The 563,110-nt window shown below is 38.8% G+C and overlaps 3 protein-coding genes, 3 long non-coding RNA genes and 1 other non-coding gene across 21 annotated transcripts; 4 read left to right on the top strand and 3 right to left on the bottom strand.

Annotated features, from left to right (window-relative positions):
* Positions 1-22,565: 22,565 nt before the first annotated feature.
* LOC134736498 (uncharacterized) lies at positions 22,566-27,444 on the bottom strand. Its single transcript, XR_010120555.1, has 3 exons — positions 27,224-27,444; positions 24,551-24,620; positions 22,566-24,360 (listed from the first exon to the last, which is right to left on the bottom strand). It is a non-coding gene; the product is annotated as an uncharacterized lncRNA (long non-coding RNA).
* Positions 27,445-78,068: 50,624 nt separating this feature from the next.
* Positions 78,069-90,571, bottom strand: LOC129480331 (uncharacterized). The gene is made up of 6 exons (XR_008656995.1): positions 90,404-90,571; positions 82,888-83,059; positions 82,239-82,353; positions 80,202-80,351; positions 79,912-80,074; positions 78,069-78,484 (listed from the first exon to the last, which is right to left on the bottom strand). It is a non-coding gene; the product is annotated as an uncharacterized lncRNA (long non-coding RNA).
* A 53,983-nt stretch (positions 90,572-144,554) lies between these two features.
* LSM6 (LSM6 homolog, U6 small nuclear RNA and mRNA degradation associated) lies at positions 144,555-159,063 on the top strand. 2 transcript variants are annotated; one of them, XM_055276052.2, is made up of 5 exons: positions 144,555-144,681; positions 145,964-146,064; positions 151,711-151,814; positions 156,093-156,206; positions 158,751-159,063. In XM_055276052.2, exons 3-5 carry the CDS (start codon positions 151,721-151,723, stop codon positions 158,783-158,785), a joined length of 243 nt encoding a protein of 80 aa, XP_055132027.1. In that variant the 5' UTR covers positions 144,555-144,681; positions 145,964-146,064; positions 151,711-151,720; the 3' UTR covers positions 158,786-159,063. The 2 variants fall into 2 exon arrangements, with proteins under 2 accessions (XP_055132027.1, XP_055132026.1); XM_055276051.2 differs by lacking the exon at positions 145,964-146,064.
* A 103-nt stretch (positions 159,064-159,166) lies between these two features.
* On the top strand, positions 159,167-208,618 carry REELD1 (reeler domain containing 1). 4 transcript variants are annotated; one of them, XM_055276050.2, is made up of 10 exons: positions 160,070-170,690; positions 185,912-186,013; positions 188,235-188,488; positions 193,629-193,851; positions 195,690-195,853; positions 199,454-199,766; positions 200,274-200,337; positions 201,154-204,007; positions 206,360-206,459; positions 207,269-208,618. In XM_055276050.2, the coding sequence occupies exons 1-8, from the start codon at positions 170,644-170,646 to the stop codon at positions 201,760-201,762; spliced, it is 1,776 nt and encodes a 591-aa protein (XP_055132025.1). In that variant the 5' UTR covers positions 160,070-170,643; the 3' UTR covers positions 201,763-204,007; positions 206,360-206,459; positions 207,269-208,618. The 4 variants fall into 4 exon arrangements, with proteins under 4 accessions (XP_063494298.1, XP_063494299.1, XP_063494300.1 ...); XM_063638228.1 differs by lacking the exon at positions 160,070-170,690 and adding an exon at positions 159,167-160,062 and having other exon boundaries at positions 188,270-188,488; positions 206,360-208,618; XM_063638229.1 differs by lacking the exon at positions 160,070-170,690 and adding an exon at positions 159,167-160,062 and having other exon boundaries at positions 188,270-188,488; positions 193,673-193,851; positions 206,360-208,618.
* A 16,676-nt stretch (positions 208,619-225,294) lies between these two features.
* SLC10A7 (solute carrier family 10 member 7) lies at positions 225,295-484,826 on the bottom strand. Of its 11 annotated transcripts, none has more exons than XM_055276056.2 (12): positions 484,003-484,826; positions 479,170-479,252; positions 467,457-467,593; positions 461,005-461,080; positions 402,788-402,826; positions 293,528-293,563; positions 278,775-278,858; positions 267,983-268,148; positions 266,981-267,032; positions 253,591-253,664; positions 229,994-230,139; positions 225,295-227,827 (listed from the first exon to the last, which is right to left on the bottom strand). In XM_055276056.2, the coding sequence occupies exons 1-12, from the start codon at positions 484,100-484,102 to the stop codon at positions 227,798-227,800; spliced, it is 1,023 nt and encodes a 340-aa protein (XP_055132031.1). In that variant the 5' UTR covers positions 484,103-484,826; the 3' UTR covers positions 225,295-227,797. The 11 variants fall into 11 exon arrangements, 10 of the variants coding, with proteins under 10 accessions (XP_055132031.1, XP_055132032.1, XP_063494310.1 ...); XM_063638240.1 differs by lacking the exon at positions 225,295-227,827 and adding an exon at positions 228,134-228,244; XM_055276057.2 differs by lacking the exon at positions 402,788-402,826.
* Positions 362,298-371,445, top strand: LOC129481110 (uncharacterized). The gene is made up of 3 exons (XR_008657259.2): positions 362,298-362,522; positions 364,279-364,490; positions 366,748-371,445. It is a non-coding gene; the product is annotated as an uncharacterized lncRNA (long non-coding RNA).
* Positions 484,827-512,928: 28,102 nt separating the features above from the next.
* Positions 512,929-513,091, top strand: LOC129481484 (U1 spliceosomal RNA). Its single transcript, XR_008657468.1, has one exon. It is a non-coding gene; the product is annotated as a U1 spliceosomal RNA (small nuclear RNA).
* The last annotated feature ends 50,019 nt before the right edge of the window (positions 513,092-563,110 follow it).

Here is a 563,110-nt window from a genome sequence, read left to right on the forward strand (position 1 = left end):
GTGTGAAGCACTTATGTAAGGTATATATATATATAAGGTATATGTATGTGTATGAGGTGTGTGTGTATGTGTGTGTTATGTGAGTGAATTAAGCTATCAAGTCAGCACACACAAGGAGAAAATCATGTACAGAAGTGCCTTAGAAAATTGCATATATCCCAGAAGCTCAAATACGAAGATTGAGCTTCTTTTGTTTCTATTTACATTTCTCTGTAGTCTCATTCTCTGTGGAGCACTGAAGGATAGAGGGTCTAGTTTGAAAGGCAGAGTACATGCAACAGGGTAAGAAAGAATTTTTTTTTTTTACTTTTTGTGTGCACTAAGATTTATGGAAATAAAATTCTTTTAAAATGCAACTTCACAGCGTGTGTGCATATGTGTAAATGTCTATTTTATATATACGTGTATACATATATACACGTATATATACACTATATATACATACACACACACACACACACACACACACGTATATTTTTGAGATGGAATCTCTGTTGCCCAGGCTGGAGTGCAATGGCACAATCTCGACTGACTGCCACCTCTGCCTCTCAGGTTCAAGCGATTCTTTGCCTCAGCCTCCTCAGTAGCTGGGACTACAGGTGCCTGTCACTATGCCTGGCTAATTTTTGTATTTTTAGTAGAGATGGGTTTCACCATATTGGCCAGGCTAGTCTCGAGCTCCTGAGCTCAAGTGATCCACCCACCTCAGCCTCTCAAAGTGCTGGGATTCACAGGTATGCACCACTGTGCCTGGCCTGCCTGTGGTATGTTATAATCTATACACTTTTATTTTTATTATTTCACATAATTTTTACAATAAATCTGAAAACAAGGTTTGCACTTACAAATCAGGAAAGTAAGAGCATTGAAGTGATTTTCTCTGTGGTCAGTGATGGTTCTAGCTTAGAACTGGGCAAACAAGCTTACACTTTGATGTTTACCCATTAGCACTACCTCCCTCAAAGCTGATCACAAATAATAATCGTAAAAGAAACTTTGAAACTACAGATCTACAACTTCCTTTCGTAGGACTGGAAGGGACCTTAATTAAGACCTTTCTCTTTACAGAGGAGGGAACTGAAGCCCAGGGATACCGAAAGAGTTGGCCCAGGTCACATCGTGGTGATTGGAAGGACTAAGAGAGCAAGCCTGGCTCTTGACTCCCAGGCCTTTCTACACCCCACCTCCTGCTGCCCCAGCCAGGAGGCTAGATCTCAGAATGCAGTCAGAAAAATCCTTCACTGAGAGGACTAGATTGCAGCTCTGAACAGAGCAGCATGTGGAGGCTTGCATTGTGAATTTTAGCTCCAGATCAACTGAAAGAACAAATCAGCAATCCCAAGAGGACCCACAGACCCTCTGAAGGAAGCAGACTGCTCCCGCAGGACTCAACAGACACCCCAAATACTGTGAGTGCCCCAACTGCGGAAGTGGGAAAGGAAGACCCTCCTCTCCTGAACACATACCCCCACTGGAGAAGCTGAAGGTCTGTTTGTGGGAGAAGCTTCCAACTTAACTGGAGCTGAGTCAAGTTAGAGAGCCCAGCAAAATGCAGGGGTAGAAGAAGAAGCAGCAAGGCCCTGGGAGCTCTCTGGGTCTCCGAGCAGCCCATTCCTGTCTGGTACCACAGGGATCCACTGGGAGGGTGGCTAGAGGAGCATAGAGTAAAACTCCATGGGGAGAAGGAATTCTCTAGCTGAACTTTGTAAGTTTGAATGGGGCAAGAAGCCTCCTGGCCAGAACTCAAGGGAGGGCACGAATCTGGTGTGCAGACTTCACAGGTGGGAGAGAACTAAAGCCCATTTCTGTCGCAGCTGGGAAGCGGATAGCCTTGGGCAAATTTCCAAGTCTGTCTCGCCCTCCACCTGGAAACAGACTCCAGGCTGTTGTTAGGGGCACAGTGGAAGTGAGACCGGCCCTTCAATTTGCATGGGATCTGGGTGAGGCCAGTGACTGCTGGGTTTTCCCCACTTCCCTGACAACTTGCATGACTCAGCAGAGGCATCCATAATCCTCCTTGGTACACAACTCCAGTGACCTGGGAATCATGATCAAGTGGGTTTCATACCAGGGATGCAGAGATGGTTTAACATACCCAAGTCAATAAATGTGATACACCATGTAAACAGAATTAAAAACAAAAATCACATGAACATCTGAATAGATGCAGAAAAAGCGTTTGACAAAATCCAGCAACCTTTATGATTAAAACTCTCAGCAAAATTAGCATACAAGGGACATACCTTAATGTAATAAAAGCCATCTATGACAAAACCATAGTCAACATAATATTGAATGGGGAAAAGTTGAAAGCATTTCCTTTGAGAACTGGAACAAGACAAGGATGGCCACTCTCACACTCCTCTTCAACGTAGGTACTGGAAGTCCTAACAAGAGCAATGAGACAAGACAAAGAAATAAAGGGCATCCAAATCTATAAAGAGAAAGTCAAACTGTCACTGTTTGCTGATGACATGATTGTTTACCTTGAAACGCCTAAGGATTCCTTCAGGAAAGCTCCTAGAACTGATAAAAGAATTCAGCCAAGTTTCTGGATACAAGATTAATGTACACAAATCAGTAGCTCTTCTATATACCAACAGCAACCAAGCAGAGAGTCAAATCAAGCACTCAACTCCCTTTACAATAGCAAGAAAAAAAAAAAAACTTAGGAATGTACCTGACAAAGGAGTCGAAAGACCTCTACAAGGAAAACTACAAAACATTGCTGAAAGAAATCATAGACAACACAAACAAATGAAAACACTTCCCATGCTCATGGGTGGATAGAATCAATATTGTGACAATGACCATACCGCCAAAAGCAATCTACAAATTCAATAAAATCCCCATCAGAATACCACTGATCAGAACACTTCTACACTGCTGGTGGGAATGTAAACTAGTACAGTCACTATGGAAAACAGTGTGGAGATTCCTTAAAGAACTAAAAGTAGAACTACCATTTGATCCGGCAATCCCAGTACTGGGTATCTACCCAGAGGAAAAGAATCATTCTTCACAGAATTAGAAAAAACAATTATAAAATTCATCTGGAACCAAAAAAGAGCCCGCTTAGCCAAAGCAAGACTAAGCAAAAAGAACAAATTTGGAGGCATCACATTACCTGATTTCAAACTATACTGTAAGGCCATAGTCAGCAAAACAGTATGGTACTGGTAGAAAAACAGGCACATAGACCAATGGAACAGAATAGAGAACCCAGAAATAAACCCAAATACTTCCAGTCAACTGATCTTTGACAAAGCAAACAAAAATATAAAGTGGGGAAAGGACACCCTTTTCAAAAAATGGTGCTGGGATAATTGGCTAGCCTCATGTAGGAGAATGAAACTGGATCCTTATCTCTCATCTTATACAAAAATCAACTCAAGATGGATTAAGGGCTTAAACCTAAAACCTGAAACTATAAAAATTCTAAAAGAAACATTGGAAAAACCCTTCTAGACAATGGCTTAGGCAAGGATTTCATGACCAAGAACCCGAAAGCAAATGTGATAAAAACAAAGGTAAATAGCTGGGACCTAATTAAACTAAAGAGCTTTTGCATGGTAAAAGGAACAGTCAGCAGAGTAAACAGACAACCCACAGAATGGGAGAAAATCTTCACAATCTATACATCTGACAAAGGAATAATATCCAGAATCTACAACAAACTCAAACAAATCAGTAAGAAAAAAACAGACAATCTCATCAAAAAGTGAGCTAAGGACATGAATAGACAATTCTCAAAAGAAGATATACAAATAACCAACAAACATATGAAAAAATGTTCAACATCACTAATGATCAGGGAAACGCAAATCAAAACCTCAATGAGATACCACCTTACTCCTGCAAGAACGGCCATAATCAAATAATCAAGAAACAGTAGATGTTGGCGTGGATATGGTGAACAGGGAACACTTCTACACTGCTGGTGGGAATGTAAACTAGTACAGTCACTATGGAAAACAGTGTGGAGATTCCTTAAAGAACTAAAAGTAGAACTACCATTTGATCCGGCAATCCCAGTACTGGGTATCTACCCAGAGGAAAAGAAGTCATTATTCGAAAAAGATACATGCACATGCATGTTTATAATAGCACAATTCACAACAAAATCGTGGAACCAACCCAAATGCCCACCAATCAATAAGTGGATAAAAAAACTGTGGTGTATATATATAGATATATGCTATATATACTGTATATATAGTATATACTGTATACATAGTATATATATATATACTGTATATATACGGTATATATATACTATAGTATATATATACTGTATATATATATATACTGTATATATACGGTATATATATACTGTATATAGTATATATATACTGTATATATAGAGTATGTATATACATAGGAAAATGACAAAGAGCATGCATAGATAATTTATGAAGAAAGAGCAAAATTTTTTTAAAAGTTTCACCTACGTTGTCAAGTAAACAATGCAAATTAAAAGAAAAACCATTTAGACTCAGTTGACAATGACTTTTTTAAGTTAATACTCATTGTTTTAAAGGATGGGCCTTGCTGTATGACTGAAAGACACTCTTGTAGCTGGTAGAAGTAACACCATTACACTCTCTCAAGAAAGCAATTGAGATGTAGAACAATTGTGTATGTAGAACCTTAAAAATATTTAAAACTTTTGATCTAAACAATCAGAATTCTAGGGAAGTTTTCCAAAGAAAATCAGGTATGCGGCCAAAGAATATTAGATGCAACATTATTTATAATATTCAAAAATTGATCATCTCTTACGTCCCAAGTAGAATGGTTTAATAAATTAGTGTAAATTCATGTGACGTGATGTTATGCAGCTGTTAAAATTATAGATTGGAATATTATTTGATAACCTAGGAAAAGGTTTGTGATATATTAAGTGAAAAGGAAAATCCAAAACTGTAAATAATCTGATTTTTAAATCATTATTAGTATTTCATTGAGAAAAGGATTGGAAGGGAATCAGTCAGAGGCTTTCATTTCTGGATAGTGAGTCTTGGAACTCACAGTAAGGCGTGCACTTTTGTTTATTTGTTGCTCAAATAAGCAAATGAATAAATTGTGAGATTATGGATAATTTGATTTTTCTTCTGCATAGGTTTTGGAATTTCCCAAATTTTATACAATGAGAATGTATTCTTTTTATTACAGTAAAATTAACCATTAAGAAAAACTTGCAGCATGTTGACACTAACTGAACAAGATAGAAAAAAATCCTGGTATTTTTATTCAATATCCTTTATTTTTACCACTTTCTTTTGGTATCTCTGGGCTTCAGTTCCCTCCTCTGTAAATAGAAGGAACTTAATTAAGGTCCCTTCTAGCCTTAAAAAAGGGAGTTGTAGATCCATTCCTACTCAGTCATCTTGGTTGATAGAATTCTTCCTTCATTAAGGTCCTCTGCTAAAGAGCACCCTCAAAATTAGTCATTTTAAAAAGCTCTTCCCAGTTTTGCAGAGACATTTTTATTTTGCTGAATGACTTTTGGACAAGCACTAGACTAGTGTCATTTCCACGTGAACAGAAACACCTGTTTTCCAGAGGGCCGCCTGTAGTTAGGGCTGTGTCTGTGCTACTGTGTCTCTGCATAACCCAGCTGGCCTGCATGAGAATAGGACTTTTCATCTCATTCTCATCGGTTTCATACGTTAACCAAGTCACTTCATATGTGCTAGAGGTCGTGGTGGGAACTCTCAGTGTAAGGCTATGGATGGTTCAGCTCAACCCATTTCTTATTTCTGAAAAACAATTTGAAGCATGCAGCCTATGACTGGAAGGCAACTGAATTATGTTCATAGAAGGGCAGCTTGATTTCTTTCCACAGTATCCTTCCTTTCCCTTCCTTCCTTCCTTCCTTCCTTCCTTCCTTCCCTCCTTCCTTCCTTTCTTTTTTCTTTTTTGTTTTTTTGAGACAGAGTTTCACTGTTGTCACCCAGGCTAGAGTGCAATGGCGTAATCTCAGCTCACTGCAACCTCCACTTCCCGGGTTCAAGGAATTCTCCTGTCTCAGCCTCCTGAGTAGCCGGGATTACAGGTTTTTTGTATTTTTAGTAGAGACCGGGTTTCACCACGTTGGCCAGGCTGGTCTCGAACTCCTGACCTCAGGTGATCTGACCATCTTGGCCTCCCAAAGTGCTGGGATTACAGGTGTGAGCCACCGTGCCCAGCCGTATCCTTTCTTTAGAAAGTAAAAAATAAGTTGCTATGTGTTATCACCAAGTACGGGCAAATTGGTGCAGAAATTATAAAAGAGCAGTTCTCTTTATTGAAATGCACATCCTACTAATTTTTCATTATTTAGTGATTTTTCATAATTTAGTATGGCAGAAATTGCCTAAAAATGATGATCAAATTATCAATGACTTCCTTGCAAAGGCAAATGGAAAACTTTTAATTTTAATTTTTGATGGGTTTATGAGTTGGGAAATTACTAAGGAATCAAGGGGACCCTATGTACCTATGCCAAGCAGAGAGATTGTGTTAAAATAATTTTGACACACACACCAAAGTGGGAAAGAATCAGATACAATACACGTCTGAATCAGACACGTGGCTGAAGGCAAATAAGACATTATCAGGCCAGCACGTAAGGCAAGATTCCACCCAGTCCCTACTCTTGAGGAGTTCATTAGGACTTACCGCATAGCTTATAAGTGGTTGAAATATTAGGATGATTTTGAAGAATGAGGTTATTTGCCATTGCAGGTTATTTAAAAATCTATATCTGTATCTATATATGAGTTAGCTAAATGTGATACTACATTTGGTTTTCTTAACATATATGTGAGAATCAAACTGAGAACAACTATGGAACATTGTGCCTGATGCAATAATTTAATATGGAAACATATAAAAATGAGTTAGGTATCTCCAAGCCACAAGTATCTAAATGTATTACCACTTTGTTTCTGAGCAGAAATGAGCATAGTTTTGAGTAAGATTAGAGGATGAGAAAAAATCATCATCTATGCAGATAACAAGACACAGTGCTGAGTGGTTGACCTCAATAATTTGCCAAATAATGAAATTTCCCATTACGATCATTAGTCCTAAAGGACTTCTAGATACATATTCATTTTCTCTTAACTTCCAAATAAATTTTTGCTGAGCATCTCCTAGGCACTAAGTGCTATGGGAGGTAAATAATGAAGCAGAAATGACTCAAATCCTATTCCTGCCTTCAATGAGCTTTCCCTCAAGTCAACAGGGAGAACCATATGCCTACTCAAGTAGTTACAACGCAAGAAAAGTGTGTGAAGTATAATTAGTAAAAAGTTACAGAAATTTTCAAGTTATACTGTTGTGAGAGTTTGGAGAAAGGAAAGATTATATTTTAATTGGGTTAAGGCATGAAGTCATCCAGAAGGATTCCTAACTGACAAGGATTAGATCATTTAATGAATAAATCACTACCACCCATGATTATTGTTAGCAGTGGTTTCTAAACATTTTTGATTTTATAAGCCAATAGTAAATAAAATTTTGAGCAGCAACTCAGAAGTATGTATTATATTTATATTTTTGTCTTACACATGTATTGCTGTATCAATATATTTTATATACCAAACATACACAAAATAGGTTTGCTTAAAGGATGAGCTAAATTTGAAATAAATAATATTGGAAAATACTTATTAATTTTTATTCATGGCACACTTTTTTTCCTTAAAAATGCCATTTTAAACCAGTGTAGTGTGGTTGAAGATCCTTCTTTCTTTTTGAAAATGGTAGTTTCACATTTGTGACACAGCATTTCAAAGGTCTGCTTTTCAGTTGTTTGTTTCTTCATTAGTTTTAATGGCTGTCATAATTGCAAAAGACATGTCACAGACACAACATAAACACACCTAAAGTGAAATCTAGGTGTATGACTGTAGATACACTTCCATATTCTGGTATTATTATTGACATTTGCAGTTTGGTGACAGCATCTTCTTGTTAGATCTAATTAGATTGTCATTGTCTCGTGAGTAGCGAAGAGACCTTGTCCAGGCACACAAAGGACAGCTCTGCCATTGTTGTTTGATGTTACTTGCTTTAGTGAAATCTTTAATCAGAAGGGGTTTTCTCTTTTCTGTACTCTTTTAAAGTCATTTGTATATTTTGTGAGGGTTGGTTTACAAAAATTAGATACTAGGATCTATACATCCCCTTAACCTGGCATAAACAAAAGACCGCGCTACACTGGAAGAGCGGAAGTGGGAACTCCACAGTCAACACTTCCATGCTGTGAAGCTCCTGCTCCTCTGGAGAAGTGTCCCCTCCAATAAGTGAGTCCTGATCATCTGACATCTCCACCTAGCAATGGCACTGCTGTCACTTCATTTAGTGGATATTTGCAGTGCATATTTCCCTAATTTTTAAGATAACATTTTAAATGTTTGAACATTTTCTTCCCACACTACAATGATGATGTTGACAATCCTGCGAGGTGCACACTCACACCCTACTTTGGAGATCTTGGAACTAGAGAATAGTTTATCCTTTCCACAGAGGGGCAGGGGACAGCAGGAGGGCTAACACCCTAGGATGGAGCCCTAAGGTGGCGCTTTTTCCCTGGCAAATATAATCCCAGGTATCTTAAAATCCAGGTAACCACTGTGTCACAACGACAGCACTTTAATTTTTTGTTTTGGGACCCTTTTTATGAAATAATCAGATTTACTCTGTTCTAGTCCCCAGGTATCTCTAAGTCCTCTTAAACCAGTGTTGGTAAATTCATGAGATGGATGGATTAGAGTCCTCTTCCCCCCATGTATCAGTAGAGTAACACAGTACATGAGGCTCCTGTTGGTTAATCATCAACATTAGGGGTTTGATAAACAGTTTTAATACTAAATGCCAAATATCTGTGTTGGAGGATATGTCAAAAGAGATGGGCCATATTGTTCTTTTCTTGCTTCTCAGACTCAAAATGAAACACTGCCCTCTCTAGGATTTCACTTATTCCAAGGACAGCCCCGTAGCTGGGTCTGTATGGGGTTTGCCAGCACACAAAGTTCATTCCTACTCCTTCAGAGGCCAAAAGCCTCTGCATTTTGCTGTTTAATGCATGTCTTTGACCAGTCCCTGGACTCTGACTGTGCCCTCAACTTTTCTTAACTACATTAGGCAATGTCACATCCTTGAATTTCTGTTGGCCTGAGAATACGTGTGACATCCAAACTCCCAATTCCCCTCTGAGTTCAGTTAGACTAGTTGTGTGGCGTTTTCCAAACAGGCACAACACCTAGATCCATGTTATTAACCTTTTCTGGGTCACCTACTCCTTTGAGGATCTATGTGAAATCTAATCAGAAAAATACTCAACCACATAAATTATGCATACAATTTCAAAGAGGGGGTAGTTTATATCCCTTCTGAAGTTCTTCTTAAACTAGGATTTTTTTTAAAAACTAAGTTTACTGAGTTGTCCTACAAACCAAATCATACTGAAACTGATTGTTTTTAGGTTTTTAATTTTTATGGCTGTTTTCTCTCTCTCTTTTTTAATGAGTTAGCTTTGAAGACTTATAAAATGTTTGTGGTATGTCTCTTTATATTGCCTTGAACAGTTAAGGACTGTTTATTATGGCATAACGTTGATCTTTAAATATATAGTTACAAAATCCCCTGCTTTATAATTTGGTTGTCACTGAAGCCTGTACACAGGCTGGTAGTTGCTTACCCCAATCAATTTCTCCCCTTCTTCCTCACTAAGAGAAATCTGATTTTGTTAAGGGAGGCAATGTATCATACTAAAAATCTACATTTCGTAGCCTGCTTACGGACAGAGGTAGCTTTGTGGACAGAAGTGGCTATGTGGTTAGATTATTGCCAATGCTAATTTAAAATGCTTCTTAAAAGGGGTTGATTCCTTTTAAAGAGCCAGAATGTGCTCTTTTGCACCCATTCTTTCTTCTTCTTCTTGCCCAGAACACAGATGCCACAGCTAGAGCTCCTATGGCCATCTTGCAGCCATGAGACAACCCTGAGAATGGAAACCATGTGTTCAGATGTCAGAACAGAGAGTTATAAAAATACTGAGAAATGGATAAACCTGAAACCTCTAACAAGCCCTGGGTCTCCTTCCTCTTGACTCTTGGTCTTCAAGTTACGTGAGAAAATTAAATCCTGATCTTGGTCAAACAAATAAATATGGTGTGTATACATGCACACATATATATACAGATACATATTCACATCCACACGGAGACACTTCTTAAGTAATGCAAGTCTACACATGTATTTAAAAATATCTATGAACATTAAGTAGCAAGTCCTCTCTCAGGGAAACTGATAATTTCAACAAATTCAGTACACCCTTCTGAAAATAAGTTGTTAACCTATTTATATGGTATCATCAAAAACTATATACTACTGTGTAACTTACAAATAGTACATTCTTTTGTTGTTGTTGTTGTTAGTAAACTTTTAAAAAATTTATTATACTTTAAGTTCTAGGGTACATGTGAACAATGTGCAGGTTTGTTATATATGTATACATGTGCCATGTTGGTTTGCTGCACCCATTAACTTGTCATTTACATTAGATATTTCTCCTAATGCTATCCCTCCCCCACTCCCCTACCCCATGACAGGCCCTGGTGTGTGATGTTCCCCACTCTGTGTCCAAGTGTTCTCACTGTTCAATTCCCACCTGTGAGTGAGAACATGTGGTGTTTGGTTTTCTGTCCTTGCAATAGTTTGCTCAGAGTGATGGTTTCCAGCTTCATCCACGTCCCTACAAAGGACATGAATTCATCCTTTTTTATGGCTGCATAGTATTCCATGGTGTATATGTGCCACATTTTCTTAATCCAGTCTGTCATTGATGGACATTTGGGTTGGTTCCAAGTCTTTGCTATTGTGAATAGTGCCACAATAAACATATGTGTGCATGTGTCTTTATAGTAGCATGATTTATAATCCATTGGGTATATACCCAGTAATGGGATCACTGGGTCAAATGGTATTTCTAGTTCTAGATCCTTGAGGAATCGCCACACTGACTTCCACAATGGTTGAACTAGTTTACACTCTTACCAACAGTGTAAAAGCGTTCCTATTTCTCCACATCCTCTCCAATACTTGTTGTTTCCTGACTTTTTAATGATGGCCATTCTAACTGGTGTGAGATGGTATCTAATTGTGGTTTTGTTTTGCATTTCTCTGATGGCCAGTGATGATGAGCATTTTTTCATGTGCCTGTTGGCTGCATAAATGTCTTCTTTTGAAAAGTGTCTGTTCACATCCTTTGTTCACTTTTTGATGGAGTTGTTTGATATTTTCTTGTAAATTTAAGTTCTTTGTAGATTCTGGATATTAGCCCTTTGTCAGATGGGTAGATTGCAAAAATTTTTTCCCATTCTGTAGGTTGCCTGTTCACTCTGATGGTAGTTTCTTTTGCTGTGCGAAAGCTCTTTAGTTTAATTAGATCCCATTTGTCTATTTTGGCTTTTATTGCCATTGTTTTTGGTGTTTTAGTCATGAAGTCCTTGCCCATGCCTATGTCCTGAATGGTATGGCCTAGGTTTTCTTCTAGAGTTTTTATGGTTTTAGGTCTAAGATTTAAGTCTTTAATCCATCTTGAATTAATTTTTATATAAGGTGTAAGGAAGGGATCCAGTTTCAGCTTTCTACATATGGCTAGCCAGTTTTCCCAGCACCATTTATTAAATAGGGAATCCTTTCCCCATTTCTTGTTTTTGTCAGGTTTGTCAAAGATCAGATGGTTGCAGATGTGTGGTGGTATTTCTGAGGCCTCTGTTCTGTTCCATTGGTCTATATCTCTGTTTTGGTACCAGTACCATGCTGTTTTGGTTACTGTAGCCTTGTAGTGTAGTTTGAAATCAGGTAGAGTGATGCCTCCAGCTTTGTTCTTTTGGCTTAGGATTGTCTTGGCAATATGGGCTCTTTTTTGGTTCCATATGAATTCTAAAGTAGTTTTTTTCAAATTCTGTGAAAAAAGTAACTGGTAGCCTGATAAGATGGCATTGAATCTACAAATTACCTTGGGCAGTATGGACATTTTCACAATATTGATTCTTCCTATCCATGATCATGGAATGTTCTTCCATTTGTTTGTGTCCTCTTTCATTTCATTGAGCAGTGGTTTGTTGTTCACTTTGAAGAAGTCCTTCACATCCCTTGTAAGTTGGATTCCTAGGTATTTTATTCTCTTTATAGCAATTGTGAATGGGAGTTTACTTATGATTTGGCTCTGTTTGTCTGTTATTGGTGTATATAAATGCTTGTGATTTTTGCACATTGATTTTGTATTCTGAGACTTTGCTGAAGTTGCTTATCAGCTTAAGGAGATTTTGGGCTGAGACAATGGGGTTTTCTAAACATACAATCATATCATCTGAAAACAGGGACAATTTGACTTCCTCTTTTCCTAATTGAATACATTTTATTTCTTTCTCTTGCCTGATTGCCCTGGCCAAAACTTCCAACACCATGTTGAACAGAAGTGGTGAGAGAGGGCATCACTGTCTTGTGCCAGTTTTCAAAGGGAATGCTTCCAGTTTTTGCCCATTCAGTATCATATTGGCTGTGGGTTTGTCATAAGTAGCTCTTATTATTTTGAGATACGTCCCATCAATACCTAGTTTATTGAGAGTTTTTAGCATGAAGTGCTGTTGAATTTTGTCAAAGGCCTTTTCTGCATCTATTGAGATAATCATGTGGTTTTTGTCCTTGATTCTGTTTATGTGATGGATTACTTTTATTGATTTGCGTATTGGTTTGCGTTGAACCAGCCTTGCATCCCAGAGATGAAGCCAACTTGATCTTGGTGGATAAGCTTTTTGATGTGCTGCTGTATTCGGTCTGCCAGTATTTTATTGAGGATTTTCGCATCAATGTTCATCAGGGATATTGGTCTAAAATTCTCTTTTTTTGTTGTGTCTCTGCCAGGCTTTGGTATCAGGATAATGCTGGCCTCACAAAATGAGTTAGGGAGGATTCCCTCTTGTTCTATTGATTGAAATAGTTTCAGAAGAAATGGTACCAGCTCCTCTTTGTACCTCTGCTAGAATTTGGCTGTGAATCTGTCTGGTCCTGGACTTTTTTTGGTTGGTAGACTATTAATTGTTGCCTCAATTTCAGAGCCTGTTATTGGTCTATTCAGAGATTCAACTTCTTCCTGGTTTAGTCTTGGGAGGGTGTATATGTCCAGGAATTAATCCATTTCTTCTAGATTTTCTAGTTTATTTGCATAGAGGTGTTTGTAGTGTTCACTGGTGGTAGTTTGTATTTCTGTGGGATTGGTGGTGATATCCCCTTTATCATTTTTTATTGCATCTATTTCATTCTTCTATCTTTTCTTCTTTATTAGTCTCACTAGCGGTCTATCAATTTTGTTGATCTTTTCAAAAAACCAGTTCCTGGATTCATTGATTTTTGAAGGGTTTTTTGTGTCTCTGTCTCTTTCAGTTCTGCTCTGATCTTAGTTATTTCTTGCCTTCTGCTAGTTTTTGAATTCGTTTGCTCTTGCTTCTCTAGTTCTTTTAATTGTGATGTTACGGTGTCGATTTTACATCTTTCCTGCTTTCTCTTGTGGGCATTTAGTGCTACAAATTTCCCTCTACACACTGCTTTAAATGTGTTCCAGAGATTCTGGTATGTTGTGTCTTTGTTCTCACTGGTTTTAAAGAACATCTTTATTTCTGCCTTCATTTAGTTATTTACCCAGTAGTCATTCAGGAGCAGGTTGTTCAGTTTCCATGTAGTTGTGCAGTTTTGAGTGAGTTTCTTAATCCTGAGTTCTAATTTGATTGCACTGTGGTCTAAGAGATAGTTTGTTGTGATTTCTTTTCTTTTATATTTGCTGAGGAGTGATTTACTTCCAACTATGTGGTCAGTTTTGGAATAAGTGCGGTGTGGTGCTGAGAAGAATGTATATTCTGTTGATTTGGGGTGGAGAGTTCTGTAGATGTCTATTAGGTCTGATTAGTGCAGAGCTAAGTTCAAGTCCTGGATATCCTCGCTAACCTTCTGTCTTGTTGATCTGTCTAATATTGACAGTGGGTTGTTAAAGTCTCCCATTATTATTGTGTGGAAGTCTAAGTCTCTTTGTAGGTCTCTAAGGACTTGCTTTATGAATCTGGATGCTCCTGTATTGGGTGCATATGTATTTAGGATATTTAGGATAGTTAGCTCTTCTTGTTGAATTGATCCCTTTACCATTGTGTAATGGCCTTCTTTGTCTCTTTTGATCTTTGTTGGTTTAAAGTCTGTTTTATCAGAGACTAGGATTGCAACCCCTGCTTTTTTTTTTTGCTTTCCAGAGATGTTCCTCCATCCCTTTATTTTGAGCCTATGTGTGTCTCTGCACGTGAGATGGGTCTACTGAATACAGCACACTGATGGGTCTTGACTCTTGATCCAATTTGCCAGTCTGTGTCTTTTAATTGGAGCATTTAGCCCATTTACATTTAAGGTTAATATTGTTATGAGTGAATTCGATCCTGTCATTATGATGTTTGCTGGTTATTTTGCCCGTTAGTTGATGCAGTTTCTTCCTAGCATTGATGGTCTTTACAATTTGGCATGATTTTGCAGTGGCTGGTACCGGTTGTTCCTTTCCATGTTTAGTGCTTCCTTCAGGAGCTCTTGCAGGGCAGGCCTGGTGGTGACAAAATCTCTCAGCATTTGCTTGTCAGTAAAGTATTTTATTTCTCCTTCACTTATGAAGCTTAGTTTGGGTGGATATGAAATTCTGGATTGAAAATTGTTTTCTTTACAAATGTTGAATATTGGCCTTCACTCTCCTGTGGCTTGCAGAGTTTCTGCCGAGAGATTTGCTGTTAGTCTGATGGGCTTCCCTTTGTGGGTAACCCGACCTTTCTCTCTGACTGCCCTTAACATTTTTTCCTTCATTTCAAACTTGGTGAATCTGACAATTATATGTCTTGGAATTGCTCTTCTCGAGGAGTATGTTTGTGGTGTTCTCTGTATTTCCTGAGTTTGAATGTTGGCCTGCCTTGCTAGGTTGGGGAAGTTCTCCTGGATAATATCCTGAAGAGTGTTTTCCAGCTTGGTTCCATTCTCCCCATCACTTTCAGGTACACCAATCAAACATAGATTTGGTCTTTTCACATAGCCCCATATTTCTTGGAGGCTTTGTTCATTTCTTTTTACTCTTTTTTTTTCTAAACTTCTCTTCTCACTTCATTTCATGAATTTGATCTTCAATAGTGATAACCTTTCTTCCACTTGATCGAATCAGCTACTGAAGCTTGTGCATGCATCACGTAGTTCTCGTGCCATGGTTTTCAGCTCCATCAGGTCATTTAAGGTCTTCTCTACACCGGTTATTCTAGTTACCCATTTGTCTAATCTTTTTTCAAGATTTTTAGCTTCCTTGCAAGGCGTTCGAACATCCTCCTTTAGCTTGGAGAAGTTTGTTATTACTGACCTTCTGAAGCCTACTTCTGTCAACTCGCAAAGCAATTCTCCATTCAGGTTTGTTCCATTGCTGGTGAGGAGCTGCAATCCTTTGGAGGAGAAGACATGCTCTGGTTTTTAGAATTTTCAGCTTTTCTGCTCTGGTTTCTCCCCATCTTTGCGGTTTTATCTACCTTTGTTCTTTGATGATGGTGACTGACAGATGGGGTTTTGGTGTGGATGTCCTTTTTGTTGATGTTGATGCTATTCTTTTCTCTTTGTTAGTTTTCCTTCTAACAGTCAGGTCCCTCAGCTGCAGGTCCGTTGGAGTTTGCTGGAGGTCCACTCCAGACCCTGTTTTCCTGGGTATCACCAGCAGAGGCTGCAGAACAGCAAATATTGCAGAACAACAAATTTTGCAGAACAGCAAATATTGCTGCCTGATCCTTCCTCTGGAAGCTTCGTCTCAGAGGGGCACCCGACTGTATGAGATGTCAGTTGGCCCCTACTGGGAGGTGTCTCCCAGTTAGGCTACTTGGGGTTCAGGTACCCACTAGAGGAGGCAGTCTTTCCATTCTCAGAGCTCAAATACCATGCTGGGAGAATCACTGCTCTCTTCAGAGCTGTCAGATAGGGACGTTTAAGACTGCAGAACTTTCTGCTGCCTTTTATTCAGCTATGTCCTGCCCCCAGAGGTGGAGTCTACAGAGGCAGGCAGGCCTGGTTGAGCTGCAGTGGGCTCTACCCAGTTTGAGCTTCCTGGTCACTTTGTTTATTTACTCAAGCCTCAGCAATGGCCAACGCCCCTCCCCAAGTCAGGCTGCCTCCTTTTAGTTCGATCTTGGACTGCTGTGTTAGCAGTGAGCAGGGCTCTGTGGGCATGAGGCCTGCTGAGCCAAGTGCGGAATATAATCTCCTGGTGTGCCATTTGCTAAGACTGTTGGGAAAGCGCAGTATTTGGGTGGTGTTATCCCGATTTTCCTGGTACAGTCTGTCAGGGCTTCCCTTGGCTAGGAAAGGGAAATCCCCCAGCCCCTTGCACTTCCCAGGTGAGGCAACACCCTGCCCTGCTTTGGCTCACCCTCTGTGGGCTGCACCCACTGTCCAACCAGTCCCAATGAGATGAAGCAGGTACCTCAGTTAGAAATGCAGAAATCACCTCTTCTGCGTCGATCACACTGGGAGCTGCAGACCTGAGCTGTTCCTATTTGGCCATCTTGGAACAGACCTCACAAATAGTACATGCTTGCAAAAATTTTCAGCTTCGAAGTATTAATGTCCTTTGGTCTCTCCTTCTACATCCCTCCCCCAAAAAACCCACTACCCAAGATTAACCACCTGCTTCCATTTTCTGTTGGTGCTATAATAAATTATCACAAACTTGGTGGCTTAAAAAACAACACACACAACAAATTATTTAGTCCTAGAGGTCAGAAATCAGAAATGGGTCTCACTGGGCAAAACTCAAGGTGCTGGCAGGAATGAGTTCCCTTCTAGGGGCTCTAAGGCAGAATCTGTTTCCTTGCCTTTTCTAGCCCCTGTGGTTGCCTGCATTCCTCTGCTTGTGGCTTCCTTCCATCTTCAAACATGGTAATGGCAGTCAAATCCTTCTCCTACTATACCACTCTGAAACTGACTCTTCTGCCTCTCTTTTTCACTTACAGGGACACTTGTCATTACGTTGAGCCCACCTGAATGATCTAGGCTGAGCTTCCCATCTCAAGATTCTTAGTTTAACCATATCCACAAAGTTCTTTTGCCATGTAAGGTAACATATCTAAAGATTCTAGAGATTAAGATGTGGACATATTTGAGGGGCCATTATTCTGCTTATCACACCAGCATTACGTGTTTGATGAGTGTCTATGAAGAAGACTTTTTAGTATATATTTAGTTATATTTGCAATTTAACATGTTTTATCTAGCTACTTGGGAGTCTGAGGCAGGAGGATCTCTTGAGGCCTGGAGTTTGAAGCTGTAGTGTGTTATGGTCATGTCTGTGAATAGCCACTGCACTCCAGCTTGAGCAATATAATGAGTATCTGTCTCCAAAAAAATTTTCTAAATAATGTTTTAAAATTATCAAAATGTGATTTTATACTATTCTGCTGCTTGTTTGTTTTTACTTAGCAATATATAATGCATAGCTTTCCACATTGGACAAGATAAATCTAGTAAGGTAATATTTTAAAGAAAGGCTTTCTTCTGAAATTTTGAGAAAATGTTTTTTTTTTTTTTTTTTTTCTGAACAAAAATAATAAGGGAGGAAAAAAGAAACCAGGAATCCTGCCTTAGGCTAAATGAAGTGAAAAATGAAAGTGTGGGGCCAGGCACGGTGGCTCACACCTTAATCTCAGCGCCTTGGGAGGCTGAGGCAGGAGAATCACTTGAGGTCAGGAGGTCAAGACCAGCCTTGCCAACATGGTGAAACCCTGTCTCTGCTAAAAATACAAAAATTAGCCAGGCATGTTGGTAGGTGCCTGTAATCCCAGCTACTTGGGAGGCTGATGGAGGAGAATCACTTAAACCTGGGAGGTGGAGGTTGCAGATCGTGCCATTTGACTCCAGCCTGGAGGACAAGAGCAAAACTCCATCTTAAAAAAAAAAAAGAGAGAAAAAAAGAAAAGAAAAACAAAAGTGGGAAGTTCAAGAGAAGTAGTCTCAGCTCTTTGCATATTGCAGGTGCATGTGGTATTTTAGGAAGTGGTTAATATCCAGTTATGTTCTGCTTAGCTCTATTGAAAATACTCTCATATGCTCACTGTAGTTGGCATTTGTGGTTATTTTACTGCTTAGTGTCTACTCCCCTTACCAACATCATCCAATTTCCCTTAGAGCATTACACTCCCCAATGGATAACCTTTTTGGGTGTGCCCTGCACCTCCCAAAGAAGAGGGGCCACGTGACCCAAGCTAGGCCAATCATATACTGCCTCTTTTAAACCTAAAATTCAGAGACAATGACAAATAAATAACAGTTGACATTGCTACATCCTCGAAACAGCTCTAAAATGATTTTTAAAAGGGTGAGTAGTCAGCAAAATATAAAATAAAACCCCTAAAACCAACATTGAGCCCTGTCTTCAGAATTGTAACTAAAAATAGTTTTAAGAATTTGGTTGGGTGCAGTGCCTCATGCCTGTAATCCCAGTACTTTGGGGAGGCCAAGGTGGGCGGATCGCTTGAGCCCAGGAGTTCAAGACCAGCCTGGGCAACATAGTGAAACCCCATCTTACAAAAAACAAAAATGAGCTGGGCCTGGTGGTGCATGCCTGCAGTTCCAGCTACTCAGGAGGCTGAGGTGGGAGAACCACTTGAGCCCAGGAGGTTGAGGTTGCAGTGAGTGGAGATGGCACCACTGCACTACAGCCTAGGCAACAGAGTGAGACTCTGTCTTCAAAAAAACAAACAAACAAAAAAAAAGAATTGTCAGTCTGCAGCGTAATAGATAAGAGCCATTTTGTTGAGATCTCTCATTTTTATCATTGGGTAAAAAGGTGAGTGTATCCAGGGAATCACTTAGGCAATCCCAACACGTCTCGGCATTGGTAACCTGACATTACAATTTGGGAAGCTAAGGTCGTTATTGCACCTTAGCCATGGTGCACAGCTACCCCCGTACTCTGTAGCCAGACTAGCTGAGTTGAACAGCTTTAGTCAATATCTGAGCTGGGTGGGGCTGGGCAAAAGAGCAATAGGTGAAAACAATCCCAGCAAGATGCCATCTCTTCCTTAGAAATCAATTACTGAGATATCAAAAAGGAAAAGCAACAGAATGCTTTGCCTAATTAAGCAGTTGAGTTTGTAAGTATTTGATAATACAGCAAAAGCAAATGCAGCACATATATCAGAGCTCTTGGTTATAAACAGTGGAAACCCAAGGTGGCTTACTTTGAGCTCCATGGAGGAATACGGGGAGAGATACAAAAGTTGCTCCCAGAAAGCTTGTGAAGGGAACAAGCAAACCCCAGAAGACAGGGTGCACAGAGTTGGGCAGTGGGATTCTCCAACTCTAGAACTGAGGACTTTACACTTGGTATCACCTGTCCCTACAATTTGGCTTCATTCTTCTATACCAGCTGTCTCCATGGGGTGGAGTTACATGGCTGCTTCCAGACATCATCATTAGCAAAGAAAGCTCTTCTTCCCTGTGGAGCTCCACTTCAGAATCCTGGTGAAGGCCTTTGATTGGTTTACCTTTCATATCCTCTTAGAATAATCACTAAAGACAGTGCATGATGCATGGTAATTAACCACATTCCTGCCCTTTGACTGGAACTGAGAGATCAGGGGTCTGAAATTAGAAGTTCACACTAGAACCATGTGATTGAAATGGAGAAAGGTAGACGAAAACAATCCGTGTTCAACAAAGCCTGTATATGGAGTCAAAAAAATGCCATATTTGGGTATTCATAAGCCTATAGGAAGAAAGAATCTGGGTGTCATTTGATTTCACAAACTAACATCCCATCAAAAGTGAAAACAAAACAGGATTTATTCAACAAATATTTATATGGCTTAAAATGAGCAAAGCTTGTTTATTTCTGATTTTTGATCACTCATTGGCTTTTTCAGGATGCCACTGATATTTTTGTCTCTGTGAATGTGGAGGTCTTTCTAAATTTGTCTTAGTAATATCCTTCCTGGAGGGTTTCCTAATATATGCAGGAGATAAAGAAAGAATTACTATATACTTGCCCCCAGCGTGGATTTCTTCATAAGCTGCATTCCAAAGGGAATACTGCATGCATTACCAAAGTTAAAATGCATGAGTCTGTAGAGCTACACTTTGAAAATACTTAAAATACTAAAAGATGTGTACATGTATGTCTGAATGCAAGTGTGTGTGTATGTGTATTTGTGTATGTGAAAACTCTGTTGTAAAATGAAAAATTAAGGGTTGAGTAACGTAGATAGTTCAACAACTTTTAAAGAAAAAAATATACCTATTAAACTTGACTCATGACGTTTATTTTGCCTGCACGGTGAAAATGTTGATTTCATTAGTCACAGTAGTTGTGCAATGACAGCTATTTCAATATAATACTTGGATAGTTGACAGCCCTACCAACCATTTCTACAGTTATGAAAATATTACTCTTCATAAAGTGTTAGGAGGTATTACTGCATTTTTTAAAAGTTCAATTTCTTCATTTTTCTTAAACTAGTGAAAATAACTTTTTAAAATTGGTCTTGACATTTTTGCTGCAGTTATCACTATAAATATGTATTATTTTGGCCTATCAGCGGATATCATATTACTTTTGTCAAGAAAATTACTAGTAATATCTGTAGCAAATAAGACATAAATGTAGATAGGCAAACTTACCATCTTTGTTTGGGTTCCTCAGAATGCAGAGTGAGATAAAGATTTGATTACAGATAGTTTATTTGGTGATCCCAGGAACTTCATGGGATGGAGTGGGGAAAGGGAGAGAAAGAAAGGAGAAAAGTAAAAAGGGGGTGCCTTAATGAGTAGGTTCCATTTTTCCTAAGCAACTGGGGCACACTTCCTCTGGGGAGCCTCTGAAAAACCAGAAAGAATGTATCTGAGAAGGAATTCACTCTTCTGACTCTTGAACCTCGCTGATTAAAGGTTGATCTTGGAGGCATTATGCCCTTAGCACTTGCAGGCTACTCGCACTGTGAGCTGAGAAGGGCCTCAGCAGAGAAGCAGAGAGTTATGGCACTCATGGTAGGAAGATGGCAGTGTGTATAGACATGTTTGCAAGCTGCCGGGGAGCTAACAGGTGAGCCGGGGGCCATGGGCAGGGTATCAATAGTGACTACCATGTTCATTCCTTGCTCTCAGCAGATCCTCTCCTGCCCACCCTGAGTTTGTTCTGTTACTGACATTTCAGAGTTGTAGCTGGCTGCAATCTCCAAAAATGACTGAACATAGAAGAATATATGGAACAAGTCACAATCTTCACTGCTGCAGCTGGTCCCAAGGCTATAATCTATACTCATCATCTCTCTCCAATTCCACTTCTTCTAGATTTCCCGAATCCTTGGCTAGCACTTCCACTAGTCATCATTGCTTGCTCAGTGAATGACTAGACCTTCATCTCTGAGTGGCTGGGCCTTGATTACCTTGCCCTTGTGAGGACATGCCTACTTCAATTGCTTCTCTGCTATTATCGCCAGACAGAGAAGCACTAAGGGGGGCCTGAGTGATTCCCCCAAGTTCTAGACACCTTCCTCCCTGGGCCCATTATGTAGCAGCAACTCCAGCTCTTCAAGATAATCAGTCAGGTATCCTTGCCAGTATAGTACTCCCATTTTTGCCTGCTGACCTGTCAGTATGGAGATGCCCAAATCCTCAGGTGGTACTGCACTGATGCAGTGGAACACTTACTGTCTCCCTCTGTACACACATCCTGAGACCAAGGCTTTTAATCAGGAAGAGCCTAAAGTTGTAAGAATTAAAAACATAATTTCCACTAATGGGTCAAAGGGAGGGTGTTTAAGTCAGTCCTACTTGTATCCTTTAATTATCATTCCTGTGTATTCCAAATGCTGGGAAAACAGCACAGTGATTGCATATAGTGATCACTGGTTCAACAAACATGCTGTATCCTCGAGGACAATGACCTAGCCATGCAAGGTGCAATTCCTAAGCCAGTGCCTTTTTAAGTCTTTAAAAGGCTATTCAGATACTCTCTCAGACCCCCTCAAAGCCAATAGTCTTCTGATACAATAGATCAGAGCATCGTTCTCATGGGTAGTATTTATTATTATTATTTTTTTGCCTCAGGAATTCAAAGCAGCTCACCAAGTGCTGTGCCTCTCTCTTAGTGGTAGGAAATGCAAAGTATTCTTTTGAGCACGGTGTCTCAACATACCCCTGGATTTTTGGGCCCGTAAAATATTCCCTGATGTGGCAGACTTCCAAAACTTTGTAGGACTTATCTCTCATTCCTTCAGCATGAAGTATTTAAAACCAGTATACTTGCTCCTTCCTAAAAACCAAGTTCAATTATTATTCTGTCATTAATATAATGGGCCAGGATGATGTTCTATAGAATGTCAAGATGATCAAGGTCACTGAAGACTATATTGTAACAGAAATGAGGATCATTGAACAAATTCCTAGGGCCAGGTAGTGAATGATAAAGAGAATGAGTTCAACAAAAATAACAATCTTTGGCACTTAGCGTGAGACTATTGAAAAAGTGGTTTGCATTCACAAGAGAAAGACAGAAGTGCACATTCACTATCAATATGAAGGATCTTGCTAAAGCAACCAGTTTACTTGCTCTTCATGTGGCTTTACTTTCTTCCAGCATGGCAGCCTCAAGGTAGTGGCCTTCTTATGTAGTAGCTCAATCCCACAGAGGCAAATGTCCCCAGGAACAAGGCAGAAGCTACATCACCTTTTATGCTCAGCTGTAAGAATCACACAGCATCACTTCTGTACATTACAGGTCAAAGCAAGTAAAGTCCAGCTTAGATTCAAGGGCACTGAAATTAGATTTCATCTCTTGGTAGAAAAATGACAGGTTTGCATTGTAGAAGAGCATTTGGGATGAGAGACATGGTTGCAGCCTTCTTTAGAAAATACAATCTGTCACATCTCTCACAGCAAGAACTGTGTTACCCTGCTTAGGGCATGCTGAGACTTGTTCCCAGTTTTGGGAATAGAGGCAACGAGGGCAGGCAGTAGCAGACCTTTAAGTAATCTTGGAGGTGTCTGCTTCAGAGGACTGTGTAGAGTCTCTAGGCAATGGGAAGCTGTTCTGTTCAAGTAACAGGGTGCAGGATACTCCTGCTAGCCGGGGTTGTTCAGGGAATCTAGGGGTTCAAGGTTATCTAGCACATCTATCCAGATGCCTGCCTGCATCCCAGTAGTTTTTAAGGACAATTTCCTTCCTCTAGGGCTTTGACTTTTGCATGAGAGGCCTGCCTGGATTGTGTCTTCGATCTGCTCTGTAGTTCAATTCCTCTTGCCATGAACCCCTGAATGTCATTTTTTTAAGAACAGCCTGCCCTCTGGTTGCAGAAAATGGGGGTCTCTTTAAATCCTCCCAAGGAGACCTTCTGGCTTTCATTGCTCTGCTCTGAATGGATAGTTGGATGTTGTAAACCTATCTTTCCTTTTTTCCCAATTCTTCTAGGGGAGTTAACAAGAACAAGACAACTCTTCAGTTCCTGTGATTATCACCGCCCTGTATCTTTCAGGAGTTAGCATTATTGCATAAGGTAAGCATCTCCTTTCATCTTTACCTCATCCAAGTACACCATGGGTCAATTGTGGGTAATGAAATTCTTCAAAGTGCCAGGGTTTGTCACCACCTTACTCACCACCATTAATGGGGTTTTTGTTGCCTCCATACCATTGAGAATATACTTTCTGTAGTCACTTCCAGTACCTATTATCTTAGTTTGAGTTCCCCCCAAATCAGACCTTGAGACAAAGCTTTGGATACAGGAGTTTATCTTGGAGAGTATTCCAGGCAGAACAAGTGAGTAAGTGTGCAAATTGAGAGAGGTGAAATGAAAATTGAATTGGTGAATGGGTTTCTACTGTGGGCAACTTTGGTTCAATCCCCTTTGGGACCTCTGAGGAACCAAGCAGAATGCCTTATAATAGTCCCACCAAGGTATGGGACGGTTGCTAGTAATCCACTGACCCTCATTCTTCATGGGTTGAGGGGTTTCAGTCCCCAGCAATTCCAGGATACCTTGTGAGTGTCGGGCAAGCTCTTGGTTTACTGGAGGAAATCCTCGGAGAAGCAGAATGAGGCAGGTGCTTGATGGGGGAAGCCATCAGCATCCTTAGGAAGTGTTCACTGCAGCTACAGGTCAACTCAGAGTCAAAGGGACATGAAGAAGGGCATCAACATAGTCTACTACCTACTCCCCAGTAATTCACATGAAAAAATCAGGAGGCAGTCCCTGTTAAACATTGTAGACTGAACACATGCGTTTATCACAACTCCATCCTGAAGCCTCTCTGAAATGACTGAAAAGGAATAAAAACAATCTTATGAAACCTGGAAGGATAAAGAGAACAGAAGAGGCAACAGCAGACAAGAGCTAGCAACAAAATGTTGGAAGACAGAAGGCAGACGGGTGAGTGGTAACGAAGTTAACAGAGCAGCAAGAAAGTTTGCTTTGCTGTGGAAAATATCAAAAAGCAAATGAATACCTACTGTACAACCCTGGAAAGGCTCAGAAACTGGAAATTGTTGTTACTTCTGTAGAAAGGGATGCAGGCTGGGGCTGAAAAAAAATGGGACTGGAGATGACCCCTCAGAATCCTTCTCTTCTTCTGTACACCAACCAGCCCAGCAGGCAACTGGTTTAATTCTAGGGAAATAGAGCCAGGGATTTTCAGACCCAATGATACCATGTTTTGTAGAGGATAGGAGTAAGGCTGAAAAAGGATGATCAAGGTCAAGTCTACATGCCATATACTAATTAGTGAGACTCCCACTCTTTTTCCCTCACTTGCAGTTAGGGCACTGGCAACTAGATTTATACTCCCTAGGCAGGGAATTGGAAGAGTCCCCTTTGACAAAACCAACTGATTGGAGAAAAGACTTATATACTGACATTTTAAAATCTCCCAATGAAATGACCAGATGCCTGACTGATTGCTCTACAGTAAACGATAGCAACTGACACCCAACACTGCAAATACACACAAAGCTTCTCATTCACTTTTTAAGTGCCTCACTCTTAAGTGTGAACCATCAAGTATCACAGACATGTGAGGAAATTCTCTAACATAAAATATTAAAGATTAAAATAAACAAACAAATGAATAAAGGCAACTTGGAGTAACAAAGAGTGCAATGAAAAGAACACTTAAATGTATCATTGACCTCAAAAAAAAGATAAAACGTTACATCTGCAAAATAAGAATGTGTGGTTACATGAAAAAAGGAATATGTAGGGCATAAGAAATCATTCTTGGTAAATGAAAATAGGGTAACAGAAATAACAGATTCAATAAAAGGGCTAGAAGGTAAGTCTTCAAGAAACTAAGTAAAAAGACAAAGGGATGGATAAATGGAAGAGTCAAGTAAATCAGAGAACTGAACTAGGAGACCATCATTTACTAACAGGACTTTAAGAAAGACAAAATATAGAAAACAGAGGGGAGAAATTATAAAAGAAAGAATTTTAAAACTTCCCTAGAACAGAAGGATAAGATTCTCCAGATTCATAGGCTGATGAGAACAAGTTCAACGAGTGAAAAATCCAAGCTTATCCTCACTCTCTCCAATATGCTCTTCTAGATGCTGTCATGGAATTTCTGCCAACTGAACATGCTCTCAGTGCCTTGACTTCTTTTTCTTCAATTATTTAATTAACTCCCATCATTTCTTCAGCCAACTTCTTTCTTCCCATTGCTTAGATCCTAGACGTTATCATTACCAATGACTGCACTGATATTAACTTGATAGTCTCAACTTCAAGCTTCCCACTTTCTGACCATAACCGCCTATTTTTCCTGTTAGGTTGGTGCAAAAGTAATGGCAAAACAAACAAACAAACAGAAAAACCAAACAAACAAGTAAATTACTTTTGCACCAACCTAATAGTTTATTCCCACTAACATCCCAATTCCTAAACTATTTCTGGTCCTTTGGGACTGAAAATTAGTTAATCTGATGCCACCACCTTTTCACTGTCCCACACTCACCTCGCGTCCTTACCCTGTGTAGATTCTACAGTCCATCAGTGTAAATTCCCTTGCATACACTTTCAACTCTCTTGCCCTTCTCTCCTTTCATTGTATTTTCTTGAAAATGACCCAATCCTGGCTTAATTCAATTCCCCACACGTGATGTTTGCACATGCATGCAGCTTAATATGGCAGGAGAAAATCCGCATCCAAACCAGGCAGTCCTGTTTTAAACTCATCATCACTCACCTCTGGTGAGACTTTTGTGCTACTCAGCAATCCCACTATGTCTTCCTAGTCTATTTACTGCCCTATTCTCCTTGTTTAGTTTCTCTCCCACCCTCCTAAATGACTATTTTGTATCTTTTCCTACAATATCTCCTTTTCCACCCTCATTTCAAGTTCATGTCCTTACCTCCAAATTCACTCAGAAAATTAAAGCAACCTGAAAATGCCCCTGCTCATTCCCATCATCACATTCACTTGCATCTGTTAGTGCACCCTGCGTGCTACAGTGCACACAGGTTCCATCCCCTGAGCTAAGATGATCCCTCTAACTTATAGCCTTAGTTTCTTCTCCTTCCTTGAAAGTTTTAGTAATTGTACTTTGTCCCTTCTTTCCCTGTCTTTTATCAGTTTTTTCCTTCTCTCTTGGATCATTCTCACCAGCAAGCAAATGTGCTATAATATCTTCCATTGGAAAAATGAAATCTTTTCCTTATATCATATCTCGACTCCCCTTCAGGACAAAACTTAAAGGACTGACTACATTCACTGTCTCTAAGACCACTCCTCCACTTCCCTTTGAACTCACTTCAGTCATGTTTTCATTCTCACAGGTTGAGCTAATGACCTGTGAAATCACTGATGGCTTCCATGTTGCTAAGTCTCAGTCCTTATCTTACTTAGTCAGCAGTTGATCACTCCCTTCTTCTTGAGACAGTCTCTTGGCTTGCTTTCTACCTCCCTGACTACTCCTTCTCAATCTCCTGCATGGATTCTTCCTCTGCTCCTTAATCTTTAATATATGGGGATGCTGCAGATCTCAACTCTCAGACCTCTTTTTTTTCTATCTTCACTAACTCCTCTGCCACCTCACTTGTTTTGTCAATATTTAGAGGCTGATGACTTCAAAGCTTATATATCTAGCCAACACCCCTCTCCTTAACCCCAGACTCCCATATCCAGCTACCTGTTTGGGATCTCCAAGCAGAGGTCTAATAGGTATCTCAAACTGCAATGGTCAAAACAGCTTCTGCTCTTCCTAGAGACGTCTCTATTTCAACAATTCCTTCCTTCCATTTGTTCAGGATAAAAATATCGGTGTCATATTTAATTAGCTCCTCTCTTCCTTTATCCTATATCATCATCATATGCTTTACAATCATTGGCATATCCTGTTGGTTTCACATTAAAAAAAAAAGCAGAAACGGAACACTTTTCAACACTTTCAACATCACTAACTGGAATCCCACTAGCTAGGTACAAGCCCGTTATCACTTGCTTGACTTACTGCAATCACCTCCTAACTGGTTTCCCTCCTGCTGCCTTAGCCCACCAGTTTATTCTCAACACAGCAGCCAGTCTGATGCTTTAAACATATGATTTAGATCATGACACTTCTCTGCTCAAAACCTTTCATTGGCTCCCTAGCTTATTCAGGATAAAAGCCAGATCCTTACAAAAAAAACCTCCAAAGCCTGATATAATCTGGCCACAGACTACTTCTTGCAATCCACATCTTACCTCTCTCCCCCTCACAAACCCTGGTCCAGCTTCCCCAGGCCATCTGTTCCTCCACAATGCCAGGCTTGCTTCTGCCCCACCCCAGGCTCTTTGCACTGGACATCCATGATCTGGAGTGCTCTTCCCTCAGCAGCCGTTCCTTCAATTCCCTGAGGTATTTTCTTTTTTTTTTTTTTTTTGAGACGGAGTCTCGCTCTGTTGCCCAGGCTGGAGTGCAGTGGCACAATCTCGGCTCACTGCAACCTCTGCCTCCCGGGTTCACGCCATTCTCCTGCCTCAGCCTCCCGAGTAGCTGGGACTACAGGCGCCCACCTCCGCGCTCGGCTAATTTTTTGTATTTTTAGTAGAAACGGGGTTTCACCATGTTAGCCAAGATGGTCTCGATCTCCTGACCTCGTGATCCACCCGCCTTGGCCTCCCAAAGTGCTGGGATTACAGGCGTGAGCCACTGCGCCCAGCCCCCTGAGGTATTTTCTTATACTTCAAGTAAGGAAACAAAATAGCAGTGCCTTTAAAAATTTAAAAATTTGCTGGAAAATATTTCTAATCTATAATTCTCTTCATATCTAGATTATCAATCAAGTTTGAGGGTAGAAATTGCATTTTACAGCATGCAAGGTCTCCACAAATTTCCCTTCAATTTCTTTTTCAGGAAGCTCCTGGAGGATGTGCTCCACCAACATGACATGATAACCCAAGGAAGAGGAAACGGGGCATCCAATATGGAAGATAGGCAAGGGGAATTCCCAGGGTGATGGTGACAGGAAGTCCTGGGGCCATAGCTTTGGAGCCAGCCTAGCAAGAGGACAGCAGGTGCAGGAGGAAGGTAGTCAAGGGTAAAGAATGACACTGAGAGACTGCCTGATGCATTTGGTCATATGAAGGAGCTGATACATGAGAGTCACATAGGGGTGGTTTTCTGTAGGAAACAAAACAATTAGACAAGAAAAGATAAAACACGATCACATGCCCCAACTGTTAACAATATTTTCATGGTCATAAGAATGACTTCAACCGAAATTGTGTAATAACTCTTTTGGGACCATGTAAGGAGTACAGATGCTCCTTGATTTATGATAGGGTTACATCCCGATAAAACCTTCATTAAGTAGAAAATATTGTAAGTCAAAAATGCATTTAATACACTAACCTACCAGGCGTCATAGCTTATTCTAGCCTGACCTACCTTAAATGTGCTCAGAACACCTACATTAGCCTACAGTTGGGAAAATTACCTAACACAAAGCTTATTTTATAATAAAGTGGTGAATTTCTCATGTAATCTATTGAATACTGTACTGAATGTGAAAAACAGAATGATTGTATAGGTACTCGAAGTATGGTTTCTACTGAAATGTGTATTGCTTTCACACCATCATAAAGCAGACCAATTTAAAGTCAAACCATCATAAGTTGGGAACCATCTGTATAGTGTGCAAGGGGGAGGGAGTAGAAAGAAAGCTGGAGACTCAACTTCCAGATTAGAAAGCTAATACATTATGTCTAAAAGCTAAAGATCGAGGCATAGCAATGCAATAATGTTATTTAAGAATATGAAGGTAAATATAGAAGTGATGGCTGAAAGATTTGAAAATGTTTCCTCTGGGAGCAGAAATCAGGATAGAGAGGGGATGTTTTTTTCTCTTTTAAATTAAAGACTTATAATGATTGAGTTTTGTAAACTAAGTACATGAATTTCTTTGCTAAAATTAAAATAAAATCAGAAATAAATAGAAAGAAAAGTTCTCCAAACTACAATAAAAAAGAAAGTCATGAATCACACTTAATTTAACTGATATGTAAGTGGTATAAATTGCTCATACAGAAAAAACAAAAAAATTATTTTCAATGTGTTCTAACCCTGTAAACATCTTCTAACATGTTCTACCTATATTTCTCTTTCCTTCTTTCTTTCCTTCCTTCCTCCTCCTTCCTTTCTTCCTTGGCTTTTCTTTTCTTTTCTTCTTTCTCTTTCTCTCTTTCTTTCTTTTTCTTCCTTTCTTTTTTCTTTCTTTTCTTTCTCTCTCTTTCTTTCTTTCTTTTCTCTCCTCCTCTTTCTTTCTCTCTCTTTCTTTCTCTTTCTTTCTTTCTTTTCTCTCCTCCTCTTTCTTTCTCTCTCTTTCTTTCTTTCTCTCTTCTTTTCTTTCTTTTTCTCTTCCTTTCTTTCTTTTTCTTTCTCTCTCTCTCTTTCTTTCTTTCTTCCTTCCTTCCTTCCTTCCTTCCTTCCTTCCTTCCTTCCTTCCTTCCTTTTTTTTGAGACAGGGTCTAACTCTGTCATCCAGGCTGGGGCTCAGTGGCATCATTATAGCTCACTGCAGCCTCGACCTCCTAGACTTAACTGATCCTTCTCCTCAGCTCTCTGGGTAGCTGGGACCACAGGTATGCACTATCACACCCAGATAATTTAATATTTATTTATTTATTTATTTATTTATTTATTTATTTATTTATTTATTTTGGTAGAGACAGGATCACCCTGTGTTGCCCGGGCTGGTCTCAAACGCCTAGGCTCAAGCAATCAGTCCTCTTCAGCCTCCCAAAGTGGTGGGATTACAGATGTGAGCCAATGTACCCAGCCTCTCCTTTCTTCTAGGAAGTGCCTCCCCTTTGTTTTACAGATTTGCTCCTTTTGCATTTGGGTTTATGTGTGGTAGTATCCCATCTCCTATACATAGGGGTTGGCATATGATTCCATGAAGCCAGTCTGAGTCCTGTCTTGAAAGTTTTTCAATTGAATAGAGAAATGGAGCTTTGTGAAAGCAACCCCAGAGCTGTCAGCAGGTATGTCTTCTGTGTGAAAAATCCTGTCTGCAGCAGATAGTAGGCAACAATGACTCAGACACAGAAATCTGGGGAAGAAATAAAGAACGAACTTGAGAGTGGGAGAGAAATCAAGAACTGACAGCATTCAGGTTTCTGGTTCTGGTTGTCCCCAGCTACTTCCTTGCATTTCTAGTTCACCAGCCAAGAAGCCCTCCTTTTCTGCTCATGATGTTTCAGATTGCATTTATAGCAACTTCTAAAAGCACAATGTACATGTGTGTCAAAGGCAGCACAACAACACACCTTTATTGTTCCCCTACTAAGTGTGGGGCACTAAGTGCTTGACACTGGGTCCATCCTCAAAGAATTTGAGAAATCAGGACACAAAGACAAATGGAATCCTGAGGAGCCTCAAGTGCAAGAGGAGCCATGTAAATAATGAGTGCATTCAGAGGGAGGAACAGTAATGGAGGAGCAGGGAACCAGATTAGAAAAGGAGGTGACCTTGGAAGGGAGAGGAGAGAAATGGGAAGTGTATTCCAGGCAGGGAGACAATGAGAGCTGGGGTTGCAAACTCAAAATCTTACTAGTGCTGCAGGGCAGGGTGGCTCATGCTTACAGTCCCAGCTACTTAGAAGGCTGAGAAGGATGATCGCTTCAGCCCAGGAGTTTGAGGCTGTAGTGAGCTATAATCGTGCCACTGCACTCCAGCCTGGGAAACAGAGTGAGACCCTGTCTCCAAAAAAAGAAAAAAGAAAAGAAATTTAAAAGCTTACTAGAGCCATGCATCACATGAGTCAGGCTGGGGTGGTTGTGGGGAGCACGTGTTCCATTTGTACAGGGCTCCTGTGCCCAACAATGAATGCTGCCAGGGGAGGGCCCAGTCTTACCAGGTCTTCTAATTTTTCAGGAAAAGTGAGAAATTTAAATTTTGTTGTGAAATTGGTGATGTTTAAATGTTGACAAGAATTTGTAAAAATCAAAACACTGTATGAGCCAAACATACCATGTCTATTGGCTGGCTGTGGGTAGTGGTCCTTTGGTGAAAGACTGATGCTGCAAGCAAAGGCAGGGCAGAGGAAACATGTGATTGTGTTTCTAAAAAGGAGACTGGGAGCAGACGGTTGTATTGAAGAATAGTAGAAAAGTTTGGAGAGTTAGATGGGGGCTTTGAGCCCTGTTAACAGGTTATTCAAGAGACATGTGTGCAGAGAAATATTTTAGGAAGATATATTTGGTAGCTGGGTGAAGGATGAGTCAGACATGGAAAAGACTAGAATACTGTTTTATTTAAAGACATGATTTTAAGGGTTTGGTACTTTTGTGATTTTTTTTAAACTGTAAAATGGGGTCAAAGTTATTCTCATGTGAAACTGTAAGGTTTTCCTCCTTTAAGTCTGAAGCAGAACTGATCTTTCTGTTAACCTCCTGACAGAGCAATATTGGAACAACAGGGGACTCAGTGGGGAGATGGAAGGGAAAGCTTTCATTATGCAACACTTGGAGTAGAGTCTAACCACATTCTTGCTGGACATTGCTATACTGTCCTCCAAAGTCTCTCTTTGATCTCCATGCACTGAGTCTCCTTCCCTCTCAACTCTGTCCCCCACCATCACTACCTATTTAATCCTCCCCACCAGTGGAGTTGCAGCAGCCGTGGAGCTGAGCCATCTAAATGCCCCTTCCAAAGTAAATCTGCCATGAGTTCAGTAAGCCTTCAGTCTCCAGCTGTAGTACCTTTGGGATTTGCCATAGGGTGCACACCGAGGTCATGCTCCCCATGGGCTGTTCCCAGTCAATAACTGAGCAGGCAGGGGTACTAGAGCTCATCATTTTTGCCCAACGTGGGACTCTTCTAACGGCCAATATTTACTCTGAGGTTCCCCATTGTGCTGGCTGATTTTCTCAGACTGCACTTCAGTTGGAGCGTTTTCTTACCCAACCCTTCTTCCTTCCTCATTTCCTTTCACAGATGTCAGAGCCACATCATGGTCTGAAGATTTGCACTGCCTACTTCTGCTCCCTCATCCCTTTACCTTTCACAGGTGTTTTGTCCAATAAATCGTTTGCCCTTCTAATTCCATCTTGACACCTGCTTCCCAGAGGACCGAACTGGAACCAGGATTAATCCAAGAAGGCAGGTAGTCAAAGAGGTTTGGGGACTGGATCACTCACTTTCTGGCCAGTAAGGAAGATCTCCTCTAGAATGGAATGTGGGGCATGGATAATCTTTGGCACAAGATGGCAGCCTAATTGCTGAAACTTTCATTGGTGGTGATTCGGGAAATCAGGCCTTCAAAAATTATGAGGGGAACAGTGTGTACAAGGACAATGGACTTGATGGGATTTTACTAATTTGTTTTATGCCCTGCAAAGGGATTATGACAAATTAACACTAAAAACTATGTGTGAAAAACCAAAAGCCATTTTAAAAAATGGGAAGACCCAACAGATGCCAAATATTGAGAGGAGGCTTGAATAGCTCCCAAACAAGAGATATGGATGGCAAATAGGCACATGGAAAGATGCTCAATATGATGAATTATTAGAAAAATGCAAAATAGAATAAAATATCACCATATATGTATTATAGTTTTGATGGCAAAAATTAAAACTACAGATAGCACAAAGTCCTGACAAAGATGTGTAACAAATGTAACTCTCATAGATCACTGGTGGGAATGCAAAATGGTACAGCCATGTTGTCAAACAGTTTGGCAGTATTTTTAAATTATCTGAAACATACACATTATCATGTAACCCAACAATCCCATTCCTGGCTATTTACTCAGGACAAATGAAAGCATAGCTTCACATAAAGACCTGAATGTGAAAGTTTATACAAATTGTATTCATAATTACCCAAACCTGGAACAACCAAAATGTCCACCTAATGAGGAATGGATAAACAAATTGTGATGCATCTATACTATTAAAAACAAAAGGGAATGAACTACTGATGCATGCAGCAACAAGAATGACTCTCAAATGTGTTAAAATGAAAAGAGTCAGGTGCAAAAGACCTCATGAATGATTCCACTTATGTGATACTTTTAAAAAGTCACAGGGACAGAAATCAGAACCATGATTACCAGGGGCTGGAGTTGGCAAGAAGATTAATTACAAAGGAGCATCATGAAGGAATTTTTTGGGGTGATGCTTATGTTCCTTATCTCAACTGTGGTGGTTGTTACACTAATATATACATTTTTCAAAAACTGATCAAACTATACATCTAAATTTTACTATATGTAGACTTTATCTTAATAAACCTGTGTTTAAAAAATAAGTATGAAAGACAAAGGTCCTTCTTGGTAGCTTTCAAAGCATCCCTTGTCTTCGGCAGTGCAAAGTGGACATAGCTGAGGTATAAAGTCAACACTTAATAGAGTTGCAGAACTGCAAAGACAATGAATGGTCAGCCAAGGCAGGTCTGCTATGCTAAGGTCAGGGCCCTAGCTGAGAAAAGCAGGGACCCTGAAATATGGAATACGGACATCTGGGTGAAGGACCCCTGAAGACGGTGGCCCTGCAAACTCCCAAGCCATTAGAGGCTGCAGAAGTGTCCCATCTCCCACAAGTTTAGAGCTTTGCCCAGAAAGGAGGACACTGCAGAGGCCTCTTTTCTTCAACACAACAAGAGTCTCCTCAGTTTACTACCTCTTCTCTTAGAGCCAGATGGATAAACATGGTTAAACCCTAGCACCCCACTTCTGAGGACATGCTGTGCCTGATAAGGGAAGAAAAAGATTACATCCCAAAAAGCTGGAAGAATTAGCCACCATGAACTGGCAGAAGCCAAGGGAAGTACTCCCGGGATTTGATGTTGATGGTGTTTGATCAAAGAGGCCAGGATATAAGACTGGAAAAGCAAGACTTTGTAGTCTCGGGACACTATGGGACATTGGTTTTAACACCCTGTCAAGGATCTTAGAAGATAGGCAAATTTATGGCTGGGTGGTTCTTGGAAACATGAAGAAAGTGATGACCCTGCCAGAAAGCATTTTCCAAGGAAGAGGCACTGAATAAGCAAGTAGACAAAAATGACTTGGGCAGCCAATATTATCCAGGCTTTGTCATTGGCTACCCCAGAATTAGCATGACCTGCACATGAATGAAGCTGCCATGGAAGCAGAGATGGGTCTAACAGCATGAACTTCCATGATCTAGCTATGTCCCCATTGAGAAGTATGCACAGACCCAGGAACCAAGGGGCAGGAATACCTTCCTTTCTACCATCTTCTCATCCATTCCAATGACTCACAGGGGTCATTTCACTTCATGGCTGCACAACTGTGGGGGCTGTAGGGTTAGAGCTCCTCGTCCTCAAAGTGGGTGCACTCTAGCCAGGCAGAAAAGCCAGAGTTCCATTAAACACAAAATTAAGGCAGCCTTCCAGGGCACCTTGGGCTCTTTGTGTCCAGAGACCAGCAAGTGAGAAGAGAAATGACCATCCTGGCAGGAGTAATTGATCTTGATCAGCAAGAGGAGGTAAGAACATTTTTATATAATGGGCAGAGTCATTGCACACATATAGCGCTCAGGTAACCTACTTGGGTGCCTCTTAGTAGTCCCATGCCCACTTGTAGTGTGAAGGGACCCCCTTGTATAGCAACTTTGGCCAGAGATTACTCAGGGCTCAGCCCCTGCAGTAATGTGGTCTGGAACACATCATCAAGTAAGCCTCCAAGACTTGCAGAGATAATAGCCAAGGGTAAAGGGTAGTTGGAATAAACAGTGGAGAAGAGAGAAAATGAGTGCTGGTTGCAACTCCAAAACTAATCGCAGTGATGGGGGCTGAGGTTCATCTGACCTCCCTCTTCTGAGCTTATCCTCAGGAAGCAAAGCTCACAGTAACTGTGGAGGAGCAGCCCCTTGATCATGCATGGAGAGGTAGCTCACACAGGATGAACTGCGGTGGTCCTGGATTTGTGCCATTCAGAACTCCCTTCAAGAGACAGCCTGTTGTGGGGAGTGTAGTTAGCTGACAGCCTCCAGCTGCAGAACCTTCTGGACCCTGTGCAACATGCACGCATACTGAAACCATGTTATCTTAAAAGATTGAGCATGGTGGGGATACTAGAGCCTGGCCATTCCTGCCCAACGCAGGACTCCTCTCACAGGAACTACTTGCTCTGTGGTTTCTTCTTGAGCAGGCTGACTTTCTGAGAGCTGTACCACTGTGAGAGGGTGAGGGTAGGCTCTTCTCACCCTTCTCTTCTTCCTTCTCACAGTCTAAAGGGTTTCCCTGCCTGCTCTTGCTCCTTTGGTTTCCTCCCTTCCTTCCTTCCTTCCTTCCTTCCTTCCTTCCTTCCTTCCTTCCTTCCTTCCTTCCTTCCTTCCTTTCCTTCTTTCCTTTCCTTTCCTTTCCTTTTTTTCTTTTTCTTTCTTTCTTTTCTTTCGTTCTTTTCTTTTCTTTTCTTTCTTTCTTTCTTTCTTTCTTTCTTTCTTTCTTTCTTTCTTTCTCTCTTTCTCTCTTTCTCTCTTTCTTTCTTTCCTCTTTCCCTCCCTCCTTCCCTCTCTTTCTCTCTCTCTCTTTTCTTTCTTTCTTCTCTCTTTCTTTCTTTCTTTCTTTCTTTCTTTCTTTCTTTCTTTCTTTCTTTCTTTCCTCTTTCCCTCCCTCCTTCCCTCTCTTTCTTTCTCTTTCCCTCCCTCCTTCCCTCTCTTTCTCTCTTTCTTTCTTTCTTTCTTTCTCTTCTTTCTTTCTTTCTTTCTTTCTTTCTTTCTTTCTTTCTTTCTTTCTTTTTCTTTCTTCTTTCTTCTTTCTTTCTTCTCTCTCTCTCTCTCTCTCTTTCTTTCTTGACGGAGTCTTGCTCTGATGCCAGGCAGGAGGGCAGTGGTGTGATCCCAGCTCACTGCAACCTCTGCTGCCTGGGTTCAAGTGATTCTCCTGCCTCAGCCTCCTGAGTAGCTGAAACTACAGGCGCGTGCCACCACGCCCTCCCAGCTAATTTTTGTATTTTTAGTAGAGACAGGGTTTCACCATGTTGGCCAGGATGGTCTCTATCTCTTGACCTCGTGATCTGCCCGCCTCGGCCTCCCAAAGTGCAAGGATTACAGGCGTGAGCCACTGCACCCAGCTGTGTGTTATTAATGCTGTCTTGACCTCTGCTTCCCAGAGGGAGAAGCACCCAGAGGGACAATTACCTTTTCTTATGCCTGATCCTAATGGGAGCACAGCTTCTGTGCAAGCAGCCACACAAAGAAACTGACTTCTCTCTTGCAGTGATGGTTCTGATTACGCTACTAAAATTCAAGGCAAAATTTAATATTCCTTCATATTTTAATTCCCAGAACACTTAAATTATTAAAATTGGGGGGAAAAGTCAATTTACAGAAAAATATTTATTTATATTTTAGCAAAGCACTGTTCCACAAAGTGAGTGTATACACAATGCATCTGCTCAAGAACATTCCAAGAGATCCCCAATCAGGTTTTAATCTATTTCTTCAGGTCTCTTCAAGTTTTGCTATTTCCACAACTCCTTATTCTAAAACTTACAAGTCAATTTTTCAGCCCTATAACATGTTAAGAAAACTTCACATTTTCATCGACTGAAAAGGAAACTACCGTTATATAAAAGATGAATAAGCTGACAGTTTTGGAGGGGCTGGCATCATTATATTTAAATGGTTTCAAGTGTTTTAATTTCATCCACCATCAGATTTTATGCAAATAGAAAGTAAGGTCTGTGCCTTTTCATGTATCCTTCTGGGGCCCAGAAATTCTGCCTGTGCTTAACAAGTTCTCAGTAAATAACTAGTTTATTTAATCTCTCCCCATCCTCTCCTTTCTTCAACCACCACTCTAGGATAACGGTCATTATACCTCTTAAGACCAATTCATTTCTTCCGTTATTTTTATTTTCTCAATATATCTAAATATTTTAAATGATTATTTTTAATTACATCAGCAAGTCTGCTTGTTTTACAAAGTGATATAGATCCAAATATACATAAGAACAACATTAATAACCTTCTTCCAGTCCCTTCCATCCTCACCCCATAACTAACCAATGGTAACAGCTTGATGCACCTTGGTCCATATCTTTTCTTATGCTCATATGGACTTGTAAAAATTGGTATATTCATGCGTAGTGTATTTTTTGATTGATAAAAAAATCACAGTTGCCGGACGCGGTGGCTCATGCTTGTAATCCCAGCACTTTGGGAGGCCGAGGCAGGCGGATCACGAGGTCGGGAGATCGAGACCACGGTGAAACCCTGTCTCTACTAAAAATACAAAAAAATTAGCTGGGCGTGGTGGCAGGCGCCTGTAGTCCCAGCTACTCGGGAGGCTGAGGCAGGAGAATGGGGTGAACCCGGGAGGTGGAGCTTGCAGTGAGCAGAGATTGCGCCACTGCACTCCAGCCTGGGTGACAGAGGGAGACTCTGTCTCAAAAAAAAAAAAAAAAAAAAAAAAAAAAAAATCACAGTTAAGCAATGTGTTTTTTTCATCTGTCTGTCTCAGTAAGTGAGACAATATTTTTTAAAACAACATCACATTCCAAGTTATTGGTAAAACCACAATTTATTGAGTTTGCTTATTCCTGAGGTCTAATGACGTTAAGTGTATTTTCATAATATTATAAAACACATATTTATTTCTCTCTTGTGCATTGCTGTTCCTGTTCTTCATTCCTTATATTTAAATTTCTAAACCATCAGAACCTTACTTTTGTGGATAACATGAGATAGTGGATTTAGTTTTATTTTCTTCTAGATTGATGTCCAGTTTATATTTAAAAAATAAATCAATCTTTTCCTACTGAATTGAAATAGCACCCTTTCCGTATTTCAAATTCTTATATATAATTGCATTTATTTTGGGATCAATTTCTGATCCTCTGATACATTTTTTATTCATCTCTTAATGTTGTTTTGATTACAGTGACTTTATAATATGGGTTAATATTTGGTAGGGCAATTCTCCCTATTTCTGTTTTTTATTTTCATAATTTTCTTGCCTATTCTTGGATGCTCATTTATTTTTTCATTTAAACTTTACATTCATTTCATGTAGTTTTGTAAAATGACTTGCTATGGTTTGAATGTTTGTGACCTCTCCAAATTCATATGTTGGAATCCTAACCCCCAAGGTGATAGTATTAAAAGATAGAGCCTCTGGGAGGTAATTAGGTTGCGAAGGCAGAGCTCCCAAAAATAGGATTCGTGCTCTTATAAAAGAGGTCCAAGGGAGTTTGTTTGTCCCTTCCCCCACCGAGGACACAGCAAGAAGGCGCCGTAAATAAACCATGAAATGGACTGGTCTGCCTGTGCCTTGATCTTGGACTTCCTAGCTTTCAGAACTATGAAAAATCAATTTATGTTTTTTAGTAGTTATCCAATCTGTAGTATTTTGTTACAGTAGCCCAAAGGGACCAAGACATTATTCAATGTGATCCTAACAGGAATTGCATCATAGCTATATATTAATTTTTCTAAGGATTAACATTAACACTATCTTTTCTGGAGTACTGGCATGTCTCTCCACTTGTTTAGATCTTGTTTTCTGTCTTAAAAAATGACTTTATAGTTTTTTTTATATGGGTCATTTACTTAACTATTAAAAACATTTCTTAGCCATTGTTGTTTTTATTATGATTTTAAAGAAGATATTTCAAATGTAAAATTGTATTATTAATTTCAAATATACAGAAGAGTATAAAACATAATATTCAAGGCAACTTGTACCCTCCTCTCATACTTACTAGATTTTAACATTTCGACATAGTTATAGAATGTGATGACATTCTTTCATCCTCCCCCTTTCTAGAGATGTGACTAGTATCTAGAAGCCAGTGTGTATGATTCCTATACATTTGAACATTTTAAAAATATGTTTGCATTCATAAATAATACATAATGGTTTTATATGTATTCCTAAGTAATATATAATGCTTTTATGAGTTATTTAAAAAATAAATTTATATCCATGTCTAGTTATTGCTCATATTGAGAAAGACCAATGATTTTCATGTACTGTTTATATCTTGATTTGAGATACTTTACTAAATTATTTTAATTGTAATAGTATTTATCTTATTGAAATCTTAGGCTTTCTCTGTTCTCTATTACACACAAAGATATATAATTTTACCTGTTTTGTACAATATGCGTGCCAATTGTTTTCTTTTAGTTTAATTAGCTAAACATTCCAAATAATGTTGAATAATGCTGGTAAAAGCAGCATGATTTTCTTATTCTTGATTTCAATGGAAATGACTTTAGAAATTCTAATGTAATGCTTCTGTTAATTTTCACAGTCTTGTCATATTTAAGCAAGACTTTTAACTTATTATTTTAGGATAATATTTATACTTCTCATTCACAATTAGGGTCAAATTTTGGGCCAGACCCCAGCCAGGAGAGACCCTCTATGTGAAAGTCGGGTATTTTGAGTGTCTTGGCATTGGTCCCATCCTGTTTTACAGGTGGTAGCAGGTATTTTGAGTTCACATTATTCGCAGGGCAAAGTGTAGATGGTTCTCAAAATGTGATCCCTAAATGACAGCATCCGCTACATCCTAGAAATTTTTTTGAAATACAAGTTTTTGGGTCTCATCCCAGACCTACTAAATCAGAAATTCTAAGGCTGGAACACAGCAATTTGTGTTATCACAATCCTTCTGGCATACACTGAAGTATCAGAACCACTTTTTCTTTGCAGTATATACATACAATGGAATAGTATTTAGCTCTTTAGATAAAGAAGGAAATCCTGACATAAGCCACAACATGGATGAACCTGGAGGACAGTATGTTAAGTGAAATAAAGCGGGTGCTGAAGAACAAATACTGAATGATTCAACTTAAATAATGTATCAAAAATAGTCAAACTCCTAGAAGTGTAGAGTAGGTTGTGGTTGCCAGGGACTGGGAGGAAGGGGATATGGGAAGTTGCTGTTCGATGGGTATAAAATTTCACTGTGCAAGATGAGTAAGTTCTAGCTGTACAATATTGTGCCTAGAATTAACAACACTGTATTGTGCACCTACAAAATTGTTGAGGGTAGATCTCATAAGTGTTCTTACCACAATAAAAACAACATTAAGTAATATAAAATGAAACACAAGCACACAAAATCAAAGAAAGTAAAATTTGAGAACCACTGATCTGGAGTCAAGTGCAGAACTCAAACAGGCTGTTATTGGCCTCGTCTTTTTTTCCTTCCTCAAGTCTTCCTTGATCTCACTTCTCCCACCAGCCCTCTTTTCTACCACAATAAAAATAACATAAAATAATATAAAATGAAATACACACACACAAAATGAAAGAAAGGAAAATTTGAGAACCACTGGTCTGGAGACAAGTGCAGAACTCAAACAGGCTGTCATTGGCCCCATCTTTTTTTTTTCTTCCTCAAGTCTTTTCTTGATTTCACTTCTCCCACCAGCCCTCTTTTCTTTTCAGCAAGAACTTCTCAAAAGGGTTGTTTTATGTTCACTGTCTCCAAGTCTTCTCTTCCTATTTTTTCCTCAAGCCACACTAATTAGATTTTTCTTTATTTTTGTTCACAGTCATTGAAACTGCTCTTGTTGAGTCATGCTCATGTTGCTAAATCCAGTGGTCATTTCTCAATCCCCATGTTACTTGACCAATCAGTGGCATTTGATCCAGGTGATTACTCCTTCATTTTCAATATACCTTCTTTATTTTTCTTCTAAGACAACACACTTTCTGGAGTTTTTTCCTAGTTCCTGGCTGCTCCATTATCAGTTTTGACCTTGAATGTTGGAGTGATCCAGGGCTGAGCAATTGATCTTTTTTAATTCCCCATCTCACTCACTTCCTTGGTAATCACATTTACTCATTGCTTTAAATGCCAACTATGTTAGAGCTGCCCAATTTAGCAAATATAGCTACAGGATGGTCAGTGAAGTTTGAATTTCAGATAAGCAACAAAAAATGTTTTACTATAAAAGTATCCCAAATATTACATATGATACACAATATTAATTATGTTATGAATAATTATTTGTATTAATTATTAATAGTAATCACCATAATTACTAATAGTTATATCAGGGAATTAAATCCATTACCTAATATATATTTGGGACATATTTATCCTAAAAAATTATTTGTTGTTTATCTGAAAATCAAATTTTGTTACATTCCTATATTTTATCTGGTAATCCTAATCTATAAGGCAGGGAACTCCCAAATTATTCAGCCTAGAGCTTTCTTTTAAAGTCCAGAAATCTATAACTGTCTACATCTCCATTTGGATGATCAATAGACAATTCAAACTCAACATGACCCAAGCTGAGCTCCTGATGTTCCCCATCTCTAGATGTGCTCTACCCACAGCCTTCTCCCATCCCAGTTGATGGCAACACCTCCTTCCGGTAGATCAGGACAAACACTTGGAGCAAGCATTTTCTTGTTCTCTTTCTCTTGCATCCCACACCCAATTATTCAGGAAGACCTATTGGTTCTACCTTGAATAGGGATCTGGATTTCCAACCATTTCACACATCCCCACCTCCATACCATCCTGGTGCAAGCCACTATCATCTATTGCTTCCAGTAGCCTCTTAGCTGGTCTCCACTCTTTTCCCTTCAGTTTATTCTCATGACAGAAGCTCTAATAGGATTCTTTTAAAATCTAAGCCAGATGTTCCTCTTCTGCTCTGCTCACTCCAATGGCTTACTCTCATGAAGAATTAAAAGCCAAACTCATTTTGATGGTTTGCAAAGTTCTACATCACCTAGTTCATGCTACTTCTCTGACATCATTTCCTATTAACTTCCCTTCATTGGCTCTCTTCTGACCATCCTTGCTATTCCTGGCTCACTCTAGCCATGTTTCCACCCGAGAACCATTGCACTGGCTATTCCCTCTGCCTGGAGTGCTCTTCTCCCAGATATTCACCAGGCTAACTCCCTCACCTCCTTAAGTCTTTGCTCAAATGTCACTTTCTCAGTGAAGCTCAGACCACTTTATTGAATTTGTAATTCACTCCTTCACACACACACACACACACACCCCTAAAGTCCCTTGTTCTGCTTTATTTTTTTTTACCATAGCACTTAGCATTTTAACACATTTTACTAGTGCATCATGTTTATTAATTATTGTCTGCCTCATCTCTCTTACTCTAGCCCAGAATGGTCAAGGAAAGCTTCTGCTCTTGCTTTTATTTCTGTGAATCAACTTGCCCAATGTTCGTTGAATCTACTGCCTTCTGAATACACTTTTTTTTTTTTTTTTTTTTTTTTTTTGAGACGGAGTCTTGCTCTGTCTCCCAGGCTGGAGTGCAGTGGCGCAATCTCAGTTCACTGCAAGCTCCGCCTCCCAGGTTCACACCATTCTCCTCCTCAGCCTCCTGAGTAGCTGGGACTACAGGCGCCCACCACCACACCCAGCTAATTTTTTGTATTTTTAGTAGAGACGGGTTTTCACCATGTTAGCCAGGATGGTCTTGATCTCCTGACCTCATGATCTGCCCACCTCGGCCTCCCAAAGTGCTGGGATTACAGGCATGAGCCACTTCGCCTGGCCTGAATACATTTTTACTAACACTAATAAGACCCTTTGATTTAGCTTTGCCCGTCTTCCCAACAAGATAATACAATTCATTCAAAAAAGTAAATAAGGTATTGAAGGGTTTTTGTCTCAGAAAAGGACTTTGCATCTCCAAGGACCTCAAGACTAGCTCATCTGGCTCCAGCCAAACTGGCATGATCCCTATAGACATTTCTTAACAGGAATTTACATAAAATAATGTATGTTCCCCCAACAAATTTGGTTCCCATTTTATTTTATCTTATATTTTGAGAGAAGCTCTTACTCTGTCACCCATGCTGGAATGCGGTGACTCAAGTGACCCTCCAGCCTCAGCCTCCCAAAGTGCTGATTTCAATTTAAAAGGACCCTGAATGTCTAAATACAGGGTTTTTATTAATAAGTATTTCAGAAACTAAATATTATGAGACAGTGCTTTATAGAATGCATGGCACATGGCTGGGCACAGTGGCTCATGCTTGTAATGCCAGCAGTTTGGGATGCCAAGGCAGGAGGATCACTTCAGCCCAGGAGTTTGAGAACAGTCTAGGCAACTTAGGGGGACCCCATCTCTACAGATAATTTAAAAATTAGCTGGGCATGGTGGTGCATGCCTGTGATGCCAGCTACTGGGGAGGCTGAGGTGGGAGGATCACTTGAGCCCAGGAGGTCAAAGCTGCAGTGAGCTATGATTGTACCACTACACTCCAGACTGGATGACAGAGTGAGACCCTGTCTGAATAAGAAAAAAAAATGACATGTAGTAGATACTTAGTAATGAGTTTTGACACTCTTACATCTCTTCTTTAAAATGTACTACCAATTTAATCTGACATATTTCTCCTAAGAGCTCTTGGCTCAGCATAGCTCAGGTGAGCTTATAGCTATTACCCTATTAATTCAACTTGTGAAGTTGAGAGTTCCCAACTGCTATTACCCTCATTTTGTGGAAAGAGAAATGTAGTTACATGTAAGTCAAAGTGATTTCCCCTAACTTTTATGTGTCATTGTCACAGATTTTTTTCCCCCATCAGTTCTTGGTACTTTAAAGCCAATATTTGGCTGCAGTTTCATGAGAGCTTTTAAGTGAAACTAGCTATAAGAAATCAGCCTATGACAAATATATTTATTACAGTTCCCTAGATCCTTGAGTATTCAGCATCTCAGTACTCAAGAAACAAGCAGTAAATTCTAAGGTCCATTTCATGCTGAGTGAAATGATTGAAATCAACAGTCATTAAAGATGATGAAAGTGATACATTCTGCTCCATATTTCAGCTGTTTATCATCACTGCCTATCCTCATCAATCAGTAAATTAATTAATAGATAGTGTCTATGCTGATATTTCTATTCATTCAAATAATTTATTTAACTACTCTCATAGACTTTTAATAAGGCAAGAGGGATATTTTTATAAATTCTAACAAATTCATGTATAAGATAAATATAAATCTAATACAATGCTTTAGCAACCTCAAAAATTAGATTTCCAAGAACTGTAAATGAAAGTTATGAATATCAGCTCAATTCGTTCCCAGACCTGGCCACATTGGAATCATCTGGGCAGACAAAAAAAAAAAAAATGCACAGGCCAAATCCCTAAACATTTCTGATTCAGTAGGTTTGGGTTTGTGGCCCAGGAATCAGTATTTGATAAACAGCTCTCTGCTGAATCAGCTATAGGTGGATTTGAAATTCACTGAGTTAAATAAACAGTGTTAGGATGAAAAGAGAGTTAGCCAGGAATTTCTCATCAATTGGCTGATTATTAATGGACCAAAACCTGACAAAACAATTTCATTGGAAAGTCTTCATTTAGAATGTCAGACAGATAACTCAGCATATTAGATTTCCTTTACAAACTGCTGACCCATGCCATGTAAGGCCAAGGTGGCAACTTTTGTAACTACACAGGAAAGAGGCAGTGTCAGACTTACCTCTTCTGATACAAGCATTCCTCAGGTGTGCTCCCTACCTGTAAGCTCATGGGTGCCCCAGTTTTTCTCTTTTCTTCCCAACTAATCATTGTCTAACACCACCCTTCATCTCTCCACACCATACCACCCTGTCTGTACAGCCTTCCCAACCCTGCTGTGGAAATCCGAACCGAGTCCAAGTCTGAACGGAGAGGATGTATGTGTGAAGTAATAGGCCTCAAACAAACAAAGAGCTCATGCGAGCCCTAAGTACCCAATTTATTTTGATAAAGCCTTTTTAAATAATCCTCCTATATACGATCATATTTTTCCTTGTTGTACTACTTCCTAACACATTCCGTCTATTTAATTTATACAGTGAATCATTACTGTCTTCTGATAACTGTTCTATATTTATCATTATTAAACTCATTTTATTGATCTCATTCTTTGCTCCAATCTGTCATGATTTTATGAATTTTAATTCAATTCTTTCCACATTTATGATCCCTCCAGCATCATGCCATCTTCATGTTTTTATTAACATGGTCTCCAGTCTCTCTTCTATGCTGCTGGTTATTATTATGATGTGATGTTAATGAGACTATTTAAACATATTGTACCACTGCAGCACCTTGTTGGAAAAAAAGTCTTACCTTGACAGTAAGCAATTAATATTAACTTTTATGTTTAATTTTGTTGCCAATGTCGTATTTATTTTGCAGTAGAGTTGCATGATTCACGTGCCTCTCCTTTTCCTCTGGGTGTTGTGTAAAGGCAAATGCTTTTCTCACACTGTGAATTAACACCACAAAGTGCTCATACTGTATTTCCTTTACCTACAGAGCTTCTTAGTTCACCAAATAGATAAATTCTCAACCCTTCCTCACTTCCATTAGTTAAGGTAAAAAACAAAATTCAAGGAAATGTTAAAATAATATAAAGCCTTTGACATGAAACTACACAAATCCTAGAAGTTTATAGGAAAGGCTGACAATACATTACTAAATTCATTCTGCGGAGTCTAAGTTCTAGTCGATACAAGATTTTCAAGTGTCCCCAAAGAGCTGCTTATCATGGGTACTTTCTGTACATGGAAGAAATGGGTTAAGATAAATTAGTGGATTAAGATATAGGTATTCCTGAGCTGTCCGGAAAATTTAGTCAAAGTATTATATACCTACATAAAGATGATAAACCTCAGTAGTGACTCTCTGCACTTGTTTACACCTTCTAGTCACAAATTTCAGCTCTTTCTAGAATCATTAAATTTCAGAACACTTGAGAGACTATGTTAAGCAAGATTGTTCTCTATTTCTTTATTGGTAAGCAGAAGAGTAAGGGGTGTTTATGTAGCCCTAAGTTTTTAAGCCAAGAGATCCACCCTCTGTCTCCACCACCATTGCAGCTCATCCTGCATGGCTCTCTCCTTGATAATCCCAGGGTTTGCTTCCAAATGGGGCTTTTGAAATGATGACCAGTTTTCAGGTTGAAAGCCTCTTTGTTGCCACTTGCCCAGTTTTGACCTTTTAATTTCCAGTGGCTTAAAATTAATGATTTAGAACCTCTCTCCAACTGGGCTTATCAACTACTCCTGGTAGACACTTTGCTGGGCCCAGCCCCTAAGGCATTTCTTCTTAGCAGGATGTCTGGTATCCAGCTACGTCTTCTCTGGATCCTCCTGGAAAATCCAGATGGCATCCATGCAACCGCAGTCTAATTGACCTGAAATGAAAAATGCGGTCATTTCAAATCAACAACTTTTATCTGTACAGCTGAACCATGTGCTTCTGTCTGTAATGATTATAAAGCCTTAAGACATCCTCTGCCACATCTGTGAATGTGAAAAATGACATATGTTTGATTTTCCTGAGTAGAAAAGGCCTAAGTTATCGTTGAACTAAGAGGGACTTCAAAAGTCAATTTGTCTAAGGTTTTCAATTACTGAATAGGCTGTATGATGCAGACTTCCAAAGCTGGTCTTCTGAATTCCTTCCAATCTCATCAAACATTAGAGGCAAAAGGAAGGGACCGGAAAGACCATAGAGTTGACCTTCTCACTTAACAGAATAAGAAATATAAATCACAGAAAAGCTCAGTAATTTTCCTAGAGCTGGAACTAGAACTCACATTTTCAGCCTTGATCTGGTCTCTTTATCACTCTGCTTGACCTTAGTGTGAAAATGTGAAAATTTCCAAGGATTAAAAAAATGAAGACAATGATGCAATAACAAAATTTAAGCATTATAAGGAAAATAACCTAGTCTATGTTAGAAATTTCTAGAATGTTTTAGGAATTTTTCCCTAGTAAAACAGAACCATAACATTTTAAAATGGGAAAGAACACATCATCCTCTCTGTCCTAGCCTGCATAAGAAGGCAATGGACATGGCTGATACCCATATTAGCTTAGAGTTCACTAAACAACTCCCTGTTCTTAATTCTACCCAAAAATGTTACCACAACTGTAGGTTGCATGAGAATGTAGCCAAAACATCCACATGGAGAAATCTGTTTTAAAAATTCTCAAGCTCATTCACTGGAGTTGTGTCTTCGTGATTCCAAATAGTTTCATTCAACCCCCAAAGCCAAGAAAACGATATCTATGGGGTGTAACAAGCCAGTTCAAATTCATTCAGTAATTTTAGGCAGAGAATAAATCGTCACATTACAGATGAAGACATGAAGACAATAAAGTAAGCAAATAAATGTGGCTCTTCTTAGGGTTATTTTATTTGCAAATGATCAAGAAGTGTTTTGGTTTATAACTACAGATTGAGTGGCATCATTCTGACATTGTCTGTTAGGACAACCACTGATACACATTTACCATTCCTCGGACACCTGGCTCTGATCTTCTGTGTTCCTTGACAATTTTATCTGGTTGTTCTCTAATTGGCCATACCCACCCTTGGTCTTACGTCAGCCACATCTCAAATACCTCAGTGAGGGTGAAGGAATCATTGTCTGCACCTAAAATGATTAGGTTGCAACCACTTGCAGGGAGGAGGTCTTTGTAGAGCTCTAAAGTCCTACAGTTGGAGAGTTTGTGAGTTATGCTAGACCAGCGCTGTTCAACGTAAATATAATAAGATCCATATCAAATTTTAAATTTTCTAGTAAAAATATTATGAAAAAGTTTTTTAAAAACCTAAAATTAATATTAATAATCTATTTTATTTAATTCAGTATATTCAAAAATATCATTTCAACATGTAGCATAGCTGCATTTTAAGTGCTCAACAGGCCACATGTGGCTAGTGGCAACTATATTGGAGAGGGCAACACTAGATAGTTCTCTTGGGAAATCATTTTCTTCAGTTAATCCTAGTAAGAAACCACTTCTTACAAAGAGTTTTCCATGTTAAAAAAAAATCATGGCAAGTCAAGACTTCCCAACTGTATAAGTCAGGGTTCTCCAAATAACAAAACCAATAGGATGTGTATATAAAATATATATGTAGAAATATTTAAGAAATTAGCTCATGCAATTGCGAAGGCCGGCAAGTCGAAAATCTGCAGGGCAGGTCAACAAGCTGGAGACCTAAGGAAGAGTGGATGCCGCAGCTGGAGTCTGAAGATGGTGTGGAGGCAGAATTTCTTCTTCCTCAAAAAAACCTCACTTTTTGTTCTCTTAAAGGCTTCAACTGATTAGGTGAGTTCCATCCACATTGTGGAGGGTAAGCTGCTTTACTCAAAGTCTACTGATTTAAATGTTAATCACATCTAAAAATATTCTTTCAAAGCAGCATCTAGGCTGTGTTTCGTTTGTTGTTGTTTGTTTGTTTTGAGACAGGTCTTGCTCTGTTGCCCCTGGGACTGAAGTGCAGTGGTGCAATTATAGCTCACTGCAGTCTTAAAACTCCTGGGCTCAAGCTATCCTCCCACCTCAGCCTCCCAAGTAGATGGGACTATGGGCGTGCACCACCACACTTGGCCAATTTTTAAAAATTATTGGTAAAGATAGGGTCTCACTATGTTGTTCAGGCTGGTCTCAAACTCCTGGTCTCAAGCAATCCTCCTGCCTCGGCCTCCCAAAGTGTTGAGATTTTAGGCTTGAGCCACGCACCCAGCCTAGACTGGTGTTTAATCAAACATCTGGGAATCATAGCCTAGTCAAGTTGACCCATAAAATTAACCATCACACCAACCAAAGCAAAGGAAACGATTTGAAACAATTACCCACATAACTCAGGAAACAATCCTTATCCAATAAATTTAGATAATAATTAAAAGTAATGACAAAAACCGCAATTACTTTTGCACCAACCTAAAAGAATTGAGCTTTGCTTTGGCTGTGAAGACCTGGCAAAAAGAAAGTCTTTTTTACATTTTTCTGTAAGCTGCTTAATACTCTGGATGGCCCTCCTTTGTACATTATAACTATTATAACAAATAACTTGATTGTGTTATGTTATCAAGGAGGATATTTTTAAAATTAAACAAATCAACAAAAGAAACCAGGAATGTCTCAAAAGTATTCCCTTGGGAAGAATGGGCAATCCACAAGAGTATGTTACATGCATAACATCTAATGACATCATAGGAAACTACAGATGTGGTTATTAATTTTTTCACACAGGACTGATAAATGTAGAAATCACACACTTCAATTACTTCCCTTTTTCTTCTGTTCTTCATAAGTTAAGATTTAGATAATTATCTCTTCTGGTTGCCCGGTAGTATTTCAAACCCTCTGTCTATTTGGGGGGTATCCAAGAAAAAGTAAAAGGCAATCTCTCTCCTCCCACTTTGGAACCTGAAGGGAACAGATGTTACCTTTGCCAGGCCCCTGGTGACTGGGATGAGGATATGTAAATGAGGCTCAGCCAATCTGATGATCCCCCTCCCCGCAGCCCCACCCCCACTTACCCCACCAATGCCGACTCTTGGTGCAGGAGGATCAGAGATTATTGGCAGTGACTGTGGTGGAGCTGTGGAGTTGAAAGCCCAGTGGGGTGGAAAAGAGTGCACAGGGGCACCAGTGCCAGCAGCAGCAGCTCTGTTCAACAATCACAATGCCAGGAACAGGGCATCATCGAAAGGCTCTTCCTGTGGCTGAGACTGGACCTTGGCTGTGCTTTGCATTCCTGGCTTCTGCTCACCTTCTGATTCTTTGAGCTAGCAACTATCTTACCAACACATTTTTTAATTCTAAAGTAGTCAAAGTTAATTTCTGTTGCTTAATACTGAGAACCTTGACCCAGTATAGAACCTCACAAATGATGGTGAGATTTTATCTGACTCTTCAGATCAGCTATTAACTGCACGGATCTCTAACATTTTCATAGAGAGGCTTTCAAGTTTTTTGGTCTCAGGACCCCTTTACACTTTGAAAAATTATTGAGGAAACCAAAGAATTTTTGTTGACATGAATTATCTATTGATATTTACCTATTGGAAATTAAAACAAAATTCAAATTATCTATTTATTAATTTCATCAAAAATAAAATGATACATCCCTCACTTGTTAACATACATAACACTTTTCATTAAAAATAGTTTTATTTTCGTCTGGGTGTGGTGGCTTGCACCTGTAATCCCAGCCCTTTGGGAGGTCAAGGCGGGCAGATCACTTGAGGTCAGGAATTCGAGAGCAGCCTGGCAAACATGGCCAAACTTTGTCTCTACTAAAAATACAAAAATTGGCCGGGCATGGTGGCATGTGCCTTAGTCCCAGCTACACGGAAGGCTGAGGCACCAGAATCGCTTGAACCTGGGAGGCAGAGGTTATAGTGAGCCAAGATGGTGCCACTGCGCTCTAGCCTGGTCAACAGAGTGAGACTCTGTCTCAAAAAAAAAGGCTTTATTTTCAAAAAACACAAAAGAATTCTCTGGTTTTATAAAAGACGAGAGTCTTAGATATGCTTCTGCATTCAATCTGTTGTTATACATTCTTTGGGTTAAAGTATGAAGAAAGTTCAGGTTTACTCAGCTATATAGGTGGAAAACAGGAGAGCATTTTAGTAGCCTTTTTAGGTATTTGTGGATATTCTTCTTTGTTACCACACCAAGGACTGACAAGTGGTGGTTTCTTAAAGGTTAGTTGTAATACAGAATCCAAAATCTTAGCAATAAACCATTCCTGTTTTATTGCATTAAAATCTGTTTTGAAATAATTTTAACATGGGTCATTTGGAAAATATTGGTATACTAAATTATGCAAATATTTGAAATGTTGACATACCTCACTGTACAACATCAGAACCATATTCATTCGTGTCACCACCAAGCTCATTAAAAAATAATTATTTGGAAGTTGTTGGACTGATGGTGGCAAATCTAGGTTTTTGAAAATTTTTAATTTTCTTTTGAAAGCCCAGATTTTACCATTGGCAGCAAAAACTCTAGGTTGTTTTCCTTCAAGTGACAGGATCGCTTCACTCATTAAAAAAAAAAAAACTACCAAACATATCAGTCAGAAAAGGTACAGTTTGTCTAAGTCACTTTTTCCAAGTAGAAATGGTGTCCTGTAATAAAAGCGGCTAGTTCGGCTGCATTCAGTCACTCTAGTGTCTTTCCTGAAACAGCCATTGTACTTTGAAATGCAGAACGCTTTATGTGTACTTTCCATTTCTCACAAGGAAGGTTTTTAGAAACCTGTACTCAAGTGTCTAGATTTAATAAAATTAATAATTTGTATGTCTTCATCGAGGACATTCTGCAATGAAACTGACATTTTCTGTCGTGTGTGTTTGGCTTGAAGAATGCAATGACAGCTAGCACAGCCTGGAGCCACTGCCTTGATTTGTGGCAAGACACTAGCAGTTTCACCTGCCATTGCTTTGCACATCAATGCATATTCAAACACAATGAAAAAGGCAAATAATGCCTTAGTATTATTATAAAGACAGTTTTGACCCGATAGTCCCCCAAAAGGTTCTCAGGGCCTCCAGGAGTTCATTGAACACACTGGGAGAATTGCTGGGCTAATAAGTTAATGTGTGCTTGTCTACAAATGAGAGGCTTTGTAAGCCTCTGTCATTGCAGAAACAGGTGAAAATAAGACTTGCCATCTTAGTTTACACTACTTTGTTATAAATGTTTACTTGTCCTACTTTATTGCAAGATCTTTGTCTAGGATTTTAAAAGCTGAAATATCTGGGTACTTAGAGCCTTGTGACTGGTTATTTTGCCATTTTGACCTCTGAAACTGTGGTAGGTTGTACCATAAATTATCACTAAACTCATTTCAAGGAGGGAGGCTGGAGTGGCAGGAAAGGTTAGTTGAATTGAGCTCCCGTAATATTCCATGGCTACACTCGTTTAGATATCAGAGATCCCAGAAGGTAGTATCAGTGAAACCTTTCCTGAAGTCTAGCCATCATGGGTAACCCCTTGACTAAAGGCATTTAATTTGCAGTGAATGAAGGGAGTAATTGTAAAGGTAGAGATGAGAAATCTACATGAGCTGGCTTGAAATGACGCCACAGAAAGGATCCTGGTGGACTTGAATAGTCTATAATATTGGACTAGAGCACAACAATGAGAACTGCTAGTAAGAGCTTTCTTCCCAGTAATAATATACTGGAGATATTGTGGGTTTGTTTCCAGACTACTGCAATAAAGCAAATATCACAATGAAGTGAGTCACATGATTTTTTTTTTGGTTTCCCAGTGAAAATGAAAGTTCTGTTTACACTCTTCTGCATATGGATATCCAGTTTTCCCAGCACCATTTATTGAAGAGGATACTCTTTCCTAATGTTCTTGGCACTTTTGTCAAAAATCAGTTGGCTATAAACATATGGATTTATTTCTGGGTTCTCTATTCTGTTCTATTGGTCTGTCTATGTGTCTGTTTTCATACCAGCACCATGTTGCTTTGGTTACTATAGCCCTGTAATGTATTCTGAACTCAGGTATTGTGATGCTTCCAGATGTGTTATTTTTGCTCAGCATTGTTTTGGCTATTCAGTCTCTTTTTTGGTTCCATACAAATTTTAGGATTGTTTTTCCTATGACTGTGAAAAATGACATTGGTGTTTTGATAGGGATTCCACTGAATCTGCAGATTGCTTTGGGTAGTATGATAAATTTTAACAATATTAATTATTCTAATACCTGAACATGGGATATCTTTCCATTTGTTTGTGTCCTCTTCAGTTTCTGTACCTATTGTAAATGGGATTCTCTTCTTGATTTGTTTCTGAGCTAGTTCATTATTGGTATATAGAAATGCTAACAATCGATGCATATTGATTTTGTATTCTATCGCTTTCCTGATTTTATTGATCCGATCTAAGAGTTTCTTGGTAAAGTCTTTAGGTTTTTATAGATATAAGATTACATCATCTGGAAAGACTAAAATTGGACTCATAGCTCTCACCATATACAAAAATTAACTCAAGATGGAATAGACTTAAATATAACACCAAAAACTACAAAACTGCTAGAAAGGAAACATAGGGGAAACACTTCAGGACATTGGTCTAGGCAAAGATTTTTATAGCTAAGACCTCAAAAGCACAGACAACAAAATCTAACAAAATTAGACAAATGGAACCATATCAAATTCAAAACCTTCTGCGCAACTGAGGAAACAATCAACAGAGTGAAGAAACAACCTGTTGAATAGGATAAAATATTTGCAAACTATTCATCCAACAAGGGACTAATATTCAGAATATACAAGGGATTCAAATAACCCAGCAACAAAAAAACAAGGACAAATAATACCATTAAAAAGTGGGCAAAGGATCTGCATAGATATTTTTCAAAAGAAGACATACAGATAGCCCCAACAGGTATATGAAAAAATGTTCAACATCACTAACCATCAGGAAAATGCAAATCAAAACTGTAATGACTTATCATCTCACCTCAGAATGGCTATTTTTAAAAAGATAAAAAATAACAGGTGCTGGCAAGGATGTGGAAGAAAGGGAACTCATACACTATTGGTGGTAATATAAAGTGGTACAGCCATGAAGGAAAACAGTATGGATTCTCAAAAAACTAAAAATAGAGCTATTAAACAATCTAGCCATCCCACTATTGGGTATTTATCCAAAGGAAAGGAAATCAGTTTATCAAATGGATTCTTGCACCCCCATGGGTATTGTAGCACTATTCACAATACCAAAGATATGTAATCAACCTAAGTGTCCGTCAAGGGATGAATGGACTAAAAAATGTGGCATGTATACACAGTGCAATACTATGCAGTCATAAGAAAGAATGAAATCATATAATTTGAAGCAACATGGATGGAACTGGAGGTGATAATGTTAGGTGAAATAAACCAGGCATGGAAACACAAATATTGCATGTTCTCACTCATATGTGGGAGCTAAAAAATAGCTAATCTCATGAAGATAGAGAATATAATGATATATATCAGAGACTAGGAAGGGTGTGTGGGAGGGGGTGGGGATGAAAAGAGGTTGGTTAATGGTACAAACATACAGTTAGGTAAAAGGAATAATTTCTAATGTTTGACAGCAGAGTAGGGTGACTATGGCTAAAAACAATGCGTTGTATGTTTCAAAATAGCTAGAGGAGAGAACTTAAAATATTCCCAACACATAGGAATGATAAATACTTGCGGTGATGGATACCCCAAATATGCTGACTTAATTATTACACATTCTATGCATGTAATGAAATATCACATGTACCCCATAAATATGTACAAATATTATGTGCCAATAAAAATAAATTTTTGAAAGTTATGTTTAAAGTATACCATAGTATATTAAATACGCAATAGACGCAGTAGCATTATATCTAAGAAAAATGTACATAATTTAATTTAAAAATACTTTATTGCTAAAAGATGCTAATAATCAACTGAAACTTCAGTGAGTTGCAATCTTTTGGCTGGTGGAGGGTCTTGCCTGGATGTTGATGGCTGCCGGCAATTTCTTAAAATAAGGTAACAATGAAGTTTACCACATCAATTGACTTTTTCTTTCATGAAAGATGTATCTATAGCAATGCTGTTAGACAGCATTTTACCCACAATAGAACCTCTTTCAAAATGGGAGTCAATCCTCTCAAATCCTGACACTGCTTTATCAACTAAGTTGATGTAATATTCAAAATCTTTTGTTGTCATTTCAACAATGTTCACAACATCTTCACAAGGAAAGAAACCAATTTCTTTGCTCATTCTTAAAAAGAAACTCCTCGTCCATTCAAGTTTTATCATGAGTTTGTTGCATTTCAATCACATCTTCAAGCTCCACTTCTAATTCTAGTTCTCTTGCAATTTCCACCCCATCTGTAGTGACTTCCTCCACTGAAGTCTTGAACCCCTCAAAATCATCCATGAGCATCGGAATTAACTTCATCCAAACTCCTGTTAATGTTGATATTTTGACCTCCTCCCATAAATCATGAATGTTCTTGATGGCATCCAGAAGATTTTCAATTTACTTTGCCCAGATCCATTAGAGGAATCATTATCTATGGCAGCTTTAGCCTTACGAAATATGTGTCTTAAAAAATAAGATGTGAAAGGCAAAATTACTTCTTGATCCATTGGCTGTAGAATGGGTATTGTGTTAGCAGACATGAAGACAACATCAGTCTCTCTATGTATCTCAATCGGCACTCTTGGATGACCACGTACATTGTCAATGAGCAGTAATATTTTGGAAGAAATCTTTTTTTCTGAGCAGTAACTCTCAACAGTGGGCTAAAATATTCAGTAAGTCATACTATGAACAGGGGTGCTCTCATCAAAGCTTTGTTGTTCTATTGACAGAGCACAGGCAGAGTAGATATAGCATAATTTGTAAGGGCCCTAAAATTTTCAGAATGGTAAATGAGCACTGGCTTCAACTTCAAGTCACTAGCATTAACCCTTAACAAGTGAGTCAGTCTGTCCTTCGAAGATTTGAAGACAGTCATTGACTTCTCTTCTCTAGCTATGAAAGTCTTAGGTGGCATCTTCTTCCAACAGAAGGCTGTTTATGTCTGAATTGAAAATTTATTGTTTAGTGTATCCACTTTCATCAATTATCTTAGCTAGATCTTCTGGACAACTTGCTGCAGCTTCTCCATCAGCACTTGCTGCTTCACCTGGTACTTTCATGTTATGGAGACAGCTTCTTTCTTTAAACATTATGAACCAATCTTTTCTAGCTTCAAACTTTTCTTCTGCAGCTTCCCCACCTCTCTCAGCCTTCATAGAATTGAAGAGTTTAGGGTTTTGCTCTGGATTAGGTTTTGGCTTAAGGGAATGGTGTAGTTGGTTGGTCTTCTATACAGACAACTAAATTTTCTCCATATTAGCAAAAAGGCTGTTTTGCTTTTGTATCATTCATGTGGTCACTGGAGTAGCACTTTTAATTTCTTTCAAGAACTTTTCTTTTGCCTTCCCAACTTGGCTAACTGGCTTTCAACCTATCTTGGCTTTCGACCTGTCTTCCTCATTAAGCTTGATCATCTCTAGCTTTTGATTTTAAGTGAGAGATGTGTAACTCTTCCTTTCATTTGAACGTTGACAGGCCATTTTACAGTTGTGAGTTGGCCTAATTTCAATATTTCTGTGTCTCAGGGAATAGGGAAGCCCTAGGAAAGGGCAAGAGACAGGCGATGACAGGTGCGTGGAGCAGTCAGAACACACGCACATATTTATCAAGTAATTTCGCTGTCCTAAATGGGTGTGGTTTGTGGTGACCCAAAACAATTAAAATAGTAACATCAAAGATCACTGAGATCACAGATCACCATGACAGATATAATAATAATGAAAAAGTTTTTGAAATATTGTGAGAATTACCAAAATGTGACACAAAGACGTGAAGTGTGCACATGCTGTTGGAAAAATGGTACGGACAGACTTTCTCAATGCAAGATTGCCACAAACCTTTAATTTGTAAAAAATGCAGTATCTGCAAAGTGCAGTAAAGTGAGGTATGCCTGTGTATGGATAGAGAGCCAGTTTCAAAGCTGCTCTCACTTTAGGGAGATTTCTTACTGGTTATTTGCAGTATTTTAATAATATTTGCATAAATATTAAATAAATATTAAGATTACACACATTAACATTAAGAAAAATTTAAGGAGACCCTACCTTTCACCAGAGAAAATATGTTACAGTTATTTTTGCAGACCACATTTGGCAAAGACTGGAGGAAAAACAAAACAAGCAAAACCCCAAAACAACTAATAGTTGTACAGTTTGGAAAGAAAAATTAATTAGCTAACAGAGTTAATTGCAGTTTAAAACACTCCTGTCATAAGTGTATAATAAAAATTCTAAAGAGACATATCTGGTAGCTAAATCAAGTTACATGGTTTGTTATTTTTATTTTAAAGGAGCTAAACTGTGAAGAGTTGATGTGTATAAGAGGCCGGAAACACAAATCCTTCAAAACACATCTCAGGCTTATAGTTTAGCTAAAATTACAACACATTATGCAGTAACATTCCTGCATATCTTGACTTGGGGATGTAATTCAGGGAATTGAAGCCTTTGCCCTGGCAGAGCATCAGGGTCATGGGAGGCCAAACACTGGTGAGGACTGGAGATCACAAGAAGCATCTTCATTGCTGGTGGAGTGGGAATCAATTCATTTGGAGACACAACTTGGCAATTAAAAGAAGTATGAAGCCCAGCACTTTGGGAGGCCGAGGCGGGCAGATCACGAGGTCAGGAGATCGAGACCATGGTGAAACCCCGTCTCTACTAAAAATACAAAAAATTAGCCGGGTGTGGTGGAGGGTGCCTGTAGTCCCAGCTACTTGGGAGGCTGAGGCAGGAGAATGGCATGAACCCGGGAGGCGGAGCTTGCAGTGAGCCGAGATTGCGCCACTGCACTCCAGCCTAGGTGACAGAGTGAGACTCCATCTCAAAAAAAAAAAAAAAAAAAGGATGAAGATGCATATTTTAGCCTGCTTCAGCCACCATAACAGAATACCATAGGCTGGGTGTCTCAAACGACAGAAAATATTTTTTTCATAGTTAAATAGTTAATTCCTAGAGGTTGGAAGTTGAAGATCAAGGTTCCAGTGGGGTTTGGTTTCTGGTGAGGGCCTTCTTTCTGGCTTGGAAGTGGCCATTTTGTCCTTATATGGCCTTTTTTCTGAGTGCACTCAGAAAGAGAGAACATGCATGGTGTCTGATGTCTTCTCTTAGAAAGACACTAGTCCTTGGTAGGGTTCCACTGTTATGACCAAATCATTTTACCTTAATTACCTCCTTACAGGTTCTATCTCCAAATACAGTCATGTTGGGGGTTAAGGATTCAATATATGATGTGAAGGGGAACACACAATTTGGTCCACAGCAATCCACATACCCTAGGACCCAGAAGTTCTAGAAACATTTCCTAGAGAAATTTTTGTGCATGTACACAAACAATAAAGTAGTACACAGTAGTTAAAAGAGCAAACAAGAACCACATATTGTGGCTCTGTCAGCATGAATAAATCTTACAAATAAAATTTGAGTATGAAAATCAAACTACAAAAAGTATACATAGATCATGATACTATTAAAGTGAGAAAGTAACTAAGCAGTGGGTCTTAGTTTCTTATGGATACACTCATATGAATGAAACATATATTAAAAATATGACAATATGGATGGAAAGGATAAACCTCAGTTCAGACTAGCGGCTGATTTAGAGAAGGAGGAAGGGCAGTAACAGGATAGGTGACTTTAATTTTGTCTGTAATATTTCATTCTCAAGTTAAAAGGATCTGAGGTAAATATGGAAAAGTAATAACATCTACTGAAGGAATAGTGGGTACATGGTAATTTGATATATATTTTCTATTTCTTACGTTTGCAATTTTCATAATGAAACACCAAAGAAGCAAACAAATGTTTAAAAGGCAAAATGTCCCTCGGAGTTAGAGAGATCTAGGTCCCGATTGAGTTCCTATTATTCACTAGCTATAGGTCCTTGGGCAAGTTACTTAACCTCCTTAAGTTGCTCTTATTTATGTATTTCATCTATACCTACCTCTTGGGAATATTGTGAAATTCAACAGCGCTCATGTAAAGCATGTGGCACCCAGCATACAAAACAATGCTAGTTCCCTTTCTTACATCAAGTACTGTTTAGTAACATCAATTTAAACTCCATGTCTTTGTCTAAATTAAAAGAAAGCTCTGAGTGGTTGTAATGAGACAGAATAGTTTTCCTGTTTCCCTTATCGTAACCTTTCTTTCTTTCTTTTTTAACCCCTACCTTGTCTCAGGTATTTAAGTGTGTGTGTGCATGCACAAACACATAAGCAGTACTTCACAAGTGCTTTAGAGTAGAGGCTAAGCTTTTGCAGGTTGGGAAAGTGGTCTGTTTAATGTCATGTAAGTGTGAAGCATCTTTTCACTTACAGGCTCAAAAGAACTATATTGTAGCAAAACAGGAAATCAGTTAAAGTTTTTGGTTGAGACAGTACTTGCTGGTTGAATTCTCATGGTATATGTGTTCTTGTTCTTTTTCTTTCTTTTTTTGAGCTGAAGTCTTGCTATGTTTCCAGGCTGATCTCAAACTCCTGAGCTCAATAAATCCTGCTTCAGCCTCCTGAGTAGCTTATTACAGGTATGTACTACTGCACCTGGCTGTATTTATTTTTATGTAGTCTTTCATAACAATATAATGAGGACAGTTTTGTGTGGTCAGTTTTTAACTATCCTTGCTGTGGAGACATCAGAAAGCTCAGGAAAATCCAGAAACTTCATCTGAATCAATTGTTTTCATTTTTTTAAACTGCCACTTGAACTATTAGCAGAAAAGATAATCAATTCAAGTATCTACCCCTTTTTGTTCTTTTTTCATGCTAGATAATTTGTTAAAGAAAAATGCAAAAGTCACAACATTAGCAGCAATAAAGGTAAAAAATAAAAATAAAAAGCTGGGCATGATGGCTCACACTGGTAATCCCAGCACTTTGGGAGGCCAAGGCAGGTGGATCACCTGAGGTCAGGAGCTTGAGACCAGCCTGACCAACATTGGAGAAACCTCATATCTACTAAAAAGACAAAAATAGCCAGGTGTGGTGGCACACGCCTGTAATCCCAGCTACTCAGGAGGCTGAGGCAGGGGAATCGCTTGAACCCAGGAGGCAGAGGTTGCGGTGAGTCAAAATTGCTCCATTGCACTCCAGCCTGGGCAACAAGAGAGAAACTCTGTCTCAAAAAGTAAATAAATAAATAAAATAATAATGATAAAATAAAAATAAAAAAAAGTCTCTGCTACTTTGGGGACAAAATGCTAACTGAAAATCAAGCTGATCAAATTGGTTGCTTTCAATTCTACGTTGTCTCTAGACTGAAGTTCAGAGCTTCTTATAACTAAGGAGGAGAGGAGAAAGACATGCAGAGAGCAGGCAGAAAAAAGTCTAGATAACCAAGGACTGCCATGCATGTTGTGCACTGCACAACTCCAGAAGGCACTATTTACATGGACAACTATGTATGTATGCCATGGCCCTGAAAGGAGGTAGCAAAGTAAAGAACAGAAAAGGCCGTAGTGGCACAGAAGAGTTCCTAGTCTCTGAAATTTCCCACAATCTAACTTTATGAGTGAAGCCCATTCTCACTTAACTACACAAGTAAGTGATGGATTTTGGAGAATCAAAGTCCATAGTATAGATAATACATAGGATTTTTCAGTGGGATACCTCCCAATAACATGGAAATAAAGGGAATGAAACTAACAAGGACCAACATGTAATAAATAATGTTATCGATCTGCAGAAGTTCCCTAAAAGATTAAAACTGAGTAGCAAATAGACATAATAAGCAGTCAAATCTCACTGAAAAAGTAAATAAATATATATGTTGTGCAGTTTCCTGTATTTAAAAAGGTAAGAAACAGCAATGCTAACTAGTATTAGGATGAACATATATACTTAATTAAACATCCCACTTTCCATTAGTGAACACACAAGAGGAGCACAGTTTATGCAGTTTTCACAGGTTGGAGAATGAGCTTACTAACCATGTATAGGAGAAAACTAAGTACTGGACAGTTTTGAAGAGCATTCTGCATTTCGTTGCATTGGTTAAAAGTGTAAAGTGGGTAAACACCTAAAGGTCCTTCTATTTATGTGTGAAATCAAGCGTAGGTTCATGAGTTCTTTTTCGTTTTAAAGGTCTGTGATTTTATTAGCAATGATGGTGATATACAAGAAAGAGGAGCAGAAAGAAATCATCCCTTTCCATGGACAAGTGCTTTCTTTTATCATTGTATCTGTGTGTGAATAAATTCTATAATTATTGTAAAGCAATATACACTATTCTAAATGCTTTTCTTTGGATCTGCATAGAGTGCCTTTGATGTAAGCAAGGCTGGGCAGTTGTTTAAAAAAGTGGTTTGGAGATCAAGTTCTTGACCTAATATGGTCAAGGTCTATTTTGCACTCTTTCAATTGAAACTAGCAACAGCAGATTAAAAACAACTTTACACTGCAAATTCAAAGTAGAAATGTCTTTTTGACCAACATCTAATTTGTTGCTCTTTGTGATCCAAATTTGGTAAGCTTTGGGGAGTTGAATATTAAGATTATATTTCTGCCTTGTGCAGAAGAATAATTGTAGTCCATCAAATAAAATTGTAAGCGTCCAGTGAGGCCCAAGGCTTGTTTTCATGGCATATTGATGGCTACTGGCTTGTGACCTATTAGTAGGTCAAGTTCATTGTCAGTAACCACCATATTATCCTAACCTCTTCTGCTGACCACAAAGTAAGTGAACCAGAAGATAAGGCTCTTTCTTGGATCACTAATATTTTCCATTTTGGTACATTTATATCTTTCCTAATGTAGCAAAGTAGCATTAAGCGTAGCAATTTCAAGAAGTAAAGCAGAGGTGTTAGAGAAGCCAGATGGCTGCCAACAGAGGTCTAGCTCAATGGTAGTGTCCTGTCCCAAGTCTGTACTCAGGTTTTCAGATCTAGAATTGGTTCCGTTTGCACATCCAAATTTGACTGGGCTGAGAGATAACAGCAAATAACTAAACTTAGAAATGATTGATGTAAAAACTGGTAACCAATTCCCTAGTTATAGTGGTAAATATTACTGTATCATGAACAGATCACTTATACCCCATATTCAGGGACTTCTTTTTCAATGAATCTTGGTTTTTGGGAAATTGAGTGAATTTCACAAAGATGCTTGCTCTGTCAGCCATGATGAAACAGCACTGTGACAGAGAAAACCCACAGAGTAATTCAAACAAGGAATGTTTACTATAAAAAAGAGAAAAATCAATCAAAGGAGAAAAATCAATCAAAAAAGAGAGAAAAACCACACAGTAATTCAAACAGGGAATGTTTAATATAAAGAATTATTAAGTATAATAGAGAGTTCGGATAATAATGGATTGACAAGTAAGAAATATAAATTACTCTACAGAATACAAGGATAGCAGATATAAGATATAAGATTACTCCTAGGGCTGAGATAAAAGCGCCTCAGCAAGAAACAGATCTTATTGCAGAGAGTGCAGCTGTGGCTCAAGGATGGCTGACAAGCCACTGAAATGCCTCACCAGTAGAACTTGCTAGAAACCCACCTTCTTGGGTGTCAAGGAAGCTATTCACAGGGAGGTGCCATATTTTGGAATCTACTCCAGTGTCAAGCAGGAGGTGATGGAGGAAGCTGCTGGCCACTGGGTGCTGGTGACTGCTACTTGCTGCAGAAACCTGGCAGTGGAGAAGCCCCACACTTAGAAGGAACCTAGAGAAGAGAACAGACCAGAATCAGAAAGATAAACCCCTTCCTCCTCTTCTATCTTTCTTGCACCCTCCACTGACAAACAGAGCATCATGCCAGATACCAAAGGGGAAATATTTACAGGGTCCAGCTCCATCCTCACAGAGTAGGTAATAAAGGGTGGATTTGAAGTTGAGAGGCAAGAAATTGGTAACTGGCACAGTTGCTAAGTCAGCATGACATTCATTCAAAGAAAGGTAGACAGTCTTGAAAAACATGTCATTCGAGCCAAGGAAAATGTAATGAATCTCCTTGTCCAAAAACAGAGCATACTTCTTTGTTTAAGGAAAACGTCTATGGGTTCCAGACCCATAACCCTTGGGTAGTTCTGGATAAACATAAATTCTTGTCCTGTTTTCCCAGTTCTGCTACAACCAACTTATTGCTGTTTGGGTAGGGTATTATACAATCAACATGATTTTAATTTTCTTAGATTTTTAAAATCACTTTCATGGCCTGTCTCCCTCACATTATAAACCTTACTGCTTTGGTGAATCTTGAAAGTTTCCTTTTGTCTTCAGCTGTGTATTACAATTTTGGGTACACCTACAGCTGCAGGTGGCTAACTCTTCGAGGCTGGAGATGACCTTTGTTCCAAGTTAAAAATATCTCTCATGCTAGCCTCCAACATGGTTATAGAGAGCTCTAATTCTCTACAACATGACTGCAGAGAGACAAGATCCATTTAACTTTTTAAGCCAATAGTGTTTGATTTCATGAATTACTAAAAAACTTAGTAACAGCCTTTTTTATTACCCAGAAATAAGATTTGCAAAGGGGAATTAATAAAGTAAAAGGAATACTTATCCAGAGAGTATTTACTAGCTGTGTAACTTGAGGCATGCTTTGTCCCTTGTTGCACAAATGCAAAGTGTGTGTACTAATAGCAACAATTTTGATAGGCCATTGTGAAAATCAATTCAGTTAATAGATGGTAAAGTGCTTAAGTCAGTACCTGGTACATAGTTAATACTCATGAGCGATAGATATGATCTGACATGAAAACTAAGAAATTTCTTAGATTTCTGGCAGAAATGTATCCAACTTGAGAGAAAAAGATCAGCAAGAATGAAGAATTTTAATACATTTTTGAAATAAGAAAAGGTATTGTACCCTTTTGTAGTAGACAAAATCTACTTCCATTGACTATAGTCAGATATACTCTATTTATTAAGCATAATGGGAACTTGTGAGAATGTAGAAGATCTGTCCATTTAGGACACAAAAAACTTCAGTTAACAGTCTCCAATGGGTTTATGAAGGATTGGGATGCAAATTCAGTGTCACTAGATGGCGCTGTAGAGCAATTAAGCTTGGTTGCTTGTTAAAGGTGATTTTAAACACTGTTCTAAAATTAGGTTATTTTCATATGAACATTTTGCACAAACATAGGTAGTGAACCAAAAATAGTGTGCCTATGTTCACCAGGGTTTTTACCCTCAAACAGCTGGTGTGGCAAGTATGAGAGACCTTGAGAATAAGTGACCAGCAGGAATAGCAGACTTACGGGAAGATAACTGAACACAAACCAAGCTCAGATTCAGTAGCTGACTGGGATCACTAAATGGTGACAGAGAAACTGTGGTCGGAGGTCATCTTGTCAAAGTTAAGGCTAGCATCGGTAAAATGAAATTGTGAGCTAAATACTGCAAAAATAGAGCATTAAAAGACTATAGTTTGATATCCTTATTTATATCTGAGGTTCTGATAGTATACCTGATGTTGTACTGTCTAGTTCACAAAACAAGACTAAGTTGGAATTATATGTTTTCAAGTCTTATTTTGGATTAGTATTTTCACTTTCTAAAGGGCGTGTTTTAAGGAATCCACACTATTATATAAAAAATTGTATTTGGGATTTGGTAGAGCATTTTTTGGAAATAGTGAGGAGAGAGGCATGAAGCAAAGAAAGAAGTTGGTTTGATATACAGATGTTAAGGAAGGTTGTAAAAAAAGAAGAGAAGGTGCAGGCCACATTCAGACATTTGACTCACATTATAGTGCAGTAAAACTAGTCGATTCAGCTCATTGCCTTCAATCTCCTCAATCAGTACAGCCTTGCCAATTTTTAAACCAGCCAGCAGAGAGCAAGAATGACTGGACGGCTGTGCTGCGATCCATTTATTGTACTACACAGAGCTATAGCTAGATTCCTACCAAGCCATAACATCAAGAAGGAACAGATTGCACTTGGCCTGTAGATGAATGGCTTTTGATGGGGACTTAGATGGAGATAAAGGAAGTCAGCCGCTATGGCTCTAGCATTAGAAATGGTGGGATATATAATATAATAGCATAGAAATGGTGGGAAAAGGAAACACTCTAACAACCTTGGAATAAAGAAGAAATGGAGATAAGAGATTTACAAGGATAAGAAATGAAGAAGAAATATAAAGGAACTTAAAAGGAAATTATTCCTTGGCTTCAGGAAATTAACTACTGATTCTTTCCTTGTAAGTTGGAGCCTTAAATAGTAAGAGATGTCTGTGGTGTGTGGAGAGGAATGTCTGTCTTATTGTGTAGTAACTCAGGACACTTGGCATTCAAAGGTATAACATTTCAGTAATCTGGACCTTGGAATCCCCATTGGTTTTAGTGTTGTAATCTTCAGTCTCTACAAAGTTGACCTCAACTGAGTCACTGATACTTCATTAATGATTTTTCATTATCTTTAGACTATTAGACTTTGAGTTATAGGATTCCTATTTCAGGCATCTTCTTAAAATTAACTAAGGGCAAATGTGTATAATTCTTAGGTATTGCCTCTAAAGTCGAGGTTCAGGTGATAATTCAGTTAAGAAGTCAATTCCTGAGTATAATGATACAGAGAAATATTATTTCTGTTGCAGCTGGTATGAGAATCCCATCTGAGGAGGGTTTTGCTAAGCCCATGAGACACTTACAAAAAATCAGGCCACACCCTGAGAAATAAGTGGACCAGACATCCCAGTGCCTCCCCATGGTGACAAGGGATTGGGGGTGGGAGTTGGGGGTGCTTTGGGAAGGTGCTAGACAGAGAGAATGAAATGCTGGTGAGAGGGTAGAAAGGGACCCCTCCTGGGGCCAGTCAGATCTATACACATGATTCTCAACACATGATAGGCTTAGTGTGAGTAGATCCTTTGGGAAAACCCTAAAGGGGTTGAGTCTTGAGCCCAGCGAGCATGTTTGAATTTAGGGGGAAAGGCCATCATGAGGAATATGATGTTGGTAATTTTAACATTTATTTAGTGCAGCCATTTAAAGCTGACAACAGGTCACCCGGATGGAGAGCGGCAGATTCGCCACCCCACATTCACCCTGGCAGAGTGGAAAAGCAACTCTTGAACATTGAAATGAGTGAATGTGGAGATGAGTGAGGCCTCCCCGCCTCCACAACTCACCCTCTGTATCTATATCCCCCCCGAGGGCCCATTATAGCTAGGCCCTCCCTGCCTCCAAAGGGTTAGATGAACTGAGTAACTGATAAATTACCCCCTCAGTTTCCTTCTCTGTGAGATAAGGAACTAATAGGATCTTTCCTGTGAGGTGTGATGATAATTCACATAAAGCCCTTAAACTATTACTGGTCATATATGGTGGAATATAGAATATATGTTAGTTGCTATCATTAAAAAATGACCTATTCTAATACTCTGTGCAGTAGTAACAGATGAAGGAAACATGACTTTCAATTTTTAAATTTTCCTCAGCCTGTGCTTCATGACTGCGCAAAAACACCAACTCTGGGACTTTTAAAAGACTTCGTACCCTAATGTCGAGAGAGGCCCAGAGGTCCTACTGCTGTGCAGTCCACCCTCCAGCAACAGGAACTCTGGCCAAATGCCAGGGATTAAAATATTCCAGGGAAGACAAAGACTAGAGTCAAAGCAGAAAGAAATCAAGATAAGAAAAATAATCCCTTGAGTGACACACAGTTATAATTAAATAACACAGAACTAAAACCAAGCATTTTTTGTTACGCCGTCTATGAGTAATATTTGTGCTTTGAAACTTTTAAAATATTTAAGGCAAGAAGAAATGAAATGCATGGCAACCAGTTAAGGTCATACATTTAGGACAAAAATAATAAAATATTAAAATGAAAGAAATAAATGTTCTAACTGAAATACTGAGATTCTGTGGAGATTAATTATTCAAAGTAGGAAACACATGTGACCTCCAGTCTATTATATAACAGAGGGGAAATGGTGGTAAAGTTCAAGTGTAGAGCAATGCCAAGAGATGAGAAAATGATGGCAGGTAATGCTTTACGATATTCTAATGTTATGCTTAGATTTAAGGAAAGGGACTTCAAAGAAAGAAGGGTCAAGTTTGGCTGGTATGAAATGGAGTCTGCGGGCTTGAAAATGGTATTTTTCAGTCAGAACACCTAAGTAGTCAGGATAGACTAAGTTACGCTGTAGTAACAAATAACTCTAAGCCTCAATGGCTTCAAACAGCACAGTTTTATTTCTTGCTCACAATAGATGTCTATTATGAGTTAGTAAAGATCTCTGTTCATCAGTCACTTAGGGGTAGGATTTCCGATGGTACAGCCACCATCTTAAACTTTGGCAGTCTCTGTTCTAGAGGGAAATGTGAGCCCAGGGTTTCAGATCATATAAAATACTAATATCCAGAAATGACTCATGTTAGTTTTGCTCAAACTCCCTGTCCAGGACTACTTCAAGGGGGCCAAAAAGTACAATTTTACCCTGCAGGCAGAAGTGGGGAAGGAGCAACAAGAAGAAAAAGATTTGGAGAATAACTCCAGTGGTTCCCCTGCAGCTCCACATGGCACTTCTTGGAAGGAAAACCTGTTTGTATGGTTGGGGGCTTCCTGTACTTTGTTCATGAGAAAATCAGCTCCTGACCCCAGCACTTAACATGAGCAGGATTTTTGTGGCTAAGATGTTCATAAACTTACGGTGACTTTGAGGGAAGGATTGGAGCTTTATTTTTAGTATTAATTGCCATGCATGTAACAGAAATCCAGTAGGCTATGGGAACAGGCAAGGGCCTTTGCAATTGTCTAGCTTCAGGGTCTTGAATCCAAATGCCTACAAGAGCCAAGGCAGGAAATGTGCATGAATGGGGGCGTCTGGGTGGTGTGCAAGAGGGAGTTGTCATGAGAGGGTGCACTAAGGGTACAAGTCCTCCTGAAGGGAGTGACTGCTTCTCAGCAGAAGCAAAGGGCCAGCATGAGGGATTATGAGATGAATGTGGCTAGATTTTCTGACTTTTTAAGAGAAGCCAGAGAGATGCAGTTGGTTGTTTTTTGGTTTTTGGTTTCTTTTCTAATTTTAGATATGAAATCTGGTTTTTAAACCTTGGTTTCAAATTATAAAAAATTTAAAACACCATTTTGAACAAATGAAACATGGCTATAGCCTACCAGTTTGTGACAATTATCCAGTGTTTTTTAATCCTCTTTTCTCATCTCTTTTCCCCCACCCTTATTGCTCCAGCAGCAGAAGAACCCTTTATTTGGTCAAAGTCCAACTCAGAAAGTCAGTATCTAGAGTGGATATATGTGGGGAACTGCTCTGATTGAAGCAGAGTGAGGGCCTGGACCCTAAAATTCAGCTGTTTCCCCTCTTCTCTCTGAACTCAAGAAGCACAGTTTGAAAACCACGGAATGAGTGGAATGTAAGCCTCTCCTTCTTCAGGTGAGAATTTAGACCAGGATACAGAACCAATCAGAGGCCTGTCAGTCCAGAAGTCCTTCCAGAACACCAGCAGTCCTGCATTCACCCGTGTGCTGACCACAGTGCCCACCAGAGCTCCCCGCACAGTCAGATTCACTGGAGCCTCTGTCAGACATCATCATGAAATGTACCCCGAAAAGACTCTTGCACAGGACACCCTGCTGGCAACATGTGGGGTGAAGGGTGCAGAGGTTGCCTTCTCCAAGGAATTATTTTCTAAGATGTACATTTCCGTCTTGGCAAGCTCAGAGACAAACACTCAGGTACTGTGCTCTGAAGCAGTTGAATTAGTAAACTAAGAGGAATAACATCTTGCGGAACATTAGTGCTGGTGCTCTTTGTGCAGTGGGACGTGGAAAGTGTGAGCAGCAAGACAGATCCTCAGCAGGGTTGAGAAGGAGCTACCTGGACTTCTGTGTGTGTGGGAGTTTTAGTAACTTAATAGCTCAGCATTGCCTTGCAAAAATTCTATGTATCTGCATCCAGACCTTTCAGGTCTGGAAATAGATAGATATACAATATACAAAGCATATATGTACACATTTTATATATATATGTATTATATATAAAGAATATACACACACACACACACATATATATATAAGTTTTCCTGTGAGTTTTATTTTATTTTATAATTTCAACTTTTATTTTAGATTAAGGGGTACATGTGCAGGTTTTACCTGGCTATACTGCATGATGCTGAGGTTTGGACTACAGTTGATGCCATCACCCAGATACTGAGCATACTGTCCAATAGTTTTTCAACCCTGGCCCACCTCCCTCCCCATTCTAGTAGTCCCCAGTGCCTATTGTTGCCATCTTTATGTCCATGAGTATCCAATATTTAGGTCCCACATATAAGCGAGAACATGCAGTATTTAGTTTTCTGTTCCTGCATTAATTCACTTAGGATAGTGGCCTCCAGCTACATCCATGTTGCTTCAAAGGACATGATTTTTTTTCTTTTTTATGGCTGCATAGTATTTCATTGTGTAAATGTACCACATTTTCTTTATCCAGTCCACCACTGATGAACATCCAGGCTGATTTCATCTCTGTTGTTATGAATAGTGTTGCAATGAACACATGAGTGCATGTGTCCTTTTGGTAGAATGATTTATTCTTTTTTGGATATATAACCAGTAATGGGATTACTGGGTTGAATGGTAGTTCTGTTTTAAGTTCTTTGAGAAATCTCCAAACTGTTTTCCACAGTGGGTGAACTAATTTACATTCCCACCAACAGTGCATAAGCGGTCCCCTTCCTCTGCAGTCTCACCAGGATCTGTTGTTTTTTGATTTTTTAATAGTAGCCATTCTGACTGGTGTGAGATGGTATAACCTTGTGGTTTTGATTTGCATTTCCCTGATGATTAGTGATGTTGAGCATTTTTAAAATATGTTTGTATGTCTTCTTTTGAGAAGTGCCTGTTTATGTCTTTTGCTCATTTTTTAATGGAGTTGTTTTTTGCTTGTTGAATTAAGTTCCTTGTAGATTCTGGATGTTAGACCCCTGTCAGATGCACAGTTTGTGAATATTTTCTCCCATTCTGTATCTGTTTACTCTGTCGATTGTTTTTATTGCTGAGCAAAAGCTCTTTAATTAGGTCCCATTTTGACAAATTTTGTGTTGGTTGCAATTGCTTTTGAGGACTTAGTCATAAATTTCTTCCCTAAGGCCCATGTCCAGAGTGGTGTTTCCTAGGTTTTCTTCTAAGATTCTTGTAATTTGAGGTCTTACATTTAAATGTTTAATCCGTCTTGAGTTCATTTTTGTATATGGTGAAAGGTTAAGAGTGCGGTTCCATTCTTCTTCATATGGTTAGCCAGTTATTCCATCACCATTTATTGAACAGAAAGTCCTTTCCCCATTGCTTATTTTTCCCTACTTGTTCAAAGATCAGACGGTTGTATATGTGCAGCTTTATCTTTGGGTTCTCTATTCTGTTCCGTTGTTCTATTTGTCTGTTTTTGTACTAGTATCACGCTGTTTTGGTTACTGTAGACTTACAGCACAGTTTGAAGTTTGGGAATGTGATGCCTCCAACTTTGTCCTTTTTGCTTAGGATTGCTTTGGTGATTTTGGCTTTTTGGTTCCGTATGAATTTTAAAATATTTTTTCTAGTTCTGTGAAAAATGACATTGGTAGATTGATAGGAATAGCACTGAATCTGTAAAGTGCTTTGATCAGTATGACTATTTTAACAATATTGATTCTTCCAATCCATGAGCATAGAATGTTTTTCCATTTGTTTGTGTTATCTGTGATTTCTTTCAGCAGTATTTTGTAGTTCTTGTAGAGATCTTTCACCTCCTTGGTTGGATATATTCCTAGGTATTTAATTTTTTTGCAGCTATTGTAAATAGGCTTGCATTTTTAATTTGGCTCTTAGTTTGAATGTTAATTGGTGTTTAGAAAGGCTGAGTTTTATTTTAAAAATAAAGGATACACATTACTTAGTTTTAAAATTTAAATATGAGTAAGTACACAGAAAAAACCTTACTCTTAATTATCTAATCTGGAAGGTCAGCAAATTATGGCCTGTGGGCCAAATTCAGCTCACAACCTATCTTTATCTTTAAGGTTTTATTGGAATGCAATCGCGCCCATTCACTTATGTGCTACCCATGGCTACTTTCTTGCTGAAGTGGCAGATGAAGTAGCTGTGACACAGACTGCATGGCTCACAAAGTCTAAAATACTTACTATGGCCTGGGTGCTATGGCTCATGCCTGTCATCCCAGCACTTAGGGAGGCCGAAATGGGAGGATCTTTTGAGCCCAGCAGTTTGAAACCATCCTGGGCAACACAGTGAGACTCCTGTTTCTACAATAAAAATAAAAATAAAAATAAACTAGCTGGGTGTGGTGGTACATGCCTGTGTTCCCAGCAACTCAGGAGGCTGAGGGAGGAGGATTTCTTGAGCCTGGGAGGTTAAGGCTGAAGTAAGCTGTGATCATGCTACTGTGTTCCAGCTTGGGTGACAGAGCAAGACTTTGTCTCAAAACACATAAATAAAATAAAATAAAGCAAAATACTATTAGTCCCTTTATAGAAAAAGTTTGCCTACCTCTCATCCAATCTCACCAACTAAAGATCATCATTATTTGGCATATTTTCTTCTAATATTTTTCTATGTGTATACATATATTGGAAAAAATGAAATGATATTCTATTTAGTGCCCACAATTCTGCAAATGATGGAAATGTTATACATCTGCACTGTCCAATATAACTATTGAGTACTTGAAATGTGCCTTCTGTCACTGAGAAACTAAATATTTAATTTTATTAAATTATAATCAATTAAAATTTAAATAACCACATGTGACTAGTGAATGCCGTTATGAACAAAACTTTCTTGAAATATTTGCTTAATATTTCAGTATCGTTTCTTCAAATCATTAAATATTCCTTATGAAACCCTTTTTATAACTGTATAATATTATAATGTATGGATGAGTCATCATTTACTGAGCCAAGCGCCTATCACTGACACTTCGGTCCCAATTTTTCACTATTATAATCCAATTCCATGATGAACATTTCTGTGCATGCAAATATTTGCACATGCCTATGATTATTGACTTAGGATAAATTTCTACATGCAGTATCATTTGATCAGAGAACGTAAATATTACTCAGAGTTTTAAAATATATCATCAAATTGCTAGAGAGATCCTTCCATCCTGCCTACTTGAGAGCAATACAGAAGAGTGCCTATTCCCCATATTATTCTGCGTATATTTTTAAGAATTATCTTGAAAAGAGTCTCTCCCTTATCTGTTCCATCTGGACTGTCAAAGAGATGATTGAGTAGGATACTTTGTGAAGACTCATCAGTGAGTTTAGAAAGACGGGGATTGAGATCAGAATGGAGCATTTTCCACTGAAGTTGTCTACACAATCAAGGCTTTGGGCCACTTGATTAATTTGCATGATCATTTCTAAATGTAGTGCTGTGGGCAAAGTCCTTATGCTGTGGCAGGTCTTGACATTGAAATATTCTTGCTTGGGGGCAATGAATACTTAAATGGACATGTGTGTGAAAATGAAATAGAAATGTAAATGGCGGTCGGGGTGGGTGGAGGTGAGGGGGTTGGGGGTGGAGATGGTAGTAGCTCCTTTTCATTTGCTCCACCTCCCATCCCCCAGGATGGAAGATTTAAGAAATAGGCAACAGGCCAGGCGCGGTGGCTCATGCCTGTAATCCCAGCACTTTGGGAGGCAGAGGTGGACGGATAACGACGTCAGGAGATGGAGACTATCCTGGGTAACAGGGTGAAACCCCGTCTCTACTAAAAAATACAAAAAATTAGCCGGGCGTGGTGGCTGGCCCCTGTAGTCCCAGCTACTTGGGAGGCTGAGGCAGGAGAATGGCGTGAACCCGGGAGGTGGAGCTTGCAGTGAGCCGAGATTGTGCCACTGCACCCCAGTCTGGGCGACAGAGTGAGACTCCATCAAGAAAGAAAGAAAGAAAGAGAGAGAGAGAAAGAAAGAAACAGCCAACAGAGAAATAAAGGAATGGAGGAACAAGGCCACGGGAAGTGAATAAGCTCAGGTACCAACCACAAGTGGTGTCAACAACCGTAAGATGTGGGGGATAAGAGCAAGGGTCTTCTGGTGAGAAAAACATGGATTTGAATTTTACTCTGCCAACTCATCATGCACCCTGAGTAAGTGGATTTATCTCCCTGGGCCTCAATTTTCTCAAGAGAATAATAATAGTTCTCCATGTGTAAGGATTATTAAAAATAATCACTGTGAAAAATTCAGCACAGGGCCTGGCTCATATAGCACTACAAGTGAGGGCCACCGATGGAGTTAGGATTATCTTTCTCTCACGCTGAAAACCAGGGGGACTGCCTCCTCCTGGGTGCTGGTCCACACACCACCCCCTCATGGAAATCATCCTCACCACCAACAGGCAGGTCCCCTTGGCCTGGCACACAGCCCAGCTTTAGCGTATGTATTGCTCAAATAGGATGGCACTTCTTGTAATGTGCTTTACCCAGGCATTCTTGAAAGTCAGTGACCTACCATTTAGGATGGCCTGGGCTACATGGCGCCCTCAGGATTTGGGGGTGGAGGTGACTATCTCCTCTCCTGCCTTAATAATTAATCTCTTCCCAATAACTGATTAGAATGGGTCAGATCAGACCTGCCCAAGGCTGCCTATGCCTGCAGACATTTTCCCACCTATGCTTATTCTTTGTCTCTAAAATGTACCAGTTTTGGCTTTTTTTTTTTTGTAATTTAGAAACTCTGATCTCTACCATCCAATGCAGGGGAAGCACTGTTGTATATCTGTTGTGTAACAGAGAGAGAGAGAGAAAACACATTAGTCAATTTGTAGGCAACTATCTTCCTCTCCTCCTCTTGTGGCTGTTTCTCTGCTTCCTTTAAAATAAGCAAAGGCCAAAAGTGACTTTGGAAAATTCCCAAAGGGAAGAATAAAGCCAACATGAAAGATTGTCAAAGGCAGGCTTACCGGATTTATAAAAGCAGGGAGCCCCTCCTACCCTGTCTCCATCCGCACCCACCCCCTACTCCATACACACACTTCTTTTTTAGCCAGTGCCTCAGTTAGCATAATACTAACATTTCAGGGAAGGCTTGGGTGATTTTTCTTTAGGAAATAATGGTCAACACTATTCAAAAACCAAACAAGCTAAAGCTGTTTCTTGAATTGGTGATATATTTGCAAAGATGAAATTACACAATCCAGACATGCTAGTTATGAACACAGAAAATCTTCTACTTCTCTGTTCAAGGGTCAGAAAATGAAGAAGTCATTTAGATATTTACCAACTTCACAGTGGTTGCTGAAAGCGCCAGCCAAGTTTTTGAAACAAAAGAAGAGATGGCCATGCAGCTCACAGGAGAAGCAACTGCAATCCAATTGAAGTATTTCAACAGCTGGTTTCATTACCAACAGGAGAAAGCTGACTCTTTTGTGGAGTTCAGAAAGTGAGTGAAAAGATTACATTTTCATAAAGATGTGCATGGGCAGGGCATGCAAAACCAGTCCTTGCTTGCTTCGGAAGAGACAGAAATCTTGAGCGTGGACATACTTTCAAGTTCCAGCACGTAGATCCATGGTCATGATCGGGTGGCCCCAAACTGCCTGCCTTAATGAAGACGCTCCCGGGCTTACACATGGAACAACCATGAACCTTCAAGGGAATTCTTTTGTTGTCCTTATCCACCACATTCGCGTTCAATTTACCTAATACATTTCTTAATGAAACAATTAATACATTCACATATGAAACTAATTACGACAGAACTACAGCTTTGCCTGCTTTTTCTACAATTGAATTACTGAGACTCAGCCTGAATTCTAAAACTCTCTTCTTGAGTCATTAGGGGAGGAAAATGAACCACACGTGTTGTGAAGCTTGCACATCATGGGCTTCCTGTGTTGTCACCAGTGCAGGGAGCGACACACTCCTGGAGTAGTGGGTGGACCTGTGAGTTGGACCCTCAACTAAACCTTTAAAATAGCCCCTATGGGCCGGGCATGGTGGCTCATGCTTGTAATCCCAGCACTTTGGAGGCCGAGGTGGGTGGATCACAAGGCCAGGAGTTTGAGACCAACCTGGCCAGCATGGTGAAACCCTGTCTTTACTATACTAAAAATACAAAAATTAGCGTGGCATGGTGGTGAGCACCTGTAGTCCCAGCTACTCGGGAGGCTGAGGCAGGAGAATGGCTTGAACCCAAGAGGCAGAGGTTGCAGTGAGCCGAGATCTTGCCACTGCACTCCAGCCTGGGCAACAGAGCAAAACTCCATCTCAAAAAAAAAAAAATGCTCCTATGGAAACACAGGACTCAAAATACTGACACCATCGGTCCTGTAGCTAAGATGCCTGGAAAGTCTAAGTGTCTACGTTGAGTGTTTACCTTTCTCAGGTGTGACTTTTCTGAGAAATTGTAATGTATGTCATGTCTTGGACATTCTGGGCATTCCAAATCATAAAATAGGATGTCCAGATTATTCTGAATGGCTGTATTTACATCATCCATTTCAAAATCCATGCCAACATACATGTTGCTGAAGGGGTAGCTCTGGGAACTACTGCTCTGAACACAAATTAATGATAGGAGGTACTGACTGAAAGCATCATGTGGTAGAAAACCCCAAATGCTTTTTTCAAGAACTATATATGAACTGTGTTTGTGCACACACAGTTGTATGCTCATAAAGGTTAATAAATTGGTATTGGGCAACACAATTAACATTCATTTAAATGGAGGCCCACATTATGCTAGGATTTTTTTTCCCCTAATGATGTTTCAGAGCAGGATGTTTTGGTCCAAAATACATTGAAACATGCAACAATGAAATTCTATTTCTTTCTAGTAGTATGTTAAAGGCACCATGGGGGACACAAAGTAATTAACCCCAAGCCCCACCCTCAGGTTATTTACAGCCTATTAAGAAAAGCCATGTTTTTTCTCAATAACTGAGAATTCAAATACAGCTAGTCCCTGTGTTTGTTGTCAAAAAGAGAAAGAAAACCGTACTTTGCTGGAACACATCATTATTAGTGTAACAATATATAAACATATATCAACATGATAAGCTTAATTTAAAGTATCATTGCATTACAGATCCCTTGTTTGAAGAATAAACTCAGTCAAAGAAAGTTTGAATGACTTGCCCAGGGTCATATAGTACTGATGATATCAGAACCCAGCTTTTTGACTTCCAGGTGGAGAATTACAGGTAAACTGAGAGTCCCTGGCTGGGTTTGGTCAGGTACTTCATGGCTCTATAATGCTATGACTCTCTGAGAACTCTGTGACCATGCTGCCACTCTCCTGACATTCTTTTAATTAATAAAATCACTGAGCTGAACAAAAATAATGGTTTCATTAAGATGCAGAAAATGCCACATTTGATCACTAAAAATGGCATAGTGTATCATTCCACCTTAGGGAAATTTTTATGTTTAAATATGCAATATAGAGATATTTTAGATAATTAGCAACAAGGAAAGGCAACTAATCTATTACTGCATAATATTTGATTACCTATTAACTTCGGCCATGTAATTGAACACACAGCCAACGACTGTCACTTCCTGGCACTAAAGCCCAGGTAGATACTGCTCTGTTTTCATTCTGTCATTCTAGCCATTTCTAGGACGAATTCCCTTTTATTTTTTATTTGGAAGGAGGTTTTAAACTGAGCATTCGACGTCACATTGTTACCCACTGAAAAGTGCTCTGTGTAAGTGCTTCCTGAAGAAGGCAAGGTTGAAGTGAACCCTTTCAAACCAATGCGTGGCACTTTGTTAGCATTTGCTGAGTGTCCAGCCCTAAGCTAGGCTTTTGAGGTAAGAAAAGAAAGTTTGTGCCTGTTTTTATCACATGGGGCCAGTTACCTTTGTCTGCCTTCCAGGCCCTGGTTGCTAAATCCTGGGAAGTCTGTAATTATATTAGAAGATGGGATTATTAGTGATAAAATGTGGTATTTTATAGATAGTGCTCTGAAACTTTGTTTCAATGGCCTTTCCCACACAGTGTCTCAATAACCCTAAGGTAGGCAGGAAAAAAAATGTTACTGAGGCTCAGAGAATTTAAATGGCCTGCCCGAAATGTGACCCAAGGCAGACCCAGGACTAAAATGGAGGTCCTTGGAAGCCTGGCCCAGGGCCGAACCTTCCTCACAAGGAAGGACTTGTAAAGAGCTTGCTTAATTGAAGGTTCCTTTGGCTTGGGAAATCCTTCGGCTCCTGCTCACCTGATGCCTCCAAGATTGGATTTCTGGGTATCCCTTCTTATCTGACATGCGTTCTGGCCACATCTTAGCCTGTAGTGCTCATGTACCTTCTTAGTCTCTAATCTGTCTATTGGTGCTTTGATATGTTAACGACGGGCTATCTTACTCCTTCAATTTTATTTTTGGATAAATTGGAGAAAACAGTTTTAAAACGATGAACTCTAAGACTTTGATGCTGATTCTTTATTCTCAGTCCCAAGCTTTGCCTATACTTCAAAACAGATCTCAGTGGACAAGGAAAAATAATATCAGTATTTCAATGGGCATCTAAAGTGCTAGGCATTGTACTAAAAACATTGAATGTTTTTAACATTGTGTCAAGATGGGGACTGAAGGGCTTTAAACCCAGTCAGTCTGACTCCAGAACCCAAATGTCAGCTATGACACTGCTGTTGTCTCCCACAATGCCATACTTGCAAGTTTTGTGTAACAGAGCATTTAGAAATCTCTTTAAAATTATGAAATTCTGGGTTTTCTTCCCCTGCTGTGGCCCAAACACAAATTAAGAACATACCTAACGAACAGCTGCAATTGATATTTTCATCTTAATTAGGGATTAAATATCAAATAAATTGTTCTTTTTAACAAGATTTATGATGTCCTAACTTTTCCAGTAGTTCATTTCAAACAGATTTTTTAATAGTAGGAGAAAACAGTACCATAGTAACTTTTAAAAGTATGTGTGGGAAATTAACTAAAAATATTAAAAAGATCACTTACCCACTGTTAGCCTTTATTTTTTACCCCCAAACAGCAACATGAGAAAATGAGGTTTTTCTTTTACCTTTGCTGTAACTTCCTCCTTGAAAATAAGTCCATTAATAAGGAGATATAAAAGGAAAATGTATCTCAAGACAAATTATACTGAAACTTTTTTAAAAGAAACAGTTCTATCAAAACAACTTTGCAAATAAAAAATAATTACCAAATGAACATATTAGGAGAGTGTAGCCATTAGGCATGTTTTTATTATGCAATAATTTATCCACAAACAGTTTATATTTCATATGCATATTACAGTGTTTTTTTCCAAGTCACTGGGAGTACTCAAGCAGAGCTGATGAAAATTCATCAATCTGGAAAGTTCCAGAAGGGATTTTGCAGTGAGTAGAAAGTTGAAATCTTGGATGATAAGGTCCCTTCCAATTTGAAGATTCTATAATTTCCAACTTAGGCAACTGACATAAGGTGAGTATCCTCATGGACTTGATTCCGTAGTGATGGTGGAAAGCAGTGGTGGGCTATCGTGAGCTCTGGAGCCAGCCTGCCTGGTTTTGCTCTTGGACTTGACCACTTAATTGCTGTGTGAACTTGAACAAGTTATGTTTTCCATCTGTACCTCAGTTTCCTCATCTGTAAAATGTTGATACTAATAGTATCAATCTCATAAAGTTGTTGTGAAGATTAAATGAGTTAATGTAAGTAAAGTGCTTGAAACGGTCTCTGGCACATGGTAAATATTCTAAATAATAGCTATGCTATTATTTTCCAATAATAATATTGGGAAAATATTACACAATATTGGAATAATATTCCAGCAATATTGGAATAATATTGGAAATTATAGTCCAAAAATATTGGACTATTATCTAATCGGTCTTGTGGTCTCTAATATGAAACAAACAGTAGCCCATTGTGAGGTTAATTATGGTGAGGTAAGGGCTCATATCTTGTCTGAGGCAAAGGAAATAAAGAAGAGGAGAGGTAAAAGGAGGAATTTTATTTAAAGGCAGCAGAGAGATGTCTAATGTTCAGGGAGAAAAATGAACACTCCATAGGCCTAGTCATATCAGGAGTGAAAATATGATAGGAGAGAAAAAGCCAGTGGTACACAGTCTCTTCTCTCACACACACACACACACACACACACACTCCTCAGCAAACATATTTGGAGATTACTGGTCTATCTGCATCTTAAAGTTTTCACTTTAGCACTAGTGTTTAGTTCTAATATTGACCTATGGCTTCAATTTGGCAGTTCAAGTCCACACATTTGCCCTGAGCCCCTGCTAAGTAGCAAGTGTTGTGGAAGCAAAGAATGCTGCCCAAGGGTGCACAGTCTAGGAGGAAGGGGCTGACAGGACTGTGCCCACAGTTTTCACTGGGTGGTAAGTGCTGTGATCAGCTTCTATGCTGGATGCTCTGGGGGCTGGGAGAAGGCCACCTGACTTAGCCTACAGGGACGGGGAAGACTTCCAGGCAGAGGTGAAAGCTTCACTTAGACTTGAAGCAGGTTGATGAAGAAAGTAAGCCAAACAAAACAAAACAAAGCAAAACAAAACTCCGAGAAAATTAGACTAAGAAATGTTTTAATTCCTTCCATAAACTTTGAAGATAGGCAGGCCTAGGCTTGAATCCTGGTTTTGCTATTCACTAGCGATGTGACTTTGGGCAAGTTACTTAAACTCTCTGAACTTCAATGTAGTCATCTCTGGGACAGGATCCCTATCTTATTGTGTTGTTCTGAGAATTAAAGAAACAATGTATGATCACCTCATAATCCAGTGTCTCCCACAGGCTTATTCTGAATATCTGTGGTATTAAATCACTCATACTAAAACATAATAAAAGAGGAAGTAATGATTTGTTGAATTTAGGGGAAGAAATAATGACAAGGAAAGCCAAAAGTAGCACAACAAGCTCTGTATTTAGGCTCATTTGTCCATTCTTGCTAGAGCCACTAAGTCAGAGCTGGGGTGGAGAACAACTGGCCAAAGTCCATTACATTCCATCTAATGATATGTCTGTTGGCGGGTGGGGGGAGGCTATCGGCAACTCACCTTGTCCAGTATCCTCCTGTTATAATACAAAGCTCCAGCCCAAACTGAAAATTTAAAGTACAATCAGCCAGATCCACCTTCTAATGACTATGACATTTAAAGCATCCACAAAAGTGAAATTCAAATTATTGATATGTTTTATTAGCACCATCTGTAATTTCACCTAAACATAAAGACGAAGCAAAACAGGAGCAAGAAAGGCAGTCTATGATAAAAGCTCCCATTTATCACAGGCCTCCTATGAGTTAAGTACTCTTTATTTGCTATTTCTAATGCATATTGCAACTTACAAGGCAGTCCTGTTCTCCTTCACAAATGAAGCATCCACAGCACAATTGGCGACTTCACAAAGGTCCCATGGCTCCTAGGTGGGAAGCCACCAGAAGGCAGATCTGATTCTAAAGCTGCTGTCTGCATGCCAGGCTAGTACAGCTCTCAATCTGGGATCAGGGAAGAGAGGTACCACGTGTGGTCAAGGAGCTTCCACATCCCCAGGAGTCCAAGGGTTGCCATTCTTCCTCCTTCTGTCTCCATGATGTCGCCACTACAATGTTGTCATATTGTGAACTGTTCTGGTAAGTTACAAATTTTTCCATAGAAAAGAATAGAAAAGGCTACCCAAAAAATGGGAGAGGAAAAAACTAATTGTAAGTCTTCAGAGGTAAGTGAAGAACCTGACCTTGGATGGAGGTATCCTAACCCAGCAGTGGCCTTAGTCACATTATACTTCTGCTTTGCAACTGATCCCAGATACAGACACAGTCTAATTGAAAAGAAGGAGTAATCTGGTTGTGAGATGTATTAACTTCTTAGGTGAAGTAGAACGCTTTAAAACAAGGTGAATTTTAAAAATCAGATAACTTGATTCAAATCCGGTCTTTGCCACTTAATAACTGTGTGATTAAGCCTCATCCACTTATCTTCTAAATGAAATTAATAGTATTTACTTCACTTTTCTCATCTCTAAAATGGTGAAAATAATACCTATCCTCCTAGCATGATGGTAAGGATGAAACGAGAATAAAAGCTAGCACGTAGAAAATAGTAACCAAAGTTACCTAGTGATATTTTTCTGTGATTATTTTAATTAGCTAGTATAGCATTCTTAAATGAAGTACCTGGATGTGGTAAATAATCAACAAACAGCAGCTATTGTTATTAACAGGGCACATTTTTGTATTGGCGCAGGTCTACTGGTGGAAATAAATGAAAGGAGGAGAAATCCTGTGTGTGACAGTACAAATGCAAACATAAAACCAAAAACAACAATAAGGAAGCAGAAGTGGAAGGAAAAGAATCTTAACTTGAGTCAACCAACTTGTTACCAGAATTCAGTTATTAAAAATCTCTACAGTGTAAATTTAGCCTTTAGAATTTAATTTTTTAAACTTTTTCTTTTGTTTTTACCAAAGTCCACTTTGAAGAGTCCAGTCTTCACTGGACCAAGGAAGAAAGGAAAATAAATTTAAATTTTCATGTATTTAGTTAGTTTTGCTTTGTAAAAGAGAAGAATCCAGGTCAGGTTCTTAACTCCACTCACCTCTAAAGAATTCCGAGTCGTAGTTCCCTCTCCCTTTTTGGGTGATGCTTTGTCTATGTCTATGGTAGAGGGGAAACGGGGAAGAGACACTGCAGGGGTGATGAGGACAGAATTTAGAGCACTGTAAAGAGAGAGGGGAGATTCCGGAGAGAGAGTCAGAGGGTCCTTGTGCAGTGATCCTTCTCCTTGGAATGGTTTGTCCCTAAAAGCTACTCTGCTCTTTTCCTGTCAGGGATGTTAGCAGAGCTCAAATCCTTATGAGCCCAAACTCCCAAGCTACTGGATCCAGTGAGATGGCTGGAGCCCAGCAGAGTCAGCATGAGGAACACCACGAAGACTCCTGAAACGCCACATTCCCATGGCTGCGGCAGGGCAGCGGGGTGGCTGGAAGGCACAGTGTCTGTGAAACTGTGGTCCTCGGCAAGGAGTGTGGCTGCATGGTGGGTCGCCTGACCTATGAGCAGACATGGAAGGAAGAATGCCAATTTGGAGGCAGATGTGGGAAGTAGGAGTGCTGTGGCAACACAATGTGGAAATAAGGAGTTCTCTTCAGGCGTGATGCTCACAATTTATATAAATCTATTGATCTATGTATTTACCTGCCTACCTCTATGCGTGCGTTTGTCTGGGTGTGGGGTGGAGCAGTGTAAGGTGGGTTCAGGAACTATGTTCGTGAGGGCTGTCTGGGGAGACAGAACCAATAGGAGCTATATCTATACTGATACTGGTATCTCTACAGATATAGATAGATGAGAGGGGATGTATTAGGGGAATTGGCTCACACGACCTTGGTGGCTGAGAAGTCCCACCACAGTCCATCTGCAAGCTGGAGACCCTGGGATGCGGGTAGCGTGGCTTCAGGGCAAGTTCAAAGACCTCAGAATCAAAGAAGCGTATTTGCCCTGAGGATGAGATCCGGAAAAAGCCTGCAAGCATGTGTTTGAAAGGAGGCGAGAGAGGAAGATCAAGAAGGGTTTTCCCAAATTACGGCTGCAACGCAAGAAAGGGAAAGGTGAGAAAAGGGACCCGAGCCCAGGCCTTGGGAGGAAGAGGAGGAAGAAGAGGGGCATGGGCCCGGCCCCGAGAGCAGACCAGGGCTGTGGTCAGAGCTGGTTGCCAGAGGAGGATGCTTGGGCAGCTGGCCTGTGCCTGAGCAGAGGTGGCTGAGGTCCAGGAGCCAGAGAAGAAGAAACGGAGCCTTGCACCGCTGCTCCTGGCTTGCCCAGAGGGAGAAGGCTGATGGGGCTGTTCCTGTGCACTCAGGACCACGGCTCTTGAACTTTATGTGTCGGGAAGGAGGCGAGGACTGAACCGGAGAGTGGGCCCTTCATTTAGTGCCAGCGTCCCAGGAAATGCTCTTTTCCCCGCGGGAGCCTCTGCCTGCAGCTGTAATGACCTTGGACTAGAAGGTCAAATCCGAAGACTTAAAACCGCACCTGCAGTGGGACCGGCCACCTACGTTGTGGGGTATTTTTAAAATAAAATGCTGCACTGTCCTGCAACTGTCAGTCTGCGGCAGAAGTCCTGAGTGCCCAGGGGCGGCGGGTGTAAGTCCTGGAGTTTGAAGGTCATAGAGCCTGGAGTCCAATGGCAGGAGGAGAAGAGTCCCTGCTCCAGGAGAGAGAGAGAGAGAGAGAAAAAAAAAATCTCTTTTTGTGTATGTGCTGTTGTTGCCTTTGTTCTTGTCTGTGCCCTCAGCCATTTGGATGATGCCCCCACATTGAGGACAGGTCTTCCCCACTCAGTTTACTGACACACACGCCAGTCTCCTCTGGAAACTATCTCACAGACAAACCCAGAAAGAATGCTTTACTAGTTCTCTAAGTATTCCTTAATCCAGTCAAGTTGGCACCTAAAATTAACCATCCTAGGGACACTGCTATTTTTAAATCTACCTAGAATTTGCACCTCTGATTCTAGAGATTGAGGCAGAATTCATTTTCAGGGAGACTATCCTTTTGATTGGAAAAACACCGATATAAGCTCTTTAGTTAAACAAAGATAGGGCCATGCTTCTATTCTGGAAGAAACAGATTAAGATGGAGCAAAGCTAAGCTGCTCATCAGAGATTTTTTTTCTCTAATATATTTTATGGCTTCCTCAGGAAGGAAGCAGGCCAGGGAAGAGTGGAGATGGGCAGAGTGGTGATAAAACAGGGGGCTCATGGAGAGGAGGAGAAATGGACTTTAGCACCACAGTGGCAGGCAGGAGATTAAGAGCAGAGTTTAATTGCGAGGAATTCCTTCTATGGGGTTATGACCAATCTGCTTTAGGAGCAATGATACAGAATTTTCTATTTCCCTTTTGGTGGCACTGTGGTTTGGATGTTTGTACCCCAAAAAACTTCATGTTGAAATTTGATCCCAGTGTTGGAGGTGGGACTTTATGAAAGGGCTTTGGGTCATGGGGGAAGATCCCATATGAACTGATTAATACTCTCCCTCAGGGGTGAGTGAGTTCTCATCTCATTAGTTCCCGATCCAGCTGGTTGTTACAAAGAGCCCGGCACCCTCACCTCTCTCTTGCTTCCTTTCCATATGATCTCTGCATACACCACCTTCCTTCCTCTCATGCCGTGCATGGAAGCAGCCCGAGGTCCTAATGGCAGATGCCTAATCTTGAACCTTCCAGCCCATCAGAATAGTAAGCCAAATAAATCTTTTTTCTCTGTAAGTTACCCAGCCTCAGGCATTTCTTGATAACGCAAAATGGACTAAGGCATGTGGTATGACTCCTCATGTTATTCTCAAACCCTCAGTAAAGTTTTGTCACTCTCTATGGCTGGCGTCAGCCATGTTGTTGGAATAAAGAGAGGAGCTGGTGTCCACAGAGGGCAACTTATTAACAGAGAGATAAGGTCGGGAGATGACAAGAGGAAGCACAGGGCTGGTGTAAGCATTCCCTGACAAATCTTCAGAAGTTCTTGTGAAAGAAGACTACATGTTTCTTGTTCACACAGGATGGGATTCACATTATTTGAAGGAGGGATATTGCCATAGACATTGGGGGTACCTGGCAGCACATGAACCCACTTTTTATGTTTAGGGATGTCCTCATTGTATGAGTCTCCATGAGGGTTAGAGACCTCCACTATGGAGGTCAAATAGGCCAGAGACTTGTTTTTCCAGCCTCCTGCCCTGGAGAGGGGGCATGTGACCTAGGCTTGGCCAGTCAGGCGCCTCCCCAGGACTTTGCATTGGAAGCTAGTGAACCGATGAAGAGGAGTGGTAGAGAGTCTATTCTGAGGGGTGGGGTGGTGGAGTAGAAGGCAGCCAAAGCCTCCAGTTTCCTGGGGCAGGAGAGAGAGTAGGATTGGTAGCATTATTTAGTTGAGAACATCCAAGAAGCAGATGCCAAGATGGGATTCGAGGTTTATTAGGGAAAGAAATTCATTAGGGAAAATGGCTCTGGGGGATAAAGATAAAGGGAGTGGGAGTTGGTGGAGAGAACCATTAGATTGGGAGACAGGTCTAACAACTGTAAAAGGATAAAGAGAAACAAAGAATGGTGGGAAGAGCCTCAGACTGCAGCGGAATTCTGAGACAATCTTGGCTTGGCCAATGGAGAGTCTCCAGGCAAAAGCTGCTGTGTTCATTTTTCTATTGCTGCTGCAACAGATTACCTGACCTTTTGAAGCTGAAAACAACACAATGATTATGTTGTATTGTATATCTGTAATTTGCTAAGAGGGTAGATCCCAAGTGTCTACCATACCAAGAAATAAAAATAAAAAATAAAAAAGAATGGTAACTATGTGAGGTGATGGAAATGTTAATTAGTTTGATTGTGGTGAGGAACACAAATCTATTATCTTACAATTCTGGAGGTCAGAAGTCTGACATGAGTCTTAGTGCTAAAATCAAGGAACTGACAGGATTGGTTCTTCTGAGAGCTTCAGGAGAGCTGGGGCCTGCCCTTTTCAGCTCCTAGTAACTGCCAGCATTCCTTGGCCTGTGGCTGCATCACTTCAATCTCTGCTTCTGTCATCACCTCTCCTACTTCTCCCTCTGATCACCTGCATCCCTCTTATAAGGACGCTTGTGGTTACACTGGGCTCTAAGTAATCTGGGATACTCTTCCAAGATTACATGTGCAAAGTCCCCTTTGCCCTATAAAGTAACATTCACTGGTTTCTTATGCTGGTGGCGAGTGCAAGCTCTGATGTCCGGTGTCTAGTGCTATCAGCAGCAGTGCCCATCGCTCATGTTCTTGTGGCATGATTTATACTTGAGTTCTAGATACCTAGAGTCTTTCTTCTTCTACCTGTTTTCTGAACCTTCTCAAAATTTCCTGGTGTTTCTGTGAGCTCCTTGGTCATCTTTTAATAAACTTCTTTTCTACTTAACTCAATCAGAGTCAGTGTGGCTGATCATTATTAGGTTTGGTGAAAACAGGAGGCTCTGTTACTAAAAGGAAAAGGGGAAATAATTCTTCTAATTTTAGAGACTAAATTTTCCAACCTTCCTTGTGGCCAGGCATGGCCATGTGACTAAATTCTCATCAGGGAAATGTGAGCAGAAGTGATGTGTCTAACCTCCATGTCACTTCTTCAAAAGGAACTCCTTTGCACACTCCTTCCTCCTTTTCTCCCCTCTTCTGGGTTCAGTATGTACATGGTATTGGGGAGTCAGCTTGCTTCAGTGAATAAGAGCAACATTTGAGGAGATGACAGGGCACCTAGAAAGATGGAACAAGGCTCTCCGGATGATTTTATGTAGCAGAACCACCTTCCTATGTTTGTGGGTCTGTATTCTTGTGGGTTGTTATGTGAGAGAGAAATAAGCCTGTATTGGTTAAGCCACTGTATTTGGGGGTCTCTTTTGAAAGCCACAAGCCTATTCTAGGTTTAGTATAACCTAATGAAAACAGCCAATTTATGTCTAATATTCCTGACTAGTTCAGATATAAGAACCAGGAGTGATTCTAGCATCTCAGGGAAGGGGGAGAAGGAGGGATTCTGGGAGTAATTGTTGGGAAAGTTGGTTGATGAGGGCAGTAAAATTTCAGTAGTAGTATTTAAGAATGAGAATTTGTTAGTCTATGACATGCAGGGGTAAGACAATGACATTTTAGGAGTCTGAGTAGCCACTGCCACTGAGTAGCATAGGTGAAAGAGTCACACAAGGAGGCTATGGGGTGAAGTAATTAATACTCACAGTCAGGAGTAGCTTAAATAAAGAAAATAACAAACTCAAATCACTAAATTCTCAGCCCAAAGCACAGTTAGAAAAAAAGGGAATCATATATAACTATGCTAAAATAATCTCTTGCAGCAGGGCCAAAATAGCTGCAAACCAAATGCAATGGTTAATTCTGAATTTTGCTTTGATCTGTTGAATTCTCAGGCTTGTCAGTAGAACATTGAACATAAAAATGTGGAACCCTGACCACTGAAATGGGGATATATGGAAGGATTCAGAGGCCTCGTAAGGTTTTGATCCTCCAATTGCTGCTGCCCCTCTGAGGGTCACAGAGGAACATATGTCCATAGGTCACAGTTCCTGAATCCCTACAAAGAAGCTAGTCTTTGCAAATTCTAGTGAATTTTAACAGCATAAAGTGGAAAAAGTCTGTCTATGTCCTGATGAGCATCAACTGTGAAGAGGCTGTTCTTGTCTTATTTGAAAACCCTGTAAGAACCTCTCTGAGGACTTACTCTACAAGGACATGTCAGTTCTTTACTTCCACATTCCCAACATCCTTCATTTTCCACAGTGCCATAATTAAAATGCCAACATGCCTGTGTGTATTGTGGTGGGGGGGCAGTTACAAAGTGAAATATCAAAGGAAAAGGCTTTCTAAAAAAAAAGAATAATTTTTCCTACTTTATGTTAGCAAAAATAACTGTGGAATATGATTGGGTAATGGATTATGGGGTGCTAGGTCAAGGAGGGTGAGAACATACATTTAAATGGAGAAGAATTTATCTCGATCTTGGGAGGGGGGCAGTGATATTCCAGGGCTTTCACTAGGTTCTTCCCAAAAAATTAATCAAAGCAATCTAAAATTCATGAGGAAACTGCAAAGATTAGTGATAAATTAAGTGTTGGAAGCATATAGTAGCTTTGTATCCCCATATAGCTTTCTGATTTGACTAGGGCAGGACATGAATGGATCTTAGCAGAGTGGATTATTGTAAACTTAATCAGCTGATGACTGTAACTGCAGCTTCTACTCCTGATGAAGTCTCCTTACTAAAGAAAATCATTAGAGCCTATATGTGCAGTCACTACTTTTGTTTATTTTTTTTTCTATCCCAAGGATTGGCAGACTTTTTTTTTGTATGAGGCCAGAGAGTGTAATGACAGGCTCTGCAGACCATAAGGAATCTGTCATATCTACCCAACTCTGCCATTGCAATATGAGAGCCATAGACCATGCATAAACAAATGGACGTGGCTGTGTTCTAATTAAATTTTATTTACAAAATGGTCGGTAAGTGCCCCAGTAGCAACAAGCACATCCAGTTCTCAGATCCTGGTTTCTAATATCATTCTTCAATCAAAGGAACTAGGGATCCTTGGAGAAATGACTGATTCGAGGACTGGGGTGAGAAATACACCACATGAGCCCGGAGCATCTAATTATACCAAAAAGTAAGGATGTGCTCACAAATAACAAAAAGCAAAACAAAACAAAAAAGCTAAGAAAAATCCATCACCAACAAAAACACACACACACATCGATAGGGGTATGTCAAAGGGGCACAGGAGCCAACCAAAAGAGCTCTTAATGGCCAAAGCTGAGACAATTTGAGCAATAAAATAAAGTAGCATTGGATTATGGCTCAAAGTATAAAGTAAATATCCAAGATTCCATACTGATACAAATACATGATTTAATAAACTAACAAGTGAGAAGAAGAGACAATCTCTCATGCAGAAGAATTCCAAATATAACACATAGATACTCTGTCTTAAAGGAGGGAGAGCATAACTCCCCACTCAAGTGTGGGCTGTGCATAGTGACTTCTCTCCCAAGAATACAGTAAGGAGAGGCAGAAAAAAGTAACTTTACAGTGGAGAAATCTGACATGCACTATTTCAGCCAGGTGTCTGAGGTCAGTATCAATAGTCATACATCATGTTGGTAATATGTACTCTTGATATGATGTGATGAAAAGGGCACTTTAAATTTGTGATCTTTTCCCAAAAATCCACAACACCATTTGAATTGTGAGAAAATCATCAGAAAAACTCCAATAGAGGAAGATTGTGCAATATACCTGACCACTACTCAAAACTGCCAAGGTGAACTTGGTGCAGTGGTGAGCTCCTGTATTCCCAGCTCCTTGGGAATCTGAGGCAAGTGGAACACTTGAGCCCAGGAGTTCCAGATCAGACTAGGCAACACAGTAAAACCCTATCTCAAAAACAAAAACAAAAACAAAAAGAAAACTGCCAAGGTCATCAAAAACAAGGAAAATCTGAGAAAATTTCATAGTCAAAGTAGCCTAAGGAAATGTGACAAATAAATGTAATGTGATATCCTGGATGGCATCCTGGAACAGAAAAAGGACATTAGGTCAAAATTAAGGAAGTCCAAACAGAATGGATGGAAAGGGTCACACAAGGACTATGAGGTGGTATGGTTAATACGAACAATCAGGAGAGGTTTAAATAGAGAAAATAACAAACTCAAATCACTAAATTCTCAGCCCAAGGCACAGTTATGAAAAAAAAGGAATCATATATAACTATTCTAAAATAATCTCTTGCAGCAGGGCCAAAATAGCTGCAAACCAAATGCAATGGTTAATTCTGAATTTTGCTTTGATCTGTTGAATTCTCAGCCTTGCCAGTAGAACATTGAATGTAAAAAAGATTATTTAGTAATAGTATATCAATATATGTTAATTGTAACAAATGTACCATATTAATGTAAGATGTTAATAACAGGAGAAATTATGGGTATATTGGGAACTCACCATGCTGTCTGCTCAATTTTTCTGTAAATATAAAACTACTCTAAAAATGCAAGTCTATTAATAAAAATTATAAAAGGCAGCAAGGCGGATTTTACCTTCAGACTCTACTTTGCTGACGCCTGCTATATCACATTAAGCAGAGAAAACAGTCAAGTTTGCTTTCACCCGGTAGGAACAGCAGAATACTTTTATTATTTTGTCTCAGAGTTATATTAAATCTCAGGCTTTACACCACAATACGGGAGATAAGTGCCTTGAACATCCCATCATCCCATAAAACATCAATGGATCATAGATACACTAAATTGATGACCTCATGCTGACAGGAGTTGAAGAGCAGAAATTAAGAGCTACTCTCAATGCCATGGTAAGATACATGTCTATAAGAGGGAAGGAGATATATCCTATAAAAGTACAAGAAGGAGCCTACCCCTTCAATAAAGTTTCCAAGAATCTGATAATCCCAGGATATTGGAATATCTTCTTCAAAGGGAATGCCAGATTGGTACGTGTTGTAGCCCCTACCTATTAAAATGATACACTCTGGGGATCTTTGGATTTTGTAGACAGTATTTTACATTCAAATGTGTTGCTCTGACCCATTTACAAGGTGACCTGAGAAGTTGCTTAGGTTCTTAGAGGATGCAAAGAATAAAGAATAATCCATTATCTCAGTTAACAGGGCTTGTTGTAAGATTACACAGGAAAGTAGGAAAACTCAGAAAAAATGAAAATAACTCAAGCTAAGCCACCAGAGAATTAAATATTATGGCTATTTGGGACATAGTGAAAAGTTTCATAATAACATCTACTGACTCTAGCAGCTGGCTGTGCTCCTGATTCCAGTCTTCCATTCTGCTTATCTGCACTCATTTTTTCTTCGCTAGGACTAATTCTCTACCCTCTCTTGGCTTCTGTTTCTGCTCCTGTTACTACTATGATGGAATAACTATTTTTAATCTCTTCTATTTATCTCCAGGTTTCTGTTTACTCATAGCTTCTCCTACCACCCAGTTTTTGCTTACTGCCTTCTTCGTGTGTGTGTCTTGGCCTCTGCAGCCTGCTGACTCTCTGAATGCTTTGTGTTCAATCTCTCAAAAAGAGTTTCTGATTGGACTCTTCACACCTGTCCAATGTCCTTTTACGGCTGAGCTCTTGTGCTGGCCTCCCTCAGGGACCCCTGGACAACTTCTAGATAGCTAACAAACACCCAGCACAGGTCCAATCAGCACTGACTGTGGTTGTGACATCACACAATGCCAACATGCTGACCTATGCAAAGGATCTTTCAGAAGAGGCTGTGGTTGTGGTAGACACTCTAAAGCTTCACCATATGGAGGCGTTATAGCCAGGAGGCACTTTTGCTGGCCTGTCCAGACAACTGAATTGGTCATTTTGACTAAGGAGGATGACAACCTTTAACACCTTAAAGTGTTAAAGGGAAAAAATGAAACTCCTGATGATTTCAGCTTGGAAGATGAACTATTAGGTTGGTGCAAAAGTAATTGCGGTTTTGCCATTACTTTAAATGGCAAAAAGCACAATTACTTTTGCACCAACTTAATAGAAAGCTTTGACCTAGAGGAAGGTACTTTAGGAGACTGCCAATCATCAGCATACTTTCTGTTTCCTTTTCTCTGCTTATCTATGTAAGGTTTTATTCAAAGTGGGTACTCCTGGTTTGTGGTGGGAATATGAGTAGGGTTGTGGAGAAAAAGGATACAGAGGCTCCTAACCCCATGAGTAAGTCTGCTGCCAGTGGTAGCCATACAGTGAGAATACTATAGAATTAGAGTCCAGCAGAGCGCTTTATTAGTCCCTGCCTTGGCTGGGTCATGTGTACGATGATCAACTTCTTGCTGCTTTTTTCTTTAAGAAAGTTAATCTGAACTTGGCAACCATGTTTTTGTTGGTGGAAACCTGGTCATCCAGCCCCTTGGCACAGCTGGTTTGGGTTTTGATTCCCAGAACTCAGTCTACAGGCCTTTCCAGCCTCTCTCTGGCATAGATTGCAGCGCTCTGCAAGGTGCAAGTCCTGAAAACACATCATTTGGATTTCCTCTCTCTGGTTAACTGTCACAGCCAGCTGCTCTCAATCCCTGGATTCATTTCCTCTTGAATTCTGTGAAGTGTTCCCCTTAATCATTCAATGTAAAAAGAAGAAAAACTTTTTCCTGGTCTTTTTTTTTTTTAATGGGAGAGGCTTTACAGATTTTCTTTTCAATTTGACCAATAATTCCCTTATGCCCACAGATACTCCTTAACAGTTGTTCTCTTGCTGTTGTCATTTTATATTAATGTTCAGAGAATACTTAATGGAATCTTCCTTCAATAACTACTCACATTGGCTCTTGTTTGGTTTGCAATTTTGAAACCAAAGATCTATGGAATTTAAACCATACACTCCTCAGGCAAGAGGTGATTAAACAATCATTGGTGACTGTATTTAATGGTAAACTTATAATTCAGAAATAGGTAGACTGGGTGAATTGAAAAATACCTCAGAGACTCAGAATTAGGTCTCCAAAAAGCAATCATCTGCACCTTTTTTTTCAAATGAAAATAGTATCATATCAGGATTAATTCAAGTTAATAGCTAAGAAAATATCAATCTAGGTACTGTACATAGCTTCAATGCCCAGTTTCATTTTGCTCCAAGAAGCTATATATTTTATTGGACACACACACAAAAAGCTTGTCATATTATTCATCACCCCTAGAAAGAGGTCATAGAGCAGCAAAGTAATGTCGCTAACAAGAAGCAGTTTTCTGTAGTAGACAGCAATTCTTATCCTGTCATGGATTTATCTTATTATTGACAGCAAATTTGGCTGGCATTTACCAGAATTGATGCTTTACCCAGCCCCATGCCAGAGCTGGAACATGAAATAGGCTTATACCACACTTAATGTCACTCACATATTTCCTCTATTCAAAGTCATATCCCTTTTCTGATCTGAATGATGAAGGAGGACGTTTAAAACATAGACATCTCTATGCTTTATTGTAGAGTAGTTTGTAAGTACTGTTTTACAATGCCAACACTTATATGAGGAGGCAGCAGCAACTACTTTAATATGATTAAAGGTAGCAGTATTCGCTACAACAAATGAGTTCTAACATTGGCCACCAGGGTTTTTTTTTTTTTTTTTTTCTTGGTGTCTGGCTTACTTTCTACTTAATTTGTTCAGGAAAACACCAGGTCAATTTGTATTATAAGAATTTGCCTAGCTCACAAATGATCCCATAAGGAGTGGGCATTCTATTTTTTCTAGTTCTGTTGTTTCTGTCATCTTTTTAAGACATCTTGCATCATAAAGCTTCATGTACGTCCCATTTCTTTAAAGTCGCTTGAGGGATGAGCTATCAATGAGAATCTGGAGATGTATATAGAAGCAGTAACTATTAAAGGTTGTGTGAGTAACTGGGCTCAGGGTATGCAAATAGGCAAGGAGTGGGATGTGCCCCTTAGTGAGCAAGTGCGTGAATGTCTGAAGCTAGTGCGATGGGGAGCCTCTTGGGGTCATTGGAGGGGCTGATGAAGAAGAGACAATTCCAGAAAAGACGATGCCTGCCACTGAGGCCATCGGGATGATGGTGGAAGGAGGAACAGAGTCCACCTTAGAAAAGAGGAGGACGAAATAGGGCCTCTTGAAAGGAAAAGCCTTTCCAGCTGGCCATTGACTGTGACTTGGAAAAAGGCACAGGACCAAGAAAAGTGAGTCAATGCTCTTCTCTCTGCCTGGAATATATCACCATCCCTGTACCTAGTTAACTCCTACTCCCCCTGCAGTTCCCACGTCAAATGCCACTTCCTCTATTGCTGTTAATGTTGTCCTTTTTTTAAATACTTTTCTTTCATAACACTGTTCACAGTTTACGGTGATATATTATTTGAGTGTTGATTTGAGAGATGGTGTTGATTTAAATGATTTATTAATCATTCAGTAAGTGGTTATTGTACACTTACTTTGTGTTGAGTACATAAGGTGTTAGAGCTATTTGATGAATGACAAAATAAACGAGTGAATGATGTAAGAATTTGATTTCCAGGGACCCAGGGCTATTGAAATCTCCAGAAGAAAAATGAAGAAACCAGTTTTGCAAGACAGCTTGATGTCCCTGGGGAGGAATTTTGTGTATCAAATAAAGGAAGGCTGGGTGCGGTGGCCTCATGCCTGTAATCCCAGTACTTTAGGAGGCCAAGGTGAGAGGATCACTTGAGCCCAGGAGTTCAATTCCAGCCTGAGCAACATAGGGAGACCCCGTCTATACAAAAAATAAAAAATAAAAAAATTAGCCCAGATTGGTGGTGCATGCCTGTGGTCCCAGCTACTTGAGAGGCTGAGGTAGAAGGATCACTTGAGCCTGGGAGGTTGAGGCTACAGTGAGCTGCACTCTAGCCCAGGCAACAGAGCAAGATCTTATCTCAAAAATAAAATTAAATTAAATTAAAATTAAAATAAATAAAGGAAGACTTCTTCAAGAAGGGTCAGAGATAGAACCTAGGAAAATTGTAGAAATCTTAGAAACTGTAGAATAGAAAAGGCTGGACTGGCACGTGCGCCTGGAGGTTGTATTGGGGAGCAGCTTTTGGGGAAGGCTTTGACAATTCCACCAGGCCCAAAGCATAGGAAGAAAACGTAAGTTCTTATTAGACAAGAAATCAAAGTATTTTGATCTTAAAAATAGTTTTTTCTGTAAACTGGACTAGACAACTCCATTTTTGTCTTCTGTTATTATCTAGAAGTATGAAGAACTTGAGATTTTACTCTACTTGCAATGTAACACACTGGCTTGTCACAGCAAGATTGCTGGCAGAAGACATGAGACTCCTGGATCAGAGACACAGGACTTTATTTCTCATAGAAAGCAAGAAGCATGAACATCAGCCTATTTGTGTCAGTTATCCTTGCTCTCAAGTCCTGTGAGAGAGATTCAGACAGGCCCAGATAGATGCCTGTATATGCAGTAGGTTGCGTTACAGGAGAGAAACCCTGAGCTTAGGGAACTTGAATCTTTTATATTCGGCAATAAGCATGTGTGGTCTTTTCTCCAGAAGGTGACATACATTACCTTTATCATTCAAGGCTATAAGAAAATCTATATTTTTCTCTGGAGGGAGACATATCTTTAAGTTCCAAGGCTGTTTGTTGTACAAATATCATTGAAAAGATAGTCTGAAAGAAAGGGAAGTCAATATCTGTTTTCAAGATAGTCAGAAATATAACAGGTCAATAGAGGATTGTCCACCCAACAATATCCACACTTTCTTCTATACTGTATTGACTTCTGGAGAATTTTCCCCATCAGTATGCCATTTCATTGGTTAATCTGAGTAATCTGACTGACAGAGGCTGGAAGCAAATTCATTCAATACAATCTCATACAGCATTTATGAGGCCACTGTGAGGCTACCACAGTTAAGGCTACTATTAACAGGATGAGGACAACCAGTACTGACCTTAACCATGACCCCCAGAGTTATAGGCCAAATAGCTAAACACATCTCATAAACTATCCACATCTACCTTAGAAGTCAGGTGGCTTTCTCCTTAAGTTTCCACATTGATGGCCAGAGGCATCACTCCAGGTACAGTGGGCCACATTACTGATGGCACAGATTCCTCCTTGGCTCATGATGAAGAAATCTAGGGCAATTTTTTCACCCATAACAACTCTGACCAGTGAGTTAAGGCTGATCTAAATGCCTTCCAAGGCTCAGATGGTAACACTGATTACTTCGGCTAAAGTCAAAGACAATTTTTTTACTAACTTTTCTAACTGGAAGACTCCTGACAATCGATTTCAAAGTGTGCATAAATAACAAGTTATCTTTCCAAGAAGCAACCCCAAGTAACTAAGGGTGGCCTCATTTTGGAGAGATCTCTATATCATATGAAGGCTACATGATCTACTGACCATGTTTCCTTAAACACTTGAAGGTCTCTCATGACCGTCTCTCCAATCCCTAGGTGCAAATTACCACATTTTGGAGAGGGATGCAAGTTAATGCCTGGCTTCCAACTAAAAGTCGGTACTGGGGGTGCACCTGGTACCATGGAAAGAATTTTTTTTACAACTCTCAGGGACCCCCAAGTGGGACCCATGTCAGTTGGGAGCCACAGGTTGATAATGCCTCAAGTGTGGTTCCTAGCCAATTGGTAAATCTTAGAGTTCACAGTCCAGTTCAAATTGAGTCTAGTTCTTGCTTTTGGAGAAAAGATTATCTATCTATCTATCTATCTATCTATCTATCTATCTATCTATCTATCTAATCTATCTGTTGTTGCATAAATACAGCCATGTGCTGTATAATATTTCTGTCAACAACAGACTGTGTGTTCTGATAAGCATGTATAATAAATAAATCTTATGGAGCACAGCAGTGGCCCCATAAGATTATGATACTGTATTTTTACTGTGTTTAGATATGTTCAGATACACAAATCCTTATCACTGTGTTGCAACTGACTACAGTATTCAGTACAGTAACATGGTGTACAGGCGTCTAACCTAGGAGCAATAGGCTATATCCTATTACATAGGTGTGTAGAAGGCTATACTATCTTGGTTTGTGTAAGTACACTCTATGATGTTCGCACAACGATGAAATCACTTAATGACGCACTTCTCAGAATGTTTCCCTGTTGTTAAGTGACGCATAAGTATATATAGATTAAAAAATCATGTTGAAGAAACATCCTTCTAGCCTTGTTTTGTTGAGAATTTGGTCTAGAATATCTTTGAATTTTACCAAATGCTTCTGAGCATCTGTGAAGATAATCATATGGTTTTTCTCCTTATATGTAGTAATATGGAAAATCACATGAATGTTTCTAAATATTGAAATTTTCTTACATTCTTAAATCCTAGTCATAGTGCATTATTATTTCAAGATACTGTTGAACTCTATTTACTAATATTCTATTTATGATATTTTTATGGAGAGTCATCAGTGAATTCAGTGTGTAGTTTTCTTTTAGGTGCAATTTGTTAGCTTTTGCTGTGTTGTACTCACTTCAGTTAAAGAAAATGGATGCTTTCCTTCTTCTATACTTTGTGAACAGTCTCAAGAGCATTGGAATCATCTTTCTTTAGAAATTTACATAAATTGCTATGTGAAACTGTCTAGAAACATTTTTAAGGGGTCTTGAGTTAGATTTTTCACCACTTTGTCTATTTTTAAAATAATAAATTAATCTGGTGGATATCTTTTCTGAAATCAGTTTCAGAAAACACAGTTTTCTATGTAATTATCTATGAATATGTATTTTTGTAATGAATTACACCCTTTAGCATTATAAGGTGCCTTTCTTTGTTTTGTTTAATCCTTAATGATCCAAGTTCACCTTTTCTGATAGTAAAATCATGACCCCTGACTTGTTTCTGTTTATATTTTCATGGTATAACTTTAACCATCTTTTAATTTTTAACCTTTGCTAAATGTCTATCTTTTAAGCATTCTTCATATGTACAACACACAGTTTAATTTTCTTTGTGATCCGATTTTATAAACTTTTTCTTTAATAGGTGGATTTAACTTATTTACATTTCTGTCATTTTTTAATAGTATGCTTTCTATTTTTATGGCTTTAAAAATGTTTCTCCACCATTTGGACTCTTTGTTGTTTTGTATGTGGTTCTGCTAATAACTTGGAGGATTTGTATTTTTGATCTAGAGGTTACTTTTATAAACAGTAGATTATAAAATGCCCTTCATCTTATTTTTTTTAGGTAGAAGAAAAATTCCAAGAGTACAAAAAAGAATGTGGTCTGTATATAGCATTTAGAATTTATTAATGTTTTTCATGGCCTGGTACATAATAAACTTTAAAAATATCCAATAGGGATTTGGAAAGAATGCATAGTTTGTATATTGGATAGCTTGTTAATTGCATATGATTTAAGTTCTCTATAGTGTTCCTCTCCCTACCTCTGACCCTTATCCTCTCTCTTAAGATAGCCAATGTCAACAGTTTTCTTATGCATTCTTCCAGGAAAGTTATTTATGTATTTATTTTATATGCAAAAATCCTTTTAAATATATAAAAATTAGACTATTTTATAAACTGTTTTATCATCTGCTGGTTTTAATTTAATATAATGTGGAGATACAGTCATAGCCACACATGTAGATGTACCTCATTCTGAATAGTTCTTTTTTTAACAAGAATTATTAAAATAATCTTTTCCCCCATGTAGTTAGATTTATTTTTTGACATGTTTTGTTCTTAACATCGAGTTTTCTTGCATAATGATCAGAGAATGTGGCTATATATAATATTTGGAGTTTACTGAAATTTCTTTCATGGTCTGATACATAATAAAATTATAAATGTTCTGTGGGGATTTGGAAAGCATGTGTAGTTTCTGTGTCTTGGCTAGCTTGTTAATTATTTGTGATTCAAATTCATTATAATGTTATAAATTTTTGGTTACTTGACCTGCCGAGGTTTGAGCAGTATGAGTCTCCCATTATGATTGTGGTTTTGACAATTCTCCTTGCATTTCCAACTTTTTGGTTTTTACATATATTTTGATCACTGTTGTTCAGTTATAAAATAGTTTTTGGCTATTTTATCTTCTTTATGTATTGTATTTTGAAATCAGTATAAAAGATCTCCTATTGCACTATTGAATGATTTCTCCATTAAAAATATATTTAAGACCATTTTTTACAAGTTGTTTAGTTTACTTTTGGCTGATATATCTTTGCCTACTTTTTATGTTCAACCAGTGACAGTTTGCTTTAAGTATGTTTCATGGAAATAGCACATCGCTGGATCTAATGGCAATAAGAAGTCTGCAGGGTGTATAATGGGATTTTTTTTGAGTCTCCCAGATTTAAATCTAAATCTTAGCTCCACCACTTACTGGCCATGTGACCTCACGCAAATAAATGATTACTTCTCCAAAACTCAGTTTCCTTATTTGTGAAACGGGACAATAATAGCATCATGTTAATTGGAACTCTGAATTGTAATAAAAATGAGGTTACAAAACAAAGGAAAATTTCTGTGCATAGGAAGCAATAAAAACCAAACCATGAAAGAAGGATGGGCTAATGCTGCCTTTTATTTACCTTTCCTACAGCCCAGCTTTCTCTTGCCTCTTACCTCGAATTGTCTGTCTCCAGAAAGAGCCTGCTTCAAGCTCCCTGTTAAGTTCTAAAATCTCAGGAAAGAATTCTTCATCTCCCTGGGGCTCATTTGAACCCCATCATTCAAGTTGGGGAAGAAGCATTTCCTAAGGAAGGGAGAGAGAATGCTGGGAGACAAGGCAGTCCACCCTGCAGGATGAAGTGAGGCCCACAGGTGATAGACATAAAAGCCTCTCCACAAGGTGGGTGCTCAGCAAATGCTAGACCTCACTGCTAGAGATCTCTGCTCTTCATAATCATCGTTTCATTTAAAAATGGAGTTTGCTTCAGTGAAGAGGGCTGTTTTCCCCTAACCTAGTCATGAAGAGGGAAACACTTTATAGCATTTGCTTTCATGCTGGATGGCTATCATTTATCTATGAGATGATTCCTTCAAGAAACAAACCTCTCAGCTTTACTGATCTTTAAAAACTGGACTCTCAAATTAGTACTGAGCATCCAGTTGGACGAAACCCCACCCTCACTCCCTGGGCCAGCTTCTAAGATCTAGGTTATGCCAGAGATATCATATTATAAAACTCTTCCATCCTTCTCAGCCTATCCTCCCATACACATAGGGCAGGCCTGATCGTAAAAGGCAGCGAGCCCATGCAGTGGAAGCCCCACATCATACAGCCAAACACGATGTTCGTGAAGCTCCCTCTCAGCCCTGCTTAGGTCTATGGTACAAGTCTTAATCAATTTCCTAAAAGAGTGTGACACCTGACCTCTGCTGAGCATCACACAAATTCACCCAATAGAAGTCAGACGTCATCATCTCATTATCTTTTGCAATGAATACGGCGGTCAACCTGGGTGCTGTGACAAAGAACAATTCATCAGAGTTTTGGAGTGATAAACATGATTGGAGGCTTTAGCTAAAACGGTGAGCAGGAACACAGAGGAAGCTGAAGCTAAATGTAGTGAGGGCTGGGGGGAGTTAAGCCTAAATATAAAAACTAGTTCTCAAAGGTCCTGTGTCCCTTAAAGGTGGGACACAGACCCAAGGTGCAGGCAAAGCCCAGACTTCACACTTTCAGATGGCAGCTGGTGGGACCTCGCCAACCAGGGCCCTCATGGTATGGCTTCTGGCTGGTGACCAGGGAATTCATGGTGGGGCCTGGTAAGTGAGCGGCATGTGGCAGAATGGCAGGCCAGCAGGTAGGAGCTCCACACAGGTCAGTCCAGCAGAGGCCTAGAGGGCTGAATGGGGAAACCGGGCGATTCCTACCCACACAAAACATCCTCCAGTCTCACTGTGATCAAGCTCCCACCCCATTGGCAGGCCCTGTAAGTTATCTTCCAAAAAAAACCTGAGTCAGTTTTCTCTTATCCCTTCTCACTGCTGCCCCCAGCCTCATCTAAGCCACCTGGACTGGCCTTCAGCTGGCCAATACTGTAATCATTCTAACAGTCCCCCTGGCTTCACTGCTGCGCTGTTCTGATCCACTCTCCATACAAGATGGAATGGTGTCGTGAAAAAACGTATATTAGATCATGTCTGCCTAATCTCGTTGCACCCAAAATCACATCCTCAGAACTTCCAACAGCCTGGAAGGCCCTGCTGGGCCCGCCACTGGCTCTGTCTCCAGCCACATCTGTGCCGTGCCCCCATGGCTGCCTTTGCACGGCATCCAGGACATGCCACATTCTTTCCTACCTCCCAGTGCTCTCACTGCCCATTTCCTCTGCCTGGAACACTGTTCTGCCTCTTCATCCCACGGCAGCCTCACCCTCCCTTTGCATTTTATCACCGTGTTGGTGAGCCCTTCCTTGACCTCCCTTCTAAAGCAGCCTCTGCTCATGCCTCCACCCTTCCCCACTGGAGCCCCTGTTAATTCCTTCATAGAATTTATCTCACAACACATTGTATTGATTTGTTTATTGTCTGCCTTTGCTATGACAGGGCACGCGTTGTGAGAGAAAGGACCGTATTTTTCTTCACTGCTCTGCCTCTTGTGCCTCACCAGCCTGTGGCACATAGTAGGTGCTCAACTAAACATGTTTGTGGAATGAAGACAGATGAACTAGCCAGCATAGTGGTGAGTCGAGAGGGAGTACTTTGGGATAAATTGTGTGTCCCCCAAAAAGATAATGTTGAAGTTCAAACCTCCAGTATCTCAGAATGTGACCTATTTGGTAATAGAGTATTTGCAGATGTAGCAAAGTTAAAATGAGGTTACTGGAATGACCCCTAACCCAGTACAACTAGTGTCCCTATAAAAAAGGGAAACTTTGAACACAGACACAGATATGTTGGGAGGGAGGACCATGTGGGGAAACATAAGGAGCAGTCCACATGAAGATTAGAGTAATGCAGCCACAAGCCAAGCAATGTCTGGGGCTACCAGAGCTGGAAGGGGCAAAGAAGGATTCTTCCCCTGAAGGTTTCAGAGGGAGCATGGTCTTGCCATCACCTTACCTTTGCACTTCTGGCTCACAGGACTGTGAAGCAATAAATTTCTGTTGTTCTAAGCCACCCAGTTTGTGATTGTGGTACTTTGTTACAGCAGCCCTGGGAAATGAGTACAGGGAGGGGACTACTAAGGGGGTCTCAGGTCCCAAGGCCTCACCTCAAGTATTCTAGATTGTATATGGTCACAAGGGTAACTAAAAACTGCACCTGCTGCTGGCCTGGGCTTGACTTCCACTGAGTCAAGACAGGGTCAGGACATGTGTGAGTGAAACTGTGAGTAATAGACACTGGGGAATCCCATGGGGTGTGCCTGACAAACACTGGGCTGGCCACTGAGAACTCTGAGTGCAGCGTTGTGGCGAATGGTGCCTTTGGAGAGAGAGAAATCATTTCTTACCCCGCAAAGAATTGGTTGTTGAGTGTATGAGAAGTCAGAATTGTGAAGGAAAATACTCCAAATGGAAAGAGTCGTCCATCATACACCACCTGGTTTCAGAAGCCAAAATCATAAAGGGAAACGCTGGGCAGTACACTATTTCTGAGCAGCTTGGGGGATGTCAGAAGGAATTGTGGAATTCAAGTTTTAAAGGTTATTAGGCAGGGCAAGTTAACCAAGGACATGAGGAAAACTGAGGAGGAAAATGACCTGCTTCCATCCTCTGACCTTAATTAGCCATGAAGAGAAAATGCTTGAAAAATTTCTGCGTGACTCCCACCAACCTGGAACTCCTCGAAGCTCCTTGTGAATAGGGCTGTTTGTGTGAATAACAGTCAGTTTAGAAAGTTGATGGACTCATCAAAATTTATGTGATTCGAATCCAAGATAAGAAAATGTCCATAGGCATGAGTCATTCTAATGAGCACAACTGGGAATTATGGACACACGTTTCTATGTATGAAGCTTAGAATACATCCCAAATTATGAGACATTAGAAGTAGAACCATTAAACCCAAATGATTTTGCTTACCTTTCACTGAGTGTAATCCAATCAACATACTTCCTCCTGTTCTTTCAGTACCATCTCCAAGTATAACACAAAGATTTTCTTGTGGCTTTTGTTCCTGAATTCAATGCTTTCCATTGGTTTCAAGTGAATAATCGGGGCCTTATGGTAAAAGCAAAATAGACTTATTTCCAATCTTTTAAATTTAGCTAAAACTGAGAGGCTTTTTGTTTGGCTTCCGCTTCCACTATCCCTCCTTGATTCTATTCCTTTTAGGCTGATTTTTTTAAATACCACACGCACACACACACACGCACACACACCAAAAAAAATTGTAAGTAAGGAGAAACTAAAAGTGAGTTAAACATGATCACATTTACTTTGGCCACTGTGTATATAGTTCTTCATCTTGACTTCATGACTTAAATACTAGAAAACTATGAAGCACTTTTACAATCAGGAAGGGAGAAATTATATAAAATTGGGGTCAGAGCAATGGCTTCTAATCCTACTCTGTGCAGAATTCAATTGTTAATAAAATGGATCTGGTTCAAAAGCTGAGGGAGGCTAAACAGACCAGTCCATATTCCCCCATATTGTCAATTGATTCAAATAATGATGGGACAATTCAAAGAGTGAGTTTTTCAAGTCTTCAAATAGGCACTTTCTTGAAGTCTAGCCAAAGTTTTTTGTATTTCAGCCTTGTGTGTTATGCTGTAACATATGGCTATATTGAGGTACAGATTTCATCTCCACCAGCATCAGTGTAGTTGTCATTTACCTCGTTCTGTCTCTTGACCCTGTTACTGTCTCTGTTATTAGGTGTTGGAGTCCTTCAATTTCATTTTCTCCTGGGCTGTTTATCATTAGGTGGTTTGAAGAAGGTGACTGCCAGCCATAGAGTTCCGGAAACATGAGGTAGTCTGTGTTAACATGCATTCAGAATTCTCTTTGACATCTTCCCATTTTAATATTGAAAAATTTCTCTCTTCTGCACCAAACTTGGATTGTTACCCAGCTGTTCTTTCAATGGAGGGGCAATTGTGTTCCAAAAAATGGAACTGAAAAAAGGACACGGATTGATGGCTATGCTTCTTGGGGAGGGGCTGGACTGCTGTTTGCACTTGATGAGCTGGTTGATCTCATGGGGTAGCTGAGGCATCACAGACAAGCAGGGAGGGTGTTCCCCAGGTTGGGAGCAGCCGTCTGCATCCACCCTCGGCAGTCCCCGTTGTGACTTACCTGGGAAGCCCCATCAGGAGGTGGCTCTGATTTCTGTATCTGCCCAAAGCACTCAGCTTGAAAGTTACTGTAATCATGGAACAGCTTGGATAAAAAACCTTCTTGTACCCCAGTTGGCAGACACTAGCTATTTCTTTTGAAAGTCAATAACCTTGCCCCTTCCTGCTCCTTCTCAGGCCCATACCTTCCTTGTTTTTTCAGCTATTTGGGGCATTTAAAAATAAATCCAGCTCTGAGCTGCAGCAGAGCATTGATACAATCTTCTTCTAGGCCCTGGCACACAAACTCAGCACAATTGACTGTTTTGATATTTCTGGGCTGAAACTCTTCTCCTACCCAGATCTGCTGTGCATCCTGGTTCTCTAGCATGTCTGCACTCATACCCATCAATTAGTATGGCAGGATGCCCACTTAAACAAGGTGTGGAGCCAATTTCAACAAGGCAATGTGCCAGTCCAATCCCGGCTCACATAGGGACTGAAGCAAGTGACACAGCGTGTCCACGAAGAGCCTTCCTGGTGGATGGTGCTGCCAAAGTAGGTCCTCGTGTTTCACTCCAGGGAGCTGTCGCCGTGGAAATCTTTAATCACCATGCATTGTTTTCACTCTATTCTTTCTCCTCTTAGAAAAGAAATTAGTATTATAGGATTTTCTGGATTCAGGATGCTTCTTTTAAAATGAAAATTTCTTTTGTATAAGCAAAAGATACAAATGGGGCATTGCAAAGCACAGAAAGACACAACAAGAAGTATAGGCCATCTTTCTTCCCCAGAGCCACACACTGCCTTGGCAGCCAGAAAAGCGTCATTGCAGACAGACAGCAAATTACTCTTTGTGTACTGGTGAGGACCTGGAAAAGGTGGCTCTGATAGTTGTAGAGAGGCAAGAAGCACTATTGCAAAAATACCAGAGTTGCCCTTTTCCAAGAAGCTTCCTCCTCTAGCTCATGGATAAACGCCTCAAATCAGTTAAGAGGCTAAAGAAGGACGAGGAAGGTTATAGGAGTGGGATAGGGAAAGCTAACCTCCTATGAGTTTAAATAATTTATTAATGAAAAGAAGCTGTGAACCTTTGCTCTGATGCCCAACCCCCTGCCCCCCCCAAAAAAGTCATAAAAAAGCCTACCCTTCTAAGAACTACCCTCAAGGTAGAATGAACTTTTTCAATATTAAGGCAAGTTCAGGTAAGCACTGTGGAGCCAGGAATAGGCAGACAAGGGCAATAATGTTATTAATAATAGTGGTTTTTTTTTTAACACGGTTTGTTTTATATCATTTTTATTTAACTATGTTTTCCCATTTTTCCTCCTGAAACAAAGGTATGATTGCTTTTTTAATAAGAAAAAAATACAAAAAAGAAAAACTTCATTTTGGAAAAATAAGACAGCAAGTTACGAAAATGAAGCCAACTACAGCCAAAGGAATTTGGGAGTCTTGAGCAAAGTTCACTGGGCATTTTTCGGCAAGAAAAGGCATTAAAATAAAAAGAAAGACTGACAAGAAGGAAGAAAGACTGATGAAATGCAAGAAGACTTCCTAGAGCCTGCTCTGCTGTTACATTCTGTCATGAACTAGAGATGATGAAGCTTTCATTCGCAGAAATGAATGAGCATTGCAGACTTCTTGCAGCTGAACTTGCTAAGTTAAACTCAATTTGATTTTCAGTTAAACTCAGTAAGCATTAGCAAATTTTGTGCATTGAGGCTTGTCACAGCCATGGCTGTAGGTGCTGTGGAAGCACCAGGCCCCTGATGCCCCAGGTGTGCTATGCTCTGAAGTCCAGAATCAGTGGTGTACTACAGCCTGTGCAGACAGGCTGACCACAGCCAATTGTTACATGTTTAGGAATTTTGCCTATGATTGTTAAACATGAGCATTATTAAAAATTAAATTATATAAACTGGCAGCAAAATAAATTATATCAAAAACAAAAGCAATATATCCTCAAAACTCATCACTTCCAAATTATTTTACTATAATCTATGTTCTTAAAGTTATTTACATCTATTGTATTTGTACAGTGAAAATATTATAGAAAGATGTGCTACTGCCTTCTCTGTAAAATTTGCTCATTTTCATGGTATGAGCTTTCCCACCATGGTTAATTTCAACCTGCCAATGTGATGTGATTAAACTCAGGACGGATTACAGCTTCTATTTATTTATTTTTTCCAGAGAGCTGGTTGTTAAACATTTCCCAGCACACCACTGTCTGAAATCCACAAAAGGCAAGCTTTTATATTCTGTAATAAAGTGGACAGAATCCTTCACACCTCCTTCAATATTACTCTGCTGCATTTTCCCAAGGCTGAGCACTGCCTTGAATTTCCAGAGTCTCAGAAAGATTGTGAAGACTGTGGGAAAGACCCTTTCTGTCCTCCTGTCTCTCCCCAGGACTCGGGCACCAGCTGAAGCTGGAGTGGGCTATAGTGTGGGGGAATGACCCCAACGCTGTGCTAGGAACGCCCTTCCTCTGAGCTGAGCCAAAGCACATGTCTGTTTCTTCTCTTAGAACCAGTTCTTCCCAGGAGGCTCCTCAATCCCTCTTGTTCATGTTCTGCCACCACCAACCCTGAAGTCCTGCTTAGCCTCAAAGCTCCTGAGAGTACAGGGAAATGAAGTTCTGGGCTACAGTGATATGAACAGGAACAGGACAGGACAGGGGCAGGGCTTATGCTTGTAATCCCTACACTTTGGGAGGCCAAGGTGGGAGGATTGCTTGAACCCAGGAGTTGGAGACCAGCCTGTGTAACGGAGTGAGAACCCTGTCTCTAGCCAAAAAATTAAAATTAGCCAGATGTGGTGGCGCATACCTGTAGTCTCAACTACTCAGGAAGCTAATGCAGGAGGATTGCTTGAGCCTAGGGGATCAAGGGACCCTGTCTCAACAACAACAACAACAACAAACAGGACAGATTTGAGCAAGAAAGAGGAAATGATTACACTTTGTATCTCATTAATTACAGGTGATGAAAGAGAAGATAATTCAGATTAACATTCTTTGACCCCACTGGGTTCAGTACTAGTAACTGTCAGGATTACAAAAGAAGAATAAATTCTGGCAGGAACTCATAACTGAGGAGAGATTAACATTTCAGCTTGCAACCCTATAAACAAGGGGGGACAGTGATCAAAGTAGGAAGATGGTTACATTGGTTTGAAATGCTTCTCAAAAATGGAAGCCACGCATGGTGGGGCATGCCTGTGGTCCCAGCTACTCAGGAGTCTGAGGTAGGAGGATCAAGGCATCAAGGCTGCAGTGCACCATGATTGTGCCTGTGAATGGCCACTGTAGTCCAGCCTAGACAACATAGCAAGAATCCATCTCCAAAACAAACAAACAAACAAACAAAAACAATAGAATTAAAATAGTCAAAAAAAGTTAGTACCATAGGGAGGCTTTAAAACTCCATTAGATTTTTTTTTTTTTTTTTTTTTTTTGAGACGGAGTCTCGCTCTGTCGCCCAGGCTGGAGTGCAGTGGCGCAATCTCGGCTCACTGCAAGCTCTGCCTCCCAGGTTCATGCCATTCTCCTGCCTCAGCCTCTCCGAGTAGCTGGGACTATAGGCGCCCGCCACCACGCCCGGCTAATTTTTTGTATTTTTAGTAGAGACAGGGTTTCACCGTGGTCTCGATCTCCTGACCTCGTAATCCGCCCACCTCGGCCTCCCAAAGTGCTGGGATTACAAGCATGAGCCACCGCGCCCAGCCAAAACTCCATTAGATTTGATGATGTTTCTTTTATTCATCTTACTTGACCCTCTAAGGCACTGAACAGTGCTGATCGTGGTCTTCTCTTTGAAATACTCTCCTCATTCAGCTTCTGTATCCAGTCAGGCAGAGAGAGAGGGGGAGGGAGTTATTTTAAGGAATGGGCTCACAGGATTGTGGGGGCTGGCGAATCTGAAATCTGTAAGACAGGCCAGCAGGCTGGAAACTCAGGCAGGGTTTCTATGTTGCTGTCTTGAGACAGAATTCCTTCTACTTCTGGAAATCTTGGTTTTCGCTCGGAGGGCCTTCAGCTAATCAAATGAAACCCACCTCCCTTATCAAGGGTAATCTGTCTTACTTACAGTCGACTAATTGTAACTTAATCACATCTACAAAATACCTTTGTAGCAACATCTAGACTAGTTGTTTTAGGCATCAGAACCTGGCCAAGTTGACACACAATTATCCACCACATCTTCTAAGCAGGGCCTCCTTCCTGGCTGTTCCAATCTTTCCCCCTTGTCCTTTTCCAGCCTCTTCTTCTATTGCATACCTCTTAAATGTTGGTATTCGCCAGCATACGTCTGAATTTGGGGGTACGCTTTTTCAGAGTTAAAAGAAGTTTTATAAATATGCGAATGGAGATGGAATTGTCAAAATCACCTAATACACCTAAGTAAATTGCAAAGACATAATTTTATTAAGACATAATTTTATTTGTTCCGGGGCAGTATAAGAATAGTAAAATTTTCATCAGGATAGAAAATTAAGATAAGGGAGAATCAAAGGCACTGTCTGGGCCTTCAACTCTTTAGGCATGACATATTTAGATTCTCCAAAGTTTCATCGTCAGCACTTTCTCTTCCCACTCAAAATTATTTCTTTAGGAATCTCATCTGTGTCAGGCCTCTGATGACACCAACACACCAATGCCTACAAAATGATGTCCCAAAGAGCACTAGGTTCCATATTCAAATAAGTTAGAGAAGTGCCAGTGATACACATCTCGTTCTTAGGGGTTTGCAGGATACATTACCAAACTAAAGGCTTTGTAAAGTCCTGCAGTAACAGTAGTCTGCAGAATATCTTTTGGGAATCATTGCCCTAAATCTATATTCTGAGCCCACACACCTCTCTTAAATTTCAGAATGGTGTTTCCAGCTGTGTACTGCATATTACATTTAGATGTCCCATGGCAATTAAAATTTAACATTATCAAAACTGACATCATTTTGCCCGACTCCAAGCTTCTCCTCGTACGTTCCTTTTCTCCTCTAATCCTTATCTTTTTCCCTAGTTGGTACTTTAGTTGTCCAAGAAAAAGACCTGGGTGATTTTTGAAACATCCTTTAAAATCTTGGCAATGTATTAGACTTTGTCCAAGATGACCTCAATTTACACAGACTCTTTCTCTCCCCTCATGATTCCACATTTACCACTTTGCTTGCCTAGATTCAATGAATCTACTTTTTCAGAATACGTCTAATCTGCTCCCCGTCCCTGGGCATGCTGCCTGCCTCAGTCCTGCCCTGCCATTTGTCCTTTATCTGCAACAATAACCTCCCCACTGCTTGTATTGCCTCCAGCGACCTCCTTGCCTCCAGATGGATGGTCCTAAAACACTAAATGATATTACTCTCATGCTTAACACCAGTGAGTTGTTTACAGACGAAGTCACCACTCTTATTTTGGAGGATATTCTATGTTTAATTTATGATTAGGAGCTAAAGTTTTCTTAGTTCCTCCTGAGTGGTTTAAAGAAAAAGTCCTCTACCTTTCTTTGGAGATACAAATGGGTCCCTTTTGGATTTGAAAATGCATTGCAACAATTAAGGTGAGGTTTGGGGAACATAAATGTAGGGGGGGCGTTTGTAGATGTTTAATTTTTTATTGATCATTTATTTCTGACCACAATAATATTGAGAGCTGACTGTTTTGAGTCTCACTAGAACAAATAGTCTGAATCAGGCTCTTTATTGAATTAAGAAAATGGAATATTTAACACAATAACTATAGTGAATTTCCCAACATATCAGGAAATTGGGAACAATTCTGGCAGCTCTTTAAAAAATAGGTGTTTTAAAAATTTCTAGTAATATAAGATGTTGTGATCTGGGGGGGAAAAACAGGTTTCAGAACAATATTTAAAATAGTCTATCAACTTAAAACTTTCACCTTTACACCCTCAAGTGGTGGAACTAATATATTTTTCTGAACAAGGAAACAAAAATCCTGGAAGAATATATCCCAAACTACTAGTGGGGTTTATCACTTATGAGGGTGAATTATCATTTTCATATTATTCTACCTGCTTAATTGTGTTTTCTAACATGTCTAAAACAACTATGAATTATTTCTGTAATAAGGAAAAAAGGGTGATTGTTTTAAAAATCCTTTAAAAATCTTAACAGCCCATTAGACTAACCAATCTTAGTCTACTTTGTCCAACATGACCTCAATTTACCTCTTTTCCATCTCCCTCAGTTTTGTTTTTCTTCCAGAAAGACAGCATGTCAATTTTAAATAGTCAATAGTGTACTTTCAGTGCCCACCCATGTGGTCTGGCATTTAACATATTTTCCAGGAGAAGGTAGTATTGATGACAGCCCTTCTAAGAAAACCCTGGCTTCTCTGTGTCAGAGTTTAAAAATAAAAATTGCAAACTGGTTTGATTTCAAAATATATAAAGGATGCATACTGAGATACATACAAAAGTAATTTCAAAACCTTGCATTTAAGCTCAGCTTATTGTTTATTTGTTTGTATATTGAGTCATTATAATATCCTAGATGTTTTATCAACGTGGTATGAATTTTTTCTCTTTTTTAAAATAAGTGATTTTGTTATGGTTGGAATGCCTAATAACTAACTTTCCCATTGTTTTCAAATAGATTTCAAGTTGAAGTACCTAACAATTTTCTTTATCTTACTTGATGCAGTTGGGTGATATATGTTTACTTATTGGCTTTCATGCTTCTATTTAAAAAGCATTCCCTTTCAATATGCTAGAACAAAAATAATATTGAATATATTATACATCGCTTTTAAATTCCATCTTCATTTCAATAATTAATTTCAAAACCAATTAAGTTCCTGTAATACTGATTCTAATATCTGAGAAAAAAAAACACACAAATTTAATTCAATTAGGTTGAATATCTTCTTGTTTTATTGTTTTGTTTAATAACTTTAACAAATTTTAAAATGAATACTTTAAAAGGTTTTGAAATCAGTCATAAAGTCTTTTCTAAAGAATCACAATGCAGAACTCTTTTACTTATCCACATGATATGACACATTCCCATTTAATATAGCTCTCTGGTATCTGATAACTTAGCATCCCAAAATTTCAATAAACATGCCAGTTAAAAAAAAACAGACAACTAGAGAAATGGGGGTGAACTTTCTTTCATAGGAGCAGCTGCCTCACAGAATGTTCTGTGGTAATGGAAATGTTTTACATCTTTGCTGCCCAGTACTGCAGCCACTAGCCACATACGGCTATGGGGCATTTATAATGGGGCTAGTGTGACTGAGGAGCTGAATTTTTAATTTTATTTGACTTTAATTAATTCATATTTAAATAGCTATACGTGGTTGGTAGCTACTCTATTGGAAGGCCCAGCTCCAGAGTTAAGATTGTTGAATTATACTCAGATAAAGCTGTTCACGTACACTTGCCACTTAGTAATGTTCCTTTTGCCTTAATAAAATCAATGTTGGGACTTGCCTAATTTCCCAAAAAGAGTAAATTAACTATTTTCATTACCTCTTTACTTTCAATTCTTCCCTGGCATATGGTAGGAAATGAGAGCTCCAGATATTTCCCCTGAGAATATTGTTGGCATTTCATGCTATCCTTGAAATTGTCTAGTTGAGCCCCAGGGGCTCTCCTTATGAGTCCCAAACAGATTAAAAAATGAAGTCCTTTACTTTCTACTTGTAGGAGAACAATGAGCAATGATATACCTTTTACATTTACATGGCTAAAGAGAGTTTACTAGTAATCTATTAACAATTATCAGGGCTTACTTTGGGGGATCTGAGGGTGACAATTATATTCTTGTCCCCACCTGTATTACTCAGGGTCCCAACAGAAAACAGAAGGCACCCTTAAACTTGTAATTAGGGAGAGTTTTTAAATGACTCTTCACAAAGTGTAGGCTGTGTTAAAGGAAACCTGCAAGGGGCGGTGCAGTACCCCAGGGCTTGCAACACAGGTGAGCCATCTCATTACTCCTATAACTGACAGGACAAGCCAAAGAGGCAGTTTCTGTAGGCCATTAGAGAATTGGTGGCTCACACCTGTAATCCCAACACTTGGGAGGCCGAGGCAGGCAGATCACCTGAGGTCAGGAGTTTGAGACCAGCCTGGCCAACATGGTGAAACACCATCTCTACTAAAAATACCAAAATTAGCCAGGCATGGTGGCAGGTGCCTGTAATCCCAGCTACTCGGGAGGCTGAGGCAGGAGAATCGCTTGAACCTGGGAGGCAGAGGTTGCAGTGAGCTGAGATCACGCCATTGCACTCCAGCCTGGGGGACAAGTGCGAGACTTCATCTAAAAAAAAAAGAGTTGCTGTAGAAGATTGATAGGAGCCATGGTCTTTGTTAAAGGGACACAGCCAACTCTGACAACCTTTTAGTGCATCCCATTGGCTAACTCAACTGGAAGCCAGAAAACAGGGGAGCCTATAGGTACAGTCTGTTAAGGCAGCCTTCCAAAGCACAGGCAGGGTAGATAAACATGAATGTGACACCTTGTGAGGCAACAGAAATTATCTAATCACCCCCTCCCAAGTTTGGAACCAATTGAGAAAGACACAGCTTATTCTAAATTAACCAAGAAAGAACTCAGATGAATTTTTAAAATATCCACTTTATTACTCATGAAAGATAGGTTGAATGATAGGATTCAGATGTGTGTATTGGATCCAACTTAGGCATCTTTCCAGATTCACTTGGCCACACCTGCTCTCAGTAGACAGCACCACTGTCTCCCCAAGGCTAATGTCACCTAAGTTAATCAACACCCGTTGTTAACACCATCACACATCTTAACCTCCCCAGGGTAAGGGCTGGCTCTAGCATGACACAACATGCCTACCACTGCAAGAGCTACAGGAGCTTTGCCACCAGGCGTGGAGGCTCTGGATCCTCCCACCTACTTCTGGACTCAGTGGAAGGGCCATGAAGTGGATCATGGAATGCGGCTTCTTCAGCAGCTTCCTGGGAGGAAGGGGAGCTAAGTGACAGCCCAGAAGTGTAGGGGAATTACAACCTCATATAAAAATTGTCTTTCCCTCATACAGGGAAAGACAAGAGATAACATAGGGGTGAAAAACTATCAGATAAACTTTTCTTTCCTCTTCCTCCAAGTAGAATCTCCTGAGATGGTTTTTCCAAGCATTCTATTTGGAGACTGTAATGTTTAAATCACTGGCTGTGTTTTCTTGTGAAACTCTGGCCAGGTCAATAATTCACCACCTTTAATTTACTATCCCTCTTTCTCTGCCTGTGGACTGTATGTAGTAGATTAAAGATGGTTGCAGATTCTTTGCTATTTCTTCCACTGAGAATTAGAGTCTAATTCCCTCTCTCCTTAAATCTACATCAGCCTTAGAGACTTGCCTGACTTATAGAATGCAGCGGAAGTAATATTCTTCGATTTAAGTGGCTAAGTCATAAGAAGGTTTGCAACTTCTGCCTGATTCTCTTTGGAATATTTTTTTTTTGAGACATATCTCTGGGTACTCAATCACCATGCTAACAGAAGCCCAAGCCACATGGAACATTCACATGTCAAATAGCCCCAGCTGAATTCCCAGCCATTAGCCAGCATCAACTACCAGCCTTCCTAGACCGGGTGCCACAGGTGAGTGAAGAAGCCACCTTGATGGTGATCTTCTAGCTCGGCCACCATAACTGATGGCAAATGGATCAGAGAGATGAACCACCCAGCCAAGCCCTTCCTGGATTCCTGACTCATAAAATCAAGGCCAAGAGAAAATGGTTGCATTAAACCACTACATTCTCTGGTAGTTTTTTTACATAGCAAGAGAAAACTGGAACTCTCCTCATTGGGCTGTTCTTAGTGTTTCATAACAGTCTATAGAGATTCATCTCATATGATGAAACAACCGGCTGCATGTTCCTATGAAGCTATGGCCGGCTCACTAATGGACCACCCTGTATTTGCTGTCCCTCCTTCCCTGCCTCACTTCCCCTTTTCCTTGACTCAGCCCAGCCTGGGGTTATACTACCAAAAAATAAAGCATTAGCCACCAAGCTTAGTAAACTTTCTTGTTTACAAGAAAGTTAGTACAAGAAGTATCCTAGAAAGGAGGACCTTGGAGTGGGACTTTGAATTTGATGCCCATCTGTCTGAAAACAATCAGATAATTGGGACAGCAATAGCCTCTAGAAGTGGATGCGCAGTTGCTAATTCTTTCACCTGTGGTTAACTGGGATGAAGTACAGGTGGAGAGCAAGCCTGGAAAATCATGGAGCTACCGCCTTTGGTCAGTAAAGGGGTGGCAATTGCAGTGTAGATGAGCTGCTTTTGGGGCATTTGAGGCTTTGCTGAAAGAAAATGACACACTCAGGGCATCTTATCATCAACTTAAGTTATGCTCTGAAAGCCAGAGGCTCTGTTTAAATGAGGTGCTTATCTCCTGAAGCTGCACTTAAAATTGGTTTAGGATGTGATTATAAGGGTGGCAGAGCCATATATATATATATATAACTAAATGTGCAGTCTCAATAGGGACTTGATATTAAAGTCAGGGTCTTGATAGGGAAGAGTGGAAAATTGAGACCTAGAATGGGGATATTTGTAGACAAACCTGGATCTTTCTGACTGACAAAAGAGACTGTTTCCCCTTGGTGGTGGTAAAGAATCACCCCTTGCCTGGTAAGCATGTAATGATCAAGCTTATGAAGCAGGTGCCCCCAAAATAACACTGATTCTAAAGTTTTCCTCAACACCCACACTAACCTCCTCTCACTGCCTCCAGGCAAATTTTCTTCCTGCTGGGGAATACATAGCCTCTGTGCCAAAGGAAATCTTGACCTTGATGAAATGTGCTGGCAGAAACTGTGGGAACACCTGTGGGAATGGATCTTGAGGGCATTAGACTGCAGGAGGCACACGGGCTGGATCGGTGAGAATGGATTGACATGAGCCACTCCACTGTGACGGAGGATTTGGTGTTCTGATAAGGACACCTGGCGCTGGTCCTTACATGCTGCTACAATGATGCCTTCAAGCCTAATCACTACGATGGCCTAAAGTGAATGAAGTAGAGATACGAGAACTTCCTTGACATAGTTTTGAGAAAGGAGGCAGAAGTCTTAAGGAAGTAAGAATGTGAGAACAGATTCACTTTGTAAGACCTACCACCTGATTATGTTTCCCATAAGGCTGCCTTCATGAGGTGATAAAGAATGCCATGGGGAAATGGGGATAGAGTAAGTGGTGGGACAGCAGCATCTTTGAGAAACCCAGTGGTGGCTGTCCTTTGTAGGCCAGGTTCGCAGTAGGAGATGCTGCTTCGGAATTGTGCCGCCTTTTATTCATGGTGGTAAAAGGAATGTGGATGATCGAAGACCAGGTGGCAGCCATTAACCATCAAGGAAAAGATAGATCTAATAAGCCTTGTGAACAGCAAGACCCCAGTTGAGTGAGGGTGCCTACTTTCAAGGATGCATTGTAATGGGAAACTGACTGGCAAGGGGCGGGGATGCTTGATTTGGATAACTTAACATCAAGAGCTGTTGAGTAGAAGGCTATCATTGCCTTCCACAATAGAAAACTGCACTCCATCATTGAGTTTCCTGATCTAAGTCAGTTAACAGACTCAGAGCCCATTGATTGAAGGAGATTCTGGATCCCCTAGAGGAAGGATCCTATAATGCCACTGCAAGCATATACAGTAAATAGTCCTCTGGTCCTTCCCCAGAGAGAACCAAAGTGATTTGCCAGGGTAACTGGACTCTAGGGAAAGAGTAAAACTTAGACTTTTCAAGGACTATTAGCTACAGTATATGAGATGATACTGATAAAAGGAGACCTGAAACACCATCATATTAGAACAGAGGCTTGATTAGAAGAGAGGGTTATGGAGACCAAGTCTGTCTACTAAAGGGTTAAGTGGTTTTGGACACCCACTTTGCAATTATTTCTCTTGTTCCCAAAAGTATGATGGAGAAGATATACTTAGCTTCTGGCTGCACCCTCAAATCAATTGCCTGTCCTGTGGAGTAAAATTCATTGTGGTAGGAAGGGCTAAGTGTAGGGTCTCTCAGCCTCAGCCCTATTGACATTTTGAACCAGACAGTTATCTGCTGTGGGGTCATTCTGGGCATTGTAGGATATTCAATAGTATCCTTGGCTACCCACTAGATGCCAATAACAACTTTTGTTATGATAATCAAAAGTGTTTCTAGACATTGCTCAATGTCCCTAAGAGGGCAAAGTCACCTGATTGAAAACCACTGGCCATGTTTAAGTCCCTGAAATGGCCTCATCTTTTGTCAATTGCAGGAATAATACCACAATCCTTGAAGAATTACAGAGATTAACACCATCACCAAAGATAAAGGGATTCCTTCCCTTAATATTCTCTTGATTCAATTCTCTGGCCTCTGTAAAAATCAGATGGACCCTGGAGGATGATGCTGATGTAACCAGAAAACAGACCTAATCAAAGCTACAGTGCCAGATGAGATATCTTTACTATGGCTACCAACCCTCTAACACTGGATATACAGCTATTGATATGGCAAGGATTTTCTTCTCAATAGCTATTAGCAAAAGAAGCAGCTTGCCTTTATGTGGCTGTCAAGAACTATGTAAGGTCTAAGATTTCACCCTATTTATAAGCTAACAAGTAGCCCTCCCACAGTTTCATGGATGTTTGCAGAAGACATAATAAGATCTTGGGTTAGACACAAACAGCTTTAGCACTCATAGAAAAAGCAGTAACCAGCCCTTCATGTTCATTTTTATTTGTTCCTTGTATCCCCTAAATCCCACAGAGGGGAGGGATGGTGATGACTCAGGTGGGCCAAGAGGATTCCAACTCACCTGGTGTGTTGAATTACAACAGAAGGATTCTGAGTTAGGGAATTTACTGCTTTTACTATAAACCTTTTCATTGCCTGGGAGGTTGTGTAACTCATTTTTCAAGGTTGCTCAATGCAAACACAATCCTGAGAAATCACCTGGGTAAAGAGTGGTCAGAGCCTTGTATTCTTGGCACATCCAGCAACAATGCACAGGGACACTCAGGGCTCATGAAGGGTTCCCACTTTTAGCAGTGGTGCTATGGACTGAATATTTGTGTTCCCCCCAAAATTCATGTGTTGAAGCTGAAATTCTCAATGTGATGGTATTTGGAAGTGGGGTCTTTAGGAGGTAATTAGGTCATGGGGGTGGAGCCCCCATGAATGTGATTAATGCTATTAAAAGAAGAGACACTAGAGCTAATCTCTCTGTCCACTATGTGAGGAGAGAGCAAGAAGGTGTCCATCTGCAAACTGGGAAGAAGGCCTCACCAAGAACTGAATCTGTGGCATCTTGGTCTTGGACTTCCAAGCCTCACCTTCACTGTCTTGCCTCGGTGCTATGTCAGCTCTTGTCTCTGTCATCATATACTGCACAGGAACCATGGCAACCTTGACATTACATAGAACTTCATGCTGGTCCACGATATCGAGAAGATCATGCTAATTGGACGTGATCAGTAGGAGATTTCAAGAACCCTATATCTGGCAAGTCACATGAATGCCAGAGGTGGGAGATTAATTGCACAGAAGTTGACGATATTCTACATTGGTGAAAATTTTAGGAGGCAAGTCACCTGTCAACTTGCCTAAAGCACATCAGAACAACCCCTTATAAAATAAAGCAAAAATGGTTGCCCTTTGCATCTCTTACCACCAAGAAAGAGGCACAGTACATTTTGGCCTTCTTTGGATTTTAGAGGCAGCTGATATTTCACTTGAGAATACTTCTCTATGGTGAGCTCAATGTGATCAGATTTATAAGTCATAAAGTTGGGCAGAAACATTACTTGATGGAAATGGTATATTCAGGACTTGGCTCAAGTTAATCCAGAAGATACCACAAATTATGTATACAGGTGACTCAAGTCTCATGTCACCTACCTGTTTTGCATCAATGGCTCTCCCTAAATTCACATTTATGGCCTCATGGGGAGGGGACTACAACAAGTTGATGGAAGAAGAAAGGATTTGGGCTTTGCTCAGAGTTTGGCCCTTGTGGTCTGGTTGTTCACTGTTCTCAAATGTAATTTCATGAGGCCCCACATGGAGCATGGTATCCTTCCCCATGCCCTGAATACAGTATATGTGACTAATGAACTGCTTTCAGTTTTATCTGTCCAGCGTTGGGTGTTGTGTTTGGGCACTCCATGCACCTAAAGGGGGAATTCCTCTTTCTCCAACAGGGTAAAGAAAAAGTCAATTAAAACAGTAGGATCAGCTTCTCACACTCTTCAAACCTAGGTTTTCCTGGGTAGGGTCCTGGTACCAGGAAAGGGAGGTCTTGATTCAGACAAAACAGTGAAAGTTCCACTAACCTGGAAGCTTCAACTACTCCTTGGCCACTTTGAGCTTCTCATACTAGTAGAGCAGCAGGCAAAAAACAAACAAACAAACAAACAAACAAAAAAAACAAAAAGGAGGGGACATGCAGAGGGAGGGAGGGTAACTATATAGGCTGGTAAAACCCCACTCTGATTACTATGAAAAGCTACTGTCACTATTACACCCTGGAAGCATCCTTTGAATTTGTCTGGAATGGGCCCATAGCTACCTGTCTTGGGGACAACTTTGGGCACCCTTCCTTTAACATACCCAGGAGTTGGGTTTTCCCAGGGCTAGGCTCGGACACTACTGCCATCATGTGTGCCATGATGAAAGCCACAGCAGCTTTGGTGTCTAGGCCAAACTGATGAGACCCACAGAGGACCTAGCTCTTCCCACCTAGAAGATGTGGGATCTGACTTCCCCCATCAGCTGCCTGGAAGGGCAGGTCATGCAACCCACAAGTGTAAGGGAGTAAATGTCCTGTGGGGCAAATTTTGACCCATGAGAGACAGTATACAGAAATAAGGGGGAGGTGAGCTAGTAACTAATTGTTCTCCCCTCCACACACCAAAGGACTTTTCTGAGATGGTAGTTCCACATAGTTGTATGGATATATGGCATGTGACAAGGTAAGTTGCTGTGGTTTTCTCTTCCTTTGTTTTATCTTTTGCAAAGCTGTGGCCAGCCTCATAATATATCACTTTATATTTATTCTCCTTCCTTGCCCTCCTCATTTATGTTTTCCCACTCTATTGTCCTAAGATTGCACTCCTTCCCAATAAAGTTTAGCATGTAAGCTTCATCTTCAGGTTCTGTTTATTGTCTTAACTTATGCTAAATCAATGTGCAGCAACAATGGGTTTCTGAATATTTCGGACAGAATAAAATGTACCCACACAATAAAAGGCAGAAGTGGAAAAATACAGTAGTTTCAACTGAGACAGTGCACTTTTTGCATGGTGAGTGAGAATAGTAAAACAGAGAAAAACGTGGTACTCTCAAGATACTTCAATTCTTTTTCCAAACTCACCAATCAAATAAGTTATTTCTCTTCTGACTGGGAAAAGTGAGTGAGGGGCAAGGATAGCCCACAGGCTATTCTATTACCTGTCGCCCCAAGGATACATGACCTCAGGGAATTAGTTCTCCTTTCATGGTGACCAGTGTTTGGCATTTATTCCTTTTGTAATTGTCCCACAGTTTGGGGGTATTCATCTTTTCAATTATTTTTTCTTTTTGTATTTCGGATTTGGAAGTTTCTTTTGGCATAGCTTCAAGTTTATTGATTCTTTCCTTGGCTGTGTCCAGCCTATTGCTAAGCCTTCCAAAGGCATTCTTCATTACCATTATGGTGATTTTGATTTGCAACATTTCGTTTTAATTCTTTCTTAGAATTTCTATCTCTCTACTCACATTTCTGTCTTTCTGTTTGTTCTTGCATGTTGTCCACTTTTTCTGTTATAGCCCTTAACATGTTAATCATAATTGGTTTAAATGCCTGGTCTGATAATTTTACAATCTCTGCTGTATCTAAGTATGGTTCTGATTCTGCTTTATCTCTTCAAACTGTTTTTGTCTTTTAGTATGCCTTGTAATTTTTTTTGTTGAAAGCAGCATGTGATGTAGTGAGTAAAAGAAAATGAAGAGAATAAACTTTTAGTGCAAGGTTTCATGTTTATATGGCCAGTTAGACTTTGTTTACTCTTTGCTGTAGCTGTAGGTATCAGAGACTAATTTTTTTCTGGTGGCCTTGTTTTAGTCTCTCCTGTTATCTTTGGGTTTCTTTAGAGTCTTCTTTTTTTTTTTTCTGAGATGGAATCTCACTCTGTCACCCAGGCTGAGTACAGTGGCGCTATCTCGGCTTACTGAAACCACCACCTCCTAGATTTAAGCAATTCTCCTGTCTCAGCCTCCTGAGTAGCTAAGATTACAGGCATGCACCACCATGCCTGGCTAACTTTTGTATTTTTAGTAGAGATGGGGTTTCACCATATTGGTCAGGCTGGTCTTGAACTCCTGACCTCAAGTGATGCACCTGCCTCGGCCTCCCAAAGTGCTGGGATTACAGGCATGAGCCATCGTGCTTGGCCTAGAGACTTCTAAAATAAAGTCTGGGAGGTGCAGTTATTTCAGTTGTAATCTCCTGTTATTGTATAGGAGCCTTATTGATGTGCTGATATGATGTGGGGAAAGGCAAATCATTCTATGGGCCTATGATTAGGTAGCAGTATTTCAGTGAGCCTGTGCCCCTGAACCATGGCCTTCACACATGTTTTTCAGTTTTTTTCTCTTAGATGAGACAGGAAGGCTACAGAGGGCTAGAGTTGGTTATTTTTCTCCCCCCAGGTAAGTTAGGTTCTGGTAGACCCTACTTTGGTTAGGCTCTTGTAAACCGGTTTTCCTTGAAGGTAGGTCTTGTTAGGAGGAATAGAGCTCTGGTATATTTCAAAATGACTCTAGACTTCCCAGACTTAAAATGGTTTGACTTACAATTTTTCAACTTTACAATGGTACAAAAAGTATACACATTCAGTAGAAACCATACTTCAAGTATCCATACAAACATTCTATTTTTCATTTTCAGTACAGTGTTCAATAAATTACATGAGATATTCAACATTTAAAAAAAATAGGCTTTATGTTAGATAATTTTTCCCAGCTCTAGGCTAATGTAAGTGTTCTGAGCATGTTTACGGTAGGCTAGGCTAAGCTATGATGTATGGTAGGTTAGGTATATTAAATGCATTTATGATATTTTCAACTTATTATGGGTTTATCAAGACATAATCCCATTATAAGTTAAGGAGCATCTGTACATGTCCCCTCCTGCTGATGGAAGCACAAAGGACTTTTTTGTAACCTTCACTGTAAGAACCTAGTAAGGCTCCTGGAGGTAAAACTCTTAAAAGTCTGGAGGCCCCCTAAGACTGGGCTCCACTTGGCATTTTTAACTCTCAAGCTGTCCACACAGGGCCTCTAGCAATTCATCAGTTACAGTTTAGGTTGTCTGGCCCTGGTACTGGTTCCTGTGGAGGTTTCTCCTCCAGTAAACTATGTTTCTCTGAATCCACCTATCTCTCCAACTTTTAGGGCAGCGGTTTGCCTTGTGACTTCAGTTCTCAGATGGATCTAAAAACAGTTGTTGATTTTTAGTATGTTCAGCTTTTTTCTTGTACAGATGGGAGAAATGACTTCCAAGCTCCTTACATGTCAGATTGGAAACTGGAGGGTGAGACTTTTCTTTTGCTTGCCATTTATAAACTAAAATTTTAGGGAAGGTGATTCAGTATTATACTAATAAGGCTGCCTACCATGACCTACAATATTGTACAATTCTTGCTCTACATGTATAAATATATGCAATTGATGAAAAACAAACAAAAATAAAACCCTGAAAGATAAGAACTGGTATGATATGGGGGCCATGAAGTCTTGTGCTCAGCCTAAGTGGGCCATGGCCAAAGTTTGAGAGCCACTACAGCATATTGTGACCTTGCCACCTAGCCACCTATGTCCCAAGGATATTATTTCTTCCCTTACCTCCACTGAACCTGAAATCTCTCCTACTACCTATCGACACTCTTATTAAACCCAAGAGACAACTATAAAACATGCCGTAGCCATGTGCACCATCTTAAATATTGTGCCAAGTTTCCAGCCAAGTCCTTGTCTCTTCTCCTACTTCAGTAAAATGTTAAGAAATCCTCCATCTCTTTCCTTTAGAACCCATGAAACAGATAACCTAAGAAATCTGCCTTGTTCTTTTCTCTTGGTCCTAACTTGGCCCACTTCAATATTCCAGATCTGAGAGTACTTCTTAACCAGAAGGCAATCCAAGTTTTACCAAGAAAGAGAAAGGAAACTATATATCTTTCCAAAGGTGCATCCTGTCATCCTTGACACATGGAAGGCAGGCATTGTTAGGGTTCTACTGGGCCACTAGGGTAGATAGGTATCATGTGCATCAGAATCAACTGAGACATCTATTAAAATTACAGATGTCTGGGTGCCTGTCCAAATTCACCAAATCAGAAGTTCTGAAGTTATCATAAGCTCCCCTGATTTTCTTGTGTGCATCAAAATTTGAGAGCCACCGAGTTAAAGTAGCATGGAGGGTGGGAGGGCAGGCATGAGGAGTAGTAGTCATCATTAAGATTTGAATACATTCTTAAGTCAAAATCATCAGGCAAGGCTGACTAGCTTATGGTGCTGGGGCCACATGCTTCTTAGAACTTGAAATATGATCCTTTGAGTAACCATGATATGAAAATAATTTCTATTACAAACAGTATGCCTATTGTGAATAAGGTAATTTTATATATTCTGAAGTACTGCAAATGAAATTATAATGTAAGACACATGACTAATGTGAGTAATTATCTGTTTTTGATAATAATACTAGGAGTAATAAAGCATTTATCCCATGCTTAACCATGCTTTAGACTGGGTGGTAAGTGGTTTTTATTTACTACCTCAATTAATTCTTACAGAAATCATATCAGGTAGTTAAGTGATTGTTCCCATTTTATGTGTAAAGAAAATGAGTCCTAAAGAAATTACATAACTATTCTAAGTCATATAATTAACAAGTGGCAGGGATAGACCATAGCCCAGAACTGCCTGTCCAAGCTTATAACCACTGTCTCACTGCATTAAAATTAATTGCATAATAACATATTAAAAAATTATAGTCTTTTGTGATATTGGTCAATTCTGACCCTTGCCTTGGCCGTTTGGCTCCCTTATACGATAAATCTGAGACTTAATTTTGAGTAGGTGTGGATGGCTGAATGTGCCTACATTTAATTAAAAAGCAGTGCATTTAATTGTGCTGGCAAATTTTAAGTGCTTGGCTATCCTGAGTTGGCAAAAACCTTCTAAGTTCTTAAGTTAACCCTCTACTTCCAGACGTTTTGCTTAACAAGTGAAAGTTTATTTGCATACTGAGAACCTATCCAGTTTTTGAGTATGAGGGTTTTCCTTGAGAACCACGCACTAGCTGCATTCTCTGATGTAGTGGAAAGCGCTCCTGGGACTTCATGGGAAATGGCCTTCAGAAGGCTCTTTCCAGCTGTTCCCAGGTACATGGGATTTAGCTGCATAGCAGTTCTCAGATTACTTGATAAAAATCCTTTTCCACTCAGTCAGAAGTGAGTAGCAGTTTTAATTAGGGGCTTAGGACAAGGACATTTGAATATCAGCCTCTGAGAATGTAAAGCTCTTTTCAAAACCAGAACCAATATTTTCTACACAAAATGCTAAACCTTCAAGTCCTCATTTGCAAATAAAAGATGGCAAGTTTCTGGCATTTACTTACTGTCATTTCTCCTGGCACAATAATCAAGCACCCTGCTAATGACGGTGTGACTGTCAATATCACTTTCAAGTTATGAGACCTATTCAGGATAGGATAAAGGGGAGAAAGAAGATGGTCAACAGGCAGTCGGCTTTCATTTTAACACTCCCTGGAGGATTTCCATTACCCTTTCAGTGTCATGCCTTACCTTTTTTCCTTCTCAAGGTCAGCTCTGTCTAGACAGTTCCTAGCTTCAACTTCCTGCGGCTAATGCATATCCGCAATAGGCTTGTGACCACAACCTCACACCGTGCCCTTCCACCAGAATCAGGAGAGTCCCTTCTTTTCTGTAATACTGGTGACCTTTCTCTAGGTTAAAAGGTCTCTTCTGCAGCAGGCAGGTCTGACTTGTTATGGTGATTGCACTGCAGAAAGCTGCTTCCACCTTGTTAGAAGTGACATCACTGTACATTAAAGACATCATATCTCCTTTCATATTAAAATGCCTGTCAGTTCTCCTGCTCGAAGGTTGTAAATCTGCCAGAGTAGCCTGAGCTTGGGGAGTTTTCATTATGAAAATATGAAGATAAGCACTCTGTTTTACTGTCAAAGGGAAAGAGGTAGACTTCTAGTAATGACATTACTTTAGGAAATAAATATACATTTTCTTAACCGAGTGTTATATAAGCAAATTTTGAAAAGATAGCTCTCTCCGTTTTTAAAAAAAGTTTTTAAAATTCAGGCTTAGAAAGCTGGCTGCCATAGCTCAGATAGGAAATATAGCTGGAGTATGATTTATTAATGCATGTATTTCACACTTGCTCTTATAGTAAATCATTAGACATTTTCAATGATTTTAGGCCTTCATTTTTAGTTGTCCAGTCTAAGAAGTGGCAAAGGAATACTTAACCTGCAATTCACCTTTAGTTCACAAATGAAGCAGTCTTTGTGTTTGAATTTAAGCTTTTTCTTAACAGTTTTTAAGACTATCACCAAATCATCAATTTATGGAAGAACTTGTTTGACCTGCCTGTCTCATACATGTGTAAATGTAAGGTGAGCATAATGAGTCTTATTCAATGGAAGATTCAATGGAAGGTGGGAGTCAATTTCTACCTGACCACATAAAAACACAGAAAAATTATTAAGGAACCTATAATGTCCCCCATACCCAACTGCCTTTATGTGTTTTCAGGCTTTCAGATGAAACTTTTACAGGCATAGAGACATTTAGAGTTTCTGGAAGATCTTACAATGAAAGACCTAAATTAAATTAAATCCTCAAACACCGTTAGATTCAGGGAGTATGAGTGAACATCCATCTGTGAAGCAAATGGGTGATCCTCAATTCTGTCTTTAGGCTCATCCAGAAGTTTAATCTTACTTCATAGTTTGTGAAGGGGAGCTAAGACTTCACGTACTATTATTTCTCTTTGCAGAAGTGACTAGCAAAATCAATGTGGGGTCACTCAGGGCATCTCATTAAGAGAAAAAAGTAGCACAGCTGTGTTTGGCAGTCAATGTACTCTATAGATTCATAAAGACTCAGATAATTCAGCTTCTCAAAACTGAGAAGATCAAGAACTTTCCATAGAATGGAATTAACATCTTTTTCATTTTTAAAAAAGGCTAAAATATGCATATTTCTCTGTTTTTGTCACTAAATGACAGAAATGACACATTGCTTCCTCTCTTGCTGTGACACAATGCTGTGTAGACTGTACATAACCTTCCAGAGTAAACTGTGCAATAATCTTATGTATAGTGTTTATCTGTAATTCAGCAAGTCCAGTTCCATATGACTTGTAGCTAGAAAACCACAATGGATTAATGGATTAATTCAAATGATAATAGCCATAATCACACAAGCTCTGAAAGGCTTAGACATTTGAGGAAATATCCAATTTCCATGAGCAAAAAAAAAAAAAAAAAAAAAAAGACAAACCTCCCAGGAGGAAACTGAAGCTCAGACATTTCTCTGTAATGCTAGGTGCTCTGCGCTATGTCATGACTCCAGCCTTACTCTCTGGAATCTGTCCTCTCGCTGTCTCAGTAGAGGAGGAAGTCCAGGTGAGGTTAGTCAACGTTTGGAAATACAGTTGACACTTGAACAACATGGGTTTGAAGTGTGCAGGTCCACTTATACACATTCACACATTTTTTCCAACAAACATATTGGAAATTTTTTTGGAGATTTGTAACAATTTGAAAAAACCCACAGACAAATCATGTGGACTAGAAATATAGAAAAAATTAAGAAAAAGATATGTCATGAGTCCATAAAATATATGTAGATAGATACTAGTCTATTTTATCATTTACTGACATAAAATATATACAAGTTTATTACAAAAAGTATAAATTTATCAAAACTTACGCACACACTTAACACCATACACGGTGCCATTTGCAATTGAGAGAAACCTAGAAGATGTAAAGATGCAGTTTTAAATGATAACTGTGTAAAATTAACTGTAGTGCATACTGTACTACTGTAATAATTTCCTAGCCACCTCCTGTTGTTATTTAAGTGAGCCCCAGTGTTGCCAGTATCTGCTTAAAATGCTATGTGACACTAATCACTTCTACATGAGCAGTTCATCTCTCCAGTAAATCTCATGTCATAAAAAGTGATCTCTCACAGTTCTTGCGTATTTTTTTTGTTGTTGTTTGTTTGTTTTGAGATGGAGTCCTGCTCTGTTGCCCAGGCTGGAGTGCAGTGGCCTGATCTCAGCTCACTGCAACCTCTGCCTCCCAGGGTCAAGCAATTCTCCTGCCTCAGCCTCCCAAGTAGCTGGGATTACAAGCACATGCCACCATGTCCAGCTAATTTTTGTATTTTTAGTAGAGATGGGGTTTCACCATGTTGGCCGGGCTGGTCTTGAATTCCTGATCTCATGATCCACCTGCCTCAGCCTCCCAAAGTGCTAGGATTACAGGCATGAGCCACTGCACCTGGCCTTTTATGTATTTTTTGTCGTGTTTAGTGCAATACCATAAACCTTGAATAATATCATGGGACCCATACAAAGTACCACCAGTGATGCTGGGCATGCTCCCAAGAAGCAGAGAAAAGTCATGACATTAAAAGAGAAAGTTGAATTGCTTGAGACGTAATGTAGGTTGAGGTTTGAAGCTATGGTAGTCCATTTCAAGATAAATGAATCCAGTGTAAGGACCATTATAAAAAAAGAAAAGAATTTCAAGAAGCCATAGCTGCAGCTACACAAGCAGGAGCAAAAATCTTCCACTTTTTGTAAAATACCTTTTTATCTTATATTGAAAATGCAGCTTTTATGTGGGTGCATGATTGCTATAGGAAAGGATGATTTATAGACTCTAATATGGTTTGAGAAAAAGAGAAATTAGACAACAACATAAAGCAAAAGGAAAGTGAAGGATCTAAAGCTGAAGAATTTAATGCCAGCAAAGGATGGTTTGATAATTTTAGAAAGTTTGACTTAAAAAATATCAATATTTCAGGAGAAGCAGTTTCTGCCAGCCACGAGGAAGCAGATGAGTTTCTAGATGCCATTAAGAAAATTATTTGAGGAGAAATGATATCTTCCTGAACAGGTTTTAAAGGCAAACAAAAGTGCCTGATCCTGGAAAAAAAAATGCCACAAAGGACATTTATTAGTAATGAACAGAAGCAAGCACTAGGATTTAATGAAAAAAGAGATACTCTAACTCTATCGTTTTGTGAAAATTCATTCAGGTTTATGAACAAAATTGCCCTCATTTATAAAACTGCTAACCCCTCAGCTTGAAGGGAAAAGATAAACACCAGCTACCAGTCTTTCAGTTGTACAACAAGAAGTCGTGGCCAAAAAAAACCCCTTCCTGGGTTCATTCCATTGATGCTTTGTCCTTGAAGTCAGGAAGTAACTTGCCAGTAAGGGATTGTTTTTTTAAAACATTATTTTTATTTTACATATTTATTTACTTTTTAGAGATGGGGTTCTTGCTATGTTGCCTAGGCTGGCCTTGAATTCCTGGCCTCAACCAATCCTCCTCCCTCAGCCTCCCAGTTTCTAGGATTACAAGTTTGAGCCACCACCAGTGGGACTGCCTTTTAAAGTTGTTTTGATATTGGACAATGCCCTGGGACACTCAGAACCTCATGAGCTCAACACCAAAGATGTCAAAGTGGTCTCGTTGCCCCCAAATACAATGTCCCTAATTCAACCTCTAGATCAGGGGATCATAAGGACCATTAAGGTTCATTACAGGGTGCTCCATGGAAAGGACTGTCAACACTATTGAAGAGAATCCCAATAGAGAGAATATCATGAAAGTCTGGAAGGATTACACCATTTAAGATGCCATTTTGTTACAGAAAAGGTTGTGAAAGCCATCAAGCCCAAAACAATAAATTCCTGCTGGAAAAAACTCTGCCCAGATGTTGTGTGTGACTTCACAGGATTTACAACAGAATCAATTAAGAAAATCATGAAAGAGACTGTGGATACGGCAAAAAAAGAATTTTTTTTTAAGTGAGGGGTGAATGATTTCAAGAAATGGATCTTGGAAAAATTCAAGAGCTAATAGACACCACATCAGAGGAATTAACAGAGGACAACTTGATGGAGATGAGTGCTTTTGAGCCAGTGCCAAACAGTAAGGAAGAAGTCATAGAAGAAGCTGTTCCAGGAAACAAACTGACGTTAGACAATCTGGCAGAAGGGTTCTGGTTATTCAAGATTGCTTTTGACCTCTTTTATGGCATAGATCCTTCTATGATACAGGCACTGAAACTAAAGCAAACAGTGGAAGAAGAATTGGTACCATATAGAAACATTTTTTAGAGAAATAAACAAGCAAGAAAGATAGAAATTACAATGTAATTCCATAAAGTTACACCGAACTTGCCTACGTCTCTTGCTGCCCCTTCCACCTCCTCCACCTTTTCTACCTCTGCCACCCCAAGCAAGGCCAACCCCTCCTTTTCATTTTCTTCATCAGCATACTCAACGTGAAGACTATGAGGATGAAGATCCTAATGATGATCCATTTCCACTTAATTAATATATTTTTTAAAATTTTCTTTCCTCTTTACTTCATTAATTCTTTTGATGAGATCTAAATTAGCTCTTGAATTTTCCCAAGATCCATATCTTGAAACCCTAAATTGGCCTTAAATATGTTTTCTCTTCCTATGATTAAATAACATTTTCTTTTCTCTAGCTTGCTTTATTGTAAGAATGCAGTATATAATTCATATAATATACAAAACATGTGTTAATTGATTATTTATGTTATTGGTAAAGCTTCTGGTCCACAGTAGGCTACTAGTACTTAAGTTTTGGATGTCGAAAGTTATACACAGATTTTTAACTGCTCAGATTGTCGGTACCCCTAACCCCTGCATTGTTCCAGGGTCAACTGTACCTAGAAATAAAATTAAAACAGAGAACAAAGTTCTATTGTCTCTTATGGCAAAGAATCCTCTTTGGCAATGTTTCAGAATAGGAATTTGGGACACTCAGCTATCTACTGAGGCAATGCCGTGTTATAAGTTATCAACAGAAAATTCTCAAGGGGTAGTTTAGTTTCCCTCTTCTCCCCTTAGAAAATTTAGGCCATGTTACAAAAGTTAACAACTTAAAACAAATGACAATATATAGAAGCTGATGGCAAGTGCTCTCAAGAACAGAATGGTAGTTCAGACTCTATCACCTGGAAAATTACCTAAGGGGAGTCTAGACCTGGGGAAATCACAATTCAAAATGAAACCAAATCTTCATACGAAGCATCAAATCCAAACAGCATTTAAGGAAATCCCTGACTTAATGATCCTTCTGTTGAGGAAGGGGAGAAAAATCTTTGTCTTTTTGGGGTTTCACAGAGTTTGGCCTAGGGCTATCTAGCTTTTCTTTCTAGCCATGCTATGAGCATTCTGGACTGAGAAGGAGATGTTATTGTTGGTTGCTGTTTCCTTTTGAATGAACAGTCACGCTTTCACATAAAATGGGCCAGAGCTCAAGCCATTCTGTGACACTGAACGTAGTAAGTCAGACGCTGGGGTTGTTGCTGACTCCTCCAGGACACGTGGGACCATTTAGCACAGAGAGGCAGTGGTGACTTGTCAACCAGAGTGCTAACCTACCCAGAAATGCAGTGTCCTCAGACTCCACTAGTTTGAAATCAATGACAAGCTTTATGAAGCAAACAAACAGTAAGAAACCCAACATCCCCACAGCAGTGAAGGAGTGACTTAATCACTCCAAGCTAGTTTCCCTTCTGGGGAGCTTTACCTTTTTTTACCTACAGCCAAGAAGTAAATAGGATTGAAACCTCCAGCAGTCACTATTTGCTCCTGCAAACACCTTCCTAAATCGGTCTTGTTTAGTACATGGAATCACAGCTGAAAGGGGACAGGCCACTGCAGTGGGCATCACTGCATGGGGAGGAGGTCAGTTTGCCTTTGCCCTTCTGCTCCCAGCCTTTTATTGCTGGCCTGCTGCCAGAGGCAAACACTTGACTGGATATCAGTGACCCCACAGAGAATCCGCAGTCAGCAATGTCGAATCAATTCATGTATGCAATAAAAAGGAGTTTTGCAATAAGGATAATTTTTTAGAAGCAGAAAAACTGTTGAAATGCTGCGGACAATTAGAGAACTTCAAACACTGGAGCTGGGGTCCCAGGCTCAATTTACATACAGGCTAGTCAGTTTATGTTGTTCCAGAGCCATAAACTGTACCACTATCCTGCAAATATACACTGCCAATGTGCCGTTTTATGAGCATATTCTATCACTCAGAAGAGTGGTGTGATGGTTAATACTGAGTGTCAACTTGATTGGATTTAGGTATACAAAGTATTAATCCTGGGTGTGCCTGTGTGCGTGTTGCCAAAATCGATTAACATTTGCATCAGTGGGCTGGGGAAGGCAGATCCACCCTTAATCTGGTGGGCACAATCTAATCAGATTCCAGTAAATGTAAAGCAGGCAGAAAAACCTCAAAAGGAGAGATGGGCCAAGCCTCCCAGCCTACATCTTTCTCCTGTGCTGGATGCTTCCTGCCCTCAAACTTCAGACTCCCAGTTCTTCAGTTTGGGGACTTGGACTGGCTCTCCTTGCTCCTCAGCTTGCAGACAGCCTATTGTGGGACCTGGTGATTGTGTAAGTTAATACTTAATAAACTCCTCTGTGTGTGTGTGTGTATATATGTATGTATATATCCTATTAGTTCTGTCCTTCTAAGAGAACCCTGACTAATACAAGTGGGCTGCTGACAAATAAGCAATGAAGATTATCAGCTCTGTGTGACGTACAGCTTTTAAAGCATGTTTTATGGGCTGAAGAAATTTTAGTTATGTGGCAGATTTTGTTTTTCAAAGAGGGCATCAACAAAATCTTCCAATCCACATGTTATATTACAATGTGACTTTGATGCTTCTCCTATTTAGAGGTGGGGTCGATGGCTTCCTTGAAACTGGAGGTGTTTTGTGACTGTTTTGATTAACAGATTTTGGCAGAAGTGACTTCTATGTGACTTCTGAGGCTGGATTATAAAGGTTTCTGCCTCATTTGTTCACTTAAAAAGTCTTCAACCACCAGGTAAATGGTCTGACTGCTGAGGTGGCCATGTTGCGAGGAAGCACAACTAGCCCATAAAGAGAGACCATGTTGAGGGACCTCATGACCACACAAATAGAAAGAGATGCTCAGCTTGCCCCCATCTACATAAGCCTACTATAGTGCTAGCTCTAGCTACCATCTTCCTGTCTGAAATTCTAACTTGCAGATGCTGAAAGATAGTAAAACGATTATTATTTTACTTAATTGTAAAATAGTAAGTTGTGTGATAATTTTTTATACGTGCAAAGAAGCTAGCTATTTGACCTGTGACTGCTGCAATCCACAGATTGGCATCCGTGCAATTTAAAATAAATCAAAGTGGTTAAAGATCATGGATTCTGGAGGTCAGCTGCCTGGGTTCAAATTCCAGATTCACAACATATTAGCCATGTGATCTTGAGAAATTACTTTTCTGAGCCTCAATCAACTTACATCCTCACTTACAGTTTGAGGATGATAACTGTAGCTATCAACTTTCTGAGCCTCAATCAACTTACATCCTCACTTGCAGTTTGATGATGATAACTATAGTAACTTCATAGGGTTTGTGTGAAGATTAAATTAATTAATACTTATAAAATTCACAGAACAACACCCGGCTTCTAAGGTTTGAATGTCCCCTTCCAAATTTATGTTGAAATTTAATTGCCATTGTAATAGTGTTGAGAAGTAGAACCTGTAAGAGGTGATCTGGTCATGAGAGTACTGCTGTCATGAATGGATTAATGCCATTATCATGAGAGTGGGTTGGTTATCACAGGAGTGGGCTGCTAATAAAAATATAAAGTTCAACCCCCATCCCTCTCTGTCTTCTGGATCACTTATCCTTTTGCTTTCTGTCATAGGAAGATGCAGCACAAAGGTCCTTGCCAGTTGTTAGTGCCATGCTTTTGGACTTCCCAGCCTCCAGAACTGTGAGAGATAAATTTCTTTTCTCTATAAATTACCCTGTCTGTGGTATTCTAGTATAGCAACACAAAACAAACTCAGACTGGCAAATAGGAAGTTCTTACTAAGTGTTAACAGGAGAATTACAGGTTCTGTAGGGTCTGAAGCATATTCAGTTTGGTACCTCTTAACACAAATGTATAAAGTTACAAATATTAGGAGTACTCAGGAATAATCATTTGCTCAGTGCTAGGGACATAATAGTGACTTGGCATTCTTCCTGTCCTACAGGAGCTTATGCTCCATATGTGAAGAGTGGAGAATAAACATATATTTACAAACTAGACAGATTATTTTTGAAAATAGCTATCTTTTTGCACTATCATTTATTCTGAAAGGATGTAACTGGCTTTCCTGGGGAAAATATGGCATTATCTATAGCAAAGTATCCTTTAAAATCTGCAAATAATTGAAAATAGTTGAAAACAGTGATTCTGCATTGTGGGCATTTATCTAAGGAAATAGATAAGCATTATACATATAAATTATATGATACATATATCCGTATATATACGGATATATATATATATACCTACACATATTTAAATATATGCTGTTATTGATGGCAAAGAATTCAAAATACATGGTTGTTTGACAATGAGATTAAATTTTTGAATGTTATGCTCCTATGAAAATGATTTTATATTCACAGAAATGTAAAGATCTTCACAAAGTATAATTGAATGAGAAAAATTAGATGATACAACAGTGTGTATCATACTGAGCAGGAGCGAGATATAGATATAAGAGTGGCTTTCAAGCACTACATTCATGCATTGTTTTCCTCTGAGTGATGAAATAAGAAGCAAGTTTTGAGCTTTATCTGTAACTTCCAATTCATTTACAGAAAATATGCTATACTTGGTTGGGTAGAATCAATATTGTGAAAATGACCATATTGCCAAAAGCAAACTACAGATTTAATGCAATTCCCATCAAAATACCATTATCATCCTTCACAGAACTAGAAAAAAGCAATCCTAAAATTCACATGAAACCAAAAAAGAGCCTGCATAGCCAAAGCAAGACTAAGCAAAAAGAACAAATTTGGAGGCATCACATTACCTGACTACAAGCTATACTACAAGACTATAGTTCTCATAAGAACATGATGCTGGTATAAAAATAGACATGTAGACCCCAATGGAACAGAATAGAGAACCCAGAAATAAACCCAAATACTTACAGCCAACTGACCTTCAATAAAGCACACAAAAACATAAAGTGGGGAAAGGACACCCTATTTAACAAATGGTGTCAGGGTAATTGGCAAGCCACATGTAGAGGAATGAAACTGGATCTTCATCTCTCACCTTATACAAAAATCAACTCAAGATGGATCAAAGACTTAAATCTAAGACCTGAAACCATAAAAATTCTAGAAGATAACATCAGAAAAACTCTTTTAGATATTGGCTTCGGCAAAGATTTTATGATCAAGAACCCAAAGGTAAATGCAACAAAAACAAAAATAAATAAATGAGACCTAATTAAACTAAAAAAACTTCTGCACAGCAAAAGAAATAGCAGCAGAGTAATCAGAGAACCTACAGAGTGGGAGAAAATATTTGCAAATTCTGCATCCGACAAAGGACTAGTATCCAGAATCTACAAGGAACTCAAACAAATCAGTAAGAAAAGACAAATAATCCCATCAAAAAGTGGGAATAGGATGTGAATAGACAATTCCCAAAAGAAGATATAAAAATGACTAATAAACATTAGAAAGAATGCTCAACACCCCTAATTATCAGGAAATGCAAATTAAAACCACAATGAGATATCACCTTACTCCTACAAGAAGAGCAATAATTTAAAAACCAAAAAAATTATAGATGTTGGCTTGGATGTGATGAAAAGGGAACACTTTTACACTGCTGGTGGGAACGTAACTAGTACAACCATTATGGAAAACAGTGTGGAGATTCCTTAAATAACTAAAAGTAGCCGGGCACAGTGGCTCACACCTGTAATTCCAGCATTTTGGTAGGCCAAGGTGGGCAAATCACTTGAGGCCGAGTTCAAGACCAGCCAGACCCACATCATGAAACCCCATCTCTACCAAAAATACAAAGATTAGCCAGGCGTGGTGGTGCATGCCTGTAACCCCAGCTTCTCGGGAGGCTGAGGCATGAGAATCGCTTGAACTCCGGAGGCAGAGGAGCTGAGATCATGCCACTGCACTCCAGCCTGGGTGACACAGTGAGACTGTGTCTCAAAACCAAACCAAACAAAACAAAACTAAAACTAAAAGTAGAATTACCATTCAATCCAGCAATCCCACTACTAGGAATCTACCCAGATGAAAAGAAGTCATTGTATGAAAAAGACACATGCACATGCATGTTTATAGCAGCACATTTCGCAATTGCAAAAATATGGAACCAACATAAATGCTCATCAACCAAAGAAAATATGGTATATATACACCATGGGATACTACTCAGCCATAAATCAGTATGAAAAAATGGCCTTTGCAGCAACTTGGATGGAGTTGGAGACCATTATTCTAAGTGAAGTAACTCAGGAATGGAAAACCAAATATCGTATGTTCTCACTTATAAGTGGGAGCAATGCCATGAGACTACAAAGGCATAATAATGATACAATGAACTTTGGGGACTTGGTGGGGAAGGGTGCAAATGGGGCAAGGAATAAAAGACTACATATTGGGTATAGTGTACACTGCTCAGGTGACGGGTGCACCCAAATCTCAGAAATCACCACTAAAGAACTTATCCATGCAACCAAAAACCAGCTGTTCCCCAAAAACTATTGAAATAAAACAAAATAAAAAAGGAAATATGCCATACTGTGTAATAAAAATAAATTAATTTTATAAAAAGAATGACCACATCTCACTCAGGGTTCATATTTGCCCTCAGTTCTTGATCCATCTTCAATAAAAAGGCATATTTAACAAACCATCAGTTTTTCCAGACTTGGAATAAGCTTCTGGCTCAGATTTAGATGTGTTAGAATAGTAGTGAAATGCAAGTTTGTAGCCAGAACAGGACATAAGCTAAGAAGACACAGATTCCATTTGGAAGGCCTCTTGCCCTTCCAAGTCCAAGTTCATGGATGGAGCATCACTACATTATAAAGTTTGATATAAAATGCTAACAATATTGGTATTAACTAATGTGTCATCTCTGTGGTTTAATTGGATTGATTTTCTTGGAAATAATCATCAATGTGTTTGTCTCAAAAGTCTTGGATGCCCTTGACTTCATTACAGCTGCCATTATCCTAATTGTCTGGGGTTGAGGGATAAAGGACTTTAGATGGCAGCGAGTGGCTTAAACATTTTGGCTCATAAATATGTTGAGCATTCAAGTTGAATAAAATATAACCACTCCATCTCCATGTCCTTTCTCTCTACCCTTTTTCTTTGAAAACGGCTGCTGTTTTTATAATTATTTATTGCTATATTTAAAAACATGTAACATGAGATCTACCTCCTTTAAAAAATTTTAAGTATACAATATAGTATAGTTAACTATGCACAGTGTTGTACAGTAGATCTCTAGAATCTTTTCACCTTGCATAACTGAAATTTTACACTCACTGGACAGGAATTCCCCATTTCCCAATTCCCCCAGCTCCTGGCAACTACCATTCTACTTTCTGCTTCTATGGGTTTGACTACTTTAGATGCCTCATGTAAGTAGAATCATGCAGTCTTTGTCCTTCAGCAACTGGTGTATTTCACTTTGCATAATGTTCTCAAAGTCCATCCGATTTGTTATAAATGCCAGAACTTCCCTTTTTTTTTTTTTTTTTTTGAGACAGAGTCTCACACCGTCACCTGGACTGGTGTGCAGTGGCACGATCTCGGCTCACTGCAACCTCTGCCTCCCAGGTTCAAGTGATTCTTCTGCCTCAGCCTCCTTAGTAGCTAGGATTACAGGCGCCTACCACCACGCCTGGCTAATTTCTTTTCTTTTTTTTTTTTTTTTGTATTTTTAGTAGAGACGAATTTCACTATGTTAGCCAGGCTGGTCTCAAACTCCTGACCTCGTGATCCACTTGCCTTGGCCTCCCAAAGTGCTGGGATTAGAGGTCTGAGCCACCACGTGCTGCTGAATTTCCCTCTTTTTAAGGCTGAGTAATATTCCACTGTGTATTGATATGGTTTGGCTCTGTGTTCCCACCCAAATCCCACCCTGAATTGTAATAATCCCCACTTGTCAAGTGGAGATAATTGAATCATGGAGGCAGTTTCCTCCGTATCGTTCTCATGATAGTGAGTAAGTTCTCATGACATTTGATGGTTTCATAAGTGGCTTATTTTCTTCTTTCTCCTGAATGTGAAGAAGGACGTGTTTGCTTCCCTTTCCACCATGATTTTAAGTTTCCTGAGGCCTCCCCAGCCATGCAGAACTGTGAGTCAATTAAGCATCTTTCCTTTATAAATTACCCAGTCTCAAGTGTTTCTTCACAGCAGCATGAGAATAGACTAATACATGTATGTATACCACACTTTCTGCGTCCATTCATCCACATCTTGGCTATTGTGAATAGTGCACGAACATGGCAATGGAGATACCTCTTTGAGGTCCTCATTTCAATTCTTTTGACTAAATAGCCAGAAGTGAGATTTCTCGATCTTATGGTAGGTCTATTTTTAATTTCTTGAGAAACAGCTGTACTATTTTCCATGGCAGCTGCACTGTTTTACATTCCCAACAACAATGCACAGGGGTTCTGATTTCTTCACATCCCTCACCAACATTTGTTATTATGATAATTTTTTATAATGGCCATCTTAACAGGTGTAAGGTAATATCTCATTGTGGCTTTGATATTCACTTACTTGATGATTAGTGATGTGGAGTATCTCTTCATATATCTGCTGGCCATTTCTGTGTTTTATTTGGAGAAATGTCTATTCAAGTCCTTTGCCCATTTTTCAATAAAGTTATTCGGAAGACAGATGCTGTTTTAAACCATTATTCTTTTTTTAAATTACAATTCACACTTTTTTCACTGTTATTCTTTGATTTGGGTGAGATAAACCAAGTCTGGTGTAGCCTACTCTTAGATATATACAATAGGAAGGCTAGTCTGCAAGTCTGTTCTGTACCTTTGGGCAAGTGGGCACGTTTCCTGTTATTCCATATATGTAGGAAGATAAAGGCACCTTCTTGTTGCATATATCTAAGAGTAGACTACATTAGACTGTGCTTATCTCACCCAAATCAAAGACTAATGATTTAAAAAATAACGTGGCACTTCGTCTGGGTAGGCCATCATACCTGTAAATACCTGCATCATCTTCTCACACCTGTCACTGATGCAGATTTCGTAACAAGAGATTTATTACTTTAAGCTATTGAGAAACTCTACCTTATTAAAATGTAAAGGAGAAAATGACCATATTGGATTTACTATTATTCCCTTATGTGAAATGAGTATTTTAGGCATTTGCCATGATGACATTTGGCTGAAAAAATAGGGAAGAAATATAGAACACATAAATTATTTTGGAGGAATATTTAGGGGTTAGAAATCCAAAGCCAAGTGCCAAGGTTTGGTTAGATAGGGATGCTCTTTTGAGAGATGCCCTGGTGAGAATTCCAGTATAGTCAGGGATGACCAAACAGACTGGGAAAGAAGAAGCACCTTGGCAAGGAAACTTTGGGAAGACATCAAAGACAACTACTTTCTTCAAATGGCTCACCCCTGTTGGCCAGCACACACCATCTGCATTGAAGGTGGAAGACACCATCCCTGAGGCTTTCTTTCCTCACACCCTTTCTCTATAGTAACTTTGTTTCTGGGGTGTCTTCTAGTGGATATTCTTCTTCTGTGCTGAATCTGATTTGTCATATTCCTTTCAGACTGAATGATGAGTGAGCTATGGCAGCCTACCTAATGACTGCCAGATTTATCAATGCTTGCAGATCCTCATCAGATGCAGATATGCAGCTTTAGTACTGGCATTGGTCTTGCAAATGGTCAAAGGATGAAAATAATTCCTACCCTAGTTTTGTTCAGCAGCCACATCTAGGCAAAATTTTCACTCTTTCTAATGTGGCACTTTGTGTAGGTCTGTGTGAAAATTCTGGGCCTCACACTTTGTCAATAATACCAAAGTTAGGCAAACACTCTTGGGCCAGGGGAAAGTCGCCAGGGGTTTAGGAATGAAAGAACTTCAAAGATGGGAAGAACCCATGCACAGAACTTAGCCAAGGCTTCCTTTGTTCCAGCTAGTGGAGACCAGCAAAATATTATCTTTTAAAACACCTATACACACCCCAAGAATACAGAAATCATCTTCCTTACTATTGTGAAAAGGCAATCAATTTTCTCTATGATAGAGTTCCTCCAGAATCTCTTTTTCTCTGGAGTTTTGAATTTTTAGAAGCATACTATTGAATTGTTCTCACAATAAATTAGAGCAGAAAAGCCTCTGAGTTATTTTGGGGGTAGGGTGGTATCCTTAAGACTCTAATTTGTAAAATTTGTAATCAGGAGTTAACTTATATGCTGTAGGTGGAACTACTGTGTCCTTTGTCTAATTAGGAAGGTAAAAACTAAGCTACAATGAATGGTTTGAGATTTTCACTACTCTTAAACAGGAGTGGATGCAAAAAGTTAGATTTGGGCTATAATCACCAGTTTCAGACATTTAAAAGTGATGATGAAACATTTATGAATTAATTGTGTGATTTGGGTTGAGGGGATATGGCTAAAGAAGTGCTTACATTTTGATTCCTATAGAATTCTCATCAAAGGACTTCATTTTCTTTCATATTTAATTTAAGATTTATTAAATTTGTGCTACTCAAAGGTTCTTATCCTGGGACCAATAGATAATTCATCTGTTTAGTCATTTATTCATCCACTTATATTTAGAATATCTTTTCTTTGCCAAGCATTGAGAAGATATATGAAAGTTAAAAAGGGAACATGCTGCTATTTGGAAATAATGTTAGGCTGGTCCTAAACTAGCAAGCACCTACATCAATTATTTGGTATTTCACCTACCCCATGTGACTGAAGTAAATCTGGCAATTATAAAATCCATCATTGTTCATGACTAAATTTGAAGCTGTGTTTTTCTCTCTATGTTTTGTGTCCTCTAAAACTGGTTTTAGCATAAACTAGAAGGCCTAGTTTCTTCTTCTAACAGAAGGCAGCTAGGATTCTTTTCAATTGAATTTGTACGGAAGACCCTCAATGTTAAGAGGATATTAATTTTTCTGCTAGTTACAATCTATGAATGGGGCTGGGAGTGTCCCAATTTTGGGGGAGACAGATACAAAAAGAGAATAATGTGTTTGTGAGACAGTTGATCACCTTCGATGTATGAGTGATCTTTTAGAAATATATGCATATATTGGTGCAAGTTTCATCTCAACAGAAACAACTACACTTGTTGCTCCTAAGAATTTTAGGTGACAAAAGAAGTGCTTTTTTTTTCTTTTTTTTTTTTTAGACGATGTCACTCTGTCACCCAGGCTGAAGTGCAATGCAGTGGCATGACCTGGGCTTATTGCAACCTCCACCTTCCAGGCTCAAGATATCCTCCCACCTCAGCTTCCCAAGTAGCTGGGACCACAGGTGTGCATTACCATGCCTGACTAATTTTTGTATTTTTTGTAGAGACAGGGTTTCACCATGTTGCCCAGGCTGGTCTTGAACTCCTGGGCTCAAGCAATCTGCTCGCCTCAGCCTCCCAAAGTGTTGGGATTACAGGCATGCACCACGGCACCCAGCCTAACAGATGTGCTTTCTAGTGCAAGGAATTCACCAACTGCAGCAGCATTCGTTTATCCTGAAATTAGAGACAGAAGAAAGCCAACTACTTAGGAAAAACATAATTGATATGAAAGAGCTTATGCTGTGCTATGATCTGAAAGCTGGCATACCCCAGAATTCCTGTGTTGGAACCTAACACCCAAAGGGATAGTAGTAAGAGGTGGGGCCCTTGGAAAGTGATTAAGTCTTAAGGGCTCCACCCTCATGAATGGGATTAGTGCCCTTATATAAGAAGCCTGAGCAAGCTCCCTTGACCCTTTCTGTCACGTAAGGATGCAGTTAGAATGAGCCATCCATGAAGTAGAGGACATGCCCCTACCAAGCATTGAATCTGCTGCAGCTTTGATCTTGGACTTCCTAGCCTCCAGAATTGTAAGCAGTAAATTTCTGTTGTTATATAAATTACTCAGTCTAAGGTATTTTGTTATAGCAGCCTGAAAAGACCAAGACATGCTACCATGTTGGTAATTTTCAGCTACATCATGTTCACTAATCTAGAATTGAGAAAAAGGGATCCTAATATTAAAAGTTACTGGTAACTAAAATTTGCTCTTACATTTTTGCATTCTTCCCAGATAAAGGCCTGAGATTCTGAAGTTGTTCTTGAACTTGACCCTGCTAGTTTGCATTATGCTGCATTTTAACTGCACCACTGGGCTAGCAAAAAAAACATACACAAAAAGCACATGGATTTGATAACTCACCCTGAATAATTAAGGACATCTGTTTTTTGCTATAAACATTTTTTGAAAGCCTAAACATGAAGCACTGGTCCAATTCATTAATATTTTGGAAAAAATTTAATTACTATATATTATAATAAAATGAGCTGTGTGTTTTTTTGTAGTTAAAAAAACCAGCATTTTCACATTATCAGTTAAAACCACATTAGGAAGTACATTTTAAAAATTGAAAGTGAGTTTATTGAAAATAAACTTGTTACTGGGTATTCTAGCAGAGAAAATCCCTTGAATATCTGTGAATGCATTTTTAAGAGTTAAAAGAATCACATACCTTGGCAACCATTTGCTAATTTTGAAAGTATTCCCAAGTTTTTATATACTATATTTATTTAAATAGGCCATACGATTTTAATTGGTTTCACTGTGGTAGAATTAGCTTCATTGAAGTAGATGTACTCTCCTACAAGCTGAATAGCAGCCCTATGTAGCACAGATTTCCAACATAAACTATAATTCATAAAGGCCAACACAACTCTTTTCTTTGTAGCTGGGTAACCATTTATGTTTGAGGTGAAGATGTTAATATGGAAATTTTGTGAGCTAGGAAAGAGGATGAACGCTATCACTGTAATTTATGACCTTTCATATAAGGCCAAATGTAAAGGCAACTTCAACTGTTTTATATCTCAGGGCCAGCACATAGCAGATGTATGAAATTTGGAGTGTGAGACATAAACTTTTATTACCAAATTATAAATAATTTCTCCCACTTATAATGTTCACCTTTCAAGTTCATCTTGATTAAAATACAAGGGCAGCTTCACACCGATTTCACTGAATTTTACAGCTGAGAGAGGTTTCCTAGAGTTCACAGTGGAGCATAAAGCATCACAGCATTTAGGAGATTCTCTTTCCAGGAGCCCAGACTCTGATCCTATCTCTTTTAAAATTCAAGTCATGCCAAAATGATGGCTGATGAAGTCCGAACATTATTTAAACATCTCACATGTTACATCTGAAACCAAGCGCCCATGATATAGAATATATCCCTTCTTTGGGTAAGCAAAACGACATACTACTTTTTCTGAGAAATTTGCCCACCAGTCAATAAGCTTGTATCACTTCTTAGAAGGTATTCAACAACCGGAGAGTGTCTGTCTCCTTTCATTTTTCCCCTCCCTCCCTCTTTCTTTCTTTTCTTTCTTTCTTTCTTTCTTTCTTTCTTTCTTTCTTTCTTTCTTTCTTTCTTTCTTTCTTTCTCTCTCTTTCTTTCATTCTTTCTCTTTCTTTCTTTTTCTTTCTTTTCTCTTTCTTTCTTTCTTTCCCTCTCTCTCTCTCTTTCTCTCTTTCTCTCTTTCTTTCTTATTTTAAGAAACAGTCTCGCTCTATCATCCAGACTGGAGTGCAGAGGCATGATCTCGTCTCACTGCAACCTTAGCCTGTCGGGTTCAAGAGATTCTCATGCCTCAGCCTCCCAGGTAGCTGGGATTACAGGCATGTGCCACTACACCCAGCTAATTTTTGAATTTTAAGTAGAGACGGGATTCAACATCTTGGCCAGGCTGGTCTCGAACTCCTGACTTCAGGTGATCCACCAACCTTGGCCTCCTAAAGTGCTGGGATTACAGGTGTGAGCCACTGCCCCCAGCCTCTCTTCATTTTCTATAACAAATAATTTTCATATCCCATGATTAAAGGCAGATAATGGTGGCCCCAAGTATCCAAAACTAGTACATCACAGCTTATGAGCTCCTATTGTACAGTCTGAAGGTCCAGGAAAGGTTCAGGTCCATGCCAGCACTTCAAACCAGTTAATGCATTGCTCCAACAAGACCAGCCAGTATTCTTGGAAGCTTAACATCCATGTTACTTATTAAAATCTGCTTTGGAGAGTGTTGGCCAATCCAATTACATGTTTGTATTTATCATCCTCATCATCATCATCATCATCATCATCAACAACAACCACAACAACATCACAATACATTCACCTACATGTTCACAGGGCTGTTGGGTGTTTAATAAGCTAGACATGAGACCATCTTTTATGAATATGAAACATTGAAGGACATAGTTATTTAAAGGCATATGTACTATAGAACTGTAGAAGGGACAAACAATGAAGTGGCAAGAGTTCCCTTAGCATTTTTATATCTGCATTTGTCTATTTTAAGCATAATAGCTTCAAGAGAATGAAAAGACAAGCCATAAACTGGGAGAAAATATTTGTAAAACACATATCTGATAAAGAACTATTATTCAAAATATACAAAGGACTCTTAAAACTCAACAACAAAAAAAGAACAAACTGATTCAAAATTGGGCCAAAGACCTGAACAACCAAAGATATACATATGGCAAATAAGCATATAGAAAGATCCTCCATATCATATGTCACTAGGGAATTACAACTTTAAACAACTATGAGATAGTCACTAAGCAGCTATTAGACTAGTCAAAATCCAAAGGACTGGAAACACCAAATGCCCGTGAGGATGTGGAACAACAGAAACTCTCATTCACTGCTAGTGGGAATGCAAAATGGTATAGCCACATTGTAAGACAGTTTGGCAGTTTCTTACAAAACTAAACATACCCTTGCTGTATGATCTAGCAGTCATACTCCTTGATATTCACTCAAATGAGCTGAAAACTTATTCTACACAAAAACCTGCATACACATATTTATGGCAGCTTTATTCATAACTTCCCAAACTTGGAAGCAACCAAGATGTCCTTTTGTAGGTAAATGGATAAATAAACTGTGGTATATCCAAATAATGGAATATTATTCAGAACTTAAAAGAAATGAGTTGTCAAGCCATGAAAAGGCATAGAGGGGTCTTAAATGCATATTTCTAAGTGAAAGAAGCCAGTCTGAAAAGGCTACACAGTGGGGTGGTGAAGTGTATGCACCACTATGTATGGTATGATTCCAAATGTATGATATTCTGGAAAAAGGCAAAACTTTGGAGATGGAAAAAAGATCAGTGGTTGCCAGTGGGGAGGAAGGGATAAATAGGTGGAGCACAAAGAATTTTTAGGGCAGTGAAACTATTCTGTATGATACTATAACTGTGGGTACATTTCATTATGCATTTGTCAAAACCTATAGAATGTGCAACGCCAAGAGTGAATCCTAATGTAAACTTTGGCCTTTGGATGATAATGATATGTCAGTGTAGGTTCATCAGTTCTAACAACTAAACGAAACTAAACTACATAAGTTAAACTAAACATTGCCAAAATATTTTTATGACTTTAAGGCTCCTTAATAAATTAATGTTTACATTCAGGGTTTTGAAGACTAGTATTCACCAGAAGTCTTGCAATGTTTTCTTTGCATCATAAAAGATGCTGAAAGCAAAAACCTGGGAAATATGGAAAATTGCCTTGTGAGTTAGTAAAAGTCATTTATAAGCTGCTGAGGGGCTTTTGGGAACAGCCACACTTTTTATAAGTTTGTTAGCTCATGAAATAATTCAGGATGCCCACCCCGTGTGTCAAACTGGGCCCTTACCCAGCTACTCCCCTTGGAGAAGATTGCAGCTGCTCAGCAGATGAACTAGGCCCTTAAAACTCCTCATGGCTCCCTACCCACCACACTAGCGTTAATGGCTCGGTTAGGGCTCTGTAGGAAAGGGAAAGAAGTTTGAATTTAAAATTTTCTTTTTTTTTTTTTTAAATAATTTAAACAACCAGTAAGGAATGTGCAATTTGATGTCTTTTGCAAGGAAAGTTTTTAGGAACAGGGCTTTTTATCCTACTATGTTTGTTCTTTGCAAACAATTATTTGATTTAAATGGTACTTTTCTTAAAATTTTTATTTACATTGTATTTTATATTGCAAGAACTTCAAATACAGCCCTCTCAATAAATCAGTAACTGTTTGGTCTTTACCCAAACTGAGCTTTTATAGAAGGATGTAAAGAAGTCTCTATTCTTTACCAAATCATATCCAGTTGTTTTCTGTCCTGATATCAATCAAAAGTTTATTTCTTCTGCCTTTAACCAAAAGAAGGTTACAATGGAGGAACTCTTTATCTTCGAAAAAAATTCTGCATCTTAGATTTTATAACACCTAATGGGGTTAAGGATCTGTGTTGGAAGGTCTTATCACTCTGTGTATAGTGTTACAAATCATAAATATAATTAAAGTATAAGTTTTCAGCTGATGAGAGTATATGTGGAGGAGGAAAAAGGAATCAAGTCCTGGTGTAACAGTTCTCTTCTTTTTCCCCTCCAATTCCATTAATAGAAAGAGTATTGAGAATTCATGCAAAATTCCAAACCAAGTTCCCATAGTAGCACTTAAATAAGTCTGCACACCATTTCCAACAGGAACTAGTAATGTAACACAATTAATGTCATTATAATTTGGAGTTACTTGAGTGATTTTGATTATTTTTGTATCAATTAACATGGCCATGGAAACAGTCTCTTGCTAAAATGGCTTAAGTCTTCACACATTTAATCAATATCCAGAGGTAGATTTAAAGACTTGAGGTGTTTCATTTATTTATTTATTTGCTTTAAACTATTCAAGGACGTTTCTGGGTACACAATGCCGTTACTTAAACAGTAAATTCCAGTTTCCTATGACTTCAAGTTATTTTTTACACTTCTGTAAATAAATCCTGCCCAAAAGATCACTTCTAGTTTCCTGGATTTTTGTTTTTGTTTTGTATTGTATTTGTTTTGTATTCAGATTTCTGTTAGAGGAACTCCATTGCACCAATTTTGCTACTAGACAAACCGGGATTCTTGGATTTGCGCGCTTTGGCGCTGACAGGCTTTTTCGGCCCCAGCGGGCTGCCGTAGCAGAGAAGAGCACTGATTGGCTGAGGCAGAAAAGTGCCGCCGCCTCGGCGCTTTCGGTTTTGGCTGGGATCATCCGCGGCGGCCGGGCTCCTGGGGCGCCTGGAGTGAGGGTTCTGGATCCCGCCCGCTAGGTGAGCCGCACAGCTGCACGGGTCGACGACGGGGCCGGGCGCAGCCCCAGGTTCGGTGCCCCAGTGTTCAGTCGCGCTGTGGAGTGGCGGCTGCAGCGGCCCTAGGCTGGGCGAGGCAGCCCTGGAAAGGGCCTGCGGGGAACGGGCTGGGGCTCCGGGAAGGGACCGCTGGGTGGCGGGTCCCCGCGAAATGCCGCGTCCAAGCTCTCCGCGCACGGAATGGCCGGGATAGGTCTGATGGTGGGCGCCGGGACCTCCCTCAGCGAGGCGCCTAGACTGCGCAGAGAGGAGCGGCACCGTCCCGGCTCCCACCGAGTTGGCGTCCGAGACCAATTCAGGTTGTTGAAGTTCCCCAGGGAGCCCCGACGCTAATCCCAGGATCCGGGCGCACCCAGGCCTAGGCTTCGCCAGTCTTCCAGGGCTTCAGGGAATCGCGAACCCTCCCCTACATCGGGGTGGCTGCGCCTGACCACAGGAATTAAGGGCTAGACTCGCCTGTCTTACCGAGTTGTCAGGTCGAGGAACCGGTTGTATGGTCTTAAGTCCTATCGCCCGAGGTTTTCTGTGCGTACGCGTGTCCGCACACCTGCATAGCAGGCATTTTTAAAGTGTGTTGGATTAGGATGATGCGGATTACCCTACCCCACTGCTTTTAGTAATACGTGACTATTGTAGAAAATTGCAAACATAGAAGACCTTAGTGAAGAAAATAATATTGACTGAACCCTTTCACCTACGATCATTTTCTCTTGTATGTGCTAGCTTCTACTTGAGCTAAGAGTGTACAAGTTTAATCACTTCAGAGTATAGTTTTCCACTTCCATTTAAAAACTCTTCGTAAATATTATTCTAATTTTGTATCTTCTTTTGATTGTCCCATCATCGTGGGTCCCAGTGTAGGTCCCATAAATTATTCAGTCATTTCCCAATTGTGGGACATTAGATTGTTTTTGAATTTTTGCATTATCTTAGCATCCCAGATAATACTTTGATAAACTTCTTCCACCTATTTTTTAGACTACTTCCTTGGACTAGATTCGCAGAAGTGAAATTATCAGATTAGATGCTGTCATCTGTAAGGTCTGTTTTAGGCCTTCATACACATTGCTGCAGTGTTTTCCAAAAAAGTTTTAGAGGTGTTTGGCAATTTTAGTTGCTTGAACATTGTGCAGAAATCTTGAGAGGCTTGTGTTTGTGGTGTGTGTGTGTGTGTCACTGGAGTTAATGCGTTAGACTACCTGAATGTTAAGTGGTCATCTGGCATAACTCCCTTATTTTGCAGATGAGGAACCTGGGGCCATGAGAAGTGAAATGAGTTATCCAAGTCACACAGCTAATTAAGTAGCAGAGCTGGGATTAGAACTCAGGTTTCCTGCCTCCCAAGTGAGTATTCTGTGCTGTATCAGGCAGTCTCTCACTGAACTGTGGCATGGTAGATACTAGAATTTAAAAATTTGTTTACATCACTTGGATTATTCTCTCCTTTTAAAAGTGGACTAACAGATTTTAATCATCGGAGAGACCTGTAACACTGAAAAATTGGAAAGTGATCATTTTCATGGCCAAGACTAGAAATCCATTATTTAGAATGGCAACCCTTTCAAGATTTTGACAGTTGTTTTCAAGTTCCCTATATGTTAGAATAAAACATCCCTGATTAATTATAATCTATACTGCATCATTTGGTTAGAATGTAGCTTTTGGTTATCATTTGCTGTACCTTGGAGATTTCTTTAAAACTCCTCACTTTAAAACCAAAGAACAATTTTATTTTTATTTTTTAATTTTTTTTTAGGGCTTATAGCAGAGATTCTCAACTTCCATTGACATTTTGGGCTGGACAGTCCTTTGTTGTGAGGGCCGTTCTGTTGTAAAATGTTTAGCAACATCCCTGGTCTCTACCCACTAGTATAGCAGTAGGACCACCTTCCTCAGTCATGACAGTTCAGTGTCCCCAGATATTTCCAAATGTCCCTGAGCAGGGTGGGGCGGGGTTGGGGGGACTGCCCTAGATGAGAACCATTTGCTTATAGAAATTATCTGGAGAACTTTATAAAATGTAAAATACAGTGCCTTTACCTGAGTAGACTTTGGGAATCTGCATTTTAACAAGCATCTCTAGATTTGGAAACAGCTGGTTCTTGAATGACAGAAACAGTTGTTTTCTCCGTTTTTGGTGGTGATAATAGAGATTACTTGGTTAGTATTTGTTGAAGTACATGCATGATCCTACTAGTCACTGTATCCGTAGTTTGGGCTGGTGGGGGCTGGACAGGGATTTTGCTTGGCACTGGCCTTGAATGTCTCTTCCACAGACTTGGGTAGTGTGCTTAGGTACCAGGGATACCAAGTGAGTAAGATATTTTCCCTGTCCCCAAGAAGCTTAAAACTCACACGGGAGACCAGTCAGCAAATGGAAAAATTGTGAAACAGCCTGATAAGGGCCATGACTGAGAGTGGAAAGAGGTGCTCTGAGTGGACTCACTTCGCTTTTGGGAGAGAGGGAGAGAAGTAGCCCCTGCTGCTCAGGAAGGAGGGGTTGGTATGAAGCCTTCAAAAGACAGCGAGGCACTCCACTGTGTCAGAAGGGAGGATTTAGAGAGCTGTTCTCCGTATCTGATTGCCTTCTCAGACACTGATCTATTAGTCTAGTGCTGCAATTACTTGGATTGTAATGTTTCCTTCCAGTTTTTTGCTTTTCAAATTTTTTTCACCCTCAACTGTAAATACGCTAGGAGTAGGTAAAAACTTACAGGTAAACGTTGCCAAGAAATAAGGATTTTCATGTCTTCTGCTCAGTGGCATAACTCAAATCACATGACATAGATTTCTTTGTGTTTGTCCATTGTATTTCTCTGAGGCTAATTTACAGCATTTTGTCACGTTAGGTATTTTTTTTCCCCAGTGCTGCTACTCTCCAACTGGATTTCTCACCGCCTCTATTGCGATTCCCCAAGATTTAACCAGAGAATCTTAACATATTCAGAAGGGCAGCTGTACCTGTGAAAGGGCTTGGGCTTTGGGGTCAGCCTTGGCTTTGCTTTCCATCTCACAGGGTTTCTCCGTAAATTGCTTATGAATCTAACGCTGGTAGCACATAGTTGGATTAATAAAAGTTCTTTTTTTTCTTCATTCTTTTACCAAAAAGAAAAAAATTCCCTGCAGGGCACTTTGCAGATGTTTTCATACTAGACCTCTCAGTAGCTTCTGACAGAAAATATACTGCCTTTGACTTAATAGTCATTTATGAAAATAGGTCATTTAAAACAAACCTGAGTAGGAGTCAGGGGAGGGAGAGGAGGTATAGAGAGTGATTATGACTTTAATTTTGAAAGGAGAAGTTTTACCAGGGTGACCCTGAAGAAAAGTCTTTTTCCTCTTATGTGTTTATAGTTCAAGAGACTCATCTCTTGCTTCAGAAATTGTCAGAACTGTTCCTTCTGCCTTATCCAGTTTAAAAGATGAAAACTTAAAATTACTTGAGCCAAGTGATGGGAAAAATTGTGGTGTCAAGACCAATTTACTCATACAAAATGGATTTATGGGCAAGTCATCAAGTAACAGGGAGTACCAAGGAAGCCTAATGAAGACTAATGTAAAAGATACGGCTTTCCTAAAGTGATGGATAAAATGTGTTTGAGGCAACTCATATACTCTTTTCCAAATAACCTTAGAAGTATTTTTTTTCCAAGAGGTTTAGTAGAATGTAGATATTCTAGAGAACAGATGAGAAGCTTGTGAGCCCCTCTTGTCATGTGGCTTACAGTAATTTGAGGGAGAAAAGACCCACATAAAGAATACAAAAGAGGGCATAGCAACAGGTTATAGCAAATAAAATCAAATGCCAAACTGTGTGATGCCAAAAGTAGGTGAGATGGGCATCTCCACTCTGCTATGGAAAGTAGAGAGTGGAACCCAAGCAAGTTCCTGCTTAAAACCCCTGTTTCCTATCATTGACAACAGTATTTCCCCTTGCCAGTTATTTCTTAGGCTTGTTCAAACAGATTGCTGGTTCCTACCCCAGAACTACTGAGTAAAATCTCCAGCTGATCCTAATGATTCAAGTTTGGGAAACTGACCCAGAGCCTCAACTCCGTGCTCCCTGTGAATGTGGCACAGCTCCCTGCTGCAGAGGCATCTCCTCCTTGCCTATGTAGATTTTACGTTCTACCCAGACACAGGTTCCGTGCCTTTTCTGACTTCTCTTCTTTCAGCTGGGAAGTGACGCCTTTTCCTTCAAACTCAGCTCAGGTGTTACTTCCAAAAATTCTTCTTTGATCTGCCAAGCCTGGGGTAAGAGAGTGTTCTCTGCCCTTTTGTGCACACTTCTGTCAGAATACATATCACCTTTGTAAAATTCTCCATTTACATGTTTTTTGCCCTCTCTGGAATGTAAACTCTGAGGGCTTAAGGCCTTGTCTTTATGTTATATTCCCCAGTCCTGTGTGCCTGAACTTGACAGGTGCTCCGTGAAAGTTGGAAGTGTTGATTGCCTTCAGGAAGAGATTGATGTTAATTGGAATACCGATAAGGCATAATGGACAAGGCATTATCTTTGGTGAGCTTAGAAGAACATATCTGTGTTTTTAAAAAGGTGTGGAAATTAATAATACCTTTAAAATAACCTATACTGTCAAGCAACTGATAGTCAAGATTTGCATTCTTTTTTCTGACAGTTATTAACTCTTTCCAGCTTTTGCTTTTCAAATGTTTTTAATCTGAAATTGTAAATACTCTATGAGTAGGTGAAATTAGTAATAATTAAAGTAGTTAATAATATCTCTGTGAACTAGAATCGCATTAAAAAGCATTTTAGTGGTTTTTAACACAAAATAGCTACTTTTATCTCAGTTTTATATATGATGAAACTGTGGCATAATGGGATTTAGCATCTGTGATAGGAAATGAACCTGACTCATCTCTGAGTATCAGGCCTTCAGAGTTAATATTCTCTCTAGATGTGTTCAGCCTCAAAACAGCACATGTTCAAAACGTAAGGCAGTTTATAGATGAATGGAAATATTTGTATATTTTCACTAAACTCATTAAAGGTACTGAATCTGTTACAGTATTTATTTTGTAGTTTTTCACTTTGTACTCAGAACAGTATAAATAAAATTGCTGTGTGATCTGAGTCCTGAAGGAAAAGTGGTTGTCCTGAATAGTAGTTGTAATTGTAATAGTAGTTATAATTGTAGTTATCTACTGAGATTGTGGAGCTAAAAAAATGAGCTGGAAATTCAATGGAAAAGTTAAATTGACATTTGTTGAGCAAAATAATTACTTTATCGCATTTTAAAAACATCTTTCAAACCTTGGGGGCAGTGTAGATTGTCCAAATGATAGCCCAAAATTCAAAAATAATTTCTGAAATTTGTATTTTCTTTTATTTGACTTAGAATGTTGAATTTTCTTGGCTAAAGAAAATTACTTAAATTACGATTGCGTTTGTTTACTCACACTCTTTAAATGAGTTTAAATTCTCCTAGATTTTAAGTTCTTTAAGGGCTGAGCCTTTGTGTATGACATGTTTTTGAATTTCCTTGCTCAGTATGTACATGTACATATTTGTTGATCCCAGTAACCTAGAGTTCCAGCTTACTACAACTGCTGATCCTGTATGAATTCACTATGAGAACATCTCCAAATAATCCTTCTCCACACTGACTCAGATTATTGAGGGGATGGACTTAGAATGAAATAAGCATAATGGAAGAATGTTTAATGAAAAAATAATGGAAGAATGTTTAAGGAAAAAATGGCATTGAAAACAAAAGAACAGCTTGAGTTCTTGAAGGGAATCCTTAAAATACTGTATCCATACTAATTTTTAAGTCTCAGTGCTATATAGCTGCTGAATAATAGTGATGCTGAATTTGACTGAAACAGAAAAATTAATTTCTGAAATATTTTTACTCAGTTTTTTGCTTAACTACAGTTTCATTAACTTGCCAACATATTTTGAAAAAGAGCTATTTTATATGAAAAGATGCGTTTTGAAAGGAGTGATGTGCAGCTTTGCATGTCTGATACTGTTGATTTGGGTGTGTAATGCTATCTCTTTTTCTATGTTGGACTTTTACTGTACTTGAGTTTTAAGACTGTTTTTTCTTCATTATTTAGAGCGCATATCTGCTATAGTCATAATAGGGTAATTAAAAATCTTTGGCTGTGTTATTGACTTCCAGAAGGCTGTTTAAGGTTGTGATTAAAAGTATGCGGTGGCTATCCACTTTCTAGCTGTGTGACCTTGAGCAGAGTGTTTAATCTGTGTCTTTTTCTTCATGTGTAAAATGAGGATAAAAACAATACCTGCCTTTTAGGGTAGAGCAATTTAAATGTATTAATACATATAAGGTTCTTGGAAAAGTGATGGCATATAGTACACTCAAAATTACCTTTAGATTATAATTCTTTTCAGAGATACCATTTAGGCATCAGTTGTTCATAAATGTGTCTATCCTATATAATACAGACTTTAAAATGGGGCTGATTTGAACTTGAATATTCCGTCACATTCGGGAACAAATTATTTAATCTTTCTGTGCCTTTACTTTTCATCAGCAAAATGAGGGTATTAAGACCTTCTTCCCAGGGTTCTTGTAAAGATGAAATGTGATAGTGTTTACAAAGACCTTAACAGAATGCTCTGCATAAAATAACCAACCACTCACTGAATGGAAGTGGTAGTGGTTGTAATGGGTATACTGACTATGTGTCAGGCAGTAATGATAAGTGATTAAGAGCAGGTGCTTCGTAAACACAGGACTTTCCCTAATGAGACTATGCCATGGCATTGTGGGAACTGAATAAGATAATGCATGTAGAATGTTTAGCTTAGTATCTGGCTCATAGTAAGTACTGAAAACGTGTTAGCTGTCATGTAGTAGCAGTGGAGTAATATGCGTCTTCTCATGTGGTCCTTTGATACTTCATTTTCTGTTAAGTATGTTAAGGGCTTTAAGGGTTTTGTTGAATAATCAGCTTTGGTCTTTACCTTTTATTATTCCTTTTCATATTTTGATTTAGGATTATTAAAATGAGTCTTCGGAAGCAAACCCCTAGTGACTTCTTAAAGCAAATCATTGGACGACCAGTTGTGGTAAAATTAAATTCTGGAGTGGATTATCGAGGTAATACTTTCATGTTTCATCCTCACTGGTGTAACTGAATAAGTAAATGTGACTTACTGATTTTTATTAACCTCTTAAATATACCCAATAGATCAAAAAAGTACTGGTCATCAGTAGTTTTTATGCATATATCTTTTTCTGCCTCAGATCATTCCTTTTAGAAGGACAACTCTGACAGTATAGCATGTGCTTCTGCCTTTCAGTGTGATTTGTGTGACTTCTGTCTCGTCTCTCTGCTTTGAGATCATATGTGCCTAAGTTCCCTGGTAATAGCCAGGTATTCGTAGTGAACTCAGGTATGAACAACTCAACTGAAGAACTTCTTGGTGCAGCAGCATTTGTTTTTGCAGGAGTATTCAAGATTGGCAAGCAGCTATTGAGTATCATTTTACAACCTGAATGTCCCACTCATAACGTATAATGTGTGGGGCGACAGGGTGAGACTCTGTCTCAAAAAAAAAAATGTCTTTCTGTTCTTGGAGAGAATATTATTTTTAAGAGGCTGCAATGCTTTTGAAATTAATTTTATAGGAAGAATAGTTTCAAATTCCATTTTTTAAAGTTACTGAATTTCTTATCTTCCACAGCCAAGGTATGTTAAGTTACCTGAAATATTTGACAGGTGTAGCTATAACTGATTCATTAACAGAGGGACGTGGTCTCTTGGGTTGCTATAACAGAATACCACAGACTGGGTCATTTTTATTTTCATTTTTTGCGTTTTTTTATTATTTATTTCAGTAGTTTTTGGGGTGCAGGTGGTTTTTTTGTTACATAGATAACGTTCTTTAGCGGTGGTTTCTGAGATTTTGGTGCACCCGTCACGTGAGCACTGTACACTAGACTGGGTAATTTTCTTTTCTTTTCTTTTTTTCTTTTTTTTTTTTTTTTTGAGATGGAGTCTCGCTCTGTCGCCCAGGCTGGAGTGCAGTGGTGCAATCTCGGCTCACTGCAAGCTCCGCCTCTAGACTGGGAAATTTTCAACAACAGGTTTAATTTCTCACAGTTCTGGTGGCTGGGAAATCCAAGATCAAGGTGCCAGCAGGTTCAGTTGTCTGGTGAGGGCTACATCCTCCGGAGAGGAGGAATGCTGAGTTCTCACGTGGCAGAAGGCAGAGGGCAAACCAGCACACTGCATGAAGCCTTTTTTTTATGCAGGCCTTCATCCCATTAATGGGCAAGTCCCCATGGTGTGCTTGCTTCTTAAAGGCCCCCACCTCTTAATACTGTCCCATTGTCAAACACCTGAATTTTGGAGGGGACACATTCAAACCATAGCACAGGGTTTTGTGGCCTTTTCTTGGTCTTTTTTCTGAATAATTAATAATCATAGTAATCTCTTGAGTTTTTTCCTTTGAAATCTCTATTGATTATCCTCACCTAGTAAAGGAGGAGCTAGGACTCAAGTTCAGGCTCGGCTCATAGGCCTTGTTAAGAAACCACTCTGGTGATTATGTACTCCTTTAGCTTCTTGACATTAATAACATATCTCCAGTTTAATTTTATTTTTATAGTAAAATTAATGGATTCATACGGAATACTGAGGTACTGTAATGTCTCCATGTACTGCCTCTCACCTGCGAACTTTTGATGGGCCCATAGGAAGTAATAGACTTCTGGGGGTTTTAATCTGTTTGACAGTTGATTAAAGTGAAGACATTGTGTTCAATATCTTCTCAGTACTCACTTTATTGAAAAGATGAACCAGCCTGACTGTTTTTCTCTGTACTCTTTAGGGAAAATTTTTCTATTTATAAAGGCAATACGTGTTTTAGTTTTGTTTTAATTTTAGAATTGTAAAAGGAAATAATAGAGAAAAGTATATAGAAGAAAGCCAAGGATCACCAATGCTACTGTCCAGAGATGGTTTACCAGTTTTGACCTCTATTTAAGCATAATTTGACATAAATGGAATCAACTGTACATGCAACCTGATTTTTTTTTTTAAACGTTGAAACAGTACATTTAGTTTTGTGACAATATAGAGGGTTTAATGGCTGCATAGGAATCTCTTGTGTGACTGTACCATAGTTTTGTTTTTACTTTTAACCAATTTCCTATTAATGGACATTTAGGTGTTGACCAGTTTTTTGCCACTATAAACAACTCTTTTACTTTGACGTATATTGTGAAGTTGACCAAACATCTCTTTAGAATCAGTTCCCTGGGCTAGGATTTACAAGTCAGAGAGTATTCCATGGCCCTGCATCAGGGAACCTGAGTTTATCCTTCATGTTCTCACTAACTCTTGTATTAGTTTTTTTTCATCTTTTCCAATCTAATTGGCAACAAGTAGTATCTCATTCTACATATATTTTCTTTGTTTACTAGTGAGATTCAGGAGTCTTTCACATTGATAGTAACCATAATTTTTTTTCCTCTTATGAATGTCTGTTCATGGCCTTTATACTATTAAAGCAAAATGTTTTATACTATTAGATAGCCTTACTAAAGGAACGTGCTTATTTTGTGGTTTGCGAAACACCAAAAAGACCCCAAAACAAAACAACAACATACCAAAAAAAAAAAACAAAAAACAAAACTCCAACAACTCTCTGTAGCAGTTTCTCTTTGAGAAAATGTCTTGTTTTTGGTTATGTATAGTAGTTTATCTCATGGAAGGAAAGGGTTGTATTTCTAATCCTCTGGGCAGGTTTTTGTTTTTTGTTTGTTTGTTTTTGCCTTTGCTGTGAGAATAGATATTTTAATTAGAAGTGAACTCATTTTTTCATTTTTTTTTTTTTCTTTTTTGAGACCGAGTCTCACTCTTTCGCCCAGGCTGGAGTGCAGTGGCTCAGTCTTGGCTCACTGCAGCCTCTGCCTCCCAAGGTCAGACAATTCTCCTGCCTCAGCCTCCCAAGTAGCTGGGATTACAGGTACCCGCCACCATGCCTGGCTAATTTTTGTATTTTTAGTAGAGACGGGATTTTGCCGTGTTAGCCAAGCTGATCTTGAATTCCTGACCTCAAGTGATCTGCCTGCCTCTGCCTCCCAAAGTACTGGGATTACAGGCATGAGCCACTATGCCCAGCCTGGACATTTCATTTTAAAATTCTTTTCATTAGTTTTCAAACAGGTTTGCATATTGTGCCTCAGATTTTTCTTGCTCATTTATAATTGCGGTTTATATGTAAAATAATACAGCAGGAAATGAGCTAAAGTTGTAGCTTAAGCTTTCTTTTGCTAGGAAATAATTTTATTATTCACAATCCATTCTGGTTCTTTGAGAGTTTACCGCTTCTAGCAGAATTCTGGTAGATTAATGTCTTTTGCTGTCATTACACACACAATTTTGAAAGGAAACTTTTTTGTTTAGAGGATAATGGGGGCAGAGGCAGAGAGTGAGGAGCATATTAATGAAGTTAAGACATCAAATGAGAAACTATAGACTCGACTAATTGAATTGAATCTAGTATTTGTTTTTACTTAAATTTTTTTTTCTAGAAAATACCACTTTAAATTAGAGACAGAGTTAGAGGCTTACAGATTTTCATCTTTTGAAAAAGATTGTCAGGTCAAATTTTACAAAATTTATACCATCTTAACACAATTAAAGATTCACTCAAACTGTTTCCTTGAAAGCTCCCTCGAATGTTTTTGGCCATTTTCTCTATTAGTTTTGATTGGAAAATATTATAGCTGTAACAAAACAGAGCAAGATGTGTTATAATGCAATATGTTGCCCTATATTCTCAAGCTGCTCTTCACTGTGAGTCACAGCTTTAAGATGTTCTTTCGGGAGCACCTGCTGTCTCCTCTTCTATTATTTTAACAGATTGTGGAGACTTCCTTTTAACCCTGGAGTACATTCATCTGCTGCAGTAGATGTTGTAAAAGAATGAAATAAATCTGCCAGACCCGTATTTCACTTAGTGGCTAAAGTAGGAAATGCCACTGGAAGCAAGGATCATTTGTTCATGCATAATTGCCCACCTTGTGCTTAGCTTTCAAAGAATGGTATTTTTGCTGGAATAGTCTTATTCTCTTACTTGTTTGAATGCTTTAAAAGTTTCCGTGTGGTCATATGTACCATGAGGGAAGTGACAGTTTGTTGTTTTACCGGGTAGTAGTGGGTGCGTGACTGCCTTCCTAGACTTCATTCAGATTGGCATAGAGTTGTTTTGTGCTTAAGCTGTTGAGTTTCATTTATGGTGTGAATTTTTATATTAAGCATCTAAGAGCTAATGAATGAAGAGATTGTCTGCTCTACGGTATACCCTGTAATTTTCAACTTTTACTTGCCTCGTATATCTTCTTTTTGACTAAATACGTCTGCAGGGGTCCTGGCTTGCTTGGATGGCTACATGAATATAGCCCTGGAGCAGACAGAAGAATATGTAAATGGACAACTGAAGAATAAGTATGGGGATGCATTTATCCGAGGAAACAATGGTAACATTTCTTCACCCTACAGTACAGCATTCAAAATAAGCCTTTCTATTTATAATCCAGATCACCAAAGAGTTTTCTAGATAATTTCAAAGTCCAGTTTTAGGCTTGATTATTTTAAAATGCTTATATGTCAGATCTTCAGTTTGACCAGTTATTTTGTAGATACTTCATGGAATTTTGAAACTAAAATTCTCTCCTTCCCTTCCTTTAGTGATGAGGAACTGAGGGACATTGTTCTCCTGATCCGGAACCCTGCTCTCTCGAATATAGTGTAGTATGTCTCCCCAACACATATTCCTGCTTCTTGTAGCCTGGAAGTTGGAGCTGTAAGAATGGGCACTGTTTCCCTGCTGTCTTTGATTTGCATAATTTGGCAGTTCATCCTATTTGTCTCTTCTCTATTAAACATTCAGATGCTTTCTGTGCAGATTTGCATCCTTCAGTTTGGCAAAAATGGCAAAGTAGAAAAAGTTACTCAGTTTTTTAACAACTAATAAATTGCTATGATTTTTATAGTTATTTTTAAGTACCTAGTTTAAAAATGAAAATTATAATAAAGTCATATTTGTATTTTTGGTGGGGAGGGAAAGATATTGGAATTATGAGAATTACCCCACTTTTTGGTTCCATCTTCCAGATGAAACTCTGGGATTCTTGAGTTCATATTTTTTGTTGATTTCTTTAATTCTGGATGTTTTCAACCCCCTAAATAGTTGGATCTCTTTGCTATAAACTAAACTTTCTGACTTTTATAATAGAGTCTGTCCCCTGTGCTTACAGTACCTTATTTCTTTATATCATATTTTTACATACATTATTTCCTGGCTTTCTAGTCTTTTCTATTTATAGAATTATTTATCCTATTTTTCATGTCCTTATTTGACCTCCTCTTTTTCCTAAGAAATGTTATGATCTTGCCTCACCTCAAGACAGCTAATGGCAGCAGTCACCGGCAGGTTGGGTTCTGTGCGTGTTGATAGGGTAGATCCTTTAATGTGCACACTACCCCTAGGACTTGGGGGGCAGGGTTGGGGGGTGCTGTACTGGCATTCTGATGCTTCCCTTCATGTCACATTTCCCATGATGTAATCAGTGACACTCATCTTTAGACTCCCAAGTTCACATGATTGGCTCCTAAAGAGGATCTTGACTTATTTGATTGATCTGTGCTGTGTTCTTTGATGAAGACACCTTACTGTTCGCTTTGAGCAGACCTCTCAGAAGCCAAGTAGGCATGGAAGGTGGAAGGGAGAACCACCTCTAGTTTGGCCAAAGTGACCCAAGCATTTCATTTTGTTTCATTCCTACGGACCACACATCCTAAGAGTTCATGCTGGTAGTCGTGAGAGGACCACTAAGCAGAACATTGGGTAACACCAAAGTATGAGACTTTAACGGGAACTCAGAATAAGGACTTTGGTATCATTAAAAAATAAAAATAAAAAATAAACTCCTTAGCTCTTGTTTATCCTGTTGCAATTAAGAAGGTAAACAGCAAGTTTAGAGTTTGTATTGGGGAGATAGATGAAAATATGTTGTTTATTCTTAATTTGAGATCTAGCCTGGTTAAATTTACTGATTTACTTTCTGAAAAGCATCTTTTTTTTTTTTTTTTTTTCCTGAGATGAAGTCTCGCTCTGTGGCCCAGGCCAGAGTGTAGTTGTGCAATCTCAGCTCACTGCAGCCTCTGCCTCCCAAGCTCAAGCAGTCCTCCCACCTCAGCCTTCTAAGTCGCTGGGACTACAAGTGCATACCACCATGCGTGGCTAATTTTTTGTATTTTTGGTAGAAACGGGGTTTCACCATGTTGCCCAGGCTGGTCTCCAACTTCTGAGCTCAAGTGATCCACCCGCTTCAGCCTCCCAAAGTGCTAAGATTACAGGCGTGAGCCACCGTGTTCAGCCCTGAAAAGCATAATTCTTATACTTCTAACTATAAAGCATTCTTAGATGGGACTTTCACATATATTTTATTTTATCTTCCTGGTCACACTTTAAAGAGTCAATGAGACACATGGATGAGATTAGGACAGTTTTGTAAGACATCAAACCCGGGTGTAGATTCATAAAACTAGTCTTACAGTACTTCTAGAGTTAATTGAATGATATGAGAATTCTTTTTTTTTTTTTTTTTTTTTTTTTTTTTTTTTTTTTGAGACAGAGTCTCACTCTGTCGCCCAGGCTGGAGTGCAGTGGCACAATATCGGCTCACTGCAAGCTCCGCCTCCCGGGTTCACCACCATTCTCCTGCCTCAGCCTCTCCGAGTAGCTGGGACTACAGGTGCCCGCCACCACGCCCGGCTAATTTTTTCTATTTTTAGTAGAAACGGGGTTTCACCGTGGTCTCGATCTCCTGACCTTGTGATCCGCCCGCCTCGGCCTCCCAAAGTGCTGAGATTACAAGCGTGAGCCACCGCGCCCGGCGAGAATTGCTTTTAAACATCAGCTGTATCAGACCAAAATCTGTTGGCTTTTAAACTTGCTACTATATATACTTACAAGCAGGGTTTTTTAAATTTCAATTTATGTATTTTTTTCTTTTCAGTGTTGTACATCAGTACACAGAAGAGACGGATGTGAAGACACCAAGAGAGCAATGTTTTTCATAGTTGGATATATTTTTAATGAATTTTTTCTAATTTTTGCTTCTTTTGTGATACAATTTGTCCTGTTTTTATAATAGTTGGTGATTTTTCACTGATATGTGAGTAAGATAAATGTATACAATTGTAGATTTAATTGTGAAATGTTCTTTCACATTTAAGTTTCAGTCGTTTTTTTTACCTCGTTGTCAGTGTACAGAATGCTAAAATAATAAAAAAAAGACAAAATATACCTCTTCCTACAAGATAATTTAACTTCAGTTTTGAGGAGTGTCATTTCATTTGACTTGCTTTTCTTATCCAGCTAAAATGATGCATATATTTTGTATATTGTATGGGCATATAATTAAAACATTTTAGAGGTATCCTCCTTTATTGCATCCTTTTCTGTTCATACAAAATCCATGGGTGAATATGTTCTACAAAGGCATCCAGTTTCAGTCTGAAGCTACAAAAAGGGGCCACAGGATTAGAAGTTCAGCCACTGATTGAGTCACCTAAATAGAAAACAGAATTGGAAAGCTAAGAGTGCCACTTGCACATAAGGAGTGGGAATTTGAACTGAGGTGCTGGAGAAATCCTAAAGATGAACGAGATTTCAGTGAGGAGAAAGCCCTCCTGTCAGCAGTCCCCCTGCAATTAGACTTTTTAGGTTTCCCTGCTCCCTTTCAGGAGCATTGGCATCAACGTTATTCTCTCAGTTTATGAACACAGTAGGGAAGGGGCCATTCCTGTACATCTCTCACAGTCATATTAAAGTAAAGCCTAGAGTTTATAAACATAATTCAGGTTCTAATTGCTGAGCTGAGATTGGGAAAGAATTTTTCCTAACTCTTGCCTAGCAAGTGGCTATAGGGAGGCCTTTCTCAAAAATCAACTGTATTTGCCTGTGACATTGTCCAGGAACAGAGCACCAGGCTCTATGTTGCTTGGTACAAGGCAGCTCCTCTGGTTATATGACTCCTACTGAGAGGATTTTCACAATTCATTAATGAGCTTTCCACAACCCTGCTTTATTCTCCAAACAGTTTTACTCTGTCTCTAGGAACAACAAATATATCTGGGCACTGTGGTTGAATGAATACCAGACAATTGTGTGAATGTTGTATTGGACTTCCTCTTCCCTCCTTCCCTAATCTAAATAGCATTCCTATTTCAGGAGCCGGTGGTGTGATTTGAAACAACTGCTTGGTCGAAGGATGGGGGGCAGGATCAAGAAGGAGAGAGGGAAGGGGCAGTGCTGATTCTGGAGAGGTATATGTAGTGTTTTGTCTTGGTTTATTTTAAAGATCAGAGTAATTGGAAACAATTACTTTTTAATTAATAACTTGGGAAAGGTGAACAGAAACATTTTACAGGGTTTTACCGTGTGCACACTGAAATAAAACACTTTATGCTATGCTTCAATAATTTATCACTTCTTGACAGGGGCTTGGAAAAGGTCCAGTCTGTAAATACAAATCACCAATTTGCTCCTTTATAAATGAGTTCTTTTAAGAAGAAAATGGATGGCTCTCCAAGTGGAGCATACATGTTCTCATTTGTTTTGTAGAATATGTGGGGCTGCCAGGTTATCGTGTCCCTTCATTCACTTACATCAGCCACCTCTAAAAGCAATTCCATTGTAGTCTCCCACCAATCTGTAGCATCCTATTTTTTCTAACTTCTTCCCTGACCTCCCCTTTGGTATATAAGTCTTTATTTTCCCCTTGCCATCTCTCTAGTTTAATAGTTCTACAGTGGAGTACTGTTTTCAACCATGGAACTACTTTTAATCAAGATCGACTTTGGGAAATGCTGCCATTTTTATGGTAATAAAGGACTGTATTATGCACTGGGACCTGCTCAAGTTGTCCCCTGTGTATACCTTCACATAGTAGAACCATGAAACAAAGTGTAAATGCTAAAATTGCTTTGTTCTTAACTGTAGTCTCCTCGAGGTCAGTGAATGATTTCTAACTGCATTGTAGCGAAGACATTTGTTCCAGGTTGAAGAATTTTTTGCTGGAGAACATACATTTTCCCTGTCTCTGTGCCCCCAAACCCTGGCTGCCACACTCTTTCTCTTGGGCTGTGACAAAACAATGTTTAGCGAGAAACAAAATTCTGCTCGATTTTCAGACTATCTGACTTCATGTTCTGTTTTGGTCTTTGAGCTATTCCTTGGCTAATCTTCCAACAAGTCGAATTGATTCTTATTTCAAAACTGTTTATCCCAAAACAGAGCTGTTGACAAGTACAAATACAGATGGCAGACATGTGGTATGATTTTCATGTTCTCATCTCAGCATTCAGGAAGGGAATGTTATTGAAAGATGGTTTACATCTGAAGCTTTCTGCTCAAGGCAATATGGAATGCATGCTAGGAGTGCTTAATTATGCTTAATTAATAATAGTAACAAATGCTTACGGGATTTCCTTAAGGACTAAAAGTGCAGCAGCATTGGACTTGCTGTGTAAGGCTTATCGCCCTGGAGGCTATAATAATCTGTAACAATAGAAGCAGCCTCTAGGGGGTAAGATTGTCTTTGATAATCACTGACTCTTGGGTGACCTCAGTACAGCATTCCAGGCCAAAGATCCAGAATGTTCCCTTACTGGGGGCAGACATGCCCATGATTGCACTGACCTTTGTCCTCCAAGCAGATGATCCTCCAGAGTACTGGCTAGCTCTTATATTCAGAGGTAAATCCCAGCCCATGCTGTGGCCTTTGCTGTTCCCCACAGCCCAACTGCATTAACTATGTTTTTTTTTTTCTCCACAAAAAGAAATTGTTGGTGAAAGGAAGACAACCTGCAGTTTTTCTCCTCACCGACCTGGTTTCAGGAGGCCGTGTGCTGAGTGGAGTGCCTCTTCCTGTCTTCCCTAAGCTTGCCCCTGACCATTGTGGAGGTAGATGCCACCTAAGAGTGGCAGGGTTAGTCCTGACCTCTGGGGTCTGAATATCCAGCAACTACCTTAATTCCAGTCGCTGCTGTCTGTCGTACCACCAGTACACAGCTGTACAGCTGTGTCTCTGTTGTTGACCGACTAACTTAGATTCACTGTTAAAGTCCAATTAGCCAGAGTGGGGGTGAAAATGCAAGAGTGGACGGTGAGAGTGGTATGTGCCATGTGTGACAGGACCGCGGAGAGAGCCCTCTCTGATACCTGTTATGTCCCTCCTTTAAAAGATGCGAGAGGTGGCCAGGGAATGGGGATTTCAGAATGTGGCGGCAGAAATCAATTTAGCATTTATTGGATGACAGCTGTAGGCAGGCACTGTGCTGTACCTTATGGGGGCAGATAAAAAAGGAAATATGACATTGTTCGCACCTTCCATACTGAGTTTGTAGGTTTGGGTATTATGGGGGAAAGTGGTACTCTCCATCCTTTTTTTAAAAAATTGGGCCAAAATTTTAAGAATTCTTTTAAAAATCAACATTTTAGATGGATTTGAGCATCTCAACTGTATGTTTGTATCTTGGAATTCCAAGTAAACTCAGGAGTGGATAATTTTGAAATCTGAACGTAGCTATGCCCTATTTACCCACAGGCCCAGGTAGTTCAGCCTCCCATTTTTGTTTTTTTCCTTCCCCTAGCAAAAGCCAGCTTTTGTGTGGTTTAACTGAACAATCATGTTGGATATTTTTTTATTTGAAGACCCATTTTGATTCATATGCAGCATTGAAGGATTTTCTTCATAGTAATTTGGGAGTTATAGCAGATAGAAAGGCAGAGGCATATTCCAGGAACTTCGTGAAATACAAAACACTGAAACACTTGGGATAGGCTAGTTTTCAATGCTTGGGTTACACAAATGTCCAAATTCACATGGGCGTAATTTATTCCAAGTTTTATAATGGGATGGATGTTGGTGGGTTTGGCAATATACCAACAATTTGGATTAAAGAAGAGGTTAGTTTATGAAAAGTTTACGTCACAATCTTAGGCAATTTTATTACCATCATGTGCATACGGTATTTCAAGTCACTATTCAGTGTTTATATCAAATAGACGTTTTATTGAACTTGGAAAAATGAAAAAATTAAAAATGTGTAATATGTACGGTTGAGTGGATGTTGCTGGGATACAGGGCTCCTTGTACCCCACCCACATTAGTGTGTTAATCACAAACCCCAAATCTCAGTGGTTTGAAACAACTAATGATCTTACTCATGCTCCATGTGCACAGGGGCCCATAGGTGGGACTCCACTGATTGCAGTCACCTAGGGGCCCAGGCCAAGGGAGGCAGCACCTTATGTTTCCACCATCTCAACCTGAGGACTCAGCATCTGCTGCGGCAGAGGAAGAGCATAAAGGATCACTCCCTGGCTCCTAAAACCTTTTGCTTAAAGCTAGTGTCACTTCTACCCCATTATTAGGCAAAGCAAGTTACACGGTCAGGGCTTACTTTAAGTTTTCAGAAAAGTATAATCCTTTCATGGACCCAGGAGAGACAACCAGAAATACTGGTAAACAGTGGTAATAACGTACCACATTATGTGTACTAGTCATGGTTCCTCCAGAGAAACAGAACCAATAGGATGTATAGAGAGATTTTAAGGACTTGGCTCCCACGATTGTGGAGGCAAGCCCAAAATCTGCAGGGTGGGCTGGCAGCCTGGAGACCCAGGGAAGAATTGCCATTCAAGTCTGAAGGCTGGCCGCTGGAAGAATTCCCTTTTCCTCCAAGGAAGTCAGTGTTTTCCTGTTAAGGCCTTCAACTGATTGGATGACGCCCACCCATATTATGGGGGGTAGTCTGTTTTATTTACTTTAAATAGGTCTACTTATTTAAATGTTAATCTCATCTTTAAAAAATAGCTTCATAGCAACATCTAGAGTAATGTTTGACCAAATATCTGGGTACCATGGCCTAGCCAAGTTGATATATGAAGTTAACTATCATGGTATGTTAACCATATCCTTTGCATTATACATTTTCTTAATCATTAGTAAAGCATTCAGAAGTATAAAGCCTCGGTGTGATTTTTACTGTATTGAAAAAAGAATTCTTTCTTTGTTAAGACTTGGGTTGAGGGACCTGTGCTCTTGGTGTCTTAATCTATTTTTCATTAGATTCCAAAGAAAATAGTAACTGGTTTCTTCATGGTTTCAAAAGCTGAGTCTGAATAGATTGTTTTGGTTTGGTTTTGTTGCTGCAGTTTAACTTACAATTTTCCAATTAATATATTCCTATATTTAAAAGAAAACGCAGAAGGTAACAATCTTTCGTTAGACCAGGTAATTTTATCTCAAGCCAACCAAATGTGTTCCATTCACATACTGTGAGGAGATGATCATGGAGTCTTTAGTATACCTCAGAACTTGCCTTATGTAAAATGTGTCTCAAAGGCACAGGGCATGTTACAGCTAAAACTTTACCTTATCACTTTTCATACAGTGGGTTTTTATGGCTCTCCCCTTTCAGTATATTCAAAACTCTTTACAAGTATCTTTCTCCTGAGAAAGTGCATGTGCTCCTGTCTTGTTCAAAGATGTCCCATCAACAGGACCTGATCTCCAGTTTGCTTTTGTCTTTTTCCTAATTGTGATATTCTTGGCAGTGCCTGCTTCACACCCTGTTCCTTGTCCCCCTGGCACTGGCATAGAAAGATTTCTGAGATGATTTCTCCATGCTGGGAGTGCAGTAGAGGAGCCTCATGAAGATCAGACCTCCACCTTGGTTTCATTAGCCAACTAAGCTAATCCTCACATTCTCCCCTCGTAGTCACCGAACAAGGTAGCCCCCTTTTCCAATGAGGAAACCTGAAGCAAAGAGGTTAAGTGACTTGCCCAGAGTCACTTAGGGAGTGGTTGCAACTACGGTAACAGTTCCTTCTGCTATTTGATCAAGTGCATAGGTGTGGGCTCTACCGATTTCTTCTTCTAGCATGCATTTAATCAATAAATCAATCTTCTCTTCTGATTCATCCTACCAGTAGTCGAATGAAGAAGGTCCCAAGGTGTGCACACAGACTGCTGTCCTCTACATTCAAAGATGATGTTGCTGACAGTGATTTGTTATCTGGCTTGAGTGTGACAGGAAAGATCAATAGTTGGCCAACAGCCCTTTATACACCAGGCCAAGGTAGAAAACTGCTCCTTGGCTTGCGTCTGCAGGCACTGTTTGCAGAGACTAGCAGTTTTTGAGATGACCGTCTCTTAGAATTTGTTTTTTCTTCCCTGGAGTCTCTCTAATCCTAATTACTACTCAACAGGCTGTTTCCCAGCAGCCCTTTGCTGGGCCTTTGTGTTAGAAGCTGTGCATCATCAGACCCAGTAGGTCTGTAGGAGAGAAGTGGAGACAGGCTGTGTGTGCATCTGAATCGACTTTCCCTCCCTGGGCAACGCTGACTAAATCTATCGTTCTTTTGTCAGCGACTCATTTGCTCAGATGTTGAATGAAGACTGAAGTAATTTTTATTTTTTATTTTTGAGACAGTGTCTCACTCTGTTGCCTAGGCTTAAGTGCAGTGGCATGATCTCAGCTCACTGCAACCTCCTCCTCCTGGGTTCAAGCAAATTCTCCTGCCTCAACCTCCCCAGTAGCTGGAGTTACTTTTCGTATTTTTAATAGATACGGAGTTTCACCATGTTGGCCAGGTTGGTCTCGAACTCCTGACATCAAGTGACCCACCTGCCTCGGCCTCCCAAAGTGCTGGGATTATAGGCATAAGCCACCATGCCCGGCCCCAAGACTGAAGTAATTTAATGTCTTTTCTCACGTGAGATTTGCCATGTCACTTGGCCCCCTTCTCTGTATCCCTCATTCTCATTTTGTGTACTTAGGACTTTCCCAGGCCCCATTCCTTGAGCACAGCCCATACCCCAAAACCACTCTACCCCTAACCTTGGGCACACATTGCTTAAAATCACCATGTAATCATTTTAAATTCAACCATGCTAGGTTGTGCATTTTGTGTTAAATACATTTTTTGTGACACGTTTACTCACAATTTCTCTGTTTGTATTCTTATCATTTTTCAGTGTATTATAAAACATTAGAACTTTTTTTAACTTTTCATTGAAACTGATCACTTTAAGTACTGTGAGAGAAAAATGCAGGATGTCAAAGAGATATAGCAAACCGTATGTGTTTGCATTTCCAGAAAAAAGGGGAACATCTATTGTAAAAAGATTAAAATAGATGGGTGAGAGGTTGAGAGAAAATAGATAATAGATACTATTTCCCATGATTAGAACTGTTTTCCTGAGTGAACCTGTATACCCTGTTCAGAGAAATGAATTTATTTTAACTGAAAGGAAAACCAGGTTGAATGATCATCAGGTAGAGAATTTTTTGGCGGGGGGTGCGGTGGGGAGTGGACAGTCTTGCTCTGTCACCCAGGCTGGAGTGCAGTGGTGTTGTCATAGCTCACTGCAGCCTCAACCTCCTGGCCTCAAGTGATCCTCCCACCTCGGCCTCCTGAGTAGCTGCGACTACAGGAGCACACCACCATGCCCAGCTAGGCAGATAATTTAAAAGCCATTCTTTTTAATTAAAAACCAGTGCAGACTTTTAACATGATCAGTTTTGCTGCTGTCATTCATTTCCCTTTAATGAAGTGAAATTTACCCCAAATTAAGATTCTCTTCTTTCTCCCTCTTTCTACTTCTGTTTTATGGGAGAAGCCAGCTTTTAAACTCTGTAGTTTGAATCCCCTACCCCTACCCCGCCTAAATTATCTAGGCATTATTTCTCTCCTATTTGCCCTTATTCTGAATTTCATGTCAATTTACTTATTACTTTAACAAGCTGACCCTTCCTCAAGCTTTCTGTGTGGAGGGGAAGGGGCTGTGCTGGAGTCCCTGTTGTATCTCAGTGGAAGCTGTACTCCTGACATAGCTGGTGACTTTGTGGGCAGTTGGTGTGTGAATGCCACCGACCTAGGTACTTTAGGAACTTGACAAAACCTGAAGAAAAGGGTTTCCTATCAGGCTTTTACAACAGTGAGACCAGATCAATTTCAGTGACATTGTATATCGGAAGCTCCTAGAGGGCAGAGCTGTGTTTCTCTTGGCTTTTTATTTCCAGTGCCTGAAGGTGCCTGAGATATTGGTGTTCATTTGCTGTTTTCCTGCTGACAAATAATTACATAGAAACACAATCCTGGTGTCTTTAGATAATTTACCTAAGTCTTTGGTAAGCATTTTGGCTTCCAGATAGAACTGCTCTCATCCTTAGCATCAGGCTCATTATTATCATTTGAAAATTTGAAAACACTGGCAAAGAGGCAAGTTGCAGTGCAGTAATAAGGTCCTTAATTTTCTACCATCTGCTGGAAGTTCATTTAGCTGCAAGCTGACCATCTGATGCATTTTTGGTTTGCTGGGCTGACAGTTTCACTGCTTAGAAATCAGAAGAAACAGCACACTGGACTCATAAGGAGAGAATGCCCATTGAACAGGGAATTGATGGGAATTTGGGAGAAAAGGTGGCTGTCATCTTGGCGAGTAGGCCAGGGAGTGAAATAAATCTTTTTTTGTTGTTGTTTTGTTTTTGAGACGGAGTCTTACTGTCGCCCAGGCTGGAGTGCACTGGCGCGATCTGGGCTCACTGCAAGCTCTGCCTCCCGGGTTCACGCTGTTCTCCTGCCTTAGCCTCCCAAGTCGCTGGGACTACAGGTGCCTGCCACCACGCCTGGCTAATTTTTTGTATTCTAGTAGAGACGGGTTTTCACCATGTTAGTCAGGATGGTCTCGATCTCCTGACCTCGGGATCCGCCCATCTCAGCCTCCCAAAGTGCTGGGATTACAGGCGTGAGCCACCGCGCCCAGCCGAAATAAATCTTAAGTGTAGTCAGACACATATCCTGGCCTTTGTGAAAGCAGTTATTAAAAGTTCAGTTCAGAAAAAAAAAAAGTCTTGTGGGAAGAAACAGAAAGTTTAAGAAAATTTGTAAAGTATCTTTTTGAATACAAACTCCAAAGAGAAATAAAAAGAGAGCCTTCAGAGAGCTAACACATATTCAAGTCTTACTTTGTGCTGGCCATTGTTCTAAGCTCTTTACAACTAATTTAATCTTCAGAACAACCCTATGAAATTGATATTATTATTCCATCTATAAATGAGGAAATTGAAGCACACAGAAAGGAAGAAACTTGCTCAATATCACCCAGTTAGTTACTGGCAGAGGTGAGATTTAAACCCAGCAGTCTAGGTCAAGAGACTTTAAACCACTTGCCCCAGAATATGTCAAGAAGCCCAAACCCATTTTGAGTTAATTTTTGTATGGTTGCAAGATAAGCATCCATTTTCGTTCTTTTGCATGTGGATATCCAGTTTCCTAGCACCATTTATTGCAGAAACAGTCCTCTCTCCATTGTGTGTGTTCTTGGTACCTTTTTCTAAAATCAATTGATCTTAGATGTGTGGGCTTATTTCTGGTGTCTCTGTTTTGTTCCATTGGTCAGTATGTCTGTTTTCATGCTAATACCATGCTGCTTTGATTATTATAACTTCGTAATAGATTTTGAAGTCAGACAGTGTGATGCCTGCAGCTTGTTGTTTTTGTTCAGTATTGCTTAGCTATTTGGGGTGTTTTGTGGTCCCATACACATTTTAGGATTGTTTTTTCTATTCCCTTAGAAAGTGATATTGGAATTTTGAGAAGAATTGCATTGAATCTGTAAATTGTTTTGCATAGTATGGACATTTTAACAATATTGATTCTTTCAATTCATGAACATGGGACACCTTTCCATTTGTGTCATCTACTATTTCTATCATCAATGTTTTATAGTTTTCAGTATATAAATCTTTCACCTCCCTGGTGAAATTTACTCCTAAGTGTTGTTTTTTTTTTTTTTTTAAATGCTATTATAAATGAAATTGGTTTCTTCATTTCTTTTTGAGGTAATTCATTTTTAGTGTAAATAAATGTTACTGATTTTTTTTCTTTTTTTTAGACAGAGTCTCAATCCCATCACCCAGACTTGAGTGCAGTGATGTGATCCCTGCTCACTGCAGTCTCAAACTCCCAGGATCAGGTGGTTCTCTCACCTCAGTCTCTTGAGTAGCTGGGACTACAGGTGTGCACCACCATACCTGGCTATTTTTTTGTATTTTTAGTGGAGATAGGTTTTTGTCATGTTGCCCACACTGGTATCAAACTCCTGGGATTAAGTGATTAACCTGCCTTAGCCTCCCAAAATATGTGGATTACAGATATGAGCCACTGTGCCCAGCCAGAAATACTACTGATTTTTGTGTGTTGATTTTGTATCCTGCAACTTTACTAAATTCATTGATCAGTTAGACTTGAAACTGCAAAACTACTGGATGAAAACATAGGGGAAATACTCGATAACATCAGTCTGGGCAAAGATTTCTTGGGTATGACCCCAAAAGCATAGGCAACAGAAACAAAAATAAATGAGATTGCACCAAACTAAACAGCTTCTGCACAGCAAAGCAAACAATAGAGTGAAGAGACAATCCATAGATTGGGAGAAAATATTTACAAACCATATAGGTGTAAGGGGATAATATCCAAAATACATAAGGAACTGAAACAACTTAATAGCAAAAAAACAAGAACCCAATTTAACAATGGACAAAGGACCTAAAGAGACATTTCTCAAAAGAAGACATACAAATGGCCAACAGTAAACATGCTCATCATCGGCAATTATCAGGCAATGCAAGTTAAAACCATGATAATATATCACCTTACACCTTCCAGAATGGCTATTATCAAAAAGTTGAAAGATAACATGTGTTGGTGAGGGTGTGGAGAAAAGGGAATTCTAGTGCGCTGTTGGTGGGAATGTAAATTAATACAGCCATTACGGAAGGCAGTATCAAGATTTCTCAGAAAACAAAAAATAGAACTACCCATATGATCCAGCAGTCCCCTTCTGGGTACGTATCAAAAGAAATTGAAATCAGTATGCTGAAGAGATCTCTGCACTCCTGTGTCCATTTCAGAATTATTCACAATAGCCAAGATAAAGGAGGAACCTAAGTGTCCATCAATGGATGAATGGATAAAGAAAATGTGGTATATATATATATAATGGAGTACTATTCGTCCTTAAAGGAGAAGGAAATTCTGTCATTTGTGACAACATGGGTGAACCTGAAGGATGTTATGCTAAGTAAAATAAGCCAGGCCGAGGAAGATAAATACTGCATGATCTCACTTATAAGTGGAATCTAAAAAAGTCAAACTCAGAAGTAGAGAATGGAATGGTGGTTACCAGAGGCAGGGGGAAGGGGTGGATGGGTAATAGGGAGATGCTGATCAAAAGGTACAAAATTTCAGTTGGGAGGAATAAGCTTTAGTGACCTATTGCACAGAATGTATAATAATGTATATTTCAAAATTGCTGAAAGAATATATTTTAAATGTTTTCACCACAAAAAAATGATAAATGTGTTAGGTGTTGGATTTGTTAATTAGCTTGATTTAATCATCCCACAAGGTAAACATATATCAAAACATCATATTGTACCCCATAAATATATAATATATACAATTATTATTTGTTAATTAAAATTTAAAATAATTACTTGAAAAGAAGACCAAACTCCCAGATGTGCTGAGGCTTTTCAGAATAAAGTGGACAACAAAGGGACAAGGCCACTCATTAATGAGGATAGCCTGGTGTTAACAGATGGCACGGAGGCCAGGCCACTCAGGTCTTATTTTATCTCTTTATCCTTCAAAAAGAATCATCTCCAAGCTGAAAATATTTCTAGGGGAGAAACGGAATCCACCAAAATAAAGAAGACTGGAACTCCTCTAAGTTAAGTCTCCAGGGGCAATGATGACATCGCACTGCACAAAGCGACTTGTAGGTGACACAGGAAACACTGTTAGGAGCCTGTGAGACATTGAGGAAAATGAGACATGAGCAAACAAATGCCCTGGTTTTAAAAAGGAAGAAAAGGTAGGGAAACAACAGACCAGCAACCTTAATGCAAAAACCGTGCATACTCAAGAGAAGTAGAAAATATGTAGAAAAAAAGTTGTGGTTTAAAAGCCAATACGGGTTCACTTAAAGAAGGCGTGTCAAGACCAGAGAATATTTTAATAGTCTAGAAACTACACCTATTAAAATATGTAGAACCTATACCTTCTACACTACTAAACTAGAAGGATATTGTAATTGTAACATCATCATCATCATTGATGCCACTGTCATTATCATCCTGGGTAACAACTACTGAGCAGTTTCCTTGTTCCAGATGCTATATATCTGCAACACTCAGTATAAACTGCCTCATTTAATCCTCAGAACCAACCACCCTATGTCATAATATGGTCTCACTTAATCTTAGCAACACATTGAACAAAATTTCTTAACTATGTGGACAAAAATAAAATAGAGTAGTTGTTAGTATGACTGAAGGATTTATAACTGCTTGGAAAAGAAAAGGCAGTGCACGTAAATACAGCTATGTGGGCAACTATACTTAAAATGTATCACAACCTCCTGTACTTGGTTCTATAGAGTTTATTATTTTCATCAATTCCCAGGTAAAGGAATCAAAGATTTTTCATATTATGTAGTATAAGGAAGGACGGATAATACTAGGAATAATAGAATCAAGAGTAAAAAAATTCAATAAGCTAGAATAAGAGAATGAAAGCAATAAGCTGGAGACAAAAGACATTTCAATTTAGGATTTTTTTTAAAAGCTATATAACACAGTTTGGGGAGACCCAGAATTATTGAATCTCATTGGAAGAAATGTTTGGTCTTCTAGCCCACCCAAGAAGTCCCACTAAGTAGTTCTCTAGTTCTGTGTTTTTCAGTCTGCATAATATGGCATGGGAAATGAAATCAATTTAATGGTTAAAGGTCATCAATACGAAAATGGAAAAAAAATTAATGTACACCATTTATAGCATTTAGTATTACTGTGTTAAATGTGTTTCCATTTTATTCTTGGTGTGGGTGCACTTGGGGCTGATAAAAAAACATATTTTCTACTATAGGTTGTGGTCAAAAAATTTGAAATCTACTGCTATGGCCAATGCTTAAATACCTTTCTTACATTGCCTCATTCACAGATAACGTCTACAAGGAAATCTGGGGGGCATCCTTTTTGTCTTTGTACACATCTAACTCATAGGGAGATATTTTTCTTTTAATAGTGAATTTAAATTTGTCTCACTGTAGCTTCAGCACCTTGGTTTGTGTCTCAGCCTTGCCACATACTGGTCATAAGATCTTGCTCAAATCATTTTACCTCTTTAATCCAAAATTTTTATTATCTGTAAAAATGACAATATTTTAAATAACAGATCAATATTTTCCATACCTATTATGAGGGCAAAATTGATTTTTTAAAATAGAAGTCATATTAAAAACTCCAAAGATTTTACAAATGCTATTCTTATAACTCTTAAGTTTACCTTAAACAAACCTAATCTTTTGTTGTCAACCCTTCAGATATTTTAGGAAGCTATTATGAATCTTCTCTCCTCAAGATGAAACTCCTTGTTGGCTCAACTGCTCTTCACAAATACATAATTTTGGAGTCCATACACCACCCTGGTCACTCTCTTTAGAATACACTCCAGTTTTAGGCCGGGTGCAGTGGCTCACGCCTGTAATCCCAGCACTTTGGGAGGCCGAGGCGGGCGGATCACGAGGTCAGGAGATCGAGACCATCCTGGCTAACACGCTGAAACCCCGTCTCTACTAAAAATACAAAAAAAAAATTAGCCGGGCGTGGTGGCGGGCGCCTGTAGTCCCAGCTACTCGGGAGGCTGAGGCAGGAGAATGGCGTGAACCCGGGAGGTGGAGTTTGCAGTGAGCAGAGATCACGCCACTGCACTCCAGCCTGGGCGACAGAGCGAGATTCTGTCTCAAAAAAAAAAAAAAAAAAGAATACACTTTGTACATTTATTCTATTTTCAACTGTATGTTAATTTTAAAGTACAGCATGCAACATGAAAAATAACATGCACACAATGAGAGGAGCTGTGTTAGGCGGAGGAGCTTATTGATGATTACTTTGCTTTTTCAAAAATTGTGTTTAATGTTGGCATATACCCTATCTTCCATAGAAATAAAGTAGGGTGTTCAGGATCTAATTTCAAATGTAGACTAGTAATCTCAAAGTATAATGGGACAATTATATCCCTTGTTCAGGAGACAAAATTGTTCCCAAAACCTTTTTTTGTTCTGTTTTTTCATGGCATATTTTAAGCTTAAAACCCTAAAGGTTTTGTTTTGTTTTGTTTTGTTTTGAAGTGTCTGCTTGTGAGCCCTATCTCCTCCATCCTGGGTTTAAGCCATTGGTTTTTTCTGACCTAAGAAAAGCACTTAACATTTGTCCTTGTTTAATTTCGTCTTGTTAGATTCAGCTCATTGCTCTGGGCTGTCAAGATCATTTTTCATCATTTTTCTGTCATGCAGTCATCTGCCTGCTCCTCCCAGTGGCTGGTCACCCACAGGCCAGAGGTGCATGCCCGCCACACCTTTCTCACACAGTGCTGGAGGGAAGCCACAGGGAACCCCTGTCCAGGTGATTTGACAGAGCTGACAGTCAGCATCCTTTAGGGGACATTCTGCAGCCAGTTTGGAACGTCTCCAGTTATCTTTGTGTTATTTTAACCAATTTTTCTTTATATGGTCCCTAAAGGTAATGAGAAATAGGCAGCTGATTATGTTTACCATTTTTACTTCACTGCCAGGAAGCTCAGAGTATGGGCCAATGGTCCATTTTTAACGGGTTTAAGCCACTTTTAAAATCTAGTAAAAATAAAATAATAACACATGATATATTAGGGTTCTCCAGGAAATAAAACCAACAGGAGATAGGTAGATATAGATATAGATGTGCCTATATAGAGAAATATAGTACTCCCTTCCTATCCGTGGTTTCATTGTGGTTTTAGCTATCTGTATCAGCCATGGTCTGAAAATATTACATGGGAAATTCCAGAGATAAACGCTTCATAGGTTTTAAGTGTGCCCTTTTCTGAGCATGGTGAAATCTTATGCTGTCCCACTCCATCCCACCTGGACATGTGTCATCCGTTTGTCCAGCGTATTCATGCCATAGACACTGTCTACCCATTAGTCACTTGGTGGCCATGTCAATCACCAGATCAACTGTCTCAGTATTGCAGTACTTGTATTCAAAGAAGCCTTATTTGATTTCATAATGGCCCCAAAGCCCAAGAATAGTGATGCTGGCAATTCGGATATGCCAAAGAGAAGCTGCAAAGTGCTTCCTTTAAGTGAAAAGAAGAACATTCTCAACTTAATAAGGAAAGAAAAAAAAATATATACTGAGGTTCCTAAGATCTAAGATAAGAATAAATCTATCTGTAAAATTGTACAGAAGGAAAAAGAAGTTCATGTTAGTTTTGCTGTCATACCTCAAGCCATAAAAGTTATGGCCACAGTACATGATAAGTACTTAGTTAAGATGGAAAAGATATTCAATTTGTAGATAGAAGACGTGAACAGAAATATGTTCTGATTGATGACAATCAGGTTCGGTACTATCTGTGGTTTCAGGTGTCCACTAAGGGTCATGGAATATATCCCCCTTGGATAAGGGGGAGCTACTGTATAGATAGAGATGGAGATGGAGATGGAGATAGAGATGGAGATGGAGATAGAAATAGAGAGAGAGAGAGATAAATGTATAGGTATACCTCTCTTTATGCTTTGCAAATGTGTTTTTTACAAATTGATGGTTCGTAGCAACTGTGTGTTGAGCAAGTCTATGAGTGACAGTTTTCCAACAGCATGTGTTCTCTTTGTATCTTTGTGTCACATTTTGGTAATTCTCACAATATTTTAAACTTTTTCATGATTATTATATCTGTTATGGTGATCTCTAATCAGTGACCTTGTTGTGACTATTGTAATTCTCTTGGTGCGCCATGAACTGCACTCATGTCAAATGGCAAACTTAATCAATAAATGTATCTGTTCTGACTGCTCCACCAACCAGCCATTCCCCCATCTCTCTCCTTGTCTTTGGGCCTCCCTACTCCTTAAGACATGAGAATATTGAGATTAGGCCAATTGATAATCCTACAATGGCATTTAAGTGATCAACTGAAAGGAAGAATCAAAGGACTCTTACTTTAAATCTAGAAATGATTAAGCTTAGTGAGGCAGGCATGTTTGAAAATTGAGATAGACTAAGAGCTAGGCCTCATGCACCAGACAGTTAGCCAAATTTTGAATCCAAAGGAAAAGTTCTTAAAGGAAATTAAAAGTGCTACTCCAGTGGACACATGAATGATAAGAAATCAAAACAGCCTTATTGCTCATATAGAGAAAGTTTTAGTGGTCTGGACAGAAGATCAAACCACATCATCCTCCTAAGCTAAAGCCTAATCCAGAGAAAGGCCCCAAAGCTCTTCAATTTCATGAAGGCTGAAAGAGGTGAGGAAGCTGCAGAAGAAAAATTTGAAGCTAGCAGAGGTTGGTTCATGAGGGCTAAGGAAGGAAGAGTCATCTCCATAACATAAAAGCACGAGATGAAGCAGAAAGTGCTGATACAGAAGCTGCAACAAGTGATCCAGCAGATCTAGATGATAACTGATGAAGCTGGTGCCACTGAACAACAGATTTTCAATGTAGACAAAACAGCCTTCTATTGGAGGAAGATGACACCTAGGACTTTCATAGCTAGAGAGGAGAAGTCAATACCTGGATTCAAAGCTTCAAAAGGCAGGCTGACTCTTTTGTTTGGGCTAATGTGGGTTATGACTTTAAGTTAAAGTCAATGCTTATTTATCATTTGAAAATCCTAGGGCCCTTAAGAATTATACTAAATCTACCCTGCCTGTGCTCTATAATGGAACAATAAAGACTTGATGACAGCACTTCTGTTTACAGTATGGTTTACTGAATACCTTAGCTCACTGTTGATACCAACTGCTCAGAAAAAAAATATTTCTATTAAAATATTACTGCTCATTGACAATGCACTCAGTCATCCAAGAGTTCTGATGAAGATATACAAGGATATTAGTGTTTTCATGCCTGTTAACACAACATCCATTCTGTGGCCCGTGGATCAAGGAATAATTTCCACTTTCAAGTCTTATTATTTAAGAAGTAGATTTTGTAAAGCTATTGCTGCCATAGATAGTTATTCTTTTGATGAATCTGGGCAAGTAAATTGAAAACCTTCTAGAAAGGATTCACTATTTTAGATACCATTAAGAAAATTAATGATTCATGGGAGGAGGTCAAAATATCAACAGTAACAGGAGTTTGGAAGAATTTGATTCTAACCGTTATTGATGATTTTGAGGGGTTCAAGACTTTACTGGAGGAAGTCATTGCAGATGTGGTAGAAATAGCAAAAGAACTAGAATTAGAAGTGGAGTCTAAAGATGTAACTGAATTGCTGCAATCTCATGATAAAACTCTAATGGATGAGGAGTTGCTTCTTATGGATGAGCAAAGAAAATGGTTTCGTGAGATGGAATCTACTTTGAACATTGTTGAAATGATGCCATGGCTTTAGAATATTACATAAAGTTAATTGATAAAGCAGATGCAGAGTTTGGGAAGATTGACTCCAATTTTGAAAAGTTCTACTGTGGGTAAAATGCTATCAAACAGCATTGCATGCTATAGAGAAATCTTCTGTGAAAGAAAGAGTCAATCAATGTGGCAAATTTTATTGTTATCTTATTTTAAGAAATTGCCACAACCACCTCAGCTTTCAGCAACCACCACTCTGATCCATCAGCAGCCAGCAGCGTCGAGGCAAGACCCTCCAACAGCAAAAAGATCATGACTCGCTGAAGGCTCAGATGATCATTAGCATTTTTTGGCAATGAAGTCTTTTTATATTAAGGTATGTACATCTTTTTTTAGACATAATGTTATTACACACTTTAAAGACTATAGTATAGTATAAACACAACTTTTATGTGCACTGGGAAGCCAAAAATATTGTGTCACTCTCTTTATTGTGATGTTTACTTTATTGCAGTGATCTGGACCCAACCAAACCTGCTATACCTCTGAGTTATGCCTGTATATAGAGAAAGAGATTGATTATAAGGTATTGGCTCACATGATCATGGAAACTGAGAAGTCCCATGATCTGCTCTCTATAAGCCAGAGACCCAGGAAAGCCAGTGGTGTCGTCTGAAGGCCTGAGAGTCCAAGAGTCACCGATATAGATTCCAGTTTGAGTGCCAAGGCCTGAGAATCAAACCTCTGAGGGCAGGAGAAGCTCAATGCTCCAGCCCGAAGGTCAGCGAGTGAATTCAACTGTTCTTAGCCCTTTTGTTCTAAGCTGGTCCTCAGTGGACTGAATGACGCCTGCGCACACTGGGGAGGGCAATCTACTCAGCCCATCAACTCAAATACTAATCTCTTCCAAAAACACCCTCACAGACACACGTAGAGATAATGTTTAGCCAGCTATCTGGTTTCTGTTAACACATAAAATTAACTATCACAAGTGGTAAAAGCAGAAAAAATAACTACTGAGTACTGGACTCAATACCTGGGTGATGAAATAATCTGTACAACAAACCCCCATGACATGAGTTTAACAATGTAACAAACCTGTACATGTACCCCTGAACCTAAAGTAAAAATTGAAGAAAAAAGAAAAGCAAAATATACTAAGGACTATCATACCAGAATTTTGTATAAACTTAAACTATTTCAAGTAGTATTTTCTGCTTACCTATAGATTCTTGCATCAGAGACGTGTGAATTGGGCTTTGTGGGGAAAGTGCAGGTGTTTTGGGGAGGAGTAAAACTGATGCTAATCGTTGCTGCTCCCCTGTCCTGGGAGATAGGGAAAACAGTCAACATAGGGTTTAGTGAAAAGATGGTGTTAAAGAAGTCTTATTGGCTTGGCCTATGGTAGACCTTCTGTTAAACTCTTAAGGGATCTATTGCCATGTGGATTTTGCTCACGTTACTGAAGGGTTTTTATGGGAAGAAATTGTTAAGCACTGAAGGGGAATTGGGAAATCTGGTATTTCTACTTCCAGCTTTTCTAGACTGTTTGCTGTATGGTTGGAAACAAATGATTAAATTTCCTGAGGTGCCTCAAACTCATTAAGCTGGGGCCACTCACATACTGGCGGTGTGCTAAGCTGGCTCCTGGGATTCTGTGTCACCAGGCAGTTTGCTCCCAGGAGAACTGGCTCAGATCCTAGCAGTAAGTGCCGGCGTAACGTTTCACAGCTTTGGGGTGCTGCCCGAGAAGTTGACTCTATTGCTGTTTTGCAGGAGGTGGTGAAAGAGGCCTGTCGGTTTTAGATGTCTGTTTAGTAAAAGAAAGGACTGTGATGGCAGACTTGCAGCTGGTTTGAGGGAAATGTGGATCCAGCTCTGGAGCTGAGTCTTAGAGCAAAAGAAGTAATTGGTCCTGCAGAAACGGCCCATGAACGTGAACCAGAGAAACACTTTTGGAGTTTGGTATTTGCAGGTTCCCTGAAAAAATGTTTTAAAATTAAAAGTTAAAAATTTTGATGAAGGACTTTCTCATTCAAAGATTTTAGTATTTCCCCATTGCCAAGGGAGAGTGGGGGCTAACCAGACAATTAGCTGCTTCTTGCTGCAGAGTGGATAAGACGTTTGGATTGCCTCTTTAAAGGAGAGTAAACCCTGTTTGTTGTGACTGCCTCTGTGACGGGCGATCAAAGGGCAGTGTGGACGGTGAGAAAATAAAGGATGACATTTAGATAATCATAATGCTGCATTTTTTACTTTTAAAAAGAGAGAGAAGGAAGAAAAACATATATATCCTTACAATTTTTAAATGTTCTTTAATTTGAGAAAACCTGCCATGGATGGAAGGAAGGACAAACATTTGACATTGTTCAGTATTGAGGGCTCCTGAAGTCCAGTTACCCTGAAATAACTTTTACCTTCTTGCTTTGAAGTAGTGCATCCCAAAATCAGTTTGCCTGCTTCTGGTAGGTTTGCAGGGTTAGGATGTGAGGTTTGCAGAGAAAGAAAGTTCCGGCTAGATTTCTTACTTACTCAGAGTGGCCCTCGAAACCCTGGTCCCTGTCAGAGAAGCAGGAAACCAAAGTCTTGTCTCCCACTCTTAGTTAGCTTTTTGGAACCATCCCACATCACTTTTTCTGTATGTTTCCATGTTCATGACTATACAGTGGCCATTGTAACAGCTTAGAAGTTAGAGGCACAGGCTCCAGAGCTACTCTGCAGGGGTTTGAAACTTAGCGCCTCCATTCATGGGCAATGTGACTTCAAACAAGTTGCTTTAATCTTTCTGTGCCTTAGTTTTCTCATCTGTAAAGTGGAAATGGAATTAGAACATATTTTATAGGATCATTGTGAGGATTAAGTGAGTTCATACATGTTCAATGTTAGCTGTGTGCCTGGCACATGGTAAGAGTTCAATACATGGGACCTATTATCCTTGGAAAGGTTGGAAGAAGGATGCATTAAAACAAGTGGAAAACATAGAGTTCTGAACAGAGAGATCCATGTACCTTTGTCTTCTTTAGCATAGGTCTATGCTACATTATTTCACAGATAACTTACGATGTGCATAGTGCTGTGCTATGCATCCAAGCTTGGCAATTTGAAGACAATTCCTACCTTACAGGGATTTAGAGCTAGGTCAATAGGAAAGATGGTACACTTAAAGCTGATCAGTTGCAATCCAGGGCGGTGTATGGGATCAAGTGCCTACACAAGGATAAAGGGTATACATGGTGTAGGATCCTAAAAAGATACTATAAAACATTCATATATGTATAATAGAAGTCCCCAGAATTATTCAATGCCAATCTTTGAGGCTCATTTTCACATGCAGCCACAAGATATGAATGTTTAGGCTTTGAAAAGGGAAAAAGAGCCTCTTAATCAACTCCAGGTAATGCTTTTTCTGTCCTGCTATAACAATACATGATCATATTTCTCTAATCATTTATCTCATTGTTTTGCAATTATCTGCTGATGCACTACTCTGCTTTACCAGCCCTGGAGGAGTGAAGACTATGTGTTATTCATCTTTATATCCCCTGCCCAGAGCCTATGGCCTGCACTTAGTAGGCATTTAATAAAGTTTGGCTGAAGGAATGAATAAATGCTCAGAGTACATTTCCAGCATAACTAAAATTGAATGCCGCCAACTTCCCTCTTTTGGACATAGATTATAGTATTTGTCCAGACTCCGTAAATGCCAATTTTTGACCCCTCCTTTGCCTCCATACAAATGGTCTCCAAGTCTTACTTCCATTTACTGTCTCAAAATCTCAGTCCCCACTATCCTGTGTCAAATGTGCCTCATTTTATGTCTGGATAATTGCTACAAACACAGCTAGTGTTCACACCTTTGTTCAAGCTCTCTCTTCTGCTTTGAATATCCTTTTACCCATCTCCATCTGTCTAAACTCCACCCAACCTCTAAAATCAACCACATTTTCCTGATTCTACTTGAAATATTCTGGTATCCCAGACTCTGGTAACCTGGCTTTTAGCTCTCTTCTGATCATAGCTTGTTTACTGCTGTGTATCACCACTAGAGAGCATCTAACCCTTACAACATCTTTATGAGAAATCTAATAGTCTCCCCATTTTGCAGATGGTAAAACTGAGGCTCACCAGCATTCACTTTCCAAGGTCACGTAACCAGTTTTGCTGTCTGACTTCACAGCTCTTTCTTCTGTACCTTGCTACCTCACCCCAAGTAAAATGTCAGCTCCTAGGGAGAAGATCCTGCTGATACTTTATCAGCAGACTCTCTTGCAAGTTGCTTTACAAATAGTAAGAATTCAAATATTAATTAGCTTAGAAATCCTGTTTGACTGTACTGTTCTTTAACAGGGATAATGAAGGAGAGGATTATTGGGTAGAATAAAAGCACTAGGCCAGGCACAGTGGCTCACACCTGTAATCTCAAGACTTTGGGAAGCAGAAGCAGAAGGATTGCTTGAGCCCAGCCAGGAGTTTGAGACTAGCCCAAGTAATATGGTGAAACTCCATCTCTACAAAAAATACAGAAATTAGCCAGGAAGGGTGGCACGTGCCTATAGTCCCAGCTACTCAGGAGGCTGAGGCTGGAAGATCACCTGAGCCTGGGAGTTGAGGCTGCAGTGAGCTGTGATTGTACCATTGCACTCCAGCCTGGATGACAGAGTGAGACCTTGTCTCAAAAGAAAAAAAAAGGCACTCAACGTTTTTTTTTTTTTAATGGTAGAAAGTGCACAGTAGCATGGAGGATGATGCAAAAGTCAGCAGACCTGCTAAACGTACATGAATGACCATTGACTCCCCACTTTCATGTAGAGTTTAAAGAGAATTGTGGGTATTTTTCTCTTACACAGATTATCCCAGTACTCCAGAAATCTTTAGATATTTTTAAAAAATCTATCTAAACATTAAAATGCTAATCACAATGATGATACTGGAATAGCAGATTTCTATGTAAAAACACCAGTCAATCTCAGCAGGAAGTCATTACTAAGGTAGGAAAAACGTTTGGATAGGAAAAGCTGTTCATGACTTACAAAAGCCATGATCTTCATCTCCAAGATCTTTGAAAATGAAGAAAATGTCCACTTGTCTGCTGGAGTGAGGGAGCAGGAAACAGGACTGGAATAGTGAGCTCAACAGGTTCCTCCTTCATTTGCAAACTTTTCCAAGGCAGACTTTTAAACCAGGAGTGAGTGTGGGATGGTGTCAACGCGGGTTATAATTACGTGCCAGACTTTAATGCATGCCATCTCAAGATGTTTTAAGAGTAGCTCATTCTTATGCCTTTATAACTAAAATAAAACCTTAAAAATGTGTATCATTTTCTTGCTGGAAGAAATCAAAGAGATTATTTAATTCAAACCTTTTTATTTTATACCTGAGGCAACCCAGAGAAGTTAAGTGATTTACTGAAGGACACAGAGTATCTGATTTATAACCATAAGACCCACCCCAAGACTTTCCCTTGGTATGACATTAATATTAACTGTTCTACTCAGGGCCAGGGGATGTTAATGTAACAGATTCAGTCATGTTAATATATCAAGTCCAGCCAAATTGCTAGTGTGAAATGACCTCAAGCAGATTCACAAAAAAAAAAAAAAAAAAGCAAAAAACAAACAAAACACAGTATTTTCTTGCTTTCTGGGTGCACACAGCTGGATCTCCTTCATGTGGGCGGGGATTGGAGACCAACTCACTGCTGTCTCTCAGGCTTTGGGCTTAGTGCATGGTCTTGCTCACAGCCACACTCTCTCACTGCCTCCTCTCCGTGGTGGGCACCAACCCTCTCTGTGGCTCAGCCAGCTTTCTCTTTCCCCAGACAAAACAGGTATGGAGCCCTTCCTTTGTCTCAAACCCTATACTAAGTACCAACTCCTTATTATTTATTGCCTCATTGAAACTTCACCAGCACTTCCGGATGCAGGTACAGGAACCGTAGTTATCCTCATTTTGTAGATTATGTTACAAAGCTATTCTATAGCAAAACTGTGAGGAAAAACCTTATCTATCACTTCCCAAATGCTGTGGGAACTTTTGGCAAGTTACAGAAACACTGTGACTCAGTTTCCTTTTCCATAAAATGAGATAATAATAGTGCAGACCTCATTGTGTTGCAGTATCAATGAGGTAATTTGCCAACTAGCTGACTAGAATAGTGTGTGGTAATGTGCAAGCACTATATAAATATGCTGTTATGTTTAATTAACATCCAATCCCCTCAATGCCTCTTACACATCCTGCACGTGGTACAATATGGCCTCAGGTCTGACCCCACACCATGACCTGTGGCTCAACCACCTTCCTTTGTATAGACCTGCGCTGATAAATATGGTAGCAGCTTACCACAGGTGGCTCCTGAGCACTTGAGGTGTGTCTAGTCTGAATTGAGATGTGCTGTAAGTGTAAAATACCACTGGATATCAAAGACTTACTGTGAAAAAAAATGCAAAATATCTCACTAATGATTTTTTATATGCTGATTGCATGTGAAACGTTTTCAGTATATTGAATTGACTAAATTTATTTATTTTTTTTTTATTATACTTTAGGGTTTTAGGGTACATGTGCACAATGTGCAGGTTTGTTACATATGTATCCATGTGCCATGTTGATTTCCTGCACCCATTAACTCGTCATTTAGCATTAGGTGTATCTCCTAATGCTGTCCCTCCCCCCTCCCCCCACCCCACAACAGTCCCCGGAGTGTGATGTTCCCCTTCCTGTGTCCATGAGTTCTCATTGTTCAATTCCCACCTATGAGTGAGAACATGCGGTGTTTGGTTTTTTGTCCTTGTGATAGTTTACTGAGAATGATGTTTTCCAGTTTCATCCATGTCCCTACAAAGGACACGAACTCATCATTTTTTATGGCTGCATAGTATTCCATGGTGTATATGTGCCACATTTTCTTAATCCAGTCTATCGTTGTTGGACATTTGGGTTGGTTCCAACTCTTTGCTATTGTGAATAGTGCCGCAATAAACATACGTGTGCATGTGTCTTTATAGGAGCATGATTTATAGTCCTTTGGGTATATACCCAGTAATGGGATGGCTGGGTCAAATGGTATTTCTAGTTCTAGATCCCTGAGGAATCGCCACACTGACTTCCACAATGGTTGAACTAGTTTACAGTCCCACCAACGGTGTAAAAGTGTTCCTATTTCTCCACATCCTCTCCAGCACCTGTTGTTTCCTGATTTTTTAATGATGGCCATTCTAACTGGTGTGAGATGGTATCTCACTGTGGTTTTGATTTGCATTTCTCTGATGGCCAGTGATGATGAGCATTTCTTCATGTGTTTTTTGGCTGCATAAATGTCTTCTTTTGAGAAGTGTCTGTTCATGTCCTCTGCCCACTTTTTGGTGGGGTTGTTTGTTTTTTTCTTGTAAATTTGTTTGAGTTCATTGTAGATTCTGGATATTAGCCCTTTGTCAGATGAGTAGGTTGCAAAAATTTTCTCCCATTCTGTAGGTTGCCTGTTCACTCTGATGATAGTTTCTTTTGCTGTGCAGAAGCTCTTTAGTTGAATTGACTAAATTTATTATTAAAACAAATGTCATTTGTTCCTTTTCATGTTTTTTAAAAATAAGGCTAGTCCAATTTTTTTGTTTGTTTGTTTTTGAGACATAGTCTCACTCTGTCGCCCAGGCTGGAGTGCAATGGCACAATCTCAGCTCACTGCAACCTCCACCTCCCAGGTTCAAGCAATTTTCCTGCCTTAGCCGCCTGAGTAGCTGGAATTACAGGCACGTGCCACCATCCCTGGCTAATTTTTGTATTTTTTGGTAGAGATGGGGTTTCACCATGTTGGCCAGGCTGGTCTTGAACTCCTGACCTCAGGTGATCTGCCCGTCTTGGCCTCCCAAAGTGGTGGGATTACAGGCGTGAGCCACTGTGTCTGGCCTAGAAGATTTTAAATTACATATGTGGCTTGCGTTTTATTTCTATTAGCCAGCACTGGTATAGGGTAGCCTTCTATGTGTTCTCGGTCAGATTCCCAGGGAGTTTCTGGCTAAGCCCTGAGTCAGCAGGGCCCTCCCCTGTGATAAGTGCCCACCCTGGTACAATCAGCTTTGTGGGGAGAATGGCATAAGATGTGCTGCCAGCTCAGCAGAGGCTGTGAGTGTGGCAGGCAGGATGAGGCCATGTCTAAGATATGGTGCAACAAGAAATATTACATGAGCAAACTGCAGGATTATTTATTGAGCCACATAGCTGTGCTCTGTCTACCTTTGCACTCCCCTCCTCATTCTAATTGGTAGTTGGGCCTTTTGAGAATCCCTGTGTCCGGGGAGTTTGTGTTTCAGGGCCAAAGCTGAGGTGTTGGAGATTACCCCTCTACCTGTGGTAGGTGGATTATGCCAGGTGGCCCAGGGTAATGGGGGTGAGGGTAAAAAAAAAAGGAAAGGAGGGACACTTTTGTCTCTAAGACTGGGACAGGAGCAGAGTGGAGTGGAGAAGAGGTTAGCCACTCTCCTGCTAGGGGCAGAGATCTGTGCCAGGACCCAGTGGAAGGGGTGGGAAGAACCTCAGCAGGGAAGGGCCACAGGGTGCACCTGGGAGCTCTCAGCACCCAGACCACAGTCTTGCTGAAGACCTGAGCCCCTTTTTTGCATAGAAGCCTTCCAACTAACAGTCTTCAAGTGACCATATGAGCTCTGAAAACTATCATAACAGCAGCCATGGAAGGAACGTATCCTAATTTTCTAGACCTCCCAGAATTTCTCATGATTCAGTGGGAGATTGAGATTGCCTCCAATCCTAGTGGGATAGAGGCTTAGAGAAACCAAATTGAATTTGTTTGCTTTTGTTCTGTGTGTGGAGAACACTGGAATCCTAGGCCAAGGAAGCCCAACTTCCCTTGGTGTTTATAAGATAGATAGTCTCATCTACATTTGCAACAAATGGTTTAGCAACCTGGTCCCTAAGCCAGTGCCTTGCCTATTCAGTCACTCATATCTTTAGATTTTTCTGAGTGGAGACAAGGCCTAACAATCAGAACATTGCTCTCTCTGCAGCCCCCTACTCCACATCACCCAGGACTATCAATCCTAGGATTCTCTCTTGGACACCTTGCATTCAATCGGCCACCAAATCCTATTTCCACCTGATCTCCTGAGTCCATTCCTCTTTCTTTATCGTCACTGTTACTGTTGCAAGCTTCTAGGTGATGCTGGTGTTGCCCTCTGGGGACCACACTTTGAGGACCACTGATCTATAGGCTCTGTGGTATTATCAGGTGTCTCAGCAGATTCTTAGATGCATGCAAATGTGAACTCCAGCTTTAGTGCAGTTGATATGGGAGGTGCCTATGCCATGTGTTATTTTTTGGTACCAAACGTTGCTCTTGGGCTAACATATCAATTCTACTTCACCAAGAGTGACTTCAGTCCACACTGACTCAAGAAGCCAAGAATGCTGAGACTCATTTCATTCAAACATTCTCCCCTTTGCAGGGAGATCAAGATGGAGGGATCCAGCTTCTGCCAAGGATGTCAGTGCTAGTCCTTTGCAAAACCAGTTCCAGTTCTTTCTAGTTCTTCACACAGGCTTGAACAATGATGTGACTGGAGACGGTGTGTGTGTGTGCGTGTGTGTGTGCACTAATACGATTTAGGCTGGATTTGGACACTGAGGGACAGTTCCTGGAGATGCTGAGGATTAGTGGTAACAGCTGTTATTCTTCCCATTAGAGAAAAAACTGAAAGGAGAAGAAAATACTTTTGTTTAAGGGATGTGTTTGCAACTCTGAGAGGAAGCCATTCTATCAAGCCTGAAGAAAAGTGTGTTCCTTGGTAAGTGGATGTTTTCTTTTCATTTATTTATTTTTGTAGAGACGAGGTCTCCCTGTGATGCGCAGGCTGGTTTTGAACTTCTGGCTTCAAGTGATCCTCCTGCCTCGGCCTCCCAAAGTGCTGGGATTACAGGTGTGAGCCACCGTGCTCAACTCCAAGTGGATGTTTTTCAGGGATCAAGTAGACAAGATGCTGGTGGGAAAGAAGACACAGTGAAATCTAAGGCAGGAGGGTGGGAGGTGGGGCTGTGGCCGCAGCCTGTGAGTCGAGGTGCTCACTTCCCTTCCCTTGTAGGCACCTGTGTCTGATCTGCCTTTGGAAAGATCACTTGCCGTCAGCAAGGGCTTGAGGAGCATTTTCATTTCATTTCTTTCTTTTAAGAGACAGGGTCTTGCTCTGTGGCCAGGCTGGAGTGTAGTGATGTGATCATAGCTCACTGCAGCCTCGACCTCCTGGATTCAAGTGATCCTCCTGCCTCAGCCGCCTGAGCAACTGGAACTATAGGTGTGCACCAGCATGCCCAGCGTTCAAGGGGCATTTTCTGTGTGGCCCTTATGAAAGAAAATGAGAAGAACCCTGAGCCCTCTTGACTGAGAATATGCTTTTACACAGTTCATCTTCATTATCTCCTAATGTGTCTGAGAAGCTGTAGCCATGGTTCCTTGTAGTATGGAGATGTGTGACTTTGGTGCTTCATAGAAAACAAACTTAGAAAAGAAAGGCATTGTCTGAAGGACTCAAGTCTAAGAAATTTGTGGTATAGATCATATTCCTGTCTTCTTTTAGCTTGTGAATGTAAAAGATGGTGGTGTGTGAAGAGTTCAATGGGAGTGGAGGACACTTGATTATTTGGTTTATGGATTATTTCCTTAGTCTATGGTTTTGATAGCTAGTTTCACTACATTTTCAGGATTTTATTTTTACCTTTTAAAACCAGCTGACTACACGGGAGGGCATTTTTTTTTTTTTTTTTTTTGCCTTGAGTTGCTCCTTAGGTTAAAATATTAGCCAAACTTCTAAAATGCCTGTGTGCGGGACTATAAAAAAAATAAAAACAGAACTTTTTTTTTTTTTTTTTTTTTTTGAGATAGAGTCTCGCTCTTTTGCCCAGGCTGGAGTGCAATGGCATGATCTCAGCTCACTGCAACCTCCGTCTCCCAGGTTCAAGCCATTCTCCTGCCTCAGCCTCCCGAGTAGCTGGGACTACAGGCACACACCACCACGCCCAGCTAATTTTTTGTATTTTAGTAGAGACAGGGTTTCACCGTATTGCCCAGGCTGGTCTTGAACTCCTGTGCTCAGACAATCCACCTGCCTTGGCGTCCCAAAGTGCTAGGATTACAGGCGTGAGCCACCATACCTGGCCTAAAACAGAACTGTTAAAAAATGCCTGTGATAATCCTAAATATTTATGTAGGCAGATTTTCATCTGTCTTGTTTGCTATCTCTCATTTTATTTTTGTCAACTTCTTTTACATTGCCAAATTTTAATTCTTCCTCTTGATGGGAATTAGAGGTAGCAAACAAAAATAAAATTTACTCTATAAATGCTATTTTATTCAATCATCGTATTCTATTCCTGAGCCAAAATTGTTATCAGTATGTTTAAGAAGGTATAGAATAAATTGAGTATTTCTTTCTCTGCTCATCTTCTTTACTGAAAGTAATGAAATAGCTAAAAACAGCCAAAGAAAGGGCAAAGAGATAGCAAAGCATTGCCAACTTATCGGTCACCTCTAAATAATTGATAGTTGGTAGATGTTTTGTAGCACTTAACTTGGTAATTTTCAATTGCAACAGAGATAAGATGCTCAGCCAAGCCATCCCATGCCATGCCGCCTGACCATGGTGGTGTATTGGGTGTCTACATCAGCAATAATGTATCAGAGCTCACACTGCCCTTGGGTACCAGTCAGCTTGCAAGGAGCTCACATTAGGATACAAACATTTTCTGGTTTTATTTCTTTGACTCAATAATTAAAGCCTCTCTTGAACAACAACAAAAAAAGCGTCTGGTCTTATGAGAAAATTAGAAGAATAGAAGTTTTCAAAAGGGTGTTTGGAAATGAAACACTTCCTATAGCCGGGCATTTCTTTTTGATCTTGGCCTTGAGCATTAGCAATCCTGGGAGGCTGCACTAAAAGCATCTCAGGTACAGAGGCAGTGTGGGGTTCAGGTTAGTCACATTCCGAGAAGACTTTATGTCATTTTCCTAAATAGCGTCTGGACTGAAGCTGCTGTTTGTCATGATACAGGAGAGGGCAGGATGAGGATGCGGGCTGCCCTCGTGGGCTGGGCTTGTACCACCCTTTGCCTGGCTTCCTGCTTGTCTGCCTTTTCCCATGGTGCCAGCACGGTGGCCTGTGAGGACATGCAACCCAAACACATCCAAGCCCAGCCTCAGCACCAGGACACCCACCACGTCACCATCCACACCCACAGGTCTTCCTATGCACCAGGTGACAAGATTCCAGGTATGTACCAGAGAGGCTTTGAGAGACTCCGAGGAGCCCCAGAGCCCCCATGGACCTTCCAGTTTGTGTTTGTCCCAGTCAGAAGCTTCCTGGACTAAATTTGGCTTAATCCTTTTTTTTTTTTTTTTTTTTTTTTTTTTTTTTTTGTAGAGATGGAGTCTCACTGTGTTGCCCAGGCTGGTCTGAAATTCCTAGGCTTAAGTGCTCCTCCCACCTCAGGCTCCCAAGAAGCTGGGATTACAGGCACATGCCACTGTGCCCTGCTAATTTTTTGTATTTTTTTTAGAGACAGGGTCTTGGTATGTTGCCCAGTCCGGTCTCGAACTCCTGGGCTCCAGTGAACCTCCCGATTCAGCCTCCCAAAGTGCTGGGATTACAGGCACAAGCTACCATGTCCAGCCTGGCTTAATCTTAAGAAGCAATTATCAGGTTAAAAATAATCATAAAATATTTGTGTCATAAAAGCCACATGATAACTAATTTCTATATTAATTGTGATCTGTATAAGAAGACACAAATATCACTTTTATAGATAATTATTTTGTCCTTACCATAAGATATAAATGTATCTTATTACAGACACAAATGTAGTTACTCTGAGCAACCTTCGTGTATCATCTATGTGTGTGAAATACACTTTTTTCTCATTATTTAAAACTAAAATTCATCCATCAACAGACACTTTGGTGAGATGATGGATATTTTAATTTGCTTGACTATAGTAACCATTTCACTATATGTAAGTATATCAAAACATCATGTTGTACACTTTAAATATATACAATTTGACATTTTTAAAATTAAAATATTGGGGGATGAAAAATCATTTCCTGCTCTTTTAGTTTAGGTGCCTACAAAAGCAGGGAAAGAACGGGAGCGCAGGTGGTTTATGTGAGAGATCATCCCAGGAAACACAGGTGAGGAAGAGGGAAAGGGAGCTGGGCAAGAGGAGACGCCAGTCAAGGGCGTGCAACTGAGCAGGTCGCTGCTGTGAGCAACCGAGGTGCATTCCAGTGGGGACCCTCTGAGAAGCCACGTGAAACACCTCTGAATCATCTCTCAGGAAGATGCAGGGGCAGGGAAGTTATCAGTTTCGGGTTGCCCCCACCAGGGGTGTTTCTACCTCCATGGCCTGCCCCCACTCCCCGAACTCACACTCTTCAGAGTCCACAGCTTGCCTTGGACCAAGCTTGGAAGTGGCAGTGAGGGACAGCAGAAAAGGAAGCTACAGATACTTCAGATACCACTAAGTGTAGGCAGAGAACTACATGCCCAAGGTGAGCTCCAACACATCAGCAACTTTTGCCCTAAACCCCTTTTGATTTTTGCTGATTCTTTTGATGGGAACTAAAGGTGATCAACAAAAATGAAATTTACTCTATAAATATTGTTTTATCCATTCATTTTGCTCTGTTGAGAAGTGTGAAAAAACATGGGTGCATAGTATATGAGTTCAACATCAATATACTTCCCAATATACTGAATTGTCTATTCTAACAGAGCTTCCCAAACTTTGTTGCATCATGACACAGAAAGCGAGTTTGTGTATATAGCACACTGGGGCAAATGCAAGAGGGTCCCCAAGAAAGGCCACTTCTTTGGGGGCTCCAACCACTCTAGTGTGTGTCCAGCCCCTCCCAGCATGAAGGGATTTGTATGTCAGTATCCTAGTGTTCTGTGGCTAGCGGAATAACAATGGTAAGAATCAAAACACTATGTCAGCCGGGCGTGGTGGCTCATGCCTGTAATCCCAGCACTTTGGGAGGCCAAGGTGAGTGGATCACTTGAGCTCAGGAGTTTGAGACCAGCCTGGGCAACATGGCAAAACCCTGTCTCTACAAAAAAAAATACAGAAATTAGCCAGGCATGATGGCTTGTACCCTGTGTTCCCAGCTACACTGGAGGCTGAGGTGGGAGGATTGCTTGAGTCTGGGAGGCAGAGGTTGCAGTGAACTGAGATAGCCCCACTGCACTCCAGCCTGGGTGACAGTGACAAAGTGAGACTCTGTCTCAAACAAACAAACAAACAAACAAACCCCGAACCAAAAAACCACTATGTCAGGGAGAAAAATCGGCAGAAATAACTAAAAATATTGTGATACCGAAATTCTGAAGGTATCCTGAGGGAAACATAATTGGATTGTAACTGGAACCAAGACAGCATATGTAATAAATGACTTGACGGAGTGCCTCAGGGATTCAATGAGAGTCAGTTATTACTGACTTACGTTGTAAGTATACTGTTCTCTTGCCGGGATCTGTGAGCTCCTTGAAGGTAAGGACTATGTTATCCTGCTCATAGATACATACTCAACTCCTAGCATAGTGCTTGGTGTTCAATAGTTCTAAGTATTTGTTCAAATGTTTATTAATAAAAGTTCAAATGCGTGGAAAATAAAATAATCCTAGACACCAAGCTGCATTTAGCAAACTTATAAAGGTCTGACCCTGATTTTAGCCACTCATTCCCTTGAACATGAGTGGCTAATTTTTAAAAAAAAATTTTAAATAGCTTAAAGATATTACGTGCTTTAAAAATGTTAGAATACTATCAAAAGGTAGAAAATTAAAAGTACTTTTCCTTCTCTTGCTCTGAACACTCAATTTGATTCTCCAGACGTAACGCTTGTTAAGTTTCTTCCACCTCTTTTCAGAAGTTTTCCATGCATTTAAGCATATGTGAGTGAGATCTCAAATTAATATAATCTTCAGCAGACACAAATTAAATTTTTTTTTTTTTGTAAACAGAGTCTCGCTCTGTCGCCCAGGCTGGAGTGCAGTGGTGCAATCTTGGCTCACTGCAAGCTCCACCCCCCGGGTCATGCCATTCTCCTGCATCAGCCTCCCCAGTAGCTGGGACTACAGGCGCCCACCACCACACCTGGCTAATTTTTTTTTTTTTTTTTTTGTATTTTTAGTAGAGATGGGGTTTCACTGTGTTAGCCAGGGTGGTCTCAATCTCCTGACCTCATGATCTACCCACCTCAGCCTCCCAAAGTGCTGGGATTACAGGTGTGAGCCACCGTGCCCAGCCACAGAGCCTGTTTTTAATGATTTCGTGACAGTCCATTGTCTATAGGTCACATGATTGATTTAACCAGTTTCTTATTTATGGGTATTTACTTTTTAAAATTTTTTCATAAACAGTTTTGATGGATATCTTTATTCATATGTCTTTGCTCACTGTAAGCATCAAGATTGCTTTAGTTTCAAGTATCAGAAAAACTGATTAACAGAAACTTAATGAATAAAGACATTTAATTTTCTCTCTTAAGTCTGGAGGCAGTTTCTGTACTGGGTGAAGCCATTCAATGACATCATCTAGATCCTAAGATTTTTCCATTTTCCTGCTCCGCCGTCATCAGCGAGTTAGGTTTTCATTCCTTTGACATCGCACGGTTTCAGGATGAGTGCCGTGGTTTTAGGCCTCACACTGGGACGACAGCTGGAATAAAGGCCTTACGTGAAAAGATTGATCCTTAGACATTAGCTATTCTCTCAGTAGATCTGGCCTCATTGGCCAGAATTCTATCTGGTGAAGGGGAACAGAATCACCAACACTGGTTTTAGTCTAATCACAGTTCATCCCCTGAGGAAAAGGAGAGGCCTAACTTGCCTGAAGACAGGTGGTCTCCACTTCCACATGAATGTAACATCTGGGTTCTGTTAGCAGAACCATCTGTTCTGCTAGCAGGGAATAAGTGGACAATCACTGTTGGGTATTGGACATCAGTGTTTGCCATATTTATTTGTGCAAATTTGTCAGTGGGGAAAATTCCTAGATGCAAAATTTCTAGATCAAAGAGTAATGATTTTTGGAGGGCATTTCTTTTATTGTGTTTATATACATATATCATAAACTTTACCATTATAGCTGTATACAGCTCAAGGGCATTAAGTGCATTCACAATGTTGTACAACCATCATCACTATCCACTTCCAGAAATTTTCCATCATCCCAGATGGACACTCTGTACTGGCCATCCTTCCCTATGCTCAGCCCCAGCTAATTTTAAATCTTCTTTCCGTCTCTGTCAATTTGACTGCTCTAGGTACCTCACATAAGTAGAATCATGCATTATTTGTCATCTTGGTTCTGGCTTTATTTTACTTACTATGTTTTCAGGGCTAACTGATAAGGTAGCATGTATCAGAGGGGTAATTGCATTTTAAATGTGGAAGATGTTGTCAGGTTACACCACAAAAAGTTGGATGGTTTATAGTTCCAGCACTAGTGAATGAATGCCCTAGTTTTTCCATAGTCTTATCAGGACTGCTTACAACCACACATTTTAACATTTGCTAATATGAAAGGTATAAAATAGTATCTCATGTATAATTGCTTTAAAAATAATTACTGAACAGCCAGGTGCAGTGGCTCACGCCTATAATACCAGCACTTTGGGAGGCCGAGGAGGGCGGATCACAAGGTCAAGAGATCGAGACCATCCTGGCCAACATCATGAAACCCTGTCTCTACTAAAAATACAAAAATTAGCCGGGCGTGATGGTGCGTGCCTGTACTCCCAGCTACTTGAGAGGCTGAGGCAGGAGAATCGCTTGAACCCAGGAGGCAGAGGTTGCAGTGAGCTGAGATCGTGCCACTGCACTGCAGCCTGGTGATGGAGCGAGACCCTGTCTCAAAAAAAAAAAATTATTACTAAGCTTGTTTTATTTCTGTTTGCATCCTTTCATTATTTTGAGGGAGTCATCTTTTTATGAATTCACCATGGCTATGACTCTTTGTCTGTTTTATGTCTTACAAATACTTTTTTTTGGAAAATAATTTTTTTTAATCATCTGTCCTGAGTTCACCTAAACTCATATTTTAAAAAAATATAGCACACTTTACTCATATTTTCCTTTATGGCACCTGGGTTTTGCTCAGAGAGGTATTTCTAAATCCAATATTTATAAAAAGAAAAAAGTTTCTAGTTATTTTTTATTTCATTTTCGCATAACTTTGATCCAAATGGAGTTTATTTTGGTGTGAAATAGGACTTCAACTTTTCCCCCCTCTAATGAATTGTTCACTTTCTGGGGGCTGATCTTGAGCTTTTAGTTTTGAAAAAAGCTACATAAAATCACCACATGGAACTAAGTCACACATGTTCATGTTGAACGGGTGTTTTTGTTGCAGTGACGGTGAGAAGCAGTCGTGATTTCATGGGATTTCTCCTTCAGGCTCAAAGAGTGTCTGATCATCAAGTCGCTGGCACTTTCATCCTCATTCCTCCTCATTCCAAACTGATGACTTGTTTTCAAGAGGCTGATGCAGTCACCCACTCTGACAAGTCCCTGAAGAGAAACCTGTCATTCGTGTGGAAGGCCCCTGCCCGGCCTGTGGGGGACATTAAGTTCCTGTAAGAGAGTGAAGTGCTATTTCTTAGAAACTGAGCCTTTTACTTTGAAGAGAGGGGAGCTTCTCTTTGCCCTGACTTCATATTCCCTTTCCCCCTCTTTATGTGGCCACTTTATAGCAAGGACAGGGTTATGGACGCTGCCTAAACTGGAGAGCCTACAGAGGGAAACTAAAATAACGTTGCCCCCAAACTCATCCCTTCATCACTCTCCATGGGCCTAGAGTGTGTTATCTCCCTGCCTCCCTAGGCACAGGTAAATCTTGGCCAACCTCTCTAGGAATTTCTGACCAGAGGACAGAATGGCTGGCGGTGGGGAAGGCAGGAGAGAGCCAAGAAAGAGAGAAACAGGTAGATGGACAAATGGACACGTCCCTGGGCCCAGGAAAAGCCTCTTGAGGCTCTGTGCCTCGGCTTGTTGTCTATAAATGGGCATAACCACAGCACCTCCCTCAGAGGGTTGTATATGGATGAGAGAGCCTACGTTCGCTCAGAACAGTTCCTGGCAACAGTAAGCACTTTAAAAGCATCATTACTACTCAAAATGAGGTACTTGTTTTGCCATTCTTTTCAGACACTTGCATTTACCAAGAAAGATAATTTTTTTCTTTCAGGAAAGGGTGTGTGTTTCTGTTTCTTTTCCCCACATCCTCCTAAATATGAAGGAGACCGCGCCTGCAGGCAGAGATAGTCCAGCGCACCTGCTCCCCTCCTGGACTCCCCTCTGCTCTGGGGAGCAGTGGGAGGGTAGGTTGGTGGCCCCAGACTGTGGTGTCCCTTCTCCCCCACTTCCTGGTGGCACAGGGCAGCAGACAGGACAGCAAGAAGGGAAACACATGCCTTAGGATTTTTCCTCTTTGGAAGGCCCTGGGCCTGCTTACCTGTGGGTGTGCCCAGCTTCTGCCCTTGGCTTTGGTTCTTACGCAGTGCAGAGGGTGTCTGCCGCTTGAAGTGCTTAAACCTGTACAGTCACCTTTCTTTCTCAAAGCACCTCTATTCCTATTTTTGGATTTACCATCATAGTTGCTGCATGCCACATAGCAAGTAGTGTAGAAGCTATGATCTCCATTTGACAGAAAAAATGAGGTAAGTCACTTGATGACACACCTGTCCCAAGTCACCCTGTGATCTCCCACCTCCGGGAACCCTTGCACACGATAACGTCTGCCGAGTCTGGAAACTGCATGTTGGGGGCCTGAACTATGACTCTCACTGCGTCTCGAGCCTCTGGGTGACCTCGGCCAAATTAATCACCTTGTTATGACTGCCTCCTGAATACTTAAAGTGAGAAAAATGGCACTTGCCAATAATCCCTCCTTTACTGAAATATTTGGAAGAACAAACAGCATAATGTTTGTGAAAGTTATTTTTACTGAAGAATTGTTTTTCAAAAAATTATTTAGAATATTAAGGATTTATCTCTAATTTCCAATAGAATCTACAATGACAGTAGACATGTACAATTATACAACAGAATTATGAGATCTTAAAATCATGGTGTAATAACAGTATATCAGGAATGGCTAATAGTAACATTGACGATAAAACCTTTTATTGGAGTCTAAACAGTTTAAGGAGATACTTTTTCGTTAAAATGAGATTTTTAGTGACTGTATTTCTTCAAGAGGACCGTTGATTTGTTCATATCCTCTCCTAATTATTTGCAACTATGGGGTTTTTGTTTTTAAAAAGAATGAACATAATCTCTCTCGTTCTTCTATTTATTTAGTTTTGTTCCTCTTTATCTGTTAATGTGTCCTCTCTTTTCTGTGAGGCTGGCCTGAGTTTTTATTTAAAGGAAACTAAATCCGTGAACCGCTCTGCTCTTTCTCTTTCTGCAGTTTATCAGTAGTCCAGTCATATTTCGTTTACTGGGCAAGGATTGAATCATCTGTTGTGTCTCAGCAGACACACAGCAGCGCCCATTCTGACGACCACATGGAGCCCAGATTACTGATGCCAACCCTTCACCAGAGGCTGGGCGATGTTGAAGGAGCTGCTCCAGGTACAGCTTGTCATTGTATTCGCCAGGCTGGTTGTCATCATTATTTTTACAGTTATCTATTTTCACTTAAAAGTTACTACTGCCAGTTTCCTGTCCCTGCAAAACAAGCAATAAACACCTGCCGTGTCCAACTGCAGCAGTTCTTGGGGATGTGATAACGCAGCAGTGAGAGGGAGGGAATGCTTGCAGTTGCTTTGTTTGTTGCAGCAAACACACTTTGTCGGGCTCAACCTAACACATTAAGTCAGGCCCCGGGGTGGACAGTGAGAGCTGTGCTGCAATACCAAAAAACAGCATACACCTCTTCCCCCAACATTTTCTAGTCCTCACAATATTTCTGCTGTTTTCCTTAGTCCCCTGAAGCTACACAGGGAGCACAAAAAAGAAATGAGCTTTTCTTCGTCTTTTCTCATAAAAACACATCCAGTTTTTATTGATACTTTTCATGGTAGGTAGATGGCTCTTTGCAACCTGGGTTGGAGAACAGAATCAGGAATCACTGTTTCAATGAGAAGGGATTTTTCCTTGCTCACTACATGGCTTTATATTCCATTAGTCCATGAACTCCTGAAAAAAGAAAAGAAACAAAACAAAGGAAAACCACTAGCCAGCTAGAGGATGTTTGACCTACCTGAAAATCCCTGGTGGTATGGAACTCCTTTTTATTGCTTATTTCTAGTTAAGTGCTATGAACACAAGCACTCATAAAAGCACCCAGGCATACGCACACAAGAATCTACCCTTAATCCATTCGTTCTCCTCTTCCCTTATTCTTTCCTTTACTCTTTGCTAATATATTAAGGCCAGAATCCAATCAGAATCCCTGCCTCTTCTCAGTCTAGCAGACCCAGGTACAGAGACAGTGGGGACCACCCTCCGTTCCCTGCCTTTGCCCCAAAACCTTTGTCTTCTTCCGTTACCCAGCACAACTCCTCCAACCTTCCCACCAAGACACTCCTAAAAGCAGAGTAAAGATCTCGGAGCCTGACAGCGTGGCCTAGAGAAGACCCTGCACCCCTGACATGTGTTTGAAATCTCATGTTTTATTTTATGAATGATGCAAATGTCATGTTTTAATCTCAAGTATAACCACGTTTGTTTGAACATGAATATGAATAAAAGTGAAGCTTCAGGAAGAAGTGTCATGTGGAGCCTTGGGCCTTTCTATGCCTGACTCTGCTGGAAACCTTGCCTGCTGGGGGTCGCAGCCTCCAGCCCAAGCAATTTACAGGGTAACCTCCTCATTACACTGCCCACATTCCTCTCCTTCTGGCCCCAGCTTGTCTTCCCCATTCGTTCCACTACCCAAACCCTAGTGATTCCCAAAGGAAAAAGAAACATGTATGTATGTATGTGCGTGCATGTATGTATTTATGTGTGTACGTGCGTGTGTGTGTGTGTGTGTGTATGTATGTATGTATTCTGGGAAGTTTATCTTTGTACAGTTAAGAAAACTATTTCACCTTATTTCATCTAATAAAGTGAAATAGGTTTCTTAACTGTACAAAGAATTCAGTAGGCAAGTATAAATTTTCAAAATTTGGAAAGTAGTATATTGTATATCTGAAATTTATCTCCCAATAGACCAAGACACTTTGAGTCCTTCTCCACCCCATTAGGTATGGTCTACTTTTATATTTCAGTGCCTTCCCTTCTGACAATTCCTCAAACTGGACTGTTGCACATGACAGTTCTCTGTGTCTGTCAAGGCACAGTTCAAATATCTCCTGTGAAACTTTTCCTCATACTTCTTGGTAGGCAAATATCTTAGTCTATTCCAGCTGCTATGACAAGACATCCTAGACTGAAACACTTATAAACAATAGAAATGTATTGCCTACATTCTGGAGGTTGGGAAGTCCAAGATGAAGGCACCAACAGATTAAGTGTCTGGTGAAGGAGGGATGATCTGTGCCTCAACAATGGCACATTCTTGCTGTGTCTTCACATGGTGGAAGGGGTGAACAAGCTCCCTCAGTCCCCTTTTGTAAGGCTACTAATCCCATTCATAAGGACTCCACCCTCATGACTTAAGCACCTGCTAAAAACCCCACCTTCTTACCCTATTGCATTGGGGATTTGATTTCAACATATGAATTTTGAGGGGGATACATTGAGACCATAGTGGCAAGTATAATTGCTTCCTTAGCTCTGGTATTAATTGATTGATTAATTAATTAATTAATTAATTTTGAGACAGAGTCTCTCTTTGTTACCCAGGCTGGAGTGCAGTGGTGCGGTCTCGGCTCACTGCAACCTCCACCTCCTGGGTTCAAATGATTCTCCTGCCTCAGCCTCCCAAGTAGCTTGGAATTACAGGCATGAGCTACTGCACCCTGCTAACTTTGGTATTTTTAGTAGAGAGACAGGGCTTCCCCATGTTGGCCAGGCTGGTCTCGAACTCCTGACCTTAGGTGATCTACTTGCCTTGGCGTCCCAAAGTGCTGGGTTTACAGGTGTGAGTGCCCGGCCTCTTTATTAATTTAGGTAGTTTGACATGTAAGGGTGTCTCTTCCCAGTTTTGAGTTCAGGGACACCAATTACAAGTCCACATTATGTTTGCATCTCCAACAACTATAACAATGCCCAGCACACAGTGGGTCTGCAGGAAATATCCAAATGCTCTTAGAGTTCAGGCAGGAATTTGAAACTATCAGTTTGCCATGTTCTGTATGTCTGGGCTAGGCTGCTTTGTTCTTCACCTCAAAGTTTTTGAGTGTTAAAAACATTGGAGCAAAGGGGTACCTCCTTCACCCCAACAAAGAACCTGGAGCCCTGGCCAGAGAAACTTCTGCCAATACTGTTTTGGTCAATGCCATCATGTCATCCTCATCATCATGGTAGTAAACCCGTGTACCTGTGTGCCAGGCACCTGCTTCACGCTTCCACATCAATGAGTTTATGTCAACCCCTCAGCAATTCTATGCTGGCCTCATTTTGCAAATGAAGAAACTAATGCTCTAGGAGGACTTCCCCAAAGCCAGGAATTAGTGGACGACTGAACCCAGACAAGAATCTGACTCTAAAACCTGCACTTGCTTGCTTGCTGCTCCATGTGAAGCTCTTTCTCATGTTCTGGGCTGTCAGGTTAGCCAGTCACAAATGGGAAATTAGATGGTGGAGGGCAGTGGAGAGCAGTGATCTCGTCTCTTCTCATAGCAGATGTTCAAGTCATTATCACCAGGGAAAGAAACTTTGAGTGTTAATAATAGGGCAAGAAAGATCTAGGGCTTTGAAAAGTTTTGATTTGTGGGATTCCACTCTTTTTTCTAGCTAGAAGCAGTTTTTGGCAGAGGTGAAATAAATATGGTGGTCACAGTGCTTTCTGTGTTCCTTGAATGGTGGCTGTTAAGAAGGTACAGACCCAGATAGGCCAGGGACTCACTCTTTGAAAAGATATAAGCCTTTGCGTGGTCAGGGGCTTGTATGATCAGGCAGGTCATCTTTATTCTGACACTTTTAAGTGCCTCACACTTAATGGTCTCTCCTTGAGGCACATTAGTGTCACTGCTGTTTACCCCCCGATCATAGCTGTTTGTACCAATCGATGTGGGGAAAATGCTCTCACTCACTCTGTGCTGTCTTTGGACCTCTGCTTAGCTCCCAGGGCCCCCATCACTCTTCCACAGCAGCACACGCATGTCTTTGCTGTTGCCCTTCCTGGAGCTGCAGAGGAGGACAATCTAGATCCTGTTCCTGCCAGTATTTGGGTGACAAAGTTTCCTGGGGATGCAGAGACTCTGTCCCAACCATCTTCACACACAGCCACTGAAGGCAGCATCAACCAGCAACCCAGCGGGGACAGCAATCCGACCCTAGAGCCATCCCTGGAGGTCCACAGGCTGGAGAGGCTCGTGGCCCTCAAGAGAGTCTCCTCAGAGAGCTTTGCTTCCAGCTTTAGCACCCATCACAGGTAAGAGTGATGGGTGGGCCATTCCGGACAGGTGATGGGAATAGGCTGAACACTGGAGTGCATCATTTGGAGTCTGACAAAAAAGATCTCAGCCATATTTTTTCTTAAGTGTGTGAAAAACACAGGATGTAGAAGGGCTACTCGTCAGAAGGACTGGGTATGATAATTACCCAGGGAAATTATTCTCTTGGATGGGGTGAGATCTCTGAGATGCTGTTATAAATAAAACAAAACTTTAAAAGTAACTTTTTATATTTTAAATATATTTATAATAACAATATAGAAATGTATATTTTATATAAAATAATAAGCGACAGCATTTGGTGAGTTCTTTGCCACCATTCTCACTCATCTCTCCCTTTCCTCTTCTCTATGGTTCCCAACTCCAAACTCAGAAGTTTTTCAAGTGAATCTGATGCCATCTGCATACACAACAGTGGTAGGAAACATTGCTTTTTGGTCCAAAACTTAATGACCTGTTTTCAGCCCTTCCATTCTTCCCTTTAGAACTCAGGATGATCCCAGCTTTGATTCACTGGAAACTTGCCTGTCCTCAGATGGGGGTGAACAGGTAAGAACCTGAACTGTGAAGTGGGCTTGCGACTGGTATTTTGATCCTAGAATGGTCAGTTTCAGGCTGGGAAATCAGAGCTATTAGACTAGTAGCCAAAGTTAGAGAGAAGAAGGCAAAGTACAATATACACACAGTGTCTTTCTACTAATCAATACCTTTCCATTATATGTAGTGTCTCTGAAATGATCGGCAATTGTAGAAATTGATGTTTTAGTGACTTGTCTTCTCACTTAGCCATAGTTAATAATTACTCTCTTCTCTCCTCCTCCATCCCTCCTTCATAACATTGACCTCAAAACGCCATGTATGGTCCCAGAAGTTAGATCAATAGGCACTATAAAATATAAATGCCCACTGATTTACTATTCCTTTGAAGTCTTAGAAGGAACACAAAATAAAACATGGTATAATATTCTTACTTACATTTATCAGAACCTACAGTGAGGTTAAATGGTCCCTCTTGCGTGGGTCCTATCATAAAAAGACACACTCAAAGCTTTCAGCCATAGAAGATGATGCAATCACCCATTGATATTTTGGTTTGGAAGCCTCTTAAAGGACCCTAAGCTTATTCTTGTAACTGGCTTCCTTGTTCTCTGTGGGGTTTCCATTAGCCACCCCATCCCCATCAATAACAAGTGCATTTGTATCTAGTTGGGCATTTTACTTTGAGCTCCTTTAGTAGCAAGAAAGAGATTGGGTTTTCAGCTGCCGCCTGGGAGTCTTTAAGGAACCCCAGTTAGTTACAAAGTTCAGTGGCAGCTTAGGAGGAAGACCAGTACCTTTGACTCTTTTTTCCCTTTGTTTTTCTAGGACAAGACGAAGGCCTCTAACAGTACCGTGACACAGCCTCCTCTGTCCACCGTCCAGCTTACCTATCCCCAGCGCCTCTGGTCCTCTGAAACTTTCACAGGGAATGGGGCCGGGGCAAGCAACCCAACCCCTGTCCTCCAGACCTCTGGCACTTCTGGGCTACCTGCTGCTGGTGACCAGTCAGAGGCATCCAGGGCCTCTGCCAGCTTCTTACCTCAGTCAAAGCACAAGGAGCTCAGAGCAGGGAAGGGAGATGGAGAGGGTGGAGTGGGATACCCTCGGCAGACCAACCTATGGCCTGACACTGGGCTAGAGGGAGCCCAGGCCCCTCTGGGGATCCAGCTCAGAACTCCCCAGCTGGGAATTCTGCTTTGCCTGTCAGTCACCCTGGGCATGGCCCTGGCCACTGGCCTTCGCTACCTGCACACCCAGTATTGCCACCAGCAGACGGAAGTGTCCTTCAGCGAGCCTGCTTCAGATGCTGTTGCCAGGAGTGACAGTGGTGAGACTGTGCACGTCAGGAAGATTGGGGAGAACAGTTTTGTTTTGGTTCAAGCAGAGTACAACTGGATCACTCCTTCTGTGGGTAGCAAGAAAACAGTCCTCTGAGAAGACTGTCACCCCAGACCTCTCAGTGGCCCTCCTTGGGCCCTGGAGAGTGTCCCAGACAGAGCAGAGCTAATGAGAATACCTGATGAAGACAGGGACTCATTGTTCCTCTGTCAATGTGCAGTTAGTGGAGGAAGCCAGGAGAGGACAGTTTCATCAACAGAGGGAGTTATTCCTGAGCTTTGTTGTCTTAACATCTGTAATTGAGCTTCCTTTTTTCTTTTTGCAATTAGACGTTCTGTTTGAAGACTTAAACTCAACACAATGAATATTGTATAACCCGCTCATTAACTAGACCCCTGTGGCCGCTAAGCTTCCTCTGTTGCCCTAAGGAAGCCATAGAAATAGAAATAGAAATACTGTCCCTCCTTAGTGTCTCATCTCTTCTAACTCTGGGAAAAAAAAAAGTAATGTTGGATTGTGTCTCCTGCAAGAAAAAGAACTGCAGCTCTCACTTTGCCTTCCTAAACCACCCCCAAAGAAGTTTTCTTTTCAAAACTGAATTCAACAACTTGCTAGAGTTCTGATTTGGATGACTAGGTGAATGCAAGGGTATGTGGTCTTCTGGGCAACTCAGCAGTCTGGCAAATCTGCCATGGAAATTGATCCAAAGTCAGGAAAGTTTTTGAGAGCTTGATTGAACACATCTTTAGGAAAACATATACATGCAACACAAGGCCATAAACACCAGAGTGGGGTAGGCAAGCCTTTTCATCAGGTGTAAATGGATCTGAGACCTCCCATCCATTTACACTTGAGGGAAAGATTCGTGTATTCCAACAGCTAGCAGACATACTGCCTTTTGCCAAAGGTCAGGCTGAAAAACATTATTATACCAGCATAGTTTGAAGAACAGTCTTTACTTGTCTTTTCAGGGAATATCAGGAAGAAAGCTTCATGGATGAAGGTCATCTATCTGATCTCATAACTTTATGAAGATTGCTTTGATTTAACAGTGGCTCCACAGACACTATCTGAGGTCAAAACAACAGATCTGAATATAACTCTTAAATATGCTCACCTAATATAGCACATTGGAATTAGCTGCCTTTTCAGAGTGAAACCTATTATAGAGTCATCATTCATTTTAATGCAGAAACAAAAATCACTACAAATTCGGAAAGGATATTTGTTTATTGAACATCTAATTCATACAGGAACTGTGCTAAGAAGTTTGCATATATCTTCACGTTTAACCCTCACAAAAATTTAATGAGGAGTAAGTTCAGTAGCTTTCCAAGGAGAATGAGGCTTTCCTTATACCTCAATTTAACAATTTTTAAAAATTGAGTGTTCAGGAAAGAGACAGCTCCTGCCTTTTCCACACCTCCCTTTAGCTCATTGGTCATCAATTCCAAGACTCTCCCCTCCCGGATTCTGGCCTAGATAGCTCTGTTCCCTGGCTTCAGTCATTAGATGCATGGAGACCTAGGTAATTTGTGCATTCACAAATGAAAGTGTTCTAGGAATGCTGTGGAAAGAAACAAATGTACTGTAGTCTAATAAGGCCACATATATCCCTTCTGCATGCCTAGCCCTCTAAAAGACGTCCTCCCCAAGAAGCAAACAAGGGACCCCATTAATGGAGAGCTTTCATCTGGCCACATCGCATCAGAGCCAGATGCACCATGTATGCAATCTTTTTTAAATCTTTTCTGTCTAAGAGAGAATTTCTATGTAAACAGACTGTTTTGCTTATCTATTGATGTGAACAAATTACCTCCAGGCTTAGTAGTTGAAAATAAAATCACCACCACCACCACCATTTATCATCTTTCACGATTCTGGGGTTGCCTGGTCTCAGCTGGGCAGTTCTGCTCTCAGTGTTATTGAATGGGATGGGACAGCCTAGCTGACTCCCTCACATGGCTTGCAGTTGATGTTGGCTGCCAGCTAAGGGCCCAAATGGGGCTGCTGAAGAATGTGGGAAGCAATATGGCTCTGTTCTTTGTGTCTTCTTATGCCATATGGTGGCTGAGTTCTAAGAGGAAGTGTGCCAACAACACAAAACCAAAGGCTGCATATCTCTTAAGACCTGGCCCTTGGAAGTTGTCATAGTGAGTCACAGGACCAACCCTCATTATTCAAAAGGAAGGGCAACAGATTTCACTTTTTGATGGGAGAAGTGACAGAGGATTTGCAGCCATCTTTAATTCACATTCCCTTCTGCTTAGACTGCTGATCTGCCATGGAGGGATTGTGTGAGACTTGAAGAGATGCCATTCATCCCTGGATGATGAGGGAGGTGAGAGGAGTCTCCAGATTTCAGGGTCAGGCATTTTCTCTTCTCCAGTTGGACTTCCAGCTTATACAAAACAGTAAAGTGATGCATAAGGTTTAGCCAGATCTCTGAGCCTCATCTTCCTCATCAGAGAAAAGGACTTCACAAAATCATTCAGCTCTTTTCGTTGATGTAAAGATTGAATGCATACATAATATTTAGCTATCCATAACCAAACTGACATACCATTGTTATTAATGTTATCCTGAAGCTGCAACACTGTCTTTACATGTAGCCCATTTAGAGAAATTCTGTGATTATGAAAAAAAAGTCACTTTCTTTCTATGACAAATTCTCCTCTTCTTCCTTTTTTTTTTTTTTTTTTTTTTCTGAGATGGAGTCTTGCTCTGTCACCAGGCTGGAGTGCAGTGGTGCAATCTTGGCTCACTGCGATCTCTGCCTCCTGTGTTCAAGCAATTCTCTTGCCTCAGCCTCCTGAGTAGGTGGGACTACAGGCACGCACCACCACGTCTAGCTAATTTTTGTATTTTTAGTAAGGATGGGTTTTCACCATGTTGGTCAAGATGGTCTCTATCTCTTGACCTTGTGATCCATCCACCTGGGCCTCCCAAAGTGCTGGGATTACAGGCGTGAGCCACTGCACCCAGCTGACAACTTTTCTTGAAGCAACCTTCCCACCTCGCTTCCCTGGCCCAGCCACTTGAAGGCCACACGAGTTGTCATGGTCGTCATTGGCTACAATTCCTACCACGTATCAGATATTTTTTTGCTGCAGCATTCTGACTAGACTCTTTTTTGGCCAGGGCAGCTGGAGTCCATGGGCCTATACTCATACTACATAAGTGATTGTGAAGGTCCTCTAAGCTTCACAGAAGCCCCAGAGGGGAATGAGTAGGAAGTGTTAACTTAACCTGAAGGCTCTTACTAAAGCACAAAGCCATTAAAAGTAAAAAAAAAAAAAAAAAAAAAAAAAAAAAAAAAAAAAAGAAGAAGAAGAAGGGAAAGGACTCAAATACAATATCTTAAAATAATTTTTGTGTTTTGTAGGAACAGCTACAAAATTGCTCAGCCAACCTCTTCTTGGAGGAAAGAAGGTATTGAGCTAAACACACATTTGAGGGAAAATGATGGATAAATAATTGCTGGAAACTCTTTATATTTTAAACTAATGCTTTTATATCTATAGTGCTAATTTAATAACTATACACCATGGGTAGTGGTAGCCTTAATCTTTTTATATTCAGAGACCATTTTTGATATTTCCAATTAGTTTTTTCCCATAGATACAATTTTAGTAAAGTACAACTTAATATTTGACTGTAGCTTGGCTTGCTGTCCCACTGTTGAGGCTATCTGCATTAATTTGCTGTTATGCTGTTTGTTTTCCTTGAAAAAAATTTTAATTAGCAAAAAAACCCAAGAAAGTCAGCAAACCAGTAAATATTTAGACATGTGTCACACTTTATTTGCAAGTTATCTGGGAAGGGCTGGCAATTTATGAATAAATTTCAGATAACGGCCATGTCCTCTCCCTGTCTCAGACTTCCAGTATTAATCAGTGAGCCTAGCCTTTCTGGGACACAGACTGTGTGTTCTGATTTCATTTCACTCCAGCCTATCCCTCTTCTAAAAGTGGCAAGAAACTTCTTTTATTCAAGTGAAATTAATTTGCATTAATTTGTTTTATTAAACTTGAGAACTTCTCCAGACTTACAGTATTCTGAGCATTCTGCTCCATCTGCCCTGGCATGGTGCAAAACCAGGGGTGGTCATCTCTGGCTCCCGGTTTAGCATATCAGGAAAGCATTTGTGATAAAAGGAAGACTAATGTTTTGTTTGTTTGTTTATTCTGCTTTTTAAATGCAAAAAGAAAATGGGAGCGTTTTGAGACTCATGTTCTACCCATGATGATTGGGGCCACCAGGACAACTATAGCCTGTTAGATGTTTTCCGGAGATTTTTTGCTTTCAAAACATAATCAGTTCATGTTGCTGTCTCTGAATTCCCTAATGGTTTTCCATCTCTCTCAGAATAAAATATGGACATCTGATTGGGCTATGTCCTGCGAGAGCTGGCCCTCTGACATTACCCTCTTCCTGCGTGTTCACTGTGCTGCTCTGAGCGCTCCGGGAAGCTCTGTGCGGCTCCCTTGCTCTCCTGTTGTCTGGAACCCTGTTGCCCCAGGCATCCAGCCTTCAGAACTTTCTTCTAGAGCTGCCTCAGCAGACAGCCTTCTCCTGACCATTGCAACCTCTAATCAACCTAGGCTCCTACACTGTTTAATAATATTGATAGCACTTATAACCACTTGAGTCATATATTTATCTGTGTTTGTTTATTTTCTGCCTTCCCCAGATACAGATGCTTCATAAAGACAAGGACTTTGTTTTATTCACTGCTGTATTCCTAGTACATAGCTTGGAGTCCGCTATTCCTAGTACATAGTAAGTAATCAGTAGGTATGTGTAACATTTGTAAGTGAAAAGTTCAATACCCGTGTTAACTATCATCAGCTCTTAGTGTAGATTAAAGTTGAATATATGGCACCTTGAGTAGCTCCAGAACACTTGGGAATCAGGCAATGTAAGTTTCCCTCCTAGAGGTGAATTAAAAAGAGTTCTATGGGTGACTGTCCTCAGTGCAGGAAATGTTCTTATGTCTCAGATCCAAGGCTCCAGGGAGTTCTCGGCAGGGAGGAACCAAGAATAGACTTCCCTCTCGATCTGCGCTGGGGCAGAAGGAAGGCTGACTGGAGTCTTTCCGACTCAGAAGCTCCCCACGAGCAGCTTATTTTCAGGTTACATCATGTGGCGCAGGCTTTCTCAGCCTCCATGCTATCACCATCTGGGGTTAGATATTGCTTATTTTGGGGGGCTGTCCTGTGCATTGCAGGATGTTTAGCAGCATTCCTGGCCTCTACTCAATACCAGTAGCTCCCTCCTCCCCAGTTGTAAAACCAAAAATGCCTCCAGACATTGACCAATGTCCCCTGGAGGGCAGAATCACCCCTGTTGGGGAACCACTGGTCTAGGAGATAAGGCATGTGACTATAGGCCCCAAGCTGAAGTGGCGTTTCCCACATGATTTCCACACCCAGGGATGGAGTGGGCAGTACTGAGATGGAGAACTATAGTTTACAAATTGGAGTGCCTTTGAAGGTCTTCTGACTCAGTGATTTTTAAAAACCGAGTCAGTAAACCAATAAAAGCTGAATGCTCTAGGGGAGGTTTGGGGATATCTTCTCCTCTTGTTTCCTTCTCCCAGGCTCCCTTTTGCCCATTGCCTCAGAAACTCAGGGCTCCAACAAACAGGGATTGAAAACCATGAACAACGCTTTCTTCAGATGAGGAGAGTAAGGCCATGGAGAGGTCAGTCCAACGACAAGTAAGTCTAGGGGAGTCCTCAGATTCCTTCGACCCACCCTGACTTCCAAATTCACTTTTCCTTCCACCATACTTGGCAGCTCATTTATTCTCTTGGATCGTGTTAGGTATTGTAAATATTTCAACAGATCCAGAGAGAGTCAGGAATCAAGCAGAAAAATGGCCTGGAATGATCACTTTACTGCCACCCTGGGAATGAGGAGGATGGTAGGACACTGGAGACTGGTCAGTCATAGTGAGTGAGGCCTGGGCATGACCTGCCAGGCTGTGACAGGGCCCCAGCAGTGGGCCAAAGGGAGGAGAGACAGCAAGGGAGGGAGGGGCTGTCATTATCCCAGGTAGGAGCTCACCATGGCACGCAGATGTTTCTCATTGGTTTACAGCCACCATCTTGAACTCACTGCCTTCCTTTCTGTGGGCTCTGCATTTTCCTTCCTTCAAATGGCATCTTGGGAACATCTTCCCCCTCACCTGATGATGGATGGCTTCTGCAAAGTGTTTTGTTGCTTTATTCAGGGAAGAGGGTGCCTGGAAATACATTCTATTGGATAATAAAGACCGTATTTCCCTGATTTATTGTCAAGCTATGCAGGGTTGTCTGAGAGGCAAGGAACCAGTGGGGATATACATTTTGACTAATGATTAATTATTATATCAAAAGTGATATTTTCCTATCAACTGATAGGCAGGAAAAATAGACTAGAGCTTGCTAGGTTAGCACCATGGGTCACAGATGTAGCCTCTGCATTTTCAGATTATATTATCCATTACAGGCGGCACCTTCTCATTTAAAAACATAATTTGTTGTTCTCCCAGACGACAAAAAAAAAAGCTGACATTTCACATGGAAGCCAAAGATTAGAATCACTGCACAGGGCCGCATATGGAAGTACATTAGGATGTGGTGTCCCTGAATCAAGGACGCCAGGCGGCCAGTGCTGGGAGAGATGTAGAAGGCAGTAACTTCTGATCTTTATTATGCAAATGTGCAGCCCCCGAGCCAGGCTGTTTAACCTCATCAGGGGAAATGTCGCTGATCATTTCAAGCTCCAAATGTAGCACAAGCATTAGTGCTAGTATGTTATTATTGGTGTTATTATGATTTGGACGGCATATGGAAGCCCAAGCCCTCTGATTTAAGCTCAGTCCCTCCTTGCTCAGACCCTCTGGGATTGGACATAAACTCCTCTTGATATTAAACAAACAAATATTTTTTTCTTTCTCTTTGTAATGTTTGTTGGTGGAATATTTTGCATGCCTGGTTGTCTGCCAAACATGGGTGAGGATGGTGAGAGCTTCATGAAATGCAATCTCTACCCCAGAGGCTTAGTGACAGGGTGCCTTCTCTCTCCTCCAGGGCTCTGTGCCCTAGTGGCAGCCGCATCTAGAGGAAGCATAAAGAATGGAGTAGGGGCAGGAGAAAGGATGGATCGGGGAGTGGAAATGGTAAGGAGGATTGAAAAGAGAGATGCTGCATGGGCTTAGAACGGGAAAGTTCCCTTATTCCCACTTGTGAGTCGTTGCTCTCTCAGAGCCATAAAGGAAACTGAGGACCTGCCGAACAGGCAACGAGAAGAAATTAAACAAGAAGCTGTCAAAGACAGCTGATTAGTGGCCCAGGGTGGTTGAAAGCAAAGGTTGAGCATCTTTGAAATCCAGATCGCTAGACCTCAGTTGGCAAGGTCCGACTTTTAGAAGAAATTAAGTAAATAAAAGTGACACGTTAAGCTGTAGTGACATTCTAGGGGAAACAAAAAGCAAGCAGTACACATGCCTTTTCCTCCGTCAGCCTGGAACGAGGAGGGAGATTGGTCATTGCACAACTGGAAAGACTAGAAACTTCTCCAGAGACTCTCAGAGTCCTTCTTATCTAGCCCCAAGTCCTCTTAATATAAACACTGTTATCGGGATCCCAGTCCAAGTGAATCAGTTTTTGTGAGCAGAATCCACATCCCTATTTTTTAAGGCTTTCCAGGAGATTCTAAAGTGCAGCTAGGGCTGAGGCTGCAGCTCTGGATGCTGATGAACAGAAACTCCACAAGAGCCGGAATTCTTGAATGTTTATTTTCTGCTGTATACCCCAGCATCTAGCACAGAGTCTGGTTCATAGTAGAAATGGAATATAGATTTCCTAAATGAAAGGGCAATGGGGGAAACAAGGCATTTCTGTAACAGATAAAAGTATGAGCACTTTGGGAAGCCGAGGTGGGCAGATCACCTGAGACCAGCCTGACCAATATGGTGAAACCCCGTCTCTACTAAAAATACAAAAATTAGCCAGGCATGGTGGCACACGCCTGTAGTCCCAGCTACTCAGGAGGCTGAGGCAGGAGAATTGCTTGAACCTGGGAGGTGGAGGTTGCAGTGAGCCGAGATTGCTCCACTGCTCTCCAGCCTGGGTGACAGAGTGAGATTCTGTCAAAAAAAAAAAAAAAAAAAAGAAGTTTGTACATAATTAGGCCATTCAAAGCATCTGTGGAGGGGGTCACCTCCCAGAGCCCTGCTGCCAGTCACTTTTGTCCCTCATTGTTCTGGCAGCAGTAGACACAATGCATGTTCCCAGTTCTTCCTGGGTGTAAAGGGGAAGTTGTATCTGTGGAACCAGCAATTGTCTACAGAGAGCGGCCTCAGGGAGGCAGAATGATTCCCTTTCCATGGGCAGGCTTCTGGAAGGCCTCCTTTGTGTCCTGGAGGAAACCCCTTTGCCCTATCTCCATCCTTCTCTGGCACTGGTCAACACTGACTTGGAGAGGTTGAACATCAAGAAATGAAACCATCAAAAGGGAGGGCTTAGGCTGAAAGGACCATATGAAACACATGCTAAGCTGGAGACTCAACTGGATCCTGAATGAATTGGGATCACTCAGAGAAATGTTGATTGAGCACCCACGAAGGGACCAGATTTGCATTGGAGGTTGAGGAGACAAAGGGAAGTAAGGTTGGGACCCTGCTTCTAAGGAGTGAGCCAGTGGCAGGGTGGCAAAATCATCCGATGTCAAGGCTGGTCCTAGAGCTGACACTAAGCCAAATGTTAGTCCAGCTTCCCACCTCCACCCATCTCTTTCCTCTCCTCCAAGCATCAGAAGTCCCTTATCCAAAAAAGAATCTGCTCTTAATGGAAGCCCAAGATGTAAATCCAACCAAAGCACAGCTACTCTGCATAGGAGGAAAGTCCTGTTCTGTCACCTGTCCCTCCATTATCACCCCTCAAAAATGCTTTCCTTACGTCTTTGGAGGCTGAGAACCCAGGCTGCACGCCTTTGCTCTGAATAACCTAGTATTTCTAGATTCAGGTTGTTTAGTTGACACTAAATCAACAAAGCTGTCACCCAAGGAGTTGATCTAATTTTCCTCCTCTGGCTTCCTGGGATAGATGGTGTGACAATATGGCTTTCAAAGGAGAGGAGGCTTAAGCCACCAGTTTTTACTATCTGCATGGAGCCAGCTGTGGGTTGTTGTCCTTCACCACCAGTGGCTGAGGAACAGTCAAGGGCCCCTTTTGGTGGCCTTCTCTTCCTCCTTGCTCCTGCTCAGGGTCCAGTCAGAGATGAGTTTTGTGAAAATGAAGGATGTCCTTCTCCCAGAGTCAGGAACCCTGTCCCTTTAGCTGATGGATGAGAGATGTCTTATGAAAGAAAGCTGAAGAGGAACCCTGGGTGTGGACTTAGGTCTGAGTTAGTTTGATGGAGACCTCAGTATCTCATCAGGACATAGGCCAAGAGGGGCTGAAATCAGCTGCCTTTCTTCTGTACCACTCACTGTTGAGAGCTAGTAAAACGATGTATTTGGTTGGAGCTGTAGCCAGTCTGCCACCTTAGTCCCTACTCCGTACTCTAGCAAAAGCCTTTCAGCCAGATGCTGAGAGACCAGTGGAGCAGTGTACATTAACCCACGTGAGACAGTGCTGTGTGTCTGCCTAAAACCCTGAGCTAAGAGAGATGTCGGATTTCATTGAGTGTGTCTCCCTGTTTCTAGCAAGCACCATGGCATAGGAAAAGAAAATATATGGGAGTGAGACAGGCCTTAATCCAAATCTGGACAGTGCTCCTGATGAACTCAACAACTTTTTTCTTTTTTGGGACGGAGTCTCGCTCTGTGGCCCAGGCTGGAGTGCAGTGATGTGATCTCGGTTCACTGCAACCTCTGCCTCCTAGGTTCAAACAATTCTTCAGTCTCAGCCTTCTGAGTAGCTAGGACTATAGGCACAAACCACCAACACACAGCTAATTTTTATATTTTTTGTAGAGACGGGGTTTCACCATGTTGCCCAGGCTGGTCTCGAACTCCTGAGCTCAAAGTGGCCCATCTGCCTTGGCCTCCCAAAGTGCTGGGATTACAGGAGTGAGCCATCCAGCAGATTCAACAACTTTTGGCAAGTACTTTCATATCCTTTACACTCATTTTTCACATCTATAATATGGGGATGACGTTATTTACTTGGCAGATTTGTTGTGAGCAGTAGATCTTAGAAGCTCAGCTGTTTGAAATCCTGTGAAATTATTATTACTATTGGGCTCTGAAGTCTTTGAAAGGACAGTTGGTATTTTCTTTATCTTTGTATACTTAACCTCTAATATAGTAAATATCTGGCACATAGTAGCTGCTTAAATGTAACTTTTCAGAAAACTCTGCCTCAATACTTTCTCTAAATAGGTATCCCCTTGTTATTCATTATATTATTTTCCTTTATAGTCCCTGAAACGATATATTATTTGTATATTGTCTACTTTTTCACTAGACTGTAATTTCCATGAGATTAGGAATCTTGTCTATCTGGGTGGCCAGAGTCTAGAGCAATGCCTGCTACAGAGCAGGTGCTCAAGATGTACTTGTTGAATGGACACATAAATGAATGGTCGTTACTTAATTACTACTAGTAGTGGCAGTGGTTTACACAGTATCAGAACCAGCATGAACGGACAGAACTCAGTCATCTTTGCAAAGCTCACCAGAAAGGATGACAATGATCAGAAGCCTTTCAAGTTTCCTCCTCACAGAATTCGGTCTGGGAACCTTTATTAAGGATGGCTGATTTCACCAGGCCTCCACCAGGAGGCCCTTTATGCCAAACTGAGCAGAGTGAATGTTTTATGATGTGGACAAGGGCTGCCTCAGAGCCTGAACTGGGGCCATCCGGGGGGAGTGGGGTGGGGCCACACCCTCTCCCTGGGCTCTGCACCACTGAAAGGCTCCAGACGGCTCGGGCCCTGGGCCAAGCTGCTTGGTTCCAGTGGGAAAGCTGACCTTGGCCAGGAAGAACCAGGAAGAGGCACAAATGACTCATTGTCCCACATCCTCCAAGGTAAAAACCCAGCAGTGTGTGTGGCCTTTAGGGCTGGATGTTATTGCAGCCTTGGCTCCTTCCTCAGCCAAAATAAAAGCACTTGGCCAGTAACACATGCACAGCCTAGGATACAACCAACGGCTCTCTTCCATTGTTCTATTCGACACACTTCCCTGCACTTATAGTTTTAAAATATCGTACACATAACATTATGATTTCAGTTCTAAATGTAAACCATGATTTCTTTTTAAAGACGTACAGCAGCCTTCATTTCCAGTCAAGGCATGCGACATTTTAGGGTCCTGTGGAAGAAATGCAATATGATTTCAGATCACGTGTGAAGGAGGTCTCACTGGAAAGTGCTTACTTTATTCAGAAGTTTGGAATCTAAGGCACTGATTTGTAAGATGTGCTGCTGCCTCCAGATTTCCACTAGAGGGCAGTCTTGGAAAATGTTTATAGATACATATTTTATTGCTATGTCTAGGAAATGTTTCTGTTTTTAAAAGGAACAAACAAACAAAAAGCCCATGTAAAATTTAGGGCAAGCTCTTTGGCTCCACTTGGAACGATTCCTCATTCTTCCAGAAGGAAGCCGGGGAGCATGAAGGCAGCTGCTTCCCTCGTCTCCATCTCTTTGTCCACATGGGATGCAGCTGGCTGCCCAAGCTGTGAAGCTGGCCTCGGCGCCCAGATCCCCGCCTTCCCACACCCGCCTTGGGCCAGCCCTAGTGGGCAAGGAGAGGCACCTTGGAAAGGAATGCGGGGTCCTGATCTAGGGGCCCCTGGTTTAAATTCGGCCTTGGCTGAGATCCTCTCCGTGGAGTCCCATCTTCTGCCCTTCCCTCACAAGCTAGCAGTGGCCGGAAATCCTCAGAAAAGAGCGAGGAAGGGTCAGAGGGGTGGCTGGGGAGTACACAATTAAAAATAGGCCTTCCAGGCAGGCAGCCATGGAGATCTCACTCGATATGTAAATAAGTGTAAATAAGACAGGCCAAGTCTTGGCGCTGGAAGGATACGGCACATTTTGTGCAGCCAGGGGTGTCTGGGGCAGGGGTAAGCACTCCCCCCAGCCTTCTTCTTCTTTTTTTTTTTTCACATAGCCCAACTTAGGGGGAATATATATATGTATTTTTTTTTTTTTTTCCGGGAGCCTGAGGCAGGAGAATGGCGTGAACCTGGGGGGCGGAGCCCGCAATGAGCTGAGATCGCGCCACTGCACTCCAGCCTGGGCGACAGCGAGACTCCGTCTCAATATATATATATATATATATATATATATATATATATATATATTTTCACCCAAGAAGAAAATAGCTTTACTGAGCTCCATTGGTGGTGGTGGCAAGGAGAGAGAATTCCTACAACTTGGATTTCTTACTTGATGAATAGAAAAATGTCAACAGAGAAATTATAACTACTTTGTAGCCACGACAACCTTATTTCTGGAGCATATTTGATACACAGCACTCAACTTTCCCATCTCTGACATTTGTGTCACCCTTTAGAGTTTATATCACTGAGTCACGTGAGTGAACTCATTACATCCTGGAAACAGCCCTGTGTAGGTGTCATCATCTTCAGCCCCATTGTAGAGAAGGACACCAAGCCCAGGGAAGAGGAGAGATTTCAACAGGGTCCCACAGCACTGGCAGTGGGGCTGGGGCTACAATCAGTTCACCTCTCCTACATCACGTTTTACTGAGCATCTGCTGTGCACTGGACTCGGGGCTCGGTGTGAACAGGATGCTGCCTCTTGCCTTTCCTCGGAAACAGGCTCTGTAAATGTCAAGGCAAGCCCTTTGCCTTCCCTTGGAACTACTCGTTCTTCCAGAAGCTCAGCTAGAAGAGGAAGCTGGAGAGTGCGAAGGCAGCTGCCACCTCTTGCACGCGTGGGGGTCTCGGGGTAGCAGGGCCTGCTCTGTGTTGGGCTGGGCCAGCAGGGGGCGCCCTCCCTGGGAGCAGCAGGGCCTTCCAGAAGGCCAGGGCGGTCTCGGGCGCTCAGACCTCAGCCTGCCTCTCCGCCCCGCCCCTCTTGGGGGGCATCCCTTCTGTGCACGCCCAAGTGTGAGCAGAGAAGCAACTCTCAGAAGCCTTCTGTGTGTTCAGGAAATGTGCGCGGGCGGCTTATTCTCTTTTGCTCTGTCTAGGGTGAGCCTAGATGCTGCATCTCAAAGCAGACAGAGGGCTCTTTGGGAGAAGCCAGGTGTGCCCGGAGGAGCCCTGAAGAGCTCCTCTGTAGCCTCAAGGCTAAGGCAGCAGAGAACGTGGGACAGGCAAACAGCGGGGGAGCCACAAGCTGTGCCCTGTAGACCGCTCCTCTTTCTGGACTCCGTTCTGGGTTTTTCTCAATGAGCACGGAGCTGCTCCTGCTCGACCTGTCGGCGGAAGTGGCGCCATAGGCTGGACTAGTGGCAGCGCATGCGGATGCGGAGCCTCGTCCATGACACTCAGTGCGCGGGGAATCTGTATTCAAAACGTCTGGTGGATGTGAACAGCAGCAGATACAATAGGGGTTGTCTCTCTTTAATAATACCAGTGTGTCGGCCAGAGGGTAGGAACAGAAAAGATGCATCCGGGGAGTTTGCGGACTTCTTTTGCCAGATTGCTTCAGAAAACCCTGAGGAGAGCAGTAAGAAAGTTGGAGAGGGGAGACAGGCAGGAGCAGAGGCCCTGGCCCTGCTGCCAGTGCTCCTGGGAGCGCTTCTGTGCGGCCCCCGTGCTCGGGTTTCTTCTCCTCAGTTCATCTATACAGGGTGTGGGATGGAGCTCAGGTCAGGGGACCACTGGCTCCCATCCTAACCAGCACAGCGTAGGGGGTAGAGAGAGGAGGAGAAAATGGGTATCCCTGAGACAGAAACATGACAGTGAGCTCCCTGGCTCTTCACTCCTAGGGATTGCTTAGAAGTTTCCACCACACACCTCCACCAGATTCCCACAAGCCAGGTTCCCACAAGAGCTGTGGGAACCACCACTACACCCTCAGGGCCTGTTCACTATTCTGCCCACTGCACTCAGCAGAGGGGAAGATGAAGGCGGCCTCGTGCTGATCAAGGGAATCCCTGGACTGTAAACTCCCTGGGGACGGACCCAAACTGATGAGTGGGCTTGGCTGTCTAGACCCAGAGACCCACGGGAGGACTGAGTGTTTCTGGAATGATCCAGGATGGGGCATTCTGCAGCAATTCCCCTGAGGAATTACACAGGACACCTCTGATGATGAAATTCTCCAAGGGCCAAGAATGAAATTGCAGAGTGCTGTCAGGTTTCAGGGTCCCAGGGAAGGGGAAGGAGTTCGGAAATGTGGAGCTGAATAAAACCATGCTCTGGATTTGCTAGAACAACCCAGAGGTGGCTGAGTTCCTCCCACTGGGGGTTATGGTAAGAAAAAAATGTACTCTGTAAGTGTTTGGAAGATACTTTTCTGAGGATGTGGGTGCACAGGAAGGGAAGAAGGATCTTTTTAAACTTGCAGTGCCTTCAGAGTGGTGGCTTAGATGGTTCTAGGAGGGAAGAAGAGAGAGGTCCCTAATGTGCCTCATTAGAAGAGTTTTTTGGTGAAGGTCAGTCTGCCCTGCCCTGCCTACCCTGTTCAGTAGCCTGAGCCTTCTGTGTGGACATAGCCAGCAACGCAGCCCAGCCCAGCCCAGCCCTGCCCAGCTGAGGTTTCTCTGGACTGTAAAGGAGTGAGCTGAGTCAAGGCATCACTGTGGAGTCTGAGATGAGCAGCATGACAGGACACTCCAGAACCAGGCAGGCAACTGTTGGCATGAACAGGCTGGCCCTCCCCACATGAGTGGTCTCGGTCAGAGCGCTATGGGATCAGCTGTCCAGAGCCAAGCCGTCCTTATCTTGCCATATCAGCAAATATCAGCAAAGGGCCATATCATTGTGGCCCTTCTGGGAGGGAGGTTGTTTATTGAGGAATCAGATCCATGTGTGAGCTCCCACTCCCTGCAGTCTGCAAGTCCAACCCTGTGCCTTTGGGCATCTCTAGGAAGGACTGAGTTACTGTGGGGTACTGGGTGGAAGGAGTGGAGAGGTGAGGTGGACTCTGTCCCGAAGTTTCCTCTGGAAATTAGTTTCCTTTATTATTACAGTGTTGAAAATTTTGAGGCACTCAAGTAATTGAACCCAATTTAGGGCCAAGGATAAAAATGTTCGCTGTAGATATTTTTCTGTTGTGATTTTGGCTGACCTTATTTCAATGCTGCAGAATGAGATATTCTCAGTTGTTCCATTACCTCAAACTGCTTGTTAAACAATGTCTTCAGAGTGGGGGGAAATCCCAAAACTGGCTGATTAATAAAGTGCTCATGAAAGGGGTGAGAGAAGGGAGCTGTCAGACCCACACACAGAGATGCCAAAATGTGGACTCAGCCCAACCTCGGAGACCTGCCTGACACTGTGTGACTTTTGCATGACTTCTCTGCCTCCACAGTGTCGAGATCTACTTAGTGCCAAGTGTGATGTGGACATTTGCCTGCTGGGTGGAGACAGAAACTCATTTCCCATCTGTCAAGCAGCCTGACACAGAGTTGGTAATGATTTTCTGTCAGGCGAGGCCTGGCTGGATTTGAACCCGTGACCCAGAGGTAAAAGGGCCTGATGTGGGGCTCCCTTTACAATAACCGGCTGCTTGTACCTTGTTACTCCCAGCCCAGGACTCTCTCTCACCTCTGCCCATGCTTTCTCCTCATGCAGCTGAAGTTTGGTTAGATCCTGACTTAGCACTGGGGCTAAGTGATTGATGTCCCTGGGCAAGCAGAAGATGCATTAGTGTCTTAGGTAATGGAAAATGAAAGGTGGAAGAAGAACGGGATGGTGGGGCTGCGGTGTGATTAGCGTGAAGCCAAAAGCCATGCGCTCTTGCGAAGCCAGGACTCAGGATCTGTGCAGCCTGTCGGCCAGCCAGACGGCTCCCATGCAAAGGCCACCAGGAGTGTGGGTCTGGAGTAATACTGAGTTTAGATTCTTCGGGTGTCAACTATTCTGGTGTTGAAATAGTGGTCATTATTCATACTGATTGTTTTCATGAAAAAAGAGTCCCTTTCAGGAGCATCCATAGATGATTAACATGATGACCCCCGTTCACTGAATGATAATTAAGAGTCACACACTCCTCTCCAAAAATAGTGCTTCACAGGTGGAAAATATCTGTCCTCCAGAATCAGAAAAGCAAACTGCAGGGCCTTAAGAATTAACTCATTATTAAACATTTATTGAAGTTCCTTCTAGCAGACAAGTGTTCTATCAGGGTTATAGACATAAACAAAATGAGGCTCCCATTGAAGAAATTAATCATTTAGAGGGGAAGAGACATGTTGACAAAGAAAACCTGGTACAATCTGATAAGTGATATCAATAGCAAGTGAAGAAATTCAGTAGTCATTTGAAAACGAAGGCCTGTGTCTCACGGTGGTGGGAAGGGTTGAGGGAGCCTGGGAATTAGAGCAGAGGTAAAGTGAAGGGAAGCACAGGTGGTGACCATATCAGAGACCCAGCTGCAATCTAGGCTTTCCCACTTACAAGCTGTGGGACTTGGAACCTGGTCTCATGGGCCCTCCACATTCTAAGCTGTAAAATGGGAATAATTACACCAATGTCAAAAATTGCTGTAAGGATTAAATGGGTAAAGCATTTATCAGAGTGCCTGGCACATAGTAGATGATTGATAACTGTCAGAAAAGGGCTTCATGAATTGGACAGGGGCAACACTGCAGGAAAAAAGAATAGCTGGGAAAGGTATTTTTAAGACAGTGGCAGTGGGAAGCAGAAGAGGGTAGAGGAAAAAGGGGTTTTGCAGATGGAATCAATAGAATTTGGTGACTAACTGGATATAAAAAGTGGGATGTGAAGTTTGAGGGGGAGGAGAGCCATGTGGTTGCTATGCCTACAGAGGAAGCTGGTGGAGAGGATGGAACATAGGGAAAGAAAGAGGTTATTGAATTTTCACTCAGGGCATGTGGGGTTAGAGGTGCCTGGAGATACCCAAGTGGGAACATCCAGAATGCAATTAAAAATATGACCTCAGAGCAACAGAATTGGGAGGTCTTGCTGGTTTACAGAAAGTGGCTGACATATGCAAATGACTCAGACATTCCCACTGGGAGAACATAGGGTATGGGAAGAAGGAGCTGAGACCCGATTTTCTGGAAATGGGAACACTAAAAGGGTTAGTAGAAAAGGGGGCCTTGAAGGGTACAGCCAGCCACTCCTGGGTTATGGTGGCAACTGATGGAGTGGAAAGGCGACAATTCATCTTGGACACAATTAGAGCAGAAGGTGCAGCCCTCTGGGAGGGCCGTGACCACCAAGCAACTGCCCTAGGAGCAGCCCCAGAGTTGGAGCTCCTCTCTGACAGGTGTTAGGCAATTGGAGTCAATAAGGGTAGCTCTGTCTGTCAGCCGCATTACCAGATGGTTCTCAGCTGGACTCAGAGCATTTGGAGGAGCTGGGCAAAATCTCTACTTGGTGTTCTTTGGAGTAGGTAGGAAAAGGCAAGCAGCAACAGTGGGCCTGGAGGACCTTTCAATACGCACTTGCCCCTTTATGTTCTTGGGGAGGCCTGCTGGAAGCCAGGGAGGCTTGTTGCTGCAGCCATCTTAAAATCCAGAATCCAGTGTCTTCATTAACTTATGAAGTAGACACTCACGACTTGGTCACTTCCTGACTTGATTAGTAATATTTAATGGGCACCATAATAGATCTTTTGCATAGATTAGAAGTCATGCAGAATAGAGCCTGACATCTGCCAACACGCTTCTGACTCCACACACCCAATATGGTTTGCCCATCCGTTGTTGAATAACAATCATAGCTGGCACTCACTGAGTTCTTGCCAGGCATGGTAACAAGCTGTTTGCTGGAATTATCTCATTCGACCCTAATAACAATCCTATGATGTTATATAATTCTCACATTGGCTTCATAAGCAGATAAGTGAACTCTTCAAGTGACAGTTTGCTCCTTCTTCAACATGCACAAGACTTCTCAGGCGTGGACACAGATTAGCTGCTAAGAGGGAGGGGGATTGTCAGAATGCACCACACATGAGACAACAATAGCAGTGGGGTCCAGAGTTGGAAGTCTTGGTAAACATTTATTTGTGGAAAAGAAACTGAGTAAGTTCTAGCCATGTTGGCAAAACCAGCCCAGGAGACCACACGGACAGCAGTGCTCTCTGTGAGCACACAGAGTCACAGTCCAGACTTCCAGCAATGAGCACAAGTCAACATCGTTGCAAAAATTTCAAGTTTGGAATAGCAGATAACAAGGAAATGACCCATTTCTAGGGTGGAGAGCAGTGTCCATTTCCTCATCACGTTGTCTTTTACTACCAGTGAACTCTGAGACTTGTATATATGTCAGAAACCCAAGGCTCTTTCCTTCCAACTGTCTGGAATTTCTGAGTTGTAGGGCTTTTGACTCACTCCACATGAAGAGAGAACATCCTGTATTAAAACTTTCATTGTGGGCCGGGCGGGGCGGCTCACACCTGTAATCCCAGCACTTTGGGAGGCCGAGGGGGGCGGATCACGAGGTCAGGAAATTGAGACCATCCTGGCTAACACGGTGAAACCCCGTCTCTACTAAAAATACAAAAAATTAGCCGGGCGCGGTGGCGGGCGCCTGTACTCCCAGCTACTCGGGAGGCTGAGGCAGGAGAATGACGTGAACCCGGGAGGCGGAGCTTGCAGTGAGCAGAGATCGCGCCACTGCACTCCAGCCTTTGCAGAGCTCAAGAAGTTCAGAATCATTGCGACTTTCCAGAATTTTAGCACATGAGAAAGTAAGATCTTCCAAGAACTATGAGGTTTTTGAGCTGTCATGGAGTCTACTTAGTGGTTAGACACGTGGGCTCTTGGAATCAGGAAAAGTTGAATTTGAATCCCAACTCCACCACTAAAAGAGTTGTGAGGCTTGCATTCCCTACTTACTTTTTGGTCTCAGTTTCCTTACCTGTTCAGTGCAGATAATAATGGTACATATCCTACTAGGGTTGTTCAAAGAATTAAATGAAAAATTCGAGTAAAAAATTTAGTACTGGCCTGTCGTGTAGAGGTATGCTGGGGTTGGCTGTACCAGCTCGTGAGAGCCAGTGGTGCACATCTCTTCCTAACTCTGCCTTCAGCAGCAGCGTGCTGGTAGCTTGAAACCAGCCCAGGCAGGAATGTTTATACTCCAGCAATTGGCAAGTGCTGCAAATCAGAGCAACTAGTATGAATTGTAGCAACTATCGTTACAATCCCCCATTCCATCTGAATATGTATTAATTTATATTTGGATGTAATGGTTTGAGAATGAATTCCATGTTCTGTGGGAAGTATTCTCTCCCCAAGATTTCCAGGAGCTTCCATTCTTCCGATCATCTCACGCACAAAATTCTTGCCTATGACTTGGTGTCTTTATAACTGTAATGCTTGCTTCCTGTCCTCTATATATCTTCTTGGTGGACGCTGAACGTTTTACTTCATTTTCTCCCAAATGAACAAAAAACTCTGATGTAAGGCAGAATTTCACTAAAGTTTTTTTTTTTTTTTTTTTAGTTGGGAGGAAGGGAGGGGACACACCTGTTTTAGAACCGCAAAAAGTGCAAATAACTTAAACTAATAATGCTGCTGCTGATAGCAACCACTGCCACTGCCACCACCGTCACCACTCACACAGGTCACTAAGTATATGCCAGGCCTGCTCCTAAATGCTCTGCGTGTATTGATGTATTCAGTCGCTGTCTTCAGGAGGCCCTTGCCATTACTGCCGTCAGACATTTCTGTGTCTTTCCTCCTCAGTCTTGAGCCATACTGCTAAAGTCTGCCGCTAAAGCCTTCTATTTCTCTTTTTTCTTCTCCTCTCCATTCTTGAACGTCTCAGCCCTTCTTTCCATGCTGTCTACTCTCACCCCAAGTTCCCCTGACCTTACTTTGTAGAACAACTTGATTCTTGTCTTGCCTTCACCCACCTAGGTTGTGCTTAAGGCTTCCTCTTTCTTTCTCATGATGAAAAAGATGTTTTTCTTGACAAACGTCCAATAGCCTAGACATAACTTACGCTGTTCCCTCAAGAAGAAGGAGAGGTTGCACCAGTTTGTGTTACATGCTTATTATAAGCCCTCCAAAATGTGATAAAAGTAAAATGTAAAATTATACACCACCTCTGCATTTCTACTTCCTTGAAGTAACCACTGTGAAATATAGTCTAAAAATGGTTAAAATGCTCCTACTTAATAATTTTGTGGCTTTGGGCAAGCTACTTAGTCTGTGATTCAGTCTTCTCATCTATAAAACAGGGTTAATATTACCTACATCATAAGGTTGGTGAGGGTAAAATGAGATAATGTTCAGTGCCTGGAAAAGTACCAGGGATAAAGGAAGAGCTCAATAAATGGTAGTTATAATTATCCTTCCAAATGTTTTTTAAGCATGTAGTGTCCCTACACATATGTAACATTTTAGTTAATGAAAATGTCGGATCTGTAAAAATAGGATTCAAAAATGCATATTTTTTCCTGAAATTTGCTTTTTCCTCCCTCTCAACAATGTACTGCTATTCCAAGGTAGTCTACCCTCATTCATTTAAATGGGTCCAGATGTTCTAAAGAATGCACCGGCCAGGCGCGGTGGCTCACGCTTGTAATCCCAGCACTTTGGGAGGCCGAGGCGGGTGGATCACGAGGTCAGGAGATCGAGACCACGGTGAAACCCCGTCTCTACTAAAAAATACAAAAAATTAGCCGGGCGTGGTGGCAGGCGCCTGTAGTCCCAGCTACTCGGAGAGGCTGAGGCGGGATAATGGCGTGAACCCGGGAGGCGGAGCTTGCAGTGAGCCGAGAGCCGAGATTGCGCCACTGCACTCCAACCTGGGCGACAGAGCGAGACTCCGTCTCAAAAAAAAAAAAAAAAAAAAAAAAAAAGAATGCATCACTGATTATTTAAATGCTTCCCTGATTGGGGGAATTTGGGTGTTCTTTCTGGTCTTACCAATACTCTGAACACATCCTTGTCAGCGGACTCTTGTGCACTTATTTCTGCAGGGTAGACTCCCAGAAATGCAAGAGTTGGGTTGAAGGGCACATATATTTAAGCTTTGGATAGTAGTGTTAAATAGCCCACCACAAATTCCATCTCATTTACACTCCCACTACAGGGCAGAAGTACCCTCTCCCACACTCTGTCAGTATTTGAATATTATGAAACTTTAAACTTTTTGTCAATCTTTTTCGTGGGTGAAAAATAGTATCTCATTTAAATGTACATTTCCCTGATCCATGGTAAGTCTGAATATTCTAAAGTGTCTATTATTCATTTTTGTCTTCTATAAATTAGCCATTTATATCATTTGCTTGTTTTTCTACTGTACTTAAAAGTCAAATACTCCCTTCTCTCTCCCTGATATTTAGGGCACAGCTTGTCCAGGACATACCTGAATCCTCATATTGCCTCATTCCAAGTTCAAAAATGTGAGCTTGCCTAAATGAGAGGGAAGTAGAAGTGATGATGCTTGTCAGGTTATATAGCCATCTCGGGGAAGATGGCTTTTTAAAGCTTCCCATGGCCATTGCAAGTAGATCTTAGGGCACATTTGGAAAGTTAGAGAATGAACAGAGCTAGCTGCATTTCTGTGAATTTTGGGATTGGGGAGAGAAGAGAAAAGAAGGGAGGTGGGCGGGGAGAGCAGGTAACAGGGCAGGTAGATGGAGCCTCTGGGGAGGGAGGGGTGATCAGTGAGAAATTCCAGATGGCAGGTGGCTGGGAGATGGGCAGAAACAGGATGTACAGTAGTCATTTAAGTTTGCACATCCCCAGGCCGGGCGTGGTGGCTTATGCCTGTAATCCTAGCACTTTGGGAGGCCGAGGTGGGCAGACTGCCTGAGCTCAGGAATTCGAGACTGGCCTGGGCAATATGACGAAATCCCATCTCTGCTAAAAATACAAAAAATTAGCCAGGTGTGGTGGCAAGTGCCTGTAATCCCAGCTACTTGGGAGGCTGAGGCAGGAGATCGCTTGAACCTGGGAGATGGAGGTTGCAGTGAGCTGAGATCATGCCTCTGCACTCCAGCCTGGGCGACAAGAGCGAGATTCCATCTCAAAAAAAAAAAAAAAAAAGTTTGTACATCCCCAGACATTCAGTGTGTTGAGACTTCTGTAGTGATCAAGTAACTGGAGCTGAATTCCATGTCTGGGTGGATGAAGTGCACAGAAGAGAACAGCCACGGAGTTTGAGATGCTGGAGAGTTCAGAAGTGGGTGGAGATCTGGGAGAGCCCATTTCAGGTCATTTGGATGAGGACCCTATGATCCAGCGTGGCCCTGTGATTTCAGTGCCTTTGTTTGCACTTGTGTTGACAATCACACTGCACCCTGTTAGAGTGACAGCGTTCAATGTTTAATACAGAGTTTCTCATAATCAGGTTTGAAGAGAAGTTCTCCAGAGTCTACAAATTTTTTTCCCTTTAAATGGGTTTTGCATTTTACTCACATTTGAGAAAAACTGTCCTATAGTGCAACTAAGATTTGTTAAAGAAAATCTTATAAGACCTTTCATATATTGTCTGTATACAAACCAATGATAATTTTTATCTAGTTTTTAAAGTAAGTACATCAGAATTTCTATAAGGAAATCTTTTATTTTTTACGTATATAAAGCTTTCATAAATTCAGATCGATCTAACTTGATTTAGCTTAAATTACTGAGGGTCTATTGTTCTGTCAAGGCATGCAAGATGAAAGTTGCTTGCATATCATACCTGCAGTCTTGCCTTGGAGAGTTAATATTTACACAGCTATGAAGTAATATATTCCTATGAGGAGCATAAGGCAGTGCTTCACAGTTTATTCACAATAGGAATTGTAGTAAAAGAGTCAGTTTTCCTTATAAATTAATAATGACCCAATATAGAGAAGAGTGCTTGTAATTGTGAAGGTTCATGTACTACCTATTAAGATCACAATTTGAAAAGTCAATACACATTTTTTGGCTACTACTTTGAGCCAGGCATTGTGCGAGGCACAGTAGAAAAACAGAAATGTTTACCGCACTGGAGGAGACAGCAATATAAACTAATGATTAAACTATGCAGAGGTTTCAGAAGACTTGAGGGACATGTTGTAAGGACATGTCAAAGGAGGCAAGTCTGGCACTGGCTTGGGAAGGCTTCATGGAGGAGGTGACATTTTTGTCAGGCTTCCAGGGGAAGAGGATTTCTATGCCAAGAAGACAGCAAAGACAAGAACACCAAGGTATGAAATTCTATACAAGGTAGCTTGCTCATCAAAGAAACACTGGGGTTGGGAATAGCATTCCAAGGTTTATCATTCCTACTTCTCAAAACTGAAATTCAGATCATCTACATTTTGTCCCTTCTGCTGCATATGTTTTCCTTTTGGTCCTGAACCCTGATGCAGAGAAAATATCTCTCGTAAAAAGGCAAGGGCTACCTCTAGATTTTAACATCATGGTGTGGTGGAGGTATTCATAGAAATAGCCGGGAGACTATGAAGTTTACATCTATGTAATGACAAATGATATAACGGTGCTGAAATGAATCAAGAGAAATCTAAAGACACTTGGAAGGCATCACAAGGCCATCTGAAGTCAGGTTAAAACAAGCCACAGTTTCTCTTGTGATTTCTGAAACATTCTTTGTTTAATCATATAATTATTTTCATCTTCCAGTCATCATAAATAATCCATCTTATTACTTAACCAATCCTTTTGAAAAAATTTGGTATTTAGCACAAACACTGAACATTAGCTAGAGGTGTGTTAATTTTTAATAGAATAGGGAAGAATTTTTTAAAACCCACAAAAATTTTAATACCAAGAAAAAACATGAAAATGCCAACATTATTACCCATTAAAAAATCTAATTTCGTAACAACCATTAAAAAAAATCCAGGTGGAAAAATGAGTAAACATAAATATAATCGAATGTATTTCTTTCATAAATACATTTAGACAAAACAAATGCATAAAACAGATAGCTTTACAGTGTATAAAAGTAACAAAATATTTTAAGCTCTGAATAATTAAATCCCAATAAGCATGAATTAAAAATAAATTTTGGTTTTATTTTTTGTTCTTTATGAAAAAATATGCCAAGGAATTTGTGTAAAAAAAAGCAATAGGCATAAACATATCACTAAAGCCACCAAAGTTCACTATGTAAAGATTATTTGAAAACAAAACACATTTTTTAAAGCAAAAGATAAAATGTTATCATAGCATTTTCAGTTGAATTTTATCCCATGATCACACCTACTATAGGTGTTAGACGATAGAGGTAGATAAGTTGGGGGCGGGGATCAGTATTCTAATGTTAGGGAGAAAGATTTTTATGATAGGGCAGATAGATGACAGACAGACACGTCCATTTACTCCAAAATTCAAAGAAACTTATAGGAACAAAACATAAGAGCCTTCCTGTGCTCCATAGGTAAGCACAATTACCTAAGCAAAATTACTGTAGTTTTAGACACAAGTAAAATTCTTTATAACAGTGTAAACTACAGCCTGGTTAGCATAGATTTTTGCAGGATCTGGCATTAGCCTTAAAATTCACACTGAGAGTAACTCTCATGAAATTTATTCAATGACATTGACAAAAGATGAGACCTGGTAGTAACAATAATATAAATTTACACAGTAGATAAACTTGGTAGGTTTCTAAGGAATGATTTTTTGTTGTGGGCATAACAACAAAACAACAAAAACAGCTGCTGAGGACATAGCACGGCCTCAGTGAGACCCAGGATGCCAATATTGTCTATCAAATCAAGAGAGGACATATAAGAGGATGTGACAGGATGGCATGGAGGAAACACAGAAAAGTGTTCCCGTAGTTCCATACGTGGCTTCATTCTCTACTTGGGTCCAGTTACAGTTCTTGCAGCTATAGCAGAAGCAAATATTGGATACTTATTTGAAAGCTGCTGCCCAATTGGGAACTAATTTTACTTGATATTTTGGTTATTAAATGGTTTTGCATGTTCTTTTCATCTGGAGAGACAGAATGTGTACATGTAACATTTGTTTGCATCCATGACCTTTATATTTTCATTTATTCATGAAAGCAATATGATTTAACTTTTAAAAAAATATTGCCAACATTTGTCAAATCTGCCAAGGAAATTTTCATTAATAAATTATCTCAAATACCTTAAGTGTGCTTAATTCCAGGATGTAACAGGCTGCTTTTGGCCAACAGGGGCAATCTGGAAAGTGCTCAGCACATCTGTGTAATAGGAAAAAATTTGGTCTGGGTTGTGGAATGTGAATAGAATCTACCATTAATTGATGCTGCTTTCAAACTGATTGTAACATTTTTGTGCCTCATATTTGGCTGTTATGAGTGTGTAAGTGTAAGAAAGAAATTATTGAATAAAGAGGAAGAAGATATTAAGATATATTTTAAAGACCCTGAAAATCAAATCACAGAGTTTAACTCAAAATTTCACGATTTCACTCATAATTCAAACATTCAGGCCCTTTCTTTGAAGCAGCTTATAATAAATTTAAGACATATAATCACAATCTCTCATAATGGGAGTGAGGAATTTCTGTGTGGAAACTATTTGAAGGAATGTCTTTAAAAATGATGTCAAGGAATGCATATATCTTATGCTTTTCAGCATCTATTCGATCTATGACCCCCGCTGAGTTGATAAGGAAGAGGCATGTCACAGTCATAGAAAAAAAGAATCACACAGTAAATCAAAGTATGCATGAATAAGACTTTGGAAATTTTCACTGTCATCAGAAGGGCATTTTCCTGATGGTGTGACCTCATTTCAAACATTACAGTAACTATTATAGGGTTGCATTGCACAAAGGTGCTGCAGGGAAAGCATGTTTGCTTTTTGGTCACTTACCATGACTGATTCCTGCATTAGGAAAACAAAATTAACCCCCAAATATTTTACACCCCTGGCAGTAATCAACAAAGCATATTTTGGAAATAATGCTTTTTGTCAAATACATTTTAAGGCACTTAAACAGGTATATCATATTTTTATGTAAAAAAATAAAATATGCATTGAGGCAACATTCACAAGTACAAGTCTTCAGAATTGCTAGTATGTACAATCCTGTACATATATACATTGCTACAGAAAGTCCACCTCCTTTGTTATACTGTCGGCCTCATCAGCTTCACTCCCTACAAGGAAGGAAAACATGTTCAGAGTTGGACAGTATCCATGAGCAAAGTGAAAGCATCAATTAACACCAGATAATTTATGCTACTAGAAGGAAGAAGAGGCCCACCCAGATGGCATCATATAACCAATAATCCAAACCTCTGGATACAAACAGATTTCTCTGCCCACCTCTCTGGCCAGCAGACTTTGTCATCTCCCCCTCCCGCACCTGGCCTGGCTACTCATATGGTTCCCCTGTGCACTAGATGGTAGCCTTGGGTCTCAATCAGTACTGTGTGCAAAGCAGAGGAGGCACTCATGGATACCTGGAGGATGGACTCTTGGTATTTATTTTAATGCCCAAATTTGATGGATAGATATTCCAAGCCTTCTGGATTATTCAAGTTAGCCAGTGGCCCCCTGGTTTGGAGTAGTTTCTACACAAAGGAAAAATGAACAACATTGTACAATTTAGTCTCCCTTTTGGAAATGCTTCTGTTATTCTACAGAACAAATTCTAGAGCTTTTAAATGTTTGGAAGAAAAATTCACTCTGATTAATTTGCTGTTCACTGTGGCTGTATAATATTGATGAGTATTAGGATTTTCAAATAATTTTCTTCATTCTTTGTCAAAATTTATATGTACAAATTCTGACTGACAATTACATACACATTGATAAACATAAGCATAAATTGAAATAGAAAATTTCAAAAGGGATAAATAGTAAAAGAAAGAAAAAGTTACTAAACTGTTCCACAACCAACTCTGAGTAGGAGGCTCAGAGCCTGGAGTGGTACCCAGCATAGAAGAGGAATCTTTTTTATGTTAACATTTTGTTAAATAACTGAATTAGTAAACATTTTGGATGGGCTGAACTTCTCAGGTAGGATCCTGGGGGCCTAGGGCAAACCTTCTAAAAGTGATGTTACATTTCTATCTGGAGTGTCATCACGGTGTTGGGAAAAGATTTTGGGGGTCAAATAGCCCAGTGTTCAGATCCTAACTCCAGCACTGGCTGAACTACCCTATGGTCTCAGGCCAGCTGCTCGACTCCCTGAGCCCATTTCCTAACCCATAAAATGGAGAGAGCAAAGCCTGCAGTGAACATCATTGTAGATAATGATGAACAATGATGATAATAATTATGGCAGCTAGCTTTATCAAACACATCACGTAATCCTCCACAACCCTAGGGTGTAGATATTATCATTAGTCAGCAGAAACTGAGCTACAGAGAAGTATGCCCCAGGTTACAGGATGAGAAGGCCAGCAGCCTGAGCTCTGAGCCCAGCCAGGCTGGCCCAAGATCCATCCTCTGAACCAGGTAGAGGATAGGATGTGCTCAGCACACACAGTGCTCAATAGGTGGTACTGTGGCCATCCCATTTGCAAGATATTAAGAACATGACACAGGGCACTTGTCATTGGATACCTCTTCTTCCCACACATCTCCTGATAACAGTCACTACTTTGTGAATAGACAAAAATAAGTCCTGGTATGTCCAGGTCACTGGGAAGGAGTCAGTTCTATCAATGCTACCACGTGACATGCATCATCTAAACTTCTTGTGAATCACCTGGTTTACTTATTTTGGTTGATAATTTAGGGAATGAAATCCACAAATATCTAATATGTACAAGATTCTGAGTGTGGTGAAATTAACATTGCATGGACTTCTTTGCTACTTAAAGTTTATTTTTTAATGCCCAAATGCAGTTTTGCTGTACAAATAGGTTATTATATGTCTGGAAAATTAAAAATAAACTAGGCAACCTGGATAATGCCAGGTTCTATCTTATTTGGAAAGGCATGTGAAGTAAGACATAGATGAAAGACTGAGGCAAAGATGGTATGCACCAGAGTGGAGCAGGTATCTATTTGGAGTATATTTACTGAACCTTTACCCCATGTAATATGCCCTTCAATATGAGTGAATTAAAAAGAGCTTATAAAAACTAAATGTTAAGTATAATTGTCTTTTATAACAATTTAAAATCTTTAACCTCAACCCTCCTGTTCAAATTGGAATGGATCAGTGCACCATTATTATTGTATTTAAGTAAGAAAATATGTACTTGAAAACAAAGATATGCAAGCAAAATCAAAAGTGTATGAACAGTTCAGATTCAGGAACAGCACTTTAATCTAACTTGGATCCAAATAAGATCTTTCTGGAGACTCACCTTCTGCCTTGATACCATCCAAGACTTGATTGTTGGCACCAACACACTTCCCAGAAGGATCTGAGCTGGGTGGTAGATGAGCAAGGGTACAGATATTAAAGAGAGATGCTCATGGCCTGCAAACACGATCTTCAGCATCGGAATTCCTGTTGAACAAAGAAGACAGAAAACCTAAACCAAATTCCATCTGTCATCAAATTAAAGGCATACTCCATCAAAATCAGAACTTTGGAATAGGTTATTACCATATTTTCTCATGTTTATTCACAGAACTGAAGTAGGAAAGTCTGAAATGGGTCACCAAAACTTTCCATCTTCCTTTCACGACATAAAGTACTAACTAGGATAAGGTGGAAAGGGTCAGTATTCAAGGGTACCAATAATTCTCATGGCAAATTAGAAGCTTATCTAACAAGGAGAGGAGAGAAGATTGCGTGTGATGGAGTTGCTTTAAGAAGGCTGAAAAATATTGATGAGGGAGATGCTAAAAATGGATCTCTTCTTGCTTAGTAGTGAGATAGCCTGTTGGTCTTTAGGGAGGCTTGCTTGGCACCAGTTCAAAGTCCCAAAGCTTGCTTTTGAGAGTAAAAAAATATGGTAAGATAATGTATGGTATACACCGCTATAAGTAGGAGAGCATTTTAGTCAACTGAACCTTAAAGGATTTGTATGTTCCCTTTCGGCCAAGGATCTTAAAGTGCTTTATGATCATTAGGTAAGGCTCATACAGACTGGCCTATAGAAGATGAATACAAAAATTAGCCAGGCATGGTGGCGCACGCCTGTAGTCTCAGGTACTCGGGAGTCCGAGGCAGAAGAATCGCTTGAACCCGGGAGGCGGAAGTTGCAGTGAGCAGAGATCGTATCACTGCACTCCAGCCTAGGTGACAGAGCGAGACCCTGTCTCAAAAATCAGGGCTGAATGTTTAAATTCCACAGTGAATGTCTTAATGGAACTCAAATGAATACTACTTCATGAGTCTACTATTCTATTATACCAAGGGCTGGGTGTGTATATTTTATAAGCTGCTGCCTATAGAGTATAATTTTTGAGCTTCTATAACACAATTCAGACACTAGCAGTCTAACTATTATTACTAACTGTTTTAATGCAGCCACAGTCTTCAGAAGTGCTATATATGTATCAGCTTTTTCAACTGAATAGCTTTAATAGCCTAGCTTTCTTGTTTCTCTGATAACAGCCTCTGAAAAGGACCTAAGCTCCTAACCATGTACAATGATGGCACATAAATAACATTTTATTAGAACACAACAAGGAAGGCTTAGCTTTTTCAATTATTTTTACCTTCTAATAAATTTCAAACCTTTATGCAAAAATGTATTTCATGGTTGCTTTCTTTTTCACAGCCTCACATATCATTGCCATAAACTGAAAACACTTAACTCTTCCCAAACATAGTCTCTGAGAGCTTCTAAAGTACATGCTTAGATTTTTTGCAGTTTCTGTCTTTATGCTAATATAAAAAATGAAGGGCCTTTTTAAAAAAAAGCTTTAAAAATCTACTGTTGAAAAGCAGCATCGGATACTACAGTTTTGAAAAGCTGTTACAATGAGAAAATAAAATCTGAACACAACTCCCGTTTCCAAGAAACATTATTCATTCCTTGGCCCAAAGAGGTGATGCTAAGACATTGGGGGATGGGAGTGGAGTAAATGTGAGGCTAAAGGGAGCAACTGATAGAAGTATCATGATATTTTGTCCCTAAAAATGACCAGAGCAGGACTTTCTGACCCCAGATTTGAGGACTGAGGCTGCTGGGCTAAACCACCTATGTTGTCCATTCTTAGCTAAGAATCTGGGCTCTGTGTCATTCATTCTTCAGCAAGCTTAAGTGATCTCAGAAGGGAAGCCATAGAGATAGTCCCAGATGCTGCTGCTACAATAAGTAAACAAAAAGTTCTATTGATGAGGAAACTGAAGCACGTAGTGGTCAGGAAAATTTCTCAGTGGTAGGCTTTAAACCGTGACTCAGGCAACCTGAATTTCCAGTTCTCCGTATCAGGTAAGGTCAGTTCCAGATGCCATGGGCACTGCAGCTGCTGTGAAAAGGGAGAGGGCCTGGCATGCAAAACACTTTCAAGTCCAGCCGTCCTTTTGGAACTCATTCTCCTTGAAGACCTCCCAGAAGTTTCTCCAAGGTCAGAATAGAAACAGAAGTTGGGATAAGCAGAGTGAGAGTTAACACTTTCCATGTTCGAGTTTCCATGCCATGGTGGCAATCATTTGGAAGTGGTGAGCTCAATATCTCTTCTCTAAGGCATCTTTGCTGTTAGCAGCACTATCTGGACAACAACTGGAAACTTGGGGGTCATGTCAATTGTTGAGAGAGGTTGAGAACCTGCTAAAAGCCACTGCACTTACCACACTGTAATTTCTGTCAGCTGGCCAAGAATTCAGCAACATTTGTTCTTCACATCAAATCAGAGAAAATCAGCTGCATCTCTTATTCCAGAAGACTATGTAACGCACCACTCTTTTGTCCTCGTCACTCACTTGCTTACTAATTCACTTGCTCACTGATTCTTGCAATTAGAACTCATGTAACTGATCAAGTACTCTGTAGAAGGGCTAGGAATCCTAGGAAGCATGATTTGACCTAACCCTGCATTTCCATAACTTACTGGGCACATGGGTGACCACTCACACCTCCATCCCCCTCACCTTCGTTTAAGAGCACCTCTTCCACAGTCTCAAACCAGTCTCTCTGCCTTCAGAGTTGTATTGTCCAAGCCATTTTCTACTCTGTGACCACAGTAAACATTCTAAAGTGCAAATTTGATCGTGTCACATCACGCAGAAGTGTATCACACAGGAGAGATCCCTAAGTGTGGCATAAGAGCATAAGAGGACTTCATGACTTGCCCCAAGCTTTTGCTCTTTTTCACTCTAAATCTCACTACTTCTCTGCTCTTTGACCTGGGTGCTCCAGCCATGATGGGTCCTCCCACCCATCCTTGGCCATGTGCCATTCTCTGTCTTGCCCCTAGGCTTTGCACCTGAGCTCCTTCTGCCTAGAATGCTCATGACCCATTCATGACCCACCCAACTCCTCTGTATCCTTTAGCTCTCAGTTCTTAGGTTCCCTCCTCTGGGAAGCCATCCTCAGAGTCCCAACGTGGCCTTTAGATCCTTTCCACTCCATGCTTACCTATGCCAGGGCATTCCAGCCTCACCTTTGCTACCCTTATTATCATTGCCTGCTTCTTGTGCATTTCCTTTACCAAGCTGTACGCTTCTTAGGGTCAGCAATGGTTTCTTCTTCATTGTTGAGCATACGGTAGGTGGTCAAAAGGAGTGTGTTGAATGAATGAACTTGTATTTTTCCAGATTCTGTCATAAAGTTATTGTGCAGACTATCACTCCATTTTTACTAAATTTGTTAATTAGAAAAAAAATAGTAATAATTAAAAAACCCAAACTTACTAGAAAGAGTTTTCCTTTTAAAGTAAAATTTAAATATAGGACTCTTTTCATCTTGCTATCACTGCGGTAATATAAATGAAGCAAATTAATTTTAATGCTCCCAGGTACTGATTCTGTGTCACCATGGTTGACAGGATTCAACTAGACTTTATGAGATGGCATTTGACTTTATGGAAGTGAACACTATGCACGCATTTACAATTTTACAGGGACTTTAAGCTGTCATGCTGAAAAATGTTTATAAAACATTAATCAAAAAATGCCTCTTTAATACAATGCATTGTCTGAAAGATGTTAGAAGGCACATATTGTAAATGGATTCTTTTTCTGACTAAAGTAATTTCCACCAAAAGCATTTCCCCATTGCTCTACAAGTACACTGTGTGGATAGATAAAGAGCACTTTCTCAGCACATTACTACCTGATCCAAACACTTGGGAAATCACTAATGTACAGCATGCCATATTTCCATGTCACACATGACACATTTGTCTAAAATTATCCAACAGAGTTTGACACTGCAGCATATTCCATAAGCAGAGCTTTCAACTGACATCTGCCAAGTAGGAACTTCAAGTAAGAGCTTTCTTCTTCTAACAAGCAAGTAAGGATTTTCTTTTATCCTATACCCAGGATGGAAAGGATAAAACAATATGTACAAGAACAAGTTTTTTTTCTATTTTAAATATGTTTATTTTATGTTCTCTGAATTAAAAAATTCCCTTTGTATCAGTGTTCAAGCTTCAATAATAACTACTTTCTATTGGATGGACAGTTTTTTATTTTTCCTTGAGAAACAGACATTTTTCTTCTTAGATTAAATATGGACTTTTATTTAACTTTCACTGAAGCCTGCTCTATTGTTCACAATATAAAATAATCTACTTTACATTATTGTTCACAGTTTACTTACTTGTGTAGGTGTACTATGTTCCTACCATTCATTCATTCATTCATTAACAAAATACTTTTTGGGCCTCTGCTATATGTGAATTACTGGTCTAGGTGGTAGGGATATCAGGAGAATGACTCAGACAAGGTGCCTACTTTCTTGGGTGCTGCCTTCTCATAGCATTTGTCCTGACCATTTTGGCTTTCCACAATTAGAGGGGTGAGTCCCAGCCCCTCACAACTCCTACTGCAACTGCAACTCCTACAGCCCCTGCAACTCCTACTGTCACTAGCTTACCTACTTTCTACAACCCAAAGTTTGGGGATCATCTTTGACAAATTCTATTTGTCCTTCCACCTCTAGATTAAGTTACCAAATTCTGTAGATTTTTTTTCCTCATTTACCAGTCCCTTTTCCCTCAGTTTTCTTTTTTTTTTTTTTTTTGAGACGGAGTCTCGCTCTGTCGCCCAGGTTGGAGTGCAGTGGCGCAATCTCGGCTCACTGCAAGCTCCGCCTCCCAGGTTCATGCCATTCTCCTGCCTCAGCCTCTCTGAGTAGCTGGGACTACAGGCGCCCGCCACCAGGCCTGGCTAATTTTTTGTATTTTTTTTTTAGTAGAGACGGGGTTTCACCGTGGTCTCGATCTCCTGACCTCGTGATCCGCCCGCCTCGGCCTCCCAAAGTGCTGGGATTACAAGCGTGAGCCACTGCGCCCAGCCCCTTTTCCCTCAGTTTTCACTGCCATTTTCCTAATTCAGCTCCTCATAAAATTAAGCCAAGATTATACTTAACAGCCTTCTGACATAACTCCTTGTCTTCGGACTCTTCCCTCATCAATCCTACAAATCATAGCCAGATTAATCTTCCCCAAATCCACATTCATTAAAGCCAATACCCTGTTCAAGAACTCCAATGACTTTCCAGTGTCCATTCATCAAATCCTCTACTTATTCGACTTCAGTAAAAAACAATCACTACTACCACTATTATGTAAGCACTACTGGATGCTAAGTGCTCTGCCTGCATCATCTCCTTTAAGCCTTACAACAGCTCTAGGAAGTAGGTGGCAATTTTCCCATTAAAAGATGAGGAAACTGAGGTTTAGAGCAGTTAAGTACCTTGCTTAATGGCCTACACTGGTATGCAATGGAGGCAGAATTGGACCCCAGTGTGTTTACTTTTAATCTCCAAGCTGTGTTAACTCCATTAAACCAAACTTTCACTTGCCAATTGCTGTCACCGGCTCAGGGCTGGCACTTTTTAATCTTTGTTAAAGCTGAATCCTGCATTTTTCTCCATATACCTAAATCCTTTGGGGGTCACCAAGGCTCAGTTTTATATTTTCCTCCATGATGAAGGTGGCTTTCCTATTGATTTCTTCATTTTTATGAAGAATGAAGGCACTCGTTCTAGATGCATCACATAATTTAGCCTTTGATGATGTTGCCATTATTTTCTTTTGTGTAGGTTTTGATTTTTCCTGAACATAGGCAAAATACTATATTTTTATTTTAATTTCCTGCAACATTTAAGCACAGGGCTGGTGCTCAATACATAATTGGTTATTTATGAATAGGTGCTAAAGTAATGCTTTCTACATTGAAAAAGATAGGATTTAGAACAAATACTAGTTGATTCACTAGACTTTAAAGACAATGCATTTGCATGCTGCTCTGGGAGAGGATTATATTTCACAGGGCAAAAATAGATTTGATATGGCAGGAAGGAAAGAAACTGGATTGACCAAGGAACACAAAATTCAAAATGAGTACTGAAGTATGGAGTAAGCAAGAAAATATATTGAAAAACACACGTTGTGTCTTTTGAAGTCTAATATTACATTTACTTTCCCACTTAGCACGAGATAGTATACTCCAATCACCTGGATCATTTCTTGTCTTTCAAAGATTCATTCGCCTGAATTTACATGACTTGTTTTCCATTTAAATGCTTTCTCTGACTTTTCACTGGGTTTTGGAGAGAGCTGCTGGCAAATCTGGAATCCAGTTGCTTCTCTCTTCAGTTGTCATGGTGATTTCTCACTTTTGTTTAGTTTGTTCTTAGTTAGAAACATCCATAAGTTTACCATCCAAATGTCCTAACACTGTTATTTGAATTCTATTTCTTCCTGCTTAGTGAATCTTTCAGAAAAGCTCATGTTTGCCTTTAAAATTCATTGGTATAGATGGTCCCTACCCACCACACATGCCCATGCACATGGACACACACACACACACATGCACACACGCACACACATACACACAGACTTTCTCTTCAGAGACAAAATAGCCACAGAAAGTCAAACTCACAGCCACTGATTTATCTCAAATAACTAAAAAAAGGGGCAATTATACATTTTTTAGAGTATGAAATGATGCCTTGATAAGGTAAAACAAAGGCTTTGGAATTTGGTTAGAAAAGGCTTTCAGTTAGGACTATCCTAAAGCAAGCTAATTTCTAGTAATAATAGTTGTGTTTCAAGCAGGGATTTATCATTGATCATATCCAATAATGTGCCTGAGGCTGAACAGTGTAGCAGTTAAGAATCTTGACGCAGAAGCTGGAGAGCCCTGGGTTTGGATCTCATGTCCACCATTTACCAACTATGTGACCTTGGGCAAGTTATTATTTAACCTGTTTTTACATGAATGAAATGCACCTACTTTGTCAGTTTTTGGATTTTTTAAAAATAAAGAATAAAATAATATAAAATGTCTGGTATATAGCAAGTGTTCATCCATTATGTGCCAGGCACTCTTCTAGGTGCAGTGAATACACCAAAATTCCTGGCCCTCATGGAAGCTTACATTCTTACTCATTTAATAGGGAGACAAGGCAGACTGCACCATGCCAAAGTTAGGCAAAGAGCAATTCCACCCACTACCAAGATCATTACACAGGGCAGTGGAAAAATGCAGCACTGTCGTATGAAAAAAGATGTTAGATAAAATGAATTCAGTGAGCAGTTCAGTCATTTTAATTTTCTCTCCCTTTTAGAAGGTGTCAAAAGAAAGGCCACCTCCTTATAGGGTGGTGGGTATGACTTGACTGTGAGATCAGTCTGGTACTGCCCCTACACTAGCCTACAATGTGGCTTTTTGGATAAGGCAGGTTTAGTCTGCACAGCCCCCAGAATTCCATTCTGTTCATAATCTGGCTATTTTAGGACTTTCCCCAAACCCATTCTGGAACTTTCCAAAGGCTGGCAACTCAACTTTCTGCAGGGTCCCCAGGAAGGGGTAAAAGATCACAGATCATGTGACCTGCTCTCATTGCACCCATCTAAGTGATTGGTCTTTTGCTCAATTTCTCCATGGTATTTTAATATACAGATTGTGCTGCCTTACCCTTGCCAGTGATTTATGTTTTACTTGCTTCCCTGTTTTTGTGTGTGTCATTCCATTTTTAACTGAAAACTGTCAAATTCTTTGGTAGGACCCGAGCACAAGCATCAGAACCTCTACTGTTGCTTTTTGAGACACATAAGAGAACATTTTTATCCTTTTATACAAAGAATCATATCCAAAATGAGGTGTGGCTAAATGATACATGCAAATTGGAGCTCTTTAATGATTTTCTCAGTGTCCTAGGGTTGGGTTCACCGAATCTACTTAGATTTAGGATTTCCAAATTGCTAAATAGAAAGCCAACAGCAGCACCTCTGGGATGTCTGACAAACCCCCTTTGCTAGAGCTCTGGCAGAAAAACAGGACAATCTTGCGCCAGTTTATCAGATATGTACCAATGGAATTTTAGTTTCCAACCCCTGAAGCCGAAAAGTGTCTTAGGGTGATCTCTGTGGGTGGCATATGAGGGAAAGGAACATGTTGAAATCCACAGAGGACGTGTCAGCCAAACATGCTGCACAAGCTGGACCCAAACCTTCTCTTTGCTACCGACTAGGAAACTGCTTTCCTGTCGAGCCTTCCTATTGCTCTCCTGCACCCCTTCCTGTCTACAATTAAAAAGACTGGAAGCTCAAACTTCTTTTCCGGTGTAGTCAGGAGCTATTTGGCTATGCTAAGTAGATGTTTATGTAAAACTTTCCTAAGAGACTTGGCCTTCCCTCATATTTCAAAACCAGAATTCAAAAATATTTCCCTATCCAAAAAGAGGAATCAGGCCTGGAAAAGGAGGAAAATTAACAAAGACAGGTCATAAACTTGATGTCTAAGGCCATTATTAAAAGAAAGGAATGATCTTTCCAGTAATCTAAGACCTTTAGAAAAAAGAGAGCATTATTTATGTTCTAGTTTTCCAGCAGTCACACCTTACACAGGACTTTGGAAGCCGTTATCTGGAGTTCACAGATATTTTGGGTTTTCATTTATTATTGGTAAGGCAGAATATTGATCGTAGCCAATACTTACACAGCGCTTACTATGTGCCAGGCACTGTTCTGAGAGTGTACAAGCATCAGCTCATCCACTCCTCACATCCATGATGAGTGAAACTACCATTGTTATCCTCATTTTTCAGAGAAGGAAATTGAGGCAGCAGGTAAATAGAAATTTGCTCAAAACCACACACAGCATCAGGACATAGCTGGGGTGTGAATACAGACAGACTGGCTCTAGAGTCTGTGCTCCTCTGCGTACTATGTGCCTGAAATATCTGAAAAGAATTTGTCAGGGTACTTAGGAACCCTAAAAAAGGGGTGCAAGGGGTGCTTTTTAATAAGATAGAATATGGATGGTAAAATGTAAGGAAAATAAGTTACACAAGAAAAGTCTGAAAGCAAGAGAGATACACCTTTCAATAAAGGTGCTTATTACTTGGCAGGCTTTGAATAAAGGTTGGTTGATTACCATTTTTAGGACATTAGGAAAATTAAAAATTGTGTTTTAGTCTTCAACTACCCAGGCTGTAACCCCATCACTTTGCTGAAGGTTTTATGTAAATAAAGATGCAAGAAAAGACCAAAATGAGCAGCTGGTGTTGCTTCTGTTTTGAAACAGGTATGTTCTGATTGGAAAAGATGTTTAATGAATGGCCTGAGACAACTCACCAGATGCTGATAATGAAAGATTTAACTCTGCCAATTGAAGGTTTCTGCCTCAGAAGATCAGGCACACCCTCACCTGTCTGACAGCATTGTAGGAGTAATTAGCAAACAGGGAATTCAAGAATGAATTAAAGAACTGAGCCATGAAGTCTTCATTCAAATACTGGCTGTGTCTTCAAGGAGGGGTCACCATGTTTATGGAGACAAACTTAGCAGAAAGTAGTGAGATTACTTTTTCCTTTTCTAGGCTGTGAATGAAGAGTTGTTTAGTCTTCTAAAGAGACAATCTGGCTAATGTTCATACTCACAGGATGTGAAAACATCAAAAATAGAATGATAATTTCATATGACAGAAATAATGCAAGGTCAAAATAATATATTTAACATAGTCACCAACACAGAACTGGCCTCTTCTGGCTGGCTCTGGAACTGTTGTCCAATTTTACAGAGGTTTTTACATAAATGAAGAAAAACACTTGAACCTATTGAGTCTGATGCAAAGCAAAGCTGGATGGTGTGACATGAGCTTTCGTTGACTCTGCCACTGCCCCACAACCTAGATGTAGTTTTCCCTAAAAGGCTGCATTGATAATTTCATCTTTAGACATCGGAACTTTCAGAAGGCTTCCAAATATTAGTTAAAAAGTAAATGTGAGTAGGCTGTGACCCAAATGCACATTAATGATTTTTATTATACATTTTGTTTTGTTTTGTCAACATGACCTTTAATTACCTTCCAGCAGTAATTTTCCTTTTCATGGTACTGTGTTTATGTTGAACAAAAGCCTCAGAAGAGATTTCTTCTGACATAAAACAAGGCAGTTTTGATTTGGGGATTAAAAACCAGACTTATTTGTTCTTAGATCCATGTCTCTTAAAAAGGTCGACTCAGGTTTCTGTGGTTTATCTAACCTAGATGATGTCCTGATAATCTACTCTTGGCCTTTATTTATTCTCAATAATTATAAACATTTGGCAGTTAGGACCTCATTTAGAAGACTTCTAGGCAGAAGAAATTTAAAAAACCTTGGAAGTCACTTCTGAAAATAATTATGTTTTTCTATTCTCCTCTGTTTTCTCTTCTGAATATTTAACATATCTAATTATGGCACAACTAATTCTGGTGTTCAGAATTAGTACACAAATGGTCAGTTTTGGTAACCAATGGGTAGGTATAACCCATCTCGCATTCTTTTTGGAACCTAGTAGAACATAAATGCATACAGAGTAAACGAGTCTAAATGCAGTGGTTCTCAGCTTCAGCCACACATTAGAATCACCTGGGTGGCTTCTAAAAATGATGCTGCCTGGGCCTATCCTGACGGATTGAGTTAACAGGTGTTGGGGAGGGTCCTGACATCACTAGTACGGCACAGCTCCCAGGTGATTCTAATGTGAGCCAGGTTAAAGAGCCAGGTCTGGTATTGCGGTGGAGTCAGAGGACTCTGGAGGTAGGCAATTCAGCCATGGTGCACCAGCTCTGCTATGTATGTGAACTGGGGTGAGTTATTTGACCTCTCTGAGGCTTGGTTTTCTATTTTGGACAATGAGAGCAATCATAGCTATTGTGCAGGGCTATTGTAAAGATTACATGCATTAATAAGGCAAATTAAGTGCCTAATGCAGTGCCTAGCACATGGGAGGTACCAAATAACTGCCAGACTCTTCTTCTAATACTTCAAAGTGTCTTCACATCTACTTTCTGATTTAACGTTCACTTCAACCTTGTGGGATAGGAGAAGAATACGGGCTTGCAAGTTTGGGTGTCTATAGGTCTGGCTGATTTAGAGTTTCATATCATTTCATTATTAAAATAATTCCATATCCTCTCTGTCCTCTGGAGAATCTCAGTTTCTCAGTCTGTGGAGCTCCTTTCTCTATCTACACATTCCCTTAGTGATCTCATCCAATCTGATAGTCTAAAATAACATCCATAGGCTGCAAACTTCAGCCTGGATCAGGATTCCAGACTCCACTGGATGTCAAAAAGACGTATCAAACTTTACATGTGCAAATCCAAACTCTTGATCTGTTCCCACATGACTTTCAACTGCTAACATCTGCTCCTCTGTAGACTTCCCTAAGCCAGTAAATGGATCCTTACACCCCTCAGGCCAAACATCTTGAATTCCTTTCTTTTACCTACATATCCAATTCACCAGCAATTCCTATTAGTTCTGTGTTCAAAATATATCTCAAATCCAAAGCTTCTCAACTCTTCCACCCCTATTACCTTTGACAAAACCACCCTAAACTCTTTTCTGGATAAAAGCCTCTCTCCTGAGTCTTCCTTTCTCACTGCTGCACCTTCCCACCAAACCCCAGTCTACTTTTAACAGAACAACCATAGGGATCCTTTCAAAGTAGAAGTGAGATCTTGTCCCTCGTCAATTCAAAACACCCAGTGGAGTCCCCTCTCATTCTGAGAAAGAGGCAAGTCCCTACAATGGCCAATAAGGCCTAACACAATATTATTGGCCCCTCTCCCATTACCATTTCCAGGTCTCCTATCTCTCACTCATTCTGCTCCCAAGGTGAGCTTCCTCCTCCTTCCTCCAACATGCCAAGCGCACTGTTGCCTCGGGTCTTTGCCTTCACTGTTCCTTCTCATTGGAATCTCCTTCCCCGAAATATCCACAGGCTTGCTCCCTATTTCCTTCAGGTATTTTGACCCAATGTGCCCTTTAAGGCTGAAACCTTCTCATCTCCACTCTGGCATTCCTTATTCTCCTTTCTGGTTTTCTTTTTCTCCATTGCTTCCCACCATCTGAGTGCTGTATATTCAAGTGTCTGCTTATTCCCACTAGAAATTTTGGAAGCTAGATGAGGGCAAGAACTTTTTTGGTGTTTTGTTCACTGCTGTCCCCTTGCAGCCTAGAGCAGGGCACACAGTAGGTACTAAATAAACACTTGCTGAATGAATGAATGGATGATGTACATTATGTTTTAAAAGCATCTTTTCATTGGCACTGTATAGAGCAAACTTGTAGCAAAGGCAGCCCTGGGAAGTGTCACAGCTACAATTTCATTAACATGCTCAGCTTCGGTACAGATGACATTCCAAATCAGCTGGCTTCCTGGGGCCCAGGAATCTTTTGAGTTGTGTCCAATTTTATATCTCCTCCTGCCCCCAGGGTAACTTGTCAAAAACCTACTGGGTACCCCATAGCTTGAAAAAGTGGGTAGCTAACTTTAATTTCTGGCTGGAGTTGTTTGGATGGGGCTGTAAATGGGGACATACAAGGGGAAACTGTTACCCTTGCTTTGCAGCTGTAGGCTCATGTATTCTTTACTGTAAAGAAGCATGGAGCGGGCTGTCATTAAAGACACTCAACCTGGTTTATAGTGTCTGGTTCAATTAAGAGAACTTCTAGGAAGAGACATGACCAAATAAATAATTGGAGAGATGCAACTCTGAAAGGACAATTGTTTTTTATCGATCTCTGTTTGCAAGTTGAAATTGAGAGATATAAACTTCAAGTGGATGGGCTCTCCTGGGTGACAGTCTTCACTTCAAATGCGGTAGATGAGTGTTGTTTTATGATGCACATTTTAGTACTGCTAGAGGCAGACTTTCTAAATATTAATAATAATAATAATAAACAAATCCCTCTGCAACTGACAGCGAGTGCACAGATGAACAGGGATTTCCAGGCAACAGGCCATTCTGGTCTTCTGGATGTGGCAAAGTCTTCATCAGAAGGGACAAGCTCCAGAACAACAGAAAGTGTGCCCCTCATTTCTTTGGAATTCCCCTTTCAGGAGCACTGAGGGCATGTGAGTTGATTTTTAATGGGTAAAATTAATCTCTTTAGAGCTATCTCTATTATAAGGTATTTTTTAGTTTGAAATTAATATGAAACTATGGAATTAAAAGCTTCTAATGCTAAGAGCTGTCATTAGGAAACACAGTGACAAGGATTCAATATACTGTGAGGTGCCACCGTACAATATGTGGGATTTTTCATGTCTCCTTGCCATTGAGCTGTAGGTGACAACTGCAGGTAGAGCTTCGCTACAATGAAGCTGACACATGCAAGCACTTGGCCCCTCTTATTCCTGCTCCATCACTCAGGCTGAGCGAGCAGCAGAGAGCTAACATGCCACTCATAGGTACTTCTGGAGGGCTGGGTGGTGTGATGGAAAGGACGTGGGCTTTGAAATTAGAGACCTGAATTTAAATCCTCACTGTGCCACCCACCAGCTATGTAAGCAGATGATCTTACCCTAACCCCCCTCAGTTTCCACATCTGACTCAAATGAGGTTAAAATAACTATCTTGAAGGGTGGTTAGAGGTTTCAAGTGAGACAGTGTATGGGAAGTACCTAGTATAGTACCTGGCATAGAGTGAGCATCCCCAAAATGATAGCTATTAGGATTATTATTGTTGTTGTTGTTGTGATTATTATTATAAGAAGTAGCATTATGAAATAGTATTATGGGGCTCAAATTTAGCAGTCTACCAGGACTGGCCAGGGAGGGGCTTGTCACTAAGATCATTCAGGATGAGGTGTGCAGCACTTCTAAAACACTGCAGATGGTGATGCTGTGGACTGCCCTGGGAACTGAAACTCCCTCCCGCTGATGCTGCCCAAACTCCCACTGGCCTCATCTGTTTACAAGCCCTGTATTCTTGGTAAGTGCTCATGATCATATTTGGTCTACTGCCCCTTTCAGAGCGCTGACTTCTGGGAAGCAGTGATTCCATCTCCTGTTCTTTCTTTAAAAAAATTCTTTCTACAGTAATTGTGTTGTCAGAGTTTTAAAAAAATCACATAGGTCCCCTTTCATAAAGGGATTTATGTAAGGATAACTTTCAAATGGCATTCTGAATTTATTTTAAATATGCTTCAGTTTTGCCCTCAGCCTGCCAGGAAGACATGATCTTAAAGAAAGGAAGCCCCTTCTGGAGGGAGTGCTAGGTATTTTGGGCACTAAATGGATGGTTCTCTTTTGTTCAGATTATACTTTTTTTTTGAGACGGAGTCTCACTCTGTCACCCAGGCTGGAGTGCAGTGGCATGATCTTGGCTCACTGCAACCTCCACCTCCCGGGTTCAAGAGATTCTCTTGCCTCAGCTTCCCAAGTAGCTGGGATTACAGGTGCCTGCCAACACGCCTGGCTAATTTTTGTATTTTTAGTAGAGACAGGGTTTCACCATGTTGGCCAGGATGGTCTCAGTCTCTTCACCTCAGGTGATCTGCCAGCCTCGGCCTCCCAAAGTTCTGGGATTACAGGCATGAGCCACCATGCCTGGCCTAGATTATACCTTATATTAATAAAATACTGGCATACTTTTACATGCAAATACTGTCATTTAACCAGATTAATACAAATGAAACTCAAAAGGACATTTGAAGTTAGGCAAAATATGGTAACTCCAACTATAAATTAGAAAAACTGGAGCGAGGTTTTTATCCTTCCTAGACAGGACCACAATATCATATATTGAAATCATGGAATGAGGAAGAAGGTGATTCCTGGAAATTAGGGTCCGGGCCTACTGCATTTTTTAAAAATGATTGCTTATTATTATTATACAATACTTAGTACTATGTCATAAGCAGTTATGTCGTAAGGATATTCTTTTGGCTGATGATGGAATATAAAGTATTTAAAAGTGGGGTATACTGTGGCCAGGCTAAAGTAAGAAAAGCAACAACCAACCACCCAGGGTTGACTGAAACTGGTTCCTACCGTCATCAAAATGCACCTACACAAAACCTGACTGAATATTCTGCTAGATTAAAGCTTCCCTAAGAATCTGGGTGCATGAGCTAGCACATCTGAAACCTGAGAGGTGACTCTAGATGTCAATAATGAGTGGCTTTCAAACTTTAATGTGTATGATACCCTCTTTTGACATATGTTACATGTGTCAGACATCAGGGTTTTATCCTTAAAATTCAGAATCAGTAGGCTTGAACAAATCTGTTTTGTTTTTTAATTTTTATTTCTTTTAAGAAACAATGTGCTATAATTTTGAGGATCACTCTTTGAGAAATGCTGGTCTATGGTGTCCATCCAAAGGGCTCAAGATTCTAAAGCTACATACTTAGGCCCTTCAAAATCAGAATTATTGAATAGTAGAGCTAGAAGAGCCCCAGAGATCATCTAGTCTGAACTTTTCACAGCCAGTGCACCACAGGGTTGAGATGTTTCACAGCACAGGGCTCTTTCTGCAGAACTCTCACTACAGCTTAGCATGGTGGCTAATAGCTAGGCCTGGGCTTGGTTTCTGGCTCTGCCACTTGGGATCATGTGACTTGGGCAAGTTATGGATCACTTGGGAACTTCCCTTATCTAGTGTGATTGTGGAAGTCATGTGAGCTGGTGCCCACAAAGTACTTATGGGAAATGACCTACACCAAGCTGGTCATGTATAAGTTCCGGATTCTTTCCAGCAGATAAGGTATAAGCAGGAGATAAGGTATTCCAGCAGATAAGGCCAAAGGAAGTTTAAGGTAGGTGAAGCTTAACTGTACTACTATAATTTTGCCAGCAGGTTTCAATGAAAGTAAGTTGTTGCCCCCATAGAAGTTTTTCTTATTTTTTTTTTAAACTCAACATATACTAGTAGTTCAACACAAAAATATTTTATGCAACCTATCCTATAAAATGGCAGTCTCAGCTTGGACCTTTTAGGTGCTCTCAGAGCACCTTGCATGAGAGGGTCCCTCAAAGCTACATAATGACATTCCAGAGCAGAATTTGGTGATCTTCCAGTCAGGTTCAGGAAACCACAGATCCTCCCAACAGTAGCTGGACATAAAATGAGGTAGGGATCACTCCAGCACATCCCTGATGGTTTCATATGCAGACTATGGGATTTGCCAGATTCTTATAGCAAGTGGGAAGTCTCTCTCAAACTTTTATGCAGTCCACATATCAATGAGAACCCATTTATTACATTTATCATGCAAAGTAACAAGTCAGTAATTTCACCAATCAAAATAACAAATTTCTGAATTCATTCTGCTAATTAATAAGGTCTCTGGTTGATAGAGATATAACAAAAGTATTTGTTGTAGCTGCCTCTGGAGTGAGTATTTCCTTTCTGATAAAGCTGTGGCTAAACACTACAGTGAGAATTTTCTATTAGAGCAACTGGCTGTTCCTGGCACTGAAGTCTAACAAGTACATGCATAATTACCACACTGTCCACAGAGAAGTATTTTAAAGTAAACTACTTTATGTAACTAGCACTTAGCACAATGTTTACCTATTAAATACCCAATTAATGTTTGCTGCTGTTATTACTATTGAAAATGTGTTGAGTACATCAAAAAAGGTATAAAAACTGTTATATAAGCTGAATAAAATAATAATCTAAATAAAAGTTATCTTACATTATGCAAATTAAGAATCACTTTAAGTCTTAATTTAGCTCTGCTTCCTACCTGGTATCAGAAATTTGGGTTAAAGTTCAGTGAAGGCCAGGTGCAGTGGCTCATACCTGTAATCCCAGTGCTTTGAGAGGCTGAGGTGGGAGGATCGCTTGAGGCCAGGAGTTTAAGATCAGCCTGGGCAACATAATGAGGCCCCCGTCTCTATAAAAAAATTTTTAAAAATTAGCCAGGCATGGTAGCTCAGGCCTGTAGTCCCAGTACTCAGGAGACTGAGGCAGGAGGATGGTCGGAGCCCAGGAGTTGGAGGCTGCAGTGAGCTATGATCAGGCCACTGCACTCCAGCCTGAGTGAGAGTAAGACTCCATCTAAAAAAAAAAAAAAAAAAAAAAAAAAAAATCCGCTGAAAAAGAGACAGCAGAAGCCAAAGAATACGTGGTGACTATTTGAGGAAGAAGATAAAACTTTCTCGCTAAGCAAGCTATAAAGCAATCTTTTTTAGACCTTGGATTATGACCCATTAGTGAGCTGCAAAATCAATTCTAGATCACATTGTAAAATATATTTCTAAATGTAGATTGTGGTTAAAAACATTTGATGTGGAGGAAGAAGAGGAGGAATAGAGCATGAGAGTATCAGGGCGAACATCTGGCATATCATTGAGATGAATGATACTTGAGGGTCAAGCTGGAGATCTTTCAGAGAAGCTTTAATATCTTTAATTTCATACCTGCTGTCTAGAACCCTGGGAACTTTCTAAATTTTGATTACAAAGTCTAGATATGATAGCAATGATTTTCAGATACCATATTCAGAATAAAAAATCCAAGCCAAAAATAGTTCAAAAATCTCTAAAGAATATTATTGTATCACTTTGTTTGAGAACTTCCATTTCTCTCTTTCTTTATGTGGATCAGAAAATAATAGCACAAAATGACAGACACTCCCTCACTTTTCTTTAGCCTGGGGGTAAAAATCTACTAGGTCCATAATTTTAGCAGCATCTTTAAGAATCTGTCAAATGGCAAAGACTCCCAAACTGCCTTTCCTCACAGAACTGTAACTCTGAAGGAAATTGCATGACAGAAATATATTTATGGCTACACTCCAAAGATAGTCTTCTATTTTCTGTCGTTTCTCTGGATTTCTATTTCAACTTTAATGGGTTATTGTGAAACAGCAATGTGGCTCTTAGTTTGCAAGAATGGAGTGCAGACAGTGTTGCCTCATGAAAGGTAAGGCTGGCTCACTAGATCTACTTTAAATAGAATATAACTTTTTATTAATAATAAAGAAAATGTAAGAAATGAGTATCAGTTTATGACTGGGCCACATGGAGATATATGTTTATAGGAGCAATTACAGATGTTAAGTATTTTAGAACTGTCTTATAACCAGCAGTGTAATCAGAAATAATTTTCTTTTTAAACAATTAATAAAACAATTCAAACCCATGCCAAGATCAAACATTTATAATACTTGGATCCAGTAAAGGAATTTTTGGTCTTCAAAGTGTTTTCATGTCCTACAATCCAATGAAATTCTGGAAGTTAGGAGGCCTGGAATATAGTTTCTGGGATATGATCTGGGATAAGTTTAAAGATTTTTTTCTATGCTTTCATTTATTTGTATGCACAATAAGGCAACAATTACTGACTTGCTAATATTCAAGATTGTTTAGGTAACATTATCTACAGGGTTAAGAGCTTTGACCTTTTAGACCAACTGTAGAGTAGTTTTATTAAGATAAGATTCTTTATGTACCAAGTAGAATAGGCTTTGTGTGAAAATAATACCAAAAATGCAAACTTTTGTATTTCAAATCAATTTCCTCTTGACAAAATGACTCAAATGTTATTAAATGAGATTTTTAGCCCCAGTTGTAGGTAATTCTTTAACATTCCTAAGAAACTGCCAATCAAATGGAAAACATGATCCTTTTAAGATTGTGTTTCTCCTAAGACAGTTTGGAGGGTCTGAAGGTATTTTTTAACCTCTTTAGGAAGAAGCTATAGACATATTTCCTTTCCTGTAATATGTTAACATTATTTATATAACTATTCTTTTCAAGAACTTATTTCCTTTGCACACATAATAAGGAAACTTGTTATTTCATAGAAAAGAAATATCAGTCACAGACCCACAGAAACTTAATACTGAAAGGGATCTCAAGTATCATTTTGTGCATCTTCTCATTGTATGGATGAGGAAATGAGACCTATGGCAATTAAGTGATTTGTTCCAGCTTTTGGTGAGAGAACTGGAACAGGAATCCAGACTAGAATCAGGGATGTGCTCTTTATCCTATGTCTACCAGAAAGCTATATTCTTTTAGCTTAATGCATAGGTTCTTGTCATAGTTCAGCTGTGTAACTGCAACTAGACCCATAATTAAGTACATATAAACAATGTAAGAAATAGTTGCCTTGATTTGCCTTTGTACACAAATGTCTGTAAATGGCAAGATATACAGTGGACTTTTAATAAGCATTGATGATGATACTCTAATATTTAATTAGCATTCATTCAATTCAGAAGTACTTTTGGAAATAAGAAATTTGGAGTCTTGCCATTGACTGCTAATAGTCAGCTGACATACTCTGAGGCTATGTGCTTTCAGTTTGCTATTTAATAACATTAAAAACTAACACAAACATGCTTAACTTAAGGACCTCAAATGTCCTGAAACATTTGCTTGCTAAGTGTTGTGAGAAAGTTTTCTGCATATATTGGAACTCTAGATAAGCAAAGTGATTTGAATACTCAAGAGAAAAAGATAAATAAGATGAAAGTAAAATGCCAATTCCACAGGATATCTTGGATCTAATTTCTTTCTTGATGAGATCTATTGACCGACTGTGCACTGAGCCATTATTAACTAGGATACAAGCTGTTCTTCAATCTCTGCTATGTAAAATATCTTTTCACTATTATATAAAAATGGCCATCAAACTAGAGAATAATTTGAGAGAGTACATGGCTTTTATGGCAACCTACAGCAAGTGATGCTGTCTTGACAAAATATAAAATTACCTCCAACCCTGAGCTGAAACTATAGGACAGCAGCAAACAAGCCCTGTAGTATTGTTTTAGATGAAGCACAGTGATAGCTCTGCACTTCCTTCAGGCCTCCTCTTTCTTCCTGAACGAACTCCAGGGAATGGCATCATGTCAGGCTTTCCAGATGGATTATGTGAAGCCATAGCTCAATGTCATTTTCAATAGGAAGCCTCATAATTAAAGGTCAAATAGTCACTTCATCTGCAATCAATCAATAGAAAAAGTACTAATACCAAGAACTAATCAATCAATGGCAAATGCACTAATAAAAGCAATGAATCAAATTCAGCATGTGTGTAGATGCAAGTACAAGGAAGAGATCGAGATAGGGCAAAAGCAAGAACAATAAAATAAATCAAAGGTGTACAAGGAAGAGATCGAGATAGGGCAAAAGCAAGAACAATAAAATAAATCGAAGGTGTATACAAGAGAATACTAAGAAAGCTTCTCAAGCAAGAGTTTTCATCTTTGGTTTATTAGTTACATGGTTGCCTCTTGGCCTGCAATGATTTATTCTTAAATACAAATACTAAATATAATAATGAATGGTATTTTATATTTCACTTAATGTATTCTATGTGAGATGTTAAATATGTATATACACATATATACACACATATATAAAAAATCAGAAGAAATACTATGATAGTGACTGCAAAGGGAAAGATGCATTTTTAAAGTGCCAAATAGGTATATTATAATCTGTTATATTTTATCTTTGTGTCAGCAGTGACAGAAAATATCACTCTAACTGATATTACCTAAAATTTCCCCTTGCTTTCTGGACTATGAAGTCCTCATACTCTTTGTGATGTTCTTGCATTTCCATGCAGGGATGTTGATATTGTGGAGGCTGTGTGTGTATGGGATGAAGCGGTATGTGAGAAAGCTCTATATCTTCCACTCAATTTTTCTATGAGCCTTAAACTGCTTTAAAAAAATAAAGTTTATTAAAAATAAAAACAAACAAAAAAGAATTTCCATTAGGACTATTATCAGCCTATATCTCAGGTCACTGTCACGGCCTATCCTCTGTACCAGAGATGTCAGGTCACCAGTAGATCCATGCATTGGATCTTGTGAAACGGATACAGTAAATTTATAGTGCTTAACAAGAACATTCTAGCATTAGCATCTAAACATCCCTTGCTGTATGGGGAAATAGCGGTGATCTGTCTGGGATAAGGGAAGCAGCAAAGAGGGCATTTTCATAAATACTATGTAAGAGACTGCAAGACAGAAGCCAAATATGATCAAGGGATGACAGAATATTGGAGTTGGAAGTAAAATCACCTAATTTTACAACCAAGGAAACTGAGGCCCAGGAAAGTATCAGTGGAAGAGCCAGGATGACTATTTAGGTCTTATAATTCCAAGACAGCCTATCTCTATCATGTTATGAAAGTAGCTAAGGATTACATAGATATTACACTAGTACAGCATCTTATTGGAGGATCTATTTCTTGGTAGAACACTGCAAAAGCAAACAGAAATCCAATTTAACCCAACCCTTTTTAGCAAAACAACTACTTCATAGCACCTATCTGTTTGCTTGAAAATTAGCTTTTGGAAAGTATAAAGGACAGAAAAATATGACTTTAGGATTAAGAAAAATAAAAAGACAAAAAACGCCGAATGGGTAGATATTCTGCTTATAGAAAAGCACACTGATCACACTGCTGTATGCTTCTTGGGTATGCATTTTGCTCTTTGTTCAGCACAACCAGCTCTAGCACAGAACAGAGAAACAGAGAAAACCCTTTCTGGTTTTCCTGACAAAAGCAAGTCCTTAAAAGTATCCCAGAACTTAAAGTAAAATAAAAAAAAAAAAAAAGAAGAAAAATAAGAACAATCTTCAAAATAGAAAAAAAAAGTGGGTCAGGTTTGCAAGCCCATTGCAGAAACGTGGGGATGTATTTGGGGCAGCCATGGTTCAGCCTATGCTCTAAGGATACAGGCTCATTCGATCCCTGCACTCTGTGTATCTGAGGAGTCTGGCAGCATCTGCCTCTGGACTCACTAACTTTATAAAAGTCCCTCTGGTTTTAGAAGACCTGAGACACCAGACAGTACGTGACAATAACACACGGGAAAGAAGTGTAAGATGATTTCCTTGAGGTCAACAACTGAAACACACTTGTTACATGAAAATCTACAAGACAGGATCAGGAGACTATAACCTTGGGAGTGGTAACATAGTTGTAACTAACATAGTTATTAGTAATCAATAAGAATAGCTACACCTTATAGAGTACTCACCAAGTACCAGGCAGCACAGCAAGCTATTAGATGGGCTCTCTCATGTAGTCCATAGCAATCTATTTACAGTACGATTATTGTACACATCTTGTCATTTATTGACTACCTATTATCTATCAAGTGCTGTGCCAGGTACTTAACAAATTTAAACTTTAATCTTTACAACAACCTTACAAAATGAGTGTTATTCTGCCCCTTCTACAGATGAAAAGGTTAAGGTTCAGGGAAGTTAACTGATTTGTCCAGGATCACAAAATTAGGATTGGAATATGGCTTCTAAGACTGTTTCAACTTCAATTTAATGATGATTATAGCTACACAAATACAAAAATAGAGCAGTGCATAGACAATATATATATATATATATATTATTCAAATAAGCTGAAGCTCTCAATAACAACTGCTCCTAAGGGTTTGTCCAATTTCTAAATCATTTTCCAAACTTGGTAAGACTGACAGTAGACTATCAGACAAATATGTTTGGGATTAACAAAAACATTATGAAACGTCTTCATTTTCCAGTTCACAGACTGAATTTCCTTAACATAAGCAGACTAAGAACATTGTAATGATTCTTCATTCCCTTAAGTGACTCATGTGCTAAAATGTAGAGAAATTTTTTTTTATTATTATACTTTAGGTTTTAGGGTACATGTGCACAATGTGCAGGTTTGTTACATACGCATCCATGTGCTGTGTTGGTTTGCTGCACCCATTAACTCGTAATTTAGCGTTAGGTATATCTCCTAATGCTGTCCCTCCCCCCTCCCCCCAACCCACAACAGTCCCCGGAGTGTGATGTTCCCCTTCCTGTGTCCATGAGTTCTCATTGTTCAATTCCTACCTAATATGAGTTTTTGCCGTAACATGCCCACCACCCCAAGGAGTTTGTGACTGAGGTATAGTTCAATAAAGCTTCTGATTACTTAATGACTTTTAATGACTAAAAACATAGATTCCGGATGTCTAACAGGTTATTGGGATAATGCCACTAATTGGATACAGCTAAGTAGAAAATAGCACTTTTCTTAATCCATTTTTGTCTATTAAATAAATACTTATTTCACTTTTAGTGCTAATCTGATTGAGTTAATGATAACTATATTGTTTCTTTATAGAAATAACATTCAGAAATAAGCATCAAACTAATGTCAATATCAAATTAGAGTAATAACATTATTTCTGCCTTGCTCTGAGCTACTGGAAAATAAGTTAATCTCTTCCAGGGACAACTCTAGGGCCTGCCAAAGCAAAGTTTTTGCCAATTCCCTATTTAGAAGTAGTTTCTACAGCATCTCCACCCCTGCTCTAATGTTAACATTCTACATTGGTAATCTTTTATGAGAATTGAAAACATGATTATAAATTAAGCTAAGTTTTACAGTATTAATTTTGGCCCACAGAGATTTGTTTAATCAAATAACTGAATTTCAAAGCAATGACCCACCCTCACTTTGCTACTGTTCCTTATCTAACTGTGTGGACAACACCCCATTCCATTTAATTTCAAGAGTTCTTTGAATTTCAAAATCATAAGATGTAACTATATGAGGGTAATAGGTGGTTTTTAACTCTGTGAATCACTTACCCAATGTGAGGGATTTGTGTGTAGAACAGAAAATGATAGCCACTGTGTCTGCTGGTGTGAAACCCGAATTATTCCTAGGGGCAAAAAAAGATTTTGACAAATACTTTTATAAAAAGCCAATTTAACACATCCAAAATCAAATGTAGTACCTACCTTTATGTTAACATCCCTTTGATCAATCCTGGTGACAGTAGTAATTCTACACCCAAATGTACAGAAGTGTCTGGATTTCTTTTTAGAGAACCACTTCTGAGTCATTTATCCATGAAAAGGAGAACAGTTGTAAAAATGTGTGGTGGAGGTTGCCTAAGATCACGTATATAATCAGCCCCTGGAGCAGGACTGATTATAAAAATAATGCAACAAGGAACTCTAAGTCTCTAGGTTACTACTTGGAATTTACCCAGTGGCTTGAAAGGATTAATGTATCTCCAAAAACGCTTTTTTCAAGGAGCAACACATCCTTTTGGTAGCAAACACACACTTAAGAAATACATGGTATGAACAAAGATTTAACATCATATATTTTAGTAAAAACAAATTATCATTTTTTGAGCAGTATCATGTATAGGCACTTCTCTAATGTCTTTACATGTAAAAGCAACAACCCCAAAACGCAAGTGATGCAATGTTCCTATTTACAGATGAGAAAACTGAGGCACACAGAAGTGTATAACATACTCAGGGCCCATGGTAGTAAGTGACAGAGCCAGGATTCAAATAGAGTCTAGTTCCTAGGCCTGTGTTCTTAATTACTATATTCTACTATTGTTATATACTATGTTAAACATTAAAAAAAACCTCACTGAGTCAAAACTAATTAAATGTTATGGGGAGTCAGTACTGGGAATTGGATGTCATAATCAGATTTCCTGCTTTAGGTAATAAGGGTTTAGAAAGCCAAAAAAGTTAAAAATGTCATTGTTATGATTGTGCCCTTATATTTTAGAAACTATTCTTTCCTGAGGAGTCAGGATATCAGGATTTGACTATATAGAGTCTATTCATTCCCTGCTCTGAACTCTGACAGAAGAGTTAGCAAATGGAAAAATGTTCTAGAAACTGACTCCATGTATACAGTTGCAGATGTAACAATGTACCTGATTTTTAAGGCTCCCTAATGAAAGAGACCCAATCATTTTCCTTAGTAATCTCATCCCCATGCACTACTTTTGCTGGGAGAAAACTCTTCCCTAAATAGATCCCACATCCTGTTTTTCTTGTTGTATACTCACAGGAGGAGAGAGGAGTCCCCTCAACTCCCTGCCGTCCCCCCCATCACCCCACCCCGCTTCCTCATCCCCTGTGCCTGTGTCAAGAGAATATTTAAAATGGCCTTTGGTCTCTCTTCTGAAAAGGCATGCATGTTTCTGCTTCCTAACCAGTCGTACTTCTAAGCTCTTTATTGATAACTTTCAAACTGAATTTTTGGTGTCTCACTTCAGTTGAGGATTCCCCATGGATGCATATCATATACTCTTATTGACTATAATAAGACTGGTTTGATTGTTTCTACATTTTATTCTCATATTGACATTGTAACACCATTCTTGTTTTTTAAACATTGCACTACATGGCTTTCATATTTCTTCATCCCTTTATTCCTCACAGTAGGCCTAATGGGGAAGGAGTTCCATAAGGTTCTGTAAATGCATGGGCTGAGAGATTAAAGCACTACAGATATACATGAGAAAGAGGAGAGGAGAGAGAAATAGAGTGCCTTTCAGCTGAAAGAGAAGGATCACCTCTAGCTTGGCAGGGAAAGTAGGAGATGATGATGGAGCACAAATAACCTTCTGGGAAAAAATAACAATTGAGCTGAGCCTTAAAGAATAGATTTAGATATGTGCAGATGTGTGTTTTAGATAGGAGACAGGGAGACTGTAGTACGGGAGTGTAGGGCAGTTGGCAAAGAACAGATTCTTCAGGCTGACTTGTGTGCAGGGACATTGGCTTATGATCAGGAGTATGGAGTTGATATGATGGGATAAGAGGAACTGCTGAAGGACTTGGGACAGTAGAATGACATGAGTAGATTATTCTTAAGGAGAAGCGATCACACAGCATGGTGTAAGACTGAAGATGGTGAGGCTGGGCAGGAAGCAGGGAGCTCTAAGGGCCTAAAGAATCAGAGTGAAGACAGGAGATGGTGGAAAGAGACATGGAGATAGGATGAAAAGAATTTCTTTTAACTTCTGTGCAATAGTACCTCCCAACAGCTCAAGAGTGCAGGCTTTTGGAGCAAACACACCTGATTTTAATTCCAGGCCATTCTTTTTCTCATATGTAGAATGAGTATAAGACCGTCTGACTCTTAGGATCAATTGTGGGGATAAATGCCAATGCTTGTTAAGAATGTGGCACAATGTAAATGTCGAACACAGGCTAGGGGATATTGATATTATTATTATTGCTTTGAGGGAGAAGGAAGAATCAAAGAGCAATTAGAAATTTTGAGCATATGGAACCAAGAGGAGCATTAAGGAAACAGAGAATTAAAGAGGAGGCTCAGTGAGCCTTGGGAAGGAGGCCAAGGAGTTGATGCTGATGTATACTGGATTTGTGAGAAGGACTGAGTTTGTAGTGGTAAAAAGGACTGTGTTTGGAGTGGTGAGAAGGACTGAACTTGGAGTGGTGAGAAGGACTGAACTTGGAGTGGTGAGAAGGACTGTGTTTGGAGTGGTGAGAAGGACTGTGTTTGGAGTGGTAAAAAGGACTGTGTTTGGAGTGGTGAGAAGGACTGTGTTTGGAGTGGTAAAAAGGACTGTGTTTGGAGTGGTGAGAAGGACTGTGTTTGGAGTGGTGAGAAGGACTGTGTTTGGAGTGGTGAGAAGGACTGTGTTTGGAGTGGTGAGAAGGACTGTGTTTGGAGTGGTGAGAAGGACTGTGTTTGGAGTGGTGAGAAGGACTGTGTTTGGAGTGGTAAAAAGGACTGTGTTTGGAGTGGTGAGAAGGACTGTGTTTGGAGTGGTGAGAAGGACTGTGTTTGGAGTGGTGAGGACTGAGTTTGGAGTGGTGAGAAGGACTGTGTTTGGAGTGGTGAGAAGGACTGTGTTTGGAGTGGTGAGGACTGAGTTTGGAGTGGTGAGAAGGACTGTGTTTGGAGTGGTGAGAAGGACTGAGTTTGGAGTGGTGAGGACTGAGTTTGGAGTGGTGAGAAGGACTGTGTTTGGAGTGGTGAGAAGGACTGAGTTTGGAGTGGTGAGAAGGACTGTGTTTGGAGTGGTGAGAAGGACTGTGTTTGGAGTGGTGAGAAGGACTGTGTTTGGAGTGGTGAGAAGGACTGTGTTTGGAGTGGTGAGAAGGACTGTGTTTGGAGTGGTAAAAAGGACTGTGTTTGGAGTGGTGAGAAGGACTGTGTTTGGAGTGGTGAGAAGGACTGTGTTTGGAGTGGTGAGGACTGAGTTTGGAGTGGTGAGAAGGACTGTGTTTGGAGTGGTGAGAAGGACTGAGTTTGGAGTGGTGAGGACTGTGTTTGGAGTGGTGAGAAGGACTGAGTTTGGAGTGGTGAGAAGGACTGTGTTTGGAGTGGTGAGGACTGAGTTTGGAGTGGTGAGAAGGACTGTGTTTGGAGTGGTGAGAAGGACTGTGTTTGGAGTGGTGAGAAGGACTGAGTTTGGAGTGGTGAGGACTGTGTTTGGAGTGGTGAGAAGGACTGTGTTTGGAGTGGTGAGGACTGAGTTTGGAGTGGTGAGAAGGACTGTGTTTGGAGTGGTGAGAAGGACTGAGTTTGGAGTGGTGAGGACTGTGTTTGGAGTGGTGAGAAGGACTGAGTTTGGAGTGGTGAGAAGGACTGTGTTTGGAGTGGTGAGGACTGAGTTTGGAGTGGTGAGAAGGACTGTGTTTGGAGTGGTGAGAAGGACTGTGTTTGGAGTGGTGAGAAGGACTGTGTTTGGAGTGGTGAGGACTGAGTTTGGAGTGGTGAGAAGGACTGAGTTTGGAGTGGTGAGAAGGACTGTGTTTGGAGTGGTGAGGACTGAGTTTGGAGTGGTGAGAAGGACTGTGTTTGGAGTGGTGAGAAGGACTGTGTTTGGAGTGGTGAGAAGGACTGTGTTTGGAGTGGTGAGAAGGACTGTGTTTGGAGTGGTGAGGACTGAGTTTGGAGTGGTGAGAAGGACTGTGTTTGGAGTGGTGAGAAGGACTGAGTTTGGAGTGGTGAGGACTGTGTTTGGAGTGGTGAGAAGGACTGAGTTTGGAGTGGTGAGGACTGAGTTTGGAGTGGTGAGAAGGACTGTGTTTGGAGTGGTGAGAAGGACTGAGTTTGGAGTGGTGAGAAGGACTGTGTTTGGAGTGGTGAGAAGGACTGTGTTTGGAGTGGTGAGAAGGACTGTGTTTGGAGTGGTGAGAAGGACTGTGTTTGGAGTGGTGAGGACTGAGTTTGGAGTGGTGAGAAGGACTGTGTTTGGAGTGGTGAGAAGGACTATGTTTGGAGTGGTGAGAAGGACTGTGTTTGGAGTGGTGAGAAGGACTGTGTTTGGAGTGGTGAGGACTGAGTTTGGAGTGGTGAGAAGGACTGTGTTTGGAGTGGTGAGAAGGACTGAGTTTGGAGTGGTGAGGACTGTGTTTGGAGTGGTGAGAAGGACTGAGTTTGGAGTGGTGAGGACTGAGTTTGGAGTGGTGAGAAGGACTGTGTTTGGAGTGGTGAGAAGGACTGAGTTTGGAGTGGTGAGAAGGACTGTGTTTGGAGTGGTGAGAAGGACTGTGTTTGGAGTGGTGAGAAGGACTGTGTTTGGAGTGGTAAAAAGGACTGTGTTTGGAGTGGTGAGAAGGACTGTGTTTGGAGTGGTAAAAAGGACTGTGTTTGGAGTGGTGAGAAGGACTGTGTTTGGAGTGGTGAGAAGGACTGAACTTGGAGTGGTGAGAAGGACTGAGTTTGGAGTGGTGAGAAGGACTGTGTTTGGAGTGGTGAGAAGGACTGAGTTTGGAGTGGTGAGGACTGTGTTTGGAGTGGTGAGAAGGACTGTGTTTGGAGTGGTGAGAAGGACTGTGTTTGGAGTGGTGAGAAGGACTGTGTTTGGAGTGGTGAGAAGGACTGTGTTTGGAGTGGTGAGAAGGACTGAGTTTGGAGTGGTGAGGACTGAGTTTGGAGTGGTGAGAAGGACTGTGTTTGGAGTGGTGAGAAGGACTGAGTTTGGAGTGGTGAGGACTGTGTTTGGAGTGGTGAGAAGGACTGAGTTTGGAGTGGTGAGGACTGAGTTTGGAGTGGTGAGAAGGACTGTGTTTGGAGTGGTGAGAAGGACTGAGTTTGGAGTGGTGAGAAGGACTGTGTTTGGAGTGGTGAGAAGGACTGTGTTTGGAGTGGTGAGAAGGACTGTGTTTGGAGTGGTGAGAAGGACTGTGTTTGGAGTGGTGAGGACTGAGTTTGGAGTGGTGAGAAGGACTGTGTTTGGAGTGGTGAGAAGGACTGTGTTTGGAGTGGTGAGAAGGACTGTGTTTGGAGTGGTGAGAAGGACTGTGTTTGGAGTGGTGAGGACTGAGTTTGGAGTGGTGAGAAGGACTGTGTTTGGAGTGGTGAGAAGGACTGAGTTTGGAGTGGTGAGGACTGTGTTTGGAGTGGTGAGAAGGACTGAGTTTGGAGTGGTGAGGACTGAGTTTGGAGTGGTGAGAAGGACTGTGTTTGGAGTGGTGAGAAGGACTGAGTTTGGAGTGGTGAGAAGGACTGTGTTTGGAGTGGTGAGAAGGACTGTGTTTGGAGTGGTGAGAAGGACTGTGTTTGGAGTGGTAAAAAGGACTGTGTTTGGAGTGGTGAGAAGGACTGTGTTTGGAGTGGTAAAAAGGACTGTGTTTGGAGTGGTGAGAAGGACTGTGTTTGGAGTGGTGAGAAGGACTGAACTTGGAGTGGTGAGAAGGACTGAGTTTGGAGTGGTGAGAAGGACTGTGTTTGGAGTGGTGAGAAGGACTGAGTTTGGAGTGGTGAGGACTGAGTTTGGAGTGGTGAGAAGGACTGAGTTTGGAGTGGTGAGGACTGAGTTTGGAGTGGTGAGAAGGACTGTGTTTGGAGTGCTGAGAAGGACTGAGTTTGGAGTGGTGAGAAGGACTGTGTTTGGAGTGGTGAGAAGGACTGTGTTTGGAGTGGTGAGAAGGACTGTGTTTGGAGTGGTGAGAAGGACTGTGTTTGGAGTGGTAAAAAGGACTGTGTTTGGAGTGGTGAGAAGGACTGTGTTTGGAGTGGTGAGAAGGACTGTGTTTGGAGTGGTGAGGACTGAGTTTGGAGTGGTGAGAAGGACTGTGTTTGGAGTGGTGAGAAGGACTGAGTTTGGAGTGGTGAGGACTGTGTTTGGAGTGGTGAGAAGGACTGAGTTTGGAGTGGTGAGAAGGACTGTGTTTGGAGTGGTGAGGACTGAGTTTGGAGTGGTGAGAAGGACTGTGTTTGGAGTGGTGAGAAGGACTGTGTTTGGAGTGGTGAGAAGGACTGAGTTTGGAGTGGTGAGGACTGTGTTTGGAGTGGTGAGAAGGACTGTGTTTGGAGTGGTGAGGACTGAGTTTGGAGTGGTGAGAAGGACTGTGTTTGGAGTGGTGAGAAGGACTGAGTTTGGAGTGGTGAGGACTGTGTTTGGAGTGGTGAGAAGGACTGAGTTTGGAGTGGTGAGAAGGACTGTGTTTGGAGTGGTGAGGACTGAGTTTGGAGTGGTGAGAAGGACTGTGTTTGGAGTGGTGAGAAGGACTGTGTTTGGAGTGGTGAGAAGGACTGTGTTTGGAGTGGTGAGGACTGAGTTTGGAGTGGTGAGAAGGACTGAGTTTGGAGTGGTGAGAAGGACTGTGTTTGGAGTGGTGAGGACTGAGTTTGGAGTGGTGAGAAGGACTGAGTTTGGAGTGGTGAGAAGGACTGTGTTTGGAGTGGTGAGAAGGACTGTGTTTGGAGTGGTGAGAAGGACTGTGTTTGGAGTGGTGAGGACTGAGTTTGGAGTGGTGAGAAGGACTGTGTTTGGAGTGGTGAGAAGGACTGAGTTTGGAGTGGTGAGGACTGTGTTTGGAGTGGTGAGAAGGACTGAGTTTGGAGTGGTGAGGACTGAGTTTGGAGTGGTGAGAAGGACTGTGTTTGGAGTGGTGAGAAGGACTGAGTTTGGAGTGGTGAGAAGGACTGTGTTTGGAGTGGTGAGAAGGACTGTGTTTGGAGTGGTGAGAAGGACTGTGTTTGGAGTGGTAAAAAGGACTGTGTTTGGAGTGGTGAGAAGGACTGTGTTTGGAGTGGTAAAAAGGACTGTGTTTGGAGTGGTGAGAAGGACTGTGTTTGGAGTGGTGAGAAGGACTGAACTTGGAGTGGTGAGAAGGACTGAGTTTGGAGTGGTGAGAAGGACTGTGTTTGGAGTGGTGAGAAGGACTGAGTTTGGAGTGGTGAGGACTGTGTTTGGAGTGGTGAGAAGGACTGTGTTTGGAGTGGTGAGAAGGACTGTGTTTGGAGTGGTGAGAAGGACTGTGTTTGGAGTGGTGAGAAGGACTGTGTTTGGAGTGGTGAGGACTGAGTTTGGAGTGGTGAGAAGGACTGTGTTTGGAGTGGTGAGAAGGACTGTGTTTGGAGTGGTGAGAAGGACTGTGTTTGGAGTGGTGAGAAGGACTGTGTTTGGAGTGGTGAGAAGGACTGTGTTTGGAGTGGTGAGAAGGACTGAGTTTGGAGTGGTGAGGACTGAGTTTGGAGTGGTGAGAAGGACTGAGTTTGGAGTGGTGAGAAGGACCATGTTTGGAGTGGTGAGAAGGACTGAGTTTGGAGTGGTGAGAAGGACCGTGTTTGGAGTGGTGAGGACTGTGTTTTCAAGAAATCTGGCAAAGGGAAGAAAAAGGTCACAGGATATTTGACCATGATCATAAAGAGAAAGTGAAGACACAGCAGAGAGAAATACCTGATGAACACAGTTCCCAAAGAGGCCTGAGAAGCCAGGGCATTTCCTATCATATCTGAGCTGGAAGCAAAAGTGAACAAGAGGAGTGAAAAATATGGAGATTTTTCAGGTAGAGAACGGGCAAGCAGAGGCAAGTTATGTCAGAGATTTTACTTTCTTTATAAAATGTGACCCAACTTTGAGTTAATTCCAAGGCCTGGGAATCAAAGACATTAGAAAAGTTTGAAATTGGCAGATTGGAGAATATGAATTACAGTCAATTAACAATGAATAAAAAAACTTCCATGCAGGAGTGAGTGCCCTCCAGTGATTGTAGAACATGTAATGTGATCAGCTGGCCTAGGTAGGGGATGTTGTCCAGTAACGTTTGTGGTGTTAGGAGCACTTCAAAAACTTTGTCTTTTGTGGCCCTTGTTTATATCAGCCATGGCTGCATCTGGGTTTATGCATTTGGTTTTCTTCCTAGAGTCTTGTACTACACTTTTCCTTTAGTAAACTTTGTTCGGCTTGATATCTTGTTCTTTTCAAGGTTACAGCACATTTCCAGTGTGTCACAGTCTCTCTGGTCAAGGAGGCTCTGAATTAATCTGGCGCTGGCTGCTGCTCATTAGAGCAGCATTCACAATGTGGCTAAAGAGGATATTTGCAAGATATGCTTACTTGTCCTCTGTTTCAGGTAAGGAGGCTAAAGCTAGGGCCATGCTGGGAGATTTCTGGCTCATTGCTCTCAGTAACACTGCTCTACAGTCTTATTGACAAAAAGTCCATGAGTGGGAAGGAGGATTAGAACCTTAAGGCATAAAAAGGGAACGTTTAAGGTTAAAAACAATATTCCTCCTCAATAGGGTTGACTTGTACTCTAGCTATGTAGGACCAGAGTGCTGTACATCGGGGAAAGCTGACAGAGCAGATGCTCACTTAACCCTCTCTTCAGGATGGTGGTAAATGACCACAGCATAAGCATTATTGAGCACTTTTCTAAGCACGTTGCAGCCAGTATTACTTCCTTCTCAGAAAAGCCATACAAATAGATAGTGTTATTGCTCTGCTTTTTCCAAAAAGGGAACTGGAAACACAAGTAGGTTAAACAACTCCCCTAAAGTCACACAACTAGTAAGTTGGTTGCCCCAAACCTTGGTCATAAGTTTGCCTTTTGAGAAAGACAATATTAAAACCAAAAACACTACAAAATGTAATGGGTGAGAGCAGCTATCTTGGTAAATAATCCACCCTTAGCCATACTCTGTCAAGGGGGACTTCATGGTACAAGGTCATGACAAGACCCAGAAAAATCAAGTGTCCTGTACATCATATTTGAGTAGTAATGACTAAAATTATTCTCACTGATTAACATCTCTATTGTGTCTGCTCACATTCTTGAAAGGAATCACATTACTATTTATTTTCTAACTCTACCTTATCTCTTTTTAATATTGATTTTCTTTTTATCCTGTTTTTAATGATTCTTTTGATCACTTCGCCTTCTCTTGAGATGTTTATTTCCTTTTCTTCCCAACTGGTCTTTTTATTCTCTCTTGCAAAGCTTTCAATCAGTGTTTTCCACATAATGTTTATTTTGCCTTCCTTTGCAGTACCCACAGAGGAAAACATGTCAGGTTTTACTAGTAGAATCACAGAATGTGGAACAGAAAAGGTCCTTTGAGATACTTCTGTCTAAGCCCACTATTTTCAGAGGAGGAAACTTTCATGTGAAGCCTCTTCTTTGTTAATCTCTGTGCCTGTGTTTTGTCTCTGCTCGTTTTCAGAGAAGACCTCTTCCGTCATTAGCTGGGTGGCACTGAACAAGCTACCCAGGGTGCCAAGGCTTAGTTGCCTCCTCTGAAATGGTAAGAAAACTTACCATTAATGATCATCCCCATCTTCCTTGCCTGCTTCCCTTTCCCATTCTCCTGTCCTGCTTCTCCCAGGGCTATGGTGAAAGGCAGATTGAGATATCTCACTGGAAATGTACTGATCAGAATTAAAACACATATACAAATATTTGTTTTCTTCCTTTTCCTTTATTAACAGTTTCTTTTGCCACTCTAATGACAATATAGGTTTCTGTTATTCTAGTTATCAGCCTACCAAACTTTTTAACTTTTTATGTATTTTTAAAAGATTTCCAATTACTGCTTTCCTTTTCTAAGCTTTTTCAATGTGTGTGTGTGTGTGTGTGTGTGTGTGTGTGTGTGTGTGTGTGTGTGTGTGTTTAAATTTGCAGTTTCCCAAAGTTGCAGAATGGTTAGGTCATTGGATAGCTGACTCTTGGCTTGATGAATCAACTGATTTCCTAGCAACCGGGCCAGAGAAAAGTAAAAAATAATGTATTACAAAGCTAGCAAAGCTAATGTCCCATCTCTGATTATTAGCTTTTTTTTTTTTTTTTGAGATAGAGTCTTGCTCTGTCACCCAGGCTGGAGTGCAGTGGCGTGATCTCAGCTCACTGCAACCTCCATCTCCCAGGTTCAAGCAATTCTCCTGCCTCAGCCTCTGGAGTAGCTGGGATTACAGGCGCATGCCACCACGCTGGGCTAATTTTTGTATTTTTAGTAGAGATGGGATTTCGCCATGTTGGCCTGGCTGGTTTTGAACTCCTGACCTCGTGATCCATGCACCTTGGCCTCCCAAAGTGCTGGGATTATAGGCATGAGCAACCGCACCTGGCCAGATTTTTTTAAAAGTACAGAAATTCTTGGGCTGGGCGTGGTGACTCACATCTGTAATCCCAGCACTTTGAGAGGCCAAGGTGGGTGGATCATGAGGTCAGGAGATCAAGACCATCCTGGCTAACATGGTGAAACCCCATCTCTACTAAAAATACAAAAAATTAGCCAGGCGTGGTGGCGGGAGCCTGTAGTCCCAGCTACTTGGGAGGCTGAGGCAGGAGAATGGCGTGAACCCAGGAGGTGGAGCTTGCAGTGAGCCGAGATTGCGCCACTGCACTCCAGCCTGGGTGACAGAGCAAGATTCCATCTCAAAAAAAAAAGGTACAGAAATTCTCCAGGCAAGCCAGGAATTTGAGAACAGAGAATGAGGCTATGTAAGAGGTAATTTAGGCTTCAGACAAATTCGAAGTAAATCATTAACAGATGATTATGGCAGGGGACAGGGTGGGGAGGGGGTGCAGAGAGGGAGAAATGATCAAGCTATATATTGTCATTTATCAAAGAATGTGCAGGTTTGACTGTAAGTCAAGGAAGTTAAAAACCTGACAGATGCTAGTTGCAGTGAATCATGCCTATAGTCCCAGCACTTTGGGGAGGCCAAGGTGGGAGAATCACGTGAGGCCAGGAGTTTAAGACCAGCCTGGGCAACATAACAAGAGCTTGTCTCTACAAAAAATTACAAGTTAGCCAGGCATGGTGGTGTTTGCGTGTAGTCTCAGCTAACTCAGCAGGCTGAGGCAAGAAGATCGCCTGAGCCCATGAGTCTGAGGCTGTAGCAAGCTATGATGGCATCACTGCATTCCAGCCTGGGTGACAGAGCAAGCCCCTGTCTCTAAACAAAACAAAACAAAACAAAACAAAAACCTTGACAGAACCTCAGTGAATGCAGAATAAGCAAGAAAAGAAGGATTTTAAAATTAAAGATCCTTATGAAAGTCCAGTCTACTCCGTGCTGTAAATTCTTAATTTCAGTTCAACTAGGTATCACACTTCTGCCACCCATGCCTCCTTTAGCAGTCCCAGTAGTGGCTGCTCTATGTTCTATTTTTCAAGAAAATTTTTAGTCACTAACGGGATATCTGCATCCTACCTCGTCCAATAGGAGTGGTTCTGACGATCACTTTTGCCACAAGGACCAGCAAACAAACTGCCATTGAAAGGCAAATGTCTTTTCTAAGATGATATAACAAGCCATTTACAAGAAGAACTTTAAAATAGCTCCTGCTTTCAGACTTACCCAATTAAGTCACATTTTCTCTGTGACTTAATGGCTCCAGGCTTTACTCTTACTTCATAAATCACAATCTCTAGCTTGGGAAAATGCTTCAAATTACATCAATCAATAAGTTTTTATTGACTGTTTACAATCAGCCTAGTGCTATACCAAGTGCTGTGAGAGCCAAGTGCCTAATGTGAGGCCTGCACCATCCACTGCTCTGACGCTTTTTCAAGCCTTATAAACAGCATAGGCTCTTTCCCTTGTGGTCACTCGTTGCTATTGCCTGGTGTTCATGGGCTTTGCAATCTGGCTGAAGCCTACCTTTCCAGTTACTATTACTATTTCTAATCTTCCTCTACTCCTATTGTTTCACCATATCTTGATTTTTGTATGTGTCCACATTTGCATTATTGCTTCTTCTCCCACCAAGAACTCCCTCTTGGCATCTCTAACTGCTGAACAATTAGCCATTCTGTATGGCTCAGGTCAAGCCCCATCATTTCCATGAATCCTTGCTCTATATTCTCTTGGGAAGTGCTTCCTTCTTCTTTGAACTGAATACAGGTTGGCTTACTGTACCACCCAGAGGACACTTGGGTTATCAGTGCAAGATTGAAATCACCTCTTATTTGTGGCATTCCCTATGGTAACTTTCTCTAACCAAAAGTTCAAGTAATATTTGTAATGTATAATAAAGGTGGAAAAATTTGCATTTGAGGTTAAGCTTTTAAGAACAGGAAGGAGGAACCAGGACCTGGAGACTAATTTGGATATGGGGACTGCCTAAGCAAGGGACAGAAATGAGAAAGCATGAGGTCTTTCCAGGGAGCAGCAAAGATTTTACATCAACCTAAAGCTTAGCATGAATACTAGTAGTGGTTCATGAGACTGGAAAACAGACTAGAGGACCTTGTCCCCCAAAATAAACTTCATTCTATAGGCACTGGATAACCATTAAAGATATCTGAACCAGAGAGCCATTATCAGAATTCTAGTCATTGGAAGCACTATGAAATGCATAACAAAAGTTGGGTGTAGAAATGGAATTATCAGTAAGATATCCATTGAAATAGCCTAGAGAGAAAGAGGCAAGAAGAGCCTGAATTAAGGAAGTGGCTTTTGGAGCAGAAAAAATATTACAGAAGTAAGATCAATAAATTAAAATAAAATGATGTGAAGGATTCCAGCTTCAGTAACTTTGAGGATGGTGGTTCACTAAAAATAAGGAAAGAAATAAGAGAAAGAGGCAGTTTTTGGGAAAAACATGACTCTGTTTTGAGTATCTTGAGTCTAAGGTCTCGTTAAGACAGTCAAGTAAAGATATCTAAATGGTAAGTGAAAAACAGGGTTCAAACTCAGGAAAAACATTGCAATGGATGGTTTGCACCTGAAAATCATCACTATGAAGCTAACAGCTCAAGCCAGTAGAATGGAAGGGCCTGCCTAAGCACTCAATGTGGATAGACAAGATAAGGCCGAGGAAAGACCCTTTGTAATGTCTATAATTTGAAGGTGGCAGAAGGGAGGCAGAATGGTCAGGGAGATAGGAGAAAAACATATGTAAAAGGAGAAAAAAATATAAAAGTGTGTAGTGGCATAGTAGCCAAGTAGACAGATGATTCCACATATAGAAAACTAATAACAAGAGATACCAAATCACTTACCTTGTTGAAAAGATGAAAGTTAAAAGCATAAAACTCAGCTGGATAGAAAATACTGAAGAAAAAAAGATTGAATCTAAATTAGCACTCTAAAAGCAGTATTTGTAGCATACTTACTGGTATACTTGTTTTATCTAAAACTTATAGGAACTAAAAAAGAAAAACAAACAAATAAACCAAACAAGCATGCCTTGCTAAATTGAAAGAATCATTTAAATTAGTGGGACTCAGTCTGTTCTTATTGATGATATCCCCAGAAACAGTCTTCGTTATTGAGGGAAAACCTAAAGCCTCTTTAAGATTTGGTTATTTAATTTGGTCAATTTAGAAAGAGCTGGTTTATACTATGAATACTTCTAGCAAATATCACAAATGCAGTAGCATACAATATACTTTAGAACAACAAAATATTCTTTGATATTACAACATTAGTAACAGTTGTCTTTGGGATAACAGGATAAATAGAACGAAAGGTTGCTTTTTGAGCTTTACCAGTTTCCTGCATTTTATAGTCTGCTGCTTCTCAAAATGAAATGATATTACTTTGGGTAAATTTTATTAGAAAATATGATGTAAATACACATATTTTAACCAATGCAGCCAAGTTATTATACTTAGAAATAATAGTATCATATATTGTAAATCCTGTTTTTAAATCACAGTAAGGGGTAAGATCAGTTTAAAGTTATAATAAACTAAATTGGTGACACAGTGCTCAATCTAACATTTGCATCTGACAGGAATTAAGGCTTCTCTCATCTGACATCAACTACTGTAAACCAGAAAATGGGGCAGCAGACTCAGAAACAAAGGAAATTACGATATAAGTGTAAAGCCGATGTATTTTAAAAGAACAGAATAAAGTCACTGAGTAAATGTAAAATAAAATTAAGCATTCATTTCTAGTCAAATTAACACTAGACATGAATTTAGAGAACACACAGTGCTACGCGTTGCTATTGAGGAGACTGAGGGATAGCCAGGCTATCCCATTTTCCAACTTACTTATCAACAGTATGAGAACAAGGCTGAATTTATCCAGGTCAATATTTGGGTTAGAGAACGTGTCGCAGAATGTTGTGTAGATGATCATGAGGAGTACACTGCTGCTGATAGCACCAAAAGGAGGCTTCTTTCTCTCAAGCCAATCCTTGATGTATCTTCGGACAATCTGAAACACAGAGATCAACAGGTTGCCTCTTTTCGGAGATGTAGGGAGTTGAAATGGGCATCACAAAGTGATTCTGACAGGAGAAAGACATAAAGGAAAGAGAATAATTTGGTTGATGGCCACAGTGGATTTCAAAGCTTCCCTGCCACACTACTCTTCTCCTGGGGAATTTAACATTTGTAGTGCAACTTCCACTGGGTGTCCATAATGAGAGTATATTTTCAACTGCATTCAAATCCATCCTTAATCATGCCAAATGCTCTTTGCTAGCTGTCATTGAGACATGCCCATTAAGCCTCCCCAAAGTTTATCTCCTCTGCTGATCCTAATGGATGTGTGTAATTATCACAGTCCCCTTTGCCTCAACAGACAATTCCAAGTGCAACTTTGGGAATCTTAAAAATCTGACATCTTCAAGGATTTCAAGACGGTAGATAATCGAAAGTGATCCATGGAACATATTAATATTTAAAATGCTAGCAATGCACCAGAAGTTTTTAATTAAATTATAACTCATGCTTGAAAAGCAAAAGTGCATGTGTTGTGGGAGTTTAAATAATTCAAACTCTGAATATCTAGAGTTTTTGTGAATCCAAAGACAAATGCCATTTGCATACTTTTAGAATTCCAGAATTAACATTTAAAAATGAATAAACCTGTCCTAACTCTCCTACAAAAGGATCAGTGAAATATGAAGTTATAGAGCAATTCTGTCTTACTTTAAAATCAGGTCATCTGAATATTAGTGATAACTTCTGTTTGGACATAAAAGTGAACCACTCTACTTAAAACATTGTTTCACTTTTGAAAGAAGCTGTACAAGTCCTATCATAAGGACGATAGCTGAGACGTATTAAGTTTTGAGTCACTCATTATCCTGCATAATTGAATATGAGAATTCACAACAGGCTGAATTACTACGGATCCATTAGCAATAATGAGGTCAGGGAACTTATCCTGATAAGGCTGATGGGGTTCTGTCATCATGTACTCTGTCACTAAAAAGGCTTAATTCGCAATGGAGCATATCTTTACAGATGCTCAAGAATAAAATAAACTACTATCAATAGAATCTTTGAACAATTGGCTGTTGGATCAACGTCAACTGTTCTCAGGGACTCATGAAGTGAACTGACAGTGTATTAAAGGCAGTCTTGACAGAAAGCTGACCAGCTGGTACCAGGTACAGGTACAAAATCCTGAAGGTTAGGTGGGGTGGGAATAAATGGAAAGTGTGTTAGATATTTTAAAAAATTGTAATTAATTTTCTTTAAAAAAGTAGATAAAGCCGCACCTGGATTTACAAAATATTATGGAGTTTATTTTGGGAAGGTGGGGGGAGTGTAGAAGTGATCCCAAACCATAGTAATTTATCTAGCATTCATTTCTTTCTTTAAATTTAAAACACAGTGATGTACAGAGAAATAAGAGCAGTTCTGTCACACAGCATTATGGACTGACATATTAGAACACAAATTTTGGATAATAGTGGTATAGGTATCATGGGTATCTAGATGTCTCCATGATCAGATATGTCACTAGGGTTGGTGGGTAGCTGGTCATTGGAAGGCTACAGAGGGACTTCATTTAAAGGGTCACTTCATAATCTATTGTGTTTGGTGGTACAAAACTGGTAGCTGCCCAAATTTAATATAATTCAACTCCTTTAGGAAATAAAATAAATGGAAATTACATGAAATTATTGAAATTGTTGCTGCCCTTCAATCTTGTTTTAATACACAATGGTTAAAAACACCACAAAAGTTCTCTCTTTGCAATAGGTTATAGAATGTATGATCCCAATTCCAAAAATAAGTGTCTTCCTCTCCTACCAGCATTGCCCTCCAACAAAATAAATAAATAAATATGAATGAGGTGCAACTTGTAAGTGAAAACCATTTTAAAACCCAAGACAAATCTGTAATAATTAATCAACTGTATGAGCAATACAGATGTCCCTTGGTATCCACAGAGGATTGATTCTAGGACCTCTGTGAATACCAAATCCACTGATGCTCAAAACCCTGATAAAAATGTGTAGTGTTTGTATATAACCTACACACACCCTCCTGTATACTTTGAATCATCTCTAGATTGCTTATAATACCTAATACAACTATTTACACATGTATTATACTGTAGTAGGTTATTACACTGTACTTTTAAAATTTTGTATTATTTTTATTGTATTGTTATTTATTGTTTTTTCCCAATTTTTTTAATCTGCAGGTGGTTGAATACACAGATGCAGAACCCACAAATACAAAGGGCCAACTGTAATTTGATTGAGTTAACCTAATAATCTCTTTCTTCATTGCAAAGTACTTAGAGTCTCATAGTAGAATAGGACTCCCTCAATATGGCAAGAAACAGGGTCTCCCAGGTCCACAATCCTTCTAGCCAAAATGTCTTTCTTCTAAACACTCCAATAAATTGATGGTGGATACCTAATCTCAATAAAGAAAATAACTGGAAAGTTGGGAATGGACAGATGTACAAGTAAAACAGTAACCCTAGAAGAAAGCAGATTGTCTTTCACCATTTCTAGTCTTATTGTGATATTTATCTACATTTTCTAAGTAAATCCTTTTATATCTTGCCAGGTTGCATAGAGCTTTTCCATCTTCCTCTAAAATTAAATTCACAAAGCAGCTGCTTTTGCACTATGTAGCTAGAAAGGCGTTAAAATGTTTCATAAACAAAAACTGGGTGAAGTAGTGTTGACATGCCTCAAAGATATGCTTTGGATATAAACTCCAGGAAATCTTATCTTCTTTTAGTTTAGCCACTTACACTTTTGATGCAATCATTCTGTATTTGTCAAGAATTCATGTCATTTTAAAATTCTCCAAACTTCTTTGCCTTATAGAAATCTTTAATAACCTTATAGGAAACAACACTTTGCTTGAGCTAGATCAACACAACCTGATATAGATGCCTCAGAATTCTCTCTTGGGAAAAAAGAAAATCCAAGATGAGGTGGGAAAAGGCATTCTGGTGAGGTGGCCAGTTCTATCTTCTTTCAGAATCTATACTAATTCATTTGCCCTCAGACCTCAGAGAAATGTAGGTGTTCAAAATTAAGTGACAAATCCTCATTAACTTGTTTACTTTTCCCTGTGAAGAGAGAAGGAAAAAATCTTCCATAGAAGCTTTTTTATTTTGTTGTCTCACCTTCAAAACTTTGATTTTCTTTATTCTAAATTAAATAGCAGGAAAGGGTAAAGGAAAACTTAAATTTGACTCTCTGTGCTTCTAATAAACGGAGCCACATATCAATTCCTGCATGACTTCCAAGTCGGAAACCTGTAAAAATGACATGTCTTAGATGTAGAATGTCGATGCACTGAGATAGATATAAAGTATAATACCCATCATCTTAGTTTTCTTAATATTTTGTTATTATTTTCTTAATTATTATTATTATTTTCTTAATATTTGTTAATAAAATATTTCTTAATATTTTCTTAATATTTCTTAATATTTTCCTTGCTTTTTGTTTCTATTCTGTCTTTAACCTATTCATAATTTGATTTTTGAATAAGGATATATGAGAGATAATGTTTCAGGTTAAGTCTGAATTTTAAGACATTTCTCAAGGTGGTTTCAGTTTGTTTCTTCAATTTTTTTCCTCTGTTGCACTAAATCCATATAGTTTCATAAAGTTTTGTTTCTTCATTAATATCCTGTTTTAATACATAGTCAGAGATATGAAATCAAATCCAATTTCTATAACACTTTATTTTTATTAAATATTGAGTAGATTCAAAATAAAACACTTTGCAAAAAAGCATAAACAATAATAATAAATGGGCACAATGAACACTTATTATCTACTTCACTCTTTGAAAATTCTTCCCTTCTATTAATTCATTTCATTCTCATGACAAAGGTCACACATTATTATTCTTCTGAGTTTACAGTTGGAAACAGAGGCACAGAGAGCCAAGTCAACTTGCATAAAATGTTGAAAAGCTAGGGAGGTGGCTGAGTAGGACTACGACCCCTATTTCCTGAGGGAACCATGGCACAGGGGCTCAGAGTACAGACTCTGGAGCTACAGTGTGCCTAACTTTGAGTCCTGGCTCCAATCCTTACTTTGTGATGTTTGGCAAATTCCTTACTTTCCGTGTGCCTCATCTGTGACATAACAGTAGTTGTCTTGAGGATTAAGTAATTAAATAAATATAAAATGCTTTAGAGACTGGGCCTGTCGCTGGTACATGATCACTATTCTTATTTCCAAGTCTCAGTTTGATGATGTATCTATCACGGTTTATCAGTACATCTCACTGTTACTTTTCTCTCAAAGCATTTTCAGGTGAAGCAATGAAAATTGTTCATATCTAATATAATGCTATAAGTGTAAAACTCTACTAGTATCAATAACACTAACTTCAACTTTAAGGGAAGACTCATATGAAAGGCCCATCTCAAACTGAAACAAATCACTAATGGAAAGACCAGAAAATGCATGAATGATAATGTATAGATATGCTTTTTTATTATTAATTTATAGGGTAAAAAGTAGGTTTTAGTGTGCTGCTTTAAAAATATTCAAGGTGATGGAAAATAAAAAGTGGTAGAATTTCTGTTTCATTGTTTATTTGTATACCACTCTTAAATATACTGCACAAGATAAGTATTTGTCACAAGCACTTAGATGTATTGAAAAGGTTTGTTGGAAAAGAAGAGAAAATGCTATGACGGCACAAATTTTCTTTCTTTCTAGATTGACAGAGGGAACAATCTCCTAACCATCTATGGAAAGACTAATCTTATCTCACAGAGTCGTAGCACCTTCAGGGTAGAAGATACAACACACTATGTTCTACAAATGAGGAAAGTGAGGCCTAGGAGCCGTGTGTGCAGCCAAGCAGTGAGGAAGACCAAACTACACCTCCCATCAAATCAGAGTCAGTCAATAATGATTTAAACGAAAAAGAAGTATTGTATGGGGAAACAGAAAAATAAAATTCACTCTCAGAAATATAAATCACAAGTTGAATGACAAACTTTTATCACCAATAAAAGATTAAGAAAAATATATTCAGCTCTTACTTCCTGGTCTTTTTCTTCTCCCTCTAGTTCCCATTTTCTGTTTAACCAGTAATGATAAAACCTCATTTTAAAAGACGCATATAACAATCCATACAAGCGTTTATTTTCATAATTTGGCACTCCTAGTTACAGTTGTGAAAGTAGCCTGCCATGCAGGACACCTGATTCCTCTGAACTAGCACATATGTGTACTGCTAACAGGGTCCTCAAAAATTACATCACACAGTTGAGGTGAGTCAGTAGATTAAACTAGGTAGACAAGGTCCCTGCTCTCATGATGCTTACATTCAGTTTAAGAGAGAAATAAAAAGCAAAACAACAAATAAACAAGAGGCAAAATAATGATACATACTAAGCCGAAGTTTAAACTAGATGATACGATAGTGACTGAGTTGCTACCGGGTAGCCACCCAAGGAGAGGGTGGCGAAAGGTCTTTCTGAGGATGTGAAAGGCGGCAAGGTGTTTCATGCAGAAGGAATGGCCAGTGCAAAGGTTCTAAGGCAGGAACAAGACTGGCATGTTTGAGAAACAGAAGCAAAGTCAATGAGACGTGAGTGCAATGGGCAAGTGGGAGAGTGCTGGGGAGGTAAAAGGGACTTGAAGATAGAGGATAAGGTAACAATCCCTTCGAAGAGTAGAAAAAGAAACACTATAAGGAAGTAGGGTAGGGTTTCTGGGAGGTGTTAGATGACACATTAAATGTGGGGTTGTAAATTCAACACAAGATGAGACCAATGTGTATTGCTCTCTGAGAAGCAAAGCTCAGCTGCTCCAGTAGAAGCGGGGTTGGGCCTTTGTGAAGCAGGTAAAATGGAGAGGTGAAGAAGCTGAGAGCTCTGCCAGGGAGTGAGATGAATGACAGGCCATGGAATCTGAGCAGCTCCATTGCACGCGTGGAGTAGGCAGAGTTGGCTTTAACCAGAGTTGGGGCTTTTTGAGCAAGTACATCAAAGGGAGAAAGGGTGAAGGAATTGAGAATAATTGCCAAGGAGGGATTATAATGGTAGACTAAGGAATCAAAGCTGGGTAAGAAGGGAAGTAAAGTCATGAGGATGGTGACTGAAAGGTCAGTTAATCTGGGGTCTTGGTGAGACTGAAGAATTACTGAATAGAGTATGTGAGCTTAGTAGGTGAGGACAGGTATGGTGGCTATGAAGTGGGCTGCCTGAGATTGATCATCAAGTTCCAACAGGCCTGCTATAGCCCCGTAGCACTTTTGTGTGTATTAGAAAAATCCCTTCTTTAATATACTTTATTTCCTCCTGCCAGAACAATTTTAATAATAAATATTAAAATCTATGATGCCTATAAGGTGAGCGCACTTCTTTGAAATGCAGCATTGTTGTGTACCACACAATCAATACCACTGCAGGCAGAGACAACCTTGTGAGGCGGTGATTATAGGAGGAGGTGGCTGAGGTGGCACTGCCTGCCCTGGGCACCCCTGCCTGTGGAATGCTCCCCCTTCTCCAAGGTACTGGAGGACCTGAGGATCATGCAGCAGCACTTATATAATAACATTTACTCAGATGTGTGGCTCTATCATTTATGTTAATGTACCTGTGGGCCAGTTACAGCACAGTTCATCCAAAGACTAAAGTCAAAGGAGGTGTTAGAAATATGGCTTTTCTTTAACATAAAATTTTGAAATATTTATTTTTTCTTGAACTGGTATCCTTAAAAAAGATAGACTTTTTTTCAGATATGTTTTTCAAGTGATGACTAGGAAAGAAGTAAGTCATTGTTATTGAGTACCTACTATATACAGACCTAAAAATATTATCCTGAACAAATGGTAACCTAGGGAAAATTACTGCTGGGGGGTCCCTGAAGATAAATTCAAAATTCTCTTCAGTCAATCTTTTTATACATCTTACACTCTACTCTTGAATACGTTATTAAGTATACCTATAAACAGTAACCTATGGAGACCACCACTTAGGATGAAATAATAGATTAAGTACATGCATATGTACTGAGAGTTACTATAAGCAAGGAGGTAGGAAAATTAAGAAGACATAGTCTCTGCTTTTAGGAAGCTCATCAATAAATTATATTATTTCCTGATAAATATTATGAATCAAGTACTATGGGAGACGTGGAATTTAATCGAGGCCAGTCTAGGTCAGAGCAGGCAGGCGTCACATTAGAGGGCACCTCTGTACCAAGTCTTCAACAATGAGTAGGAGTTTGCTGGCAATACAGTCAAAGGCATAGAGCAGTGAAGGGCCATGGTCAGGTGAAGGATGATGAGTATGCAGCATGGGAAAAGCAGAGTCCTAAGGAGAGGAGTGTGGGAGGTGGCACTGGAGAAGCAGGTTGGGCCAGACTTGTGAAGGGCTTTGGGGCCGTGCAAGGAATTGGCAACAGGGAGGCATGAGCAAGTTTTTAAGGAGAGGAATAATATGAGTTGATTTGTGTTTTAGGACTACTCTGGAGGCAGTAAAGACATTAGATGGGAATTGGAAGAGACCCACAGCAGAGAGACAGGTTTAGGAAGTGCAATAATTTAGACAAGAGATGATGAAGGTGTGTATCCTCTCCAGCAGTGTGATTGGGGCTGCAGGGGCCAGGTGTGAAAGATTTCTGAGGCAGAAACGGTAGGATGAAGTGACTGCCTGGATGTAAAGGAGTATGGCTGTAAGGAGAGGGAGGAGGCAAGGCTAATTGGTGGTTTCTAGATGTGGAGATGGGGTGGTGACTGTTAATTCCTAAGACCAGAATACAAGAGGAGGGGCAGGTAGATGCAAGCATATAGGTTTCTCCTTGAAAAGAGCCATCAAAGAACTGTGGTATCTAGAACACTTAAGAAAAAAAAAAGCTACCTATACTACCTTTTGACTACTATTATTACTTTATAATTTACTGAATACTTTATTATTTACTACTGAGTACATGAAGAATGAGCCATCTAACAATTCATTATTCCCTTGGGATAAATGTTTTTAAATTACATATATTGTATAACCCTATACATACAAAATCAAGTAACCTACATGCAGAATTTTTGTCTGTATGTTTTAAGCCAAGCATTTATTATTAATAGGGAAATTTCCAAGATCTAGTATGAGAAGAATGCATGAGCCTTAAATTATTAGATGGAATTATTTTCAGAACAAAGAAAATAAGTATGAATTTAAACTAATATAATCCACAGCTTAAACTGTGTGGAGATGAGAAGTACAGGTAGATTCAGTTATGCCTCTATACAACAAAGCATATCCCTTACGGATCATAGAACTCTGGCTCATTCATTCTTTCACTCACTCTTTCGGCACATATTTATTGGGTACCTGTGGTCTGGGAATGTAATGATAAACAAAACGAATATGGCTCCAGTACTCAAGAAGCTGACAGTCGAATGGCAGAGACAAATTGTTAACAAGCAAACTAAACATAAGAATATTTTGTGAGAAAGGTCAAGAAAGAAAACAAACAAGGTGTTGCAATGAAGAATAACCAGGGAAATATATATCAGCCATATGGTTCAAACAAGGCTTCATTAAAGAGTCAAATGAGAAACAAGTTGAGGTGGGAGGGTAGGCAGAAAGACACTCTAAACAGAAAGAATGAGCAGGAACTGAGAAAACCAGGGAGGCTGGAAGTGGGAAATGTGGCAGAGGTCAGAGAGGTAGGCAGGGATGTAACATTTATTCAGAATCTCTGTTATGTGATCAGCACTGTGGGAGAAGTATTTTTTAAGTATCATTTTATATTTAATTAAATGCTATTCTTAAAGTGCTTTTAAATCCCCCATTTTATGCTAAATTTAGTCCCTTTTCTAAGTATAAAATTAAAAAAAAAATTAGTACATGTGTTGTGGATGCTGTGGAGCACCACCCAGATCCCTCTCTTCAGGAATGAGGTGCTTATACCCACAGCTGCAGGGAGTGTTGGGTGAGTAAAATATGTCAGTGGAGTTCCTCTTTGGGACTTGCCCTCAGCCTAAGACAGCAGACTCACCCAAGGTCACAGCCCCCATGGAGGGTAGGAGGGAAGCCAGTATCTAATGACTGGTCAGTGTAAGAGTATAAAGACCAGGTGCTCTTGCCTTAAGGCAGGACAACTCTGAGGGGTCATTCCGGCTCCAGAGTTCCCCATGGGATCTACTGAGACCTTTACTGGGACTGCATCATCTCCATCCTACTTTATTCACTCTATTGCTCCCAAGGGTACTCCCTAGTAAACTTCCTGCATAAAAACCTCTGTCTTTGAGTCTGTTGCCCAGAGAACCTGACCTAAGAAGCATGTAAATATTACATGTCTATGCATACATTTCTTCTTCTTTTTTTTTTTTTTTTTTGAGACAAAGTCTTGCTCTGTTGCGCAGGCTGGAGTGCAGTGGCACAATCTTGACTCACTGCAACCTCCGCCTCCCAGGTTCAAGAGATTCTCCTGCATCAACCTCCTGAGTAGCTGGGACCATAGGCACCCACCACCACACCCAGCTAATTTTTTTGTATTTTTAATAGAAACAGGGTTTCATCACATTGCCCAGGCTGGTCACGAACTCCTGACCTCAGGTGATCCGCCCATGTCAGTCTTGCAAAGTGCTGGGATTATAGGCGTGAGCCACTGAGCCCAGCCTATGCATACATTTTTTATATTCAATATTTCGAAGACTTGTTTCCTGTTTAGTATTTGCAGGGAATTTGGTAATAATGATTATGATGATAGAAGCTACAGAGCACTTATCTATGTTAGGTTCTATGACAAGAACTTTACAGGCATGCATATTTCAGTTAATCTTTACAACAACCCTTTACGATAGATATTATTGTCATAATATTTAATAAATTATGAACCTGGAGCTAGGGAGATTAAATAACTTGCCCATAGTCACACTGAAAATCAAAGTCAGAAATAAGTCTAGAATCTAGTTGCTCTTAATGTACTGCTTTCCTAAGACTTGTTCACTTTAGTTGTGCATGTGGCATCCTATGATTTTATAGAAAACAAAAAGAATCCACTTGTTTTAAAATTTGTATGCTTATATGCTTACTACTAACTTGTTATAAGAAGTTAAAGTAGAATTCCTATTAGTCCAATTGAATAAGAATGACAAACCCTAAATATTCTAAGATAAACTTTAAGAGATAATAGGATTAAATTGTTTATCAATTACGTGGTCACAAACATAACCGCTGTTGGAGGAGTCTATAAAGACACCAACCAAAGACAGATGCTTGTTCCCAACAATGGTCATAAACACGGAGACCTTATCAAAAGTTGCAGAATAAGGTAAAGACTTGCTGGATGTTTTCAAGGTAGCTACACAGCTACAAAGGGGAGATAATAAATTCAAAAAAATCAAGACTCTGTGTAGAAGTCCCTATATATAGTTACCAGGGGTGCCTATATACAGCTAACGGCAAAGCAGATTAGTATTAATTCAAAAAATAGAAAAGATGAGAATACTGTGATTGATGAAACTTTTGTTTTTAGTCTCACATTTTCATTTATCTCCTCCCTCTGAATATCCTTTCTCTCAACTGCTCTGACATTATGTAAGATTTCACAATTTGATCCATAAAGAAAAGATCAGATAGAATTGGAGGCCTTACCTGTCCAATGATGAGAGGAACCACAACAGTCATAAAAAGCTGAGAAAAAATAGATGTGAAAGGCACAGAAGAAGATGAACCAAGCTGTAAAACAAGAAAATAGGAGTTAGAATTACTTCGAATCAGTTATCAAGCATTAGTGTTTATAAATAACGCAATAAATAGATTCTCTCAGGTGCACCAAAAATTTGGTAGCTATCTACAAAGAATAAGTGAAGTTACCCCTAATTTTCTAAATTCAACACAAAAAACTGTTAAGTATTTTAAAATATAATTTTTACTGGGAGACTAAGATTGAGAAAAATACTGATTTGCAATCAACCTAAATTGCTTATTATTTTAGTAAAGCCATTCTGTGTTCATACAGTCTATAATCATATGGCATGATATTTCATCAACAATTACAGTTTATGTGATTTTTATTTCACCTGTCTGTAGATATCTAAAATAAATGTCTCATTCCTTTATCAAGATAACATTTTTATTTATGTAAATGAAATAGTTTCTAACTTTCTGACTCCTTCAAAACAAATATAATGAATCTCAGATCCTGTAGAATTTTTTCTTACACAATGTCTAGCAAATGGGAAATCCTGAGACATAACTGATTTTTCAATTTAAAATTTCAATATAGCTCCCCCAAATTTGTACGCTTTAACACTGTTCATAATTCCTATTTTTCTTCTTCCTCATTTTTTGATTCTTTCTTAGCTAACAATTACAATCTCAGTTTCATTAAGATGCTATTCCCTGCAGCACAAGAGTGCTTATCTACACACACAGTAACACACTCACATTAGCCTCCATCACTAAGAATTGCTAAGTCTTCCTATGAAATTTTTAGTGTTGGTCAAAACCCCCTCCTGTTTTTCAAACTTCTCTGGACAAACAATAGATGTTTTTCTCTTTCGCTGGTTCATTTTGCAACCAGATCTACCAAACCATCGATAATTGGCCCTTGGAATTGACTTTTTGCCTTTCCCCTGCAGACCAAACCTCAGTTTTCATATTTACCTAAGTTTAGTGACACTTGGAAATATCTTTTGGAAAATAATTTTTGTGAAAGGACACGGAGGTAGTGATGATTGAGGGTATAGAACGTCAAACAAAACAAATCAAACATTTAGCTACATGAAGTCAATAGTTCTGAATGAAGTGGTGCGGGAACAGTGCTTTCACTGATTTCTGCATGAATGGTTTACCAAAATCTCCTTTCCACTCTGACATATTATATAAAATTCTGTCCCCCAGCTCCAGCCCCAATCTGCATACACTCAAAATGCCAAGAATGTATGTCTGGCCCATCATTGGCCCTATGTTCATTGAAAACCAGCTTCAACACTGACCACTGGCTGTCTATTTAACCCATAAAAATTGGTGGTCTCTAGCCCTTTTTCTCTACAACCAATATGAACTAAAACTAAGAAAGTCAAACAGAAAAAGTGAAACTGGTAAAGAACAAACAGGATTCCTGGTGTGTTAAATGTCGCATGGCTGTTAGATGTTTCTTTTTATGCAAAACCAAAATATTAAAAGCTAATAATTAAGCTCTATTTTTAAAGCAACTATGTCTCTAAAGCACAAGGTGCTTAACAAATACATTCTCTCCATAAATATTAACCCCAAGGATATTCCTGGGGCAAGGACTGAAATAAAGAAAAAAATATATTTTACAGAGAAATTGAGGCACTGGATGAATAGAAAAATACACTTTAAAGAACAAAGTTTTCAAGTTCAAGAAGGTCCAGCTCAGTGCTCTATTCATAAGGTTTACAGAACTTGGAGAGAAGTAGCAAAATTAAGCTATAATCTTCATGTAAAAGGTGACATTTCCTGCCTGAAATCACTTCAGTGATCTCACATATCCCTGGCTCCTCTTTCTATCTCAACTTTATTATTAGGTTTTTAAATTTTTTATATGAATAATCATTTCAAAGCTATATTCTCTCTTTAAGCACCCCAAAATAAAGAAAAACCCATTTCAACTTGGGTTTTAAAAAGTATTATATATTTATAACGTCTCCATCCTTCGCATACCCGACCATTGGCATATTCAATGTTTGGAAACCGCATGTTCTTAGAAGACAGTGGAACAAGGCTATGTGTTGAGGAGGTTGTCCATGATCTCTGTGGTCCCTTTTTCCTCTAAAATGCTATGATCTCTGATCCACTTGATTGGAAACACAGGTTACAGCAGCCTTCCTCAGAGGCTCTGTCAGATCAGAGATCACAGCAAGCTACTCAGGGATGTAATTAACTGGGTACATGAAGCCAGACGAGGTATGGCAGGGATGCTGGGGACAAAATCCCCCAGGATGGCTCCCTTAGAAGTGGCTCTGAAAGGAAGGAAACCTCAGTACTGGAGTCTAATTTGGCATAAGTCCTTTCTTTTGAATTGGCCAACAGACCTGTCACTGTGGTCAGTATGAAGATGCAGAGGACCCCTGGGGAAGTTTCTGATGCTATGAAGTATGCCCTGGCATCCAGAAGACAGAACAGCAAGCAGCTGGCACAGCGCAGCCTGTGAGGACAGGACTAGAGAGATACAAAACCCAATCACTCTGCATGCAGAGGTGATTTTAACTAAAGCAGAAGAAAATATGCTGCTTGGGATATTTGGTTCTTCATATTTTAATGAGGAACCTGTTGTGGTTTCTATTGTAAAGATCAGTGTGTTTATGGAGAAGCAGCAATAATTTGCAGGTGAAGTTTTCAGGTTCAGAAGGTTGTATCAAGCAAGTGCCCTGGGCTTCATTGAGCCACCCTGGCAGATTTAGAGGTACTATGTCTCATACTGCCAACCCATGGTTTAAGATATAGCATGTTAAGCAAACGATCCAGTCCTTGGCTAATTTCTTGCAGAAATATGTAGTACTTTAAAGGAGAAAACTCACCATTAGCTTGATTTCTTTGTTTTACTATCCTATGCTGAGAAGAAATCATTCATGAAAATTCAATATGTGGAAATTTAGGATCTTTGCATTCAATCATTCAAGTAGTTACTTAGTGCTTCCTGTGAGCTAGGGGCATGTTCTCGACACTGCGGATACAACTGTAGACAAAACACAAAAACCCCTCCTGTCAAGCTGCTGCTTTTTAAAAGCTGAGGTCGGTGTGCACACCTGTCCATCGCCAAGTATACATGCACTCAGTCCTCTCTCTAGAATGTTGTTTTCCCCACTTATAACTGGAAAAGTTTGAGTCTTTTTCCAAGACTCAGTTCAAACATGACTTCTTCAGGAATGCTTTCCAACACCTCCTTCCAAAATGCTGAATTGGCCCCCCTCTCTTTTGTGAACCACTGTTCTGTGTATCTGAATTGTACCTCTCGGAATCCTTGGTTGTTCTTGTTTACAAATCTATGCTCGTGAAGGTTGGGACACTATGTCATTCACGTTTACAGTCCCTTTGGCCAGCAGAGTGACCACTTTCTACATCTAGGGCAGTGGTTCTCAAATGTTAGCACATCAGAAACATCTGGAAGGCTTGTTAAAACACAGATTGATTTCCCCATCCTCACAGTGTCTGATTCAAAAAGCCTGGGGAGAGGGATGGGAGTTGTGGTGAGAATTTGTATTTTTAACAAGGTCCCAGTGATGCTGCTGCTGCTGACTTGGGGGTTCACACTTTGAGAACCAGTAATCTAGTACATAGTGGGTGCTCCACGAATGTGTGTCAATTAGTGAATGACTGTAATACGAAGGCAGAAAAAGCTTGCCAATGTTTTCATTTTATTCTTCCAACTTCATTCAGGTAAGCTGCAAAGCTCTACTTGGTTCACAGACCCAAGTAAGGATCATCAGCCAGCTCTCCCAACCAGTTGTCTTCTATAATCTCAATAGTAACATTTATCATGCACTTTCATGTGACAGACACTGCTTTGTTTCATTTTTTAATAATTTCAACTTTTACTTTAGATTCAGGGGGTACATGTGCAGGTTTGTTACATGGGTATATTGAGTGATGATGAAGTTTGGGATATGGATTAACCCATTACCCAGATACTGAGCATAGTACCCAACCATTAGTTTTTCAACCCTTGCCCCCTTCCTCCCTCCCCACTCTGGGGACTCAATTAGTCCCCATTGTCTCTTGTTGTCATCTTTATGTCCCTGAGTACCCAATATCCAAGCTCCCACTTGTAAGTGAGAACATGTAGTATTTTGTTTTCAGTTCCTGTGTTAATTTGCTTAGGATAATGGCCTCTAGCTGTTTCCATGTTGCTGCAAAGGACACAATTTTGTTCTTTTTTGTGGCTGTGTAGTATTCCATGGGTGTATATGTACCACATGTTCTTTATCTAATCCACTGTTGATGGTCACTTAGGTTGATTCCATGTCTTTGCTCTCTTGAATAGTGCAGTGATGAACATGTGAGTGTATGTATCTTTTTCATAAAATGATTTATTTTCTTTTGGATATATATGCAGTAATGGGATTGCTGGGTTGAATGGTAGTTCTAAGTTCTTTGAGAAATCTCCAAAACTGCTTTCCACAGACACTGAAGTAATTTACATTCCCACTAATTGTGCATAAGTGTTCTCTTTTCTCTGTAGCCTCTCCAGTATCTATTGTTTTTTCACTTTTTAATAGTAGCCATTATGACTGGTGTAAGATGGTGTCTCATTGTGGTTTTGATTTGCATTTCTCTGATGATTAGTGATGTTGAGCTTTTTTTCCTATACTTGTTGCCCACTTGTATGTCTTCTTTTGAGAAGCAGACACTGCTTTGAATGCTTAGTGCATGTGGAATAATTTAATTCTCACAGCAACCCCTTGATGTTGGTTTTATTATTACCCTCATTTTCACAAGAGGCAACAGTGGCACAGAACAGTTAAACAACCTGGACAAGGTCACCATAGTTAGAAAGTGACAGAGACAGAATCTAAACCCACAAGTGTAGCTCCAAAGCCCTCACACTTAACTCTTTACACTCTACTACACATTAGTTATAGGTGGTACAGTGTGAAACAGGGGAAGAGGGCACTAGTGAAAATCAAAGCTGGGCTCCCCTTTTTGTGCCTATGTGAAAGACAGGGGGAGGATGGGGGGAGGGGAATGAGGGGGAGGGGAAGGGGAAGGGGCAAACCACAGAACACAGAAAATGATTGGAGTGACTGGTTTCTCGACTCTCCCAAGGATGAGAGGGTCATTGTGCCAGGGTAGATGCATTAGGAAGAAGTTAGTTCAATACACACAATGAATGCCTTAGGACATCAGGGCTTAATTCTCTAACTGGGCAGAGAGAGACTGAGCAGAAGCAGGATTGACTGTTACCAACCCATCCAATCTAGAAACTATTTCATCCGGAAAGAATCTCGGGGTCCACTTGGTAAAATAATATGGGGCAAACTAACCAGGCTGAGAAAGACAAATAGGTAGCAGTTCTTGATGAAGACATGTTGACTGTCTGTAGAATCACAGTTATCAACCTACAGTTAGAAAACAGATGGTGCATTTTAAATCACTCCTGTAAGTGAGCTGACCTGTAAATTGTCATTAATGCACCAGTTCTTCACTTGCTCTGCTGTGTAATCAGCCTTTTATCTCCTATCAGGGAAATCCATTAGCCACAGGCGTCTCCACTATTTGTGTCTCTTCCCAGCTATTAAAACATTATTGTATTAAATAATTCACCCTTGATGATTGGTCTTCACTTTCATTAGCACCATATTCAGGGAAAAATAAGAATAGATATTTACAGTTGATACTGTAGAATTATGAATGTTAACTCTCTTTTGCTAGGAAATCAGAAAGTAGCAGCTTCAGACGTGGAGCAGGATTTGTTGTCTTCCTGCTCTATTTCCACCTCTCCACATTACCCACAGATCCCAGCCCTGGGGAAAGGAAAAGGGAAGAAGGCTTGCTTACTATTGTGCCCACACACAGACACACTCATAATACCCATATCTCCTTCCTGTCACAAAGATAAACATTTAAACAGAAGAAGGAAGAGTCTCCCCAGGCCCCAATCCCCTCCCTATACACGATATAGTTCAGCTTTTCTTTCATTCCCACTGCTCCTTCTCTCACAGGGATACACGCAAACTAAACTTACATAAAATTGTCAAGTAAATGTATACCAGGTGACAGACTCAAATGTTAAAAAGACTATGATTTTTATCAAAATTAGCAATATGGTTATTAAACAGCCATACTGATTCAGTTGCATGTATCAAGCTAAAACTGGGTTATTGTGTGGGAGTATATGTTTAGGAGAGGGAAGTATCTTTTTAATATTTATATGCACATCTTTTTCCCTCTCTGAGAAATAAAGAACAAAAGAGGCTTAGTAGATTTTATCAATATAAAAACATTATATAAAACATGGCTTCACTTTTCTGTTTATATGCTGGCTACTATTCTTAGTTTTATTGAAGTATAATTGACAAAAATTGTATCTATTCAAGGTGTACAACATGATGTTTTGATATACGTATATATTGCAAAATGATTACTACAAAAAAGCTATTTAACATATCCATCACCTCACATAGTTACCTTTTTGTGTATGATCTTAAGAATACTTAAGATCTAATCACTTAGCAAATTTTAAATATGCAATACGTTATTATTAACTATAGTAACGATGCTGTACATTCAGTGTCCAGAACTTATTGGCTTATAACTGCAAGTCTGCATACTTTGGCCAACATCTCCCCATTTCTCCAACTCCCTGGCCCCTGGTAACCTCCCGTCTACTCTTTCTATGAGTTTGACTACTTTAGATTCCACATATAAGTGAGATTATGAAGTATTTTTCTTTGTGTCTGGTTTATTTCACTTAGCATAATGTCCTCCAGTTCATTCATGTTATATGCTAATTTAAAATGTAAGATGAAAAGGTTACTTTCTAATAACTTTGATGGAAACTTAATGTGTGCAATCATAGGTTCAGGTTACTCAAACCCACACAGTCTGTTTAGTGAAATGTGCCAAAATGAACTGTAAATTGGCTTATTCTAACCTAGAGGAAAGAGGAAAGCTGCGAAGAATTGAGCTTCCAGGCCATGAAGGGCTGGAGGGAGAGATACTCAGAGGCTTCTAGGACCAAACTTTGCTCCCTAATTTCTTTTTTTTTTTTTTTTTTTTTTTTTTGAGACGGAGTCTCGCTCTGTCGCCCAGGCTGGAGTGCAGTGGCACAATCTCGGCTCACTGCAAGCTCCCCCTCCCGGGTTCACGCCATTCTCCTGCCTCAGCCCCTCCGAGTAGCTGGGACTACAGGCGCCCGCCACCAAGCCCAGCTAATTTTTTTTTTTGTATTTTTAGTAGAGACGGGGTTTCCCCGTGGTCTTGATCTTCTGACCTCGTGATCCGCCCGCCTCGGCCTCCCAAAGTGCTGGGATTACAAGCGTGAGCCACCGCACCCGGCCTATTATCACTTTCTTCCAGTCTAATTTAAAACCCATCTAGATGCTGACGTCTCCCAAATATATATCTCTAATTAAGATCTCTTTCCTGAATTCCAGACTCATATAGTCCATTGCTTACCTGATGTCTCTACTTAGATGTCTGAAAGTCAGTGGAATCCAAGTCTCTCCCAAGCTGAATTATCCTTATGAGTTCCTTCAAACTGCTCAACCCTAAAATCTTCCCTATCTTAGTAAATGGCAACTCTACACTTCCAGTTGCTCAGGACTGGAGTCATCTTTGACTCTTCTCTTTCCCAAAAAACCTTCATTCAATCTCTCAGTTCTACTTTCCAGTTCTACTTACAACTACCTCCTATCAGATTTACTCAACCACTCCGGTCCAAGTTAACAGGATCACTTGCCATAATATCATTAGCTTTTTAACTGGTCTTCCTGCCTCCACCATGGTCCCCTTACAATCTGTTCTCAATCCAGCATCCAGAATCATCCTTTAAAAAAGTACAGCAGAACATGCATTCCTTTTATCAAAACCCATTTAATGGTTTCCTGTCTCTCTCAAATTAAAATTCAAAGTCCTTACAAAGGACTTTAAAGTCCTAAATCATTTGTCCCCTGCTCTGTCTCTGACATCATCTTTATCTACTCTCTCCCTTGTTCACTGTATTCCAGTCACACTGGCCATCTTGGTGTTTCTTAAGGACACTGGGTATACTCTCAGGACCTTTGCACTTAGTATTCCTTCTACCTGGAACACTCTAGCCCCAGAAGGCTCACTCTCTTATCTCTTCCAGACCTTTGCTCAAATATCATTTTCTCAGTGAATCTGAACTTAACCATCCTATTTAAAATAGCAACCCTCTCTCCTATCCCAATCTAGTACTTCCTATTCCTCTACATTATTTTTTGTCTTCAGCACTTATCACCCATCTCACACACTATATTTCTACTTATCTGTTGGTTGTTTCTTTCCACTAGTATTCTCAAAATGCTGTTTTGAAAGCAAAGACACATCTGTTTTACTTATTGTTATATTCCCACACCTGGGACGGTGTCTGGCATGTAGAAATAACTCAGTACATATTATTGAATGAGTAATGAATAAGTTTAAATAACTTTTTTGAGGAATTCTGCTATAAAAAGGGAGCACAGAAATGGAGTGCAGGTAGGATAAGGTGAGGTTTAATTTTAAGATGTGTAATATTACAGAATGCTTATATGCTAATAGAAATAATCCAGCAGAGAGAGAAAATGTGATAATATAGGAGAAAAAGGAATATCTGCATGAATCATATCATTAAGTAGGACATAAGAAATGACATATAACTCAAAGAACTTCCTTTAGAGGGGAGAAAAGACAGTTTATCTATAGAAACAGGAGAAAAGGCGAAGAATATGGCTACAGATGCAGGTGGGTGGGATCATGTAAAATTTCTCTGATTGCTTATTTCCTCATCAGCCAATTTCCTTTTGGCAATACTTGATATGAAAAAAGAGGCACTGGAGATTTGAGAGGCAAGGAGAGGGTGTGAAATGATCCTCTAGAGAGTGGAAGAGTGAATTAATTAAAGGAAAGGCGTAGAATTGCCAGGCTCACTTACATTTCGTTGTCATGAATTTCAAATGAGACCAGTCAGCATGGTAGTGTGTTTGCTCCAGCATGTTCAGGTACATATGCAGGAAGGTGTAGAGTTAAGAGTTCAGCAGGGTTAGTACTTTGCCAGGCAAATATGAAGCAGTAGAGATGAGCAAGACTGTTGATGGTGTATGTAATAAAGGAATTATAATGATGGACCCATGAGGCCTAGGCTGGGTAAGATGGGATGTGAGGGCATGGGGTGAGAGTAGGGTGGGTATAGTTCTGGATCATAAAGCTGATAAAGTAAATGAATTGGCCATCCCAGTGAAGAACTTTTGATTTTGGGAATAAATCATAAGATAGGAGCTGTTAGTCAGAGAGGACATTTGAAAACTGGATTATTGAGGGATGCAGTTATGGGCAGTAACAAAGTGAAGGACCTGGAATAGTTGGCTGAGATAAAGTGGAGGGCAAGCTTGCCGGAGAACAGGTCAAGAATTTAGAGACCAGGGTATTGGAAGGACCAACTATGTGAATACTGAAAATACCAAGAATTTTTAAAGTATACTGTTAAAAAGAAAACAATGGGAAGATGCTAACATATTTTTGGACTGATAGTGGCCTGGGGTTCTATTGATAATTACAATAAAGAGGAATAGCAGGTGGTATAGCTGTGTTGGCACAACCTTCAAAGAAACCAGTGCATTTTATGGAGAAAGCATGGGAAATGATCTGGAATTGGCAATGAGGTACAAGGAAGACACTTTCCCCCATTTCAAGACTGTGGCAGAAACATGAATCAGAGGACAGGTTTTGGTTGGAGCAAGAAAGTGAAGGAAATATTCTGAGAAAAGGTTAGGAATACAGCTGATATTCCATCAGCAAAAATGGCCTTCATTAGCTCCTATGCCTGAATACCCAGAAATTTCCATTTTATGATATGATAAAATAAGACAATACTATTTCCAGGAGTTGTATTTGTTTCTTGTACTTCCATAACAAAGCCCCAAAACTGGGCAACTTAAAACAACAGAAATATATTGCCTCATGGTTCTAGAAGCTCTAAATCCGAAATCAAGCAGAGCCATATTCCCTATGAAATCTATAGGAGAGAATACTTCATCTCCTTTATATTCCAATGTTTGCCAGCAATCTTTGGTATTTCTTGGCTTGTGGATGTATCACTTTAATCTCTGCCTCCATCATCACATAGAGTTCCACCTGTGTGTCTCTACCTTCTCTTCTTGTTCTTATAAGGACATCAATCGTATTTGATTCAGGGCCCACCCTATTCCAGTATGTCCTCATCTTAACTAATTACTTTTGCAATTACCTTATTTCCAAATAAGACCACATTCTGATATACTTGGAGTCAAAACCTCAACATATCTTTTCAGGGGAAACAATTCAACTCACAACAGGGACATTGAGAAAAACAGGACACCTTTTATGGAATGTCTTCATATATATACATTTTCAAGAGATGGGATCTCTGTATGTTGCCCAGGATGGTCTTGAACTCCTGGGCTCAAGTGATCCTCACATCTTTGCCTATCAAAGTGCTGGGATTATAGGTGTGAGCCACCACACCTGGCCTTTGTTCACATTTTAAGTCATTCAGGTTCTTGCTCAGTTACTTGCTCAGCAAATAAGTTCTTGCTCAGTTACTTGCTCATTACTTGCTCAGTAAACAAGGCCTGGTAACCCAAATGTGTAAGACATTTCCATTGTTTATAAAATGCATGACCACCTAAACAAAGAAAAAGTGTTATATGCTATGCATATGATGTAAAGTCATAATACTGTAAATATCTAATGATGTGTGTGATAATGCCACTGAACCTACTGGGATAGCCCCATTGACTCTGAAGGGAAGCATTTAACTTTTATATTGAGGGTCTTGGCAAGTCTTTCATTATTCTTGTAGCTCTATAATTTTAGAATGTTGAACTTTACAACTAAAGCTCATGAGCCTATGGGTCTGTGAGTAGGGGAAAGCTTGTAATAAAGTGATGCCATAATTTTTATCAGCATGTTACTGCACAGATATGGAAAGGAGGGGAAGAAAATTACTCTTTGGTTCTTTTTTTTTAATTATACTTTAAGTTCTAGGGTACATGTGTACAATGTGCAGGTTTGTTACATATGTATACATGTGCCATGTTGGTGTGCTGCACCCATTAACTCATCATTTACATTAGGTATATTTCCTAATTCTATCCCTCCCCCCACCCCACAACAGGCCCTGGTGTGTGATGTTCCCCTTCCTGTGTCCAAGTGTTTTCATTGTTCAATTCCCACCTATGAGTGAGAACATGCAGTGTTTGGTTTTTTGTCCTTGCGATAGTTTGCTGAGAATGATGGTTTCCAGCTTCATCCATGTCCCTACAAAGGACATGAACTCATCATTTTTTATGGCTGCATAGTATTCCATGGTGTATATGTGCCACATTTTCTTAATCTAGTCTATCACTGTTGGACATTTGGCTTGGTTCCAAGTCTTTGCTATTGTGAATGGTGCCACAATAAACATACGTGTGCATGTGTCTCTACAGCAGCATGATTTATAATCCTTTGGGTATATACCCAGTAATGGGATGGCTGGGTCAAATGGTATTTCTAGTTCTAGATCCCTGAGGAATCACCACACTGTCTTCCACAATGGTTGAACTAGTTTACTGTCCCACCAACAGTGTAAAAGTGTTCCTATTTCTCCACATCCTCTCCAGCACCTGTTGTTTCCTGACTTTTTAATGATCGCCATTCTAACTGGTGTGAGATGGTATCTTATTGTGGTTTTGATTTGCATTTCTCTGATGGCCAGTGATGATGAGCATTTTTTCATGTGTCTATTGGCTGCATAAATGTCTTCTTTTGAGAAGTGTCTGTTCATATCCTTTGCCCACTTGTTGATGGGGTTGTTTGTTTTTTTCTTGTAAATTTACTTGAGTTCTTTGTAGATTCTGGATATTAGCCCTTTGTCAGACGAGTAGATTGCAAAAGTCTTCTCCCATCCTGTAGGTTGCCTGTTCACTCTGATGGTAGTTTCTTTTGCTGTGCAGAAGCTCCTTAGTTTAATTAGATCCTGTTTGTCAATTTTGGCTTTTGTTGCCATTGCTTTTGGTGTTTTAGACATGAAGTCCTTGCCCATGCCTATGTCCTGAATGGTATTGCCTAGGTTTTCTTCTAGAGTTTTTATGGTTTTAGGTCTAACATTTAAGTCTCTAATCCATCTTGAATTAATTTTTGTATAAGGTGTAAGGAAGGGATCCAGTTTCAGCTTTCTACATATGGCTAGCCAGTTTTCCTGGCACCATTTATTAAATAAGGAATCATTTCCCCATTTCTTGTTTTTGTCAGGTTTGTCAAAGATCAGATGGTTGTAGATGTGTGGTATTATTTCTGAGGGCTCTGTTCTGTTCCATTGGTCTATCTCTCTGTTTTGTTACCAGTACCATGCTGTTTTGGTTACTGTAGCCTTGTAGTGTATTTTGAAGTCAGGTAGCGTGATGGCTTCAGCTTTGTTCTTTTGGCTTAGGATTGACTTGGCAATGTGGGCTCTTTTTTGGTTCCATATGGCAAAAACTGGAAGCATTCTCTTTGAAAACTGGCACAAGATAGGAATGCCCTCTCTCACCACTCCTATTCAACATAGTGTTGGAAGTTCTGGCCAGGGCAATCAGGCAGGAGAAAGAAATAAAGGGTATTCAATCAGGAAAAGAGGAAGTCAAATTGTCCCTGTTTGCAGATGACATGATTGTATATCTAGAAAACGCCATCGTCTCAGCCCAAAATCTCAAGCTGATAAGCAACTTCAGCAAAGTCTCAGGTTACAAAATCAATGTGCAAAAATCACAAGCATTCTTATACACCAATAACAGACAGAGAGCCAAATCATGAGTGAATTCCCATTCACAAATGCTTCGAAGAGAATAAAATACCTAGGAATCCAACTTACAAGGGATGTGAAAGACCTCTTCAAGGAGAACTACAAACCACTGCTCAAAGAAACAAAAAAGGATACAAATAAATGGAAGAAGATTCCATGCTCATGGATAGGAAGAATCAGTATCATGAAAATGGCCATACTGCCCAAGGTAATTTATAGATTCAATGCCATCTCCATCAAGCTACCAATGACTTTCCTCACAGAATTGGAAAAAACTACTTTAAATTTCATATGGAACCAAAAAAGAGCCTGCATTGCTAACTTTTTGGTTCTTTAATCACAAGTCATAAAAGGGCCTCAGAGATTCCAGCCTCTGAGACACTCCAAAGTGTTACACCCTAGGCCTCAGCCACTTAATTGTGGCTGTAACATCTCCCCTGCTCTTCTTAAATGAGTTACATGAGAAAGAGATGTCACCCTTCCATAACGAAGAAAACCTAGGTGATGCAGCCATTTATTGTGCACTTACCAGATGCTGAGCTCTATAGTAGTCCCTCGACCTACTGAAAGTGGGGGACTCAGACAGGCCTGCATCCTGTGCCCACCAAGGGCTGCATCTGGGAAACTGTCCTGTGATCCCAGGTCTTGGAAATAAACTAACGGTTGATTCCAGTTTTTCACATCTAGTGGCAGGTAGTTACATAATAAGTCTTTTCTTCCAAATTAATGCAAATAGTCTCTTTAGTTTCAATTTGACTAAATGAAAATTCTGCGTTGGTGAAGTCCATGTCAATGAAGTTTGTTATGCTGAGGAAAGTGATCTGATTATTTGACTCTTCTTACCTTGTCAGAATGGAGCCAGCATTTCAAAACGGAGGGTAAGGGTGAGGTTTATTACTTGAAGGTAATGTCTTTCATGAAAGATGTGGAATCCAACTGTTTAGGAGTAGATCTATCCCTCCCTATTTCCTACTCAGCGGGTAAGAAATGAAGTCCCTCATTCTATTACTCTAATTGAATTCCCACTTGGGTAATTACACTATAATTAAATAAATTTTCCCCATAGTTTTAATTCACTGATAAACAGTGTTAGTCAAACAGCTACATTACATTCCCAGAAACACATCTCCACTACATTTCAGTGATAAGCAGAGTGATTTATATTTAGAAGATGTGTGTATGAAAAGATGCATGGTTCATAAAATATTTTAGGTATCATTCATGATTACATATGCTTTGCTCAGCATGAGGTAACATTAATTTCTATTATAATCTTTCATCTAATTTCTCATATGCTTAGAGCCAAAAGAAATAAGACAGCTAATTAGCATTTCTTGTTTTCAGAACAGTTTTTGTTTAGTTAACTAGAAGCCTGTATTGATTTATATTTTTAATTTTTAAAGCACCTTTCATTATCTCGGCAATAGAATGGAGGAAGTGTTACTTCCCATTCTACAGATGAAAAAAATTGAGGCAGCCTTCCCCCAGGTGAGGAAGCTAGTTATCATCAGTACCAGCCTTGGAACCCAAGCTTCCTCTGATCCCCTGGTCCTAGGGCTCTTTCTGTTAAACACTATCAAACACTGGGTCACTATCAATCACTTTAGTTTTACTAATGAGAAAATAAAGAGCAGTGCAGTTTTTGTAACCTGTGTCATGGGGTCATTTATCTGTAATATAATGATTTAGCCAGGAGCTGGAGGCTTAATGACTGGGTCCTGATGCTGCTCTTGGATCATGAAATTATGAAGCTTCTTTGTATCTGAATATTATTATGTGGTACAGCTGAACTGGAATAACAATTCAAAATATGGTGCAAAATAATTCAAATTTCATTTTTGTTCTAATGACCTTTCTTAAAGAGTTGTAGATAGCTTTTAATAAAAGATATTAAAGACAACATCAAAATACTCACAAAAAGCAGCAGGAGCAGGGGTGTTATAACGATGCCCTGAAAGAAATAAAAGAGAGGATGATCATTTATCAGCCTGGAAAGCAGGACACTTTCTTTGCCATTTTAAACTCTGAGGCATAGGAGTGCTTATCTTCTCACTGCTGTTTAATAAAATCTAGGAGATAAAGAGGGGAGAGTCCCAATCTTAGCTTTCTCTTCCAAAATAACATCTCTATTACAATTATTTGTATTTGGCATCCTGAAAGTGCAACCACCAATCTGCCTTAGGTTCATCTTTCCTTTTGTAAACCTAAATTCCCTTCCACACTGCACATGGATCACACAGATAGAAACTGGTGGCTGGCAGGCTTCCTCACTCCAAGGCTTTCAACTCTAACTTGGATAAAATGCCCCTTTTTGAGAGAAGACAGGTGGTTTAGTCCCAGTTGGGGTCCTCTCCTGAGCAAAGACCACATCAGTTGTGATGAATGAGATGTCGTGATTTTGTAATGTGAACTGATCTCCCCTAGGAAATGAGCTGGGATCTCAAAACTCATTTCACTTGATTAGACTTCATGTCTCCATGGTGGAAGGCAAGTCTTTCATCTAATTCAGCCACATAGGACCACCTCGGTCCCTCTGCCTCCCCTAGGCAGAAATGAGCAAAAGATTTGTTTTCTTCGATGACAGGGAACAGTTTGAGGCTGTTGCCAGTGAGGCAGAATACCAGCTTTTAGGTTTCTTGAAGGCAAATCTTTAAAACTAAGTGTTTGAGTTGGGAGTTGTAATGACAGGCTTCAGTTTTGGAGCAGCAGATGATTATTTGCCCGTCTTAGTTTTTCCTTTATCTCTCAACATTTCATTATGATTTATACAAGAAAAAACATTTCAGATTTTTATTAATGAATTCTACTTGGAATTTTAAAATTTCAGAGAATCTGAGGTTGTGTGTGCCTAAGAGAGAAAAGAGAGAGACAGACGGACAGACACACACACATACACACACACACACACACACAGAAAAAGAGAGAGAGAGAGAGAGACAGATAGATAGAGGTACTATACCCAGACAGTGTCCAAGATCCAGATCTGGGATTACTTCATTACTTTTGGAAGAAAAAAAGTCCTTTTGGTATTTACATGAAAGTCCCTGTGTCATAACAGTCACTCAATTGTTTTGCATGTGGCCCAAGACGGACTGGCTTACCTTAAATGAACAATGCTACCATGACTTTCTTGGGGATATACACATGTGAATATCCACAGACAGACTTGTTTTATTATTAAATAATAGAATGAATGTTTTTTATTGTGCACACTTTTGCAATTGGCCAAAGAGAATACAATATTTTAATCTAAGAATCACTTTAAATCCTACTTATTAAACAGGTATTGTGGCCTATCAACTCCATTGGTATGTATGAAACACATTCTCATTAACACATTTAGGAGAGGCAAATGTGCTAAATGACAAATAATTGATAACTCAGAAGGGCTACTGTCCTTCAATGACTTGTACTAAGTTCAGACTTTAGGATGAATTCCAAACTTTACAGGGTCACATGAAAATGAAAATATCTGGCTGACTCAGTCTATATGAGAGGCATTCAATTTTAAGCAGATTTGTTTAAACATATCATTAAACATCCACTTATATACTGGGTACTGGGCTCATCCAAGTGATTCAAGAGTAAGTACATGTTCCCTATGCTTAAACAGCTTATAATCCAGTAGAGGACACTGATCTATAAACAAGGTTCAATATAGAATGATATAATGGCTGCGACCGGTGCCGCCACAACTACCTGTGCTCATTGTCCAGGGGCCTGAGGATTGATAGCCCCCACCCCTGTGCCACTACATCTAGCACCCATGTGCACCACTGGGGGGCCTGAGAATAGGCCCAATCTGCCTGCACTGGCACACGTGCACATCATCTGAGGGTCTGGAGACTGACATGTCCCATCCACTGGCATCTGCAGGCACCATCTGCAGACCAAAGGTCAGGCCAGCCCCACCTGCTACCAGTGCACTGGCACCTCTGCACATCATTTGGGGGCTTAGGGAATGACCCACCCTGCTCGCTGCCACTGGCGCCTGTGCACACCATTGGGAGGCTTCAAGAGAAGCCCACCCTGCCTGTTGCCTCCACTACCAGCACCAACATACACCCTCTAGGGGACTAAGACTAGGCCTGGCTTACCTGCTACTGCCAGCTGCACAGGTCATCTGAGAACCTGGGGATTAATCCATCCCTCCCACCAGCACCCATGTGCACCACGTGGGGGCCTGAGGATGGGCCTCCCTGTGTGTTGCTAATGTTCATGTTGTCTGGGGGCCTCAGGATTGACCCACACTTCCTTATCACCACTGGTGCTTGTGTGGACTATTGGGAGGCCTGAGGAGAGACTTCTCTCACCTGCCACTGCAGCCACCCGTGCCTGTGGACAACATTCCAGGGCCTGGGAATTAATCTGCCCCACCTACTGCTGCTGACACCTGTTTGCATCATCGGTGGGCCTTAGGAGAAGCTGTTCCTCTTCTACCACTGCTGCTGCCAGCACCCATGCACGGTGTCAGGACTCACTCTGCCCACTACTGACGGAACCTATGCAAACCATCCCGGGCCTAAGGATAGGTCCACACTGTACTGCACCACTACCTCTGGGGTCCATGGACTGGACTGTCTGGAGTCCCTATCCCCAGAAATGCCTCACCACAGCCTCCACTAACAACCACAACAGACATCACTGAGCTGATTACAGCCGAAGAAATACAGAGACTACAATACTGTGCCCATCCAGAATCAAAGCCAAGGCAACCTACCAAACCAACACTATAGATATATCTATAGGAAAAATTCTTTCCCTACTAAAGCCAATCCATAAAATTGGAAGAAGCAACTGTTAGGCCAGATGTGCAGTAAGGACAAAAAATATGAAAAAGCAAGAAAACATGACACCTTCAAAGGAACACAATAATTCTCTGGTAACAGATCTAAAGGAGAAGGAAATTTATGAAATGCCTGAAAAAGAATTCAACATAATGATATTAAAGAAAATCGGTGAGATAGAAAAGTGTTGTTATTCACAGGTTTTCCTCCCTGAATACTTCTAATGGATAGTCAACGACACATGATAGTTTCTTTGCAGCTCTTCCAAGGACTTATAACATTTGTTCCCAAAATAGTAAAAGTTTCCTAGCAAATAGGAAGTATTTGCTAATTCTGGATTTAATATTCCTTCTTATTTTCTCAAGAATAGCTGTTCAAGTTCATTAAGAGTGAATCACTATATAATGCTGAAACCTACTTTTCAGTTGTATTAGGAAGTGAGTCAGCCAGGAGGCATTCACTTTGAGAAGAGCACTATAATTTTTAGAAAAGTCATCACGATTATTATTAAAATAATAAAAACTAACATTTATGTAGTACTTATGTTGGATATTGTACCCAGGTCTTTAGGTATGTTATTTTATGTAATCCTCACAACAACTCTCTGACATAGGTAGTAGTATTACATTATCCCATCTACTAGGTAAGAATGCTGAGCCTCAGAGAGACTGAGTGAAGTAGGAAGAAGCAATGCCAGGAATTGAACCTCCCCTTGGCTCCAGAGCCTGTGCTCTTGAATGGTGTAAATAAAATCTTTGCATTGTTAAGCTATTTCCTCAGGGTTGTATTTTAAGAGTAAATCTGAGAGGAGTTTCGGGCTCAGTATGTCTTTTTGATGACATAAAACAAATTGAGAAGTAAGCCTTCATGTCATATGGCAGATACATTTTTTTAGAGTCAAGTTTTTGCAAATATCAGTGGTAAAAAGGGTGAGCTAAACATTTAAACTGCATCAGCAACAATCACTGAAAACTAGAAAATTAAATAAACATGTTATTTTCTTTTGAGTATATGCAGCTCAATTTAATTATTTCTCTTTTCTCTTTCCTAAGTAAATTCTCCTCAAAATGGATAAAACCAAAGTGGTAGGAGATAAGCACTTCTAGCAAAAGATGTTACCTCTTCCTTGTAGATTCAAGGTCAAGACATAGTTTTAGCATCCTTGCAATTGGGATGGTGTATAAAGCTTTCTGACTGCAACACCTGAAGAAGTCAAGTCAGAAACTGACTGGCTTTCATTGTCTCCTGAAAAAACTTTCAGAAAATCCATTTACACCTCAGAGGTGAATGACTAGGTGAATGTATTTCAATGACTTTAGTGGAAAGAAAGAGTGTTAAATCTCAGATACAGATTTAGTTGCATCAAAATACAAACAAAAAGCCCCAAATAACAACAAGACAACAAAACTGTGAATGTGCTTCTCTCAGCGATAGGACTTGCAAAAAAAGGCAAAACTAAAGTGAAGTTATGAAATTTTTGAAATAGAAAATGTTATCAAGAGGTTTTGCTGCAACAACTACAAAGATCACACAGATACTAAAATTGACTTTTTAGATTTGTCTCCAGGATACTGCATTAATTCAGTTTTCACAGAAGAAAGAATATCAGTTTTGAAAGGGATCTTAGAGATACCCTGGTCTAGTCCTCATCTAAAGTGTGAACCCCTCTCTCTGTCTCCCTCACGTCCTTATATAATGCCGAAACCTACTTTTCAGTTGCATTACGAAATGAGTCAGCCATGATGCATTCATTCTGACAAGAGCACCATAATTAAGTTTTGGGAAAGTCATCACAATTATTATTAAAATAATAAAAGCTAACATTTATGCAGTACTTATGCTGCATACCGTATTAAGGACTTTGTGTTATTTTATGTAATCCTCACAACAATTTTATGAAGTACAGCATTATATAAGAATGGGAACTGTGATGGCTGTGCCTTTGCCAGAGAATCTCCCAGAGAGAAGACACCCTTGCTCTTCAGGCAAACAGTGGCCTGGCTGAAGCTTTCTCATGAGGAGAAAGCTCTTTCTTACACTGCTCCCAAACCACTACCAACACTGCTCTGTCTTCCCCTTGAAGCAATTTAGGGCAAGCCCCACCCTCTTTCCTGGTGATGGTCTTTTAAATGATGCTCCTGAATGGTGTAAATAAAATCTATGCCTTCTTCAGCTATTTCCTCAGGGTTATATTTTAAGAGTAATGCTGAAGTTAGCATTTTAGCCCCTACAGTAAGTTTTCTCTAGGACAAAAGTCCTCAGTTCCTCCACTGTTCCTCTTAGGGCAGGGTTCTGAGCTTTCTCTTAGACATACACTCACCCAGATAAATTTAAGGCTCCACATTTATGGGTCAATCTCACTTATTAACAATTGACCAAAACTTGGAAATGAGGCAACAAGAGGACAGCATGTCTCTTTAATGTCATCATGGAGTATTATCTATCAGCCAATCCAAAGTTTATTTAACCACCTTTGTCTAACTTCTATTTACTATTGGTTAAGACTCAGACTATAAAAATATATGTTAACTTACAGAGTTTTGTTCAGTAGTGATGGAAATGATTTCTGTCTAGTAGAAAAAATAACCACAATAATTATGGTTTTATTGCCCTGTAGGCATTGGCCAGTTTTGTCTCTAATTTAGCATACTTATTTCAGTATGCTTTTCTAATGGCCTGGGTAACCCCCATTTTTATAATCTCTCCAGAACTAGCTTTACCATCCTGATGGTTTCCTCATTATTCAGTTAAATAAATGTTTGACATGTGTTCATTCTGTATGTATAAGAAAGTCATGTTTTTAACTTTTCGAAAATTATACTTTGACAACTCCCTTCTTCTGAACTTGTATTAATGGAAATATCATTTAAAAAAAAAGATTACTGTCAACCTAAACCTCCAGGCTATCTTCATCTTTTGTCCTGTGGTCAGTATATAGTGATATCTTAAACAGTTAGTGAAAAGTTTATTCTTCAAGAATAAAATGATGTCAAACCAATATTTAATGAGTGAGACTGATCAACAAATCCTAAGCAACAAATATAAAGAGGTGGTATAGGGAATTCTGGACATATCTAAATTTCAACAAAATGGTCAGGGTATATAGTCTCCAAAGAATATGACATTATAAGCATGAATGTCAAGATACATAACTGAGAAAACTTTTAGAAAGAAAGAAAGAGACATTAGGAGCCTAGGGAAGGGTAGTTAGAAAGAAAGTGGTGGTGGATTGGTGAGCGAGGGGCTCTTTCCTCTCTTCTGACTATACTTTCCCCTTTACAACTAGACCTTCACAGACTAAGGATCTTAACATGCCCAAATCAAACATTTAGCAGTTATGGTCTAGCAGCTGACATGAACATGCCGCTTTGTTTATTAGGCACAGTACATTATAGTGAAGATAGAGGCATCCGACTATTTGAGCTGGATAATACTAGCCACTGAAATTGTCCAGTTAATTCTCTCTAGTCTGAGACCACGTGCTATGATTTGGATCTGTTCCCCACCCATATCTCATATTGAGTTGTAATCTCCAATGTTGGTGGTGGAGCCTGGTGGGAGGTGACTGGATCACGGGGGTGGATCCTTCATGAATTGTTTAGCACCATCCCTTTGGTGTTATTTTCATGATAGTTAGTTCTCATGAGATCTGGTTGTTTAAAAGTGTGTAGCACCTCCTACCTTGCTCACTGTCTTGCTCTTGCTTTCACCATGTGAAGTGCCTGCTCCTGCTTTGCCTTCCACCATGAGTAAATGCTCCCTGAGGCCTCCCAGAAGCAGAGGCCATTATGCTTCCTGTACAGCCTGCAGAACCGTAAGCCAATTAAGCCTCTTTTCTTTATAAATTACCCAGTCTCAGGTATTTCTTTATAATAATGCAAGGACAGAATAATACACCATGCTTGTCAAGAAAACTTTTTTTTTTTTTTTTTTTTTTTTTTTTTTGAGACGGAGTCTCGCTCTGTCTCCCAGGCTGGAGTGCAGTGGCGCAATCTCGGCTCACTGCAAGCTCCGCCTCCCGGGTTCACGCCATTCTCCTGGCTCAGCCTCTCCAAGTAGCTGGGACTACAGGCGCCCGCCACCACGCCCGGCTAATTTTTTGTATTTTTAGTAGAGACGGGGTTTCACTGTGGTCTCGATCTCCTGACCTCGTGATCCACCCGCCTCGGCCTCCCAAAGTGCTGGGATTACAAGCGTGAGCCACCGCGCCCGGCCAAGAAAACTTTTAGTAATAATTTTGTTTTCCAAGTAGCATTTCTGACAGGAAGACAGCACACTAACTAGTTGACATCAGTCTCCTGGAACATAACCACACTAAGGTGTGCTGATGACATTTCTGAATATGTAAAGATATGGACCTATTCCTGGATTGTGGTGATCCCATTAAAGCAATGTCACTCAGTGAGGCCTTACAGGAATGGCAGCTGGCTTGTCCTAACGACATTACATTTAATTAAGCAAACATTTATTGAGTACCATGTATCATACATCACTGGTGCCGAGGGAAAAAGGTGAATATATGGTTTATGTCATAACAGTTTATGCCATAAACAGTTCCCACTAGAGAAAGCAGTTCTACCTTGTTCCTCTCTAATTTTAATACTTGGATCAAAAAATACCTCTATCATCTTATTCTCAAAAAAGTGTGAGGATTTTTCAGGCCAAAATTAAGGGTCTTCTACACTTACATTAAACATTAGCTTATTAGATTTGGCCTATTATCTTTTCAGATTTTGATTTGTCACTGACACATTCAACATATACCTACTTAGTGACTACCATGCCAGACCCTATTAGATGATGAGACACAGAGGAGAATGACACATACACAATCAATGCCCTCAACGTTTTTTAGAGAAGACAGTTAAGCAATTACAATAAAATGATAATGTTCAAAATGAACATTACAGCGAGCTATGAGAGTGCTTAATAGGGAGGTGAAAGCAATTAAGATGAGAACTGAAAGAAGAAAAGGAGTTAACCAGGCAAAGGAGTCAGAACAGAAGAAGGGGAGGGAGAGGAAACAGGCAGAGGGAAGAGACTATAAAGGCACTGAAGGCAAGAAGAACATAAACAAACTGAAAGCGAAGAGCAGAACGTGAGGAGTGCAGCTGTGAGAGACGAAGTTAAAAGACAGATGAACCAGAAAAGCCTAGTAATCCATGGTAAGGAGTTTGGGCTTCACTTCAAAGCAAGAGGAAGACACTGGAAGAGTTTATGCAGCCATGGGCGTGGGGATGGGCAATGGCACTGGCACAGTGCTCCCTGTGGTTAGGTAAGAATCACTTCGTGTGTACTTTAGAGAAGACATTAAAGCAGAAGATTAGAGCGAGGCAGGCTAAGCAGGAGGCTATTCGAGACTCCAGGCAGAAGTTGATCTGGGCTAAGGCGATGGGATCTTAGTCATCAAGATGGACCAACAGAACAGATTCAAAATGTATTTGAAAACTAGACTAGTAGACTGTTCAATTAAGTTTGTGGGGAGAGTGTCAAAACAGATGGAAGAACAGTTTCTTAGTTTTCTGAGTTAAGTGATTCTTGACCAAACAGGAGAACATAGAGCCAATTACTGAGCCAGAGTGGAACTGGGGATGCACAGACTCATTTTTCTTGGGAAAGATGATGAGTTTGAGGTATCTGCAAGGCCTCCAACTAGAGATACTGTGATAGCTGGATTTATGGGACTGAAACTCAGAATAGGGTCTGGACAGTGAAAACAGCTGAGTAGTCCTCAGCATATAGCTTGGTGTGGTGATTTACTGCTACAGAAAATAAGTTAAGAAATGTAGACTATAGATTGAAGCTTACTGAAGGCTAGATGAAAACAATTTCAATAGATGACTAGCGTGAAAGTTAAATTGGAGTACATGGAGGGCTGAGAAAGGAGGGAAAAGAGAGGCAATTTGGACAAGTCTTTCAAGAAGTCTAGCTGTAAAGAGGAGGAGAGAAACAAGAGCAGTAATGTAAAAAGAATGAAAGTGTGGTAAATGAAGTTCATTGTTTTTGGTTTTGTTGTTTGCTTTGTTTTGAAACAATCTTGAGGATTCTTAAAATTCATAGAAAAGAGGCAAAAGAGGGTCACAGGAATAGAGATTTAGTAAAGAGAAGGAATTTTACCTATTGCAACTAAAGAGGCAGCAGGGAAGCAGCCCTAGCACACAGCTAGAGGGTTTAAGTTGTAGAACAGCAGAGGGTAGGTATCTCTTTACTGTAAAAGAAGAGCAGAGGTTATAGTAGGTACAGATGAGCATAGGCTTAAATGCTTGATGTTGGAAAGTTGAAGACATTTTCATGTAAGAGCTTCTCTTTTTTCTATTTTGTAGAACATGAAGGATTTTACTAAAATGAGGGGAAGATGGGTGCAGAGGAAGGGGAAAGTCAGTGATTGGGAACCTGTGTTACGACTATTGGGAAACAGTCTAAGATGGTGAAGGGTCTGAAATTACTACACTTTCAAGATGACAAGTCGGCCTGCCACACTTTCAAGTATGCTGGCAGAAGGCTCAAAAGTCCTGGATCAGAGCCAAAGGATTTTACCACTCACAGAACAGCAAGCAGCCTAAGCATGATGTTGGTGTCATTTCCCCTTGTCCCCAAGTCAAGCAGGTGATGCAGATGGGCTCAAATGGATGCCTGCAGAAGCAGTGGACTGCATTCCAGGAAAGAAATACTGAGCTTAGGGAACCTGAATCTTTTATAACAGGCAGAAAGCAAAGCTGCCCTTTGTTCCAGAGTTGAGAACAAAGGGCAGTCAGTGCCTCTGCTGACAAAATGTATAGAAATATGAGACACAGAGAGAACTGTTGCCCAACAGAGGAACTGTCCCACAGATATTGGTCATCTAAACATATGAATTATCAAGCCCATTATTGCTCCCCTCAAATACCACCACTGAGCTAATATTCCCATACAAGGAAATGATAATCAGATAATCATTTTGAAATGACCAGAAAAACTTCTCTCCAAGATGACATTGATTGCTTAACACTTCATGAACACTATCATTTAAACAAGATTCTAACCAACTGAAGTGACTTCCAACTCATAATTTACTCTCTTTGTTTTCTTAAAATGGGTGAATCTGCTAAACATCTTTTTGAAATCTAGATCCTCACTAGATTGAAATGTGATCTAAGCACCAGCAACATTGATTTCACCTGGAAGCTTGTGAGAACTAGCTGAATATCAGACTCCGCCCCAGAACTACTATGTCATAATCTGCATCTTAGCAAGATCCCCATGTAATTTGTAGGCACATTAAAATTTTTAAAAATGGATTTAGATTCTAGAAAAGAGGTTGGCAAACTTTTTCTGTGTAAGGCCAAGTAATAATTATTTTAGCCTTTGCAGGGACACTTCTGCAATTACTCAACTCGGCTATTGTACCTGGAAAGCAGCCAAAGACAATAGCGAAACAAATTGGCATGGTGAGATTTGCCCCAGGGCCATAGTTTGCAGATCCCTGCTCTGAAGTATTGCTTTGAATTAGAAATTATATTTCAAACAGAAATAAGTGTAACAAACTTGTTTTTAATAACTTGGCTTTGAGTGAACCCACACTGGCTTCTAAACATCACACCATGTTCCTTTGTAACTCCTTATAACCCACTATTTAATGACCCATTCTTTAATTTTTTCTTTAGACTGATATCAAAATTACTAGTTAATAGTGTGTAAAATCCACTTTCTTCCTCTTTTTGGTATTTGCAGTGATGTTTGCACATTCCCAGCAGCTGTTGATTCTGCTCCTTCTCTTTATGATTTGTCAAAGATAGTGATTCAGAAATCTCAGGACCCTGTGATGTAATTTGTCTGGGCCAGCAGATTTCTCAGGACCCTGTGATGTAATTTGTCTGGGCCAGCAGATAGTCTGCCTATCTTGGACCTGCTTTCCTTTGCCAATATTTACTTCACCATTTCTAATCTAAAGTTGGTTCTCCTTTACAAGGATAATGGAAGAAAAGGGATGGGGATCAGTGCAGAGGGGGAAATTAAAGATGCTGAATAGCAGACAGAAGGTGTGGGGTTTAGGGCTCTAATATTTAGAGCTATATAAAAGAGGACAGACAAATACAAGAACACAAAAGTGGAATAATATGTACATTGCTGATTAGAACTAATGTAGTGATACATGTTAAAGATGAAAAACAGCACTCAAACTCATGACTTCTCTTTTTTGTTTTTAACTGAAAAAGCAAACCTTCAGGCTATGTAAACTCATAGAACTGTATTACATTAACTTGGCTTTTTCCATCCAGGTTAAGAGTGACAAAAACAATTTGAAATTTAATTAGAGCCCAGAGCAACAGAGATGTGGGAAATTTCTATCATTTTCCAAAAGATTTTCATGTAAATATCTTCTAAGTTTTAGATTTAACATGCAATAAATAATTTTCTAAAGAAGTTTCTTAAAAATGCTTATTTACAGAGTATATATTAGACCAAGGAGGAAGCAAAAGGAAACTAAATCAAAATTTATTTTTTGAAGACTAGAGTATAAAGACATAAGCTTTCATAGTGAAAGTAAGACCTACCAGAGCTCACTTTGGCCTGCATGCCTCCACCATGGGCACACAGCTGCAATCTGAGGTTGCAGTTTTATTTTCCCTGAGAACACATGGAGCAGCCGATTATTAGTAGCACCGCAAACATTACACACAAGATGCACAGCTCTCTTAAAATGTCAAGAGGATCATTTCACATTATCCAATGGTCAGCCAAAGTTCCTATGGCCTGAATATTATACATAGGAGCTTGTAGTATTTCTTGCTTTAGAATCATGGTTCAGTTGATATAAAATACCACCATCATAAAAAAAGCCAATATTTATTGAGGTATATTATGTACTAGGAACTGTGCTAAGTACATTACAAACATTATCTAATTTAAATTCCGGTAAGTAAATTGATTATCCTAATTTTACAGGTGGGAATAAAAAAGAGGCTTATAGAGACTAACCTAAGGAAGTGTCAGAAGATAGAACTCAACAAAAGGAATAAAAACAAAAATTGAGAGATGAGGAGATGGTCTGAGTTGTTAAAAAGAAAAAAATGTGCAAAGGAGGAAGCAGAAAATTTAAAAGAAACAGATATTTAAGAAACAGATTGTAGAAAATTAATGTAAAATATATAATATTAATTAAAATTAGGGTCAAAGATTACATATATAACTTGCCAATGGTGTTGGAATACATGAAAATAAGGCACTAAGTAACTCTCTTAGGTCACTAGAGTAACACTGGATGTTTTTTCCCACTGGTTTAAAAGATTTAATGTGTATCTGCCATTCTGCCCATTGATGTCTGTAACACAACAGTGCCTGGCAAATATTAGGCATGCAATAATTTTTTTGCTGAATGAAAGAACAAATGAATAGATGAATGTGTGTCCACAAATGTTTCTCTCATGGAGAAGCATATCCATTTGATAAGAAACACGCACACTTTCTGAAATGCTTTAAAACCCTTGTGTTTGTAATAATAATGAGACTAGTTGACATTTATTGAATGCCTACTGTGTATATGTCAGCAACTGTTCTATGCTCTTTATATTTACTAACTCATTTGGTCCTCATAACAAACCTATAAGAAAGGTGCCACTATAATTCTCATTTTACAGAGGAGAAAATTGAGGTACATAGACAAGGAATTGTTCAGAATTCCCAAGCAGTAAGTGGCAGAATGGGAAGCAAGTCATGCAGTCTCGTTCCAGAATCCAAGATCTCTACTATTGTGTTGATATACTGGATAAGAGTTCTTTAAGAATTTAGAGAAATCAAAGAATTCCAGCTGAAAGAGACATTAGGGATAATGTGTTACCTCGCTTTACAAACTGCAAAGTTGAGGCCCAAGGAGGTGGTGTCTCTCACTCTTGGGTGCAGAGTTAGTGGAAACACAAGGAGTAGCACTTTAGTGTCTCAAATTCTCTGCCCAGTTCTTTACTTCCGATACCACACTGCCTCCTACAAACCACTTGAGTAGAACAAAGCTCACATATGGAAGATCTGAAAGCAGTTACTCAGCACTATATTATTTACCATACATATAAAGCAACAAAACAAAACAAAAACACATAGATGATAAAATTAGAACAGATTAGAGGAAGGGCTTTAAAAGAGATTAAATCTTGAAATAGGCACTTTCATCCCTACCCTAAAAGGCCCATGAATTACCAACAAGACTATGGGAGAACATTTTTGAAAAAGCAAGGCAGAGACGTGGAAGATGGAGGAGGGGGACAGTATGAAGCTCAATGAGGACAGAGAAAGGAGGCAATAGAAAGTGACTTGAGGGAGATTTGGGGAAGGGGCTTCTCATGTAGGCTCCTGGATGTTAAAATAAACTTCTAAAATAATCAAAAACTGATTCTCTTTTATATAAGATACTCAAAATAATGGTTTAATCAAAATCACTATTCAGATTTATAACAGAACTTTAACATAAACAAACAAAAAACCCAGACCATGTCTACACATGTGAAATGAATAGGTTTGGCATAGCTCATCTATTCCTTTTGGACGTGTCTAAATGATGGCACACACTGCTGTTAGATCTAGCTGTGACGATCAATACTGAGTATAAGATGGACAAAATTAATGGAGACAGGTGCACTCCACTTGCCTTGTTTCATATATCAATGGTCTGATTTACTCTGGTTTTTATGATATTCCTTAGCCAGAGCCATTCCTACAGCTTAGAAAACCAGCCCTGAACTTTGTGACTCAGAGAGGCTTCAGTCAGGAGAAGGAGGTGGATTAACCAATGGTCCTAAGAAAGGTTTGCACCTCACATGAGCATCATTGGTCCATAAATCCTCCTGCCACCGCCAACACAAAGAGGCAGTAGGATCTGGGTATGTAGTTGCTTCCTTCCCTATCTACCTCTCACCATTGACACCAATTTTAAACAGGTTTCTCCTTAATAACATGTTTAGTTATTATTTTTTCTCCAAGCCTAATCTACCAGATAAGGCATTTATTTCTTCTCATATCCTCACTTCTACTGAGATGTTTTCCTGCCTTTTTGTAGTTTCATTTGTCGTTTTTTTTTTTTAATTTTACTTTAAGTTCCAGGATACATGTGTGGGACGTGCAGGTTTGTTACATAGGTATACGTGTGTCATGGTGGTCTGCTGCACCTATCAACCCATCATCTAGGTTTTAAGCCCTGCATGCATTAGGCATTTGTCCTAATGCTCTCCCTCCCCTTGTCCCCCACCCCGACAGGTCCCCGTGTGTGATAACATGTTTATTTTTATTAAATATCAGTAGTTGCTTCTTTCCCTATCTACCTGTCACCAATGACACCAATTTTAAACAGGTTTCTCCTTAATGATATGTTTGTTTGTATTAAATATCAGGGGTAGGAGAAGAAAAACATATACTGTGTGATTGGGGTCTTAACAACCTAGAGATGCATCCTAGACTCTGAACCTCTCTAGGGCAGTGTTCTCCAAAGCCTGATGGAACTCTCAAGGGCAGAAGGAAAGGCAATAATAGCAAAAGGAAGAAGACTGTCTTATCAGTTTATAAGAACTGGTCAACGGACTTTTTTTGGTATAAAAAGTTCAACAACTAATAGAACAAGCAAATCACTTTGCCATAATCAAATTTCACCTTATGTCCCAGGAAAATGCAAAGGCTCTAGAAAAAAAAAAAAAAATATATATATATATATAGTCACTAGACTTTTAGAATTTTATCCTGGACATTTCTATGGTGAATTATTAAAAAAGTACTGATTCATTTTTAGTTACATAGGTATATACAGCTAATTTTCCTTAATGTTTCAGTAGAGACTCATCCCAATAAAATTACTTCCAGACCTTAGCTATTGGCTGTTGTTACTAAGGAATTTTTAATAAGAAATAGCCAACACTTTAAATTAGAAATGGATGTACGTATATTCATATCAGACATTTATTTTTAAATATCCTCTGCTAATCATTTCAATATCTTCAGAATTTAAAAGTGCCAGAGAGCACGAAGCAATCATCTGGTAAATCACATCAATGGATTTACCTAAGAGTCTTTAAGGAAATTGAAAATCTATGTTAACATAATTTTTCTAGTTCCCCAGTAGAGGGCAACTTCTACACACTTTGACAGTTTAAAAAAAAATCTATGCACAGCACATTAGTAAGAATCACTGCATGTTTAAAATAAAACAATATAACTTATGCTTATGAATGGATTTTCACTAACAGGTAGCTTATAAAATGTCATGGAATTTTAAATAAGTAGTTAGGAATTGAATACATGTAATGAGTAATTAGCATTTTATGATTAATATAAGTATAATCATAGGAACTTTAAAAGTAACAACCATTAGGTCACTATGATAGAATTATCAGGAATTTAAATATAAGAGGGAAATTATCACAGTAGTGTTCTTTAGTAACCATTTGGATTGAATTTCAATATAACTGAGTTCCAAATATAGCTAATATGTTGCATAAAATATTTTATTAAGAATAGGCAAAACCAACCCCCCCAAAACCAAAAATGGCCATACACAAACATTTGAAAGTATAATTTAGAGTTTTTGATATTCTATATTTTGAACTAACTTGAATCAGTGTTAGTGTTTTAATGACATCAGACATAAGAATGTAACCATGCACATGTATGTTTATATACAAATAGGATAAAATTTCACTATAATACATCTCATTATTATATAGTATTCTATATAGTAGTTGGACACAATGTAATATGTTCTCATTCATTCATTCAACACTAATTTACTGAGCACTTATTACGTGCCAGATACAATTCCAGAAGTCAAGGATACAGTGTGACAAAAGTTCTCTGCCTTCTTGGGGCTTACATGTTCTATTAAAAAGTAATCTATGAGATGGATGCTAACCTTATAACACTAGTTTTTTATTTAAAAATTTGGCTTTGTTTTTAATACAGAAAATATTATAAGGAACAATGAAATGGTTCATAATCTTAAAACACAAATAACCCTTGTTGGCCTTAAACAAAGTTATACATGAATCTCATTAGAAAATTTTTAGTTGTATAGAAAAGTACAAAGTAAAAATTAAAAATTTCTAGCTCCCTCTCAACTCAGAAACATTAGCAGTTTCTTGTAATTCCTTACAGAAAAAAAAAACCCAGTATCCACCCATTCCTCTACCTACCTACTCATCCATCTAGCCTAGCCTTCTTAACTTATTCAAATTTATACAGTTTTCTTAAGATAATCATACTATACACAGTATTCCGTACATAGCTTTATCTTTTCCCACTTCTCTGTGTTTCCTTAAAAGAATATATAAGCTCTTTCCATAAAAGAATATATAAGCACACTTCATTCTTTTATTTGACTCATTTTATTTTTTAATGTAGAAGTATTTTATCTATCTCTAAATATCTCACAATTCTAGTTTAAAAAGTGGTTATACAGTTTTATCTGAAATTTATAAGAGCTGTTGTAGATCGTGTTAAAAGTATAAAGACTTAGAAATCATGACCTCCAAGAGGAAGCCTAAAAAAATTACTTTTAATTTATTAGAGAACAGCAAATACAAGGAAAAAAAAGACGAAATAAATATCTGTTTTGGACAAAAACCTTACTAATAGCTCTATTAAATCACACATAATGTAACAATCTTCTAAGAGTGTCTTTATATGTGAATTAGAAATACTAGTGAAGTTTTTTACCAGTAAATTTTAATAACAGTACTATTATACAATCATCATTTTTTAGAGTTTCATTTAAAATTTTCAATTAAGCATGCAAGAATTACTTTAGAGCATTCTATTTATAATACTACTTAAACCATATATTTGCTTCAGGGCCATATTTGATATTCAAATGTGATAAGAATTTTTAAATTTATAAAAATATTATGCAAAATAAAATACAGGGCACTAGGTGGTGCTGTGGGACCTTCCAGATAAACTAACCCTGCAAAGGTATGCATTTGACAAATTAGTTGTGTGGCTGATTCTATATATTTAAATATACATTAAATATTTTTTATAGATAAAATAATGCACATAAATAAGAAGAGTAATATAATGAAAAAACAAAGTTTTGACAGATGACCTCTTTGAGGAAGATACAACCCCCTTTCATAATCTCATACCCTAACTCCTGTGTTAAGCTATTAAAAAATTTTTATATAATAAATGTCATTTTTGAGGCATGCTTGTCAATCAACTATTATTTTCATTTACCTTTAAAGTTATTTTTTTCATATGACCAAGAATTTAAAAGATGAATAATTATAAATCCTTGTCAAACAATTTTCTATTAGATGATTTCTTACATCACAGTATTGTAATCTTCTTGAGTTCTGTTTTTCTATTTCCCCCAGACATGACTGCTTGCTATAGAGCTACTAATTCAAATACTGACAGCCACCAGACTGGCAAGGTGAATGTACAGGTGGGCCACAAGTAAAATAACAGGAAGTGAGGGCAACATAGGAAACCCAGAATGTAGAAAGCACATCTGTGGTCTGCATGTGGCCTGTGGGCCACTCATCTGTGACCTCTTAATTCCAACATGTTCCTAACCATTTATCTATGAGTGACACATCTCAAAGATAACCCACAAATTTCAGTTCAAATGAAGGAGTGTAAATGATTTTCAATTGTCCTTCTACAATGTTTAATCACTTATGTATGTCCTTCCTTAAAGAACAGAAAATATTAATGATGTGGGAGATACACTAGTGGTCAAGAGCATTACCCGTCCATCATGAGCTACCGATTTAAAGAGAAGCACAGATTTAGCAGTCTTTTTTTATGGGCATGGTCTTCCTCTTCCCTGCAGGCACTTTCATGATTGTGAAGTACATAATAAAGTACTTAATATTGAATTGACAGAAATATATGTTTAACATCAATAAAAAAAGATAGAATTTATTCCCACTAGTAGTGATGGTGGAACTTAATATTACAGGTACAAGGTAAGAATGAAAATGAATTTTTAACAAATTCAACAAAATTCATCTAAAGGAATTTTTTAAACAAATTCAACAAAACTCAGCTAAAGGAATGTTGTTCTTCAAGTCTGTCAATGAGAGAAGCAAAACTCATTTTTAAATGATGCATCATTCCAAATGTTTTTAGCTGCCCTCAGAAAGCGTTTGTGTGCTACATAAGAAAATAAGATAAAATCATGTCATTTCTGACCTGGAAGAGACCACAGAGATTAACAATCTCTCATTACTTTAGCTTCACCTCACAAATCAGTTCTTGAAACATAAACACAGTTAAGCTGCAGTATCTAAGTGGGTCTTTGTCACAGAAAATGAAGTGACCAGATGCTCACAGGAAGCTACGCAGAAATCACAGTTTACTTTGAATGGAGACTATGCCTTACACCAGTAACCAATGCAAAAATATCATGTTTCACGAATTTTCAATGTTGTCTAAACACTCACAGCAATCTCTACCAACACTAATTTGGAATTTTCAGAGTGTTTAATTGGTTCAAACAGATACATGGAAGAAGCGGTGAAAAGCAGAACTAGGTTAGAGCCACGCTGCCTGAATTCTTTTCATTTCACTTGTAGACTCCCTGAAATGCCATCTTGGATGATAGTCTTTTTGGCTTAATAAGCATCTGTTTTAAAATTGCATGTTTTCTTCTGAAGTAGTAGTTTTCACGGTGTGGCCTAGGGACCTACAGGTTCCTAACATCTTTTGGGGGGCTCGGTGAGATAAAAACTACTTTCATTATAATACTAACACATTATTTGCCTTTTTACTCTCATTCTCTTGCAGTTATATAGTGGAGTTTTCCAGAGGCTACATGACATGATATCAAAAGAGATCTGATACACCAACAGTTTCATGTTAAGCCAGGCATTAAAGAGATTTGCAAAATGCAAAACAATAGTACTCTTCCCACTAGTTTTTGTTTGGGAAAATATAGAGATATTTCATAAAAATGTGCAAATTTACATATGATGAAGTTATTATTTTAAAATGAATTAATAATTTGCCAGCTTTAATTTCAAATGTGATCAATAGATAGATATCACCCAAATAAAGAACAGTTCTCTCTGGTCCTCAGCAAATTTTAAGACTGTAAAGGAGTTTGAAAAGTTGGAGAACACTGTTCTGGAAGAAAGCTATTCACATCTTAGTCAATATGCTTTCCTCTAAATACTGGTATGAATCTGAAACTTCTATCTGAATGAAATTTGCTTAGAAGCAAGAAAGGTTGAGCATTTTGAAGCAAGAGGTACTTTTATGGGCAAGACTAGCTTGATGCAGAGGGATAAACAGTGGCATGGGAACCACAGGCCCAGATGGAATGACCCAGGTAGAAGGAACAGAGAGGGAGTCAAGAGTGCAATGGCAAATGCTCTGTTTTCTAAATTTAGCCTGAGACCAATGCTACATCTAGGAAGGGGTCATTTTTCTCTACCTTCTCTACCTCTTGTACTCTGGGAGACTACAACACAGTTTCCACACTGAAATGCAATCCTTCATTAGTTTCCCACTGGTTTTCAAGGACGAATATTATAACTGTGGTCTACAACATTCTGTATTATCTGCTCCTGCGTACATCTCCATCTTTTTCCTTTTTCCACCTGGCTCTCTATACGCCAGCCACAGGGTCCTTGGTCTAGTCCTTGACCGGCCTATATTCACTTTCAACTTGCAGACATCAGCTTCCTTCAGTCATCGAGAAAGTCTTTCTGCCATTATAGATTCCCCCTAAATATGCACTCTTATGGCACTATAGATCTGCTTTATGGCATGCATCACAGTTGTAATTTTACATTTATTTGTGTGATTATTTCATTAATGTCTGCGTCTCCTTCACTAGGCTGTAAGCTTTATGAGGAGAGAGACCATGCTTATTTTTACTCTATCTTGTATTTCCCATACCTAGTGAAATGCTTGGGACATAATAGGGGCCCATTTAATATTTTTGAATGAATAAATAAATGAATAATAGGTATTATTTATTATGCATTCCTCCTAGACACTGTTCTTGCACTTTGCAAGTGTGACATAATTTTGAAAATAAGCCAATAGATAGGCACAATTATCATCCCCATTTACAGATGAAGGAACCAATGCACACAGAGGTTAGCTAATTTGCCCAAGGTCAAGCTGTAATTTTTGAGGTCAGGATTTGGACTCCAACAGTTTGATTTTAGCACCCACAACTCTACACTGTAGTTCAGTTGTCTTATGGATGCAAAAGCATTTATGGGCCTAGTTTCCATTTATAAGGCCGGAATTCAAAATTATTCCTCATAGAAATCAATGACTGATTTATAAACTAGGAAGCTAAGGTACAAACTGATGACCAACTCTATTGGGGAACTGTGGAATATGTTCTGAAATTAACTAGTATTAAGAAAACAACAACAACAAAAAACAACAAACAGCAGTTTCATGTGAGAGCTTTGGTAGCTTTTTATATTTCATTGGTTATAAGAGAAAAATACATATATGTGCAATATGTGTGATGTATTTTCTGAAGGTATGAGGGCAGCCCAAAAAACAATGACAAAAACGATGTCCTCTTCTGGATATCTAGAACTAGATCGTACATGTTAGGATTCAGAAAACTTTCATGTACCCTAAAACTTAAAGTATAATAATAATAATAATAAGGAAAACCTTTTGATCTTCTGAGAAATTCTATTTTTGAAAAAGAAAGTGAATCAAAATAAAGCTATGAGCCTTAAGTTTCAGAATTACATAGATACATGTCTCCCTTTCCAACTGGGTTTAATTTCAATTATAACTTTTCAGCTATATTTATTTTTAAACTAATTTTATTTCTATTAAGTTGGTCATTTGAAATTACAAAATAGTTTCATGAGTATTTAAATGTGTAACATAATTGTAATCTATTTTTTCTACTATCACAGCATGCTTAAGAATATATCACAATATGAAAAACAAAATAAAGATCCAGGAAACCTATAAATTCTAACAATTTATCATCTAAAACCTAGCAAGCCATATCATTATTTTTATGTTTCAAGTCAATTTTATATTATTAGGATCTCTGTGATTTCATTCAACAAATAATTTTTGGATACCTACTCTATGATAGGCATACCCAAGAGGAGGAGGGAAACAAAGATAAAGGTGGCCTGGTCTCTATCCTAAAAGATCTTATGGTCCAGTTGCAGCAAACTAAAAAGGTAAAGGCCAGATAATGGGGTTAAGGCAAAGCTGCTTACCTCATCCAACTGAGCAAGGGGTTTCAAAAGATGTAACATCTAAACTAAGACCCAAATGATCAGTAAGAATGGCCCAGAGAAGGATAGAGGTGGAGGGCACCTAAAAATGGTTTAGGGAATGGTGGGGGTCAGAACAGCACGTGTGAAAGGCCTGTAGACAAGAAGTGTGTTCGTGGTGCTTAGAGGAAAAGAAAGGCAGGGCATAGTGAATGGGACATAATAAACACCATTCCCATGGCACCGATCTCTCACAGAAGCTTCATGAAAAGATAACCAGTTATATCTACCAGCCTTCTCATCTTCCAGGAAATCAAAGACACAGAAAGGGCAATGAGATTATGAAATACCTCAAAAATTGCTCTTTGGAAATTTAACTTTCCTCAGCGCTAAAACTTTGTTTTTTTAAAATTTTACTAGTAACCAAAATGTCAGCAAAACCGAACGTTACCAGTGCTGCTAAGTTAAGACACGGCTGAAGTGGAGGACAGGATTGTAAAGTTAGAATCTTAAGACTGTCCACATCTTCTATGGCTGGCAAATGCTTTGTTCTCTGAAGAATATGTATTACTATAGTGAACTTATTCCTTCTGAAATTTTTCTTACTTAGCAAGGAGTTATTTCTATGCAAAAATGGAAAATTTGAAGACCTAAAAACCCTCACTGTATAGTAATCTATATTGTTTGTGTACTGGTGCTGTCTGCTTAGCCCCAAGTCATCAATTATGTATAGAAATGTACAGCTACAGCAGTAGCCAGTGTCATGGGCCTGTCAGGGATTTCTTAAGAGGAACAAAAACACTTGATTCTATCTACTTTTAGAAAACACAGGATAGGTGAAAAGAGGAAGAAAATGAAAGAAAATATGAGTAATCCTCAATACATACATTGGCTTCTTATAATAAATGAAAAATAAATTTTAAAAAAGCACTTGAAACCAGAAATATAACTAGGAGAAAGCCTTGGATATAGATACAAGAAAGGCTGACATTAGCACATCAAAACCACACACTTTAGAATACAAATTCATTTCTTATATATTTCAGGAAAAATAACTAATGGGGGTCACCAAGCTCTAACCTCTCTGAACCAAATTCAATGGATCCAGTGTTTACAACAAGGAGTAGTCACGTTATTTGAAATAAAATGTTCTGTAATTACCAAACCTGGCTGGCTTCTGAGGTAAGAGTTTTCATTCTAAATGAATGAAGTATGTTTACAAACTGACCTGGGAGCACAAGGACTATAAAGATTAACATGAAGAAAATGCAATCTGAGATATCTTATGGAATTTTCCCTATTATACCAAACACAGCAAAAGCTTTCACTGGGATTTCAATAAATTTAGTTTTACACATTGCTGCAGAAATTTAGTTATTCTCCCTTTCTCTAGTGGATAGCTGGGGTAGCAGCTGGTGTGTTGTGTATTTAAAACGTGTAAAAGAACTCCTGTTCTCTCTTAGTATCTACATAAATGTGCTTGAGAAAATTTGAAAAAATGATTTACTTTAAGTAAAATGACGTTATTTCCTTTCCTGTAGGGTATTTGACAAGCTTTTAAACATCTAAGAGTCATGTTTTCAAAAAATGTACAGATTTCTTCCGGAGAAAACTACAGTACATAAAAACATATCACTTAAATTTATGTAAATTTTCCTGAACCACACATTCTTGAAGTGTTCAACACTTTCTGGGTAGAATTTTTAATGCCTGATTTTTATAAAATAATTTACTTGACATGTAAATATTGTGAGATAGCCAAAGATATAATAATTTTCTATTACTTTTAAGAGTGTATAACAGTCGCACTTTGTCATTACTATACAGGTTAGATCACATGCCATATTAGTCAGCCAAATTCTATAAAATTGAAAGCATATCTAAAAATCAATGCTGAGACATTAGGAAATGCCTGAAACAGATGAGAACCAAATCAATTCCCTTATTTCTTAGATTTAAAATGGGCATAATTTGCTGATCATTCACAGAAAGTGTAATTTAGCAAAACAGACCCCAATGAACGCTGAAATATGTTTTCTCAGCTCTTATTTTTCAAATGATTTTTACTGGTTTTAGTGTAAAAAATTCCAGCATATTTAAACACATTACAGTTAGACCCACAACCCACCAAATTAACTACTTGTTACTACTATAGTCCATTAAACAGACACTTCTCAAAAGAAGACATACAAGCAGCCAACAAATACATGAAAAAAAATGCTCAACATCAGCAATTATCAAAGAAATGCAAATCAAAACCACAATGAGACACCATCTCACACCAGTCAGAATGGCTATTATTAAAAAAAACAACAGTGGATGGTAAGGCTGCAGAGAAAAGGGAACACTGGTACACTGTTGGTGGGAATGTAAATTAGTTCAGCCACTGTGGGAAGCAGTTTGGAGACTTCTCAGAGAACTTAAAGCAGAACTACCACTCAACTCATCAATCCCATTACTGGGCATACATCCAAAAGAAAATAAATTGTTCTACTAAGAAGACACATGCACAAGCATGTTCACTGCACCACTATTCACAATAGTAAAGACATGGAATCAATCTAGGTGTTCATCAACAGTGGATTAGATAAAGAAAATGTGGTACTTATACACTATAGAATACTATGCAGCCATAAAAAGAACAAAATCATGTTCTTTGCAGCAACATGGATGCAGCTGGAGGCCATTATCCTAAGCAAATTAATGCATATTCTCACTTACAAGTGGAACCTAGATATTGGGTTCTCATGGACATAAAAATGGCAACAATAGACACTGGGGACTAATAGAGCAGGGACGAAGGAAGGGAGGCAAGGGTTGAAAACCTATTGGGTACTATTCTCACTATCTGGGTAATGAGATCATTCATATCCCAAACCTCAGCATTATTTCATATACCCTAGTAACAGTCCTGTACATGTACCCCCACAAATCTAAAATAAAAGTTGAAATTAAAAAAATATATATAGTCTTTTAAAAAGAAAAAGCTACAATTTGACAACCATTATTATTTAATTTATTGACTTTCATATTTTGGCTCTCATGCATACTTAGAGATTTTGTAAATTCAGGGAGAAACTGAGTTGAGACCATTTAAAAATCTTTTACTATGAATTTATAACTTTACATTTATTACGCACATGAAATGTGAAGAAAAATTTCAGTTTCCTGTTTACTAAGTGAAAGGTGTTTTACATAAATTATCTCACTTAATCCTTAATCCCATATGTTATTAACTATTGCTCCAAAAGGTAAATAACTTGTCCAAGGGTCATATGCCTACTGAGAGATCCTCGTGTAACTTTGTCACTCAATTGCATTTGACAGTTTCCTTCCTGAAACACTTAGTTCATTTGATTCTGGAATATTGCATTCTACTCTTTCACGTTCTTCCCCTAGATCTTCCTCCCTCACTTATTCAAGTCTCTTATAAGGCTTCCACAACTGTCCTATCTATAACAGACAGACAGACAGACACACACACACACACACACACACACACACACACACTCCCCATCTTCTCTCCTCTACTTTATTGCTGTTATCTTGCTTTATTTTTGTTCACACCACTTGACATTATAGTTATTTGCTTTTTGTCTATTTACGCAAGTGTTCTCTTACCTGTATCCCCCAACTAAGCTCTACAAGGGATTTTTTTTTGTCTTCTTCCCCCTGCATTCTCAATGTCTACAACAGTGCTTAGCACAAAATAAGCCTTCAATAAACTTGTTGAATCAACGAATGGCTAGAAGATGTGTAGCTGGGGTTTCAATCCAGGTCTTATTAACTCTAGTCCTATGCTTAATTTATAATACTATACCTGGATTAATTTCAAATACAGTATACCTTTATAGAAAGTTTCCAAAGAATAAACTTGTAAGGAAACAACACATCTTTATAATGATTCCTATAGCCCTATTCCTTTCTGCTCTACCCAAAGCCTACGAGTAAAGAAAGCTGCTTTGCTCAATGAAAGAGGATGAGAGGTATGTCACCCATGAAGAAAAAAGAAAGAAACTAACACTTGTTAGGCATTTACTTTGTTCTGTGTAGCATATGTAACATATATATGTATGTGCATGTGTACATTTGCACGTGTATATTTCTGTGTGTGCATAATTCATTTCTATTTTATTTTCATGGCAATAATATAAAGCAGGTAATATTTATTCCTTATTTTTAAGTGGAAACAAGAGACTTACAGAGTTACCAGGAAGTTCCAATAATTTTTGCACATGGGAATGTGTGTGTATATATGTGCATGATAAAACCTATATTTCCCAATCTTCATTTTCCAGCTAAAATATTTTTGAGTGGAATACTTAAGGAACAAAAACAACTGTGCAGCACTTAATACTACAGAAAGCTTCTTTCCATTCAGGAATGCCTCAAGTAACTGGCAAAAAAGGCAAAGCAAATAAAATGATTACTTCTCTTTCTAGGCAGGAACCACTCATCATCTACCTTAAAACAATAACCATGCTCTACCATAAGTCTGTTATCTACTTTCAAGCAATACATGAAAGGTAGAAGTAAGATTGGTAAGAGCAATTTATTTGATGAGAGCTATCATTAAACTATGGAAATTCAATTCCCTCTCCACGGTTGTTTCTACCCAAGGTAAGTGAGGGGAGCTTCAGAGAATCACTTGAAGAATATGTCCCCTGGAATTTGGGGAAAAAGGAAAGAGTACCAGGAAGTAAGGCACGATTCCCTCCAGGAGAGTCTTGAAGCTGAGAGGCTGGAAGGGGAGAAGAGCTGCAAGTTCTCCCTTGGCCAGGCAAAGATGTGGCAGTTTTCCTACGGGTCAAGTAACCCGAAAAAGAGAAAAGGACTTGAGACATCCTGACCAGAACTCCCATTAGAGAGGAGATCACTAGGTGTCAAGAGATGTGACTAGAGTTCTTAGAGGGATCATTGTTCATGCCTAATATTGTATTAGGATGCTCCTAATGAAGCACAATCACTGAAAAACCCACAGAAGCATCCCCACACACACACACAAAAAGAGCTAGCTTTTGGAAATATGCCACACTCAGAGGACATCAAAGATAGATTACAACTCTAGACACATGACACTTTTCCAATTCTTCTCTAATCCCTCTTTCCCCCATGTATCTGATCCTAGATGGGACAAAATAGTGCTACAAGAATGGGGAGGAGGTAGACCAAGGATGAGGGAAGAAACTTACAATTCTCCTTTCCCTGCTGCAGATTATTGATTGTGAGTTGATGTGGGAGGGAAAGAAAGAGGAAAAACTTTTAGCTGGATGAGAAACTGAAGTTTTGGCATTAGAGTAGACTAGGCTTTTTTGTTTATTGAAGTATAATATAGTATAAAATTTTACATATATGTCTTATACATACATACAAATACCTGGGTAACCATCACCCAAATCCAAATATAAAACATTTTCTTCAGGAAAATCCCTGCAAGTAAATATTCACTTTGCCAAAGGTACCATTATTTGGACTTTTGTCACCACAGGTTAGTTTTTCTTATTTGAGTTTCATATACATGAAATCATGCATAAGAATTCTCTTAACGCCTGCCTTCTTTTACTTAGTATTATTAATATATCTGTTATAGTTAATCATAATTTTGTGTGGAGCAGTAGCTCAGCTTTTCCATTCATATTTTGTTGTAATGTATGAATATCCCATGATTTATTTATCCATTCTCCTGATGATGGAAATTTGAATTTTTTTTTCATTTTGGTTTACACACATAAAAAAGTTGCTACAAACATTCCTGAAGATGTCTTTTGATGAACATTTGCATTCATACTGTTGGATACAACACTTGAGAGTAGAACTCCTAAGTGATAGGGTAGGCATATGTTTAACATTAGTAGATACAGCCAAACAATTTCCCAAAGTACTTGAACCATTTACCATTCACTCCTACCAGCAATGTATTAGAATTCCAGTTACTAGACATCTGCTTTAATACTTGTTAGTGACAATCTTTTAAAAATTTAGTCATTTTGATACATGTGTGGCAGTCTTATTGTGGGCTTAATTTGCATTTTCCTGGTGACTTATGGTGTTGAGCCCCTTTTTATATGCTTATTGGAGATTTGGATATTATCCATTATGAAGTACCTATTCAAATCCTTGCCCACTTTTTATTGTGTCACCTATTTTTATTGATTTGTAAGAGTTATTTATATAGTTTGGGTAGAAGTGCTTGCTGGATATCTGACAAAGGATGTGTGTATTCTAAATAACTTCTTGGATTCTATGGCTTGCCTTTTATTCTCTTAATGGTGGCTTTCAATAAACAGATGTTTTTAATTTTGACGAAATCCAATTAATCAGTCTCTTCATATATAGTTATGTTTTTGTGACTTAAGATGTTCACCTATGTTTTTTTCTAGTGTACTGAATTTTTTATTACCTGAAAATGACTGGAAAAACTATGGGTTTATTCTAATATTTTATCAAAAAAGGAGAAGAAATGGATTCACAGAGGAAGTGTAAAGGGGTGATAAGGAGTGACAGTAATATTGCTTTCTGCTCATACCCAATAGCGTCTAGCTCATTTAATGAATCTTATATTTGGCTTGACTATGAAGATTAATTTGAGAAGTAAGTATACCATGCCTTTTAAAAAAGTGAACAATCCTCCTAGTGAGTATGTGAGGCACTCCTGATTTAATAGCTAAATTGATTATAGATATGACATAATCAGAAGAATTTCCATTATTGAATATATATTGAGTATCCTATGGTAATCCACCCAATGATGTACTTCTATTATAATTTGATTTTCTTAGACACAGTATTTGCTATTAGAGTTTGCGTATCTTGGTGAAAAGATGCTGGTCAGAAAGTTAGAAGTGTTTCCAGTCCCACTCTGCACTGACTACCTAGTAATGACTCATCCATAGCCACAGAGCTGAATTTTCACAACTGTACATTACCAGGTTGGATTTGAATTTCTAACCTGTTCTTCTGTACCCACCTAATAGTCCAAAACTAGGAACCTAGGCATCATCCTTAACTCCTCTCCCTCTCACCTGCTACATCTAATCAACTTACCAAAGACTCTCTATCTCTTAAATAACTTTTGAACATATATTTGCTTCTCTTTATTCTCACTGCCATTACCTTACTCTAAGCCACTGTTGTTTTTCCTCTGAATCAGTGTACCAACTTCCTAATTAGTATCCAAACTCCAGTCTAGCCCTGCTCCAATCCACTTTTCCACCTACAGCCAGAATGGGCCCTCTAAGTTAATAATAGCTAGGTTTTCATCAATGCTTACTCTGTGCTTGATTCTTTGTAAGTTTGATCACATTTAATATTAAAAATACCCTGAGAAGAAGGCACTATATTCCTCTTTCCTTTCTTCTTCTTCTTTTTTCTTTTTTTTTTTAATCTCTGAGACAGGGTCTTGCTTTGTTGCCCAGGCTGGGGTATAGTGGCACAATCATTGCTCACTACAACCTCGAACTCCTGGGCTCAAAATATCCTACTGCCTCGGCCTTCTGAGTAGCTGGAAACACAGGCAGGCAACACCACACCTGGATATTTTGTTGTTGTTGTTGTTAGTAGAGACAAGGTCTTGCTACATTACCCAGGTTGGTTGCAAACTTCTTAGCTCAAGCAGTCCTCTCTCCTCAGCCTCCCAAAGTGCTGGGATTACAGGCATGAGCCAACATGCCTAGCCTCTCTTTGTTTTTAAATCAAGTCACTGAAGCTTAAAGAGGAAGAGTACTTTCCCAAGTTCGTTTAGCAAGAAAGAAGTAAGGTAGGATTCAAAGCCTGGTAGTTGGTCTTCAGCGCTTAGGAGTCAACAACTATACAAATCTGATCAGGTCACCCCCCGGCTCACCTATAAGTTCAATGAACTTATTCTCTGGGCTGGGCCTCTGTGCATGCTGTTCCCTGTACTAGGAACATGTATTTTCTGCTCTCTACTCCCTACAACCCCTTTCCTCATCTTTCAGGTATCAGCACTCCTGAGGTCCCTAGAGTGGATTAAAGTCTTTAACATATACTCACATAGTTCCCTATCTTCTATCACAGCAGTCATCACATTATATTTTAATACTTGTCTTCTCCACTAGATGAAAACTCTGAGGAAGCAGGGCAATCTATCTTGCTTCTTATTGTTCTGTGGCACTCATATAATGCCTAATTTGTGGTATGCACTCAACAAATATTACTTAAAGTTAAAAATGTTGGCAAAATGTTTTGTGATTTATTGTTCAATAAGAAATATAACAGATAATCAAAATGCAAAATAAACCATCAAATCAAAATTATATTCTTTCATAATATAGCTTCTGAACAGATCATCAAGAAGGTTGTAAAGACATGTAGAAAGTGACGGACTTGCCTGGTAATCCAGGAAATTCTCCCTTATCTTCCCCAAGTCTGCCAGGGCCATTTATCTAGAAGGCTGCAAGAGTTGCAGTATTGCTGGGCTTATGGCACCCCCTAGTGCTGAAATGGCTGCAGCAAGCACAGACCCAGGTTGCAAAACTCCTTTGAATTTCTGGAAAGCCTTCTCAAGAAGGATGAGTACAAAGAAGTCCAGACTGTGAAGAATGGAATAAATACCTAAATCTTTAATGCTCAGACATGGATAAATGTCCACAAGCATCAAAAACATCCAGGAAAACATGACATCAACAAACAGACTAAATAAGGCACCAGTGACCAATTCTGGAGTGATGGAGATCTGTGACCTCTCAGACATGGAATTTAAAACAGCTGTCTTCAAGAAGCTCAATAAATTCAACATAACACCTTAGAAGAAATTCAGACTTCTGTTAGAGAAATTTAACAAAGAGATTGACATTCTTTTAATAATCAAGCAAAAATTCTGGAGCTGAAAATTTTGATTGACAAACTGAAAAATGTATCAGAGTCTCTCAACAGCAGAATTGATCCAGCAGAAGCAAGAACTAGTGAGCTTGAAGACAGGGTATATAAAAATACACAGCCAGGAAAGGAAAAATAAAAAAGAATAAAAAAGAATGAAGTATGCCTACAAGACATAGAAAATAGCCTCAAAAGGGCAAATCAAATCTAAGAGTTATCAGCCTTAAGAGTCTGTAGAGAGAGAAATCAGGGTAGAATGTTTATTCAAAGAAATAGTAATAAGGAACTTTCCAATCCTAGAGAAAAATATTAATATTCCAGGTAGAAGAAGGTCAAAGAACACCAAGCAGATTGACCCTAAATAAGACTACTCTAAGACATTTAATAATCCAACTCTCAAAAGTCAAGGAAAAAGAAAGGATGCTAAAAGCAGCAAGAGAAAACAGGCAAATAACATATAAATGATCCCTGATATGTCTGGCGCAGACTTCTCCATGAAAACCTTACAGGACAGGAGGGAGTGGGATGACATATTCAAAATGCTGAAGGAAAAAAAATTTCAACCTGTAATACTATATACAGCAAAATTATCTTTCAAACATGAAGAACAAATAATGTTGTAAATGTGAGTACACAAATACAGAATACTCTAATAATGTAAACCACTCATATCTTTAGTAGAATGAATAATATACAAATCTATTAAAAATAATAGATTAAATCTAATAAAAATAATAACTACAACAATTTGATAAGAAATAGACAATATAATAAGACATAGAGACAACAAAAAGTCAAAATGTGAAATGGAGTTAAAACATGAGAATTTTAGTTTTTTCCTTGCTTGTTTCTTTTTTTCTTTGTGATTAAAGTTTTCATCGTTTTAAAATAATTGGTTATAAGATGTTATTTGCAAGCCTCATGCTAAACACAAAGCAAAAATCTATAACACAGACACAAAAAGTAAAAAGCAAGAAATTAAAACATACTGTGAGAGAAAAATTACTTATACACAAAAGAACACAGAAAGAAAATAAAAAAAAGATAGGACCAACAAAACTACCAGAAAACACATAACAAAAAAAGCAGTAGTAAGTGCTTACCTATAAATAATAACATTGAATGTAAATGGACCAAATTCTCCAATCAAAAGACAAAGTGGCTAAGTAGATTTTTTAAAACAAGACCCAACTATATGCTGCCTACAAAAAACTCAATTCACCTATAAAGACACACATAGGCTGAAAATGAAGGGATGGAAAAAGATATTCTATGCAAATGTAAATGAATAAAGAGCAGGAGTAACTATACTTTTATCAGTTAAACAGATTTCAAGATAAAAATGGTACAAAGAGACAAAGAAGGTCATTATATAAGGATAAAGGAGTCAATTCAGCAAGAGAATATAGCAATTGTCTATGTATATGCACTCAATGCAGCAACCAGATATATTAAGCAAATATTATTAGAGCTGAAGAGAGAGACCCAATACAATAATAGCTGGTGACTTCAACACTCTACTTTCAGCAGTGAACACATCATCCAGACAGAAAACCAACAAAGAAATATCAATCTGCACTATAGACCAAATGGACCTAGTGGACATCTACAGAACATTTCATTCAACAGCTGCAGAACATACCTTCTTCTCCTCAGCACTGGAACATTTTGAAGAATAGACCATGTGGTAGGCCACAAACAAATCTCAAATAATTTAAAAAAATGAATTCATATGAATTATCTTTTCTGGCCACAATGGAATAAAACTAGAAATGAATAAAAAGAGAAACTTGGAAACCAGACAAACACATGGAAAGTAAACAATATGCTCCTGAACAACCATTGGGTCAACGAAGAAATTAAGAAGGAAACTCAAAAATTTCTTGAAACAAATGAAAATGAAAACACAACATACCAGTACCTGTGACATACAACAAAAGCACCACTAAGAGGGAAGTTTATAGCAATAAACACCTACAACAAACAAGGAGAAAAACTTCAAATAAATAACCTAACAATGCATCATGAAGAACTAAAAAAGCAAGAGCACACCAACCACAAAATTAATAGAGGAAAAGAAATGATAAAGATCAAAGCAGAAACAAATAAAATAGAGACTAAAAAGTACAAAAGATCAACAAAACAAAAAGTTGGTTCTTTTGAAAAGATAAACAAAATTAACAAAACCTTTAGCTAGGCTAAGAAAAAAAAGAGAGAAGACGAAAATAAATAAAATTAGAGACGAAAAGGTTACATTACCACTGATACCACAGAAATTTGAAGGATTATTAGAGATATTACAAGCAACTCTATGCCAATAAATTGGAAAACCTAGAAGAAATGGATTAATTCCTGGATACATACAACCTACGAAGATTAAACCATGAAGAAATAAAAAACCTGAATAGACCAAACACAAATAATGAGATCGAAGCTGTAAGACAATGTCTCCCATCACAGAAAAGCCCAGGACCTGATGATTTCACTGATGAATTTTACCAAACATGAAAAGAACTAAGACCCATCCGACTCAAACTATTCCGAAAAATTGAGGAGGAAGAATAGATTTGCAGAATATGGATGGAAATGAAGGACATTATGATAAGTGAAATAAGCCAAGTGCAGAAAGACAAATGTTGCATGTTTTCTGACTCATGTTGGGGCTATAAAAAATTGAATTCATGGAGATAGCAGAGTGATGGTTCCCAGAGGCAGGAAAAGCTGTGAAGGGGAAGGAATAAAGAGGGATTGGTTAACAGGTGCAAAAATGCAGTTATCTTATTTCTTCTAAGACCTAGCGTTCAGTAGCACAATAGGGCCACTATAGCTAGAAATAATTTATTGTATAATTCAAAATAAATAGTAAAATTGGGATGTTCCTAACACAAAGCAATGAAAAATACTTGGAATGATGGGTATCCCAATTACCCTGATTTGATCATTACACATTGTATGCTTGTAAAAAAAAATCATATGTACCCCATAAATATATACAACTACTACATATCTATAAAAGTTAAAAATAAAAAAATTTACCAATACACAGAAGCCCCTTCCATTTCCTTTTTTAATGCTGCTCTCAACAGAGAGTATCTAGTGAGACAGACCACCCAAAAAGCAGACTGCCTATCCTGAACAGCAATTTAAATCATGAGGTCCATGAATTGATCAAAGTATCAAAGAAATCTAAAATTCTACTGCTGATTATTATATGCTATATATTATGACCACATAAGACTCAGTAAGTATAGAAAATACAGAGTTGTACAAAAAAATTATTGTTTATATTAATTAAATCTTTTGTACTCCTATAAGGCACAAAGCAAAACACCACCTTTTATTTATATAAACACCGAATATAATTAGTAATACTACAAATATTTGCTTTCTTTTTGTCAAGTATCTATATTTGCATTTGCATTTAAAATTTTTATCTGGATACTTAACTTTCTAAGATTCAGTAAAAATCACATAGATACTACATCAAAGTATTATTTTAGTACAGCATGGTTGATAGTAGCTGACTTTATGACTGCACTGTATATTAAAGTTTACCTCTACTTAAAGCACAGTTAACTGCAGTTTTGGCATTAAATAATTAAATTCAGGCTTACAGGTTTAATTAGTTGGAATTGTCTTACTATTAATAAACAATGCTTCAATATTACTACACTTAATGGTAAAGAAAGGGAGTGATGGTTACCAAGTTAATACTTGAAAGTTCTGCTTAGGCTCTATAAGATAGATAGGTATGTATTTACTGTTCCTCAATATTTAGCAATTTTACTTAAATGAAACAATGTAGTAGGCACTCAAATACTAGAGACAAACAGGTCTATTTGAGTCTTGGATTATTTTCTACTAGCCATGAGGACTTGGACAAGTTACTTAATGTCCTTTGTCCTCTTCAGCAGGGGTCCCCAAGCCCTGGGCAGTGGACCAACTGGTCTGTGGCCTGTTAGGAACCTGGCCGCACTGCAGGAGGTGAGTGGTAGGCCAGTGAGCATTACTGCCTGAGCTCCGCCTCCTGTTATATCAGCTGCAGCATTACATTCTCATAGGAGCACAAACCGTCTTGTGAACTGCACATGTGAGAGATCTAGGTTGTGTGCTCCTTATGAGAATCTAATGCCTGATGATCTGAGGTAGAACAGTTTCATCTCAAAACCCATCTGCATTCCCTACCCACCAGCCTCACCCTATGGAAAAATTAGCTTCTACAAAACTGGTCTAACTGGTGCCAAAAATGTTGGGAACCGCTGCTCTTCAGTAAAAGTCAGATAATATAGTTTTATATCTCTTATCCAAAAATCCTGAGGCCAGATGGGTTTCAAATTTTTCTGACTTTTTAAAGGGTATATGTATTATGTAACCATCCCAGTGGGATCTGAGGAAGCACTCCATAATCAAACACCTTACATTCTGTAGCAGGACATATTAATATTCATAGTTAATGAGACAAATACATAATAAAAACAGCCTTATGTCATTTCAGGTCAGATATTGCCCTGACCCAAACACTTGCAGTTTTTCTCTAGTCTTCCAGATTTTTTCAGTTTTTGAATGTGGAAAGGAGTAGAAGACCTGTCATGTCTACTTCTTGGGGTTGCTGTAAATATCAAATGATAAAATGCATGTGGAGTACACAGCCATACTAAGCCATACTTAGCTGCCAATGTTTTCTTGGTCATCGACATTATTATAATTTTGAAAGACTAGAAAATACATAAAGTTGTTAAAAGTGATGGCTGCTCACTGATGAAATTCTAAGTAAATTTCATCTTGTCTATAATTTCTATATTTTATAAATTTTATGTAATAGACATTTAATATTTTTATAATAAAACAGCTTTATTGAACTTAAAAAAGTGTTTATTTTCCCTTTATTTGGAAATATTTACTTTAAGTCACTGCAGCTCCTTACAGATCCTTTTCTTGGTCTTGCCTTTTCCTTTATCACACAAACAAAAATTATTCTGAGTTTTCCACTTTGAAAATGTTCTTGGGTTATATACTCATTAGGGGCAAAGAAACTTCTATTCCAATTCAGATTTTTTTTTCTTCTGCCCAAGCAATAAGCAAGTTTGTTTTTTTTTTTTTTTTTTTTTGCTATTCATCGTGGTTTGGCTCATCTACAAGGCATTTCTTCAGCTCACAAGTTACTGGAATAATGTATAAATCTGTGAGCTGTTAGATATCATAACAGTAAGATATCAAGATGAATACCAAAATTCTCACAGTAGTTCTTCTAACACAGATAGTCTCTGCTTTCAAGTATTATGTTAAAATTGTAACTAAAATCCAGAGCCCAAAACAACAAAACAAAACAAAAAAATCTCTGTTGAGGCTTTACCTATTATTGTCCAGTGCAGTGCTGTCCAACAGAACTTTCTGTAATGACATGTTCTATTATATGCAGTGTTCCATACAATAGCCACTAGCCACATGTAGCTATTAAGCACTTGAAAGGTGGCTAGTGCAACTAAGGAATGAAATTCTAAATTTTATTTACTCTTTTAATTAATTTAAATTTAAATTTAATTAGCCACATGTGGCTACTTATAAATGTATTAGAGAGTATAGGTTCACAAAACCCCAATTGTTTATGCAGTCCTTTTCAATGGAGACACTGAATGCCAGTTCTATTTTTAAACTATCTGTAATGTTTTCCATGTAGTGAAATTTAAGAGGTCTTTTCTACAATCTTGCTTGAAAAGAATCATTTAAAATATAAATTGTGAGAGCTCCCGAGAGTTAAAGTTTCTGCTTCATTTTTCTATGTGTTGGGTATTGACTTAAGAACTCATCGCTTTATTCAACATTTGTGCTTCTGGTTATTCAGTAGTTATTTATACTCTTCTACCAACCCTACCTTACCAATATGTCTAATAAATAAATATTCACAAAGTGACCTCAGGCAGACAAACATTAAAAACAAAACAAACAACAATAAAACAATGAATAGTTGATAACAAATGAGCCTTCAATAAAATAACAATAGCAAGTGACAAAGGTAATTTTAAAACTATCACAGTCAAAAACACTCCTTTAAATTCCACCTCAGGACACTGACCCTCTTGCCCAGTCCTAAAAACTTTCCTTAAGTTTTGGAACAATCCCGAAAGCTCTGTTTCAGCATTCATTATAATGCAGCTCAGAATTAACACTGCCAGGCTCCTTTCTAATCAATTATGAGTTCAGACATCCAGCATTTCTTTGGGGCCGCTTACCTTGACACCAGAATTGTTTAAGAGATGACACATGCATGTGTACTTTTTAGAATAAAAAGAAGACTTTAAGCAGGTTTTAACACTAAATAAGAACAAGGGTAAGAGCAGAGAAATCAACCCTTTCAGTCAAGGTTGGGCTTCCGGCAAGCTGCAGGCACTACACAGCATGAGAGTATCTGGCTGCAGAAAATGCCCATGTGTTGACAGCTGAATAAGAGTTTGAAAGCTTAACAGTACAAATGTTCTCTCCATGGTACTGTTACATAGCTTTTCTTAACCAGACTGCCAAAAATCTCCAAAGCTGTTGACAACTAATCACATGAAACTAATTCATTCTTGGCTTTGACATTAAATTAGCAAGTTATTATTTTTACATAGGTAGTAACCCTGCACTGATTTGATTAACTGCAGAAAACAAAGGAACATTTTGTCCAGCCTAAAACTTTAAATAAGAAAGACTTAAAAACCATAAAAGAATACAACTTGTGCCCCTTCCTTCCTTCCTGAACAAACCCACTAGCTATTAAATTGGCTTTGAGTAACATATTTTTATCAAGTGTATATTCAATTTCTGTCACAAGTGAAAGTTCTCCAAATGGACAGTTTCCCTATAAATATAAATATTCAAAATAACCTAGGAAAAAATGATAATTCGTAAAAGACAACTCCTACTAGTTAGTGTCTAGAGTCACATGTAGAAACAAAGACACGATAGTCTATGAAAGTGCTTTTAGTATTAACATTCGGTGTTTAGGCACTTTAAAGTTTTCCTAGGCATCTCAGTTTTAAGTAAATAATGACAAATTATTTTGAGAGCTACCCAGCCTATATTAATCTTCCTTTTCACTTGAAGACCTGCAACACCTATCGGGGCACTTATTCAGTTACTTACTAGTCTCTCTTCTATTATAACTTCCTATTCATGATTAGTATCACCAAAATGAGAAAGCAAGCCACTGAGGACAGGGGCTACATCTCTTATATATTCCTCCAGCAGGTATAAGGAGTATGGACCCTGGAGCCAGACACCCTGGGTTCAAATCTTGCTCTACCACTTACCATCTGTGTGACCCTAAACATGTTATCTAACCTCTCTGAGCCTCAGCTTCCTCAGTAAAACAGTGATAACAACAGCTTCTCCACAAGTTAGTGTTATTGTGAGGATTAAATAAATTTATACATATTAATTGCATTCTACAGAATCTGGCATTTAGTAAACACTCAGGAACTATTGGTTAACATTATCATTAGTCTTTTTGGACAAATATATGTAAACGTAAAACATCTTCATTTTTAAATATCAGAGGTCAAGTCAAACAGAAGCAAACACGTTGATAAAACAGATGGATTATCTCCCTTTGAATATTTCTTTACTGGTAATATTGACTGGTAGATCTTACTATCATAAATGATGATTCAATGAACTTTCACCTTGTGATTCCTTTAACATGAGGGATCTCCAGCAGACAAATGATGCTTACTCCTAAGGCCTGATTACTGATAGAACATAAAATGAGTAATGTTAGAGGCCTTATCTTTGTTATTACAGCGAATGCTTTATTCCATAACATAGCCCAGGAATCCCAATATTAATGTATCTCATAGCAATCAATCATATTCAATTTTGATTTCCACATCTTTGAGAAATATCAAATGATACTATAAGCATACAACTTAATTGTACAGACTGCTGATGTGGACAATAATGCCATTAGTGGGCCCACAAAGCTAAATCAGCAGTATCACATCTGAAAACAAAAAACGTTGGAATTCTGCAGAAAAAGAGTTAACCTACCAATTTAGACAAGAACACTAAAAATAATTTGCAAAACAATTTTCTTTATGCATTCAATAAATATATGTCAGAATAAACAAAAATCACAGAAGCTGAAAGTAAAAAAAATCAATTAAAATAAAGTCAGAGGGCATGATAGAGAATTATTTCTGGCAGTTATTTGATATAATATGGTTAATATTTCTAGTCAGTCAAATTAACACAATTTTGCCACTGTAGATTTGCAGTCACAAAACGCATGCTCCCAAGAGGCTTGTTGTTCCAAGAATCAGAGTAACAAATTCCTTTTTGGCATACAACAACTTGACCATTCTCTTCTGAACACAAGTAATACAAAAATCATCCTTCAGAAGAAAAATTAATTGACTATACATTCTCATTTGGCCATCTTTCTCTCCTTGATTTCTCCTTCAAAGTCCTTGGATAGAAACCAGTCCTTTTATCACTCCATTTGTATCAACAGATATGCTTTTCTTTCTTATCGGTCTGCCTATTCATATCACGTGTACTCTGCCATGTTATTGATTGAAGGAAGCTCAGGCAAGGTGGTGTCAGCTTATATTCCTAAAGGGAGTCCCCTGAGCAGACTGGGGAGGCACTTAAGGTCAAATCAGATTGTCTGTGTTCCTACGCTAAACTTCGGGGCACAAAGAAGAATATGGAGTTCTCAAGCATGCAAAACAAATACCGGCATTCAGCCTTTTTTTTATCGTCCCCCACAGCGCTCAGAGGTACTTTTCATAGAAGAAAATTTGGCTCAGTAAAAATAAAAATTATTTTAAACCACTCTTCTTACTTTCTTTGTCTCTCTATGTTTCTGAAATGTCTACTCCAAAAAGAGAAATCATAAGGCAAATAAAGTCACTAAATCACATCATGACTAGTGAGTGAAGATCTAGTAATTACCCTCAGAGTTTAATTTGGCATTTTCCTGATGACTTGAGATGTACTCTGTACACTTTGAAGAAGGAGAAAGTAAAGTTAACCCCATTTGCAAAGTGTGTGCTTAGCAGCACCATAAAAATTCCCCAGATCTGGTTTATGGAAGAACCTCAGAATTGAGTCATCAAACAATTTTCGGAGCACATATTATATGTACAGCACTTTTTCTAGAACTAGGGCTTCAAAGATAGATATGCTTCTTGCCCACAGGAAATTCACAACTCATTATCTTACAATGTGATATGTACTCTGATACGACAGAACCATGTGTCATGGCATAAAAATCTTGGGAGCTAAATAGATTAGGATTCAAATCTGCTTTCACCATATATTGGGAGTACCAGCAAAAGGCATCCACCTTCTTGTACTTTATTTTACTTGCATTATAACATAGACATAATGTTATTTACCTTACAGGGTGCCTGCCCTTGTTAGATGGTTAACAATTATTCCTTTGCTTGTTTGCTTTCTTCTTTGTATACAAAGTCAAGAACAATTCATCTCATCTAAAGGCAGTGAAGATGATGAGAGAGGGGGCCAAATAAATGATAGAGTTGATGCTGGGCCTTGTGGAACAAGTAGGATTTTCGTAGAGAAGAATGAAAACCGAGGGATTCTTAGCAAAGGGTGGCATCATGAGAAAAGGAACAGAGTTCTAAAAAGTACACGATATGTTTAGAGAAAGCAGAACAAAGTGGCTGAGGACATAATTTCGGAGTTAGCCTGCCAGAGCTGGGATCATGGTTCTGCTGCCTCCTAGGAGTGACCTGGGATGAATAAACTGCCTACTTGGTGCTTCTCTTCTTCATGTGTTTTGTCCACGTAATAGTACCTACGTCACAGGATGTATTGAGGATTAAATGGAGATTTTTAATATGTATAAAAACCGGGCCTCACCTGTAATAAGTATTATTGCTACTATTGTCAGAGCCATTATTAATAGAGACCTATTATTATTATTAGAGAAGTCCAGATGGTTGGGGATGGCTCAAGCATAAGGAAATGAAGTAAGTATGGGTTATTAGAATGGTATTTCTCATCCTACCATTTGACTCCCAGTCATCTTAGTATCCTGGAAGCAATGTTTTATGTCAAATGGGTGAATGGGTTACTTCTATCTGGATGTTCTCTGTCTCTTCCTATTACTACATATACGCATCAGAATCCCTTAGGGAATCTGATAAAAATCAGGACTTCCTGGTCCTAAACCTAGAGGTTCTTATTCATTTAAGGTAGAGCTGAGAAAACTGTTTTTGTAGCACAGTTACAAAGCTGGCTGGGTGCAGTAGCTTATGTTGATAATCCTAGCACTCTGGGAGGCTGAGGTGGGCAGATTGCTTGAGCTCAGGAGTTCAAGACCAGCCTGGGCAACATGGAGACACCCCGTCTCTACAAAAAATACAAAAATCAGTTGGACATGGTGGCATACACCTGTAGTCCAAGCTACTCAGGAGGCTGAGGTGGCAGGAACACTTGAGCCTGGGTAGTCAAGGCTACAGTGAGCTTCAATTGCGCCATTGAACTCCAGGCTGAGTGACAGAAGGAAACCCTGTTTCAAAAAAAAAAAAAAAGTGCTTCCCAAGTGATTCTGATGAACAGCCCAATTTAAAGACCTTTGTTCCAGCCTTCTCAGAAGTCAGGTCAATATGTTTTACTCTTATTGCCCACTGAGTAAAATAATACTTAGCTTATCTAATAATAACAGATTCATAAAATCACTAGCCTCCTTTTTATTTTTAATCTAAACAAAACACTAATTCACTTTAATAAGGCATTAATAAGATTATGTTTTCCTTCTTAATTAGTTACTGAAATATTTTGCAGAGGATGGCATAAAGGAACAGGGAATGGCAGAATGGCAGAGAAGCACGTTAACTTAATGTTTCATCAAATATTAAAAAAGTGACATTTTTTGGATTAAATAAGTTGTTTAGCCATTATTTATTCTCAGTTACATTTAGCAATATAAATTATGAAATAATAAATCCAAGTAAATCATCCAGGTTTCAACATTATTACTACTAAGACAATTTAAATTTTGATTTCCTAGAATCCATTTGTTCCTTCAATAGGTCTGTCTTGAAGAATATCAATCAGTCACATCAGAGAGCCCTATTTGCTTCACAAAATAATGGTTTATTTCATTAAAATCATTTGTAGCTTCTTAGTGCACCTAAGGGTTTGTTGATCATTATTCTACAGAAAGGCCTGAAGAAAGAACATTTTAAAGCAAAAGCCTGATTAGAAATACAAATAAACATCTCTGAAGTTGTAATAGAAATAATTTTGGCCAGGCACAGTGGCTCATGCCTATAATCCCAGTACTTTGAGAGGCTGAGGCGAGAGGATTGCTTGAGCTCAGGATTTTAAGATGAGCCTGGGCAACATGGCAAGACCTCATCTCTACTAAAAATCAAAAAAATTAGCCAGGCCTGGTGAAACACACCTGTAGTCCCAGCTACTCAGGTGGCTGAGGTGGGATGATAGTTTGAGCCCAGGAGATGGAGGCTGCAGTGAGCTCTAATTGCACCACTACACTCCAACCTGGGCGAGATAGCAAGACCCTGTCTCAAAAAAAAATGTGATAACAAATAAATACAAGGGCAAGGCAAAATTCAAGGGCTGGCAAGGTATGCGCAGGGATGAAGTCAAAAAGCACCATGGTAAAAGCTTAGATTTATCCTGAGAGACATGAGACGTGAAAGAGGGTTTTAATGGTGAAATGTACATCATAGAAATGTTTAATACTGTAGTTTTCAACTTTCAGTACACATTAGAATCATGCAAGGAGATTTTTAAAAATACTAATATCCAAACTCTCATCCACCAGGATCCTAATTTAATCAGTCTGGAGTGGGGCCCACATATGAATGATTTTTTTTAAACCACCCAAGTTATTTTAATATACAACCAAGGTTGAGAACCACTGCTCAGATTTGGATGCCAGGAGACAGGCAAAGGCTATAAGAGATGATGGCTAAGCCAGGGTTCTGGTGATGGAGATGAGGAAATGTGGATAAATTCGACAGATATTCGGGTGGTATTAATAAAATAAACAGTATGTACAGATTGGTTACCTATGGAGAGTACAGGAAATACATGAAGCAAAAACTGCCATCAGGTTCCTCCTAGGAAAATGGGCAAACTGCAGTGCTATTCATTGGCCTCAGACTGGAAGAGACCTGGGTTTAGATCTGCTTCTCCATTTTCTATTTTGAGGCTTTGGGTAAATTATTTAATCTCCTTGAACTCTATACAAAATGGAAACAATAATACCTCACAGCGTTTTGTCGAGATTACATGAGATGACACATATAAGGGATCTAGCACAGGGCCTATTATATAACAGATGCTCAATGACTGTTTTCCCCTCCCATCTTATAACATAGCTATTTTGGGCCAGGTGCGGTGGCTCATGCCTATAATCCTAGCACTTTGGGAGGCCGAGGCAGGCAGATCACTTGAGGCCAGGAGTTCAAGACCAGCCTGGGCAACATGGTGAAACTCCCTTGCTACTAAAAATACAGAAACTAGCTGGGCATGGTGGTGCATGCCTGTAATCCCAGCAACTTGGGAGACTGAGGAAGAAGAATTGTTTGAACCTGGGAGGCAGAGGTTGCAGCAAGCTGAGATTATACTACTGCACTCTAGCCTAGGCAACAGAGCGAGACTCTGTCTCAAAAAAATACACACACACACACACACACACACACACACACACACACACACACATACATATTTTCTGGATGTGACCACTATGGAAAGTAAGGGTTATTCGTTTAGATTCCTAAAGAAACTAAATTTGTTTCAATACGTGAAATTACTTTAACATAGTATTTAACAAATGCTATGATTTTCTCAGAAGATGCATGACATTTAAAAAGATATATTGGATGTAAAAAGTACTGTATTATCATTTCTAGAGATGAAGAGTCACTGAGAGAGACCATCTGTTTCTAATATTGTTAAATTATCTCAAAAACCCACTAGGTGTGGTGGCTTATGCCTGTAATCCTAGCACTTTGGGAGGCTGAGGCGGAGGGATCACCTGAGGTCAGGAGTTCGAGACCAGCCTGGCCAACATGGTGAAACCCTGTCTCTACTAAAAAAACAAAAATTAATCAGGCATGGTGGTGCATGCCTGTAATCCTAGCTACTCAGGAGGCTGAGGCAGAATAGTCACTTGAACCCGGGAGACGGAGGTTGCAGTGAGCCGAGATTGCACCACTGCACTCCGGCCTGGGTGACAGAGGGAGACTCCATCTCAGAAAACAAAAACAAAAACAAAAAGCAAAACAAAACAAACAAAGAAACAAACAGTATGAATAGACAGCAGCTTTAAAATGAAAGACTGATTTTAGGAAAAACATTCTAATCTCAATTTGTAGGAACATCGCCTTTGAATACCTGAAGGGATGCTCTTACCTTTGCATTCATTGTTTCCTTTGCCTGGAATGTTCTCCAGAAATCCTCATGATTAACTCCCTCATGGCCCTCAAGTTACTCCTAAATGTTACTCCTACATGAGGCCAACTTGACCACTGTACTTAAATTGCAATCTCCCCAACCCTGCCATAGAACATCTGGCTCCCTTTAACGTATCAGCATTAACCTAACTCTTCTTTTTTGTTTTTGTTTCTCTTTTTCCTTACGACTTATCTCCTTTTAACAAGCTGTGTGATTTACCTATTTATTTTGTTCATTTTTTTATTGTCTGCCTCCTCCCAATAGAACGTTGTAAAGGCTAAGAAAAACCCTAGTGTTTTTCCTATTCTCACACAACACAACCCTTCTGACATGAGCTGTGTTAGGGTTGTTTCCTCACATACCAAACAATTCTCCAGCAGACACCAACTGGGTGTCCCCTAATTCAATTCTATTCTGACACTTGGTGAAGATAGTGTCAGATCCCACAGGTTGAAGGCTCAGTCCCATCAGACTGCCCCCCACTTCAGATGCTTATCATAAGTCCTAGCTTGTGACCTATACTGATGACAGACCAGTGATAAGTTGAGGGTGCCCGTGACCCCCTTCTCAGGTTTGATTAATTTGTGAGAGCAGCTTACAGAACCCAGGGAAACACTTTACTTATGTTTACCCATTTACTGTACAGGATATTACAAAGGATAAAGATAAACAGCCAGATGGAAGAGATGCATAGAGTGGTGTGGTAGAGGAGCACAGAGCTTTCATGCCCTTTCAGGACACACCATGCTCCAGAAACCTCTACATATTCAGCCTCATCCTGAGGCTATCTAGGAGTTCACCAAGAGTCTCCTCATTAGAATAAAAGATGTTCCTATCACCCACAAAATTCTAAAGGATTTAGGAGCTCTTTGTCAGATCTTATTGATATGGATAGGATGTGGGGAAATACTGGGTAGAAGAGGGTAGTTCCCCAGCAAATGCCCCACCCTCAAGCCTGGAAACTGCAACCCTAAATGAGAATAGTTGCCCCTGTTGTCCAGCCCAAATGTTGCTTTTTCCAAAACCACCCTGGCCCACCACACCCCCACATCCTATACCCATTAAAAACCCCAAACCTCACTGGCACAGGAGCAGAGCAGCATAGTAAAGAAGGAGAGAGGAGGCATCTTAACACTGAGAAGAGTTCCGACAGGGATGGTTGGTCCCCAGCCGAACTCCAGGGGAAGACTATCTTTCCCTTCCATCCCCTTTCCAGCTCCCCATCCCGCTGAAAGCCACCTCTATCACTTGTTTGAAATGCTTGTTCCCCAGTGCCATAAAGAAATAGCACTTGAACATAAATTTAATTTCTTCAGCAAAGCCATTTTTATACTTTCTGCAGAAAGGGTACACTCACCAGCAGTTTTGCCACGAGTGTATATTGAACAAAGGAGACAGGGTCATTTATAACCTGATGTGTCCACTTTACTGCTGTGTCCAGTTTTTATTGGCTGGAACAGGACCTCACATTCTGTATTTGTCTCAATTGGCTAGCAACTTAGAAATTTTTTAAAGAGGCAAAGGCAGAGGAGAACAAAGGAAGGGGGAAGTAACTTGAGGAATGCTGAGAAAGGTAAAAACACCTTTAAATAAGGAAGAGGAACAGGCTATAACTTAATGCTTACTTGGACCAGTATAAGCATGCCAGGGCAAATATTTAGGCTAAATTGTGGAAGATAAGAACATAAAGTACATTAATTTTTTTTCATTACAGCTAGCAGATATTTAAGAATGTTAGCACAGGTCTTTGAATAAATTTTGTTTTTAAGAGAAGTTACTATTTATTTCCAATTAGATGGGGAGGAAAGTCTTTGAAGAGGAACCTTTACTTTTTACACACTCAATAAAATCTCTGCATCCTTCAAGTCCATGTGACCTGATTCTTCCTGGATGCTGGACAAGAACCCAGGTACCAAGAGAGCAGGATGTAAAAGGCTGTCACCCTGACTCTCCATTGAGCTGGTTAACACTTAGCCATCTGTGGATGGCAGCTGCTAAAGGAGCATTAATTGTAACACACCCCTAGATGCTGCTGTGGGGCTGGAGCCCAAAAGCACTCACCCCAGCCCTAGCACACACTCACCTGCATGCTCCACCTCCCGCAAGGGGTTTAAGCAAGCCACACCCCTGTCTCAAGTCCCATGATAAGGTCAAGGAAATTCTCCCATCTCATTATCACTCTGGAGATTGCAAAGGTTTTAGAAGCTCTATTCAGGGATCCAGAACCAAAGACCATATATTAGAACAAAAGAGTCTCCTATCACCTTTATCTACAAAGGTTTTAGGAGCTCTGTCCCAGGAACAAAGAGGGTGTGCAGAGGACAACTACATATTTCTTATTATATCACAATATTCCAGATGTAAACTCCACAAGGGCAAAGTCTGCTTTATTAATTTGTATATCACAAGTACCTGGAACACTGCCTGGTACAAAGTGTGAAATGAACATCTTTTGAATAAAAAAAAATACTTTAAAATTGCCAACAAAATTCAAATTTCATAGGTTTATATGCCAGTATTGTAAGTAAAGATGCTATTAATAGGAAACGAAGTCATCAAAACTAATTTATTTGGGAAAAATAAAAAGAATAGAAGGGGATGCTGAAGCCCAAAATTCTTGTTCACTGGCACTATTCATGCTGTCTCTATTCTTAGAGCATCTATACAGGAACACAGGAAAGAGTATGTGTTTTAGGGGGAAAAGATTGGTTTTGGATGCAGTTCTTTCAGAGGGAGGCGTGAGGTCTAGTGATGACAACAAAGACCAGAATTTAAGATTCTGCTACTTTGCTTCTAAGTGTGCAGGGATGCTTTCTTGTGCCAAAGAAGGGCATGAATCTGCTTCGTTATCAACAATTCATCTGCCTAGCTATAGAGGAAATTATAATCTCTCTCTCTCTCTTCTTATTTTAGAAAACATGGGAGAGTAATGATAATGTTCTGGTCTTAAATAAAAAACATAATCCACAATACAGCCCCAATTTCCTAATCCTTAGAAACTGAATCACAATGATAACCAGTCTTTCTTCTGATCAAACCACAGTTTGAAGGGACACAATCAACCAAGATTACCAGGGTGCCAAGGACAGCCTAGACTGGAATGATTTCGTGAATTTCCAGAGAAGAAATTAAATTATGCCATAATGCTCAATCTACATTATAGAGTACACAAAAGAAGGAAAGGTGTTTGTGCCATTCCATCCTGAATAGATTTTATGACATGTCTATTTGCTAGTCTAAAGATTCCTAGAAAATGAGAATAAAATAAATGAGGCTTAGTCAACTCTAGAGAATATAGATTAAGATAGAGAAAAAGGCCAAACCAAATAAAACTAAAGTCATTTAACAAAGCGGTGCTTGATTGATTTATATTTGGTTTTGTAATGGGATTGCACACAGAGTCCACTGTGCCTAACTTCCTGTACTTCACATTTTAGCCCCATCCTTGGCAACTCAAAGCCCAATGGGAAGGCTGATGATATAAGATCAGATAATCTGCAAAGCAGATAATCTGCTTCTCACAATTGAGTATTAGAACAGTCAAGAGACCACCTGAGCCCCCATAATATACCCTTTCCAGGCCCACAAACAGAGCCTTTCAGGCTATTGACCCAAGCCCAGAGGCATCATGGAGGCTCACAATTAAAAGGCTTTGACCCAACTTCTGACCTCAATGTCTGCTTCCTGTAGAGAGTGTCTGAACTAGCCTAACAGAATTGCAGACTTAGGAATGCTGACCAAATTACTTTCATTCTACCTTCTAACCCACAAAACCATTAGGATCCTATTCATTTAGACATATGCTGGTCCAATAGCTCAGAATAGTTCATATCAGTCTGTTTCACTGAGGTCTACATTGTTCTCAGCAATTATCCTTACAACTATCCAAAGTGACCATCTTTAACACCTATATACACGTATTTGCAACTTCTCTATGTTTAATTGATGAATACAACTGAATACAACAGATTTTATTGATGCAGATTTATCAGAAGCTTCCGTAACATCATCAGGATAAACAGGTCTTTGAGAAATAAGACCTCCAATAAAAAAGTTACTGGTTATCTTAATATTATAATTACTGTTGCTGGTAAGACCAATGTATATTCAAAACTAGGATAGCTGATCTAAAATGCAACAAATATTTTGTCTCATGTAATTGGCTATGAAATTGCCGGAATAACTGAAGAGATGAGAAAAGTGAGAAGCAGTCTTCTCCAAAGACAAGAACCCCAATCTTGATAACTGTCCAGTTGGAAGAAAAACTTAAATCATCAATATCAATATTAGCAATTAATTACTTTCTTCTAAATCAATGTATTCCTCCTTATATTTTTATCCTCTCCAAAGAACATCACATTAAGTACTCTTTCAGTGAGTATCTAGACCATCCCACCATTGAGTATTGTATCAGATATATTATTCCTAGCTGAGTGATTTAAAATTCTTGATAGCTTGAAGAATGGCCCCAGGTCTTGTCAAACTATGCAGTTCAGAGTTCATTCATACTACACAAATATCTGCTTGACAAATAATTCTCTCTCTCTCTCTCTCTCCCTCTCTCTCTTTCTCTCTCTCTCTGTGTGTGTGTGTGTGTGTGTGTGTGTGTGTATGCAAGAATATGGGTAAACAAGCAAGAGAGCTGAGCTTCTGTCTCTTAGAAAGCAGTTTGAGGAAAATCTAATACCCATTGGGAAGAAAACTATCCAAAAGATGTTTCAGATCCAAATATATAACAAGGAGTACTATGGGTCAAATACAATTTTGTTTAAAACCAGGTACATGTTAGTTTTAATCCCTCTGGATCAATCTACAACCCCATCAAAGGCAGAAAAACAAAATCACAATAATAATAAAGAAAAAAACCCATAGTTTTGACAGTATGTGAATTTCCAGAAAAGGCACATAGGTTGCCTAAATTAACCATGCATTCACTAATTAGGTAAAAATGTGGTAATAGGCTTGTGATATTATATTAATTGTACTTGCAAAACATGGTTATGCAATTTCTGAAAAAGCAGAGAGTTCTGCTCTATAAAAACTACTTGCCATCAATGTGCAAACCACTATATTTAGGTTATATGTTTTATTTTTGTCAAACCAGAGAGATCTTGCCAACATACCTTTTTAGTTTTAAAAGCGATCCAGTTCACTGCATATAATTATTTTATTTTCAATTCAAAAACTACTTTTTGATGACCTACTACATATGGGGCACTAAATTAGGTGTTGCTAAAGGCTACAAAGATGAATTGCATTGCAATTCAAAATGTAGGCAATCCATTGAGACTTTCTGAAATGAATTCATTTGATTCCTACTTATAATTGTTGTATCAGTACACAGAAATATACAAACTGGCACATTATATTATTGTAGGAATTTTTTTCTTTTCCTTTTCCTTTTTAACATGACTAACATTATAGAGGGAATAAAGTAATCTCTATACTTACAAAAACATATAATTAGCTGGTACTATGTTTATCTTCATTCCCAGAAGTTAAAAAAAATAGATAATTTAGATACAGATATGCGCCTAAGCATTTATTATAAATTTAAACAGTTCCAAAGTTTCTAGAGAGTGAAGAAATGCTGGCCATCATTTTACAGAATTTTAAAATTTATGCCTGATCCACTCATTTATAATTAGAATTTTATCAGCAGGGACAGATCCAGGTTTTGTGACCCCTAAAGCCCATACAATTTGGGGGCTCTTGTTCAAGAAAGGAATACAAAACTAATGCCAGGGCCTCAGAAGGGGCCCATGCAAATGAGGGGCCCTAAAGCTTAAGCATCATTAGCTTCTGAGTAAATCTGACTCTGGTTTTCAGTCATCAGTAACAAATTTTCATCAATAGAATGATGTAAAACAGAGCAACAAGTATCTGAAATTTAAGTTGAGGCGGAAATATAGTTCTCTGAAAGTTAATTAGAGGAGCTATGTGAACTTTTGTAAAACTGAACTGTTTAGGAACCCTCCCCTCACCCCCAGAAATCTACTCTAACATTGCCATGCACAGCATCAGGAGGAGGCTCAAGGTTAATCACTCATTTCCCCTTTCAATCCGTCTCAATTACTGTTATGGGATGCTTCAATTAGTCATTCTCATTCTCTCCAGGGATAGGAAGAGATTGCAGATAACTCATCCCAAATAGACTTCACAATTTGAATCCCTCCACCCAGCCAAAGAAAAATCTTCACTGGAGACAAGCAAGATTTGCTCTCATCCACTCTGCACTCTGTCAATGCCACTCTTTCACCAGACAAAGAGAAGCCATCAGTCTTTAGGGAGGCAAGGCCTTCTTTTCCCTTCCCCCAAAGGAACAAGTTCGGTTTCTACCACACACTCAGCCTAAGACTGCCCTAGGCAATTGTTCTTAAAACTACCCTTGGAAGGTCCTTTCCAGAAGCTAGCCCCTGAGACAGCCAGCCATATTATCAATCACCTAGACAGCATTTATACCTTTTTCTATGCCTGCTCTCTACTTGTCATAAGATTGCTTAGCCCTAAAGTCTAAAATCTACAAAAAAGGACATTTCAATGACTTAAAGAAGCATTTGCAGTATCAATAGTTTATAGAAGAGTACACAGAAAATAATGATTTCTAAACCTAGAAAGAAAAATGTCTCCCAATCTTAGAGAAGGCATTCAAGCTCTCTAAAGGCACGGGATAAGAAAAAATCTATTCTGACAAAAGCCTTTGTTGCCTATATTTTTACCTCTGTAAATATTCCAAGTACTCTGGGTTCTGTTATCATCACATGGAGATTATACATGCTGTGCAATTATAGCAATGTTACAAAATACCACTTATGAATGGATAAACATTTCTAGTTATGTTGACATTGTTTAATAATTGCTTATTCTCCTGTAGAAGGACTAAATTTGCTCAAGGACTGCATAAAGTGGCCTATTTCTGATCAGTCATTTCTTCCATTGTGCCATCACTGTATTTACACTATCACAGCACTAACATCATGTTACAATTACTGTTTCACCCAATAGACTACAGATTCCCAGGGGCTGGGAGAAGGGAGGTTGTGCTAGGGCTGTTTTCATTTTTGTATCTTTAATAACGAGTAGTGCTGACACATAACTAGTTGGCACTCAATGAGTGAATTTACTGAAAGAGACATGGAATTGATAATATTTAATGTGAATGGCAAGACCCAATATTTTAGGGGTTACCAAGGCATGTTAAATATTGAAGTTACTTTATAAAGAGCTGGCACAGAAGATGCTCATGATGGACTGAGCAGTTCTAAGCATGAAGGGATTTTTAATATATAATAATGTCCTCTCCGAGAAATATATTTCAGAATCCAGAGATTAAAAGTACTCCAAATGTGTTTAAATCACACCATTTTAAATTTCTTATAAAATTGCCACCTTGTGTCCTTTCCTCTTCATAATATCTAGTTTTGTACATGAGAAAAATCCAAAACTCAATCTTGACCCATGAAACTGTTTTCCATGATGGGCCCAGGGTATCTTGAGATAGAATTATATCAGTACTGGGGGTGGGGGGTGCAGAATATCATCAATATTGGTGAAACTTTCCTTGGTACCTCTAACCACCTCTAGACACTGCCTCCTCATGCATGGCTCCCTCATTTTCTTTTGTAACGTAGGCCTCTGAAACCACTGAAAGCTCGATTTGTCTCCTTATCTATTGTGACCTGCAGCCTCATCACACAATAAAAGTAAGCATTTTTATTGTTACCTTGACCTCTTTAACTAGACAAGATTAGGTTGTTCAACTGATTCTAGGGCTCTGAAGTAATAATAGTAAATATTTACAAAATGATTATTTTGATTCAAGTAGTACTCTGTATATAAGAACTTAGTGAATTCTCTCAACTCCCTATGAGACAGTGAGGCAGGAGAATAGGGTCTAGGAGCAGGCAACCTAAGGACTTCCTAGAATTAAATCAAAGGGGGAAAACTGCAGCTTTCTAAGACCAAGTCAGCTATGACAGGAAACATCCTGTTCATTTGTACAGGGTACCAAGTAAATAACTTTGTAATCTCATTTCATCCTCATTTGCAGAGAGCATACACCAAGTAAGCAACGGGAAATCTCTAGAGGATATTTAAGCCCCAGAAAATTCTGTAACCAGGCCATTGAGCCGCTTTCTCAGGCCTGCTCCCACCCTGTGGAGTGTGCTTTTGTTTTCAATATATCTCTGCTTTTGTTGCTTCATTCTTTCCTTGCTTTGTGTGTTTTGTCCAATTCTTTTTTCAAACTTCCAACAACCTGGACACCTTCCACTGGTAACAATAGGTTACCTCATTGTCCCATTTTATAGCTGAGAAACCTGAAGTTCAGAAAGGCTAACAACTGACTATTAAAATCACTGAGATTCAATCTCAGCCTGGCTCCAGAATCTGTGCTCGTTGATGATGAAGACAACAACAAAGTAATAGTAGCCAATACTTAGGTAGCTACTAAGTAGATGTCAGGTATGTTCTAAGCATGTTAAATGTATTTGTTCATGTATTTAATTAATGACACCAGATCAGAAGTCAAAGAAACCAGCATTCCAGTTCAACTGCTGGCACTGATTAACTGTGTAATTTAGGGGAAGTCGTTTCAAACACTCTGGGTCTCAGTTTCCTCAGTTACACATCAAAGGTATTGTATCAAATAATCTCTGAGATCTAACACTATATTTATTGTTTTCTCACATGAGGAGTGCCAGAATGAAATTATATTCCTGCTCTCAAAAAAACTATACTAATAAAACAATGTCAATTATTAAAGTCCAGCAAACATCTTTTATTTCATGCCCAAAACTGCTATTTGGTGGATTAATACAGAATATAAAATGAAACTTGGTAACTTTTAAAAAATAATAATGCCTAGAAGCTATAAAGAAAGAAACTGATAAATTTAATTACACAACTTCTTTTTAAGCCCCAGATGACAAAAACATCATATGGTCAAAAGATAAATGACTAGAAATAATATATGCAACACATGTAACAGACATAAGTTATTACTTTATGACTAGCTTATAAAATCAATGTAAAAAGATTAATAGGAAATGGGTAAAAAGACATATTTCTTTGTATTCTTTGTGCCTAGCCCAGTTCCTTGAAAGAACACATGGTCAAAAAGCCAATGATAAACTAAATACATGAACTATGTGATTTTATTATTAGTCTCTTTATCAGGTTTCATAAAAAAGCACACAACCAATATAGAGTGATTTGGACAATATTAGAAGATTAATTTTACAGAATTACTACAGACTTTTATAGAAGTATAAAATCAAAATATTATACTTGATATGATTTAGATGTTTTGTCCCCTCCAAATCTTATGCTAAAATATAATCCCCGATGTTGGAGGTGGACCTACTGGGAGGTGTCTAGGTCATGAAGGAGGATCCCTCATGAGTGGAGTGGTGCCCTCCCATGGCAATGAGTTACTGTGAGAGCTGACTGTTTAAAGAGCATGGTATTCCTCCCTCTCTTGCTCCCTGTCTCGCCATGTGACACGCTTGCCCTTGCTTCACCTTCTGCCATGATTGGAAGCTTTCTGAGGCCCACACCAGAAGCAGGTGTGGAGTCATGCTTCCTGTATAGCCTGCATAATCATAAACCAATATAAACCTCTTTTCTTTATAAATTACCCGGCCTCAGGTATTCCTTTATAGCAAAGCAAAATGGACTAATACATTAAAAAAAAAGGTAAGCCAATGAGCATTTGAAAACTGCTCAATCTCACTTGTAATAAGTAATTGACAAGAAATCATATAAGTAATGCCATCATAAAAAATATAAATGTGTATCTAAACAAGTTAATATTTTCTCTTAATGAATTCACAAGTTGGTAACAGTATGGGAAAACTGCCATTCTCTCACAAACTGCTGGAAGTAGGAAAAAGTGGTAGAACCTTTCTAGAGGGAAATTACTTATCAAAACTAAAAATATGAATACTTTTAGTCCCAGCAATTTCACTTCTAGGAACTACTACTATGCGCCCCCAAAACAAACAAACAAACAAACACTACCAAGATCAATGCATATTAATGTTCATGACCAGTGTTTATAATAGTAAAAGATGAAAAACAACCCTGTATGTTCATTTGTAAGAGACTGATTAAACCCATTACGATATACTTGTCAGTGGACTATTGGCAGATGTAACAGAATGAAGGAAGATAGTATTGAGTTTGGTTTTTTTTTTTAAGTTTTAAAGCAAGGTGTAGAACTTTCACATAATATATTGTCATTTGTGTGAGGTTTTAAAAGCATATGCACATACATGTACGTGTTGTATTAGTATTGGCATAGTATTTTTCTGCCAGAAAACATGACAAACTTAACAATGGCTATCCAAAAGGAGAGATAAGAAAGGGATACTTGCATTTTTTTTTACATTTATACACTGCTTTTTAATGTGTCCATATTATGTATTTAAGAATATATTTTTAAAAACAGAATAATTATGTAAGAATAGTCTTTAAATTATGGGTCTATCTTCAATAATTTCTAAGAATCAACTACCCTTACTGAAAAGACTCCTTCAGAGTATTTAACAATCAATATGGCAAACAATTAAGCCACCTTTCTTCCTTTCTATAGCAATGTATTCCTCTCCTTAGTATTTTTTCTCTTCCCCTCAAATACAATCAGTTGCCAAGTCTAGCTGATTTTTTTCCATTTCCTCTGCTAATACCCTAGTTTAGGGTTTCAATAATATCTTTTGTTAGATAATAGTGGTAGTAGAAGGAGATGTTGTTACTAAATTCTTCTGTGTGGCAGGTGCTTCACATGTCTGTTCTCTAATCCCTATAGTAATTACAGAAGGTTAATATTATTAGGTTAGTACAAAAGTAATTGCGGTTTTTGCCATTACTTTAAAAAATGCCTCACTTTTAAAACAGCATAATCAAATAGGTGAAAAGTAGAATCTCATTGCTTTAACTTAAATTTCTCTAACTCTTAAGAGGTTCAGCATATTTACTCATCTTTTTGATTCTCCTGTGTCATTTCATATCATATGTTTTGCCTTTTTTTCTCCAATTAGGTGACTGTCTTTTGCTTATTGATTACAGATGTTTCTTATACATTTTGATTTTTTCCCTCAACTTAAAAATAAATAATTTTTTTAACTCAAAATAACTTTTATTTTAGATGCAAGGGGTACACATGCAGGTTTGTTACCTGGGTATACTGCATGATGCTGAAGTTTGGAGTACATTTGATCTCATCAGCCAGATAGTGAGTATATTATCCAATAGTTAGTCAACTCTTGCCCCCTTCCTCCCTCCCGACTCTAGTAGTCCCCAGTGTCTCTTGTTGCCATCTTCATGTCCATGAGTACCCAGTGTTTAGCTCCCACTTACAAGTGAGAACATGCAGTATTTGGTTTTCTTTTCTTGCATTAACTCACTTAGGATAATGGCCACAAGCTAAATCCATGTTGCTGCAAAAGTCATGATTTCTTTCCTTTTTATGGAGGCATAGTATTCCATAGTGTATATGTACCACATTTTCTTTATCTAATCAATGGTTGATGGGGTACCTAAGTTGATTCCATGTTTTTGCTATTGTGAATAATTCAGTGATGAACATATGAGTCCATGTCTTTTTGGAAAACCGATTTATTTTCCTTTGGACATACAGCCACTAATGGGAGTGTAGGGTCAAATAGTAGTTCTATCTTAAAGTCTATGAGAACTCTCCAAACTGCTTTCCACAGTGGCTAAACTGAATTAGATTCTTACCAACAGTGTATAAGCATTCCTTTTTCTCTGCAGCATTGCCAGCATCTGTTGTTTTTTGACTGTTTAATAATAGCCATTTCAACTGGTGTGAGTTGGTATCCCATTGTGGTTTTGATTTGCATTTCTCTCATGATTAGTGATGCCCTCAACTTAAAAAAATTGTTTTTAAATGTACAGAAAAGTTGCTAAGAACAGTATAATGAACACTCATGTATCCTTTACCTGCACTCACCAATTACCAGTCATTAACATTTTGCTACCTCTCTCTCAACTGTCTGCCTCCCAAACTCTCTGTTACTTGCAAACTGTGTGTGTGACATTGTGGCAATGCTCACCTAATATCTTAGCATGTATTCACATATTCTCTGTTGTTAATGCCTTCTGCTATTCTGGCCCTTCAAAAGTACCTTCTCTAACCTAATGAACTCTCAGCACTTTCTACATCATGCATTTACTGTTTCTTTTTTTTGGAATGTACTGTTATCGGCCATATGACCAAATCTTATCCATCCTTCAAAGTCCACTCAAATGCCCTTTAACCCATAAAACGTACTCTTCTAAATATTCCTTCAGTTATATGTGCCTCTTTTTATACTACATACTGCTTTCTTCTTGGAAGGACAATTATTTGTATATATGTTTTACTCCCTTAATAGTCCATGGGCACTTGAGGAAAGGAAGCATATCGAATAGCAAGTTCTATTTCTCATAGAGCTTAGTATAGTCTCTTACATATAGGAGATACTCAATAAACAACTACAAAATCAATCAGCAAAATCACTGAATAAATGTATGTTTGTGAGAGAATCGGAGGGAGAATTACATTCTATTTCTGACCTTTTAGCAACTTTCTTTGTAATTTAATGCAAATTAAAATCCTAATCCTGATGTTAACGTATTTGGAGGTGGGACTTTTGGAAGATAATTGGGTCACAAAGGTGGAGCCCTCATGATTTAGAGTAGTGTTCTTGTAAGAAGAGGCCAGAGAATAACCTTGATTAACATAGATGCAAGAATCCTCAACCAAATACTAGCAAACTGAATTTAGCAGCACATCGAAAAGATAATACACCACAGTCAAGTGGGTCTTATTCTAGAGACACAGGGATGGTTCAACATATGCAAATCAATAAATGTGATTCACCACATAAACAGAATTAAAAACAAAAACCATATGATGATCTCAATAGATATAGAAAAAGCATTTGATAAAATTTGGCATCCCTTCATGATAAAAATTCTCAACAAATGAGGCATCAAACAAACAAACCCAGAGCCAACATCATATGCATCAGGGAAAACTTGAAAGCATTCCCCTTAGGACTGGAACAAGACAAGGATGCCCACTTTTACCAGTGCTATTCAACATAGTACTGGAAGTCCTAGCTAGAGCAATCAGGCAAGAGAAAGAAACAAAAGGCATATAAATTGGAAAAAAGGAAGTCAGATTATCTCTGTTCACTGATAATATGATCTTTTGTCTAGAAAACCCTAAAGACTCCTACAAAAGACTCCTAGCTTTGATAAATGACTTCAGCAAAGTTTCAGGACACAAAATCAAGTACAAAAATCAGTAACATTTCTATATATCAATGACAATCCAGTTAAAAACCAAATAAATAACTCAGTCTCATTTATAATACATACCAAAAAAATACCTAGGGATACATTTATCTAAGGAGGCAAAAGATCTCTATAAGGACAACTACAAAATACTGATGAAAGAAACCAGAGATGACACCAACAAATGAAAAAACATTCCATGCTCACAGACTGGAAATATCAATATTGATAAAATGACCATACTGCCCAAAACAAGCTACAGATTCAATGTAATCCCTAACAAATTACCAACATGATTTTTCACAGAATTAGAAAAACAATTCTAAAATTCACAGGGAACTAAAAAAGAGCCTGATTAGCCAAAGCAATCCTAAGCAAAAGAACAAAGCTGGAGGCATCAAATTATCTGATTTCAAATTATATTACAAGGCTATATTAACCAAAACAGCATGGTATTGGCATAAAAACAAACAGATCAGTGGAACAGAATAGAGAACCCAGAAATAAGGCCACATACCTACAACCAACTGATCTTTGACAAAGTTGACAAAGATATACACTGGGGAAAGGACAATCCATTAAATAAATAGTGCTGGGAAAACTGGAGAACCATATACAGAAAATGAAACTGGACCCATATTTCTCACCATTTACAAAAATTAACTCAAGATGGATTAAAGACTTAAATGTAAAACCTGAAACTATAAAAATCCTAGAAGAGGCTGGGCATGGTGGATCATGCCTATAATCCCAGCACTTTGGGAGGCCAAGGTGAGTGGATCACGAGGTCAGGTGATCCAGACCATCCTGACTAACACGGTGAAACCCCATATCTAGTAAAAATACAAAAAAATTAGCTGGGCGTGGTGGCGTGCACCTGTAGTCCCAGCTACTCGGGAGGCTGAGGCAGGAGAATGGCATGAACCCAGGAGGTGGAGCTTGCAGTGAGCCGAGATGGTGCCACTGTACTCCAGCCTGGGTGACAGCGTGAGACTCTGTCAAAAAAAATAAAAAAATAAAAAATAAAAACCTAGAAGAAAACCTAGGAAAGAAAAATTCTTCTGGACATTGACATAGGCAAAGAATTCATGACTAAGTCCTCAAAAGAAAATGCAACAAAAACAAAAATAGGACTTCATTAAAAAGCTCCTGTACAGCAAAAGAAATAATTAACAGAGCAAATATATAACGTACAGAATGGGAGAAAATATTTGCAAGCTATGCATCCAACAAACGGTTAATATTCAGAATCTACAAGGATCTCAAACAACTCAACTGGAGGCCATTATCCCAAGTGAAAGAACTCAGAAACAGAAAATCAAAACTACATGTTCTTACTCACAAGCGGGAGCTAAACAATGGACACGGAGTGGAACAATGGACATGGGAGACTCCAAAAGGTAGAAGAGTGGAAGGAGGGTGAGGGTTGAAAATTTACCCATTGGGTACAATATTCACTATTTGGGCAACAGGTACACTAAAACCCAGACCTCACCACTATGCAATATATCCATGTAACAAAACTCCATTTGTGTCCCCTAAGTCTACAAAAATAAAAAAAAAATTTAAAAGAGGCCAGAGAGCTAGCTAGCTTGGTCTCTGCCATGTGGAGACACAGGGAAAAGTCAGTTGTTTGCAACCTGGAAGAAAGCTTTCATCAGAATCCAACCAACTTTATATGCTGACAACCAGATCTTGGATTTCTAGCTCCAGACTGTCAAGAAATAAATGTTTTTGTTAAAGCCATGGAGTCTATGGTAATTTGTTACAGCAGCCTGAACCAACTAAAACAAACATATACACTTAATGAGATCTATTAACTCTTTCTTTTTTTTTTTTTTTTTTTTTTTTGAGACGGAGTCTCGCTCTATCGCCCAGGCTGGAGTGCAGTGGCGCAATCTCGGCTCACTGCAAGCTCCACCTCCCGGGTTCATGCCATTCTCCTGCCTCAGCCTCTCCGAGTAGCTGGGACTACAGGCGCCCGCCACCACGCCCGGCTAATTTTTTGTATTTTTAGTAGAGACGGGGTTTCACTGTGGTCTCGATCTCCTGACCTCATGATCCGCCCACCTCGGCCTCCCAAAGTGCTGGGATTACAAGCGTGAGCCACCGCGCCCGGCCGACTATTAACTCTTTCAAAAGCTATAAGTAGTGCCAAGACAAGTAGTAGACCAACATTGCCAGAGAGAACTTCATTCTCCTTAGCACATCATAGTGTCTTTATCACCAGGGTTGGTTTATCAGCTTCTAATGTAACAGGGCAGAGAGGGGGAATGGCTGTTAGATAGATAGGAATCTCAGACTAGGAATTAGAAGGAATTAGAAGGACCTTTTGGTTTGGCCTTCTGGCTATGAAACCCTGGGCAAATCACTTAACTAGCCTCTATGATTCTCAGAGTTCTTAGCTATAAAATGCAGATGACCATTCCTCCCTGGGGCTGTTGTTAGAATTTGTGAGATAATGGATGCCAAATCACTTAGCACAGTTGCCTAGCTTAATAGATGCTCAATAAATGTTAGCTGAATGCAACCTATGGAATCTCAAAAAAACATATTTTTAGGAGTTATAATGACAATTATAATAGTACATAATATCACTAAGGTGTGAGGGTGTGATTTTAACCTTTTAATAGTAAAATTTGTTGCAGACATCTAGATTCTGCTATTTGAAAAACTATTTTCACTAATATTTTGTATCTTACACAGAATAATCAGACAATGAGCTCTTTAGTTGTAAGTAAACCTGTTCACAAGAAACTATATTGAAATTGACAGAAGGCAATCATGTTTTATGGTTTCAGTGACAGACTGTAGTACTGTAAAGCTAATAGTTATTAAAGGCTTAAAATTAGGCATGGGGCAGTTTTGAAGGAGGATACAGAATATGTAAAACATAGTTATTTAGGCTGGGTACAGTGGCTCCCACCTGTAATCCCAGCACTTTGGGAGGCCAAGGCGGTCAGACTGCTTGAGCTCAGGAGTTCAAGACCAGACTAAGCAACATGGAGAAACCGTATCTCTACAAAAAATACAAAAAATTAGCCGGGTGTGGAGGTGCACACCTGTAGTCCCAGCTACCTGCAGGGCTGAGGTGGGAGGATCACATGCGCCTTGGGCCAGCAGGTCGAGACTGCAGTGAGCCATGTTTAAGCCACTGCACTCCAGTCTGGGTGACAAAGCAAGACCTGGTCTCAAAGAAAATGAAAGAAAATAATAATAAAATATGGTTATTTCAATCAGAATCCTAGGACTGGGAAAATTCAGAGCAGGGGGAGCTAGGAAAACACAAGCAATTTTCCCCTCCTGCTTTACCAGTTATATTAATTGTAAATTATTTAAGTCTACTGGGTTTAAACTTGCCTGCATTGTAAGTACTTTTTGCTTTTAATTCTAAAATCAGATTTTCCAGACATACAGAAAAGTTAAAATGCAAAAAAAAAAAAAAAAAAAGTGGTTGTAAAGGTGGGAAATATGGAAGCAAGAGGGGTTTTAGAAGAAACTAATGCTCAGAGCAACTTGAAAGGGAAAAACAAATTAACTTTGATCTGTTTTCATTAAGGAGAGAGCTAGATAGTGAAGCTGGAAAGGACACTATCATCTTGCTAGTTAAATGTGTGTGTGTTGTATAATTAAAATGTCTAAATGTTCATAAAAAGATGATGTACACAAAATGTCATCTTGACTTATTAAAAAAACTGCTTTGCTCAAAAAAGGACATGTAGACCATATAAACTCTTGCCCTTAATAAAACAATCAGCAATTCTCTTTAATTTGTTCATCTTTCTTACAGTTCTCATACACATATTATATAAAATATACCAGTTTTTAAATATTGGCCTTCCAAATGTGAACACTGCAAATGTGTTAAGAGGAAAACAATGTCAGGTATCCATTTGTGATGGTGCAAATCAATGTCTCTAAAAAGAGCAGTCTGAACTATGGGTTATTGTTGTTACCAAACAGAAAAACAGTCTGTGTGACCATCACCAAGGAAGAAAAAGCGTAAAGTAAAAACACTGCTAAAAGCAAACAGAATTCTTGAACTGTCTGACCTAATTTGAGTTGAGAAATAAAGTGTACCTCAGCCCCTAAGTTTAAAATCTGCTCAAATATTTGGTGCAAGTCTGTAGAGCTGGATTTCACTGAGCTGCTGGTCAATTGTTAGGGACAGAGCTGTACAAAAGGCAGATGAAGTCTTGTCGTCTCGAGGTCAATACATCTTCTCTAAAGTCCCCATACATCCCTAACTCTAATCAGTAATTGTCATTCAAAGCTCTCATTATGTGAAGTAGGTGCAATTAGAGTATCTTGCCCTCACAGGGTGTACTGCAGTGAGAAGGCTGGAGGTTCATAAATTAGTGCCAATTCATTCTCTGTCTATCTTCCATACATTCTGCTGCGAGAGAGAAAAATTATATTCATACACATTATGGTAAAATCCCACTGGCCCCTACAAAATTACCCTAAACAGTAACTGTGGTTATTTGAGGAACTCCCTATTTCATTATGTGTCTCAGGAATAAAAGAGATAAAGTTTGCCATCGATAACACTGAACATATCTGCTGAATCCCGCAGATTCCAAGACATTAATAATTCAAAATCTTGTGGGAATTTTGTCATGGTGGAGATACGACTTGTCTGCAAACGGAGCTCAGGGGATGCTCAGTATGATCTATTCTTGTATATACATACAACTGCTGCATTCATCATGACATGCAAAAGAACACAGGACTCTGTTGTATCTCTATAATTTCTGAAATTTGTGAATCTATATTATAAAGTCATTATGCATAACATAATATGTTTCCATTCTCACATGAAGAGTAATCATGATAATATGTCATTATACCGTACAGACTAAAAGGATTGGCAAATATATTCTATCTCCCTTATCTCTTAAACCTATGTGCTATAATTTAAAAAACATTGAGATTGAATGGTTAGAGGCGGAAAAGAGAGAAAAACACCTTCGCTGTCTCTCTAGTGGGAGATATATATGTGTATGTATATATGTGTGGGTCTATATATGTGCATGTATATATTTTTATGTTTATATATGTGTGCAAAGATGAATACACACACTCACTCACTCATACTCACATACCTATGACCTTCAGATTTACTGAAAAACAAAAAATTGGCAATGCCAATTATGTCACTCATTGTTGTCCCAGGGCTCATCACCTATGAAGATGACAATAGCAAAAATATCCACCAATATTTTTCCCCAAAGGTCCCTTAAGAGATGAGCCAGACCCCTCAATGCCTGGTGAAAGATTTTGAACAATTCTTAATACTAAAGCCAGAATAATCTTTCTAAAACTCAAATTGAATAGCATCATTCTCTTGTGAAAATTCTTCCTATTGCCCTTAGAATAAAGTCCTGATACCTCCTTAACAAGACCCACAAGGCACTGCATGACCTTGCTACCACTGACTACCTCAGCCTCATCTCAAGCGATTCTCCTCTCCATTTTCTGAGCTCATGGCACAATGGCTTTCTTTTAGTTCCTTAAAAACAACATGGGCAACCCTGCCTCAAGGCCCTGATCATGGTGTTCTCTCTTAATAAATGTTCTCCACTTAGGAAATTCCACTGTTCAGGTCTGAGCTTAAAAGACAATTGTGTCCCAGCTATTGCGGGGTGGTGGGTGGCTGCGGTGGGATGATCACCTGAGCACAGAAGGTAGAGGTTGCAGTGAGCTGTGATCGTGCCACCACACTCCAGCCTGGATGACAGAGCAAGGCCCTGTCTCAAAAAAAAAAAAAAAAAAGGCAATTGCTACTAAGTGTTTCTGTGTGTTAGGCATTATGCTCCATTCTTTACACGCATTTTAAAAATTCAGCTTTTATAACAACCCCATGAGTTTATTAGCATTATCTCCATTTACAGCTGTGAAAATGAGTCCTAGAAAGATTAAGAAATATGTACAAGATCACAGAGCTTGTAAATGGTGGAGGTGGAATTCACTGAGGTAGTCCTTCTACTACATTATCTCTTTATACTTTATACTCTTTGGTTAACAACTTTCACATAATCAGTAGCTTAATGTTTGCTTTCCACACTAGAATGTAACCTCCATAAAGGCAGAAAATACCCTGTTCACTATGGAATAGACATTGTGCTGGCACTGGGAACAAAGAAGTGAACAAATGTTTCTTGTTGAATGAATGAGTGCATGGCATACTGAGTAATTTCTATAAAACACAGAGGAAAGAAAGGCTACCTTAAAAGAGTTCAAGATACATTGCTACTTATCCAACTGAAGCAGTGAATGTGGAAAGTTGAAATCAGCATAAATTATTACCAAATACTGTATAAAGTCCCATCAAAATCCATAGTAAACATAATCTGAATATAAAACGTATGAAACTAGTCTTTAGGGGAAGGGAATATACAGGCACCTACCAATAAGAGCAACTATTCTGGGAACCTTTTGAAAATTCAGTGCCCTATAGCATTCAGAGTAGGCCTGATAGCTCCTGACTTCAATTTCAAAGTACAAACACATTTAAAATCTCATTTAAAAATTATGTATAATTAAGGTAAAATTGTTTCAAAGACCCATAGAATATCCACTTCAATGAATACAGCTAAAATATGGGAATCTAAACAGAGTCAGTATTATTCTGTATTATTTCAGGAAATCTAATCAGCATGATTGGAAGTTTTCTTGAACTTGATATGTAAGGCCAATATCACTGACTCTGGGGACTGGTCAAGGTCAGCCCTAGATTTCGAATTCTCATAATCCATGGTTATAACATAAATAAAAACCTGATTTAAGTCTTTATTTCAACATCCTACCTCATTAAATCTTTTATCTACTAGTGCTGTGACTAAATAACAAAATAAATAGGTATTGTTTCTTACTTTTCCTTTCTACAACAAAGAAATGGCCAAGGTATGATGAGCTTGCTATGAAAAGATTTTCAAGGGAGTACAGCTCTGTTGCCCAGGCTGTAGTGCAGTGGCGCAATCTCGGCTCACTGCAACCTCAGCCTCCTGGGTTCAAGCAATTCTCGTGCCTCAGCCTCCTGAGGAGCTGGGACTACTACAAGCGCACACCATTACACCCGGCTAATTTTTGTATTTTAGTAGAGATGGGGTTTTGCCATGTTGCCCAGTCTGGTCTCGAACTCCTGAGCTCAGACAAATCATCCGCCTCGGCCTCCCAAAGTGCTAGGATTACAAACATGAACCACCGTGCCCAGCCCCACACTTTCATCTTCAAGCAATACTGTATACTGATTTAGGGAGCAAACAGAGCCCAAACATGTACACACACAATAAACATGAACCACATAAACAAATGAAAATATGGAAGACATGGGAAAAGATTCAAATATATCTTTCTTCTGAGTCCTTTTTCTCATCCATGGGATCACATTTCTCCATACTCTTATTCATATGGTATAAAATGAATAATTTCTATTCCTAAAAACTCATGCCTTTTTAGAAATACATGACCTTTGTTCAGTTATAAGAGACATTAAAAGGGAATATTGTTCTCCAAACAACAATTCTACTTCTTCCATAAAGCCTTCCCTGATAGTCTCCGTTTTCTCCTCTGAACTCTCATTCCATGTTTCCACGTCACCTGTCCCGCTATTACATGCTTCTCTATTAAAATGCAGTTTTGGCTGGGCACAGTGGCTTATGCCTATAATCCCAGCACTTTGGAGGTGGAGGCTGGAGGACTGCCTGAGAACATGAGTTTGAGACCAGCCTCAGCAACATAGCAAGACCCCCAACTCCACAAAAAAATAAAAAAATAAAAATAAATAAACTTAGCCAGGCAATGTGGCTAACATAGTGCCAGAACATAGTCCCAGCTGTTCAAAAAGCTGAGGCAGGAGGATTGCTTTGGGCCCTGAAGTTCGAGGCTGCAGTGTGCCATGATCATGCCACTGCACTACATTCTAGGTAACAGAGCGAGACACTGTCTCAAAACAAACAAACAAATAAAACCCCTACACAGTTGCTGCTATCTTGTATTTCATAGATTTATGTGTACATGGCTTCCTTTTTAAAGCAGAAGTTCATTCAGGCAGATTTTACATCTGAATATTTTTTGTAACCATTCCTTCCCCAGCACTTTTTGTAATGGTGCACCTAATAGATAGAACAATTCACTGCACAAATAAATGACATGGCTGCTTGTGAGTGAACTGGAGTCAGGTGCTGGCACGTATATTTGCTCCCAACATACACTAACATCGGATATGCTTTTTAGTATTAAAATGTAATAACGTAAATGAAAACCAAAACAAGTATATATGTACATTACACAATTACACAGCATGAATGTCTTGCTAGAGGAGTGTTACTACTTTGTTTATTCAATATTTCAATATATTTTCTATCCCCCAAGTCACCTCTGTACATAGTACTTGTATTTAACCATATATGTCATTTGTTTTTCTTTGTTCAATTTGAACTCTATAGAACTTAGCATACATAAAAATCGATGAGATGTCCTCATAAAAGTAAACCAAGTTAGCCTTTGAATTTGAGACACTGATCATTCTTCTTTCTTTAAATGTATGTATCATGGATTGCTCTCATTATACGACAATCTACAAGGTTTTTCTCCCACATCCTTCCAATATTAATTATTTCTTCTCTTTGGCTCAGACATATTATATAAAAGGTTGCTTAATCACGTCTATCTGAAGAGGACTGATAAGGTAACTAGATTCTGGTATCATTTGACATTTTGTTCCCTAACTGAATCACCCTGCTTGGTTCAATTCTTTGACCACAAAATGGGACCATTATGTTAACTTTTAAATAAAGGAATAACTAATTAAACCAAAGTAATTCAAAGGGCTCGCAACATGGAAAGAAACACAGATACTCATAGAAAAGTCTATTTTAGTGGAAAGAGAATATCTAAATAAAAATTTTCCTTCAAGTGATGGACATTTTACCAAAAGCTTTAAATAAAATAAATTATTTTGTATATTATGGTATGAAAGTCAAAAGCTTATGAAAGTAGAAAAGGTTGATAGTTTTAGATTACATTACTCTAAATAAAGAAGGAATTGTTGCTGACATCACCTTAAATATACTGCATATTGACATGTTTTTGAAGGAATTACAGTTGTGTGGAACAAGTCAAAATCAAATTTAGTTCAATCAGTTGCAGCATATTTTTTTAAAATAAAAACATATTAGGATACAAATACATGAAAAGGCCTTATCAACCTTACTCTTTACGTACCGAATTTTTAAATCCATGCTTATTTACAAACAAAAAAAATATGTATATTGGTAAAATTGTGGGATTATATATATTCAGAAAAAGAGTAATTGCACATACACACAAATTCCAGACACTACTTCCTTTAAAATCACTGAAAAAAAAAAGCAGTGAGGGACCAGCCCCTTTAGAAATTCAGTACAATATGTTTAAACCCATACAAGGAAAAGTCACCAAGATTTAAACACAAATAACAAAAGGAAAACGAGAAAAAGAAACAAGAGAATTAAGTCAAACACTCTGTTAACTGAATTCAGACTTTTGGCTTTTACAGGGCATTAATATAATATATGCCAAATTAGATTTTCAAATTCCATAACATTTGATTTCTTTTCTAAAACCAGTTTACCTTCAATCCCAGAAGTTTTTCTTTCAAAGATAAACTACAATTCTAAGTGGAATTTCTATTCAACTAGGAACTCTGTTGTTTTAAGTATTTATGAATCATATTTATGATATTTACGATTTTACTCTCCCCGAACATTACTTTTGACTTTAATAAAGTTAAGACCGATGTAAGAACTAAAAGATGGTTTACTGTGTATTAAATAATGCTCATTTTAAAGCAGGGCCACTTGCACACTATATGTCAACTAAAATAATGTCAGAAAAGTTTTCAGACATCTGGGGATTTCTTCCAACTTAACAACTCAAACAACACCAAAATTATCCAGGAATTTCAGGATAAAATAGGTCTGCTTTAGAAACACATCCCCAATAATATATATAATTGATCACTGGTAACCTTTTTCATTTGTGCTGTGGAGACAAAATCCTTGAGCTTGAAGAAACCATAACTATGTTCTGGTCTGCACAAGGGATAGTTTGCATAGAATTTTTAGCAGTTGGAGAGCTTGAAGCTTTCCTTCATATCCTGTTTAATGGGACTTCCAATTAATGTCACTCGTGAACTTTAAATTGCAGAGTGAGATCATCCACACACAATTCCTTCATTATGGCTAGTCCACTCACACTGAAGCAGTGTTGAAACATTAAGTCTGCAAGTTGTTGAAGAGCCAATAAAGAACTGCAACAGGACGCCTAAGTAGTCCTTGTACAGTCAGTAAATGTAACGTGGCTTCAAAACAGGAGAGCAGAGGAAACACCTTTAGGAATTCTCTGGGGTATGATTTAACAATACAAAACAAGAGTGGAAACTAAAGCTGAAAGAAAAACTGGATAAAGCAATAACAAACGAAGTTGTTCATTTTGGGCAGAGACTCTGGGGACCAGAAGTTTAAGACATGAAGTTGTAAAGCAAAGTTCGCTCTTCAGGCAGCCCAGGTGTATATAATGTCACAAGTGTCCAAAGATGTATTGACGTAGCATTGGAATTTTCTGCAACATCATGTAATCGGAACACAATAACTCTTAGGAGCATCTTGACTTTTCTGAAAATACGTGGATATGCATGTGAATGACTGAATGAATAGGGAAAAATATTCTATTGTGTACTAAAAAATAGATAAATCTCTTTACATAAGTCAGTATCCTACAATTTGACATTTATTTTGGCAATAAAGTATCAATTAGGATATAAGGAAGAGCTGTGTAAAAAAGTTAATAATTACATACACTTGTATATACACACACTTATACATACACAGAAAATGAATGTGTGGCCTCCATTATAGCTTAAATATTTAGTTATCTTTCTGGTTAAAGATATAGTTAGAGAAGTAGTATCAAAAAGATTCTTCATCACAAAAGAAGTCAGAGAAGAAAAATTAAGATCAAGAAAAGCAGAAACACCAAAGGAGAATCTATATTCCATCAACTTCTTACCAGACTGTGGAACATTCGTTATAAGAAAAGTAGACAAGCCTAGGACCAGTGATCAGGAAGTCCTCTAATTTGACATAATAAGAAACAGACTTATGGACCACAGCATGCTGGAATTATTATACTTCAGAAAAGAATCTGTGGGTGATATCAAAAGACAAGAAGAATAAAATGTGGCTTTGTAAAGGCTTTGAGAGACAGAAACAAACAACAAGTCCGTCCTGAAAAAGGAGAAAAGAATGGAGAGAAAAAATAGCCAAAGTGGGAAAAGAGAAACTCAGCATGTGACTAGGTATCACAGACCAGTGACTGGTAAGACTCCCAAAGTCCCAGGGTTTTTGCTTTTCTGAATCCTGGAAAAATGGTTCATTTATTCTACAGATATTTAGCACATACTAGGTGCCAGGCACTGTGTAAGCAGCAGGAGAACGGGAGTGAAAAAGGCAGACAAGGACCCTACTCTCTCAGAGCTTACATTCTAGTGGAGATTGACAGGCAATGGGGAAATTAACAAGATTAACTTTCGATAGTGGTAACCTAGCTGTTAAGAGAATAAACAGGGTAATGTGATAGAAAGTACTAGGGAGGTATTCAGAGAAGTCCACTATAGAGCTGTCATTTGAGCTGACACTGGAGTGACAAGAGGAGCAAATCTAGTGAAGATCTGAGGAAAGTATGTTCTGACACAGGGGGTGGCTAGTTCAAAGGTTCTGAGGAGAAAACAGGCTTGAAATGCTTGAGGGGAGAAAGTCTTTGCTGCTGTGGTGAGCTGACTGTGGAGGGTGTAGCATAAGGTGGAGCCACAGAGGAAGGGTGGGCTAGATAACAGGGCTTACTGGTTGGGATAAGGAGTGTAGATTTTAACCTAAGGGCAACAGGAAGACAAGAAAGGTTTTTAACACCAAGAAAGAGTTGGGAGAGAGTATGGGAATACAATGTAAACGTTTACATTATTAAAAGATTACTACAGCCAATGTGTGGAGTCAAAATTTTAAGGGGATTAGAGTAGAAGGAGGTGGACCAATTAGGGAATAATTACAGCACAATAGGCATAATTACAGCACAAGAGGCAAAATGAGTTAATGGCATCTTGAATTTGAATAGTCATAGTGAAGATGAAGAGAAGTTGATAAACTCAAGATACAGCTTGAAAATAGATCCAATAGCATTTTCTGATAAATCAGATACGGGGAGGGGAAGACAATGGAAAGAGAGAAATCAAGGAACATTTTTAAGTCCATGTAACGGGCAGAGGCATTCACTGAATTAAGAAATATAGAGAAAGAAGCAGTTTAAGGATGGTGAGATCAAGACTTCTACTTTGTGCACAGTAAGCTTGAAATACCTTTTAGATATCTAGGATGGAGCATAACATAGGCATTTTGATGTATGAGTCCAGCATTTAAGAAAAAAATCAGTGTTGAAGGTATCAACAAGCATTTTGATGTTACCTCAAACCACAGGGTTGGATGATTGGATAAATTTTCCTGGGAAGATACTGTAGACAGAGTAAAGGCCAGGACCCACAGCCAGGCCTGAGACCCTCTAACATTTAGAGGTTAGAGAATCTATGTAGGGAATTGAGAAGGGGAGCAGTCAGTGAAATAGACGAAAACCCCAGGAGAAAGAGGTATCATGGAAATGAAAACAGAAACATGTTACAAGGAGCAAGTGATCAATATTGTCTACCACTACCAAGTGTTTTTGTAAGATGAGGACATAAAAATCACCATTGGATTTGGACGATGGAGGTCACTGGTGACCTTGACAAGGGCAGAGCCTAAAGACTGAGTAGAATGCTAGGGAGGCTTGATTAAATTGGGTACAGGGGTGGGATTGGCACCGTTAAAAGTAGAAATTGGAACAGTTATTTCAAATTTTGCTTGAAAGAAGAGCATAAAATAGGGCAGTGGCTAAAGGGGTACTTGGGAGGTGTTATAAGAGCACAATCGAGTAGAGGTTCACAGTCATCCTATTCTGGTTTCTAGGCTTTAGTACAAATACCTAGGATGAAAAGCAGGATCTCAAATTACTTACTGAGTGACTTATCGAAACGTTTTCTGAACATCTACTAGATGTGAGGCACTGTGGTAGTAATTAGAATAGAACTAAGGATATGGGCTCTGAATTTCAGCACTTGAGCTCTTGCTAGGGAGCAGAACCTTCATCTGAGACTTGTGGAATTTTTCCACAAGTGTTTTTGGTTTCAAGGAATCAAAAAAGTAGGCTAAGCTCCAGGTCCTTCTGAACATACTCACCATTTGATGACAGACGTGAATGAACAGTGTGTCGCTAAGGGCTTCTACCTTCCCTACAGATACATTATTTACTTGAAGAACAAATTGTCTGGTCTTGCAGACATGAAAAGAAGAATACAAAATAAAAAGAAGTGAGTCTGCATGCACTAAAAATTGCATAAAATGTATGTTGACATTTAGGGAATATCTATTTACATATAAAAGTGTAAAAGAAAATTGGCAACAAGAAAAATACTCCCAAAGTAACAAAGTAAAAAATGAAGATATCAATGAAAGAATAGAAACTGCAAACACTGGATGGCCCCAAGATTCAGAACAGCTAAAATTTGCTAGCTGAGTAAGGAATCAGAAAGGAGCATCAGCTGAAGTCATTCAGCTATGAGCAATCAGTATTTTTCTGAGAGATCATAAGCTACTCTGACGGCAGGCGATAAAAGTCTTCTGGTTGGAAAGACCTTCTCTATTCTAATCTCCTGATTTACACTGGTTGCTGATCCCTTAGTAACCCTTAGTGCTCCACAATCCTCCTATCCCCACTGTCTTCCCCAAATTATGGTTACTATCTGACTTGGTTCATCTTCTGGATGATGATGGATGACTTAATTACAGAAACGAAGGTAAAAATGAAATACGAAAGGAAAGGCCAGATATGAACAAAGGGGCAAACACACAGCCCTCTTACTATGGTTCCTTATTACTAAGCTTTGTATTTCCCAATGCCCAGGATACCTGCATAACCACACTGGTGAGAGACGGAATAAAGAAAGAACAAAATTAGGGAAAGCAACACTTATTGCACGCCTCTTACATGCCAGTAACTCTGCCTAGGTTTTTCATGTTTTTTTCAGATTGGTTGCTGAACAATCCTGAGTTGCCTATGGATGAGGAAACAGTGAACAAAAAGAGATAAGAGTCTTGCCCAAATTTACACAGCAGCACAGACTGTGTGATTCTAAATACAATTATCTTCCCATCATAAAACACTGTGGATTACATATGCTTGAAATATATTAAATCGAGAAGAAATTACATGGAAAATAGTAAGTCAAATAATATACAAGTGTAACTTGTACTTTGGGATGCTTTGAATCAGTATTTTTTGTTGAGTTTTCATAGGTCATCTAAGCTAAAAATTAGATCAAAATAAACTTTATGATATATTTTTAAAACCCAGATTAAAGATGATAGGTATTAAATCTCTTTCAAATGGAATAAAAATTTACATTTATACCACCACTACAAAAAAATGTATACATGTAGACACTCAATTATTATCTTCATACCTAATTGAGAGTGAGTTGCAGACATGATAACCCATTGGTGGAGAATAGCATCTAGAAACCAAGATCCAGCATGCTAGGTACACTTACTGCTACTGGGGTGAAACTGATTTTAGGCTCTTTCAGTGGACACTGGTAGGAAAGATACATATGTGTATACACACATACCAATATCTGTTTTATCTATTTTATATCTATCTATCTCCATGTATTTTTAAACATCAGGCCATACTGATACCTCTAATTTCAGTCAACACCACAGGATGTATGCTAGTCTTCCCCCTTTCCATATTCGTAACTCCCTTCTTCAACAGAGAGAAGTCAGGCTCCCATTACCCTTATTTCCTCATACCTCCTGCATGTAACCAATCTACTGGCCCTATCAGCCCCAACTGCCTCCTTACTCTTATCCACCTCCTGAGACTTCATCCCAGTCACCTCTTCAGCCCTGACTGCCTCCTGGGCCCAACACACCCGCTTAGTCCTAACTGCTTCCTCAGCCCTGACCCCACAGGCCACTCCAACCCTGGCTGCCTCAAGGGGAGGGAAGGAAACCAAAAACATGTTTAAAAAAAAGGAAGAGGAAAGGGGAAAAAAGGGGGCAGGGGGACAGGAATAAGTAGCGGAAGAGCTCACCCTCATTCTTGAATGATTGTCTGCTTGGGAATAATGTAGGCTAGCAATTGTTTTCTAACTTCATTTCCCCTTGAAGACATTCCATTTTGGGGGGCCTCTATTACTGCTTTAGAGAAGCCAGCTGTCACACTAATTGTTGTTTATGCTGTTGTTGTTGTTTTTTAGAAAGTTGTCTTTTCTCTGTGTTTGACCTGAAGATTTTCTCTTTGAACAGTGTATGTAGTGGTTAAGAGCACAGCTTCAAGAGCCAGATTGTCTGAATTCAAATCCCAGCTTGACCACAGACTAGTGGTGTAATCTTGCAAAAATTTTCTAACGATAATGATAATGAGTTAATGTCTATAAATATATGAGTTGGTATATATAAACTGCTTAGAAGAGTACCTGGCACAAAGAAACCACTATCTAAGTGTTTGTTATTACTGCTACTAGTAGTTATTGTAGTAGTCTTTGTTATATCGAAGTTTTATTATGATATATACAGGTGCAGATTTAGTTAAACTTATCCTGCTTGGGACCTGCAAACTTCTTCAATCTAAGGATTCATTTTCCAGTAGTTCTGAAAACGTCTCAGCCATTTTCTTTCTGGAACTCTTGTCTGGAACTAGTTTTAACATTAATTTCTAGACTTGAGTTTCTAATCCGATGAAAACAGTATAAATCCATACTCCATAACCACCTATAGCACAGACATGGAGTTTCCATTTTTCTCCCAAGAAACTTATTTTCTCCCATTCAAAGTCCCAGACTAAGATGACACTTCGCTTATCTTGGCCAATGATTAGAGTTTTTCTAGTAGTGCTTTCCGTGAGAGGGCACCTTTCGGGTTCCCAGGTTTATTGCATGGTCTCAGTTCCAGCTAACTACCGAAGGCTACATTTCATATACCTGCATGTATACTTCACACCTAACTATGAAAGCCTATCACATGCTTATATGTGCAATTTGGGCACTTGATAATTGTCTTTTTGACATAAATTCCTAAAAATGGAACTGATCCAAAAAGAGCAAGCTGAACAGCAAAGTGGTTATCGTTGTGAAATCTGGAGTTATTAAGACATTAAGTTTAAATCTTGACTTTGCCACTTAATAGCTGTTATTACAGCTATTAAGGGGGAAGAAAACCCAAACTCTTTGAGTCCTAGTTTTCACAGTTCTTGTATAGGAGTAAGAATAGTTATTGTGAGGAAAGAATACAGTGCATGCAAAGTGTGCAGCAGAGCACCAAGCCCATGATGGCTTTGATAGATGTTACTATTATTGCTATTGTTATTCTAAATGTTTTCAATTTTTATCCATATTGCTAAATTACCAAATAGAAAGACTATCCCTATTTACACACCCACTAACAGTGTGCTTTTGTTTCTGTTTTTGTTTTAAGACATGATCTTGCTATGTCTCCCAGGCTAGAGTGCAGTGGCATGCCTCCACCACCCGGGCTCAAGTGATCCTCCCACCTCAGCCTCCTGACTAACTGGGGTGACAGGAGCACCACTATATCTGGCTAATTTTGCTTTCAACTTTTTTGTAAAGACGGGGTCTCCCTGGGTTTCCTAGGCTGGTCTCAAACTCCTGGACTCCAGCAATCCAATTGCCTCGGCCGCCCAAAGTGCTGAGATTACAGGCGTGAGCCACCATGCTTGACCAACAGTATGAATCTGTATGTCTTTCCATTCTTGCCAACAATAGGTCTTGTGACTCTTGTTGAACTTTGCTAATTTTATAGATGGAAAATATTTTTATTTGCACTGATATGATTACTGGTACAGTTGTACATCTTTTCATAGGTTTGCTGCTCATTTATGTGTGTGTGTGTGTGTGTGACCAGTTTAAGATCTTTGTTCATTTTTCTATGGGTATATATGATTCTACTCGATCTGTAAAAGTTGTTCATATATTAAAGATAAAAAATCCTCATCTATATATTGCTTCTTTTAAAAAATTCTTTACTTTTGGTAGAGACAGGCTCTTGCTATGTTACTCAGGCTGGTCTTGAACTCCCGGCCTCAAGCAATCCTCCTGCCTCGGCCTCCCAAAGTGCTGGGGTTACAGGTGTGAGCCACCGCACCTGGCTTATATGTTGCTTCTTTGTTACGTGAACTTTGGATATGAAAGCACTTCCCTGATATTTCACTGTAAAAATAAACTAAAGATGTAGTCTTTACTGATACACATTGCAGTGGCTTTTGTTATTGACAGTTTTGTTTGTGCATTTCATGTGTAAACAGCATAGGAATTATCTTTCTAGGTCAGGTCCCATCTCGCCTAACCACTGCAAAATTCTGTTACTAACGAGTGACCTGGAGAACATGATAAAAAACAAGAAATCATGTTTATCAGAATAATACTTACAATCAATTAGGATTTGCTCAGTTTACAGGAAGATTTACTAGTTTAGTCTCTCACTGGTTATGAAATAAATTAACCCAAAGCCTTTTAAAATCAGTTTTTTGCCTCTGTTTAGTGGCTCTACTTATATTTTAAGAAAGTTTCCAGAATGCCCCTTCAACTTTCTATTTTCCAGATCTACCATCTTCGTTCATATTCATCTTATCCATGCCATTCATGATTTGATAGATTTTTACTTTCTAGGCCAAAGAGTCCTAATCTTTCACTTTGTCCTTATATGTCAATTCCTCCTCACTCCCTCCTACTTCTCTGATCATTTTATAATACATTGGCACCACAAAAATGAAATTTACTGAGAAAACCAGATTTTGAGATGCTGCCATAACTAATGAAGTCAGAGAAATGATGAAAAGGGCTTTAATGAGGTTTGAAATACAGTTAGAATATTACAGATAGAAAATCAATTTGGAAAACGCTGTCAGCTTCATCCATGAAGAAAAAATTATTTAAACACACACATCTAAAGGACAGGAGTAACTGTGAAGGCAATGAAGAACTGAGAATTGTTTTATAATTGAGAAAAACTCATTCTTTTTTATCTATCTATCTGCCTGTCTACCATATACAATATTTTGTTATGATTAAAAGTCTAACTGGGCATATATACAAATATCTTGGATATTCAAATTCTGGAAGGTCTAGTAAATAATTAAGCATTTAATTATGTTAACTAACTCTTAATGCTATGTAATATTGGAGGCAGAAGGGAGAGTTTTTTTTTTTTTGGCTCCTTTGCAATACCACTTACAGGATGATGCATAATTTTGCTCATCCCATAGAATGTATTTTATATTCTTCAAGAGAAAAACTGAATTTGTGGATCCAAGACTAGCAGGTATTTTGGAGAAAAAAGGATATCTTTTCCATAAAGCCATTTTTGACAAGTACTGTAAAGCACTTGCATAGCAAAGAGAGATTACTGTTTAAATAGATTATATCAGATCATAGAACAATTGGGAGCTGTACTTCTCTTAAAGTAACTTATAAGATCTGGAGAACTGCTTCCGGTCTGGGTTAGTTAAGCATTCAGCAGATTCTCAGTTCTTAATCATTGAAAATTAAATAAAAGCTACAGCCTTTCTTTCTAAAACAAAACAAACAAAATTAAAAAACCAAGAAAACCCATATACAATTATAGAATTTTAAATGTAAGTTTCTATAAGTTATTGGGATCTCAGGTCCCTAGGCTAAGGAACTCTTGGCTCTAGGGCAATTTTGGTTATATTTTTGTGTTTTTTAAAATTTTGCTTTTAAGCCTATCGCTGAATACCTAATATATAAACCGATCTCCTGTTTTACCTTAGGCACTCCATCTATTTATTTTGGACCATATTAGACTGAAAGTTTCATGTCCTCATCTATAAGCTCCTCATTGGTACTTTGCATAGGAAAGCCTTGCCATGTCCTGAAAGCTGATCTCCACTCTCTGCTATGAACAACTCAAATGGAGCGTCCTGTTTAATTGTGTTGGAGACCTAAGGATTTGCCAGAACATTCTTGCCAATTTGACATATAAGAAGCCAACCACCAGCCATCTGCTCAATGCCTAGTTCCTAGGATCCTTCCTTAAGAGTTTATTGTGTGTGGCCAGGCGCAGTGGCTCACTCCTGTGATCCCAGCGCTTTAGGAGGCAGAGGTGGGAGGATCACTTAAGGTCAGGAGTTCGAGGCCAGCCTGGCCAACATGGTGAAACCCCGTCTCTATTAAAAATACAAAAATTAGCTGGGCGTGCTGGTGGGCGCCTGTAATCCCAGCTATTTGGGAGGCTGAGGCAGGAGAATCACTTGAATTAGGGAGGTGGAGGTTGCAGTGAGCTGAGATTGCACCACTGCACTCCAGCCTGGGCAACAGAGTGAGACTACATCTCAAAAAACAAAACAAACAACAACAACAACAACAACAAAAAGTGTTTACTGTGTGATTCTGGTCTCTCATATATAAACCTGACTTATTTTGGTGATGGGATCTTTCCTACCCCTCACTTTATCTTTTTAGAGTCCCAGGATATCTCATTGTACATAGAAGTCAGGCCATGGCAAGTGAGGCTGAAAGTATACCGAGAAAAGTCAACTTTCCAACTCTAATCCTCTTTTACAATATTTAAGCAGTTTTATTGAGGTATAATTGATATACGAATAACTGCATATATTTAATGTGTACAATTTTATGAGTTTGAACATTGAAAACACCCATGATACCATCACCACAATCAAGTTAACAGACACATGCAATATTTCTGTGTTTCCTTCTATCCCATTGTCGCTCTTTGTAATAAGAACATGTAACATGAGACCTACGCTCTTTGCAAATTCTGAAGTACACAATACTGTATTGTCAAGCATAGGCATTATGTTGTACAAAAGATTTCTAGAACTTTAGCAGATAATTAAAACTTTATATACACTGAACAACCATTTCCCCCACACTCCAGAAGTTTCATTATTAAAGGGGAAAAAGGTGACTTCTGAGAGTAACAGATACATATTTATTCAAATCCAAATACAGCATATTCTAAAATCGAAGATAATGTTTAAACAAACAGCTACTGTGCCAGACTATTAACTGCCTACTTTATAGCCATTCCCACCCTCTTATATGTTAACAGAACCCTGTTTTCTTAGGGACAACAATATGTCCAATCTAGGATATGACTCACTGTTAGTCTAGTTAGTCTAAACCAGTCACATTTCCAAGTAATATGTGCCTCAAATACATGACAGATAGCCGAGATATTGATTCCCCTTAACTCTCAAGGCAGAAGGACTGGGCCTAGATTAGCAGAAGCATTCTGTTCACCCTTAGGATGTACAACAAATGTTATCATTTCCTACACATGCCATAAAGGGAAAAACATCAGTCAGGAAGCATGATTCTAAGCCAAATTCTGTTCCCTTTGACAGATACTCAATTTCTTTCCTCTCCTTACAGCTAGCAGTAATCCAGTTTTGGCCAGTGCAATATTAGGGAAAGTCGGCTGAGAGCCTGGTGGAAATGCTTGTTCTAACATATAAAAGGACAGAAATAAGAGGATAGCACATCAGCAGTGCCTTTTTCCTTTCTTCCTACCTCGAACAAAAATACAATGCCTAAAACCTCAACAGCCATCTCACTACCATGAAGTAACAAAGCATGAGGATAAAAGACCAATAGCTAGCCAGGCACGGTGGCTCATGGCTGTGACCTTAGCATTTTGGGAGGATGAGGCAGGCAGATTGCCTGAGCTCAGGAGGTTGAGACCACCCTGGGGGCAACATAATGAAACTCCGTCTCTACTAAAATACAAAAAATTAGCTGGGCATGGTGGTGCGCACCTACAGTCCCAGCTACTTGGGAGGCTGAGACACAAGAACTGCTTGAACCCCGGAGTGACAGAGCAAGACTGTGTCTCAGGAAAAAAACAAAACAAAACAAAACAAAAAAAAACAGACCAACAGCTAAGAATAATGGAGCAGAGGGATGGAAAGAGCTTGAGATTTTATATTGTTGAACATCAGACTCAAGGTCAACAACTGACTACTTCGAAAATGAGAAGTAGACAATTGTTGATCTTGGGCCTGATGTTCAACAATATAAAGTTGACTGGTGGACACTAATGGAGGGAATATTTTAAGTCGATTTTTTCTCTGAAGCATCCTTTAATTCTTAGCTTTGTAGGAATATCAACCCTCTTGTTCTCAGATTATCTAATGCTTTATTATCTATTAATATCTATACCACTTTAAGCCTTAGTGGGGTGACATCAGCTTTAATGTTAATCATTTCTATTGTATTCTTCATGGCTCAGAATTTCAGCATCCTAGAAATTTCAACATATTATGGCAGTACTGGTTGTTAATCCAGCAGCTAAGTGGAAATTCCAAGAGGCATAGTAAATTTACATATTCAAGGGTTATGGTTATTAAAAAACAAAAACTCTGAACTGAAAATGGGGGAACAAATATATTTCAGATATTCTGAAAGATAATTTAACTTTTTTTGCAATATATAAGAAACATAGAGAAATTTTTTAATGGGTATGTATAGGCAAAGGCTTGGGAATATTTAGGTACTCTCAAGCTATCTATAAATATAGAAGTCAAAAACATCAACCAGCCGGGCGCGGTGGCTCAAGCCTGTAATCCCAGCACTTTGGGAGGCCGAGGCGGGCGGATCACAAGGTCAGGAGATCGAGACTATCCTGGCTAACACAGTGAAACCCCGTCTCTACTAAAAATACAAAAAATTGGCCGGGCGTGTAGGCGGGCGCCTGTAGTCCCAGCTACTCGGGAGGCTGAGGCAGGAGAATGGCATGAACCCAGGAGGCGGAGCTTGCAGTGAGCCAAGATCGCGCCACTGCACTCCAGCCTGGGGGAAAGAGCAAGACTCCGTCTCAAAAAAAAAAAAAAAAAAACAACATCAACCAGTGTTTCTCAGTAAATAAAAAGCACACTCCAAAAAAAAAAATGCAACTTTGGAAATCTTTTCTAAAAAGTAAGTGCAATAACACTTTTGCTTCCAAATAGAAAAAAAAATGCTATTGAATATGACACATTAAAAAAAAAGCCACACTGTCAAACTCAAAAAAGTACATATTGTATGATTCAATGTATAGGGTGTTCTGGAAAATGCAAAACTAAAGGGATAAAAAAACAGATCAGTGGTTGCCAAGGGCTAGGAGGGAGGGGGAGAGAGGCATTGCCTACAAAAGGGCACAGGGAAACTTTGGGGGTGATGGAATGTTCTACATCTTGATTATAGTGGTCATTACATATTAAGCAATTATCAAAACTTATAGAACTGTATACTAAAAAAGGATGAATTTTACTCTATGTAAATTACACCTTAATTTTAAAATCGGGGAATAGCACATCTGTGAACTGATAAGAACCAAGAGTTATTTTATGCTGGGTTAAGCCATGCTGTGGTAACTAATCAAGAACCTGAGAAATAGAGCCGTTGTCCTATACATTACGTAAAATTTTAAGCTATAAATGTATATGGTAGAATTAATGCTGTGTTGGATAGTTATATGTGTTTAAGACTTTTAATGGGATCAATTTCATAACTGAGTTAGATAGCAAATTATTAGGCTTAATTTACTAGTAAGGGATCATAAAAAGTGATATCCTTTGCTGTGGAAATAAGCAATTAATCTTAACATTTCATAACACAATTGTAGCTTCCAATGTGAAGGAGACACACATGATATATTCAATAATGATAAATTGCAGATGTTAATAGTTTACTTAGCTTTTAAGGACATTTAATAGTCACAAAGTATCTCTCACACATTATATCATCTGATTCTCACAGTAATCCAACAAGGTTAGAAAGGTAAGGTATTATTATTTTTCTCCACTATATAGAAGAGAAAATAGAGGCCCAATAAGTTAGATGATTTGTCTATAGTTCTAATATTAGTATTAATAGATTCAGGAAATAAACTAAGATATTCTGATCCCAAATCCAACAATTTCCTCCCTATATCAGTCTGCCAATTAAAGACAATATATCTCAAAACTCTTCCCCAAATCTCAAACTACAAAGCCAACTAAAACTGACCAAAAGTCTATATGAACACTCAAATGCAGCTCTACAGCTTTTAAAATGGTCCTATTAAATTAAAATGAGAATATAGCACAGGCAGGATTTTAGGCAAGGAAAGCTACTGCTCTAATAAAAAGGAAAGTAGACACACATAGACTTCCTACAATGAGCCAGGCTGACTGTTTTAAATTTAATATCACAAAGATCCCTAAGAATAGGTATTATTATTATCCTCATTTTACATTTAGAGAAATTTGGATCAAGGATAAGTTGTCCAAAGTTACCTAGTCTATCAAGGATGGATAAACTAGCATTCATCCAAGGATGGATTATAATCCAAGCCTGTTAGATTCTGAAGCCCTTTGTTCCAAAAGCCAAAGAGAAAAATATTTTAAACCTACACACTTGTACGTTGAGTCAAAATTTCAGTAGTTCCATAACCTTGAATCTTAATGCAGATTGTTTTAAAAGATCTTTTAAGGCATATCTTGTTCATAGCTTCTTCACCTTTATTTTTGTATTTATTTTGAGACAGAGTCTTGCTCTGTCACCCAGGCTGGAGTGCAATGGCATGATCTCGGCTCACTGCAACCTCCGCCTCTCCAGTTCAAGCAATTCTCCTGCCTCAGCCTCCCGAGTAACTGGAATTACATACATGGGAGCCACCATGCCTGGCTAATTTTTGTATTTTCTTTTTTTTTTAGTAAAGATGGGGTTTCACCATTTTGGCCAGGCTGGTCTCAAACTCCTGACTCAGATGATTCACCTGCTCTGGCCTCCCAAAGTACTGGGATTACAGGTGTGAGCCACCTTGCCCAGCCTTCTTCACCTTTAAAATGAGGATTGCTTCTGTTTTCCTTTTAAATATGTGTCAAACTTCCTTAAGTGTCTTGAAGTGATATGAGTTTCCCAAAAGCAGGTATTTTTATACTCATGTCAACCTCTATAGACCACCGTGGTGCTCTATAGCAAGGTCAACCAGACCATGAGATGGAAAAACAAAATGAGCCAAATAAGATAAGAAACAATTCTAGGAATTGTGACATTTCCCTTAAAATAAGACTCTCCTTTAAAATTCCATATTAAATATTTTTAAATATCTGTTTTGTCTTAAAATAAAACACTCAGGACTTTTGAATTATAAGACAGAAGGAATGGCTTATTTTTTAATATCTTCTAACCCATACAATTAATACTAATGTTTGAAAGAGGTGTATGCTAATTAATACTAATGTTTACAATTAGTATTAATTAATGTAGTATTAGTGTTACTAATGTATACAATTAATACTAATGTTTGAAGGAGAGTAATGTACATACAGGCACTTGAAAAATAATTCATGGTGAGGGTGATAGTAATGATGATTAGATAGCTACTTTCACAGTCATTTGTCTTTAGTGGTTTTCATTATATTAAAAGTGAAGAAGAAAAATAATTTTTAGTTTCTCTTGTTTTATACTGTCACTGAAGCCTACAGGTGATCTGTTTCTTGGTGTACTTTTTAAAATATAGAGATGTAAGTCATGCATTTGCTGGAATAAAACTTACATAATGAAGTTCGTTTTGCTTGTCAAGTGCAGATGAAAGGAAGAAGGGAAATAACAGTTTAAATGTAAAAGGCACCTTTTCCCTAACTCCTCAACTGTTTCACACAATAAAATGAATAATTTAACTACCTGAAACTTCATATGTGCAGAACACTGCATGCAGACCAGTGGCATTTTCACTTCGAATTTGTATAGTCTTTAGTCAATACACTTCATCTGCATTTCTAACACCTGCTTCAGTGGGCTGTGAAGTACGCTGTTATCTCTACAGTTGTCTTTTATCTTTACTCTGTCCATCTAGCCAAAAAAAAAAAAAAAATTACGTGATAGAATATAATTACTTGGCCTAAAAGATATGGGGAGTAATTCACATGATTTTCTGAAAGGTATTTTCTTTTATCTTATCAAGAGATAATTTTAAAACAAGTTACTAATTAATGTTGTCATTCTTTATAGCATACACCTCCTTCAAACATTAGTATTAATTGTATATAACAGAAATAACAACATCTACTTGCTCTGCAATGAGTGTCTGTTTTGGGTGCGAAGAAAGAAAGCCATTAACTGTAATGACTGATAACATTTATAAAGCACACAAATATGCCTACTAAGCTTTTTATTGTTATAGTTTGATATTACAATGATGTTCTTCTAGCTTAGCCTGCCTACCATGACCTAAGTTAAAATTTTATGTATATCAACATAAACATCAGCCAATTTTTGACTTCAGTTAATCTGTCAATGACTCAAATTTTTATATGGAGGATTTAAGCAAAGGATTAATACATTTTTTAAGGATTTATACATTTTTTATCTGTGTTACACAATTTTATATGGATGATTTAAGCAAAACATTTAAAGGCTGAGTTCTCTGATACAAAAATTATCTTAGAACAGGAGGAGAAATGGGGAGCAGTTGTGGGAGAAGAACTAGAATAAAATTGAACTATTGTTCTTACTTACTCTCTGCTTATTTCCTGAATAGCACTTAATTATAATGTAATTAGTATATCTGTTGTCTGTTCCCCTCTCTATTTGAATGTAAATTTCACCTGGAAAAGGATCATATCTGGCTGTTCACCACTCCATTTCCAATGTCTAGCTTAGTTCCAGGCCCATAGTAAATACTCAGTAAGTATTTCTTATACAAACAAACTTTTTAAAATTTCAACCAGATCGAATTAGAAGAGATTCCCAAGGACTTCCTAAACTTCTCTATTCCTTTAAAAACTTCATTTATCCTTTAAAAATTGATATATATGGAAAAAATATATATGGCAAACCTTCACTTATCTAGGATCACTGCAGAATAATACATAAGCTGATTTTCTAAATAAGCTGATTTTCTCAGATAGCCAAAGATGATCCCTTTAAGATTCTAAGACAGTTTAATTCCAATTATTTTAAGTGTGTCATTCAAACACACATCATTATCTACTTCTTTAGCTTGTTTTTTAAAAATAGGTTTCACGTAATTTATTAATGTCTTATAATCAAAATTGAATATTAAAATGCCTTTACATTCTGTCATATAATATTATAGTACTTTCAGATACTAGTGAGATAGGTAAGGCAATATGTCCCTAAGCCAAAGGGACCTAACAACATAGACTCATATTTAATCATTTTGTTGTCTCCTTTCCTGCTTTCTATTTTCAGTATTTTACCTTCTAGCTGCTTCTTCACTACAGGTTCTTATTCCTAATAAGTTTTAATTTACTAGTCAGGATGAATTAAAGATTCACTAAATAACTAACCTATAACAGAAATATTATGAAAACATTAAACAGTATCTTTTGCTTTTTTATTCAAATGTAAATACTATCGTTTGCAGACTTTCCATTCAAGCTAAGCCATTAAGCCTATCACCCAGAGTAGGGTAAACATGGTCTACAGCATCAAAGTTGTTATTCAGTTTTGAGAGTCATATAAGGTTTACCTGATGAGTTCCTAGAGGGAAAAGAGTCTTGAAAAAGATTCTCAGTATGCTTGAGAGAGAAAGGGATTTTCTAAAGTCCTTAAATTCCTATTACAGATTAAGGGTCAAATCCAGTAGAGCTGAATATCAATCCTGACCACGAAGAAAAAGAAAGTTCAGGATATGATCCAAGGGAACTTTTAATGGCCCAGGGAGCAAGCCCACTATGCTTCTGAACTGCAGGAAGAGAAATTCAGAAAGACATGAAAGAGGGGGATGGGGAGGGTCCTTGCTTGAAAGGGATGGTGAAGTAGAAATGTCCAGAACGCAGAACACTGGGACTAGTCAACAGCTTGCTCAGGTATAGCCTTGGGGAAGCTGCAAATTCCCGGAAAGCTCACATAGGGCCCTCCTCAACATGACTAGGAAACAACAGCATTGTGCTGATGAAAGCAGATGTCTAGATAAATAAGTGTTAAATAAAACTCCAATAAAGGTGATCCAAACACACCCATGTGCCCCCATGAAAGACACCAAGTAGGCACTTGAAAAATATGACAACCCAGAACCAAACATAAGGCTTTTCCACAACCCTTCTAGCCTATCCTAAGATTCCACCAGGGGCTGACATCAAGTTCACTAGTGTTCAGAACTCACTCACATGCCGGGCACGGTGGCTCACGCCTGTAATCCCAGCACTTTGGGAAACCGAGGCGAGAGGATCACCTGAGGTCAGGAGTTCGAGACTAGCCTGGCCAACATGGTGAAACTCTGTCTCTACTAAAAATACAAAAATTAGCCAGGTGTGGTGGTCTATGTCTGTAATCCCAGCTACTCAGGAGGCTAAGCCAGAGAACCACTTGAACCCAGGAGACGGAGGTTGCAGTGGGCCGAGGTTATACCACTGCATACCAGCCTGGGTGAAAAAGCAAGACTCCACCTAAAAAAAAAAAAAAAAAAAAACTCACAAAAGAACTCACTGAGAAAGCTGCCTAAGAGCTTACACAGACATCTGGTCATGACTTTCATAAAAATCTATGCATTACTGAAAGTAAAATACTCAACAGTGGAAGCTGGGCAAAACAAACGCAAAGGTCAGGTGGGGGAGCAGAAACTTCCTTAAAAATCTTAATAGTCCCAGAATTAATATTCTCACTCCTAATGAAAATAGGACATAGTGAACTGTTGAGAAAACAATAGAAAAAAATTAAGCAATTTCCAAAGAGAAGGATAGCTTAATAATTCAATGGATATTCAAATTTTTGGACTACTTCCAAGAAATAAAAAGCTAAACTTTACGAAGAGATAAACAGAAGGGGAAATCTCATTTATGTGGATTAGCATGAGAAAAAAAGAATGTGAGTCAGGATTGAGTACAGAAAGGTTCAAACTATGGAATATTTTTAAGAGAAAGAAACATTTACTACTTTCTGTAACTTGAACTAACCTCTGGTTTAAAATGGAATTCCTTCAGCTACATGACATAATGGAAAGTAGATTGTCAAGAAATAGTGGGAACTGGATTCTGGCTGTGGTTCTTCTCATTACCAGCTGGATAAGCTTGGACAAACCCCTTGACCTTTCTGAATCTCAAGTTCATCATCTGTTAAATAGCAAAAATAATAACAGCTAATATTTATGAAGTATCCTACTACCATGTTACATGCTCTGTTAATATTTAACACCACATACTTCATTTAATCCCTACAAACATCCACAGGTTGACATAGTTGCTATTATATTCTCATCCAGGGAATGGAGGCACAGTAAAGGGATACAAACACAGGCAGTCTGACTCCAGAATCAGTCTCATTGGAAATTCAGTCTCAGCAATACTGTACCTGCCTCACAGGACAGCTGTGGTCCTTATTTGAGAACATATATGTAAAAGTGCTTTGAAACCTATATGATGCTTTACATATAAGAAATCACTAGTATTTAATGAATAGATTAATTCATTCAAGATTAGCAGAGTTCATCTGTAATTAAATCAATAAAGTATACTTTGAGTTTATTTCTCAAGTATATTAAAAATATCTACCACAAAATTATTTGCAGTATGAATATGTATATTCAACTTTAATGCTATTCCAACCAGCTTGAAATATCGTAGATTGCGAATTAGTTAGGTACACAGCCACAAAGAGCACTGTACAAACAAGTAAGGAAAGCTCGCTAGGCTCTATCTTGCTCAGAAGCTATTCCTTTTTCAATCCAGTTCCAACAAACTGCTTTCCAAGTCTAGAGAAATTTAAAAAAATTGGCTGCTCTCCCAGACATACTATACCTATTCTCAGGTATGTTCAGAACCTAGTCTGGAGAAAAGTGTGGCATGGAGCAGACACTTGGCAGAACAACTGCGTGAGAATGATTAGCTTAGAGCAAGGGAGATGCCAGAAATTAAAGCAAAGACAATCTAACTCAAAAAGCACTGTGGCACAGGAGTCACTTAATGCTGAGGCAAAAACTCAACTCCAAACACTTCAGCATGGTTAGAAGTCAGCATGGTTAGCATGAGAGCCATGCCTAGTATGCTTGTCAATAGAGTAATGACCAAATAGGGTCACCAACAAAAGGTTAAACAACAGAGAATTTCAGAAGACTGGAGAGTATATGATGCACTTTAAAATATTTGTATTTAATATAGTAAAAAAATGTTTAGAGAGTTATTTATAAGAATAAATCCTGAGCTAGCTAGAAAGCATGAACACATTCATTTCTTCACCTGACTCTGCTTGAGAAACTCTGCTAGGATATCAATGAGCCTCGCCCCTTGCTCTCCAAGAACTTACATCCTGGTGATATCCTGGTGATAGAAGACAGGAATCAAAAAAAATTACACAATAATTATTTAAAGTTCTGATAGGTGCTTTAAAGGAACTGCACTACATACCAGGAAAGTATTCAGAAAGAGAATCTGGTCTTTCCGAATACTCTACTAGAAAAGAACTCAGAACTTACAAATGTCTTCCCATCTCATTTGGATTTAAAGCCAAAATCTTTTGAATGACCCACAAGGTCCTAACTTTATAATCTGGATCCTTATTACATATCTGAATTCATCTTCATTACCTTCTCTGTTCTGGCCATTCTCCTACCTCAATACCTTTGTACTTTAGAGTTATCCCTATATGAAACAAACCCCATTTCCCCAAATATCCCCATGGCTTGCTCTCTCACTTCCTTCAAGTCTCTGCTCAAATATTCTTTTATAAATGAGACTGTCACCTACCAACTTTCAATAAAATGCAACCCCTCTAGTTTTATCCCTTTCCTGCTTCATTTCTGTTCTCTCCATAAGATATATATATATATATATAAAACATTGTAAAAGTGTGCATTTTAGTTGTTATATTCCCTTGCTAGAATGTAAGCTCCACAAGTATTATCTGTTTTATACATTTTCATAGCCTCACTGTAGAGTAGGGGCTCAGCCAAGTTATTTGTTGAATAAATGAACTGGAGAGACTATAAGCATGCCCTTATGGCAGATGCCTTGTTGGTGAAGAAGATGGCACAGGATGAAGCTCGAGAGGGAGGCAAGAAATAGACCATGGAGAATCTTTTAACCCACATAACAGACTTTGGTATTTATCTCAAGAAAGTCATTGAAGGATTTTAAGCAGAAAAATGACACGATCAATTTACATCATTCAAGATAATTTTAACTACTATGTGGAGAATAGAATGAAATGGGCCAAAAAGAGATGAGAAAATCCAGAGCAACTCTCATCTCCAGGATGAACACAAGTTTTGTTGTCTCTCTATGTGAAGGTGTATACACCCTTAACACACGCTGATGTAAAAACAACTTATTGCTTGCCTATCACAGTAGTATTTACAAAATTCCCAATCCAAACTCTCAAAATTTAAATGCTTCTTTCCCAAATGTTTTCCTTCTGAATAAGCCCTGAAATAAACATGTACTTTTAGCAAATTCTATTTGCTTCGACAGCAATATATAATATAGTGAAGACTTTAAGATTGCACAAAACATATCTCTATGAACAAGGTCATAAAGGTTAAGAGTAGCCTAATTTTCTGAGATTCTTTTAGCTACAGATTTGGCTAAGGGCTTGGATAGTATGGGAAAGAAGATAAGTGAGAAAAACATTGGTGATTTAACCTCTAGTGTTCCCTTAAGGACAAACATTTGTCACCTTGACAGCAAGGTGAAAGGTTTGCAGTGAGCATGCTTATAACAGGACTCTCGCCTCTCTCTCCTCCCTGGGGACCTGTGAGTTCTGAACAGACAATATCTGAACAGATGATGATGATGATGATGATGATGATGATGACAATGATCCACCGAAAAGAATAGGGGAGGAAAAGAGATTGAGACCCCACATAACTCACAACCTCAAACTGAAACGATGCTCCAGGGACTGTCACAAAGATTTAGCATTTGCGCTCTTCTTCCTAAGCTTCTACTTAAGGCTGGAGTAATCAACCCTATAAATTATCACAAAACATTCAAACATTGTCCAATGTTAACAGCATGGATTCCACTGCTAATAATTATGAGTGTGTTTTAAAGCTGAATTCCTAGGCATATATAGCTCCACTTTTGATACAAATCTCTAGTTTTTAGGGTTTACAATTCTGATGTGAAAGTCAGCTGCAGGCTTAAATCAGGCACTAAAACAAGCCTGATGTTTACTCTTCATGAATACATATAATCCAAATTAGCATTAAAATGATGATACCCATGCATCAAAAAGAATAATAGGATCTCTGTTTTAGCCTAAAAGCTACATTGCTTACAGTATTTTCAAAAGTGAAATAGGAAAAGATATTTTGAAAGCTAAATAATTTTTTAAAAAAAGAATTAAAGTTTTTATGATCATTTTTAATTCAATTTACCTGTGACATGTGAAAAACCAAAGTAAAGTGCATTTCATACTCTCTCTTACCACTCGATACAACACTTCTGACACCAGACATGTAGGAGTGTTTCCCCACACACCAAGCAATTTTCCAGCAGACAACAACTGGATGTGCTCTAATTCAATTCAATTCTAACACTCTCCACCTGCAGAGAGTGTCAGATCCCAAAGCTGAGGGCTCAGTCCCACAAGGCTATCCCCCACTTCAGATGACAACTTCAAGCTCCAGGTTGTGGCTTGTGCTTCTACCTGACCAGCTATAAATCAGGGTTCCCACAACCCCTCCTCAGGTTTGATTAATTTGCTAAAGCTCACAAAACTCAGGAAAAACACTTGTGTTTGCCAGATTATGATAAAGGATATTACAAAGAACACAGATGAAGAGCCAGATGGAAGATATGCATAGGGCAAGTCATGTGGGAGGGAGCACGGAGCTTCCATGCCCTCTCCAGGGCACACTGGGAACCTCCATGCATTTGGCTATCAGCAAGCGCTCTGAACCCTGTCCTTTTGGATTTTTATGGAGGCTTCATTATGTAGGTATGATTGATTATGTCATTGGTCATTGGTGATCAACTCAACCTTCAGCCCAGGAAGTTGGGAGATGGGATTGAAAGTCCCTACCCTCTAATCAAGACTTGGTCTTTCTGGTGACCAGCCCAGATCCTGAAACTATCTAAAAGCCAATCAGCCACATTAGCACACAAAAGTCACTCTTATCATTCTGGAGATTCCAGGGATTTTAGGAGCTTTATACCAGAAAATATATATTTCACAATACCACATTTAACTTAATTTCACTAATTTAATTTTAGGAATCAGTGACATTGATCTATGTGCTCCTTTGATGAATGAAATTTTACCTAGATACTATTTTACACTTTTATTTTGAAAAACATCGTACATTAAAATCACTATAAAATCACGATTAAAGGCCAGGCACAGTGGCTCATGCCTGTAATCCCAGCACTTTGGGAGGCTGAGGTTGGCAGATCACATAAGGTCAGGAGTTCAAGACCAGTGTGGCCAACATGGTGAAATCCCATCTCTACTAACAATACAAAAATTAGCCAGGCATGGTGGCAGGAGCCTGCAATCCCAGCTACTCAGGAGGTTGAGGCATGAGAATTGCTTGAGCCCAGGAGGCAGAGGTTATAGTGAGCTGAGATCATGCCACTGCACTCCAGCCTGGGTAACAGAGCAAGACTCCGTCTAAAAAAAAAAAAAAAAAATCACAAAGCTACCATCCATTTCATTTCAATATCTACCCAATGTCTAATCATTACTGTCTCTAAGTACTATCAGAGGACTAAAATTATTTTTAATAAGAAAATGAGCTTTTTAACATAATGAATACTAACGAGCATAATAAAAATGTAATGTTACAAAGTATACCAAAAAAATGTATGAGAATGAAGGGGAGTGGCCGTATAGAATTGAAGGCTGGGACACAGGAAGGATGAGATCGGAAGTTAAGAAGAAAACAAAAGAGAGAGGAGAATTAATGGTTGAACTAAAAGACTGTCTATTCACTTAACATCCATGTGTTCTTCATTCATGAAAAAAATAGTTATCTACTATATCTACCTCTGGACACCACATCACTAATACATATCAAATGAAATGTTTATCTCACAATGGTTTTCTCACCTAAATTTCCTGTTTTTGTTCATGATGCTTCGCAACAATTAATCTTAAGATCTTTGAGTCCCCAGTCTCTTTATGTTTCTTCAATTTCCTGGCCTTTTTACCATATAATATTCCAGAAGCTTTCATGAAAAACTTGGTCAGTATAAGTATCTAAGTAAAAAACACCATTATAGTGATGCTTAAAAAACGTACTTATTAGGGATTCATGTTGAAATTATATGATCACCAGAGCTTGCTTCAAAATAATACCTGAGAGGAAGAAAATGGATGGAAGTGTAGAGGAAAAAAGACTGGGCAGAGTTGACATCTGTAGAAGCTGAGAGATAGGTACACAAGGCTTATTAATATTATTTGGTCTACTCTGCATACATTTCAAAGTTTCTAATTTTAAAAATGTTGCTGTTGTTTTTTTTAGGGGTCAGAGATTTAGGAAAATATCATATTTGGGGGCTAGATAAGAAGTTTCAACAGCTGGGCACGGAGGCTCATTCCTGTAATCCCAGCACTTTGAGGGGCTGAGGCAGGAGGATTGCTTGAGGCTGAGAGTTGAAGACCAGCCTAGGCAACATAGCAAGATTCTGTCTCTACACAAAAATTTTAAAAATTAGCTTTGTGTAGCATTGCAGACCTGTAGTCCCAGCTACTAAGAAGGCTGAGGTGGGAGGATTGCTTGAGCCCTGGAGTTTGAGGCTGCAGTGAGATATAATTGCATCACTGTACTCCAGCCTGGGGGACAGAGCAAGATCCTGTCTCCAAAAACAAAAAAGGTCTTGAGAAAGGCTTATACAGAGAATTTTGGGGTAAAATACTCTGGATAATAATAGTAGCACCTACCATTTATGAATGCTTGCTAATGGGCCACTCTGCTAAGCATTTGAGAGATTTGATCTTATTTAACCTCTATCAGTACTCCTAGTTAGGTATCCCTAACTCAAAACTCGGTAGAGGCTCCTCCTCCAGTATCAGGTCCTTGCATACAGTAGTCACTAGGTTAATATTAACTGTCTAAATAATTGAATAAATGATTAAGAAAGTTTTTCCTTTTTCTTTTGTGTTTGTGATCCTTTATTTGTAAGACAATTGAAAAGCTCTAGCCAAAGTGTTCATTATTGTTCATCTGGGCTCAGAATACTCTACACAGCATCTTTCACTCACCAACTTACCAACAAACACATTGCTGCCAGGCCATTTCTCCCAATATAGCACTTTGTCCATGATATACTCCTTGAAAACTCTTCAGCAATGCCTCACATGGTATCAAGTCCAAGTTGAGCCTCTCACTCAGGCTCTCTATAATACTGTCTCACCTAATTTCCACCAGCCACCAAGAATGGGCTTACTCCAGTAAATGCCCGTTTTCACTTTCTTGCCTGCAACTGACCATTCATTCATTTATTTTTTATATGTTGATCATCTACTATGTACCAGGCACCGTATTTGCCATTACATTTACGTACAGAGAGATATAGTGAGCATAACAGGCATGGTCCCTGCCCTTACTGGGCCACATCCTCTCTCAGGTTGACCTTCTCCACTTGGGCTGTTCTCAATTTTCAAGATCTTCACACTTAACATTCACCAGCATCCTTTCCTGATCACTTTAACCTACTGTGTCCTCTCTTTTTTAATTGATGATATCACACATTTGAGTACTTAATTATATTTTGTCTTGTGTTTCTTTCTCTGAGTGTTTTACTTAGGCATGTCTCCTTTCTTCAATTACACTCTCTTAAACAGAAATTGCATCTTATACTCTTCTTCATCACCCAACTGAATGTAACTCAGCTGACTTCAATGATATATGTACAACATGAAGTTAATAAATAGCTTTCAGTATTGAAAAGAGCCAAGCATACAAAGTCAAAATAATAATAGATCAAGATCTAATATATCTTTGAAAATGGAGAAATGAAAAGCTCTAGGAAAGGTACAGGTATATAAATAGGGAGAATAAAGGTACAAAAAATGAAATTTTTCCCATATGGTATAACTGTCTCCAATAATGTATAATATTTTAGGGGATCTATGAAACATCAGTCTTTTCCTTTAATTCTTGCATTTCATAGAACATAATTTAGAGGCCATACCATAGGCCAAATTTATTAGGGCTCTGCAATGATGTCAATAATATTGATAGGAGCAAATTAAGTCTTTACTTATTTAGAAGAAATACTCTGTTTCAACAGAAGCAAAGATTAATATTTAGAAAGAGAGAGTGTAACATTTACCTAAAAAGAACATTACTATAGTTTAACCATGTACAAAACTGTAACTAAAAAGCTTAATAAATGAACTTGCAGACTTCTCATGTGAAACATACCTTTCTTGCAGAAATCCAGCTATGACAAACATTAGACCTGGTTTTCTTATATGTGTTACTTGTCTCTTTCGGATTATTATTTTGGGTTATACTGTATTTTGTCTACAATGTGCTAATATTATAACTCATCATAAGATAACCCTACTTAGATTGTTTCCTAGAGAATCAATAATAGTAAGGTCCCCTTAGTCTGAAATGAATGTCATTATTTTCCTAAATTCTACCTGTTCTGCAAAGCTGCTTCTCATGCCATCTATTTTGGGAGGTCTTCCCAAAAGCCCGTATTTTAGCCAATCTTTACATGTCCTTTCATATGTACTAATTAATATAGTGTAAATTCTCTGAGAATAGGATTTGGACCTGTTGACATATTTTTATTCCTCCCAGCAGCTACATTGAAAGCATTACCTTCAAAGTATTCAATAACAAGTGACCTTTTCCAATGATAAGAACAATTGTGTATAAAAATATAGATGAATAAATATGTATAAAAAGTTCTTTCACAAGTCCACTAAGCACATAGAAAATTTCACAGGCAAAAATTACATACATATTTATAAATGTCACCCTAAAAAACTGCATTTTTCCAAACTGTATAAATTTTTTTTGCTAAAATTCTAAGTTCCTATCAAGTGAACTAAATTAACCTAACCTGCAAATAAATTTCCTTTGCAACTAACTCCTAGGTCTATTTAACAAGTCATTTTCTCTGTATTGCTTTGATTCCTTCTTCCTTCAGTTCTATTTCTTCTTAGTCCCTACAGAGTATAACTTGGGCAAATTTAGAGTATGAATTAGACAAATGAAAATTACAATAATATTTGGTATGGTTAAAAGTGTTGAATAACTTTTTGATAAATCACCATCACTTGTCAGACTGTGGATTTGTCAAATGTTTCCTAATTATATGGTAGGATTTCCTTGTCTAGAGACAGCCTTTGCCTGACTAAAAGCAAAAAAACCTACATCAAAATTATAATTTAAAACACCAAAGAGAGGTGGTAAAAAAAGATCAATGAAGAAAAAGAAACCCAACTCACAATGGTTGGTAATTTCAACAGTGAATAGCTTAGGTTTAGTCAATAGCCCTAAAGGAATAAATAGGAAAAATAAGAAGAATGTAATATGAATATCATACATTTATTCCAGTTATTCTGAAATATATCCTTGTGAGTTTTATGTTTAAATGCTCATTCCTATGATGACAATAACAAATGGTAATTCCATTTAGAAAATAAAGAATTGAAAACATTAGGCATCTGCCAAAATTTATTTTGAAGTTTTACTTATCAGGGGAATCCAAATGTTAGAAAATCACTGGCCTAGTCAGTCAAACAACCATGTAAGAAAGACCTATTTTACAAAAAACAATCTTTGAACTGTGAAGAAGGTTAAAGCAGATTTTTTAAAAATGTTATAGTCTCATGAGAACAGTTGGGTTTTGTTTGTTTTTGTTTTAAATAGAGACAAGTTCTCCCTCTGTTGTCCAGGCTGGAGTGCAGTGGCAGAATCATGGCTCACTGCAGCCTAGAACTCACAGGCTCAAACGGTTCTCCCACCTCAGCCTCCAGAGTAGCTGGGACTACAAGCGGGCAATAGCACATCTGGCTAATTTTTTAATTTTTTGTAGAGACAGGGTCTTGCTATGTTGTCCAAGCTGGTCTCAAACTCCTGGGCTCCAATGATCCACTTGCCTCAACATCCCAAAATGCTGAGATTACAAACGTGAGCCACCATTGTTGTCTGAGAATCGTTGTTAAATACAGAATAAGGGCTGGGCGTGGTGGCTCACGTCTGTAATCCCAGCACTTTAGGAAGCCAAGGCAGGCGGACTGCCTGAGGTTGGGAGTTAGAGACCAGCCTGGCGAATGTGGTGAGACTCCATCTCTATAAAAATGCAAAAATTAGCTGGGCATGGTGGCGGCCACCTGTAATCCCAGCTAGTCAGGAGGCTGAGGTAGGAGAATGGCTTGAACCCAGGAGACAGAGGTTGCATTGAGCCAAGATCGTGCTACTGCACTCTACAGCCTGGGCAACAGAGCGAGACTCTGTCTCAGAAAAACAACAACAACAACAACAACAACAAAAAACAGAAGAAGCCATGAGTTAAATATAAAACCATATATGAGACTCTGAAAATGAACTGACTTTCAGGCTCAGGCATTTCTAGCTACAACATTATACTATTTTCCAAAAAACATTTCTTATACATATAAAGTTGTATTTATTTTCCTGGCACTGTTAGCACTTCTGAAAGAGTATTATTAATTTGTCAAAATAGTATAGTGTTGAAAAAGAAAAGCAATCTACCATAATGAAATGTCATAATTATGTAAATTGTAATTTAATCATTAAAAAAAGTTCTGGCTGTGCGCCAGAGTTTTTCCTAATACCCTAAAGTAAATAGTCCTCTCAGTAAACTAAAGGAAAACTGCAAATAAAAATCATGAGCACTTTTCAATAAGAAAAATGTTTAAGTGCTGGATACTTAACTAACTAGTATCTTAACAACAGATCCCTGACAAGCTGAACATGTGTATGTGATTGCCTTTGAATTCACTAGAGAAGACTGGAATGGGAAGTTGGACTATTACCTGAAAGAAACATACAAAAATAAAGACATATAAGAACAGACATCAAATTATATTAAAATGTATAAAATGCAAAATAGTTTATAATTAAACTAATTAAATATATAATTGCAAAATAGTTTACTAAATATCTTTCACCAGCACTCTCCAGTAGAGCAATGATGAAAATGTTCAATACTCTGCACTGTCCAATACAGGAGCCACCAGTCACATGTGGCTGTTGGATACCTAAAATGTGGCTAGTGCGACTGAGGAATAGAAAAGTGTAACTTCATTTAATTTTCATTAATTGAATTTTAAATGGCCTGTGGCCACCGTATTGGTCAGCGCAACTATAGAGGATACAAAATGGAAATACTAAAGTACCTCCCACTTCCTGAACTTGAAAATAAAAGAAATACCTTTACGGTAGAAACATGCAAAATCACCTTAAAACATGAGAATGCTGTCAGTGTCAGCAGGACTTTAAGGTATGGTGGGTCAATAAAAAAGGGGAAAACAGCCAGCAATGGAAATAGAGAAAACAAACCTAAAAACAATGATTAAGAATACCTATCTAAGCACTACCTAGGAAAGAAGATCCCTGGTCCAAATGATGGACATGTCTGTTTCCAAGGGCAGTGTAACCTTGCAGGGCAGCCAGACACATCCATTTCCAACAGCCTGATAGAATCACACTTGAGAATTACCTCCCTACCTCTGCTTCCTCTAATCCCATTCTCACCAAATAAACTCCTTAGTACAATACTTTCTCTTGTGAATTTAACCATGAAGAGAGAATGCATCAAGCCAAGTGTCTAAAGGTCTCTCAGATTATTTTTTCCATTCACAATTAGTAAATTGGCAATCTGTCTTAAATATCATTATGTGAATATGATTAATGTAAGTCTATTCCTGCAAGGTAGAGCCACAAAATTAGTTTCTAAACAGAACCATCACAAACTTTCAACTTATAGCCACTTTTTCCTGACAGTGAGGTGCTCAGGATCTTAAAAATGTGGGACGATTCCAATAGACAATGAAAAAAGTAACATTACTAGAAACGGTTCAGCGAGCGACATCATACTACCGTCAAAGCCAAAGAAAGAGCTCTCAGATCTGTGATGTATCGAGTGATTTCCAGTAGAGAAAGAAAAACTTCTTTAAGGACTATGTGGCACCCAACCTCTCCTTCTTTATGAAGAAAAACTTATGCCAGGTGCCGTGGCTCACGTCTGTAATCCCAACACTTTGGGAGGCCAAGGTGAAAGGATCACTTGAGCTTAGGAATTCAAGACCAGTCTAGACAATATAGCAAAACCCCATCTCTACAAAAAATAAATTAAATAAGTAAATAAAAAGAAGAAAAACTTTTCCTTCTAGTTTGTATTTTTAAAAACATATAACAGGCCGTTTGTGCAGTGGCTCACACCTGTAATCCCAGCACTTTGGAAGGCTGAGGTGGGCAGATCACGAGGTCAGGAGATGGAGACCATCCTGGCTAATACGGTGAAACCCCGTCGCTATTAAAAAATACAAAAATTAGCTGGGCATGGTGCTACGCGCCTGTAATCCCAGCTACTCAGGAGGCTGAGGCAGGAGAATCGCTTGAACCCGGGAGGCGGAGGTTGCAGTGAGCCGAGATCCCTCCACTGCACTCCAGCCTGGGTGACAGAGTGAGGCTCCGTCTCAAAAAACAAACAAAATAAACATATAACAAAACATATATTTCAGTGACTCACCATTTAGCAGTCTCATAGAGAAATGAACAGTCAGGGACAATTAGGAAAAGTAAGACAAAGATGCACAATGTTATCTGAGATTTTTATTAGTGTACACTATTTCTGTCTCTAGAAAATTCTTACTGATTATGGCACTAAGTTGATGGAATCTGAAAACTGGCCAGACATGATGGAAGATTTGTTTCAGAACTAAGGATTGTAGACCAGCTTGGGTAACATGGCAAAACCCTGTCTCTATAAAAAAATTAAAACCAAAAATTAGCTGGGCATGGTGTTGCACGCCTGTGGTTCCAGCTACTCAGGAGGCTGAGATGGGAGGATCACTTGAGCCGGGGAGGCAGAAGTTACAGTGAGTTGTGATGGTGCCACTGCACACCACCCTGGGTGACACATGCACACAAAAGAAAGAAAAGTATTCTTCCTAATCTGGATGTTTTCTAGTGTTACAAGCTTAAAACTTTTTTTTTTTTAACATTGGTTTGCTGGTAGGAGTTTTTATTCAATTTTTTTTAAGCTGGAAATTTAACCTTTTGACTTCAACAGTTGTTTGGCTGGAAACTACACAAGATATAGACCCAAAATTCTACAGAGACATATAGTGATATGGAATCAGGATTCAACCATCTTTGAGGAAAAATACCTGTGAATTAAAGGGAAAAAGGCAGAAGCCTCTATGTTTATATACTGTTTCCATGATCTCTACTCATTGTTTCCTCTTTAGTTTAAAAAGGTAGAAATAAATGAAGAAGAGAGAAAAACATGTAAACCTACTTTCTTTGGTACACTAGAAATAATCTTTCCTATTACTGATTTTAATTATTGAAAAGATTGACAAATCTGTCCTGCTCTTCATTTGCATACCTTGGTAGCTACTGATCAGGTATTCTGAATGGCTTGTTAGGCTGTTCTCAAAAATACGGATGTTAATGTATTTTTAGGTTGTTATTTAAAAAATGGAGCCAAGCTCAGTGGCTCATACCTGTAATCCCAGCACTTTAGGAGGTTGAGGCAGGAGAATTGCTTGAGCCCAGGTGATCAAGAACCAGCCTTGGCAACAAAGTGAGACTCAGTCTCTACAAAAAATTTTTTAAAAAATTAGCTGGGCATGGTGGCACATGCCTATAGTCCCAGCTACTTGAGAGGCTGAGGTGGGAGGATGGCTTGAGCCTGGGAGGTTGAGGCTGCAGTGAGCTGTGATCCTACCACACTGCACTCCAGCTTTGGCAATGAAACAAGACCCTAATTCAAAAACAAACAAACAAACAAAAACCACCAACTTTCCCATTAAAAAATCATTTGAGTAACTATCCTTCCTTTAGTTTCTTAAAAGTCTGTCTCTTCTCCATTACATGGAGATAGATAGCACTCTCCAAAGCTTCTCCAGCCCAAGTCACATCTTTATTATTTTCTATATCTCATTTAACAAATTTTAACCTCTGACAAGATGATAAGACCAAAGTCAAAGCAATATTCTGAATTATGAACTCACCAAACTCAAGTGCAGAGGGCTGTAACATGATGCTTCTAAACAGCAAACCACATTAGCTTGCATCTGCTGTCATATGATATCTCAAGTTCAAGTTATCTGGTTTGTCATTCTCACCTTGGCTTTTTATTTTTTTATTTTCTAAGGACTTCTAATGCCTCTCAGACATGGATTTGATCTAGTTTGTATACACCATTGAATTGGTTCTTTTTCATACTTATATTTTTACTTCTTCTTTAGGATACTGTACAGTTTCTTTTTATGCACCGTCTAGAAATTTAACTTTCACTTGTCAGTTTGATTATAGTATGTATTTCACAAGTAGTTAAAAAATAAACTTTAATTAAAAAAAATACTTTCTTTTAATACCAACAGTGAAATCATTCTCTACAATGCTATATAATAGCAATCACTTATTACACCCTTTTATTTACACATCTCTAGCTATTTAAATATTTGTAGTAATCATACTTGTAGCCATTTTTCATTTAAAACTTCCTGATATTTAAAATCAATTATTTCAATGAAAGTAGCATATGGGTTTGGTAACCTATTATACAGGGATAATCTGCCCTAATCTACTTCACAGGATTTTCTTCTTTAGCAGAAAAAAAATCGTATGAATTACTAAATATCAAACTTAGATGTGGGGATGAATTTCCACTTCCATTCCAAATCAACACTGTGAATATAAGGCAATACAAATTTCTCACGGCTATAGCAAGTTTTATTGAGATTTAAAAGCTTGGAATTTAAAATCATTTTAATGTGGTAAGGAAAAATTTGGTAGACAGATGACCAATTATGGCCAAACAGATGACAAAAAGATGGGATTTTTGTCTAACGAATTCAACATATAATTATGATAATTAGCGTACATTTGAAGTGCAGATGATATACAAGATATTTTACAACCTTAGATAAATGAAGAACAGAGATTAAAATAGCATTCACTGGGTGATTTCTGTCTATTCACTTAATATTTTTTGAAAGCTTACTCTGTGCCAAGTACTATAAATATTGAAGATAGATAGAGTAGTGAAGCAACCAAAGGAAAACAAACACTTGCCTTCATGGAGCTTTCATTTGAATAGGGAAAGACAGTCAATTAATGTAATAAATGATAAATTATATACTATGTTAGAAGACATTATTTTATAGGAAGAAAAATAGGAGGCTAACAAGAATAGGAAGTGCCAGAGATGGGAGAGAAGATCGGAATTTCAAACTAACTACATTAACCAGTTATGATCTATAGTAACCCATGACAATCTAGATGGAAACTCATCATCACTGGCCATCAGAGAAATGCAAATCAAAACCACAATGAGATACCATCTCACACCAGTTAGAATGGTGATCATTAAAAAGTCAGGAAACAACAGGTGCTGGAGAGCATGTGGAGAAATAGGAACACTTTTACACTGTTGGTGGGACTGTAAACTAGTTCAACCATTGTGGAAGTCAGTGTGGTGATTCCTCAGGGATCTAGAACTAGAAATACCATTTGACCCAGCCATCCCATTACTGGGTATATACCCAAAGGACTATAAATCATGCTGCCATAAAGACACATGCACACGTATGTTTATTGCAGCACTATTCACAATAGCAAAGACTTGGAACCAACCCAAATGTCCAACAACGATAGACTGGATTAAGAAAATGTGGCACATATACACCATGGAATACTATGCAGCCATAAAAAATGATGAGTTCATGTCCTTTGTAGGAACATGGATGAAACTGGAAACCATCACTCTCAGCAAACTATCGCAAGGACAAAAAACCAAACACCGCATGTTCTCACTCATAGGTGGGAATTGAACAATGAGAACACATGGACACAGGAAGGGGAACATCACACTCCAGGGACTGTTGTGGGGTGGGGGGAGGGGGGAGGGACAGCATTAGGAGATATGCCTAATGCTAAATGACGAGTTAATGGGTGCAGCAAACCAACATGGCACATGGATACATATGTAACAAACCTGCACATTGTGCACATGTACCCTAAAACCTAAAGTATAATAATAATAAAAAAAAAGAAAACATAGGAGAAAAATATTTGTGACAAACAAAGATTTCTTATATAGGATACAAAAAGCCTGAGTCATAAAAGAAAAAAAAAAAGACAAACTAGATTTATCAAAAATTTTGAACTTCTGCTATTGGAAAATTACTGTTAGGAAAATGAAAAATGAGCTACAGACCGGGAAAAAAATCACTTACAAAATATGTGTCTGATAAATGGCTGGTGTCCAAAACATACTTAAAAACTTGCACCTAATTATAAGAAAACAACCTAATAAATAAGATGGGCAAGAGATTTGAACACACAGGCCCCCAAAGATATACAGATGGCAAATAAGCACATAAAAAATGTCCAACATCATTAGCTGCTAGAGAAATACAAATTAAAGCTTTGATGACATACCACTACACACCTATTAGAATGGCTAAAATAAAAAATATTGTGAATGTCAAGGGATGGCAAGGTTGTGGAGTAACTGGACTACTTATACAATCCTGCTAGGAATGTAAAATGTTACAAGCACTTTGGGAAAGAGTTTGGTGGTTTCTTATAATGTTAAAATATACTCACTATATGACTCAGCATAAATATTTTCCCAAGAGAAATAAAAACATATATCTATACAAGAACCTGTACACAAATATTTATAGCAACTTTATTTACAATTATCATCCAGGAAACAACCAATTCATCAACTGGTAAATTTATTTAGGCATGGGCAAGGACTTCATAACTTATTTTTCATAAGTTCTATAATAAACTTATATTAAAATTACAGCAGCTTTTTGAAAGTTATTTTTTAACACATTGTCCCCACAAAGTAAATTATACATGGTAAAGTATCTTTCTAAGTCAGCTTTTGGTATATTTAAAAATTGAATCTGGTATCTAATAAATTGCACTTTCGAAACATCTAAATTGGTAGATACAAACCTTATGATAAAAATCCAGTTTTCTTTGGAGTTGTAACAAAAAGTAGCAGTTTCACAAAGCAATAATTGAGATGATAACCTACTGCATTACATGAAGTTGTTTTTACTTTTTGTTTTTGTTTTGAGATGGAGTCTTGCTCTGTCACCCAGGCTGGAGTGCAGTGGCGCGATCTCTGCTCACTGCAACTTCCACCTCCTGGGTCCAAGGGATTCTCCTGCCTCAGTCTCCTGAGTAGCTGGGATTACAGGCATATGCCACCATGCCCGGGTAATTTTTGTATTTTTAGTACAGACGGGGTTTCACCATGTTGGTCAGGCTGGTCTCGAACTCCTGACCTCATGATCCACTAGCCTTGGCCTCCCAAAGTCCTGGGATTATAGGCATGAGCCACCACGCCCACCCACTTGAAGTTTTATAGTAAAATAAGTGTTTCTCAAACTGTATGGTGCAGTTACCTGGAGGCAATTCAGAATTAGGATGTCTGTGGAATCACACTAGGAAAAATAGCATTTAAATCCAGGAATCTTAAGCAAATTGAGGGCAAGAATCATTTTTTTTTAATTATTTTTTCAGTTCTAGAAGCTGGCCCAGAGCTGAGCATATAGTAGGAAGCCCACAAATGTTTCATTTTAAAAGTTAAGATCAAACAGCAACATCCAGTAAATCTAGGCTTAAAAAATGATTTTTTTATTTCAAACTAAAATCTGCCATTTCCAAAAATACAGACTATTGTTTTTTAGAAATGCTAAATTGTTTACTTGAAAACCACACCCGGCTAATTTTTTGTATTTTTAGTAGAGACGGGGTTTCACCGTGGTCTCGATCTCCTGACCTTGTGATCTGCCCGCCTCGGCCTCCCAAAGTGCTGGGACTACAAGCGTGAGCCACCACGCCCGGACGAGAATCTTCCCTTTAATTGTTGGTCCCTGTGATGAAAGCAGTGTTAGACCTCCAAACTTCATCATGGACTTAGGATTTCTCTTTGGCTGATAGAACCAAGTTTATACAGTTTATGCATCCTCTATTTTCCTCCTGCTTCTCTCCACATGGCCAGATTTATTTTGGAATGGTAGTGGGGTCTGAGTCAATGAGCTATATTAATAATGGAACAAAACTTTAAAAAAGTTCTAAGAAAATATTTAACATTATTTACTCCGACAGTCCCTACCACACACACACACAATTAGGACTTGATATTCTCACTTTAAGAATCTGTAATGTAGATGAAGGCAGGAACCTTAATCGTTTGGCTCACCACACTATTATGCCAGAACCCCAAAATGTTAGCTCAACAAATAGATTAACCATACAAAACCTTTAGTTTGAAGGAAAAAGAAACAAAGAAATAAGAACTATTTGCCACATTATCATCAATTAGTAGTTAATAAGCATCTCCTACTAAAGACCATAAACTAAGCAGTTCTGTAGTAGGCTGGATTCAAATTAAGGAAATTTAATTTTTATTTTAAACAACTGCTAGGATCATCTTTCTTAGGAGGTCCTTTACAAACATCCTGAACCAGAATAATTTATATTTATTTATTGTTACTCAAATGAGTATAGAAGCAAATACTTTCCCAGTTTGGGACTGATGATGTATCAAAAATTAATAAAAATTAAAATGAAAGTACATGGCATTTGTTAAAGGGTAATAATAACTCCAGTCAATTGGCTAGTTCTGCACCAGTAGATTTCTTTAAATGGTAATGAAATCATTGCTTTAAAAAAAATCCATCATTATTAAAATAAAAAAAAAAGTTGCCTCAGCCTCCACCAAAATTAGATTTGTAAGTTGCTGGTCATTCCTATAATTAAATCTGTGTCACAAATTTGCAAGAAAAATGATCACTGTGACTAATGCATTTACTTGCTACACAAGTCCTGCCAGACAGCATAGAACGTTATGCTGCTAAAATGGAATAGGTACAGATCCTATACATTTTTATTAAGTAACAAAGACCATTTTTTATTTACAAGGATTGTACTTCAGATAAGAGTTTGTTTTAAAAACAAACCCACATGCAGCTATCACTGGGTCTTCCTGACTGGAGCATTATAGCATATTTTTAACTCTGCAAATATGTTTGTCACTTTGGCACACACATCACTGTGTTTCTACAGAGGTGTCATGTAAAAAATGATCTAGTGAAAGAAATATAAACATGTTCAGGTTGCCAGAGTCCCTGATTCTAGGGGTTTCTTCATTTGACTTCTCCAAATAATTTTAATTCACTTCTTTGATGGCGTGATTGAGAAGTGACCTCAGAGAACAGTGTTTCCCAAAGTATAAATGAAAACAAGATGACTCAAAGGACATGTGCACAGAGAATTAGTGATGCAACTTACTGTCTTTTCAACTCTCCTTCAATCCTTTGGATTGCAGAAGGAGAAAGTGCTTTGTTTGGTGCTGGTGCTAATTTCACCTTTTATTAAAAGAAGGGCAGGCATCAGATTCAGAGCCTTGAATAAGCAGCAGAGGTTAGCTACAAATTAATAGTAGCTTTTTTTTCCATTGACTTAATTTCAGTTACCTTCTATTCACGACAGGATAGTTCTTTATTTATAGTGTTGATGTAAAGTTTTGTCTTGAAATAAACTTAAATTGAAAATGTGAGTCTTATTTAACAAACAGTATGCTGACATGGCAAAAGCTATAATGATGCCCGAATGCTGGAAAGCACTGCACTGAAGACAGTCCTCCTTCCTGTCTTCTCTCTTTCTTAAATATTTTATTATTATTTTTCCAATATTTATGTTTTGTGTATTTGCTTCAGTATCTTGAAAAATGCCTTGAATCTAATGGACTCTGAGTATATGTGTGTTGATTTTCTATCCTATTTTCCTATGTTGTGCTACCTGCTAATTGAACCAATGGTATTTTTAAAACAAAAGTAGTCTGTTCTCAGCAATCCAGCTTTTAAATGATGTTCACTTGCTCAAACAGGTGACGATCAAATGAAATGCACAGCATGATGATGGGTTGCATTGTGCAAAGGTGGAAACCAACTTCCATTCATCTCAACACAGTTATTAATTTTAACACCCAGGATGGGCCATTTAAATTCTTGGTTTTATCCAGTTCTTCCCACTAAAAGATGAACTTGAAACAGCATCTATAAGATGGTACTAATACTGCTTAAATATTGAGTCGTTTGTTTGTTCTGGCATTTAAGTTTAATGAAAATAAAAACTTTTTTATAAACAAGCCATGAACTTTTGAGGTAAAACTAAGATCCCAAGTGAATAATTTGGGTTGATTAAGATTTTAAGAAAATTAAGCACATGCACACACACACAAATTCAGCATAGTCTTCAATACTGTACAAAATAAGAGACCCCATAAACCATAAACTAAATACATCCTAGACTTACGTGAAAGCAAATCAAATTAACAATTGAATCTTATCTAGTACCACCTTTAAGCCTCTTTGTTTAACGTTTGAGATTCTTGATCTAGTTTTTAAAAAGCACTGTCCCACAGCAATCAATGAGTAACAAAGATAATGGTGTTTCCTCTTTAACCATTCTAAATATTTCAGAAATTCTTACATTTATGTTACCATGAATTTCTCTAATGTTTTATAGCATAGTTGGAAACTCAATTTGGCATGATCATCTTTGTCATTCACTAGGGTTTCCTTTTAAGATCAGGAGTCACCAAAAACAATAAAATAGGCATGTATCATCGTACAGGAAAGGAAAAATTACAAGAAGGTGATAAACATGTCACAAGTTATTATTATTAAAACATGTCATTTGTGTTTGGGATTTCTTTTCTTTCAGCAGCTATAATAACATCAGTTAACTATTCAAATTTTTCTACAAAGCAGGGTAGTAACCGAGAACCAGCAAAAGCAGAGGGAAGACAGAACAATTGGGTAAGGGAAGAAAAATATAAACTGGCTAGTTTTTCAGCCCAAGGCAAGGAGTTCCTTTTAACCTTTGATCTGGCATGAAAAGAAAATTGTTCATCTTAGAATAGCTTCTGCTAGTTCCAGCATTAAGAAAGTCATTTCTTGACACTTTGAATGAAGAGATTTAGAAAGTAATCAGTGACTCATATAGATCTTTTTTAGACTAGATGTTTTGAATTTACAACTATGATTTAACTTTCTGACTCTTTGATGCTGCTTCTGAAATTCTTATTAGTACATCTACGTTGCCATGAATTGTTCTAATGTTTATAACATCATTATTAAAAACTCAGTTTGGCATGATCAGCTTGTCACTCATTAGCATTTCCTTTTAAGATTAGGAGTTACCAAAAATAATAAAATAGGCTGAGGAGTCTAAAAATAGCAAAGTTCTAAATGTTCCTTTTAAATTTTAATCTATAATTCTTAGAGACATGAAAACACTGAATTCAGCCTCCAAATAAAAAATGCTAAGTTCTAAAAAATCAAATGATCTAAATTTAGTTTGGTGAATTTGTTTTTAACACAATTGAATATTTTGAAATTAAAAAAAATTTCAATTAGAATTTTCCCAAAAGATGTCAGTATCTATTTTTAAAAAACTAAAACCTTTTGATGAGGAGCAACATGTGAGTTGCCTGAATTTGAAGTCAAAATATATACATGTATATACATAAATTTTAATAGCATTTTAGTTATTCAGGGTGCTCGACTATCAAATTTTATTAAAATCTCATTAAGAGAGAAATCTCAAATCACTTACTATGCTCCACAATTATTATAAACTGAACAATTTAAATGAGAGGAGGAGATAATGACATTAACTGCTTAACTTAAAGCAATCCTCCATGGCATGATTTTAAAATATTTTCTTGGTCTCAAATTTATGTAAATTGAATTCACCTATCATTAGTTATTACCAGCCTAGCTACAATAAAAACAATAACAACAACAACAAAAACAGCTTTCTATAATAATTAGTTCCTAAAAACACTGTTTAAATTAGACCTGGGACATTATTAAAGTAGCTATAAATATGTACGGTATTTTATTTAGTATACCCAGATGCCTGAAAATCAACAAAAATGCCCTCAGAGTTCTTTCTTCAAAAACTCTTTTAATAAAAGCCTTTCATTCAAAGTTTTAAGGTAATCTGAAATAAATACCCTTTTCAGATTGTATTCTATTTATACCACAGGAATGGTCACTCATAATCAGAGAATCTTTAGGTCTTGCCAGGCTTAGTCAGAGATAACCAATTTCCTTATTTCATGGATATCCATAGTCACACACACAAACATTCATGACAGAGCGTCAATAAAAACCTAGATCTAAAGTTTAGCTCAAAGTTATTTCTTATCACATCATATAAACATTTTATATAGATTATCCCACAAGTCTACAGTTTAGGCACTATCATTGCCTCATTGTATATACAGGGAAGCTTATATAATTAGGCTAGTATTCAGTCAAGTAAGAATTCAAACCCAGTCTGGCTCCAGAAACCATACTACTATGCATAATCCTAAATTTTAAGAACAGGTGGATATTTTCCATTTACAGAGAAAATTCACAAATAGCTGCAACAAGTACCATCCTTTAAGAATAATAAAATAAAAATATAAAGTTTACAATTTGGAATTTCACTCCTCTAAAATAAATCTTCTTCCTAATCCCAACTCAAGCACCAATTTCTCCCTGAAGCCTTCTCACGTCATTTAACTGAGATGAATCTCTTTCTTCAAACCTTTAATAATTGTTGTATATTGCTCATATGTAGAATGTACTCGCTGTCTTGGTATCTATTTTCCTCTTCTTTCTTAGTAACAGAAATCTAATTTTTAGCTCTCAGTAAATTGCCATATTTCCCAACTTCAGTGGCTAGGAGTGATCATGTGACTGAGTTCTGCAATAAGAAGTGCTAGTATTGTGTTAGAATTCCAGGAATGCTGTTCAAAGAAAGAAGACTCAGGTTTTAGGGAGCTCTTTTTTTTTTTTTTTTTTTTGGAGATGGAGTTTCGCTCTTTCACTTGGGCTGGAATAGGGAGCTCTTTTTTCTATTCCCACTAGTTTACCTTGGTATCCAGACATTCTGGCTGGGGCTCCAGCAGCTATCTTGGACCATGAGGCAGCCTTGAGGAAGAAAACTGCATGCTGCAGATGGTGGAGGAGAGAAATAGGAGTCTTGGCCCATGATGAGACCATGAAGCCACTATACCATACTTGGACAGCTCCCTCCAAATGTTATATAATAGAGAAATAAATCTTAATCTTGTGTAAGTCACTATTCTTTTTTTTTCTGTTAAGCCAAACCTAATTCTAACTGATACAGATTACACGTTTCATAATCCTAGGTTGTTGTAACTATGGTGAAGAGAGAAAAAAAAGATATAGAATTATTTCTCTTATAACACTGGAGCAAAACATACCTAATCATAATTTTCACTCTCAGACTCTCTCTAGTAATTTTCAACTTTATGAAAGAAAAAGCAGGGAAAGGAAGGGGAATAAAAAAAGTAAAACAACGCTTCTGCCTGTCTGCCATTGCTCATGCCATTTCCTCTCCTCTCTTCTTTACCAATTAAGTCCTACCCATACCTCAAGGCCCAGCTCAGAGCAATCGCTTCTGTCACACCTTTGAATTCAGAGTGCATATTGTCTGTGCCATTTATTTGACGATCATATATCTCTAGTAACATCTTTCATATGGCTTGTTAACTTTTACATTGCATTTCTTTTTCTACATGTCCATCTCCACAACCTAGTGGGACCCACCTTGCATTTCTTTGCATTCTTCACTGACACTAGAAAACTACCTCTGTGTAGCAGGAAATCAATAAATACTTTTGATCAATTAACTGGATTAGGATAAGAAAAAAAAGTGAAGAAAAGAAAAAGAGCAAAAGACTAAGAAGTGAGAATACACAGCTTCTTAGGAGTGAAAGAGCACAACACAAATCTCAAAGAACCACGAGAACAAGTTGTATTTCACTAGCCCTTACCAAACAAGTGGGCCTGGTAGAAAAAATATGATACGTTCATATAGTCAGTGAATGTCTCAAACTATACTTAGTAAGCTTGTTCTCTAACAAAGGAATCGTGTATTTTGTTTTAGTCACTCAGACAATTGTGTCAACTTTATTTTCTCAAAGTCTAGACATCTGAAAGAATAAGAGACCCAACTTAAGAAGCTGTTTTGATAGTGGATGTGTATGGTGCCAATTCATGTACAAAAATTGGCTTCCAGAAAGTTCATATTTTACAGATATTATTCTATTAAACAACTGTGACAACATATAGAATAATACATGGACTCATGAAATAATGACTTAAAATATTACTGAGTCTAAACTAAGCAATCCAAGAGATTATTTTTGTTAAACAGACTTTATTGTCTAAAACCCAGAAGTAATACACCATCACAAAAAACATTACTGGCTCTATAAAAATAGGATATAAGCTATGCATATATTTTGCAGATGCTACATCATTAAAAACTCTGTAAGGCTATGTGACACTAAAAGTTGTGTAGCACTATGCAGAATTAACACTATGTAACAACATGTTTAAAAGCTTTAACTACATTTAAATACATACAATAATAATTAACAGAGCATTTTAAACAGAGGTAATTGATATTTTACCTAGACTCATGAACTAGTTTATACATCACTGATTTTACTCTCAATTATTTGTAAATCACTGCACTACATATCTGCTAATGAGTTATGCCCCAAAAAATACAATATTATAATTTACTTCAGGAATTTAACAAAGTTTTAAGGCACAAAAAATTAAATTAACAGAAAATTTAGTTTCTCAATCTTTCATAACACAAATCAAGCCTCTGTTACATCATTTATTTAAAAATAATGATTGAAAATGCTAAAACAACATCCTTATATTGGTTCTACTTATGAAAGCTGAACTACTTTTGAATCTCTCTCTATATATATTGATACAACATTTACTTGCAAATTACTCATTAGTCATATCTTCTTTTCAAATTTTTTTTTACATAGATTTCTCAGAAGCATCCAAGCCAGTAGCTTCTTTGACAGTGAAATGTACAAAATAAATGGCATGTCAACAAGTAAATTAGCATTCCCTTTCTGACCAGCTGGGTCATGTTTCCTTTTCAAAATCCTCAGTCCCATGATACAAAATAATAATAATCTAAAAGACCTCATTAAATAATCAATATATTGACATAACCTCTATAAGGAGACACATAGTGTTTTAACTGATTCCTTGAATTCATTAAATGGAATTTTAAAACCCAAACCTCCAAAATATATTGTAAGAGAACATTTGCTTTATTCATTAACTAATTTTCTTCAGGGTATGGATACTGGCACATGAAAAGATTCAACAACTTTTATATTTAACCAAAGAGTAAAAGAAATCCAGCTTTCACTAAATCTTTCACATAAACAATATCACAGCAAAAGTTGTAATAGACAAGTTAAACTATGTTTACTTACCAAAAAACTTCCAAAGGCTGAATTAAATATTGCAGCTGCCTATGAAGAAAATAAATAGGGGAAAAAAACTCATTGAAAGTAAATAAGAATTATAAAGGCAAAGATTATCATTCTCCCTTCCCCCACTATTCAAAACCTTAAAACACTGACTCTATAAAGCAAAGTTAGTCACTGCTTACAAAAATTGCCAGTGGCCTGTAGTTTACTAAGACAGATGAGCTACAGCTTAGGAATTCATAAATAATGGGTCTCAAAAGCAGGCAGAAAACACTTGTCATGGCTTGAACCTATATGACAGTACCAAAAGAATCATTGCCAATACTAAATTGAGACCATGTTGCTACTGATTTTCCTACTAAATTTAAAACAATCAGAGGTTGATTGATTCGTTAAAAAATGTATATTATTGGGAGAAGGAAAAACAGAACTGTAAGACAAACATTAATTGCTCCCTGTCAGTGACACAAGTCTTATGAGCTACAATCACAAGGTAAGATCTGTTTCTATACAACACACATTAGAAATATGAACAATGCTGTTAAGACCAGGAAAGTTATTGCTGTACCATTAATTCTAAGGTAAAGAAAAGCAAGAAAAGCTCCAATTTGGTGTTCAAAATTCAAAGAAGAAATATTTGACTTTCTGCTTACCTAAATATCCATGGAATACATAGTAGATGTAATATAGCTCTTAATTTTAATTTAATCACTATATTCAATGAAGCTATACCAGAGTCCTGCAAGCTTCTCACATTACCCAAAAAGGAAAAAACTTGTATAACATCCAATTTGATAAAAAGAAAATAAGAAAGAAAGAATAATAAAAGGGGTAGAGAGAACCTATTTACATCTCCTGCATATCCAGAGCAGAATTAAATTAATCATCGTGGACATTAGCAGCCACACTATAGTAAAAAGAGGCTATGTCAGTTTAGTAAGTTTGAATAAAGTCCAAAGCCAGGCTAAGAGCTGTAGCTGAAAATGCCTTCTGCTCCAGAAGAGGATGCAATGAGAGTGAATGGGTAATGAGATCCTCGGCTCCAGAGAGCTTAGCTCTCCTATTCCGGTTCATAATTAATTCAAAGCTTTGATAATTTCATTAGATTTCTCCTTTGCTGGTCCTATCAATAAAAGATGGCACTGGACCACAGCTCCTCTGTGGCATAAACATAGGCACAGGCACAGACCAGGGAAACCTTTGCTTCCTGACAGGGACAATGGCATATGGTGTTCTGTGTTGTACAGGGAGCAGTGAAAAAAAGAAAATCCGCTAAATAAAACAGATGACAATTGTAAACTATAGCCATATATTTCACACATCATCCTGGAATTCCATTATGGATGATTCCAGGAAGAAGTTTTATGTATGGGGAAAAATAAGTAAAAGGGTATAAATAAATGAGTTGTGGTGACACCAACAGGGAACAGTGGTCCTCCTTCCTACAAAAAATGTACCTTTCCCACAAACAATTTTTATATTTAGATCCTATTTTGTGCTTAAAACAGAATTACTTTCTTTTAGTGAAGGAAGGAGGTCTTCCCCTTTGAGCCTGTCTCTTCTGAATTCATTTCTTTCTAGTCCCTTCCACTAACCTTTTACTCAATAACTAGCGGTCTTGCCTAGCATTTGAAGAAACATAGACTCATTCGAGGAAAAAAGACTCCGAAGTCAAAGTAAAATAACTATATATGACAAATATCATACTCGTAAATAACTCATAAATACTCATAAATAACTATATGAGTATATAACAACTACTACTCATAAGATCAAATCACCATACTCCTACTCCCTCTTGTTCTCTTCTTTAACCCAAACGCAAGAAATACATTTTATGTGAATTGGCCTATGTTCCTGCCTCTTATAAAATGACAGTGACGGGATATCTTAGGTACCCAAAGATGCCGCAGGCCAACTAATTCTTAGTTGTTTTCCAACAGTGGTGATGGATTTGAACTCATTCAGTCACCTATACTGTCCTCCTGTGCAGTGAGCTCTGTCAATCTTTTGTGAAATGATTGATTAAGGTTCTGGGTACTCTGTAGACCACATGAAATCAGACGCTGAAACCAAGGATTTTGGGCTCAATAGCAACCGATAATTAAGGTAATAGTTGGCTCAATTCTGTGGTTGCAGTCTATGAAAGAACCATGATTTCCAGAGTTTCAACAGGTAATAATAAATATTTAGAGTATTTTATTGATATATAAAAGACATGCATGTATTTTGACTTAGGGAGGAATTCCCAGCTCCTTGGCATGACATCCAGGGCCCTCCATGAACAGGTTTCGATCCATCTCATTCCCTGCCTCGAATTTTACATTCTGACAACAATGAACTACTTGAAATTCCCCAAACTCATCATGCCATTTCTTATCTCCTTGCTCCCTGGCCTGAAATACCCTTCTCCCTCTTCTACCTGGGTAATTCTATTTAATTTTAATAACACAGCTTGGTCATCATCCTTCTGAGATGGGAGAGTTCCCTTGATCCCTTATGGGACTCGCAAAGGGGGTGGCTCATTTACTTGGCCGCCATGCTCAATGCCTTACAGGAGTGAGCACACAAGCAAACGGGTGTAGGAATGGGCACAAAGGAACACTGAAACTGGCCGGTCGCTCCTCTCTGGCGGGAGCAGGGTTTGTGCGGCCCCGCGGCAGTGTCCAAGTGTGTTACAATGCTCTTTTAGCTCTGCCATCCAGGAAGGGGTGTCTGTGACCCTCGGAGCCCCAGAAGACGTGTGTTACTATCACTGCTCTTTTAGCATTTGCCGTCCGTGGATGGCTACGTGTTAACTAGCTCAGTGGAGGGTCAGAGTGACAGCCTTTCACAGTCTGCCCTCTTGGTACCCGAGTTCTTGTCAGGCGTCCAGGAAAAATCAGGTCACACAAACAAATCAAAGGGTAGTTAATGTGGAGGACTTTGTTGAGTGGTGGAAGTGGCTCTCAGAGGGAAAGGGAGCTGGAAACGCGGTGTAATGGGACGACAATCTTCCCCGGAGTCCAGCCATCCCTAATCGAACTCCTCTCTGACCACAGTCTCTGACGTCCAGCTTCTTCTCCTCTGGATGTTCAGATGCTTCTCTCTTCTCTCTTCCGTGTGTGCGTGCGCACATGCACGGGGTGCCCTGAGTCTGGGGTTTGCAGTTCTCATGGGCACAGGATAGCAGGTGCGGCAGTCCAAAAGGCAACATTCAGGTGGGAAAACAAGAATAGTTGTCACTTTGAGCCACGGGTCCAGGCTTGAGGGTGGAGCTCTCGCCAGAAACCCCACCCTCTTCTACCCAGTATTTCTCTGCCTCCTGGCCCTATTACTTCCAAGAAGTTTTCAATGACCTTCCCCTGACACACACACACACACACACACACCCCTTAGCATACACACATATCTACCCTTACAGATGGACTGAGTATCCCCACACCTGCTGGCAGAACATCTGAGCCTATCTCTGCATTGGGACTTGTCCACTGTATTGAAATGACTGGCTGGGCATGGTGACTCACGCCTGTAATCCCAGCAATTTGGGAGGCCGAGGTGGGCAGATCACTTGAGATCAGGAGTTTGAGACCAGCCTGGCCAACATGGTGAAACCCTGTCTCTCCTAAAAATACAAAAATTAGCCAGGCATGGTGGCAGATGCCTGTAATCCCAGCGACTTGGGAGGCTGAGGCAGGAGAATTGCTTGAACCCAGTAGGTAGAAGTTGCAGTGAGTTGAGATTGCACCACTGCATTCCAGCCTGTGTGACGGAGCAAGATCTTGTCTCAAAAAAAAAAAAAAAAAAAAGAAAATAAATGACCTACTTACATGCCTGTCTCCCCTGGTCATCTAACACAGGAATCTAATGAAACTCATCCTAAGCACCCACTTGTTTGTTACTCCTACTCGCACCCTGACTCTGAAGTGGCCAGAAGTAGAAAGGGTGAGAAGGTCTATCTATCTATCTATCTATCTATCTATCTATCTATCTATCTACCTACCTACCTACCTATCTATCTATAGTGAAACAGATCAGCCCCTTGTATCCACTGGTACTCTTTTAAAATTTTTATCAGGTGTATATATTCATTAATTTAAAAGTATGAATTGCTGACACAAGTACGATTCCCTGAAATGTCCAAAGTCTTCATCTCCTGCTGAGTTATTTTATGTATTTGGCAGAATCCAAGGCACAGAAGACTGGATCTGACATCTGGTACCATAACCAACCTATGACAGTAACAGGAGATCTAGACTTCAGACTCCCATCCACCCCATCCAATACAAGAATTTCCTTCACATGGTTTTCAAAACAGTATCTTGTTTTACTTATCTTAAAATACCTGAACCTTCCTATTATAATATAGTTATATAAAATATGTTTAATATAAATAATGTTTTCCGAGATCAGATGAGACTGGGCAAGTTCAGAGTAGTATGACTGTAAACTGTAAATGACCAAAAATTAGCCACCATGCCTAGCTAGAATTTTTTAATTTTTTTGTACAGACAGGGTTTCCCTATGTTGCCCAGGCTGGTCTTGAACTCCTGGACTCAAGAGATCCTCCCATCTCAGCCTCCTAAAGTGCTGAGATTACAGGTGTGAGTCACCATACCTAGCTTGATTTTAAACTATAGCAGTTCTTTTGTTATTATCTCCTTTGTTAGAAAATATTTCAAAACCCATTCCTCCTCTAGAATGCTCCATTACAACAAGAATTTGTCTAATTCATTGAAAGAAATGAGTGAATGAACAAACACCTCTTGTGCTAACTGAATGTCCTACACAGTAATGTCTTTATTATTAACTCATAAAATCCCATTAGCAAAATGTATACCTTGCAGTAATCACATTTGGTGGATAATTAGATCAACCCTAGCTAAAAAAAAAAAAAAAAAAAGTTCATATTGAGATTTTTTTTTAATATTGACTAGATTGACTTCCTTTATATTACACATTTGTAGATAATATATTGCTTTTGGTATCAACCCAATTTTACCCAATATAAGATATTTTACTAATGTTCTATTATATATTACACAGCATGTCTTTATTAAATTATTTTGGAAAATTGAGCAAGTTCAATAATGAATTAATTTCGTCATAAACTACTTGGAATTATTTAAAACAAAGGTAAATTTCTTAAACAAAAAAAACTAAAAAAAAAAATGGGGAAAAACAATTCTCTCATAAAAACAAGCTCTTTCATTGCTGAACGGCTCTAAACATTATGTTCTACCTTAAGCCTACTGTAAGCCTGAAACCTATAACTTCCCATAACTGCCATGCACTGGACCATGTTCTGTACTCTGGAGTTACATAAATATGTCTAATCCCTTTTATAAATGCATTTCAAATAGATGTACACTGCTGGATCCTACCCAAGTCTTCTCTTATGATATCAAAAATTTTCATAATGCTCGTCCAGCACCCCTCTTTTTCTTTCCCTTATGAGGCTACTAAATAAAAAAAGGTAAAATCCATTATTTACATTGAGTATGAATAATTTATGGCAAGTTAATATATTAAACTTCTAGCTTTTGCTTTTGAGTACCTGATTCTTAGTCAAAATACACAGAAATGTTTACCAAAATGTAAAAACGGGATATTTATGGTTATCTCAGAATTTCTAATGATGTTTCGATCCTAGGAGAATACCCTTAGGAGAATACCAAACTTGGGAGAAGAATCCTGCTATTCAAAAGTAAGATGCCAGACACATACCTTGGTACTTGTAAAAAAGACACCAAAAGTGAGTCAGGGACCACTTCACATGCAGGCTGTGGTATGAATTGCTGACACAAGTACAATTCCCTGAAATGTCCAAAGTCTTCATCTCCTAGTGAGTTATTTTATGTGTTTGGCAGAATCCAAGGCACAGAAGACTGGATCTGACATCTGGTACCATAACCAACCTATGACAGTAACAGGAGATCTAGACTTCAGCCTCCCATCCACCCCTAGGTGAAGACCAGATATTCCAGAGGAGATTGATAAAATGAAATTGTTTTCCTCCTTCTCTACAGGAGAAAGCTGCTCTGTTCACCACACCTCTCGAGTTGGGGTAGAGGGTGATATCTACAAATGAAGAAACTGTGATAGAACAAACAGCAAATAAATTAGAGTAGCATCTCTGTTCCATGCTGGATGTTTAGTGAGAGGACAAATTCCACACTGGGCCACCACAGGAGCATCGGATACACCCTGTAAGAGTTCTTAAGAACATTCTCACCCAGTGCATTTCCCACTGGGTGGCAGGGATAGGGAGGGTGTATAAGTGAATCAGAAATAAATACTTGCTTCCTGACTAGAAACAGCAAAGGTGAGGGGCTGCCTAGAACAGACCACAGTGGTAGGGCAAGGAGAGACAGTAAGCAGTTGGACAAAGTATACCTGAATTCTGCGATGAGGCAAGGGTCTGCCAATTCCAAATGAGCCAAGAAGATGCCACTGAACTTAATTCAGTTTGAGAGACCACACCCAAGAAGAGACTCCACCAATAAGAGGCTGAAGGAACAAGAGGAGCAGGGGTTGGAAGTGTATTCGGAACAACCCTCTCCCCTAACCTGTCCAGCAAAAAGAGATAGCATGTAGACCCCTGCTATGACAGAGGGCATTGAGGGCCACAGTGTGACAGTATCGATAAGCTAAGACCCCATCCCATTCTCTCTCATTCATTTCTCCTCTGAAGTGGTCGGAAGTAGAAAAGGTGAGAAGCTTTAAAGAAATAAAAACACAAACCACCACCACCACCATAACAAAAAAACAGTGAAACAGACTATGCCCTCTTTTCCATGGACCCTATTTTTAAATTCTTATCATGTTTATATATTCATTAATTAAAAGTATAACTTTCTACATTTTAAAAACGTAGGTTTGGCCTCACTTGGGAAAGAAGGGAATTTAAAGTTTCAAACTAGAATGCCCTGGGTTATTTGATAGCTGGAAATTAATCCTAATTACCAAAGATACGACTATTTTTGTAATCAAAAGTGACCAGTAAACCATGAGATCTGACAGAGATGTCATCAAAGGAGGGGTGGGAATGGGGAACAGAAATATGTGAGAAGGCATTTCAGGTATATAATCCTTACATTCACACCATTCAATAAAAAGATTATAATAACAACACAACATTTTAAATATATAGCTGAGCTAAAACAAACAAACAAAAAACAGGTAGTTAGCCCTCTGTATCTGTGGGTTCTGCATCTGTGGATTCAACCAACCACAGATCAAAAATACTATATTCAAAAAAGACGAAAAAAGATGGCTGCATCTGTACTGAATATGTACATACTTTTTTTCTTGTCGTTATTCCCTAAGCAATGCAGGGTAACAACTTCTTACACAGCATTTACATCATATATTAGGTATTTTATGTAATCTAGAGAAGACAAAGTATACAGGAAGATGTGCATTTATAGATAAATGTCATTGTATATCAGGGACTTGAACATCTGTAGATTCTGATGTTCCTGGAGAGTCCTAGAACCAATACCCCACAGATACCACAGGACAATTGCACTAAACATAAAGAAATTAGTCAAAGCCAGAGTAGTAAAGCATATGAGTTGATGCTGCACTCATGCCCATGAAGAAATAAGAAGCACAGGCTTTGGCCTGCAAAGGGTGGAGAACTGGAAATGAGACATCTGCATAAAGCAGAGTGGAAGGCTAGAAGGACTGCCAGCACTGTGTAAAAGCAACTAGAAAACTCTACTTACAAATTTAAGAAAGTAGTATAAGGTCTGTATCAAAGGTGGGTGTAAGGACTGAATTTACACTACCTACATGACTCATGAATTTCAAACTAACAATTTATTTAAAGAATAAATTTTAAGAATTTATTTATAAAAAATTTAAGAATAAATTTTTTAAAGAAAAAAAGACAAAACAGATGAAGGGACAGTGGAACTTCTAAGCCCTTGAAAGAAGCAAACGTGAAACTTCTCTTTGGGGTCACTTCAATAACCCAGAACAGAGTGGATTACCAGATAAAACAACCTCCACTGAAGAAATGTTAACAATAAAAAATTTTAAACAATGTGAGAAAGCTGTATGACAAGAGTATCATAAAAGCAGCAAGGAAAAGGGAAGCAACTGGATTTTTTACAATATACTAAAGAAAAAAAATACCAGACAGATTAAAGATCTAGATGTGGAAGGCAAAACTTTAACACTTTTAGAAGAAAATATGAAACTATCTTTATGCCCTCAGAAAGAAAAGCAGTTTTTTTAAGCAAGACAGAAAAAGTACATATAAAAAAGGAGAAGCTAAAATAGAAAACCTGAACAGACCAATAGTGAGTAACAAGACTGAATCAGTAGTAGTCTCCCACCAAAAAAAAAAAAAAAAAAAAAACCAGGACCAGCTGGCTTCACTGCTGAATTCTACCACACTTTTAAAGAACTATTACCAATTCTTCTCAAACTACCCAGAAAACACTGAAGAGGAAGGAATCCTTCCTAATTCATTCTATGAGGTCAGCATTACCCTGACACCAAACCAGACAAGGACACAACACAAAAAGAAAACTATAGGCTAATATCCCTGATGAACACAGATGCAAAAATCCTCAACAACATCCTAGCAAATGGAATCCAACAGCACATCAAAACAATAGTACAGCATGATCAAGTGGGATTTATCCTAGGGATGCAAGGATGGTTAGACACATGCAAATCAATACATGTGGCACACTACATCAATAGAATGAGGGACAAAAACCACATGATTACCTCAATAGATGCAGAAAATGCATTTGATAAAATTCGACATCTCTTCATGATAAAAATTCTCAACAAATTAGGTATAGAAGTTACACACCTTAGATAGAAGTTACACACCTTAAGATAAGACAAAAGAAAAGCTAGGGGTTTCCATGCAACAAAGTTCTGGCCAATGAGATGAAAAGTGATATATGCTTGATGGTGGGAGCTTAGGGAGGGAGGTTAGTTTCTGGTACTGACGCTTCCTCCTGCCGAGAGCAGCGAAAGCTATCTTGCATCCATAAGAGCACTGGGGAGATAGGCACTCTAATGTCACTAAGCTGCAGAATAAATGCCAGCATCCTCTACCTCCAGGCATCTTGGTATATGAGAAAAATAAGTCCCTCCTTGCTAAAGCCACTTTTAGTCTAATTTTCTGGTACTTGAAGCCTGACACCACCATATTCTAAAACAAGGAAAAAATAATAAAGGACTACGACAGCGGGTCAGATAAATAAAAAACTATTTCCTCTAAAATATGAGCTTGAGTAGGCACATTATATCTTATTTAGTATAATCTCTTGTTCCTATTGCATATGACATCATTGAAAATAAGGAAGAGAAAACTGACTATTGGTCACAACTGTTGGAGGTCAAAGCTAAATCACCTTACCGTAGAAAAGTTATTCAACTATGTGAATTTATATCCCATCAGGCTTTGATTCACAGGAAGGAGAAACAGCCTTAATATTTATTTTCTCTCTAAGCGTAGATTTAGTTTTAAAAACACATAAAGACTAAAACATCAAAGACTGAATTCTAATACTTGGTCTTCAATTAAATATGAAAACACAAAACATTTTCATTCTATCTGTAAGGTACTTTCTAAAGTGCTATAAAAAGTCAAAAAATAAGAAATATTTATTGTTTCTTTCAAAGCCAATTATTACTGACTTTCTCTTATGCAACTTAGTTGCTAGTTTTACTACTGACTACTTAATTACCACTATTTTCACTGAAGAGACCTCATTACAAGAAAAATTTGAATTCTACATTTCTATGTCACATTTAAGTATTACTACAACATACCACAGAAAAGTAAACATATACAGGATATCAATCAAAACACAGGTTTATACACTACACTCAATATTAAGAGGGTACTTTTAATCTGATACCATTTTTTTACACATCATTGTATTTTTTAAGTACCATTACTTAAACCATTACTGAATATTTTCTCTCAACAAAGAAAGCTAAATGAAGACTTAATACTGCTACAAGGCATTCACCAATTTAAAGATTAATTTTAATTCTTTGTTTTAAAATATTACAGGAATTAACAGAAAGTATATATATATATACACACTTATGAAGTATGTATACTACATACAGCTATAGATTTATAGATATATATAATGTGTGTGTGTGTGTGTATATATAACATACAATCTTCAAGCTAAGAGTGAATGTTTGACATGAGGAGCAAGCCACATTTCTTGCCTATTTCTACAGGTCCATTTCTTGACACCAGTGGAAAAAATTATTTAACATTCTAAATCTTGAGGTGAATAGGGGGTTGCTATTCTTGTTTGTAACTATTCATCTCAATTCAGGTAAGGAAAAAAATATATTCAAGTTACTGCTTTCTGGGTGCTAAATTGAATCAGGTGTCCTCTCCTCTTAAGAAAATTAAGTTGCTTTTGTGCAAGAGTGTTTTAATGAGAACAGAGCCGGCCAACAGTGATAAATGGGAATGACACCAGAGAGAGCACATAAGCAGGACAATATGTGCATGTTACAGTCTTACAGCCTATTTTTCACTGACTATTCTGAATGACTTCGCTGTTTCTTAAGGGGCCTATTAATCTCAAATTTAGTTATTGCACAACGTTTATTTGAACATATATTCTGTGGATGATGACAGTTAATAAAGGAAATCTTTCACAAGCTGTATTTTTACATATTGTTCCAACTACAGCTCCCAGTCATTTGATGGTATTGATGGAATAACCTACATTGTGCTGAGGCTTTTTTTAAAAAGGCACATATATTCAGATTCCTTTCTAAGCACATGGGGACTCTTAAATAACCGTTAAAATGCATACAAAAAATTCTAGTACAAAACAGTAAAAGTAAAAGGACATCTTAACTGTTCAACAAAAATCATTTAATGTGCAAACTGACCCTTCTAAGACAAAACAGACACCTTTTAACACTTTTAAAGCCCTGGTACACAATATGCAATAGTTCGTGCATACCAATCTACATTTTCACAATATGCATGGGGCAAGACAGGAAGGGCAAAATCAATTTTCTTGAGGTGCAAAAAGAATGAAGCAACATAGCTGCTTTGATTTCTCTTTGGTATGCTTTTTTGATGAAATGTCATGTACTTAAAATAGTGATGATTCTGTATTTCTTATTTCTAGTAGAATACTTTTTAAGAGCTTAAAAGAATTGTTTCAACATTTTCCTAAAAACATAATTATCAGTTCAAATAAGCTCATCAATTCAGATTGTTGTTCTAGTTCTGGGAAGAAATTTGTTACTTTAAGGGTTACTGGTTCACAATAACAATACCTAATATTAGCAAGAAATATTTAATTCAAGATTTTAAAATCTGCCTTATAATTGAGGTGAAATTAAACTTAATCAAACATTTTGATTGCATCCTCCTGAAATCTCAGTCTTCAAAGTTGTTCAATTTCTATAAAATCAGAATTTTTAAGTGGGAAGGGGCATTAAATACTATGACAATCCCTTTGTAAATCAAGAAACAGAACTCCAGACAGGCAAAAGATCTTTCCCAAGGTCATACTGGACAGCAGTAAAGCCAGAATAGAACTCATCTCCAGACATCTCTTGCACCCTCTCTATTACATGCACACTGTCTGTTTTATATATTATTTTTAACAGACATTTGCAGATATATCATGGAAAAAGGGCACATGCTGAAACACTGATGGTTATGTTGGGGTAAACGGAATTATGAATATTTTTTCCTTTGTGCTTCTCCTAGAATTATGTTAAGAATTTTAAAGGTTCTCTCTTTAATCTTTAGGTAAACTTTGAACAATGCTGTGCACATAATAGATGCTCAATGTCTGACTAAAAATTGAATGAGTTGAGGATAATACCAAAAGGAAACTACTTAAAAGTAGTTAAAAGACAAAACTACTTAGTCTTCTTTGCTATGCTAACACTGAATATTCACAGAAACAAACCATGGGTATAACCCAGAATACCAACACTTAAATTGAAAATACTATTTATTTATACTACTTATCTATTAATAGCTTATTGATAAATATCTAAGATTTTTATTGTAAATCTCTAAGATTAAGCTGAATGAAACTTACTTGAAATGTTATATACTATTTGATATATCTTTTAAAAAACATCAATTTCTAAATATTCCTCAAGTTTAATTCTTCTTAATCCTTTGGGTTTCCTATCTCTTCCAGAAAAGAATAAAACAAATGCTTCTCTAATTATTCATTCCTTCAACCTAAATTTATTAAGCAAACACAAAAATAAATACCATAGAGTACCAACTCACAGTCTAGGGCTAGAAGAGGGACATCATAATAACTACAATACAAGAAGATCAATGGTATCAAAGAGTTATGGCAGCACAGAAATTAACTTTAAAATGGGCTTTTCCAATATCTCCTAGTGAAATACAACAAGCACTTCTCTGATCAATTAATGGAAGCTCTATTTAATACCAACACATTGAACTAAGCTCTCAGCACACGGAGAGAGGAATTGGCCAAGAATTCCCCTAACACTTTGTTTAGAAGGGCATCCACAAAACCTAAGTGACAGCCTACGTCAAAGCATCTAATGTTTCTTACGAATTTTAGACTCTCACTTTCTTAACTCTGTTATTTCTGCTCTTTTCCATCCATTAGGTCTGGGAATCTCAAAACTTCTTAAGAGGGCAATGGATCAATCCCTTAGCAATAACTCTCTCATCAGCTTTTCATTAGCAATAAAATAGCTTTCCTACCATCTTCTGGGAAATAACTTACCATAGATTCACAGAACTGCAATGGACTTCTGCAGATCATCTCATCAAGGCACTTTTCCTCAAAAAGGACTATACTGAAATCACAGATGGTGTCTACCTATCCTATTCTTTATGTCTTCAGGATCAAACAGTGCACAATCTCCTTTACAGTTTTAGATTTTAAAATCTATACGGTAAATCATATTTTAAACTAATAAGTTCTTTCCTTTTCTGACTTAACTTTTTATTGGAGTTTTTTCTAATGTTAGGTCCCCTGAGAAAATTCTTAAAAGCTGTGTTTTTGCCATTACAAGCAGTGTGCTGGCAACCGTTTAACGACTGGCTCTTAGGATAAAGAGAGAACACCAATTTGTAATATGTGCTGATTTTCATGGTGTAAATACTCCCACCATGGCCAATTTCAAAGTGCAAATATAACGTCACTCAACACCAAAAAGGGAAAGATGGCATAATTCCAAAGGCACAAGAAATTAGAAAAAGAAGGGCAAATTAAACACAGAACAAGCACACGAAGGAAATAATAAAGATATGAGCAGAAACTAACGAAATAAAAAACAGAAAAACAGTAAAGAAAAATCACTGAAATCAAAAGCCGGGCCTTTGAAAAAGACAAATAAAATTGATATACCTCTAAATCAGGGATTGGTGAACTTTTAAAGAGTCATGGCTTTGTTTTAACCCAACTGGTCTAACACCAACTGGTGTACTGGAATACAATTCTGGTGTTAACCACCTAGAATTAGTGTCAAACTCCACAAGTTAAAAACTCAGTCCCCCACAGAACTGCCCTTGCTTTAGACAGCAGCTGCACTTCAAGAGTCCACAGGCTACCCACACTTTTGACCAACTGGCTATAAATTCAGGGATTCCAATGTCCCCCTTAGGTTCACTAATTCACTAGAATAACTCACAGAACTTACTCAAAGTGCCATACTTAACAATTACATTTAATTATAAGGGATACACATTAGGCAAAGTCTGCGAAGGAGTGCAGAGCTTCCATGCCCTCACAGAGAACATCAAGATGCTTACAAACCAAGAAGCAACACCGAGTTTTAATTGGTGTTTCATTATGTAGGCATAATTGATTAAATCATCGATCACATGATTGAATTCAATCTCCAGCCCCCTCCTCTTCCTAGACGTCAGGCAGCTGAAAGTTCCAACCTTCCAATCACATGCTTGGTCTTTCTGGTGGCCAGTTCCCATCCCAAGGCTATCCAGGACTCACCAAGAGTAACCTCATTAGCCTAACAAAGATACTCCCATCACTCAGAAAATTCCAAAGGTTATTGAAGATCTGTGCCAAGAACTTGGGTCAAAGACTAGATATATTTTTAAATTATACAACAGGCACATTATTTAAGTATTTTAGACTCTGTGGACCACATGGTCATAAATTCTCAACTCTGCTACTGTGGTGCGAAAGCAGCCATAGGCAATATATAAACTAATGAGTGTGGCTGTGTTCCAATAAAACTTTATCTATGGATACTAAAATTTGATTTTTGTTTCATTTTCACATCTTGAAATTTTATTCTTCTTTTGATTTTTATCCAAACATTAAAAAAATGTAAAAGCTATTCTTTCATTTTATTTTAATTTTTGTGGGTACATAATAGGTGTATATATTTATGAGGCATATGAGATGTTTTGATACAAGCATACAATGTGTAATAATCACATCATATAAAATGTGTATTCATCTCCTCAAGCATCCATCCCTTGTGTTACAAACAACCCAATTATACTCCTTAGTTATTTTTAAATGTACAATTAAATTATTATTGACTATAGACACCCTGTTGTGCTATCAAATACTAGGCCTTATTCATTCTTTCTTTGTGGACCCATTAACCATCCCCTCATCACCCCAGAAAACATTCTTAACTCATATACTACACAAAAAACTTTCAGCAAGCCTGATTTGCCCTGCAAACCAGTTTGTTCATCCCTGTTCTTGGGTAAAAAAAGAAAATACAGACATTTCTAATATCGGGAATGAAAGCAAGGACATCCTAAACTCTTTCGGATATTTAAAAGATGAAAATATTGTAGACAGCATTATGTCCCCAAATTTGAAAACTTAGACGAAATGAACAAATTCCTTCAAAGATGCAAACTACCAAAACTCTCTTAAGAACAGATGACCTAAATTTTCTATTACATATCAAAGACATTAAATGTGTAGTTAAAAACTTTCCCAAAATGCAATCTCTAGGACTGAATGGCTGCACTGGTGAATTCTACCAAATATTTAAAGAAGAACTATTAACTCTATAAAAACTCAACAAGAGAAATACAACAGGAAAGAAAATTTGCCAAATCATTTTATGAGACCAGCACTAACCTGATACCAAAATCAGATTAAAACATCATAAGGAAACCACAGACGAATCCTCATGCATGTAGACATAAAACTCCTTATAAAATTTGAACTAATTTAACCTAGCAATATATAAAAAGGATACAGTACGACAAAGTGGAGTTTATTCCAGGAATGCAAGGTTGGCATAAGATTTAAGAACCAATCAAAGCAATTCACCTTATCAATAGATGAAAAAAGAAAAAACATATAATCATTTCAATAGGTACAGAAAAATCATTTGACAAAATTCAATATATATTCATGATAAAAATTTGGAAGACTAGAACTGATAAAAATTTCCTCTGCCTCATATAAAAAACCAAACAGCTGACATCATACCTAACTGTAAAAGACTGAGTGTTCCTAAAATCAGGAACAAAGTTAAGACGTCTATTCTTATTACTACTTCTATCCAATCTTGGCCTTGTCAAAGTAAAATAAAATGGAGACTAGGCTGAAAATTCCCCAAGCAGACCAAGTCAGTTAGTCAAATAAGGATTTGATTGGTAAATGTAAGCAAAACTTAAGTTGGATTATTCCTTATAAATGTCTCTGATAATCAGAAACTAAACTAAGTCACCTTACAAAAATGGTGAAAGTAACTGTTATTGGCCCATCCTCTGCTATCTGGAAATCCCCACTGCTGTATCCAATCATTGTAAAGGTTAAACAACTTCCTCATTTTTACTATAAAACCCAATCTGCAAGAGTAGGCCTCTGAGCTTCTAACCACTTTTGATTTTGAGGGCTTGTGTGTAACAATCTGTATTTACTATTTTACTCAACAGTGAACTTTAAAACTCTCTTCACTAATCTGATTTGATTTTTTGTTTTGAACAGCCTGAAAGTGTTAGCCATGTAATACTGCAAGAAAAAGAAAGAAAATGCAAATAGATTGTAAAGGAATAAACCTGCCTTTATTTACAAATTACATCATCCTAGAAAACCTCCCTTCTGAAAAAAGCTACAAAATAGGGAAGTTTATCAAAATTCAAGAATGCAAGGTCTATATTGAAAAATCAATGTATTTCTATATACAAGGAAGGAATAATTTTAAATTGAAATTAATAAAAATATTTTTCACAAACAGTATAAAGAACATGAAATATAAAATAAAGCTAACAAAATATGTATAGACTGTGTATGCTAAAGGTTATAAAACACTGATAAGATAAATTCTAAAAGACTTAAATAGAGAGATATGGATTAGAATCCTCGATATTAAGGTGTCAAATTTCTCCACATTGATCTATAGACTCAATGTAATCTCAGTCAAAATCCCTACAGGATTTTTAGTAGAAATTGACAAATGACTACAATTTATTTTAAAAATAAATTTTATTTATTTATTTATTCAAGGAATTTTTCTTAGAAAAGTTGGAAGACTCACATTTTATATTTCAAGATAAAGTTATGCTAATCAAGATAATGTGGTACTGGCTTAAGGACAGATACATGGATCAACAGAAGAGAAGAGAAAGTTCAGAAACAGATCTACATAGAGATGGTAAATTGATTTTTGGCAAAGGTGCTAGAGTAATTCAATGTGGAAAGAATAATCTTTTCAATAGGTGGTAACTGGACATCCACACACAAAAAAAACCCCAAAAAACTAAATCTATAAAACTAAATCTATAAAACTTCTAGAACACTTAAAGAAAATCTTTGTGACTCTGGATTAGGACAACATATCTACGTTAGGCTACAAAAATCACAAACTTTTGATATAATAAATTTTAATAAAAAAATTAAAAATGGATAAATTGGACTTCATTGTCCTTCAAAGTCACTGTAAAGAAAATGAAAAAGCAAACAGACTGGGAGAATAATTTCTAAAATACATAGCTGATAAAGGACTTGTATGCAGAATATATTTTTAAAACAAAACAAAACAAAACTCTTACAACTAAATAAGGAGACAACCCCAAATTTTTAAAGATGGGCAAAAGATTTGAACAGACACTTCACTGAAGAGATGTGGATGACAAATTAACACATGAAAAGATCCTAAACATCTTTAGTTAGTAGAGAACTATTAATTAATTAAAATCACAATGAGATAACACTATTTACCAGCAAGAAGGGCTAAAACTTAAAAAGAAACTGGCAGTTCAGTGCTGGTGAGGATGTGGACCAATGAGGACTCTCGTATATTGCTGGTATAGATTGAAAATGATGAAGCCACTGTTGAAAACAAAGTTTCTGTTAAAGTTACACATATATTTACCATATGACCAAATCATCCCACCACTAGGTATTTACCCAAGAGATAGATATTCCTACATTCACACAGACTTGTATTCAAATGTTCAGATTTATTTGTAATAGCTCAAAACTGAAAACTACCCAAATGTCCTTCAAATGGTGAATGGATAAAGAAATCATGGTACATTCATACAATGGAATATGACTCAGCAATAAAAAGGAATGGGCTATGGATAAATGAACAACATGGATGAATCTCAAAAGCACTCTGCTAAGTAAAAGCAGCCAAACACAAAAGGCTACATGTACTGTATGATTCCACTGATAGGCTATTCTGGAAAAGGTAAAACAGAAATCAGATCACAGACTGTCAAGGACTGCAGGTAAGGGAAGGGGAAAGAGCCATAAAAGAATTTTTTGTGCTGATGGCAATGTTTTAAATCTTGATTGTAGTAGTGTTTATACAATTTTATACATATTCTAAAACATTATATAATTTTAAAAGATGAATTTTACTGTCTATAAATTATATACACAAAAATCTGTTTTTAAATCATAAAAATTTTAAAAGTCAACAAAAAGAAAAACATAACTATATGACATTAAGCTTTAGATTGTTTGTATTTAAATGATTTTGAGGTTTACGCAGAAAATTTCAATTAAAAAAAACTAAGGTTTTGCTTAACAGAATTAGAAATGAAACAAAACCAACAAATTTCTGTTACTACTTCCCAACTAAGAAAGATTAAGCTTCAGGGCTCTGCTTGTGATTTGTAAAAATGTCTTTTCAAGTCATTATTTTCAACAGGAACATGATCTGGAGGCTTAGACCTTACCTAACATTCAAAAAGATACACTTGTTTCACATTTATTTAAAGATGGTAAGGATTTCATATCAAATAAACTGTTTTAATTTAAAATCATCACAGAGGCATTTACAAAATACTAGAACTAGCACTTACAATGGAGTCAGAAGATCTGATTTCAAAACAACTTGTCACATACTTAGCTATGAAAAATCATTACATCTCAGTTTATTCATTTCATTAAATGGGAAAAACAACGCCAACTTCATAAAATTTTGTGAGGATTAAATGAGATGGCAAATATGAAACCAGTGAGTATGCTACAAGATATTATATAAAGTAAGGCCCAGTAAGCCTTCATTATCTAAGTATTCATTCTCCAAATAGGTTGTACAAGGAAACAAGAGACATCACAATGGGGAATGGCTCACTAATGAACTGACCATTTCTAAAATGATCCCCAGGAAAACCTCTTCCCTTTCTGTACACACACCCCAATGTCTATCTCTGCACTCCAGCTTTGGTTGGCTTACTCTCACTAATTGTACAGTATTTTAAACACCTTGTAAATATATCACAAAGAAAACATAACTAGGTTGCTAAATATAACTGCCCATCCTGCAGAATTTAAGTAAGTCAGTGAAAATCAGAACAAACTCAATGAGAAGAAAAAAAAAAAAAGATAGGATAGGTGCTTAAAAGGAGAGTGATCAGGATATTTTTTAAATGAGAGCACCTGTGAAAACTGACTAGTTTCGCAAAAATAAACAGGAGAGAAAGATAGGATATCAAGTCATCATACAATTTTCTCAGGAAAATTACATCAGCCCCTGCTCCCTAAAAGCAACACTTGATTCTTTCTCCATTCATGCCAAGAATTAGTGAATAGTTCCCATGTAAATTATGTTAAGTGAATGATAAAATAAGCCTATTTTCATAATTTGGTTTTATTTTTTTCAAAATAAAGACTAAATAAATATATTTTTCAGTAATTGCTATAAAATGTTAACTTTTTAAAGTTAATTGAGTTTAAATGAGCTTTCTCCTCTATCACTTACCACTGAATAATGTGGATATTCTCTTTTTTTTCATTCTAGTTACTCAAATATTTATATGGGGAAGAATATAGAAATTCTTTTTTGTTAGTAAAATCATAGCTGATGTTTAAAACAAGCTTCAAAGTGCTACATTCAGCAGAATGTGGTTTAAATTTTCTACAAACAATAAATATGGAAATATTAGAAAATCTCTTCCCAATTTCTTAATTTTACATATAAGGATTGGACAGCAGCCCAGTGTGGGAAGTGACTTGCTCAAGATCACACGATGTCTAACAGTGGCTGAGTCAGGATTACAAGGAAGAGCTCCCAAACACTCTTCCTTCTCCACACCATTAATCTTTATTTGACTCTAATATACTATGTAGCTAAGATATATATGAATATCAAAAATACACAGCATGGAAATTGTATAGACACAGTAAAAAGTAAAACACTAGTCAGCAAGCAGTGAAGCACTAAATAGACTTCAAAGATTTTTATTAAGGTTATCCTTCCGTTAGTGATTGAAGGTATATTAGCTTAGTGGGCCATGCAATAGCTGTAGCACCACAACTAATGGACTGCCAAGAGATGATTTAATAAAGAGGCCCAGCTGAACAACGGTGTGTAAGTAACTCTGACAACCTGAGGCTTTCTCCTGGTCAAACGTTTTATATCTGTAAGTGACTTTCTCTAAAAAAAATCACCTGTGAAGATACTCTCAGAAGGTTTCACTGTAATAACAGTAGCCCAAACATTCTTATGTAAGTTCAGATTCTTCAAGATCTTAAGATGTGATTAAAAAGAAAAAAGATTAAAGGTCTTGTCCCCAGATCCTTCTACAGGCACCATTTATAACATGGTTAGAGATCCAGTTAAATAACACACTCAGCAACTACACCATGTACGTCTTTTGGTTGAAGTAAAATAAAGAAATACAGCAACTTTTAAAATGCTGCCCTCTGGATTTTACTCTAAAATGCAAGCAATGAAAATTGGGAAAAAGACATGAAATAAAAATATTTATTAAATACACATCTATAAAATATTATGTGGACTCCTCATCTTTATAATATAGACCAACTTGCATTGGGAGGAGAAAAACAAAAGTTGTATGGGGAGAAAAACACTAAATGAGCAGCGAATATTGCATATGATTAATGAGAGTTCAGGGAAAAGTTCACATGCTTTATAATATTGCTGAAAGTGTGGTAAACATCAGTATCTTACAAATGTCCATACATGCCCCTTGACCCAGCAATGTCTCTTGTAAAAATTTATCTCAGAAAATAATTCAGTCACATCTGTAATCCCAGCACTTTGGGAGGCCGAGGCAGAAGGATTGTTTGAGGCCAGAAGCTCAAGGCCAGCCTGGGCAACATAGTAATATCCTGTCTCTAGAAAAAATTAAAACTTAGCCAGGTGTTGTGGCACATGCCTGTATGCCCAGCTACTTGGGAGGCTGAGGCAGAAGGATTGCTTGGGCTCCTGAGTTTGAGGCTACAGTAAGCTAGGATTGTGTAACTGTACTCCACCCTGGGTGACAGAGCAAGACTCTGTCTTAAAAAAAAAAAAAAAACAAAGAAAACAAGAAAACAGAATTCAGGTCCATAGAAAGATTTAGCTAAAAAGATTTTCATCATACCATTATTTCCTTTTTTTTTCTTTTTTTTATTTGAGACAAAGTCTCACCCTGTTGCCCAAGCTAGAGTGCAGTGGCACAATCACAGTTCACTGCAGTCTCAATCTTCTGGGCTCAGACGATCTCCCATCTCAGCCTCCCAAGTTGCTGGGACTATAGGTATGTGCCACCATACCTAGCTAATTTTTTTTTTATATACTTTTGAGAGATGGGGTCTCACTATGTTGTCCAGGCTGGCCTTGAATTCCTGGACTCAAGCAGTCCTTCCACCTTGGCGTCCCAGAATGCTGGGATTATAGGCATAAGTCACCATGCCTGGCCCCATTATTTTCTACTAGCAAAAAAAAAAAGCTGGAACTATCCAGGGCTGAAATTAATAATTACACATCTATACATGAGAATAATAAACAGTCTATAAGAAGAATGTTGTAGAACACTATCGAGAGATGTTCACACTGTATTAAGTGGACAAATAGAGTTACAAAACAGTATGCATTGTATGACTCATTTCATTAAACATATGTGCACATTAAAAGGTTTGAAAAGATACACATAAAAACAATGTAGTTATCTGAACAGTGAGATTATGGTATTTTTTATTTATATTTTCTATATTGCTCACTAGGAATACATAATGTTTCTGTAATAAAAAATGTTATTAAAATATTATAAACCATATAAGAACATGAAATTTTATTATATAGTGATTGCAGAACATTGTATGTGACTAAGAGAAGTCACAATGCAATGTACTTTAGGACAGTACATGAACAGTAAGCCTTTCCCTTGAAATGCCATTGGCCAAAAATGATGTTCATGTGATAACGTGAGCCTAATCCAAAAGAGAAAAAAAGTCATGCCATTAAGAATAACAGTAATTTTATGATATTAGAAAAAGAATCTATGACAGTCATTATCAAAGTAGTCATTTCTGGAGGAAAAATTGCAAATAAATGAAGACATTTATGTAGAATGATTTTAGGTTGCAAGCAAAATAGATGAGGGTTTAAATATTTAAAGCCACAGACGGTATCTTAGATAAAATCAGAGTTTTTGTTTCCTTTAAAACAGAGTTTATTATTTACCCATTTTTTAAAAAGTATTCCCTTAACTCACAATAGAAAAGATAAAGTTGAAGAAATTTGTTTCAGATGTAAAGCTCAGATTCATGATTCTTTTTTAAAGATACTCAATTTCTTATGAAACAAAGACAGAGCTTCCCACTAGAATTTTCAGAGGAAATATTTCCACTAAGAACAACATTTTTTAAGACTGAAATTCGTTTGTTAAAAAGTTATTTATAGAGTCCAACAAAGTATCAGACAGCCACTGTGCATAATTAACACATATATTCTCTCTTCCTCTCTCCAGAAATGTGCACATCATACTCATGGTGTGACTAATTCAAAACAAGTTTATGAAATTGATTTTTTCCTCTTCTAAACACATACAAAAACAAGAAAATTACTTAACAGTAAGAATATACTTTTGCTTTTAAAACTGTTTAGACCATCTTAAAACTGACCCCTGATTCCTTATCTTATAAAACTTATTCCTAGGAAAATTTATAAATAAAATGAGGTTTACAGGCACGTTATTCTGGCAGCCTTTTGAAAAACTGCTTTTTGATTCAACAACAGATAATTTGCACACTTTATCCTCCCTATCTCTGGGAGATATAACTGCTTGATACTTTTTATAACCTTAAATATAAAGTTTTAATATTCTTTATTTTATTAGAAAAAAAGAATCTGCGTTTCTTGCAAAGTTACTGTTTATTTCCATTAAAACAGTGAAGCCTCCATGGAAAAGCACTACTTAAATATGATTTGTCCATGCACAAAGTTCCTATTACATCAAATTATTCATAAAATACCCCCTTGGCAAGGAGATTATAAGGAAGCTTGAAGCATCAGGTAACAGTTGGACTGAAAGATCTCTGTGGCTGCTTCCAACCCAGTCATTCTCTGCAGTTCTTAAAGATCGCGGTTTAACTGAAGTCTTCATCAGACACCAAGTGAGTTAACAAGTACTGAAAGACTCTTCAAGAATACAAATGAGAAGGTTACTCAAACCAGCCATCCTGTTTAACCACAATTATTTAATAGCTTAAATCCAAATTGTGAACATAGTTTGAGATTTTTCTAAGATGTTCTTTAACCTGCTTTCTCCTCTTTTCTTCCATATTTTCTACATAGTTCTAATCTTAAAGTTGAAAGAGGTTTATGTGTTTTAGAAAAAAAGTGGATGCTTTTAAAAAATGTATTCCTTTAACTACTCCTTACATCTACTTTCTAATCCCCAACTCACTTAATTAAATTCAGTGTGAATTTAAATTGCAATTAACATCTTTTGAGGGATTACATGTTCTAATCACAATTATGCAGTGAATATTTGAAACACATACATTTTGTTATATTATCTGAAATGTAAATTGGAGTCCAGAAGAAGATGTTTAATAAAAATGTATAGTACTGAAGACTTTATTATAGATCCTAAGGGACTAGAAATGAGATTTAAAAGAGTAAAAGCACTGATACAAGTATAAAAACAAATTGTTTCACCTCCAAAACCCCTGGAAATGGCCCCGCTTGGCTCCCATTTAACCTAGCTTCTTTGCAGTTTAAAAACTGCCTTCCAAGATGTTTTATTAACCAAACTGAATTTCATTTTTCCCCCTAGATCAGGAGCTCACAGAGTCCTAAATGAGAGATGATGCATACAATTCTGTAAGGGCAGGGGACAAAATCTGTTTTACTGACCCAGGAAGTTATAATGGAATTATTACATTCTTTTTCTTAGCTTTTCCTTCAAAATTGCATTTCATAAGCAGAAAAAAAAAAGCTGACGCTTATTGAGCACCTTCTATATGCCAGACAATGTGTTATTTTATTTAATCCTCAAAATAACCCTATGAGGTAAGGATTACTTTATTTTATAGATACAAAAGATAAGGCTCAGAGTAGTTAAGTGGTTGAGAGAAATAAATTAAATGCATCAGCGGTGAAACTGGGATTTGACTCCTAAATCCATGCTCCCGTCTGGTAAAAGGATAGTATCATTTCTGCAAAGGTGAGACCTTAGGAGGAAAGCCTAGGATAAAGCACCTATTTTCAATGTTAAGATTAACTACAATCCTGTCTACCAGGCTGTTGGGATTGTCGTGGCCCCAGAAAACAACTTCATTTCTGGTAGTAAGCTTGGATAGAATGCTTCAAGAAGTTTCATTCCTGGGGCCCTCAGGACTTTTCTGCAGAGGCCAAGAGCTTGCTAAAAGCCGGAATTACTTGGCATCTTCTTAATCAATGCCAGGATTTACCATAAAGTAAAGATCTGGTGTATTAATCTATGCCCAGTTTCCTCTTGGTAACTTTCCCATTCCATCTTCAGGGTCTGTTGTATACTTACCAGATTGTTAGCTCCCAGGCTAGGTTTGTGTTTAAGGAAACTAAGGCAACTCAAGTTCTGCCTTTCACTCCCTTCCACTGTCAGTTTCCTGTTAATTAATCATTTTTCTACACAACTTTTGCTGCTGTGCTTTACTAATAAAACAGGGACTAGTTAAGCTAGCTATTATTTTTTCCTTTGAGAAAGATAACACTAAATTGCTAAGCTCCCTACCCAGTGAACTCTGAAAAGTAGGTTTACACACACACACACACACACACACACACACACATACACAGGCACATACAAATACTTTTTTACTCCTTAGCATGTTTTCTTGCGCTTTTCTTTTCTCTCTCTCTTTTTTTTTTTTTTTTTTTTTTTGAGACAGAGTGCTCTATTTCCCAGGCTGAAGTGCAATGGCACAGTCTCAGCATACTGCAACCTCTGTCTCCCAGGTTCAAGTGATTCTTGTGCCTCAGCCTCTCAAGTAGCTGGGAGTACAGGCATGTACCAACATGCCCAACTAATTTTTGTATTTTTAGTAGAGATGGGGTTTTGCCATGTTGGCCAGACTGGTCTCAAACTCGTGATCTCAGGTGATTCACCCGCCTCGGCCTCCCAAAGTGCTGGGATTACGGGTGTGAGCCACCGCACCTGGCCTTGCCCTCTTTTATCTATGATCCAGCCTGCTGGATCTACGTGATGTGATGATGCCTAATGTGACACAGCACCCTGTACAAGGATAGATATGACAACCCTAAGATTAGAGAGAGGTAGGTGGGAGAAGAGAGATATTACAGTGTATAATTTACCACGTGAAACAGCCATGAGATATGCAGGCATCAGAGGACCCCAGACTTAGTTTACCTAGGTCTGAATGCAGCTCCACAGCTAGAGAACCTCTAACGAGTTTAATTAAACTACGTCAAGCTTCTATTCCCTCATCTCAATAATGGGCATAATATCTACTTACAAGAATTTTGCCAGAATTAAATAAGACAATTCATGACAATCAGTAGCACCATATGCTTAACAAATATTAGCTATTATTAACTATATCATCATCAATATTATCACATTTCCAAGTGTTAAGAGCCATTAATCAATGACTTGCCAAATCAGAAATCCAGAAACAGAGAAATAAAACTTCTGATAAATTTGAAAACATAGAGACAAATAAACATTTTAATGTGGGAAAAAGGAGGGATGGACATGAGGGCATGGAGCAAGGCATTTATTTATTTACTTATTTATTTTAACTTTCAATTTTTTTTTTTTTTTTTTTTGAGACGGAGTCTCGCTCTGTCGCCCAGGCTGGAGTGCAATGGCACAATCTCGGCTCACTGCAACCTCTGCCTCCAGGGTTTAAGCAAGTCTCCTGCCTCAGCCCCCCGAGTAGCTAGGACTACAGACGTGCACCACCACACCCGGCTAATTTTTGTATTTTTAGTAGAGACAGGGTTTCACCATGTTGGCCAAGCTGGTCTCGAACTCCTGACCTCAGGTGATCTACTCGCCTCAGCCTCTCAAAGTGCAGGGATTACAGGCGTGAGCCACCGCACCTGGCCAGCAAGGCTTTTAAAATACAGTGTTTAATTCTTATGACATAATTTATGGTGATTTTAAAATAATAACCTGTTATGTGGGTGGCACTTCTTTGTTAATATTTAGAGATTTGTGAGGCTTCAGGAAATATTCAACAACAAATACATTTTTTTAAACCATTGTTGGGGGGAGGGGGGGTACCTTAAAGTCCTCAGGGAAAACCAAACTTGTATGGAGAAGGTCTTCGCATTTTTAATTAGGATTGCAGTTTGTATTAAACAGAATCATTCAGGGTTCTCCCGAAATTTCCTGAAAAGCAAAGCTGAATGGGGAGCACAACCAGAAGGAGAGCACAGTCACTGGAGAGGTTAATGGCTTCTAGGAGGGTACAAACAAACCCCTCTGGCAAGATCCTGGCATTTTTCCTATGACGTACATCTTCTAACCCAGTCATCATTTCTCCAACTCTGGCCTTTCTTATGCTCCTAAAATAGTAACATAGGGATGATGTAAAGAGGCACAAATGGTTGGTGAAGGCAGGAAAGTGGTCAGGAGAGGTAGAAGCTATTGCTGGTGTCCAGAGAGTTTGGAAATTTAACTCAGTCAGCAGTTGCAAGAAGATGCCAAAGGGCACATGGGAAATGCTTCCTTGAAAGCAGCACCAGGGAAAAGTAAGAGAAAACAAAGGACACTAGGATCCATGGAGTTAGTATCCTTCTACTTGAATCTGCATACTATCATCAAAATCAACCCAATTATTCAGTAAACAGACATTTGATGAATTCCTACTGTGTATAAAAGACAGTGAAATATTTTCTTATTGTAAGATATGATCACCATCCTCAAGAACATTTCAACCTATAAAGGAGTATTAGCATGTATAAAACCCAAAGCTTATTTATTTATGTATTTATTGGGTCTTCCTCTGTCACCCAGGCTCGAGTGCAGTGGCATGACCATGGCTCACTGCAGCCTCAACCTCCCAGGCTCAAGCAATCCTCCCACCGTGGCTTCTTGAGTAGTTGGGACCACAGGTGTATGCCACCACACCCGGCTATTTTTTAAATTTTTTTGTAGAGATAAGGTCTCACTATGTTGCCCAGGCTGGTCTTTAACTCCTGGCCCCAAGTGACCCTCCTGCCTCGGCCACCTCCCAAATGCTGGGATTACAGACATGAGTCACCACACCCAGCCCAAAACAACTTTAAAAGAAAACAAAGGCATTCCTTTAAAATCAAACTTCCTTTAAAATAGAATTTATTATTTACTCCATGATGGGCTATGTTTGGGGCAGATATATAACTATGCAATGTGGAATGGCTACGCTTGAGGTAGATGTATAAATATGTTCTGACAACAGGCAGCATACAGAGCTTGCAATATTATTTGGTGAGAGAAGAAGGATGTAAAAAAGTTGTAATTCTTTGACTATTTCTCTCCTATCTCATGGGCTTATTGCTTCCTTTAATGTCTTTTCTTCAAAGTCTTAACAACTTAACAACTATTGTTCAAACTTAAGGCATTATTTTAAATGCCACTTTTAAAGAATGTTCTCAGTTAGAACTCCTCTTGAAATATCCCTAGGTATACTACTGATTCTGAGATACAGATACATATACTATATATACATATAAATGTACATATGTATATACACATATATATGTACATATGTAAATATATACACATGCCATATGCATACCCCATGTATACATAACTAAACGGGTAATATAAAGACATGCTATAAAAGAATTTTGCTGTAACTACAAAGAAGGACTGCTCAGATAGAGTTGTTTCCTTCCCTCTTTATTCTTAATATTTAAAGTCAAATGCACAATTACCTTTTCGGAAAAGAGTCTCTTTTCTGATATAACACAAGGTACTTACCTCAAACTTGAACAAAGTTTTTACTAGAGTATTAAAATGATGTTTATATATTTATATTTTTCATTAAAGAAATTCTGTGAATTCTTTTTCACCAAATATATGATAACCATACTACTAGACTATGGAGCCTATAACTAGCCCCAAACTTTCTGCATTTGCTGACTCTGAAATTCCTCTTTGCAAATCTGCAAAGCATGACTAATGCAGGCTAGCATGTTGGTATGGGAAATTCATTAGCACTAATAACAACCACCACTTCTCAATCCCTCTATGTGTGCCAGGCACTGTGCATGTATCATCTTTACATATATCACTTCATGCAATAGGTACAATGCTAAGTAAAAAACATGAAATGTATTTAAAATACAGCCCAACTATATATTGTCATTTTAAATTAGCTTAAATAAACAGATGATTACACATTAAGTATCCCTTAACCAAAATGCTTAGGACCAGAAATGTTTCAGATTTTTAGATTTTTCAGATGTTTGAATATCTGCATTATATATACTTACTGGTTGAGCATCTCTAATTCGAAAATCCAAAATCCAAAATGCATTTTCTATGAGTGTCATGTTGCCATTCAAAATGTTTTAGATTTTCAAGCATTTCCAGTTTCAGATTTTCAGAACAGGGATACTGAACTTGTACAAATAGTTACATACGTAGGGATAGTCGAAAATTTTCCTAAATTTAGGCATATACTAAAGTAACTATAGAAGCTATCTAGAACACTGGACCAGCTAGGTTTTCTTTTCCATTCAGTTTTCTTTTAGCATTTGAAGTATGGCTTCTTATAAAACTAACTTTAGAAACACACCCTAGCATTTTGTTTGAGGGACCTTTAGATCTTTAAGTTAGATAATGTCTATCTGAATATTTTTGTGTCAAATTCCACTTGTAGATGAAGTCACTCCTATTTGGTGAGGCTTGCTGAAAAGAAGGTAGGTAAAATCCTCAATCCATTGAAGTATACAGTTATACATATTAAAAGAATGATCTCATAACTGAAAATGATAGCTGTTACAACTGCAATTCAATATCATCATTATGGCAAGCATTTAATGAGTAGACACTCTATGTCACACCAAATTATTTATATTCTTTATCTTTCCATTTAAAATTCATATTATACCCATTTTACAGTTGAAGTAAATGAGAAGTAAAATAATTTATCTAAAATCAGATAGTAATTAATTAGTAGAGCCTGCATTTGAACAGGTCTAGAGACACTAAAGGCCACACTCTTTTCACTATGTTAAGGTGTCAACATTAAAAACCTCGACTAAACACAAAATGCTTGAACCATCACTTATATCAAATTCACGAACTCAAGAAAATATCCCTCTGACCCACCCAATCATTTCCTGTCCTCCATAGCCCCCGACCCCCAAAAGATAGCTCATGCAGTTTTCCAAATGTACACTAAAAATAAAGCGCAATAAAAGTGACATCTCGATACAAAATATAAATCCTTCAGCATCTTAAAAATAAACTTTTCTATAAAATATAGTGGAATAACTGAGGGACAAACATTAAAGAATAATGAACGTGCAAAAAAATGCACTGCTGTCAGCATTATACCTGGGTACAAATGTGTTAGAGCATCTTAGTTTAAAACAAATCAAGTTAAGTGCCTGTTTAGAAAAACACTTCCATGTATGGCATACATACCAGTGTTAGGAAGAAAAACAAACCCAGAAATTAATTAAGAAATGGGTAGTTTTACAGAGTGCTATAAGAAGAACTTTCTAATAAACTTTCTCTCTATACTTAGAGTGAAATCTTCCTACAGATTTCCTTCTCTCATTTACATATCTGTGCAGGCTTATTCTTTTTTTTTTTTTTTTTTCTTTCAAGCCCCTTTGCCCTTTCAATCATGAAGCATATTACTCCACTGTCAGTGCAAAGCAGTTCCTAACAACAGGGAACCCAGCTGGGATAGGAAGAGGGCAGCAGGCTCATGCATTAACATAATAATCCAACTGTGTTCCCATAGGCCCTTAGGGCAGACAGCATATTAGGTAGGCCTCCTGCGCAGACCCTGGTGGAAGCTGCCTTATCACCTGCCTATCAACCTGTGGCAGCTAGAGCTAGCTCAATAGCACCAGCTCCTGCCAAGAAGTGGTGCCCAATTACTTTACTACAAAAGACAGAAATCCATTTTTCTATGTCTGTTTAATGTACCCAATGCATTTCCTTATTTATGATTTGAATCTACATTTCTGCATCGTTTCCAGGGGATTGACTAATTGCCTTTTAACTTTTAAAGTCTAGTTGTCTAAAGGCCATTCTGCAGCAGTAGGTAGGAATGAGACTGAAATGTGGATTTCAAATATAAAAGCCCAAGTTGGTAAAAAGCAAACCACTTGGTCACCGGTTGTCTAAAGATTCCTCAATCAATATAGAGGACCAGAAGTGTGAGGAAGATCTGAATGGCAGTTATCACTATTTCCTCATGGGGATAAAAGTGAGGGTACTCCTATACCAATGTCTCTTTTAAATGTTGTTTTTAATTCTAATCCCAGCACATCCTAAGGCTCCCATAAAGCATAAACCTTTGTGCATGCTGATTGCAATAAGAAAAGTTGTGGATAGATTACTACAACTGGCTGACGAGATAATCAAAAAAGACATGTCAAAATTATTTTGTTTAATCTCAAATGACTATTGAAAACAGTTTTTTTTTTAAAAAAGGCTGACCTACTGACATCTTTTTACTGTTTGCATGTATGACACATGTTTTATTTTAATGCTGCTTAGTTCCTACAATGTTTTATCTGTGTGTGATTTTCTTTCCAAGCTACAATATATATCAAGTAAGGAAAAGCTGAAGGGTATATTCCACTAAAAATTTCTATTTACCACGTTACATAAGATCATCTTTAAAACACCTTAACAGATGTTTGAAATCATAATTCATTTCAGTGAATTAAATATAGTCTCATTCCTTGAAATTTCCCCTTAAAAAGGTTGCAAAGAAGGGGTATAATTTGACATTTAATTTAACGGGAAAAAGTGCTTTTAGAAGTATTCTAAATAACACTATTTAAAAGAGCATGAGATTACCAATTTGGCTAGGGAAACATTTTCTACTAATCAAGTATTTTTAAAAAATGAGTTTCTAGAATTCTTACATTTTTTATTGGTATTTTAATTAAAAAAATGGATCCTGCAGTCAAACAAAAGTACATTTTTCTAACATTTCTATGAATTTTAAATGTTAGGCAACCAACACTATTATTTATGGCAACCAACCTGATATACTTTATATACATTCTAATAACCAAAATTAAGTATCAAGGGCTATGGCACTGATTTTCACTGGCACAGTTATCTCTGTTACCTTAACAGTTTTTGCAACACATTAAAGAGGTGAGAGTGACCATTCTGCAACTTGTCAGTTCTTTGGATTACTCCCATACATACCAGACAGGGTTTTATATAAAGTAAATATCCTCCTCATGTTGAAAAAAGTTGTTCTTTACTGAACAACCTGAGGAAAAGTCAAATAAAAGAGAAAAAAAAAACTAGAATTTTTCCTTCCATAAGTAAATCCTGAGCTATTTAAGTCTCTAAACAATACACTACAATATATTGTTGATGAAAGTATAAATACAAAATACTAAACTCCATTTTAAATATTAATGCTTATATATGTGTTAAACAACAAAATTACACACATCTCCTTCTTGATCTTTTGGGGATTCCAGGGACTCTTTATTCTTCAAGAATTCTTACATTTTGACAAAATGTAATGCATCTTCCAAGTCATTAAGTATAGAAACTTGATTTTTTATTAAAAAACAATCAACAGCAGCCATGTGGTGACAGGATAAATAGCGGCCAGACTTTACCACTTTAATTCCTTAAAGAGGTACATTTCCAGTCTAGGGTAAACAAAAGAAAAGCATGTATATGAAATAGAAATCTAGTTATGCCATCACTAAGAACTTGATTTTATCTTAAATAGCAACTTATGCAGCTAGAATAATTTGGTCTCTAAAGGGTGGTAAAGAAGGCAATAAGGACAGAATTATAGTATGATTTCCAGCATTAGCAATTCAACTTTGGATAAGCTTAAAATTTATAAAACTTATAAAATTTATAAAACCTATAAAATTTATAAAAGTAAAGATAAATGAAGAAAATGTTATTTAAAAATTTAAGTGAGAGTAAATACAAATAGAAAATCATGTGAAAGAAACATATTTATGTTTATGTGTGATATACTAATTTTAAAATGTGCCTCCCAACCCCCACCAGCAGTTTCTACAGCCTGCACATTCCTATATTTGAAATAAGCCACATCTTCATTTTGATTGTACCAGAGCATTCCCTTCCTTCCAAAGAATTACCTAGAAAGGACCTTCCTCTTCCAATGAAAACCATTTGATTCCTAAGAACTTTATCTACCCAGTTCAATCTGGTGGTATAGCTATGGCTTCAGAGATGGTTTGCAGCTAGTATTTTTTGACGTTTCTGCCAAGGATAAGATTAAGTATGAGATATCGAAATTACACGTTAAAATAGATGCCATTTTACTTTGTTTCTTCCTGAATAGCCCTTCAGCTGTAGAGGCACATACATTTTTCCCCAGGCAAAATCCCCAGGCTAAAATAACTGAGCCTCATATCTTCAGGAAACCCAGCTTCCCAAACATGATTCTTAGGTATCTGATTATCTATCAGCTGTAGTTTCATTTTGTATTTAATCATGTAAATCTTACTTGAAAAAAAGAAAAATAATCCACATAAAACATTTCCTGTCAACCACTCATATTGAATATAATCAATGGCAATACTTAATTTTCTATTATAGCTTTTTAAAATGTTGATCTTTATTTTAGCAACAGAGTTAGAAGTCACAAGGATTCATGAACTGATCATTTTTGTTCCCCAGACATCCTTGCCTTCCAAGATTGCCCTCTTGAGCAACATGCTACGCACTGGAGAAAGGACACTCCCATTTGCCAAGATCTAATCCTATCACTTTGCAACCTCAGCCTCTTGGGCAACTTAAGCATCAAAGACCACCATTCTAAACCGTAACAGATGTCTAAACCGTAACAGATGTTTCAGAGCTATTACTCCAAACCTCAGGTGAAGATAAATATAACTTTAAATGAAAACTACAGAAATTGATCAAACAAGTAAAAAAAAATAAATACCTCAAAAAACCTTTCAATCCATCACAAACTAAAAAGAAGATTTTAAGATTGTATACACAACCTTGAAGCTTTTAAAATTAAGAGAAATTAAAACGCATATTAAATCTTCACATTCTAACAAAGCCAACTGAATTTATATTGCAAGCACATATTTTATCATAAAAAGTTTACAGATGACTACCTCAACACCCATGCAAGTACTAAATCATTATGCATTAAGCTGCTAAAGGTGTTTTTAGAAAGAGATCTGAATTGCCTGCCTTTACAATTTAGCTCTTATTTCACATCAGAACACTTCCTGCAAAGCTACAGATAGGAGATAGGATGAAGAAACAGAATTAACACCTAAAAGATGAAGAAAACTAAATAAAATATGAGAAGGTAGAGGAGGAGGCAATGTAAAAAGAAATCTACAAATGAGGAAGGTAGAGTAAGTAAAGAGTAGCAACTAGAAAACTAATACTCTTCACCTCCTTAAATTTGATAATACCTATTTTTTAAAGCACAATTAAACACTTCTCTGTAGAGTGTTGTGGAAGATATGCCACACAAAGAGATGATAGGTGCAGTAACGGCCCATGAGGTAAATAAGGTGGAGGCGAGCGGCAGGGCACCTATGGCCAATGCAAAATAAATACATTAAGAACGAAGTGGTCAGCAGTATTGACAACTTCTGAAAGACAAAATGAGGAGTTACCTTTCAGTCTTTTCTTTAGCAAATGCCCGTTTAAATTGTGTGTGTGTTTGTGTGTGTGTGCATGTGCATGTGTCTTGGGGTGAAGGGTAAAGGGGAGGCACATGTGGAGTTACCTGAAGAGGGGAAACGTAAACAGCACCCTGAGCCACAGTCTAGTGGGATGCTGGATCTCCTTTCTTTTGGACTTTAGTTCTAGAACTATGACTTGCATTGCCTCAGATCAAATCTTGCTATTAAAAAACTTCAAGGAATTGATGGAATTATGGTTTTCTCTAATATTACTTGCTTAAAGTAATCCATTACTTAGGGCTCAGGAATATTTATGGTAAAGTGACCATCACTGACTCAACTCACATTCAAAACAGGAAGACAGTTAACTAGACTGGTTTAGTGATAGCAAATGGTGTTGTTCACAGTGGGGGAAGCCAGTAGCAGAAACACAGGTGTAAAGAGTGAAAAACACAGATCACCCTTTGTCACTGAAGTAACAACAAATTCTGCTCTGAAAAAAAAATACATTTGTTTCTCCAGTTCTTTGTACAATAAGCCAGTTTTATTCTTGCTTCAATACTTAAATCTAGAAACAAAGATATAAATCAATTAATCCTTAAAAACTGCTCCGAGGAGCTTCATTTTCCTCAAGGAATTAAAAGAAGCCTTGACCACTATACAAAGAATATGAAATCTCTGCACTAAATTGCTAACACATATCTCCAATTAGATTTAAAGACATTTTTACAGCTTTTATGCCAAGTTTATATTACTAGATGCTACAGAATGTGTTATAGTGCTTAAAAGCTCTAAAGCTGACTAATCATGCTCTTGATAACAATGGTTTATGATTACATCTCAGGAAAAGCAAGAATAAGTCTTTTACACACTTTTGTTGTTACATGATAATGTTAAACAGAAACAAAAACAAGTAGCAAAGTCAACCAAAATCTTTTGTTTTCTTTTCTGATACTCTCATCTAGAGGCTAAAAACTCAAAAGTTATAATTAGATTTTTACTCATCCCTTGGATAAATTCAGCTGAAAGTTTTTAGAGGCTCTAGAATTAAGAATAACCTAAAATAGCAAATGCATTTGTATTTTCCAATTTTGTACATGTCCAATTAATGCAAGATTATATCATAAAAGCAAACAGGTAAAGGATAACAAGAATTTTTAATTAGCATTTCATTAGTAATACCAATGTGAAAAGAAAGAGGTCAACTATTAATAAGATACAGATTTCCCACCACTGGGATTTATTCTGAATTCATTTTAAGAACAGGAAGCTGTGATCTAAAAATCACCACTCTAAAACAGTTAAAAGTTGAAATACTTGTGCTTAAAAAAGATTAGGAATTTAAGAACAGCTTTTTGTACATATAAACCATGTAGTTCCTAACTATTGATGTATAATTTTAACTTAGAACCATAATGCCCATTTATTTCATGATAAATGATAACACACTTGATAGCGTATCTATTTGGGAGAAGAATAACGGCTTAGAGATTTCAATCAAGCATGAGAGTACCCTTTCACTTCTCTTTTTTGGTGTGTGCACTTAATACTACACAAAAGAAAACATATCAAAACAGAAATATACTCACTAAAATTTAAGGTTATTCCAACAAAAGGGTTAATTAGGGAAACAAATTTTCTCAGACTGTTAATAATGGGAATGACACATACTATGTGCCCATAAGTAATTCTCAGGTATCTTTGATCTTCAGCCCCACGCGGTTTCTGTTGCCTACCATAGCCTGGCCTCTGGGACTCTCTCAGAACCAGACATCTGGCTACTTTGTTGTTTTAGACTAATCTCCTCCCAGGAGAGCTCAAGAAATGACACCAGGCAAGGAGGGTCCTGGCAAGGGAAAAAACATTACACTATTAGCAGATTTCTTTTTGAGTGGACGAGAGTATCAAAATTGTTTTCAAATTTCTACAGGGGTCTTAGGAGCTCTTCTGTTCTGTGGTTTTACTGTGGCAAAATTTAAATAGGATGGACATATTATATCTTTAAGGCCCATCAATCATCTTTAAGAATTCACTGAATGTTAATCATAGAATATTACAATATGTAGCAGAAAGTTGTGCGGAAAAATACAAATCAGATTAATTCCTCACCCATCTGTGGGGTTGGGTGATGACTGATAAAACAAAGATTTTAATTGTCAGCTGAAAGGTTACACCAAAATTGTGGGACAATGTCTAAGATTTGTAAACACAGTTGCATGCTTCCCATTATGCCAAATCCCTATCCTATTTCTTCTAGCTGGGATTTTTGAAAGATTCATAGCTACTAATCTACTCAAAAGGTTTTATTAAAGTGGGCTTCTGTAAAGTGCCTCTGAGGAAAGCAAGAGAGAGCAAGAAGAAATGATATGAGCTTTAGAAATAAAAATAAAACAGTGATGTCAAGGACAAAGTGTTATATTCATAGTCACAATATCACCAATATTTTTCCCAAGAAAACAAAAATAATCATCAACATCTGAGTATCATTTTAGGCATTATTGTTCAATCTCAAAAATCTATATGGTTTGAATAAGAAAAAAAATGCCATTTGTTATACAAATAGAATATAAGCCAAATGGAAAACAGCTTAATTTGTGAACTTTGATATTTTATCCTAAAATACCAAATTTTACCTGTTTCTAACATATAATTACAGATTTGGATAATGTATAAAATCAAATGTTACCCTGCAATATGATATTTATATTGTTTTACAGGATGATACAAAACTCACCAGATTGCCAAAAAACCCAACACCCTCATCTCTGATCTATTATTAAGAGAAATTGGTCATTTTAGGTTTCAATTATCTTCGTAATAATAAAAGCATATAGCTATATAGTGACTTCAGCTTTGTACTATATTTCGTAGGTTAGCAATTCTAATACCCTACTTTATCATAACACTACCTACTCTGTTCATATCCATTATAATTAAAACAGATGAAAATGTTCAGAAGATAAATATAAGAAAGATAGTCTTAGGCAATCATAATTCATTTATGATTAATTTCCCAAGTAAATACAAAAGAATTGTGTTACAATGGAATAAGCCAGTTACAACGGGACAATATTGTATGATTCTATTTATATGAGGTTTCTAGAATAGTCAAATTTATACAGACAAAAAGTAGACTGTTACTTGCCAGAGGTTGGGGGAAGGGAGTATGGAGACCAGTTGTTTAATTAATGGGTATACGGTTTCAGCTTAGGAAGATGAAAAAGTTCTAGAGATGGATGATGGTGGTTACACAACAATATGAATGTACTTAATGCCACTGAACTGTACACTTAAAAATTATTTTACCACAATTCAAAAAAATTGTTAGAAAAATGATATAAAAACCCAAAGACAATAAAAATTCCAATATCTTTTATTTAGACTGTTGGCCCTTTGACCAAAGATGCATAAAGTTTATAAGAAGCATTATAACCATATGTTAATGTATACATTCAACATTCAAAAAACAAACAAAAAAAGCAGAATATCTGTCTCAGAATATTTTAACAAAATAGATTCCAGAAAGAATGTTTTCAAAAATTCCCCTAGATGTCTGACTTTTGTACGTAGTATAAGGCATACTGCAGCTAAATAACAAAACTAATCTTAATATTAATCTGTATTTCTAAAAGAATCCAAAGGTTAGAAAATTCAAGACAACTAGATTTTTTTATAACACCACATTGTTATTAAGTTATTAATATAAGTATTAAGTTATATTAGACTCAAAAAGTAATTCAGGTCTTCAGTAATTCAGTACCTACTAGATATCACATTATTTTAAATTATATTCAGTGTAGTTCCAATGTTAAGTGTCCTTTATTATATTCTATTATTTGAAAATTATAATCTTATATATTTTATATAAATTGTGCTTCAGTTTGCTGTATTTAAAAAATTACCCCCAAATAACAGTAGATTATACAAAGAGATGCTCATTTCTCTTTCATGTAAAAGATGTCCCAAGGTAGGCAATCCAGGGCTGGCATGGCAGCTCCATAGCCAAAAGGACCCCATGTCCTATTCTTGCTGCTCTATTGTCATTAGCAGACATCTCATGAGCCAAGAATGCTCCTCAAGCTCTAATAATCAAATCAACATTCCAGTAAGCAAAAAGGTGAAGAAAAAATGAAGGCTGGTATATAATACCAGCCTTAGTATATAAAATACTTTTATTTACATCTTAAAAGCAATAATTTAGTCACATGGCCAAATAGAACACCAGGAAGTCTAGTAGATAAATATGATATTTCAGCTGGGTGCCAGCTAAAAGTTGGGGTTCTGTTCTAAAGAGGAAGATGAGGTCGATAATTGAAAGCAACCAGAAGAGTGATGTCAGAAAGATGGCTGACAGGAAGCTGCTAGGGATCTTTCTCTCCCACAAAAAAAAAACAACAACAAAATAATGAATAAGCAACTGCATATTTACCAAAATAGCTAAAGGAGAGCACCAGAGAACAGCAAATAAACAGGAGAAATCATGGAAAGTACAAAAACCTGAGATGGCTGCACAGAAAAGGGAAGGAAACCTCAGGTCTCCTGTACACTGGAGCAGCATTCTCCCAACCCCAGAGGTGACACCGCATCCTGCCCCCCAAAGGACTCCAACCCTTCAGCACACCACAGCAGTTGTACTTCTGAGTACCACACCTGATGTGGCACCCCACCCTCGAGAATACAGAAGCTCCCCGGACTGCTGTAGCCATGCTTTCTGGGGCTAAGCAGATGCAGTAATTCCCATTCCAAGGATTCAGAGCCCTGGCTAAGCCATGCCACCCCACTCCCCAGGCCAAACAGGCACAGTGCCATGCCTACCTGGAACATAATGAGTCCCCCCAGTCCAAGCTGCTGAAACACCCCATCTCTCCAGAGAGTAAAGTCATTACTGCACTGTGCCCCACACCCCACAAGCCAAAGTGGCATCTTACCATGCCTGTGTCCTTGCTGCTGCTGCTGCTGCACTTTGTGTCACAGAACCTGGGCTATGGCCATGTTCTACCATTTCAGGATCCAGAGTCACCTCATCCCCCAGAGCCTGAGTTACCACTGTGCCTCATGGCTCCAGGTCCCAAACTGCAGCTGTGCTTTGTTCCCTGGGCCTGAGCCTCTGGAGCACCCCTTCTTCCCAAGAGTTATGCAAGTACTATGCCGTGCCCCCCAGGGGCAGTACCATAACTGCATCCCAGCCCAGGGTTTGGGCTGCTAGGGTATGCTTCAGAGCAACGGACCCCAGCCTAGTGAGAAAACTGCATCCAATCATGCCTTGGAGAGTGAACTTGTGCCTCAAGTCCCAGGTGCTAATAGTAATCTCAAAAGATCCTGAGCCCAAGAACCTGGATCCACAGCCACCCTGAGCACCTGTGCCATGAATACCAGTGCTGCTGTGGCTGCCTTTGAGCTATGCAAACCCAACACCCAAAGAGATCCTCTCAGCTAAGACTCCAAATTGTATGAAAAACAAAAACAGAAAAATCCCTAAAGTCCCTGCCCTAATAAGCTGTGAAACCACCACCACTGCCATGAACTCCTGCAGTATAGACCATAGAGGCACCCACAGTCATTACTAATACTGATCACAACTAAAGAAGCTGTACAAAGATTTCACCATTGCACAAATACACAACCAGAGCCACTATAATCTGTCCAACTGCCACCCTTAGGCTCATCTTCAGGGACAAGCCTTCCCCCAATGAAAGCCACTCTATAAAGTTTGGAAGAGGTGAGTGTGAGTGATGCAGAAGATGGGTGATTTCTACATTTCCACCTGAGGTACTGGGTTCATCTCACTAGGGAGTGCCAGACAGTGGGCACAGGACAGTGGGTGCAGTGCACCATGCGTGAACCGAAGCAGGGCAAGGCATTGCCTCACTCGGGAAGCGCAAGGGGTCAGAGAGTTCCCTTTCCTAGTCAAAGAAAGGGGTGACAGACAGCACCTGGAAAATTGGGTCACTCCCACCCTAATACTGCACTTTTCCTATGGGCTTAAAAAACGGCACACCAGGAGATTATAACCTGCACCTGGCTCAGAGGGTCCTACGCCCACGGAGTCTCGCTGATTGCTAGCAAAGCAGTCTGAGATCAAAGTGCAAGGTGGCAGCGAGGCTGGGGAGGGGCGCCTGCCATTGCCAAGGCTTGATTAGGTAAACAAAGCAGGCTGAAAGCTCGAACTGAGTGGAGCCCACCACAGCTCAAGGAGGCCTGCCTGCCTCTGTAGGCTCCACCTCTGGGGGCAGGGCACAGACAAACAAAAAGACAGCAGTAACCTCTGCAGACTTAAATGTCCCTGTCTGACAGCTTTGAAGAGAGTAGTGGTTCTCCCAGCACGCAGCTGGAGATCAGAGAACGGGCAGACTGCCTTCTCAAGTGGGTCCCTGACCCCCGAGCAGCCTAACTGGGAGGCACCCCCTAGTTGGGGCAGACTGACACCTCACATGGCTGGGTACTCCTCTGAGTCAAAACTTCCAGAGGAACAATCAGGCAGCAGCATTTGCGGGTCACCAATATCTGCTGTTCTACAGCCACTGCTGCTGATACCCAGGCAAACAGGATCTGGAGTAGCCCTCTAGCAAACTCCAACAGAACTGCAGCTGAGGGTCCTGTCTGTTAGAAGGAAAACTAACAAACAGAAAGGACATCCACACCAGAAACCCATCTGTAGGTCACCATCATCAAAGACCAAAAGTAGATAAAACCACAAAGATGGGGAAAAAACAGAGCAGAAAAACTAGGAACTCTAAAAAGCAGAGCACCTCTCCTCCTCCAAAGGAAGGCAGCTTCTCACCAGCAATGGAACAAAGCTGGACGGAGAATGACTTTGACAAGTTGAGAGAAGAAGGCTTCAGATGATCAAACTACTCCAAGCTACAGGAGGAATTTCAAACCAATGGTAAAGAAGTTAAAAACTTTGAAAAAAAATTAGACGAATGGATAACTAGAATAACCAATGCAGAGAAGTCCTTAAAGGAGCTGATGGAGCTGAAAGCCAAGGCTTGAGAACTACGTGAAGAATGCAGAAGCCTCAGGAGCCGATGCGATCAACTGTAAGAAAGGGTATCAGTGATGGAAGACGAAATGAATGAAATGAAGCGAGAAGGGAAGTTTAGAGAAAAAAAAGAATAAAAAGAAACGAACAAAGCCTAAAAGAAATATGGGACTATGTGAAAAGACCAAATCTACGTCTGATTGGTGTACCTGAAAGTGACGGGGAGAATGGAACCAAGTTGGAAAACACTCTGCAGGATATTATCCAGGAGAATTTCCCCAATCTAGCAAGGCAGGGAAACATTCGGATTCAGGAAATACAAAGAACGCCAAAAATATACTCCTCGAGAAAAGCAACTCCAAGACACATAATTGTCAGATTCACCGAAGTTGAAATGAAGGAAAAAATGTTCAGGGCAGCCAGAGAGAAAGGTCGGGCTACCCACAAAGGGAAGCCCATAAGACTAACAGCTGATCTCTCGGCAGAAACTCTGCAAGCCAGAAGAGAGTGGGGGGCCAATATTCAACATTCTTAAAGAAAAGAATTTTCAACCCAGAATTTCATATCCAGCCAAATTAAGCTTCATAAGTGAAGGAGAAATAAAACACTTTACAGACAAGCAAATGCTGAGAGATTCTGTCACCACCAGGCCTGCCCTAAAAGAGCTCCTGAAGGAAGCAGTAAACATGGAAAGGAACAACTGGTACCAGCCACTGCAAAAACATGCCAAAATGTAAAGACTATCAAGGCTAGGAAGAAACTGCATCAACTAACGAGCAAAATAACCAGCTAACATAATGACAGGATCAAATTCACACATAACAATATTAACTTTAAATGTAAATGGGCCAAATGCTCCAATTAAAAGACACAGACTGGCAAACTGGATAAAGAGTCAAGACCCATCAGTGTGCTGTATTCAGGAAACCCATCTCACGTGCAGAGACACACATAGGCTCAAAATAAAGGGATAGAGGAAGATCTACAAAGCAAATGGAAAACAAAAAAACGCAGGGGTTGCAATCCTAGTCTCTAATAAAACAGACTTTAAACCAACAAAGATCAAAAGAGACAAAGAAGGCCATTACATAATGGTAAAGGGATCAATTCAACAAGAAGAGCTAACTATCCTAAATATATATGCACCCAATAAAGGAGCATCCAGATTCATAAAGCAAGTCCTTAGTGACCTACAAGGAGACTTAGACTCCCACACAATAATAATGGGAGACTTTAACACCCCACTGTCAACATTAGACAGATCAATGAGACAGAAAGTTAACAAGGATATCCAGGAATTGAACTCAGCTCTGCACCAAGTGGACCTAATAGACATCTACAGAACTCTCCACCCCAAATCAACAGAATATACATTTTTTTCAGCACCACACCATACCTATTCCAAAATTGACCACATAGTTGGAAGTAAAGCACTCCTCAGCAAATGTAAAAGAACAGAAATTAGAACAAACTGTCTCTCAGACCACAGTGCAATCAAACTAGAACTCAGGATTAAGAAACTCACTCAAAACCACTCAACTACATGGAAACTGGACAACCTGCTCCCGAATGACTACTGGGTACATAACAAAATGAAGGCAGAAATAAAGATGTTCTTTGAAACCAACGAGAACAAAGACACAACATACCAGAATCTCTGGGACACATTCAAAGCAGTGTATAGAGGGAAATTTACAGCACTAATGCCCACAAGAGAAAGCAGGAAAGATCTAAAATTGACACCCTAACATCACAATTAAAATAACTAGAAAAGCAAGAGCAAACACATTCAAAAGCTAGCAGAAGGCAAGAAATAACTAAAATCAGAGCAGAACTGAAGGAAATAGAGACACAAAAAACCCTTCAAAAAATTAATGAATCCAGGAGCTGGTTTTTTGAAACGATCAACAAAATTGATAGACCACTAGCAAGACTAATAAAGAAGAAAAGAGAGAAGAATCAAATAGATGCAATAAAAAATGATAAAGGGGATATCACCACCGATCCCACAGAAATACAAACTACCATCAGAGAATACTACAAACACCTCTATGCAAATAAACTAGAAAATCTAGAAGAAATGGATAAATTCATCGACGCATACACCCTCCCAAGACTAAACCAGGAAGAAGTTGAATCTCTGAATAGACCAATAACAGGCTCTGAAATTGTGGCAATAATCAATAGCTTACCAACCAAAAAAAGTCCAGGACCAGATAGATTCACAGCCAAATTCTACTAGAGGTACAAGGAGGAGCTGGTACCATTCCTTCTGAAACTATTCCAATCAATAGAAAAAGAGGGAATCCTCCCTAACTCATTTTATGAGGCCAGCATCATCCTGATACCAAAGCCTGGCAGAGACACAACCAAAAAAGAGAATTTTAGACCAATATCTTTGATGAACATTCATGCAAAAATCCTCAATAAAATACTGGCAAACTGAATCCAGCAGCACATCAAAAAGCTTATCCACCATGATCAAGTCGGCTTCATCCCTGGGATGCAAGGCTGGTTCAACATACGCAAATCAATAAATGTAATACAGCATATAAACAGAGTCAAAGACAAAAACCACATGATTATCTCAATAGATGCAGAAAAGGCCTTTGACAAAATTCAACAACGCTTCGTGCTAAAAACTCTCAATAAAATAGGTATTGATGGGACGTATCTCAAAATAATAAGAGCTATCTATGACAAACCCACAGCCAATATCATACTGAATGGGCAAAAACTGGAAGCAATCCCTTTGAAAACTGGCACAGGACTGGGATGCCCTCTCTCACCACTCCTATTCAACATAGTGTTGGAAGTTCTGGCCAGGGCAATCAGGCAGGAGAAGGAAATAAAGGGTATTCAATTAGGAAAAGAGGAAGTCAAATTGTCCCTGTTTGCAGATGACATGATTGTATATCTAGAAAACCCCATTGTCTCAGCCCAAAATCTCCTTAAGCTGATAGGCAACTTCAGCAAAGTCTCAGGATACAAAATCAATGGGCAAAAATCACAAGCATTCTTATACACCAATAACAGACAAACAGAGAGCCAAATCATGAGTGAACTCCCATTCACAATTGCTTCAAAGAGAATAAAATACCTAGGAATCCAACTTAGAAGGGATGTGAAGGACCTCTTCAAGCAGAACTACAAACCACTGCTCAATAAAATAAAAGAGGATACAAACAAATGGAAGAACATTCCATGCTCATGGGTAGGAAGAATCAATATCATGAAAATGGCCATACTGCCCAAGGTAATTTATAGATTCAATGCTATCCCCATCAATCTACCAATGACTTTCTTCACAGAATTGGAAAAAACTACTTTAAAGTTCATATGGAACCAAAAAAGAGCTCGCATTGCCAAGTCAATCCTAAGCCAAAACAACAAAGCTGGAGGCATCACGCTACCTGACTTCAAACTATACTACAAGGCTACAGTAGCATGGTACTGGTAACAAAATAGAGATATAGATCAATGGAACAGAACAGAGCCCTCAGAAATAATGCCACATATCTACAACTATCTGATCTTTGAGCAACATGACAAAAACAAGAAATGGGGAAAGGATTCCCTATTTAATAAATGGTGCTGGGAAAACTGGCTAGCCATATGTAGAAAGCTGAACCTGGATCCCTCCCTTACACCTTATACAAAAATTAATTCAAGATGGATTAAAGACTTACATGTTAGACCTAAAACCATAAAAACCCTAGAAGAAAACCTAGGCAATACCATTCAGGACATTGGCATGGGCAAGGACTTCATGTCTAAAACACCAAAAGCAATGGCAATAAAAGCCAAAATTGACAAATGGGATCTAATTAAACTAAAGAGCTTCTGCACAGCAAAGGAAACTACCATCAGAGTGGGCAGGCAACCTACAGAATGGGAGAAAATTTTTGCAACCTACTTATCTGACAAAGGGCTAATATCCAGAATCTAAAATGAACCCAAACAAATTTACAAGAAAAAAAACAAACAACCTCATCAAAAAGTGGGCAAAGGATATGAACAGACAATTCTCAAAAGAAGACATTTATGCAGCCAAAAAACACATGAAAAAATGCTCATCATCACTGGCCATCAGAGAAATGGAAAGCAAAACCACAGTGAGATACCATCTCACACCAGTTAGAATGGCCATCATTAAAAAGTCAGGAAGCAACAGGTGCTGGAGAGGATGTGGAGAAATAGGAACACTTTTACACTGTTGGGAACGTAAACTAGTTCAACCATTGTGGAAGTCAGTGTGGCGATTCCTCAGGGATCTAGAACTAGAAATACCATTTGACCCAGCCATCCCATTACTGGTTACATACCCAAAGGATTATAAATCATGCTGCTATAAAGACCCATGCACACGTATGTTTATTGCGGCACTATTCACAATAGCAAAGACTTGGAACCAACCCAAATGTCCAACAACGATAGACTGGATTAAGAAAATGTGGCACATATACACCATGGAATACTATGCAGCCATAAAAAATGATGAGTTCATGTCCTTTGTAGGGACATGGATGAAGCTGGAAATCATCATTCTCAGTAAACTATCACAAGGACAAAAAACCAAACACCGCATGTTCTCACTCATAGGTGGGCCTTGACTGATGGGCAAGGCTTCAACTACTACATACAGGGGATGAGGAGGTCCTTATTATAGGTGCTGACAGATCAGGTGAGCTGACCACAAGCAGCAGAAGAATTTATCAGAAGACAAATTCCTCAAAGTAGCCTGAAGACCAATACCAAAGGAACTGTCTGCAAGTTATAGGTGGCCAGAAATCCTCCAGAGCATATAGACCAAGGCCAAAAAGTTTGTCCAGAGAATCAAAGGAGCTGACTGAAGAGGAAATATGAATGGCAAATATCCATTAGAGTTTAGTATAGTGTTTTTCAAGCTGGGGTCACAAAATCAATTTAGTGAATAATGATTGGCATTATTTTTCCAAGATTGGAGAGAAGGAAAAGGAAGAGAAGAAAAGGAAAAAGATGGAGGGAGGAGGGGAAAAAAGGCGAGGGAAAGAAAGAAGAAAGAGTGAATTATACACAGAATAATTACATTTTGGAAAACTTTTCAGTTTCTGCCTGTGTGAAGAAAGGAAGGAGGGACGGAGGGAGGGAGGGAGGGAGGGAGGGAGGGAGGGAGCGAGGGAAGGAAGGAAGGAAGGAAGGAAGGAAGGAAGGAAGGAAGGAAGGAAGGAAATCAATCAATCCCTCATTCAGAGGGCCCTGCAAGGCCAATATCTTGGCACTGGATTAAAATGCAGCTCAGCCCATTCAATATATTCAGACCATTTGTTTGGATCCAAGTGTTCTTGGCCATGAATAATCTGCTTGAAAATCTCATCGCATTAAGCAGGATGTTCTCATTAAATACCTAGAAAGACACAGCCTGGGACGGGCGTGATGTCTGTAATCCCAGCACTTTGGGAGGCCGAGGCGGGTTGATCACAAGGTTAGGAGATCGAGACCATCCTGGCTAACATGGTGAAACCCCATTTCTACTAAAAATACAAAAATAAACTTAGCTGGGTGTGGTGGCGGGCGCCTGTAGTCCCAGCTACTTGGGAGGCTGAGGCAGGAGAATGGCGTGAACCCTGGAGGCAGAGCTTGCAGTGAGCTGAGATCGCATCACTGCACTCCAGCCTGGGCGACACAGTGAGTCTCTGTCTCAAAAAAAAAAAAAAAGAAAGAAAAGAAAGACACAGCCTGTTGACTTTGTAATGCAAGTAAAGTTTAACAGAATCACTTCTAAAGTTTGTAGCAATGCAATACAGATTAAACCTGACTCCTTTGGCCTATACACTGTCCATGTTTCTTCATTTCTTTCTTTCTTTCCTATTTTTTTTTTTAAGATAGGGTCTCACTCTTTCACCCAGGCTGGAGTGTGTTGCCAGGATCTTGGCTCACTACAACCTCCACCTCCCAAGCACAAACAATCTTCCCACTTCAAGCTCCCAAGGAGCTGGGACCACAGGCACACACCACCATGCCCGGCTAAATTTCTTTGTAATTTTTTGGAAAGATGGCGTTTTGCCATATCACCCAGGTGGGTCTGAAACTCCTAAGCTCAAGTGATCCACTGGCCTCAGCCTCCCAAAGTGCTAGGATTACAGGCGTGAGCCACCACGCCCAGCCAGCCATGTTCTTAATAAATAGTCTGATAGATGCCAAACATCGTAATATCAAAAGAGAATACGTTGGGAAAGCATAAAGATCTACATTTAATGCAATAAAAATAGATCATATTTCACCAAGAAGCAAACAGTTTAAAGTGACAGAATATCTCCTCTTATTTACATGGGTCCTATATGTTTTTTTCCCCAAAATATTTTCATCTAAAACAACCCTGCCTACATAAAATTGATTAAAAAGCTGAAGAAAAGACTACCCAAGATCACAGAGCTAGTTAGGGATGGGGCCAAAAGAAGCAGCTAAGTCTTCTGAGGTTTAATTTGTTGACATTTTCATAACTCCATGATTTAGTAAATTATTAAGAATAAGTCTTCTATTTTCAAGAAGAACAACTTCATAAATTTACACAAATACATGTGTAACTAGCATGTAGTTGGTGTACAGACAAGCTACAGAACTTGAAAAAGGCACATGCCCAGAATTTGGAAATAAAGGTAAAAATAATCAAATTCTCTATAATAAGATGCAAAAATATAAACATATTAGATTAGATTAGCTAAAAGAAAAGTTAGAAGTGTGTTGTTGTTTAGACTAGTGCCTCTCTAAATAGGAAGCCTGATATTTAAAATATAACTAATCAAAATAAACCAAATTATCAAAAAATATTTTGCTAGTCATCATATATGCAGATATTCTGATACTGAACAAGGAGTATTAGGTTGATAACACATTTTCAATGTTTATGTAGAACTGTTTAAGTGAGCCGAGATTGCGCCACTGCACTCCAGCCTGGGCAACAGCGCGAGACTCTGTCTCAAAAAAAAAAAAAGAGAGAGAGAGAGAGAGACATACCCGATTGTTTTTGTGGCTTGTGTTTTTTGTTGTTGTTCATTGGAATGGAGCTGGGATGCTTTTCTAGGCTTTACTGTTTCAGAGAAACATCCTATAAATCTATTCAATCTTCAATCCCCTTTATCTAGTTCTAAACTCTCAAAGCAATCTTTCAATTACTAATTTGGCTCCCCATGCCCTTTAATTCCCAAAGGGGCTCTCTTGGGTATCTGACATGAATATTCCAGGTTATGACAAGAAATACTTTTACAAAAAACCTGAAGACCTATAATGCAAACTAATAAACTAAAATTATCCAGTTTATTAAATTTATTTAAATACAAATCATCTTATGCTGCAATTTACTGCTTGTTTTATATCACTTACTAAACTGAAAATTCTATAAATGTAATATGTATATACAGCAAGCTATTGCAAGCGCTCAACATATGTTTTTGAATAAATGAACGAAGTGAATGAATGAGCGAATTTAGAAGATCAAGTTCTTGAGACAGCAATAATATTGACTCAGAAAACCCAGTTATTTCATCAGTGATAAACCTCTGCAATGATAATAATGCTGATGCTTACTTGATGTGCTCCCTCATAGTTTACAAGTACTTCCACATACCAGTGCATGAGATCCTGGTAAGCAATCCTATGAAATGAGAATGCAAATATTATTGCTCCTTGTATGGGGAAACCAAAAGCCAGCAAGGTCCAGGGCTTACTAAAACCACTAGGTTAGTAATGGTAAAAGCAGCAATTAAGCACATGCTTTGATTCCAAGGCAGGGTATTCTGCGCTCAAGGTCAGGCGGCCTATCAGCAAAGGTGGTGATATAGTGCCACAGCATGTTAAGCTGGAGTTATGTAAATACTTCTCACCCAAGATCAGGACTGGCCCTAACGTCTGAGGCACAGTCAAACCCAAAGATGGGGGTCATAGGGCTTTAGCTATAGAGAGAAGAAGGATTCAGAAACAGGAATCTAGCAGGGCTAACACTTTGTTTTAGATCAGATCTCTGGAAGACACCATTGGGATGGAAAAGGAACCAGACAAGAAGAAAAGAACTTTTGATTGTAGCCAAAATAAATTCAATTTAATGCCTGTACCCAGATATTTAGTTTATTTAGAAGAAAAATGAAATAAAGTATATAGCGTTTACACAATACACAATTGCACAGGACACTAGAGTGCCTGCCAGCGGGATGAAAGACAATGAGGTTTGAGTTGTCTGGAGTCACAATTAATTTACTATGTTTTTCAGCAGGACACTGTGAAGGAGAAGGTATTAAGGTTCAATTGACTATTTACCATCTCTGTGGAGTTATTTCTAAGGACTAGGTGACCTAGAAAGCTATCTGATTTTAGCCAAAAAAGGAAATACTACAAAGGCTGATAAACATAGGGACTGTGAATTATTTAATAAAGGCAGTTGTCATTAAAAATTAGCTTGTTTAGATACTTGGCAAAGTAGTGCTAAAGACAGGCTATTAGACAAAGAGAGAACAGGCAAAATATGTTTGGGGCAAGTTCCTATTTAATAGAATTGTACTTCCTCTAGAGTATGTATCTGGTAATCTAATAAAAATTTAAGTTAAACCGAAAAAAAAAAAAAAAAGAAAGAAAAGAAGTGATGAGAGGCGTGGAAAGAAAACCAGGAGAGATGAGTGTCAGGGAAGCAGAAGGAATTTGGAGATGAGTGGCCATGGTATCAGTCATGGAGGATATGAACTGAGAACTGGCCACTGGGATTGGTGACTAGAAATCACTGCTAACCTATTAAAAGGGCCCTTTTAGTTAGAGAGGTAAAAATGAAGACAATTTGCTGGGCAACAGGGTTAAATGAGAAAATTCTAAGTTACACAAAAATCTAGGGAAATCTAGGTACGTTTCACAAGTTTTATAGCAGCTTAAAACAAACACAGTCAACTCTTTCTACCTCCTAAGAACTCTCGCCCAATCTGGAAGATAAGACTGAAGCTAAAAGGTAGATACAGTAGAAGAGTAGGGGCACAGAATTTCTTGCCGTTGCTGCTGTTACTTCTGTTCTTTCATCTGTTAAAGAGGGAAAAGTAGCTGTTACTACTTCTCAGAAAGCACACCAGTCTGGAGGCTAAAAAATATATATCTGCCAGCGTGCAAGCAGGCTCAATGCTGACAATGTTTTTCAGACATAAGATTCCTCCAGGATGCCATTAACCTTCCACTACAAGCCAAAGCAGTAACCCCATTTAACAGAAGAGAAAAGCAAAGAACAGAAAGGCTAAGTAATTGCTAAAGCGGAGAAAGTGACTGACAGATAAGATTTCCGTTTCACTCCTAGTCCTCTCTGCTGATTAGATCTACTCTAACTGCCTTTATAAATGTTTCAATGAACCTTATCTTAATGCATTGGATTAGCAAGACCAACTCCCCAATGATAATGCAAAATAACCCTGAAATGTTTCATGCCTCACTCATGAGTCAGAAATTGAACTTTCAGTCTCCATTTGGACTGTGATGATCTTGATCTTTCACCTCTAGCAAAAATCTCATAGCATACTTTGAAAGTTAGTAATGAGTGCTTCATTTGCTTTCCAAGCAGATAGAAAACCTTTTTTAAATACACTCAGACTTCCATGACCTTCATCTATGACTTAAAGACTTCACCACATGTAATAATTTTCTTTGCTCAAGAGACATTCTTAAATTGTCTTTGAAGAGATTTGAGCACCAGCCCCACTGATGAAAGTAAACACACACACACACACACACACAGAGGCACATACACATACTTGTTATCTTTCTTCTATACCCCAAATCAAAATGTTTCTTTAAAATGTATTTGGAATTCAGCATGACTATCAAAGTTCTAAAATCCCTCAACCTGCTAAGTAAAATAAAATAAAAATGCCAGCTAAATATGCTTGCATTAAAAGAAGCACACTGTCTTAATACTAGACTAGGCAAGACCACAGCCTAATGCTGCAAGTAGCAAACACAGTCTAGATCTCTAACCTGAAGTTCTGGCTGTCCCACACAGCTGGGTGGAGCTGATCTCACTTGCGGTGCATTTTGTTTTTTTCTACACTCAAATGGAAAACAATAATTTAATGATATGGGTCATCTAGGCAAAACTATTCCACTATGTTTCGCCTATTTTTGTGAGGTTTATAACATGAAGTAGAGATTCTGAATACTGTAATATCACACTAAATGTAAGCTTCTCAAAATCAGGCACTAGATTGTCAGGTCTCAGAACACAATACCCTAAAGCATGTAAAGCATGGTGCCTTGGCATACTGAGTACTTTTGAGCTGACAAGGGGGACTCAAAAGCAAGATGGTCTCCCTAACCTTCTCCTGCCCTCCTGTCTCCTGTCCCTCTTTCTCTTGCCCATGAGTGGATCATAGAAACTATAATTCCTCTCCCGCTAGGTGGATCATAGAAAGCGGAAAGGTCACTCTGACTTCCTCCCTTCTCCCCTGAAGATCCTCATGTGACAGGTGTCCTTTCTCACACTCAGGGGGAAAGCAGGTCTTACAGAGACACAGAAATGAATCTGAAAAACCTGGCCTTGTTAAGTGGCCCCAGTTTATTACCATTAAGGCATACCCCTTTTTTTCCAACCATGTTTCTCCATAACTATCCATTTGTTTCATCAGACAGCATAAAAATGTAGTTTACCCTGTCTCTTTGGGTCTACATTTCTGAAATCACCCATGTCACCTAAAACTTTGGGTAAATAAATTTGTTATGCTTTTCTCTTGTTAATGTGTCATTTGTTATAGGGATGTCAGCTATGACCCTTGTCATGGGTGAGCAAAAGATTACTTTTGCTCCCCTGTAAGACCTTATTATCCTTATTATTCTCTATGGTAGAAAACAGTATCTTAAAGTTGATGCTTAACAACTGGTTGAATACTGTATTCTATTTCTAAAGCTGGATGGTGGACATAGAAGTGCACATTGTGCTTTAAACTGTGTATATGTGTTTTATATCCTTTTTGTAGCTATGATAGGTTTCATAATTTTTAAAAGAAGGAGATTCTTGAGGCCCATCCACTAAACATTCTAATTCAATACATCTAGGGTGGATATGATATAAAGAATTTAAGTTTACTTTTCTAATCTTTCAGGTAATGCCAGTGCAAGTGATCCATGAAATCCATTTTAAGAAACAAACAATCAAAAAACCACAAATAAACATAAATAACATGCCTATAGTCAGTACACTGCTACTAGTGGTAAAGGTGCCTATTTTCATGGTTCGAATTACCAGGCTTGGTTTTAAACACAGATAACCTAGAATTTAAATATTACTCCCAGATCTGACTAAAGACTCCTTTCTAACTTGCCCTGACTTTTATCTGTTACAACTCTTAATGCTTTTTTCTTTTTTCCTTCAGATATTTGAAGGCAGACACTCCTTAATTATATTTCTCTTCTACTTGTTTAATACCTAGGCTCTCAAAATTTTGTAAAGTTGTATAGCTTTGCAACTTTACTTGGACATTAAGGCTTCATATTCACTTCGCATTTTTAGGCAATGGCTTTTAGCTGAATTCTTCCTTTTCTCAGCATGCAAAAGAAGCAATATTGAGATAAAAGAAGACAAGGCCTCTTTCCCAAACCCTACCTTTCTTGCTTTTTCACTAAATACCAGTACAAACGATAGAGAAATGAAATAGTTCTACAATACTATGAAAACCACATAACTCCCTCTCCAAACGTTTAAAGAAACGTTCTAGTTTCTTTAAAAATTTTTTTTCTTTTATAAAGGAATCCCTGTGATAGTTATTGTAAGGCAGAAGTAACTTGAATTTAAATACAAGGATTCTCTTAGCAAGTCTCATCAGGTTTAAAACCTTTGTAAGGCTTTTGGAGGGAAAAAAAAAAGCAAAAAAATTTTTATCACTGAATCTTATATCTAGAACAGAAATTTAAACTAAACAAATATATATAGTTATAAACAAAGAATAAGTGTTTATCTTTTGCCTCCCATGTCAGAATAAAATATAAAACATTCTGATCTATCTTCTTATTTTTGGAAATAAAATTAGGATTCACTAACTCTTATTACTTTTTTTTTTTTTTTTTTTTTTGAGACGGAGTCTCGCTCTGTCACCCAGGCTGGAGTGCAATGGCACAATCTTGGCTCACTGCAACCTCCGCGCCCTGGGTTCAAGCAATTCTTCTGCCTTAGCCTCCCGAGTAGCAGGGATTACAGGCACATGCCACCAAGCCTGGCTAATTTTTGTATTTTTAGTAGAGACGAGGTTTCCCCATGTTGACCAGGCTAGTCTTGAACTCCTGACCTTAGGTGATCCCCCCGCCTCGGCCTCCCAAAGTGCTGGGATTACAGACATGAGCCACCACCCCCGGCCTTGATACTTTTTCTATTACTTAAAAAGGAACTACAACTACACGCATACACACATACACACGGCCACAATCACCACCAGCTGGACCATGTCAAAGCACACTCTACAACTTTGCAGTATTGAAAACTTGTGTTTAAAATATTCAAATGAATAAATAACAATCACAAATAAGAAGCTGACCATGTTTCTAATATTTAAATAAAAATAGCTTAAAATGTAAAAGCCACAAAAGAAGATTGTCAGTCAGCTTTACTACTAAACAGTATTATACTCAGTATTATACTGAGAAATATACTGGCATTTCAGTGTATGTGCTATGCACATACATTAAGTTCTTTCTGCTGCTAAAAATTATTATAAATTCTAATTGGTTCACTGAAACAATAATAACCTAAGTTATAAGAACATATTTTTTTTAACTTACAAAAAGCAATGAAGTGACTTCTTGCCAAAGTACAACCCATGACAAAATCTTTTGGTAACCAACAATTTTACTGAAAATCATTTAAAATGAAAAGTGTGTAAGTAGCAGAAACAAATTTCCTCCTACGTTCTATAACAACTTTGCAAAATGAAAATAATCATTTCAAATGACACCATTACAACTGCATACATCCCCAAATCATTAAAAACAAATATGCTATACAACCACACACTTTCTTTAGTACATGAGAGCACATATTAAACATGTATATATTACATATAAATATATAAATATACATGAGCATCAACTAAATGTGAAAAAGGTGATAACACAAAATCCTAAGGAAGACGTTTTCATACTTGTCATAAACACCATCAAAAACATTTTGCAAGGACAATGCAACATGGAAATATGCCACAGCAATTCTATTGCTATGTTAAAACCCATGTGAGTACAGAGCCACTACATGCAAGGCAGAGCAGAGAATCACAGAAAAACAGAATCAGGGCCTTCATCAAATGGTAGGTGACAGTGGGCCCAGCTTGTGGACCTTTTCATTACACGCACCAACAAATTCACTGTCCATCCTTAGATTACATTCTTTCCAATATATTATACAAAAGATTAATTTTCTTTCACATTTACTTCAACAAAAGTCTATATTCACTTATCTAGTAACAATTATTTTAGGAAAGTATTAAACTTTTCTACTACCTTTTCTTGCTTATCATTTTCTCCTACAATCTGGTGAAAATATGAAATAGTCTACTCATTTCGTATCAGAAGATAGGACCAAACTGGACTCCACAAATTTCATTTCTGAAGTTTGATATTTAAGATTTATGAAAAATTATATCTTATACCCCTGGTCTACAAAAATGCTTGATAATCATGAAGCTATACAATATAAACATTTAAAGAAATAGACTAACACTTTTAGAAAACAAAGAAGATATTTCTAAATTCCACATTATTAACGTGGAACATTAATATAAACAATTTATCTATTGAGGGAATAAACATGTAAATAGACTTTACAAAAATCTAATGCTATGTCAATGTCAAGGATATGGATGAAATGTGAACTTTGGCCAAAAGTTGAGAACAAAAAGGTTTTTTAGTCTCTTAAATCAATATAGCCTACACACCTCTTAAGGGAATCACCATTAGACAAATCACATTTATCTCTAATCACAATAGAAAGAAAACCACAGTTCATACTAGTCTAAAACTCCTATACCTCCTCTATCTCACTAATTATATGGCAAATAGAAATAACTACCTGACATAATGAAATCTTCGGTTAAATCCAGCTATCTGCTAATTTCATTCCTACACTAAGAAGCTAAATGTGGCTTTGAGAAAACACACAACCACAACGCCTGGCTTCACTTTCAATGCATGTCTAGGCATCTCAGCTGGCTCCTCAGTCCAGCCTAGCTGTCCTGCCATACCCTCAAGTTAACTTACTTTCTTCATCTAGATGGCAATTGCACACTTTCTCCTCCCTTTTGAAACAATACTACCTACCTCATCATCACTCTCAGCTGTTGACCTTGCTTCCAGCCTCACTAAGAAAATAAAAACTATTAAAAGAGACCAAGTATACCCCTTCTACCCAGCTACACACATCCATATCCACACACTCTGCCTTCCCTTCTGTTATAAATAAACAGCCCAAGGTCTACTGACAGTCATACAACTCAATACCATTCTCTCTCATCTGATCAAATATATTACTCCAGCATACTCTCTTACATCAATAGTTTCCTCTCTAGTGTAGCATTCTCATCATGATGGATACATGCTGTTATTTCTACATTAAAAAAATTTCTACCCCACATCCCCTCTAAATAAAACCTCATTTCCCTTTTCCCTTTCATCACAGAGAACCTCAAAACAGTTGTCTCTACTTCTATCTTGAATTCTGCTCTTCCCACTTTTTTCTTGAGCCCACCTCAAATAAGCTTTTATCCCAATGCTCCACCAAAACCACCTTGTGAGGCTGCCAATCACTCCATGTAGCATAATTTAGTGGCTGATCTTCAGAATTTACCTTACACAACTTATATCAGCATTATTTTACACAGTGAACCAGACCCTCCTCTTCAAACACTTTTTCACATGGCTTCCAGGACACCTGGATTCCCTGACATAGTGCTCCCCTGTTTTTCCTGCTCTCATTATTGCTGCTTTCTCTGTTGCCTTTGCTGGTTATTCCTCATTCCCTTGACCTCTTAATGTTGGAGTGATCCAGGGCTCAGTCCTTGAACCTCTTCTCTTTTATATCTATGCTCTCTCCCCAAATAATCTCATCCAATTTTGGCTTTAAATACATTTATCCACTGATGATTCCCTAATTTATATCTCTAGTTTAGACCACTTCCTAAACTACCAATTCTAATATCTCTAATTCTTTGTTAGTATTTCCACTTTGATATATAATAGGCATCTTAGTACATCAAAAAACCAAACTCTTGATCTTTACCTATATGGCTGACATTACAAGTATTCACTAATGTCAGTTCCTTTCTCCTTCAGGGCACATAAATGACAACACATGGTAAGGCCATATGACTTATTCTGGTCAATTTAATGTGAGCAGAAGTGCCACGTATCACTGTCAACCTGGGCAGTAAAAGCCTATTTGTGGTTCTCCAATCTTTCTCTCTGCTGTGGCAAGTGAAAATGTTGTGTGTTCCATCCAGGGGGTAGACCTATAAGACAGTAGAGCCTCCAATCAATCTGGCATCTTTAGGGATGGCAAAAGACCTTCCCACTGACCCACATGGGACATGTACTATGAACAAGAAATAAATGTCTATTTTTAACCACTGAGATTTTGGAGTTCTTAGTGATCCCAGAATAGCCTAGCTTCTGTAGGCTAATACTCCCCAAACCTGTTCTCACATAGCAATAGCAACCTCATCCTTGCAGTTACTCAACCAAAAACCTTAAAGTCATTCTTGACCCCTCTTTTTCTCACACACCCCACACCTAATTCATCAGCATATCCTGTACCTTCAAAATACACCCAGAATCCAATCACCTTTACTGTCTCCACTACCATCCCGCTCTTCAAAAGGCACTGGTAAAAAATAATAAGACAAGTCACAGGCTAGGAAAAAATATTGACAAAGCAAATATCTGATGAAAGAGATATATCCAGAATATATAGAAATCTTAATGCTCATCAATAAGTAAACAAACCACCCAATTTTCTTAAAAATGAGCAAGAGAGCTAACAGATATTTCACTAAAGAAGACACATGAATAGCAAATCAGCACATGAAAAGATATTCAATATCAGTGGGAATACAGATTAAATCAGAACCACAATGAGATATCATTACACCGTATTAGAATGGCAAAAATTAAAAAGACTGAAAATACAGCACCAAATGTTGACTAGGATGTAGAACACTGGAACTCTCATTCACTACTGGTTGGAATGTAAAACTGTATGACCACTTTAAAAAATAGTTTGGTAATTTATTTAAAAGTTAAACACACACATGTAGTAAAAGAAGAGTGCTTATATATTGAGAGAAATGGTCTACATCAGAAGCTATTTATAGGAGACTTATAACTATTTATAGATGATTCTTCCTTGATTAAAAGGTACTAAAACTTACACCTACTGGATGATATACCCATTCCACTTCTAGGTATTTCCAAGGAAACGGGGGTATATTATATATAAACTTAAGATTTCTACAGTAATGCTCATAGCCAAAAATTAGAAAATGCCCAAATTTCCATCAAGTGAATGGATAAACAATTTGTAGTGTATCTACACAAAATACTACTCCTCAGCAAAAAAGGTACTGAATTATTAATGAACACAACATAGATGAATTTCAAAATATGTATGCTTAGTAAAAGAAGCCAGAAAAGATTTTTAAAAAGAGCACAAACTGTGTAATTCCATTGCATAAAACTCTAAAAAATGCAAACTAATCTATAGTGACAGAGAGCAGATCAGCAGTTGCCTGGGGAAGAGGGGTGTTGAGAAGGGCAGATGGAAGGAATCTCAAAGGGACTCAGGAAACTCTTTGAGGGTGTATATATGGATATGGATATGTTCACTATCTTGATTGCGGTGATGGTTTCACAAATGTACACATATGTCAAAACATTAAACTGTTTATGTTTATACAGTTTGTTATATGTCAATGATAGTTCCATAAACCTGTTTTCAAAAAGAATATAGCAGATACTCAATATTTTTGGAAAGCATAAAGTGGACGAAAATGAAAATAGATGTTGAAAGCAGAATCCTAAGAATGAACTGAAGTGGAAACCCATTATATCTTCCCTCCTTCAATAACATCTTTTTTCTGAACAAGAGAATACAAGTAGAAAAGGAGAAATAAGCTATCACAAATGAATGTCCCTCAGTATAAAGTCATAGGGCCTTTCAACCAAGGAAGAACCCCTATAAGTAGCTTCTGCATTGGACAATTGCTACTCCAATATTCAAATACAATTGTGCCATAGTCCCCTAGCAGTTGAATAATCTCTTTGAATTCATCTAAGAAACCTAGCCTAATTTCTTCTTTTTGTATCATCCTCACTTGCCATTAAACATATTTAACTTTTCCCCATTAATTTAGTTTGTTAACAAATTTTTTGGAAATAAGGAATAGCCATACTGGATGTCTTCAGTCTGTGAACCTTGGATGAAAAATGCCTTTCCCAGGTCTTCTCTGTCCTTTGTCTCCCAATTTCCACTGAGGTAGAAGAAAAATCACTATCTCTTTTTCACTCATTTCCCTTGCTCTTCTCTTTGAAATCCTAAATTCCATCCATCATAATCAATTTTAGCATCATGCTAGTATGTGAGTACACCTCCTTCTTTCACAAGCTGCTATGGCTAGGAGCTTTCTGCAACACCAACCCTTCATGTCCAAAACTATGATATAATTTTGAAATAAAAACACAGCATGCACTTATGTTTAAATAAGGTAGCCCCATGACTCACCTCATTTCCACCAACTGCCTTGGTTAAAATCACTGCAGAAGACACAGGCGGAGGCATGCAACCTACCGTCTGCAAACTGAAAAATAAAAGAAAATCCAACTATAAATAATTTTTTTAATCATAGACAGCTTTCACTACATTCATTCTAAAATAGCAAGGCTGAGCAAATGAATATAAGGGCATATTTATTGATGCACATGCCCTGTTGAATTTAGACAAGTCTACACAAGGCAACATGGCTTACAAGGTGTTGCAAATGTATGGGTTCTAATCTCTTATGCTATTCCATAGGCTTGAGTGAGTCTGTTTTAAGCTATCTAAGCTCTTATTATACAATTCAAAAAGCAGTCAAGGTATAGTGAGTGCAGTCATTTAAAGATAACCAAAATGGGCCAGGCACAGTGGCTCATGCCTGTAATCCCAGCACTTTGGGAGGCTGAGACGGGCAGATCACGAGGTCAGGAAATTGAGACCATCTTGGCTAACACGGTGAAACCCCGTCTCTACTAAAAGTAGTATTTTTTTAGTATTATCACTGATATTGAATATCTTTCAAAGTCAGTATTATCACTGATATTGAGTATCTTTTCACGTGCTGAAAAAAATTAGCTGGGAGTGGTGGCGGGTGCCTGTAGTCCCAGCCACTGGGAGGCTGAGGCAGAAGAATGGTGTGAACCCGTGAGGCGGAGCTTGCAGTGAGCCCAGATAGCACCACTGCAGTCCAGCCTGGGCGAAAGAGCGAGACTCCGTCTCAAAAAAAAAAAAAAAAAAGAAAGATAACCAAAATGGCTAATCATTTGGTAAGGTATATAGTCTTAGGTTATTTTTAGGTAAAGTGAAAAATATTTTCCCTACATTTTGTTTGTAGGAAGTCTCTAAATCTTCAAAACCACTTCCTAAGTTCAAAAATACTTGACAAGACACAAGCTTACATCTTTGGATTTCTTTCTACAGAAGAGCAGTTTTCAAATCTTCATCTCATAAAAGACATTTTAACGTTGTAATAACATTATAGAAACAGGCATGACACAATCATATACTTCTTGCATTCAGACTCTGTAGTAAATTCTAGTATCTATCCCCAATTTGGTTTTTATTATATTATGTGCACACACCCAATATCATGACAGGTCTATTTTTTTAGTTTAGGACAGAAAATAAATTGCATAACAAGCAAATGAAACTATGAGTAATAAACTTAAGTACTATACATTTTTTTTAATTACTCAAAATTCATATAGAATGTATCTTCTGGGGAGAACAGGTAGCTGGCCTAAGTGGAAAGTTCATACAGGGCATAGATGACACAGAGTATCTGACTTAGATTTTGAATGGGTATGATTAAAGGTTACAGTTGACCATTTAACAACATGGATTTGAACTGTGAGGGCCCCACTTATACAAGAATTTCTTCTGCCTCTGTTGTGCCTGAGACAGCAAGACTTCTTCCTCTTCTTTAGCCTACTCAATGTGAAGATGACAAAAATGAAGACCTATGTAATGATCCATTTCCACTTAATGAATAGTAAATATATTTTTTCTTCCTTATAATTTTCTTAATATGTTTCTTTTCTCTGGCTTAATTGTAAGAATATGTAATACATGTAACATATGAAATATATATCAATCGACTCTTTATATTATAGGTAAGGCTTCCAGTCAATGGTTAGGCTAATAGTAGTTAAGTTTTTGGGGAGTCAAAAGTTATATGTGGATTTTCAACTGCATGGGGGTTGGCACCTCAAAGCCTCACAGTGTTCAAGGGTCAACTATATTTTTATTCATTTTTGTAAGAACATATTATCTAAACTTTGTGCAATGGATTCACATTAGCTCTGAAATAGGAAAAAAAATGTTTAAACTCATTTTGATTGAAGCATAAGAAAACCCATTTGATGGAATTTCCAACTCAGTTCCATTCAATATCGTCTTCTTTCCAGATCTGTTTTACCAAGAGCTACTAGAGTAGTCTGTTCTATTATAAATTCCCAATCTCTGAGCCTTCCTAAGAGTCTACTATCATCATCACTAATAATGAGCATTTACCATTTGTAGTAGACGCTATTCTAAACACTTTACATACTATCTCATTTATTCCTCAAAAGTTATACTTAAGATAAGTGTTATTATTATTCCCATCTTAAAGAAAACTGAAGTGAAGAAAGAAGATAAGTAACTTTCCCAAACTCACAAAGCCACCTATCTGGGGTAAAACTTTTATGGGTCAAAGACTTATCTAGGCCTCCCACTTCAGCCTCTCTGCCTTCTGTCTCCCCTACTCCCAATACTAGGACAGATCCTCTCAGGCATTTTCAATCTTTTTAGCTTTTTCATCCCTCCTCTTCCAGCCCCTTCCCTTCTATGTGCAAAAAAGCAGAATTCTCATAGCTTTAAAAAGACAAAAATTTTGCTTGAACTCAGGAGGCAGAGGTTGCAGTGAGCCAAGATGGTGCCACTGCACTCCAGCTGGGCAGCAGAGTGAGATGCCATCTCAAAAAAAAAATTGCCAACTATATATTGAACACATATATCTTCTATGGGTAAAATCCTACAGGAAAGAATTTTTAAAAAGAAGTAAAAACATTATTCCTGCCTTCAAGGAGGCAGAAGAGTCAATGCACAAATGTAGATAACTAACAGCAAAATAAGTGAAATGAGTGGTGCTGCCTCCTCAAGATATAATCCCACTTTTCTCATTGTGACTCACTTTTGACCTTTAAAGAGTGCCTGCCTCCATGGCCCCACAGACCATTCTCTCTTTACTTCTCCAAAATGAGACTTCTGCCCCCTCTACTAGTAATACTAACCTTAAAGTAACCAGTAATCTCCAAATCACCAAATCTGGCATATTTTTCCTCATATTTATTCTGCTTACCTTCTTACTTCTCAGGCCACTCTAATATTTTCATGGTTACCGTTGTAGTTCATTCAAATTTAGCTTCTGTCTTTTAAACCAGTCATTCTGGTGTTTCTGTTTGTTTGTTGGGTTTTTTTTTGTTTTTGTTTTTGTTTTTTTCTGCTGGCTCTCCTGCCATCTTTTCAATCTTATTTTCAATCTGTAGGAATACTTTCAAGTTTATATTTTTTAGCCCTAACTACAATTCCCAAATTTGTAGGTGCCTATGACTGCCACTCTAAACTAAGCATGTCTAATATTGTATTTATATATTTGTTTTCCAAATTTATTGAGGGATAATTGACAAGCAAATATTATAAAAATTTATGGCATACAACATGATGTTTTGACATATGTATACACTGTGAAATTATTACCACAATCAAACTAATTAACATATACATCTACTCTCTTGGCAATTTTCTAGTATACATTACTAACTATAGTTACCATGCTGTACAACACATCTCCAGAAAGAATTCATATTCTTTTTTTTTTTTTTTTTGAGACAGAGTCTTGCTGTCGCCCAGGCTGGAGTGCAGTGGCACGATCTCGGCTCACTGCAGGCTCCGCCCCCCGGGGTTCACGCCATTCTCCTGCCTCAGCCTCCCGAGTAGCTGGGACTACAGGCGCCCACCACCTCGCCCGGCTAATTTTTTGTATTTTTAGTAGAGACGGGGTTTCACTGTGTTAGCCAGGATGGTCTCGATCTCCTGACCTTGTGATCTGCCTGCCTCGGCCTCCCAAAGTGCTGGGATTACAGGCGTGAGCCACCGCACCCGGCGATGTTTTCTAAAAAATAAACTTCCCCTCTGAATTTACATATTTTTTTTGGTCAGTGGGACCAGTTTTTTCCCTAATGATCCAGTTTGAAACTTTGAAGTTATATGTAACTCCACTTGCTCCTCAAAAATCAATCTGTGGCTGGGCGCGGTGGCTCACACCTTTAATCCCAGCACTTTGGGAGGCCGAGGTGGGTGGATCACGAGGTGAAGAGATTGAAACCATCCTGGCCAACATGGTGAAACCTCGTCTCTACTAAAAATACAAAAATTAGCCAGGCATGGTGGCAGGCACCTGTAATCCCAGCTACTCAGGAGGCTGAGGCAGGAGAATCACTTGAACCTGGGAGGCAGAGGTTGCAGTGAGCCGGGATTACACCACTGCACTCCAGCCTGGTGACAGAGTGAGACTCTGTCTCAAAAAATAAAAATAAAAATAAATCAATCTGTCACCACAACTAACTTTCCAGTTTCCTCCATTACTACTGCCACTATCATCCCTGTCCAGATGCTTCTCAGCCAATCTGGACACTTACAAAGGCCTATTCAATGTTCCCTCTACCTCACTCTGTCCCTTTACTATGCAAGGTAAGGAGCATGTGCTCAGGATATCTTTATTTCAACAACTTAAACATGATTATGCAACCCCTTCAAGTTAATATACTAAGTATGTACTTTCAAATTAGGGAGGGGAAGAGAAAAAACACTAAGCCAGGAAGAGCTTTCTCTAAATGAATTACGGTAAGTGTATACTCCTTTAAGTTCAACATCTTGAAGTCAGAATTGTTTGTTTTATTTAGCATATTGAGAGTGCAGGCTGTCCAATTAATCTTCCTTAGTAGCCACTTTTAAACATGTTGTTATTCGTTTGTTTAGCATTTTTAACAGCTCTCTCTCCATCATCTATAGCTTCAAATGCAAACTCCTCAGCCCAGTAATTTAGGCCTTCTGCAAGCCGACCCTATGGAAATATTTTATCTATGTATCTCATTAATGCCTCATTTTTGAAATCTCTACGAGTACCCAATCTTTGCTGAACTGCTTATTCTTTAACTGATTACACCACTCATCTGAAAAATCACATGGTGCCCCATTTTGGTGATTACTAGGAGGCATATATATATATATATATGTCCTTTATAACCAACTAGGTTGGAAGTTCCCAGAAGACAACAAAAATGAGTAAATATCTTTGTATTCCTTGAGTGGCCTACACATGGCAGATATTCAGTAACTATTGGCTCTTGATATGCATAAAACATTTTTGCTCTAAAATGATGTCATTATATTTATGTGGCATTTTACACTTTTTGGTGAAATTTTATGTTCATTCTCTCAAACTAAATCTGGCCAAAATGGCACTCTTGATTTCCACCATGCCTCCTAAACTAGTTTTCCCCTCGTAAGTAAATGATGCTACCAATTACCCAGTGGTTCATACCTAAAACCCAGAAGTCATCCTTGGTTCCTCTGTCCTCCTTCTACATCCTCCTCACCCATCACTGCTGAAAGCTCTACTGTAAAATCTATCTGGCACACATTCATTTCTCTCTATTGAACTGCTACCTCACCACTACTCTCTGAGTTGATTTCTCTCAGGCCCCTCTACTATCTCTTCTCCACATAGCTATCAGAAGAATCATTTGCAAACATAAATCAGACCACATCACTCCCTCATTCCAATCCCTCCAGTAGCTTCCTGTAGCACGCAGAATAAAATCCGAATGCTGTACCATGGCCTATAAGGCTCTACATACCTCATCCCTGCCTACTTTTCTACCGCTAGGACATGGTATTTTTCCTCTACATCACCAGGCTCTGGACTTCCTGGCTGCTTTACTGACTGGAAAACACAACAGGCTTGATCCTGCCCTAGAGCCTTTGTACATTCTGTTTCCTTTCCCTAGAACATTCTGCCCCCAGAACTCTGAAATCTAAATTAATCACCAGCCTGCCCACCCAACCACTTTCACATATCTCACTGTTTTGTTCTTTTTACATCATTTATCTCTATCTTGCTCATCTACTTACTTGTTTATTGATACCACACCCCCTGAGACTCCCCAACATGCAAAGCTAACTGGCATTTCACTGTTGTTTCTCCAATATTTATAATAACTCCTGAAACAAAGTAGAAGCTAAATAAATAACTTGAATCAATGAATACGTAATTTCAATTGATATCCCCAACATCATTGGTAAGTAAGCAGTAAAAGTATGATTATCTTCCTTTTCTAGACAGGGAAATTGACATTAAAAACTATTTAAAAACTTTGCTCAAAGTCACATAGTATGTTAGGGATATGGTCAGAATTCAATCTTCAGGCTCAAAGTTCAACTATTATATCAAACATAAAACAATGAAAAGGTAACGTTTGTCCCACATATATGTATGTTTTCTTCCTTAAACATTTCTAAAACACACATTACACTGAGGTATTATCTAATTAATTGGCATCCAATTGACTTGCATACAGATCTTACTTCTGCTAGTCCTTCTCATTTTTCTTCCAAGACCACTCTTTAAAATTCTCAGAAAAGTGCTCTTCGTAAAACCTCAGGATGAAGCATGAGGGTGTATCTTAAGATTCTGTTAATTATTTGATGAACCTCCTTGATGAAATACTATTGTTTTAAAGGAAAACAAAGATGTGTTTTTACTTCCTTTTAAGATAGTACACATAAGCCCTTTTGTATATAGTTGCCATAGAAACAATAATGTCTCTAGAGATGCCCCATTAAAAGCGGACCCACTTTTAAAGATTTAAACATACCCTTTTAAAAGCCATTCATTGATGGGTGTGATTGATAAAAGCTGAAGAAAAAGCCATATTGTTGCTGGGAAGAATGCAAGAGTAAAGATCTGAATAAAAAGATGCAGTTTTAGATGCACCAAAGCACTGGTCAGCTCCTGGAAAAATTAAGGAAACAAAATAAACAAAGGTAAGAAAACCATTCCTGAAAGGAGATCCCTACTAAAATAACATCACATGAGTTAGTTTTTAATTTTGAGTTTTTTCATAGCTAAAATTTTTATCTATAAGTATATGCATACGAGACAGAATGCAAGAGAAAAAAGTTACTCATGAAGGCTATAAAGTATTTTTGTTTAAAATTTCTTAAATTTTTTTTTTTTTTTTTGAGATGGAGTTTTTGCTTGTCACCCAGGCTGGAGTGCAGTGGCGTCATCTTGGCTCACTGCAACCTCCGCCCCCTCAGGTTCAAGGGATTCTCCTGCCTCAGCCTCCTGAGTAGTTTGGACTACAGGTGCCTGCCACCACCACGCCCTCCTAATTTTTGTATTTTTAGTAGGACGGGGTTTCACCATGTTGGGCAGGTTGGTCTCGATCTCCTGACCTTGTGATCTGCCCCCCTCGGCCTCCCAAAGTGCTGGAATTACAGGCATTAGCCACCGTGCCTGGCCTAAAATTTCTTAAATGTTCTTATTCTAATTTCTTTACAATACACAATAAGCCCTAACAAATCAGATGTGTAAAATTCTGGACCAGGACTAAGCTAACCATACTTTATACTAGTATAGATTTGGGGATTGTTGAACAACGTATATGTATGTTTACCTACATAAAATAATAAATCTTTTCAAAAAAACCTTAATAAGACCTATCACATTTCAACCAAATACAGTAACCTCTATTCATTGCACCAAGGCTATAAGTCCTCAATTTGGCAAGATGTTACTGAATCTACAAATTAATACTTTAAAAAACATTTCCCTCAATGACAGTCTCTAATTCCAAATGGCATTTCCTTCCACAGTCTATTCAGTAGATTCTTTGTTAACACTAACAGAATACCAGCTTTATGCCATAATCTGAGCTTGTCATTTTACATGTTATCTCACTTAATCCTCACAAGAATCTCATTAAGTAAATACTATTATCCCTGTTTTACCAGTGAAGAAATTGAAGTTGAGAGCTACTATATGGTGAAGATCAGATCTAAATTTTCTGGCATGCTAGCAAACCCATGCCTGCTTCTCCCACTGCTGCCCCAAGAGGGGAAAAAAAATGCACATTAAACATAAGAAACCAAGCATATGTTATGAGTTTGACAACTAAAAAAAGGATAATTAGTTAACCTCTGGGATTCAAATATATCTAAACTAACAAATACTTGCATTTGAGTTTACATTGTATTGAAATAACACGGAAAACTAAAATAAAAACGGAATTAAAAGGTATAAAGATATGTATAAGTCTTTTTTTTTTTCCACTCTTCCACCAACTATCCAGTTTTCTTCTCTGGAGACAAACAATGTTAACAATTTCTGTGTACCTTTCCAGAGATCTTCCATGTGAAACATACACATGCATATTCTACTCCCCTACAGATTGTATTTCATACTGTTTGGCACCTCAACTTATTTTACTTAAAAAACGTGTCTTGTACATTGTTTCATCTCAACACATAAATAAGCCCTTTTTTTTGTACACCAAATACTTGTGTAACTAGTATTTACACAATGGAAAACTAAAATAAAAGAAAATTGGAAAGTGCTAGAAAAACTATAGTCCTTTAAAACAAGCAAGTGATCATTAAAGCATATTCAACTATGCCAGAGAGTCACTGGTTGGAAGTATAGAACTGCAATGGCCCCTTTGTTCAGGTAAGATGTTCAAGAGATCCTCAGCCTCAGAGACATTAGCCAAAGTTTATCAGTTTAATCAACAGTACGTTAATGCAGACTCATTTGCTCATCACCACATTCTGAGATTAGTCTCATCACTTCCCACTGTCTATCTCCCTGTGTGGAGATACACACAGCAGTTCCTTCCTGTTAGGTCACAAGACATCCCTAAATGATATCTAAAGAATTTCTAGCGATCTGAGTATAATTTAGGACCATTAGAAAACACTCAGCCTACCAGAAGTCACATTAGGTCCTGGGATCAGACCTAAGAGAAAGCAAGCCATCCTTACAGTGAATCAGAATTCTTAGAGCTCCACTCCAGAGAAAACTTGAGCACCAGCAGTTCCAGAGAATTCTCAACAGCCTTGAAGCCAAATCTCATTTAAATATACTGAGAGGCATTTGATAAACACTAAACAAATATTAGTATTTTTATTTTTTAAAATACCGTAATGAAATGATTAGCCAGAATACACTAAGGTATTTGCGTATACTTTTGTGTTTTTTTTGAGATGGAGTTTCGCTCGTCATCCAGGGTGGAGTGCAATGGTGCGATCTCAGCTCACTGCAACCACTGCCTCCTGAGTTCAAGCGATTCTCCTGCCTCCACCTCCCAAGTAGCTGGGATTACAGGCGCCCACCACCACATCCAGCTAATTTTTGTATTTTGAGTAGAGATGGGGTTTTGCCATGTTGGCCAATTTTGTCTGGAACTCCTGAACTCAGGTGATCCACCTGCCTCAGCCTCCCCAATTGCTGGGATTACAGGCATAAGCCACCATGCCCGGACTGCATATACTTCTGATAGGAATAAAAAATGGCATAACTTTTCTGAAAATTAATTTGGTAATATATATCAAGGACTATATAATTCATATTCTTGGACCCCAGAATTTTATGACTAGGAATTTATCCTAAAGATATAAAAATGTGATTGTAAACATTTATACACAAAATTGATCATCACAGTGTTATTAGAGCAAAATCTGGAAACAAATGTCCAAAAATAGGAGAATCATTTAAAAATTTAAAATCTAATTGGAGTGTTATGAGCTATTAAATACCTTGTTGATGAGAATGCAGGTGTACAGAATCTCTCCCCTACTTTATCAATAGGTGTATAAATTGGCATAACCTATAGAGAGCAACCTGGCAACTCACACCTTCATTTAAGTAATACTTACTGAGCACCTGGCACCATTCTAGGTACTTAGAATATCTGTTACAACTTAAACTACATATATCATTTGACCTAGCAATTCCAATTCCAGGAATTTATCCTTCACATATGTTTCCAAATATACAAAATAATATATTTTTATCCTTTGCAACATGTTGGTAATAGCAAAATCTTGGAAATTAACTAAATGTTCATCAACAGAGGACAACAAAAATACATCATGACACATCCATAAAACAGAATACTATTTGGTGTACAAAAAAAATGGGCTTATTTATGTGTTGAGATGAAACAATGTACAAGACACGTATTTTAAGTAAAATAAGTTAAGGTGCCAAACAGTATGAAATACAATCTGTAGGGGAGTAGAATATGCATGTGTATGTTTCACATGGAATATCTCTGGAAAGGTACACAGAAATTGTTAACATTGTTTGTCTCCAGAGAAGAAAACTGGATAGTTGGTGGAAGAGTGAAAAAAAAAAGACTTATACATATCGTTATACCTTTTAATTCTGAACTATGTGAATAAATCATATGTTCACAAAAGTAAGTAATGTATACATTTTTGTTATACTATATAAAGAAAATTTAAATAATATTAAATTACATTAAAAGTATACAATGTTACATGAAAAAAATAGGATAAGATTACATGTGTGTATGTGTATATGTCCGCAATATGTGTACAAACATACTACATTCACATACAATTTTTGTAAAATATTATCCATATAAAACATATTTTTTAGAAAGGACTAAAAAATGGATGTTAATAGTTAATAGTAGTCATTTTTAATCTTTCTAATCTTTCTATAATAAGTAAATACCACTTTTATTACAACAGAAACAAGTTATAAAAACTAAAATGTGCTTTGAAAATACTGCTAATCTAATAAATGACAATTAGAAATTGCCATTGCATCAGAATGATGGTACAGTAAAGAACCCAGCAAAACAAGTCACAACAACCAACCACGTTGGCTCATAAGGGGCCTCTTAACAATAGGGAAGTGCTTCTAAGAAAGATTTTCCATTGATCTATGTCTCTGTTGTGGTACCAGTACCATGCTGTTTTGGTTACTGTAGCCTTGTAGTATAGTTTAAAGTCAGGTAGCGTGATGCCTCCAGCTTTGTTCTTTTGGCTTAGGATTGACTTGGCGATGCGGGCTCTTTTTTGGTTCCATATGAACTTTAAAGTAGTTTTTTCCAATTCTGTGAAGAAAGTCATTGGTAGCTTGATGGGGATGGCGTTGAATCTATAAATTACCTTGGGCAGTATGGCCATTTTCACGATATTGATTCTTCCAACCCATGAGCATGGAATGTTCTTCCATTTGTTTGTATCCTCTTTTATTTCATTGAGCAGTGGTTTGTAGTTCTCCTTGAAGAGGTCCTTCACATCCCTTGTAAGTTGGATTCCTAGGTATTTTATTCTCTTTGAAGCAATTGTGAATGGGAGTTCACTCATGATTTGGCTCTCTGTTTGTCTGTTATTGGTGTACAAGAATGCTTGTGATTTTTGTACATTAATTTTGTATCCTGAGACTTTGCTGAAGTTGCTAATCAGCTTAAGGAGATTTTGGGCTGAGACAATGGGGTTTTCTAGATATACAATCATGTCATCTGCAAACAGGGACAATTTGACTTCCTCTTTTCCTAATTGAATACCCTTTATTTCCTTCTCCTGCCTGATTGCTCTGGCCAGAACTTCCAGCACTATGTTGAATAGGAGCGGTGAGAGAGGGCATCCCTGTCTTGTGCCAGTTTTCAGAGGGAATGCTTCCAGTTTTTGCCCATTCAGTATGATATTGGCTGTGGGTTTGTTGTAGATAGCTCTTATTATTTTGAGATACGTCCCATCAATACCTAATTTATTGAGAGTTTTTAGCATGAAGGGTTGTTGAATTTTGTCAAAGGCCTTTTCTGCATCTATTGAGATAATCATGTGGTTTTTGTCTTTGGTTCTGTTTATATGCTGGATTACATTTATTGATTTGCGTATGTTGAACCAGCCTTGCATCCCAGGGATGAAGCCCACTTGATCATGGTGGATAAGCTTTTTGATGTGCTGCTGGATTCGGTTTGCCAGTATTTTATTGAGGATTTTTGCATCAATGTTCATCAAGGATATTGGTCTGAAATTCTCTTTTTTGGTTATGTCTCTGCCAGGTTTTGGTATCAGGACGATGCTGGCTTCGTAAAATGTGTTAGGGAGGATACCCTCTTTTTCTATCGATTGGAATAGTTTCAGAAGGAATGGTACCAGTTCCTCCTTGTACCTCTGGTAGAATTCAGCTGTGAATCCATCAGGTCCTGGACTCTTTTTGGTTGGTAAGCTATTGATTATTGCCACAATTTCAGAGCCTGTTATTGGTCTATTCAGAGATTCAACTTCTTCCTGGTTTAGTCTTGGGAGGGTGTATTTGTCGAGGAATTTATCCATTTCTTCTAGATTTTCTAGTTTATTTGCATAGAGGTGTTTGTAGTATTCTCTGATGGTAGATTGTATTTCTGTGGGATCGGTGGTGATATCCCCTTTTTCGTTTTTTATTGCATCTATTTGATTCTTCTCTCTTTTCTTCTTTATTAGTCTTGCTAGCGGTCCATCAATTTTGTTGATCTTTTCAAAAAACCAGCTCCTGGATTCATTAATTTTTTGAAGGGTTTTTTGTGTCTCTATTTCCTTCAGTTCTGCTCTGATTTTAGTTATTTCTAGTCTTCTGCTAGCTTTTGAATGTGTTTGCTCTTGCTTTTCTAGTTCTTTTAATTGTGATGTTAGGGTGTCAATTTTGGATCTTTCCTGCTTTCTCTTGTGGGCATTTAGTGCTATAAATTTCCCTCTACACACTGCTTTGAACGTGTCCCTGAGATTCTGGTATGTTGTGTCTTTGTTCTCGTTGGTTTCAAAGAACATCTTTATTTCTGCCTTCATTTCATTATGTACCCAATAGTCATTCAGGAGCAGGTTGTTCAGTTTCCATGTAGTTGAGCGGTTTTGACTGAGTTTCTTAATCCTGAATTCTAGTTTGATTGCACTGTGGTCTGAGAGACAGTTTGTTATAATCTCTGTTCTTTTACATTTGCTGAGAAGAGCTTTACTTCCAACTATGTGGTCAATTTTGGAATAGGTGTGGTGTGGTGCTGAAAAAAATGTATATTCTGTTGATTTGGGGTGGAGAGTTCTGTAGATGTCTATTAGGTCCACTTTATGTAGAGCTGAGTTCAATTCCTGGATATCCTTGTTAACTTTCTGTCTCGTTGATCTGTCTAATGCTGACAGTGGGGTGTTAAAATCTCCCATTATTATTGTGTGGGAGTTTAAGTCCCTTTGTAGGTCACTGAGGACTTGCTTTATGAATCTGGGTGCTCCTGTGTTGGGTGCATATATATTTAGGATAGTTAGCTCTTCTTGTTGAATTGATCCCTTTACCATTATGTAATGGCCTTCTTTGTCTCTTTTGATCTTTGTTGGTTTAAAGTCTATTTTATCAGAGACTAGGATTGCAACCCCTGCCATTTTTTGTTTTCCAGTTGCTTGATAGATCTTCCTCCATCCCTTTATTTTGAGTCTATGTGTGTCTCTGCACGTGAGATGGGTTTCCTGAATACAGCACACTGATGGGTCCTGACTCCTTATCCAGTTTGCCAGTCTGTGTCTTTTGATTGGAGCATTTAGCCCATTTACATTTAACGTGAATATTGTTATGTGTGAATCTGATCCTGTCATTATGATGTTAGTTGGTTATTTTGCTCGTTAGTTGCTATAGTTTCTTCCTAGCCTCGATGGTCTTTACAATTTGGCATGTTTTTGCAGGGGCTGGTACCGGTTGTTCCTTTCCATGTTTAGTGCTTCCTTCAGGAGCTCTTTTAGGGCAGGCCTGGTGGTGACAAAATCACTCAGCGTACAGATCAATGGAACAGAACAGAGCCCTCAGAAATGATGCCGCATAGCTACAACTGTCTGATCTTTGACAAACCTGACAAAAACAAGAAATGGGGAAAGGATTCCCTATTTAATAAATGGTGCTGGGAAAACTGGCTAGCCATATGTAGAAAGCTGCAACTGGATCCCTTCCTTACACCTTATACAAAAATTAATTCAAGATGGATTAAAGACTTATATGTTAGACCTAAAACCATTAAAATCCTACAAGAAAACCTAGGCAATACCATTCAGGACATAGGCGTGGGCAAGGACTTCATGTCTAAAACACCAAAAGCAATGGCAACAAAAGCCAAAATCAACAAATGGGATCTCATTAAACTAAAGAGCTTCTGCACAGCAAAAGAAACTATCATCAGAGTGAACAGGCAACCTACAGAATGGGAGAAAATTTTTGCAACCTACTCATCTGACAAAGGGCTAATATCCAGAATCTACAATGAACTCAAACAAATTTACAAGAAAAAAACAAACAACCCCATCAAAAAGTGGGCAGAGGACATGAACAGACACTTCTCAAAAGAAGACATTTATGCAGCCAAAAAACACATGAAGAAATGCTCCTCATCACTGGCCATCAGAGAAATGCAAATCAAAACCACAGTGAGATACCATCTCACACCAGTTAGAATGGCCATCATTAAAAAATCAGGAAACAACAGGTGCTGGAGAGGATGTGGAAAAATAGGAACACTTTTACACTGTTGGTGGGACTGTAAACTAGTTCAACCATTGTGGAAGTCAGTGTGGCGATTCCTCAGGGATCTAGAACTAGAAATACCATTTGACCCAGCCATCCCATTACTGGGTATATACCCAAAGGACTATAAATCATGCTGCTATAAAGACACATGCACACGTATGTTTATTGCGGCACTATTCACAATAGCAAAGAGTTGGAACCAACCCAAATGTCCAACAACGATAGACTGGATTAAGAAAATGTGGCACATATACACCATAGAATACTATGCAGCCATAAAAAATGATGAGTTCGTGTCCTTTGTAGGGACATGGATGAAACTGGAAACCATCATTCTCAGTAAGCTATCGCAAGGACAAAAAACCAAACACCGCATGTTCTCACTCATAGGTGGGAATTGAACAATGAGAACTCATGGACACAGGAAGGGGAACATCACGCTCCGGGGACTGTTGTGGGGTGGGGGGAGGGGGGAGGGACAGCATTAGGAGATACACCTAATGCTAAATGACGAGTTAATGGGTGCAGGAAATCAACATGGCACATGGATACATATGTAACAAACCTGCACATTGTGCACATGTACCCTAAAACCCTAAAGTATAATAAAAAATAAAAATAAAAAAAAAAAAAAGAAGGATTTTCAAGACTTTCACAAAATCCCGGAGTCATATATTTTCTGTATCTTCTTCACACAATCATAAAGATAAAACAAGGTAATAAAAGAAAAGAACAAGCAAGTAAACCCTGTAAATTCCAAAATAGTTATTATTCTATACATACCCATGTAGAATTTTGAGCCACATAGTCAAATAAATGCCATCATGAATAATCAAAAAGTTGGCTCTGCATCATAGTTTGTTTATTCATATGTAATAAGGTCAAAATCCATTAAAATAAACTTAAGAAGACACTTCACATCATGTACTGATCATACCGGAGTCTCACTGACAGCATCAAGCATTGCTTAAAACCAGGGCTCTAACTGGGACGTAGAAATATTTTCATTAGACACCGATTTCTCTTGTAACCCTTTATCTGACCATCTCATTCATTTGCTGAGAGTCAGGCTCATAGCTCTGGGCTTGAAACAAACAGCATGAGTCTAAAGTTTAGAGTTTGCTATATTTGCTTTTCTGCTAATAGGATAAAAAAATTATAATTTTCGCAGAAAAATAAAGAAAAACCTTCATCTTCTGCCCTACTCAGGACCTTTTCTCAGCCCCTGAGTCTCCTGCTCACCTTTGTTTCTATCCCCAGCACCGTGCCTTGTGGCCATAAGCACTTAATTGATATTTGTTTAAACGAATTTGCCCTGCCACAGTCAGCTAAGTGACAAATCCTCTGAAACTACAGGTTTGAAGTGAACTAAATATGAATTTTAAATGTGACCATATTTCACTTCAATACAACAAAATTTCAAAAAACTAGAAATTAATAGTCATAAAACTGAAGACTCAGCATTGGATTAGCACAGTGTCCTTTATAATTTTAACAAATTACTAAAACAAATTTTAGAATACATGTCATTAAATCAATGTATGAGTCATATAAGAAATGTTCAATATAAATCAAACTTGAATGGGACCTACACAAATGCTTCCAAATAAACTCAAGTCAATAATAATTCACTGTTTCCTGTGTGCAAAAATGAAATATTTTAGGACCTAATAAGATATATACATCGTAATCCCCACTGAAATGAATTTAGGATTACTAACTAGTAAACAAATATGACTGCTACCTCCTAAGTTATAAGTTACCCATGAAATTAGCAGGGTTTAGAAGTGGTTTAATATTACACAATGATACAATCTAGGACATCTTAAGTTAAATGGCTTTTGAAAATGACTTAATGTTGTATTCGTTTGAAAAGGGCTTTTGATGGAAGAAATGGCTTTTATTGCTGCTTAGATACCACAATAAAGCACGAGATCACGGCATTTCATTAGATCCAAATTAGCTGGATGACTCTGAAGGTTTCTTAGGTGCTTACATAAGAAGTCAGTCCTTAGAGAAATGCTGACAGCTGTGCCATTCTTCCTTCTTCAACTCGTGCATCCCACAAAGTTGGCTGCTTCACAGAATTGCATTAAGTAAGAAGCTAAGAAGTGAGAGAAATCAAGTTGCTTTCTGGATTTCCCACGGCACGAGTAACAGCTGTAGCCATTAAGCAGCCAGCAGGGGACATAGAGCAACATCCCAAGTAAAGGACTTGAGTTAGAAAGCTGCTCCATAAAGAGCATTAGCCAAGGTCAGCAGGAAGACCTCCAAACAAGATCAGTCCAACATTATGGTAGTAGCAAATATCTTTCTGTATCACTGTGCCCCACATTTGAGAACCAATATTAGAACTCATATGTTGACAGAAAAAAAGCCTGTGCCCTGCAAGTAGTAATTATGGTCTTCTCATATCAATATCGTTTACCAAAATTGGAATTTGACATACTAGGAAATCTCATCCCATGTCAGTTATTTTCAGAAAAGTAGGTAATCACAGAAAATATTTACAATTCTTGAGACACAATTTATCAGCTATAGACACTACACAATGATCCTATGTGTATCAAAAAATACCCCAGTGAGGCCGAGTGTGGTGGCTCATGCTTGTAATCCCAACACTTTGGGAGGCTGAAGTGGGTGAATCATTTGAGGTCAGGAGTTCAAGACCAGCCTGGCCAATGTAGTGAAACCCCACCTCTATTAAAAATACAGAAATTAGCCAGGCGTGGTGGTGAGTGCCTGTAGTCCCAGCTATTCGGGAGGCTGAGGCAGGAGAATCACTTGAAGCCGGGAGGCAGAGGTTGCAGTGAGCCGTGATCGCGCTACTGCCCTCCAACCTGGGCGACAGAGTGAGATTCTGTCTCAAAAAAAAAAAAAAAAAAAAAAAAAAAAACCCAATGAAAAGATTTGTACCAACTGATGGCTACAGAATACGTAAATTTAGTAAAGTCATATTTTTTCCATGTTGCTACTAAGGTGATCTAAGAAGGAGATAACTAAATTTAGTCTTCATTCCAATCACACTTAAAATAAATAAAGGTAAGACATGATGTTGGACCAGAATTTTAATTTTTAAAGCCATTTCCAAAAACAGAATACCTTCTTATAGTGAGATATTCCCACCTACATAAGAACAGGATGTTAGAATGATAGTTTTATGTAATTTCTTCAAGAGCAAATGGGTATTTTCTCCTCTTTTTTTTTCTTCCATTATAAGTTAAAAGAGAATCATAAATTCTACTCATTCCTCTATCACACTTAAATGTAAAAATGTCTGGATTTCTTTACTTCCAAGAGAATCTCATGTTTGGTGAAACCTGAATCAGTAAATCAGTAAATAACACTACATATATATGGGTGTGGGGTGTGTGTGTGTGTATACAAACACACACACATTTGACACATATATGTATGTGTATGTATATATATATGTGTATACACACATATATATATACACACATATATATACATACACATACATATATGTGTCAAATGAAAAACACCAATATTTCTCTTAAGACATCTATTAATATTTAATAGATACGCTAAGGAACAATAAGCTTTTCTAAATAAAAATTAGTTAAAAGTTATGACAAATTAAGCATTATTTGAACAGCATGAGTCCTGGAACCAAAGATGATTCACAAAAGTTATGAAAACCAAACTAAACATCAACAGCTCAAATGTGCCCAGGCATAGCAGGCACCACTGTAGTTACCACCATAAGTTGAGGAAGAACTAAAGTAGATGCTTCAGTTCAGCTGTCATATTAAAAACATACTCATAACCATATCCTCAGGGCCTGTGCTGCTCAACTGTACAGCTTTTATAATACACGTATGTAGGAATGAAACACAAGTCCTTTGCCAACCAAGTTATATTCTGCTATAGTGAATCCTTCAGATTATAGCTATAAACAGCTTTACCAAAGGACTCTGAAATTTAAGGTAAGTACAAATTAAATTTTTCTCCCTGCTTTTCATGTGTCCCATGGATGACAGTACCTCTGTTTTCAATGATAGTCCACTGTTAAAGAATATTGTTGCAACAGCAATGTAGGATACAGTTATCTCTGGCTTCAGTGGTCCTAAAAAGAGAAAAACGAGTTATTGTTAGAAAAGAATTTCAGTAGATAACTTGACACAAAAGAAGAATCTATTTGCTCACGCCTGTAATCCCAGCACTTTGGGAGGCCGAGGCAAGTAGAGCGCTTGAGGCCAGGAGTTCAAGACCAGCCTGACCAGCATGGCAAAACCCAGTCTTTACTAAAAAGACAAAAATTAGCCGGGCATGGTGGTGCATGCCTATAGTCCCAGCTCCTTGGGAGGTTGAGTGGGAGGATTACCTGAGCCCAGGAGGCAGAGGTTGCAGTGGGCCAAGATCACGCCACTGCACTCCAGCCTGGGCAACAAAGCAAGACTGTTTCAAAATAATGATAATAATAATAATCATCATCATCATCATCTACTGCAGGACAACAAATGGTACTTTAGATATCAGTGTCACCCCTAGTGTCTTACTCTCCCAACAGAGGTAAGCATTTGTGTGATGCAGCCTAACTCCAAAGAGCATTTTCCAGAGGGCAAGGACCATGGCTGTCTTGCTCAGCACAGTATCTTCAGACCAGAAGAATAAAGAAGCACACAGGAGAGCATGTAAGCAACATCCTTCAATACAGGTCCTGATTATATCTATCATGGTATCAGCACTTATATAACAATCAAAATACCCCTGAGCCCAAAGAGGAGAATCAATGCAAGAAGTTCCCTTCTCTTTAGCAAATATTATTTCATTTCTTCTAGGATATCAGAAAGAAAAGCTTGTGATCACACCTGCATTCAGTTCTGCCCAAGAGTATTCATTCTACAAATACTGAGCACTTGCTATGTGAATGAGATAATGCATATAAAGTACTTAATAATATATTGCTATGATCGTAATTATTATTAAATTGTGCTAGGCCCTAGAGATACGTGGTGACCCAGCCAGGCCTCGTCCTTGCCTTCCAGGAAATCCTCTCTGGAGTTAGGATGGCAGCATTCAAATGTGTTAACACTGCGAGAACAATAGTTAAAAATATCATCTGTGAGTGGATATAAGTATCATTTGTGACACATACACAATTGGCTTGAAAACCTAATGTGCTAACAAAGAACAACATTCTTTCAAAAAATGCAGTCCTGAGAAAATGACATTTTGTACCTATATAGCAGTGGTTCTCCAGCAGTGGCAATCTTGTCCTCCATGGACATTTGACAATGTTTAGAAATGTTTTTTGGTTGTCATAACTTGGGGGATAGGACGTGCTACTAACATCTAGTGAGTAAAGATCAGGAATTCTATTAAACATCTTGGAAGGCATAGAACAGCCCCTCCAACAACAAAAATTATCATGTTCAAAATGTCAATGTGCCAAGGCTGAGAAATCTTGGTATATGGCAACATTTAAAAACCTAAGACCATCTCATATTTGGCATCCTATTCAGTCTTCTTGTACTAGATTAAATAGTGTCCCTCCACTCCCAAAATTCATGCCCACCCAGAACCTGTGAATGTCACATTTTTGGAAATAGGGTCTTTGCAGATGTAATCAGGTTAAAATGAGGTCTTATTGGATTAGGAGGGACATTAATCCAATAACCGGTATTCTTAAAAGATGGAAATTTGGACACAGACACATGCACAAGGGAGACAGCCATGTGATGACAGAGGTGGAGACTGGAGTTAGAGTGCCACAAGCCAAGGAATGGCTGGCAACCACCATAAGCTAGAAGACACAAAGGATTATTTCCCAGATGTCCTTTGGAGGACATCTTGACCTCAGACTTCTGGCCTCTAGAACTGTGAGATAATAAATTTCTGTTGTATTGAGCCACCTGGTTCATGATAATTTGTTGTGGCAGCCCTAAGAAACTAATACACTCACTTAGGCAAAACAACAGGACAACAATCATGGCTCCTCCATAGCCTGAAACCCTCCACTTGTTCGATATATGGACAGAAGACCAAGCTCAGGAAAAATCACCATATATATATAATATAATATACATATTAACATATAATATATAATATATATTAACATATAACATATAATATATAAACATATATAATATATATAAACATATAATATATAATATATATTATTTATATATATAATTAACATATATTTTGTACATAATATAATATATATAATTAATATATATTATGTATATAATTTAATATATATTATGTATATAACATAATATATAATATGATACAATAATGTACATAATATATAATATACATAATATATATGATACAATAATGTACATAATATATAATATACATAATATCTCAAGGCCCCTCTGAGAGAGAATATATATTATATATAATAATATATTTTAGAGAATATATAACATATTATATACAATATATAACAATATATATGATAATATATAATATATTATTTAACATAATATATTATATATTATTTAACATAATATATTATATATTATTTAACATAATATATTATATATTATTTAACATAATATATTATATATTATTTAACATAATATATAATATATTATTTAACATAATATATAATATTATATATATAGAGAGAGAGAGGACCTACTATGTCTTAGGCATTTGTAGTACAACAATGAATAAAAGAAACAAAGATTTCTTCAAATGCTGTAATAAATTATTTAATATGCCTGCCATTTACACAAATCATTTTGCTGAGATCTAAGGAAAGGGAGAAGGCAAGTGCAAAAGGCATTACATTTGGGGGCAGTGAAGGCTGTTCAAAAACTTTTATAAGAGGTACATTATATTTGTGAGCGAATCTGTCTCAGCAGCTCACACAAGTAATATTCCTTCAGCAGCTAAGCAGGGTGCTTCAGGAGTAGATTTTAAAGTCAAGGAATCTGGCTTGCTTGGGAAGTAGAAGTTTCCCAGGAAGTTTAAATACCCTGGTCTCCAATAGTTCCTCTTCCCTAAGCTAGCTACCTTAACCTAGAGAGAGAGTCACCTGGTATCTTCAACTGTAAAAGAAGCATGTTGGCTTAAAACACTTTAAATGTTCCCCTCCCACTCTTAACATTCTATTATAATTAAACAAAGGAATGAATTATCCTACATTAAAGACAGAAGGACTAGTGAAAATGGGAAATGGTATTTCTATGATACAATAATGTACCAAAATATTAATAAGCAGAGTCTATGGAACACACAAGTTTGCAGAATCTATCTCATACATGCCACTGCAGAAAAGCCCCACGGAAATGATTCAGCATTCAACACCTTTCTTCCCACAGAATATTTGGGAATGTAAGGTAAAAGATATTTTGCCAAACTTAGCCCCTGCAGATTTAAAGATCATACATCCTCTGTAATTTTATCTCAAAACTGAGCAAATAAGAGATCTAACACGAGAAGCGATAGCTAGTGAAGTGTGCACTGCAGATCATGCAAAGGTACTCTAAGTCTTATATTCATTTAGCTCCGGGAATAGGGAGGTCTTCATTTGACAGACCTGATCTTCACAAGAGTTTCCCAAAAGTTCACAGAGCAGCCGTGTTAAAGAAGAAACTATTACCATCAATCAGAGGGAGAAAACACCAGGAATAACTGCTTTATTCTCATAGTTACATATTCTACACGTTTTGTTCTAAGTTGAATACAGAAGAACAAAATTTTAAAACAAACGAGCCTTCATCTCCACAATTTTGGTTTAAATAATTCCTTTTAAAATGTTCCCGGAAGCTACTTCTAAACAGAGTAATGGGGTGGAGGTTAAGGGGAGAAGGGACCACTACTGTTCTCCTAAGAGATCATTTCATTCACTTCCATCATGTTTTAACAAAAAGATAAAAATAACTTCAAATATCCTCCTGAGCGCTTCCTACTATGAAAGATTGTGCCTGTTCACCTCTGTCCTTATTTGCTCCGGTTGCATGAGTAAGGTATTAAACCTGTCAATAAGCTTGGAAACTGACAAACAAGGTCAAAAAGACAAGCGAATTGAATAAATTCAATTAATGTTTATGAAAAGTAGTACAAAATTGTCTAAAGGTGTTGGGGGTGGGGCATAAAAAACTAGTATTTCTAATGTTCCCACCAGTGCCCATCACCTCCAGCACAAAGCTCCCACTATTCAGAGATCTAAGTATGCTTTCAGTCCATCTACATTTCCCTGCCAAAACACACACTACACTACACTACACTACACATAGTCTAACAGTCTGTATCTGTTAGACTGCTAGTATAGCAACTGAATCCCGGCAGCACACGGAAGTAGTGCCCTGTAATGAAACAGTGCAACGTGTCAGTCGGCTTGGGAGTTTCTGGAGCGCCAGCAACTACAGCTAATCATCACTCTCCAACATGTGGGCCATAAAATCTGAGTTAGGGGCGAAGGTGTCCCTTTTTCTTGTTTTTCCTCCACTTTTTTTTAGTAAATGTGGGGCGGGGAGGACTCGAAAGTAGACTCGATAATGAGGTCCACTCCAAGATAGATACGGAACTCTTAGCAACCTAGATTCCCTTGGGATAGGATGCTACTTTGAAGGCAAGAGGAGTAAGTTTCATTCTCTGTAACCTCACTTCTTGACACTGAGGATAGTCATTGTCTGTCTATGGAAAAGGCTACCTGCGCTCAAATTCCTTTGCCCCGTTCCTAATTACAAGTTCCCTCTGAAGTTGGTAAATTAGAAAATCAGCAAAAGGGCCAAAGGCTGGTCAGTGCCCCTGAAACTGGCAAACGCTTGCAATGAGGGTTGCCCCATCTTTCTAAGCCTCACAAATTAGTTCTGAAGTGGGAGCCGCGGTGGAGCCAGCAGAGGTGCAGCACTTACCCCCATTCACCCCTATGGACGGCTCCAGTTTAGCTCCGGCGATCGCCAGCACTATTCCGACCATGAACCAGTCTTTCCTCATTCTCTCCAGCAGCCTCATATTTGTTAGGGTGGGTGGGTTTTGTTTATTTGTTGGGATTTTTTTCTTTTCAAGCTCCGATCACCTAATCCTTGGAGCGTCTCCACACTTTCCTTGGTCCCTCCAGACATGCAGCAGAGCAAGTCAAATTGCCGACAGTAAAGTAAAGACCTGGGGGTTGCTCCGGCGGCTTTGAGGAGGGTTGGGAGTAGTAGTATCCAGTGACAGGAAAGTCTCGCTGAGCGCCGCCATCACTACCACGCACCTCAGAATACACGCGCACAAACGCCCCCAGCGCCTCCGGCCGCGGGCTCGCAGGAGCAGATGCTTTGAAAGGAAGAACTTGGACCAGGCCGACAAACGTGGGCGATCCAGCAAGGGAGACTGGCCGCCGGATGGGGCTGACAAGCCCACCGCTGCCGAGACCTGCGGAACCTTCTGAATGACGAGGGGTCGGGGAGAGCGTCGTAAGGCGCCACAGCCAGCAAGCCTCACTGACTGTCCTTCTCTAACAAACCTTTAGGCACAGCCACCCACGCTTCTGGAGCATATCTTCATGGAGAGCCTCTCTTTTGCTGTGCCATGACTCCGGGGGCAGGGCTGACATATGCTTGAGGCAAGGGATTTCTCCGTTGAAGCTGCGGCAGCAGGGTGCAAGTTTGAAGACGCGCTTCTTCCAGACAATACGGCGCTTCCACGACGCCAGCGCTGACGTATGCGCGGGGGGGAGGGGAGGCCACTCTGGATCTCTGAGTTCCCAGCCTGAGCTGCTGGAGTTAGAGGAGTCCGCGCGGGAAAGTGGCTCGCTGGTGGGCGGGGAGCCTTAGCCCTGGCGGTGGGTTGAAAATCCGGCACCAGGCAGATGCCCACGTTCGCTGGACCCCGGCTTGCCGGCGTCCGCTACAACCCAAGGAAGGTGGGCCGGACCTCGCCAGGTCGCTCGCCTGCGGGTGGGCATTTGGTCCGGATCCACTTCCATCCGCGGCCCACAACTGTCTCCGGGACTGGGGAGGGCTGCAGGGATCGGGGCAGATCTGCCTTTGCGGGCCGAGAGTGAGAGCTCAAGTCTCCGCACCAACTAAGCTACTCGCAGGCGGAGTGGGGTCTGCGCTGGCAAGTCCCTGGGCGCGCGGGTGCCCGCTCTGGCTCGCCGCAGGGCTGACCTACCCAAGCCACAGGAAAACTCTGGGAAGAGGGTGGCGGATTCCAACGCGGAAGTGGCGGGGGATTGAGTCTGAGAGAAAACAGTATGTGACATTTTGAAATAACCTGGCATCTGCCACTTAAATGGTTAAAAATAGAACTTCAGATTTGGAAGAGATTGTTTCGTGATGCCAGACTTTAATTCTGGATTTATTCAAAGCTGGAAAGACACTCGTCGTGTCATTTCCTCTATTTAATTTAGCTTTATCTTGATGGCACGACTTCCAGAACTAAGCCACTTTAAGAGTTGTGCTCCCAGTTGTAGGTTACACAGTACCAAGTGTCATCTAATTATGCATCAGGCAACATGAAAAAATATTAATTTCAAGATAAAAAGAACAGGGAGGCATAGATGACATTAAGCAGTTTACTCTGAAAGGAGACAGGTACATGAAATATAAAATTTGATGTTAGTTGTCAGGCAGTCAGAAGATAAGTGAAGATAAATGAAAGATAGTTTACAACATAATTATTTTCTTATAGTAATTTCTTAGTAGGTTAAAGAGTCATACGTCTCAGTCATTGAAGGGATAGTTTTGTATTAAAACATCATTAAACATTAAGTTTACAGAAATTGAGCTGTTTTAACTTTACAGCTGTTCACAAATTATTTACTAATACCTCTTTGATCTGTGTAGAGCGGAATCTAACTCAGAGATTTTTTTTTGTTTTGTTTTTAATGGTACTTAAAGGAAAAGAATATAATGTACCGTGAATTATATTCTCCTAAGGCCTGTATTTGTTCGCTGTGGATGCTGAAACAAATATTCGAAGTTGGATGCCTTCAAACAACAGAAATTTATTATCTCACAGTTGTGGAGGACAGAAGTCCAAAATCAAGATTTTGGCAGAGCCATACTCCCTCTGAAGGCTCTAGGAGAGAGTCCTTCCTTGCCTTTTCTAGTTTCTGGTGGTGCCTTCTTGGCGTGTAGCTAGAGTGTTCCAATCTCTGCCACTGTTTTCACATCACATTCTCCTCTGTATTTTTTTCTAGTGGCTACATTATTCTAGTCTCTGCATCCATCTTCACATTGCACCTCCTCTTCTGTGTATCTTTTATAAAGACACTTGTCATTGGATTTAGGGCCTACCTAGATAATCCAAAATGATCTCTCAAGATCCTTAACTCAATCACAGTAGTCCCCCCTTATCCTGGAAGGATACATTCCAAGAACCTTAGGTACATGCCTGAAACTGCTGGTTGTACTGAACCCCATCTATATATGCTATGGTATTTTTTCTTACACATACATTCCTATGATGATAATTTTTAGTTTATATATTAGGCACAGTAAGAGATGAACAATAATTAATACAGTCAGGCATCGCTTAACCACCGGGTTACATTCTGAGAAATGCATGGTTAGACGATTTCATCATTAGAGAAACATCATAGGGCGTACTTACACAAACCTAAATAATATAGTGTACAACACACCTAGACTATATGGTATGGCCTATTGCTCCTAGGCTGCAAACCTATACAGCATGTTACTATACTGAATACTGTAGGCAGTTGCAACACCGTGGTATTTGTGTATCTAAACATATCTAAACATAGAAAAAATATAGTAAAATTAAGTATAAGAGGTTTTTTTTTTTTTTTAATGGAGTCAGGCGTAGTGGTGTGTGCCTCTAGTCCCAGCTACTTCGAGAGGGTGAGACAGGAGACTCACTTGAATCCAGGAGTTTGAGGCCAGTCTGAGTAACATAACAAGATTCCATTCCTTTAAAAAAAAAAAAAATCGTGGTATACCTGTATAGAGCACTTACTATGAATGAAGCTTGTAGGACTGGAAGTTGCTCTGGGTGGGTCAGTGAGTGAGTGGTGAACGAATGTTAAGGCCTAGGACATTACACTATTGTAGACTTTATAAATACTATACTTGGGCTACATTTAATTTAACAGTAGTTTTTAAATTCAGTAATAAATTAACTTACTGTAACTTTTAACTTTATAAACTTTTTAATTTTTTTACTTTTTGACTCTTGTTATAGCAGTTAGCTTAAAACACATCATATAGGTGTCCAAAATATTTTCTTTATATTCTTATTCTATAAGTTTTTTCTATTTACGTTTTTGTTTTTACTTTTCTAAACTTTTTTTAAAAAACTAAGACACACACGTATTGGCCTAGGCCTGCACATGGTCAGGATCATCAATATCACTGTCTTTTACCTCCACGTCCTGTCCCTGTGGAAGATCTTTAGGAGCAGTAACCTATGTAGAGCTGTCATCTTATATGATAACAATGCCTTCTTCCAGAATACCTCCTGAAGGACCTACCTCAGTCTCTTTGGGAGATGTTGCTCTTTTCAGAAATATGCCTATGGTGTTTTGCTTGATCTATTTCTTTCATCATAGATTTGCATAAATAAATGTGTCACATTATGACATTACAATGACTACATTTTCACTAGATAATAGGAATTTTTCGGCTTCATTATAGTCCTTTTTTTTTTTTTTTTTTTTTTTTTTTTTAAGAAAGCGGGTCTCACTCTGTTGCACAGGCCTGAGTGCAGTGGTGCGATCATAGTTTACTACAGCCTTGAGCTCCTGGGCTCAAGCGATCCCGCCTCAGCTTCCCGAGTAGCTGGGACCACAGGTACACACTGCTACACCCAGCAGCTTCATTATAGTCTTATGGGAGCACTGTCTTGACCAGAACATCATATGTAGCACATGACTGATAAAATAAAACAATTAAGTTTAAAAAATAGGGGGATTACTTGAACATAAGCAGTGTGATACCACAACAGTATCTGATAACCAAGATGGCTACTAAGTGACTAAGGGCAGTTAGTGTCTACAGTGTGGATATGCTGAACAAAGGAAGGATTTATGTCCTGGATTTTATCACACTACTCAGAACAGCCTACTGAGGAGATAAGCCATTTCTCTTACTGTCTCCTGTCTCTGAAGAGGAGGAGGAAGTAAAAGTTGAAAAACAACAGGAATGAAGTCAGTGGCAAGACCAGCTGGTGCCACTGATGACCCGGCCTGAGGTTAAAAGATTAACCACCCACCCCACTCTAACCACATGTGCTCTCAATCCATCACGACCCTTTCACGTGGAACCCCTTAGAGTTGTAAGCCCTTGAAAGGGCCAGGAACTCTGTCTTTTGGGAGCTCGGCTCTTAAGTCGTGAGTCTGCCGTCGCTCCCGGACGAATAAAAACCTCTTCCTTCTTTAATCTGGTGTCTGAGGAGTTTTGTCTGCGGCTTTTCCTGCTACTTTTCTTGGTTCCCTGACCCGGAATCGAGGTGATTAATGGCCGCTTAGGGCTGCCCTGTGGAACATCCCTGCGGTGGACTCTGACCAGCTCCAGCGTCGCGGATCCTGAGAGCACTCCCGGGGAGGCAATTGCCCTGGTGGAACACCTCGTCAGAGCAGTGCGTGGCAGGCCCTTGTGGAGGATGAACGCAGTGGCTGAACACCAGGAAGGAACTGGCACTTTAAGTCTGGACATCTGAAACTTGGTAAGACTGGTCTCTGGAACTTGCCCATTCCATTTGAGTGGAAGCGTGGTCTGATCACCCAAGGTGTGTCTGTACCAGCACTTTGGTTCTTGTTTTTGACTTGACTTGAATTGCTTGATACTTTGGTTTTGGTTTTGACCTGGCATGGATTTCTGGATACTCCGATTTTGGTTTTGATTCTGGTCTGGTGTAAACTGAAAAAGTGTGTGTGTGCCCTTTTTACTGGTTCTTCTGTGGTGTGCATGTGGTGTGAGTGTGGTGTTTTGTCTCGAGGAGACTTGGGTCAGACACAAAGTAAGCCCACTCTGCTAGGAACTATGTTGAAAAATGTCAAGGAAGGATTTAGTGGAGACTATGGGGTTACTGTGACAGCAGGGAAACTTAGAACCTTGTGTGAAATAGATTGGCCAACATTAGAAGTGGGTTGGCCATCAGAAGGGAGCCTGGACAGGTCCCTTGTTTCTAAGGTGTGGCACGAGGTAACTGGTAAAGGATACCTAGGCCAGTTCCCATACATAGACATTTGGTTACAGCTGGTGCTAGACCCCCCACAGTGGGTAAGAGGGCAGGCAGCAGCAATGCTAGTAGCAAAGGGACAGATAGCCAAGGAAGGATCCTGCTCCACCCGCCCAGGGAAATCAACTCCTGAAGTTCTGTTCGACCCAACATCAGAAGATCCATTGCAGGAGATGGCACCAGTGATCCCAGTGGTGTCCTCCCCTTACCAGGGAAAGAGGCTCCCCACTCTAGAGCCCACAGTGCTTGTGCCTCCGCAAGACAAGCATATCCCTAGGCCACCCAGGGTAGACAAGAGAGGAGGTGAAGACTCGGGAGAAACCCCTCCCTTGGCAGCTCGCCTACTACCCAAAACTGGGATGCAAATGCCCCTGAGAGAGCAGTGGTATACTGGGATAGATGAAGATGGTCACATGGTGGAGAGGCGTGTTTTTGTGTACCAGCCCTTCACCTCTGCCCACGTTCTCAACTGGAAAAACAATACCCCGTCCTATACCGAAAAGCCACAAACTCTAATTGGTTTGCTCCAAACTATTATCCAGACCCACAACCCCACCTGGGCTGATTGCCACCAGTTGCTCATGTTCCTCTTTAACACAGATGAAAGGTGGAGAGTGCTCCAAGCAGCAACTAAGTGGCTAGAGGAACATGCACCAGCTGATTACCAAAACCCCCAAGAGTATGTAAGGACCCAATTACCAGGAACCGACCCCCAGTGGGACCCAAATGAAAGAGAGGAGATGCAAAGGCTAAACTGATACAGGGAAGCTCTCTTGGAAGGATTAAAGAGGGGAGCCCAGAAGGCCACAAACATTAACAAGGTCTCTGAGGTCATTCAGGGAAAAGAAGAAAGTCCAGCACAATTCTACAAGAAACTGTGTGAGGCCTATCGTATGTATACTCCCTTTGATCCCGATAGCCCTGAAAATCAGCACACGATTAACATGGCTTTAGTTAGTCAAAGCGCAGAAGACATTAGAAGAAAACTGCAGAAACGGGCTGGGTTTTCAGAGATTAATACATCACAGTTAGAAATAGCTAACCCGTGTTTGTAAACAGGGATGCAGTAAGCCATAAGGAAAACTGCAAAGAGAGTGAACGTCAGGCCCGGCAAAACACCAACCTGTTAGCTGCAACAATCAGAGGGGTCCCCCCAAAGAGGCAAGGGAAGGGGGGCCCTGGGAAAGAAACTCAGCTTGGCGGTCAGAGTTTGCAGTGTAACCAGTGTGCTTATTGTAAAGAAATAGGACATTGGAAGAAAAAATGCCCTCAGCTAAAAAGAAAACAAGGTGACTCAGAGCAGGAGGCCCCAGACAAGGAGGAAGGGGCCCTGTTCAACCTGGCAGAAGGGTTATTGGACTGAGGGAGACCAGGCTCAAGTGCCCCCAAAGAGCCTATTGTCAGAATGATAGTCGGGGGTAAAGACATTGATTTTCTTGTAGATACTGGTGCTGAACATTTGGTAGTAACTGCTCCGATCGCCCCCTTATCCCAAAAGACTGTTGACATAATTGGAGCCACGGGGGTTTCAGCAAAGCAAGCTTCCTGCTTGCCCCGGACTTGTACTGTAGGAGGACATAAAGTGATTCATTAGTTTTTGTACATGCCTGACTCCCTTGCCCTTGTTGGGAAGAGACTTGCTTAGCAAGCTGAGAGCTAGTATCTCTTTTACAGAGCACGGCTCTTTGCTGCTAAAGTTACCCAGAACAGGAGTCATTATGACCCTTACGGTCCCCTGAGAAGAGGAATGGAGACTTTTCTTAACTGAGCCGGGCCAAGAGATAAGACCAGCTCTAGCTAAGCGGTGGTCAAGAGTATGCGCGGAAGACAACCCTCCAGGGATGTCAGTCAACCAAGCCCCCGTACTTATAGAAGTTAAGCCTGGGGCCCAGCTGGTTAGGCAAAAACAGTACCCGGTCCCCAGAGAAGCTCTTAAAGGTATCCAGGTCCATCTCAAGCACTTAAGAACTTTTGGAATTATAGTTCCTTGTCAATCTATGTGGAACACTCCCCTCCTGCCTGTTCCCAAGCCAGGAACCAAGGACTACACGCCGGTACAGGATTTGCGCTTGGTTAATCAAGCTACAGTGACTTTAATCCAACAGTACCTAACCCGTACACATTGTTGGGGTTGCTGCCAGCTGAAGACAGCTGGTTCACCTGCTTGGACCTAAAAGATGCTTTCTTTAGTATCAGATTAGCCCCTGAGAGCCAGAAGCTCTTTGCCTTTCAGTGGAAAGATCTGGAGTCAGGTGTCACTACTCAGTACACTTGGACCCAGCTTCCCCAAGGGTTCAAGAACTCCCCCACCATCTTCGGGGAGGTGTTGGCTCGAGACCTCCAGAAGTTTCCCACCAGAGACCTAGGCTGCGTATTGCTCCAGTACATTGATGACCTTTTGCTGGGACACCCCATGGCAGTCGGGTGCACCAAGGGAACAGATGTCCTACTCCAGCACCTGGAGGACTGTGGGTATAAGGTGTCCAAGAGAAAAGCTCAGATCTGCCAACAGCAGGTACGTTACTTGGGATTTACTATCCGACAGGGGGAGCGCAGCCTAGGATCAGAAAGCAGGTTATTTGCAATCTACCAGAGCCTAAGAGCAGAAGGCAGGTGAGAGAATTCTTAGGAGCTGTGGGATTTTGTAGACTGTGGCTCCCAAACTTTGCAGTATTAGCCAAGCCTTTGTATGAGTCACAAAGGTGGGGGGTGACCGGGAACCTTTTGAATGGGGATCCAAACAACAGCAAGCCTTTCATGAATTAAAGGAAAAACTTATGTGAGCCACCTGGGAATGCATAGAAACATAATTTAGGTAGTAATATTTGGTTCAATAATCAACTCCTGTAATTAATTTATCACTGGTAGATAATTTGTGAAAATTACATATGGCAGGATAATCTTGTTTTATATTTTTCTTTTGAGAAATTAGATAAGTTATTTGTATTCTTTTTAATCATTTAAAGTAATTATTCAAGAAATTTAGCACATACAAAACTGCTTTCAAATTTAGGCTGTGGCACTTACTAGTGATTTACTTTCAGCAAGTAACTTAACCTCTCTATGACTCAGTTTCTTCATTGGTAAAAACATGCCTCATGGAGTTGTGCTCAGGAAAATGTATGTAAAATATATAGCCTAGTAAGGAATGCATGCTTAAAAATAGGTGGTGGTAATGGGAATTATTGCTGGTTGTATTTGTGTAGTTGTCTTTTTGTTGTTATTATACCATGTGTATGTGTAAATTAAATGAAAAGATTCATAAGGACATATATAATCTTCAAACAAACATATTTAAGAGCAACTATTTTGATCAGGGAATATTTTTTATACTACTGAATATTGTTAGCTTCAAAATGCTACCATGAAAGGAAATGCTCTTCGTTTCCTGTATTCCAAATACAGCAAAGATAAAGATATGTAGTGGCTGTGCCAATTATAACAGAATACTACAAGTGCATGCATAATTTGAAAACATATTGGAGCTAGCAAGATAATTTCCAGAATAAGTGTCTGGTAGTCCGCTTCTCTGAACATTGCTAAAATGCTTTATGGAGATAGAGTATTATTTTCTTCTTTGATATTGCCTCTCCCTAGAACAACTCACAGACTAATATTAAACAGTTAGGAAAATTCCAACTCAAATATAGGAAGTCATGTTTTACATTAGACTAGGAACATAACCACTTCTCTTTTCTCCGTACAGGAATTTAGGCACTTAGCTTCTATTGTATTTGTGTTAATGAGAGTTATGCATGTAAATTTCCTCAATTGAAATAGGATTATGCCCTTTGCACATTGATAGTGACAGAGTTTGTCTGTGTGGAAGATGTAATGCTACTTTTTTTCTTTAACCCATGAGGGGTGAATGTGTCTCTTTGCGGAAGACCTTATGCTCTGGTAGTTTGTGGAACCTCTCCATCTAATAGTTTCTCTGTCTCTTAAGTGGAAATCTGTCTCAGGAAATTAAGGGGAGAGAGGAGAGTAGACAGTCGTGGAAGATAAGCTATTGGGAAGCACAGTAAATAATGGAGTGAAATGTAGCTTGAAAGAGAAGGATCATTTAAGGCTATTAGATGACAAATCCACTTCAATGCAGTTATTATACCTGTAAATATAGAAAAATGATAATGTTGACAACTCTTCATCACACAATCTGTGTCATTAATAAATGATGAAGGATATAAAGAGTAAAAGAAATAAAACCAACATTCTGTGCATAACAATATCACAGAAGCACTTGGAACAACTAGCTAAGCTAAAAACAAAGGCATAATTCGGTACCACTAATCAGGGATGACTGAGATAAAAAGACAAAATTCAAAAGCATGTGTGTGTAAAATAGCATGAGTAATATAGGTTTCATTATTTAAAACAAATATATAATTTTGCCTTACATATCAGAAAATAATTGATATATAATAATTGCCTGTGTAATTTTGTTTAATATTGGTTTTCAGGGAAAAGATAGCTGTCTGCATTCATGTAGGGCAAATGAAACTATTTATAGAGTGGTTGCCCACTTCATATTCCTTAAATGCCAAAGATATTAAAAATCTCCAGAGGGTATTTTTATCTCCTCCTGGAAAATTATCTACAATTACTGTATCTCTGAGTGTCCTCTTAGATGGGGCAACAACAAGAGTTATAAGTCCAACTTAATTTAAGTAAGAACAAAGATCTAAAAGAAGTTTGGAGAGCTTATGTCCCTGTGATTGGGAGACCTGTACACATTACCCTGGGTTCATGGAGCTCTGAAAGGCTGAACATTTCAAAGAATAGATTGGGTTGACTTTTCCAAGAGCTGTGTAATTATAATGGGTAGTGGAGGTTGCTGGTGGTCAGTCTCCCATTACACATTCTCTCCTTCTCCCTTAGTGTTAGAACTCCTGATTCTAGCTGGGCACAAGGCTGCTAAATAAAGATTACAGATTCTTTTGAAGCTAGTAAGTAGGCATGTAACTGAGTTCCAGCAATGTAATGTAACTAGAAGTGGCTGATTTCTAGGAAGTTCCTTAAAAGAAGGGGACATTCGCCTGTTTATTCCTTCTTCTTGCCGGCTGAATGCATATGTAAACGCTGAAATTCCCAAGAGTGGCAGAGTGGCAAGATGGGAAACTCCTGGAGCTACCCTAAGGACTCTAGCTTAAGTATCTCTGGATTGTAGGTATATAAGAGAAACAAACTTCTCTCTGGTTTATCACTATTATTTTGAGTTTTCTGTTGTTTATAGAAAAGCCTAATTTTATATGCTATGCAGTTCTAAAAAGCAGAAAAGTAAGCCATTATCTCGATCTAAAGGTTGCTCCAAAAAGTGAATTGCTAACCCTGACTAATGCTTAATCGAATGCCTTCAACTCATACAGTCTTTTCAAGTTACACAAGTAGAAATGGAATCGTTGGTGATAGACTGATCCTCAAATAGGAAACTAAGGTTGGAATTTGCTGTTGTGATAGGCCTACCGATCTTGGTAAATCAAATTTGTGCATAATTGGAGGAAGAAAATGTCAGAAGCTATATCTGAAGACACCTTAGAACCCTATCAGGCCAGACACCTATAAATATTATTTTTGAATACATTGGGTCTCCTACTGTCAATTATGAGGCAGGCCCTCTTGGCCTGAAGTGACCCTGGGTACTGGGATTGAAACTCTTCAGCAAAGACAGAGAAAACAAGTGCTACTGCCATTTTCCAAGGAAAGTATCACTTTATTCTTTCTCTACTTTGGAGGACTGTAGCAGTTGTTTCTCTGGAAATAAGAAATTGGATAACCAGACCAATGGTATTCTCCAATCCATCTTATCAGAGCAGAGCTCTTAAATTCACATCTCCTAATTACTAGCCTGGTATTTTTTGTCCTAAACCAGAGACAGACAAACTAAAGCCCTTGGACCAAATACTGTTTTTGTAAATAAACTTTTACCGAAATATAGCCACAGCCATGCCCTTTATAAAAAATGTTTGCTTTTATAAAAAAATGTTTGCTGCTCTCTCCCTCTCTATACTATACTGTTTTAGGTAAGAAATGTTAAGATTCTTAAAACTTCATTTTAAACTTTCAAGTCCTTTCTACTTCAAGATAACTCCCCAGATCTGTCTTCTCTAGGGTGAGAGTGCATGCTTTACTAGGACATAGTGGAACTTTCTTATTAAATCCAATTAGTGAGTTTTTATGCATTGACCCCAAACAAGCAAGACTTTCCTGAAAGTACAATATAAAGGCCTGATATGGTTTGGCTGTGTCCCTACCCAAATTGCATCTTGAATTCTAGTTCCCAAAATCCCCATGTGTTGTATTATTTTTCTCTGAATTGTGTGCCATCTTCCTTTTACCATATATTTCCAGTAATTAAATTTTCTTATCATTCCTTTTATTTCTGCATGTCTTTTACATTCTTAAATGCCTGAGCATTTTTTTTGCTTAATGTGGTCTCAACAACTGTATTCCCATACTCTCTTATAGAACCACATTTGATAATATGGGATCTATTTGTGATTAGTATTCTAAAAGCTAGAATAAAAAGGTAAGTCACATGATTAGATATATTCAGAAATATTCATTAGGTCATTACGGTACTTACACTTTAGTGCTTCTTGTGGTTGCAGTTGCACATCTTCCTTACAATTTCACTTCTTTGTCTTTACCTGAGTGGCAGATAATGTTTTTTGCATGTCTTCTTCAGTTGGGTACCAGCTGCATTGTCCCAATGGCTTTCAAAAGGAAGACTAATGGACCTAATCCATAAATACTGACTAGAAGCCAGAGTAAAGGCAAGAGGCTCTGTTTATTGGCCATTAGTCATCAATAAATGATGGCAGTGTTAAACAATAAACACAGAGCTCTGAGAATATCATTAACATTACTTACAAAATAAATGTTTCTGTGATATATTGGGTTTTGGTAGTCAAATCCCCAGAGGGCTCTAGGACTGGGTTTGTCATCTGCTGCATTTTAAACTGAAATATCGTTTTCAAAAGCTCTTTCTGGTTCTTTGCTTTGATGGACTTATAAGAAGACTGGTATTTCCTCAAAGAAGATCTTCCTTTCCTCTGGATGTGTGTCATGTGTCATTGGGTTAACTTGAAGAAGAGCTGGGAATATCTGACAAATATTTTGATCTTTTCACAACTTGAGTCTCTATACGTGTATAAGTATGTGAAAACCCATCAACTATCTGACCCAAGAAAGCAAAGTATAAATCTTGAGACCTTAACAATAACTAACCCCAAAACAAGATCAATCTGTTTTTGCATTGCTTTCTAAAAGAACATAGAGAAAAACAATTAGAAAGTACTTTATATCTGTTTCCCTCTATTTTTCCTAAAATATGCCTCCTCACTTAGTACCATATTGCAAACAGCTGGAGTCTATCATATGTTATTCCTACTTGTTGAATATCCTAAAAGCAATAAAGAAAGAATAAACATGTTTTAAATGATTCAATTTTCATGCTTTATGACTTTCTCATGATCACTTTAGTCATCTACCTAAAGATTTATTTTGAAGGCTAAGTGGTGATTACAGATGAATGTACTTCTAAAACCAATATGAGATCCCTTCCTTAAAACACTTAAGAATGTAAGAGAGAGTGAAAACATGGAGTATTTAAACTCCACATCTACCATTTGAGTACGTTACCTAACCACAGTTAAAGGTTCCTTTCTTTGTTGATAGAATAGAATAGCCAAGAGCAGGGGTAGCAAACCTGGAAAATGCAGATTCTCAAAAATCATAGGGAAGATATGATCTTGTTGTTACTTAAGTAACGTAAGTAATAAATGCATAAAAATCTCATGGTATCTCATTGAGAGGCAAGTGACCCTTCTCCTCGCTGGTAAAACATGTCATGGTTAATAATACCTGCTTCATAAGATGGTTGTTAACGTTAAATATAGATAAATCACCTAGAGGTAGAGTTAATGGTAATAAATATTCCTTCTTCTATTCCCCCTGCATTTTGTTCTCCTTCCTGTTCTCAGAGAAGAAAAGTCAAGTGATCCTAAACATCACTATTTGTGGAATAGACCTAGGAACAAAATAGGATGAAAGTCTCCTACATTTTAATGATAAATACAAAATGGTGACAAGAGATCTAATGTCTTTCCTGAATCTTTGCACAAAAACATGACATAATTTTTCTTATTCTAAAAACATAGACGTAGAAACACCAAAATGTGAACAATCTCTCTGAAGTTACCAAAGAACAAATCCAAAAAGAATATCAAAGTCTCCAAACTTAAAGTTTAAAATTCTAAAAACAAGCATATTATATCTGAGATATTACTTGGTGTTTGTACATATATCATCAACCAGTAGTGAAATTACTAATCAGTTATTTTTAGGTTGTATTATTTGCCTGTGAATGTTTTAGTAGATAACCAGTTGTGTTTATATCATTATACGTTTATTAGACATCCCATTATATGTTTATGTGTTAAACAGAGGGCCTAAGGAGAACTCCACAGTAGAGAACAAAGAATGAGGTTAAAAGTGGACAAGTACGCATGTAGTGGCCATGGCTGTGATTGTTTGAGAAGCTACTTTGTTTCAGAGGTTTTAAGCATCGCCCTCTGCCTTCTACTGAAATTCATATTTTTCCTTTGCTGAGTCTTTGTGGCTTTATTCTATGCTACTCCAGAGCCAAGTCTCACTTGTGCAGTTGTCTGGGAAATCTACCAGGGCTAAACTCCCCAAGACTCATTTTCTTCCTAGTTATTCCTATTGCATTTGCTGGCTTGGTCCTCCGTCAACTCATAGAGGCTTCACTGATCATTCCCCTCTGTACCCAGGATGCTAAATTAGTATGTGATCTCTGGTAGACCTAGGTCCTATTTTGCTTGATAGGGTCTAAAACACATCAGTGCTCTGTGACAATTTTAGAACATCTCTCAATATACTGTAAGCGGGTAACATATGGTGTTTGCATATACATAGCTCCAAACATGTTCCAGGAGCATGGCTTTATTCCCAGACCATGGCCACCTGAGGGATAAGGGTTCTGCTCCCGTCTCCAGGTTGAAGTTTTCCCAGAGAATCACTTTGATCTGGTTTCACACTACCCCATGGGATGGCTCTAATGTGCCACTAAGGGACTACAGTCAATCACAGGAGCAGGCTCGGATCCTGTTGTAGTTCAGGATCCTCCAGATGTCCCTATCTGAGCTTTCTCCAGATAGACTGCAATGCCCTTGGAGGGTCAAAGACTGAACCAGCCTTTCAGATTTCCCTGGATCACAAACAACATAAGCCCTGGCCATTGTCTTTAGATGCTTTTAAATATCAGAGCAGGATGGATGAATGGAACTATGCAGTGATCCACGCTAACATTTAGTCTTATTTGCAATAAGGACCCAGATATGCCATCAGCCTGCTACTATCTGGCAAAGTGCACTTCAATTTCAAGCTGATGTGTTTCCTTTCCAGGGTTGAAATTGTTGTCAGCAATTTTTATTTTAAATAGGAGTTGCAGTCACTGGCCTTTTAAAATACTTCATATTTACAAAGGTTCATTTTACAAGAACATCCTAAAGTGCTATATGAATATCATTTCATTTATCCTCATCACATCTCTGTGAGGGAAAGTAACCCATATTGCCCTCCCCCATCATCACCAGACCCTGTGTTCAAATGAAAACACACACACAAAGTCCCAACACAGAGGGTTTCTAGAGGACCAGAACAGAACTGATACTGAGCCCAATAATTGTGTATTGTATATGAAGGTTCAGGCGCTGGCAAAGGACTTGGGAGAAATAGTTCTATCACACCAAGAGAACACTTTCTTAAGGGCAGAAGAATGGGGACGTGGGAAGAGAAGGCCCCTAAATCAGCCCATTGTATTGAAGACCCTTGTTCTCTGCCTTCTTCTTTCTCCCGTTATCAGTTATTACCATCACTCAGAAAGGAGGTGGAAGGGAGGCATGGAGCAAACTGATCAGCCCATAAATTGTTGAGCCTGTTACTTGCTTTTGAAATACTCACCTGCGTTCTAGATCAGAAAGCAACGATTTTTATTCCATAACACTTTCAGATGATTAGGATAATCCATTAAGCATAGCCTAAGAACCTTTATTTCCTAAGATTAAATCAATTTGATTCAACTATTTGTTTAGTAGAAGCTTCGATAATAATAATGGCAAAAGGAATTGGGGAGGAATGGTGATGAGAGAAATGTATCTTTTTCTCTCATCAAGAGGTAAGGAAATTAGTGTTTACTGAGTAAGTATGGTTTACCAAGAGCTTTTCTAGATGACATTGTCTTTAGATGCTTTTAAATATCAGAGCAGAATGGGCGAATGAACTATGCAGCGATCCATGCTAACATTTAGACTTATTTGCAATAAGGACCCAGATATGCTGTCAGCCTGTTGCTACCTGGCAAAGTGCACTTCAATTTCAAGCTGATGTGTTTCCTTTTCAGGGTTGAAATTGTTGTCAGCAATCTGTGACAATTCATTTAACACTGAATTTTGGGAATTGTGGTTCTTATGTCACAGGCATTTGAACCACAGTGACTCCCATCTTGAATAGTGGATCGGCAAAATGAGCCTGAGACCTACTGGGCTGCATTCCTAGGAGGTTAGGCATTCTTTGTCACAGGATGAGATAGGAGGTTGGTAGGACTGGTATCATAAGGTACAGTTCATAAAGACACTCCTGATAAAACAGGATGTGGTAAAGAAGCTGACCAAAACCTACTAAAACCAACATGGCGACGAAAGTGACCTCTGATCATTCTCACTGATCATTATATGCTAATTATAATTCATTATTATAATTATATGTTTATATATATTATGTGCTATATCATATAATTATAATTCATTAGCATGCTAAAAGACACTCCCATTAGCACCACGACAGTTTACAAATGCCATGGCAACATCTAGAAGTTACCCTGTATGGTCTAAAAAAGGGAGGAATCCTCAGTTCTGGGAATTGCCCACCTCTTTCCCTCATGAATAATCCACCCCTTGTTTAGCATGTGATCAAGAAATAACCATAAAATTAGCCAATCAGCAGCCCTCAGGGCTGCTCTCTTTATGGAGTAGTTGTTCTTTTGTTTCTTCTCTAACAAACTTGCTTTCTTTTTACTCTGTGGACTCACCCTGAATTCTTTCTTGTGTGAGATCTCTTGGGTCTGGATAGGGACCCCTTTCTGGTAACACTTATGCTCCTTCTCAAGAAACCAAGACTCAGAAAAAATAACCAACTTATAAGGTCACACAGTAAACTCCAGAGTCTGGACTCTACCCAGATCTTTCTAATTCCTAAACTCCAGCTGAGAGTTGCTTTGGGGTTGTTCTCATATGCTGATGTGAAGCTACTCAAGAACACATTCTCTTACCAAGAGGCAATTGTTACAACTAGATAGGAGGAATGAGTTCTGGTGTTCTGCGCATTGCAGGGCAAATAGGGTTAACTATAATTTATTGTGTATTTTTTAAAAGCTAGAAGAGAGGATTTTTATGTTCACAGCACAAAGAAATGATAAATGTCTGTAGGGATAGTATACTAATTACCCTGATTTGATAATTACACACTGTATACATATACCAAATATCACTCTGTATCTCATAAATATGTACAATTATTACATGTCAACTAAAAATAAAAGGAGAAAAAAAGTCAACTGTCTTTGTTCCCAAACCAATTTGTGTCTTTTGCCCTTGTTATTTGGATAACATTATTTAGTTAAGTGTTGAACAGACTAATGAAATATAAATATAGAAGCTGAGTGCAGTGGCTCATGCCTGTAATCCCAACACTTTGGGAGGCCAAGGCAAGAGGATCACTTGATCTCACGTGTTTGAGACCAGCCTGGGCAACATGGTGAAACCACATCTCTACAAAAAATATAAAGATTAGCCAGGCATGGTGGTGTGCGCCTGTAGTCCCAGCTACTCAGGGGGCTGAGGTGGGAGAGTAACTTGACCCCAGGAGGTCAGGCTGCTGTGAGTTGTGATCATGCCACTGCACTCCAACCTGGGTGACAGAGCAAGATCCTGTCTCAAAAAATAAAAAAAAAAGGAAGAAAAATATAAATACAGAAGTTTAGTGTTTCTATGAAGACTAGACTGCTTAAAAATTGTTTTCATATATATGTGGATTATATGCCTGTAAAATATTAAATTTATAAAAATCTAGGGTTCTACATTCAGATTGCTTCAACATTCTTCTGGCATCTTAAAGAAATGGAAACTGGAAATTGGTGAGGCATATGGCTCTGATTCTTTAAAAAAGATGATGCAAAAATCAAAGAAAAGGCAAGGTATATATATATATATGTGTGTGTGTATATATATGTACACACACACACCCTGATTTGATCGTTACTCACTGTATACATATACCAAATGTCGCTCTGTATCTCATAAATATGTACACCTATATATACACACATAATATATAGGTGTATATACATATGTGTACATATGTATATACATTTCCCCAGGGTCAGCATTGGGTTAAAAAACCAAGTTTTCTAATTTATGTACAGAAATGTATATACACCTATATATTATATTCTAATATTTATGTACACATATGTATATACACCTATATGTTATATATATAAAGTGTATACCAACTTACACTTTTAAACCTTTTAAAAAGGTAGATTACAAATTTCCCTGATTTAATTGCCTTTTCCAATTAACTAGCCAGCTGTAGATTTTTAAAGCTTTTGATAAGAAGGTGACATCTCCTATAAAGCTTTTATTCTCTGGTCTGGGAATCCTATCTGCTTATTAATTTTATATATTTCTACAATCGGAGAGAAATTTACACATAAGCCTAACTCTTCTTTTGAGGAAAGAGAAGAATTGGAGATGATAGGAAGGGAAAATATCCAAAGGTGGGTTCTCAAACAGAACTGAGATGAATATAAAAATTGAGTAATTAATAAATGGTTCAACTAATAGTTAAATTTTCATTAATGTTAAAAGCCCATTCTATGTAAATGATCTGTTTCTGTTATTTTTGCCTTCATTTCCCAGTGAAAGCTTATTTTTAAAAAGGCCAACTTTCCTCACTAAACATTCTCAGTAATCACGTTGCTTTCCCAGTCACCCAAAGTCACAAGCCAGAGCATTGTCCAAGGCTCTTCCTCCTTTCAATCTCCAAATCCCTTGAACTCCATCTCGCAACTGTTTTCATATCTGTCCCTTTATCTTACTACGTAGGAGAGATCAGACACAAGGGCAAGCATTTACCAAATACATGTATCAAAGCCAATCCCTACTTGCCTGCATCTCTGCTCCCTGAACCACACATTTTATTTTGTGGGATCCTGATGGAGTCAAAAAGATAACCTTTCTAACTTCCTGTAATATCTGCTAAATGATAACGAGATATTCTCAAAATTAATGTTGCTGAAATTCATTTGCTGTTCTACCTGTTGCTACTGACACCAGTAGCACAACACAACTGTTACGTAGGCTCTCCATAGGTCTCCTGTATTAACCATCCACCACTACCACCATCCCTTCCAGTTGCAAATCTTCAGCTCGGTTCCCTTGTTAATCTAGAATCCAAATCTTAGTTTATAACTGCTGCACTCAAAAGCAGTCACGATTCTCTTGGCCTATCAGACTGAATCCAAGCTCCTTGGCATAAAATATCAGGTCCTCTGCAGTCTGGATCTCTCCTTATTTTTACAGAGGTGGCTCATCTTCTCTTTAAACAATAGCTTTGCTCCTCTAGACAACTTCTACTCATTCTTTAGGTCTCATATTTGGTGTCTTCTCCTCTAGGAAGTCCTACCAATACCCCAGAACAGTGGGGGAGGTACACCTCCTGCTGTGTCTCCAACCCTAGCATCCACCTAGTGAATGCCTTGTATAAACATGCCAAGAAGAATTTGCCAACACTGCAATAGACAGAGACGACCAAAGGCTGCTGTGCCCTTGGGGGCCCAGCTGTGCCAAATCAGTGACTAAGACAACTGTGGATTCTAAGGAGAACTCTTGGAATGTGAAATAGGAAAAAGCCCCGTTGTGGAATCAGTTCTCCCTGACTGAGCTATCCTTTACAAGAGGTTATGCCATAAATACCAAGCACCAGTTTTAATCTCATGCTATTGTGTCAAAATCTCCTCTTTATATACATTGAATAACATTTTATCTCTTCTACTTGTATTAATTTACACAGTTAAATTATCAAGGGAAAATACCAAAAGAATCATACTTTTCCAAGTTTGAGCTTGACTTTTGGCTTTCTTTAAGAACTATAAATGTGATGTGGCAATGCACTAAATTCTTGAGTTATTCTTACACCATTTTTAAGATTAATGTAGTCTTAAAACTGGTTATTCTTAGATTGTGCATTCATTTCATTAAAGTGAAGCACATTTGGAAATTAGCACTAAATTAAATTTTTCCCATTCTAAAACAGCTTATATCAGATGTTAATAGACTTCATTTTCATATTCTTAAAATTGCGCCGAGTAAAAATTATATTTTGTATATAATATATGTAGTACTTGACAGTTATAAAAACCTGCATGAATTTATTTGCTTCTCACAATCCTATAGTACAGACTGATAGGTATTATTATCCCCATTTTAGTGATGAGGAAATACAGGGTGGTTTGAGGACTCTGGCCACATTTACCCAGGGTTAGCATTGGGTTAAAAAACAAACAAACCAATAAACCAAGTTTTCTAATTCCTTGTAAGGATTTGTGCATATGCAGTTGTAGAGAATTCTTTTTCTCCCGAGAGGAGAATGTATAGGATGTAATATTTTAGCTTGGTAAAACCATTTTTCAAGTGTTAAAATTTATTGATACAACCAAAGAATAGGAAAAAAGTTTCTGAATTAATTCTGCTTTGATTTCTTTATCATGACCTTAAATAAGAACAATGATTTTATTAGTCATTTCTATCATTCATTTATAATGTCTGTTTTACCTCTGTAGCTAAGACTATGCAAGTAAACAATTAAATATTTACAAATGTGAAATGTAAAGAATTTGCCTGATTTTCATCATTCTGACAGGAGCATATCTACATTTTTAAGTTTCATAGAAGGAAATTTACAGTGTTTACATTTGTTATTACTTTTCTGACAACCAGTGAAAACTATGTGGAAAAAAATATTGTAATGACTGAAAAGCAAGCTCCAAGGACACAAGAACTTTGTCTTTTTCTTCACTGGCACATTCTGAAGGCCTAGAACAGGCCTGAAAGATAGTTGGTACTTAATGAATATTTGTTGAATGAATAAATGAAATAGTAAAGGAAACAGATGAGGAAATTGAGGCTCATGACTCTGTTAGAAAGGGTTCTCCAGAGAAACAGAACGAGTTGGAAACATGTAGGTGCATGAGAGGGGATATATTATGAGAATTGGCTCATGTGAATAGGAAGGCTGAAAAGTCCCACATTTGACTATCTGCAAGCTGGAAAACCAGGAAAGCTGGGGATGTAATTTAATCCAGTCTGAGTTTGAATTCCTGAGAATCAGGAGCTTCCATATCTGAGGATAGGAGAAGATGGATGTCCCAGCTCAAGGAAAGAGGGTGAATTCCCTATTCCTCTACCTTTTTATTCTATTCAGACCCTCAACTGCTTGGATGATGCTTGCCACCTTGACTCTTCTTCATTCAGTCTATGGATTCAAATGCTAATCTCTTCCAGAAACATCCTCACAGATATATCCAGAAAATCTTGTTTACCAGCGATCTAGGTATCCCTTAACCCAGCCAACTCAACCATCTCAATGACCTTTTGTTATTTGAAAGGTAAAAATAATTCTTTTATTCAACAAATTATTTACTGAGTGCCTAAGAAATTCTAGACAGATTCTGAGGCTCTAGTATAGGACTACTAAGCATCTGGTAGTGCCCTGGGGTGAGGTATTCCAGTTTAGACTGGGTGACTGCGGAAGGCCTCTTTGAGGTGCCACCATTTGAAATCTGAATGAAATGAGGGCACCAGCCATGTGAAGATAATATTACCTACCTATTGTCGAATCATTAAATTAGATGATGCATAGAATGCACATACCTCATACCTCATACATCCTCAATAATCAGCAAATGGTAGATATTATTGGTATTTCTATAGATGGCAACCAAGATATTAATTTCCCCATATTCAAAACTGGGGCAAATCTACTGTGTTGTGATACATACAGATATTTAGATGGCCAAAATGAAGAATTAGTTGTATCCTAATCTATTCTTTATTGGACATGTTGGAAATCTTGGGATTGCATGCTTTGAGTCCTTGGAAGAAGCAGATGTCAATTCCTGCCCCAGAAGGAATGGGTTCTGCTGCACTTTCTGACTTTTTATATCAAAGCCCCACATTTAAAAGCCTGAATGTCCAATTGGGACAGATATTCTAGGTGGGTTTAAGGGCCCTTGAACAGGATTAAGGTTTGCAAATTGTTCACCTTTTTTGATACTTGGGCCATTATATATCAGCATGTCAAATGCTTTCTGTAATTTTTTAAATCTGCCAAACTTAAAAAAGTGTTCCTAACTCGTCTGGAATATGTATTAAGTCTTATATTTAAAAACATAGCTTACTTTTTGACCTTTCAAAAATTTGTTTATTATGTATTTTACAAATTTGTAAAGTTTTTTCTTAAATGTTTGTAACATTAAAACATTGTTTTATTGATTCTCTAATTTTTAAAATCTCATTTTACAAATAAAATATGCTATTGTAAAGTAATCAACCCAAACAAAAAATATATGTAAGTAAGAAACTAAAAATCACCCAAGATAACCACTGTTGTTGGTAAATATCCTTTAATACATTTCTTCAGACATACATATGAATACTTAGATACACAATTTTGAATAAATTGGATAATATTTTACGTGTATTTCATTAAGAATACTTTTTAACCATTTTGTTAAATTGTTTATCCCTCTCTTCTCCCTCTTTTACCCATCCCTCCTCACCACAACTATAAAAAAATTAGAAAACTGTTTTGGTCACTTGAACACCTAGTGTAAAAACCCCTCCAAATCAACTAATAAAGATATAACACATTCTATTTATTGGATGCATAACATTAGTTGAATCATAGTTTGCTTATGTATATACTGAATGAGGAGCATTCTTGCTGTGTCTCGTTTTTGTCACTATGAACAAAGCTATGGCAAACATCCTTGCACATGTACCCTTAAGTGCTGATCATTTTATGGGATTGCTAGGGGAAAGTCTGCGTGTACTTGTAATCTTAATTGATATGGCCAGAATTGCATCCTCAAAAGAGATTAATAGTTCACATATCTCTTTTGCATTTTATCCAATACTTATTTTCAGTGTTTATACATATACATATCCACATAATTAGGGCAACTACAATAAATTTATTGCAATATTATTGATGCTAGAAAAAACTCAGTCATTACTCAAGTTTTACCTGGTTCACTGATCTTGTCATCTGCATTTTAAAAGTGAGTGAAACAGGGCTTTAATAACCATGTTTCCAAAGCTATGCCAGGCAGCCGAATAGAACTATCATCAATAGCTCCTGAGAGCCACACTAAGAAGTTACTCACTTAGTTCCACCAGTTCTTAGAGTTAAGAATGTTCTCTGCATTCCATTTAGCAGAGAAAAATGGCTCCATTTTGCCAGCATCGCTTTCTGATTTTCATCACACTGCTGTGATATTTGCTTCCAGCACCTGAAAGCAGTATAAAAATGCATTTTAAATCATTAAATAGCATTTCTATGTTCTGATTTGCGTTATAAACTATAAAAAAAGATTTAAAGCTATGAATCTCAGCTCCTTGGCAGCATTCTTATTTTTTAAATGCTGAAAAAAAAATCAAGAGCACCCATTGAAGGAATGTAATGCCATTAACTCATTGTACTGATACATGATGATTTATTTACAATCTGATTATTATAATTAGAGTTAACATACCAAACCCATTCAGGCTCAGGTTTCACAGCAATGTTTGAAGTGATTTTTTGAAGTTCCTAATAATTGGCATCTATTTGCACAGGTGGAAATTGGTGCCTCCTTTGTTATCTTCTCAGATCTACCCAGTCCCTTACCCTTAGAGTCTCTGCCTAGCTTTCAGCTGTGATGAGAATAGAGCAAAACGTACTATTCAGTATTATCCACTCTATTTTCATCACTTCTTCAAATTAAACAAAAATTAAATTGTACTGTAACCACAGAAAGATTTTCTAAAGATGCATTAAATATTTTTAAAAGCTTGCTATTGTGATTATTAGATCCACATTTCATAAATAGCTATTCATCTCCATGTAAGGTAGAAGAACAATCTTGGGGGTATAAATGAAGCAGAAACTTTGAAAAAAATCTTCTGTCCAGTAGCTGTGTATATGAGCAGTGAGTGAGCCCCAAGTGAAATGCCCAGCAATAATCACCGCATATACATCAGTCCCTAGTGAGCTGTATATTAATGTCTGCCTGGAAATTTAATGGCACCTCTAGGCATAAACAAAGATTTATTAAAATAGTAAGTAAAATATTCCTGAACACTGGATTGTTTTTTGAATTTTCCTATTCTGCTTTTGGAAATTAAGAAAGCCTATATTGTAATGCTAAAAGACATTGATTGAATCAACACCTGGCATCATTTTATTTAGGTTCTATTTTACATAGCCCAAAGCAAATAATCTACTTATATTTGTATTCAAAGATTTTTATTTCTAGGAGAAAAACTGTAATGGTTATGAATATAGTCCCTTTCGTCAGGTTCTTTTTTTCCATCTACCACCCACTTTTATATCCACTCTCTTCCTTCGTATCTCTCCACATGCTTCAGGAGGACAGAATCCCTGGAAAGATTTGATTTTCATAAAAAATAATCAATGGAAGAAAGTTAATGTTACAGAGACTTTCATGAATCCATCTTGAACAAGCAGCTTTGAAGTTCTTGTGGTCTCCCTATAACAACTGTATCCAACATGGCATCTGGTGGATAACAGATGAGAATCATCATTTTTTCAAAGAAAATAATCTAGGGCTGCTGTCTATACCATTGGGCATTTCTTCATAACATTTCAGCAGGTAGAATACAATGATGCCTTGAGAAATCTTGACTTGAAAAAATGTGGTATGCTATATCACTACACTCATAGTTTAGGGTCTTCACCTTGAAAAAAAGCAAAACTGTACCTAATGTATTACCTGTTCCATCCCCTCTTAGAAATGACAACACAACTATTTTTGAAGGAACTAGAGCTCATTATTCTTAACTTCCTCCTAAGTATCTCTCTCTCTCTCTTTCTACTCATCTATTTAGTCAAAAGTTAAATCTATTTAATAAAGCAAGTAATTTGTGAGTAAACATTTGTCACTAAGATCTTTTTGTGTGGGTTTTGCCTTAAATTATGAAAGGACTATTTGGCAGTAGTACTTTATCTGGTATATAATGCTCATTACATAACTGTAATGCTCATTACATAACTTTTCAGTAGCTGAAAGGGTTAGTGAATGATGCAACTTGATATACTTTTTTTATTGTAGAAGTTTGTAGTGACTTGTATAACAAGTTTATTTTCCCTGCAAACATATTTACAGGTAACAATTTGAGCAAATCACTTTGAGATGCTTTCATGAAATAGTTTTAGCAGTTGTGACCAATTTAGGTACAGTTTTCTGACATAGAATATATTTAAGGACTCTGAGAGAAATCTTCCTTTGCTCCTATGAGTTACTATTTTTTTTATTTTTGTACTTTTTTTGAGATGGAATCTTGCTCTGTCACCCAGGCTGGAGTGCAGTGGTGTGATCTTGGCTCACTGCCGCCTCTGTCTCCCGGGTTCAAGCAATTATCCTGCCTCAGCCTCCTGAGTAGCTAGGACTACAGGCATGCACCACCATGCCCTGCTAATTTTTGTATTTTTAGTAAAGATGGGTTTCACCATGTTGGCCAGGCTGGTCTCGAACTCCTGACCTCAGGTGATCCTCCCCCGCCTCAGCCTCCCAAAGTGCTGGGATTACAGGCGTGAGCCGCCGCCCCTGGCCGATAAGTTACTATTTTAATTTAAAACCTACTTGATATAATGTCTCCAAAAGCAAACACTATTTTCCTACATTTAAAAAAGGGTATTTTCCCAATCGTCACGCAGATAACCTAGTTTAAAGTTATAATGATGGGCACAAGCTACTATGATGAGGAATAGTTGAGAGATTCATTTCTCTTCCAAAAGTGTATATTTATTCTTTATATCTCTCAGCAATGCAGAACGTGGGCAAACAATGTCACTTTATGAGCTCTGTCCACTGGTTTTAGCAAAAATAATTGCTTTACCAATAAAAAGAGTGATAGGAAGTTAAGAAATAAAGGATAGACTGCTCTCAAAAAGAAGAAAATTGCGCAAACGTGAGGATAAAGTTTAATTAGGGAAGCTCTGCAGTGCCCCATCTCATAAAACTCATTTTATTAAATTTATGTCCCATATTTTTGCCACACTATATTGCTTTCTGCACTTAAAATCTGGCCATGAGGATATGAAATTATTTTCCCACTCAGTCACTGGCTTCAGGGGACACAGTTCTGATTGCACCAGGGTCTTTGGTCCTCTTGCCCTCTGTACCTTATTCAAAAGTTTCAGCAAATTTGACCTCTGAGAAGATACAATTTCCTTTTAGCCTGATAGTTTGACTTTTCTGTTTGCATATTAGAACTCTGCTCAGATGTAGAAAGTCTTACAGCTGAGCTCAGGAGCCAGAGCCAATATCAAGTGAAGTTTTGTTTCTGATGTATTAATATTTCACAACTGGGCCAATTTCCTTATTCAGAACTTAGCAAATAAATCCTATTTTTCAGGGTCCATTTTGGAGTGACTTGCTTATAAAATTCTCTCTATGACCTAGTCCGAGTATTATCTGGTTAATTCTATAAAATGTCTTTGTTCCCAACATTAAATCATGCCATTGAGGGAAAAAATCCACATGTTCTGGAAGTCTTGATTATCTTGGAGGGCTGCCAAGGCTGGTAACATCTAAACATGTGCTCAATTCCCCTCCCTTTCATTTATAGTGACTCGGTCTGACCAGAAAATTTCTATTGTTGAATTTGATCTTGTTTGAGAAGAAGTGGTATTTTCATTTATGTTTAAATTATGTTTCAAAAGTACATTCATTAACTAGCAGCTTAGAACTCATCTTCCAATGAAAACTGTTGAAAATCAGAGGCTGAATGCAAACACAGCTGTTTGGGGTCAGGCAAGTATTATTAAGAGTGAAGAAAGCAGGGTAGAGTATACATGGTTTTTTAAAATTTCAGTGAAACAGAGATTACTGGGCAAGAAGAGCTCTGACCTTTATTCCCAATCAAATGCAATCTTCAAGAGTAAGCAGATAGGACTTACACTGCTTCTTTCTTTGGCTTTGACGATGAAAGTGTTCCCTTGTCGGAATGGTCCAGGGCCTTTAGAGTGGCGGTCCCCAACTTTTTGACACCAGGAACCGGTTTCATGGAAGACAATTTTTCCATGGGCGGGGAGATGGGATAGTTTGGGGATGAAACTGTTCCACCTCAGATCATCGGGTGCTAGATTCTCACAAGGAGCATGCAACCTAGATCCCTCGCATGTGCAGTTCACAATAGAGTTCATGCTCCTATAAGAATCTGATGCCACCACTGATTTGACAGGAGGCAGAGCTCATGTGGCAATGTGCCTCCTGCTGTTGGCCCAGTTCCTAATAGGCCATGGATGGGTACTGGTCCATTGCCCAGGGGTTGCGGGGCCCTGCTTTAGAGGACTCAGCCTTTCCTCAGAGAGTGGCTCATGACTCCTTTGCATAACTGGATGATGATTTGGAGGGGAGAACATAAAAAGGTAGGGTCATGGGGTGAGTTCTGATTCACTTTAGTACTTAATTAGGACGGAAATTGTGGCCCTGTGTAAACATCCAACACAGCTTACCTGTTGGGGGCCACTGAGAGGCAATTGTTTCTCTATTCTTTTAAGGAAACAGAAACAAGCACAGTTTTGAAATAAAGGAGCTTTAAGCAGAGGATTTTTAGACATGATTTATTTTTTCCTTGAGGCCTATCTTTTCAAAAGCTGCACACATATTTTGGTCTGCCTTGTTTAGGAAAAATAGACACTGATCACAGTTCATTAATCCCATTTACTTCGTTGCTAGATGGTTGCAGTGGGGGCCCGAAGCCTTATAAAAGATCTATAAAATACTGCGTACTAAATACTAAGATATAAAACTCACTATGAAAATTAGTAGACAACTTTATATTAGTCATAACACAAAGAAAAGAGTGAAATATTCAAGAAAACACCTCAAATGCTAGAACTTGAAGAAAGTAGGTTTAATTTAATATGGATGAAGCATTGAAGACAAACTTGAGCAAATTGTGAAGTAGGCTACCGTGCATTTGTAGTTTGTCAACTTTAATTTTAAAATTTAAGAAAATGTCCTCCATATAAGAACTGTATAGCACTAGCACCATTCTTGGGCTTCCTGGCTGTGATGAGGACAAGGATAGCAAACTCATGACCTGCAGACTCAAGCCCGCTGGACAGATGGATTGTTTAACTTTGAAAAATGTGAATAGCTTGGAGTAAGATGACACACTTCGCCACCCCCTGTGGCTTTGCACCCTGCTGCTTAACACATGCCTTGCCCACTTGGGCTCTGAAGGTGTTTATTTTCAGCCCTAGATTACATTACTTCCTTTGGGACTCAGAGATGTTAACAGAAGTAATGAAAGAGAGAGAACCAAGGAAGAATAGACGGAACCAGAGAGAGGGAAGAAAGAGATTCTTTTGACTAACGATGCAACAGTTGGAAGAATAGAGAAAGAAAAAAGATTTATTTGACAAATATTCATTAAGTTCCTATCATACACCAAGCACTATTCAAAACACTGGGGGAAAAAAAAACAATGAACAAAACAGATCAAGTTCTTACATTCACGGAGCTTACATTCTAGTTGGGGAGAAATATAAAACAACAAATAGCTGGGCACGGTGGCTCCTGCCTATAATCCCAGCACTTTGGAAGGCCCAGGTGGGAGGATTGCTTGAGCCCCGGAATTCGAGACCAGCCTGGGCAACATGGCAAAAACCCATCTCTACAAAAAACACAAAAATTATCCAGGTGTGGTGGCATGCGTCTGTAGTCCTAGCTACTCAGGAGGCTGAGGTGGGAGAATCGCTTGAGCCAGGGAGGCGGAGGTTGCAGTGAGCTGAGGTTGTGCCACTGCACTCCAGCCTGGGTGAGAGAGTGAGACCCTGTCTCAAAAAAACAAGCAAACAAACAAATATTGTTAATGGAGATAAGTAACATGAAGAAAAAAATTTAAAAATAGGGATATAAGTGACAGGGCAGAAAGGAAGATGCTAATCTATAAAGTGGTCAGGGAAGGACTTGTTGACAAGGTTACATTTGAGCAGAGATGTGAAAAATGGCATTTCAGGCAGAGGAAACATGAAGTGCAAAGATCCTGAAGCTAGGCATGATTAGTGAGTTAGAGCACAAAGGAGGCCAGGCTAGGGGAGGAAGGCATGAGAAGGAAGCGGTAAGACATGCAGCAGTGACAAGGCAGTGGAGGGTGCAGCTCTAGTAAGAACTTTAGAGTTCCACTCTAAGGGAGGTGAGAAGAGGGCTTTGAGTAGAGCTGTGATATAATCTTGCAAGAAAATTCCAATTGTTCCGTTAAAAACACAGAAGCATACTTATCTGGCAGGGGAGATACCATGTTCACGAAGTTGGTTTTCCAAGGGCCAGGCTTATCCATTGCATTCTGGATGTGCTGACTCCTGTGATTTGCCCGTACGTGGGAAACTTGACTGCATAATTTGTGTAGTGAGGGACTGCGTTCATGCTTTCCCCGGTCTTCACAGCCTAAGAACAGGCTCCCTCTGTGTAAAGAAATAAAAGAAAACACAGAAGCATGGGCAGAAGTCAGTAGAACAATTAGGAGGCTCTTACAGTAGTTCAGATGAGAAACAGTGGTGGCTTTAAGAGAGTCATAATGATGAGTGCTGCTAGGAAGTGGTCTGTATTTTCTTTGAAAGTAGAACAAGTAGGACTTGTTGATGGATCAGATGTGGAGTGTAAGCAAAAAAAACAAAAGTGCGCTCAAGGTTCACTCTACTTTCTTCTGTGTTTAAAAATGTCCACAACAAAAAGCAAGAAAACAGAGAGAGGGAGTCAAGGATGACTCAAGATCTTGGACTCAAGAAACTGAGAGAAAGGAGTTGTCATTTACTGTTATGAGCAAAAACAGAGAAAGGAACATATGTGAGGGGTGGGACCGTGAGTTCAGTTTTGGGCATGTTACATTTGAGATGCCTGTCAGTCCTCCATATGGCAATACCAAGTAGGAAGTTGATTATATGCGTTTAGAATTCAAAGAAAAGGCCTGGGCTATAGATGGAAATTTGAAATTATCTGCATGTAGGTGGCATTTAAAGTCTGAAGATTAAGTGAGATCACCTGAAGAGTGATAAAGGAGAGATCTGAGGATTGAACATTTTGGCACTCTCAAACGTAGAGGTCTGGAATATGAAGAGGAACCAGCAAGGATATAGCAGGAGGAATGACCAGAGAACTAGGAAGACAAAAAAAGAAAAAAAAAAAAAAAGCCAAGCAAGGAAGGCATTTTAAGAAAGGGGAATGATCAAAAGTGACTCAAATGCCTCTGATAATGAAGGAAGACAGGAACTAAGAAAAAACCATTAGCTTGGCAACACGGATATCACTGTTAATCTTTGAGTGCATACAAGCCCCTTGAGCTTGCTTCAGGAAATATTAGGAGAAGTACAGACAGCAAATGTAGCCCACCATTTTGAAGGTTTTTTGCTATGATAGGGAGCAGAGAAATCAGGTAGTACCTAGAGGGGCATGTGCAGTCAAGTTAGGGTTTGGGTTTTTAAATTTTATTTTATTTTAGAGACAGGATCTCACTCTGTTGCCCAGGCTAGAATGCAGTGGCACCATCATGGCTCACTGCAGCCTCCGCCTCCCAGGCTCAAGCAATACCCCCTGCTCAGCCTCCTGAGTAGCTGGGACTGCAGGCACATGCCGCCATGCCTGGCTAATTTTAAAAAAAAAGTATTATACAGACAGGGTCCCCCGATGTTGCTCAGGCTGGTCTTGAACTCCTATAATCAAGCGATCCTCCCACCTTGGCCTCCCAAAGTGCTGGGATTACAGGTATGAGCCAATGTGCCTGGCAGGGTTTTATTTTTAAAGACAAAAATGAGCCAGTCAGAGAGGAAACTATGATACAGATAAGACACACAACTTCCAGAAAGATGCTCTTAGAAGACAAGATCCATCTTACATGTGGAATTCTCTTTAGATAGGAACAGATTATCTATTCAATGTAACAGAGGGAAGACAGGATGCTGGGCATAGAGGAAAGTGTGTGTATTTGGTGGTGGAAGCATGAGGAAGTTCTAATTATCTCTATTAGTAAAATGAAGAGCAAAGTCATTATAGTGAGAATAAAGAGAATTAGAGTGAGAATAAATGGCAAGATGCTGTAGGTTTGAAGAGAAAAGAAGGGTATAAAATAGTTGTCTAGGAGTATAAGAGATGAAAATGATTATTCAAAGGCAGTGAAATTCCCTGGCAACAGTGAAGGCCCATTTGAGGTTGACAATCAGGAATCGAAGTAAATCTATTAGCATAACTGTTTTTTTTCAGCCATTTCCAACAGATCAGAAGCAGGAAGGAGTAGGTGGAAGTTGGGATTTAACTAAGAACAAGTAAATTTGATGGTGGAAGAGAAGGACAAGGGAATTTGGATTATATAAGGTAATGGTTATCATGTTGAACTGTTGAATCTTAATTGAGGATAGAGGTAAATGCAGATATGAGCAAGTGAGAAATAGATGCTAAGGTCAATAGATATATGTTTCTTGTGTGGCTTGAAAATGATCAGAATGAGATGGAGACTTGGGAAGTAGTGGTGGGAGTATATGACATCTGAAATTGACATTATGAAAGGGGGTGCAGTTGTTGATAATAGTAAGGTTTAGAGTGCAACCATAAGAGCAGGTAGCTGGAGTGATGTGGAGGACAAGATGATGGCAGGAGAGAACACCAAGAGCCTTTGGGGCTAGATTATTGTAAGGATCTTTTCAATGATATTGAAATCACCGAGAATTAGGAGAAGAATGCTGTTGGGGATATGACAGTGGGTAGGGCATGAGAATCTTCAAGGAATAATGCGAAGTGACTATGAAGTCTATAGATGATTGGACATATGGAGAAGTGAGGTGACCCATGGCTGAACTTCAGAGGAAGCAAGGATGTTTAGGGAGAAGGAAAGGAGGATAAGCTGAAATTGGCAGTGACTATTCATAGCTGCAGAAAGATCAGGTTTCATTTAGAATAAAGAGACGAAGGTGATGTACAGACTACTTCAAGGATATAGGAAATTTTGCTAATGACCCACAGTGAACTCCAAGGAACACGGTGGAAGAGTGTATTTTGGGAAAGGGTGTGAGATTGGGTCATATAAAGGAATGGACAGAGCTGTACAAGAATGTGGTTTACAATGATGAGTGGTGAATTGGGGCTTCTTTTGGTGACTGAGATGGCCTGAGTGTATATAGTTTTCACTTGCTGAAAAATTTCCAAGATAATTTATTGAGTTTTGATTATAGAATAAATAGGAGAACATGGCTTGTGAATATGCTCAAGCAGTTTTAGTAGTTTATCACCATGACCAGTAGATGGTATTGTTGGCCCAAGATAGTTTGGTTGCTGTTTGCTGTTCAGCACAGAGTGGAAAAGGGAAGGAAAGGAGGTTACAGATGGACTATGAGAGAAGGCAGTGTGTCTTCCACTTGGTAAAATGTAAAGGATACTGGTAGACTTAGGAGATATCCTTATCTGAATTAGTCACTGTTACACAAAATTAATGTTTGATAGAATGGGCAAACAAGCACGAATTCTTAGAAAGGACTGGGAGTTTTAACAAATCTTGAGCATATAGTTACAGAAATAAATAAAGTGCAAATAATGGATTTTAAAAGCACATAGATATATCTAAAAGAAAAAAAATCAGTATGTCAAAGAGATATCTGTACTCCCATGTTAATTGCATCACTATTCACAATAGCCAATATATGGAATCAGCCGGGCGCAGTGGCTCACGCCTGTAATCCCAGCACTTTGGGAGGCCGAGGCGGGCAGATCACGAGGTCAGGAGATCGAGACCATCCTGGCTAACACGGTGAAACCCCATCTCTACTAAAAATACAAAAAATTAGCTGGGCTTGGTGGCACATACCTGTAGTCCCAGCTACTTGGGAGGCTGAGGCAGGAGGATGGCATGAACCTGGGAGGCGGAGCTTGCAGTGAGCCAAGATCACGCCACTGCACTCCAGCCTGGGCAACAGAGTGAGACTCCGTCTCAAAAAAAAAAAAAAAAAAAAAATACGGAATCAACCTAACTGTGCATCAATGGACGAACAGATAAAGAAACTGTGATATATATACATGGTAGAATACTATTCAGCTATAAAAAAGAATGAAATCCTGTCATCTGCAGTAACATGGATGAACTTGGAGGACATTGCATTAAGTAAAAAAAGCCAGGCACAGAAAGACAACTATCTCATGTTCTCATTCATTCATAGGAACTTAAAAAACATAGATCTCATGGAGATAGAGAGTAGAATGGCAGTTATCAGAGTTGGGGAAGGGTAAGTGGTAGGATGAGGATGGAGAAAGGTTGGTAAATGTGTACAAAAATACAGTTAGATAAAAGAAATACACTCTAGTGTTCAACAGCACAGTAGGGTGACTAGAGTTAATAATACTTTGTATATTTCAAAATAGCTAGACCAGAAGATTTGGAATGTTTCCAGCGGAAAGAAATGATAAATGTTTGAGGTGATGGATATCCCAATTACTTGTTTTGATCATTACACATCATATGCATGTATCAAAATATCACATGTATCCCATAAAGTGTACACTTATTGTGTATCATAAAAAACACACACAGAGAGACAGAAGAAAACTACAAGAACTTGCAACTCACTCGAGACAGTTCAGGATGCCGAGCCAATGAGATTTCTCCTGTTTTGCCTCTGGGACAACCATGTGTGCTAACTCTGGAGGCAAATGCATGAGAAGTCACTGGCTAAATTCTGATATTGATCTGGAAGCACATACTCTGAAAAAGGCAAATTTGGTTTTTGCTATAAAAACAAACAAGTGGCCGGGCGGGGTGGCTCACGCTTGCAATCCCAGCACTTTGGGAGGCTGAGGCGGGCGGATCACAAGGTCAGGAGATCGAGACCACGGTGAAACCCCGTCTCTACTAAAAATACAAAAAATTAGCCGGGCGTGGTGGCGGGCGCCTGTAGTCCCAGCTACTCGGGAGGCTGAGGCAGGAGAATGGTGTGAACCCGGGAGGCGGAGCTTGCAGTGAGCCGAGATTGCACCACTGCACTGCAGCCTGGGTGACAGAGCGAGACTCCGTCTCAAAAAAAAAAACAAAAAAAAAAAACACATAAAAACCTACACTCTCTCTTCTTTCTTCTCCTGCTTGCTTTGGGAATCCAGAGCACAGAGCTTAGAAAGCCAGAGGCACTGTGACTTCCTTTTCAGAAAAAGGAGAGGCTGAAAGAGGCTGATGCTGGGCAGAGTCTATGAGCTTTGCATATTCATATCCCTCAGTTGTTCAGCATTAGAAAATTCAGGTAATGAGCATGTGAACACTCCAGCAGCCTTTGTATGGCTTGGGGGTTTCCTAGTCTCATGTTCTCTGTATAGAATTGACTGTGTCAAATCAGGAGGTCCCTACCCCACCCCCAAATTGAATCAGCACTTGTACATTGAAGTTTTTAACATCACCCACAAGATTTTTAAGGGCTTGTCAAAAGAATCTTAGTCTCTAGCCATGAATAAAAATGAATTCAGATATCATACCTATCTCACATTTTATTTCCTGGGATTAATTTAATTCATTGAGTTAAATGATATGGGCTGTTAAGTAGTTGCTGGTAATAAGTAGAAATTTTTTAATTTTTTAGGAAAACATACCAACTCTATTCTGACATACTAGTTTTATATAAATGGTTGAAACTTTTTCTTAATGTTAGCACAGTTACACCTTGATTAAACAATCCTCTAGGGTAGGGATGTTCAATCTTTTGGCTTCCCTGGGCCACGTTGGAAGAAGAAGAATTGTCTTGGGCTACACGCAAAATACACTAACACTAATGATAGCTGATGAGCTAAAAAAAAAAGGCAGAAAATAATCTCAAAATGTTTTAAGAAAGTTTACGAATTTGTGTTGAACTGCATTCAAAGCTGTCCTGGGCCACATGTGGGCTCTGGGCCACAGGTTGGACAAGCTTGATCTAGGGTAAAAAACGAAATCAGACACATTAAGAAAAAAAAATCTGCAACTATCACATCAAGTTGATCTGTTTGGTATTTATTTGAAGATTAAAAGTACCATATGATTATCTCTGCCCACATCTCCTATCAGGCTAAATACGTTGAAAGTTAATACTAGCCCCGGAAAAACTTAATGTTTTTAAAGTTTCTTTTGGACACATTGCCCTGGCTAGATATCTGAGTGCCAGATTATTATTTTAAAATTTGTAAATGATTCAAAGGCTAGAGTTTATAAGCTTAACCTGAGAAATTTTCTGGCGAGAATTGCTATTTCTTATCTTCATTGAGAATTAAAAAAAAAGACCAGAAATCTCTACTTCTTCAGCTATTGGGGTAGACAGTAGGCCTTGGAGGGAGATTCATTCTAGAGTAATAAATGACGGAAATCTTTAGCATTCTGTTATAATAAGACTTTTTCTCTCTGAGCAACTTACTGCTTTCAAAGGCTGCTTTTAGGTGACAGTGGCTCCCACTGCCAACCAAAGGCACCCCTAATTCTTAGCAGCTGTTCCTATCAACAGCTTCTGTTTGGAAGCCACTCAGAGCAGTGTTTATCACAGTGTGCAAAATCATCTGTGGTACTTATGAAAAATTCCTGGACCTCACCCCAAACCTAATGAATCAGAATCTCTAGGGTGGGCTGTAAATTTGCGTTTTACAAGTTCAGAGTTGAATTCTGCTTGCATCTCTTATTGTCTGCTAGTGTGTAGCTGTGCTCCTAAAAGAGCTTTTAAACAGAACTACTTTAAATGTTCATAGAGTTGCACCAGAGCAGGAGAACAGCATGAAATCACATTATGTCACAATCCTAGCTATTTCTTTGAGAAATCATGGACAGGCTCAGCAGAGACATTTTTTGGATGACCAAATGTGTCTTTTACTGCTTCCTCAAAAACCCTATCCACAACCCTCTTTATCCCTCTTCTTCTCAGCATGTTGCCTTACATCCTACCTCATCAAGAAAATAGAAGTGATCATCAGTAGTGCTTCTCTATGATCACTGAATTTCTGGATTTCCTGAAAATCTTTCCTGGCATCCATTTTTTCAATAATTGTGTGAGCTTCTAATTCCTTGGAATAATTCATTTCTGCTTGAAATTTCTGTATTATTTTGACTTATACAGGCTGCTTCCCATTCTTTTTATTAAAATGATAAAAAACAATTTAAAGAATCACTCTAGACTTGATGTCCAAAAATGTCTTTTCCAGAATCACATATTTAATTGTTACTTGACACATTAATTGGATACATACATAATAAGCATCTTAGTCTAAACATAGTCAAAATTGAGCTCCTTATTTTTCCTCCCAAGTCACCTTCTCCTGCAACCTTCACCAGCTCAATTTAAGACATCACTTTTTTCCACTTGCTCAGGCCAATCACTTTGGTGGCATCTTTAACTCCCTTACTTTTCTCATAACCCACATTCAGTCTATCTGCAAAACCTGGCAGCTCTACCTTTAAAATATGTCTAGAAGGAGACCATTTCTCACCATCTGCTCTACTCCTTCTCTGGCCCAAGCCACTCAGCTATCATCTAGATTAGTGTACTAGCCTTGCTCTCTTCTGCCCGCACCCTCTGCAGTCTATTCTCAGCACAATAGCCAGAGTCATCTTGAAAAACTTAAGGCAAGTAATGTCATTTGTCTTCTCAAAACCTTCCAGTGGCTTCTTCCTTACTAAGGGTAAAAAGACAAGTTGCTAACTCTTGCCTTTAAGATCCTATATGATCTGGCCTCTTTACCTCTCTAACTTTCATCACTTTTCACTCTCTCTCTTGTTCTCTCTGCACCAGTCACAATGGCTTCCTTCCTAGTTCTAGAACATGCAGTTTATGCTGACAACTTCTTTGCTTCCTCACTTTGCTATCCTCCCTTTCCTTCAAAAAGTGTCTTCTCTTTGAGGCATTGCCTGGCCACATTACTTGAAATTCCAATTTCTTCAACTCCTGCTATCTTATATATGCCTTCTTTACTTTTTCTTTTTAGCACTTTAGCACTTTTAGATTATCCTCTATTCCATATATTTTAATTATTTGCATATTTATTCAATCTCCCCTTCCAGAAGATCCAGGAACACAAGATATATTCTTCATTTAATATTATGCCCCCAGCACCTAGGATAATCTCTGGCATATAATAGGTGCTCAATATGTATTTGGTAGATATTAAGTGATTCTTTTGGAAATGTTAACAAAGATAATTTCTATTGAAGTTGGTGCTGGTTTCTGGGGAAAACATCAAGAAAGTAAGAGAATAAAAGTGTTTCCTGCATTTACAGCATTTAGATGATTTACTTCAATCAAGAAATATTTAGTGAGGGCTAGGGTTGGTTCCAAGTCTTTGCTATTATGAATAATGCCACAGTAAACATACGTGTGCATGTGTCTTTAGAGCAGCATGATTTATAATCCTTTGGGTATATACCCAGTAATGGGATGGCTGGGTCAAATGGTATTTCTAGTTCTAGATCCTTGAGGAATCGCCACACTGTCTTCCACAATGGTTGAACTAGTTTACAGTCCCACCAACAGTGTAAAAGTGTTCCTATTTCTCCACATCTTCTCCAGCACCTGTTGTTTCCTGACTTTTTAATGATCGCCATTCTAACTGGTGTGAAATGGTATCTCATTGTGGTTTTGATTTGCATTTCTCTGATGGCCAGTGATGATGAGCATTTTTTCATGTGTCTGTTGGCTGCATAAATGTCTTCTTTTGAGAAGTGTCTGCCATATCTTTCACCCACTTTTTCATGGGGTTGTTTGTTTTTTCTTGTAAATGTGTTTGAGTTCTTTGTAGATTCTGGATATTAGCCCTTTGTCAGATGAGTAGATTGCAAAAATTTTCTCCCATTCTGTAGGTTGCCTGTTCACTCTGATGGTAGTTTCTTTTGCTGTGCAGAAGCTCTTTAGTTTAATTAGATCCCATTTGTCAATTTTGGCTTTTGTTGCCATTGCCTTTAGTGTTTTGGATATGAAGTCCTTGCCCATGCCTATGTCCTGAATGGTATTGCCTAGGTTTTCTTCTATGGTTTTTATGGTTTTAGGAACTTAAAGTATAATAAAAATAAAAAATAAATAAAAAGAATTGAAAGGGGGAAAAGTAGAGAGAATGTCAAAAGACAGAGGGAAGGGGGATTCCAAAGAGCTGCTCCTAGTGCATTCTTTTTATATTAATGGTTAGTGAATACCAGTGTCAGAAGTTCACATCACAGTACGAATAAGATGATTTGATTTTAATTTTTAGACAAAAATAGTCTTTCCACATTCTAGGTCATGCTGATAAAAACTTTTTTGAGAACCAAACTATTCAGATAGTCTGTACCAAGCCTTACCTGTACATGCAGCTAGAAAATACCTAGAGGACTTTATTCGTTAACAAATTATCACACATATATGCTCCTCAGAGAGTATGTTTAAGATAGTGGTTAAAAGCACAGTCTCTGAAGCCATACTGCCTGAGTTTGTTTCATTTCTGTGCCACTTTTCTATCTCTGTAACTATTGTCAACTTGCCACTCTCTCTGTACTTCCATTCCTTCACCTGAGAACTGATAAGAGTAGGACTTACTACATAGGATGTTGTGAGGATGTTGTAAAGCATTTATTATTTGGCTCTATATTCAGTCTATTCTGATAACTATGCAGTTGAGAGCAGAAATGAAAGACTTTAATTTCTAGGAGTTTTATCTCTGAAATTCTATCTCCCATAACCTGGAAGAGCTTCTATTCTCTGCCCCTATGGCACCCTGTGCCACCCCCACCGTAGCATATGTTACTGTGCAGTATCTATTGCCTCTCCCACCTACATTAAACTGTAAGCTTCATGAGGACAAAATGTGTGTCTATCTTATAATCATTATTGCTTCAATGCCTAGCATATGGTTTGTACTCGGTAAATATTTATTGGATGAATGTTAAATAAAATGTATTAAAAGAAATATCACAAATAAAAAAAGAAATATTTAGTGAGGGCATGGGTTGCTGAGATATAGAGTGATGAATAGATAAAATCATGCTTTCATAAAGCTAAATGTTAGGGTGAAACTAGAACTTTGGTTCTAGTGGAAGAAGCTAATGATAAATAAATAAAGACAGTATATAATGCATCACATGAGGGTAAGTGCTATGGGAAAAAAAAGGAAAAAGGGGAAGTTAGTCACGGCATAGATGTGCAATTTTAAATTGAGGGCTGGGGAAGGCCTCTCGGAGGAGGTGACAGTTGAACTGAGACCTAAGTGAAGTGAGAGAGGGAACCAAGTGGATATTTGCAGGGGGAAATGTTCCAAACAGAGAAACTGTGAATACAAAGGCCCTGAGGCAAAAGTATGCCCGGGGGTAAGGGAGGAGCCATAACAGGGCTAGGGAGGCTGCAGCATAGTGAGCCTGGGGTGGAGGGGGAGGGGTCACAGGGAAGGTCAAAGGGTATCTGGGGCTCAGGTCAGTTGAGTTCTTGCAGACCAAGGTAAAGCTTTTGGGAAAAGTGAGCTGGAGAGCCATTGGAGGGTTTCGAGCAGAAGAGGGTAATGATCTGGCTTGCATTCTAGAAAGATCACTCAGGCTTCTAGGTTGACCATAGGCTGGGAAAGCCAAGGACAGCAGAGCAGCAGTCAAGTTAGTTAGGAAGTCAATGGCTGTCATCTTTGATGGAGCTGATGGTATCCGAGGAAGTGGTACAAAGCAATAAGGTTTTGCAAATATTTTGAAGGTGGAGCCAATGGAGTTAAGATTAGATGTGGAATGTGATGGAAAGCACTTAAGACAACTCCAACATTTTGGGCCTGACTAGCTAGGAGACTGGAGTTGCCACTTTGTAAGAAAGGGCAGGTTTTGGTGGGAGGGGTATCGCTCAAATAAATAAATTGTTACTTTTTAGATGTTAAGTTTGACATTCTATTAGACATCCAAGTGAAGAGTTTCAGTGTCCAGTTGGGTATATAAGTCTGGAGCCTGGGGGAGAGACAGGGGCTGAAGATACAAATTTGGGGGGCCTCAGTAGATAGTATTTAAAGCCATAAGGTTGGATGACGTTTTCATAAATGGCAAAGATAGCTGAAGAGATTTCAAAGAGGTAGTTAAGGCCCTGAAACTCACCTTCATGGAAGAATTAGCTCAGTGATATTGAGATGACTGGAGAGGCTGACAATGAACCAAGAACAAAAATCTTTAAGGATTGATGAAGAGCAATCTGGGAGTCCTTGGTGACTGCAATAGGGATGTGGGTAGAATTCACAAAGGAATGAGATTTGAAGGAGTTGAGAGGTTTGGGGAAGAGGTGAAACCATGGCCTGGAAGTGGCAAGGAAGGGCACAGAGAATAGCTACGACTTCTGGGCCCAGTCTTAGGAGACAAAAAGATTCACCACCTGAAGGAACTGTAGGGAAAGTAGTGTCCTCAGGGGAGAGCCAGGTTAGAGTTCCAGCAAGATGAGATTAAGGCTATAGGGGATTTTTGTTGATGACAGATGTGAGTCCCAGAGGGAACAGAGACAGAAGCCCCGCTGGCAGGAGGAAGAAAGATCAGGTCAGATTATTACGGGGTTAACAGAGCCATATGCGGCTGAATGTTGGAGTGAAGAGGCCTGATCTGGCCTTCTTGAGGCTGCTGAAATAAACAGGGATGGAGAATACGAAGGGATTCACTCTGGTAGATTCTTGGGCTGACAAAGGTGAAGAGGCTATGAATCACTGCAGAGGGAAGTCAGGGCTTGTGCCTATAGCAGACAGAGCTCTGTGGGCTCATGGTTCAGTCATTCTGATGATGGTTTGAAGCTAATGCACACACAGTGGCACCAGGGGCCTGGCCTCTAGTGGCTTTCACATAGTCAATTCATACAATGGGGCCTCAGTTAGTAATGACAGAGGGAAGTTCTTCATGGCCTTCCATCCGCATGGACAAAATAGTTTCTTCCATCTAAAAGGATAAGGTGACAGATGTTTTCCTTGGTGTTCTCTAATCCATCCCTCCTGAGACCACACACATCCCTCTACATAAATGGAAGGGAGGATCGGATTGATTTCTCTTTAGTAAGAAAATCAGTGGTTCACAAAGTACCTGATTGAGGCTAACTTTAAGTTTAAAAAATATACTTAAGATTCTTTGTTTTGTTGGCTTGGAATTTGAGTGACAATACTTCTGAGGTGGTTTAGTAAGGCTTTCATTAAGAGGAAGATCACTTTTTATGGAAAACATTCACCTGGCTGCTTATTATTATTATTATTATTATTACTATTATTATTTAGAGATGGGGTTTCATCACTGTGCCCAGGCTGGAGTGCAGTGGTTGTTCACAGGTGCGATTATAGCTTACTGTAGCTTCGAACTCCTGTTCTCAAGGGATACCCCTGCCTCAGCCTCCTGAGGAGCTGAGACGACAGGCACCTGCCACGATGCCCAGCTTACCTGGCTTATTAAAACAGAGCCTCTCTTAGGGGCCAGCCTTGAAGTGTGTCTCCTAATGCAGGAAGACTGTGTTGCTGAATGTCCTCCCTGCAGGGCACTGATGCTGATAGAACCATCTCTGGTTTTCTTTCCATTGCTTCTGCAATGAAAATGTTAGTGATGAATTGAGGAATTTAAGGCTGTGAACACTTTTTTTTTTTTCAGGGAGAGTGACATTTAGGAGGGGAAAAAAAGGAAAGCACTTGAGGGTGAAGGGAGAATGAGTAGTACTTCTCTCCCTCTTTCCAAATCAGAAACGGCTTCAATCTTCTTTTTCCCTCATGAGTCAGAAAAATAAAGTGATACAAAATCCAGTCTATTCTTATGCCTTGAGGCATGACTGCAACTAAACCATTAGGGGATGCAAATGGAATCCTCTCTGACAAAAATTCAGTGTCTAGCACACTGTTTGCGCCACACAAAAAAACCACCCATTTGTAAATGGGCTTTTCCTCTGAACATTGGTGGGCAGGCTCTGCGTAAGCATGGAGGAAAGTTTGACTTCTAGGCCTATTGAAAGTAAAGTAATACTCTAAAATATTCCTTAAAGTTAACAGATAATAGACTGAGATTGAAATCAGTTTTAGTCACTGAATTTAAAAAATGAGACATTTCATTAACTTGAGGGCTTTTGAAAAGCAGCACTATTGCTGGAGAGTAGATCATTTGTTTCTAACCTTACTGTTCTGGAGCCTGGGATTCAAATGTGCTCAGGTAGATTTTGCCTGTCTGCATGCAAATGATAGATAGGATTGAGGCATTCACTTACTATAAGCTCCTATGACTGCTTAAAAAATACTATGGCAGTTCCTCCAAAAAATTAAAAACAGAATTACCATATGACCCAACAATTCCACTCCTGGGTGTATAGTTAGGAGAATTGAAATCAGAGTCTCAGAGATATTTGTGAATTTGTATACTCACAATCATAAAAGTATCATTTGCAAGAGCCAAAATGTAGAATCAACACCAGTGTCCACTGAGAGCGATTGGATAAATAAAATGTGATACATGCATATAATGAAATATTATTTAGCCTTGAAAAGGAATGAAATTCTGACACATGCTACAACATGGATGAACCTTAATGACATTAGGCTAAGTGAAATAAGCCAGTCACAGAAAGACAAATACTCTATGATTCCACTTATATGAAGTATCTAGAGTGTCAAATTCATAGAGATAGAAAGTAGAACGGTGGCTTGCTGGAGGAGGGTGGGGGGTAGGGAAATGAGGACTTAGTGTTTAATGGGTATAGAGTTTCAGTTTAGGATGATGAAAAAGTTGGAGACGGTTAATGGCGGTGGAAGAGCAATGTGAATGTACTTAACAACACTGACCTGTACAGTTAAAAATGGTTGAGATATTATAGTAAATTTTGTTACGTGTATTTTGCCACAATTTTTAAAAAGCCAATGGATTTACCTATTGTAGGCATTTTATATAAATGAATTCATGCAATATGTGACTGGCTTCTTTTACTTACCATAATGTTTTCAAGATTAGGCCAGGCGCGATGGCTCACACCTGTAATCCCAGCACTTTAGGAGGCCGAGGCAGGTGCATCCCTAGAGGTCAGACCAGCCTGGCCAACATGGTGAAAGCCTGTCTCTATAAAAACAGAAAAGTTAGCTGGGCATGGTGATGGGTGCCTGTAGTCCCAGCTACTTGGGAGGCTAAGGCAGGAGAATAGCTTGAACCCAGGAGGCGGAGGTTGCAGTGAGCTGAGATCACACCACTGCACTCCAGCCTAGTTGACAGAGTGAGACTCTGTCTCAAAAAAAAAAATTATTTATGTTGTAGTGTGTGTTAGAATTTCCTTCCTTTTTAAGGCTAAATAAGGAGAACTACAAACCACTGCTCAACAAATAAAAGAGGATACAAACAAATGGAAGAACGTTCCATGCTCATGGATAGGAAGAATCAATATCGTGAAAATGACCATACTGCCCAAGGTAATTTACAGATTCAATGCCATCCCCATCAAGCTACCAATGACTTTCTTCACAGAATTGAAAAAAAACTACTTTGAAGTTCATATGGAACCAAAAAAGAGCCCGCATTGCCAAGACAATCCTAAGCCAGAAGAACAAAGCTGGAGGCATCATGCTACCTGACTTCAAACTATAATACAAGGCTACAGTAACCAAAACAGCATGGTACTGGTACCAAAACAGAGATATAGACCAATGGAACAGAACAGAGCCCTCAGGTACCACACATCTACAACCATCTGATCTTTGACAAACCTGACAAAAACAAGAAATGGTGAAAGGATTCCCTATTTAATAAATGGTGCTGGGAAAACTGGCTAGCCATACCTAGAAAGCTGAAACTGGATCCCTTCCTTACACCTTATACAAAAATTAATTCAAGACAGATTAAAGACTTAAATGTTAGACCTAAAACCATAAAAACCCTAGAAGAAAACCTAGGCAATACCACCCAGGACATAGGCATGGGCAAGGACTTCATGTCTAAAACACCAAAAGCAATGGCAACAAAAGCCAAAATTGACAAATGGGACCTAATTAAACTAAGGAGCTTCTTCACAGCAAAAGAAACTACCATCAGAGTGAACATGCAACCTACAGAATGGGAGAAAATTTTTGCAATCTACTCATCTGACAAAGGGCTAATATCAAGAATCTACAAAGAACTCAACAAAATTTACAAGAAAAAAAAAACCCATCAAAAAGTGGGTGAAGGATATGAACAGACACTTCTCAAAAGAAGAGATTTACACAGCCAACAGACATATGAAAAAATGCTCATCATCACTGGCCATCAGAGAAACACAAATCAAAACCACAATGAGATACCATCTCACACCAGTTAGAATGGCGATCATTAAAAAGTCAGGAAACAACAGGTGCTGGAGAAGATGTGGAGAAATAGGAATACTTTTACACTGTTGGTGGGACTGCAAACTAGTTCAACCATTGTGGAAGACAGTGTGGCGATTCCTCAAGGATCTAGAACTAGAAATACCATTTGACCCAGCCATCCCATTACTGGGTATATACCCAAAGGATTATAAATCATGCTGCTATAAAGACACATGCATACATATGTTTATTGTGGCACTATTCACAATAGCAAAGACTTGGAATCAACCCAAATGTCCATCAATGATCGAATGGATTAAGAAAATGTGGCACACATAAACTGTGGAATACTATGCAGCCATAAAAAGTGATGAGTTCCTGTCCTTTGTAGGGACATAGATGAAGCTGGAAACCATCATTCTCAGCAAACTATGGCAAGAACAAAAAACCAAACACTGCATGTTCTCACTCATAGGTGGGAATTGAACAATAAGAACACTTGGACACAGGAAGGGGAGCATTACACACCAGGGCCTGTTGTGGGGTGGGGAAAGGGAGAGGGAAAGCATTAGGTGATATACCTAATGTAAAGGATGAGTTAATGGGTGCAGCACACCAACATGGCACATGTATACATATGTAACAAACCTGCACGTTGTGCACATGTACCCTAGAACTTAAAGTATAATTTTTAAAAAGGCTAAATAATTTTCCATTGTACAGATATATTACATTTTTCCAGGAGCTGGAGAAAGGAGTGAATGGAGACTGCTAATGAATATGTTTTCTTTTTTTCTTTTCTTTTTTTTAAATTGAGACAGGGTCTCACTCTGTCACCCAGGCTGTGGAGTGCAGTGAACACAGCTCACTGCAGCCTCAACCTCCTGGGTTCAAGCAATTATCCCACCTCAGCCTCCTGAGTAGATGGGACCACAGGCATGCACCACCACGCCTGGCTAATTTTTTAACTTTTTGTAGAAACAGGGTTCTACTACTTTGCCCAGGCTGGTCTTGAACTCCTGAGCTCAATTGACCCTCCCACCTTGGCCTCCCAAAGTCCTAGGATTATAGACATGAGCCACTGCACCCCTCCCGGGTTTTCTTTATGGAGTGATGAAAATGTTCTTAAATTAGACTGTTGTGACAGTTGCATAATTCTGAGTATACAAAAACCCACTGAATTGTACACTTTACAAATGCACATTTTATGGTGTGTAAATTATCTCCATAAAGCTATTATTTACAAACTGGAAAAACCCCTACCAACTAATGACATCTTAGATTAATTAACAAAAGTACAATGTCCATAACAAATGTTGTGAAAAGGCACCCCATTTAGAGCCAGAAGGCCTGAATTCTAGTATTGACTCTGACACTTAATAATGTGACTTTGGTCAAGTATGAATTTCTGTAAACCTCATGCTTATCATTGGGAGATGGGATGGAGAGATTCAGTTCTTTTAGCTCTTTGTCTCACACATCTTGTGCTTTGCCATGTCACCAGCTGCCTCTAAATAAGTAAGCAACAGCTGCAGGTGAATCTGGAACAGATGTCAAGCTGGAATTTCATTCCGGCAATTACTATCTTCACAAAGTCTTTTTCTGTTAAGAAGCTTTCTAGCCTACTCTCCTTTATATTGATATAATGAAAGTTAAGCAGGCCTCAATTGTGCTGCAGCCAATTACTAAAGGGACACAAATGTCCCAGCCTACACTGGAAGGGAAGGACAGGATTTCTGTATATGCATGTCTAAGAAAATGCAAAATTGCTTGCAAAATGTTGCTGTTTTGCACATATTGACTTTTGCAGAAGTTGTCTCCTTTGCCTCACCCCAATCATCTACGTTCTGAAATATTTAACTAAAGGGTTACTGTATTAGTCTGTTCTCATGCTGCTAATAAAGACATATCTGAGACTGAGTAATTTGTAAAAGAAAGAGGTTTAATCGACACAGTTCCACACTGCTGGGGAGGCCTCACAATCATGGTGGAATGTGAATGAGGAGCAAAGTCACATGTTACATGGTGGCAGGCAAGGAGAACATGTGCAGGGGAACTCCCCTTTATAAAACCATCAGATCTTGTGAGACTTATTCACTAATGAGAGCAGCATGAGAAAGACCTGTCCCCATGATTCAATTATATCCCACCAGGTCCCTTCCATGACATGTGGGAATTATGGGAGCTATGACTTGAGATTTGGGTGGAGACACAGCCAAACCACATCATTCCACCCCAGCCCCTCCCAAATGTCATGTCCTCACATTTCAAAACCAATCATGCCTTCCCAACAGTCCCTCAAAGTTTTAACTAATTTCAGCATTAACCAAAAGTCCACAGTCCAAAGTCTCATCTGAGACAAGCAAGTCCCTTCTGCCTATGAGCCTGTAAAATCAAAAGCAAGTTGGCTACCTCCTAGATACAATGGGGGTACAGGCGTTAGGTAAATATACCCATTCCAAATGGGGGAAATTGGCCAAAACAAAGGGGCTACGGGACCCATGCAAGTCCGAAATCCAGGGGGACAGTCAAATCTTAAAGCTCCAAAATCATCTTCTTTGACTACATGTCTCACATTCAGGTCATGCTGATGCAAAGTGTGGGTTCCTATGGTCTTGGGTAGCTCTGCCCAAGGGGGAGCTTTACAGGGTAACGCCCCCCTCCTGGCTGCTTTCACAGGCTGTCATCGAGTGTCTTGGCTTTTCTAGGTGCACGGTGCAAGCTGTGGTGGATCTAACATTCTGGAGTCTGAAGGATGGTGGCCCTCTTCTCACAGCTCCCCTAGGCAGTGCCCCTGTGGGGACTCTATGTGGGGACTTCAACCCCACATTTCCCTTCCACACTGCTCTAGCAGAGGTTCTCCACAAGGGCCCCACTACTGCAGCAAACTCCTGCCTGGATATCCAGGCATTTCCATACATCTTCTGAAATCTAGGCAGAGGTTCCCCAAACTCAATTCTTGGCTTCTGTGCACTTGCAGGCTCAATACCACATGGAAGCAGCCAAGGCTTGGAGCTTGCACCCTCTGAAGCAATGGCCTGAGCTATATGTTGGCCCCTTTTAGCCATGGGTGGGATGTAAAGACAGCACAAAGCAGCAAGGCCCTGGGCCCAGCCCAGGAAATCATTTTTTCCTTCTGGGCCTGCAGGCTTGTGATGGGAGGGACTGTTGTGAAGACCTCTGACATGCCCTGGAGACATTTTCCCCATTGTCTTTGTAATTAACATTTGGCTACTCATTATTTACACAAATTTTTGCAGTGGCTTGAATTTCTGCTCAGAAAATGGGTTTTTCTTTTCTATCACATTGTCAGACTGCAAATTTTCTGAACTTTTATGCTCTGCTTCCCTTTTAAACATAAGTTCCAATTTTAAACCATATCTTCATGAATACATAAAACAGTGCTTTTAACAGCACCCAAATCACATCTTGAATGCTTTGCTGCTTAGAAATTTCTTCCACAAGATACCCTTATTCATCTCTCTCAAGTTCAAAGTTTCACAGATCTCTAGGGCATGGGCAAAATGCTGCCAGTCACTTTGCTAAGGCAAAACAAGAATCACCTTTGCTCCAGCTCCAAACAAGTTCCTCATCTCCACCTGAGACCACCTCAGCCAGGACCTTATTGTCCATATCACTGTCAGCATTTTGGTCAAAGCCATTTGACAAGTCTCTAGGATGCTCCAAGCTTTCCCATGTCTTCCTGTCGTCTTCTGAGCCTTCCAAGTCTCTAGGAAGTTCCGAACTTTCCCACATTTTCATGTCTTCTTCTGAGCCCCCTAAACTGTTCCAACCTCTGCCTGTTACCCAGTTCCAAAGTTGCTTGTATCTTTACAGCAGCACCCCCCTATCTGCTACCATTCTACCACATTAGTCTGTTCTCACACTGCTAATAAAGACATACCCAAGACTGGGTAATTTATAAAGGAAAAAGGCTTAATTGATTCAGTTCCACATGGTTGTGGAAGGCTCACAATCCTGGCTAAAGGCAAATGAGGAGCAAAGTCACAACTTACATGCGGCAGGCAAGAGAGAGCATGAGCAGGGGAGCTGCCCTTTATAAAATCATCAGATCTCAGGAGACTTATTTACTATCAGGAGAACAGCACAGGAAAGCCCCACCCCCATGATTCAATTACCTCCCACTGGGGTCCCTCCCATGACATGTGGGAATTACAGGAGCTACAGTTCAAGATCTGGGTGGAGACACAGCCAAACCACACCAGTTCTCTATCCATTCCCTTTGATTTTGGAGTTTTTGCAGTTTATTTCTGATGTCACACGAGGTTTAGAGGAATGATGTGACCTTTCTTTCTGGCCATTTCTTTCTGATCATCCTCTTGATCCCTATAGACCCAAGGAGACTTAGACTTTAAGTTACTGTCATTTCCTTTGCCCCACCTTGAAGCTGCTCTTCAAAGACAGAAAAGTGCCCTCAGTCAATTTTCTAATTTCCTCACCAGCATTTTCCATATTATTGTGAGCTATTATTAGAAAAAATGGATTAATGAAAGAATAAGTGATTATCTACTCTCTGAATTCTTTAGAGGTAGTGTAAGTGCATTTCTAGTTTGTTCAACTCAGGAGAAACTCAGAGAATGTGTGCAGAGGATAGACCTGCATGAAGCATCTTGATTGAAGAGATGACTTCATACATAGTCACAAGGTAAGATCAAGCTACTCACCCATGCCAAAGAGCCAGAGATTCACTAACTAAACTGTCAATTGAAGATGAGGGATATTATACTTATGTTTGAAAATATTGAATTGATAAGAAATGTAGTGCTCCCAGGACAGTAGAAGGTCGTTGAGTAAAGGAATACTTGCTGTTCCGTGAGAAGGTTCATCTTTCAGGTTTGAGGAATTTACTGATAGCAACAAAGGAACACTCTGGAGAGAAAAGATTGGAAGTTTTAGGCCTTTTAATGTGAGAAACGTTAAGTGTGTTGAGTTGCTGACACCTCAGACTTTCTGGGGCCAGAGCCTCAAAATATTTCTTTATGAAAACTCCTTAAAACACAATTTTGAAAAATCCTGTCCGTTCAGGTATATTTCTAGAGGTGAATAATATTTCAATGCATGTATAAAAGCCAAATGCTTGGCCTATGACCTCACTGGAGGTGGATGTTCTCATGTATCATCTGAAGAAAAATATATTGCTTTAAAAAGGCATCTTTCATTTTAAGGCTCTCTGCAAAAGTTTAAAATAAAGAAATATTATTTTCCTTAGAAGGGCTAATAAATAATTCACTCCAGCTATAAATCTCGATAAAGGAAAAAACCTTTCTTCTTTTTCAGCGTGTCTCAGTCCTCTGTAATTGAATATAATTGTTCTTTGGCTATCCCACATCTAATCACAATGCATTCTGGAAGTGGCCTCTGATTTTTTCCTTTCTCCTTCTTAATCATTGTGGTTCTGGTGGATTTTTTCCCACTCTTGACTTTAAGGGCAGACATGTGACCTAAATCTGGCCAATCAAAACACCTCTAGGGATGGAGATTGGTTAAGGATGGGCACATGACCCTGTGAGGCAAATTGGAAACAAGGTTAACTTCAGGACATTGGCATCAGCAAGTACATTTTTAAAAGTTAGCGTTATAGATAAGTAGGGTTTAATATTGCTTTGAAATCCTGGGAGTAAATGTGGGACACACGCCTCAGAGTTATCCCACCCTACGGGCAATAAAAGTGGGTATTTACACCCTGACTCCCATCATTCATTGGGTATAAATACCCAGTTTCCTTGCTCCTAGGGTGGGATAACCTGAGGCAGGAGGGCTACTGATCATAGTGGTGGTGGTGAAGTCATTAATTCCCCTGTATTTTGGGCTCAGGTGGTCAGAGAAAGCCCTCAGGCAAAGAAATGCATTTGGAAGTTGGTCTTGCATGTACCAAAATAGTAAGGGCAAAGGGGATATGGGTGGGGCATTGACAGCGTCTGCTACAGTAAATAATGATCTTCAGACAATATATCTTTTTCCATTTTATAGTAAACACTTAGTAAATGTTAGTTATGATAGTATTTATTCATTTTACAAATGTCTATTGTATCATGTGCTAGGATACCTTCACTGTGCTAAATGCTGGGAGTGAAACAATAAACTAGACAGAGACAATCCCATCCTTCAAGAAACTGGCAATGTATAGCAGATACAAGCAAGTAGGCAAGAAATTATGTGTTAAGGATAGGGAAATAATGGGGTGCAGGGAGAACACTCATGGAAGGATCCGAACCCAGAACACATTTTCAAAGCACCATCTCAGGTGCCAGTAGCTTCCATTGCAATAGCAGGAAAAAAAGTTGGAGAGAGATAAAAATAAATGGATGACAGAGGTGGAAGTGAAGCTGAGATATTATTGTACATCATTTTGTATTGTTGAATTTCATGCTATGTGTATATTTTACTAAACAATTTTTTAAAAAGAAAAGTTATTCAATTTTAAAGGAGTAAGTCTAATAAGTACCAACATGAATAAAATTACCAACTGTCATAGTAACCTAAGCAACTGTCTGTGAAGGATGGCTAAGGAGATTTGGGAACACAAGTCCAATTTAGGTGATGTGAGTATAAGTCACAAAGAGGCATGGCTGGAATTCAATAGCATCTGGAAAGTTTAAGTCTGACATAATGCATCCTGGCTGGTCTTAGGAAAAGGTGGTGGGTGTGGCAGCAGGAAGTACAGAGCAGAGAGTCAGAGATTAATTGTCTGTCATTATGTTTCTAGGACAGTTGGGGAAAGGGCTGCACAAACCAGCTATCACAGGCACTGGGTCCTCCTGGCAGGGATTTGGAGGACAACAGACAATTGTTAAATTCAATAAATTCTTTCTGAAATGAAAACATCAGTCTATCACAAGTCAATAACACTGACCATCCCTGGATTTACACTCACTAAATAACCCTTTGACATGATCTGGTTTTCCATGTGGATAATCCTACAGAGGCAGTGTAGTCCCTCCTCGTGAACTTTTTGGCCCCTTTGATAGACATTTCTTAAATGAGCACGTTGTCTCCTCTCTACTTGGTTAGTACGACTTGGAGACTCTATACCTGATTATTTCCTAGGGGTAAGCTGACGAAAATAATATTTCTGAGCCTGCAGAGGCAAGTACAGGACTTGAAGTACACTGGCCTCACCAAGGTAAGTACCCTGTGGGACCCTAAGTCACATTTCTTTTGTATTTCACTGTAACTGCAAATACTTAACCAGAATTTTGAAGGTTTGCATTGTTGCAATGAAATATAGCATTCAACTCAGGGCCACCCCATTACTCAAATCAAAGGTCCCTGTTCATATTGGCAAAATCCACGTACTCACCTCAGAATTTAACAAATGTTAACATTTTACTATATCTGTTTCAGATATATATTTGTAGGAAATAAAGTGTGCTATAGTGATCTTTTTTTGTTTGTACTGACCTTTGTACATTTCCATGATTTCATGCTCTTTCTACCCCCCCTCCTTCCCGTCCAAAAGTTACATCATCTGAAGTTAATATGTATTATTTTATCCATGTCTTTATATTTTTACTATATATTTGAACCTTAAACAATATTATATGGTTTATATGCTTAAGCTTTAAGTTAATGATGTTTTATCTCCATTATTCTATGACTTCTCTGGTTATTTACTCAATATTGTTTCATAGGCTTATTTGTGTAGCTATACATGGTTCAGCTTACATTTAAAATTTTAATATGCATACTCTGCTATAAGGTTTTCCAGTTATCTCAAGCCATTCACTGTCTCTGTACTTCTCCACAATAATACAAAGGCCTTAGCCTGCTTTGATCTCACACTGAAAGTTCTTCTGCTATCTTTCTCGTTATTGTTGTCTAGAATTTAATTCCAAATTATTTTAATACACATAGTTTTTATGATTAATTTCACCAATTGATGTGTTCATTGTTGTTACCCCTGTATATCTTTCTGGATCTTTTCTCTTCATAGTTGTTGAATTACCTCCTTTCATAGCTGTTTCAAATAAGCCTGAAGTTTCAGTGTCCTCTTGACTGAAAATCCACACCAGATTTTTCATAAAATTGGATTATATTATAAATGCAGTGTCAAAACTTGCTCTTTTTGCTTAATGATAAATATAGATCCATGTATTTATTTCTAACACCCATCTAGTTCCATGATTTAATTCACTGATCCTCGATTGATGAATATTTAAATTGTTTCCAAAAATTTTCTGAGAAAAATAATGTTACAGTGAATAGCCTTGAAAACATAGGTCTTTGTCCATTTGACTGGTTCCTGTCTGGTTAAGTTCCTGGTCACGGCATTTCAGAGTCAAACCCACATACATTTCAAATTTTGATACACATTGCTAAGCTGTCCTCAGAGAGATTGCTATACCAGCACAAACTTTGCGTGTTTTCCTGCTTTCCCAACTTCATTCAATATGGTTTATCAATCTTTTAAATATTTTGACCAACTTTTCTCTGATTATTAGTGAGGTTGAGAGGCCACACAGGCCTCCTCTCTGTTCACAGAACACATTTGGATCTGTTTCACTTTGGGTTCTTTGTAAATGCTCTCCATTCTGCCAAGAATATGTCCACTTTCTACTGGACTTTCCTCTTAAACATCCCTCAGAGAAACGTTGCCTGATCCCCCAACTAGGTTAAGTCTTCCTGTTCCCATTTCTCAGAGCACCCACCACTTCTTAACATGCAGCCTAATTGTAGGCATAATAATCTGTGTGATCATTTATCTCATGCCTGCTTCTTTTGCATGACAGTGAGGCCCATGTGAGCAGGAACCTTGCCTCTTTCATTCAAAAAGATATTAGCACTGGGACAGATGCTCCATCAATCCCTTTTGGTGAATGAATGAATAAAGTGTGATGCAGCCATTTGGTGCCACACAATATTTTACAACATGTTAAGAAAGTATTCAAACTGCTCCAGTTTTTATTACTAAACCTTTGCACATCTAGCCTGCTTCTGAAACAGCAATCACAATAAATAAACAACAGGTTCTTTCAATTCCCAGCGCTGACATAATTTTCTCTTTTTCCCAACATGCTGCTGACATACAATTCAATAATAAACATTTGTTGAAAACCTAGTATATGCTGGGCATTGAGAACACAAGGCTGAACAAGATGTGATCGTTGTTCTTAAGAAGCTCTTCACCTAGTGCAGAGAAAAAGCCTTATAAACAAGTTCAGTAAAACATGCTGTTGAAGATGGTGGAGGGAGGGTACAGAGGGGATACAAAGATTCCAGTCTGGGGGAAATAGCTCTCACCTATCTGGGAAGACAAACAAGTCTTCTTCCCAGCAGAAAGAATGGCAGGAGTAAGGGCATGGAAGTCCATTGATAGGTTGGAACAGACACCACAGTGAGAAAGAAAACCAAAGAAGTAAGTAGCAGACCCGACCTTGAAGAGCCAAGTGGGCATGATGAGCAGTTTAGACTTTCTTCTCTAGGCAGTGGTGACCCATATTCCAGCAGAAAGATGATAAGATAAATTAATGATTTTTTAAAAGAGTTGGAAATGTTTTGCTTAATGTAAAAACCTAGCAGATGTACATGCTAACGTGCCACAATGCTAACTACCTTTGTAATCTTGTCTTCTTCAAACATTTTCAATGCAATCTTAGAAAAATTTATTTCTGATTTTATCATATTGGTCATGAAGAATTCAATTCAACACCCTTCATTATGTTTACTGAGCACTTATTATGTCTAAATCATTAGCGAAAGGTTTAGAAAAATTGTAGTTTGAGGACTGTTCAAACTTACAGGGAATTGGGTTCTGGACTCTGAAAGACTGAAAGCTCAGTCAACACTCAGGGTTTGGAAGAGCTTAGGGGGGAATAGTTAAACTCTGATATCTTAAGAAGTATTATTGATGCTGCATTTATGACTTCAGTAGACTTCTTGTGCTCACCAGGATTTGACCTGGATTAAAATTCCAGTTCTGTTATTTAGAAACTCTGTAACCTTCATCAAGTTACTTAGCCTCCTTCAGCTTCAGGTTTCTCATCTGTAAAATGAGAACAGTTTACCTACTTCACAGTATTTACTGGGATCCTAAAAATTATGTTTGTAAAGCACTCACTATATATTAGGCACTTTATAAATGCTGACTATAATTATTGTTTTATATGAAATGCAAATGAGATTTCAAACCAAATTTGAGAACATTGCCTATTTATAAATTGAGGACTATTCATAACCAATACCTCACTAAAATTTTTTATCACTGTTAAAAAATATTAATTGACAAAAAACTGTTCAGTGTGGGGCAGACAGTAAACAGCTCTCAAATCTTCTAGCCTTTTAATACAAAGGGTAGTCTTCAATGACTATTAACTTAGAGGTGATGCATTTATACTGTATATAATTATGTAAGAGTGTAATATATTCACAGAGAAATTGAATATTTGTTTCCCTGCTCTAAAACAGCAAAAAAGAAAAGACCCTTTATTGTTACAATTATTGCAATTCTGTAATGTACTTTGTTGTTTCAAGTTTGGAAAAATAAGGGTATCTAACATTGCTTTGAAATATAACACAAACAAGCAAACATGGTAAGGTGATTTTAGATTGCTGGTTCTCACAGGGACGATTTTCTTCCTACACTGAATCACAGCTGGCTTCTTACCTTTCTCATGTGTTAGGGTGGACACGCACTTAGCCTGCAACCTTAAGTTTCTTTCTGGGAAAAGCAAAACATCTATCTTACAGGATTTTTGTGAGGATTAAAGGAGAAATCCATTTTAAGTACTACTGCAGTGCCTGACCCATACAGACCCTCACTAAATATTAGCTATTATTTATTGTAACATAGATTAGAAGCAGCTATGTTGTATGCACTAGCATTTTGATTCCATCTTATGCTGGGAAGTGACTGCACCTAATTGTCTTACTGCATCCAACCCGTCCATCTAAGCCACCATCATTGTTTGCCTGGACTAGTGCCAGTACCTCCTGACTGGCTTCCTTATCCACTTTTGCTCTTCCTAACCATTCTTTACACAGAAGCCAAAGTTATGCCTGTTGAAAATAAGTCAGTATAATTTTGGGAGGGGGCAATTGGAATAAAATTGTTCTAAGGTGTTTCTACTTTTTGGAAGACAGGTTAACATATTCATCAACTGTAAACTTTTTCAAGTTGTTGAATACTCTTTGTAAAATTTCAAGGATTACCTCTAAAAGAATAAAAACAAATAATAAAATGAGAAAACAAAGAAACAGAAAAAAAATTAAATCCAATTTTTTAAAAGTCAAAAAATAAACCAAAAGAAAGCCAGTGTCTCTATCCTAATATCAGAAAATAGACGTTATTGTAAAAATCATTATTAAGAATAAGGAAAATCATAATATAATGATAAAAGTTTGCTTCTGAATAAATGAAGGGAAGATGTAACAATTTTTAAGTCACATGCCTTTAATAATAAATTTGCCCTAACATATATACAGAAAAATGTATGAAACTATAGGAGAAACTGATGAATACATAATTAAAATGGGAGATTTCAACACCTCTCTCCTGACGACTGATAGGCGAAATGATAAAAAGTTGGTAAACATAAATAAGATTTGAGGACAACTAACTAACTTTATTTAATAAACACACCCTGAAGTCTGAATTCCAAAATTAGTTTACCCTCTCCAACACAAGATTCCTTCATCATTGGCTGCTCATCAAGTTTAAAGTTACCAGGAGAGGCAAGTGCACTGCCAACATTGGATGACTACAGCAGCTATACACTTCAGGACTTAGAAAGACTATTCTGGGTCTAGAAATACCATTTGACCCAGCGATCCCATTACTAGGTATATACCCAAAGGACTATAAGTCATGCTACTATAAAGACACATGTGCACGTATGTTTATTGCGGCACCATTCACAATAGCAAAGACTTGGAACCAACCCAAATGTCCATCAATGATAGACGGGATTAAGAAAATGTGGCACATACACACCATAGAATACTACACAGCCATAAAAAAGGATGAGTTCATGTCCCTTGCAGGGACATGGATGAAGCTGGAAATCATCATTCTCAGCAAACTATCGCAAGGACAGAAAGCCAAACACCACAAGTTCTCACTCATAGGTGGGAATTGAACAATGAGAACACATGGAAACAGGGCAGGGAACATCACACACCAGGGCCTGTTTGGGGGTGGGGGGGTGGGGGGCTGCGTGAGGTATAGCATTGGGAGAAATTCCTAGTGTAAATGACGAGTTAATGGGTGCAGCAAACCAACATGGCACACGTATACCTATGTATCAAACCTGCACATTATGCACATGTACCCTAGAACTTAAAGTATAATTAAAAAAAAAAAAGAAATAAACACTATTCTGGGTCTGCAGTCAGTGCACCCCATTGACTTAGAAATGCCAGGAGACTTTTCTCATTGTAATCGTCTGGGAATTATCTTAGGTGATTTATTGACTTTTCCACTACCTTTTGCAGATGCTCCTGGCATTGTGTGTGTTGCAGTATCTCTTGATTGATAGGTCTTCGTTTTTTACCAGGTATTGCTAGAAATGATGATCAGTAGCCCTTGAAAACAATTTTCATATAGGCCACTTTTTTTTGCCATTATGCTGACATATTTCATGGTAAGATTTTGGTGGAAAGATATATTTTTAGGTTAGTTCTGGTGTTTGGAATGTTTAATGTGTGGGTTTTGTAATTTAAAAGAAATCATGTAAAGAAATTATTTTGAAAAGTTGATGGTTTATTTTCCCCTTTGGAAGAAAACGTAATAAAACATCTTAGATTCTAAAGACATTTGTTGCTTTAGAATGTATACTCCTTTTTTTTTTCAATTGCCAGAACCCTTTACATGGAAGTAATGATCCGATGGTGTTAGATATTCTAGACTTTTTGTTCTATACATGTGAACTATATGTCCACATTATTAAAAATTATTAAATATTTAAAAAGAAGAAAAATAGAGCAGAGGAAGAGAAGAAGGAATAGTTGACCTGAGTGAGTGAAGATCTTTTTATTTGTTTGTGAATGTCAGTTATCTAAAACCCAACCAATTGTAAATCCCAATTATTCAAAAATTAATTTTGAATGCCTTTTATACTACTTTTAGATGATCAAGTCAAATTCTAACAAAAATTACAGATACTAATAGCTCTGTTAAAATTTTTGTACAATGTCCGGCACTCAGCCTGTTTTATCAATTATAGAAACATAGATTTAGAAGAGATTGTATGAGCTAATAAAAATTCCCCAGTGTACTGGGTCTAAGAGAGATTGTTGCATAGTTAGTGCAGAAGAGATTCAAACATGTCTAGCCCTCCCTGCCAGGCTGCATGATCATAACTGGCAACAGTGTACTGTAGACACCAGTCTTCAACACTAGAAAAAAGAGGCATGTGGAATTACTCTGCCTTCATTACAATAGCCAGAAGTTGGATACCTTCTAAAAGCACCCTTAACAGTAAGAATGAAAATAAATTTTGGCCAGAAAAAAATCAATTAACTACTACATCCCATAAGAGAATATTCTTTTTATTTTCCATTTTATTTTATTTTATTTTTATTATTACTATACTTTAAGTTTTAGGGTACATGTGCACAATGTGCAGGTTTGTTACATATGTATCCATGTGCCATGTTGGTGTGCTGCACCCATTAACTCGTCATTTAGCATTAGGTATATCTCCTAATGCTGTCCCTCCCCCCACCCCACAACAGTCACCGGAGTGTGATGTTCCCCTTCCTGTGTCCGTGTGTTCTCATTGTTCAATTCCCACCTATGAGAGAGAACATGCAGTGTTTGGTTTTTTGTCCTTGTGATAGTTTACTGAGAATGATGCTTTCCAGTTCCATCCATGTCCCTACAAAGGACATGAACTCATCATTTTTTATGGCTGCATAGTATTCCATGGTGTATATATGCCACATTTTCTTCATCCAGGCTATCATTGTTGGACATTTGGGTTGGTTCCAAGTTTTTGCTATTGTGAATAGTGCCACAATAAACATACGTGTGCATGTGACTTTATAGCAGCATGATTTATAATCCTTTGGGTATATACCCAGTAATGGGATGGCTGGGTCAAATGGTATTTCTAGTTCTAGATCCCTGAGGAATCACCACACTGACTTCCACAATGGTTGAACTAGTTTACAGTCCCACCAACAGTGTAAAAGTGTTCCTATTTCTCCACATCCTCTCCAGCACCTGTTGTTTCCTGACTTTTTAATGATGGCCATTCTAACTGGTGTGAGATGGTATCTCATTGTGGTTTTGATTTGCATTTCTCTGATGGCCAGTGATGATGAGCAGTTTTTCATGTGTTTTTTGGCTGCATAAATGTCTTCTTTTGAGAAGTGTCTGTTCATGTCCTTCGCCCACTTTTTGATGGGGTTGTTTTTTCTTGTAAATTTGTTTGAGTTCATTGTAGATTCTGGATATTAGCCCTTTGTCAGATGAGTAGGTTGCGAAAATTTTCTCCCATTCTGTAGGTTGCCTGTTCACTCTGATGGTAGTTTCTTTTGCTGTGCAGAAGCTCTTTAGTTAAATTAGATCCCATTTGTCAATTTTGGTTTTTGTTGCCATTGCTTTTGGTGTTTTAGACATGAAGTCCTTGCCCATGCCTATGTCCTGAATGGTATTGCCTAGGTTTTCTTCTAGGGTTTTTATGGTTTTAGGTCTAACATTTAAGTCTTTAATCCATCTTGAATTAATTTTTGTATAAGGTGTAAGGAAGGGATCCAGTTTCAGCTTTCTACATATGGCTAGCCAGTTTTCCCAGCACCATTTATTAAATGGGGAATCCTTTTCCCATTGCTTGTTTTTGTCAGGTTTGACAAAGATCAGATAGTTGTAGATATGCAGCATTATTTCTGAGGGCTCTGGTCTGTTCCATTGATCTATGTCTCTGTTGTGGTATCAGTACCATGCTGTTTTGGTTACTGTAGCCTTGTAGTATAGTTTGAAGTCAGGTAGCATGATGCCTCCAGCTTTGTTCTTTTGGCTTAGGATTGACTTGGCGATGTGGGCTCTTTTTTGGTTCCATATGAACTTTAAAGTAGCTTTTTCCAGTTCTGTGAGGAAAGTCATTAGTAGCTTGATGTGGATGGCATTGAATCTATAAATTACCTTGGGCAGTATGGCCATTTTCATGATATTGATTCTTCCAACCCATGAGCATGGAATGTTCTTCCATTTGTTTGTATCCTCTTTTATTTCATTAAGAAGTGGTTTGTAGTTCTCCTTGAAGAGGTCTTTCACATCCCTTGTAAGTTGGATTCCTAGGTATTTTATTCTCTTTGAAGCAATTGTGAATGGGAGTTCACTCAAGATTTGGCTCTCTGTTTGTCTGTTATTGGTGTATAAGAATGCTTGTGATTTTTGTACATTCATTTTGTATCCTGAGACTGCTGAAGTTGCTTATCAACTTGAGGAGATTTTGGGCTGAGACGATGGGGTTTTCTAGATATACAATCATGTCATCTGCAAACAGGGACAATTTGACCTTCTCTTTTCCTAATTGAATACCCTTTATTTCCTTCTCCTGCCTGATTGCCCTGGCCAGAACTTCCAGCACTATGTTGAATAGGAGTGGTGAGAGAGGGCATCCCTGTCTTGTGCCAGTTTTCAAAGGGAATGCTTCCAGTTTTTGCCCATTCAGTATGATATTGGCTGTGGGTTTGTCATAGATAGCTCTTATTATTTTGAGATACATCCCATCAATACCTAATTTATTGAGAGTTTTTAGCATGAAGGGTTGTTAATCCCACCTGATTACAGATTCAAAAGGACTGTACGCATTCATATAATCCAAACCACTGGTCTCAAGAAAGATTGTTCCAAAGTTTTCTCAGGGACTGTAATAACTTGAATTTGTAACCATTACAAAATAGCCATTCTCAACTCTGGCTACATATTGAATCACATGGGAAGATTTTTAAAATGCTAGTGACCTGGGTGTTTGCTTATGCAGATTTTTTTTATTTATGTTTCATGTTCCTTACTGTGTGAATGTTCTATTTCATAATAAAAATCTTTGTAATAAAAAATGAAATATACTGCAGTATAGGCAGATCAATTTCTAATTATTTTTCTCACTTAACTTGTCCAAAACTTAACTTTTTATTTTCTCCTTTAAATTTCTTTTTCTCTCAATGTTCTCCCTCTCAATAAATGGGATATTTATACACCCTATTGCTTAGGTCAAAATCTTAGAGTCATCTTTGAGACCTCTCTTCTATTAGAAAATCCTATAGCTTCTAGTTTCTAAACATGTCTTGAAAGTGACCATTTCTCACCCCCTTCACTGATAATATCCTAATCTGAGCTGTCATCATCTCGTGTCTTGATTAGCAGCTGTAGACTTGCAACTTGTCCTCCTACTTCCAGCTCAATCTTCTGTAGGCCTTTCTCAACCCAACCAGACTGATCTTTTAGAACCAGAACTTAATCACATTCACTGCCCTGTTCTCAGTCATCCAGTGGCTCCCTGTCACATTGGGAACAAATCTGTTCATTACCAGGGATTTCAAGGTTCTACATGTTCTATCACTTGGCAACCTCTCTGAGGTCATGCTCACTATCTCTTCCACCTCCCAATCCCTTCACTGTCTTCTAGCCAGACTAACTCCTGGCTCTTCTGCAAGACTCACACTCTCTCCTGCCCCAGGCCTTTGTGTGACTCTTCCGTCCTCCAGAAATGCCCTTCCTCCACAAATCTGTAGGGCTGGCTTCCTCACTTTCTGCAGGGTTCACGTGTAACCTTCTCTGATAGTCCTTCCAGAATCACTTATCTTAAATAGTACATCCTGAAATTATCTCTTAACCTTCTTTTACTTTTCTTCATTGCTTTTAAAAAACTGATTTTATGCATCTATTCGGCTGCTTGTTAACTATCTGACTATCTTACTAGAATGTAAGTTCTGGAGTTTACCTTTTTCACTGTTGATTCCATATCACCTAAAATGATATCTGGAACAGAGTAGATATTTGATAAATTCTTGTCAGGTGAATGACTTAAAGTTTTTTGTCTTACAAGGCATGTATTATTGAATGACTGGTATGAAGAATATATAAAACTTTAAACCTCCATTTTTCAATTTTCCTCCAGTGTGAGTGAACTAAAAATGTTTTAAAACATAAATCTGTTCTCAATATTTCTAAACATACCTACACTTCAAAAACCTCTATATTATACAAAAACCTCTATATTATGCATCTAAAGTTGAACTTTCTTTTTTCTTTCTTTTCTTTTTCCATTTTTTTTTTTTTTTTTTTTTGAGATGGAGTTTTGCTCTTGTTGCCCAGGCTGGAGTGCAGTGGTGCGATCTTGGCTCTGCCTCCTGGGTTCAGGCTATTCTCCTGCCTTAGCCTCCCAAGTAGCTGGGATTACAGGTGTGCGCCACAATGTGCAGCAAATACTTGCATTTTTAGTTGAGATGGGGTTTCACCATGTTGGCCAGGCTGGTCTCGAACTCCTGACCTCAGGTGATCCACCTGCCTCAGCCTCCCAAAGTGCTGGGATTATAGGCGTGAGCTACTGCACCTGGCCTGAACTTTCTAATTATGTAGTCTACCTCTGAAATAAGATTCCAAACAGTATTAATTTTTTCTTGGTAAAAGACATGGATCATGCTACTAATTATTATACCTACAAATATATCCACCAAATTTTCTTCAGTATGGAAAATACTCCTCAGCGGCCGACTGTTAGAGTGAATGAAAAGAGACTAAAATTTTGAATAATGGGAAAAGTCTTCCACACAGCTCTAAGCTTAAAAGTTTATTTTTCTTCCTACTGAAACTCATAGGAGGCTGTAAAATACGTCTCAAAGGTTAAGGAAGTATATCAGAGGAGGAAAATGTCAGGTAGAAAGAGTGTCACTCAGGAGAATCTTCCTCTTGCGTTCTATACATTTGAGCAATGGAAGTCAGCAATAAGATCTGAAACGGACAAAACAGTAATTAAGCTCTGTTATGAAATAGAAAGTCTATAATCTAAGGAAAGAACTTAGAGCAGTTGCTGACAAAAGGACTCAAGTTATCTGCAATTCTGAATAAATATTAATATTTGAAAGTAGCCAGACAAGTGTGGGTTGGAGTGTAGCAAAGAATAAATGGTGGCCCAGATACACAACTAGGACAAGGCATCAAGGAGATCCCAACCAGAACCGGCTCAAAAATCATACTGTAAAGGTGAGGCCTTGGAGGTAGACTACAAATAAACTCTGCTCATCGTTGCTTATTTCTTGTTTAGGTTACCTGAAAACAAACTGCTCCTCCATAGGACTACATTCACTTTGCCCATCTTTTGTCTCCATAAAGATACGAGTAAACACAATTCCTTTAGGAGGTGAACTGCGAGGTCTGTTCTGACATCTGAATCCTTAACAGAAAGAAAGCCATTCCCTACAAAAATCCTCTGATCTGTTCTCTTGGACTGATGCATACAGTAAATTGTAGACCTGAGGTATTTAGACTAACTCTTCCATGAATAGAAACAGATTGAAAGCATGTGTTGAATTTTTCTGAGTAATTACCCAAGTGTCCCACTTTTTTCTGTAGGTATTTAGGCAGAATTTCATGAAATTTAGGTGTATAATACATTTCTGAAGGCCAAAAGTCACTCCGTCGAATATCGATGTTTTGATCCTAGGAAAAATGTTTAGGAAAATACACTCTATTTTTCTTTTACTAAGCATTACCTTATGTCAATGGAGATGAATAAGAATTACTTGATTAAAATTAATTCCATAAATAAAAAGTCTAGGGCAAAAAAAGGCTCCATAATCCCAGTGGTAATTTTGGTATAAAAGCACTATTACCTAAAACTGAATATGTTCATATTTAGTTTTTGAATATGCAATTAGCTGTCATTTTAGAAAAAAGGAACTGGAAACAAAGTGTCTTCAAATCTTCAAAATCTTAGGTATACTGTCCACAATGACACCTATAATTTTTCTTACTCCTCTGACAGCAGGAATCTGCAGTTTAACTAAAGCATTGAGAATTATGTGTTCACAAGAGGCAAGCTAGGACAAGAGCCCCTTGGTTAGCTTGCCCTCCTTTCCGCAGTTAAATTTGATAAAACACCCTGCAGATATGGAGAATGAAAGAGAAAAAGGAGAAACACCATGTGGTATAAGCTAATAATTATTTATATTCCTAATCAAAGGCTCAGCATTTTACATGCACGGTTGACTACTCTGGCCCACCCAAGCCCTGAAGCTATTTTTCTTTCTTCAAATTAGGAATTTACTGATCAAATCAAATGCTGATTCCATATCTGAAATGATATGTTTTCTCTTTGTGCAAGTGATTATGTCCTGCTAAGAAACTAATTGCTGCCATTTCAAATTGCACAAGTACTAAAAGAGCTTTCCTTAAGAAAGAATTCCAACTATACTTCTCATATTTTTCACCATTTAAAAGTGATATTTTTCTTCAGCTCTGTTGTTTGGACCATAAAAATGGCAAAGAGTAATTCAATGAAGTAATAAGGCCAAATCATGCGTAAAATTTTGCATAATTTTATCTTGTTAGCTGTTGTGGCTTCTGCTAAGATTCTAAAAAATCAGCTTGAATTAAATATATATTTCTTTTTGCAAATGCGTTATCTCCCATCTGATCTTATATGCATGTAGATACTTATATGCCTGTTGAAGTATTGAAGATAATTGTCTTTAGTTTTAAATCTTGCTGTTCATAAGGTTAAAGTTCAGTTGACAAAGAGCTAAAAACAGAACTACCATTCAACCCAGCAATCCCATTACTAGGTATATACCCAAAGGAATATAAATTATTTTACCATAAAGACACTTGCACATGTATGTTCATTGTAGCACTATTTACAATAGCAAAGACATGGAGTCAACCTAAATGCCCACCCATGGTGGACTGGATAAAGAAAACGTGATATATATACACTATGGAATACTACGCAGCCATAAAAAAGAATTAGATTATGTCCTTTGCAGAAACATGGATGGAGCTGTAGGCCATTATCCTTAGCAAACTAATGCAGGAACAGAAAACCAAATACTGCATGCTCTCATTTATAAGTGGGGGCTAAATGATAAGAATTCATGGACACAAAGAAGGTACAGGGTGGGAGAAGGGAGGGGATCAGAAAAAGTAACTTATTAGGTTCTTAGATTAGTACCTGGGTGATGAAGTAATCTGTACAACAAACTCCCATGACATCAGTTTACCTATATAACAAAACCTGCACATGTACCCCTGAACCTAAGTAACAGTTAAAAAAAAGTTCTGGGCTGGCCACTCACCCCTGTAATCCCAGCACTTTGGGAGGCCGAGGTGGGCGGATCACGAGGTCAGGAGATCGAGACCATCCTGGCTAACACGGTGGAACCCCGTCTCTACTGAAAATACAAAAAATTAGCCAGGCGCGATGGCGGGCACCTATAGTCCCAGCTACTCGGTAGGCTGAGGCAGGAGAATGGCGTGAACTCGGGAGGCAGAGCTTGCAGTGAGCTGAGATCGCGCCAGGGCAGTCCAGCCTGGATGAAAGAGCAAGACTCCTTCTCAAAACAAACAAACAAACAAACAAAAAAAAACAGTTTTCTTGACAGTAAGTCAGCTCTCCCTTTGTTTCACCAAGTAAATCTAAGAAGCTTAGTCTTTATTTGTCATGTGCACCCTAACAAGTAGAAAAAACAGCAATTTGTATTATATGATTTCAGATCACTTATTCTCCACCACTGTCTTCCTTGCTAATGCTGGACACTCTACAACAAGAGATTCACTTTGAGGAACTCTATTAAAATGTAGATTTCCCCAAGGAATATGTATTATTCAGGATTCTCCAGAGAAACAATATATATATCTATATGTATATATTATATACACTCATAAATACAAAAGTATATATTTATATATAAAGTGTATACTTCTAAATACTTATATAAATATATACTTATATATAAATCTATACTTATCTATAAACATTTATGTTTATATACAAATATATACATATATGAATTGACTCGTGATTAGAGAGGCTGAGAAGTCCCACAATCTGCAGTCTGCAAGCTGGAGAACCAGGAAAGCCAATGTGGTAATTCAGCCCAAGTGCCAATGACAGAGAACCAGGAGCTCCGTTATCTATGGGCAGGAGAAGATGAATGTCCCAGCTGTAACAGAGAGAAAAAAATTAACCCTTCTTTTGCCTTTTAGTTCTATTTGGGCCCTCAACAGACTGAATGATACCCACTCACATTGATGAGGATGGTCTTCTTTACTCACCCTATCCATTCAAATTCTAATCACTTCCAGAAACACTTGCACAGACACACCCAGAAAAAGTGTGTTACCAACTATTAGACATCCCTTAGTCCAGTCAAATTGATACATAAAATTAACTAGCGCAAAAGGTGACTCTGTCCCTGCTTGATACATCAGTAAGTCCATTACACCTTAATGTAGACGAATATGTCAGAGCCTTTCCTGGAAGCTGGTTTGCAGGACATTGCAGCAGGAGGTCCCCAGAAGAAAGAGAGGGTGAGGCACCCAGGAAGAAGAAAGAGAGAGGGCCGGGCGCGGTGGCTCACGCTTGTAATCCCAGCACTTTGGGAGGCCGAGGCGGGCGGATCACAAGGTCAGGAGATCGAGACCACGGTGAAACCCCGTCTCTACTAAAAAATACAAAAAATTAGCCGGGCGTGGTGGCGGGCGCCTGTAGTCCCAGCTACTCGGAGAGGCTGAGGCAGGAGAATGGCGTGAACCCGGGACGCGGAGGTTGCAGTGAGCCGAGATTGCGCCACTGCACTCCAGCCTGGGCGAAAGAGCAAGACTCCGTCTCAAAAAAAAAAAAAAAAAAAAAAAAAAAAAAAAAAAAAAAAAAAGAAAGAGAGAAGGTAGAGAATCTAGGTAATTCTTTTAAGGAGGTATTCACGATGTCTTCCTACTGAAATGTCTATATAGGGAAATCGTCAGTCAACAAAAGGTGCTGCCTCTGAAACCTTTTGGTTAAACACTTGTGAGTGGATAATATAGTTTGGATATCTGTCCCTTCCAAATCTCATGTTAAAATATGATCCTCAATGTTGGAGGCAGGGCCTAGTGGGAGGTGTTTGGGTCATGGGGGTGGATCAGCCATGAATGGCTCAGTGCCATCTCCTTGGTGATGAGGTTGCTCTCTATGGTTGTTTAAAAGAGGCTGGCACCTCCTCCTCCCTCTCTTGCTCTCTCTTGTCATGTGATGCCAGCTTCCCTTTGCCTTCTGCCAGAATGAAAGCTTCCTGAGGCCTCACCAAAAACTGGTGTTAGCTAGCATCATGCTTCTTGTACAGCCTGAAGAATCATAAGCCAAATAAACCTCTTTTCCTTACAAATTACTCAGCTTCAGGTATTCATTTACAGCAATGCGAGATGGAGTACTACAGTGGAGAATAATCAAAATCTGCCAATTGCTGCAACCCAATGTTTGGTCTCAGAAAGAACATCTCCAGTGATTTCCTCTTTCTTTTTGGGTTGCCAGAAAAACTGGGCCAAATGATAGAGACAGTTATTTGGCAAGAGACTGCAGTTGCCAGACAAATGAAGAATGAAAACAAAATTAAAATAAATTTACCACCAGAGACTTTATAACATTTTTACCTGTAAAGAGAAGGAAATTTTAAACTTGCACTAAAACATCTAGCTCCAACTAGAATCAAACTCTTTTTTTCTGGGTTCACTGTGGTAAAACTTCATTTACTTAATTGGTTCACAACATCCAAGGGATCTTCCTAGAGACTTTACTGGTGTACAAAATGAACTGAGATTTAAGGGGAAAAGTATTTCTTTATATTATTATTCTGATGCTTTAGTACTTTTTCCAGAATTATTTCTTTTTTTTTTCTTTTTTTATTATACTTTAAGTTCTGGGATACATATGCAGAATGTGCAGGTTTGTTACCTATGTATACATGTGCCATGGTGGTTTGCTGTACCCGTCAACCCGTCATTTACATTAGGTATTTCTCCTAATGTTTTCCCTCCCCTAGCCCCCCAACCCCCGACAGGCCCTGGTGTGTGACGTTCCCCTCCCTGCGTCCATGTCTTCTCATTGTTCATCTCCCACTTATGAGTGAGAACATGCGGTGTTTGTTATTTCTGTTTTCCTGTGTTAGTTTGCTGAGAATGATGGCTTCCAGCTTTATCAATGTCCCTGCAAAGGACATGAACTCACCCTTTTTTATGGCTTCATAGTATTCTGTGGTGTATATACGCCACATTTTCTTTATCCAGTCTATCACTGATGGGCATTTGGGTTGTTTCCAAGTCTTTGCTATTGTGAACAGTATTGAAATGCGTGTGTCTTTATAGAAGAATGATTTATAATCCTTTGGGTATATACCCAGTAATGGGATTGCTGGATCAAATGGTATTTCTGGTTCTAGATCCTTGAGGAATCACCACACTGTCTTCCACAATGGTTGAACTAATTTACACTCCCACCAACAGTGTAAAAGCGTTCCTATTTTTCTAAATCCTCTCCAGTATCTGTTGTTTCCTGACTTTTTAATGATCGCCATTCTAACAGGTGTGAGATGGTATCTTATTGTGGTTTTCATTTGCATTTCTCTGATGACCACGACTGATATCCTTAATAAGCTTCTGATCAAACTAGAACTTTCTAGATTTAAGTTTTGTGTACATTTGGTCAAAGTGACTTCCAGTTTTGGGAAAGGGGAAGAGATTAAGAAGCCTTCAAAAGCTGTTTACATTTTAGAGTGCCATTTAAATATTGATTTTATGTGAGTTAAGTAAAAGCTGGTTGAAAACATGTATTAAATTTTCCTTAAAATTTACGTGTTTCTAAAAATTAAGAAGGGTGAATGCTTGGCAAGCTGTGACTATCTTTTGTCAAAGCAAAAATACTTGAAAAGTAGTTGTTGCCATTAAAAAATATTTCCAATACAGCTAGATTTACCTTGCCTCTGCTTGTTCTCTTTATTCACTAGTATTATGCAAACTGTCATCAATCTATTTTAAGATTATGCCTTTTATTAGGAAAAAGCAATAAGAATTCAGCTGGCAGAATTTGTTTTTCGGAGTTTTTTTTTTCCATTGCTTTAAAATTATATTCTTTTCTTTTTTTATTATTATTATACTTTAGGTTTTAGGGTACATGTGCACAATGTGCAGGTTTGTTACATATGTATCCATGTACCATGTTGGTGTGCTGCACCCATTAACTCATCATTTAGCATTAGGTGTATCTCCTAATGCTGTCCCTCCCCACTCCCCCCACCCCACAACAGTCCCCGGAGTGTGATATTCCCTTTCCTGTGTCCATGAGTTCTCATTGTTCAATTCCCACCTATGAGTGAGAACATGCGGTGTTTGGTTTTTTGTCCTTGCAATAGTTTACTGAGAATGATGTTTTCCAGTTTCATCCATGTCCCCACAAATGACATGAACTCATCATTTTTTATGGCTGCATAGTATTCCATGGTGTATATGTGCCACATTTTCTTAATCCAGTCTATCGTTGGACATTTGGGTTGGTTCCAAGTCTTTGCTATTGTGAATAGTGCCACAATAGACATACGTGTGCATGTGTCTTTATAGCAGCATGATTTATAGTCCTGTGGGTATATACCCAGTAATGGGATGGTTGGGTCAAATGGTAATTCTAGTTCTAGATCCCTGAGGAATCGCCACACTGACTTCCACAATGGTTGAACTAGTTTACAGTTCCACCAACAGTGTAAAAGTGTTCCTATTTCTCCACATCCTCTCCAGCACCTGTTGTTTCCTGACTTTTTAATGATCTGGGGTCTTTATGGTTTTAGGTCTAACATGTAAGTCTTTAATCCATCTTGAATTAATTTTTGTATAAGGTGTAAGGAAGGGATCCAGTTTCAGCTTTCTACACATGGCTAGCCAGTTTTCCCAGCACCATTTATTATATAGGGAATCCTTTCCCCATTGCTTGTTTTTTTCAGGTTTGTAAAAGATCAGATATTTGTAGATATGTGGCATTATTTCTGAGGGCTTTGGTCTGTTCCATTGATCTACGTCTCTGTTGTGGTACCAGTACCATGCTGTTTTGGTTACTGTAGCCTTGTAGTATAGTTTGAAGTCAGGTAGCGTGATGCCTCCAGCTTTGTTCTTTTGGCTTAGGATTGACTTGGCGATGTGGGCTCTTTTTTGGTTCCATATGAACTTTAAAGTAGTTTTTTCCAATTCTGTGAAGAAAGTCATTGGTAGCTTGATGGGGATGGCATTGAATCTATAAATTACCTTAGGCAGTATGGCCATTTTCACGATATTGATTCTTCCAACCCATGAGCATGGAATGTTCTTCCATTTGTTTGTATCCTCTTTTATTTCATTAAGAAGTGGTTTGTAGTTCTCCTTGAAGAGGTCTTTCACATCCCTTGTAAGTTGGATTCCTAGGTATTTTATTCTCTTTGAAGCAATTGTGAATGGGAGTTCACTCATGATTTGGCTCTCTGTCTGTGATTGGTGTACAAGAATGCTTGTGATTTTTGTACATTGATTTTGTATCCTGAGACTTTGCTGAAGTTGCTTATCAGCTTAAGGAGATTTTGGGCTGAGACAATGGGGTTTTCTAGATATACAATCATGTCATCTGCAAACAGGGACAATTTGACTTCCTCTTTTCCTAATTGAATACCCTTTATTTCCATCTCCTGCCTGATTGCCCTGGCCAGAACTTCTAGCACTATGTTGAATAGGAGTGGTGACAGAGGGCATCCCTGTCTTGTGCCAGTTTTTAAAGGGAATTCTTCCAGTTTTTGCCCATTGAGTATGATATTGGCTGTGGGTTTGTCATAGATAGCTCTTATTATTTTGATATATGTCCCATCAATACCTAATTTATTGAGAGTTTTTAGCATGAAGCGTTGTTGAATTTTGTCAAAGGCCCTTTTCTGCATCTATTGAGATAATCATGTGGTTTTTGTCTTTGGTTCTGTTTATATGCTGGATTACATTTATTGATTTGCATATGTGAACCAGCCTTGCATCCCAGGGATGAAGCCCACTTGATCATGGTGGATAAGCTTTTTGATGTGCTGCTGGATTTGGTTTGCCAGTATTTTATTGAGGATTTTTGCATCAATGTTCATCAAGGATATTGGTCTGAAATTCTCTTTTTTGGTTATGTCTCTGCCAGGCTGTGGTATCAGGACGATGCTGGCCTCATAAAATGTGTTAGGAGGATTCCCTCTTTTTCTATCGATTGGAATAGTTTCAGAAGGAATGGTATCAGTTCCTCCTTGTGCCTCTGGTAGAATTCGGCTGTGGATCCATCAGATCCTGGACTCTTTTTGGTTGGTAAGCTATTGATTATTGCCACAATTTCAGAGCCTGTTATTGGTCTATTCAGAGATTCAACTTCTTCCTGGTTTAGTCTTGGGAGGGTGTATTTGTGAGGAATTTATCCATTTCTTCTAGATTTTCTAGTTTATTTGTGTAGAGGTGTTTGTAGTATTCTCTGATGGTAGATTGTATTTCTGTGGGATCGGTGGTGATATCCCCTTTTTCATTTTTTATTGCATCTATTTGATTCTTCTCTCTTTTCTTCTTTATTAGTCTTGCTAGTGGTCTATCAATTTTGTTGATCTTTTCAAAAAACCAGCTCCTGGATTCATTAATTTTTTGAAGGGTTTTTTGTGTCTCTATTACCTTCAGTTCTGCTCTGATTTTAGCTCTTTCTAGCCTTCTGCTATCTTTTGAATGTGTTTGCTCTTGCTTTTCTAGTTCTTTTAATTGTGATGTTAGGGTGTCAATTTTGGATCTTTCCTGCTTTCTCTTGTGGGCATTTAGTGCTATAAATTTCCCTCTACACACGGCTTTGAATGTGTCCCAGAGATTCTGATATGTTGTGTCTTTGTTCTCTTTGGTTTCAAAGAACATCTTTATTTCTGCCTTCATTTCATTATGTACCCAATAGTCATTCAGGAGCATGTTGTTCAGTTTCCATGTAGTTGAGCGATTTTGAGTGAGTTTCTTAATCCTGAGTTCTAGTTTGATTGCACTGTGGTCTGAGAGACAGTTTGTTATAATTTCTGTTCTTTTACATTTGCTGAGGAGAGCTTTACTTCCAACTGTGTGGTCAATTTTGGAATAGGTGTGGTATGGTGCTGAAAAAAATGTATATTCTGTTGATTTGGGGTGGAGAGTTCTGTAGATGTCTATTAGGTCCACTTGGTGCAGAGCTGAGTTCAATTCCTGGATATCCTTGCTAACTTTCTGTCTCGTTGATCTGTCTAATATTGACAGTGGGGTGTTAAAATCTCCCATTATTATTGTGTGGGAGTATAAGTCCCTTTGTAGGTCACTCAGGACTTGCTTTATGAATCTGGATGCTCCTGTATTGGGTGCATATATATTTAGGATAGTTAGCTCTTCTTGTTGAATTGATCCCTTTACCATTATGTAATGACCTTCTTTGTCTCTTTTGATCTTGGTTGGTTTAAAGTCTATTTTATCAGAGACTAGGATTGCAACCCCTGCCTTTTTTTGTTTTCCATTTGCTTGATAGATCTTCCTCCATCCCTTTATTCTGAGTCTATGTGTGTCTCTACACGTGAGATGGGTTTCCTGAATACAGCACACTGATGGGTCTTGGCTCCTTATCCAGTTTGCCAGTCTGTGTCTTTTAATTGGAGCATTTAGCCCATTTACATTTAAAGTTAATATTATTATGTGTGAATGTGATCCTGTCATTATGATCTTAGTTGGTTATTTTGCTCGTTAGTTGATGCAGTTTCTTCCTGGCCTCAATGGTCTTTGCAACTTGGCATGTTTTTGCAGTGGCTGGTACCAGTTGTTCCTTTCCATGTTTAGTGCTTCCTTCAGGAGCTCTTTTAGGGAAGGCCTGGTGGTGACAAAATCACTCAGCGTTTGCTTGTCTGTAAAGTATTTTATTTCTCCTTCACTTATGAAGCTTAGTTTGGCTGAATATGAAATTCTGGGTTGAAAATTCTTTTCTTTAAGAATGTTGAATATCGGCTCCCACTCTCTTCTGGCTTGTAGAGTTTCTGCCGAGAGATCAGCTGTTAGTCTGATGGGCTTCCCTTTGTGGGTAATCCGACCTTTTTCTCTGGCTGCCCTTAACATTTTTTCCTTCATTTCAACTTTGGTGAATCTGACAATTATGTGTCTTGGAGTTGCTCTTCTCGAGGAGTATCTTTGTGGTGTTCTCGTATTTCTTGAATCTGAATGTTGGCCTGCCTTGCTAGATTGGGGAAGTTTCCTGGATAATATCTTGCAGAGTGTTTTCCAACTTGGTTCCATTCTCCCCATCGTTTTCAGGTACACCAATCAGACGTAGGTTTGGTCTTTTCACATAGTCCCAAATTTCTTGGAGGCTTTCTTCGTTTCCTTTTATTCTTTTTTCTCTAAACTTCCCTTCTCACTTCATTTCATTCATTTCATCTTCCATCACTGATACCCTTTCTTCCAGTTGATCGCATCGGCTACCGAGGCTTCTGCAATCTTTGCGTAGTTCTCGAAACTTGGCTTTCAGCTCCATCAGCTCCTTGAAGCCCTTCTCTTCATTGGTTATTCTAGTTATCCATTCATCTAATTTTTTTACAAAGTTTTTAACTTCTTTGCTATTGTTTTGAATTTCCTCCCATAGCTTGGAGTAGTTTGATTGTCTGAAGCCTTCTTCTCTCAACTCATCAAAGTCATTCTCCGTCCAGCTTTGTTCCATTGCTGGTGAGGAACTGCGTTCCTTTGGAGGAGGAGAGGTACTCTGCTTTTTAGTGTTTCCAGTTTTTCTGCTCTGTTTTTTCCCCATCTTTGTGCTTTTATCTACTTTTGGTCTTTGATGATGGTGATGTACAGATGGGTTTTTGTTGTGGATGTCCTTTCTGTTTGTTAGTTTTCCTTCTACCAGACAGGACCCTCAGCTGCAGGTCTGTTGGAGTTTGCTAGAGGTCCACTCCAGACCCTGTTTGGCTGGGTGTCAGCAGTGGTGGCTGCAGAACAGCAGATTTTCGTGAGACCACAAATTCAGCTGTCTGATAGTTCCTCTGGAAGTTTCGTCTCAGAGGAGTACCTGGCCGAGTGAGGTGTCAGTCTGTCCCTACTGGGGGGTGCCTCCCAGTTAGGCTGCTTGGGGGTCAGGGACCCACTTTAGGAGGCAGTCTGTCCATTCTCAGATCTCCAGCTGCGTGCTGGGAGAACCACTACTCTCTCCAAAGCTGTCAGACAAGGACATTTAAGTCTGGAGAGGTTCCTGTGGAATTTTTGTTTGTCTGTGCCCTGCCCCCAGAGGTGGAGCCTACAGAGGCAGGCAGGCCTCCTTGAGCTGTGGCGGGCTCCACCCAGTTCGAGCTTCCTGGCTGCTTTGTTTACCTAAGCAAGCCTGGGCAATGGCGGGTGCCCCTCCCCCAGCCTAGCTGCTGCCTTGCAGTTTGATCTCAGACTGCTGTGCTAGCAATCAGCGAGACTCCGTGGGCATAGGACCCTCTGAGCCAGGTGCGGGACACAATCTCCTGGTGTGCGTTTTTCCAAGCCCATTGGAAACATGCAGTATTAGGGTGGGACTGACCCGATTTTCCAGGTGCCGTCTGTTACCCTTTTATTTGACTAGGAATGGGAATTCCCTGACCCCTTGCGCTTCCCAAGTGAGGCAATGCCTCCCCCTGCTTCGGCTGGCGCACAGTGTGCTGCACCGGACTGTCCTGCACCCACTGTTTGGCACTCCCTAGTGAGATGAACCCAGTATGTCAAACGGAAATGCAGAAATCACCCGTCTTCTGTGTTGCTCATGCTGGGAGCTGTAGACCACAGCTGTTCCTGTTCGCCCATCTTGGCTCCACCAGTAATTGCAGTTTTTGCCACTAAAAGTAATGATGTTTTTTGTTTTATGGTGGGTTTATCAGGATGTAACTCCATTGTAAGTCAGAGAGCATCAGTAGCTGTCATTTATTTTATTCTGTATATATTTATATTTAACACATGTTAATCCTTTATAGTAGCCTTTTATTCATAAATCTCAATGCCTGTCTCTTAGATCACTTTTCTTCTTTCTGAAGAACTCACTTAGAGTTTCTTTAGGTATAGGTCTGTTGGTGAAAAAAATCTTTCAGTGTTTGTCTAAAAAGTGTTTATTCCACCTTCATTTCGAAGCACACTTTCTCAGCTGTTGGGTTATAAATGGGAAGCTATTGTCTTTCAGAACTTTAAAGATCTCATTCCATACTTTTCTTGAAAGTCTGACGTGAGTCTTCCTGTTGCCTCTTTGAAGTTCACATATGTTTTTCTGCTAGTGATAGTATGACTTTCTCTTTCTCTTTGCTTTTAGCAGTTTTTCTATGATGCGCCTGTCTTTTTTTCTTTGTATTTATTCTGCTGGAAATTTCTAGAGCTTTTTAAATCTGTGGTTCTTCTTGCATATATCATCCTTTTTTCTCTCCATGATTCATTCCAGGTCCATATTTTAGGCCAATGCTTCTCTGTTCTGTGTGTCTCATTTGATCTTAAACACTCTTATTGAATTCTTAATTTCAGTTATTTTATTCATTTCTAGAATGTCTACTTTTTAATGAATTACAACTGTCATCTAGTTTCTTAAGCATATTAATCAAGTTATTTAAAGAGTCCGTATCTGATCATTTAAATATTTGGATTATACATGGGGTTCATTCCATCATCTGTTTTTTTTTCTTTTTGGTCATTTAGTTCTATTTTCTAGCATGACATAATTTTTTTGTATATGCCATACATTGTTCAAAAAAACTATCTTCAAGTTGGTCTGTGTTAAGAAATTTAAAAATTTTAAGAAATAAATATTTTTATAAAAAAACAAAGCTGTCCATCACTCAGGCAAGGCCCATTTAGGCAGCACTGCTCTTAAACCAGAGTAAATGGCACTGCACCAGGCCCCACAATTCAGGAATCCTGCACTTTACAGTACCTTCATTGAAATTTTCTAAATTCTTATCCAATGCATTGGGTTGGCCAGGACCAGCAGTACAACTCAGATAAGGCTTGCTGAGTTCTAGTGTTACATGGGTTCTAGTTACCAGAAGCATTTCCATAAATTTTCCAATTCCTCTTGCCATAATATGACTGGGCCAGCAGGTCTATCTGGGCAGTGCATCCCATGCCTACACTGAGACCTAATTCTCTTTTCAGCTTGTTTTCAGACCCTCTTCTTTACATGTGGATTCAACCAGCTATCCCAAAGAGCTTCAGGATTTGAACCTATAACATCATCCTAGGTTACTGTGGCTAGACTATTGTTTTAGGAGGATAGCCTGATCATCAGATCATTGCTGCTGGCCAGTGTCGTATTTCTTTCACAGAATAATGTAAGATTGGGCCACTAGAATGCTGCTGACACTCTGATGTTGGGTTACTCTCATTCACATTGGACATAGAATGAGTTCAGGGCTATGGACTACAAGTGGTCCACTGCCAATCTTTGGGCCTGAGCTGGGTGTTCGGGCCTATGTATTGACTCTTTTCCTTCTATCTTCTGACCACAATGTCACCTTTGGGCCTGAGCTGGGTGTTTGGGCCTATGTATTGACTCTTTCCTTTCTATCTTCTGACCACAATGTCACCTCTGGTCTGTAGCATCCAAGGCAGGGGATGGGACAACAGTTATCTTTTACAGTTTTCCTTCCATCTCTGGCACCAAAGATGTTTACTCCACCCTCTCTGCAGACTCTGAATCACATGTCAGTTATCCTGGATGGCCATGCCTTTTTCCTCCGGGAGTTTTTAAGACCACAGCTCTACAATGCCATTGGGCTTTTCTGATAAATGTCTTCTCTTGCCTCTGTTCCCAGATAGATGTGGTGATGTCATGCTCTCTTGGATCGTTTTTATGCCATGTTGAATGAGTGATAGATATACTTGAGTGAATGGGACCATTCTTTCTTCTGCTTATGTGTGTCTCACCTCTCCTTTCTGCTGTTGGTGGTATGTGGAAGGCAGGGGTACACTCAGCATTGAAAAAGATCACAATCTAGGAAGGCATTGATCATGGCCTAAAAAAGTTCAAGAGAAAACATGGTCAGAAAATATGTTGTTTTATCTTTATTCTATAAAATTCTGAAAAGTAAATTTAATATTACCAGAAAACAGATTATAATTCACATTTTCCTGTGTACTATGGGTAAAACTTGCATTTGAGGTCATTATCCACAAAACACAATAACCACAATGGAAAGCGTCAATGGGAGCCAGTATTCATGGGCAGCAGGGTGGTTGCCACAGCATCATGAGTAGTGATGTAACCAGCATGAAATAAATGGTACTAGAGCACCACAGGGGCAGGAAACCCTACATTGTATTAACACAAACCAGTTCAAAAAGCTACTTTTTCTTTATGGTAGGAGATATACAATCAGCCAGGAATAGCATATTTAACAATAAAGAACATCAAGAGATGGTTCCTGGACATGAACAGGAGGAGATTTTACCTGCATACTATGAAGAAAGAATATTCACATGCACCACTTGACCAATATGCAAGTAGGTACGTACCTCTTCTCTATCCATCATTCTAAATCTTCGTCAATAAATCACTCTACCTCATATAGGCCCATGAATCTTATAATATATATCAGTATTGTTTATATAGACAAAGCCCTGCCCAAAGTATTTGCTAGTGGCCTTGATATCACAAAGGTGGTTCTGGAGCCAGGGTTCTGATTGAGATCCTATCAGGGTTCTCTGTCCTTAATGCTCAGAATTCTTTCAGAGGTTTTGCACTTAGCCGTTTGGCCTGCCACCCCACCTGAGTCAAAAATTTGGCAGGACTTTGACTTCTAAATTTTACAGGACAGCAGGATATTTCATTCTGCCTTTCTGATTCAGCTTTTGTGCCTCCCCAGCTGTCTCAGCCTGCAGAAAATATGTCATGTGGAAAGCAAGCCATAACTTTGGTGCTCTTGTATGTTTCAATCTGTCACACCAGCAGAGGCAGCCATGAAATTTCTTCTTGTCTGTCTATCCTAGTAGAGCCACTCTGCCTATGCCCCTTCCCTGAATCTTCAGATGCACCTGAGAAAAAGAAAGTCTTTGATCTTAGTTTAACTAGGAAGGGCTCCTTTTTATCTAAAATTTTACTTCTTTCCTTCCAAAATTCTTTGTTTCCAGAGTTCTCCAATGTCTTCAAAAATTCTATTTTTGTATTTTTTTTTGTTTTAGTTGCTGCAATAGGAGCAATGGACTACTTAACAGGGTATTTTATAGAATTATAAGATATTACATTTGGAAATATCATTCATATTCTCCCACAAACTGCTTCTGTGGGCTCACCCAGCAGGCTTCCCACCTTCTGAAGTCACCAGATAAAAAACAGTCCTTGGTCTTAATGTTTATGCCCTCATCCACCTTCAGAAAGTTCTTCCAAAAATTCCCTCACCATGTCTTTCACTTGGGGGCTGAGAAATCTGGAAATTAGCAAGTATCCAGCCAAGGAGTGAGATAACAACTCTTTCTTCTTGTGGGCTTCCTAGGTATCCATAGGTAATTCTTTAGAAGCATGCCTCCCTGACCCCATACACAGCAAGCTATCTTCACAATGTCATGATCATATGTTTATTCTCCCTCAAGATAGTCTAGCATAGTGCCTAGTACACAGTAGGCACTCAATAAACAGTTAAACAATTGAGATGAACAAAGAAAACCAGTTCACCTGCATGCCAGTTGCATGGTAATTAAATGAAACTTCAACTGTGGGTGAATCTTATTTTAGACTTATCTGGACTTAACATGTCTGGTTTAATATTGAATCATTTTTTCCCCAGAATCTATATAAATCAGATTGGAGGGGAAATTGTATAGAACAAAGAATTTGGAAAATTAGGTTGATAATCTAAGAAAATCATTTGTGTTAATTCATCAAATTCAGTTACAAATAAATTTCGTGATAGAAAGTCTCACTCTGTCACCCAGGCTGGAGTGCAGTGGCATGATCTTGGCTCGCTGCAACCTCCAACTCCTGGGTTTGAGCAATTCTCCTGCCTCAGCCTCCTGAGTAGCTGGGATTACAGGCGCCTGACACCATGGCTGGCTAATTTTTGTATTTTTAGTAGAGACAGAGTTTCACCATGTTGGCCAGCCTGGTCTCAAACTCCTGACCTCACACGATCCACCCACCTGGGCCTCTCTAAGTGTTAGGATTACAGGTGTAAGCCACCACGCCCAGCCTAGCTGTGCATTTTCCTTTCACTATAGATTTTCTGTGACCATTTGGTCTAAGTAGCATCAGGAAGGAAAGGAATTTTCTAGTTGTTCAGGTCCCTTCATGATGTTTCAATTAAAGTAATATTTGAACTCAAATTGGTAACTGGTTAGTAATTTTTAAAGTAAATAATATTAAGAGATGTTAAAGAGAATAATATGGATAACACTACTCCTGCCTTAGATTAAAACCAACCAACCAGCCAACCACATGTGTAAGATTCACTGTTGATGTATTCATTAAGTGATGGAAGAGTTTAAGTCCACATAATGACACCAGTTCACACTTGAAGATTTGTATGTGATATGATATGTGTGTAATTGAATCCAAGTCTCTAATTAAAGAACCAGAAATGGCCCTGTGGACACCTATGGGCATAAAGTCTTGAGTGTTTCATTTTAAAAAGAAAAGAATTCCTGTCTATGCCCTCTCCTTGTCACTGGTACGTCTGAGATGAAGCCATCAGTCTTTCTTGCCATCAGTCATCATGCCACTATGGGGTTTCCTTTTCTTTTTTTTTTTTTCTAACTTTGCCATGTGTTTGCAACTAATGGGGTGGTCAAATATTGAAATTACTCTACTGTCTTGGGCATAAATGCAATCCTCATGGTGTTTTACGTTTTCAATTAACAACAGCAACAACAACAACCAGTTTGGAAAATTCTCCAAGTATATATCATCCAAGGAATTCAAGGTATAGAAATGGATCTTGACTCTGAAACTAGAGATGCTTTTTTAACTCTTTCTTAATAACATGTCTTTTCCCTTTAAACTAACCAAATTTCCATTCTTTTCTGTAATAAAGCATTGAAAAGTCTGATAATAAGGAGTCTGATAACATACCCCTTCTTGTCCTGTCTCTTAGCGATCCGGAAAGTATGTTGGTCCCACGCTAAGCAAAAAGGGGCAATGTGGTTACGGCTGAAATGTCTTAGCCCGTATATAGAGGGTCATTTTGTTGGATCCCTAGTGTGTAATACTCAAGACTGGCTCCTTTATATAAGACTGTGAGCTTTTCTGTATTTCAGAGATGCACTATAAAACTTAGAA

The sequence above is a fragment of the Symphalangus syndactylus genome, chromosome 4 (genome assembly GCF_028878055.3).
Source record: "Symphalangus syndactylus isolate Jambi chromosome 4, NHGRI_mSymSyn1-v2.1_pri, whole genome shotgun sequence".
Taxonomy (NCBI): domain Eukaryota; kingdom Metazoa; phylum Chordata; class Mammalia; order Primates; family Hylobatidae; genus Symphalangus; species Symphalangus syndactylus.

Coding starts and splice junctions, on each gene's coding strand:
- LSM6 (XM_055276052.2), top strand. CDS start 151,721: ATGAGTCTTCGGAAGCAAACCCCTAGTGACTTCTTAAAGCAAATCATT. Junction 151,815..156,092: donor TTCTGGAGTGGATTATCGAG/GTAATACTTTCA, acceptor ATACGTCTGCAG/GGGTCCTGGCTTGCTTGGAT. Junction 156,207..158,750: donor ATTTATCCGAGGAAACAATG/GTAACATTTCTT, acceptor TTTTCTTTTCAG/TGTTGTACATCAGTACACAG.
- REELD1 (XM_055276050.2), top strand. CDS start 170,644: ATGAGACATGAGCAAACAAATGCCCTGGTTTTAAAAAGGAAGAAAAG. Junction 193,852..195,689: donor GTGGGGGACATTAAGTTCCT/GTAAGAGAGTGA, acceptor CTCTTTCTGCAG/TTTATCAGTAGTCCAGTCAT. Junction 199,767..200,273: donor AGCTTTAGCACCCATCACAG/GTAAGAGTGATG, acceptor TCTTCCCTTTAG/AACTCAGGATGATCCCAGCT.
- SLC10A7 (XM_063638240.1), bottom strand. CDS start 484,102: ATGAGGCTGCTGGAGAGAATGAGGAAAGACTGGTTCATGGTCGGAATA. Junction 267,033..267,982: donor TGTTCTCATACTGTTGATAA/GTAAGTTGGAAA, acceptor TTTTTTCTTCAG/TATTTTCTATCCAGCTGAGT. Junction 253,665..266,980: donor ACTTTCATCTTTTCAACAAG/GTAAGTGATTTG, acceptor TTTTGCCCCTAG/GAATAATTCGGGTTTCACAC.